This window comes from Chrysemys picta, chromosome 1, assembly GCF_011386835.1.
Source record: "Chrysemys picta bellii isolate R12L10 chromosome 1, ASM1138683v2, whole genome shotgun sequence".
In the NCBI taxonomy this organism is placed as follows: domain Eukaryota; kingdom Metazoa; phylum Chordata; order Testudines; family Emydidae; genus Chrysemys; species Chrysemys picta.
This window is the reverse complement of record NC_088791.1, coordinates 144,206,301-144,761,822: the sequence shown is the minus strand read 5'-3', so window position 1 is coordinate 144,761,822 and position 555,522 is coordinate 144,206,301. Positions and strand designations below refer to the sequence as shown.

General features: G+C 47.0%; 10 protein-coding genes, 1 long non-coding RNA gene and 1 other non-coding gene across 48 annotated transcripts; 7 read left to right on the top strand and 5 right to left on the bottom strand.

Moving 5' to 3' along the window:
- Positions 1-1,040: 1,040 nt before the first annotated feature.
- On the bottom strand, positions 1,041-48,460 carry MIX23 (mitochondrial matrix import factor 23). 4 transcript variants are annotated; one of them, XM_005291319.4, is made up of 6 exons: positions 48,327-48,460; positions 42,149-42,238; positions 22,988-23,113; positions 21,285-21,431; positions 7,925-7,984; positions 1,041-1,331 (listed from the first exon to the last, which is right to left on the bottom strand). In XM_005291319.4, exons 3-6 carry the CDS (start codon positions 23,096-23,098, stop codon positions 1,281-1,283), a joined length of 369 nt encoding a protein of 122 aa, XP_005291376.1. In that variant the 5' UTR covers positions 23,099-23,113; positions 42,149-42,238; positions 48,327-48,460; the 3' UTR covers positions 1,041-1,280. The 4 variants fall into 4 exon arrangements, with proteins under 4 accessions (XP_005291376.1, XP_005291375.1, XP_065442160.1 ...); XM_065586088.1 differs by lacking the exon at positions 1,041-1,331 and adding an exon at positions 3,196-3,326; XM_005291318.5 differs by lacking the exons at positions 42,149-42,238; positions 48,327-48,460 and adding an exon at positions 28,604-28,761.
- Positions 31,418-80,561, top strand: FAM162A (family with sequence similarity 162 member A). Of its 3 annotated transcripts, XM_065586106.1 has the most exons (6): positions 48,520-48,658; positions 49,700-49,782; positions 52,103-52,234; positions 66,930-67,038; positions 72,425-72,533; positions 80,311-80,561. In XM_065586106.1, exons 3-6 carry the CDS (start codon positions 52,117-52,119, stop codon positions 80,404-80,406), a joined length of 432 nt encoding a protein of 143 aa, XP_065442178.1. In that variant the 5' UTR covers positions 48,520-48,658; positions 49,700-49,782; positions 52,103-52,116; the 3' UTR covers positions 80,407-80,561. The 3 variants fall into 3 exon arrangements, with proteins under 3 accessions (XP_065442181.1, XP_065442172.1, XP_065442178.1); XM_065586109.1 differs by lacking the exons at positions 48,520-48,658; positions 49,700-49,782 and adding an exon at positions 31,418-31,546; XM_065586100.1 differs by lacking the exon at positions 49,700-49,782 and having other exon boundaries at positions 48,475-48,658.
- A 23,348-nt stretch (positions 80,562-103,909) lies between these two features.
- KPNA1 (karyopherin subunit alpha 1) lies at positions 103,910-364,823 on the bottom strand. 17 transcript variants are annotated; one of them, XR_010598949.1, is made up of 16 exons: positions 249,543-249,681; positions 236,872-237,013; positions 226,462-226,569; positions 223,129-223,228; positions 213,583-213,677; positions 190,004-190,135; positions 178,799-178,887; positions 166,696-166,795; positions 165,121-165,284; positions 162,086-162,164; positions 153,069-153,194; positions 120,930-121,057; positions 120,116-120,294; positions 118,234-118,367; positions 117,767-118,051; positions 115,937-116,606 (listed from the first exon to the last, which is right to left on the bottom strand). XR_010598949.1 is itself a non-coding variant. In XM_065585959.1 (14 exons), exons 1-14 carry the CDS (start codon positions 364,751-364,753, stop codon positions 107,627-107,629), a joined length of 1,740 nt encoding a protein of 579 aa, XP_065442031.1. In that variant the 5' UTR covers positions 364,754-364,802; the 3' UTR covers positions 103,910-107,626. The 17 variants fall into 17 exon arrangements, 11 of the variants coding, with proteins under 11 accessions (XP_065442031.1, XP_065442044.1, XP_005291365.4 ...); XR_010598953.1 differs by lacking the exons at positions 115,937-116,606; positions 117,767-118,051; positions 118,234-118,367; positions 249,543-249,681 and adding exons at positions 103,910-107,814; positions 120,427-120,616; positions 364,644-364,823; XR_010598943.1 differs by lacking the exon at positions 249,543-249,681 and adding an exon at positions 364,644-364,816 and having other exon boundaries at positions 117,767-118,367.
- FBXO40 (F-box protein 40) lies at positions 261,460-289,581 on the top strand. 5 transcript variants are annotated; one of them, XM_005291313.4, is made up of 4 exons: positions 261,460-261,604; positions 279,717-279,746; positions 280,836-282,731; positions 289,286-289,581. In XM_005291313.4, the coding sequence occupies exons 1-4, from the start codon at positions 261,596-261,598 to the stop codon at positions 289,481-289,483; spliced, it is 2,133 nt and encodes a 710-aa protein (XP_005291370.1). In that variant the 5' UTR covers positions 261,460-261,595; the 3' UTR covers positions 289,484-289,581. The 5 variants fall into 5 exon arrangements, with proteins under 5 accessions (XP_005291370.1, XP_005291371.1, XP_065442020.1 ...); XM_065585948.1 differs by lacking the exon at positions 289,286-289,581 and adding an exon at positions 287,835-288,002 and having other exon boundaries at positions 261,467-261,604; XM_042855091.2 differs by lacking the exon at positions 261,460-261,604 and adding an exon at positions 262,169-262,351.
- Positions 300,767-314,357, top strand: LOC135981792 (uncharacterized). Its single transcript, XM_065586036.1, has 3 exons — positions 300,767-301,644; positions 312,601-313,068; positions 313,712-314,357. Exons 1-3 carry the CDS (start codon positions 301,596-301,598, stop codon positions 314,134-314,136), a joined length of 942 nt encoding a protein of 313 aa, XP_065442108.1. The 5' UTR covers positions 300,767-301,595; the 3' UTR covers positions 314,137-314,357.
- Positions 338,911-348,029, top strand: SCNN1A (sodium channel epithelial 1 subunit alpha). Its single transcript, XM_005291315.4, has 13 exons — positions 338,911-339,592; positions 340,147-340,544; positions 340,879-341,134; positions 342,013-342,200; positions 342,850-342,950; positions 343,422-343,585; positions 344,209-344,307; positions 344,475-344,592; positions 344,875-344,953; positions 345,410-345,467; positions 345,606-345,661; positions 346,945-347,020; positions 347,225-348,029. The coding sequence occupies exons 1-13, from the start codon at positions 339,584-339,586 to the stop codon at positions 347,549-347,551; spliced, it is 1,929 nt and encodes a 642-aa protein (XP_005291372.1). The 5' UTR covers positions 338,911-339,583; the 3' UTR covers positions 347,552-348,029.
- Positions 364,824-373,363: 8,540 nt separating the features above from the next.
- VAMP1 (vesicle associated membrane protein 1) lies at positions 373,364-380,874 on the bottom strand. Of its 3 annotated transcripts, XM_065586053.1 has the most exons (5): positions 380,498-380,874; positions 377,299-377,428; positions 376,987-377,145; positions 376,079-376,130; positions 373,364-375,624 (listed from the first exon to the last, which is right to left on the bottom strand). In XM_065586053.1, coding segments are annotated over exons 1-5 (360 nt in total). In that variant the 5' UTR covers positions 380,500-380,874; the 3' UTR covers positions 373,364-375,607. The 3 variants fall into 3 exon arrangements, with proteins under 3 accessions (XP_065442125.1, XP_042711023.1, XP_042711022.1); XM_042855089.2 differs by lacking the exon at positions 380,498-380,874 and having other exon boundaries at positions 377,299-377,582; XM_042855088.2 differs by lacking the exons at positions 373,364-375,624; positions 380,498-380,874 and having other exon boundaries at positions 375,850-376,130; positions 377,299-377,582.
- A 6,502-nt stretch (positions 380,875-387,376) lies between these two features.
- On the bottom strand, positions 387,377-389,024 carry MRPL51 (mitochondrial ribosomal protein L51). 3 transcript variants are annotated; one of them, XM_005291306.5, is made up of 4 exons: positions 388,891-389,024; positions 388,437-388,530; positions 388,208-388,315; positions 387,377-387,979 (listed from the first exon to the last, which is right to left on the bottom strand). In XM_005291306.5, exons 2-4 carry the CDS (start codon positions 388,519-388,521, stop codon positions 387,783-387,785), a joined length of 390 nt encoding a protein of 129 aa, XP_005291363.1. In that variant the 5' UTR covers positions 388,522-388,530; positions 388,891-389,024; the 3' UTR covers positions 387,377-387,782. The 3 variants fall into 3 exon arrangements, with proteins under 3 accessions (XP_005291363.1, XP_023966923.1, XP_005291364.1); XM_024111155.3 differs by having other exon boundaries at positions 388,904-388,934; XM_005291307.5 differs by lacking the exon at positions 388,891-389,024 and adding an exon at positions 388,769-388,882.
- Positions 388,931-468,944, top strand: NCAPD2 (non-SMC condensin I complex subunit D2). Of its 7 annotated transcripts, none has more exons than XM_065585927.1 (32): positions 389,010-389,072; positions 394,603-394,678; positions 396,130-396,188; positions 396,643-396,824; positions 397,332-397,471; positions 398,392-398,519; positions 398,602-398,725; positions 398,797-398,944; positions 400,520-400,717; positions 400,918-401,052; positions 401,618-401,702; positions 402,055-402,232; positions 402,543-402,670; positions 402,998-403,198; positions 404,517-404,691; positions 409,602-409,686; positions 410,884-411,017; positions 412,162-412,294; positions 422,703-422,787; positions 422,873-423,034; positions 423,292-423,509; positions 425,861-425,972; positions 426,321-426,444; positions 426,652-426,807; positions 427,070-427,247; positions 429,570-429,632; positions 440,099-440,193; positions 449,480-449,560; positions 466,499-466,685; positions 466,963-467,104; positions 467,228-467,392; positions 468,803-468,944. In XM_065585927.1, the coding sequence occupies exons 3-32, from the start codon at positions 396,179-396,181 to the stop codon at positions 468,883-468,885; spliced, it is 4,035 nt and encodes a 1,344-aa protein (XP_065441999.1). In that variant the 5' UTR covers positions 389,010-389,072; positions 394,603-394,678; positions 396,130-396,178; the 3' UTR covers positions 468,886-468,944. The 7 variants fall into 7 exon arrangements, 5 of the variants coding, with proteins under 5 accessions (XP_065442002.1, XP_065441999.1, XP_065441986.1 ...); XR_010598928.1 differs by lacking the exon at positions 389,010-389,072 and adding an exon at positions 389,283-389,419 and having other exon boundaries at positions 466,504-466,685; XM_065585914.1 differs by lacking the exon at positions 389,010-389,072 and adding an exon at positions 389,283-389,419.
- LOC112060497 (small nucleolar RNA U85) lies at positions 396,252-396,563 on the top strand. Its single transcript, XR_002889789.1, has one exon. It is a non-coding gene; the product is annotated as a small nucleolar RNA U85 (small nucleolar RNA).
- Positions 435,037-506,520, bottom strand: LOC135981808 (uncharacterized). 2 transcript variants are annotated; one of them, XR_010598971.1, is made up of 5 exons: positions 506,406-506,520; positions 497,635-497,719; positions 496,734-496,800; positions 458,646-458,762; positions 435,037-435,172 (listed from the first exon to the last, which is right to left on the bottom strand). It is a non-coding gene; the product is annotated as an uncharacterized LOC135981808 (long non-coding RNA). The 2 variants fall into 2 exon arrangements; XR_010598972.1 differs by lacking the exon at positions 506,406-506,520 and adding an exon at positions 498,221-498,355.
- A 39,395-nt stretch (positions 506,521-545,915) lies between these two features.
- Positions 545,916-551,252, top strand: GAPDH (glyceraldehyde-3-phosphate dehydrogenase). Its single transcript, XM_005291303.5, has 12 exons — positions 545,916-546,282; positions 547,019-547,062; positions 547,797-547,896; positions 548,269-548,375; positions 548,467-548,557; positions 548,755-548,870; positions 549,033-549,114; positions 549,397-549,548; positions 549,706-549,784; positions 550,132-550,215; positions 550,446-550,543; positions 550,943-551,252. The coding sequence occupies exons 2-12, from the start codon at positions 547,040-547,042 to the stop codon at positions 551,010-551,012; spliced, it is 1,002 nt and encodes a 333-aa protein (XP_005291360.1). The 5' UTR covers positions 545,916-546,282; positions 547,019-547,039; the 3' UTR covers positions 551,013-551,252.
- The last annotated feature ends 4,270 nt before the right edge of the window (positions 551,253-555,522 follow it).

Sequence of the window (555,522 nt, the reverse complement as noted above, 5' to 3'; positions counted from 1 at the left end):
ACGGGCCATGTCTCTGGTAAGCTAGGCTCCACCAGCCCATGCTGCCTGCTGGTCCCAGTGAGCTACTTGGGTGGTGGTCCAGTCTGAGGACTGCCTGGGGACTAAGCTTCAAGACCCAGATTCAAATCTCCACTTCCCTGACTTGTAGCAGGGATGTGAACCAAAGTCTCCCTCAACCCAGTGAATACTATAGCCACCAGGTTACAAAGTTACTCTCACTTTCAATTAATATTTAATTTCTACAAAGTGGAACAGCTCTACTAGGAAAGACAGACACCCACCCCAGAATACCCAATAGCCTAGCTTGTGGGAGTTACATTGTGTGTGACTTAATGAAAGCCACAACGACACCCACTGTTCTGAGCTGCTTATACAGGATGCTCATCTTCCAAGCAAAGTTTAGGTACTAAACACTATGGCCAGTTTAACTGATACCACAAATAAGCACATTTAAAGTCTACAGATGCAGTTCTTCTCTCATCAACTCCTACCGCACTGGTGTGCTCATCAAACTGGTTTCAAAGATGCTTTAGAAAGGGGGTTTCGCATTAACACTTTTATCGGTGATCACTGTTAAAATGTCATAATTGAGAAAGGATTTGGGTGTCTCATTCCTGTCCCCATCACAAAGCCATCATGCAGTTTATTCTAGTTAGCAGTGTCTGCTCAAAAAGAAACCCAGAACTACATTAAAGGATATTATAGATCCAGATTGGGGGGGCAAGGAATGGTATATAGGGGGTCTGCAGGTCAGGACTGAAGTGTACTGGCAAAGCTGTGTCTGTGTATAACCTTACAGAACTATCACCTGTGGTAAATGGTTCAAGACAAAGCCTCCTACTTTCATAAGCACTAAACTCATTCCAATTTTTTTTTTTTTTTAAACCATGTCAGGTCACACACAACACAACACATGCTAAAGGTGAAAGCAGTAATACAGGAAGACCTTCCTGGTGCAACAACAGAGGGAGCAATTCTCTATTATTTCTTCCCCTTCAAGGGCTGCTGTGGGTTGGGGAACTCAAGAAAGTGGTATCTCATTCCATCTGAAATTTTTTTAATAGTTATAAAATGTATTCATTTTTCACATTTTGTACAAAATAGGAGTTGGTTTCTTTTAATTAGGAGAATCAGCTGAATGTGAGATTTTAACTAGGTGAGTCTGAAAACAAAATGAGACTGGGTTCTCCTGGTTCTGGAAGGTCCCTCACAGCTTGCCCCATGTCTCTTCAGCTTTGCTCTCATGATTGTAGAACAACTTCAGGAGAAGCATCCTTGCATCATTGGCTCTTTGGAGGCTTGTAGTGAATTCTGCAGCGCTCATTAAATACCTAGGAGACCAAAATAAAAAGGGAGTCATTCCTTGTAATAAACATCCTCCACACAACAGAAGCTGGAGCCAGAACTGGCAATTCTCCCTTTCTACAGTGCACATGTCAAAACTATGACTGACGACTGACCTTGCAGCATTAATGACCATTACCACTCTCGGAGATCCTTGGCCTATTCACCTTCCCTGCAGGTCAGTATTCTAATACTTGCAGCCTGGTGCAAAGAGACTGCATAGTACTAGAGGTGCTCACTTTTACATGAGACAAAATTAAGATCCTAACCATTTGTGGTCACTAACCTGTGGTTTCACAAAGGAAAAGCTCTGGCATACTACATTCAGTCAGTCTAAATTCACTTTGGTATTTTAACTGAATACAACTATTTACTTTCTGAGCTAATCTGTTGTGTTGTATCACTGTGCTGCTCAACAGATGCCATGTTGCACATCAGAAGGGGAGCATTACAGTGGAGGGTGAAAAGCAAACTACATTTATGGGTCACACCAGTCTGTAAAAGCTTTGTAGAGTTATTGTATACAGTTTGCAATCAATTCAATGTTTTTGGATAAAAATAATTTTTACTACTTCGTTACAGTCTGCCCTTCAGCAGCACATACTAGCACCTGCAGCACTCACCTTCAGCAACATGCTTAGGTAGAATCTGGTAAATAAAACTAGTAACCTCGATGACCTTCATTTCTCCTAATTGAAGGACTCATACAAGAAATTAACAATTGGAGCTCATTGGGATAAGCAACTACAGAAATCAATTTAAGTTGGCTTGAAATAAAACACTCAATCAGAAATAATGCTTATGCACCAAAATAACTAAAGAGACAACTTAAAACTGGTTTAGTTATTTCGTTACCAGTTTGTGTGCAGACAAGCCCTGAAAAATGGCAAGAGCACCACCTAGAATCAAGGTGGGGTGCTGGCTCAGTATTGATTCAGACTCAAATACCTCTTCCTGCAATAATATGGTTTATCATGGAGATTTCTTAAGTAATAACCAGACCTGACTCTTACCTTTTAAGATCTAAGGCTATATCTACACTGCCACTTTCAGCACTAAAACTTTAGTCATTCAGGGGTGTGAAAAAACACCCGCAAGTGACAAAAGTTTTAGCACTGAAAAGCGCCAGTCTAGAAACCATTTTATCGCCGGGAACACAAAGCTACCACCCCTCGTTCACGGTGGTTATTTTTTATCACCAGGAGAGTTGTCCCCTGGTGATAAAGCGTGTCTGTGCTGCCCACGTCACAGCACTGCCGCAGTAGTGCTGCTGCAGCTGTGCTGTAATATGGGCAGTGTAGACATACCCTAAAATAGCGTGAGCTGTAATGCAGGCATCACACATATTCTTACCACCAACTAGAAGGTTAGGGTATTTAGTGACAGGTTTCAGAGTAGCAGCCGTGTTAGTCTGTATCTGCAAAAAGAACAGGAGTACTTGTGGCACCTTAGAGACTAACAAATAAATTTGTTAGTCTCTAAGGTGCCACAAGTACTCCTGTTTTTTTGAGGATATTTAGTGTTCAGCTAATTATGGCTCATTTTACAGAGGTACTTAAAACTGTTTCAGAGTTGTCCCTTTCCACAGTCCCATGCTCTCTGGATTGAGCTCCTAGTGGGGGAAAGAATCTTTAGGACCTGCCACCAACCTCAGCAAAAAATTGTACGTTTGCAAAGTGCACAGCTTCAGATTCTACTTTCCAAGATCTCTTCAATACCTGCTCTGCCTGATAAGAGATTTGAACATGCAGCTCCCACCTCTCAGGTGAGTGCTCTCCTCCCCTCTCATTTTGTGTGCAGTTCAGTGTGCTCTGAGAACACCTACCAGATTGGGCCATGCAGGCAAGACAGGCAAGGTAATGCCTAGTTTCACCTGGTGTGAGGATCCTGCTGGGGCTTCAGCATGAGATAGGCGCCTGGGCACCAAGACTGAGGCAGCCATGTACATGCCCAGAGGAAGAAACTTCAAGTCCCTGATGCACCTAATGGCAGAAATGTAGGCTCTGAGTGATTTTTAGGTGACTCCAGGGTTAGGTGGCAGCTTAGCAGGGGTTTTCAGTGGCACCTAAATTTTGGACTTAAGCACCTAAATTTCTTTGTGAATGTAGCCCTTGATGGCTAGATGGGTGGTATAAACCAGATTCAACTCTACTAGTAAACACTCCCATAAAACAGCACTCTTTTTCTGCTAAGCCACACCAACTTTCCAAGTTCCCCAGAGACATAGTAACTTTTCTTAGTAACTGCCAATTTGAGGTGATTGAGGTCAAAATAACACCAGTCTGCAATTTTTGAGAAGACATCTGCTTCAGAGATAAAATGTGCTATTTATTATGTATTTTGATGTGCTGAATTCAAATATGACAATTAAAACAACTGATTGGCTACTGTTTAAGATATTTAAGTTTTTACATTTTATGTCTATGTATATTGTGTAGATAGTAGAGTTTTAATCATAAATTGTAAACCTAGGTCTTTTCATGTGTTTATGGTTGCTTTACATGATAATATTTCACCTGTCCTGTTTATGTAAAACTCTAAAAATCAGCAAAAGGGTTATATAAATAAAATTTATTATGAAACAAAAGGCAAAAAACTATTATGTACATAGTTTAGTCCTATTCAGTGTCTACTCGGTGCTTCTTGGCTTGTCTCTTGTATTCATTAAATGGAGCATCTCTTGTCACTGTCCAGCAATAGTCTGCAAGCATTCATGGGCTCCATTTGCCCTGATAGCGTTTCTCCATTGTTGCAATGTCCTGGTGAAATCGCTCGCCGTACTCGTCGCTCACTGCTCCGCAGTTCGGTGGAAAAAAATCTAGATGAGAGTGCAAAAAATGTATCTTTAGTGACATGTTGCAACCAAGGCTTTTGTATGCCTTGAGGAGGTTTTCCACCAATAACCTGTAGTTGTCTGCCTTGTTGTTTCTGAGAAAATTTATTGCCACTAACTGGAAGGCTTTCCATGCCGTCTTTTCCTTGCCACGCAGTGCATGGTCAAATGCATCATCTCGAAGAAGTTCATGAATCTGAGGACAAACAAAGACACCTTCCTTTATCTTAGCTTCACTTAACCTTGGAAATTTTCCACGGAGGTACTTGAAAGCTGCTTGTGTTTTGTCAATGGCCTTGACAAAGTTCTTCATCAGACCCAGCTTGATGTGTAAGGGTGGTAACAAAATCTTCCTTGATTCAACAAGTGGTGGATGCTGAACACTTTTCCTCCCAGGCTCCAATGACTGTCGGAGTGGCCAATCTTTCTTGATGTAGTGGGAATCTCTTGCACGACTATCCCATTCGCAGAGAAAACAGCGGTACTTTGCGTATCCAGTCTGCAGACCAAGCAAGAGAGCAACAACCTTCAAATCGCCACAAAGCTGCCACTGATGTTGGTCATAGTTTATGCACCTCAAAAGTTGTTTCATGTTGTCATAGGTTTCCTTCATATAGGCTGCATGACCAACTGGAATTGATGGCAAAACATTGCCATTATGCAGTAAAACAGCTTTAAGACTCGTCTTCGATGAATCAATGAACAATCTCCACTCATCTGGATCGTGAACGATGTTAAGGGCTGCCATCACACCATCGATGTTGTTGCAGGCTACAAGATCACCTTCCATGAAGAAGAATGGGACAAGATCCTTTTGACAGTCACGGAACATGGAAACCCTAACATCACCTGCCAGGAGATTCCACTGCTGTAGTCTGGAGTCCAACAGCTCTGCCTTACTCTTGGGTAGTTCCAAATCCCTGATAAGGTCATTCAGTTCACCTTGTGTTATGAGGTGTGGTTCAGAGGAGGAGGATGGGAGAAAATGTGGGTCCTGTGACATTGATGGTTCAGGACCAGAAGTTTCATCCTCTTCCTTGTCTGACTCAAGTGAGAATGATTCTGGTGCATCAGGAACCGGCAGTCCTTCTCCATGGGGTACTGGGCGTATAGCTGATGGAATGTTTGGATAATGCACAGTCCACTTTTTCTTCTTTGACACACCTTTCCCAATTGAGGCACCATGCAGAAGTAACAATTGCTGGTATGATCTGTTGGCTCTCTCCAAATCATTGGCACTGCAAAAGGCATAGATTTCCTTTTCCTGTTCAACCACTTGCAAAGATTTGTTGCACAAGTGTTGCAGCATATGTGTGGGGCCCACCTCTTGTCCTGATCTCCAATTTTGCAGCCAAAATAAAGGTGATAGGCTTTCTTAACCATAGTGGTTATAATGAGCTTTTGTGATGCAAAAGTCACTTCACCACAAACATAGCAGAAGTTATCTGCGCTGTTCACACAAGTACGAGGCTTCTCTGCTCACTTTGGCTAAACAGAAATGTGTCCCTTTGCAAAATCAAACACTGACAAATAAGAGAGCATGACACTGTATGATTTCTAGAGCTGATATAGGGCAATTTGTTCAGCAGAGTGATGTAAGCTTCGTTATGATTGCATCATCCATGACTTCTAGGAATAACATGATGCAATTCATATCATGTACGACGCAATACCAGCTTCAGATTGCATCATTCATTGTTTTGCCTAAAAAGTAAGTAGTTTCCAAACCCAGTCATAGATTTATTCATAGATCTAGTCAAAGATGTATTTTAGTCATTTCTGGTTTAAATTGAGATCCCTTCCCTTTATAACTCGCTTATCCTCCGCCATTCCCAAGTCAAGGGTCGTATATACTGACCCAATAGCATATCTTGAAAACTAGAGCCAATCAACAATTTTAAGCATCATTTTCGTTCTCAGTGACCCAGAATTAGTAAAGTTTGACTACATTTATTTCAGAAGCATTTTGGCTGTAGAGCAGTGTAATTAGTCCGAACAGCAGCTTTCACTCAATTAAAAATAATCACACTTCTGTGAAAATGCTGTGCCTACTATTGGTTTCAGAGTTCTATTTTGTTTCAGAGTTAGCTTCCCATTGATATGAATGGGAGCAATTCATACCTCCCTCAAAGATACTATTTCAGGCTGTCAGCAAACTGGGGCACAGATCAGTGTATTGGGTAAAACTGTTTGAATGAAGTTTGTCAAATGCAACTTAAAAACAAAAAATTAAAGTCAATAAAAAAAAAGTTATCAGAATGGCTTATTTACCAAGAGCCTAATTTGCAGGAAACAAAAATTCAGTGACCGTTTTGGTAATGTTTTTTGGACAAAAACCATGAAACATTTCTGAAAAATATTCTGAAGTGAAAACAATTTAACTTTTAAAGAAACAAACAAACCCTACTTTGCAACCATCTATTGTACTGGTTAGTGTTAATTTGCATTCTGAAGTTTACTTTTCTGCCATAAGGGCTACATACTTTAAAAAAAAAAAAAATGACAGTTTCTATTCTGGTACACAATTTAACAGTCACTTACAAAAATGGGCAATTAGGCAGCAAATTGTAATGCTGCACAACTGCATAATAGATGAACAGTCTCTAATTCAATCAATGGGTTCAAAGCATTTTACAAGACTACAGTACTTCGATGTTCCAGAGAGACTAAAGCAGAAGGAAATTAGATTTACTCATACAGCAAGACATTCGCAGCAGTGGGGATAAAATCCCAGAGTCCTGGTTTCTTATCACCTACTCTCATCTGCACCAAACAAGAGCAAATCTGTATCTTTTTTTATGTATCTTGTGCTGTGCATCCCTCTTTTTTACCTCTTGGGAGTTTCAGAATTTAAAAATGAGATACAACTCTTACTGGTCAGAGCTTACTTAGACAGGATGCATGGCCCTTGACTCAGAGTACCAGAGCAGATAGCATAATGCAGCCTGGCCTGATATCGGTATTAGTTGTCTCAAGAATCAATCCCCTTTGTTTAGGGAATACTGGAATGAGGCCTGAGGCTGGATTACTTGACAAAGAAAGCTTTCTACCCTATTTGAAACTAGAAGAGGATCTTAGGAGTGAGATGCCCAGAAGTTCTAGCACTTGGCTTTACAACGATCTTGTTGCTAGATTAACAACCCCAGAAACTGATGGACTATTTTTCACAAAACTGGTATTGTAAGGGCAGCAGAACTTCCCTCCTATACAGTGCCTCAATGCATCCTGACATGCAGAAGCTCCTTCCAGAGGTAGAAGGGAGTTCAATCTTCCTGGCACACTCAGTCCCAGGTATCTCCAGCGGAGATGGCTCACAAGAAGGCCAAATAATGCCAAATGTGGTGGTGTTTGTGAAACAGATACTTATCCCCACGAGCTACACTGAGGTACACCAACTCACTTCACAGAAACCACCAAGCACAGGGAAACAACTTTTAGTCACTACAAACCCAAATCAGATTAGAATAGGTAACCTGCAGGTGAAGTACTTCAAAGCCCATCTCTCTCATGCACACCTTTCAGCCTTCGCAGTTTAGTTGAAGGGTTCTTTATCTGTAAATTAATGACTGCGGGGGGGGGGGGTGGGGGGGTGAAAGTGTGGACTTGGAGCCAGTTCCCTAGAACTGCCTACCTTATTTCTCCCCTCATCCCCTATTCACGCCTCCATAACACTCCAATGCATTATGGTCACACATCGGTTTAAACAGATAACATCACATTCTTAATAAAACAATGACTGTTATGTACCTTCCAGCTTCTGTCGTTTACTACTTCTTCCACATTCAACTCAGACTGCATCAGCTTCAACTGCAAGAAGTGTGAGAGAAGACAGACACCATTCAGAATCAGATATTAAGAACAGGCCCCCACAGTCTTGGCAAGTCACACAATGTGACCCTAAAAACCCCTCAATGCCAACTAGCAAAGGGTTCACTGTTCTGTAACAGTAACTCCGGACAAAGTCAGTACACTAGCACACTGCTTTCATAGTATCTATCTATAAAAAATGTCACGTGAAGTCTTCAATAAAAGCTGGGGTCATGCTGGTCATTAGTATCAGTGTGAGATGTATGTATAAATACTGTGTGTGTACGTACACACACCCACAAACCTACCTATAAGTACACACCCACAGACATTTTCAGTATGTTCCTAAAAATGTCTGAATCAAGGTAAGGTTGACAAACAGGTTTCTGCCAGACAAAGGATGCATATTCAAGTGTCTGCCTCTCAGTACAAGTGAACAGTAAGCACTGTAAGCCAACACAACGGAAGCCCTGTTTTCATACAAAGTCCACACTAAGGAATATTCTGGGGGTCATCCCGACTCTGGGGACAAAACATGAATTTTGAGGGATACAAAGAGAAGGCAAAAAGCCAGCTCTTCATCCTGTACCTGAGGAAGTAACTGGCCAGTCTGATTACATTCATGAAAATGGGATCGCAATCTGCCCTAGTTGGAAGCACTGCAAAGGATATTTAGGCACGATAAGATGGCTTTTAGGCAGATGGTTATGCTGTTTAAGTTTAGTCGCTAGAAAGTGTGTACAGATTTTTTTTTATACATAACCTTCCTCTTTCCATTATCTCTTAACCCTTCACAATAAATTTGATTGTTTTCACAATAAATCTCTCAGTGCTGTGATGTGACTCAAACAAACTGGTATTGTGATAAATGAAGGGGGGAGAGTATCTCCCTTTTATGGACACCCAGCCAGCCCGTAGTTGTTCTCTAACTGCTCTACCGGTAAAGGGTTAAAAAGTCTCACTGCTACGCAAAGATAAAAGGAAGTGAATGGGCACCTGGCCAAAAGAGCCAATCAGAAGTCTAGAACTTTTTAAAATTGGGGGAAACAAGACTCCCCTTTTGTCTGTCTGTTGTTGTTCTCCGGAAGAGGCAGACAGGGAGCAGTTATGCTATGAGAAGCTTAGACCAGGTATGAAAAATCATCCCTATCATACCTAGAAACTACTCATCTAAAACCCCAGATATGTAAGTAGATCAGGAAATGTCTAGGAAGATGCAATTAGGTTTATCCCTTTTATTTCTTTATGGCTTGTGGACTCCTCTGTGCTAACCCCACATGCTTTTGTTTTGCTTGTAACTTTTAAGCTGGACCTCAAGGGAGCTATTCTTGATGCTTAATCCTTGTAGTTGTTAGTGTCAGGAACTGAGATGCACCTATTGTTAGTCTGCAAAGCAATGAAGGCTAGCATTGCCCTGAGGAGATTGTTTAGATGGCTAATAGGGTGGTGTTCTCAGGGAGGAGACACAGAGTTAAGCACCAGCATCTCCTCACTGGATGGAGTAATGTAACAAGGTGACTCTCAGCCCTGAGCACCCCAAGTCACACATACCATCACTGAAGAAGAGCAGCTCGGTGTAGCTCAAAAGCTTGCCTCTCTCATCAACAGAAGTTGATCCAATAAAAAGTATTAGTGCACCCACCTTGTCTCTCATAGATTCTAGTAAATTTAAATCTCAAATTCTAATTTTTTAAAATAGGTTTTCACCACCCAGGAGCAAATTAAAGTTGCACAGGCCATGTTAATTCTGGTGTTTCCTAACTTTGCAAGATCAAGCACTCCAACACTAATATTCTTTAATTCTGTGTAATTTCTAGATTGTTTAGAAGGATTTTCTTTTTTCTAGTGTGTGGCACCATACTGACTCCTCCACATAGCATCAGCAGGGTCTGAACCCAGGTCCTATAGGTTCATAAGACGACCACTCGAGCTAAAGGATTGGATTGAGTGATCACAAATTTCTTCAGTTTAAATTCAGTGGAAGGATAATCTAAACAAGATTGGTGACTAGGATTTTTGGTTTCAAAAGGGCAGACTGAGTAATAAAGGGAATTAATTCAAGAAGTCAGTGGGACCAAAGTGCTCACGGACTAGCACTCAGAACACTTGGAATTTCTTTAAGTCAAAGGTGCAAAAACTATCTGGGAATTTACAAACCCATACAAGGGAATACACTTGTAGGAAAGAGCTCCACACCTAACTTCAATTACCACCTCATAAAGAATATTAGGAATAAACACAGAACATACAGGGAAAGGAAAATGGGAGCGATCAAAGACAACTATATGCCTTGGAGGTCAGAAAAAATGTAGGAATAAATTTAGAATTGTTAAAATCAAGCTGAGCTAGACCTTGCAAAGGAAATTAATAGTAAGAGGTTTGTAGTAGGAATGTAAACAGGGTTTAAAAATATAATTTTAATAGGTTACACAGTTACTACCAGTTAAATGGTTAATCATTAAGGATTTCACATAAGCAGGGAACTACAGGTGCGGGGGGTGCTGCAGCACCCCCACATTTTACGTGGGGCTCCGCTGCCCCGTGCAGCAGTGGAGTTTAATTGTTAACCGAAACCAGTAAGACTGGTGCTTATTGGTTAACTGGTTAATCAGTTAAAAACTTTTACAACTCTAGTTTGTAGTTCTATAATAAAAAGAGAAAAGGAAGGATGAGGAAGGGCCACTATGCAGTGTGGATGGGGTAGAGATAAAAGATAATCTCAGTATGGCCCTAAAACTAAATGAATACTTTGCCTCAATATTGAATAAAGGTGAAAGTACAGAACACACAGATTAAGGCAGGATGGCTGATGAAAATGCGTAGAGAGGCAAAGATTACCACATGACAGGCGGAAGATTTAGATCTTAAGTTGCTCAAATTGGGAGGGTGGATAATTTTCATCCCTGAATACTGAAAGAACTGGCAGATGAGACTGCTTTGTTGCAATGAAGGAACATAGGCAGGCAGGCAGCTACATTTATGCCTTAGGGGACAGAGCCTGCCTCATGCCTAATTCCTCATGCCTAATGCCTTGGGCATTGGTGCACCTTGGTCCTTCATGTTCTCTGCCTGTGGCACACAATAGTTTAGTCTTCTGAGGCTTGTACTACACTTTCATCTATTCTGGTTGTTGGGCTTAATATGGAGGTTGCTGGATGATGTTTAGTGGACTGTGATATACAGGCAAACAGACTAGATGATCTGGTGGTTCCTTCTGGCCTTAAACTCTGATGATATGCTGGTGTTAAGGCTGCACGGCAGTTTATCAAGTCTTGCGTGTTAAGGTGGAAGGAGGATAATAAGTAAAAGATTGTTGTAGGTAGCAACAGCATGATTGTAGACCCTGACTGTGTATATACTAGCTTTTCAAAATTTGAGGAAATGCTACTCAAGTAAAACAGAACATTAACTTTAAATGAAGTTTTTTCTGTATGAATTACCTTAGTTTTTGAGTAACATATGTAAACTGGAGATAAATAAGAAGCAAACAGTGCCTTACATTTTTTGCAATAGTGAGCATAGCTGCTATATTAAGCATTTACCTATGGAAAAGCATCAATATTAAATACAACCATTGTAATCCGGCAAATTTGCTCTTTTGAACAAAGTGCTACCTAGCAAAGAAGGTCATTATAGTTACAGTGTTTTCAAAATTGATGACACTCAAATCCGCTATTGATTAAAATCTTTTCATAGAAATTCCAAAATGAAACATATAGGAAAGTGATATTTGTGTACCCCATAGATATACAGTAATCAACACTGGAAGTACAGTGTACAGTCTCCGTATATACTCTTTGCAAAAGTGTTTGAGAAATAGTGAAAAATCAGGGACCCAACTTCAAACCCATCTGTTTTTAAAATATTTTGGGAATAAAGTTGCTTATTTCCCTACAAATTCTAACTGCAAAGAAAATGGAAGAGACTCTCCTACACTCCTCTCCCCGGAACAAAACATTTACCGTCCTTTTTTCTGGTTAAACACAATTCTCTCCCACAACCTTAACTATGGCTTCACTACAACTCCACCATAATAATAACCAGACATTCGGTGAAACAAAGGCAACCACTATAAAAGGAAAAAAATCTTTAAATAATATATCATTAACTGTGGACCTCATTGCCATGAGATATCAAAAACTACCCAAGGATAATGTTAAACAGCAACTACTAAAACTAGACTTGTTTAAAGTCAACAAGTTTGGAGAAAATGCATCCAAGAGTCTTACAAGAGCTACCCAATGAGTTCTTTGGGCTACTAATTATTGAAAATCAACATTCTTGAAACAGTGGGGAAGTTCCATAAGACTGGAAGAAAGCTAGTGTGTTAATATTTTAAGAGTACTTGGATGACCTGGGTAATTTTAGTCCTGTCAACTTGACATCGAGCCCAGGCAAAATAATGGGATGTCTGACATGGGACTCAATTTATAATTAATGCCAATCAACATGGGTTTATGGAAAAGACACTATTAATCTAACTTGATTTTTTTTTTTATAAGATTACAAGTATGGACGATAAAGATAATGGTGTTGATGTAACAGACTAAGGCATTTGACTTGGTGCTACAAGACAGTTTGATTAAGAAACTAGAAAGATACAAAATCAACGGCGGCGAACAGCAGAGGCTAACAGCAGGAGTTTGCCTGGGAGTTCGCGTGGGGAGAGCTCACTGAGGCTTTCATCTGCAGGTTTCTCCGAGTAGTTCCTGCAACAGTTGAGGAAGCTCCTAAGAGGACGGTGATATGGAAGGTGAGCGATCAGCTGTTGTTACCTGCACAGGTTGTGCCATGTTTGTCTTTCTTCCGCAGGACAGAAGTGACTTTGTCTGTACAAAGTGCAAGCTGGTCTCCATATTGGAGGAGAAGGTTCGAGGGCTGGAGAAACAAGTATCGACTCTGCGTTGCATAAGGGAAAATGAAGATTTCCTGGACAGACGTCAGGAGATGCTTCTACGGCCACAATGTTCTGAAGATTCAGAGCAGGGGCAGCAGGGACAGAAGGATTGTGAGGAGGTTTGGCAGCATGTGACCTCCAGAAGAAGAAAGAGGAGCGTCCATGCACCAGCAATGGAGATACAGGTGAGCAATCGTTTCCATGTTCTCTCTACAGGTGCTAATGCGGAGAGTGGACTAGATGGCCCATCTGAGGGAAGGGAGCAGAAGGAGACCTCACCGATTGGAAGGCAAAAGATGCACTGTCCTAGGGATGGGGGTTCCACGACTACCACTCCCAAGAGGAGGAGGAGGGTGGTGGTGGTCGGGGACTCCCTCCTCAGGGGGACTGAGTCATCTATCTGCCGCCCTGACCGGGAAAACCGAGAGGTCTGCTGCTTGCCAGGAGCTAGGATACACGATGTGACGGAGAGACTGCCGAGACTCATCAAGCCCTCGGATCGCTACCCCTTCCTGCTTCTCCACGTGGGCACCAATGATACTGCCAAGAATGACCTTGAGCGGATCACTGCAGACTACGTGGCTCTGGGAAGAAGGATAAAGGAGTTTGAGGCGCAAGTGGTGTTCTCGTCCATCCTCCCTGTGCAAGGAAAAGGCCGGGGTAGAGACCGTCGAATCGTGGAAGTCAACGAATGGCTACGCAGGTGGTGTCGGAGAGAAGGCTTTGGATTCTTCGACCATGGGATGGTGTTCCAAGAAGAAGGAGTGCTAGGCAGAGACGGGCTCCACCTTACGAAGAGAGGGAAGAGCATCTTCGCCAGCAGGCTGGCTAACCTAGTGAGGAGGGCTTTAAACTAGGTTCACCGGGGGAAGGAGACCAAAGCCCTGAGGTAAGTGGGGAAATGGGATCCTGGGAGGAAGCACAAGCAGGAGAGCGCAAGAGGGGAGGACTCCTGTCTCATGCTGAGAAAGAGGGACGATCATTGAGTTATCTTAAGTGCCTATACACAAATGCAAGAAGCCTGGGAAACAAGCAGGGAGAACTGGAAGTCCTGGCACAGTCAGGGAACTATGATGTGATTGGAATAACAGAGACTTGGTGGGATAACTCACATGACTGGAGTACTGTCATGGATGGATATAAACTGTTCAGGAAGGACAGGCAGGGCAGAAAAGGTGGGGGAGTTGCGTTGTATGTAAGAGAGGAGTATGACTGCTCAGAGCTCCGGTATGATACTGCAGAAAAACCTGAGAGTCTCTGGATAAAGTTGAGAAGTGGGAGCAACAAGGGTGATGTCGTGGTTGGAGTCTGCTATAGACCACCAGACCAGGGGGATGAGGTGGACGAGGCTTTCTTCTGGCAACTAGCAGAAGTTGCTAGATCGCAGGCCCTGGTTCTCATGGGAGACTTTAATCACCCTGATATCTGCTGGGAGAGCAATACAGCGGTGCACAGGCAATCCAGGAAATTTTTGGAAAGCGTAGGGGACAATTTCCTGGTGCAAGTGCTGGAGGAACCAACTAGGGGCAAAGCTTTTCTTGACCTGCTGCTCACAAACAGGGAAGAACTAGTAGGGGAAGCAAAGGTGGATGGGAACCTGGGAGGCAGTGACCATGAGATGGTCGAGTTCAGGATCCTGACACAAGGAAGAAAGGAGAGCAGCAGAATATGGACCCTGGACTTCAGAAAAGCAGACTTTGACTCCCTCAGGGAACAGATGGGCAGGATCCCCTGGGAGAATAACATGAAGGGCAAAGGGGTCCAGGAGAGCTGGCTGTATTTTAAAGAATCCTTATTGAGGTTGCAGGAACAAACCATCCCGATGTGTAGAAAGAATAGTAAATATGGCAGGCGACCAGCTTGGCTAAACAGTGAAATCCTTGCTGATCTTAAACGCAAAAAAGAGGCTTATAAGAAGTGGAAGATTGGACAAATGACCAGGGAGGAGTATAAAAATATTGCTCAGGCGTGCAGGAGTGAAATCAGGAAGGCCAAATCACACTTGGAGTTGCAGTTAGCAAGAGATGTTAAGAGTAACAAGAAGGGTTTCTTCAGGTATGTTAGCAACAAGAAGAAAATCAAGGAAAGTGTGGGCCCCTTACTGAATGAGGGAGGCAACCTAGTGACCGAGGATGTGGAAAAAGCTAATGTACTCAATGATTTTTTTGCCTCTGTCTTCACGCACAAGGTCAGCTCCCAGATTGCTGCACTGGGCAGTACAGCATGGGGAGAAGGTGACCAGCCCTCTGTGGAGAAAGAAGTGGTTCGGGACTATTTAGAAAAACTGGACGTGCACAAGTCCATGGGGCCGGATGCGCTGCATCCGAGGGTGCTAAAGGAGTTGGCGGGTGAGATTGCAGAGCCATTAGCCATTATTTTTGAAAACTCATGGCGATCGGGGGAGGTCCCAGATGACTGGAAAAAGGCTAATGTAGTGCCCATCTTTAAAAAAGGGAAGAAGGAGGATCCGGGGAACTACAGGCCAGTCAGCCTCACCTCAGTCCCTGGAAAAATTATGGAGCAGGTCCTCAAGGAATCAATTATGAAACATTTAGAGGAAAGGAAAGTGATCAGGAACAGTCAGCATGGATTCACGAAGGGGAAGTCGTGCCTGACTAACCTAATTGCCTTCTATGATGAGATAACTGGCTCTGTGGATGAGGGGAAAGCAGTGGATGTGTTATTTCTTGACTTTAGCAAAGCTTTTGATACTGTCTCCCACAGTATTCTTGTCACCAAATTAAAGAAGTATGGGCTGGATGAATGGACTGTAAGGTGGATAGAAAGCTGGCTAGATCGTCGGGCTCAACGGGTAGTGATCAATGGCTCCATGTCTAGTTGGCAGCCGGTTTCAAGTGGAGTGCCCCAAGGGTCGGTCCTGGGGCCGGTTTTGTTTAATATCTTTATTAATGATCTGGAGGATGGTGTGGACTGCACTCTCAGCAAGTTTGCAGATGACACTAAACTAGGAGGCGTGGTAGATACACTAGAGGGTAGGGATCGGATACAGAGGGACCTAGACAAATTAGAGGATTGGGCAGAAAAAAACCTGATGAGGTTCAACAAGGACAAGTGCAGAGTCCTGCACTTAGGACGGAAGAATCCCATGCACTGCTACAGACTAGGGACCGAATGGCTAGGTAGCAGTTCTGCTGAAAAGGACCTAGGGGTCACAGTGGACGAGAAGCTGGATATGAGTCAACAGTGTGCTCTTGTTGCCAAGAAGGCTAACGGCATTTTGGGCTGTATAAGTAGGGGCATTGCCAGCAGATCGAGGAACGTGATCGTTCCCCTTTATTCGACATTGGTGAGGCCTCATCTGGAATACTGTGTCCAGTTTTGGGCCCCACACTACAAGAAGGATGTGGAAAAATTGGAAAGAGTCCAGCGGAGGGCAACAAAAATGATTAGGGGTCTGGAGCACATGACTTATGAGGAGAGGCTGAGAGAACTGGGATTGTTTAGTCTCCAGAAGAGAAGAATGAGGGGGGATTTGATAGCAGCCTTCAACTACCTGAAGGGGGGTTCCAAAGAGGATGGAGCTCGGCTGTTCTCAGTGGTGGCAGATGACAGAACAAGGAGCAATGGTCTCAAGTTGCGGTGGGGGAGGTCCAGGTTGGATATCAGGAAAAACTATTTCACTAGGAGGGTGGTGAAACACTGGAATGCGTTACCTAGGGAGGTGGTGGAGTCTCCTTCCTTGGAGGTTTTTAAGGCCCGGCTTGACAAAGCCCTGGCTGGGATGATTTAGCTGGGAATTGGTCCTGCTTTGAGCAGGGGGTTGGACTAGATGACCTCTTGAGGTCCCTTCCAACTCTGATATTCTATGATTCTATGATTCTATGATTCAACACAGTATACATTAAATGGATTAAAACCTGAATAATTGATAGGTCTCAAAATGTAACTGTAAACAGATTCATGCATATATATTTTGAGTGGGGTCCCGCAGGGACTGGTTATTGGTCCTAAACTTTTAACATTTTTAGCAAATGACCAGGAAGAAAACAAAATGTTTATGATAGTGTGCAGAGGACACAAAAACTGGGGCAATGGTAAATAGGACCACAGGTCACAGATACAGAGCAATCAGCACCGCTTAGTGCTGGGCACAATCAATCAAAATGTGTTTCAGTAGGTCCAAATGTGAAGTCATATCTAGGAACAATGAATGCTGGCAATACTTACAGGATGGAGAACTCTTATCATGGGAAACAGGGACTCTGAGAAGGATTTGGAGGTCATGGTGGATAGCCAGAAGAACATGAGCTCCAATTTGCCACTGTGGCTAAGAGGGCTAAAGTAATCCTTGGATGCATAAAACAGAGGAATCTTGGGAAGGAGTAGGGAGATTATTCCATTAGCAGTTGCATCAATGCAAAACAATCGAGATAATGTAGTGTGTCCACACTTCAAGAAGGATTTTGAAAACTTGGAGACGATTGAGAAAAGAGGCAAGAGAATGATCTAAGGATTGAAAAACATGTCTCAAGGAGCTCAATCTATTAAGTTTATCATAGATAAAGTTAAGGAATAACTTGATCAATCTACAAGTAGCTATATGGTGAACATAAATTTGACAAGAGGGCTCTTCAATCTAGCAGACAAAGATCCAGTGGTTTGAAATTGAAGCTAGTTAAATTCAGATTTGAAATAAGGCACACATTTTTAGGATAACTAATCATTGGAACAACTTAACAAGGGCTGTGGTGGATTCTACATTACTCGAAGTATTTTAAATCAAGATTGGATTCAAATTGACATGATCTAGTTCAACCACAGCTATTAGACTCGAAGCAGGACTTAGTTCAAGGAAGTTCTCTGAACCTGTGTTATGCAGGAAGCCAGCCTATGTGACCACAAGGGTCCCTCCTGGCCTTTAAAAAAAAAAAAAAAAAAAAAAGCTTATATATGAACTAAGGGGTAGTCCACATTTATGGTACGCCTACACAGTGGGGGGAAAAAAAAAAAATCAAACCCACATCAGCAAGTCTTGGAGACTGGATCAACTGACTCGAGCATGCAGGGCTTGCATTGCAGGGCTAAAAATAGCAGCGTATACATTTGGGCTCAGGTTGGAACCCAGGCTGTGAATCCCGCTGAGGGGGTAGCGTCTCGGAACCCAGGCTCCAGCCTGAGCCCGAACATATATGATGCTATTTTTAGCCCCGTAGTGTGAGCCCACATCAGGATCTGACACTCAGTAATGCGGGGGGGTTTCGTTTTTATGGCTTTTTTGCTGTGTTGACGTACCCTTAGTGTGCTGCGCCAAGAGCCAGCTTCAAAACCTAATAATTCAGAACGTATTCGACTTTCATTCTTTTCTAAAGAGTACGATGCACGGCAGGTCCAACCAACAAAACAGCATTCATGCGGGAGCTTCCTAAAAGGGAGGGAGAAAGGCTGCAGCAAAATTTTATGTACAAGCAGTATTTCAAAATTCAGATTGGTTCAAACTGGCCCCACTGGGTCCTAGAACAGACTTTTGTGGTGAAAATTTGGAATGATTTGGTCAAAGTATTTCTGACATATGCATACCCCTAAAAAGCTGCTTTTAACATTTATAAATTCCTATAACTTTGGTTTTTTTCCCCCCCACACAGCCAGGGAAAACGTTATGGCTGTGATCCTCATTAAGACACATCACTGGACAGTTCCTCAGATCAACTATTCAACGATAACCAGTTTTGAAAACCAGTATTTCAAAAAAAGTTATATTCTCATTCTCGTTTTCCAGGTGGGTACACCAGGTTCTGGCAAGCATCTTTTGGTAACAGAGTATCTGCCTTAGAGAGACAAAGGTTTACAGACAATTCACCCCTCTTCAAGCTATTGTTTACTAGGGAACACCTTTGTCAGTGACACACTGAGTAACATTTGGTTGCTTGGGAAACAGATGCTCATACCCTTTAACCCAAGGACCATGAATTCAAACCCTCTCCTCAGAAGATTCGTGAGCGGTGACAATTAGCACTTCCCTTCTTGCTGTCTGGGGCCACAATGGGACTTCTTTTGGAAGTGTGAGTGGTGTATGAATTTTGAGGAAGCGCAACACCACAGAAGCGTATCTCTAGCACTATCTACACATCAGCCCAAGTCCTGCCCTAGAATAGTTTGGCAGGCTGTGGCAGTACTGTGCTGGGATATGAAACCCAGTATGGCTGATACAGGAGGAACTTGCTGTCATGTTGACAAGGACACCAGAGAGGTCAATGTAAGAGTCCTGGCTAAGACCAATCAGTTATGGGCCAAACAAGGCTCAGTGAACTCCTGCCGGGCACCAATAGGAACAACAGATCCAGCCTGCATCAGGAACTAATAGGTACACTCAGTGCATGCCACAAGCACACTGTGCTGAAAAGGGAGTAGGGAATTGAGAAAGGTAGGCTCTCGTGCAGGGCACAGGTACATAACACTGAGATGGGTCAAGTTAGGAAGAGAACACCCATTGAGTTTAATAGGGCACTTCACTGCTCTGCAAGCCTCAAATGCTGTAGAGACGTATGCAAAACCTGTTCCCTCCATGCTAGTCTCTGAAATGGAGTAGGGACTCAGGAGGTCCCCTTCCCTTCCCATGCTACCTCCAAGTTGGTGTATGTGTTCCTCACAGTTGATCAGCTACAACTGTCTCTCTCTGTGGCCCCTCCAGTACTACTGGTTGTATGAGGTGCCTGAAGGAAGGCACAGCTGGTACCTGAGGGGTACCCCATGTGACCCCAAAGCCTTCCCATAATGCCCCCACCACTACCCTACCTCCTCACAAAACAAGGAACATTAATAAAAACTTGGTTAAAGGGGAGTTACAATTGCCTGGCAGTGCCCCAGACCCTTCAAACTGACACCTCCAAAATTCAGGAAGTGTTATTTTGTTTGGAGTACATTAGAAAAGAAGGAATTGTACAGTTATAGTAATACTTTCCATACCACACACAACCTTAACTCTGCCCCTTGGGTGATAGCAATAGGAACATAACATTAACTTTACCCAGCCTAATGAAAACTGCCAGTTTCTCAGCACCTCACAAAAACCCCAATATCAGCACTCCTGTTTATACACTTCCATCCTCACTGTATTTTTGCATCACCATTGACTAAGCGTAGGTTGGCAGACCTCACTAGGAACAATAGTTTGAGCTCTCATTAAACTGAGTGAGGGGTTTGTAGGGCCACCTCTCTGAAGCACCCCTTGTGGCAGAGATCAAGGGAACAGAGTTGAGGTTCTGAAATGTTAACTAAATTGTGTATTGCCATATTTGCTAGTGTTTGCATTTTGTTTATTTCCCTGATTCTCCAAGATCTGCATTTTCAGGAGGCACAAGTTTTGAAGGGTTATGAGTAGGACCCTATCAAATTCACGGCCATGAAAAATGCATCACAGACCGTGAAATCTGGTCTTCCTGCGTGAAATCTGGTCTTTTGTGTGCTTTTACCCTATTCTACACAGATTTCAGAGGGGAGACCAGATTTCACGGTCTGTGACACATTTTTCCTGACCCAAAAAGAGTTGCAGGTGGGTCACAAGGTTTGTTTGTTTGTTGTTGGGGGTTTTTTTTGTTGTTTTTTTGGGGGGGGTGGGAGGTCACAGTATTTCCACCCTTACTTCTTCACTGCCTTCAAAGTTGGGCAACCGGAGAGCGGCGGCTGTTGGCCAGGTGCCCAGCTCTGAAGGCAGCGCCCTGCCAGCAGCAGCACAGAAGTAAGGGTGGCAATACCATACCACTGTTACTTCTGTGCTGCTGCTGGCGGTGGCTCGGCCTTCAGAGCTAGGCTCCCAGCCAGCAGCCGCTGCTCTCCAGCTGCCCAGCTCTGAAGGCAGCACTATCGCCGGCAGCAGCACAGAAGTAAGGGTAGCAGTACCGCAACCCCCCCCCACAATAACCTTGTGGCACCCCCCTGCTCCCGAACTCCTTTTTGGGTCAGGATCCCTACAATTACAACACCACGACATTTCAGATTTAAATAGCCGAAATCATGAAATTTATGATTTTTAAAATCCTGTGAAATTGACCAAAATGGACCATGAATTTGGTAGGGCCCTAGTTATGAGGCCCTGTCAGGACATCTTCAACAAAGGTTTGCTTCTCTTTCCTTTTTTAAGTGAGGGACATTCACTGCCTGTTAATGGCTGTTATTTGGTTAAGATCGTAGTCTATGATTTGGTGACTGAATTGTGTTTATTTTACCTGTTGTCACAACAGATTATAGATTAAAAGTGTGGACAGTTCTGTCCTGTGGACTGAAGGGAATCCTCTCACCAACCAAACCAACAAGTAGCCAAACTTGAGTTGTAGGAGCTAGAATTCAGTACAGGACGACAGATCTTCACGATGGAAATAATCAGTTAGCTGAACCACCAACCCTCCCCTTCTCCCTGAATGAATTCCAGGAAGTGCCACCACTCACCTTTGTCTGCTCTTGCCTGAGCTGCTTTAATAATGCTACGTCATCCTGGGCCTTCTCCCTCTCTTCTCGGAGAGTTTTTACTACATTGGAAGTCTGAGCAATACAGCTTTTGATTATTTTCTCTCTGCTGGCATGAGCCTCCCTCAGCTAATTGGAGAAGAAGAAAAAAAAAAGTCAGATTAACTAGTTCAATGGCCCATGGGAAGAAAAAACCTCTAAATTACAAAAACAAGTTAAAAAACAGGTTGTGTTGAGTCTCACAGTACAGCTACAATAATAACTCTCCTTGTTGATAGAGCAGTCTTGCCACAACTGCTCTCCTATACTTCTGCCTATGGGACAGGTCCCCATTTCCATACCCTACAAGGAGAGAATAACCCTTCCTTCTCTCAGAAGTGGATCCCACTCCCCACAAACTGGCAGCTGAGCTGCATACAACATCTTATTTCCAATTCTAAGGTAGGTGGGGAAATTGAATTGCAATAGTATAACTATATTGGTCTTTCTAGGCTGGCGCCATGCTATCAGTGGTTCACACTGCAGGGTACACAGCAACCTATGGAGCAGGTGCTAGAAGAGCACAACACTAGCAGGGAAAGACAAGAAAGATACTAAAGCGATTCCAATTGCTTCCTTAAGAGAACAAAAGAAAAAATCTCATGGATATAATATTCCCATTCAGTACCAACAACTGAAATTCCTCAATGCTTACAGAAAGTGACAAACAAAGTAGATTGAGTGTGGGACAAGAGAGATAGGTGGGCTACACCATTACACAAAGTCGACAGGTCACATCTTTCAAAGGGGCTGCTTCTCATTGACACACCCTATTGCTTTGTTGTTTCCTTAGGTCAGGTCTATGCTACAAACTTACATCAGTATACATCCACACCCTTGAGTGAAGTAGTTATATTTACCTAACCCCCAGTATAGACAGCGCTATGTCAACAGTAGAATTTCTCCTGTCAACAAGGCTAATGCCTCTCATGGAGGTGGATTAACTACGCTGACAGCGGAAGCTCTCCCATCAGCATAGTAAAGTCTTCACTAAAGTGCTACAGTGGTGCTGCTTGTACATGTACACAAGCCATTACTTTGTGCTAAGCCTGATTCCCACCTGCATCCTACCACCTTATAGGCTAGGCTCAACTGCTCCAGGGAGGAGTTTCTATGATAGAAAGGTTTCAGATCTGGTGGCTGCTGTTATAATCTTTAGAATCAATTGTCTGTGATCCCATAAGAATCAGTTTTGACTCTTTAATCTATATCCTGGCAAGCAATGTTGTTCAGAATACCAAGTAACTGAATTTAACAAATAGTATCAAACAGAGAAAAAGGTGAAGACCTTAACTTTATAGAAGTAGACTGCTTTGAAAGTACTGCAGAAATGTGTTAGCCCTGCTATTTAGATAGAGTAATAGATGAGCTGTCTAACACATACTAAGGTCAGTAGTATATCCTGCAGGAATGCTACAGTGGAGCAAAAAAACCCTCTGCATATGGGTATTTGTCATAAAGCAGCCATTATGTGTGTGGGGACTGGCTATATAAAAAGTCAAGTAGGCCAGCCGTGAATGCATATTGGAGTATCTGCTGTGCCAGCAATTTGTAACAAGCTGGGGAATGGGTGATCTTGTGTTTCTGGACACTACATTTAATCAGGAATTGGTTGAAAAAGGCTATAATGAAATAGGTACACTTACAGACTGGTAGAGCTCTTTACAGGTTTGGTGGGCATCGACTTTCCCTGCAAAGGAAGCTGTTGGAAGTGTAGTATTTAATTCATGGACTATTCTGTCATCAATTGTCCGCATCACCCTGAGCAATTCCTGTATGTAAAAATAAAAATCCTTGCTTATACCTGAACAACAGGGAAATTAGAGGAACTGTACAATTAAGCAATTTTTAAATTTTAATAGCTGTGTTGCCTGGAGAACATAGCAAAAAAAAAAACAAAAAAACAAAAAGGTGTCATCCATGAAACAGTCGTTACTGAATTTTTTGAGGATGAATATTGTTTTGAGTATGGGCCACAGGCAAAGATATTCTACATCCTTTGAGTATTTTCACTTTGTTCTCTAGGCTGCCCAGCTCCACTCCCCTGCTCTGCAGGTATCTTGCATAAGACCCTCGTCCCCCGCCCCCCCGGTCCCCTCCCCAATGTGTGCGCCAGGGAGGTGCTTGTAGCTGGTTTCAGCAGCACCTCATCTTTCCGGAATCAGCTATTATGCTGTCCCTGAGGCAGCTCAGGGTGGCTGGCCAACACTTCTGGTTTTCCTACTCATTGGCTGCAAGCTGGATATCCATCTATGACTTTCAAAGCCCTGCTGCCTAGCTCCATAGGACAGTGTAGGGAGCACATGCTGTAATCCAATTAACTCCCCCTTTTGAGGAAAGCTGAAGAGCAAGAGACAGCTAAAAAAAAGTCACAGACCAGAGGCAAAGAAAGCTCTTTGGGGAAGGGGCCATCTTGTTCTGTATTTGCACTGTCCTAGCAAAATGGGGTCCTAGGACATGACTGGGGCTCCTAAACACTATGGTAATGCAAATAAGTAAACACAATTTGGGGCATCTAAGTGCAGCCGAATGTCAAATCCCACAGCAAAAAACAAAAAACCCCACTGAATTCTGTAGCATCTTAGAAAAACTGCAAATTCTATAGCCACAGAATCATGCAGAACGTAGCCCCTGGACTTTTTCTAGCATAAGTCAGTCATATTTTGTATTTTATATTAATTATTCTAAATGTAAAAAAACACATGAAATCTAACATGGAAGTACTGTGATGTGCTGCTAATATTTTTAACAGTGATTCTTTTAACTTAGGATACACCTTTACACGGTTGCACATGCAACAGATCAGGTAAGTGAGGCAGTGAAGAATCTATTCATTTGTTTTCTCTAGTTAAATAAAACAAAACACTCTCATAACTTCAACCAAAGAAGAAAGCACTGCCAATGGACAATCATATTAGATATATTTGCTGGAAACGTTTGCTGTTTGTTCTTTTTCTGGAAAATATACAGAGCATTTTAAGAATAGAGGCAGCACAATAGCATAATTTGAGAGAGAGATAAATATGTTGTAGTCTAGAGAAGAAGTTCTTCCACTACAAAATACTCTGAGAACACATGCGAGCCTACTGTTTCTTCAAGACAAATATCTATGTACTTCAGCAATATCAAACATACAGTTGCCTTAATTCTTTCCTTTTTTATTGTAATACTATTGTATTAGTGCAATTCTATCATACCTGCCTACACCTGAAATCTAAAAATTGGGTTACATTTAACGTCTCAAATATCCAATTATAACAAGTGAAAGAGACTGGGAAGGGGAATTATGAATATTTTGCTTAAAACTACAGAGAGTTTGCATACAAAAATCTAGTTCCAAGTGTGTGAATATGAATGCCAAACCAGACTTTAAGGACATATTGCCTAGCAAGCACATGGGATATAAAAATATAAAGCCGGATAAACAACTATCTGTGCACTGACAGCAAGCATCAGACGAACTAGGGAAGAAGGAACTTAAAGGAACTGGCACATGAAATTGCAAGCCCATTAGCAAGAATTTTTAATTAATCAGTAAGCTTGGGGGTTGTACCATACGACTGGAGGATTGCTAACATAGTTCCTATTTTTAAGAAAGGAAAAAAAGTGATCCAAGTAACTATAGGCCTGTTAGTTTGACATCTGTAGTATGCAAGGTCTTGGAAAAAATTTTGAAGGAGAAAGTAGTTAAGGACATTGAGGTCAATGGTAATTGGGACAAAATACAACATGGTTTTACAAAAGGTAGATCGTGCCAAACCAACCTGATCTCCTTCTTTGAGAAGATAATAGATTTTTTTAGACAAAGGAAATGCAGTGTACTTGATTTCCGTAAGTCATTTGATATGGTTCCACATGGGGAATTATTAGCTAAATTGGAAAAGATGGGGATCAATATGAAAACTGAAAGGTGAATAAGGAACTGGTTAAAGGGGAGACTACAACAGGTCATACTGAAAGGTGAACTGTCCGGCTGGAAGGAGGTTACTAGTGGAGTTCCTCAGGGATCAGTTTTGGGACCAATCTTATTTAATCTTTTTATTACTGACTTTGGCACAAAAAGTGGGAATCTGCTAATAAAGTTTGCGGATGACACAAAGCTGGGATGTATTGCTAATACAGAGAAGGACCGGGATATCATACAGAAAGATCTGGATGACCTTGTAAACTGGAGTAATAGTAATAGGATGAAATTTAATAGTGAAAAGTGCAAGGTCATGCATTTAGGGATTAGTAATAAGAATTTTGATTATAAACTGGGGACACATCAGTTGGAAGTAACAGAGGAGGAGAAGGACCTCGGAGTATTGGTTGATCACACAGTGACTATGAGCCTCCAATGTGATATGGCCATGAAAAAAGCTAATGCGGTCTTGGGATGCATCAAGCGAGGTATTTCCAGTAAAGATAAGGAGGTGTTAGTACCATTATACAAGGCACTGGTGAGACCTTATCTAGAATATTGTGTGCAGTTCTGGTCTCCCATGTTTAAGAAGGATGAATTCAAACTGGAACAGGTACTGAGAAGGGCTACTAGAATGATCCGAGGAATGGAAAACCTGTCTTATGAAAGAAGACTCAAAGAGCTTGGCTTGTTTAGCCTAAGCTAAAGAAGGCTGAGGGGAGATATGATTGCTCTTTATAAATATATCAGAGGGATAAATATCAGGGAAGGAGAGGAATTATTTAAGCTTAGTACCAACGTGGACACAAGAACAAATGGATATAAACTGGACATTAGGAAGTTTAGACTTGAAATTAGACGAAGGTTTCTAATCATTAGAGGAGTGAAGTTCTGGAACAGCCTTCCACGGGGAATAGTGGGGACAAAAGACATATCTGGTTTCAAGACTAAGCTTGATACGTTTATGGAGGGGATGGTATGATGGGATAGCCTAATTTTGGCAATTAATTGATCTTTGATTATTAGCAGGTAAATAGGCCTGATGGTCTGTGATGGGATGTTAGATTGGGTGGGATCTGAGTTACTACATAGAATTCTTTCCTGGTGCTGGCTGGTGAGTCTTGCCCACATGCTCAGGGTTTAACTGATCGCCATATTTGGGGTCAGGACGGAATGTTCCTCCAGGGCAGATTGGCAGAGGGCCTGGAGGTTTTTCGCCTTCCTCTGCAGCGTGGGGCACACGTCACTTGCTGGAGGATTCTCTGCACCTTGAGGCCTTTAAACCACAATTTGAGGATTTCAATAACTCAGACAGAGGTTAGGGGTTTGTTACAGGAGTGGGTGGGTGAGATTCTGTGGCCTGCGTTGTGTCAGACTAGATGATCATAATGGTCCCTTCTGACCTTAAAAAGTCTATGAATCTATGAAGGAGTCTTGACCTTTTGGGTCAATTGCACAGAAGTTAAATGAACCATGAGGCAGATAGGACGTGTCTACCCTTACCCCCACGCTGCTGCGATTGATGAACCAGGGGTCGATTTAGAGGGTCTAGTGAAGACCCGCTTAATCAAGCACAGATAGCTCTCTCATCAACTCCAGTACTCCACAGGAACGAGAAGTGGAAATTAAGTTAATGGGAGAGCATCTCCCATCTACCCAGCAAGCTGTAGACACAGCAGTAAGTCGACCTAAGGTACATCAACTCCAGCTACATTATTCAAATAGCGGGAGTTGCATAACTTTGGTCGACTTATCACGGTAGTGTAGACATGGCCTTAGAGAGACAAGGTGGCTGAGGTAATATCTTTTCTAATATCCAATATCTTCAGGTCTCAGAGCTCTGTGTGGCTCAAAAGTTTGTCTCTCTCACCAACAGAAGTTGGTCCAATAAAAGATATTACCTCACCCACCTTGTCACTGTAATATCCTGGGACTGACAAGGCTACAACTACCGTGGATACATCAGACAGTACACAGTTCCATATCTTCTGGGGGCTGCCCAAAACTCAGATACCATCTACCAAGTGGTCTACACTTAAGAGTTTTCCTGGGACATTAAAGTTGGTTAGATGGAGGAGAGGCAGGGTTTGTAACATTTTGTTAGGTCCAAGGAAAATGGAGTATAGAACAGGTTGTTTGGCCAGCTTAGCCAAAGTTAGGCTAACTGTAGTTGCTGGGCCATTCCTGTCTCTCTGTGAAACATGAGGACATGCTTGCTTGGGCTTCAAAGAATGAGATAAGGGGGGGGGGGGCGTATTCTTGTACCAAATGTACTAGGAACTTGCAGTCTCCGCTCCCTGTTTCTGTTCTTCATCTGTACTCAACTCCCTCCTTTCTCTTAGTTTCTGGTGCATGACAACAAAGCTCATAAGAAGTTGCTGAGGCATTATGAATTGTTTGTACTGTCAAAGAAGATAGATATGCATGAATATTAGAAGCTCTTAATTAGTAAAGGGGGGGATCGGGTTGCTTTAACTATGACGCGACGGAACTGTCTATATAATCTCACTAGTTATTGTAATCGGGGCTGGTTCTCAGTGGAGATGGGCCGCTCTCTATTGTTGTGTGCACTCTTCAATAAAGAGCTTGTGTTTGGACCTTGCTGGTGTTGCCTGTCTCTCTGCAGTCAGACAACGAACCATGCCGTCTGGGTTCGAGTCCCTGACAATTTCTAGACCAGCAAAACCCTTGAGACAGATACATTTATACTGGCAAAAAAGTGCTTTGGCCAGTATTGCTTATTTTGCACAGGAGACTGGTATAAACTGTACTAGCAAAACGACCTTTTTGCTGGTATACATTGCATCTAAACTAGAAGAGTTAGGTGAAGACAATGGCCCAAGCACCCACCTCGCGCCTCAGACTCCTTTCTTTAAAATCTTCCCCATCTCCACTCCCGACCAGTCTCTGCAATTTTCACCACCCCCAAGTCCTCCCCCACAAGCAGAAGGCCCCGAGCCCCACTGGACACTTGCCTCCCCACCTCACCCCAACTTCGGGAAATATCCCTTGCTCCTGCCTGGCTGCATGGGAGGAGGGACCTTGTCCCCCACGCTCCCCGGCTGGGGGGAGGGGGGGAAGAGGCGCCCGCCTGCCATGTTTCCCCTCCTCTGCGCGGGGCAGCAGAAGCTCGCGCCCCACTGTCAGTCAGGGTCCTGGGAGGGCTCCGCCGCTCCCTCAGCCTCGCGCGGACGGAGACTGGTGGGGGGCGGGGAAGAGGCCATTTGTCCCCCGGCTCCGCGTGAGCACAGCCAGCTGCTCCAACCCGCTCCCGTCACCTCCCGCCAGCCCCGGAGCCCGGCTGACACCAGGCGCAGCGTCCGGCCACGGAGGGGGCCCCAGCGGACCCTGCTCGTACCTGGAACTCGGCAAAGTCCTCGCAGGTGCGGACTTCGCTGGGCGCCGCCATATTGGAGAGGTCGGGGACCCCGACGCCGGCCAATCAGCGGGGGTGACGCGTGGAGCGTCTGACGGGATTGGCTGGCAGCGCTCGAGGCCGGCCTTTGCAGAGCGCGCGGGGCGGCGCGAGTAGGAACGTGACTCGGGAGGAGCAAAGGCGCGAGTTAGGCTGCGTGGAGCGTAGCCCCGGCTGCCGGCCTGGGCATTTAGCTCCGCTGCTGGTTGGCTGCGTCAGTATCAGTGACGGGGACAAGGGGGCGCTCATGGGAAGTAGGCTCCGGGGGGCTGCGGGTGTCATTCAGCCTTTTTAGGAGCGAACCCTGGTGCTTAAAAGTGCTGGTGGGCACATCACTCCCCGTTGCCTTGCCAGGGGAGCTGCAAGAGCAGTGGCACCCATGGGAAACTTAAGCAAAAAGTCCAGGGGTGGGCACAGCCGCGTGGTCCTCCAAACTGCTCTGCGCAGGGCACCCTTGTGGTGTAACCGGGGTGGGGGGGAGCGGCCGCTCCCCCATAGCACATTCCCCAAAAGTGGCGCCTTTTTAACTCACAAAAAAACACGCCACCATGGGTGCTTAAGCCCCTGAGCACCCACAGATTCAGCGCCTATGCGCACACAGCCTTTGAGTAGTACTTAGTTCCATGTGTCCATACTGATCCATACAAGAATTGAGGGTGTATTGTAACAAAAATGGGGGAGGGATTGGGGGGGAATTCAAACATCTCCCCCACAGCTCTTCACACATCTCTTAATAGTTTGTATAGACTAATATAAATAAACGTTTAGAAACCTGCCTGATGTTTTAGTGGGTCCAGTCTACAGTCCTGATCCTTCAAACACACGATGGCTACTCCTCTTGTGGCCCTGCATCTTTGCAAGGGGTATGCTGCAACACGCAGTGCAACTCAGCACAGAAACCTCACCCATTGCAAATACACAGCACGAAGGGAATTTGCGTACACTGGTGAAAGCAGCACTCTGATAGGTGGGGAAAGGGTGACAGTTTTTGAGAAAATAAAATGTAAGGGGCTGGAGGCTCAGAGGACTGACAACAGGATACAGAGGTGTCAAGCACTAGTGAATGAAAGGTTTCAGAGTAGCAGCCCTGTTAGTCTGTATCCGCAAAAAGAACAGGAGTACTTGTGGCACCTTTATAAATTTGTTAGTCTTTAAGGTGCCACAAGTACTCCTGTTCTTTTTAGTGAATGAAAGTCTCTCCCTTCTGAGCTGGGAGAACGGGGGACTAGATTCTCTGTCATTTCAGCACCAGGGGCTGGACTGCAGCAGGTTTGTTTAGTGCAGTGGTTTTCAACCTTTTTTCATTTGTGGACCCCTAAACATTTTTGAATGGAGGTGTGGACCCCTTTGGAAATCTTAGATATAGTCTGCGGATACCCAGGGGTCTTTGGACCACAGGTTGAAAACAAGTGGTTTAGGCTATGTCTACACTACAGGTTATATCAATATAACTTATGTGGCTCCGGGGTGTTAATAAACCATCCCCTTGAGTGACATAAGTTACACCAACATAAGCACCGTTGTGGACAGCGTTGTGTCAGTGGGAGAGCTTCTCCTGCCAACATAGCTACTGCTGCTCATTGGGGATGGATTAAGTAAGTTGACTGGAGAGCTCTCTCCCATTTGTGTCACTGTAAGCTCTCTCGTGTAGACATAGCCTAAATGTGGAAGAAGGGGGCTGGCCTTCTCCCTCCTCATTTCTCTCCCCTCCTGCCCAATTTGCTGCTGGTGGCAGTTATTGGCATCTAGGTATTCTCTTTTGCTGCTATGTCACAATTTGCTGTCTCTGACTTTCCTGATCGGATGGGTGGGGTAGCAAGTTGTGATGGATGTGACACGCTTGTCATAACTTGCTACCTCTATTTTTCTCCATGCTTTGGTCCACAAGATACCAAGCAGTGATGGATGGGGACACCCACATCACAATTAGCTCTTACCTTTCTCCATCCTCTGCCTTTCCTCATCTGCTAGTCTGGGTGGCAAGTTGTGACAAATGAGAGCACACCTGTCACAGTTTGCTACCTCTTACATTTCCCCATCTCCTTGGTCCAGGGGGTTGTAAATTGTGACGGATGGGAGTACTCCCAGCACAGTTTGCTATCTCTACCTTTCCCCATCCTCTGGTCAACAGGGTAGCAAGTTGTGATAGATGAGGACATCCCCATCACATCTTCTACCATTGTGAAACCTCTATTTTAAATCTGGACACAAATAATGGTAGTTTTATCATTTGAAAAAGCACTCTACAGAGTTAAACCTGAGGGTTATTGTATGTAAAACCCTGAATGAAGGAGCTGTCTCTTTTGTGACATTCTATACCTTGAGGGAGCATCCTGGAACCCCAATATTCCTCATTTTCATATAATCATGATCTTACATATAAAGCATGCCTTGTAAGGTATCAGGGGAAAGGTTATGATCTGCTGAAAGTCATTTCTCTATCCATATATGTGTATCATTAATGCATATGAAGTTATGAGAATTGTGTTGTATGGTTGTCACTAAAACATGCTGTAAGTTGAGGAACCAGCCAGATATTAGCTCCCCAGCAAGGAAAGTAACCAACACCCAGGTGGAGTATCAATCAACCCATCAACAACCATTGTTCAGCAAAGGAGCTACAATGCAATGACTCACCTGCATGAGGCCACACCAGGGGAATTGCTCAACTTTGCCTGGAGACTCAGCAATGCCCCCAGACATGCCTGAACTTGTGTTTTCCAAGTACATGGACTAAGGATATAAAACAGACACAGTGGCCACATGCTTGGCCTTCTCCTACCCCCCACCTATGCTGCAAGCAGCTAAGACACTGAGAAGAAGACACGACAACAACAGAGGAGATTGGCCCAGAGCTGTATACTAAGGACTGCAGTATCCAGTGGGGTGAGAAAAACTGCTTAATCTAGTTGTTGCCCAGTCTAATAGGGTTAAGAGCTTAGCCTGCATGGTTATATTTTATTTCTTTTGGTAATTAACTCTGACTTTTTGCCTATCACTTAATAGCACTTAAAATCTACCTTTTATAGTCAATACATTTGTTTAATTGTTTATCTTTACCAGTGAGTTTGTATGAAGTGTGGGCAAATCTGCTCAGGTTTGCAAAGGCTGGTGTATGTCCACTTTCCATTGATGAAGTGGTGAACCAATTAATAAATCTGCATTGCTCATCTTGATCAATGCAAGATGGTATATTCCTGAGGTACAGTGCTCGGAGACCTGGGGGGATTTGGCTCTGGTGCCTTTCTCTGTGTGATTCATGAGTGGCTCTGGGAGCATTCATGCCATCTAGCTGGGTGTGGGGCTCCACATGCTGTTGTGCTGAGTGATAACAGCGCCTGGAGGCATTTGATGCTGGTCACTAGTGAGGCATTGTGAGAGACAACCCAGGCTGGAGAGAATTAAGGGGGCTCAGCGGTCCCACAGTCCCAGGCTGCAACCTGGGGATCCAGTCACATCTTTATTAGTCTTTTTCCTTTGTAAATTCCAGTTTCTATAGTAAACAAACATATAATGCATACAAAACATTGAAAATAGTGTAAAGCGTTGTAAACAGTATTTGGAATACTTATGAATACCATTTACTCACAGGCAGTTAGGCAGAAAATCTACCATTGCATTGTTCTTTATACAGACTCCCCCCACCCTTTTGTTACTGCTACACATATTGAACAAGTTCCCAACACAAAATTTGCACTTTTGTACTTTGGCACACGTATATGAGTACACTGCTCTCTAATCTTATTTCAGAGACATTTTCTCAGGCCTTTTCCTCACTACATAAACAGACGTGCCTTATTTTCACTGTGTTTTTATCTCAGAATAGCTCCTGCATGTTAGTTACCCTGATGTTAAAAAAAAAAAAAAAAAAAACACCTTTTTTAGCAGTGAGGAAAAGAGCTCAGGGCTAGATTCTCAAAGGGACATAGGCATTGTGGTGCCGAGCGTCACAATGCCTAACTTTCAGGGATCTAGAAAATCAATGGAACACCACTGAAATTTACAAAGCCTAAATTAGGCACCTAGGCTTAGGCTCCCTATGCAATGAATGGGAATAGATAGGCACCTTAGAATGGGATTAACAAAGATCAGCATACTAGCCTAAACTAACCAATGGGAAATGCTGATATGAGGGGTATGTCAAACCCTTCTCCCTCACAGAATTCGGCACCTAAATCTGACCTGCCTAAAGGTGCTTGTCTCCACTAACAATTCACAACTAGGAACCCCTCTCCTGGAGTCAGGCAGCTTAGAGGCCTACATTTTCACTTGTGAGAATAAGTTAGGCCACAGGAGGAGGCGATGGTGTGGTGCCCACCTTATAATTTATAGTCCAATGGTTAGAGCCTTAACCTAGGATGTGGGAGACCCCTGTTCAAATTCTTTCTCCCCCTCTACCAGCGTGGGGGAATGAACCCTGGTCTCCCAAATCCCAAGTGAGTGCTCTAACCACTGCACTAAAAATGATAAGATAGGCAATAACACTGCCACCACTACCACCTCTTCTGGACAGATTTTGAATGGGAACTGATCTATTCAGTAGGCTGCCCCCGAGTATGCCTGTCAGATTAGGCCTTGCATGCAAGATAGGCATTTGTCCACTGCAGTGCACGTGTTCAGAGGCAGCAATTTAGGCACCTAGGGAACTTTTGCACTGAAAATGTAGGCACTGAGTGAGTTTGGGCACCTACAGGATTCATTGAGAGTTTTGTGAATTCCAGTGGAGCTTAAAACTGGGACTTAGGCACCTCAATCTATAGGTGCCTATATGTACCTGTGAATCTAATCCAAGTCTCTATAATGTGGCCATAATATGTAGTGTATGTACTGGGCTTCTTCAGATCTTCATAAGAATGTCAGTGACCTCCTTTTATTCAAAACACTTCTCAGTGTTGTCAGCAAACCCATCCCTCACAGCAGACGTGCATGCGCTTTCATTGATATCACATGACTATCTTAAGCAGATATATTGATAAAATTTCCCCCCTGAGGCCTGACTGGCTGAGCTATCAGGTCAGTAAATGGGATGTGACAGTGGAGGTGGCTTGCCTACAATGAAAGCTTCAGAAACAAATACAGAGCATGTCTAATAACTGCTATACCCTATTTCTGGATGTTTCTGGATCAGGTGATAGCCCCGCACTTTGCACATGTGATGAGACACAACATCTCAATGTTTAAAGTGAGCTGAAAATAATTTTATTACAGCCTATCAGACCTTTCTGTATATTGCAATCATGGACTCATTCTTATTTCCATCATAATGTAGAAAGGTGTAAGAGACAATGCTGTGTTTGTAAATTAAATTTTCCTGGGAGCACGTAGTTAGTAAACGATAAGGTTCACATCATGTGTGGTTAGCAAGCAAGTATAAGCTGAGATTCGAGGAATCTTTACAGTTTAAAGCACCAAAAATGTGGATCAGTTGATTCATTCTAATGGGACAAGAGTGCCACCACTCTAGATCCGTTGTTCATAGAAGTTGTTCACTGTACAAGTAGGCCAATAACCTCTGTGGGCCCAGCAGGATCTACCATGATACTATCAGGCTTTCATTCTCTTGGTCATGACAAATGCCTTGACCAGTGCAGGGCAGAGAGAAGAAGCGAGATCACCTTAAATTTGTTGACTGAAATAAACCAAGGCTCTGGTGTTTGCAGCCAGACCAAAGGCAAAAGGGAAAAACTCAGTCTGCAAAGTTCTTATAGTGCTAACTGCTGCAAGTTAGTTACCAGAGAAGAAATGGACTTTATCAGGGTTTGTAAAACTGACTAATGTAAACAAAATATATTGGGAAAACTGCTCTTAGAAACAGAATCATTAACAAGCAATATAAATTGCTTTATGCTAACTAATAGAAAATAGATGCATTCAGCTCAGAAGCAAAATGTATGAGTCAAATCATGGAATTTGGTTGTTGTAGCTATAAATGTGTTCAAAAAGGAGATGTTATCTAACCAGAATAAGAAAGTGACTAGTAATGGATAAGTATAGTACATTATATTTAGAATTCTTCACATTCATGCTGAAACTATACTAAAATTAGGTGCTGTACCTTTGCATAACTCTTGCTCTGTATACCGCAGGAAAGTACAATGCTTGAGAAATACACTCAACCCTCCAGCCTTTAGGTATTCTGCTATGCTTGGCTGCTATAGATCTTCCATCTTGCAAATATGTGTGGAGCCAGATTGTAGCGAGGCGGTGGGATACCCCACAGCCCCACTAATACCAACGTGGGCGGAGCCACCGGGTCCGGTGGCCGCCCGTCCGAGGTCACGGCCCCGACCTGGAAGCATAAAAGCCCGCCTGCAGAGCTCAGTGGAGGCCAGGCCGGCGGAGAGAGCAGACGTCCGTGGCTGAGCTCCCGCTTCGGAAACAGCCGCAGGCAGCGACCGGCCTGCTGACGCACCGGGCCGGTCGAGCCTACCTCTCGCCCGGTACCCTGAGGAGGACTGGCCAAGCCTGCCCCATACCAGGTACCCTGAGGAGGACTGGCCAAGCCTGCCCCGTGCCAGGTACCCTGAGGAGGACTGGCCAAGCCCGCCCCGTGCCAGCTACCCTGAGGAGGAGCCGAGCCTGCCCCGTGCCAACTACCCTTCGCTACCTACCCAGAGGAGCCAATGCTGGTGGAGAGCACCGACGACACTAAGACGGCCAAGGTACCATATGAGGGGGAGAGTGGAAGTAGCCTGGGGGCAGCCGACCCCAGTCTGGCTGCTGCACTGCCAGAGCCTATGTCAGTGTGTTGCAGCCAGGATCCCCACTGACAGCAGCGAGTTTCCGCCGCTGCTAGGGCCCCGGGCTGGGACGCAGTGGAGTGGGAGGGTCTGCGTTCCCCCTCCCACCCTCTACTTGGGTGGCAGACTCCCCCTGTTTCCCCTGGCCTAGAGAGGCTGGGTACCTAGGTGACTATTTGCTACTGACCCAGCCCCTGCTTAAGGGCCTGGGCCGCCGATTGACTATTTGCTTGCTGCCCCGCCCTGATCCAGGGCCTGGGCTACTACAAACGGACCCAGCCCCTGCTTAGGGACCTGGGCCTCTGATTAACTATTTGATTACTGCCCTGCCCTGACTTAAGGCCTGGGCTGCTATAGACTTTGCCTCAGCCCTTACTTAAGGGCCTGTGTTCGAACCTCTTGGCTCAGCCCCTGCTTACGGGCCTTAGCCCCTAACTGTGGGTCTGCGGTCCCCGACTGCCGTCGGACCAGAGCAAGGCGGTGGGATACCCCACAGCCCCGCTGAGGGCCGAACTTCGGCCCAAACCTACTGCACGTGGTACCAGAAGTGGGGATCTCTTGCCCAGAATGTGGCCACAAGCCCTAGACCCCTGTGAGAAGGGGTCTGGGGGGGAGCGGTCCCCCACAGGAGACATGGATTTAACCAAGCTCTTCACGCTCCTGACGGAGAGCCAGGAGCGACAGCAGGTGGCCCAGCTTCAACAGCAACAGCAGCAGCAGGCCGCCCAGCTCCAACAGCATCAGCAGCTCGTCCAGCAGCTGGGAGCCCAACAGCAGCAGGTGATACAGGACCTGACTGTGCAAAACCGGGAGTTCCAGCAACAGTGCTTACAGCAATTGGCAACAGCTCTGCCCCGGCCCGCGGGGCCCCAGCCGGGAGACCCGGATGGGGCTCCCCGATGCACCCTGCCTGTAAGACTGACAAAGATGGGACCACAGGATGACCCCAAAGCCTTCCTGGTGACCTTCGAAAGAGTCGCACACGTTGCCGGGTGGGCGCCAGACCAGTGGGCCACCCTCCTGGCGCCATACCTGACGGGGATGGCGCAAACGGTCTACCGGGGGTTATCCATGGAGGATGCAAGAGACTATCCCCGGGTAAAGGCGGCCATTTTAGACGCCCTAGACATCAGCCCCGAAACCTTCCGGCAGCGGTTCCGGGCTCTGTCCTACACCCCGGGTGCCCGACCCCAGTTGGTGGCCCAGGAGCTGATAGACCTGTGTCTGCAATGGCTACAACCCAACAGGCGAAACCCCGAGGAGCTCACTGAGCAAATACTGTTGGAACAGTTCATCCACGTCCTCCCGTCACGGGGGAGGGCCTGGGTCCTCCGCCACCGGCCTCCAACTGTAACAGCTACCGTCGCCCTCATGGAGGACTTCCTGGCAGCGGAAACCCCGGTCGGGCCAGGTATGCGGGGCCACCCTCCAGGGCTCGATCGCCCCAACCCCGAGAGATGGACGAGCACCAGAGCCAAACCACGGAATCCCCCGTGGAGTCAGGAACCCCAGTATAGACGTCCTGAGGGTCCCCCTCAGCCTACCCCCATGGGGACCGGAGACGGCCGTGGCCCGCGGAGTCCCCCTATTTACCAGGGGGGAGGCTCAGCCCAACCCGGGTGACCCGAAGTCGGGCCCTGTTTCTCCTGTGGGAAGCGTGGACATCTCCAATGCGACTGCACGGAAATGGACTGCAGCTTTGGGCACGTTTGCGCCGGAGAGAACCGTGCCCGACCATCGCAGGCTGCCAAGGTCACCATGCCCGTCGTTGTCGGAGACTGCCAGACGCGGGTCCTGGTTGACTCTGGCTGTGGACAAACCCTAATCCGCCAAAGCCTGGGCTTCCCTGAAGACCCCCAGCTGGGGAACATCCTATTGCAGTGCATCCATGGTGACGTTCGGCCTTACACCAGTGCCCGAGTCCCACTGACCGTCGACGGAGTCACGCGGACTATGGTGGTTGGCCTGGCCCCGCGACTTGCCTACCCCGTGATCTTGGGGCGGGACTGGCCAGAGTTCCCGGGCGTCCTGGGCTCCTATGCGCAGGAGAGCCCCGATATCACCCCAGCCTTGGAGGGGGACTGCCGCGAGGACCCCGTTGGGGAGGCTGAAGAAGCGGGACCTCTGAGCCAGGAAGGCGTGCCTAAAGACCTCCCACTAACATTGACAGATGACCCTCAGATCGGCACGGACTTCTGCTGAGACCAGAAGGAGGATCCCACCCTGAGTCGGGTGTATGAACAGTTGGCGGTGGTAGACGATGCTCTGATTGATCCCGCCCAGGCTAAGGTATGGCCCCGGTTCGAGCTACGACGTGACCGCCTCTATCGGGTGGATCGAGATTCCCGCACCGGGGAGGTCCAAAGACAACTGATGGTGCCGCGGTGCCATCGACGAGCGGTGATAAAGCTCGCCCACAACGTCCCCGCAGCAGGGCACCTGGGTCAAGAAAAGACCCTCGCCCGGATTCTGTCTCGGTTTTTCTGGCCTGGGGTGCACCAGGAGGTGAGAAACTATTGTAGCTCCTGTCCGGAGTGCCAGCTCGCTGCTCCCCCACGGACGGCCCCGGCCCCACTAGTCCCCATGCCCATTATGGAGACCCCGTTCGAGCGGGTGGCCATGGATTTGGTGGGACCCCTCCCGAGGAGCCAGACCGGGTTTCTATACATTCTGGTCATAGTGGACTACGCGACCCACTTCCCCGAAGCCGTCCTGCTCCGGAGCATCACTGCAAGAAGCATTGCTGACGAACTTGTCAAGGTCTTTGCCCACGTGGGTTTGCCCCGGGAGATCCTCACCGACCAGGGTACCAACTTCACCTCCCGGTTGCTGCGGCAGGTCTGCAGACTCCTTGGGATTAAGCAGCTACGCACCTCTGTGTACCACCCGCAGACCGACGGCCTAGTCGAGAGGTTCAACCGCACCCTGAAAGACATGTTGCGCAAGTTCTCCCCTGAGGACCTGTGCTGATGGGACCAGTTGATCCCACCATTGCTCCTGGCTGTCCGTGAAGTACCCCAGGCCTCCACCAAATTCTCTCCCTTCGAGCTGCTATATGGCCATCGTCCGAGGGGACTGCTAGATCTCATGAGAGAGACCTGGGAACAAGCTCCGTCACCCACTCAGGGCCTTCTACAGTATGTCCTCCAGCCGCAGGGACGCCTAGAGCAAGCCAGAACCCTAGCTCGAGAGAATCTGAAGGCCGCGCAGGAAGCTCAGGCCCAGACATATAACCGAGAGGTCTGAGTCCGTGAGTTCCAACCTGGCGACAGCGTTCTACTTCTCTTACCCTCCAGTGAATCCAAACTACTGGCTCGGTGGCAGGGGCCATATGAGGTGATCCGGAAGATTGGGCCGGTCACCTATGAGATCAACCAGCCAGACCGCCGAAAAAAAGTCCAGCGGTATCACGTCAACCTCCTGAAACCCTGGCGGGAACGGGAAGGCCTCTTAATTAATCCCTGTCCACCAGAACCCGAGTTAGGGCCCCGGGTTACACCGACAGAAGACATCACCACACCGCAGCTCGGGGAGTCTTTGACTGTGGAACAACAGAAACAGACCGGGTGCCTCCTGCAGGCGTTCCGTGGGACGTTCACCGCCCAGCCGGGCTATATGACCCTCGTGTACCATACCATTCAGACGGAGCTGGGGGTGGTGATCTGAGAGTCGACGAGGCCCCTATCCTATCGCATGCGACAGGTCGTCGAGGAGGAAGTCCGAGCGATGCTAGAGCTGGGTGTCATTGAACCATCCCAAAGCGAGTGGCGCAGCCCAGTAGTCCTGGTTCCCAAACCGGACGGCACACAGCGCTTTTGCATGGATTTCCGTCATGTTAATTCCATCTCAAACTTCGACGCCTACCCAATGCCTCGGGTAGATGAGCTGCTGGACCGTTTAGGCAAGGCCTGCTTCCTCACGACCCTTGACCTAAGCAAAGGGTACTGGCAGATTCCCCTCGACCCCACGGAGGGGAATCTGCAGGAGAAAATGGCTTTCGCCACCGCCACGGGCCTCTACCAATTCACCCGGATGCCCTTCGGTCTCCATAGTGCCCCCGCGACGTTCCAGCGGCTCATGTACCGCCTCCTTCTTCCTCACCACAAGTACGCAGCCGCGTACCTGGACGATGTCGTCATCTATAGCGACCGGTGGGAAAACCACCTGGAGCGGGTAGCGGCTGTCTTGAGGTCCTTACGAGCCGCAGGGTTAACCGCCAACCCAAAGAAATGTCGTATCGGGTGGCAGGAGACCACCTACCTGGGCTACATGATTGGAGGGGGACAAGTGAAACCCCTTGTGGGAAAGGTCCAAGCCCTAGCAGCATGCCCACCACCCACTACGAAGCGCCACGTACGCCAATTTCTGGGACTTGCGGGCTATTACCGGAGGTTCATCCCTGATTTTGCCTCCATTGCAGCCCCCTTAACAGAGCTCCTCGTCAAAACCAGTCCCAGACGAGTGGAATGGACCCCGGAGTGTGACAGCGCCTTCCGGGCTCTCAAAGACTGTCTCTGCCGTGAACCCATCCTGTACAGCCCTGACTTTGACCAAGGGTTCATCCTACAGACCGACGCCTCAGAGATAGGACTAGGGGCAGTCCTGTCTCAGGAGGTGGATGGGGAGGAGCACCCAGTTATATATCTCAGCCGGAAATTATTCCCGTGAGAGAGACACTATGCTGTAATCGAGAAGGAGGCCCTGGCAGTAAAATGGGCCTGTGACGCCCTGCGTTATTACATCCTAGGGGCCCCCTTCATACTAGTCACTGACCACGTCGCGCTTCGGTGGTTGGCCCGGATGAAGAACAATAATATGAGGTTAACGCGGTGGTATCTGGTGTTACAACCCTATGCTTATACCATCCGCCATAGGGCCGGTAAGGACCACGCGAATGCGGACTTCTTGTCGCGCCTGGGAGAGTTGGACAGGTCTGGCCCCGAGGGACGGGAGCCAGCCTTGGGGGCGGGAGGTGTAGCGAGGCGGTGGTATACCCCACAGCCCCGCTGAGGGCCGAACCTCCCCTAATACCAACGTGGGCGGAGCCACCGGGTCCGGCGGCCGCCCATCCGAGGTCACGGCCCCGACCCGGAAGTATAAAAGCCCGCCTGCAGAGCTCAGTGGAGGCCAGGCCGGCGGAGAGAGCAGACGTCCGTGGCCGAGCTCCCGCTTCGGAAACAGCCGCCGGCAGCGACCGGCCTGCTGACGCACCGGGCCGATCGAGCCTGCCCCGTGCCACGTACCCCGAGGAGGACTGGCCAAGCCTGCCCCGTGCCAGGTACCCCGAAGAGGAGCCGAGCCTGCCCCGTGCCAGCTACCCCGAAGAGGAGCCGAGCCTGCCCCGTGCCAACTACCCCGAGGAGGAGCCAAGCCTGCCCTTCGCTACCTACCCAGAGGAGCCAATACTGGTGGAGAGCACCGACAACACTAAGACGGCCCAGGTACCAAACGAGGGGGAGAGTGGAAGTAGCCCGGGGGCAGCCAACCCCAGTCTGGCTGCTGCACTGCCAGAGCCAATGTCAGTGTGTTGCGGCCAGGATCCCCACTGACAGCAGCGAGTTTCCGCCGCTGCTAGGGCCCCGGGCTGGGACGCAGTGGAGTGGGAGGGCCTGCGTCCCCCCTGCCACCCACTCCTTGAGTGGCAGACTCCCCCTGTTTCCCCTGGCCTAGAGAGGCTGGGTACCTAGGTGACTATTTGCTACTGACCCAGCCCCTGCTTAAGGGCCTGGGCCGCCGATTGACTATTTGCTTGCTGCCCTGCCCTGATGCAGGGCCTGGGCTACTACAAACGGACCCAGCCCCTGCTTAGGGACCTGGGCCTCTGATTAACTATTTGATTACTGCCCTGCCCTGACTTAAGGCCTGGGCTGCTATAGACTTTGCCTCAGCCCTTACTTAAGGGCCTGTGTTCGAACCTCTTGGCTCAGCCCCTGCTTACGGGCCTTAGCCCCTAACTGTGGGTCTGTGGTCCCCGACTGCCGTCGGACCAGAGCTAGGCAGTGGGATACCCCACAGCCCCGCTGAGGGCCGAACCTCGGCCCAAACCTACTACACAGATAAAGTCTATAAGGTTTATAGTGTAAGCCAATATGATATACAATATCACATATGTTTTTGTATACCTATTTTATTCATGTTAAGCTCTTCCAAAATGCTTTTGCTTACATTAAACTGTGTAACCAAGGGAAGATGTGAAGAATTGTCATGTCAGTGTTAGTTATAAAAACATTCCAAAGAACAAGGACAATACAAACAATGTTGCTGATGCTTAGCTAACATGCCCTCTGTACCAAGCTGTAACTGGTGAAGGATGTCTCTCAGGTTTTGCTGGCTTCTGGAATATGATCAAAAACAGGATAATAAACTAATTACAAACTTTGTCCTGTGTACTGCAGGGGCTGTGCAAGCCTAGCAAAAAGTCTTCAAAATATGTCAAAGGTAATAGATAAGAAGGATAAGAAATAATGCAAAGAAATGGTGAAACCCTCAACACTAGTATATATGGAGGCAGAGTGAAGCTCAGATTGAGTCAGCTGACCAGCCGCACAACTGTCTCCCAGATCAGTGGTAACATATTGTTCTTCCTTTCTCCTTGTTGTTTTAATCTTTGCCTAATAATCTTTGATTAATAAAGTTGATTAGGCCTATTTATTTGACAACTCTTGTTATCAAATTAAATCAAACCTGTATCAAATTTTAACCATAAAACATGTATTGAAATTTTGTCATGCCAAAATTGATACTGTACCTGTAAAATGCTGCAAAGGCTTTTCTGCTGAGGGCAACACTCAGGAGAGTTAAGATGAGTGCTCCATTGCTTTCTTCCTTCTCTTTGGATCTAAAAAAATTAAATGTGGGTTACACTTGGACTGTACAAATATGTTCAAGACCGGTCAAAAGCTTGATGATTTACAGTATTTTGGGAAAGGATTCCTGCAATCTTCTATGGTTGCCCTGACTGCCATTGTCAAAACGAAGTCACTTACTTTTGAATGAGTGCATCCACATGGGCTTTAGGAGTTGTAATTTATGTGCATTAACTTTACACCTTTCCTGTGCCTATGTAGGCAAACCCTTAGTAAGTAAAGGGGAGGGAATAAAGGACATGGGGTGGGGGAGGCGCTGCAGAGATTCAAATGCAAATAACTCTGATGGCAAAGGAACAGTATTACTGACACAATCAGTGTCACAGTGGGGTAGAGGGGTCGGGTGCTGGAGCCATGCCCACTCCAGTCCCCATGGGCAGGGGCAGGTCCTGCTGCCCAGGAGCCAGTGGGCCAGGAGTGCAGCTGATGCTGCGGGGCTGGGCCATGGAGGGGATGCTGGCGCTGCCTGAGGGGCCTGAGACACTGGACAGGAAGCAGCACAGTGAGCGGGTGCTAGATGCCCCAACCCCAGCCTCCTGCCCAGCCTCAGCCACTTGCTGCTGGCCACCGGCCCCGAGCGCGCTGTACACCCCTATCCCCCGGCTGCCTGAGCCGGATGCCGCGGGACAGCTGCCGCCAGTGAGTAGAGCCCTGCGCAGTTGTATACGCATCCAATCCACTATCCACAGCAGGGGTAGGTAACCTTTCAGAAGTGGTGTGCCGAGTCTTCATTTATTCACTTTAATTTAAGGTTTCGCGTGCCGGTCATACATTTTAACGTTTTTTTTAGAAGGGGTCTCTCTCTAAGTGTATATTATATAACTAAACTATTGTTGTATATAAAGTAAACAAGGTTTTCAAAATGTTTAAGAAGCTTCATTTAAAATTAAATTAAAATGCTGATCTTACGCCGCCAGCCTGCTCAGCCCGCTGGGGTTCAGGGCAGAGGGCTGGGTGTTTGGGGGGGGGACTCAAGGTCAGGGCAGAAGGCTGAGTGTGGGGGGGTTCAGGGCAGAGGGCTGGGTGTGGGGGAGGGGGGACTCGAGGTCAGGGCAAAGGGCTTGGGGGCGTGGAGGTGCAGGGCAGAAGGCTGGGTGGGGGGGGGGTTCAGGGCAGAGGGCTGGGGTGTGTGTGGAGATCCAAGGCAGAAGGCTGGGTGTTGGGGGGCAACTCGAGGTCAGGGCAGAGGGCTAGGGTACTCAGCTTGTGGGGGTGCTCCCAGCCCCCTGCCCTGAGTGGCTCAAGGCAGGGGGCTGGGAGGGATATGCCCTGTTCCACCCCCTTCCCTAAGGCCCCATCCCTACCTCTCTCTGCCTGCTCTACGGAGCAGCCGGCACGCTGGGCTTGGCTCTGCTCCTCTGGGAGGAGGAGGGGCCAGAATGCACCACGTTGTGGGAAGAAATGGGGGGAGCGTGGCTGCCGCAGGATCAAACTTCTGCCTCCTGCCCCCGCAGGGGACAGCGGTGGGCAGGGGGGCTGAGTGGGGCAGCGGCCAAGCTTCCCCCACCCCCTTCTTCCCACAGCGTGGTGCATTCCGGCCCCTCCGCTCCTCCTCCTCCTCCTCTCAGTGGGCAGCAGCGTGCCGTGTTTGGCACGCGTGCCGTAGGTTGCCGACCCCTGATCCACAGAAATGGTCTGCAGATGCAAAAAACACTTATGGCAATTATATAATTTTTTAGGAGGTGCATGTAAAATATCTCACCAAATTCCATCTCTATTACCAGCACAGTCCCTCATTTCAGATAGAGAAGCAAAGCAGGACATGGTGCATTTACAAATCCAGCCCTGGGAAGCAGGTGCTGAGATGCACCCTCCTGAGAGGGGGGAAATCAAAGCCCCTCTGCCACCTGACCCTGTTTCTGTAATCAGTAACCATGGCCAAAGGGCTGGAACTAGGGATGCTACCGCACCCCCTGGCTTGAAGTGGTTCCCACATGTTTTATGGAAATATGCTTATGAGTGTAAATATAATGTAACTGGAATATGCTTTATGCAAAAGGTCTCTTGTAAGGTATCATTACAAAGCTTATAATCTGTTGACTGTGTTCATCCTATGTGTATGAATGTATCATTTTTGTATCTGAAGCTAGAAATATGAAGTATTACTCTGAAGTCCTATTGTAATTATGCAAAGTGTGGGTCATTAATGGTGGCTTGGAATCTTGATGGCTCCCATTAACTAGGACAATTGGTTGTAAATGGCTCTGTTTACTTGTAAGCCTTCCTGTGTTTGTAAAGAATGGAGGCCTGGGGTCTCACAGGACATGTGATCATGTCACCTGGTACTGGAATCCATCTTAAACCTGGTGCTTTTCCATTTAGAAGGAGGGGTGGGAACCCAGAGAGACAAAAGATTCCCATCTTGTGCCAAAGCTATAAAAGCGGGTAGAACAGAACAAAGGGGGCTGCCAGTCATGAGAAATCCCCTAGTTACCACCTGAGCTGGAGCTAACAAGAACTGTACCGGGGAAAGGATTTGGCTCAGACTAGGAAGGAGTCCAGTCTGTGAAAGAGGCTTATTGGAACATCTCTGAGGATGAGATTTACCTGTATTCAGTTTTTTAAATGTATTAGGCTTAGACTTGCGTGTTTTGTTTTATTTTACTTGGTAACTTACTTTGTTCTGTCTGTTATTACTTGAAACCACTTAAATCCTACTTTTTATACTTAATAAAATCACTCTTGTTTAAGTGTAAGTGATTAATACCTTGGGGAGCAAACAGCTGTGCATATCTTTCCTGGTACAAGTGCTGGAGGAACCAACTAGGGGCAGAGCTCTTCTAGACCTGCTGCTCACAAACTGGGAAGAATTGGGGAAGCAAAAGTGGATGGGAACCTGGGAGGCAGTGACCATGAGGTGGTTGAGTTCAGGATCCTGACACAAGGAAGAAAGGAGAGCAGCAGAATATCGACCCTGGACTTCAAAAAAGCAGACTTTGACTCCCTCAGGGAACAGATGGGCAGGATCCCCTGGGAGAATAACATGAGGGGGAAAGGAGTCCAGGAGAGCTGGCTGTATAAAGAATCCTTATTGAGGTTTCAGGAACAAACCATCCCGTTGTGTAGAAAGAATAGTAAATATGGCAGGTGACCAGCTTGGCTTAATAGTGAAATCCTTGCTGATCTTAAACGTAAAAAAGAAGCTTACAAGAAGTGGAAGGTTGGACAAATGACCAGGGAGGAGTATAAAAATATTGCTCAGGCATGCAGGAGTGAAATCAGGAAGGCCAAATCACACTTGGAGTTGCAGCTAGCAAGAGATGTTAAGAGTAACAAGAAGGGTTTCTACAGGTATGTTAGCAGCAAGAAGAAAGTCAAGGAAAGTGTGGGCCCCTTACTGAATGAGGGAGGCAACCTAGTGACAGAGGATGTGGAAAAAGCTAATGTACTCAATGATTTTTTTGCCTCTGTCTTCACAAAAAAGGTCAGCTCCCAGACTGCTGCACTGGGCAGCACAGGATGGGGAGAAGGTGACCAGCCCTCTGTGGAGAAAGAAGTGGTTTGGGACTATTTAGAAAAACTGGACGAGCACAAGTCCATGAGGCCGGATGCGCTGCATCCAAGGGTGCTAAAGGAGTTGGCGGATGTGATTGCGGAGCCATTGGCCATTATCTTTGAAAACTCATGGCGATCGGGGGAGGTTCCGGATGACTGGAAAAACACTAATGTAGTGCCCATCTTTAAAAAAGGGAAGAAGGAGGATCCGGGGAACTACAGGCCAGTCAGCCTCACCTCAGTCCCTGGAAAAATCATGGAGCAGGTCCTCAAGGAATCAATTTTGCAGCACTTAGAGGAGAGGAAAGTGATCAGGAATAGTCAGCATGGATTCACCAATGGAAAGTCATGCCTGACTAACCTAATTGCCTTCTATGAGGAGATAACTGGCTCTGTGGATGAGGGGAAAGCAGTGGATGTGTTATTCCTTGTCTTTAGCAAAGCTTTTGATACGGTCTCCCACAGTATTCTTGCCAGCAAGTTAAAGAAGTATGGGCTGGATGAATGGACTATACGGTGGATAGAAAGCTGGCTAGATCGTCGGACTCAATGGGTATTGATCAACAGCTCCATGTCCAGTTGGCAGCCCGTTTCAAGCGGAGTGCCCCAAGGGTTGGTCCTGGGGCTGGTTTTGTTCAATATCTTCATTAATGATCTCGAGGATGGCGTGGACTGCATTCTCAGCAAGTTGGGAGATGACACCAAACTGGGAGGAGTGGTAGATACGCTGGAGGGTAGGGATAGGATACAAAGGGACCTAGACAAATTAGAGGATTGGGCCAAAAGAAATCTGATGAGGTTCAACAAGGACAAGTGCAGAGTCCTGCACTTAGGACGTAAGAATCCCATTCACTGTTACAGACTAGGGACCGAATGGCTAGGAAGCAGTTCTGCAGAAAAGGACCTAGGCGTTACAGTGGACGAGAAGCTGGATATGAGTCAATAGTGTGCCCTTGTTGCCAAGAAGGCTAATGGCATTTTGGGTTGTATAAGTAGGGGCATTGCCAGCAGATCAAGGGACGTGATCGTTCCCCTCTATTCGAGATTGGTGAGGCCTCACCTGGAGTACTGTGTCCAGTTTTGGGCCCCACACTACAAGAATGATGTGGAAAAATTGGGAAGAGTCCAGTGGAGGGCAACAAAAATGATTAGGGGGCTGGAGCACATGACTTATGAGGAGAGGCTGAGGGAACTGGGATTGTTTAGTCTGCAGAAGAGAAGAATGAGAGGGGATTTGATAGCTGCTTTTCAACTACCTGAAAGGGGTTCCAAAGAGGATGGATCTAGACTGTTCTCAGCGGTACCTGATGACAGAACAAGGAGTAATGGTCTCAAGTTGCAGTGGGGGAGGTTTAGGGCGGATATTAGGAAAAACTTTTTCACTAGGAGGGTGGTGAAGCACTGGAATGGGTTACCTAGGGAGGTGGTGGAATCTCCTTCCTTAGAGGTTTTTAAGGTCAAGCTTGACAAAGCCCTGGCTGGGATGATTTAGTTGGGATTTGGTCCTGCTTTGAGCAGGGGGTTGGACTAGATGACCTCCTGAGGTCCCTTCCAACCCTGATATTCTATGATATCTCTCTATCAGTTTTATAGAGGGCAGACAATTTATGAGTTTATAAGCTTTATACAGAGTAAAAAGGATTCATTTGGGGTTTGGATCCCATTGGGAACTGGGTATCTAGGTGCAGGAGACAGGAGTACTTTGTGAGCAGTTTTTGTTTAAAGTCTGCAGCTTTGGGGGTGTGGACCAAATCTGGGTCTGTGCTGCAGTAGACTAGCGTGTCTGGCTCAACAAGGCAGGGTTCTGGAGTCCCAAGCTGACAGGGAAAACGGGCTCAGAGGCAGTGTCAGCACATCAGATAACAGTCCCAAGGGGGTCTCTGTGACCGAACCTGTCACACCACCATCATGTACAGGATTTACAGTTTGGTTCAATGGCTCTCAGCTCCCATGACCATGGCTCACCCCACCTGTGGAAAGTTTTATCCCCTCTGCCACCACTGTCTCTCTCCCAGCTCCTTCCTAGGGTTGCTAACCCTCCCAGTTTCACCAAGAGTCTCACAGAATCAGGCCCTATCTCCCAGAAGCCACTGAAGCAGACTGGGAGATTTTAGGCTGCTAAAAGTCCGGGAACTGAGGCCAATGGAAGCTACAGGGGCGGCGCTTGCAGGCCCAGGCAGTGCGTGGAATCATCCCCCTACCCTGGGGCCACAGACCCGCAGGGACATGCCGGCTGCTTCTGGGAGCAGCGCGGGGCCAGGGCAGGCAGGGAGCCTGACAGCCCAGCTGCAACAGCGCCCGGGAGACAAAGGCCTCCCGGCGGCAGCCCACACCCATCACCCCCTCCTGCATCCAAACGGCCTCCCAGAGCCTGCACCCCTCACCCACTGCTCCACACCCCAGCCTGGTGAAAGTGAGTGAGGGTGGGGGAGAGCGAGTGACAGAGGGTGGGGGAGGGAGTGAGCAGGGCAGGGCCTTGGGGAACAGGTGGGAAAGGGCTGGGGCAGGGCAAGGGTATTTGGGTGTGTGATTAGACAGCTGATAACCCTACTCCTTCCCCTGTACCTGATTTGGCCCCTGGGCCCATCCTGACCCTGCCTCCAGCTGCTTGACTCCCCTGCGCTCTCACCCCGTCCCCAGCACAGACTCCACCCCGCACGGGGGCCAGCGGGCAGCGCCAGGGACGCTACTGCGCATGTTCGCTCAGTGAGGCCAAAGCCGCAAATCGTCCGGAGGGAGTCGGCGCGGAGTGACCCTTTCCCCGGCCCGTCGCTCTGAGTCGCAGCTGGTTAGTGACATTGAAGAGTCTCCGGCCCGGCCTTGCCCGAGAGACTCGGCGCCGCAGGGACGGAGGTTGGACACGCCCGGGCCCAGCACCATGTGGGCCGCCGCCGCCGGTGAGTGAGTGCGGACGGGGGCGGCGGCGGCGGCGCGGCCCCGTGCCGGGCAGTGGGCGCGGAGCGGGGCCGGGGGGGTTAAGTGTTACGGGCCGTGGAGGGTTAGAGCCTGGCCTCGGGCAGAGACACCGCGACGTGGTGGGTTTCAGGCCGGGGGAGGGGCAGCTCCAGTCGTGACCCGTGGGGCGCGGCACAGCAATAGGGACGCGGCGTGTGCGGCACAGGGGCCTAGGCGGGTGTTGGCACTTGGGCGTGAGGGGAAAGCAGGGTCAAGACAGCAGATTGCTCTTTTAGTTCCAGTTTTCATTGCCTGGCCGCACCTGTCACTCACTTTGATGCATTCAGACTTCATGGGCCCATGTTATATTCAGGACAGAGGCTCCCTTGAACTAGGGTCCGAAAAGCCAACTTTGCCACGTGTACTTCGGATCAGAGAGTGGTGGAGACAAGTAACATCCCATCCATCTTCTCTTTCTAGCTTCATTCCATGGGGTTTCACCTCTCCTCCTTCATTTGTTTCCTAGTTGCATAGTCTAGCAAATGTTGCACACACCCCCATGCTGTATTCCAGTTTCTGACTCCCTGACCCATTGTCCCTAGCTGCTTCCAAAGTGTTAGATGATGTTAGACCTGCCCTAAATCTCAGTCATGGGCAGTGGTGAAACTCAGGAATTAATAGCAATTTTTAAAATGTCCCTGCTAGTAATAAAAAAATTTGTAGTGTGTGCTTCAGTGTAACATTTAAAATCTCAGTGTGGTTAATGAAAGGGACTGGAAGTGAAAATGTGACCTGCACTCTTCAGAGGTAAAAATCTATCCCTTTTTCACCAATCCTCCTATTTTGATGACTGCAATGAAAGATCATCCTACTAACAACTTATTCTCTTGATTTGTGGCATAGATCAGGGGGTCCCTAACTTCTTGCCTGCATAAGCCCTTAGTTGCAAAATGGGGTTGCCTACAATTATAATGCTGCAGCAACACAGTTGCACCCCTGCAGGAAAGACGCTACCTTTAATAACAGGAAGGTTTCTCCTGTAGGTATTCCATCTCCCTGAGAGAGGGCAGCTGGGTCCACAGGAGAATTCTCCCGTTAACCTAGTGCTGTCTACATCGAGGGTTAGGTAGGTTTAACTGCGTCACTTAGACGTGGATTTTTCACACACATGAGTAAATTTCCTAGCATAAACCTGCCCTACTTGTTTCTTGTGACCCTAGACAGCAACAAAACAACTTAGTTACCGAAGAATTTACACATTAAGTATGTTTAGTGCGCTCTAATGTGACATGCACTTGCATGTTGCGACACAGCGTCTTGAAATCCAGCAGTGTGATAAAAATTGCACATCTAATCTCCGATGTGACACCAGTGGTAGATTGATACCAAAACTTGATGGACAGAAGTGCGCTGAATCCAGCTTCACACAAATTTGTTCTAGCAAATGGCATCCTCAGTATCAAGGTGCATGTTGAGAGTGCAGGATATTCATTCTTGGCAGTGAACCAGAACTTCAGGAGAGAAAGTTGGGCATAAGTTTGATCACAGGAAATTTCAGTGAGCTGTTCAGTTTCAGTTGCTGGCAAATCCATGGCATCAGGCTTGAACTGAAATAGGTTTTGCACCCAGTCATATTCTCACATCTAAATCCTAGTCCATAACGACAAGACTATTCTTCCTCACCAGTGTAGGAACCTTTTGCCTATAGGACCCTCGCTAAAGTGTCCTAACAGTACACAGATTTAACCCTGTGATTTAAAACTTTAAAGATCAAAAGCTAGAGAGTTAATGTTACTGCAGCTTTCGTTTCTGCTTTGTTCAAAAGCAATATTCCCAAACCAAAGCATTCAGTAATTATGAGTTAAACCTCAGAAATAATGAAATTTACTTATCATGAGATGAAAAATACATTTTGGGTTCTTATTTGCTTTCTAGTTTTTTGAACCTTCAGGGTATATTTGGGTCATAAGTTTCAAGCTCTCTGTAACCAGGAAGGCTAAAAATTTACTTTTATTAATGTGAAAGCTGAGATTCCATGTAATCACTTGACTCCATGTGTTAGGGTTTTAAGAAAAACACCAAATACTGTGAGGCTTGGCAACACTGTAGAGTACAGCACAGTGGCCTTAAAGGACTTGCAAAGAAGGGAATGGGTTTGTGTCCTTCTTTGCTGCTTCATGAAGGCTTGAAAAAGTGGTTTTGTTTTTTTTGTTTTGTTTTTAAAGTTTGGAGGTGTTTTTCTGCTTGTTTTTTACATTATATGTTCAGGTTCTGTCGTGGCTGGAAGGAGTTATGTCTAGAGGACTAGTGAAAGGTGACATCACAAAAGCCAAGAAAATGAAAGTCGTGCTGCCTTTTATTTTTTTGGCCACACTTAAAATTTTGGAGGGGGGTTGTTTTCCCCTCCCCTCGTTAACATTTGTTTAACTTTAGTGACTAACATGTTGGGTCAACAAAGCCTTTTTTAAAGATTTAGCACCCTTACCCTTTCATTTAAGGAGTCACAGTTCACAGTAAAAGTTCCCGAGTCCTCCCAGAGATCTTACAGCAAAACCAGGGAAGTTTACACTTAACATTCCAGGTAATTCTAAGGTTTAAAATAAAAAATCGGGGGGAAAAACCCTACTTGCTAATCCAGCATAAGGAGTAAAAAGGGGCACAAGCCTAACTTTTTTTTAAAGGTGCCTTGCACAGGATTTTTAGTGCCTGAATTTTCCTCATTATAACTTTTCTAACAGTTTATAGATTTTAAGGCTGGAAGGAACTGTTGTGATCATCTGCTCTGACCTCCTGTATAGCACAGGCCTTAGAACTTCCCTAAAATAATTCCTATTTTTTTTATAGATGTGAATTTTCTTCTGTTACACAATAAGGCAGCTGTCTCAATACTGTAAACTTCTGCTTTGCTATTGCTAACTCTGCCTCAAGTTTCTGACTTAGTTTTGGAGTATGACAAGCCTGGTGAAAACCTGGTGCACTTCCTTTAAGCCGCATTGCCTGGATTGAATGTGAGGCATCTGAAAGCATTAACTGCATGCAATCATGATACACAGGGTCAGTGTTTAGGAAATTGCTTCCATGCTGCAGTTTTGTGTAAGGTTATGGTCAAGTTCAGGTGAAATCAAACTTTCTTTTCTTCTGTCAGTCTCTGTTATAACTCCAGAGTTTTGTCGCACTTTAAACATTAGATTTTTATTTTTATTTTTTTCTAATTTCCTCATATAAACACATGTGCTTGCATATGTGTTCATGTATTTTTAAAAAGTCTATCTCAGTGTAATGGATAACCAGGTCTACTGTAATTAAAGTTTAGAAGAGTTTCTATTTAAAACTCAACTCTTCTAAGTACTCTAAAATCTGCATGGTTACTCCGATTGCTTTGAATTTTTTTGAGTTACTTTTGGATTGTGTTCAGCCCATTACTGCCCCTTTCTTCTGTTTTCTAGGCAGAGCTACTAAGATGTTGGAAAGGAATGTTTCTTCAATTCTGAGACCAACTAAAGGAATGGATCTGAAGATCAAGAGAGGTTTTTGCAGTAAATCACAGGAGGGGAGCAAACAAAACCCTGAAGTAGGGGGTAAGCTTTTTTCTCTGAAATTCAAATGCATCAGTGTTCCTATTAGAGTAGCTACCAGACTTAGGAACATGTATAAAGAACTGCTAAACAATCATGAAATCGAGAACATAGATCAAATGTCTTACATTTATATAGTTTATATAGCATATTCATTCTAAAGGATACTCTTCACAATGTGATTTGTGTGTCAACCAAGCATTCAAACTATACCTAGGGATCATTATCACTCTGAAATGCAGCTATCTCTGGGAAGGAACGTGGTAGTTCAAAAGCTCACAGCAATACCAGCCAACAAGTTGGTTCAGAAAGTGAAAAATTTCTTGCACAATGAAAACTTCAGCAGGTATTTAGGTAGCCAGAATGTACCGAGCAAGAATTTAGTCAAATGCAAGGCCCTGCTCTTTTGAAAAGGAGTTAAGTTTTCCCTCCCATTCAAAAGACAGGACATTAAACTTAGATGTCAAATCCAAGACTGTCTGTATTCCTAATCAAAGGAGAGATTTTTTTTTTTCTTTTTAGGGATAGCCTTCTATTCTTAGTAGATTAAGAGAAGTTCTTGTTTGATTGTTTATGCATTCAGAATCTCCCAGTTGCATTCTATAACTAACCACTTCCTTCCCACAGTCGCTCTGTTTTTATATTTGTGAGTGTTGTGATAGTGTTGGGAATTCCTTAGCAGAGCCCTTCCCACAGCAGGCAGTGATCCACTAGAAGTATGCTGCCTCTGCACTGCAGGATCATTTTGGGTTTGCCACTGACCTAGTTCATCCTTAAAGATGGGATTCCTTTTTCTTTCAAGTCAGTGGTAGGTCTGGTGTCAGATTATATTTTTAAGATTAGAATGGACAGTGATAATCTATACTGGATAATCTATACTGCAACCGACCAATTATTGACTTGACTGTCAGTGCCAATGGGTAAAAAGTAGGGCTGTCAAGTGATTAAAAAAATTAATCGTGCAATTAATTGCACTATTAAACAATAATAGAATACCATTTACTTAAATATTTTTGGGTGTTTTCTACATTTTCTAATATATTTATTTCAATTACAACACAGACTACAAATTGTACAGTGCTCATTTTATATTATTTTTATTACAAATATTTGCACAGTAAAAAACAAAAGAAATAGTATTTTTCAATTCACCTAATACAAATAATGTAGTGCAATCTCTTTATCATGAAAGTTGAACTTAAATTTACATTTACACTTACAAGTTTACATTTACAGGACATAATGCTGCCTGCTTCTTATTTACAGTGTCACCCTGAAAGTGAGAACAGACATTTGCATGGCACTTTTGTAGCTGGCATTGCAAGGTATTTACGTGCCAGATATGCTAAACATTTGTATGCCCCTTCATGCTTTGACCACCATTCCAGAGGACATGCTACCATGCTGATGAAGCTCGTTAAAAAAATAATGCATTAATTAAATTTGTGATTGAATTCATTGGTGGAGAATTGTCTGTCTCCTGCTCTGTTTTACCCGCATTCTGCCATGTATTTCATGTTCTAGCAGTCTCGGATGATGACCCAGCACATGTTGTTCATTTTAAGAACACTTTCACTGCAGATTTCACAAAACACAAAGAAGGTACCAATGTGAGATTTCTAAAGATAGCTACAGCACTCAACCCAAGGTTTAAGAATCTGAGGTACCTTCCAAAATCTGAGAGGGATGAGGTGTGGAGCATGCTTTGAGAAGTCTTAAAAGAGCAACACTCTGATGCAGAAACTACATAACTGAACCACCAAAAAAAGAAAATCAACCTTCTACTGGTGGCATCTGACTCAGATGATGAAAATGAAAATGCATTAGTCCACACTGTTTTGGATCGTTATTGAGCAGAACCCGTCATTGGCATGGACACACATCCTCTTGAAGGCTGGTTGAAGCATGAAGGGACATATGAACCTTTAGTGCATCTGGCACATAAATATCTTGCGATGCCGGCTACAGAAGTGCCATGCAACGCCTGTTCTCACTTTCAGGTGACACTGTAAACAAGAAGTCGGAAGCATTATCTCCTGCAAATGTCAACAGACTTGTTTGTCTTAGCAATTGGCTGAACAAGAAGTAGGACTGAGTGGACTTCTAGGCTCTAAAGTTTTATATGTTTTGTTCTTTTTAAGTGCGGTTATGTAACAACAACAAAATCTACATTTGTAAGTTGCACTTTCACGATAAAGAGATTTCACTACAGTATTTGTATCACGTGAATTGAAAAATACTATTTCTTTATCATTTTTACAGTGCTAACGTATGTAATAAAAATGTAGAAAACATTCAAAAATATTTAATTTCAATTGGTATTTCATTGTTTAACAGGACGATTAATCGTGATTAATTTTTTTGAGTTAATCACGTGAGTCAACTGCGATTAATTGACAGCCCTAGTAAAAAAGGGTTCTTAAATATGAGGCATTAGCCACATTTGTATTGAAATCAAAGCAGAAATTGCCCCCTTTTGCTTGTGTATGGATTGGGGGAATGAATTTGGAAGAGAGAGGCATTGAGGGTCTGATCCTGTGCCCATTGAAGTCAACAACAAAGCTCTCGTCAACTTCGCTGGATTGGCATATGGTCCTGAGACCAATAGTATTCTTAGGAAGAGCTCTTTATGTCGCCAGGTAAGATAAAGACTTATGCTCCATGGCAAACTGGACTTGTATTCTGTGATCCTCTGGTGTGGTAAACAGGAAATTCTGGAGCAGTTTCATTTTAACATTTTTAAAATGCGGGTTTTAATTAAATACAAAAATAATCAGTACAGCCGCTGATATTGATATTAAATTTCCTCCTAAGGCAAGAGAGAGTGAGTTTCAGGATGGATTGATTTAGAGCAAATCAATTTAAATCACCAATTTTAATAATGATTTAAATCACCAAGCAGAAAATTGATTGAAATAATCAATTTTAATCATGTTTTGTATTAACATTTTTTAGTTATTTCCTAATGAAATGTTGATTCTTATTGGTTGGTAACCACTACAACATGTTGATTTGCGAAAAGATCTACTCTTTCCTTTACATTTGATGCTTCTTTTTGTTAGTCAGGAGGCTACACTAGATCTATTCACATTTATTTAAGCAATTAGCTTAACTTCTGTTTAATTATTAATTTTTACTTTTTTTATATTGCATTTCTTTATTAGGTGGTGAATTTTTATTTGTGATTTTGTGACAAGATCTATTTGGATGGAAATTCAAATTCAGTTAAAATGCACAAAACAGCATTTTACCTTTTATTTAATAACTAAAAAAGACTACCTTAAACTTTTTTTTTCTTAGATATCCAGCACAAAGATTGTTTTATTTCTGTTTTTTTACTTAAATGTTCAGTAAATCTATTAAATTGTTTAGGTAGATAGTAAATTGAACTAATTTGTTTCTGGTCACCATGTCCTTTTGAGATTTTAGAACTAGTAGATTTTATCCTCACACCTAGTTTTTATTCAGAGATTAGAAGAGGAAAAACAAGCTGTCCTGCTTTTTCGTCTCTCAACTTCATTCTTACCTTTGAATGAACTAATCATTGAACTGAACTAGTTGAGTGAAATGAAAATATTCTCACTGCTCCTGCAGAAAAGACGGTTACTCACCGTTGTAACTGTTGTTCTTCGAGATGTGTTGCTCATATCCATTCCATTAGGTGTGTGCGCGCCGCGTGCACGATCGTCGGAAGATTTTTACCCTAGCAACACCGGCGGGTCGGCTGTGGAGCCCCCTAGAGTGGCGCCTTCATGGCGCTGAATATATACCCCAGCCGACCCGGCGCCCCCTCAGTTCCTTCTTGCCGGCTACTCCGACAGTGGGGACGGGGGGCGGGTTTGGAATGGATATGAGCAACACATCTCGAAGAACAACAGTTACAACGGTGAGTAACCGTCTTTTCTTCTTCGAGTGCTTGCTCATATCCATTCCATTAGGTGACTCCCAAGCCCAACTTAGGTGGTGGGGTCGGAGTGAGACATTGCTGTGTGCAAAACCGCTGATCCGAAGGCAGCATCGTCCCTGGACTGCTGCACTAGTGCATAGTGTTCTGTAAACGTGTGGACTGACGACCAAACCGCAGCTCTACAAATGTCCTGGATCGGAACTTGCGCCAGGAAAGCCGTCGAGGAAGCTTGGGCCCTCGTGGAGTGAGCGGTGAGGTGTGGTGCTGAGACACCTGCCAGGTCGTAGCAAGTCCGGATGCAAGACGTAATCCAGGAGGATAGGCGTTGTGATGAGACCGGTGAGCCTTTCATTCGGTCGGCCACTGCAACGAAGAGTTGCGTCGTCTTTCTAAAGGGCCTTGTGCGGTCAATATAGAAGGCCAGGGCCCTGCGTACGTCCAGAGAATGCAAACGTTGATCCTGGCGAGAAGCATGTGGTTTAGGGTGAAAGACCGGGAGAAATATATCCTGGTTGATATGAAATGGAGAAACCACCTTAGGGAGAAAGGCAGGATGTGGGCGGAGCTGCACTTTATCCTTATGAAAAACTGTGTAAGGGGGCTCGGATGTAAGCGCCCTGAGTTCAGAAACGCGCCTTGCTGAGGTGATGGCTACGAGGAAGGCTGTCTTCCAGGATAGGTACAGAAGTGAACAGGTGGCCAGTGGCTCGAATGGATGACCTGTGAGCTTGGAAAGAACCAGGTTGAGGTCCCACGTCGGAACGGGCTGACGTTGTTGTGGGTACATCCGGTCTAAGCCCTTGAGGAATCTAACGACCATCGGGTTAGAGAATACCGAGGACGCGAGTTCCCCTGGATGAAAGGCCGATATAGCGGCCAGGTGAACTCTAATTGAAGATATCGCCAACCCTTGCTGTTTTAGGGAGAGGAGATATTCCAAAATGAGAGGAATAGGTGCGTGCAACGGGGACGTGGCTCGTTGTTCGCACCAACAGGAGAACCGCTTCCACTTGGCCAAGTATGTGGTCCGTGTTGAGGGCTTCCTACTGCTCAGCAGAATCTGTTGGACAGAGTGTGAGCACTGCTGCTCTGCCTGGGTGAACCATGGAGCAGCCACGCCGTGAGGTGGAGTGATTGCAGGTCGGGGTGACGCAGGCGACCGTGGTCCTGAGAGATGAGATCCGGGCATAACGGAAGCGGGATCGGTGTCCGAACCGAGAGTTCCAACAGCGTGGTGTACCAATGTTGTCTCGGCCACGCTGGGGCGATCAGAATCACCTGTGCCTGGTCTCTGCGCAATTTGAGCACTACCTTGTGGACCAGAGGAAACGGAGGGAAGGCATAAAACAGGTGGTCCTTCCAGGGAAGGAGAAACGCGTCCGAGAGGGAGCCCGGAGCTCGACCTTGCAGGGAGCAGAACAGGTGGCACTTCCTGTTGTCTCGAGATGCAAACAGGTCTATCTGGGGAAACCCCCACTTCTGGAAGACGGAATGTATGATGTCCGGACGGATAGACCACTCGTGCGTTTGAAAGGACCTGCTGAGTCGGTCCGCTAAAGTGTTCTGGACTCCAGGGAGGAACGATGCCGTGAGATGGATTGAGTGGGCGATGCAGAAGTCCCACAGGCGAATGGCCTCTTGGCATAGAATTGACGAACGTGCTCCTCCTTGCTTGTTGATGTAAAACATGGCCGTGGTGTTGTCGATGAGAACTAACACACAGCGGCCACGTAGGAGATTGAGAAATGCCTGGCACGCCAGGCGCACCGCCATCAGTTCCCGAACATTGATGTGTAGGGCTAGCTGAGGTGCAGTCCACAGGCCCTGGGTATGGTGCTCGTTGAGATGGGCGCCCCAACCCAGAGATGAAGCGTCTGTGACCAGGTGCAGAGAGGGTTGTGGGGCGTGAAACGGCATCCCCTCGCAAACTACACTGTGATCTAGCCACCATGTGAGGGAGGTCAGGACCGAGTTCGGGATTGTGACCACCATATTCAGGCTGTCCCGATGTGGGCGGTATATTGATGATACCCAGGTCTGGAGTGGGCGAAGCCGAAGTCTGGCATGCCTGGTTACGTACGTGCAGGAAGCCATGTGACCCAGCAGGGTAAGGCACGACCTCACCGTGGTAGTTGGGAAGGCCTTGAGTCCTTGGATGAGGCTCGTGATGGTGCAAAAGCGATTGTCTGGCAGGATGGCTTGTGCGCGTCTGGAGTCTAGAACCGCACCGATGAATTCTATTCTCTGGGTAGGTTCTAGAGTGGATTTGTCCTTGTTGAGTAGGATACCCAACTTGTTGAATGTGCGCACTATTATGTGGACGTGATCGCGAACTTGTTCCTTGGTGCGACCGCGTACCAGCCAGTCGTCTAGGTACGGGAACACCTGTATCCCTTGCCGACGAAGGTACGCTGCCACGACAGCCATACATTTCGTGAACACCCGTGGGGCCGAGGATAGGCCGAAGGGAAGGACTGCAAATTGGCAGTGCACCCTGTTTACCACAAATCGCAGGAAGCGTCTGTGAGGCGGGTAAATAGCAATGTGAAAGTATGCGTCTTTCATGTCGAGGGCGGCGAACCAGTCTCCAGGATCGAGGGAAGGGATAATGGCCCCCAGAGAGACCATGCGGAACTTCAACTTTACTACGAATTTGTTGAGTCCGCGCAAGTCCAAGATGGGTCGCAGACCTCCTTTGGACTTGGGGATGAGGAAGTAACGGGAATAGAATCCCCTGCCCCTTAAATCCACTGGAACCTCCTCTATGGCCCCCATGGCGAGGAGCGTAGAGACTTCCTGTATAAGAAGTTGCTCGTGAGAAGGGTCCCTGAAGAGGGACGGGGAAGGGGGGGAGGAGGGGGGAAATGAAGAAAACTGGATAGCGTATCCCCTCTCCACCGTGCGGAGGACCCAACGGTCCGAAGTTATAAGGGACCAAGCACGGTGGAAGTGGGAGAGGCGATCCCGAAAGGAGGGGGCTGGATCCTGGGGGATGACTGGGGCGCCGTCCTCGACCGCACCTTCAAAAGTTCTGCCTGGGGCCTGAAGGTGGTCTAGGTGGCCCCTGGTTCTGGCCGGGTTGAGGGCCGGTCCACCTTCTTCTACCACCTCGCCCTCGCCTCCGGGCCGAGTCCTGTCTCTGACGAGGCGGGGGGGGGGTAGAAGCGCTGAGGCTGCGGCCTAAATGGCCTGCGCTGGGGGCCCACAACATGCATCCCCAGGGAGCGCATGATTGTTCTCGAGTCCTTGAGGCTCTGCAGGCGAGAGTCCGTCTTATCTGAGAACAATCCATGACCCTCAAAAGGCAGATCTTGTAGGGTTTGCTGCAGCTCCGGAGGCAAACCCGAAACCTGAAGCCAGGAGATCCTGCGCATAGCGATACCCGAAGCCAGGGTCCTCGCCGCTGAGTCTGCAATGTCCAAGGAGGCCTGCAAGGAGGTCCGAGCCACCTTCTTGCCCTCCTCTACCATGGCTCCAAACTCTTCCCTGGACTCTTGGGGAATCAACTCCTTAAACTTCCCCATAGAGTTCCAGGAGTTGAAATTGTAGCGGCTCAGTAGCGCCTGTTGGTTCGCCGCTCTAAGTTGTAGCCCTCCGGCTGAGTAAACCTTACGGCCAAACAGATCGAGCCGCTTAGCCTCTTTTGATTTAGGCGCTGCAGCCTGCTGGCCGTGGCGCTCTCGTGCATTCACTGATTCCACCACCAGTGAACACGGTTGGGGGTGGGTATACAAGTACCCATAGTCCTTAGACGGGACAAAGTATTTTCTTTCCACCCCTCTCGCTGTGGGTGGAATGGAGGCAGGAGTTTGCCATATCGTATCCGCATTCGTTTGTATCGTGCGGATCAGAGGTAACGCCACCCTCGATGGGGCATCTGCTCCAAGGATGTTCACGATCGGGTCGTGCACCTCCACTATCTCCTCCGCCTGCAGGTCCATATTACGGGCCATCCTACGCAGGAGATCCTGGTGAGCCCGAAGATCTATCGGAGGGGGACCCGTACATGAAGTGCCCGCCACTGCCTCGTCCGGAGAGGAGGAAGAGGATGCCTCCGGTGGTACCGGATCCAAGGGGGGGTCCTGATCCCCCTGCTCTTGGGCCGGGGCATCACCTGCACTTGGGTCCCTGGTGTCGGGTGGCGTGGACACCGAAGCCTCCATGCCTCCTGGCGGAGGCCGAGAGATGGTGGATTCTGGGGCCCTTCTGACCGAGTGACCCGAGCGAGAGGTCGATGGTATTGGAGCCCCTTGCTCTTGGTGGTACGCCCACGGGGTCCAAAACGACCAGTGAGATGGTCCATGAGAGTGGTCCTCTGCCATCTCTTGCCAGTGGCCGAAATTTTGTTCCTCGGCGTGCCCTTGAGGGGGGTATGCCGATCTCGACAGGTCCTCCGAGGAACGAGACGCCGATCTTGACGGCCATGGCGGCGCCGAGAGAGATGAAACCATCCCGGTGGGCTGCGGTGCCGCACGGTGCCGGTCCGGAGATGATCTATCTCTGCGCGGTGCCGGCGATCGGTGCCGGGACCGCGACCGGTGCCGATGACCTCGTCGGTGCCGGGAGTCGGATCTGGACCTCGACGAGGATCTGGAGTATGCCCGGTGCCGGGAGCGACCCCTCGACGTCGAGCGTCGACCGTAGCGGTGCCGAGAACTACGTCTCGACGTTGATCGGTGCCGACGATCATATCGGTGCCGAGACGAAGAGCGGTGCCGCGAAGAAGATCTTGGCCGCGAGTACGACCGGTGCCGAGACGATATTCGGTGCCGGGACTGCGAGCGGCGTGGGGACCTGCTTCGGGACCTGGATCGGTGCCGAGGTTCCAGCCCTTGTGATGGCGGGCGCATCAAGGCAGGTTTCCCCCTCGACTGGACCGGGCGAGTCAACGGTGCAGTCGGTGCCGGTGGTTGAGGCGGTGCCGGCTCCGTGAGAGCTATTAAGTCTCTCGCCGCCGCGAAGGTCTCTGGAGTCGACGGGAGGCACTGTATCACCGCCGGCCTGGGGGGAGACGCTATTTGCACCGGACTCAACGGCCTCGGCGCCGGAGTCGACGGTGCCGGAGGCACCTGTTTTCGTTGCTCCACCGGCGGACGCGGCTCTACCCCCGGCACTGGGGGAGCTGGCGTCTTCGGCACTGATGTCCCCGTCTTATGGGCTTTTTTATGCCCTGGGGATAAGGACCGGCGCCGAGGCACTTGCTGTGTCTGCGGTGCCGACGAGGTCCGGTGCCGGGGAGGCTTGTCTGACGCCACTCGCGTGGTCGTCGCAGCCGGTGCCGCCGGGGCACTGCGCACCGAGGTGCTAGGTGCCGGGGCCTTGCCCGTGGAAGGAGTGTCCGGGCTAAGAGCCGCCTCCATCAGAAGTTGCCTGAGCCGAAAGTCCCGCTCCTTCTTGGTCCTCGGACGGAAGGCCTTACAGATTTTACACTTATCTGTCTGGTGTGACTCTCCCAGGCACTTCAGACAGGAGTCGTGCGGGTCGCTCGTGGGCATAGGTTTAGCGCAGGAGGCGCACAGCTTGAAGCCGGGAGCGTTGGGCATGAGCCCGGCCCCGCGGCCGGGGGAGAAAGGGGGGAGACGACCCCCTTAATCCCCTGGACTACTTAGAACAACTTTAAAACTACTTAACTAATTTACAACAAACTCTAGAACTATAACTATAACTACAACTATGATACAACAAGATAAGCTAGGGAAAGTGGAGAACAGCTAAGCAGCGCTCCACAGTTCCAACGACCGTCAGGGGCGGTAAGAAGGAACTGAGGGGGCGCCGGGTCGGCTGGGGTATATATTCAGCGCCATGAAGGCGCCACTCTAGGGGGCTCCACAGCCGACCCGCCGGTGTTGCTAGGGTAAAAATCTTCCGACGATCGTGCACGCGGCGCGCACACACCTAATGGAATGGATATGAGCAAGCACTCGAAGAAGAAGAGGTTATTACTGTCCAAAGCTGGTTTTAGCACTTCAGCAAACTCTGGTTCCCGCTGCTTAGGCACTGAGTTTCACTAGTTCAGTGGGCTGACTTGAAAACTTTGGCAGCAAACATGTATTGCTTAATATTTTTGGTAGCTATTTCAAATTATTTTAATAGATTATAATAAGTTTAAACCTTAAATCTGAAATTGACAACTTATGTTAATTTTAAATAGGTTTACTTTTTTTATAAACCTTATCTAATTTAAATTTTAAAAAATCCAATTTAAATAATCGTTTAAAAAAATTGTTAATCCACCTTGGGTAGTTTGTAGCTGTGGGATGTTTCCATCCCTCTAATGTTCATGTTACAATGATTAGCAGTGACATTGTTGGTGATAAAGTTTATATATAGGTTTTATAGTTAGCAACTCATTGAGATAAATGTGGGCAGCTCACAGGTCTTGGGTAATATTTTGTGGCTGCTTGCTGACAGAGGATGACAAAACGCATTAGTTATTCCTGGTTCATGTTTCCAAGGTTGTCTTCACAGATATGAGGGCTAGAAACATAAGATGAGGGGAAAGCAGTGGATGTGTTATTCCTTGACTTTAGCAAAGCTTTTGATACGGTCTCCCACAGTATTCTTGCCGCCAAGTTAAAGAAGTATGGGCTGGATGAATGGACTGTAAGGTGGATAGAAAGCTGGCTAGATCGTCGGGCTCAACGGGTAGTGATCAATGGCTCCATGTCTAGTTGGCAGCCGGTTTCAAGCGGAGTGCCCCAAGGGTCGGTCCTGGGGCGGTTTTGTTTAATATCTTTATTAATGATCTGGAGGATGGTGTGGACTGCACTCTCAGCAAGTTTGCAGATGACACTAAACTAGGAGGCGTGGTAGATACACTAGAGGGTAGGGATCGGATACAGAGGGACCTAGACAAATTAGAAGATTGGGCCGAAAAAAACCTGATGAGGTTCAACAAGGACAAGTGCAGAGTCCTGCACTTAGGACGGAAGAATCCCATGCACTGCTACAGACTAGGGACCGAATGGCTAGGTAGCAGTTCTGCAGAAAAGGACCTAGGGTAGGGTTACCATACTTAACAAATAAAAAAAGAGGACCCTCCATGAGGTCCTGGCCCCGCCCATTTCCCACCCCAACCCCGCCCTAACACCGCCCCCCCTCCCTCCCACTCCCAGCCACACGGAAAGGGCTGCCCGAGCGCTACCGGCTTCACAGTTTGCCGGGCAGCCCCCAGACCCTGCGCCCCTGGCTGGCGCTTCCCCAGTGCAGCTGGAGCCCGGGAGGGGAAGCGCCCAGCCGGGGGCGCAGGGTCTGGAGGCTGCCCGGCAAACCGTGAAGCCGGTAGCGCTTGGGCTTCGGGCAGCCCCCTTGCCTCCGGACCCTGCGCCCCCAGCCGGGCACTTCCCCTCCCGGGCTCCGGCGGTGCAGGGTCCGGAGGCATGGGGGCTGCCCAAAGCCCGTAGCGCTCGGCTCTTAAACAGAGCTGAAGAGTCAGGGAGGAGCAGAGCCGCCGCGGCCAGAGGCTCTGCTCCTCCCCTGACTCTTCGGCTCTGTTTAAGAGCCGAGCTGCCCCAGCGCTACCGGCTTCGGGCAGCCCCCGTGCTTCCGGACCCTGCGCCGCTGGAGCCTGGGAGTGGAAGTGCCCAGCCGGCGGCTTGGGTCCGGAGGCAAGGGGGCTGCCTGAAGCCCATAGCGCTCGGGCAGCTCGGCTCTTAAACAGAGCCGAAGAGTCAGGGGAGGAGCAGAGCAGCCACAGGAGGGGAAGTGCCCGGCCGGCATTTTCCCGGACATGTTCGGCCGGGCAATTCCCCCCGGATGGGGATTTGATTGCCGAAAAGCCGGACATGTCCGGGAAAAACCGGACGTATGGTAACCCTAACCTAGGGGTCACAGTGGACGAGAAGCTGGATATGAGTCAACAGTGTGCTCTTGTTGCCAAGAAGGCTAACGGCATTTTGGGCTGTATAAGTAGGGGCATTGCCAGCAGATCAAGGGACGTGATCGTTCTCCTTTATTCGACATTGGTGAGGCCTCACCTGGAGTACTGTGTCCAGTTTTGGGCCCCACACTACAAGAAGGATGTGGAAAAATTGGAAAGAGTCCAGCGGAGGGCAACAAAAATGATTAGGGGTCTGGAGCACATGACTTATGAGGAGAGGCTGAGGGAACTGGGATTGTTTAGTCTCCAGAAGAGAAGAATGAGGGGGGATTTGATAGCAGCCTTCAACTACCTGAAGGGGGGTTCCAAAGAGGATGGACCTCGGCTGTTCTCAGTGGTGGCAGACGACAGAACAAGGAGTAATGGTCTCAAGTTGCAGTGGGGGAGGTCCAGGTTGGATATCAGGAAAAACTATTTCACTAGGAGGGTGGTGAAACACTGGAATGCGTTACCTAGGGAGGTGGTGGAGTCTCCTTCCTTGGAGGTTTTTAAGGCCCGGCTTGACAAAGCCCTGGCTGGGATGATTTAGCTGGGAATTGGTCCTGCTTTGAGCAGGGGGTTGGACTAGATGACCTCTTGAGGTCCCTTCCAACTCTGATATTCTATGATTCTATGATTCTAAGACCCTATTCTCTACTTTACAACAAAAGAATGTGAAAATTTCTAGCTGTGCAAAATAGATATAAAATGCTACCAGGTTAGAATGGTGGTGTATGACACTTAGCCAGTAGGTTATAGTAGTGCAGTATTTCTCAGATTCTTGAAAGCTGAGCTTGCCTTCAGGAAAACAAAACCAATCTCATCCTCTTCACTCCCACCATATATTGCTAAAATTGAAAACATTGGTAGGCTAGTCACAATATACTTCCTCTCCTTACATGTTTGGAAAAACAGTGAAATAGTTAACCAAACATTGGCTTCTAAATTGTTGTCATTGGCATGTGAGCACCTGTTAAAATGACTAAAGCGGTTCACGTCTGAGGCTTTCTACAAACTCAGGCAGACTTTTCTGCAGTGGTTACATTTGAATCACATTTTAAAAGGTTTCCTTCTTAACCATAGCAACTGGAGAGTTACTTTTATTTTAATGAAAGCTGAATCTCTCGAGCCCCATTGCCGCAGCTAGTCCTTCAACATGAATTCACTAAGGCAAGTCATGCCTGACCAACCTGATTGCCTTCTATGATGAGATAACTGGCTCTGTGGATATGGGAAAAGTGGTGGATGTGATGTATCTTGACTTTAGCAAAGCTTTTGATACGGTCTCCCACAGTATTCTTGCCAGCAAGTTAAAAAAGTATGGATTGGATGAATGGACTATAAGGTGGATAGAAAGCTGGCTAGATCGTCAGGCTCAACCAGTAGTGATCAATATCCAGTTGGCAGCCAGTATTAAGTGGAGTGCCCCAGGGGTCTGTCCTCGGGCTGGTTTTGTTCAACATCCTCATTAATGATCCAGATGCTGGGATGGATTGCACAGTCAGGAAGTTCACGGATGACACTAAGTTGGGGGGAGAGGTAGATCTGCTGGAGGGTAGGGATAGGGTCCAGAGTGACCTAGACAAATTGGAGTATTGGGCTAAAAGAAATCTGATGAAGTTCAACAAGGACAAGTGCAGAGTCCTGCACTTAGGACGGAAGAATCCCATGCACTGCTACAGGCTGGGGACCGACTGGCTAAGCGGCAGTTCTGCAGAAATGGACATGGGATTACAGTGGACCAGAAGCTGGACACGAGTCAACAGTGTGGCCTTGCTGCCAAAAAGACTAACGGCATATTGGGCTGCATTAGTAGGAGCATTGCCAGCAGATCGAGGGAAGTGATTATTCCCCTCTATTCGGCATTGGTGAGGCCACATCTGGAGTATTGTGTCCAGTTTTGGGCCCCCCACTACAGAAAGGATGTGAACAAATTGGAGAGAGTCCAGTGGAGGGCAACGAAAATGATCAGGGGGGTTAGGGCACGTGACTTAGGAGGAGAGGCTGAGGGAACTGGGCTTATTTAGTCTGCAGAAGGGATGAGTGAGCAGGGATTTGATAACGGCCTTCAACTACCTGAAAGGGGGTTCCAAAGAGGATGGAGCTCAGCTGTTCTCAGTGGTGGCGGATGACAGAACAAGGAGCAATGGTCTCAAGTTGCAGTGGGGGAGGTCTAGGTTGGATATTAGGAAACACTATTTCACTTGGAGGGTGGTGAAGCACTGGAATGGGTTACCTATGGAAGTGGTGGAATCTCCAACTTCAGAGGTTTTCAAGGCCCGGCTTGACAAAGCCCTGGCTGGGATGACTTAGTTGCGGTTGGTCCTGCTTTGAGCAGGGGATTGGACTAGATGACCTCCTGAGGTCTCTTCCAACCCTAATCTTCTATGATTCATGCCCAGCAGTTTAGGAAATACTATCCTATTGTAACATAGCTAATACACACTTTCTGCAGTGTAATAATAATAATAAATGGAGATATCACATCTCCTAGAACTGGAAAGGACCTTGAAAGATCGAGTCCAGCCACCTGCCTTCACTAGCAGGACCAAGTACTGATTTTGCCCCAGGTGTAACTTATGCTAAAAGATGCAAGGCAGTGGAGAACCAGCCCCACAATATTTATTTATTTATTTATTTAAATGAATACTCTGATTCTGGAGAATGATTCTGTGAAAGGTGTGGGTTCTGAGGCACATTCTGTGCCTTCAGAATGGCAGAGTACGTGGGGCCCTAGGTAAAGTTCTGTCACCTTAAGCTTGGTTCAGTTCCACATGCCCTTACAGCTTCTCCAGGAGTGCTCATGTGATATTTCTGCTCCCTCTTTAGTTACAACAGAGCTCATGCCTGCAAATTTGTTTTGCTCACCCTGACAGTTTCATTAAGCTATGATTATTCTGTATATTGTAACTTCTCTTCCATATTTGCTATAGGGCATTCTACCTTCAAAGTGCCAGGACACAAGCCTTCAGATTGGGAAAAGAAGGTTCTGCTGTGGTCAGGCCGTTTCAAAAAAGTAGATGATATACCAGAGACTATCTCGTAAGTGCCAATCCTGAAATTATAAGTACAGTAATGTATGCCTACCGAGAAACAAGTTACTGAATGAAAGTATACAGGACTGAGTATCAGTTCTGCAGAGGTGTGACGTCAGGAACATGATATCATTGAAATACAACACTGCTGTGATCTCCATATCCTGATGTAGAGGGCACGCAGTTGCTTAAATTATCCCCCTCATGATTTTCCCAAAAGGAAGATGAGTAAGTAGAAGTAATTTCAATAAAGGAGACCCTGAACCAGCTATTTTGCCCTAAATTTTTTTTAAAAGCTTTTGCAAACCCTAGTATGAATAAAAATATTTTCCTGATTATCTTTTTAAATGTCCGTGAAAAGTGTTTTATGTTTGTTTCATGAAAAGTACATAATTCAATAATTATTGAAACAAGACACTTAATATAAACCATATGATCATAAATAATATTTATTATTATCAATTATAGACCTGAGGGGCGAGAACTCAATCTCCCTTGGGATTTAAACTAAGCAAATAGTAGATTAGGCCTCTAATGACAATAAAACTTAGTTAAAATTTCTCTGCAGCAAGTCTAGCCTCAGTGCGAACACTGTGCTAGTCTTTGAGAACCAGAAAGTAAACTGACCATTTTAGACTCTGTCCATGCAGGATGAAATGTAAATCATACTTCAAAAAACTTCTTTGAATAATTACACCTGGCGTTAATGTAGATAAGGACTTTTCTTTTTTAAATGAGTTATGTTGACAATGTCTGTTTAAAATCCTTTTGTAAAAGTGAACCCCACATGAATTACTTTGCACCATTTTGGGAATGTGATGGGGCCTGTGGAACTGCTGTGCCCTCCTGAACTCTCTCCAGCCTCAGCTGTCTCTCACAATGCCTTGCTAGTGACGAGCTGCAAACCCCTCCAGGTGCTGTTATCACTCAGCACAACAGCATGTGGAGCCCCACACCCAGCTAGATGGCATGAATGCTTCCAGAGCCACTCATGAATCATATAGAGAAAGGCACCAGACCCAAATCCTCCCAGCATTGTCTCTCAGGAATATACTGTCTTGCACTGCTCAAGATGAGTAATGCAGATTTATTAATTGCTTCACCACTTCATCAACGGAAAGTGGATATACACCAGCCATTGCTGAGTCTCCAGGCAAAGTTGAACAATTCCCCTAGTGTGGCCTTATGCAGGTGAGTCATTGCATTGTAGCTCCCTTGCTGGACAATGGTGGTTGATTGGTTGGTTGATACCCCGCCGGGGTGTTGTTTACTTTCCTTGGGGTTGCGTCTGGGGAGCTAATATCTGGCTGATTCCTCAACTTACAGCATGTTTTAGTGCAGGGGTGGGCAAACTTTTTGGCCTGAGGGCCACATCTGGGTATGGAAATTGTATGGCGGGCCATGAATGCTCACAAAATTGGGGTTGGGATGCAGGAGGGGGTGAGGGGTGCGGGTTCTGGGGTGGGGCCAGAAATGAGGAGTTCAGAGTACTGGAGGGGGCTCTGGGCTGAGGCGGTGGGGTGGGGGCTCCGACTAGGGGTGCAGGCTCTGGGGTGGGGCTGGGGATGAGGGATTTGGGGTTCAGGAGGGTGCCCCAGGCTGGGATCGAGGGGTTCGGAGCGTGGAAGGGAGATTAGGGCTGGGGTTGGCAGTTGGGGGAGGGGGAGGGGAGGAGGAGGATCAAAGGTGCAAGCTCCGGGCAGTGCTTACCTCAAGCTGCTCCTGGAAACAGCGACATGTGCCCCCTCAGGCTCCTACACAGAGGCACAGCCAGGTGCTTCTGCGTGCTGCCCCATCCACAGGCTCTGCCCCTGCAGCTCCCATTGGCCGCAGTTCCCGGCCAATGGGAGCTGTGGGGGCGGCGCCTGTGGATGGGGCAGTGCACGGACCTAGACTTTGCTACATTTAAACCAATCCACCTGAAATTCCACAGGCATGAATTTATACCAAGATAGAATTTCTGTGGAAATATGGAGTCAAATTGGAGAAAATGAGGGTCAAAAAGTGTGGGGACTTCATTTTTCTAATTTTGTAGTGTTGGTTTTTTTTTCAGGGGGGCAACACTGAAATGAAATATAGGTTGGCCCAGAAGTTTCAGATTTGGACTACTGTGTCATTCTATGGCAGAAGGGAGCTGTTGACAAATTCTGGACTGTAGGATGTTGGAATTATTATTTTGAGTGATTTTTCTTTCAAATTATGAGCATTACAGTGTTCCTAACACCAGTGACTTATGAGCACTTGTCTATACCTGTGTGCCTTCTAAACAATGCACAAGTGTCATGTGCTATTTAGGGGGCATGCAGGTGGTATACTACATATACTTAAGTACACTATATCAAGTGGATCATAAATTTGTTAGTCTCTAAGGTGAAACAAGTACTCCTGTTCTTCTTGTCCACATGCTTGTTGACACCTTCAAAGAATTCTAATAGAGTTCCTTACATCTCTCAGTGCAAGGCAAATTTTCCACTCCTCAGTTCCTTCTTAACTTTTTTTTTTTCTTTTTCTTTTTAAAAAGTGTGTACACCAAAACTAGACACAGTATTCCAGTGGTGGTCTCGCACTAGTGTTCTGTGCAGAGGTAACCTCCCTATTCCACTGAGTCTTTTTCTGAGTTACTGCTTTGTATGTCTACACTGTGGAGTCCATACTGGCATAGCTGTGTCAGCATAACTATGCCAGCACAACCCCCTACTATATGTGCAGCCTACATCAACAGAGTTTTTTTTTTCTGTCCGTGTAGGAACACCACCTACTCAAACTACGTTAACTTCACTGATCGAAGTCATCTTCTGTTGAGATAGTTGCACCTACGCTTGGGGTTTTGTCGGCATAGCTGAAAAGCGAGGGTGTGGGGTTTTTGTTGTGTGCGGTGGTTTTTTTTTGTTTTTTTTTTTTCCCCACACCTTAGGTTGGTATAGCTATGTCACTCAAACTTATAAGTATAGACCCATCCAGAAAGTAAGGGGTACATTCTTTGTTCAGAAATGTATTTAGCTGTATTAAAATTCACACTCTTTGTTTTGGCCCAGTGTACTTCAGGATCCAGATTGTTCTGTCTAAGTGACCTGCTGTTGTTATTACTTACCACCCCAGAATCTGCATACTTTATCAGCACTGATTTTATATTTTCTCTAGGTCACTCCTAAAACATATTAAATAGCACTGGCTCAAGCACCCACCACAGGAGAAAAAATTACTGGGTATTAAATGACTCTTTACAGTAGTGGAGAAAAGCATAACAGGAACCACTGGCTGGAAGCTGAAGTCAGACAAATTCAAATCAGAAATAAGTCACGTACTTTTAACAGGTTGATTAACCACCTGAACAAACCGAGGGTAGCAGCAGATTCTCCATCTCTTGATGTCCCCATATCAAGACTGGCTGCATTTCTGGAAGATATGCTTTAAAAAAACACAAGTTATAGGGCTCAATACAGGAGAAACTATGTGAAATTTAATAGATTTAATGGAAATTTAATTTAAAGAAGTTCAGATTAAATGATCTGGTGGTGGACCTTAAGTTCTATGAAGCTGATCACTGTGGGACCATGCTAGAAACACTTGCAGTTGATGATTCCTCACTATCGGTTAGAAAATAAATACAGCATATTTTAATGGATTGAGAAGTGGCTTTTATGCCAAATTTTTAAAATCAGAATGTCATGCAGTCAGATGCCTTACAGAAGTCCAGATATACAACATCAGCACAGTTACCTTCATCAGCCAAATTTGTAATCTTAAAAAATTACATAAAGTTCATTGACAAGACCTATCGGCCACCATCAACCATGTTGGTTGGCATTACGTATATTACCATCCTTTAGTTCTTTGACTGTCTCAGATTAGCTGTTCCATTATTTTGGCTGGGATTGATGTCATGCTAACAGGCCTATAACTACCTGGTTGGTGCCATTTACCATTTTTTGGCATGACATTTGCTTTCTTCCACTCATCTGTAACTTCTCCAGTATGACTCTTTAAAAAAACAAACAAAAAACTCTTTTCTGGAGTATTAGAATTCTATTGGAGGGATATCGTTTTCTGAACTATAGGTTGGTTTAAAAGGTTATTGTCTCTATTAAATTCTGTAGGTCTCTGTTTATAGAAAACACACCTTCACATTTTGTCCCATGGAGGCCCATTTAGCATCTGTATCCTTAATACCAACACTGCTCACTTTTGTAGGGGTCCACTGTAACTGAAATACTAAATATCAGTTGTATGATATTTAATGTTTAGCCCAACCTGAGACCATTGACTTCTTGATAATTGAATTTGAAGTATTTACAACACAAATCCTTTAATTCTTCTACTTTGCCCTCCATAGAGGGCATTTGGAAGATCAAGATGACTGAAGCTGGCCTTGTAGGGAACTCTACCTCCCTAAGAGTTAACAGTAGGCCAGGCTGCAAATGTCTAGAAGCAATTGATATAGCTGCAGATGTTGGGCATATCTAGATAAGATCTACTGAAATTTGCAAGAAAGTCTCTACAGGGCAAAACTTGCATGGTATAAACAATCCTCCATCTTCAATTAAACCTTCTTGAGAACTGTTCCAGAAGACAGTAGGAAGTGAAATTTTAGACTTCTACCAAGAGCTGCTCAAATTTTCCTAGGGGCATAAATTGCCGGTGAACATACTGGAGACCGCTGATATGAAATCTGTATTTTAAAAATGTTTCTAATTGCAGCTAGCATTTCCAAACCCAGTGCTGGAGGAAGCCATCTTGCTGAAAAGTTTAATTTATGGTGCAGAGTGTTTAAGCCCAATGAAAAAAATATAAACCAGTTTTGATGCACCTCCACCCCCAAAAGCTCAACTCTTTCACAGTTTAATCTTGCTTTTTACCCTGCACACTTTCAGGATGTGCTCAAACTAGAAAAAAGGTGGTCTTACCATGTGGTAATGTGGTAAAATCCTAATGTGAAGGCAGTTTGTAGTTTTTACATGGATTAGCAAGTTGAGGTAAGCACTGGGAGAAGCTAGTGGTAAGAAAACACTATGGTAAGAACACACTTCTTTCCCCCCTTCTTCCCCTTACTGAGGACAAGATTTGACTGTCAGGCAGAGCAGAGGGGATATGGTATTCCAGTGATCTGAAAATGCAGCATTGTCTAGTGATTAGAGCAACAGACTGAGTGTCAGGAAACCTGGGTTCTCTTCTCAACTTTGCTAATGATTTGTTCTGTGGTCTTGGGCAAGCTACCTCCCTCTGTCTGTAAGATGGGGATAGTGCTTTGGGGGGGTGCCGGTGAAAGGCCTGATACAAATGCTAGTTTCTTGACAGTAGATAGTATGGATTCTTGTTTATCAGGATGATGAGATATCAATAGATTAGAAGCTACGGTCTCTGATAATGATTTTGGCCTCCCTTTGCTTCATGAGGTTTGAGTTGATCGATGCTGCGCGAAATAAATTGCGTGTGAAGATCAGCTACCTGATGATTGCCCTGACAGTACTGGGATGCATCGCGATGGTCATTGAAGGAAAGCGGGTGAGTACAGTATTGGATAGTTGACTGGAGCTGAACCTTATCCCACAATCCTCAGATCAGTAATGAAGTAATAACAAATACTACTTAAAGCAATAAACAAATATTAAAATGAAGACTTTACCACTCCCCCAAAACTCACCCAACACCAAGATGCGCCCTTCCAGGAGAGACAGAGAGCTACATTTCTTATAAATGCAGCAGTTGTTCCTCTGTGGGAATGTGCACACTTCTACTTTATCCCTTCGTGTGTGTGTACTTTGCTGAGGTAGCGCTCCTGGAAGTGCATACATAGGAGGTGAGATGCTGTCCAACTTCTGTTATTACACCTAGCATTCTCACTGAAGTGCACAAAACCAGAGTAGAATATTCTACTGTGCATGCTCAGGATACCATTTGCAGGTGTTGCTAAGTTTGGAGAAAACCGTAATTAAAATTACAGATATCAAGTCCCATTCTTAGTGAACACTATTGATATTGTAAAATGTCAAAGTTCAGCTGTGTCTGAGGTATCCTCCACCTCGAAATCAAAAGGTGTACAACACATTTGCATATTGGGTAAAGTGTATGTTTGTTTCAACTGAACTAAAAAATGACTGAAGGGATTTTCCTTAGACTTTCCAAAAACAAATTCACTTTCTGGCAGAGACCAATGCAGTAAGCCCCCAGAGTTATGAATTATTACTGTTTAAGAATTGCCCAGGCATCAAGGCTGCTTAGAAAAATTAAGACCGAGGACTGAGAGGAAAACAAAAAATAGACCTTAAGGTCTAACAGCAAGTATCTGAGGAAATATACAATCACTGCAGCCTCCCTGCAGCCTTTAACAAGAGCCCTGCAGCCAAAGACTTCCACTCTTTCCCAGTCTGTGAATGAATGTATTAAAACATAAAATAAGTGAATAGCAAACAGTAAGATATGTGGAAAAATTGGAAAGAGTCCAGCGGAGGGCAACAAAAATTATTAGGGGGCTGGAGCACATGACTTATGAGAGGCTGAGGGAACTGGGATTATTTAGTCTGCAGAAGAGAAGAATGAGGGGGGATTTGATAGCTGCTTTCAACTACCTAAAAGGGGGTTTCAAAGAGGATGGATCTAGACTGTTCTCTAGTACCAGATGACAGAACAAGGAGTAATGGTCTGAAGTTGCAGTGGGAGAGGTGTAGGTTGGATATTAGGAAAAACTTTTTCACTAGGAGGGTGGTGAAGCACTGGAATGGGTTACTTAAGGAGGTGGTGGAATTGCCTTACTTAGAGATTTTTAAGGTCAGGTTTGACAAAGCTCTGGCTGGGATGATTTAGTTGGGGATTAGGTCCTGCTTTGAGCAGGGGGTTGGACTAGATGACCTCCTGAGGTTCCTTCTAACCCTGATATTCTATGATTTTGTGATTATATGATGATGCCATGTGCAATAGTGGAAACATAGGGAACTTGATGGAATCTAATATTATGATTAAATGAAGTTTATGTGTATAAAAGGGACATTGACTGCAAGATACAGTTTTGGGTAAAATATTGTAAACTTTACTCCTGGGGGATTTCTGCACCAAAAAAATTAAAACGTGTGCAGAATTTTTAAAATTCTGCAAATTTTATTTGTCAAAATAATACTATATAATCACGCTAGTATCAATTATTTTGGTAATTTATTTCAAAATACCTGTTAGCAAGTACGTGTCAAACAATGCAGACACAGAAATAAATTTCTCCAGGAGAGAGAGAGAAACTCCTGTGACAACCCAGTTCCTGCTTCTCTGGCCCTTCCCCACCAGAGCCCAGCCGGGGAGGGGGGAAGAGGCCCCCCCCTACCCACACCCGTGGTCGACCTCCCCCTCCCCAGCCCAGACATTCACACATCCCACCCCCCCAGAGGGCAGTAAATAAAAGGACCTTAAACCAAATAGTATGTTTTTTTATAAGGACACTTAATCACAGAGTGGAATAATCAGAACTTTGATTAATAGTGCACAGACTCAGCTCAGCCACATATCCCAGCAATCCACTATTGTTGTAACAAAGAGAACAGAAATGGTGAACTTATACAGCTGTTCTGGCCAGCCAGAGAACAACCGTTCTTGAAGTGACTTTACTTCAGTGATTCAAGAGAATGATTAAAGGATTAAAAACCATACCATATAGGTTAGTGATAGACTCAGAGAACTCAATTTTTGTAACTTAACAGAGACAACATTAAGGGGGGGCATGACTGCAGTTTTTTAGTATTTAAATAGGGAACAAATATGTAAGAATGGGCTCTTCGGTCTATCACAGGAAGATATAACATGATCCGATGGCTGGAAGTTGAAGCTAGAGAAATTCAGACTGGAAATAAGACCTAATTTTTTTAAGAGAGAGTAATTCACGATTGAAACTATTGAATAGATTCCAAGGTTGCAAGGGGCCATTGTGATCATCTAGTCTGACCCCCTGCGTAACGCAGGCCATAGAACTTCCCCAAAATAATTCCTAAAGCATAACTTCTAGAAAACACATCCAGTCTTGATTTAAAAATTGTCAGTGATGGAGAATCCACCACAACCCTTGGTAAGTTGTTGCACTGATGCGATGACAATTTACACTAGTTGAGGATCTGCCCCCAAATATTTGCCATCAACAGTCCTGGCAAAAACCTGATTTTTCTAAGGCTGGTCTTTAAATAGAAACAAATACTTGTTGAAGGAAATGTAGATATTTCTATCTTCCCTTTAATTCAGTCATGCTTTTTTTTCTCTCACAGAGCTGAAAACTAAAGTGTATAGTAAGCTGTTTCTGTAGCTCTACTATCACTCAGATGTTTTATACATAAGGGCTTCATGATTTGCATTGCAGACAACATGCTAAATCCTATTATGGGTGTATGTAAAAAGGCTGAAGTTTTTATTTCTAAAAATAACTGATATTTTAGTTACTCATGTTTATTAAAAAAAACTTTTCATAGAATCATAGAGGATTAGGGTTGGAAGGAACATCAGAGGGTCATCTAGTCCAACCCCCTGCTCAAAGCAGGACCAACACCAACTAAATATCCCAGCCAGAGCTTTGTCAAGCCGTGCCTTAAAAACTTCTAAGGATGGAGATTCCACCACTTCTGTAGGTAACCCATTCCAGTGCTTCACCACCCTCCTAGTGAAAAAGTTTTTTCTAATATCCAACCAAGACCTCCCCCACTGCAACTTGAGACCATTGCTCCTTGTTCTGTCATCTGCTACCACTGAGAACAGCCAAGCTCCATCCTCTTTGGAACCCCCCTTCAGGTAGTTGAAGGCTGCTATGAAATCCCCCCTCACTCTTCTCTTCTGCAGACTAAACAATCCCAGTTCCCTCAGCCTCTCCTCCTAAATCATGTGCCTCAGCCCCCTAATCATTTTCGTTGCCCTCCACTGGACTCTCTCCAATTTGTCCACATCCTTTCGGTAGTGGGGGGCCCAAAACTGGACACAGTACTCCAGATGTGGCCTCATCAGTGCTGAATAGAGGAGAATAATCACTTCCCTCCTTTTGATCATTGTGTCAGAAATATTCCCATTACCCAGAATGCATTGTATGGGTCTCTAATGTCAATAACAAATGTGTATGATGTTAGTGGATCCAGTAATGTTATTCCTAAACTGTTGTTTCAGAGCAGCACCGATGAAAATAGTCTGAGAGAAAATATCATTGAGTGTATTAGCATTATTATTAATTATGGAACCTACAGGACTTAATTGATCAGATCCCCATTGAATGTGCAAAATCACACTAAAAGCCATTCCCTGCCCTGTGTAGCTTGCAGCCTACATTCCTGAGGGGAAAAGCTCCACATTCTGGGAAGTAGGACTAGTTGGGATGTTATCCAAAATTTAATTAGTTTTGGCTTCAGGAACTATTCATCAACCAGTCCCACTTACTAATCTATTGTATATATGAAAATATTCAGTGAATTTAACAGTGCTGTGGAGTACTTGTGAAGTGTCCAGTGTTGGTACTTACCAAGGATCGTGGTGGATTCTCCATCACTGCCTATTTTAAAATTAGGATTGGAAGTTTTGTAAAAGATCTGCTCAAGGAATTATTTTGGGGCAGTTCTGTGGCTTGTATTACACAGACTAGATGATCACAGTGGCCCTTTCTGGCTTTGGAATGGGTAAATACATTGTAAAATGAACTGTGAAACAAGTTTAAAGAGCATCAAAGAATATGGAGGGACTTTGTATAATTTATCCAAACACTAAACTAGACACTTCAGCAGCTAGCAGAGTGTTGATGGAGAAATTGAAACTTGAGCAAGCACAACTGCAGAGATGGACAAGGGATGCACCACAAAGGGACTCATGGGAAGCGAGTGGTGGCTGTAAGTTGATGACCAAAGCAAACCAGTCCGTGTTCAAGGTTGTATCAAAAGCTATGCCCTGACTTGTCTTATACAAGCTCGTCTGACAAGATGTGTTGAACAAAAATACTAGAAAATTCCAGCTCCAGTTGCAAGAACTCGAAAGGTGGTGTCTTGGTCCCTGACTGGATGGTGAGAGAGGAGGATTCTCATTTTGGTTGGATATTTTCAATCTTTGGAAGAAGTATTGGTCTGTCTGACTGATCCATGTCAGGACCTCCAAGATGATGAACTAAGTTGGATCACGCAGCAGAAATGGGATAAAACTGCTTGTTTCCTTCAGCACATCACTTCCCAAAACCCAAAGTCACCAGGAAAGGAGAAAACTGAGGTCCTCGACTGGCCAGCCTGGAGTCCTCCTGGTGACATTGAGTATCTATCTCAGATAAGCACTTTTAAGTGTCTCTCTTTTCCAGCAATTTGGGTTGCCCATTATGGCACCAGTAAGAACTATAGTTATGTCTGCCCTTCACTTACCTGTGATTGCTGTGAATAGTAACTGAGCTGAAACACACACACACACACACACACACACACACACACACACTTTTTATTGGATGACTGCTCAAATCAGTTAATTTACAACTTCCTGAAACTGGATACCTAATTAGTAAGAAAGTATATGTGCTGTTGTGATTTAAAGATTGTCAGAGTTAGTGTACGTCCTTGTTTTGTAACAGGTTCCAATCAAGATTGATGTAAAGTAGCTTTTAAACTGAATAAGTTCCTGTTAACTAAGATTGTAGGACACTGTACCTTTGTTTACCGTATTTAAAGGATTCATAGTGCCTTTCAACTTCTAGGTGCATACAGACATAAAACAGACCAACGTACAAGCCTCTTAAACTGCACTCAATCTATACAGTCTTCATAAATGTCGTTTGTTACGTAGTTAGGAGTGTTAGTCAGAACCTGGAACTAAAATCCTTCATTGGTAAGTAGGTTAAAAGGGTTGACTACTAATAGATCTATCGGGATGGAGACCTTGGTGAATTAGCAAGGAAGTAATTGACCAAATTATCTTTGACTTTTCTTTTGACTCCCCGCACCATGTTAGCAACACTAGAGTTGATAACCAATTGGCACAAGTTGGGCCCTATTCTGAGGGGCTCTTTTTCAAAAATCTAACCAAAGTCACCTTCCCACAATAGAAAATAACATTTATACTCACTATCGTGGTTGTGAGATTTAATTCTGAAAACCTAAATGTTTATTTTCACCAATTTTCTAGCTTGTTAGCTAAATTATATTTCAATATTCATTTTATATCCCATACCAAGGGAGGCAGTAGGCGGACCGTGGCCCAAATCTGTATCACCAGGTGCTTTTCAGTGGACCGCGGGGGCAGAGATGATGCATGGGCAGGGCATGTGGGGTTGCGACCCCTCCTCCCCCATTACTCTGGATGCCTCTGGAGGATACGCCCAGAAGGGAGGAGGCAGCATGCTCCTGGCAGCTAAACTCTCTGTGTCTGTGCAGCATGGGGAGAGAGGAAGAAGCAGAGTGGCTGGCTGAGCTCCTCGCCCCTACATGGGGATGTTTTGCCTTCCCTTCTGCTGGAGTCCTAGGGCTGCTGCTTGCTTTACAGACCATCTGCAGGTGAGAGGCAATGCATGGGACTCCAGCAGCAGGGAAGGCAAAGCAGTCCCATGTGGGGGTAGGGAGGGGTTCTCAGCCAGCCACCCTGCTGCTTCCTCCCTCCCCATACTGCACGGACATAGAGTGTGCCGCTGGCAAGGGGAGTGCTGCCTCCTCGCTTCTGGGTGTCCTGAAAAATGAGGGGGCCACATGACTCCCCAGAAACTTTAATTTGTGCCCCCCCCAGCCACAGTTACTTGTTGCCTCTGTGCGTGGGCTGAAGCTGAGCTGGGACTGGAGGAATGCAGAGACGTGTTTGTGTGTGTGTCTGGGGCTCAACTGGAGCACACACCTGGCCTCGTCTCCCCCCCCCCATCCCCAAGCAGTCCCCGGAGCCCACCCTCCCCAACCTCATGCTTCCCCACCCGTGAACAGTCCCCAGAGCCACTCTACCCCCCCCCCCCCGCCCCACTGACCTCATGTCCTCCCAACCTCTCATCCCCAGAGCCCTCTCCAGTCACCCTGCCCCCACTGGCCTCTTTCCCTCCCCCGTCCACCTCCAGTCACCTACTTGTGCCACATCCTGTCCTCCCCACATCTCCCCAGGGCTGCTATCTGGAGTCTTCTTGCTGGTTCCTGCTACCTGGAACCTCCTTCCTCCCCCTCTGCTGTCCCAGCCCCCAAAGGGGCATCACACTGCTAGCTGGATCATAGTCCAGCAGCTTCACCTCCTGGCTCTGAGCTCAAAAGTATTCACATACTGACACCCTGCTTTGCTGACCAGATCCCAGCCCATACCCATTCCTTTTCCCCCTCCCCCCCCCCCCATCTCTGCTACTTGACTCAATTGGGAGCATGGAAGAATTTGGGGGGGGCAATCAGCAATGCTAGGGAGTGCAGGTCAGCCCTGTGTGTCCCATTTTCAGTTTAGGGAAATACTTTCTGGGCAGGGAGCTGGCAAGTGATGGGGAAGCTTGGGAGGGCAATCGGGGGCTAGGGGAGGGGAGCTGGGTGTGGGAGGTCTGGATCTTGACTATACCATGACCAAGAAATCTGGACCTTGACAAAAAAAATAGACTACCGCTGTCCAATATTATTAGTTGCTTCTGTTAACAATACTCAGTAAAACGCTCCAAAAATTAAAATTCAGCTTTCATAGAATCTTAGAATATCAGGGTTGGAAGGTAGCTCAGGAGCTACTCCAGTCCCCATCTAAATCATCCCAGCCAGGGCTTTGTCAACCCTGACCTTAAAGCTTTCAGGTTAGCTTCTTTAATTAAGCAATTAAAATTAAAAGATCCCTAAGAAAGGTGGTTCTGATATGCTTACACCAGTCAAAGGCAGTTTCAACCCTAGAGGCGAAAGTTTGGGAGAGTTATGAGTGAGTGGGAAGGGGGATTAGAATGGAAGCCGTTCTTAACTATAGCAGCAGTTGCTACTGGAATACGGTCTATCTACCTTTACTTTGTTTTCCAAATTCTCCTGGCTTTCGAGGAAAAGAGAAACTTATTACCATTGAATAGAAAAAGGGAAAGCATCTGCCAGAGCCATCAGTATATTGGCTTAATTCAGCCCATAGGAAATAATGAACTTAAACCAAAAGAATTCTAGGATTTTGTGCCTTCAGAATTTATTTTAACCCCCTAGCTCTGCCTAGCATTAAAGCTGACATGTTACAAAAGAGCATCTAGGCATGAGCTGTTTCTCTGTGAGCTACATATCTGAAGAATGCTCCCTTAGTCTACCAGATGGTTTGTTCATTGCTAGTTCAAACTTCATCTCTACAGTACAGTAAGTAACATGTTCACTCTCCCTTTATCATACTATTGTAGGCTGTCGGAAGACATGAATCCCTTACAACCCAAAACATGGAAAGAAAAGCTCGCTGGAGAGAGGAGGTTGCTCAGAGTGCATCTGCCAAACCCTAGGAGAGGGAGGAGACCTGGTGAGAAGGATACAAAGATGATGCTTTCTTCATTGATGAGAGAGGGGTAGATCTTCATGTGTTTTGCTTTTACATTATGGTCCTCTGCTCTTATGCTTTAGGAAAGACAAATAAATTATTTTGTAGTAATACTAAAAATCTGTCTTGATTTTTTTTTTTATTGGGCTACGACCAAAATGCCTGTTTGAACAGCTTAGAAGAACAAGTAAAGTGCTAAAACTGAGCAGATGCTGTAGTTGCTTTTCATACAGAATGTTCAATGCTTCTGTTTCCTAATTGTAGTAATACAACCATATCCTTCTTGGATGGACTTGATTTACTCTACTCCCCTAGTGTCATAACCAAGTAAAGATATAGGTTTTCACCTCTTACAGACAGAGATTCTTTCCTACTATCTGTTCCTCTAAAACAGAGGTGGGCCACATCCGGCCTGGCCCTTGAGCTCCTGGCCGGGGAGGCTTGCCCTAGCCCCTCCCCTGCTGTCCCCCTCCTCCGCAGCCTCAGTGCGACGCAACGCCAGTGTGGGAGGGGGCTGCACTGCGGGGGCATGGGAAGAGAAGGAAGAGATGCTCACCTGCAGGTTCAGGGGAGCAGGCGGGCGGCCAACGTGGCCGGAGGACTCAGGAGGAGCACCGGGCGGCCGCACAGCTGGCCGGAGAGAAGCGGCACTTTGAAGGGGAACCTGCCACTTCTCTCTGGCTGCACGGCTACCCCTGCTCGTCCTGAGTCCTCTGCCCACGTTCGCAGGGTGGCATTCTGAAAGGGCTTTGGGGGGGGGGGGGGGGTTGGATAGGGGGTGAGGTTCCTGGGGGGCTGTCAGGGGACAGGGGTATGGATAGGGGTCGGGGCAGTCAGCACGGGGGGGGGGGGGGGGTTGGATGGGGGCGGGGGTCCCAGGAGGAGGCGGGGCGGTTAGGGTTTGGGGAGGTACAGCCTTCCCTACCTGGCCCTCCATACAGTTTTGGAACCCTGATGTGGCCCTCAGGCCAAAAGGTTTGCCCACCCCTGCTCTAAAAGTTTAAGAGGGGATTTTTCATCCCACAGTGAATGTTGGTGTTCAGAGACTTCAGCTGCTGAGTTGTCACTATGAAGCTACAACAGACTTGGGGGAGACAGAGCTTGGATTTTAGTTTTTTTTTTCTTTACTGCTTGGATACCATGCTGTGGCACCCACCCTTACCTAATGATTAGGAAGCTGCTTCCAAGCCTGACTCCCCTCTCTCAGAGCATGGGGATTAACTTCCAGAGGGGGACTTGCCTGTAAGCTGTCTCCTCTCTCATAGTAGGGCCCACACTGGCAATAGAAGGGTGCCTGCTTAGCCTTCTTATTAGGAGGGTTCATGGGGGTGGGGGGCTGGGGACAGAGGAAAGGCCAGCTGAAGAAGAAGCTGGCTAAAGCCCTGGAGTTGGCCATCTCTGCCTGTAAGAGATGAAAACCCGTATCATCTCACAAAGGAGGCGATTCAACCTATGTCTGAGTTGTCTCACAATTGTGACCCAAGGGAGTCTGGATCAACTTGGAGTGCTTCTCCAGCCTCTTCTGACTCTAAGCAGCAGTGCTGGGGGGATCTCCAGTTTGAAGGAGGGAGATACTGACTACCCTACGGTAAGCTGCAGAGAGACTGCTTGAAATACAGTCCCAGTCCAAGGGACCCCTGTGGGAAGGAGGAAAATACCAACTGCCTTAAGGTGAAGGTGAGAGAGCTGCTGTGTGAAATAAAGCCCAGCTGCTGCAAGAGGGGCTGGGAGCAGCTTTGAGAAAGTGCCTCTGTAGTTGGTTAAGACCACTTGAGAAGCTACAGATCCATGATGGGGTAGTAGTCTGCTGACTTGGTGAGGACCCAGGGCAGCTGTAACCTTCTGCATTTGTGGGTGCATACTGGGGCCAGGGAGAGGGTGGGGGGCATTTAGAGAGGGCTCAAACCTGCAGGGGGGGAGGGGGAGATAACCCCTAGTCTTGCCTTTTCTGATGCTGCTGCCACTAGGAGTGATATCCCTGACCCCTTTCCTACCTTTGGGTTCTCAGCCTGACATACTAGTCTGTCGCATCTTAGGCGCATTTAACATGTGCGATTTCAGCTTTACGTGGTCAGCAAAAACAAAAAGAGAAAAATAATTTAAATACTGTTTCTGTAGTGTGGGTGATTCCACCCGCCATTACACTCAATGTAATTTTGACTATACGTGATTTTCGCTTTAGGCGCTGACTGTGGAACGTAACTCCAGCGTAAGATGAGACAGACCTGTATCCCCTTGAGTCTGGCACAATGATGGGACTTCGGCTTGGCTGTTGCAGACAAATCACTCCCTGCACTATCAGTGGCAGGGGCAAAACCTTAGTGATGTTCCAAACCCATGTGCCAGGTCACACCACCACTCTGTCAAATTTGGCTCAGCTGCTCCTCCCCAATGATGACCAAACCTGAGTTGGGGACCTTGTGCAAGTGCACCCAGGATGCCTTGGTTAAGCCAGGCCTCATTGCTATACGTGCATGTGAATCCATGGACCTCTGCTAATGCTACCCTTGGTGAAGACACTGACAAACAGGGCTAAGGTAGGAGCTGCCCTGGAAAGTGGTGAAGGGGATTGACAGAACAGGCCTTAGCCACTTAAAATCAGCACCCAGAGGAGAGGGTGGATTGGGGTTCCCATCTCTCCCCCACATCAAGAGGAAAAGTACAGGTGTCAGGAGTGGAAGAGACCAAAAACTACATGTTCCAGATTAGGGTGACCAGATGTCATGATTTTATAGGAACAGTTCCGATATGTGGGACTTTTTCTTATATGGGCACCTATTACCTTCCCCACACACACACAATGTCCTGATTTTTCATACTTGCTGTCTGGTCACCGTATTCCAGACAGAGGCCAAGGGTTGGGCTTAGGGACCACTAGACTTTGTTTTTTCTTACGGCTGACTTTTCTGTTCATCTCAGAAGGGGAATGGACTGAGATGAGGCCTGGCTGTAGAATTAGGCCATGGAAGTGGCAGACGGTTCCATGGACGGACAAGGGAGCAATAGAGTGAAAGAACCCCTGCAACACCGTGTTGTGACATGAGGGGGCTCTCTGGGGATGAGTGTGGGCCATAACAGCAGACTTTCAGAATAGGACCAGCTTTTTACAAGTGCTGAGGCCATGATCTTTCTCCTGTTCCCACCTGTCTTGGGGTCTTCATGGGTGCTCAGCAAGAAAGTATCCTCAATAAGGCAGTCAACAATCCCAGTACCTTTTAAATACAACATCATTTATTTGCCATAGGAAATAAGACTAGGAGAAAAAGTAGCATAGAAAGATAAAACATAACTAGAGGGCGTGGGGGGGAAAGGGCATTGAAAGTATGGATTAGTGCAGTATACAGGCTTTCGTGGCAGAATCTCTCTCAAACAGCTGTGCCCTGTTTCTTTCTGTCCTGGCATAGTTCTCCAGAGTTCTCTTTCATAAGAATGGCCATAGTGGGTCAGACCAAAGGTCCATCTAGCCCAGTCTCCTGTCTTCCAACAGTGGCCAATGCCAGGTGCCCCAGAGGGAATAAACAGAACAGGTAGTCATCAGGTGATCCATCCCCTGTCACCCATTCCCAGCTTCAAGTGATTGTGCACACATACATTCCACTGAAAGTGTATGTATACCTAATGCACTTGAGTTGACAGCTTTTGCCAGCCATACCAGCAGGTGGCACATGCACACTTGCTGTCCTTGTGCTCTCAGGCGAGGGCACAAAAGGGATGTGTCTGCTGCCTCCCTCTCAGATCCTTTTCACTAGTCCATAGCCTTAGCTTCAGTCAACATACTTCAGTTGTTGCAGTTACAGTATAAGTGTAGTGTTGTATAGTATAATTATTTAGATATAATTTTATTAGTAACTAGAGTATTTACTATGAAGAAATCCCCAGGTTTTAAACAATGTGCCACATGCAGGGTTGTTATCCCTCTCACAGATGGACACAAGAATTGTCTGATTTGTGAGGGACAAATGCCCTATTTGTAAGTCCTTTTCCACCCAAAGTAAGGGCACTACTTTAGTGAACACACTACTATGCTGACAGGAAAACTTCTGCCATTGGTGTAGCTAGTTACCGCCTCTCACAGAGGTGGATTATGGCGACGGGAGAAACCCTCCCGTAGGCAGTGCTATGTCTATAGTGGGGATTAGATCAATATAACTGCGTCGCTCAGGGGTGTGGATTTTTCACACCCATGAGCAACATAGTTATACTAATGTAAGTTTGTAGTGTAGACCTGACCTAAGAAATAAAGACTGTTGCTTGAAGATTCACCTCACAAAGGAGGAGGTACGACCTATGTCTGAGTTGTCTCCCACTTGTGACCCGAGGGACTCTGGATCAACTTGGAGCATTTCTCCAGCTTCTTCTGACTCCAAAGATAAGTTTAGAAATAAACAGGCTTCCCCATCACTCTCTGAGTCAGTGTTCTAAACATTGACTCCCAACAAGACCTCCAAGGCCAGGTCTTCTCCCAAATGCTTATCTAGTAAGCCCCCTGGCGCTGGTTCGAACCTCCACAAATCAAAGTGCTCATTGGTTCCGTCAGAGGCAGCACCATTGACTATGGCTCTATTGGGGCTTCAACTAGGTCCTTCAACTACATTGGACCCTCTGGCACCATTGGTTCTGTCCGCACCAACAACTTCTTCCGAGGTGCCCTCTACTCTCTCAGGCTTTCCTGGCGGCAAGGGCCCTCCTTTGTTTTTTCCCTGCCTAACTTTCCTCTGCTGCACCCGGCCCAACGACATACCGCCATCAGCACAGTGTGCTGACATTGTCTTCAGTATTTTGGCCTCTTTCTTCTAGTGACCCTGGCTTATCTCCCATCCTTAGACCATTGAGAACACCTGTGGGAATGCCCCATCTTCCCCCCAACATGAATAGGCTTTTATGTCATCTTCTGCAGGCTCAGAAGGGGAAGGACCTGCCTCTCCTACAAGATCCTTCCGATCTCCCTATAGATCTTCCACTGCCACATCTTAAGATCAAGACAAGGTCCCAGAAAGGGAAGTTCCAGTTTGGGGTCCTGCACCCTGGATAGCTCAGTCCATGTTTTTTCCTCCATAGTCATACTGGTTTTGGGCCATCCCAAGGGACATGAGACTTCCCCTGCTATTCACTTCCTGGGAGGAAGTCATCCCTACCCCGCCCGAGACATCTTCTCAACATAATGCTGCTCTCTCTCTCAACCCAATGTCATGGAATCCATGGAAGGGGGTGACTTGCTAGAGGAACCATTAGATGCACTTCCTCACATCTCCTTTACTTCCTTGGATGAAGCTGTTAACCCAGAGTCAACATCCTTTCTCTCCCGCCCCGCATCAAAAAAATAATGAGTTTAAAGTCTCCCAGGATCTCATGAAAAGGGTTGCTACTTCTCTGGGAGTATAATCAGAGACTGTGTAGGAAAATCCACACACCCTCCTGGATATTCTACAAACTCCTGATCCAGGAAAGGTTTTCTTTCCTATTAATTAGAGCTAGAGAAGACTCCTTGGCAGACTCTGGCCTGACACCCTGTGACAAGTTCCCCTCGGGATACCACCTGGAACTGGGATACCACTAAGCCTCTGACCCACCAACCTGGGCTCCCTCTCACATTGTGCTGCTGTGACAAGCTGCAAAGCTTGCACTGTCACCAGCATTCATACAGGTAGGGACACACCCAAATGCAGTTACATGCAGGCTCTCTAACCACCAGCCTCGGATCCCAGAGCAGTACTGTCCTGCCCCAGTCAAATCTGGCCAGTATATGGGTTTAACATCCGGTCTGCCCCTCCCTCAATGTGAAGAGGACCATGCACACTTGTGGTAACCAAGCAGGGACTTTCCCCAAACACTCCAGTCAAAGCTCACTGGTTTGGATTAAAACAAAAACAAGTTTATTAACTACAAAAGATAGATTTTAAGTGATAGCAAACAGATCAAAGCAGATTACCTAGCAAACAAAAATGCAAACTAAGCTTAATATACTAAATAGATAGGGTGAGAATCTGCTATTCATTTCCAAACTGATGGTACGGGCAGGCTACAGATTCTTAAGGCACAAGCTACACTTGCTTTGCAGCTTGAAATCCCCAGGTGTTTCATACACAGGCTAGAAATCCCTTTAGCCAGGGTCCAGCACTTCCCCCAGTTCAGTCTTTGTTCCTCAGGTGTTTCCAGAAGTCTTCTTGTGTGAGGAGTGTAGAACCTCAGATGATGTCACTCCCTGCCTTATATAGCTTTAGCATATGGCAGGAACCCTTTGTTTCAAAACTTGGTTCCCAGACCAGTTTGTGGAAAAATATTGACATCCCAAGATAGAGTCCAGCGTCATGTGGTGTGATCACATGTCCCTGTACCGTCATAGTAGCCATTACTTAGAGACTCTGTGTAGCATTCTCAGGAAGGCTCACCCTGTGGGCGATAAGCTTCTCATAGGGCTCATTGCCTTGAATAGGCCCTTCCCAACTAGCTATCTAGCCTGAAAGCATCTTGTCTAGTGGACGTTACCCAGGTGTAGCTACATTTGGGGTACAGAAACAGTCAGTATTTATAACTTGATACAAAAATGATACATGTATACAAATAGGATAGTCAGATTCAGCAAATCATAACTTTTCCAATGACACCTCACATGACTTATCTGGCACAAAATGCATCATAATTATGCCATAACCATATTATAGTAATATTATTAAGATGACTATGGGGTGCAGTGTCACAACTCCCAACTGCTGAGTGAGTGAATAGGTGGTATCAGGCTCCACAGCAAGTTTTCGAGCATTTCTTTACTCATCCAGTTCCTGATTCTCTGGCAGCAGCAGCAGCTGCTAATGAGCACTCTTGCCAAACCCATCCTAAATCCACTCCAAAGAATAGAGTCTAGCTTCTTAAGCTCCTTATGGCTGTAAAACTTTACTCTACTGCCACACTCCAAATGAGAGTCGCCAACTATCGGGCTTTTAATCTAATTACAATTTTATTAATTTCTCTGCTTCGTTCAAGTTTGCTGATAAACTACCAGAGGAATTTCATGACCAGCTTTTTATTTTGGTGTCTGAGGGCCATCTTACAGCGCGAATATCCCTCCAGGCAGTAATAGATGTGGCCGATACGGTCGCTAGTTCTGCGGCCCCTGCAGTCTCCATGCTGCATTCCTCCGGATTGCAAGCTTCTGGCATCCAAAAGTTTCCACAGACCACAATAAAGAACTTAGAATAGTCTAAGTTATTTTCTGAAAAAATAACTGATGCCATGCACATGTTAAGATTTTTGTGGGACACTTCACTCTTTAGGGTTTTACACCCCAGTTATGAAAAGAAAGCAATTTAGGCCACATTATCACTGTAGCTTCTCTTTCCAATACAGACCTCAATATCCCCCTAAGAAGAGGTCAAGACATCCTGGACATCACCAGCTGTGTTTGATTCTAGGGGGAGGGATAGCTCAGTGGTTTGAGCATTGGCCTGCTAAACCCAGGGTTGTGAGTTCAATCCTTGAGGGGGCCACTTGGGGATCTGGGGCAAAAATCAGTACTTGGTCCTGTTAGTGAAGGCAGGGGGCTGGACTCGATGACCTTTCAAGGTCCCTTCCAGTTCTAGGAGATGGGATATCTCCATTAATTATTATTATTATTCTCATCAGATGTTTATAACTACAAAGCAGTCACTTTGACTTTTGATTGAGGATCATGCCTATCCCTCTTTTTTCCATGCTTGACAAAACATCATAGAAAGTGGGTACTCAGTAAAGTAAAGGAGAAATTTGTTATCCAATTCCTTTTCCTAACCCACCTTCCCCATTCCTCTTCAGGGACACCTCTTACGAGACAGTGTTATTTCAAGAGCTACGGTCTCTTCTGTAACTGGGAGCAATAGAGGAATTTCCTCACCAACACAGAGGGAAAGGCTTCTATTCCCAATACTTCCTGATTCTGAAAAAAATCTGGGTGGCCTCCATCCTATTCTAGGCTTAAGAAAGCTGAACCAAGTCATCAAAAAGATCAAGTTCAGGATGGTCTTCCTTGCTTCTGTCATTCCTTCCCTGGAGATTGGTGCGCTGCCCTCACTTTTACAAGATGCATAATTCCATGTCACAATAATTCCCTCCCACAGGAAATACCTTCTATTTGTTGTGCACCAGCCACTATCCGTACACAGTGCTCCCTTTTGGTTTGTCATCAGCCCGGAGGGTCTTCACCAAGTGTATGTCAGTGGTAGTAGCCCACCTCCCATTTGGACATTTTCCTTTACCTGGATGATTTGAAGCTGCCCACACAGCCAGAGACCAAATCCAAGACAGTGTCATAGTCATTCTCTTGTCTATGCCTGAAACGAAATTGGAGAAGTCTCAATTACAACCCACTCAACACACACCTTTTATAGAAGCAGACTTTGATTTCACAATAGCCATGGCTTTTCTCCCAATAGAAGGGCATCAAACTATAGCTGCCCTTTCCACTGGCCTCAGATCCAGCCCTATAATGACAGCGTGTACATGTCTGCAGCTCCTAGGCCATAAGGCCTTGTGGATGTCTGTAAAGCCTCATGCCAGACTTCATCTTTGCTATATGTAAGCCTGGCTTCATTTGGTGCATTGTTCTCTCAGGCATCTTCTGGACTTGCATACCTGCCTGGATGCTTCACTATCTGGGTTGGTGGTTAGACCCAAGGATTGTCCCCAGAACTGACCTGGACTTTGGTAGCAAAAACCTCTATCAGTCATCTTCAACACAAGCTCTTCGGTCACCTCAGGTGGTTTATATGGAGGGAAACATGTTGGAACTCAGCTGTTCATTGGGCCTGTGAGGTATTTATGCCCTCCATTGTAAACCAGTAGGTGCGACTTCCCATAGACAACACTACAGCCACCTTTTACTTGAACTAGCAGGGAGATGCAAGATCGACTCAGCTGTGCTGAGAAGCTGTTCTTCTTTGGAATCTGTGTATTCACCGCATTTCCCTGAAGGCTATTCACCTTCAGAAATACACTAGTGGATTTCCGCTGCAGAGTTTTCACAGACCATAACAACAGGTCAATCAGGAAGGACATCCTCCTCCAGATTTTCTGATGCTGGGGTGCCTGAAAGTTTGTTTGTTCACAGTCATCCTAAGCAACAAATACATGAGATTTTGCTCCAGGGCTGGCTGCAGTCCAGGTTCCATCACAGATACATTTCTTCTACCCTGTTCTGATCAGCTCCTGTATGTATTCCCTCTAGTTCATCTCATTCACAGAGGTCTCAGGAAGCTGAAACAGGACAAAGTATTATATCTCCTCATTGCACCAGCATGGCCAAGATAATATTGACTCACAGCTCTACATCACCGCTCCATCTGTTCACTGATAACTTTACCATTAGTGGCAGATCTGCTGTCACAGAACCAGGACAAATCTCTTCATCCAAACTTCATGTCTCCACCTTACTGCATGGCTGATTGCTGGTTGAACACTCATGAGAAACTGTGCTCCCAAGAGGTCCAAGCCATCTTGCTGAGTAGCAGAAGGAGTCCCCATGCAAATCAAAGTGGAAGAGATTTTTCTCTATGGGCATAATCCCACAAATTATCACCCTATCACACTGAAACTATGCATGTGTTGGACTACTCCTACATTTGAAATAATCAGGGCTCTCAAATAGTTCTGTGAGTTCACCTGTCTTCTATTTTAGCATTACATCTGCCAACAGATGCCATCTTCTCTCATCCTCTTGTTTCTAGATTTTTGAAATGTCTAGTTAACACTTCCTCTCCTGTATCTGCTCTGGTGCTTGTATGAGATTTAACTTTTGTTCGGTGTTGAGTCATAGGTCCCCCTTTTGAGACCATGTTGACAGCTTCACTGTCTGTGTCTATGAAGAGGGTATTTTTAGTGGCAATCTCTTCCAAGGGGGTTTCAAAACTTCAAGCTGTTCTTGCTGATCCTCTTTTTATGGCTTTCATAAGGACAAGCTGTCCCTTCGGCCATATCCTAAGGTTACGCCTAAGGTAATGTCCACTTTCCATCGAAGCTAAACCTATAACCTTCCGGTGTTTTTCCCGAAACCCCATTTGTCTAAGGATAAGGAGGCACTTGTAGAGCTCTCACATATTATTTGGACCACACTCGTTTCTTTAGATCTTCCCCAAGAGTCTTTGTAACCTTTGCTGAAAGAGCTATGAGTTAACTTGTGCCATCTCAGAGAATCTCTCACTAGATTTCTGCCCGTGTCAGATTTTGCTAAAGTCTCTCCCCCATCAAGGATAACAGCTCACTCCCCCAGAGCTCAGTCCTCCCTTTCAGCTTCCCTGAGCAATATTCTACATGCAAGGCAGCATCCTGGTTGTCTGTACATAACCTTTTCTATGCATCATCACACAAGCCTCTCTTGATCAAGTCAACTTTGGCAAGTCAGTGCCACAGTCTGTTTAGATGATCCAAAGTCTCTCCATCTGAAAGGGAACTGCTGTTGAGTCAACTACAGTGGAATTTATATGTGCACTGTCACTCAAAGGAGAAAAAACTGTTATTCTTTGAGATGTGTTGTGCACATGTACATCACATGGCCCTCCTACCTTCCTTCAGTAATAGCTTTCAGAGGTGTGAAGGAACATGGCAGACACATCCCACTCCACACTACTTTCTTAAGTTCATGGAGAATAGGTCCATCAATGGCTATTAGCCAGGATGGGCAGGGATGGTATCCCTAGTCTCTGTTTGCCAGAAGCTGGGAATGTGCGACAGGGGATGGATCACTTGATGATTACCTGTTCTGTTCATTCCCTCTAGGGCATCTGGCATTGGCCACTGTCAGAAGACAGGGTACTGGGCTAGATGGACCTTTGGTCTAACCCAATATGGCCATTCTTATGTTCACACATGCTCTCGCCTGACAGCATAAGGAGAGCAGGGGCGCTTGCCCCACCTCATGGCACTGCTGGCAAAAGTCTCTGACTCAAGTGCACTGGGTGCACATACACCTAGAGTGGAATGCATATGTGCACAACATCTCAAAGAACAAGAGTTACTGTAAGGTAAATAACTCCAGCAATAAAAATGGGAGGGGGGAGTGGCCTATTTTTTTTTAAGGTCAGGTCTGAGGGATATCTAAGAGGGACTGTAAGCGTGCGGGACTCACCCGTGCGGCATCTACTGCTGGTCGTCTTGGGAATTAGCTCTCCAGCCGTTGGAGGCCCTCTGCAGGTCGGTGTCCCACTACCGCTTGGCCCCTGTGTTCCTCCTGGACTCGGTGCCCTGTTGTCTGGGGTGCTGCCCCCTGGCAGTAACCTCTCACAGCTCTGGGACTCTCCCTCCCAGGGGAACCCCCACCCACTATCCCCACTTTGCCTCAGTCTTGGCTACTGCCAGTCCTCATCTAGCCCCCATTCACTGGGGCAGACTGCAGTGTATAAGCCACTCATCACAGGCAAAGGGGTTTGGACCTGCTGCCTCTGGCTACCTGTGGGCTGCCCCCTACAACCCAGTACCTAATAGGCCTTACCAGACCTGCAGCCTGGGGCTTTCCTAGGCCAGAGCTCCCCGGCTCCCTTATTTAACCAGATACCTGGTTAAGCTCCCTGCAGGCAGGCCCTTCTCTCTGAACGTAGAGAGAGACTATCTGGGCTCCTGGCTCACAGCCTCTTTATACAGGCCAGCTGTGGCCTGATTGGGGTGTGCCCCAGCTGCAGCCGCTTCCCCAATCAGCCCAGCTTTTAGAGCTCCCAGCCACAGCCCTCTCCCAGGGCTGTTTTTAACCCCTCTGAGCAGGAGCAGGCTGACTACCCCGCTACAGGGACCTATATCAAGTGTATTCTGGAAAGACAGATCTGGGAAAAGCAATTCAAAATACTCTGTCCAATACATTCATAAGAATTTTGTAAAAACATTGACCTGCTAAAGTAGTTTCCCCCGCCCCATTATTATTTTATCACATCACACCCTTCTCTGGCTCCTTCCACTGGCTCCCATATGTAATTTCATCAAATCATCATCATAAATATGCCCCTTCATACTTACATTCCTTCGCTGAGCTTCATATGACTCCCCGCCCTCTCTGCTCCACCGGTGTTGCCCTGTGCCCCCACCTGTTTTTCAGCCTCATGAACAATCTCCTCTATGACTCTCTATGTACTGGTCAATCTCCTTGAACTCATGCACAAACCCATGAGCAGGAAAGGGTGTGTGTGGGGGGGAAAATCTACATTTTGACAAAGAAACAGCTTTCTTTTCAAAGCTGTTTGGGGTTCCCATCCACACAGACTGTCTCCTGAACCTCAGCTGGAGGTGCCTCTTGAAGAGAAAGAAGGGAGAGCAGACACCCCAAGTTATCTCCCTCTTTCTCTCTCTACCTATGGCATCCACAACACCTGAAGAACAAAAGAAGCAGCATTGGACTGGGGGAGGGATCCTGACTGAAAGAAGTTCAGCCAGTAATACTGCTGAAATGTGGTGAGAGAGACCTTTGCTTTGAATTCACTTTAGGTTGTTAAGTTAGGCATTCGTTGCATTTTACTTCTATTTTCTTGTAACCAATTCTGACTTTTATGCCTCATTTATATTCACTTAAAATCTATCTTTTGTATTTAATACGTTTGTTTTATTGTTTTATCTAAACCAGTGTGTTATTTCAAATAGAATTTCCCAAACAGGATTTGCATATATGATTTGCTATTAATAAAATGACAGATTTTATATGAGCTTGTGTTGTCTGGGAAAGAGCAGGGCAGTACAAGACATACATTTCTGGGAAAAGTCTGAGACTGGAAGTTTGCTGGTGTCACTCTTCAGTATAATTCGAGATTGGCTGGCTGCAGCACTCATATACTATCACTGGGAGTGACTTACATGCTGGTGGCTGTGTGAGCAGGCCAGGAGTGGTTGCTGTCACAGTGAAGCAGTGTAAAAGGCACCCCAGGGTGGAGAACTGAGGTGAACCAGCTGCTCATCTGTCCAGATTGTACCCTGAGTAATGTCACAGGGAGATCAGAAGGGGGACTATGCAAGGGAGGGGAGCAGTGAGTTTATATGAAGGGGCTGGTGGGCAGGTTTGGTGCATGGCCATCTTGACCCATGCCAGGAGGCAGTTGAGGAGGAAGTCTTGCAACTTTGTGGGGCCACAAATAGAGTGTGCAAGGATAAACAGGTGATAGTGGGGGAAGTGCAGCCAGAACCTCAGTAAGAAGTTCTGGAAGAGCCAAAAGAGAGCTGCAGTCTGATGCACTCTATGCAAATGTGCACCAGGGTCTCCTTCTTGCTGTAGAAGAGTCCATGGATTTGATGAACCATGCCAAATGCACACCCATACTCATGGATCCATGAAGGAGCCACCACCTAATATCCCCAGCAGGCCATAGAACCAGAGTCGAGTACAGGCTGCCCCACCAGGACTCCCTGCCCTCCACAGGTGGCAACAAGTCCCACCACTTGATATTAGGGTGGGACAGAAGGGCAAGAAAGTGGATGGTATGGAGCATGAGTGTGTACAGATGTTCTCTGGGTGCAGTCCAAATATGGACCGGCTGAATATAGTTCTTCCAACTCAGGTGGCATGGTGGGGGGCAGCCAGGTTGGCTCACAGGATAGGGGTCCAATGACAAACTTTGGAGGGCCAGGGGTGAGGAGTAGGTGGGAAGCATCCTATGGAAGACTTTCCCCCTTGATGGCCGCTATGGAGCTGGTTGCTGAAACTAGATCCTGTAGAGGGCCTGGTAAAAGACCAGCAGCTCAGAGAGGTCTGGAGGGAGACGCCTCAGGTGGAGATTAAAAAAGTGCTACTGGTCATATTGGAACCCTCAGAGGTGGCAGAAGATGGCTTGCACTAGCATGTTCCAAGCTGGACTATAGGCACCATAAAGGAGTTTATGCAGTGCCTAAGGGTAAAATGTGTGGACCTGACTGCAGATACAGGACAGGGTCTGGTCTGTGTTCTCCCAGGGGAGGCTCAGGGCACCCACAGAGCCCCAATGCACTCCAACCAGAAAAACTTGATGATCTTCTGATAAAGACTGGCAAGAGGCCCCAGAGGCGGGCTCAGGGTATTGAACTGGTGCCCCAGCACGGACAGGACTAGCTGGTTGAATCACCAGCACCCTCCACCAAAGGGTGGAGCAACCCCATCCACCTCTGCTGCACCCCCAGACACCCTGGCCCCCAGATAAATCCAATTGTCCCACAGGGAGGATTCACTGGCAGAAAGGTACTCTCCAAGGTTGGCACGGAGCATGGATGGGAGGGAGCCCACCTCCCATCCATCCCCATCAGCCCAGAGCTCTTGACCCAGTAGACTCAAGCAGAGGAGGCTGCCAAATAGATGGCTTGGCAAGCCTCTGCCCACACTCGTGCACCTTGTGGCTCAGGACCTGGGAGTTCATCATCAGCATATGCCAACAGGACCACCTGCAAGTCCTGCTCTCAAAGCACCAACCCTCTCATCCTCTTCTGGAGGAGATGGAGGAAGGGCTTGATGGCTGTGGCATACAGTGAGCAGCCTGCATGCTCCTCTCGACTGAGGGTGACAGGTTTTGTCAAGGCTCGGTTAAGCTTGCTCAGACACTGCAGAGGCATGCAGCACTTGGAGAAACCCCATAAAGCAAACACTGAAACTGAACACCTGCAGAATGCCCAGGAGATACCAGTGATCCACCCTGTCAAACGCATCTCCTCATCTAGGGACAGGATGGTAAATGACAGACCATCTTTACATGCCATATGGAGACAATCCCGGGACTGATAGGCAGATTCTTGAATATGGCCTGCCTGGGACAGCGTAGGTCTGGTCAGGGTGGATCATATCCGTCATCACAGACCCCAGCCATAGCGAGATGGCTTTTACTATGATATTATAGTCCATCCCGAGGAGTGATACTGGGTGCCAATTCCTTAGGTTGCAGAGGTCCCCCTTTTTGAGCAGCAAAACAAATACAGCAGGGGTGGGCAAACAACAGCCCTGGGGCCACATGCGATCCTTCAGACATTTTAATCTGGCCCTCGAGCACCCGCTGGAGAGCAGGGTATGGGGCTTGCCCCACTCCTTGCGTACTGTGGCTCCACGTGGCTCCTGGAAGCAGGAGCATGTACCCCCTCCGGCTCCTACATGTAGGGGCAGCCAAGGGGCTCTGCACACTGCCTCCGCCCCAAGGGCCACCCCAACAGCTCCCATTGGCCGGGAACTGCCTGGCCATGCCTCCAGGTAGAAGCCAGAGGAAGGACATGCCAATCTTGGTCACCCATGCTGACTGTATGGAATTCATTCCACAGGACCCCACAAAGATCATTGTCAGTCAGATCCAGGGTGAAGTGGCTGGTGTAGAAAGCCCTGGCCCTTTCCCGCTTCTCGGCTGGATCTTTAAGAGGGGTGCTGTCCTTTACCAGGAGACACATGATGTGCTTTTTGGCATCCTTCTTTCTCGCCAGGGCATAGAAAGAGTGAGAAATGCACTCCATCTCCCAAAGGAACTGGATGCAGGATCAAAGAACAATGCCCCGAGCATGATAGTTGTTGAGGGCCCGAAGATCATCCCACTTCTCCTGACACTCTCTGAAGAAGGATAGGTCTCTGAAGTGAGAGGCCAAGTGCCTGTCCATCTCCCAAACCTGCTCCAACTGCTCCATAACTACACCCTTCTGTTGACTGCCCCGAGTATAGTCACAGCAGGAGAGCTGGGCACTTACTTTCCCCACATCCCAGCACCTCCTCCTCAAGGGAAAAACATGTCTCTGCCCCCACCTGGCCAGCCAGAACACATGGAAGGATGCCATGAAGCACCGGTCCAGTAGGCCAGTCCCAGCCACTCAGGTGTCAATGAGACCATAATGGCCACCAAGTGATGGTCCAAAAATGGCACAGGCCTGACACTGAAGGAGTGGGCCTGTAAGATGTTAAACCTGGAACATAAAAGCAGTCCAGCTGGGAGTGGCACAACCAAGTGTACTCTACCTGGACATAAGTAAAAGTGATAGAGTTGTCTGGATGATAGTCATGGCAGACGTCCACCAGGGAGTGATGGTCAACAATCTCCTTGAGGACATTTGTGGTAGCCTGGCACTTCTCTTTCCCAATGCAGTCCTGCATGTTCAGGACAGTGTTCAAGTCCCCACCCAGGACAAGGCACTCGTGAGGATCCAAGGCGCTGAGGAAGGTAGACATCTGCAGATAGAACCATACCCACTCTGGGCCTGGCATCATGGCATATATATGAACAAAGATGAGGATCAGCCCCCTCCACACAGACCTGGAGGTTTCTAAATAAGGGACTCTGACAGGTTGATAGTTTGTTTTGCATAATTAATTTCAACTTTAAACGGCATTATAGCTGGTTTTAACTTTTTTGTTTATGTATCTTAGTTAATAAGTTCCTAAAGTTTGCCATGAAACTAACAAACCAAGGTCTCTGGATACCAAATCCCAAACCTTGTTTAAAACCATTTTATGTTGGACAGTTTCAGAGTAGTGTTAACACCTTTAACTCTTTGGGCCCATAGCATTTCATCTAAATTAATACATTTTTTGTGTCCCTGGGAGGGCTTAAAGATTTAATATATATTCGGCCATTGGTTTACTTAGCAAACAGAACAGATGGATGATTTCAGAGTTGGCTTGAAAGCAAAGGTTGAAAATTATTAGGAATTCAAAGAGTGACACACTTTTTCCTTTCAGTGCTATAAGGATTTACTTTCATTTTGTTTGACACTTTTTAATATTTCCTTATTTAAATAGTGTTTTATTTCCTTTTCCCCTTTTTATTTATGATCTGTGGGGTTTTTTTCCTTGTGTTTTGACTTTGAATGTTGTTGCACCATTTGCTTTCTTGAAGTCCGTAATATTTGTAATCCAGTGTCTTCTCCAGAAAGACCTCTCAAAAGAGCAAAGTAAGTAATGGAACTCCTGCTGGTGCTCATGAAGTCCAGGGAGATATGATTTCTTTACCATCAGGTGTAACCCCTTTAAAAGATTATTCAAATTGTTCAAGCAGTTTTAGTTCTGAGGCTGTTCACCCCTTATAGTAGCTAATTCAGGTGGATGGGACAGATAAGGATTTGTTGGAGAAGGAGTTGGAAATTTTGTCCTGGGTGTATACGAGAGTGATCCCAGAGATGCAGATTCTGTTGAGGTATGGCTCGCACATAAACAAAAGTTAGATTTGTTTGAGAGTAATTATGCACTTTTGTAAAAGTACTGGTTATGTAAAAAGGAGAAACAGTTGATTGCTGTTTGTGCAAGGTTTGGCAGCTAATACCTCTTCATCAGCCTGATGCATAGAGGTCAGTTACACTGTCCAGTTCCTAAGAAACAGATTATATTAGAGAATTGTAGGTTGAGAGGAAGAGTAGGTATACTTCAAACAGAACCAGAAAGGATGTTGAGAGGAAAAGGTGAGGAATTGGCTTTTATGAAGGGGATTTTGAAGGTGGCACAGGAAGGACTGGCCAAAAGAAACTCTGAGTACATTAATTTGGACTCTCAAATGAATGTGTTGAAAAGGAAGGAGAGAACGTGACTCAGGGACCCTTTCATGTCAATAGGCAGAGAGCACAAGGTGCATAGGGTTTTGCAGGGATCCCCTGGGTCAGAAATATGCATAGTAGTTCATCAAAGGCTGGCATAGGAGGTCTGTACTGAGACACAGTAGCTCATCCTCATAATCACTGCAAAATGTATGGATGGCTGGATAATATTTAAGCAGTTGTGTATCTATATGGAAAATTATGTTCTTATTAGATGACATACCTCAGAAATGTTCCTTTCAGGCAGGAGGTAACAGATGCCTAATCTCTCTGGCCATTTGGGTATTGTATGCCTCACATTGTATGCTTATCTGCATACTAAGTCAGTTGCAAAATGAAAGATTGTGAAATCTTTTTAAAATAAAAGAAAAATCCATAGGATGAAACATATAGCCTGGGGCATCCTGTTTATGATTAAGACAAAGGTTAGAACTAATATCTTGCGTGAGGGTAGGGTGACCAGATGTCCCGATTTTATAGGGACTGTCCTGATATTTGGGTTTTTTTCTTATATAGGCTCCTATTACCCCCCACCCCCGTCCCGATTTTTCACACTTGCTGTCTGGTCACCCTACGTGAGGGGGTGGCAAAGAAACAACAAATTCTTCATCTGGGAATCAAGCTGACAATGTACTTGTCTCGTGAACAGAGGATCACAGCCAGCCTGGCTGTAAAGCACTGCTAGGATTTGGGGTGAGCAATATTTAACAATACATGAGAGTATCTTGTTAATGAAGTCTAGGCTCTAGAACATGTGTTAAGATTGTTTTATATGTAACCATTTGTATCCAATACTTCTACTTCCTACTGCTTGAATCTTAGTGCTTTGTCCACCCAATTTAGGCTTAATCAGTTTTTGCCTTTATTTATACAACTTCAGATATTATAAGTGACAGTAATTCTATCTGAACAGACAAGATGGAATTGGTAAGTGGCCCAAGTTACCACACTCCAGGGCATCAGCAAGTCCTCCTAGAATTCTTGATGATTGTCATCTCCTCTGATCCTTCAGTCCCATCCTTTGGTTACTGGTCTGGTGTTTCTTTAATTTGGGCTGTCTTCATTTGGGTCTTTTATATATTTTTATGTTACAGATTGGATAAAAATGACTTAATCAGCTTTTTACTGAACACCCCTTTCTTTTTAATGAAAGCTGGACATTACGTATTGTGACAAAGTTCCTCGTCTACCGCTTATTGGCAGATTTGCTCGCCTCAGAGATCTTCCCCTCTGGTGGAACCCACAGGCTGGGTCAATTCCTCCTGTGTCTGATCAGGAGTTGGGAGGTTTGGGGGGAACCCGGGCCCATCCTCTACTCCGGGTTCCAGCCCAGGGCCCTGTGGATCGCAGCTGTCTATAGTGCCTCCTGTAACAGCTGCATGACAGTTACAATTCCCTGGGCTACTTCCCCATGGCCTCCTCCAAACATCTTCTTTATCCTCACCCCAGGTCCTTCCTTCTGGTGTTTGATAATGCTTGTACTCAGTCCTCCAGCAGCACACCCTCTCACTCTCAGCTCCTTGTGCCTCTTGCTCCCAGCTCCTCACACATGCACCACAAACTGAAGTGAGATCCTTTTTAAAACCCAGGTGCCCCGATTAGCCTGCCTTAATTGATTCTAGCAGCTTCTAATCAGCCTGTCTGCCTTAATTGTTTTCAGAAAGTTCCTGATTGTTCTGGAACCTTCCCTGTTACCTTACCCAGGGAAAAGGGACCTACTTAACCTGGGGCTAATATCTGCCTTCTATCATTCTCCTGTAGGCTTCGTCCGCCCACTTCCTGGATCCCAATAGGATCACTCTCCTGTAGCCATCTGGCCTGACCCTGTTTCAGTATGCACAAGCCTCATTACCCAAATTTCTGCACTTTTGCTGCTGGTTTTGCTGTTTCTGAATCACATTGTTTTATGTCACCCTGTTCCCGCGCATTCCCAGAAAGAAGGGATTTTATATTTATCATTATATGCTTGTATACCTCTCATTCAGCTTCCAACATGACATTACTTATCGTGCCAGTAACAATATTATTTTAAAGAAATCAGCAATTTATATCAAAGAAGAACTTCCAAGTGCGCACTCAAGCCAGACAAGACCTCGGCCTAAGTGTTACCTTACTTAAACTCATTCACTATCCATAATTACAAACCATTAAAATAGAACTAATGACGCTTTCAGTCTCACCATTAGCAACCCTTCATTTTTGTTTCAGTAGATGACTGGGTAACAGGGTTCCCACTCACCACTAGCACACCTCCTTGTGTCTTGGAAGGTAGCTCTCACTGCATCAGGTACCCCCTTGGTGCTCGTTGCTTGCTCTGTTCTTCCGGTCCTCTGACTAGGTCACCATTTATCCCACCCTTTCTGGAGTTACAAAGTCAAACAGCACAACTGTCCACATGCTGTCTCCAGACAGTGTTCTGTCCCAGCTAGGTGGTCTATACCACTATACCAGTGGATGGCAGGGAAACCCAGCCCCATCCAACACACCAGGTTCCAGCACAGGGTCCCCACAATCAGCAATCCAGGTCTGCCCAGTCCCAGTCCTGTTGCTGTTTCCCTGGCCTCCTTCCTACTCAGCCTATCATCCTGCTTGTTTTGATTTACTACTACAGCTTACTCTGCTCCCTATAGCTGCTTCACCCCTCCTAGCTTCTTGCAAAACTCCTTATAAAAGAGTAGGATCCCAGGACTTACTCATCCCCTAGACTGCCTCCTTGTTCCTGATAGCCTCACTTCTCTCAGGGAGTGACTGTATCCTCCTTCCACTACAGCTCCCTGTTTCAACCTCCTGGCTTTACAGTGCTGTCCCAGCCTATTTCCAGCTGGGCTTCACTTTCAATTAATGTTGGCCCTCCCTCTTGCAGGTGATACCAGGAAATCTAATTGGCCTCTCAGGCCTTTGTTAACCCTATCGGGGCTGGTGTGGGGTATACACCCCATCACATTATGCTATTCTGTTCTACCCTTTAATCTATTAAGGAGGATTTTGGAGAGCATGCTATGATTGTTTAATGTCAACATTGCTTTTATCTTCTGCAAACATAGGTTTGTCAAAGGCCTTTTTCATTCAAAGTCCAGTTTTATTTGTGAATCATTACAAAAAAACCTGACCTGAGGAAGAGCTCCGTGTAGCTCAAAAGCTTGTCTTATTCACCAACAGAAGCTGGTCCAATAAAAGATATTACCTTACCCACCTTGTCTCTATTACAAAAAAAGTCATTATGAATTTTGCTCTGTTGCGTTTTGAAGGGTGCCTCAATTTTAGGGCTTTAATATTGAGTTGTTTTTAATGTACCCCAACAAGGTGGATTGGATTGGACCTGTGCCAACATCCAAACAGGAAAACAAATATTTATTAGTTGTTATTTGTCTTTTTACAAAATGGGTGGAGTGCTTTGCAGCCCCCAGTGAAACTTTTGTCATCACATTTCTTTTGGTGAATAATGTTTTTACCAGGTAGAGATTGCCCTTGACATAGGCACTGACTCCGTGGCTGCTAAAAAAAAATGGTGTTGCTCAACATCCACCAGCAGCCTCCCAATTAGCTCCCCCCCCCAGTGCCTCCCACCCACTGGCAGCCCTGGCGATCAGCGCCTGCCCATCCCTCGCAGCACCTCCTGTGTGCCGATGATCAATTGTTCAGTGGCATGCAGGAGGCGCTCAGGAGGAGGGGGAAAGAACGAGGGTGGGGGCGCGCTTGGGAAAGAAGCAGGGCAGGAAGAGGTGGGGTATGGGTGGGTTCTTGGGGAAGGGGTGGAGTGGCAGTGGGGCTAGGGTGAAGCACCTCCAGCACATTAGAAAGTTGGCACCTCTGGCCCTTCAGAATAGAATCTGACAGAGGTTCCATATTGCATTAAGTAACACTGCTAATAAAATGACTCAATGGTTATTTACCCAAGAGGACCCAGATGGAGAAAATCAGAAGTTTAACAGAGAATTTAATGAGGCAAACCAGCACCAGCATTGAAAATGTAAAAAGCAACTGAATACCATCATATTGGGTACTGGCTGAGATGATAAAGTAAATAGTAAGTAAAGATACTACCAAGAAAATAGGCCTTGAGCAATAGGTGTAGCCTCCAGGGTAGAAGATGTGACACCCATTTATGTTAATAAAGAAAATTAGAGATTAGATTGCATGTATCATCAGCATACCTTATGTTGAGCCTGGAAATATTTACTTGCTCCAAATAGTTCATAATGTGGGAATATGGCAAGGTCCTACATAGTAAGATGGTTACCCCTGGCATGGGTGCCCATTGTGAAGATATGAATAACACAGAGGATTATTTAGTTCCAAGCACAGAGGCAAATAAATCCAGTGGACTGGATATAGGAGGGTGATCCATGTGTGGGTAATTCAAATGATTCATTATATGGTCTTAGTTTCCAAGCAACAGTTGAAAAGAATGGAATGAGTTTGGCTAAAGCTCTTGAAGGAGAGCGAGTAGTAGGCTCTCTTCTGGTTAAACGGTGGCCAATTAGCACAACCTTTAAGTAGAGGAGTATGAAAAACAAAGTAAAGAGTGTAAGAAGTAACATTTCCTTGCCATATGAAGTGTGTCTGATTACTTCCAAGGGGATTCTTGCTTTACCTTGGGGAAAAGGATTTTGTATTCCTTGGAGCATAAACCAATGAAAGGTAAGCTGCAACTTGCAGATATTTATAAGGGGCAAAAGGTACCAATAAGCTCTGAACTACACACTTTGCTAGGTTTGAAGGATTCAAAGTACTTATGGAGTCTGAGCAGATCAAATTTGGGGCACAAGACTTACAGACCCTAAGACACGATTATTTTTATTATTGGGGTATGGCTGCTGCTATTCTACCTGTAGTTAACACTTATGATTGAGGTTGATTATTGTATTTCGGGTATATTTGGTTAAGGAGAAATTAGCGCAAAGTTCACTTTGACATAGGAGACAACAAATGCTCCAACATTCCCTTCAATCCTAGCATCTTTGGCACCTTCAACCTTGAGATGCCCAAGATTATGTGGAGCATCTCCAGGAGCTGAGATTTATCCAGCATATACACCATGAATATCCAATGTCTATGGCCTATCCTTATCTTTTACCTTCATAGGAGGTCCTGGATCCCCTTCAAGCATCTCAGATCTTTATGGATCTATATAGTCAGACGCTTCTGGTCCACCTAGGGCAAACTACGGCCCACGGGACCATCCTACCTGACCCTTGGGCTCCCAGCCAGGAAGGCTCGCCCCCGTCCCCTCCCCTGCCGTCCCCCCTCCCCCGCAGCCTCAGCACTCTGTGCTGCCAGCCCTCTGGGCAGCATGGCTGCGAGAGCCGCCGGCCTGTCCTGATGCTCTGAGCGGCATGGTAAGGGGATGGGGAGTGGGGGGGTTGGATAAGGGACAGGGGGGCCCGGGGGGCAGGGAGCAGGTGGTGGTTGGATAGGCATGGGACTCCCAGGGGGCCTGTCAGGGGGTGGGGCTGTGGAAGGGGGCAGGGCAGTCAGTGGACAAGGAGCAGGGGGTTTGGATGGGTCGGGGGTTCTGAGGGGGGCAGTCAGGGGGTGGGAAGTGGGAGGGACCGGATAGGGGGCAGGGGCCAGGCTGTTTGGGAGGGCACAGCCTTCCCTACCTGGCCCTCCATACAGTTTTGGAACTCCAATGTGGCCCTCAGGCCAAAGAGTTTGCCCACCCGACCTAGGGCCTCCCTGTTCATTGGAAACCTATAAATTCTAAAGCCAAAAAGAGCAAAATCCCACATGTGGCCTGGATCTTCAGGCCCCCAAGGTTCATAGTTTCAATCTACCCTTATGGGAACATCACCTACAGAGCAATAATTCAATGAGTTGACAAGAAATTATGGGTGTGCTGCAACCTGGGTTTTAGGGTTTTACTTCGTTTCGCTTTTACACAATGCTGCAATAAAAGTGTCTAAAATAGTTTACCCTTAAGCCATGATAAATGAATTCGATTTGATGTTCTATGCACAATCAACATTTAATTGTACCAGCTTAATATATGTAAAACCAAGGTGCTTACCTTCAGCTGAAGATATAAAGTTTATTTTATTGTTTTTCTGAAACACAAGTAGTCATACCAATGTTTTCTCGTATCTGACAAAAATAATGCAAAGCCAATTTTAGTTTACAGACAATTAATGTTAATGTAGAAGATGTTACCATTTTATATTTACATTGTTCTAGTCCTGGTGGGGTTCTAGAATTTCAAACAAAGGCTGGGCCATAGGGCTGTCCTTATGCTCCTCCTCTGAACTGTTGCTGATTTAGTGTTGTTTTTGCAGGCACCTGAGCATCAGCACAGGTAAAGTAAACTCCATGTTTCTCATGGGGGTAATGAAGGAATCCATGTTTCCAGATGTGGTCTTCAAACAAGATAGCCTCTCTCCTAGTGTCATGGCTTCCAGGGCAGTGTTACTCAACAACCAATTGTTAAGAGCTGGAAAGTGGGTTTCTGGCCTAGGTACTTGGTTTGGCTGATGGGAGGCCCCCTCAATACACCAACAAAATCCCTTATCTGAGCCTACAACTCTAAATCAAAACTGATTGAGGGGAGCACAGATCATCTGCAGAATGCTATTTCATATCCATCTGCTCTTTGGTTGGTCCATAGCGAGGCTCAGGGTCACATTTACCTGAAGAAGTGAAATATTCATCCACAACACATGCTCCATAACCCAGTCTGGCTGAAGATGGCAGGTGTCTTCCAGAGCTATGTGCTGTGGAAGAACTAAAGGCTTGAACCATGCTGCCTATATCAGGCATGAATCTAGGAGCCCTGTGCCTATGGCCACATATGCAGCCAGAGTGTACCATCCTTCCAGGACCCAGGCATTTGAGAGGGAAGAGGCTGTGGAAGGGGGCAGGGCATATTGCTAAAGTTGGCATAGGGTCCCCCCAGAAAACTCACTCCAGATGGCACTGATGGACTCTTGTGCTGATCCTGGAACAGATTAAATTGCACAGGTCTTAAAAAGTTGTAAGCTGGAGGGCCTGTGCTCCAGCAAGGAGATAGGATGCTGGCTGAAGCTTGTAGGTAGTTTTGAGTCCCCCTCACCTTCTGTCCCTGCCAACCACCCACCACAACCACTGCTGCCTTTTGCTGCTCCTTCCCTGCTTGGATCAAGCAGGGGCCTAGTTTCCTGCCAGGTTCCACAGCAGCTTTTAGTGGCTGGAGGAGGAAATGCAGCTCCCGCCTGTAGCTCAGTCAAGTGTGTGACAGGCTGAGCTGCAGGGATGAGGACAGAGTTACCAGATGTGTGACATTTGGCAGCCCTGCGTTCTCCCTTCTGTGAAGTGGGGCTAATGCCCAGCTTAAAGCACTGAGACTGTTAGAAGGTGAGCAATAGTGGCAAGGCCAAAGAGTGAGGCAGAGCTGAAATAAGACCATAGGCTGATGAGGGTACTTGGATGAGGATCTCAAACATGAATACCTCCATTTACAGATGGATAAAGAGAGGTGCAAACAGGTAAAGTAACTTCCCCAAGGCTACACATACTACATGATAGAACTGGGAACAGAACCCAAGAGTCCTGACTCTCAGTCCCCTCCTCCATGCACTAGACTATGTTCCCTCCCATTAAAAATGGATCTCTTTCTGCTCTGATTTCACATACCCACTGGCATAAGTAACAGAAACACTAGCCAGGTTCCTTACATAGAAAGGCAAGCCACTCAGTTTAAATGGACTTTGTTTTAATTCACTTATTTAGAGGCAACTGTCATTATTTCCTTAGGGTGGCGGGGGGAAGGGCAAGGATATACAACAATGCACCATATTGTTTTCACTAGCCTGGGGGAGAAAACACACACAGTATGTGTGTATGTGCGTGTGTGTATACATACAGAATAATACATCTATATATACACAATATATATATATACACACACACACACACACTTTGCCTAGATTTGTTTACAAAATATGTAGCATTTTCATACCATCCAAAAAAAGTACATGATTTTAAACAAATTCTATAGAAATGACATGTTATTGGTAATTTACATTTAAAATCTAGCACAAAAAATCCAAATGACAAAACAAGATTTTGCTACTAATCAGTGCTTCTAGAAAGAGTTCAGTTCAAGTTACCCTTCAAGAAAGAGAAACAGTTATTTATCATATGATGTAAAGGCAACACAGAGGGGTTTTGTTTTGTTTTTAAATTAATCACCTCATTTAACCTTTAAAATTACAAAGAATTTAAGTCAATTTACAGGTCAAGTGCAGTAAACAAAATGTTCCTTGAGCACAAAGCAGCACTAGAGAAAGTAACAGGGAAGGTGGAGGCTGATTGGATTAGAAAGGGAGGCAACAGGTGGCTTTCTTCAATGCCCACACATCAGTTTCCATCCTAAAGCACAGGTTCTAATGAAGACTATGTTTAAAGAAGGGGTCACACAGAGTTAATGCTTAGGCCTTTCAGCAGTTTGATAAATGCTTTTTTTAAACCTGTATCCTGTGAGTGGTTGAAGCTCTTGCAGGGGCTCGTCATTGAATGAAGCCGTAAGAAGGATCTTGTAGACAGTTCTGCCAATAGGATTTACCACAGACGCATGACACTTGCTGTAGGGGCAACTTTTGAAACATTTACTCTGGGGAAAAGGTGTATTCCAAAGGTCCCAAATGGTTTGAGAGAATGTAGCCCAATGAATCCATTACATTCAGAAATTGAACTGCCACCTTTGCATTAGATGCTTGTGATCCAAGCAGGCTGCAGAGTCAAAAACATGCTGCTAGCAGAGGGGCTGACTATAGCTGTAAATTACAGCAGTCACACACTCAGCAATGCCTTACAAGTGCAGCCTACAGGAACCATTTATTCCATGCTAATTCATCTGAGGCCATGAGAGTAGTGAGGGGAAAATGGAAAAATGGGATGTAGTATCACAGTATATTTGTTAAACAGACCTTGACCAGGAGGTTTCTATTTTATGGGGTGGGCTGGTAGGGGCATTAAACAGGAAGCTCTACTTCATGAGACTGAAAGTAGTCAGGAGAGCTATCACTACAGAGTCCTCCTTGCGCTGACAGTTTAGCACGCTAAGATTTTACATCAAAAGGTAATTTACAGAACAGAAACCAGTTCAAGTTAAGCTGCATAGAAAAATGTAAAGGGTGGATGAGTGGGTAGAGATATATCATCTGTGACTAAGCTAGTGAGGACCAGAATCAGAAGCATGAAGTTAGGAAGGGTTCAACTTTAACAAAGAGGCCACATTGTGTTAGGGATGGGGCAGTATGGTAGTTTCTCCATTTTAGAAGCCAGTTACAAAAGTTGCTTTTAGGGAGGTGATAAGACTGACCTACTCACAAGTCCTTTTTGGGTTGAAAGGAGAGAATGAGAAAAAGTCCAGATCTCCGAAGTGGCCTGTGGAGTCCAGATAGGGAGCTCAGTTTTGTAACGGGACAGGTTCAGTTGTGTTCAATGTGTCTAGTAACTAGAAAGCATGTCCACTGGAGGCAGTAGTTGCAGGGGACAGAGTTTACTCCAATATCTGTGAAGTGTTCCATATGCCAATGCCCAGGCTGGCACATAAAGCAAAATAATTAATCTGACACATTTTATGTCAGGACTGAATGCAGCTCAGAAAGGTATCCAAGGAGGCACCCAAGGAAGAATATGGGAAGGGAACTCAGGTAGATGGGGACAGTAAGGGGTTACGGAATCACTCCAAGGGTGACTCAAGGCTTTACATGAGGACTGTCTGGGTGGAGGAACAGATGGCATGGGGCACCTCAGAGCTGGAAGCCCTCCATGGGAGCCTCACACTGCTGGAAGATGTACTGCTGCTGGCTGAGATCCACTTGTGGGGCAATACTGCTGTCCTCGTCCTCTGACCCAAAGTAGTGCTCAATCAGATCAAAGGCCTTCTGATAGATATCCTGGTTCTCATGGCTCTGCAAGAATTCAATCTTATCCAGGCCTATATGGGAAAGAAGCAAACAAAAAGCACAGGTCAGTCCAGGACAGACAGACATGCTCTCCCCATCCCACCTGCTAGAGCAGGGGTGGGCAAACTTTTTGGCCTGAGGGCCGCATCGGGTTTCATAAATTGTATGGAGGGCAGGTTAGGGGAGAGGGTCGTTGCCCGGCCCCCACCTCCTATCTGCCCCCCCTCCGACCCCCGCTGCCCCATCCAGCCCCTCCTCTCATTCCTGACTGCCCCCCGAGACCCCTGCCCCCATTCACCCCCCTGTTCCCCCATGACCCCTATCTACACCCCCGCCCTCTGACCACCACCCTGGACTCCCCTGCCTTCTATCCAACGCTCCCGCTCCGTGCCCCCTTAACACGCTGCCTGGAGCACCACTGGCTGGCGGTGCTACAGCTGCATCACCGCCACCACGCAGCACAGAGCAGTGGGTCAGGCCGGGGTCTGCAGCTGCGCTGCCCCAGGAGCTCACAGCCACGCCGGCGGCGGAGCAAGCAAGCTGAGGCTGCGGGGGAGACAGTGGGGGAGGGGCCGGGGCTAGCCTCCCAGGCCAGGAGCTCAGGGGCCGGGCAGGATGGTCCTGCAGGCTGTAGTTTGCCCACCTCTGCGATAGAGAGAACAAGCTTCTGCACCTCCAGAAAGAGCTCCATTGCAGAAGCTCTTCTCTCTCCCACCACAACCAAAAAGACCAGGTTCCATTACATAAGTTCTTTGTCTCCCATTGCACAACCAGATCATGAGGTAAAGCTCTGAGGATCTGAATAGCAAAGCCTGGAAACATTTTCATGATTAGACTGTGTCGGGAGTATGCTTGCTGTAGTAGTGTTCACACAGTGCTTCTGTGTGCTGGACCCATTACTCTGCATGTTTAATGCAGCTGAACTACTGCAAACAGTGTTTAAAGTGACCTTGAAAAAAGTGTGTGTGTGGGTCTATCACCTTCTCACCTGCCTGTCCTCCAGCTCCGCAATTAATTCTGTTAACCAACACCCAAATCAATGCTGTCCCCACATCAATTCTGCTCCCTCCATTCCCCCACTCATCAGTTCTGCCCCAAACAGCCCCACCTCTGCTCCTCCTTGGTACTTCACTTCCCTCTCCCAGCCATGGGAGGACTGCAGTGGTGGACCCCTTCTCCCACTTCCCAGACCAGGAGAGGAATAGAGGAGCTGGCCCATCATTCACAGGAGAGGGGGGAAGAAGGGAGCAGAGCTGCTGGGCTCTTTCTGCTTCCTCCTCCTCTCCTGTGAGAATGGTATTAGTTCCAGAGGAAAACTCTGGCTGTTTTCTGCAGTAGGTCTAATTAGCTGCTCTTCCCCAGGAACTGGGCAAGTAGGGAAAGCAGCGAAGCAGAGGGACAGTTCCCCAGGGCAGTATTAAAAATGTGCATTGCACACAGAGTCATGACAAAATCAGGCCTGGTAGTCTGGAAGCCACTACACCATTTTCAGATGCGCTGTCTGCATCTTATCTGTAACATCAAGCGGGCAGAACAGGATACCAAGCATCAAAGTCCTGGACCAGTACTGCATAATTAGTGTTGAATCCCTAATCATACAGGCACAGCTTCGCTGGGCTGGTCACCTTGTGGATGTGATATGTGATTCCCCCCAAGCCATATTTTATGGACAGTTGAAAAAGGGAGCACGTATACTGGAAGGCCAATGTAAAAACAATATAAGGACACACTCAAAGTTCATCTAAAAGTTGCCCAAGTTAATCCAAACAGATGAGAAGCTGCTGCCAGATCAGGATGGTGGCAGAGCCATCGAGAATAGCAGAACAGAAAAAGGCAAAGAGAAGAGTGAGCAAAGAAAGCAGACTGTGGCAAACCTGTGTGGCCACATCTGTCTGATGTGTGGATATATCTGCGGAGCCCTCATTGGTTTACATTCATACAAAAGACACCCTGAAACAAACTGACTCTCATACGTTGACTAGGACAGGAAACTCCACCTGTGTCCAATTCTGGGCACCACACTTTAAGAGAAATGTGGACTAACTGGAGAGCAACAGAACGATAAAAGGTTTAGAAAACTTGGCCTATGGGGAAAGGTTAAAAAACCTGGGCATGTTTAGTTGATAAAAAGTCTGAGTGGGGACCTAATAACAGTCTTCAAATATGTTGAGGGCTGTTAAAAAGAGGATGGGAATCCGCTATTTTCTATGTCCACTGAAGGTAGGAGAAGCAGCAATGGGATTAATCTGCAGCAAGGGAGATTTAGGTTAGATATTAGGAAAAACTTTCTAACTAGAAGGGTAGTTAAGCTCTGGAACAGGCTTCCAAGGGAGGCTGTGGAATCCCCATCACTGGAGGTTTTAAAGTACAGGTTAGATAATAATCTGTCAGGGATGGCCTAGGTTTACTTGGTCCTGTCTCAGTGCAGGGGGCTGGACTTGATTTATCAAGTTCTCTTTCAGCCCTATATTTCTACAATTCTATAAGATGATACCCTCCCCATCTCTGAGTACAGCCTTTCCCTAAGTAGGCCACAATCCAGCTATTGTTTAAGAAATTATTGCTCAACATAACTGAGCTCTCCAGCTATCACTCAGTATTTAATATCCCAGTTTCATTTATCTTAGCATTTTATAGAGTCCATCACCATAGTACCTAAGCACTACTAATAAGAAAGCTGAGAAGCTCAGCAAAGATTGAACTCCAACTTCATCTACATGCTATTAATATCCTGGACCATTACCAGTTAGGCCTAGGCAGAAAAAGATACTGGTGATGGCAGACTGAAGAGGATCAAGGATAAGGGCCAGATATGCAAATTCATATGGCTGGACCTCTTCATAGCAATTAATATAGTTGGCTATGGAATCCTGCTGTTCAGTCTCAGAAATATGGCAGGGATTAGTAGAACTGCCTGTGATGGGTTCAACTGTTTCTCTTTGGCTTCATCCGGACTGTCCTGATGGGCATCAACTCCTTCAACTTCAAATCGCTCACCTGTGGGATTCAGCATTTAATGCTAAGAGGCAGGGAAACAGCATGAACTAAAATGCCAGCAATACACAGATGACACTCAGATTCTTTGAGACTTGCCAGGAACTAAAAGACAGGCACTGCACTGGAAACCAATTAGAACAGTACTAATGTGGAGACAAAACAAACCTGCAGATGCTCTTAACATTGGATTAACACAATTAATGTGGATATACTGAACCATTTGTGATCAATCTGGTTCAATTAGAATGGTCCAAATTCTCTAAACCCAATTCTGACAATCCAGAAACTCAATGGAGGCAACACCAAACTTGTCAGATGGAAGTAGTACTAAGCCCTGGCTGGTAAGGAAATGGATTGCCCAGTAGAGTAAAAGGTCAGGGAACTTTTCTCCCAACACCAAATTTGAGGCACCAAAACTGCCCATTTATGTCACCAGGAAGGCTTCCAGGAATACTAAATATTGGCTAAATACTGGAAAATATGGATCCTTTTCCCCCCACTGACAGCTATTGTGAGCGTGCCCATATTATTTTCCAAGATCCTCAGAAAAGAGAATAGGCTAAAAGAAAAATATCACATACTGGAAGTGACTGTGTTACAGACAGAAAGAGGTCCCTTTTCCAGGAAGCACAACAGTGCTTCATGATTCCTCCAAGCTATCTAGGGTGCTTTGCACCCTGTCCATCAGCGCCCTCAGATCATTAGGATCAAAGCCTACTCCTCACTAGTATCAGACTCAGAGGAGTGGGGTGAGTTCTCCATCCCCTAAGGACAACACCTTTGCCCCTTTGGAGTGTTGGCATTTCCATGTTTTTGAGGATGTTTTAGACATCCTGTTAGGGAGTACAGAGGAATCTAAAGGGGAAGGAGATTCAAGGCAGACACTGTAGAATGCACCAAGTCAGAGCAGACGGCTGGATGGAAGAGGGACCTTGACTTCATGCAATTGATCATAGATTATCAGGGTTGGAAGGGACCTCAGGAGGTCATCTAGTCCAACCCCCTGCTCAAAGCAGGACCAACCCCCAGACAGATTTTTACCCCAGTTCCCTAAATGGCCCCCTCAAGGATTGAACTCACAACCCTGGATTTAGCAGGCCAATGTTCAAACTATCAAGCTATCCCTCCCCCAAAAGGTCATCAAGTCCAGCCCCTGCCTTCACTAAAGACATGGAATGAAGGACCTCATTTAAGTACATAAAAACCTTAAATCTGATAGGGAGGTAAGCGGGCACACAGTAGTAGAATCATATCAGGGTTGGAAGGGACCTCAGGAGGTCATCTAGTCCAACCCCCTGCTCAAAGCAGGATGAATCCCAAACTAAATCATCCCAGCCAGGGCTTTGTCAAGCCTGACCTTAAAAACCTCTAAGGAAGGAGATTCCTTAGAATCTTAGACCCACCTCCCTAGGTAACCCATTCCAGTGCTTCACCACCCTCCTAGTAAAAAAGTTTTTCCTAATATCCAACCTAAACCTCCCCCACTGCAACTTGAGACCATGACTCCTTGTTCTGTCATCTGCTACCCCTGAGAACAGTCTAGATCCATCCTCTTTGGAACCTCCTTTCAGGTAGTTGAAAGCAGCTATCCAATCCCCCCTCATTCTTCTCTTCTGCAGACTAAATAATCCCAGTTCCCTCAACTTCTCCTCATAAGTCATGTGCTCCAGCCTCCTAATCATTTGTGTTGCTCTCCACTGGACTCTTTCCAATTTTTTCACATCCTTGTAGTGTGGCACCCAAAACTGGACACAGTACTCCAAATGAGGCCTCACCAATGCCGAATAGAGGGGAATGATCCCATCCCTCGATCTGCTGGCAATGCCCCAACTTATACAGCCCAAAATGCCATTAGCCTTCTTGGCAACAAGGGCACACTGTCGACTCATATCCAGCTTCTCGTCCACTGTAACCCCTAGGTCCTTTTCTGCAGAACTGTTGCCTAACCATTTGGTCCCTAGTCTGTAACAGTGAATGAGATTCTTCTGTCCTAAGTGCAGGGCTCTGCACTTGTCCTTGTTGAACCTCATCAGATTTCTTTTAGCCCCATCCTTTGTCTAGGTCCCTCTGTATCCTATCCCTACCCTCCAGGATATATACCACTCCTCCCAGTTTAGTGTCATCTGCAAACTTGCTGAGGGTGCAATCCACACCATCCTCCAGATCATTAATGAAGATATTGAATAAAACTGGCCCCAAGACTGACCCTTGTGGCACGCCACTTGATACCGGCTGCCAACTAGACATGGAACCATTGATCACTACCCATTGAACCCAATGATCTGGCCAGCTTTCTATCCACCATATGGTTCATTAAGCCAGCCTATACTACTTTAACTTGTTGGCAAGAATACTGTGGGAGACTGTATCAAAAGCTTTGCTAAAGTTGAGGAATAACACGTCCACTGCTTTCCCCTCATCCACAGAGCCAGTTATCTTAACATAGAAGGCAATTAGGTTAGTTAGGCATGACTTGCTCTTGGGGAATCCATGCTGACTGTTCCTGATCACTTTCCTCTCCTCTAAGTGCTTCAAAATTGATTCCTTGAAGACCTGCTCCATGATTTTTCCAGGGACTGGAAGTTCCTGTAGTTCCCCGGATCCTCCTCCTTCCCTTTTTTTTAACCCCCCTGTCCCTCTGAAGCTGAGGGAATAGGAAGAAAACTAGAATATCTGGCACTGCCTGAACGAAGGCACATGGAAAAGGAGGGTGTATGGAAGGACCCAGAAGCAGAGAGCTGGTATTAAAGGCCAGGTCATTTACAAGCCCTCCCCATCCCTGCCCTCCCACAACTGTAGGAGACAGTCACACTCCAGAATCTCACTCACCATTGCCCAGGGGGTGAGGAATCAGTTGCAGACAAGAGATGTCTGGACCTGAGCTAGAAGGTACCAGGATCCCCCAATAAGGAAGACAGCTGAAGGGTGGCAGAGGCAGAGACTAAGCCACACTGAATCTACGGAGCTGTTACCACTTGATCCTGGTGCTGTAGTATCAGTACCGGCCAGGAACCCCCAATAAGAGCAGCAGATCATAAGCTATGCTAGAAGCAAGGCAGGGAGTTGTTTTCTGCCTGGATTCCACAGACCAGAAGTGGGAGAAGAAGGAGGTTAGAACAAACGAAAGAGGCCCTGTAACTGTAGGATTAAATAAGTGGAGCAGAGATCCTGAACTGTGTCTGCTCTGAAGGAAAAATATTGCTGTTGAGTGCCACCAACAAAACTCATAGGGTATGTCTACACAAGACATGAAGCCCAGATCTGAGAGACCCAGGCTTGTGGGCTCGTGTTTCCAAGCCCGTGCTTGAGCGTTCGCATTCAGGCCTTATAACTGTGCTGGAGCATCCATACTGCACATGACCTGACTCAGAACTTCAGCTTCTGTAAGCATATACTATCGTATCCCCAGGTTCCTGTGCCCTCATCAGCCTAAGACGTTCTGTGGTTTTCTCTATAATGGGTTGTGGAAGAACTTGTCTGCCCATCCTGTGGGAGTTGGCTGGAAGTGTTTTGGGTGGTTTTTGCCCATGAACGCATCCAGACAAACTGTTTTGTGTCTGCACTCTTCCTGCAGCCAGGAGCCATCATGGATTCCACCCAGCTGGAAGAACTTCTCTCTCTCATGCTCTCTGTCCTATTTCGGGACACAAGCGCATCTGAAAGATGCTGTTGGACATTTCAGTGGCAGTTTTTGAACTGTGGGAGGCACCTCTCGTAGGAGGATACTAACATGCTAGCTCCAAACCAGCTGATGCTGCTCATGTCTGCTGTTGCCTTAGCTACAGACTGGCACTTCTTGAGCAGAGCCACCAGCACAGACTGGTGGGGTCACATTGTCATGCAGACCAGGGATGACCAGTAGTTGGTCCAGAACTTTTGCATGAAGAAGTGGACATTTCTGGAGGTTTGTGATCAGCTTGTCCCTGCCCTCCAGCACAAGGACACCCACATACGGACAGCCATGCTAGACCAGAAGCAGGTCACTATAGCCATCTGGAACCTGACTACTCCAGTCTGCTCCAGTTCCATGGCTAACCAGTTTGGAGTTGGGAAATCATCTGTGGGGATTGTTGAGAGTCCATCAGGAGTGTGATTTACCCAAAGGCCGTGAGCATAAGAAACATTCCTGAAATGATTGCTGTTTTCAGAGAATGGGGTTTTCAAACTAATGGGGCCACTGATGGGATTAATGTGCCTATAGTTTGCCCACTGCAAGGAGCACTATTCCACAAAGGATACTACTCTACCATTATGCAGGTTGACCACAGGGGCAGATTCATGGACACTAACATGGGATGCACTAGCAGGGTGCTTGATGCCAGTGTGTTCCAGAGATCGGGACTTTACCTTAATGGAGAAACTAGGGTATTATTCCCACCAAATAACATTGTTATAAATAAATTTACTGTCCCCATTGTTATTCTAGGGAACCTTGCTTACCCTTTGTTGCCATGGCTTATAAAACCATGCCCAAATTTCAGAGGATCTGGCCAAAAAAAAAGGTTTCATTCCACACTCAGTTGCTGTAGGATGGTGATAGAATGTGCATTTGGCAGACTGAAATCCCATTGGTGCTGCCTTCAAAATAATTTGGGCGCCAATGTCATAAATACAGTCTGCGTTATTGTGGCTTGCTGTGCCCTACACTGTTGGAAGACAGGATACTGGGCTAGACGGACCATTGGCCTGACCCAGTATTGCCATTCTTATGCTATAATATTTGTGAGGAGAAGGGGGAACCTTTTTGCCAGGAGCGGACTCAGGACATTTCAGAATATCTGAACTGGTATATACAGCCAGACAGTGCACCTGTCATGACTGGTGCTGGATCCAGATGCACAATGGAAATCAGTGAGGCTTTGTGCACTCACATAATTCATGAGGGGGAATGAAATGCTAGATGAAGTTGGGTGTGTGATATTTTTGTAATCATGTAAGTACTGTGCATTATGAATTCTGTAAGGACGTTTATGAAGTTTATGAAGGTATGTTATGCATTTTATCAAACTGGCAATGGACTGCCATGCACAGTTTATGAATTATCGTAATGACAATTTGTAAATTTTTATTATGAAACTTTGCCATTGGGTATGAGATGACATACATTAAAGTTTGTGCCCCTGGTATCATTGCATATAATAAAATTTGTTCTGGTCATTTTATGTGCAAATCCAACATTTTATTTCACACAGGTATTTAAATGTTGCAACAATCAGTAATGCAGACCAGCTGCCATTATGGTGTGCAGCACAATAGTATAACCTAACTTTGACCCCAAAAAACCCACTCAAAAGGTACATGTTGGCCTTTCTGGAACATTTTGGATGTGCAAGATGCACCTGAACAGGAGAGGATGAGTGCACAGGGTGCATCTGTCTGTTCCATGTGCCAGTGTTTGCCTGTGACATGCTCCAGTCACCTCCTGAATCATCTAACTCTAAAGGATGGGTGCTCTGCAGGGATCGATAGTGGTAAGGGGACTAGGGCTGTGGGTCTGGAGCAGAAGACACTGGTTGGTACTGGAGCCTGCAGTATGGTAGCTATCAGCTGCAGTAAGTACTTGAACAGCTACTTCTGCTGCGCTCTATCTTCTTTCCTCAACCGGCCATCATGCTCGATGAATCTGTCTGCCATTCTTTCCTTGCGCTGTGCAGCCTCTCTCTCTCTCTTTCTGTCTTTCCACCCTGAAAGCATCTTTATCTTTTTGGTAGTCGAGCTGGGTCTCCTGGACCTGGATCAGCTGATTCAGCCCGCTCATCTTAGGCTCTTTCTCTTCCCCTGCTATAGATGGTCTGCAGACCCAGGCTCCTGGTGCCATGTGTTATCCCTGTGGCATTGAAAGGAGAAAGAACATTATTTTCTGAGCATGGTAAAAAAAAATACATTTCACAGTTTATTAAAGGAACTACTACTTTCATTCATGGTCAAAAGATGCATACTTTTAAATCAATGGGCTGTATTCTACTCTATTTACATAAAACACTGTCCACTTCAGAAATCCTTTGGAACAGCAATGAAAACCAGAAGACATGTTAAGACACACATACAAAATCTAATTACTTCTATATCCCCCTTTTTGGGAGGGAGGGTGGAGTCTATGAGGGGAAGTTTGGGGTGGGGGAGGAGGAGAGACAACTTATGAGTGATCTAGTTACAAGCAATGGATTATTCAATCCTGTCAGGCAGGGCAAGCTCTGGAGGTCTCTGATAGCCATCTGTGCTAAGGAACTATTTCAGCATCTAGTGACTGAATACCACATTGCAGAATGGAGAGGGGTCCTCATCACTTATAGAGAGGGACCTAATAAGTATGCCCTGTCCTGGAACATAACAGACTGTCTGGAGTTCCTCTTCCATGAGAAGTCTACTTTGATCACCAGCCAGAAATGGTGAAAATTTGTGATAAAAATCAACAAGACACTGAATTTGCATGAAGATGCAGTACAGCCTCCTTGTTAGCACCTTGTATCCATGCAAATACCTGACATAGGATTCCTAATGAATGGCAGTAAGACTGACATGCTCTGCTGTAGTTTAGACTCACGCGTTAAAGCCCGCAATGGACCAAACACACACCACAGTTTTGTTTGGACTCATAACAGCCCAGTTTTTTGGGAATCAATTCACAGGCATTTGGGAATAGTTTGTTCACAGACGATTGATAAAATGCGCTGTATTGCATGGGAGGGGTATGTGAGGCTGTGAATTGTGGAGCACCAACCCATATACATACACCAATCAGCGAGTAACTAGTAAAAATTTCATAACTGGTTGTGTAATTTTTTCCTCCTTTTGCTGTGTCCATTTTGAATCCAATGTGGCAGTGGGGAGAAGGTGGATGGCGGGCCCTAAGGGGAATGGCATGGGTCCCATCCTGAATGAAATGCACAGAAATCCTGGGTTGTATTAATAATTTAATAGGCTCATAAGCTGGAAATCCTTCCCTATCATATACTAATAAAAACAAATATGGCAGCAGAAACTTACCAAGCTCCGGCGCTTGTTCTGATGCCAGGTCTGCAGGGTACTGCTCCACAGGGCTGTCCCCAAAAAGGTCCTGTGAGTATGGACACACAATGTGCTGTAGCTGCTCCAGCACCATGGCTTCTTCGGTTACGGGTCTCAGCTCCAGTGTGACTTCCTGCTCATTATCTGGCAGCTTGCTCTCCTCAGGTGGTGCCTGTAACATGGGGGTTATAAGGTCGCCATTGTCACTCAGCAATGTCATGCACCACTGGGGCTCAGTGCAGTTCCCGGTACATGGCCAAATTCCTTGTAAAAGAGAGAGGAAGACAGGGGAATTCCCAGAATTGTCATTAGCATTCTTGACTTTCTGGTAGTCTGTCTCAGCCTCTTGATCCACCTTCTGCATTGATCTGCCGTCCAGTCAATCTTCAATGCTGCCAGTTCCTCGTATATTGTTTTATATACGTGGTTATTTCTCATGCTCTTACCGAAGTCAAATGTCTTGCTTGCCTCACATCAGAGGTTAACTAGAATCCGTCTGCATTCCTCTGGCCAGCTAGCCTTGCACTTGATGCAGAACTTCATCTTGCTGCTGGCCACAGCAAATACACATGAGTTCTCACTGTATTTGTATTTGTTGTTTCCGGGTGAGCAGTCCACATGGAAATGAAGGGTTAAACATTGAGCAGCTGTTTTTAAACCAGGAAGTTGCTTCCGGTTCCTGGGAAACGAGTTTGGAATTGAAGGTTGGGAAGTAAAGCCCCAGGTGATTCAGGGATAGTGCTGGCGGACTCTCCAGAGACAAGTCTGGTGACTCAGACTTGAGCTGCATCCACAATGCAAAATGCTTGGGCTCTGAACCACATCACAGTGGGATTCGGGCTCTTACCCTCCCCCACCTCCCCAGCAGTGTCCACTGGACTGAGTCAAAAGGGGTTATTGGATCAAGCCAAACTAATTTCTGCATGGACGGAAGGGGTCTTGGCTTCGAATCCAAGTCTGAGACCTAACTTAGTATGCTGTATAGACGTACCCATAATTGGCACAAACAGAGTAAAAAGTAAATGTGCATATATCGCTGTGACAGAATGTATCCGTGTCCACACCCTACACTATTGTAATAATTTTTGTATAAGATGGGTCTTGTAAGGTACCATCTGAAAACTCATAATTTGCTGGCCAATATTGTCCTGATAAAATGTGTGGCAACAGTGTATATGAAGTTATAAGATTTCCCCGTACAATGTTATTAACACATATTCCAAACTAAGTTTGGCAAACAGGTCTGTCTCGAACAAGAGAATGTGTGTTCTGCTTAATTTGCATTTAACCAGTAAACAGAGTCATCAAGCAGGAAGGGAGTTCAAACAGATGGGAAAACTTGCAGGGAATATCCTTACACATAGACACACAGTCTTCTGAATCTCAGATGAAAATGTTTTCCAAGAGGGGGACTGACACTATAAGCATGAGGAATAAATGCCCCAAGGGACCCCCCCTTCTCTCTTCCTATCCATCAATTCACCACATGAGAAGGGACAAAAGGAAGCAGCCATTAAACAGAAGAAGGGGTCCTGATCTATGAAGTTTGGCCTGTAAGACTGCTGAGAGAGCATGTGGTGAGAAAAACTTTGCTTTGAATTTAACAGTTTGTTAAGTTAGGCACTAGTTTTGTTTTATCTTTATTTTTCTTGTAACCATTTCCAACTTATGCCTCATTACGTGTATTCACTTCAAATCTCTCTCTTTGTAGTTATTCTACTGTTTTATCTAATCCAATATGTTTAAATTGAAGTGTCTGATGAACTATTTGGCATAATAAACTGGCATATCATCTTAAAGAAGTAACAGATTTAACATATTTGTATTGTCTAGGAGTGGGCTGAGCAGTACAGGAAATATATTTCTGGGGGGGAAATCTAAGATTGGGAGTGAGTTGGGGTCACCCTGTACTATACCCAAGACTGGTAAGAGCCAAGGTGGGGCTGGCTGGCTGCAGCTCACACACAGACACAGCTGGGAGTGACTTACATGCTGAATGCTGTTTGTGATCAGTCCAGTCTGGAAGCTATAGCAGCAAAGCAGTGTAAAGGGTACCCAAGGTAAGAGGGCAGGAGTGAAACTACTCATTATTATAGATTGCACCATGGCAATGTCACAACTTCCTCCAAACTGTATGTGGGCAGAGCTAAACCAGGAGATGGAGCACACTGATGGATGGACACTCGTCTAGGAAAAGTTCTTTTTCAGGGGGTTATGCCGAGTGATGATGATGAAGTACTCAAAAGCACAGCTCCTGGGCTGCTGAATACCCAAAGGGCTCCTGATTACTGCCATAACACCTATCCTCTACAGAGATTATGCTCTTACCATATGCTTCTTCAATAAGAGCACAGTAGGGATTAATGCCAGTGCCACTACGCTTGGCTTCCTGCTCTCCAAGCCTCAGGATGTTCTCCAGCCCATTCAGTGCCACCTGCACAATCTTTGAGTCCATTACTGTAAGGAGGTCACAGAGCGGTTTGATACATCCCAGTTCTACTAAGTATCTGAAAAACACCATACACAAACATGGTCAATCATTTGGATTAAGGTAACCTGTGTAATTTATGAGGCCATACTGTCCAGTGTTTAGTGTAGAGGACTGAGAACCAAAATAACTAGGTAAGATACTAACTCACTTGGGTAAAGTATCATCTATGTGGGTCTCCACCAACTCAGCTTTAAAAACGTAGAAATCGAGACTGCATTTGAGCAGGCTGGCTCGGGGGTTGGAAATGGGCCTTTGAACCATTCTTCTCCAGTTATGAGTCTGGTGCAGGTTTATTGGAAGTTGTTACATTCAGATTGTGATGGCCTCTGTGAAATGAGCTGGAAGGTGAAGGTGAAAGGAGAGATATTTCTGTTACAAGCACCAGCTTCACAATTGGTTCTCTTGTGGGCACTCTCAGCCAAGGCCAAGGATTGAATGGACAATTTCATAACTGAATTCACCTCTAGAAGTGGTCTCTGACCACTCCAGAGGGGTGAGATACATTGGAAAGAGACAGCATAGGGAAATTGGGCACTTCAACTCTCCGTTCTCAAGAAAGAGGCTTTCCAGATCCAGGGTTCTTAGTATGGTACCTTTCACATAAACATTAAATCCATTTAAACATTCAGAGCAATTTTCACTGCTACTTACTTGATCTGTTCAGCAGAGCCTCCAGATGTTGCATTTGTTATTGCCCAAGCAGCTTCTTTCCTTGTCCGAAATTCAGCTGTTTGCAAAATATTTATGAGGGCTGGGAAAATGTGGGCATCTATGACGGTCTGCAAAAGGAAATGACACACAAGTTAACTGTGTCAACTACAAATAGAAATACAACAAAAATCATCCACTGGGACGGAGGAAGGATTAAATTTAACCACGTAGAAATAGAAAAAGAACTTAAGGGTTACTAGGGCACCTCATTTTTTGCATGGAATTTTCTAGGAATCCAACACAGCATGACCAATCATTGAGGCAGGAGCCCTTGCTTCATTCCATACACATATTCAGAGACTATTTCCAACTAACCCTATGAACTAAACCTGGAATTCTACTCAACCGTCTTTTATTTTTTTTTTTAAACAAGCACATCCAAATCCAGTGCTGAGGGATGGAAAAACTCAGCCTTAGCTCTGACTTTTCTGTCAGAGTCTTCCCAGTGGGGATGTTCCCAATCTCTACAACAGCTGGAGGCAGACCAGATCTTTGGCTCTGAGCATGGGCTTAGGAGTGTCCCTCAGGAAGAACTCTCTAGAATGATAGCTTTCAACGAAGGGAAATACTAACCACATACATGTTATAAAGTCCTATTCAAGTGAAACCATTTGCAGTATGGTCTTGACAACAAATTTAAATATTTTCTCTAGGAACACACACTTCCCTTTCAAAATTACTTAACACATGAGCAATAATCAGAAAAACTCTGGACATAATGCAGTCACACAAGGGAGCCTGACAAAAGTTTCTAGAAAGAAAATTCACAAAGAAAGACTGATATTTTTCATTCTCCATCCTCACCACATCAGACAGCCTTCATAGTGGATAGCAGAAAGCAGTAAAATCATCCATTGGGATGGAGGAAGGATTAAATTTAACCATGCAGAAATAGAAAAACTTAAGGATTACTAGGGCACCACATTCCATAACACCCTTCTACCAATCCCTGCATCTGTAAAGGAGAGAATGGGAATGGAAGACCATACAGTGGTCCTGCAGATCTCACTGTAAGATCTCTCTGCCCATGATACCATTGCTCTTTTCGTGAAGTGAATAGCAACATTCTTGAAAATGTTTTGCATCAATATTGATGCAAAAACAGTAACATTATAAACTTGCCTTTACTGAATTTTATGATACTTTCAATTATGTTCATTGAAATTATGCTTAAACTATGCCAGCTCATATGCCCATGTTTTTATTTGGTTGCTTCTGTGATGTAAAAGGGTATAAACTAATAAAGGATTCCTAAGAATTTCTTTCGTTTTCTGTCATTGAGGGTAGGTCTACACTTCAATCCTGTTGGAGACCACGGGATTGTACTCAGGGCATCTCCATGGCTACACTTTATTTTTAGTGCACTAGACCAATCAGAGCTAGTGCGAGTATGTCTCCTTGAGCTGAGAATTACAAGTTTGAAGTGTAGACATACCCAGACATATCTTGAGTAGCAGGCATATACCTAAGGCTTTGAAAATATCAAAGATGAAAACTCTCTAGAAAAAAAAAATCTATATTTGTGACCTCCAAATCCATTTACACGGAGAATGCAACTTTACAACCTCAGTTTTGCTTCTAACATATATATTATATTAAAAAAACATGCATATAAATAACTGTAATTTGTACCTTGCACAGAATATTTGATAGGAGTCTTTAACTGCAAACTATAAAGGTAATTACTACAAATACACCGCTACCTCGATATAACGCGACCCGATATAACACGAATTCGGATATAACGTGGTAAAGCAGTGCTCGGGGGGGAGGGCTGCACACTCCGGTGGATCAAAGCAAGTTCAATATAACGTGGTTTCATCTATAACGCGGTAAGATTTTTTGGCTCCCGAGCACAGCTTTATATCGAGGTAGAGGTGTAATAAGGTATACATTTAGGAGCAATCTACTTAAAAAAAAAAAAAAAAAAAAGGTCTTAAAAAAAACCAGGACACATTTTCCTTGTTTAAAGACTTTCAGTTTGCCAGGCACACCATCTCTATTTCAAGAAAACATCCTAAAATATTTATGTTTTAGAATGAGATCTGCATATGAAAATAAGCCAAAGATTTTTTTTTTTTTATTTAAGGTACTCCGAAAAGAAGTGGTGTGCCGAATGTATTACCAAAGCCATAAAACATAAGCTTAGGGCCTCTATTGCTTTCTAAACTCTCTATCCCCTTCCCTCCTCTCTGCAAAGAGAAAAACCTTAGTTTTGTTTAAAAACACATCTCACTAACAAATTTTCCTAGAAATTCTTATTAAAATTAACTTTTTATAAACACTTAATCATTAAAAGAATGAAGACTTTAAGGGGAAAAATTATAGTTGGGAAATGTTTAATAGAAGTTATTACTTAACTCATGATTCCATTTAAAGGTGAAAACTTCTTTATTCTCCCAAATATTTAAAATAGAACAAGCTTTTAAGTTATTTGTAAATATTCTGTATTTAAATGGAAGCATTTTATATGACAGTTCCCTGATATCATTGCTAAGTGAACAGTGTGATTCAGCAGTGCCAGGGAGCAGTGGGAGAGTGGTCCTATTGGGTTCCTTAAAGGGCCCTTCCGAAGACTTAGGGGAGGATCCACAAGTTCCAGGAACTCAAATAATTACCCCGAGGGGGGGGGCAACAAAAATGTAACAGGGGCAGGTGTGAAGGGTCAAACAAAGGGTACCTGAAGGGGACACCGAGCAGAGAACCCCAGAGAGCGCTCACTGCTCCTTGAAGGTGTCAAGGGAGCCGGCAGATGACATCCAGAGGAACTCTGCAAAAGGGGCAGGCATCAGGGATGGGGGTGAACCACGCCAAGTACACGCCCGTGCTCACGGCTCAGTGGAGGAGCCACCAACTAATATCCCCAAGGGCCTTGGGACTAGGGTAGAATATAGGCTGGCCCACCGGGGTTCCTCACCCTCAACAAGTGGCAATAGGTCCTGCCACTTCGTATCGGGACAGGACATGAAGGTGAGGAAATGAAGAATGTGAATCACAAGCATGGGCACAGATGTTTCCTCGGCATGGTACGGAAGTAAACTGGCTGCAAATCGTGCAGCTGGCTTGCAGTGAACGGGTAGGACGGTCGGGGGGGGGGGGGGGGAGTCACGGGGCAGGGGCCCGATGAAAAGATCCGGAGGGCGTGGAGTGTAGGGTGGGCAGGGAGAACCCTCCCGCAGGACACGGTCGAGGTAAACCCAAGCAGCGGGCAATAAGGCTGCTCTCACAACCCTTTGTACTCCACAGGGCATATTTCAGGAGGAGAGCCCCATGCGCTGAGTGAACATCAGGGGATCCACCCAGTCTCCCGGGTCGTAGTCCAAGAGGTCTCCAACGTTGGTGACTTCTACCAGGACCAACCTCTGGCGTACCGAGGGGGACTCTGCCACCTGCACACGAAGTTGGGGATTGTGTAGCAGGGGCTCTGCGAGGAGATCCGCCCCCTTGGTAGCTGCCACGGACCTGATCACCGAAACCAGCTTCCAGGTCTGGAGGAGGTCCTGGTAGTAGACTGGCAGCCCAGAGAGGTTTCGCGGAAGATAAAGGAGCTGCCGGTCATATCGAAGCCCTCTGAGACGGTGGAGGAAGGTGTGCACCAACATGCTCCAAGCCAGACTACCTGCACCATAAAGGAATCTCTGCAGGGCCAAGAGGCGGAAGACATGGACCTGAGTGTGCAAGCATGTCAGGCCCTGTCCTCCCCCCTCCAGGGGGAGATGGAAAACCCCCGCAGAGACCCAGTGCAGTCCTGGCCAAAAGAACTCCAGAACCAGCTTCTGAATATCAGCCAGAAACCCGGGGCTGGGACCAGGATGTTGAGCCGGTGCCAGAGCATGGACAGGACTAGCTGGTTGAGCAACAGTGCCCTCCCCCGCAGGAAGAGGCACCAGAGTTGTCCCATCCACCTCGGCAGCCACTCAGACACCCTGCCCTCCAACCCCAGCCAGTTCTCCAGAGGAGAAGGATACGCGGTAGAAAGGTAAATGCCAAGACAGAGCAGCGGACCCGCGCTCCATCGTATGGTTTGAAGTGCAGGTGGGAGGGAGCTCGCTGGCCACCCATCCCCGACCACAAGGCCAGAGGTCTTGACCCAGTTGACTCGGGCGGAGGAGACTGCCGAATAGATGGCCTGGCACGTCTCCAGCAGACCCAGGTCGCCCGGGACTTGGACCACAAGCACATTGTCGGCATATACCGACAGGACCAGCCGCAACTCTGGCTTACGGAGCACCAACCCCATCAACCTCCAATGGAGGAGACAGAGGAAAGGCTCAATCGCCAGAGCATACAGCTGGCCTGACAGCAGACACCCCTGATTCACCTTGCGCCCGAAACTGACTGGCTTGGTCAGGGTCCAGTTGAGCCTGACCAGACACTCCGCGGAGGCGTACAGCACCTGGAGAAAACCTACAAACTGGGGCCCGAAATCAAACACCCACAGCATGCCCAGGAGATACCGGTGGTTCACCCTGTCGATCGCCTTCTCCTGATCCAGAGACAGAAGGGTGAACGACAGACCACCCCCACACCCGAACTCCAAGAGATCCCAGACCAAATACAGATTGTCAAAGATGATACGGCCCGGGACGGTGTAGGTCTGGTCGGGGTGGACCACGTCTGCCAGCACGGACCCCAGCTGCAGCGAGATGGCCTTCGCTACAACCTTATAGTCCATGCTGAGGAGTGAGATGGGATGCCAGTTCCGAAGGTTCATAGAATCATAGAATATCAGGGTTGGAAGGGACCTCAAGAGGTCATCTAGTCCAACCCCCTGCTCAAAGCAGGACCAATTCCCAACTAAATCATCCCAGCCAGGGCTTTGTCAAGCTGGGCCTTAAAAACCTCCAAGGAAGGAGACTCCACCACCTCCCTAGGTAACGCATTCCAGTGCTTCACCACCCTCCTAGTGAAATAGTGTTTCCTAATATCCAACCTGGACCTCCCCCACTGCAACTTGAGACCATTGTTCCTTGTTCTGTCATCTGCCACCACTGAGAACAGCCGAGCTCCATCCTCTTTGGAACCTCCCTTCAGGTAGTTGAATGTTCTCCTCATAAGTCATGTGCTCCAGACCCCTAATGATTTTTGTTGCCCTCCGCTGGACTCTTTCCAATTTTTCCACATCCTTCTTGTAGTGTGGGCCCAAAACTGGACACAGTATTCTAGATGAGGCCTCACCAATGTTGAATAAAGGGGAACGATCACGTTCCTCGATCTGCTGGCAATGCCCCTACTTATACAGCCCAAAATGCCGTTAGCCTTCTTGGCAACAAGAGCACACTGTTGACTCATATCCAGCTTCTTGTCCACTGTGACCCCTAGGTCTTTTTCTGCAGAACTGCTACCTAGCCATTCAGTCCCTAGTCTGTAGCAGTGCATGGGATTCTTCCGTCCTAAGTGCAGGACTCTGCACTTGTTCTTGTTGAACCTCATCAGGTTTTTTTTGGCCCAATCCTCTAATTTGTCTAGGTCCCTCTGTATCCGATCCCTACCCTCTAGTGCATCTACCACGCCTCCTAGTTTAGTGTCATCTGCAAACTTGCTGAGAGTGCAGTCCACACCATCCTCCAGATCATTAATAAAGATATTAAACAAAACCGGCCCCCGGACCAACCCTTGGGGCAATCCGCTTGAAACCGGCTGCCAACTAGACATGGAGCCATTGATCACTACCTGTTGAGCCCGACGATCCAGCCAGCTTTCTATCCACCTTACAGTCCATTCATCCAGCCCATGCTTCTTTAACTTGGCGGCAAGAATACTGTGGGAGACCGTATCAAAAGCTTTGCTAAAGTCAAGGAATAACACATCCACTGCTTTCCCCTCATCCATAGAGCCAGTTATCTCATCATAGAAGGCAATTAGGTTAGTCAGGCACGACTTCCCCTTGGTGAATCCATGCTGACTGTTCCTGATCACTTTCCTCTCCTCTAAGTGTTTCATAATTGATTCCTTGAGGACCTGCTCCATGATTTTTCCAGGGACTGAGGTGAGGTTGACTGGCCTGTAGTTCCCCGGATCCTCTTCCTTCCCCTTTTTAAAGATGGGCACTACATTAGCCTTTTTCCAGTCATCTGGGACCTCCCCCGATCGCCATGAGTTTTCAAAAATAATGGCTAATGGCTCTGCAATCTCATCCGCCAACTCCTTTAGCACCCTTGGATGCAGCGCATCCGGCCCCATGGACTTGTGCACGTCCAGTTTTTCTAAATAGTCCCAAACCACTTCTTTCTCCACAGAGGGCTGGTCACCTTCTCCCCATACTGTGCTGCCCAGTGTAGCAGTCTGGGAGCTGACCTTGTTCGTGCAGACAGAGGCAAAAAAAATCATTGAGTACATTAGCTTTTTCCACATCCTCGGTCACTAGGTTGCCTCCCTCATTCAGTAAGGGGGCCACACTTTCCTTGACTTTCTTCTTGTTGCTAACATACCTGAAGAAACCCTTCTTGTTACTCTTAACATCTCTTGCTAGCTGCAACTCCAAGTGCGATTTGGCCTTCCTGATTTCACTCCTGAATGCCTGAGCAATATTTTTATACTCCTCCCTGGTCATTTGTCCAATCTTCCACTTCTTGTAAGCTTCTTTTTTGCGTTTAAGGTCAGCAAGGATTTCACTGTTAAGCCAAGCTGGTCGCCTGCCATATTTACTATTCTTTCTACACATCGGGATGGTTTGTTCCTGCAACCGCAATAAGGATTCTTTAAAATACAGCCTGCTCACCTGGACCCCTTTGCCCTTCATGTTATTCTCCCAGGGGATCCTGCCCATCTGTTCCCTGAGGGAGTCAAAGTCTGCTTTTCTGAAGTCCAGGGTCCGTATTCTGCTGCTCTCCTTTCTTCCTTGTGTCAGGATCCTGAACTCGACCATCTCATGGTCACTGCCTCCCAGGTTCCCATCCACTTTTACTTCCCCTACTAATTCTTCCCAGTTTCTGAGCAGTAGGTCTAGACGAGCTCTGCCCCTAGTTGGTTCCTCCAGCACTTGCACCAGGAAATTGTCCCCTACACTTTCCAAAAACTTCCTGGATTGTCTGTGCACCGCTGTATTGCTCTCCCAGCAGATATCAGGGTGATTAAAGTCTCCCATGAGAACCAGGGCCTGCCATCTAGTAACTTCTGCTAGTTGCTGGAAGAAAGCCTTGTCCACCTCATCCCCCTGATCTGGTCGTCTATAACAGACTCCCACCATGACATCACCCTTGTTGCTCACACTTCTCAACTTAATCCAGAGACGCTCAGATTTTTCTGCAGTTTCATACCGGAGCTCTGAGCAGTCATACTCCTCTCTTACATACAACGCAACTCCCTCACCTTTTCTGCCCTGCCTGAACTTCCTGAACAGTTTATATCCATCCATGACAGTACTCCAGTCATGTGAGTTATCCCACCAAGTCTCTGTTATTCCAATGACATCATAGTTCCTTGACTGTGCCAGGACTTCCAGTTCTCCCTGCTTGTTTCCCAGACTTCTTGCATTTGTGTATAGGCATTTAAGATAACTCGCTGATTGTCCCGCTTTCTCAGTCTGAGACAGGAGTCCTCCCTTTTTGCACTCTCCTGCTCATACTTCCTCCCGGTATCGCATTTCCCCACTTAGCTCAGGGCTTTGGTCTCCTTCCCCCGGTGAACCTAGTTTAAAGCCCTCCTCACTAGGTTAGCCAGCCTGCTTGCAAAGATGTTCTCCCCTCTCTTCATTAGGTGGAGCCAGTCTCTGCCTAGCACTCCTCCTTCTTGGAACACCATCCCATGGTCGAAGAATCCAAAGCCTTCTCTCCAACACCACCTGCGTAGCCATTCGTTGACTTCCACAATTCGATGATCTCTACCCAGGCCTTTTCCCTGCACCGGGAGGATGGACGAGAACACCACTTGCGCCTCAAACTCCTTTATCCTTCTTCCCAGAGCCACGTAGTCTGCAGTGATCTACTCAAGGTCATTCTTAGCAGTATCATTGGTGCCCACGTGGAGAAGCAGGAAGGGGTAGCGATCCGAGGGCTTGATGAGTCTTGGCAGTCTCTCCGTCACATCGTGAATCCTAGCTCCTGGCAAGCAGCAGACCTCTCGGTTTTCTCGGTCTAAGGGAGGACCCCGCTCCCCAAGGACTCAGCCTGTGGGAGAGTGGTCAAGGGGAGATATATAAGCCCTAAGCTATTTAAGACATGGTTCCCTGTAGACTAAGGAAGGTTACTACAGGTTAATTGGAGCACCTGTAGCCAATGAAGGCCCTGTCGGGAACCTAATAAAAAACCCCTGCTTCAGGCAGACAAGGTGGTGCAAGGAAGGAAAGAGGACTGGAGTTTGGAAGTGTGTTGCTAAGAATTGAAAGACCAGAGAGGAAGGGAGGGAGGACAGGGAGATTCCCTCTCCCAGCGTCAAGGACCAAGGGTAACCCTACCCAAGGGGGAAGAGGGTAAGAAACTCACAGGGATTGAGAGGGGCTGGGGCTCAGAGTGAGGAGCAAACCCAGGCCCCTTCCCCACTTCCCTCCTCTACCACCTTCCCGGGCCACTAGCTTGGCTCTCGGAACCCCAAGAGCAAGGGGTGGTGTCCTAGCCCCCTGCCAAGAAAATCACGGGACCCACCATACCAACATTGGCCATTTTGTCACAACAGTTACATGTAGAAATATAGAATCAAATTACCTTGCTGTAACTACTTCCTAATATAAAATGCCATTTTAATAGGATTTATATTTATATGAGTTAACTTCTTTTCCAAACTCAGAAACCACCACCTTTTCAAGGAACTTTTCTTCTTAAAGACCCTTCCCTGTTAACCATAAGTTTAAAGACTTAGGCTTGTCTACACTTGAAATGCTGCAGTAGTGCAGCTGCACTGCTATAGTTGATCTACGATAGTGCTTCAGTGAAGATGCTACCTGTAGCGGCAGGAAAAGCCCTCCCGTCAGCTGTGGTACTCCACCTCCTCAAGGGGTGGTAGCTAGGTTAATGGGATAATTCTCCCATCAACCTAGCACTGTCTATACAGGGGTTAAGTTGATTTTCCAAGTAGCTGATTCCCAGATTAAGGGCCTGCACTAAAGTTGACCTAAAAAGAGGTCTCGTCACAATTTTGTGAAAACCACGTATTAACAGGATGTGATTCTGTGTAATGCCTATTTAGTACTGGGGAAAAAAAATCTGTTTAATGTTGTCATAACAAAGGGAGCTTACTGCTTCTGCCATCTTGCCCAGTTGAGAGAAAGTGACGTAAAAGCTGCAATTTCTGTAACATGGAAGTTGGTAGCAGTGCTGCATGACCACCTCAATCTAGCCATCAAAAAGGAAAAGTCATTGGACAAACTTCCACCATGTGAGGACAGTTCTGAAGAGCATGTCAAAAGAGCATCTTAGTAAACAAAGATTTGGTTGTCTTTGCACATAAATTAACTAGATATTGGATCACCATTATAACATGGATGGAAAAATGTGGATGATGAACTACTTCTGGCATTCTTGAAGGGCCCGTAGGCATCTGAACTTCAACAAGACCTTATTTGTGCCTGTATCAGGAAGTGGTCACTACACAATCAACTGTGTCTGTAGTTCAAACCATCTTCCCTGCACAGAACTGTATACATGCCAAGGCAATGAAGACTCTTGACAAAGATCATATTGATGAACAAGTTGATTATAATAATGTTGACTAGCAATGTCACCAGTGCTTATTACATTATGTACATATCTGTACAAAATTATTAGATTGTGTTTTACCCTTTATATTGTTGTGATGCTTTGAGATGACAGAAATCCAATTTAGGTCTTGAAATAATACACAGACATTAAACTTACAGAAATAAATACAAATAAATTTCAAAGCAGTCATTTTAATATGTTCACGATGTCATTGTTTATTCCTCTTTGTATGGTAACGGCTCTACACCATACCTCATCTTAACATAGACATAAACAGCTTTCAAATGCTGTATGATGTGCATGTATGTTAAGTCAACCACATTGGTGGTGTTTTCCTATATGATTCAAATGCAGTATTGTAGCTGTGTCGATCCCAGGATACAAGAGACAAAAGGTGGGTGAGGGAATATAAAAGATATGATAACACTGGTCTACAATTTTTGAGAAGTCGTCTGCTTCAGAGATAAAATGTGCTATTTATTATGTATTTTGATGTGCTGAATTCAAATTTGACAATTAAAACAACTGATTGGCTACTGTTTCTAAGATATTTAAGTTTTTACATTTTATGTCTATGTATATTGTGTAGATAGAGTTTTAATCATAAATTGTAAACCTAGGTCTTTTCATTTGTTTATGGTTGCTTTACATGATAATGTTTCACCTGTCCTGTTTATGTAACACTTTAAAAATCAGCAAAAGGGTTATATAAATAAAATTTATTAGGAAACAAAAGGCAAAAACCTATTATGTACATAGTTTAGTCCTATTCAGTGTCTACTCGGCGCTTCTTGGCTTGTCTCTTGTATTCATTAAATGGAGCATCTCTTGTCACTGTCCAGCAATAGTCTGCAAGCATTGATGGGCTCCATTTGCCCTGATAGCGTTTCTCCATTGTTGCAATGTCCTGGTGAAATCACTCGCCCTGCTCGTCGCTCACTGCTCTGCAGTTCGGTGGAAAAAAAATCTAGATGAGAGTGCAAAAAATGTATCTTTCGTGACATCTTGCAGCCAAGGCTTTTGTATGCCTCGAGGAGGTTTTTTCCACCAACAACCTGTAATTGTCTGCCTTGTTGTTTCCGAGAAAATTTATTGCCACTAACTGGAAGGCGTTCCATGCCATCTTTTCCTTGCCACGCAGTGCATGGTCAAATGCATCATCTCGAAGAAGTTCACGAATCTGAGGACCAACAAAGACACCTTCCTTTATCTTAGCTTCACTTAACCTTGGAAATTTTCCACGGAGGTACTTGAAAGCTGCTTGTGTTTTGTCAATGGCCTTGACAAAGTTCTTCATCAGACCCAGCTTGATGTGTAAGGGTGGTAACAAAATCTTCCTTGATTCAACAAGTGGTGGATGCTGAACACTTTTCCTCCCAGGCTCCAATGACTGTCGGAGTGGCCAATCTGTCTTGATGTAGTGGGAATCTCTTGCACGACTATCCCATTCGCAGAGAAAACAGCAGTACTTTGTGTATCCAGTCTGCAGACCAAGCAAGAGAGCAACAACCTTCAAATGGCCACAAAGCTGCCACTGATGTTGGTCATAGTTTATGCACCTCAAAAGTTGTTTCATGTTGTCATATGTTTCCTTCACATGGACTGCATGACCAACTGGAATTGATGGCAAAACATTGCCATTATGCAGTAAAACAGCTTTAAGACTCGTCTTCGATGAATCAATGAACAGTCTCCACTCATCTGGATCGTGAACGATGTTGAGGGCTGCCATCACACTATCGATGTTGTTGCAGGCTACAAGCTCACCTTCCATGAAGAAGAATGGGACAAGATCCTTTTGACAGTCACGGAACATGGAAACCCTAACATCACCTGCCAGGAGATTCCACTGCTGTAGTCTGGAGCCCAACAGCTCTGCCTTACTCTTGGGTAGTTCCAAATCCTTGACAAGGTCATTCAGTTCACCTTGTGTTATGAGATGTGGTTCAGAGGAGAAGGATGGGAGAAAATGTGGGTCCTGTGACATTGATGGTTCAGGACCATAAGTTTCATCCTCTTCCTCGTCTGACTCAAGTGAGAATGATTCTGGTGCATCAGGAACCGGCAGTCCTTCTCCATGGGGTACTGGGCGTATAGCTGATGGAATGTTTGGATAATGCACAGTCCACTTTTTCTTCTTTGACACACCTTTCCCAACTGGAGGCACCATGCAGAAGTAACAATTGCTGGTATGATCTGTTGGCTCTCTCCAAATCATTGGCACTGCAAAAGGCATAGATTTCCTTTTCCTGTTCAACCACTGGCGAAGATTTGTTGCACAAGTGTTGCAGCATATGTGTGGGGCCCACCTCTTGTCCTGATCTCCAATTTTGCAGCCAAAATAAAGGTGATAGGCTTTCTTAACCATAGTGGTTATAATGCGCTTTTGTGATGCAAAAGTCACTTCACCACAAACAGAGCAGAAGTTATCTGCACTGTTCACACAAGTATGAGGCATCTCTGCTCACTTTGGCTGAACAGAAATGTGTCCCTTTGCAAAATCAAACACTGACAAATAAGAGAGCACGACACTGTATGATTTCTAGAGCTGATATAGGGCAATTTGTTCAGCAGAGTGATGTAAGCTTCGTTATGATTGCATCATCCATGACTTCTAGGAAGAACATGATGCAATTCATATCATGTATGACACAATACCAGCTTCAGAGTCCATCATTCATTGTTTTGCCTAAAAAGCAAGTACTGTCCAAACCTAGTCATAGATTTATTCATAGATCTAGTCAAAGATGTATTTTAGTCATTTCTGGTTTAAATGGAGATCCCTTCCCTTTATAACTCACTTATCCAAGTCAAGGGTCATATATACTGACCCAATAGCATATCTTGAAAACTAGAGCCAATCAACAATTTTAAGCATCACTTTCGTTCTCAGTGATCCAGAATTAGTAAAGTTTGACTACATTTATTTCAGAAGCATTTTGACTGTAGAGCAGTGTAATAAAAGATAGTACCTAACCCACCAAGTCTCTCTGACATGATTCAAAGTTAAAGTTGCATTACTGATTTAAGTTTAACAAGAGCTTTAAGCCTTGATTTTGTAAGAGGGTCATTGACACAGCAAAAATTAAATCAAAATGTAAATGGAGTATGATTTGAATTTTTCATGGTGATTTGAAAAAAATGGATTGGCAGAATAATAAGAGTTCAAAAATCACCCTTTCTGGCAATTTTTCAATGGATTGTCTCATTTATCTTTCTCCACATTGTTGCCACCTATATATAATTGATGTTGTTGAAACCAGCACATGAGGAACATAGAGCATTTAATAAACTTTTAGAAAAAATGGAAAATATGTGCACGAAGCCAAACCCACCATATATGACGACATATCTGCCATGGCCACTACTGAGAAACAGAGGGAGAGACTGAACAAAACAGAAGCTTAGCTTTTCTTGTGCTGGGAAAGAGGATAACAGGAGTTCATATCTCAGCTCTTCTAATTGCTATTTATCTGTACAGACACTTCATTACCCTTATGTAAGAAACTGCAGGTCTTGAACCCTGGTCAACCCTTTTTGGCAGCAAGCTCCAACCTGCTACCCAGCGACCTGCAAATTTTCATCAGAATAGGAGATAAACTCTGACAGAGGACCCCAGCCCTGGAATCCGGTTGGCAAAATGTTGGGGTCCTTATTGGTTCACAGCTTCTACATAAACCAGCACAGGAACACAAAGTTGTCCATACAACAGGGGTCTCCCTGCTTCAGACTGCTTCCTCTGTGATACTTGCTCCTACTATTTGCTGCTGATCTCCTGGTAACCTGACCCTGCTTTCTTCCTGACACCTGACTCTGGTTTGCTCTCTGGCCTGTCTCGGGCTCTGATCTCCTGGTAACCTGACTTTCCCTCACAGGACCCGGCCACTTTTCCAAGGTACTGTACACGGCCATGAGGAATGTGTGGCTCACAAAATCCTGGACTCTAAACATAAATGTGGCAGGCTCTTGTACCTTGTTGACTTGGAGGTATATGGTCCTGAGGAGCATAACCGGGAACCTGCAGAAAATGTACATGCCCCAGTGCTTGTACAAACATCCCATAGGAAGCACCCCAAGAAGCCTGGTCCCACATCGCCATGAGAGTGCCCCTTGGGGAGGGGGTGATGTCAGGGACTGCAGGTCTTGAATCCTGGTCGACAGGACTCTTTGGTGCTAATAAGTTCCAACCTGCCACCCAGTGACCTGCTAACTGTTGTCAGAATAGAAGACCCCAGTCCCAGAATCCAATTGGCAGAATACTGGGGGTCCTGATTGGTTCACAGCTTCTATATAAACTAGGGCTGTCAAGCGATTAAAAAAATTAATCACACTGTTAAACAAAAATAGAATACCATTTATTTAAATGGTTTTGGATATTTTCTACATTTTAAAATATATTGATTTCAGTTACAATACAGAATACGAAGTGTAGAGTGCTCACTTTATACTTATTTTTGATTACAAATATTTGCACTGTAAAAAACAGAAGTAATAGTATTTTTCAATTCACCTAATACAAGTAGTGTAATGCAATCTCTAATTTTGTACAAAAAAATAACTGCATTCAAAAATAAAACAATGTAAAACTTTAGAGCCTACAAGTCCACTCAGTCCTACTTCTTGTTCAGCAAATCACTCAAACAACTTTGTTTACATTTGCAGGAGATAATGCTGCCCACTTATTTACAATATCACTTGAAAGTGAGAACAGGGGTTTGCATGGCATTGTTGTAGCCAGCATTGCAAGATATTTATGTGCCAGATGCACTAAAGATTCATATGTTCCTTCATGCTTCAACCACCATTCCAGAGGACATGCTGATCACAGATTCTGCTCGATAACCATCCAAAGCAGTGTGGACTGATATCATCATCATCCGAGTCATGCCACCAGCAGAAAATTGATTTTCTTTTTTGGTGGTTCGGGTTCTGTAGTTTCCACATCGGGGTGTTGCTCTTTTAAGACTTCTAAAAGCATACTCTACACCTCATCCCTCTCAGATTTTGGAAGGCACTTCAGATTCTTAAACCTCGGATCGAGTGATATAGCTATCTTTAGACATCTCACATGGGTACCTTCTTTGCGTTTTGTCAAATCTGCAGTGAAAGTGTTCTTAAAATGAACAACATGTGCTGGGTTATCATCTAAGACTGCTAGAACATGAAGTATATGGCAGAATGCGGGTAAAACAGAATAGGAGACATAATTCTCCCCCAAGGAGTTCAGGCACAAATTTAATTAATGCATTATTTTTTTTAACGCATATCATCAGCATGGAAGCATGTCCTCTGGAACCGTGGCCAAGGCATTAAGAGGCATACGAATGTTTAGCATATCTGGCACGTAAATACCTTGCAATGCTGGCTACGAAAGTGCCATGCGAATGCCTGTTCTCACTTTCAGGTGACATTGTAAATAAGAAGTGGGCAGCATTATCTCCCGTAAACGTAAACAAACTTGTTTGTTTGAGCGACTGGCTGAACAAGAAGTAGGACTGAGTGGACTTGTAGGCTCTAAACTTTTACGTTGTTTTGTTTTTGAGTGCAGTTATGCAACAAAAAAATCACATTTGCAAGCTGCACTTTCACAATAAAGAGATTGCACTACAGTACTTGTATGAGGTGAACTGAAGAATACCATTTCTTTTGCCATTTTTACAGTGCAAATATTTGTAATAAAAAAATAAAGTGAGCACTGTCTACTCTGCATTTTGTGTTGTAACTGAAGTCAATATATATGAAAATGTAGAAAAACATCCAAAATATTTAATACATTTCAATTGGTATTCTATTTTTTATCAGTGTGATTAAAACTGTGATTAATTGCAATTAATTTTTTTTTACGTGAGTTAACTGCGATTAATCGACAGCCCTAATATAAACCTAGAAGAGAAACACAAAGTTGTCTGCACAACAAGGTTCTCCCTACTTCAGACTGCTTCCCTTGCAATACCTGCTCCTACTGACTGCTGCTGATCTCATGGTAACCTGACTTTGCCTACCTCCTGATCTTGGTTTGCCCTCTGGCCTGTCTCAGACTTTGACCTCCTGATATAGGATCCAGCCTGACTCCTGCTCCGACCACTAGGTCAGACTGCTCACATCCTGGTCTTGACACCTTATTATTCACTAAGCCTATGAACCCCAATCCATTTTAAAAAGTAAATTACTAAAAAACATATGCAAGATCACCACAGGCGGCCAGGAATAGAACCCAGGCCTGTAAACATGACAAATGTCATCACTGCACTGTACTGCCTTTCAGACTGAATGAACAAGTTTTAGTTACCACATTTCAAACCACATTAAACCACACTCCTGTCCAGGAGCCAGAAATACAATCCAGGATTTCTGATCATCAATATTCTACCACTGACTAGAAAAAGTTGTGTAACCCACTGAGGAACTATATATCAAATGCTCCATTGGCTGTTTACAAAAGAATTAGCAATACAAGCTACTCATGTAGTTCAAGTAGTAAGAGTCTATGCTAGGGAATGGAAAGTGAAGGGATTCAAACCCTGGTACTTGCCTATGTGGGGCATGTTATGGTTGCATGTGATTCACACAGTGAGAAGACCTCACACAGATTTTGTACTTAATTGTGACTAGTGATGACCCATGGCTTTGCCGCTCACATCTGTGATTTCATGGTAAATATGAGTGATGGTTGGCAAGTGTGTGTGTGTTGCGCTGGGAGATGTGTTGAGTTGTGTCTGGTGCTGGCAGCGGGGTTGTGCTGAGAAATTTATATTGAATTGCACGGGTGGTGAATAAGTGGTGTGCTGTCCTGGGAGGCTAAAGTGTGTTTGGGATTATTGTATCTGCTTGCTGTGTGGGTGGTTGTGCAGATTTGTTTCAGGGTGGGGGGGGAGGAGGGAGGTGCTGCAATGGGAGATGTGTTGATTTGTGTGGGTGGCGGTTATAGGTGTGGCAACTGGGTTAAGTAATCCATCATCTGTGCAGTCTCCCTCATACAACCAATGAAACTGCTGCATGCAAATTAGCTACAGAGTAAGAGCAGTGATTGGTTGAGTTATCTCTGATCTCAACAATCAGGCTCTTGGCATGGCACAGATATAACATGACTTACTGTAACTGTACACTGCAAAAGTATAATTCATGAAGTCTAAATGGCTAAGAACTTAAAATTGGGATGGTAATAGAGCACAAAACCCAGTGATGATTCAACCTGGTGATATTCTGAACAGAAAGAGCCCTCAAACATTCTTGTAGCTGTTTTCATCCTTCACACTGACTCTATAGACATAACAGTCGTCAGTGTGACACAGAGTGACATTCCTGGAATCTTATTATATTGATTATCTGTAAACTATGGTGCAAGAATCCCCAAAATACATGCTTTTCACATTTCAGTCATTTGTTACACATTTTACTTGTGTAACCCACAGGTCAAACTGTATGTTGTGTTGCTCCCGCTGTGGGCCCCTCCATGCCCAATTCAGAAAATGAGTCTGTTATTACTCTTGGATTGATAGCCTTGTTCTTTAGCACAACTTAAAAAATTGTGCTTTTAAATTCTGGTGGTCCTTGGTTCAATTCCCAAGGTCGAACAAGATGGCATTTGACACATTTACACGTGTCACATACTGAGGGTTGACAGGTATGCTTTCATGGTGGCAGGGATGGAGTACCTAGAGGAAGGTGGAACAGAGTACATAGATCTGCTGGTGGAATACAGGTACTCTGCTGCTGCAGCCGCACCTAGCTGTATCCAGTTTCCAGAAGTCCAATGAGAAGCTATGGTGTGTTTCAGGATGTGTGTGATGACAGATCGACAGGTTACATCATCACTGATATATATGTAGGGTTGCTCTTGGTATGCTTACTTTCCGTAATTTTTAAATGGGAATAAAAGTTTATAGAAACATTTATCGAGGCATGTTATAGCCTCTCATACCCTTCAGAAGGGTCGACAGTCAGGATTGGCTTCAGCAGCGCAGTTTCTCCTTCTGATTCCCAGCCAGGTGCAGCTCCCCTTCTCCCTGACTCTGGGGAGCTATCCATTGAGGTACACCTAAAGCTGCATAAAAATTAAGAAATTAACAAACACAAACTATGCTTAATGACAGATAAGGTTGCATCTGGACACACCCCATCCACTGAAAACTTTAAAAGCATGGAAATAAAAAGGGGGGAAATTCTTGCATTCCTTTCTATCTTCATATTGCCTACAATGTTGTTGATAACACATCAGAACACTCCAAAAGGCATTCACTTCCCATCTCCAACATAAGACTGAACTGTGACCTCATATGCTGTTATATCAATTATACATATAGGTGCATGTGACTGTCACATTTCATGCATTTTGGAAGTTATTTACCTTAACACCGATGAAGTCAATGCTAAGGTTTTTTGATAGAGTGTTAGTTTGATGAAGTTGGTATAGGTATTGATTTTTGGTATCTTTTCAAGCTGGGAAGTGAAAGCCTTTGGAGTGTGTTACTGACCGTGTAGTAGGCAACATGAAAGTGGACACGAATGCAGGAGTCTTTCCTCTCAACTTCATATTTCCATGCTTTAAAGAACTTGGATGGATGGAATGTGTTCTGATGTCATCTTAACTGTCACTAAATGTAGTTTTTGTTTGTTAATTAATATGGTTGAGGTAAAGCTGCAGGATGTTGGGTTTACTGAAACATTTAATTCTCTACTCAGTGTGCAACAGCAGAGAAGATTGCTAAAATATCCTGTTTTGCATTAAGAGAGGGATTACTTCTAGAGTGCTAGCAGAACTTTAATTAAGGGGTGCCTAAATGTTTCTAAGGCCTTGTTCATACTTAAAATATTAGCCACCTGTTAAATCACACGTAAATTTGTACCAGTGCAGTTTAACCTGGTACACTAGTAATAAAGCTCTCCAGCACAACAAAGATGCATTCAGTTACTCGACTTTGTGAAAAATTCTCTTTTTAGCGTAAAAATTTCTAGGCCTGGTTTTCGCCCAAGGATGAATTTTTTGCAAAGTTTGCCCAAGAGTCAAATCCCATTAAGAACAAAGAAAATGAATAGGAACATTTTTACAATCTTTTCTTTAAAAATCAGGTCAGCAGTGTTTGCCTGAAACCCCCATCTCTATAAGCAGGTATTCTTGCTGGGAAAGAGTTATGTGAGTTTTGTTAATGGTGCAGTTAGCTCATTATCACATCTGGATATAAAGTGAGGATGGAGTAGCTCTAGGTTGGACCCACGGTGTAGGCTGAGCAGCGCTGTGGAAGGAAGCATTTGAGCAAGTAAACTTAGGGGGTGACGAGGAGGAGGTTTGTAATGCATTTTGTGTTTCACTGAGTTCCTTTTGTGAATAAAACCAAATCCCAAGAAGGAAATAATTTTAACTCACCACAGGTTGTGAGGGCTGTTTAAATCAAGCTGGAAAAGGGACAATTCTGTTTTATCTCTGAATTTTGATTTTAGGACAGCCTTCACAATGGGGTATTTCCTGTCTCCATGACAACCACAGGCAGACCAGATCTTTGCTTGGAGTCTGGCCTATGGCTGCCCTTCAGGAAGATCTCTCCAGAACGACAGCCTCCAAAGCTAAAAAAGGTTTACTATAATAAAACTCAACTGAAACCATTTGCAGTAAAGCATTGACATGAAATTTAGGGATTTGGTAAAGAAACACACATTCTTTTCAAATATAACAAGTAAGCAATAGCCAAAACCAACAAAACAAATTAACCAAAAAACCCTTCACACTCAGGACATAATGCAATCCTCCAAGGAAGGTTCATCAATTTACACCTGTAGAATTGAAAAGGAACTTAAGGGTTATGGGGGCACCCTGTGCACCTAACACTCTTATACCAAACACAGCATCACCAAGGGTGAGGGTGCTGATGTTATAGTATCAGAAGAAGTACGGATATGGAAGACCATGAAGTAGCCTTACAGACCTCCTCATAAAATGTGTGTGATCACTCTGCAACACCCCGCCACCCACCCCAATTGCTGCTTTTTGCAGAGTGCATAGTAATGAGACGATCTGTACCTCAGACTTTTAATGCCTCTGCTATATACACCTTTATTCCTCTGCAGGCTCTGTTCACATCTAACATATGCATTTCTACTTCCTTAGGATATTTGAATTCAAGCAGAAGGGCAGCACTACCACCTCCTATTATATGAAGAAGATTGTGGTGCCTTGGAAATAGAGACGTAGCTAGTTCAAAGAACTACCATGTTTGATAAAACGTATAACTGAGAATTCACTGAGAGCATGCCAAAACAGTCTGGGACAAAGAATAATAAAGAATCCTTATTGAGGTTGCAGGAACAAACCATCCCGATGTGTAGAAAGAATAGTAAATATGGCAGGCAACCAGCTTGGCTTAACAGTGAAACCCTTGCTGATCTTAAAGACAAAAAAAAAAAAAGCTTACAAGAAGCGGACGATTAGACAAATGACCAGGGAGGAGTATAAAAATATTGCTCAGGCTTGCAGGAGTGAAATCAAGAAGGCCAAATCACACTTGGAGTTGCAGCTAGCAAGGGATGTTAAGAGTAACAAGAAGGGTTTCTACAGGTATGTTAGCAACAATATGGTCAAGGAAAGTGTGGGCCCCTTACTGAATGGGGGAGGCAACCCAGTGACAGAGGATGTGGAAAAAGCTAATGTACTCAGTGCTTTTTTTGCCTCTGTCTTCACGAACAAGGTCAGCTCCCAGACTACTGCACTGGGCAGCACAGTATGGGGAGAAGGTGACCAGCCCTCTGTGGAGAAATAAGTGGTTCGGGACCATTTAGAAAAGCTGGACGAGCACAACTCCACGGGGCCTTATGCACTGCATCCAAAGGTGCTAAAGGAGTTGGTGGATGTGATTGCAGAGCCATTGGCCATTATCTTTGAAAACTCATGGTGATCAGGGAAGGTCCTGGATGGCTGGAAAAAAAGCTAATGTTGTGCCCATCTTTTAAAAAGGGAAGGAGGAGGATCTGGGGAACTACAGGCCAGTCAGCCTCACCTCAGTCCCTGGAAAAATCATGGAGCAGGTCCTCAAGGACTCAATTTTGAAGCACTTAGAGAAGAGGAAAGTGATCAGGAATAGTCAGCATGGATTCACCAACGGCAAGTCATGCCTGACTAACCTAATTGCCTTCTATGAGTAGATAACTTGGTCTGTGGATGAGGGGAAAGCAGTGGACGTGTTATTCCTTGACTTTAGCAAAGCTTTTGATACGGTCTCTCACAGTATTCTTGCCAGCAAGTTAAAGTAGTATGGGCTGGATGAATGGACTATAAGATGGATAGAAAGCTGGCTAGATCATTGGGCTCAACGAGTAGTGATCAATGGCTCCATGTCTAGTTGACAGCCGGTATCAAGCGGAGTGCACCAAGGGTCGGTCCTGGGGCTGATTTTGTTCAATATCTTCATTAAATGATCTGGAGGATCGGATGAGGTTCAACAAGGACAAGTGCAGAGTCCTGCACTTAGGACGGAAGAATCCCACGCACTGCTACAGATTAGGGACCATGTGGCTAGGCAGCAGTTCTGTAGAAAAGGACCTAGGGGTTACAGTGGACGAGAAACTGGATATGAGTCAACAGGTGTGCCTTTGTGGCCAAGAAGGCTAACGGCATTTTGGGCTTTATAAGTAGGGGCATTGCCAGCAGATCGAGGGACGTGATCATTCCCCTCTATTCAGCATTGGTGAGGCCTAATCTGGAGTACTGTGTCCAGTTTTGGGCCCCACACTACAAGAAGGATGTGGAAAAATTGCAAAGAGTCCAGCAGAGAGCAACAAAAATGATTAGGGGGCCGGAGTACATGACTTATGAGGAGAGGCTGGGGGAACTACGATTATTTAGTCTGCAGAAGAGAAGAATGGGGGGGGGGGGGATTTGATAGCTGCTTTCAACTACCTGAAAGGGGGTTACAAAGAGGATGGATCTAGACTGTTCTCAGTGGTAGTAGATAACAGAACAAGGAGCAATGGTCTCAAGTTGCAGTGGGGGAGGTCTAGGTTGGATATTAGGAAAAACTTTTTCACTAGGAGGGTGCTGAAGCACTGGAATGGGTTACCTAGGGAGGTGGTGGAATCTCCTTCCTTAGAAGTTTTTAAGGTCAGGCTTGGCAAAGCCCTGGCTGGGATCATTTAGTTGGTGATTGGTCCTGCTTTGAGCAGGGGGATTGGACTAGATGACCTCCTGAGATCCCTACCAACTCTGATATTCTATGTCGACTGGGTATGACGCTTTCAGTGAGAAGAGGAAGAGATCTGCCAACTGTGAAGCTGAAAGGTGGATATTAAGATATGTAGATCAAGAATCTGCATATTGCCAGAGGACCAATATGTGTGACGAACCTCAGGATTCTGTTATATGACAGTTATGAGAGATTCTCACGGGTTTCTTATAATGCAGTATGACTGCAGTCACTAACTTGTCTTTCCCATGCTCAAACCATCATGTAAAAACATTAGAATGTCCTTTGTCCTGATAATGGATTCCCCGTAAAGTCATCTAAACTCAAGTGATACATAGACATTATTTGTGAATTTCTTCAGAGATGCTAGGAAGATGTTTATCATCTTCTTAAAGTGACTTTGGTTCCTTACTCTCAGCTTCCCTGATAATGGATTGAACAACACTGGATATTGGTTTAGGATATGTCCCTGTTGCACTATGTTTTTTCGTTATGTGTTGAGAGTTTGAGAGGAGGTTCCAGTTAAAGATAGGGGATCACAGCCTCTGCTTTTGCATGTCTTCCTCACATCTCTCATCCACACCTCTTCTGGTTTTCCAATTGGACCTGAATGCAAATAGGTTTCCAGCCTGGTCTGGGAGGCACCTAAAGGCTAGATGATCTAGAGTGCATTCCCTTGTGCATTCCCTGAGCCAGCTGAACCTGTCTTTTCTTCTTGATGTAGAACCCTGGGTAATCGACTGAGAGCTTTTGCCAAGGATATGAATAAGACAGTGCTGAAGATTTTTGACTTTCTTAACAACGATATACACACCGCTATTCTGAAGAATCATCTGCTGGAAATGGAGACGTGAAGTTGATGGTCCATATCGTGAGACAGATTATACTCAACCTGGGCTGTAATTGCCCCTTCCACTTATTCACTCAAAGCCATGTCTCTAAAGATTTTTTGCAATGGCTGCTGGACCCAGCATAACATGAAAAGGTTGTCTAGACAAGAGTAGATATGTATCCATTTCACTTGAAGGGAGGGACAAAATGGCAATTTGTGAATATCTATGTAGAAATCTAGTACCTCCCTTCTGGACATTTTGGAAAATGCTTCTTGTAACAGAAGCTAAGTTATCTATGGTGACTCTCCCTGATTAGATGTTCAGTAGATCGCCAGGAGGTGTATTTTCGTATTCTTATTGCTATAATAATGGATTTAAGTATTTCCACCTAGAATACTGATCTCCTTAAGGACATGTTGACACCCAAGATCTAAAGTTGGTTGCATGCCAGTTTTTCTTTGAATCACAAAAAATCTTGTGCATTGTCCAAAATATCTGTCTCTGCATGGAACTTGTTCTGTTGTTTCAATGTCTAGGAGATGGACTATTGCACTCTCCATCCTGTGATGGTATGAATGGTTTCATTGATGTGTTGGTTTACTTTAACTTACTTTGGGGAAAAGGTAAGCTTGTCCCTCGGACAATGAGCTAATTCTACTGACTTCGCTAGTCTTCGCTAGTTATCTCAAGTACCTGAAGTGGTTTACTTTCAGGTGAGGGCCCACCCTGAAGTGCCCCTCATGGGGGGAAGGGGCGAGGAAATCTGCTCAGACTTGGGAAACCCCAAACAAAAAACTTTTGGGGTTGGATGGTTTTCCAGAGAATCAGACTCTTGCTCTTCCTATTACCAGGAAAGGCAGCAATGGCATCCTCCTACCACATAATCTCTATGCTAGAACCTGGAGGAGCAGTGGCTTCAAACACCTGCCGAGATAAGACAGTCTGAAGATTCTCTCTCACTGGAAGCGTAGACAGACTTATCTCCTTGTCTACAGCCTCAGTGTCTACTTTGTCTCTATGCTCTCCTCAAAGAGCTTACCAACAAAAAAATGAGAAAGATATCAGATTTTAGCTTGCAATTCCCGTTTCTTCAGGTGGAGCCATAGGCCCCTAAGATGTGTCTTTGATAATTTTGAATGTACGATACAGCAAACTGGAGTCAGGTAAAGCACCAGTCCCGAAAATGTTGCTTGGGAAATCTAGTTTAAAACAGAGTTTATGCAGGGGTTGTTTTTTTTTGCTGATGCTCACAATGGGCTCCTTATTGACTACAGAACAGCATAATAGGAAACTGCAGGCAAAACTCTCAGGATTCAAACTACTGCATCCATGTTTAGTCTGAATGATCTTATTCTCCTCTGTAGGTTTGGTGGGAATACTCCTTCAGCTGATCTGACTACGGAAGCCATAGCAGGCTTCTGGCCTGGTCTCAGAGGAGGGAGCTTCCATGCAGCCTGCTCAACTGTCTCAGCATGGACCTCATCCACATACAGCCTACGATCTGGTTTCACCACCACCTGCTGTCTGCCATTTCTGATGGGGGAGAAGCTGAAAGTGCTGTCCTTCAAACTGTCCTCAGAAAGAAAGGTGTTTCCACCCCAACCCCTACTTTCTTTTGAGGGCAACTACACCTGTATTTCCCCTTAGTGGTTCAGCAAGGGCACCCACTCTCAGGGTCCCCCGGCTGCCACCTCTCATGGGTTGAGACCACATCTCTCTCCCTTCTGATTAGAGTATTCCCTGCCTTCTCTTTGTTATTCCCAGCAAAAGATAGTCTGCCTAAACAGGCCTGTTTATTTCTCCCCTCAGAGATGGTACACAGTGTAATTGCCAACAGTTATAAATTACCACCCAGCACTTCCTATGCAAGCCTATTTTATTCCTAAGGTAAAAACCATTACAGAGAAAACATATTAAAATAATAAAAACCTATACGCATACTAATAAACTTACCAGAGATCACCCCAATTGCCTCCAACATATGCTCTACCAGGTGAGTCTTTCAAACACAAAAGGGGGTTGCTTTTGTGGTCAACAAGTCCATAGAATCATAGAAGATTCGGGTTGGAAGAGACCTCAGGAGGTCATCTAGTCCAACCCCCTGCTCAAAGCAGGACCAACACCAACTAAATCATCCCAGCCAGGGCTTTGTCAAGCCGGGCCTTAAAAACCTCTAAGGATGGAAAGTCCAGAACAGACTCAGCTCAGAACTAGCATACCCATGAAAAGTTTAGTCCACCTTTATACAGTTCAGGGATCTCTGATCTGGAGTTTCCAGGAGCAGGTAATCAGTATATAATGGGTTCTTCTCCTCAGGGGATAGCTTCAAAAGGCCTCCTAGAAAACAGACTTCACACATATTGTCCCAACAGTCCTCTGACGTTCCTAACATTTACATTAGTCGTGTCCCTAGAAAAGTTGCATACAATCCTACAATAACACAAACAATTGTGTTTTTAATACAATGGACCCCAGAGGTATTAAACCAAATTGAATAAAGTGTAATTTAATTCAATAAAGTTTATTCAGGATACTGCAGGAAATTGCCATTTGTCACAGGCAGTTTTGAGACAAAAACCTCAAAGCCAATGAGGAAACTTGAGACGTTTAGTTTAAAATATTTTTTAAATCCTGTGAAAGCTCTGCCACAAAGTGAGACCTGCAGTCTGTTACAAGTGCAGATTGGAGGCAGACAATTCTGGAGAGTTCTTCCTGAGGGACAACCCTAACCCAGGCTCAAAGCCACCAAAATCACCAGCGTAAACACAACTATGCTGACAGAAGAGTGCATCTGTCACCATAGTGGATGTTGTTTGAGAAGGTGGTATTATTGTGCCACCAGGACTTATCCTCCTATTGGTATATGCTGTGATTACATTGGGGCGGGCGGGGGTCTATACCAGCATAGCTATGCTTTGCCAGCACAGCCTCTGTAGAGTAGACATGGCCTTTAAATGAAATTTGTTCCTACACTGAGCACTGAAGACAGCATGGTAAAAGACAGTTACCTTTTCCGTAACTGGCGTTCTTCGAGATGTGTTGCTCATGTCTATTCCACAATAGGTGTGCGTGCTCGCCACATGCACCAGTGTCGGAAGTTTTCCCCCTAGCAGTACCTGTAGGGGAGCGCCCTAACGACTCCTAGAGTGGCGGCTGCCTGGTGCGGTATAAGGGGAGCTGCGCGCTCTCCCCACCCTCAGTTCCTTCTTGCCAGACAACTACGGCAAAGGGAAGGAGGGCGGGATGTGGAATAGACATGAGCAACACATCTCGAAGAACACCAGTTACGGAAAAGGTAACTGTCTTTTCTTCTTTGAGTGATTGCTCATGTGTAATCCACAACAGGTGATTCCAAGCTGTATCTGTTGGAGGTGGGTAGGAGTTCACAAATTCTCGGGATGGAGCACAGCCCTGCCGAACCCAGCGTCTTCTCTGGTCTGGGAGACTATTGCATAATACGAGGTGAACGTGTGAACGGAAGACCATGTGGCAGCCATGGAAATGACCTGAATGGGGACATGGGCTAAAAAGGCAGCAGATGAGGCTTGCGCCCTAGTCGAGTGTGCCCTTACAATCAACGGCAGAGGGATTCCCGCCAGGTCATAACAGGTATGGATGCACGATCCAGTTGGAGAGCCGCTGAGTGGAGATCGGCTGACCTCTCATGCATTCAACCGAGGAGATGAACAGCTGTGAAGACTTCCTGAATGGTTTAGTCTGTTCCGGGTAAAAGGCCAGAGCCTGTCTCATATCCAGCGTATGGAGGCGGCACTCCTCACTGGACACATGGGGCTTGGGGCAGAGGACCGAAGGAAAACGTCCTGACCCATGTGGTGGGCGGAGACCACCTTCGGGAGGAACGAAGGATGTGGACGGAGCTGGACCTTATCCTTATGGAACACTGTGTACGGGGGCTCGGAGGTCAGGGCCCTGAGTTCCAAGACCTGTCTAGCTGATGTGATCGCCACCAGGAAGGCTACCTTCCACGACAGGTGCGACCAGGAACATGTAGCTAATGGCTCAAAGGGGGGACCCGTCAACCGGGCCAGCACCAAGTTTAGGTCCCATTGGGGGGCCTAACTTATGGGAAGAGACGATTCAATCCCTTAAGGAATCGGCCAATCATAGCGTGGGAGAATACCGTGTGCCCCTGCACCAGCGTGTGGAAGGCCGATATGGCCACCAAATGCATCTTGACGGATGAGGGTGCCAGGCCTTGGGCTCTAAGGTGAAGGAGATAGTTTAAAATGAGCTGGATTATGGCAGCCAAGGGGGAAAACGCCCTGCTCAGCTGCCCATCGGGAAAACCAAGACCACTTTGCCAAGTAGGCTCGACGCATGGAGCGTCGCCTGCTTTCCAAGAGGACACGCTGAACCCCTTCTGAGCATGTCCTTTCCTCCCAGCCTAACCATTGAGCAGCCACGCCGTGAGGTGGAGTGCCGCTAGGTTGGGGTGTAGGAGGCAGCCCTGGTCCTGGAAGACCAGATCCGGGCGGGATGGCAACAGCCCTGCCAGGGTAACCACCAGGCTCATGAGGGTCCTGTACCAATGTTGCCTGGGCCACGCCAGGGCAATCAGGAGGACCCGGGCCCTGACCGTCTTTATCTTTTCCAAGACCTTGCCGATCAGTGGGAATGGGGGGAAGGCATAGAGAAACTGGACTGACCAGGATAGGAGGAAGGCATTGGGGATAGCGCCCAGTCCCAGCCCCCCCCCACCAGAGCAGAACATTGACAGTTCTGCCAAGTCGCGAACAGGTCCACCTGGGGAGTTCCCCACTCTTGGAAAAGTCTGTGCACCACCTCTGTGTGGAGAGACCACTCGTGCTGAGAGGAGAAGTCCCGGCTCAAGCAATCCGCCCGCGAGTTCCAGGTGCCCGGTAGGTGGTAGGCCTGGAGGCAAATGTCGTGGGCTATACAGAAGTCCCACAGCCTGAGGGCTTCCAGGCAGAGGGCAGAGGATCGTCCCTGACTTACCTGTTGATGTAAAATATCAAGGCCGTGTTGTCCATGAGAACCCTGACCACCCTGCCCTCCAGGTGCGAGCGGAAGGACACACACGCCAGCCAGACCACCCTGAGTTCCTTGATGTTTATGTGGAAGGCCAGGTCCTGAGCAGACCACAGAGGTTGGGTCTGAATGTCCCCCAAATGGGCTTCCCCACCCCAGGTCCAATGCATCAGACACCAGTTCCATCGATGGGGGCTTGCATCTGAATGGGACCCCTCGGAGCATGATTCCAAGGGAGGACCACCATTGTAGGGAGATGATCACCGGCTCAGGCACAGTGAGGACCTTGTCCATTATGTCTGGGGCCTGGGAAAACACCGAGGCCAACCAGAGCTGGAGGGGCCTCATCCTGAGTCTGGTGTAGCGAACCACATATGTGCACGCCGACATGTGTCCGGTGATAGGGAGGCCCTGTCCGACGTGGTGTCCAGAACTACCCCGATAAACTCTATGCGTTGTACTGGGACTAATGTGGACTTGGTGTTGTTCACCAACAGGCCCAGAGTGGTGCACGTGGACAGGAGTGCCACGTGATCCCGCACCTGCAACCAAGAGCTGTCCTTGACCAGCCAGTCATCCAGATAGGGGAAGATCTGGACCCCATGGCATCTGAGGTAGGCTGCTACCACCAACATACACTTTGTGAATACCCTGGGGGCAGTGGACAGGCCAAACGGGAAGACCGTAAATTGGTAGTGTTCTTGCACAACCGTGAAACTGAGGAAGTGCCCGTGCCCCTCGAATATATGGATGTGGAAGTACGCGTCCTGCAGATTGAGGGCGGCGTACCAGTCCCCGGGATACAGGGAGGGGATGATGAAGGCCAAAGAGACCATGCGGAACTTGAGCTTCACCATGAACTGGTTCAGGCCTCGCAGGTCCAGGATGGGCCTGAGCCCCCCTTTGGCCTGCGGGATAAGGAAATAGCAGGAGTAGTACCCCTTGCATATGAACTCCGCTGGCACCACTTCCACCACTCCTAGGCCCAGGAGCCGCCCCACCTCCTCCTCGAGCAGAGCCTCGTGAGAGGGGTCCCCCAGGAGGGACAGGGACAGAGGGTGGTTGGGCGGGGTAGAGGTAAACTGGATGGTGTCGCCCCGGGAGATGGTGCTGAGGACCCATTGGTCTGAGGTCATCCGCAACCACTCCGGGAGAAAAGCACACAACTGATTGGAGAAGGGAAGCTTTATTGTGGGTGGATCCCTGATACGAACTGGTAGGTCACCCCCGGGCGTCCTGTCAAAACTGCTGTTTCTCCTCCTGTTTGCCCTTGGAGGACCCAGGCTAGGGGGCGGACCGGGACTGCCTCTACGGGCATTTCTTATAGTCCCGCAACTTTTTATAAGAGGGCTCGTATTTAGCGTGGGTGGCCTGCTGCGGCTTAAACTTAGGTCTAGCCGGAGCCAGAACACAGAGGTCAAGAGTCTTAAGCGTAGTGCGGGAGACTTTGAGGCCATGCGGTTTTATGTCCGTCTGTTCCACAAACGGAGCCTTGCCGTCAAACGGGAGGTCCTGCACCTCACTGAACAGCCCAGACAGCAAAAGCCACAATGCCCTTCTCATGGACACCGCGGAGGCCATGTCAGCCACATCCAATGCTGCCTGCAGGGTTGCCCTGGCAGCCGCTGTACCCTCCTCCACCAGAGCTTTGAATTCCTTCCTGTCACGCTCATGGAGGGAGTCCTTGAATTTGGGCAGAGAGCCCTACAGATTGAACTCATACCGACCCGAGAGAGCTTGACTGTTTGCCACCCGTAACTGAAAACTCGAGGACGAATAAATTTTTCTCCCAAATGAATCCAGCCTCCTTGAGTCTTTATTTTTTGGAGTAGGGGCTGATTGGCCCTGCCGCTCCCTGTGGTTGACTGACTCCACCACCAGGGAGTTAGGGGCAGGGTGGGTATATAGATATTCATGCCCCTTGGCGGGCACAAAGTACTTGCGCTCTGCTCTTGCCCCCCATCTCAAAGAGGAGGCTACCCCTTTGTGAAGTGCCAGGGCCACCCTGACAGGTACTGAGGCAGATAAGATGTTGAAGAGGGAGTCCGAGGGCTCCTCCACCTCCTCTGCCTGAAGGTTGAGGTTTGATGCCACCCTTTTCAATAGTTCCTGGTGGGATTGAGAGTCCTCCTGCAGGACAGAGGGAGGAGTGGCTGTAATCGCCACATCAGGGGAGAGTGAGGAGGCGGGCGTGGTATTTTGCATGTCCACCGGCACCGGAGGATCCACCACTTGATTGCTCTCCGGGCACGGCGCCAAAGATGCATGTCTCACTGCCTCCGTCCTTGGGAGGCTGGGAGAGGGAGGCCAACGGCCATTCCGGAGGCTGCGTCAGGGGCCATGGGGCCCACTGGTACCACTGTGCCGGCCATGGAGCCTGGTGCCACTGCACCTGCTGTGGCACCGGTGGAGCAGGCTGTTCGGCCTGGCTGGCCTGTCCCATCGATCGACGACTACGAAGGGAGGCCTGGCTGGCGTACGCCCTGCTGCTGTCCCTGGACCGGAAGGAGCGGCGGTGCCGGGAGTGGTGCCAACCAAGAGATCGTGACCCTGACGTGGAGGAATGGTACCGCTGGTAGCAGCTGCTCCGCGATCAGCCCCGGCGGGCAGATCCGCGACGGCGATCGACGCCCAGGAGTGCGGGAGCAAGACAACGAACAGGAACGGCGTCAATGTTCATGTTGTGACTGGCTCTGATAGGTCCTCATCTCCGAGGGGCTTCGGTGGCATCTGCCTCAGTCTCGTCGGTGTCCGCTCCTCGAGGCGGAGCGGTGCCTGGAGTCTTTGTCAGTCGGAACCCAACTGGACAACCTGGTGGGGGTCGACTACGCATGGGACGGTTGCTGAGTGGTGAACGGCGTCGGGAACATTCCCTCAACTGTGACCGGTACTGAGTTGGGTGGCGACTGTAGAGATCCCAGCGGTGGCTTGCCTCTGGACTGCGGAGCCAGCATTGGCAGTGCCTCTGGTACTGGCATGGACATAATGTCCTGGGCCGCTTGCAGGGCCTCCGGCACGGAGGGCATCCAGACATCCAGGGAAGCCTGTTCCAAATGGGCCGGGCTACTCCACTCAACCTGAGTCGGAGGCCTGGAGGCTGATGGGGACCAAGGACTGCCCAACATGGGTCTAGCCTCTCCCCCTGTTTTGCCCCGGTGCCGTGGCAGAGAAGGCCTCTTCTTAGCCTTCTTGGCATGCCCTGCAGACAGGGAGCAGCGCCGACTGGTAGATGGTGCCAGGGGGTCGCCGTGCCAACATCACGGTACCTGGTGCCAATTCGGAGTGACCCCGGCTCCGGCATGCCAACGCTGACCCCATCAGGATGGCCCGGAGCTGAATGTCTCTCTCTCTTTTGGTCCAAGACTTGAATGACTTGCAAATTTTGCAGCAATCGCTGAGATGGGTTTCACCTAAACAGTGTAAACAGTCCGCGTGCGGATCACTCACTGGCACGGGTCACCTACAAGTGTCGCATGACTTAAAACCCGGGGCACGGGGCATGCCTGGCTCGGGCGCATTAAACTAAACTAAACTAAACTAATCAAACTACTTTAATTACAGGTACTACTACACTGAACGAACAAGAGTTCTGGAGGAGAGCTGCAGACAAGCTGGAACAGAGCAGTTCCGAAGCTCCTTCACTGGCGGCAAGAAGGAACTGAGGGTGAGGGGAGCGCACAGCACCCCTTATACTGCACCATGGAGGCGCCACTCCAGGGGTCGCGGGGGGCGCTCCCCTACGGGTACTGCTAGGGGAAAAACTTCCGGCACCGGTGCACATGACGAGTATGCACACCTATTGTGGAATACACATGAGCAATCACTTGAAGAAGAATAAAAGTTGAGAGTCAGGGAGGAGAAGTCCTCAGCTTGAGGATCAGTGCTTTTCAATATCTTGGTAAAAACTGTTTTTGATTTTAGTTGATCTGGATAGGCTAAAACGAGGTACAATGGGAATGTAGACAAGAAGAAATTAAGCAAGTATTTGACACAGTAGATTTCCAGATTAAGTGGTGAAGTAAAGAAGTGTTTGTGTGTTTAACCAAAATTTGGCTATTGGGAGTATCTAACCACACTGGGTGTTGAGGGGATGAGCTCACAGGGGATTAGTGGTTTTTGTTTTGTTTATTTGCTGATCGGGCTTTCCTCCAGATTTTTTGTAGCAATGTTGTTTTCTTGCATTTAATAGCATTTTGCTTTCTTCTGGCATAACATTTCCTCCCATCTCAAGTGTTTGAATTTGGGGAAAAAAAAAAAAACCTTTAAAATGTTTTAAGCTAACAAATTCCATAGCAGAGATGGCAGCATTGTTAAAGCCTTCCACAAATATAGGCGGGTCATATATAAACTATAATTGCAATGCCACCTGATGGGCATTCCTCCTAGACTGAAGGACAAAGATCACTAAAGGAACATAGCTGGGTAAGTTACCTGGATCTGTGCTCTGTTTCCAGCTGTAATGTTGGATATTGTCCAACATGCCTCCTTTTTGATAGACTCCTTAGGGCTGCTCAGCAAGTGCAATAAACTTTGCAGAGCTGAGCAATTCAGAATTACCTGAAGAGAGAGACAGAGAGAGACACACACACCTTAGACTGTGTCCAGAAAAGACAGCCATTTGAACACAGGTGGGGAGGGATAGCTCAGTGGTTTGATCACTGGCCTGCTAAACCCAGGATTGTGAGTTCAGTCCTTGAGGGGGCCACTTGGGGATCTGGGGCAAAATCAGTACTTGGTCCTGCTAGTGAAGGCAGGGGGCTGGACTCGATGACCTTTCAGGGTCCCTTCCAGTTCTAGGAGATAGGTACATCTCCATATTATAAAAAAAAAAAAAAATCCCTAAAAGGAAAGACCATCACCAACATTTATCTAGCACTTTTCACCAGATGTTCGCAGAATGTTTCACAAAATAGTAATTAATCCCCTTGTTAAGTAAATAAGTGTTGTCCTCATTTTATGGACAGGGAAACTGATGCACAGAGAAATTAAGTGATTCAGTGCAGGGACCATGTGTTTAATACGTATTTATACAGCACCTAGCATAATGTGAGGTCCTGGATCCAAATGTGGCCCTAATGAACATGAAGGAGGTTTTGTTTTTTGTTTTTATTGGTTTTCTTTTTGCACTGAGACTCCTTAAATAGACAGGCTCTGCATTTCTTTGGCTCTCTAGTTCCCTGCTTCACTTTCTCAGCCTGTGAGGCCTGGTCCACACTATAACTGACTCCTGGATTCCAGTTGTGAACACCAAGATTCCCCCCAGAATGGATTTCTGTGACCGAGTTATATACGAAAGAAGCTGGTTGTTAAATACAACAATGTTAACATAACCCTCAGATATGGGCTATAAACAATGCACTGTGACAATTAGAAAGATCACACAACTGTCTCAAGCACTACTTCTGTTAAACTGAAACAGAATGTTTCTGGTTGCTATTAACTGGTCTTCCTACCTGAACTCAGTGTTATGAAACTGAAGAAGATATATCAAAATGATGTATTCTCATACACGATATGTCATCAGTGAACTAATGAACTCATTACTGGGTTAGGAAAAGACAGTGAGCTTTTCCGTAACTGGTGTTCTTCGAAATGTGTTGCTCATGTCTATTCCACAGTAGGTGTGCGTGCTCGCCACGTGCACCGGTGCCAGAAGTTTTCCCCCTATCAGTACCAGTGGGGGGGAGCGCCTCCCATGACCCCTGGAGTGGCGCCTGCCTGGTGCAGTATAAGGGGAGCTGCGCGCTCTCCCCACCCTCAGTTCCTTCTTGCCAGACAACTACGGCAGAAGGGAAGGAGGGCGGGATGTGGAATAGACATGAGCAACACATCTTGAAGAACACCAGTTACGGAAAAGGTAACTGTCTTTTCTTCGAGTGATTGCTCATGTGTATTCCATAGTAGGTGATTCCAAGCTATACCTATTGGAGGTGGGTAGGAGTTCACAAGTTCCTGGGACGGAGTACCGCCCTGCTGAACCCAGCATCATCCCTGGTTTGGGAGACTATCGCATAGTGCGAGGTGAACGTGTGAACCGAAGACCACGTGGCTGCCCTACAAATGTCTTGTATAGGGACGTGGGCCACGAAGGCAGCCGACGAGGCCTGCGCCCGCATCAAGTATGCCCTCACAATGGGCAGTGGCGGGACACCCACCAGCTCGTAACGGGAGTGGATGCACGAAATGATCGAGTTGGAAAGCCACTGCGTGGAAATCGGCTGGCCCCTCGCGCGCTCAGCCGAGGCGATGAACAGTTGCAAGGACTTTCTGAATGGCTTGGTTCGCTCAGAAAGTAGAAAGCCAGAACCCGCCGCACATCGAGCATGTGGAGACGGCGCTCCTCACTAGTTGCGTGAGGCTTGGGGCAGAGGACTGGTAGAAAAATGTCCTGACTCATGTGGTAGGCAGAGACCACCTTCGGAAGGAACGCGGGGTGTGGGCGGAGCTGGACCTTGTCCATATGAAAGACCGTATATGGCGACTCGAAGTTCAGGGCTCTGAGCTCCGAGACCCACCCGGCCAATGTGACAGCAACTAGGAAGGCCACGTTTCACGAGAGGTGAGACCAGGAACACGTGGCTAACGGTTCAAACGGGGGGGCCCCCGTAAGACAGGCCAGCACCAGATTCAGGTCCCATTGTGGGACCAGGGGCTTAGAATACAGGTAAAGCCGGTCCAAACCCTTAAGGAACCGGCTGGTCATAGCATGGGAGAACACAGTGTGTCCTTGCACTGGGGGATGGAAGGCTGATATGGCCGCCAGGTACACCGACTAATGAGGGTGCCAGGGCCTGGGCCCTCAGGCGGAGGAGGTAATCAAGGACAAGCTGGATCGGGGTGGCCAGTGGGGACACACCTTGGTCTGTCGCCCACCTCGAAAACCGAGACCACTTTGCCATGTAGGAGCGGCGAGTGGAGGGCCGTCTACTTTCGAGGATGCGCTGAACCTGTGCTGAGCATGCCCTTTCCTCGCCACATAGCAACTGAACAGCCACGCCGTGAGGTGAAGAGCTGCCAGGTTGGGGTGGAGGCAGTGGACCTGGTCCTGAAAGACCAGGTCTGGGCAGAGCGGCAACAGTCATGGTGGAGCCACCGACAGGCCCGAGAGGGTCCCGTACCATTGCTGCCTGGGCCACGCCAGGGCAATGAGGACGACTCTGGCTTTGTCCATCTTTATTTTCTCCGGGACCCTGCTGATCAGCGGGAACGGGGAAAAGGCATAGAGAAGCTGGCTTGATCAGGACAGGATAGAGGCAGCAGAGATAGCGCCCCTTCCTAGGCCCCCCCTGGAGCAGAACCGAGGGCATTGTCGGTTCTGCCGGGTCGCGAACAGGTCCACTTGGGAAGTTCCCCACCTTTGGAAGAGCTGGTGGTCCACTTCCGGGTGTAGAGACCACTCGTGCTGAGAGAAGAAGTCCTGGCTCAAGCGATCCACCCTCACGTTCCGGGCACCCAGCAGGTGAAAGGCTTTTAGGTGGATGTCGTGGGCTATACAGAAGTCCCACAGACTGAGGGCTTCGTGGCAGAGGGCAGAGGATCAGGCCCCGCCTTGCCTGTTGATATAGAACATCGAGGCTGTGTTGTCCATGAGAACCCTGACCACCTTGCCCTTCAGGTGTGAGTGGAAGGCCATACATGCCAGCCGCACAGCTCTGAGTTCCTTGACGTTTATGTGAAGGGTCAGGTCTTGCAGAGACCACAGGCCTTGGGTCTGAAAATTCCCCACATGGGCCCCCCAGCCCAGGTCCGATGCATCGGACACCAGCTCCAACAATGGGGCCCTGTCCCTGAACAAGACCCCTTGGAGCATGTTGCTTGGTGTGGACCACCACCGCAGGGAGGTGATCACCGAGTTCGGCACGGTGAGGACCTTGTCCATTCTGTCTGTGGCCTGGGAGAACTGCGAGGCCAGCCAGAGCTGGAGGGGCCTCATCCCGAGTCTGGCGTGGCGGACCATATACATGCACGCCGACATGTGACCTAGCAGCTGCAGGAAAGCCCTGGCTGTCATCACCGGGAACCTTGCGATCGAGTCGAACTTGGGTTTTGCCGGAGCAGGGACATAGAGACCCAAGGTCTGGAGGGTCGTGCGGGAGTCTTTCATGCCGTGCAGCCTTGCGTCTGTCTCCTCCACAAACAGCGCCTTCCTGTCGAAAGGGAGATCCTGCATGGACGATTGCGCATCGCTGGATAGCCCAGAGAGCAGGAGCCATGACACCCGTCTCATGGACACCACCGAGGCTATGGACCGAGCGGCCGTGTCTGTTGCATCCAAAGCGGCCTGCAGGGATACACTTGTGGTCGCTGCCCCTTCCTCCATGAGCACCTTAGACCAGGGGTCTCCAAACTACGGCCCGCGGGCTGGATACAGCCCATGGCTTCGATTTGTCCAGCCCCCCAACCAACATCGCATCGGGCGGCGGGACCCCGGCTGGCAGGAGCCTGCGGCAGGAATCCCAGAGCAGCGGCGGGCTGAGCAGCTCAGCCCACCACCGCTCTAGGGTTCCCGCCGCGCGCACGTGCCAGTCTGTCTCAGCCCGCTGCCAGCCTGGGTTCCTTCACCCAGGCCAGCAGTGGGTGCTGGGTGGGGTCAGTGGCGGGACCCCGGCTGGCAGGAGCCCGTGGCGGGAACCCCAGAGCAGCGGCGGAACTTCATGATGTCACTGCATTCCTGCCATGGTCGCAGTGCCAATGAGCTCTCAGTAGGTAGGTTAGTAGCGGCAGAAGGAACCGGATGTATGATGAGTCATTGTTGTTTCCCTCGGTTTTTGTCTTAGCGCGTATCAGACTAGTGACAAACGTATATTCGTTATGTTTAAGTCCACTGCTATTGGGGCAATTATGTTGGGAAAAGGACAGAAGAGAAAGGTTGATTCTGAATGTCGCGTGCTTAAAGAACAATGGAGTGTGGACTATTTCGGTATCAAATCAGGTAGTAAAGCATTGTGTTTAATATGTAACGAAACTATTGAAGTGCTAAAAGAATACAACATTCATAGACATTATGAAACCAAGCACTTGTTGAACTACTCTCAATTTATGGGAAAGCTACGTTCAGATAAATTAGAATCCATGAAACGTGGCTTATCATCACAACAGTTTATATTTAAGAAGAAGAAAACCGAGAACGAAGCTGCAACGACGGCCAGCTTCTGAGTGGCACACCTATTAGCAAAACGAGGAAAACCATTTACTGGTGGCGAGCTAGTTAAAATATGTATGATTCAAGCAACTGAAGAAATATGCCCAGAAAAAGTAGATTTATTTAAGGTCTTTTGGTGAACACAGTTGCTCGCAGAATCGAGGACACTGGCAGTAATATAATTTTCCAGCTGAATGAAAAGGCTAAGAAGTTTGAGTGGTTTTCCCTCGTACTTGACGAGTCAACCGATGTTTCCAATACTTTGCAGCTGCTGTTGTTTATTCGCTGTGTTGGCAGTAATTTTGACGTTTCGGAAGAACTAGCTTCTGTGCATAGTATGCATGGAACAACCACAGGTGAAGAGATTTTTCAAAGAAATTGAAAAGTCACTTTCTCAATACAACCTGCAATGGAAACAACTGAAGTGTGTTACAACCAATGGCAGTAGACACATGTGCGGTTCAAAAAAAGGTTTGGTTGGACAAATCTACAAAGCTTTGTGAAAGTGTGGGCTGTCCCAAGCCTATGATTTTTCATTGCATTCTTCATCAGCAAGCATTGTGCAGGAAATATTTGGATTTGTCATGTGTTATGGAACCCGTAGTCTCAACCGTGAATTTCACTTACTTGCATGGACTTAACCATAGTCAGTTCCAAGCATTTCTGGTGGAAATAGAATCAGAATATCATGATTTGCCCTACCACACTTCAGTTCGATGACTTAGCTGTGGAAAGTTTGTGTCGTGATTTTTCAAGCTTAAAACTGAAATTGAAATGTTCTTAAATAAAAAAAACCAACCTCTACCTTTACTCACAAACAGTGAATGGCTTTGGAAATTAGCTTTTTTCATAGACTTGACCAAGCACATGAATGACTTCAATCTTAGACTACAAGGGGAAAACGGGCTTATCTGTGACATGTACTCCCAGGTGAAAGCATTCAGGCAAAAACTAGTTCTTTTCGAGTCCCAACTGATGAGGGACTGCTTTGCTCATTTTACATGTTGTGAAAAGTTCAACCAAGAAACTGAATCACAATTCCTAACTAGGTTTGCACAAGAAATCATTTCTGATCTGAAACTACAATTCCAGGAGCGTTTCTCTGACCTTGATGTGAATGCAGGAGAAATATGGATCTTCCAAAACCCATTTGATTGCGATCTTGAAACACTGCCACCTGAACTTCAAATTGAAGTGACTGACCTGCAATCCAATGACTTGTTGAAGGACAAATATAAGAAAGGAAATCTGATAGAGTTCTATAAATGCCTGCCAAGTGATCATTATGCCCATGTAAAAAACTTTGTCTGTGGATTAATGTCAGTGTTTGGTACTACTTATGTGTGTGAAAAAACATTTTTGATGATGAAATATGTGAAATCCAACTACAGATTGACCTTGTCTGATGAACATTTACAATCAATTATGATGATAGGGAACACTAACTTTGAACCACAGCCAAATGCAATTTTGTCAGAAAAACATCAGTACCATACTTCTCACTAATCCTAAAATAATATTTCTTTTTTTAATGATTTTGCATATATTTAATTTTTTCAGTCGCTTCAGCCCACGAAGCCCCTTCAAAAATCTAATACGGCCCTCGTCTCAAAGTTTAGAGACCCCTGCCTTAGACTCTTTTCTATCGCGCTCCCGGAGGGAGTCCTCGAACTTGGGGAGGGATCCCCAGAGATTAAATTCGTAGCGACCCAGGAGAGCCTGATGGTTTGCTACTCTTAGCTGGAAGCTTGATGACGAATAAACTTTTCTCCCGAAAGCATCCAGCCTCTGAGAGTCTTTGTTCTTAGGAGTCGGGGCTGGCTGCCCCTGCCGCTTCCTGTGGTTGACCGACTCAAGGAGTTGGGTGCCGGGTGGGTATACAAATTTTCGTGCCCCTTACTGGGTACAAAGTACTTGCACTCCGCCTTCTTAGAGATGGGAGCCAATGAGGCTGGTGTTTGCCACAGGGCATTTGAAATTCTTGCCACCCCTTCATGGAGCGGCAAGGCCACCCTGCCCAGTGCCAAGGAGGACAGCACATTGAACAGAGAGTCTGAGTGCTCCTCCATCTCCTCTGCCTGGAGGTGAAGGTTTACTGCCACCCTTTTTAAGAGCTCTTGGTGGGCCCGGTAGTCCTCCTGCGGGACGGAGGGGGGCAGGGCCGCAATCAGCTCCTCCAGACAGGGCGAGGAGGCCGGTGCGGTGCTTTCGGTGTCAGCTGGCACCGGAGGATCCACCACCTGGTCGGACTCTGGGCATGGCGCTGAGGATATGGGTTCCACCAACTCCTTTCTTGGTGGTCTAGGGATGGAGGCCGATGGTACTTCCGATGCCTCGGCCACCGAGTGAGTCCCTATGAGGAGCTGCACCAGGGGCCACGGTGCCCACTGGTACCACTGGGCCGGCCATGACTCTCGGTGCCACTGCACTTGCTGAGGCACCGGTGGGGCCGGCTGATTGGGCTGCCTAGCCTGGCCTGTAGACAAGCGACTGTGAGCGGAAGCCAGGCTGGCGTACAACCCGCTGCTCTCTGGACCGGGAGTGGCGGCGGTGCCAGGATGTACGTCGACCACGGGACCGCGACCTCGAGGCGGAAGAACGGCACCGACGGTAGTAGCTGCTCCACTAACAGTCTCGCAAGGTGCCAGCGATCGACACCCGGAGCTACGGTGCCTTGGCGGAAACTTGGAGCAGGAGCCCGGGCAGGAAGGGCGTCGATGGCCATGATGCAACCGACTGCAGTACCTCCTTCGAAACAAGGACCCTGGCGACGTCCGCCACGGTCCTATCGGTATTCACTCAGCAAAGATGAGCAGTGCCAGGAGTCCCGATCGGATGGCACCCATCCAGATAGCCTGGCTGGTGTCGAGGGCGATCCACATGGACTGAGCCCTGAACGGTCACTGGGCAGTGAGTGGTGTCGGGAACATTGCCTCGACCGAGACCGGTACCGGGCCGGTGGTTACTGCGGCAATCCCAGTGGTGGCTTGCCTCTGGAGCGTGGGGCCGACATCGGCGGAGCTCCAGGAACCGGCATGGACATAACATCCATAGCCGCCTGGAGGGCTTTGAGCGTAGATGGCATCCGGAGAGGCCTGCTCCGAAGGGGCCGGGCTACTCTGCTCAACGTGAGTCAGAGGCCTAGGGCCCGGTGGGGATCGAGGCCTACCCAACATGGGCCTAAGCCTCTGTCCCAGACTTCCCTCGGTGCCGTTGCAAAGAGGAAGTCTTTCCGGTCCTCTTGGCATGCCCCGTGGAAGGGGAGCAGTGTCGACTAGTCTCCGCATACCGACGCCGCAGTGCTGGGTACCAGTTTGGAGCGGCGTGCTGGGGTCGGGGTCAGCCCCGACTCCATCAGGATGGCCCAGAGTCTAATGTCCCTAATGTCTATGTCCCTTTTGTTCTTTTAGTCCGGGGCTTGAACGACTTGCAGATCTTGCACCTTTCACTGATATGGGTTTCTGCTAAGCAGCGCAGACAGTCTGTGTGCAGGTCACTCCTTGGCATAGAACGCCTGCAAGAGCCGCACGACTTAAATCCCGGGGCACGCCCCGGCCCGGGCTCACTAACTAACTAAACTTAACTGAAAAGCTAACTGGCTACAGGTACTACTGAACTAACAACAGTTCTTCTGGGGACAAGCTGCAGCAAAGCTAGAGCTGAGTAGTTCCAACGCACCTTCACTGGTGGCAAGAAGAAACTGAGGATCGGGGGAGCGCGCAGCTCCCCTTATACTGCACCATCAGGCGCTACTCCAGGGGTCGCGGGGGGCACTCCCCCCCTACGGGTACTGCTAGGGGAAAAACTTCCGGCACCGGTGCACATGGCGAGCACACACACCTACTGTGGAATACACATGAGTAATCACTCGAAGAACCACCTGGATTTCAGCTTTGGCACAGACCACAAAGAAAAAGGAATTTAGTGCTTTCAACCTAGAACTTGGAGGACATTAGGCCACATCATAGAATAACCACAAAATTCAGCATAACAGGTAGTTTTTGCTTGGGACAGAACTAAAACAGGAATACTTAGAGGGTGCTGCAGTTCAAGACTGACCAGCATTTACATACCTATATGGGAACCCAGTCTTGGAAAAGCATGGTCAGGATTGAATGCAGTGATGGAGGTTTGCATGAAAGCTTGAAAAAAAACATGTTCTGCTGCGATCAGTTCCCTGTTTGAGCTCCAAAAATGACAGTTTTTAATAAAAGGAAAATGTCAAGGCTTGTGACTATATAAATTACCCTTGCTAACTAAGAGAAAGGAAGATGGTATTACAAGACAGTAGTAGAGGAAGCCATACCTGGGTCTGGATATCATCCCCTGTCACAATGTTCCCGACTGCTCGTAAGGCAGGAGATACCACTTTGTAGTCACTGTGCCTACAAGTCAAAGCAAAGACTTAGATTAAGCAGCCCAAAAGTATCTGCACCTCCACCCTTTAGTCAGGACCCACTGCCACCTTGTTAGCCCCAGGAGAATTCTCCTGCCAAGTTTGACTGAAATTACTGAATTTGTTTTAGAGTTAGAGGCAAGCTAAAATGCATTTTGATTTGAAACTAGTAGCTTTTAAATGTCTGACACTTAACTAGAGCACAGGCTTTAAACAAAACACAACGACCAACACATTGGCCATGATTTTAAAAAGTAAGTGCCTCAACTTAGACTCTTAATTCTAAACTCTAAAGGCACCTGAAAAAACGGCCTGGTTTTCAAAGAACACCAAGCACCCAGGCTCCTCTCATTGACTTGGGAACCTAACTAAGTTCTTGACCATTGCTGTCTAATCCATTGCAATGTAGGAATATGATGATGAAACATAGCTCTCAGAGGTTATAATCTAATACATATAAATTTGGTGAAGAATTCACTGTGGTAGGGGTACCAGTATTTTTCCCTGACAACTTTATCAAAACCAAAGGGAAATTTCCAGATAAACGGATAAAGACTATTAAGATTAAATCTAATTTGTAAATGTGTCTCAAAAACTTAGTGTGAAAATCTTAAAGGAACCCTGTTAGCTTGTGAACTGATTTTCAGAAGTGCTGAACATCCACAGTTTTAATGGATAGAAGCTGCCCAGAACCTCTGAAAATCAGTCATCTGAAATCTAGTTAATTTTAAAAGTGTAATTAAAGTACTTATATAATATGAGTCAATAGCGTAACACTGTTACAAAAAAGGTAAATATCATTCTGGGATGTATTAGCAGGAGTGTTGTAACCTGTATGAAATTTGTTTCTGTATGAAATACTCACAACATGGAAAATAACTTACTAGCTATAAAAGGGAAACAATGAAACTGACTGCACACAAACTGCTGCCAAATGCACAAAATATACTAATTACCAAAAAAAAAAAATAATCTAATCTCTAAAGGCAACTTTAGTACACATTTTTGGTCACTAGTTCCTTAGAATTTTTTTTTAATTGTTTGGAGGGTTTTATTAGTCAGAGTGTAAATTAGAATTTCTTTTTCATACGAAACTGAATTTCCCTCTTCCCCTCAACACCAGACAAAAAATAAATGACTCATGACTGTATCTTCAATTGGACCACATTCTGGCAAGCCAAATGTCTTCCTATTAACAGAATTTCTGTTGGAGTGGCAGGGACCTTAGGAAATTATCTGCATCTAAATTACCTGAAATTGTTAATTCTGATAAAGTTTGATTAATTCTCAAGTTTCTGTATCTCTTTTCTCATTCTTTAGTGATTCCATCATTAGAGGATGGTGATATGGCCCCTAATAGGATGGAGAAAATTCTAGGAAATATTTTATAATTCCTAAGAGATTAATTGTATAAGACTCTCTGATATGCAAAATCAATATCCTTTCTATGAAAGAATGAAACGACTATAATATTACACTTCCACAGGCTGAGCTGCCTGCTGTTATTCCTGGCCATTTTGTGTGTCTGCTCAATATAAAAGAGTCAGGAAAATAATTTAGAGTATTTAAATCAGGGTTTTACCAACTACCACATATATTTATTTAACATTTTTAAAGCAGTTTATAATTAATTATTCTTTACCCTAAATTTAATGCATCTATTGCTTCCATAGGAGGTGATTTTGCTTTATTTTTTTTCCTGAGCCACATGTTCCTTTTCAAAGACACGCTATTGGTTCAGTTCAATTTTGGCATGTACCGTGACTGGAAATCAGGTTACCTTATCAACTTTTAGATCCATTCTTAAGGAACAAGTTATACTTGTTTTTCCAGAAGTTTCACAAACTATTTTTTATATTTATGATTGATCAATGGTACCATTTTATTGAAGAACAAACTGAGAAAAAGTAGAAATGGTACTGTTTCCTCTAATGATAAGACAGACATTAAAAATAAAATAGCAAGTAGCATCTTTTTCAGTGATTTTCTCTCATACTGCATTTTTAGTAAGTGATTATTAGGTTCTGTTTATTACGGGGTTATCCTCGAGCCATTTTAGCAAGAGAGTTGTCTCTTTTCTTATTTTTTTACTGCTCTTTCTTTACACATTTTGTAGGGCTTTGTATTAATGCAGTCATGTCTTGAGGTTAGAGAACAGACTAAGATGTGTATGGACTGAATTTGCTTAAGTCCCATTTTTGTAACTTCGGTATAAAATAAACTGTTGTACCAAATTTCAGTTTTAACGGGATCTTAAAAAGCTATTTTTCAAAATCAAGTTCTTTCTTTTTTTAAAATATATTGTTTATACTCTAGAAACTGTTTATACTCAGTATGAAAGACTAAACGTTTTTCTGAAAATTTCTGCATAAATTTGTAAACGTGGATGCCTAATATCAGGCTCCTAAATCCATATATAGGTACCAAAATAAAATGTCAAAATGTATAGAAGTGCTGATCACTGACAATTCCCATTAAAGTCAAAAGGAGCTGCAGGGAGTCTGCATTTCAGAAAAAATCAGTCCACTTTTACTTAGGGGTCTGAACATTATTTAGAAGTCTAATTTTGGGCACCAAGGATTGAAAATGTTGATCCCAATTTTTAACCCCTTTGTTCTGAAGTTGATTTCAAATCCCAATCCCCTCAATTCTCCTGTGCCCCAATTTATTGCACAAGGAAAGTAGCAACAAAGTCTGAGAATTGCTCTTGGTCTGTAGTCCCTCAAGTTCACCCACTTGCTATTGATGGCTCTTCTGCAGCAGCCTTTGAGAAGAGCAGGGACTGTACAAGAGGTGAACAAGCTGGTTTTAAGCCAGGAAACTGACTGTTTAACCCTACTGTTGCAGAAATTCTACCTAACCTTTCTATTGTAGGAAGTTGAGCTGTGAGGAAGCTGTAAAGAGGTAACAGTGAGTAATACATTTGTTTACAGTGAAGTTCTTACATCAGCAGCTCGACAAGTCTTCTGCACACTCCTGCATCAATCACAGCTTGGATTTTATCATTAGGTCCATCAGACAAATATGACAGGGCCCAGCAGGCATCAGCTAGCACATCTGTGTCATTGACAAAGAGCAGCCAGGACAGCACACTCAGACAGGGTGCAACCTACATTAAGTAGAAAAAGCAGATGTATGAACAGTGGAATTCAAAGGGCCAAGACAGCTGGTAGGAGTATTCTAAAAGCAAGTATTGCTTTTGACTACTGAGCATTCTAGAAAACTTGGAGAACCTAAATACTTCCATGCAGTGTCCAATCTACATGGGGAAGCAGGAGTGAATTCTGCTTCAACCTCAGAAGTGTAGACATGGTCAGACATGCAGCAGCACATATCACCACAGAAGAAACTGGGAACATCAGTGTGACATTCAGAATCAGTTATATGCTTTCCAGCCCCTGCACAAGTTGCAGCTATTACCGCTAGTGCCCCATAATGCTTTGTCAGGCGCTGGACTATCCAGCAGCAAAGTCACCAGCTTAGTATAAGTGTCCCACCCACTTTCAGACCTGTGCCATAAGTAAAATGGCATGAGCTCAAAGCAGTGTGGCATTAGGGAGAGGTCTTAAATACATTCATGCAGAACCCCACAACTTCCTGTTAGACTAAGCAACTCAGCAACCATCCTGCCTGTATCACTTGTGGCAGTGCCCTATGAAGCCCTGCCAATAGTGATTGCTCCTCCTGTTCAAACTAGGTGCATGCTGTGTACATACCATTTGTTACTACGAGTGCATAGTAAATGCCAGACTTTGCTCAGTGTAAATAGGTATGGCACAGTATTGAAGACATAATGGGTAGGATTGCAGATAGTTTGTTCAATACTTCCCATTCCACCAACACCAACACCTCCCGACGAGTGTCAAACACTCATATAATTGGCGTTCTGATCTCCAGAAGATAGCAAGTCTTCATTCATATGTTAGCAGGACTAGTTTGGAAACTGATTTTTTCATAAAATATCTTTCTCTGAAAAACACTAACCATTCAAAAACCCCACCTCTATCAGTTGTCTAAGAGGTGGACCTGGAGGTACCATTTTAGTTCCTTGTAGAGAGCTGTCCACATCACAAAAAATCATCATCTCAGTTGGTGCTAATTCACACACACACACACACACACACGTTGATAGTCTCAGCGAGAGGGGGCAAAGAGTAACTGGGTCATGAAAAATGAACTCCCTCTCTTTTCTAGAGGTGGTGTCCATGTTAGAGGTGAGACATATTGGCAAGGGCAGTACACATGAGAGAAACTTGCACTGCAGCTGACAATATACTGGACCTAATTCTATGAATCAAGAACTTTACTTCCCAAGCTGTCAATCTATGCACATTTCAACAGCACTAAGCACGCTCAAAAACAAGCCTGATTTGTAAGAAGTCTGTTCAAACAGAAATTTTGGAAGTCCCAAATGTTTCTGCTGCTTTGTACTAAACATCACAATGCCTTTCTTTCTTCCTTATTTATGGACACCATCTCACTACCTCTCAAATCCTTGATTTCTTTAACACATTTCTTACCTTGGCAAACTCTGGAGGAGGATTCTTCCCTCTGCAGAGGTTCGATAGAGCCCACACAGCATTTCGGGTCATGGTGAGACGGTTCTGTTTTGAAAGTAATCTGAACATTAAAAACAAAACAGTCAAGGTCTTTACTTCTAAACTCAGTCCAAGAGCAAAGCACACTATAGTGCTGTTATTTCAGATGCATGAAGCATTTAAGGTGGCCTAAAGTCCAGCTTAGAACGTTTACATTAAACATGTGTCCACTGGTGAAATAAGAATCAGAGACATATGCTCCCCACCTGCAGAGCCACTCCCTGTGGATTTTGCTAGTCCAGTGGCACTTTTGATGCGTCAAAGTTGTTTGACAAAAAAAAACTGCTATTTTGTTAAAGATCAGGATCTCCACGAAAGTTTTCAATTGATTTAGGAGCTTTGCTCCTCAACTGACAATGTTTTTATAGAGAACAGGATCTTTGAGAAAAGCAACAGCAATTGTGTTAAAGATCTTGTTCTGCATGAAACAGTTCTGCTGGCTCAATAGCTCTACCACTCCTAAAATAATCTGAACAATTACATAGCATCCTGGTCTTCGTGAAAGTAACTACTATGCTCTTTAACTGGCTGAATAGTTTCATGAAAACAGATCTTTGACAGAACGTGGGCCAGCTAAAAAAGTTCACAAAGAACAGAAACTGCAACTAAACCACTACTTTGACAAACAGGATCTTCATGAAAGTGGAATCTGTTTTCATTAAACAAGTCATTGTTGTGTCAAAGCTTCACTTTTAATCTCTCAGCATTATTCATTGCAACTAAATCCTCATGTGTAATGGTTAGCTGGGGGAGGAGAACGACATGGTTCCTTTTCAAAGAGGAAAATATATATGGCTTGGCCTAGGCTTTCCCAAATACAAAAGAATAGTAACTGTGGTTCTTCGAGATGTGTGGTCATTCCACTCAGTGTGAATATGCCCCACACAAGGAAGATCTGATTCTTTAAAACAGCAGTGTCTATTTGGGTCATGCATGTGGCCTGAGTGCTCTCTTGTTCCCCATAGCAGAGGGCAATTTAGGGAGGGGTGGTTGGAATCTGCACTCCATTCCTTCACCTATAAGAATCCCATAGATTAGAAGCAGGACTCCTATTAGCAGGCCTGGAAGGCAGATTGTGGAATCTGTGTGGACAACATATTGATTCATAGATTCCAAGGCCAGAAGGGACCACTGTGATCATCTAGTCTGACCTCCTGTATAACACAGGCCATACAACTGCCCCAAAATAATTCCTAGAGCAGATCTTTTAGAAAAACATCCAAACTTGATTTTAAAAATTGTCAGTGATGGAGACTCCATCACAATCCTTGGTAAACTGTTCTAATGGTTAATTACTCTCACTGTTAAAAATTTACACCTTATTTCCAGTCTGAATTTGCCTAGCTTCACCTTCCAGACACTGGATCATGTTATATCTTTCTCTGCTAGATTGGAGAGATCATTATTAAATATCTGTTCCGCATGTAGATATATAGTCTGTAAGTATGTCATCCCCTTAGCCTTCTCTTTCTTAAGCAAAATAGATTGAGTTCTTTCAGTCTATCAATATAAGGAATGTTTTTTAATCCTTTAATCAGTCTCGTGGATCTTCACTACACTTTGCTACATTAAAACGTATACTACTTGTGCCCGGTTTACCAATTGATCTGTCCTCTTCATTATTTTCCATTCCCCCAGTTTTGGGTCATCTGCAAACTTTATCACTGATGATTTTATGTTTTCTTCCAGGTCATTGACAAAACATGTTAAATACCATAGGGCCAAGAACTGATTCTGGTGGGACTCCACTGGAAACATCTGCTTGATGACCTCCCATTTATAATGACATTTTGAAAGTTGGACGGTGAGATAATATCTTTTAGTGGACCAACTTCCATTGGTGAAAGAGACCAACATGGCTACAACACTGCAAACATTTTGAGATCTATCAGTTAGCCAGTTTTTAATCCATTTAATGTGTGCCATGTTAATTTTATACTGTTCAAGATTTTTAATCAAAATGTAAAATCGTTCCAAGTCAAAAGCCTTACAGAAATTTAAGTATATTACATCAACACTATTATCTTTATCAAGCAATTTTGTAATCTCATCCAAAAAAGATATCAAGTTAGTTTGAAAAGATCTATTTCCCATAAACCCATGCTGATTTGCATTACATCACCTGCCATTAATTCCTTATTAATCAAATTCCTTATCAGCCACTCCATTATCTTGCTCAGGATAGAATCATAGAAGATTAGGGTTGGAAGAGACCTCAGGAGATCATCTAGTCCAACCCCCCTACAAAAAAAGTGTCTAACCTGCATGCTTGCATCAGGGAACAATACATGTTAAAGGTGTGGATCTGTCCTACACAACCCTGATATGGGAATGTTATCTACACAGGCCATACAGGCTGCCTGAGCCTGTAGAAGGAGGTTTAACCTGTTCAGGTGGGTCTTTCTTAGACAAAACAATAACAGTCCAATACACTTGGACAGTTTAAGGGCTGGTCCACACTGGGGCGGGGGATCGATCTAGGAAACGCAACTTCAGCTACGAGAATATCGTAGCTGAAGTTGACGTTTCCTAGATCGAACTAAGTTTACTTACTGCGGGTCCACGCGTCGCAGGCAAGTTCCCCCGTCGACAACGCTTCCTCCTCTCGGCGAGCAGGAGTTCCGCAGTCGACGGGGGAGCACTTCTGGGATCCATTTATCGCGTCCAGATGAGACGCGATAAATCGATCCCAGAGATCGATCTCTACCCACCGAATCGGGCGGGTAGTGTCGACCTAGCCTAAGACAATGGAAGTTATCCCTTAACCCTTTCAACAAAAGCCACAAAGTCTAGGTGTACATCTGAATACCTTAGTCCTAGGCAAGTAAAATTCATGACATCCTATATGTGAAATTTTGCCTGGGGGGGTGGAATGCAGTTTGGAGATGAAAACCAGGAGTGAATCAACTAACTGATGTGGAAGTCGGAAACCACCGTAGGCAGAAACTTCAGGTGAGGCCTGAGACTGTGACTTTGTTTTCATGAAAGATAGTGTACAGAGGACCCGTCATGAGGCCCTGAATCTCTACCCTGCTAAAGACCATCAACAGGTGGTAAACGGAACATGTAGCCAGTGGTTCAAAGGGAGGACCTATCAGTGCAGTGAACACCAGGAGAGAGGGAGAGTGGTTCTTGGGCTAGCAGGAAAACACATGAGCCCCTGAAGGAATCTCGTCACTGCAGGCTGCAAGACAACAGTGTAGGTTTGTATAGAAGGATGATTTACAGATATCGCTGTGAAGTATCAAACTAAGGACCTGGTCCGATTGTTTTGGAGAAACTAAATAGTCTAGAATAGCGGGAATCAGGGCTGCTACAAGCAAAAGCTGGCAGTGCATTGCCTAGAGAAAATCTCTCCACTTGGCTCTAAATGTCAGTCTGGTCGAAGGCTTCTTGCTTGAACCTCAGCAGAGCAGCTTTTTTCTGTAGATGTCAGTCAGCCAGAATTCAGGCTGGCAGGTGCAAAGGACATCAGATCTGGTTGTAGAATCTGTCTGCTATTCTGCAAGACCAGATCTGGTTGGACCAGCAAGGTGATGAGTCATTGTACTGACAGGTTCACAAGGGACTAGTACCAAAATTGTCTGGCCCATACTAGGGTTATCATACCTCACTCCATATCCTGCTTCGATTTTCTTAAGACCCAGCGTACTATGGGTATCCTTGAAAAGGTGTACATCAGAGCAGGAGGCCATGGATAAGAAAGGTATCTGAGAAGGAGCCGAAGCTCATGCAACATCTGAAACACAACACTTCTTGTTGTGATTGGCCAAAAATAGGTCCTCAGGAGGGAACTGCCATTTGCTACTAACTCTTAGAGGACTGAAATCTAAAGGGACCACTCGAGGCTCTTGGATAAGTCTCTGCTGACTTGAGGCACCACCATGTGGTGGCTGGGAAGGTGTATAGCTAGCTGAGTAACATGATGATGGATGCACTAATCCCAGAGATGCACGGCTTCCTGGCTGAGGAGAGAGGGATCTGGCACCCCTTGCCTGTTGATGTAATGCACTGCTGTAGAGTTGTCCATAAACTCTCACATAATTACATCCTGGAGGAGGAGGAGGAAAGTTCTGCATGCTAGTCAGATAGCCTTGAGTTCCTGAACGTTTATGTGTAGGATAGCCTCCTGGGGAGACCACGTCTCTTGAATCTTCAGGTGGTTGAAATGCGCTCCCTACCCCTAGATGGATTCATCTATAAATAGGGTCTTTGCTGGTAGAAGCACTAAAAAAGATACTCTGCTGTGCACCTGGGTTAGATCTCTCCACCAATCTATTGAGGATAGGACTTTGAGGAATCATGACCACCCTGTTCATGCTGTTCCTGTTTAGCAGATGCATTCATCTCAATCACCCGTGCAAGGGCTGTTGAAGGTGAAGCCTGGCATGCTGGGTGGATATGTTGCATTTTGACATGTGCTCAAATGTCTGAGGCAGGACCTCACCAGTTTGCTGGGATGTGTCTGGAGTTAGTTTATGAGATAGAACATAATTTGAAATCTCTTGACGGAGGTACGCTTTTGCCAAGCTGGAATCTAATAGCCCCATGATAAACTCTATATTTTGACCCAGGGTCAGTGTGGATTTTTCCTTGTTGATACTGAGTCCCAGGATGGTGAAGAGGCTTAGTATCCTCTGAAGTGAGTCAGTCACTTGCTGGGGGGTAGAGGGAAATTTTCCCCAAGCTAGCCAGTCTTCTAAGTAGGGATTCACCTGGATTCCTGGTCTTTTTAGATGGGTGTCCGCCACAATTATGACATTGGTGAACACCTGTGGAGCCATGGAGACACCAAAGAGTAGGATTCTGTTGGTAGTCTGATGTCCCTGTGAGAAACTTCAGATACTTACTGTCCCTGGATGTGTTGAGATGTAAAAGTAGGCAGGGTCTGAAGATGAAGAGCCAGGAACCAGACAATGGAATTCAGGGAGAGGATCCTATTCAGAAGGGTATCCAAGAAATGAGGGATGCAGGTATTAAGACAACTGAGACAGAGGATGGATCTCCAACCTCTTTTCTCCTTTGAGATGAGAAGGTTACTTAACTGTAGCTGGAGGTACTTCAAGATGTGTGATCCCTATCTGTATTCCACTGAGGGTTTGTGTGTGCGCGTGCCATGTGTCCAGAGCTGGATAATTTGAAAGTAGTAGTAGTATCCATTGGTCTACGCATGCATCCTAGCTTTGTCTCATGGTTTTGTCCAAGGTCGACAAACTGCATCTCCAGTTCCTTCTCCACCACAAATTGAACAGATCCAAAGCGGAGGGGAAGGAGGATGGGAAATGGAATATAGATATAAACCACACATCTCAAAGAACCTCCAGTTACATGTAAGTAACCTCCTCTTCTTCTTCTTCTTCTTCTTCGAGTGATAGTCCCTATTGTATTCCTCTGAGGACGATTAACAAGCAGTACCTAATTTGGAGGAAGGTGTGAGGAAGAGGATGGAATGGTTGAGCGGAGGGCAGCTGCACCGAATGAGGCATGTTGCAGAGTCCTGCACCAAGGTGTAGTGAAGGTATGAATTGAACCTTGTCCTATATGCCTGGAAGCGGAACATTGTGGAAAGTGACCGCAGTCAACATCTGGGCTCTTGTGGAATGGGCTCTTACCCCAAGGGGTGGAGGCAGTCCCGACAACTGATAGCATAGTGCAATGCACCCTGAAGCCCACTTGGAGATTCTCTGTGTGGAGATGGCCTGCCCCTTAATCCTCTCAGCTATAGCGATAAACAATCTAGGGAACTTCCTGATTGGTCTCATCCTTTGCAGGTAGAAGTCCAAGGCCCTGTGGATGTCGAGGAAGTGAAGGCTCAGCTCCTCTGCTAAGGAAAAGAAAAATATGTTACTCACCTTCTTGTAACTGTTGTTCTTTGAGAAGTATTGTTCACGTCCATTCCAATTAGTTGTGCGCGTGCCACGTGCACGGTCATCGGAAACTTTTTCCCTTAGCAGCTCCCATCGGCTTGGCCAGGAAGCCCCCTGGAGTGCCGCGCTCAATATATGACCCTGCCGACTCGACTCCCCTTCAGTTCCTTCTTGCAGGCTACTCCGACAGAGGGGAAGGAGGGTGGGTATTGGAATGGATGTGAACAACACCTCTCGAAGAACAAGTTACAAGAAGGTGAGTAACAGTCTTTTCTTCTTTGAGTGATTGTTCACGTAGATTCCAATTAGGTGACTCCCAAGCTCTCCCACGGGGGTGGGGTCGGAGTTAAGGAATCACTGACTAGAGCACTGCTCTACCGAGAGCTGCATCGTCTCTAGCATGCTGCGTGACGGCATAGTGGGTGGCAAAGGTGTGCGCTGACGACCAGGTCGCCGCTCTGCAGATCTCTTGGATGGGCATCTGGGCCAGGAAAGTGGTGGAAGAGCCTGAGCCCTTGTCGAGTGGGCAGTTATAGCCGGGGCTGGAACCTTTGCAAGGTCATAGCCGGTACGGGTACAGTCCGTAATCCAGGAAGAGATGCGCTGTGAGGAGACCAGAAGTCCCTTCATCTGGCCCGGCACTGCTACAAATAGCTGGTTTAACTTCCCAATCGTCTTTGTGCGCTCAATGTAGAACGCTAACGCCCTCCGCACATCTAATGAGTGAAACTTCTGCTCCTGTGTGTTGGCGTGCAGCTTGGGGTAGAAAAATGTCCTGGCTGAGGTGGAATTGGGATACCACCTTGGGCAGGAAAGCTGGGCACGGCCTGAGTTGTATCTTGTCCTTGTGGAAGGATGTGTGGGGGGGATCGTAGGTTAATGTTTTTAGCTCTGATACCCTCCTGGCCGATGTTATTACAACCAGAAAGGCTACCTTCCATGAGAGATACAGAAGGGAACATGTAGCGAGGAGCTCAAATGGGGCTCCCATAAGTTTAGCTAGAATCAGATTGAGGTCCCAAGTCAGTACCGGTGGCCAAGACTGAGGGTATAAGCATTCCAGGCCCTTAAGGAAATGGCCCACCATAGGACTGGCGATGACTAAACGTCCCAACTTTCCGGGGTGGAACGCTGAGATGGTCGCGAGGTGCACCTTGATAGACTATCCAGCCAGGCCTTGCAGCTTCAGATATAGAAGATAGTCCAGGATGAATGGTATAGATGATTGGAGTGGAGATACTCGACTAAGATTACACCAGCACAAAAACCATTTCCATTTGGCCAGGTAAGTGGCCCTGGTGGAAGGTTTTCTGCTACCAAGGAGCACCTCCCTCATCTATTCCGTGCACTGGAGCTCCCTTGCATTTAACCATGAAGCTTCCAGGCTGTGAGGTGCAGGGACTGGAGGTCTGGGTGAAGCAGGTGGCCGTGGTCCTGCGTAATCAGATTGGGAAGGAGCAGCAGCGCAATGGGGTTGCTGACTGACAGCTCCAGAGGTGTGGTGTACCAATGTTGGCAGGGACAAGCCAGAGTGAGCAGAATTACCTCTGACTTGTCCCTGTGGATCTTGAGGAGAACCTGGTGGACGAGTGGTATCGGAGGGAAGGCATATAGTAGATGGCACCCCCAGTGCATCATGAACGCATGAGAGATTGATCCCAGGCCGTGTTTTTGGAAGGAGCAAAATGTTGGACACTTCCTGTTGCTTATTGTGGTGAATAGGTCTACCTGGGGAAACACCCACCATTGGAAGATGGAGTGGATGATGTCTGTCCGGATAAACCACTCATAACTGTGGAATGACCTGCTGAGGTGGTGTGCAAGCTTGTTGCATGCTCCTGGGATATAGGATGCCTCCTGACAGACAGGGGAGTAGCAGGCTCCGCTCTGCTTGTTTATGTAGAACATGGTGGTGGTGGTGTTGGTCATCACTGCCATGCAGTGACCTTGCAATACTGTAAGGAAGGTCTGGCAGGCTAGTCTTACCGCTCTGAGTTCCTTTATGTTGGTGTGGAGCAAGATCTCGGACTGCGACCACATGCCCTGAGTCTGTAAGCACCCTAGATGTGCTCCCCAACCGAGGTCTGACGTGTCCATTACTAAGGTCATGGACGGTTGAAGCGTGGTGAATGGGACTCCTTCACAGACCATGCAAGGGTCCAACCACCATCCTAGGGTGTCTAGGACTCGTGGTGGTACTGTTACTACTGAGTCTAGACTGTTTCAACCCGGGTTATAGACTGTAGCAAGCCAAGCCTGGCATGGTTTAAGCCTCATCCTGGCATGCCGCACCACATAGGCGCATGCCGCCATGTGTCCCAAAAGGCGGAGGCATGTCCTTGCGTTGGTGGGGTATTGTCTGAATGACGTGTGACAGTGTTTGGAATCTGGGTTGTGGCAGGATGGATCTTGCTTGAACCGAGTCCAACACTGCCCCAATGAATTCTATTCATTGGGTGGGTGACAGAGTTGTTTTATCCACATTGAGGAGGAGAGACTGCCTCTGGAAGGTCTCTCTGACTAACGGGACATAGGACTGCACCTGCTCCCTGGAGCGGCATTGCAGGAGCCAATCATCTAAGTAGAGGTACACTTGTACCTGTCTCTTTCGGAGAAAGCCTGAGACGACTGACATACACTTGGTGAACATTCAGGGGGCTGTTGATAACCTGAATAGAAGCACTGTGAACTGATAATGTACGCGGTTGACAACAAACCTCAGGAAGCGTCTGTGCAGTGGCCAGATGGCTATGTGGAAGCACACGTCTTTCATGTCAAGGGCAGCGTACCAGTCCACCGGATCCAGAGAAGGGATAATTGGGCTCAGGGAGATCATGCGGAACTTCAACTTTACCATGAACTGATTGACCTTGCAGGTCTAAGATGGGTCAGAGACCCCCCTTTGCTTTGGAGATTAGGAAATAATGGTAATAGAATCCCTTCCCCCTTAGCTCCTGAGGAACCTCCTCCACTGCTCCCATGGTGAGGAGCGTGTTCACCTCCTGGATAAGGAGTTGCTCGTGAGACGGGTCCCTGAAGAGGGACGGGGAAGGGGTGTGAGAGGGAGGGGAGGAGCAGAATTGGAGAGAATACCCCACTTCTACCGAATGAAGAACCCAGCAGTCCGATGTTATAGGGGACCATCCATAGTAGAAGTGGGATAGACAGCTCAAAAAATGGGAGGGCAGGGGGGGAAGGATCCGTAATCGTGGCTGGTACACCATCTTCTAGCGTCCTTTCAAAACCCTTGCTTGGGTCCCCGACGATGGCTTGGTTAGGCCCTGCCCTTGGCCTGAGGGAGGGTTGGAAGGTCTATGCCTGGAATTCCTGCCCCTCTGGTGGTAATTATCCTGCCTTGGGCGGGGTTGGTATTGTCTCTGCTGTTTCACCGGCTGAAGCTTGAAGGGCTTTCTCTGGGTAGCAGGTGTGTGCATCCCCAGAGACTTCATGGTTGCCCTGGAATCCTCAAAGCTGTGGAGCCTTGAATCAGTTTGGACAGAAAACAGTCCTGCACCCTCAAAGGGAAGGTCCCACAGGGTCTGCTGAACTTCCGGGGGAAGCCCGGACGCTTGGAGCCAAGCTGTTCTCCTCATGACCACCCCCAATGCGATGGTACGTGCCACGGAGTCAGCCGAGTTGAGTGAGGCTTACAGGGATGTCCTAGCAACTGCCTTCCCCCCCTCGACCAGAGCTGAGAATCATAGAAGATTAGGGTTGGAAGAGGTCATCTAGTCCAATCCCCTGCTCAAAGCAGGACGAACAGCAACTAATTCATCCCAGCCAGAGCTTTGTCAAGCCGGGCCTTAAAAACCTCTAAGGATAGAGATTTCACCACCTCCCTAGGTAACCCATTCCAGTGCTTCACCACCCTCCTAGTGAAATAGTTTTTCCTAATATCCAACCTGGACCTCCCCCACTGCAATTTGAGACTATTGCTCCTTGTTCTGTCAACTGCCACCACTGAGAACAGCCAAGCTCCATCCACTTTGGAACCCCGCTTCAGGTAGTTGAAGGCTATCAAATCCCTCCCTTGCTCTTCTCTTCTGCAGACTAAACAAGCCCAATTCCTTCAGCCTCTCCTTGTAAGTTATGTGCCCCAGCCCCCTGATCATTTTCGTTTCATTTCATTCCGTGTCGAGAACTCAGACTTTGACTCTGTGGAAAGTAACTCCTTATATTTTGACATGGAGTCCCATGAGTTAAAATTATACCTGCTGAAGTTGAAGCCACTGCCTCATCAGGCAACGACGAAGAAAAGGCCAGTGGAGGCATAGGGTCATCATGGCCCACCATGTGCTCAGGTTGGTCCTGGGCAGCATTGGTGCCAAGTGGCTCAGCGTGATCCGATGGGACCTTAGATGTGGATGGATCTGGGGTCGGTTCCGATGTGCCCTCTGTAGTATGCGGGGGCGATCTGGATAGAGCCACCTCTGTGGTACGAGGGGTGGTTCTGTCCACTGTGACCATGTCCGGTGATGCCCCGATGTAACGGACCTAGAAACCCTAGAAGGCGTACCGTGGGCCTGATAAGCCCAGGGGGTCCAGAAGGGCCACTGTGCAGCAGGCGGCCATTGAGGCTGCCAGGACGAAGAAGCATGTCTCCCGCTCTTGTCCATGAGTTGCAGGAGCCGTCCTCAGAGTCAGAGGGCGATGATCACGGCGGTGCCGAGGATCCCTGCGCCGGTGGTCGGTGCCGAGAGTAGGAAATTCGAGATTGGTGTTGTGACGACCATGTAGATGAATGGTGCCGGATTTCCCGCGACTTAGACCAGTGCCGCAAGTCCGGTGCCGGAGAGCAGCTCCTATGTTCTGGTGCCTTATCACGGTGCCTGGCGATAGAAGGCGATCGTGACCAGTGCTGATTCCCCGGTGCTGGAGTTCGCGAGCAACACACTCCCTGCATCTTGCTGTCATGTACTGGGCCCAGTGCCGGGGGTGAAGTAGACTGTGAACAGTGCCGGTCTGGAGAGGAAGGTGGCCTCATCATTCCCGGTTTGCCTCTAGATGGCACACGTGTAGGAGGCTTTTCTCTGACAGCAGGGGGCTGGGGCAGAGTACTTTCTATGAGGTCCCTTGCCACCTCACAAGTATCTGGAGTGGAGGGGGCTTCTAAGCAGTAGAGGCAGCGTTGGTGCTTGTCACTGACCGAGAACGAATACGGGCAGGAGGCGCAGACCTTGAATCCTGACGTCTTAGGCATAATCCAGTACCCATGTGTGGGTATGTACTACCCAAACCAAAGACTCCAACAGCGCTGAGAAGAAGGTTGGTGCTATGTATCTTTGTGTGAGGGCATTCAGTGCCATGACTCCTGGTGCCAAAATGCTTGGTACCAGCATGACTGGTGCAGAAGATGACATCTTCCTAGAAGTACTGGATGCAGTGCTGTTCTTGGATTGAGAAGAGACAGTCTGTACTGACTTGGATTTCAGTACCATAGCACTGGTATGGGACTCCAGTGAGAGGGGTGAGTCTAGTAGAGGCATTCTGTCCCCTCTCTGGAGAGGGAGATCGGAAAAAGCTTCAACTGGTAGAAAATACAAGGGGGAAGGATAGCTTAGTGGTTTGAGCATTGGCCTGCTAAACCCAGGGTTGTGAGTTCAATCCTTGAGGGGGCCACTTAGGGATCTGGGGCAAAATCAGTACTTGGTCCTGCAAGTGAAGGCAGAGGGCTGGACTCTATGACTTTTCGGGGTCCCTTCAAGTTCTATGCAATAGGTATAGGTATATCTCTGGTCTCTACACTGGCTGCCCATCAAATACAATTCAGTTCCAAATCTCATTCCTGCAATCCACTGTAATAAGAACTGCTGACCAACAGAGAAAACACACAAGAACATTCACAGAAGCTGGACCTACCCTCGGTATCAACATGGATAAAAATATATATATTTTTTTAAATAAAAGTCTGATTTTTTACTTAAATGAAATGGTTTTATTTAAATAATTTTTTTTTAAATAAATCTATATAGAATTAAACTTTAAATTATGTCTGCCTATATCAAGGTCTAAACTTACTGTGTCTAACTGCAAGGTTACACATACCACATATTATATATAATTGTCAGGGTTGTCCTGTCATGTCTGGCCATTATAGGTCCTTCAGTACTATTGCCAGTATCTTGAACAAGATACAAAGTAAATCAAAACAGACTTACTGCAATAGAGTGGGTAAGATTTTGCAGTCCAACACATAGTCTCTGCACATGGTACTGTCTCCAGCAATATTGCCAAGTGCCCATACTGCCTGTGAAGAAAGAACAAACAAAACACCCTGCTATTATTTTTTTTGACTCAAGCAAGGTTTTCCTTTATAGTGTATGTGTAGGAATAAGAGATATTCTGTGCTAATGCTGACAACAGAGGGAAAATATATTCCAGTTGTGAGGTATGGATATACAGCCAGGCTCACTAACTGGCTCATCTGGAAATACCAACAAAGGGATGTTCTCACTAACAAGGGGCAAAACAGTAATAGCATTTCCTGAACGTTACAAGGGGATGCATTCTCTACACAACCATATTAGGAACAGTGGGAGAAAAGAATCAAGACCCAAATGCATAGCCAAACCAATATTCAGAGACCAAGCCTCAAGAAACTTATAAGTCCCATGGCATATACTCTTAGAAAGAAAGCCAGGTAAAGCAGAACCCAAATATTGCCTACAAGCTGCACACTGGACATATATGGTAGGAAAATCAGGACAGACTGTCCAACAAGCTCTTAGAATGTACTCGGGACAACTTTTTGTTTCAGAAGGTGGAGGATGTAACTATGGGAGGTGGCTATTTTAGATTTGATTCTGACTTATAGGGAGGGAACTCTTGCCAATCTGAAAGTGGAAGGCAACTTGGGTGAAAGTGACAATGAAATTATAGAGGTCCTGATTCTAAGGAAAGGCAGGAGTGAGAGCAGCAAAATAAAGACAGACTTCAAAAAAGCAGATGTCAACACACTCAAGGAATTCCTAATTATGATTCCAAGGAAATCTTAGGGAAATGGGAGTTCAGGAGAGCTGATAATTTCTAAAAATACAATATTAAAGGCACAACAGCAAACTAACCTGATCTGGACAAAAGGTGGGAAGAGAAGTAAGAGACCAATATGGCTGCACCAGGTACTCTTTTTAAGGAACTAAAAATCAAAAATGAATCACGCAAAAAGTGGAAACAAGACCAAATTGCTAAGGATGAGTATAAAAGAATAGACAAAAACAGAAAGGCAGAAGCACAAAATGAATTATAACTAGCAAGGGATGTAAGAACAGGTTCTATAAATAAATACATTAGAAGTAAGAGAGCAATGTAGGAAAGTGTAGGTCCATTACTTAGAGTAGGAGAACAAATAATGGATGCCAGAGAAGGCTGAAGTGTTCCTTTTACACTTCAAAAGTTAATTGAGACCAGATGCTTAAAATAATATTAACAATAGGGAAAGAACAGAACAGGTTAAAGAATACTTAGATAAGTTAGATGTATTCAAGTTGGCAGGCCCCAATTAAATTCACTCTAGTACTTAAATTAGTCAAAGCAATCTCTGAACCATTAGAGATTATATTTGAAAGTCATGGAGAATGGGTGAGATCCCAGAGGAATGGAGAAAGGACAACATAATACCTATCATCAAAAAAGGCGGAAAAGGGGACCTGAGGAATTATAGACCAGTCAGCCTAACTTGATACCTGAAAAGATCTTTGAACAAATTATTAAACAAACAATTTGTTCAGTCCTGGAGTAATAGCAAATATAGATTTGTCAAGAACAAATCAGACCTAATCTTCTTCGACAGGGTAACCATCCTAGTGGATGGGGAGGGAGAGAAGGGGGGAGAGAGAAGCAGACATGATATATCTGGAATGTAGTGAGTCTTTTGAAACTCCCATGTGACATCTTCATAAGCAAACTAGGAAATTTGGCCTAGACAAAATGACTAAGATGGGTGCACAACTTGTTGAAAGGCCATGCCCAAAGAGTTCTTATCAGTGGTTCACTCTGAAGCTAGGTGGATGTATCAAGTGGGGTGCCACAGGGTCTGTTCTAGGTTCAGTACTATTCAATATTTTCATTAATGACTTGGATATTGGAGTGTAGAGTATGCTTATAAAATTTGAGGATGACACCCAAACTGGAAGGAGTTGCAACCACTCTGAAGGACTGCATTAGAATTCAAACTTATCTTGATAAATTGGAGAAATGGTCTGAAATTAAGATGTTGAAATTCAATAAAGAGAAGTGCAAAGTATTACACTTAGGAAGAAAAAAATCAAATGTACAAATACAAACTGGGAAATAACTGGCTAGGCAGTCATACTGAAGAGAAGGATCTGAGTTATAGTTTAACACAAATTGAATATATTTGAACAGTATGAGATTGAAGAGACAAAGGTGAATGTCATTCTTGGATGTGTAACAAAAATGTTGAAGGGAAGGCAGATGGGGTAATTGTTCTGCTCTACTCAGCACTGAAGAGACCTCAGCTGGAGTACTGTGCCCCAGTTCTGAGTACCGCACATTAAGAAAAATGTGAACAAATTAGAGACAGTCCAGAAGAGAACAGAAATGATAAGAGGTTTGAAAATATGGCTTCTGAGGAAAGTTTGAAAGCACAGGTCACATTTAGTTTAGAGAAGAAAAGGTGGAGGGGGGCATAGTTTTCAAATACATAAAATGCTATAAAAAGGATGGTTGGTGATCAATGTTCTCCATATCTACCAAGGATAGGATGAGAAATAATCAGCTTAGTTTGCAGCTAGGAAGATTCAGGATAAATATTAGGAATAATTTATTAATTATATGGATAGTTAAGCACTAGCACAGATTACCTAAGGAAGTTGTGGAATCCCCATCATTGGAGGTTTTTAAGTTTAGACAAACACCTTTCCAGCATGGTCTAGATATATTTAATCCTGCCTCAGCATGGGTGGGTGGATGGACTAGATGATTTCTTGAGGTCTCTTCCAGCCCTAAATTTCTGATTCTGTGTTGTCATTAGCAAATGTCAATAAAGGAGATGTGACTTCTCTGTCCTGAGATGAGACTTCTGTCTTTTTTATTTTATTTTATTTCTTTTGGAATGATGCTATCACAGTTGTGAGGACCACTTGTCTAAATTAAAAGCACAATACTGGGTTTCATCCAAGAAAGCTCCCAATTTCATAAACTCATCTGACTGGATATAGTAGCTATTGGGAGGTCTACTTTAATGGACAGGAAGTATAAGGACACCTCTTGCAAGGGTTCAATATGGGTAGGGCTGTAAGAAGCAGAATGTTCTGCATTTGTACAGTGCCTAACACAATGGTTCCAGTGTCCAATCCACGACAGGGGGTCTTAGATGCTGCTGCTATACTAATGAAGAACAAAAATGAGGTTCCAATGTTGTGTTCTATGATCTTTTGGGATTGGTGTAAGGGTTGCTTCTTCAAGAAAAAATTTAACGATGGGATTTGTACCTAACTTCCTTTTCTTGAACATACTGATAATATTACACTGCAAAGACTTGATATTTTGCTTGGAAATGCTTATACATCCAACGTTAAGGCTCTCCTCCAGGAATTTATGGCTATAATTCATTTGTTAAATATGGTAGTTTTGGTTCTCTCCATGGACTTTGCTTCATCCAACAGAATACGTTCTATTTGTTATCTTCTTTTTAGGGTCCATGAGAGTGATAATCACATCATCCAAGTATCCATTTTGAATCATTCTGGTCCTGGATGGAGGACTGGATTTTGCAATAGCAGACCTCTTCCGTGGGACACATACACTTGAAGGACAGATTCATCAGGTTAGAGACTCACAGCATCTTCATCTAGGAAAGCTGTAACAATATTCCTGCCATCTCTTGTTCCTGTCTTTTCCACTGCTCCCCACAACCATACAAAAGCTGGATGGCATATAGCAGAGAGATTGCCCAATTTTGCAAGAGGTCATTCTCCACCACACATCCTGGGTCCTGACACAAGGAAAAGCCGCAGGACACATTACTGCTGTTTCCAGATCACCAGCCCATCTCTAGAGAATCTTGCCCACATGCTCGGGGTTCAGCTGATCGCCATATTTGGGGTCGGGAAGGAATTTTCCTCCAGGGTAGATTGGCAGATGCCCTGGAGGTTTTTCGCCTTCCTCCGCAGCATGGGGCAGGGGTCGCTTGCTGGGCAGGGGTCGCTTGCTGGAGGATTCTCAGCGATTTGAAGTCTTTAAATCATGATTTGGGGACTTCAACAGCTGAGTCAAGGGAGAGAATTCTTCCAGGAGTGGGTGGGTCAGCTTTTGTGGCCCGCATCATGAGGGAGGTCAGACTAGATGATCATAATGGTCCCTTCTGACCTTAGAGTCTATGAGACAACAGTTTTTTAAGTCAAGAAGTGTTGCATCCAGCAAGGGAATTTCTATATTAGATGCCATCTTGACAGCTAAGGAGGAATTCATCGCAGTACTAAAAATTAGTGGTAGTAGTGCAAGTGCAAGTGCAAGTGACCATGACTTGATCATATTTGTTATGTACAAACAGAATGAAGTGCAAACAGAATGAAGTCCAAACCAGTACAGTAATATACAAACTTAGTGTTTTTTAAAGGGCCAATTTTACAAAGCTGAAAACAATTGAGCCAAATGAGTTGGGAGAAAGAATTGAAACAGAAAAAAGTGAATGATAATTGGGAACTGTTTAAGAACAGTTTTACTAGATGCCCCAAAAGCCAATCCCAAAATTGAAGAAGGCCAGAGTGGTTACAAAAAAGAAAACCTGACTTAGGGGAAGTAAAAGCAGCTTTTATATATAAAAGATATATAGAAAAATAAAAAATGGAATGAAGGGGAAGTTGATAGCAATGAATTTAAATCAGAGGGATCGTAGAAATCGGTAATGGAAGCAAAAGGACACAGGGAGAAATATATGACCAGCAGGGTTAAGCACAGTAAGGCATTTAAGTGTATTAGATTAATATATTCTAAGGACAGTAGGAACCACTATGATCATCTCTTCTGACGTTCTGCATAACACTGGCCATAGAACTGCCGCAAAATAGTTCCTGTTTACACTAGTGCATATCTTTTAGCAAAACATCCAATCGTCATTAAAAAATTGCCAGCAAGAATCCACCACAACCCTTAAATTTGTATATTGTTCCAATGATTAAATATCCTCACTGTGGAACAAAAGGAATCCCAACAATGGTACTGGTCTATTACTAGATGGAAACAATAGACACTTCTATTCTGTATTTAGGAAAAAAACAGATAGTCATATGAGATGATGATTAAATACTTTCCATTCCCACAGTAACTCAGAAGGAAGTGAAACAGCAGCTACTAAAGCTAGATGTTTTTAAATCAGCAAGTCTGGATAACTTATGTTGAAAAGTTGCAAGAGTTACCAAAGACCTCTCTGGACCATGGATATTGATTTTCATTAAATTTTGGAATACTGGGGAAATTCCAAAGGACTAGAAGAATGCTAATATTGTGCCAATATTTAACAATGGAAAACAGGCCTGCCTATAATTAAACAGGTTGTCCTGCCACTATAGTTAATGTTGCATCATGATCTCTGTTTAAAGGTTGCCCTTTCTAAGTTCTCGAATTGACATGCTTGATCGGTTTCCTTTGAATTTTGGTGTGCCTCAGGCAAGTGAAGGGTAGGGTTAGTGACCCAAATTTGGGGTCATTTGAGTTTGGGGTTGCGGAGATATACGGCCCCCTTGTCCCCCAGCCATTTTCCAAAAGTTTCTATGTGGGGTTTTTTGTGCAGAGGTAGAGATCCAACTATTAATGTGATGCAGGTCAAAATGGTCTCAAACCTGTTGAGGTTTACACAAGATAATACATGGCGCCTGCTAAATCTTTGGGGGACCCACACTGAGCATGGTGTTTAAGAAAATGTTCATTTTCACAGTGTACATGTGCTAATACAGAAAAACAGCTAGAGCATTTCCATTCCTGCCATTTTATATACTTTAAAGGTGATTCTTGTAAGTGCTCTAAAATCCGAACAGTTACGCAAATTGTTCTGAAATTTGGTGTTCCTCACAAGTGTGGGGTAGCATAATTGATCTAAATCTGGGGTCATTTGACCATGGGTTACAGCTCCTCCCCCCGAAAACCGGTTTCCTTCCGCTCCCTTGTACTGTTAAACTGATAGGTATTAATGATTGGATGAATTACTGATCTCATTGAGGTGGATGGCTGTGAACTCTCCTTTCAATTAACATAACTAAGAATAAGTTAATGACAAGCCCCCACCTAAAACAAAAGGAGTTTTGGACTAAGTTGCTGGAGGTTGTCACCATTTATGAGTCATGTGTGTCAATTTTATTTTGCGCAGGGGTGAAATCCAAGTATTTGGGGAAATAATTAAGACATGTGAATGCTTCCTGGGAAGGGAGAGGTACTGGAGGAAGTGGATTTGAGGCTGCAGCAAGATAAGGGACGTTTATGGAGACGGAGATAAATGGGGATGGGGTGGTAGGGAAGGGGAGAGAGGTTGGGGTCTTAGGTGAGGGAGGCTTGTCACCCGCAGCTCTGCCAGTGCACCCCAGCCCCCTGAATTCCACAGCTCTTCCAATGCACCCTAATCACCCTGCATCCCCACCTTCCTGTACCCCATATCTCTGCCAGTGCATCCGAAATCCCCAGCAGCCCCAGTGCTGCCAGTACATCCCAATTCATACACAAACCCTGCACACATGCACCAATTCACTTAGACTGTGAGCTCTTTGGGGCTGAGATGTCTCTGCTATTATTACAGTGTCACAGCTGCACCACTATAGGTAAGGTTCCATCACAACTGCTGTCTCTAGATCGACCTAAGTCCTCAGACTGACATGCTGTGTCAGATTCTTTTGAAATTTGGTGCGCCTCAGGAGGGTGTCGGTAGCGTAGGCTTTGGGCCATTTGAGCTAGGATCTGCAGAGATACAAGACATGTTATGTATATCACTATAGATGTAACTCATGTTGCTTGCTACAAGTTGTCTGTTATAAATCTCCCCCCCCCCCCCCACACACACACACACCCCTTTTCTCCTTTAATAGTGACAGACAGAACCCTGTAGGTGAAAGTAAATGGGTTGCAAAGGAAGAAAATATTCTTTCTACACTGGCAGAAGAAACTACTGCTGTTAAAAGTGAGATGATCACTTCAACAGTCTCTCTGAATCCAAGTGCTTAAGTGACTTTCACCAGTTCACTGGTGTGACTCTCTTTAAAACATCATCAGCAAACCTATATTTCTTGAATGGTTCTTATTCCCAAACTGGGTCTCTTTTATGGCCTGCTGCCATTATAAGTTTTCCCTTCTAGTGAGAGAATGGTATGGTAGATCTGAAATCAATGAAGGCTACATTCAGAAAGACCTCAAGACTTCTGGAATATGCTGCTCAAACAGTTTCACTTTTGTTTCTACTGCCTGTCCCTCCCTTCTCACATTTATCTCCAGACTTCTTCTCCTTGTCCAGATCTATTCCGCCCACAACAATCTTCTATTCGTTGTACTTTTTGAAACTTTGCACTTTTAGAGAGAGGTAAGGGATTGACTCTGTGTACACAAATTTGCAGAGGGACAATAGGGTTGAGGTCTGTTATCTCTCACCTTTATATATTATTTATTTATTTAAAAACATTTTTGCTGTTAACAAGCATGTTATCTCTGGAGACACAAATCCACAGTTTGAGAACTGCAAAATTAAGCATCTCTGATGTTCTCTTCTAAACTGAGCACTTCTACTCATTGGGTAGATAGAAAGATTAACCTAAATAATCTCTACAGAAGCCCCTGGAACCCCATAAGATTGGGTCCCTATTCCATGAACTATTGGAACTCATTTACAAAACTTTTTTTAAACATTACATGAATATATTCTCATACTATAGAATTAGAATTTATAATCCCTATTCCATAATGAGATATCTTTGAGCTATAATGTGTCTTAGTTTTTCCCTCAAAAAGCATTTATAAAAAAAATCTGATTTTTTTTTTTTTTTGGTAGTATGTCATCTCTGTTCAGAGCATTGAATCGAGCAAAACTCAAACTTCTGAAAACCAGGAAATGCACAGTTAAGATTGCCTATGCAAACTTAACACTGCCCTTTCAGCAATGCCAAAATAAGCGCTCTTAACATATATGCCTTTACTCTGCCAACCCCATAGTTGCTGAATTATTGTTTTAATTTAAAAAAACAATTTAAATGTCTGTCTGGTGATGTTCTCCTCCTAACACAGCATCCACACATCACTGAACAAAACCACTAACCCAGGAACCTATCCTTGTAACAAACCCCGATGCCAACTCTGTCCACATATCTATTCAAGTGACATCATCATAGGACCTAATCACATCAGCCATACCATCAGGGGCTCATTCACCTGCACATCTACCAATGTGATATATGCCATCATGTGCCAGCAATGCCCCTCTGCCATGTACATTGGCCAAACCGGACAGTCTCTACGCAAAAGAATTAATGGACACAAATCTGACATCAGGAATCAAAATACTCAAAAACCAGTGGGAGAACACTTTAACCTGTCTGGTCATTCAGTGACAGACCTGCGGGTGGCTATATTACAACAGAAAAACTTCAAAAACAGACTCCAAAGAGAGACTGCAGAGCTAGAATTGATATGCAAACTAGACACAATCAACTCCGGTTTGAATAAGGACTGGGAATGGCTGAGCCATTACAAACATTGACTCTATCTCCCCTTGTAAGTACTCTCACACTTCTTATCACACTGTCTGTACTCGGCTAGCTTGATTATCACTTCAAAAGTTTTTTTTTTTTCTCTTAATTAATTGGCCTCTCAGAGTTGGTAAGACAACTCCCACCTGTTTATGCTCTCTGTATGTGTGTATATATATATCTCCTCATTATATGTTCCATTCTATATGCATCCGAAGAAGTGGGCTGTAGTCCACGAAAGCTTATGCTCTAATAAATTTGTTAGTCTCTAAGGTGCCACAAGTACTCCTGTTCTTCTTTTTCCTAACACAGCATGGCAAGAAAATCCTCCAAATATTAATGATTAGCGAATTGGAGATAGTTCACCTCCCAATGACTTCATAACTATCTGCTTCAATTACCTTTTGTAAATGAAATAACCAAACAATGATTCATTTTCTAGTATAGCTGTAAAACTAATCTGAAAAGTTTCCAAAATAAATCACTTTAAAAATGTATAGTATGTACCGTCTAAAAATGAAACCTACATCTACTTCTGAGTTGTGAAGAATATGTATTAAGGTTATAACAACCAACAAGCATGCACTTCTATGTAGAAATCCATGATTAAATCAAGTCTTCCTGACTAGTGATTTAAATCATGATTTAAATCAAATACTCCCTGGTGTCCATGCAGCAGTTTTTGGTAAGGCAGCTGACTTGGTACCACACAGCATTCTGATTAAAAAACTAGAAGAATACAAAGTCAGTGTGGATGAAAACTAGCTAACTGATAGGTTTCAAAGTGTAACTGTAACTGGGAAATCATCTAGAAGCACATGTGCTTTTTAGTGGGGTCGCTCAGAGATCGGCTCTTCATTCTACACTATTTAACAGTCAATGATTTGGAAGAGTGATGCTGTAGCCAAAAAGGCAAATACAATGCTTGGATGGATAAATAGGTGAATCTTGAGTAGAAAGATTGTATTACTTCTGTATTTGGCACTAGTGCAGCTGTTACTGGAATATGGTGTCCAGTTTTTGGTTGGTAGTTTCCTTAGTGTGTGGGGGGGTTGGCTGTTTAGGGGTTGTTGTTTTTTAAGTAAACTGAACCCCACCACCACCATCACCAAAAGTTCCACTATGCTGAAACAATGATTTCTGCACAGGTCATCAGCAGGGTTAGGACCTTTAGACCCACAGCACAGATCTGTATCATTTGAGCTAACAGAATAAGTGGTAACACTAGTAGGCTGTTCTCACCAGCCACAAGAGACGGATATGAGAGGCTTTACCAAAGGGTCTCACAGATACCTGCTAATAACATAATGTAACATAAGCTCCACCCCCTGTCGTTCAGTTCCAGAATGGAAAGAGGTAAATAGTGGTGTCCCCCAGGGATCTGTACTGGGACCTGTGCTGTTCAACATACTCATAAATGATCTGGAAAAAGGGGTAAATAGTGAGGTGGCAAAGTTTGCAAATGATGTAAAATTTCTCAAGATAGTTAAATCCAAAGCAGACTGTGAAGAGTTACAAAGGGATTTCACAAAACTGGGTGACTGAACAACAAAATGGTAAATGAAATTCAATGTTGATAAATGCAAAATAATGCACATTGGAAAACAATCCCAACTGTACATACAAAGTGATGGGGCCTGAATTAGCTATTACCACTCAAAAAAAGAGATGTTGCCGTCATTGTGGATAATTCTCTGAAAACATCCATTCAATGTGCAGTAGCATTCAAAAAAAAAATGTTAGAACCATTAGGAAAGGGATATATAACTTACCCAAGAGATGGTTAAGAGGTTACTTGATCACTGTCTATAAGTTGCTACATGGGAAGATAGAAGACTTTTTAATTGAGAAGACAAAGAAATAACATCCAATGTCTGGAAGCTGAAGTTTGATCAATTTGGTCTAGAGATAAGGTGCACATTTTTAAAATAGAGTAATTAACTAATGGCACAACCTATCAAGATATGTGGTGGATTCACCATGACCTGAAGTCTTCAAATCAAGATTGGATGTCTTTCTAAAATATATGCTCTAGCTCAAACACAAGTTATGGGCTTGATGCAGAAATAACTGAGTGAAATTTTTGGCCAACGTTATGCATGAAGTCAAGCTAGATTATCATAATGGCCCTTTATAGACTTTAAATATATTAATTTAGTCTGGAGAATACTTAACTGTCATGTACAGAATAAAGATTGAATGCTGTATTATTCCATTTTAGTCTCATTCTACAAAGAGAACTACTAACTCCTTAAAGTTGTATTCTGTTTCAGAACGTTTCTCTTAAGACATGTAATAGATACACAGCAAACATTGGTTAATGTTACTCATTCCTACAGGAGAAATACAATGATCAATACTGTACATTTCTAAAGTACCGATTTAAATACAAAGCAATATAACCTCCTTGGAAGGTAGGAAAGTGTTATCCATTTTTAGAGATGACATATATTCACCCATTGACAACAGGTATATGACTGTCAAATATACCATTTTGAAAAAGTAAGAGAGGGGCAGTCACAACTGCATATGCTAGCAAGTTACCACATCTATCACAGATACAGGCAATTATACAGAACTCTCTTCCCAATTCATCCCTCCCTCCAGAAACATCTGATACTCTTGCTAGGTTAGCTCCTGCTCCCTTGTCTAGGAAGACTCAAAGATATCACTGTTTTTTACCTGCTCCTGTACATCTTCAAACTCTGAGCTGAGAAGCTCTATGAAGATAGGGACAGCTCCTGCTTGAATCACAATCCGAGTCTGATGGGAATTTCCAGAGGCAATGTTTGTCAGCACCCAAGCAGCTTCAAACTAGAACATAAAATACAGGGGCAACATTCACTAGCAGCATTCAGTAGCATACACAAGTAGCAGGAAGTGTAAACATCTTCTATAAAAAATAAACATTACAGAAAATTATCGTGTAACTAAACGAATTAACTGGGCTAAATTTGCAAACATTTTCAAGAATAGGGATGTAATTTAAAGATATTAATATGAGAGATGATTTACAGAAACAATATCAAATTTTCCATGGCATCTCAGCCACCATTTATTTTTGTTATGAAGTTCCACAGAAGCTTTTACTTTGTTCCATTCCCTTTCCTCTTTGCCAAAGAGATGTATATGCAAGAATGGAATCCTTATATATGAGTTTTCACACAGGAATAATTCTCAAGGCCTCTCAAGTCTCCCCGTCCAATGCACTGGTCAGCCATCTACCTGAACACGCACTGAGAACCAGAGATGGATAAATAGTCTGCTTGACACAAGCTTATTGATACATGGAAGAAAGGGGTGTCATTTTAGAATCTATTAGGAACGAATATTAAGATTTTCCTAACCTCTTTCCATGGTGTTTCCTTCTAATTACGACCTGATATTATTCTACAATAAGGAGTATAATATTTCTTTAGTTACCCCTGTGTTCTGTATCACTGTTAGGATTTATTAGTGCATGATGTATTTATTTAAAACACACACACACACACTTACACTTACTTTTAGTTAAATTAAGATCTTGAATTAACAAAATCCACATAATTTAAAAATTACAAATATTTTAAATAAAAACAATGTCATTATTTATTAAAATGTATGGTTTGGTAAAACATTTTATCAGAAATGTTTACTGTGTCAATGGAAACGTCCCACCCACCACAATTTGATTTGATTCCCAAAGTCATATGAAAAGCTAAATATTGCTACAATGTACTAGCGCATGAGTCAAAATAAGATTATCTAGAAACCAATTTACAGTACAACCAAAGAATTATAGTTGAAATGCAAAAAAGGAAACAGCATCAATAGCTGAAAAGTAAACTAGACATTATAAATTGTTCCAATTTTAACATTAGTAATGAATGTTTAAATATATAAATTATTCTTTATTCAACAATCTCTCTTTAAAAGGTTAATTTGCTTGCCAATACTACTATTCATGACTTCAGGACTACATATCTATCCTGCAACAGTCACTAACCTGCACATTGGAATTAATGATGAAATCAAATATAGTAAAGGCATACACAGAACCTTAAGGGGATAAAATCAGGGCTCAGCAAGTAAGAGGAAGGTCTGTTTTCAAACTGCAATTTTTAACTTTATGTTAATAATTTGCATTTGCAACTTTTTTCAAATAAATGTTCATTGTTCTGTGACGCAACAAACAGGATAGGCTGCAATGAGGCTTCTGGTATTTGTCAGACTGCAATAGATATCTTCAGTGAACTAGGAAGCAACAAGAAGAGTTCACAGAACAGAGGAGGATAATTTCTTTAAAAAGAGACAGTTAAGATTAAAATTTATTTACATTCCTGTCATTTTTCTTCTCTGAAGCAGGCACCTGGTGCTCCATGATCTATTATAATTGGGTTATTTTTCTTCATCTTCCAAGCACAGACTCTCCTCTTTTTTAAAAAACAAAAAGACACATACACACACACCCTCTAGCTTTACAATGTACAGCCATCAAGTGGAGCTGCTCAGAGCACTGATAGCCTCTCCAACTCCACCACCAAATGCATAAACTGAGAAGAAGTTATATGGCCTGACTAATAAACATTATGAATGATTAAGCAATCTCCTGGCAAAGTACTTTTACTTATTCACTTATTGTAGAACAAAATTGAAAAGACTTACAGCAAAGCCAGAACCCAGTATGAGGGAATCCCAAGATTTTCCATCTTTCTATAGAAAAGAATTTGGTAGATAGCTACATCTATTGCTAGTGTCCCAGTCTATGATTTGCCACCAGAAGAAACAGGAATGCTCTCCCTCATACCACCCCCCACTCCTCGCAAAAAAAAAAAAAAAAATCTTAAAAAATGTAGGGGATGATAGCAATGATGAAGACCAGAGTTGGGCATGAGCATTCATGCTGGAATCTCGTGAAGTAATGCTGTGTGTGCTTTAAAGCTTTGCTGAATTGGTTTTACATCTTGCAAAAAAATGGCGCACTCTCCTCCCTTGATGCTGACATTTTAGTGCAGATGCATAGTCCTCTGAAGCTGTCAGGTTGATGGCATAAGAACTAGACACTCAGCAATAGCACTTCGATGAAAGCTGCCGTCAGATTCAATAAGATGGCAGGGTAGGCTGATCTGGCATGAAGGGGAAGTGGAAGCAGATGCACTTCAACCTGAATAGTTCAACTGTTTTGGTGGTCTACTGGCACATGCAGGCGGACGGTATTGGCTAGGCTGATTGTTAAGAAAAGCAATCAGCAGGTATGGTAAGAAGGCAGTCTGGATTAGACTACACTGACCTATGAGAGGCCAAACAGAAAACAAAAGATCTATTGGTACTGACAGATTAGCAGTGTGGGCTAGGTCACTTTGCTGCATATTATGAAAAATAAAAAACAGAGAAAGCAATCGTAAAATGGAGGACTAGATTAGACCACACAGATACATCCCCCTCATCCCAGTTAGGGTGCCAGGGGAATAGAGGGTTAACTGTCACCAGCAGGCTGGCAGTATAGTCCAGACTGCTCTGCTGACTCAGTGAGTCAAAACCAATGAGAGGAGTGATTGAAATATGGAGAAATGGCAGGCTAGGCCATGCTGCATAAACCCACTTGTGAAGGAGATGTCTGGGGAACAAATATCTGTGCACATAACCCTCAGCCTTCCCTGATGTAATGGTAATTGGTACTAAATATGGGGAATGGAGTCATTCGAGTGTGGGGTTGTTTTTGTTTGTTTCTTTCTTTTAAACTGGAGGAGAGAGTTCAAGATACCAACAAGGACTAGCTAAGGCTCTTTGGCTATGTCTACACAACAAAAAAAAGACCCACGGTGGGTCTGTGCCAGCCGACTTGGGCTTGCAGGGCTTGGGCTGCGGGGCTGTTTCTTTGCTGTGTAGACTTCCGGGCTCTGGCTGGAACCTGAGCTCTGGAACCCTGCGGGATGGGAGGGTCCAAGAACTTGGGCTCCAGCCCGAGCCCAGAATTCCAAACAGCAATGAAACAGCCCCGCAGCCCAAGTCAGCTGGCATAGGCCAGCCATGGGTTTTTCTTTACTGTGTAGACATACCCTTTCTGGAACATCTGGGGCAACACACCTGGTTACTATGGCAGGCTGAAATCGATAGGGCATCCTGCACAGTGGTTTGCAACTCCTGGATACCATAATTCATCCCAGATTGTTTTTTTCAAAATACCAGCTCCTGCTACTTAATTTCCACTCCAAGCAACTAAAAGCTTGCCTGCTAAGTTGCTGCTGTTTGAGTCAGCCCTTGTTGCCAGGTTTCACCTTGGCGGAGGGCACTGAGTAACAAGGAGCTACTGGCTTGGAGATTCTGCAAAGCTGTCCCAAATTTCTATTCCAAGCAGCTGAAAGTTTGCCTACCACATTAGTGCAGAGTGGGAGAGGCAGTGCATTATTGTACAGCTGGGCTGCAAGCAGAAGCCCCTTTGATCTTAGCTGGATCTGCTACACTGTGAACGAGGACAAAACAGGTAATGTCTGGCAGACTCCTATTCTCAAAAACCCTCTGCCAACTGGGGGCATCAAGAAGACGAAAAAAATAAAAATAATGGAAAAAGCTCTTGCCTGGAGACAGAGAGGCATAGCGAAACCTCCTGTTTCTTCAAGTGAGGCAATCATTTATCTGAACAGCTTCTCTTGCTAGTAACTACATTGTGAAGCTAGAGGGAAGTCTTCCTGTATTTTTGGTTATTTTTCTGGGGAGGGGAGGAAGAAAAGAGCTCCTTGCTCAGAAGAGGAGGAGGAATAACTCAGGTCTAATAGGTTTCAGAGTGGTAGCCATGTTAGTTTGTATCAGCAAAAAGAATGAGGAGTACTTGTGGCACCTTAGAGACTAACAAATTTATTTGAGCATAAGCTTTCGTCGGCTAAAACCCACTTCATCAGATGCATGCAGTGGAAAATATAGTAGGAAGATAGATATAGATATACAGAGAACGTGAAAAAATGGGTGTTGCCATACCAACTCTAATGAGACTAATTGATTAAGGTGGGCTATTATCATCAGGAGAAAAAAAAACCTTTTGTAGTAATAATCAGGATGGCCCATTTCAAACAGTTGACAAGAAGGTGTGAGTAACAGTAGGGGGAGAATTAACGTGGGGAAATAGTTTTTAGTTTGTGTAATGACTCATCTACTCCCAGTCTTTATTCAAGCCTAATTTAATGATGTCCAATTTGCAAATTAATTCGAGTTCTGCAGTTTCTCGTTGGAGTCTGTTTTTGAAGTTTTGTTGTTGAATAATTGAGACTTTTAGGTCTGTAATTCAGTGACCAGGGAGGTTGAAGTGTTCTCCGACTGGTTTTTGAATGTTATAATTCTTGATGTCTGATTTGTGTCTATTTATTCTTTTGCATAGATACTATCCGGTTTGGCCAATGTACATGGCAGAGGGGCATTGCTGGCACATGATGGCATATATCACATTGGTAGATGTGCAGGTGAACAAGCCTCTGATAGCGTGGCTGATGTGATTAGGTCCTATAATAGTGTTCCCTGAATAGATATGTGGACAGAGTTGGCAACTGGCTTTGTTGCAAGGATAGGTTCCTGGGTTAGTGTTTTTATTGTGTGGTTGCTGGTGAGTATTTGCTTCAGGTTGGGGGGCTGTCTGTAAGCGAGGACTGGCCTGTCTCCCAAGATCTGTGAGAGTGAGGGATCGTTCTTCAGGCTAGGCTGTAGATCCTTGATGACAAACATCTATAAAATCGCTATCAAGCGTTCTTACAACCACAATACCCACCTGCTGAAGTGAAGAAACAGATTGACAGAGCCAGAAGTCACCTACTACAGGACAGGCCCAACAAAGAAAGTAACAGAACGCCACTAGCCGTCACCTTCAGCCCCCAATAAAACCTCTCCAGCACATCATCAAGGATCTACAACCTATCCTGAAGGATGATCCCTCACTCTCAGATCCTGGGAGACAGGCCAGTCCTCGCTTAGCCCATAAAAGCTTATGCTCAAATAAATTTGTTAGTTAGTCTCTAAGGTGCCACAAGTACTCCTCGTTCTTTTTCCAGGTGTAACAGAGCATGAGGCACCTGATGCCCCACAGGGAAAAGAAGTATCTCTACCCTCTACAGCCCAGTTCATGGGATGTTTGACACGTTTAGAGGCTTAATTTAGTTTGCATTTTGCCCTTCAATGCTCAGTATAGATTTAATCACAGGAGATGTAATTTGCACAGTAGGGGAGCCAAAATTTTGCCCAATTTAGGACTGCACTGACAACGTGTCAGGACGTGGAGGACTGCATCTATGCATAAATGAAGCACTATTTCACCTATTCTCATCTTACATATAGAAAAGTGGTCCATGGAGATTACAAATGCCAATCTGAAGAAGTTATTCACCTTGTGCAGTAATGATGGTTCTTCCAGATGTGTGTCCCTATGGATGCTCCACTGTAGGTGTATCTGCGTCCCTGCGCTGCTGAGCGGAGAATTTTGATAGCAGCGCCCGTTCAGCCCGTGCATGCACTGCCTCCCCCTTGTGGTCTGCCACGAGGCTAACCAGCATTGTGCAGGTGAACCCTCCTCAGTTCCATCTCTACTGCAGAGTGTATGATGAGAACTCCAAAGTAGAGGGGAGGAAGGTGAGTCATGGAGCACCCATAGGGACACACAATTCAAAGAAACATTGTTACTGCACAGGGTGAGTAACTTCTTCTCTTCTTCAAGTAGTGTCCCTATGAATGCTCCACTGTAGGTGACTCCCAAGCAGTATCCTCCACTGAAGGCTTGGGCTTTGGAGTCGAGTCTGTGATGGATGACAGTACCGTGGCACCGAATCTGGTATCTGCAGCAGAGTCCCCCAGGATGTCAGTGTTCTGCAAAATGTATGTGCAGATGCTCAGGTAGCTGCTCTGCAGATTTCTGATATAGGGATACCCTTGGAGAAGGCGACAGATCTCATAGAATGTGTGCAGATTGTAAATGGGAGTGCTAAATTGCGAATCTGATAGAGTTTGATACAGTCCAAGACCCATTTAGAGAATCTTTGAGCTGAAATCGTGGGCTTCTAGACCTGTCCACGATGGAGAGAAAGAGTCTTGGAGATTTTCTAAAAACTCTTGTCCTGTTCAAATAAAAGGCTAAAACTCTCCTTACCTTGAGCATATGGAAGATGGCTTCCCTATTATCCTGGTGAGGTTTGGGATAAAAGGTTGGAAAATGAATGAGTTGGTTCACGTGAAATATGGAAGTTACTTTGGGGGTGAACTTTGGATGTGGTCTAAATGTGACTGTCAGGAAAGAATACTGTGAAGGGGGAATGCGCCATCAGGGCCGCTCTCTCTCTATCCTTCTTGCCAAGGTAATGGCGATCTGGAATGCCATCTTCATGGAAAGGTGAAGAACAAGTGGCCATGGGTTCAAAGGGCGGTCTAGTCAGTCCTTTTAATAGTAGATTGGGATCCCATCGTCAGGTAGGAAGCCTAGATTGTGGAAAGAAGTTTGATATGGCCTTGAAAAACCTCTTTATAGTTTGTGAGAAAAAATTGAGTACTCTTCTACCTACTGGTGGAAGGTCACTATTGCTGCTAAGTGTACTTTCAGCTAGCTAAGACAATCCTGATTTCTTAAAATTCAGCAAATAGTCTAGGACTACAGGTAGAGTGACTGTATCCAGGGTGACTCTTTTGGACTGGCATCAGATCCAGAATCTAGTCCACATCTGTAGGTAAGTACGAGAAGTAGTCACTTTCCTGTTGTGTAATATCACTTCCTGTACCTCTTCAGAGCATGATGTTTCTATGCCCTGGAACCATGAAAGAGCCAGGCTTTGAGACATAATATCTGTAGGCTGGGATGGAGAATACATCTCTCATTCTGGGAGAGGGAGTAAGAAGTGGTTGGAAGAGTCATTGGTGGACACAGCACCAGTTGTGCCAGCTACGGGTACCATGACTATCTTGGCCAGGTGGAAGCAATCGGCATGATGTTTGCTTTTTCTCTTTTTATTTTCAACAAGACTTTCAGCAATGGAGGGAATGGGGGAAAGGCATAAATAAGGCCCTTCTCCTATGAGAGAAGGAGAGCATCCCCCATGGACTGCTGGCTGATGCCCGCTCTGGAGCAGTACTATGTACATTTCTTGTTCTGGTAAGTAGCAAAGAAGTCTATTATCAGTGTCCCCCGTTGTCGGAGTAAGTCATGGAGTATCACTGAGTCTATCTCCCACTCGTGGTCATGTGGGAATTTGTGGCTGAGACTGTCCACTGTTGTGTTGAGTACTCCTGGTAGGTAAGCCACTCATATTGTAACATTGTGGGAAATGCACCAGTTCCAGAGCTTTAGTGTTTCCATACAAAGAGAGGGCAACCTGGCGCCTCCTTGATGGTTTATGTAATACAGGCGAGTCTCATCTTACACGCATTTAACATGCACAAATTCAGCTTTGCACGGTCGGCAAAAGAGAAAAAAACAATTTAAATACTGCACCTTTAGTGCGGGCTATTCCGCCCGCCATTACACTCAATGTAATTCTGACTATACACGATTTTTGCTTTACACGCTGACAGCGGAATGTAACCCAAGCGTAAGATGAAACTCGCCTGTACTTGCACGCTATATTGTGCGCCATGACTACAGCTCCATGTTTGTCACAGAGGTCACAGATTCTGTGGATTTCCGTGACTTCTGCAGCGGCCCAGATGGCTTGGGAGCCGCCTGAGCAGCTCAGGCAGCCCCTGGGCCAGTCGCACTGGCTGCTGCTGGGGCAGTGTTGGGCCCCCCCGCACCTCAGCCATAGGAGTTTGGGAGGGGGGCTCAGGGCTGGGCCTAGAGCGGTGCTTACCAGGGGGGCCCTCCCTGGAAGGGCGACAGGGGCTCCACTCCCTCAGCTCCTAGCTCCACGTGCTTCCTCCGCCCGCAGACACCACCCCTGCCCGCAGGCACCACCCCGCAGCTCCCATTGGCTGCGGTTCCTAGCCAATGGGAGCTGCAAACTGGGGCTTGGGGTGGAGCCGAGACAGCACTGTGCAGGCATTTATTGGGTCTTTCCACCAATTCATGAATGGTTTGATTTTGGTGAGCATCAATAGAAGTTTGTCTATGTTGTCTTTGTTCAGTCTGCAACCCGAACTGAACTATGCTTGGAGGCATTTCATGCAAAGTCTGGCATGAGCTATCACTGATGTGCCCCAGAAGCTGAAGGCAATGTCTGGCCGATATCTGAGGGCTGGATTGCACTGTCTTTATAAGTGTGGCGAGACCGAGGAATCTGTGTTGTGGGAGGAGCGCTCTCGCTCAGAATAGAGATTGGCTCCTATGAATTCTAGTCTCTGTATCAGTATTAATATTGATTTTTGTGCATGGATTTGTAGGCCCAGATTCTTGAATAGATCCAGAGTGGTATGGATAACTCGCTGGGCTTCGACGAAGGAATGCCCCCTGAGGAGACTCATTCAGGTAAGGTAAACCATAATGTCCTGGAAGTGTAGGTAGGCTGCCATCACAGAGACGACCTTGGAGAATACTTGGGGGGGGGGGGGGGGGCAATGAGAGGCCAAAAGGGAGTATCCTGTACTGGTAGTGGTCCTGGCCTAGGGTGAATCTGAACTGAAATACCTTCTGTGACACAGTATGATCGAAATGTGGAAATAAGCATCTTGGAGGTCAAGGCCGTGAACCAGTCTCCTTTTTCTAACATTGGAATAATCATCGCCAAAGTGACCACCTTGAAAATATTTTTCTGCCAAAAAGATTAAGGTGCTTCCAGTCCCAGTCATAAAAGGTGGATTTCAGGTAATGCTGACAGCCTCTTGAATTCACCACATCCACAATGATCAAATTGGGAGGGAGGGGGGCGCGCAGCTGAGAGAAGAGAAAAGTCCATATCTTTCGCTGGCAGGTAATAATTTATATTGTCCTGCTTACATGTTGGCAGGGCCGATGCTGGGGTCTGCCATATGAGTTTTGCAGGTTCCAAGAAGGCCTCATTATTAGGAAGGGCTACTCTGAACAATGCAGAGGAATGTAGAATGTCCAATAGGCTTTTGGTGTGACCTGGTCACCTCTTGTAATGGTAGTTGTAATGCATCTGCCACCCTCTGAGCTAGCTCCTGGAAAAGCTTGAAGTCATCTGCCAATGACAGAGGAGGGGGCATCACTCTCTCATCTGGCGATGAAGATGAGAAGTTGGTCTGCTTGGTAATCTCCTCCTCGACTTCAGCCTTTTTCCTCTCCTAACTGTTCAGGGGGCTCAGACATCCTCGACACAGCAGCCGAAGGAGGGGTCTCATGGGCTCCTGATAGGCCAAGCTAGAGCCACGAGAGGCATGGTGTCTATATGCCTGCCAAGGGTCCCAGTAAGGCCACTGAGAGGGTGGGAAGGGCCTAGGGTTGCCAATTCTCTAATCACACAAACCCAAACACCCTTGCCACTCCCCGTTACCCGAGGCCCCACCCCACTCACTCCATCCCCGCCTCCCTCTGTCGCTCGCTCTCCCCCACCCTCATCTCACTTTCACCATGCTGGGGCAGAGGGGCTTGGCGTGTTGGTGGGGGCAAGGTGTGTGGGCTCTGGGAGGGAGTTTGGGTGCAGGAGGGGGCTCTGGGCTGGGGTAGGGGTGCAGAAGGGAGTGCGGGGTGCAGCCTCCGTCTGTGAGGCGCTTACCTCGGGCGGTAGCACTACAGGGCTAAGACAGGCTCCCTGCCTGCCCTGGTCCCGCACTGCTCCTGCAAGCGCCACCCCCGCAGCTCCCATTAGTCGCAGTTCCCAGCCAATGGGAGCTGTGGAGTCAGCGCTCGGGGTGAGGGCAGCGCGCAAAGCCCCCTGGCCTCTCCAGGGGCCGCAGGGACATGCTGGCCACTTCCGGGAGCAGCACAGGGCCAGAGCAGGCAGGAAGACTGCCTTAGCCCCGCTGCATTGCTGGACTTTTAGTACCGAAAATCTCCCGGTTTGGCTTCAGTAGCCTCCGGGAGATAGGGCCTGATTCCAGGAGACTCCTGGCAAAACCAGAAGGGTTGGCAACCCTAGAAGGGTCCCAGAGAGATTGGTACCACGGCAGCCCATATCAAGGAGGCTGGGGGTCAGATGGGTGGTACGGCTGAGGTCCATGCTGGAAATGGGTACTGTAGGGTACATGAGAGGAGTGGTGGGAGATTATGTCCTCTTGTTCACTGTCTGACTCAGCACTCAAAAATGGGGTGCATGGCATGATGTCACTGGCAAGTCTGGAGCTCTGGGTGGACTAGGCAGCGGGGCCCTGGTACCAACCAGAGGTGAATCCAGTTTGTCAGACAAAAGGTCTGTCGCGTGCCGGAAGTCCGACAGTGCTGCAGTCAGCGGTACCAGTAGCATTTGGCAGTACTGAGACATATGCACCGAAGGAGTTGGTGATGCGGTTGATCGCACGGTCCACTGGTGCATGGCATGCCGACAATGGTACCGACGTTGATGTCTGCACTGAAGGAGCCTTGCCTATGATGGATTCTCTAGTTTTCTTGCAGTACCAATGATTCTTTGCTAGTGCCTGTCGCATCCTTAGGTAGCCCAACATGTTCTGTCAGGGTAGTACTGTGTGAGCTCTTGGTACCAGATTTAGATGGCTTCAATTCTGTCAGTACCAACGATACCAAGGGAGCCAGAGATACTTTTCGGCTCGGTCGGGGCTTGCTGTGGGGACTCATAGGCCTTTTCATATAGGTCTTGTGACAGTGGCTCATGGTTGACTTTTTAAGCTCATCTCCCTTAGATGTAGAGGGTTGCGATGAGGATTCTCGCCATCAGGAGTCTCGGCGCAGCTTCGAGGGTGGTTGAAGGGCCACTTCCATTAGGAGAAGTTTGAGTCTCATTTCTCTATCCCTTCCGGATCTGGGTTTCAATTGTTGGCAAAACCCACACTTCTGTGGGATGTGGTTCTCTCTCAGGGAGCAGACGCACTGTGAATGTCAGTCAGTCACTGGGATAGAGTCTTTGCAAATGAGACACTTCTTGAAGCCCAGTGAACCAGACATACCCTGTCCATGAAAGGGGGGAGGGCAAAGAAAAACAAAGTTTAACATAAAGGTGGTTTTTTAGCTATATAAATAAATAAAAGTGAAAAGTGAAAAAAGAAAAGGGAGCTCTAAAAGATTAGAGAACCAACTAGTAATTCTATAGAATGCAATGATCCACTAACAGTCAGCTAAAGCTCCATCTCTAGCCACGGGCAGTTGAGATGGAACTGAGAAGAGTTCACATGCGCAATGCTGGTTAGCCTCATGACAGACCACAGGGAGGAAGGGGAGAGGGGCGAAAGACAGCACATGCACAGGTCAAATGGACACTGCTACCAAAATTCTCTGATCAGCAGCAGAGGGACGCAGATACACCTACAGTGGCACATCCATCGGGATACTACTCAAAGAAGCAGTGTTTCCCATTACAGCGGAGGCCACCTAGTGCAAGAGTATTGTGTGAAGAGATCCTAATTTATCACACCCTTCTATTACAGAGGAAAGAAACCCTGGCCTGTACTGAAGAACTCTATAAGACAGCGTTTAACCTGCACACTGCACTGAAAAAGTACCTGTTATTTTATGAATTTTGAAAGAACATTTATTCTAACCCACTTATTTTATTAAATTAAACTACCATTAATCTGTGTAGATTTGGTATGGTTAGGCCAGATTTCCTTCCTTTCCCTCTATTTTCTACTGGCCAGGAAAAAATTCCAGCTACAATGAACCAGAGTAAAAGTGAAAGGCATTCCCAAGGGATAGGCTTGTGACAAGGAGATTAACTTCTATTCTAAACCATAATCACATTTCCAAAAACAACTCAAGAAAAGTTACAGATTTCCTACCTTTGTCACCTTGGAAGTTATCTATATTCAGGTCTAAAGTTTTCATTCTGGATTGGCATAAGAACAGTTACTAACCTGCTCTGTAACTGTTGATCTTCGAGATGTGTTGCCCATGTCCATTTCATTTCAGGTGTGCACACACCCAGTACACCAGAGACAGAGATTTTTCAATCAGTGATACCTGTCGGAGTGGCGTATGCACTCTCTGCTGCCTCATACTGCTACACAATGGTATAATAGGTGGAGCCACCACAGACCCTGTCTCCCCAGTTCCTTCTTATCGGACAGACACTGATATAGAGGTGAGAGGGTAGGTCATGGAATGGACATGTGCAACATCTCGAAGAACAACAGCTACAGAACAGGTCAGTAACCGTATTGTCTTCTTCATGTGATTGCACATGCCATTCCACTTCAGGTGACTCATAAATAGTTCAATCCAGAGGTAGGTTTCAAAGTCTACCTGAACGAGGACTGAAGAACTACTCATCTGAACTTGGCAACATCTCTGGACTGCTGAGATATAGCATAATGAGTTGTAAAGGTAGGTACCGATGACCAAGTTGCAACTCTACAAATATCTGCTATAGGCACTTGAGCCAAAAAAGCTCCAGAAGCTGCCTGAGATTTTGTAGTGGGCACTACCACTCTGCTTGGAGAGAGTATATCAGCAATGTCAATGCACATACATAATGCAGGATGAAATCCTCTGCATTGAGACTGTAAAGCCTTTCATCTTGTCTGCAACGGACAAACAACTGTGATGAAGATCTGAAAGACCTCATTCTAAGTAAAAAGCCAACGCCCTTCTAGCACCCAAGGTATGCAGTCTCTCCTCATCCTTATGAAAATAGGACTTAGGAAAGAAAGCTGGTAAATATATGGCTTGATTGAGGTGGAATTACGATATTACTTCAGTCAGGAATTTCAGATGTGGCTGAAAAAGACGGTTACTCACCGTTGTAACTGTTGTTCTTCGAGATGTGTTGCTCATATCCATTCCAATTAGGTGTGCGCGCGCCGCGTGCACGATCGTCGGAGAATTTTCTACCCTAGCAACACCGGCGGGTCGGCTGTGGAGCCCCCTAGAGTGGCGCCTTCATGGCGCTGAATATATACCCCAGCCGACCCGGCGCCCCCTCAGTTCCTTCTTGCCGGCTACTCCGACAGTGGGGAAGGGGGGCGGGTTTGGAATGGATATGAGCAACACATCTCGAAGAACAACAGTTACAACGGTGAGTAACCGTCTTTTCTTCTTCGAGTGCTTGCTCATATCGATTCCAATTAGGTGACTCCCAAGCCCAACTTAGGTGGTGGGGTCGGAGTGAGACATTGCTGTGTGCAAAACCGCTGATCCGAATGCAGCATCGTCCCTGGACTGCTGCACTAGTGCATAGTGAGCTGTAAACGTGTGGACTGATGACCAAACCGCCGCTCTACAAATGTCCTGGATCGGAACTTGCGCCAGGAAAGCAGTCGAGGAAGCTTGGGCCCTCGTGGAGTGAGCGGTGAGGTGCGGTGTTGAGACACCTGCCAGGTCATAGCAAGTCCGGATGCAAGACGTAATCCAGGAGGATAGGCGTTGTGAGGAGACCGGTAAGCCTTTCATTCGGTCGGCCACTGCAACGAAGAGTTGCGTCGTTTTTCTAAAGTGCCTTGTGCGGTCAATATAGAAAGCCAGGGCCCTGCGTACGTCCAGAGAATGCAAACGTTGATCCTGGCGAGTAGCATGTGGTTTAGGATGAAAGACCGGGAGAAATATATCCTGATTGATATGAAATGGAGAAACCACCTTAGGGAGAAAGGCAGGATGTGGACGAAGCTGCACTTTATCCTTGTGGAAAACTGTGTAAGGGGGCTCGGATGTAAGCGCCCTGAGTTCAGAAACGCGTCTTGCTGAGGTGATGGCTACAAGGAAGGCTGTCTTCCAGGATAGGTACAGAAGTGAACAGGTGGCCAGTGGCTCGAATGGAGGACCTGTGAGCTTGGAGAGAACCAGGTTGAGGTCCCACGTCGGAACGGGCTGACGTTGTTGTGGGTACATCCGGTCTAAGCCCATGAGGAATCTAACGACCATCGGGTTAGAGAATACCGAGGACGCGAGTTCCCCTGGGTGAAAGGCTGATATAGCGGCCAGGTGAACTCTAATTGAAGATATCGCCAACCCCTGCTGTTTTAGGGAGAGGAGATATTCCAATATGAGAGGAATAGGTGCCTGTAACGGGGACGTGGCTCGTTGTTCGCACCAACAGGAGAACCGCTTCCACTTGGCCAAGTACGTGGCTCGTGTTGAGGGCTTCCTACTGCTCAACAGAATCTGTTGGACCGAGAGTGAGCATTGTTGCTCTGCCTGGGTGAACCATGGAGCAGCCACGCCGTGAGGTGAAGAGATTGCAGGTCGGGGTGACGCAGCCGGCCGTGGTCCTGAGAGATGAGATCTGGACATAATGGAAGCGGGATCGGTGTCTGAACCGAGAGTTCCAACAGTGTGGTGTACCAATGTTGTCTCGGCCACGCTGGAGCGACCAGAATTACCTGTGCCTGGTCTCTGCGCAATTTGAGCAGTACCTTGTGGACCAGAGGAAACGGAGGGAAGGCATAAAACAGGTGGTCTTTCCAGGGAAGGAGAAACGCATCCGAGAGGGAGCCCGGAGCTCGACCTTGCAGGGAGCAGAACACGTGGCACTTTCTGTTATCTCGAGATGCAAACAGGTCTATCTGGGGAAACCCCCACTTCTGGAAGACGGAATGTATGATGTCCGGACGGATAGACCACTCGTGCGTCTGAAAGGACCTGCTGAGTCGGTCCGCTAAAGTGTTCTGGACTCCAGGGAGGAATGATGCCGTGAGATGGATTGAGTGGGCGATGCAGAAGTCCCACAGGCGAATGGCCTCTTGGCATAGAATTGACGAACGTGCTCCTCCTTGCTTGTTGATGTAAAACATGGCCGTGGTGTTGTCGATGAGAACTAACACACAGCGGCCACGTAGGAGATTGAGAAATGCCTGGCACGCCAGGCGCACCGCCATCAGTTCCCGAACATTGATTTGCAGAGCTAGCTGGGGTGCAGTCCACAGGCCCTGGGTATGGTGTTCGTTGGGATGGGCGCCCCAACCCAGAGATGAAGCGTCTGTGACCAGGTGCAGAGAGGGTTGTGGGGCGTGAAATGGCATCCCCTCGCAAACCACATTGTGATCTAGCCACCAGGTGAGGGAGGTCAGGACCGAGTTCGGGACCGTGACCACCATGTTCAGGCTGTCCCGATGTGGGCGGTATATCGATGACACCCAGGTCTGGAGTGGGCGAAGCCGAAGTCTGGCATGCCTGGTTACGTACGTGCAGGAAGCCATGTGACCCAGTAGGGTGAGGCACGACCTCACCGTGGTAGTTGGGAAGGCCCTGAGCCCTTGAATAAGGCTCGTGATGGTACAAAAGCGGTTGTCTGGCAGGATGGCTTGTGCACGTCTGGAGTCTAGGACTGCGCCGATGAATTCTATTCTCTGGGTAGGTTCTAAAGTGGATTTGTCCTTGTTGAGTAGGATGCCCAACTCGTTGAATGTGTGCACTATTATGTGAACGTGAGCTCGAACTTGCTCTTTGGTGCGACCGCGTACCAGCCAGTCGTCTAGGTACGGGAACACCTGTATCCCTTGCCGACGAAGGTATGCTGCCACGACAGCCATACATTTCGTGAACACTCTTGGGGCCGAGGATAGGCCGAAGGGAAGGACTGCAAATTGGTAGTGCACCTTGCTTACCACGAATCGCAGGAAGCGTCTGTGAGGCGGGTAAATTGCAATATGAAAGTATGCGTCTTTCATGTCGAGGGCGGCGAACCAGTCTCCAGGATCGAGGGAAGGGATAATGGCCCCCAAAGAGACCATGCGGAACTTCAACTTTACTACGAATTTGTTGAGTCCGCGCAAGTCCAAGATGGGTCGCAGACCCCCTTTGGACTTGGGGATCAGGAAGTAGCGGGAATAAAATCCCCTGCCCCTTAACTCTAATGGAACCTCCTCTATGGCCCCCGTCAATAGGAGCGTGGAAACCTCCTGTATAAGAAGTTGCTCGTGAGAAGGGTCCCTGAAGAGGGACGGGGAGGGGGGGTGGGAGGGGGGGAATGAAGAAAACTGGATAGCGTATCCTCTCTCTACCGTGCGAAGGACCCAACGGTCCGAGGTTATAAGGGACCAAGCACGGTGGAAATGAGAAAGGCGATCCCGAAAGGAGGGGGCTGGATCCTGGGGGATGACTGGGGCGCCGTCCTCGACCGCACCTTCAAAAGTTCTGCCTGGGGCCTGAAGGTGGCCTTGGGGGCCCCTGGTTCTGACCGGGTTGAGGGCCAGTCCACCTTCTCCTACCACCTCGCCCCCGCCTTCTGGCAGAGTCCTGTCTCTGACGAGGTGGAGGGGGGTAGAAACGTTGAGGCTGGGGCCTAAATGGTCTGCGCTGGGGACCCGCAACATGCATCCCCAGGGAGCGCATGATTGTTCTCGAGTCCTTGAGGCTCTGCAGACGAGAGTCCGTCTTGTCCGAGAACAATCCGTGTCCCTCAAAGGGCAGATCCTGTAGGGTTTGCTGCAGCTCCGGAGGCAAACCCGAAACCTGAAGCCAGGAGATCCTCCGCATAGCGATACCTGAAGCCAGGGTTCTCGCAGCCGAGTCTGCTATGTCCAAGGAGGCCTGCAAGGAGGTCCGAGCCACCTTCTTACCCTCCTCTACCAAGGCCCCAAACTCCTCCCTGGAGTCTTGGGGAACCAATTCCTTGAACTTCCCCATAGAGTTCCAGGAATTAAAGTTATAGCGGCTCAGGAGCGCCTGCTGGTTAGCCGCTCTAAGTTGCAGCCCTCCGGCTGAATAAACTTTACGGCCAAACAAATCGAGGCGCTTAGCCTCCTTCGATTTGGGCGCTGTGGCCTGTTGACCGTGGCGCTCCCTTGCATTCACTGATGACACCACCAGTGAACACGGCTGGGGATGAGTATACAAGTACTCATAGTCCTTTGAGGGGACAAAGTACTTTCTTTCCACCCCTCTGGCTGTGGGTGGGATAGAGGCAGGAGTTTGCCATATCGTAGTGGCGTTAGCCTGGATCGTGCGGATCAGGGGCAACGCCACTCTGGATGGGGCATCCGCAGAGAGGATGTTCACAATGGGGTCTTGCACCTCCACTATCTCCTCTGCCTGAAGGTCCATATTACGTGCCACCCTACGTAATAGGTCCTGGTGTGCCCGGAGATCTATCGGGGGTGGACCTGTGCTCGTTGTGCCCGCCACTGCCTCAGGTGGCAAGGGATCCTAGGGCGGGACCTGGTCCAATGAGCCTTGGAGCTGAGCATCACCTGCCCCTGGGGCCAGGACGTCAGGTGGTGCGGGCACGGAAGCCTCCATGCCCCCTGGAGGAGGGCGAGAGATGGTGGACTCTGGGGCCCTTCGCTCAGAGTGCACCGAGCGAGAGGCTGATGGTGGTGGAGCCCCTTGTGCTTGGTGGTACGCCCACGGGGTCCAAAACGACCAGTGCGAAGGTCCCTGAGCGGGATCCTCCGCTACCTCCTGCCAGTGGCCCATGTCCGGATCATCGGCCTGCCCCTGAGGGGGGTATGCCGATCTCGATGCCCCATCGGAGGAGCGGGACACTGATCTAGATGGCCATGGCGGTGCCGACCGCGCCGAGACGAGCTCCGGAAGGTACGGTGCCGGTCTAGAGATGAACGGTCCCTATGCGGTGCCGGCGAACGGTGCCGAGATCGGGATCGGTGCAGGATGACCGCGTCGGTGCCGAGAGTCCGACCTGGACCTGGAATGTGATCTTGAGTAGGCCCGGTGCCGGGAGCGGCCTCTCGACGTCGAGCGTCGATTGTAGCGGTGCCGAGAACTACGTCTCGATGTCGACCGGTGCCGACGATCATAGCGGTGCCGGGACGTAGAGTGGTGCCGCGACGATGATCTTAGCCGCGAGTACGACCGGTGCCGAGGTGATATCCGGCGCCGGGACTGCGAGCGGCGTGGGGACCTGCTTCGGGACCTGGACCGGTGCCGTGGTTCCAGCCCCTGCGATGGAGGGCGCATCAAGGCAGGTTTCCCCCTGGACTGGACCGGATGAGTCAACGGTGCCGACGTTGCCGGTGGTTGGGGCGGTGCCGTCTCCGTGAGAGCGATCAAGTCTCTCGCCGTCACGAAGGTCTCTGGGGTCGACGGGAGGCACTGTATCACCGCCGGTCGCGGTGGTGACCCTGTCTGCACCGGACTCAACGGCCTCGGAGCCGGAGTCGACGGTGCTGGAGGCACCTGTTTTTGGTGCTCCACAGGCGGACGCGGCTCTACCCCCGGCACCGGGGGAGCCGGCGTCTTCAGTACGGCAGTCCCCGTCTTATGGGATTTTTTATGTCCCGGGGATGATGAACGGCGCCGAGGCACTTGCTGTGAGTGCGGTGCCGACGGGGTCCGGTGCCGTGGAGACTTGTCCGACGCCACTCGCGTGGTCGGAATGGTCGGTGCCGCCGGGGCACTGCGCACCGAGGCGCTAGGTGCCGGGGCTTGACGCGCCGATGGAGCGTCCGGGCTAAGTGCCGCCTCCATAAGGAGTTGCCGAAGCCGAAAGTCCCGCTCCTTCTTGGTCCTCGGTCTGAAGGCCTTACAGATCTTGCACTTATCTGTCTGATGGGACTCCCCCAGGCACTTCAGACACGAGTCGTGCGGGTCACTTGTTGGCATAGGCTTAGCGCAGGACGCGCACTGTTTGAAGCCGGGAGCCTTGGGCATGAGCCCGGCCACGCGCCGGGGGAAAAAGGGGGAGACAACCCCCTTAATCCCCTTTAACTATATAACAACTATTAACAAAGTGAATAAACAACTATCTAACTATATACAACTAGAACTATAACTATAACTATCAATAAACGGAATAAGCTAGGGAGAGTGGAGAACAGCTATGCCGCGCTCCACAGTTCCAACGACCGTCAGGGGCGGTAAGAAGGAACTGAGGGGGCGCCGGGTCAGCTGGGGTATATATTCAGCGCCATGAAGGCGCCACTCTAGGGGGCTCCACAGCCGACCCGCCGGTGTTGCTAGGGTAGAAAATTCTCCGACGATCGTGCATGCGGCGCGCGCACACCTAATTGGAATCGATATGAGCAAGCACTCGAAGAAGAACTAACTTTTCCTTATAAAAATCTGTGCAAAGAGTTTCAGCTATCAAAGCTCGTAACTCCACCACTCTTTCCACAGTGGTAATAGCTGCCAAAAAATGCTACTTTCATAGAGAGATGCAGCAAATAGCAAATAGCCACGGGTTCAAAGGGAGGACGCATCAACTGACTTAGCACCACATTTAAGTCCCAGGAAGAAATGGGATCTATGACTTGGGGATATAACCTAACCAGACCCTTTAAGAATCAGACTGGCAGAATCAGAAAATACTGAACAGCCTGCAATTGGAGGTGGGAAGTAAAAATAGCTGCCAGGTGAATTCTGATTAAACTAATCAATAGGCCTTGTTGTTTCAGGTGGGAAAAAAAAACAGTCCAAAACATGTTGGCTAGAGGCCAGGACTGCTGAAACACCCTTCTGTTTTGACCATAAGGAGAATCATTTCAACATATAAGTTTATTCTAGTAGAAGGTGTTTTGTACATTCCCTGAACTCTCTGCCTTATCCATGGAGCATCCAGGCCATCAGATGGAGAGCGAGTACTCCTGCAGGTATTGTCACTGCATGACAAGCTCAAACTGACTTTAACCAGCCTGGCAACTTCGAGATGAAGTCTGGCATGTTGAACCACGTACATGCAGGAGGTCATGTGTCCCAGTAGACTGAGGCAATTTTTTACTGTTGTAAACAGATGAGCTTTTAGATCTATGGAAATGTTTAACATTGTCAGGAATGCCCTGGCTACTGCAGAATCCAAGATTGCTCCTATAATTCGTTCTCTGAACTGGAAGAAGACTGACTAGTCCTAATTAATCAACAGACCCTGGATAGATCTCATAACAGCCAGTTATGTAGGTGAGGAAATATTTGCACACCTTGTTTCCTTAGGAATCCTGCAACCACTGCTGTGCATTTTGTAAATACTTGCGGGGCAGCAGACAGGTCAAAGCGTAGAACTGTAAACTCATAATAGATGTTGTTGACCAAAAGTCTTAGGAATTTCTGGAGGCTTGGATGGATTGCCACATAGAAATATGAGTCCTTCAAGTCAAGGGCAGCGTACCAGTCACCAGGATCCCAGGAGGGGATGATGGTGGCCAGGGCAACCATGCAAAACCTTATTTCCTTTATATATTTGTTCAAACTTCCCATGGAGGACGGCCTGAGACCGTTTTTTGCCTTTGGAATCAGGAAGTAATATGATTAAAAACTCTTCCCTCAGTGGGGGGAGGGTGATAACCTCTTCTAGAGCTCCCAACAGAGAAGAGACTGCATTTCTCAGAGGAGGACACCCTCATGACAATGGTCCCTAAAGAGGGACGGGTCAGGGAGGAAGAGATGGAAATATACTGCCAGGTGTATCCCCATTCCTCACTACTTAGGACCCAGCATCTGTGGTAATATGGGAGCAAGCAAATAGGAAACAGGAAACCCTGCTGGAAAAAATAAGAGAAAGGAGAAACTTGAATGATGTGATCTGGTACTCTGTGCTTGACAAGACCATTCAACAGACAGTTTGTCTGGAAGAATCTGCCGAGGAAGAAAACTGATAAGGGATTGGTCTTCTCCCGTGGTTCTTTCTTTGTTTGCTAGATTGGACAGGCGGTCTCAGTGGGAAAGGCAGGTATCTATGTAGAAACGAAGGGTGGAAATGCTTTCTTTTAAGGAATGGTATGTAAATTCTCAATAATTTCAATGCGGTCCTCAAATTTTAAGACTGTGGAGCATCTCATCTAGCTTCTACAAGAATGTAGGACCTTCAGAGGGGAAAGCCTGTATCCTCTGCTGGACCTCCTGTGGAAAACCCAAGGACTGAAGCCATAAATATCTGTGCATAGATACTGCAGATGCCATGGCTTTTAGCCACTAAATCTGCCCTGTCTAAGGATGCTTGCAGAGAGGTCCGAGCCACCAGCTTGCCCTTAGTCTAACAGAGCCTGGAATTCTTGTCTCGCATCTTTTGACAACTTATCTAAGAACTGCCGCATATTATCCTAGACAGAGAAGTCATATCTGGCCAACAGTGCTTGTTGGTTAGCAATGTGAAATTGTAGACCAGACATGGAATATATTTTCCTACCAAAAATGTCAAATTTCTTTGCATCTTTGTCCTTTGGGGTAGAAGAAGGACAACCCTGACACACTCATTTACTGCCAAGACACCAAGGAACCTGACGCGGGATGCTCATAGTCTTGAGAAAGGACATAGTACCTTCTTTTTGTTCTCTTGACTGTTGGAGGCAGCAAGGATGGCATATGCCACAAGGATCTTATAGGCTCTAGGATGGCCTCGTTGATCGGGAGAGAGACTCTAGAATGCCCTGCTAACTCCAGAATGTCCACAAGTCCATGAGGACTCTCCTGGACTACCTCAACAGGGATATCAAGAGATGTAGCTACTCTCTTTAAAAGGTCTCACTAAGCCCTGTAGTCATCTTACACTAGTGATGTATCTCCAGGAGCAACAATCAGGCAATGACAAAGAGAAATGCAAAGGAGGCTTAGATTGATCCTCCTGCATCCTAGCGAGTGGATGTTTCATAGCTCAGAGGCTTACAGTGTTTTGCTCAGTACTGAAGACATACTCCTGGACCTCATCACGTGAGTTAGCATGCCGCCTGGCAGTAGATCTAAAAAGGGAAGATCTGGAAGCAGGAGGCATGCCCCAAGGGTTCCAATAGGGCTATGGGTATGGCACAGGACCACAGCCATGAGTGCTCCAAGGTTCCCCTAATCTAGACTGTCTTGGGACATGCAATAGGCACCAGTAACGAAACTCCCTCAATGAAAAGGGGAGTGTCATCGTCTATCTCAGAAGGGAAAGGCACAAGAATTTAACTCCGACTCTGAGGACGACCCTGAGTCAGCTGACCATGGTAGTGTACTAAATCAAGCAGTGCCAAAGTCTATAGGTGCCATTCCTGATATAGCAGTAACAGGGATATCAGTACCAGGGTAGGTTCACTCCTAAACAGCACCGGTTGAGAAAACATTGGATGCTCAATGTACCAAGGACTGACCACAAGCCTGAGGTAAGTCCATCCCCAGGTCCTGAAGATAGCTCACCTGGTACCAAAGTATCTCCTGTACCACGGGGTAGTCTGGTACTGAAAGGCAGAGTAGATCTTGCGCTGCTGCGTAGGCCTCCAGTATCATCGGTACCAAGAGGTTTTCTTGCTGCTGATGTTGTTGCACAGAAGTATTCAAAGAGATTGGTACCAGAGAGCATCTCTTGCCAGAGGACATAACTCCCTGTCCTCCTGAGTACTTACCAGGGACTTCAATCATTTAGTGGAGCTAAGTCTCAGCTCCTTGGGTTATTCCAACCTCTTGTGCTTCTTCTTTGTCACCAGGGAAGGGGATTGGTGCAGGCATTCCAAGGCAATGTCCAGTGGAGCAATTCTCAACTTATGCTGAAGTACTCAGTGCAAGCCCCAAGAGGGAAGACTCAGAAGGCTGATGCAGGGAGGCCTTCATAAAGATGTGGTGTAATCTTGCCTCTGTTTTTGTTCATCCAAGGCTTAAAGTCTCTGCAAATTTGGCAGCAGTCTCTAAATGAGGGTCACTCACCAGCTTCAATTTTTTGCAGCCAGCACAAGGTTTAAACACTGGAGACCAAGCCATATCTTGGTACTGGGCTCTGGCACCCCATAACAATAGTGAACCAATACCAAAGGAAAAGAAAAATTAATACAAATTTCATTTGTTATTTTTCTAACTATCAAACAAGTACCATTAACTATTTACAGAAGGATAAGACATTCCTTGTAAGGGATGAAATCTTGCAGAGGCAAGCTGACATGCTCCAACTACTGATCACAAGTGGTAAGAAGGAAATCAGAGGGACCTAGGGTGGCTCCGCACTGTATACGATTATGGAGCAACACGAGGCAGCAGAAGATGCATGCGTCACCTTGGCAGGTCATACCAAAGAAACTCTGGTGCATTGGGCATGCACATACCTGAAGTGGAATGGACATGTGCAATCACACAAAGGAGAAACAAGACAATGTGGGATAGTTCACTGGTATTTCACCTTTCCAGGCTGGCATTCAAATCCTGCTTCTGATACAGAAGAAAGTCAATGTGGTGGTCCCATCCTAGCCACCATACTATGACCTGACATACTCAGCCTCTTCTCCGAGGCCTAAAGCTGAAATCGCAGGAGTCCTTTGAGTTAAGATTCAGTTTCATTGTCATAGCCTGGGAGGAAGGTGGTGGATTGCTTAATGTGTACCTGCTTTTAGCTACTAACATCCCAACATTAATTTTCATGATCACCAATTCCATTCATAAAATAGGGGGTGGGGGGAGAAATATTGTGCACCTGTAATGTACAATTTTCTTTTCGTTTGAGGAACTCCACAAACCTGGCCACCACTCCTGGTGTGCTGATCACTTCATCTATTGGTGGATTAGGCTCTGTTTAAAATAGAATGTGAAATTAGATACAAGAATCTCTTTGCATAGAAATTCCCAAGTGACTACACCAAAATCCCATTATGTTAATTTATCTCTTTGTCAAAGAAAATTACATTTTACACCAACATTACTTTGCCCATATCAAGGACAGGGATTTACATCTGCCATAGAAAGTGGATTCCAGCACCATGATTCTGGGGATGGGTTGGGGAGAAAACATACATACATACATACATACAGACAGACAGACAGACACACACACACACACACACAGGAAAAGAAGCCAATTCATAAAACCAACAGGCTCATTTATGAAAAAGAAAGACTACGGCCTCTGACACATGTGCATGTGGAGCAGCTGTCTTACAATTTTCCAGAAAGCAGCATGTTTGAGCCACACAAACATCGCCTAGGTCCAAAGATTTGTTGTTGTTGTGAGGATAAAACAGCCCAAACCATCTCCTCTTCATTTAATAGTCATAGATTATAGGCCACAAGGGACCATTACAATCACTGAGTCTGACTTCCTGAATAATACAGGCCATAAAACCTCCCACAGGAATTTCTGCGTCAAGACCATAACTTCTTTTTGCCCTTTAGTTTATCTTTTAGAAAATATCTGGTCTTTTCATTAAAAGACTAAGTGATGAAGCATCCACCTCACCCATAAGAAAGTTGTTCCAATGGTTGATCACCCTAATTTGAAATATTGCACCTTATTTTTAGACTAAATTTATCTAGCTTTAGTTTTCAACCATTGGATCTCATTCATTTAGCAGAAAATGCACAAAGAGCCATCTACTATCAGAAATCTCTTCTCCATGAGGCACTTTTAGCCCATAGTCAAGTCATTTAACTTTCTCTTGGATAAACTAAAACAGATTAAGTTTCTTAAGTCTCTCATGAGAAGGCAGGTATTCCAGATCTCAGATCATTCCTGTAGCACCTTCTGAATCTTTTCCAATTTTTCAACATCCATTTTGAAGTGTTGACACCAGAAGCGGACAGACTATTCTATAGCAATAGTCTAATGCCACGTACAGAGGTAATAACACTTCCCTACTCCTACTTGACATTCTACTTCTTACAAATCCAAGGATCATGTTTGCCCTCGTAGATAAAGTATCATATCCGGAGCTCATATTCAACTGGTTATCTACCATTATCCCCAAGTCCTTTTCACTGTCACTTTATTCCAGGATTCCATCTTCTAAGGGTGATCTACATTCTTTATTTCTAGATTCTCCCAGGAGGGAGCAGTCAGGGGACAAGGAGAGGGGGAGGGATGTTGGATGGGTCAGGGGTTCTGAGAGGGGCAGTCAGGGGGCAGGAAGTGGAAGGGGGCAGATAGAGGGCAGGGACCAGGCTGTTTGGGGAGGCACAGCCTTCCCTACCCTGCCCTCCAAACAGTTTTGGATCCCCGGTGTGGCCCTCAAGCCAAAAAGTTTGCCCACCCCTGCTCTATGCTGAAAACCAACAGAACTATAATCAAAACCAGAACTTCAATTCATGTGCCAAGTTCAGACTTTTACAACAGTTACAAACATCCCCAAAAAGGACAGTTACCTGTTCCGTAACTGGCGTTCTTCGAGATGTGTTGCTCAGGTGTATTCCACTATAGGTGTGCATGCTCGCCACGTGCACCGGTGCCAGTTTTTCCCTTAGCAGTATCTGTAGTGGGGGAGCACCACTGCGACCCCTGGAGTGGCGACGATATATCGCGCCATAAAGAGGACTGCGTGCTCTCCCCACCCTCAGTTCCTTCTTGCCAGACAACTCCGACAGAGGGGAAGGAGGGTGGGACGTGGAATACGCCTGAGCAACACATCTCGAAGAACGCCAGTTACGGAACAGGTAACTGTCCTTTCTTCTTCGAATGATTGCTCATGTGTATTCCACTATAGGTGACTCCAAGCTATACCTGATGGAGGCGGGTAGAAGTTTAAGTTTTAAGGGTTACCCGGGCGGAGCACCGCCCTACCAAACCCGGCATCATCCCTCGTTTGGGAGACTATTGCATAGTGCAGTGAAAAGGTGTGGACAGAGGACCACGTAGCAGCCCTACAGATGTCCTGAATAGGGACATGAGCCACATAGGCCGCTGACAAGGCCTGGGCTCTCGTCAAATGAGCCTTCACAATAGGAGGCGGGGAAATCTCTGCCAGGTCGTAACGGGTGCGAATGCATGAGGTGATCCAGCGGGAAATCCACTGAGTGGACACCGGTCGTCCCCTCGTGCGCTCGGCCGACGCACTGAACAGCTGGGAAGACTTCCTAAATGGCCTGGTTCTGTCCAGGTAGAAGGCCAGCGCTCTGCGCATGTCTAACATGTGCAGGCAGAGTTCCTCATTGGAGGAATGGGGCTTAGGGCAAAGGACCGGGAGGAAAATGTCCTGATCCATATGAAAAGCTGAGACTACCTTCGTCAAAAAGGCAGGGTGCGGGCGGAGCTGCACCTTGTCCTTATGGAAGACCATACACGGTGGCTCAGAGGTCAGGGCCCTGAGCTCCGAAACCCGACAGGCTGAGGTGATAGTCACTAAGAACGCCAACTTCCATGACAAGTGGGACCACAAACACGTGGCTAATGGCTCAAAAGGAGGCCCTGTGAGGCGGGAGAGCACTAGGTTCAGGTCCCAGAGCGGGACCGGGAGCCTGGCGTAAGGGAATGCCCGATCTAACCCTTTCAGAAACCGGGCCGTCATGTGATGTGAAAACACAGACAGGCCCTGCACCGGGGGATGGAAAGCCGAAATGGCCGCCAGTGCACCCTGATGGAGGAGGGTGCCAGCCCTTGGGTCCTAAGGGACAGGAGGTAATTGAGGACAAGCTGGATAGACGCGGAAGAGGGAGAAGAACCTCTATCCCTCGCCCACCCAGAGAATCTATACCACTTAGCCAGGTAGGTTCGACGCGTGGAGGGCTTCCTACTTTCCAGCAGGACCCTTCTCACATCCTCAGAACACCTCCCTTCCTCATTTAACCATGGAGCAGCCACGCTGTCAGGTGGAGCGCGGCTAGGTTGGGATGGAGGAGACGACCGTCCTCCTGGGAGAGGAGGTCCAGGTGGAGCAGCAGTCTGTGAGGGGGGGGCCGCTAAGAGTTGCAGTAGGGTCCCGTACCAATGTTGACGGGCCCAATCCGGGGCTATGAAGATAACCCTCGCCCCGTCTGACTTCACCTTCTGTAGGACCCTGCCAATTACGAGGAAGGGCGGGAAGGCATAAACCAGGGGCCCCGACCATGGGATCAGGAACGCGTCCGATATCACCCCATCACCCTCTCCGGCCCTGAAGCAGAATCGTAGGTACAAGCGATTCTGGGCGGTGGCGAACAGGTCTACCTGGGGAGTGCCCCATAGTAGGAAGATCCACCTGGCCATCTCCTTGTGCAGGGACCACTCATGATGTTGGGAGAACACCCTGCTCAGGTGGTCCACAAGCGTGTTGCTCTTGCTGGGCAGGTAAAAGGCCCGCAGGAGTATGTCGTGGGCTATACAGAATTCCCACAGGAGCTGGGCTTCTTGGCATCAAGCCCGGGAACGCGTGCCCCCCTACTTGTTGACATAATACATGGCGGTCGTGTTGTCTGCGAGGACTCTGACCACCTTCCCCTGTATGTGGTTGCAAAAGGCCACGCACGCCAGGCGTACGGCCCTGAGCACCCTGACATTTATGTGCAGGGTCAGTTCCTCGGATGATCGCATACCCTGGGTCCCAAAAACCCCCACGTGGGCTCCCCAACCCAGGTCCGAGGCATCGGACAATAGATCTAGTGAGGGAGGGGACTCTTGGAAGGGGATACCCCGGAGCATGTTGCTTGGGAGGGACCACCATTGGAGGTCTGTCACCACCGTTGGCGGCACCGTGACGACCTTGTCCAGGCCGTCCCTGGCCTGGGAGTACCAGGAGGCCAGACAAAGCTGAAGGGGCCTCATCTGGAGCCTAGCATGTCGCACCACATAAGTGCATGCTGCCATGTGGCCTAGGATTTGAAGGCACACCCGTGCCATGGTTACCGGAAAGGCCGTGACCGAGGCGCTGAGAGCCCTGAGCGTCTCGAATCTGTCCCGTGGGAGGGAGGCCGTGGCCACCCGGGAATCTAACAGCGCCCCTATAAACCTTATGCGCTGAGCTGGGATTAACGTGGATTTCTCCTCGTTTACCAGTAGGCCTAGAGCTGCGCAGGTGTCCAGCAGGAAATTCATCTGCTGCTGCACCAAAGACAGAGATCGACCCTTGAGCAGCCAGTCGTCGAGGTAGGGGGAAGATCTACAGCCCTTTTCTCCTGAGGTGGGCCGCCACCACCGCCATACACTTTAAATACTCTGGGGGCAGTAGAGAGGCTAAAGGGGAGGACCGTAAACTGGAAGTGGTCCTGACCCACCAGGAAATGGAGGAAATGCCGGTGACCCTCGAAAATGTGGATGTGGAAGTACGCATCCTGGAGATCCAGTGCCGCAAACCAATCCCCCTGGTCTAGGGATGGAATAATAGAGGCCAGGGACACCATGCGGAATTTGCAACGAACCAGGAACTGGTTGAGATTCCACAGGTCGAGTATGGGCCAAAGCCTGCCCTTCGCCTTCGGGATGAGGAAATACCTGGAGTAAAATCCCTTGCCCTGAAATTCCCAAGATACTCTCTCCACAGCTCCCAGGGAGAGGAGGCGGTCTACCTCCTGGCGGAGGAGGAGGGTATGCTCCTGGTCCCCGGACAGCTCCCGGGACGGGGGATGGTTGGGGGGGGGTTGAAACAAACTGCAATCTGTACCCTTGGGAGATGGTGCTGAGGACCCATTGGTCCGACATTATACGGGACCACTGCAGTCGGAAAACCGATAAACAGTTGATTAAATGCAACTTTATTAACTGGGGGGTGGGGGGTACACTGGCAAAAGGCCTGGTGACCCCCCTCAACAAGTCAAAAACGCCGTTTCCCCGGCCTCTTGGCCTTCGAGGGCCCGGGCCTTGGGGCCGAACGGGATTGGCGTTGGGCCCGACGCCTTTGGTCTCTCTGCCGCTTAGGCGGGGTTTCGTATCTGCCCCAAGCCGGAGGAGCAGAGGTTTGAGGCCTGGGCTTGTCGTTAGAAGGTGGGACATAGAGGCCCAGTGTCTGCAGGGTGGTGCAGGAGTCCTTCATCCCATGCAGATGGGTATCTGTCTGGTCCGCAAATAACGCTTTGCCATCAAACGGCAGGTCCTGCATTATCGATTGGGACTACATGGACAGCCCCGAAAGCGAGAGCCACGATGCCCTTCGCATGGAGACCACCGAAGCCATTGACCGAGCGGCTGTCCCCGCTGCGTCCGAAGCCGCCTGGAGAGCTGCTTTGGCCGCCGACGCACCCTCTTCAACCAGAGCCCAGAACTCCTTCTTGTCCTTGTCTTGAAGAAGGGGTTCGAACTTGCGGAGGGATCCCCAGAGATTAAACTCATAACAACTCAGCAGTGCCTGGTGGTTGGCCACTCTGAGCTGGAAACTGGCAGACGAATAAACCTTTTTCCCAAAGGTATCAAGTCCTTGTCCTTTGGTATCGGCGCAGGCTGGCCATTCCGCTCATGGTGATGGACCAACTACCACCAAAGAGTTCGGAGCCGGGTGGGTGTATAGGTACTAGTGACCCCTTGCGGGGACGAAATACTTCCTTTCGGCCTTCTTGGAAATGGGGCCAAGAGAGGCCGGAGACTGCCAGAGGCCAGTGGTCATGTTGACCACCCCCTGATGGAATGGGAGGGCCACCCACCCCGGTATCAAGGAGGCGAGGACATTAAACAAGGTGTCGGAGGGCTCCTCCATCTCCTCGGCCCGGAGCTCAAGATTTGCTGCCACTCACCGCAGCTCTTGGTGCGCCCTGAAGTCCTCTTGAGAAGAGGGAGGCGGTGCCGCAACTGAATCGCCCGGCGCCGAAGAGGTAGATGGTGCGGTGCCCTCAGCCACCAACAGCATCGTAAGCTCGACGTCCGGGTCATGTCCCGGGGTCGGTGCCGGTTGTTCGGCGTCCGCGGCGCCATCCCGGTCCCGGGGAGGCGACACAGGGCGGTCTTGAGAGGCTCCCGCCACGGAGCGAGGTCCCAGCTGTGAGGGTGCCTGAGGCCACGGTACCCACTGGCACCATTGTCCTTGCCAGGGCACGGCGTGGAACTGGGACGCCTGGAGCGCAGGCAGAGCTGGTTGCTCCTGCAGTGCGGTGCGGCCCAGGAAGAGACGGCTGCGTGCCAACGCCAAAGTCCTGGAGGAGTGCACAGTGCCGTAGGAACGACTGGAGCAGTCTCTGTCGTGACGGCTCCTGCCCCGAGACTTCGACCTGGATGAAGTCGAGAGGCAGATGTCTGAGGAGCTGTCTCTGGATTCCCTGCGGCGTCTGTGGCCACGGCGCCTCGGTGCCAGGGACTCTCGGGACCGACTCGGAGCACGGCCTCTGTGACGGCGGGCGCTGGAATACAAGCGCCGGTGCCGACGGCATCGGGAGCTGTTCCTCTCAGACTGACTCAAGGAAGAACGGTGTCACTTCTTGTCACCTACTCTACAGCGCTCGAGACCAGAGGAGTGGGACTCGCTCGCAGAAAAGCTGGCACACGGAGTTGACGTACGACGCGGGCCTCTGCTCGGCACCTCGACCCTGGAAGGTACCTTGACCTCCGATACCTCTGGGGAGGGCTGATGGGCACCCAAAGGTGGCTTTCCACGGGACCGGGGGCCCGACTGAAGCGGCGCTCCCGGCACTGGAAGGGCTAGGATGTCACGGCCTGAACTGTCTCTGGCGTCGAAGGCATGCACACCTTCAGGCGAGGCTCGCGTGGACAGGACCAGAATACTCCGCTCAGCACGAGTCGGAGGTCTCTGTCCCGACGGGGATTGTGGGCTGCCCAACTCGGGTCTGGCCTCACCCCTCTCCTTCTCTCAGCGCCGCTGAGTCTTCCCTTGCTTCTTACTGGGAGAGCAGTGCCAAGTCGACGACGGTGCCTCGCTGCGCACCAAAGACGTGATGCCGGGTCGACGCGCCGGTGCCAGGGCCAGTGCTGACTCCATTAGCAAAGTGCGGAGTCGGATCTCACACTCCCGCTTTGTCTGAGGCTTGAAGGAGTGGCAAATCTTACAATGCTCACTAATGTGAGCCTCGCCCAGACAGCGAAGACACTGAGTGTGTGGATCGCTTCTGGGCATAGAGTTGCGACAAGAGTCATATACGACTTGAAGCCTGGGCCACGGGGCATGCTCCGAGCCAGACACCAACGAAAGAAAAGTCCAGCAAAGAAACTAGAACTAGTGAACTAGATACCACTAAGGCTATAAACGCTGGAGCAAGTTCCAACTACCTTCACTGGCGGCAAGAAGGAACTGAGGGTGGGGGGAGCACGCAGCCCCCTTTATGGCGCGATATATCGTCGCCACTCCAGGGGTCGCAGCGGTGCTCCCCCACTATGGATACTACTAAGGGAAAAACTTCCGGCACCGGTACACGTGGCGAGCACGCACACCTATAGTGGAATACACCTGAGCAATCACTCGAAGAAGAACCTGCGTTGCCTATGGTATCTCTTAGACAGCTCCATCAGTGACCACTACCTAGTTTATTGAAGAAATGTAAGAAGTGATATCATCATGGACTATAATTGAGGAGAAAATATCTGAGAGTAGAGGGATCTTTAATCTACCTGACAAAGGCATAACAAGAGTCACTGGTTAAACGTTAAAGCTTGGCAAATTCAAATGGGAAATAAGGTGCAGATTAAGTGAAACCATTTACAATTCTCTATTTGAAATATTTAAAATCAAGAAAATATGTCTTTCTAAAAGACAGGCTCTAATTCAACTAGAGGACATTGAGTTTAATACAGAAATTACAAAGTGAAATTATATGGCCTATGTTATACAAGGAATCAGACTAGATCACAACAGTTGTTTTTCCTAAAAACCTATGATTCTAGGATATTCATATGGCCTCCAAAACCATCATAGCTGAGGTCCCCACAAACATTAGTGAATATTGTGACTAAATGTGATTGTTTCACTTTTTACCTTGCCTCCTCAACTCCATTTCTTTGTTTTATTCACTTGTTCTCTATCTTAGATTATAAACTCTTTGGGTCAGGGATTGTTCTGTCACATGTGCCTAATCTAATGGCCTAATCAGAGTTTCTAGGTGCTACCACAATAATAAATGAATGATTTACCCTCACAGGGTAGGGAAGTATTATCCCTATTTTACAGATGGGGACTCAAGACGCAGATTGAGGGATCTGACCATAAATTACACAAGAAAGCCTGTGGCACACCCACAAGTTGAACGATAAGGCTATCCATTCTTGACAATACTCCCTATTCCTCTGCTTCAGTCAGGGTACCATAAACCTCAAAGCATAAGAAACCCAAGATAATCTAAACTATTTGGATCTGAGGAATGCAAGTATACTAAGGAGTGCTTTGAAGTGAATATCTTTTGCTTCTGGCTGAAAGGATAAAGCTTGCACAGATGGAGTTCCGCCTCAAGGAGTGATCTATTCAAGTGTCAAAGGCATACCAGTTGATCAATATTTTAGCCTTATAAGAGGCACAAGATTTAAAGCCCAACTTCCTGTGGGACTCTGCAGTCCCAGAGGTGGGAAGCCACTCAAGTGGAGGTATCAGTAGCTATGAAGCTGACTGTGATCCTGAAGTGGGTTAGTGTCCAAAAAGCACACAACACTGGTTACAGTGAGGATCCATAACAGTAATGCCAGGAAACAGAGCAAGCCACACAAGGAGGAACCAGAAATAATAAAAAAAAAACCTCTCTTTTAAAGTAGTAAAAAATGAGCATAACAAATGAAATAAAAGGAGGATGGGAGAGGATTATAGAGTCCAAACCAGAGGAGACAGCAGCCAAGACAGGAACAGTCAGACCCACAGATACTTTAACCTGTCACACTGAAGGAATTACTGCCCTGATGCTAGAATATGTAGTGAGACTGGCAGGGGTTTGAAGAGTATGGTGCTAAGATATCTTTCATGTCACAAAGACAGTTCACTATCCCGTTACTAGAAGAGTGAGTGAGGGGGGAATTGATAGCAACATTCAACTACCTGAAGGGGGGGCGTTCCAAAGAGAATGGAACTAGGCTGTTCTCAGTGGTGGCAGATGACAGAAAAGGAGCAATGGTTTCAAGTTGCAGTGGGGGAGGCCTAGGTTGGATATTAGGAAAAACTATTTCACTAGGTGAAGCACTGAAATGGGTTCCCTACGGGGATGGTGGAATCTCCATCCTTAGAGGTTTTTAAGGCCGGGCTCGACAAAGCCCTGGCTGGGATCATTAGTTGGGCGTGGTCCTGCTTTGAGCAGGGGGTTGGACTAGATGAACTCGTGAGGTCTCTTCCAACCCTAATCTTCTATGATTCTATTATAATAGCTGGAATATAAAACATATCCCCCCCACCCCAACATTACAACTCTAAGTAGCTTCAGTACTCACCTTTTGAAAGTAGCTTCCGGAATTTCTGAGTGGCTGAGAGCTGCTGCTCTGGGCTATTGGAGAAAATCATCTCAATCATATCAGAGGTGATGACGGCACTCTGGGATTACATAGGGAAAGCAAACTAGTAAATTCTGGATTGAATTCAGAGGGAAAAGATTAGAACAACATTTGCCAAACTGTGCTATTGAGTTTATTACTACGTAAGAAGCTAGCCAACAAGAGTGATATTATTGACTGTTAGTGTGATCATTCAAAGGGCTTTAGATGGTAGCGTGCTAATTTGTGAACCTTTCATCTCTAGAATCCAAATTTTTTTTAAGGTATATGAGCAAAATTAGCAGACATTTTCCACATCACAAAACCACCATATAACTGGCAGTATCTTATCAGGAGAAGGAAGATGAGGATTGAAATAGTAAAGTTATTGATAGATGGGTGTTTGTGGCTAGGATAAGTTATTGTCTAGACCTGTCCATTATGTTTGCTTCAAGCCACTTTTGTAGCACCTCAATTCACACAACCTGTAATTTTAAAAAAGTATAAATGGTTTTAGTTCTGGTGAAAGACAGACAACCCTGATGACTGAATTCCTGAGCATGAACATCACAGCAGCAGTGCTAGCTTTCCTACACTACTCTGACCAGTGTCCTTCAACTTTGACCTGGAGACTTTGTCTACAGCAGGAAAAAAAGGATGCACAGTTCAGCACACATGCAGGTCCACAGGTGGAAGGAGTAGTGTAGAAAGGGCTCAGATCTTCTGACCACCAAGTCATCAAATCCTACTCTAGGAGGGTTATAGATGAAACAGATAAAAATACCTGAGCTTTCTCTGCACTTCCACTTCCATTAGTGAAGAATTACTGATCTATATTTTGCAAGATAGGTAATTTAGGAGAAGAGGGGAGTTAAATTTCAAGTGTCCCCTCTCTCTCTCTGAGATTTTCATGGATGCTAATTTGAGATATTTGCAATTGTACTTTTTAAAATTAGCACCTGTCCCATTTAGACTGAAACACTCTCCCATGCTTTTCTCCAGGTCCATTTCACATAAGCTTTAAAACAAATGGTTACAGCTTTCTATCACTACTGACCTGGGATAAATTTTAAGAGAACTAGCTATGTGAGTCTCTATATCTCATTAGGGATCCACTGAGCCATCCAGGTTACTCCGTTAATGAGTTTTTGGCAGAGCAAAGCAAATCTGCACACTCATTTCAATGGTATTTCTCTGTACGTAATGCAATAACTTTTGAAAACTACAACCACTGAATTCCAAAATGTCAGAGAACATTCTTAACATCAATGGGCAGATCCCTAGTGATTTTGGTGAAAATTAGAAAATCAAAGTGATTCTTCTCGGGGTTCCAAGACTGAGTCACCTTAATACTGCGCCCCCGCCCCCCCGTATACAGCGTGAGAAAGACTTGCTTGTGCTCAACTGTGTTTCAGCTCCCCGACACTACCAGTCTGAGAGCCACTCAAGCACCCTCCTCTGGGCTATGCCAACCCTTACGTTGCCTTTGAGGTTAACAGTAGTGTACCCCCAGTCCCTGAGCCCCTTTGAAGCATTCCCCTGTAGTGTCCAGCCCCTTATCCACTGAACATTCACAGAAAAACCAGGTCTGTCATTTCTAAGGGCCAGTGAACACACCAGCTTGTATGATTCAACTCAGGATCAGCCCCTAGTTTAATATCAGACACTTACATGTATTTATAGTGAAAACAAGTTTATTATCAAAGATTCAAGAAATAGTGAGTAAGAATAATGAAAACAAAAGGTTACATATACAACAAAATCATAACACGATTTCTAGAGACTAAGCTGAACAGGCTAACCTTCTGTCTTAAGCAGTTTATCTCACCCCAAATGTCCTCTGCATCATTTTAACCAAGGCTAGTTGTAATCCCATTTTCATGAATGTAAATCGCACTGCCCGATTACTACTTAGTGCGGGATGAGAGAGCATCTTCCTTATTCTCCATATATCCTTCAGAATTCACTGTCTGTGCCCAGAATCAGGATAACACCCCACACACACCCTGGCTTATTTTCCAGTATGCTGCCTCCCTGTTGATTTCACAACCCCCTGACGACTTCATATGCAAATGATTCTCCATTGTGTTAGCCTACAATGCTTAACTTACATGCTGACAGAGACAGGTGAATAAACATCTTTTGTCAACTCTGCCTTGATACAGACTTTAAAGCATATTTTCAGTAGACATACATAACTCCTTACATTGTATGTGTTCACACATTTCACAATGATATTAGCGACTAGTGGGTTCTGTACCAAACTAAATGAAGCATGATTTTTAATCACATATGTGGTTAGATGTTTGGCTGCATGAGTGCTGTCCCTGTGTGCCGTGCCAGCTCTGCGCAGACAGTTGGCACAGCAGACCTCAAGCGAACCACCCAATGACCACAAGATCTGTTAAGGTACGAAGGCACCCAGGCAGGTTTACTGTCGACAAAACATGGTACTGGTATCCTGAAGACTGTACTGGACCACTAATATATGTATGCCCGTAACAATGGACGAAGCTCAGTCAGTGGCAGGACTTCCCACTGCCCTCTAAACTGGCCAAAGACACTCCCTCTGAGTACAAACAAATTACATATTGTCCCTCTGACATAGTTAACATCTATTAACATAGTCAGTTACCACCCATGACCTAGTACATCTCTATCAATGACACTATCATCCTGACCTTATCTTTAGGAGGAGTCAGTGTGTTCCTATTATCTTTGGGGAAAGTGTTTGTACCATTCTTGGTATGGGGTATTCTGGTACCACCCTTCTGGAATGTGTTTGCATATGTATTCTGTGCCTAGCACTTCTTAGGAATGTGTGTTTCTGCAATATCAGTCCTATTCTTGCCAGATTTTGTGAGCAGGGCCTACTTCTTGCTCACAACTTAACTTTATAGCAGCAAAGTTTTGAACGCTACTTTAGCCCAGGCCTCTGATAGAAGGGCTTAAGTTTCAGGCCTTCTTCCTACTACTACATATTGGCAAGTTTCTCTGCATCACAGCCTCAAGAACAAAATCCATAAAGAGTTGTTTCAGACAGCACATTTTACCCAGAGTTTTCTTGGAAAACAAACCAACCAACCAATCAGTCTTTCCATCATGTTTCTCTGGCACAATCTGATCCATTACCAGATATGTTGTATCTGTCCATTTTAGAATATAAACTCTTTGGGACTAGTGCCAATCCTGCCTATGGCACTATCTACCACTATCCACCTACCTACCAACCATTTTATTTACACAGAGAGAGAATATGCATGCAGAAATTCTGAAAGCATCATGCTCACTTACAGAAGTCATCTCCATATTGTTCAGTTGAGCTTCATGAAAGCCTCCATCTGACATCACTTCCTCCTCTGCTTCTTCCTCAGCTGTAGCAACATTTCTGCGCTTAAATAACTAAAGGAAAAGACTTGAAGTTAGTATCAGCAGTACAGAAACCAAGGCTAGCTTACATTCAGAATAGCACATTAGGCTGCAATAGCACTGACATCCATGATCACCTAATCACTGTGTAGAAACAAGTTGTGACAGGTGAACATGGAATATTTCAAGACTATTATATTGAGATTTGACAGATGCTACAGAACCCTAGAATATCCAAAGACATTATGTTAAATTTATAAATGATATATGTACTTTTATGGGCTTGCCACCAGTTATATTCCTGGTTCAATGAGTGAGCTCAAGGATGCTTTCTACAGGAACTAAAAGCACTAAGGGGTAATTAATGCAAAACCTTAATGCTGAATCAATACAGGTAACAAGAATTATGAAGCTTCACCCACCCCCCAGTGGAAAGAACACACAGATTAACATGGCCTGGTCTTAACAGATAATGGACTTGAACCTTCATAAAATATCAGCCCTGACCAGAGGACTTGTTCGCTCACACTTGATCCATGAACTAACATGAGAGTGTGACCAAGAAAGGCAGGCCCTGTGGAAAAGACCTGGAGCACTTTAAATCTCCAGAATCTCCATATGGAAGATGGATTGTCATCTAGTAAACAAGGCATGCATATAATCTGTTTGTTTTTAAGATGTTTTCTCTAAAATGCTTTTGTTCTGAACAAACAGTATTTTGATATATGACAGCTGGTTGGTCAATGCCCCCTGGGAGAACATAACTGCAAATGCTGAACTGAAGTCAGATCTGCTGAGGTGATCACAGTTAATTGCAAGAGTTTGCAGCCTAAACTCCAGCCTGGAAGGAGAGGATCATGGGATTCTGGCCCAAGAAAGGTAAGAACTACAGACCCAAGACTAAGAAGGATGCCCTCATGGAGATCATAAGGGGGACAGAGGTACAATTTAATCATGAACTGAGACAAATATATTTGCTAAAAGTTGTGGTTCCAAAAGAACACTGGAATCAAGTAAGTCAATGGATTTCTGAGTCATTAGAGGAAATAGTCAAACTCAATTTAAAACCAAAGTTTAGTAGATTAAAAAGGATTTAACAAAACCTAGTAAGGAAAGTCTAAAACACACTTTCATTTAAATTATAAAAAAAAAAAAAAAAAAAAAAAACCCTTCCCCTGAAGGTGCTGGAAACACAAACCCAACAGCATGACTATAATAGAAAAGAACAAACTGTTCTCATCAGAAACTGACCAGAAACAAAGTCAAATGCAAAAGAAAATCAGCACATTATGATGAGCAGATTACATTCTAAACTTTTATTCATCTGACTAACCTAAAGCCTTGTCTATGTTACAAACTTATGTCGACTCAAGTTATGGCAGCATACAGCTGCCAGTTAGTACATCACTTGTGCACATGCATACTTGGTGCCTTGTGTCAGCAGTGCTCGTACTCACCAGGAGCACTTTTACTGATGCAATGTGGTGCACCATGGGTGGGTATCCCAGCATGCAATTTGCCAACATCCAGAGCACTGTCTTTTGGGAAGTTCCGGCAATGCATGATGGGGCCGAAACGAATTGTGCAGGGGTGACCGCGAGTATACGGTCAACTTCCCAGTTTGCAACTATCTGTATCCCATAATTTTTGCATCTTTTTTTAAAATCCCACAATCCCGCATGACTGTCCTCGCTGTCTCCAAGCTTAGCACGAAGCCTGCACAGGTCTGCACCGTTGTCATGAGTGCTGCAAGCACAGGGTGCACGATGCTGTAAGTATTTGCAGAGTCTCAAGGAGAGCCACAGGGAACATGACGATTCCTTGGAGGACAGATTGTTGTAGACCATTGTGAGAACCAACTCAAAGTTGTGGGTGGAATTCACAGAGCAGCTGCAGATGGTGGTGCACCACTTCTGGGCCCAAGAAACAGACACTAGCTGGTGGGCTTGCATCATACTGCAGATTTGGGATGACGAGCATTGGTGACAATCTACATTCCTAGTTTGGTGTGCCAAGCTTGCCCCAGCCCTCCAGAGCAGGGACACCAAAATGAGAGCGGCATTGACAATGGAGAAGTAAGTGATGATAGCACTGTGGAAACTTGCAACGCCAGATTGTTACTGGTCAGTCCAGAATAAATTTGGAGTCAGGAAATCCACTGGGGGGGGCCTTTGTCACGCAAGTGTGCAGGGCCATTAATCATCTCCTACTGTACAGGACGGTGACTCTCAGCAATGTGCAGAATATAGCAGATGGATTTGCAGCAATGGAGTTCCCAAACTGAGGTGGATCAATAGATGACATGCATATCTCTATTTTTGACATGATCAGAAAGGGCCCACTTTTCTATGGTTATGCAAGTGGATATGGTGGATCCCAAGGAATGCTTCACTGACATCAATGTGAGCTGCTCAGGGAAGATGCACAATGCTCACATCTTTAAGAACACAGGACTGTTCAAAAGCTGCAAGCAGGGACTTTTCTTCCTGACCAGCAGGTTACCATTGGCAATGCTGAAGTGATCCAGCCACCTCAACACCACCAAGGAATGCTTTACTACTGGCTCAGCAAGTGCAAAATGACCGCTGAATGTGGCTTTGGTGATTTGAAGGGACGCTGGCATTGTTTACTCACAAGATTGGACCTCAGTGAGAAAAATATCCCAATGGTTATAGCTGCCTGCTGTGTTCTGCATAATATCAGTGAAGCAAAGGGGGAAAGTGTCGACCCAGGTGGAGGTGGAGCAGCTCTCTGCTGAATTTGAACAGCCAAATACAAGGGCTACTAGAAGAGCTCAATGTGTAGCCACAGCTCAGGGAGTCTTTGAAAGACCATTTTAATAGTGAGCCAGAGTAGCGTAAGTTGTTGTTGTGTGCTCTATCTGGCCATGCTCTTTTTTGCAGCCTGATATGAATTGTGTGTTGATTGCTGTACACGTAGGCATATAACATTGTCAATGCACCTATTCATTTTGTTTGTGAATGATCTTGAGTTGCATGACACTGTGCAGAAACAGGTAATTGGTCATTTTCAGAATAGCTGAACACCAGCCACCATATGTTGTGAAGTAATAAAGACGAATTATGTTTCAAATAATTTTATTTGGTAACAAAATCATTGAAAATAAAACCAAAAACAAACCTTGGGTAATTTAAAAACACATACTGTATATAGTATCAGGGGGTAGCCGTGTTAGTCTGTATCTACAAAAACAACAAGGAGTCTGGTGGCACCTTAAAGACTAACAGATTTATTTGGGCATAAGCTTTCGTGAGTAAAAACCTCACTTCTTCGGATGCATAGAGTGAAAGTTACAGATGCAGGCATTGCTCTCCATGTGTCAGTATCTAATGCCTGCATCTGTAACTTTCACTCTATGCATCCGAAGAAGTGAGGTTTTTACTCACGAAAGCTTATGCCCAAATAAATCTGTTAGTCTTTAAGGTGCCACCAGACTCCTTGTTGTTTTTATACTGTATATACTCGTTGATCATAAGCCGGTTCGTGTATAAGCCGACCCCCCCAAGATGGGTAAGTAAAAAAGGAAATTTTTTATGTCCCGTTCATAAGCTGACCCTATAATTCAGGCGTCAGCAAACTTTGGCTCCTGGGCCATCAGGATAAGCCACTGGTGGACCAAGATGGTTTGTTTACCTTGAGCAGCTGCAAGCACGGAGGTAAACTTAAGTAAACAAAGTGTCCCAGCACGCCAGCTGCTTACCCTGACGGGCCAGGACAGCAACTGTAGGGAAATTTTGGGGAGGGGGAAGAAGTTGGGGGTCAGGGGAGTAACCCCTGTGACCACCCCCCACATGGCCCCACCCCTAGCCCGGGACCCCCACACTCTTCCCATCCAATCCCTTCCCACCTTATCTGGGGAGGATGTCTCTGGCCTGGCTAGAGCTGCTCCGACAGGCTGGGCAGCACGGCCGCAGCCTGCTCCGGCGGGCTAGGCCAGTCATGCTCAGGTGGGCCGGGCGGCGCAGCCACAACCTGCTCTGGGAGGCGTGGCTGAGCGGCACGGCTGCAGCCTGCTAGCTCCGGAGCTGCAGCTGCTTTGGAAGCTGGGGAGAGAGCAGCGTGGCCAGAAGCGGAGAGACTCTGGCCCCACCTCTTCCCTTCTGGTTCTGCTGGCTGTGCTGCCTCTCCTTGCTCCCTCTGTTGGGGGAAAGGGCTGTGTCCCACCTCTCCCTCCCTATACCCGTTCATAAGACAACCCCCTTCTCTGGTACTTCCCTTTTTTACTAAAAAAATTTGGCTTATGAATGAGTATATATGGTACATTAAAAACAATTAAAAAACCTAATAAATTAAGAGAACAGAATTAATGAGGGGGAAAGAATATTCTTGTCCATCTCAGCTACACCTACAGCAATCGTGACTTTCACAGGTCGGTGTAAGTGAAGCTGTGATTGTCTTTCACGTCCCCTGGGATGGGGGTGGGGGAGCAGTAGTGCAGCAGCCCCTAATGTTATATGGAATGTTGGGGTGAGGGGGGCATGGGAAGTTCTGATATTGAGTTCTCAATGGGCTGCAGAGGGAGGTGACCATGGGATTGTTGAACCTGCAAGTCCACAGTATCTGTGTTTTCTGCCTGAGAATCCCTATTATATCCTGATGCATCTCCCTCTCCTTTTCCTGCTCCTTTCTCCTCTCCCCCCTTTGCTTCTTCAGGTTGTCACCAGTGTTCATCCTGCAGGCCCTGTGCTCACTGTCCGTTGCAGCACTGGCTTGTAGGATCTCCTGGAACATGTCATCATGAGTCCTGTTCTTTCTGCTCCTTATCTGGCTCAGGCATTCTGTGGGTGTGCACAGAGAGACCATGAAGGCTGCAATGGCAGCACCTGCAGATAAAACACAAAGAGGTACTATTGTCAGTGTACTCACTATGGAAAGTGAAACTCAAAATGCTTAACTCAGTCCCCTTCCTCCAGTGTGCATAGTTCCAGCCCCAGCCCCAGTCGTAGTTAGTATGGCCTGCTGGGGGTTGGAGAAATGAGGAAGGAATTGCTCAGTTGCATGATTCTTAAAGTATAGGTTGGGCCCTTCATTTTCAGTTTTTATTTTATTTTATTTTCCCCAAGAATTTATCAATGTTTATTACCACAACAACATAAGGAGGTGAAAATCAGTTAAAAAAAAATTCTGGGTAAATATCGGGGTGTATTTTGGCAGACAGAAAGACGGGGGGGAAATATTCAATAGATGAATGCTTTCAATTTCATTCAGCACTGTGGTTTGGAGTTCTGTTTTGTTCTTCAGCAAACTAGGGTTGTCGATGACTCGCAGTTAACGCACACGATTAACTCAAAAAAATTAATCGTGATTAATTGCAATTTTAATCTCACTGTTAAACAATAGAATCCCAATTGAAATCTATTAAATATTTTTGGATGTTTTTCCACATTTTAATATATTGACTTCAATTACAACCCAGAATACAAAGTATATAGTGGTCACTTTATATTATATTTTATTACAAATATTTGCACTGTAAAAATGATAAACAGAAGAAATAGTATTTTTCAATTCATAGAATATCAGGGTTGGAAGGGACCTCAGGAGGTCATCTAGTCCAACCCCCTGCTCAAAGCAGGACCAATCCCCACCTAAATCATCCCAGCCAGGGCTTTGTCAAGCCTGACCTCCTCTAAGGAAGGAGATTCCACCACCTCCCTAGGTAACCCATTCCAGTGCTTCACCTCCCTCCTCGCGAAAAAGTTTTTCCCAATATCCAACCTAAATCTCCCTCACTGAAACTTGAGACCATTACTCCTTGTTCTGTCATCTACTACCACTGAGAACTGTCTAGATCCATCCTCTTTGGAACCCCCTTTCAGGTAGTTGAAAGCAGCTATCAAATCCCCCCTCATTCTTCTCTTCTGCAGAATAAATAATCCCAGTTCCCTCAGCCTCTCCTCATAAGTCATGTGCTCCAGCCCCCTAATCATTTGTGTTGCCCTCCGCTGGACTCTTCCCAGTTTTTTCACATCCTTCTTGTAGTGTGGGGCCCAAAACTGGACACAGTACTCCAGATGAGGCCTCACCAATGTCGAATAGAGGGGAATGATCACCTCCCTCGATCTGCTGGCAATGCCTTTACTTATACAGCCCAAAATGCCGTTAGCCTTCTTGGCAACAAGGGCACACTGTTGACTCATATCCAGCTTCTCATCCACTGTAACCCCTAGGCCCTTTTCTGCAGAAGTGCTGCCTAGCCACTCGGTCCCTAGTCTGCAGCAGTGCATGGGATTCTTCTGTCCTAAATGCAGGACTCTGCACTTGTCCTTGTTGAACCTCATTAGATTTCTTTTGGCTCAATCCTGTAATTTGTCCGAGTCCCTCTGTATCCTACTCCCTACCCTCCAGCGTATCTACTGGCCCCAGGACCGACCCTTGGGGCACTCCGCTTGATACCGGCTGCCAACTAGACATGGAGCCAGTGATCACTACCTAATGAGCCAGACGATCTAGCCAGCTTTCTATCCACGTCATACAAGTACAGTAGTGCAATCTCTATCATGAAAATGCAACTTACAAATATAGATTTTTCTTCTTTTACTTAACTGCACTCAAAAACAAAACTGGGTAAAACTTTAGAGCCTACAAATCCACTCGAAGTCAGCCAACCGCTAAGACAAACAAGTTTGTTTATATTTACGGGCAATCATGCTGCCCGCTTCTTATTTACAATGTCACCTGAAAGTGAGAACAGGCATTCACATGGCACTCTTGTAGCCGGCGTTGCAAGGTATTTACGTGCCAGATATGCTAAACATTTGTATGTCCCTTCATGCGTTGATAAGAGGACATGCTTCCATGCTGATGACGCTTATTAAAAAAAATAATGCGTTTAATTAAATTTGTGACTGAACTTCTTGGCGGAGAATTGTATGCCTCCGACTCTGTTTTACCTGCATTCTGCCATATATTTCATGTTATAGCAGTCTTGGGTGATGACCCAGCACATGCTGTTCATTTTAAGAACACTTTCACTGAAGATTTGACAAAACACAAAGAAGGTACCAATGTGAGATTTCTAAGGACAGATACAGCACTCGACCCAAGGTTTACGAATCTGAAGTGCCTTCCAAAAACTGAGCAAGACAAGGCATGGAGCATGCTTTCAGATGTCTTAAAAGAGCAACATTCCAATGCGGAAACTACAGAATCCAAATCACCAAAAAAGAAAATCAATCTTCTGCTGGTGGCATCTGACTCAGATGATGAAAATGAACATGCATCAGTCCGCACTGCTTTGAAACGTTATCAAGCAGAACCCGTCATCAGCATGGACGCATGTCCTCTAGAATGGTGGTTGAAGCATGAAGGGACATATGAATCTTTAGCACATCCGGCACGTAAATATCTTGCAATACTGGCTATAACAGTGGGCTTGTAGACTCTAAAGTTTTAGATCGTTTTATTTTTGAATGCAGGCTTTTTTGTACATAATTCTACATTTGTAAGTTCAACTTTCATGATAAAGAGATTGCACTACAGTACTTGTAACGGGGGAATTGAAAAATACTATTTCTTTTGTTTTTTTACAGCATTTTATAATTGTAATCAAAAATAAATATAAAGTGAGCCCTGTACATTTTTCATTCTGTGTTGTAACTGAAATAAAGATATTTGAAAATGTAGAAAACATCCAAAAATATTTAAATAAATGGTATTCTATTATTGTTTAATCGCACAATTAATCATGATTAATTTTTTTAATCACTTGGCAGCCCTACTCAAAACACAATGCCACTTCTGAGTTTAAGAAAACAATACATCTCTAATCCCCAAATAAAACTTTTCATTTGAATAAATAGTTTACTGTTGTAGACTTAGAACTATTAGTCTATAAATATTTAGATTTAATAATTGGGCCATACCATTTGCAACACATACACTCAACTTCATCCTTTTCTCCTATTTTTGTTTTTAAACTTTCGAATGCTTCCTTGTGTTGTGAAATATATTCCGCTACAGATTTTCGTTTTCTTCTCATTTTAGGGTGTCAAATCTTTAAACAGTTATGGTTTAAAGCTGCTCACAGCTTGAAATGCATACCTGGGGGTGAGATTCATCAATATGTTCAGAAGCACATGCACTTCAGAACTTGTTTGTTTCTTGTGTGTAGCTTCTAAACTAATACATAGCCTTACTTCAACAGGCAGCTTTACATACAGACTAATGTATTATCGTAATACATAGATCTCATGCAATGTATTGTATTTTCCTAATAAAAAGTTATTTTTATATATATGAATGATACAAAAGTAGGGTGAAAAATCAGAAAAAAAATGAATTATACTTTTTGTAAAACCTGGAAAATTTTCGGTAAAAATCAGTTTAAACTGAAAAGGAAGGGACTTAAGTATAGGGCAATGCCACTGAATACTGACATTGTTTTCAAAAGGCAGTGGTGATTTTAGCTGATATCTCACTCCTGAGGGTAACAAAGGCAGAAAGAGAACAGCTGCTGTGGGTGTCACAAAGCAGCCCAGGACTATATGCTGCTGGGCTGTGTATTGCAATGGTGCCTGCTGAAATTATCACTGACTAGCATGGGAAAGTGTTCTACTGCAGAGGAAGAAGTAAGGCTGCCATCCCTAGAAACCTTCAGCAGAGGATTACAGAGTACTTCCATAAAAGTTTAATCAAGATCGCTCAGGAGGATTCGAACATCCCTGTGAACATAAACAAATTGCTCTGCAGCCCTCCTCCCCCCCACCCCGCCTAACTCTAGAGGGGAATGAAAAGCAGATAGCAACTCTCTCTCTGGGCCGTAACACTACCTCTTCTACCAGGAGTAAATTAATGATAACTCAGGAGTGTCCTGCTACTTTGGGGATGCCATCCCTATAATTTAAAATTAAACGACACACTCACCTGAGGTTCCTTCACCTGCATTGGCTCACCCATGCTCATCTGGTAGGACTGGTTAGACTGCAGTGGAGTAAAAAATGTACTGGTTCGCTGCACAGCAGGATTCCCTGGTCACCTGTCCAACATACTCCTCCTCTTCCTTGTTCACCACCTCCTCACTGCTGTTCGCAGCAGAGGCTGGTGACTTGGGCTCCTTGGAACTATCCAGGGTGCTGTGGCAGGTGGCGGTGTGATTTCCACTGAGTATGGCATGTGGCTCTGCGTAAAAGCAGTAGGTCTGCAGCTTGGGGCCGGATCAATTGATGGCCTCCCTGGCCTTCTGGCACGCCTGCTGCAGCTCCTCAGCTTTCACATATGTTGCTGCTGGTCCCTGTCATATCCCTTCTCCTGCATCCCTATGAGCAGATTGCTCAGGATGTTGCTGTTTCTATGGCTGGTTTGAAGCAGTGCCTGCACAGTCTCTTCTACCCACAGGCCAATATCTCCTGTCTACTGCATAGTCAGCTGGGCAGTTGCATTCAACAATGGAGAGCTGGTAGATGTGCTCATCAAGCCGGGCAATCAGGAAACTTAGTTTAAAAAATGGCACTTATGTTGGTGGGAGCCAAATTTAAATGTAAACATATGCTCAACTAGGTCGACATAAGCTGCCCTGCATTGACCTATATTTATAGTGTAGACCAGGCTTAAGATGTTACTAACACATAGGATTTTGATTAATGTCAGAAAAACGTATCACACTGGATTTTAATAAATAGGAAAATTCTAAGAGAACAAAAATGTTTCAGAGATCAATAAAGATTTTTATTTTTGTTTACTGATATAGCCCTGGGTCAAAAAAAATGGGGAAAAATAGTATAGAAATGCATAACACCACTTTGCTCTTAAGATTTATGGGGAAGAATTCTGTGCAGGTTTCTGAGTTAGGCTTTTCTTGGGTGAAGGCTTTGAGATGAGTTTTGGCCCAGCAGAAATTTTTACATTTCAATTATGAACCCCTCAGAAATGGAATTTTCTAAAAGAACCTTAAAAACTATTAATTATAGCAAAATGTGGTAAGAAAAGGTCCTCAGCACTGTTCCTGCTCCCAGGCTGCCTTCTCCTGAGGTAACAGGAAACCACTAGTCCAGTGGTTGTTTTCAGCATCTCTCTTGATTCTCAATCAGTTGGGGACACAAAAAACTTTAAACTCCCTATTCAACATATCAGTCTAATGAGCAGGGTTAGAGTGTGAACTTACATCATCATAATCATGGCAGAACCAGGTCTCTAGCACACAGGTGTGATTTCAGTAGATCAAGGAGCAACTCTCAAAGAAGTCTGCTCTATAATCACCGGTATGCTAGCATGCATGAATTTATCAGGTCAGGGATAACCAGGGGGGCAGACATTTTCAAGAAAAGCCTTCTTTTGAGAACTGGCTATAGTTACAAGAGAAGAGTTCTGCTATACCTGTTCCTCCCTTTTCTGCTTCCGTAGCTGAAGGCCCTCTTCCTCTCGCCTACGACGCATTTCATCAGGATTCAGAGACTTGTTCTTGTAGCTCTTCAATCGGAAGTTCTCTTTTCCTGAGGTTGTCATGATTTCTAGAATACTGCAATTAAAAAGAGGTGGGTCATAGAAAGAGATTTCTTTTCAGGAACACGCTGCTTCCAGTTTTTCCTTTATTACTGCTGTAGCTAGCTATACCTCCAGGCACTGTCCCCACCCGGACTAGTGCTTCTGGGAGAAAGAGAGACTATTAAGTGAAGGCAGAAATAGTTCACAGGACTTGCATACACTTCATATGTCACTCTCAGACTCACAACAGCATGAATGTACTAGTACAGGGGATGCTTGAAATACTCCAGGCCAATACTAAAATACAGGATTGTCTTACTTTTGAGTGCAGGTTAAAGTGGATACTTAAGACTAGTTTATTTAGGTTTTTAGTAGCTGCTTACTTAAACAGTACTAATATTTTAGAACTCTGTTACACAGCAGTTAATGGATTAAAAAGATAGAGAGAATTTCAAATAAACTCAGTTAAAAAAAAAAGTTTGTCCTCCCTCCTTTTTAAAAACCATCAAAGGACTTGCTCCAGCTAACCACACAAAACTTACGTTAATTTCTTTGTCACATCTGTCTCTCTACACAATCTCCCCACTCACAGCACAAATGCCTTCTCTTCTGTAAACCTTGCTCTCTAAGGCAGCTTTCCCATTTCTCTCCATTTAATCAATTCTCCAACTTTTCAAATTTCATCTGAATTTCATCTCTTTTCCCTTCTCTCAGTCTGCAGTTACACTCTAAAGTTTTGGGGATACAGTTTGTAGGAAAGAAGCTAGGAAGGAATAAAGCTGTATTTTCACTAAAACACCAGTGAGTAGCTTTGAAGTTTATAGTTTATGATATCAAAGCACATATACATCTTCTCTTCTTGGGTAATTGAGAAGACCAATAGTAATGGTATCAGTCTGGCGGTGGTCATTGTTTATTGGAGTTTCATATATATTTGCTGAACTGTGGGGTTACTGAGCCTGACCCAAAATCCTGAAGTCAGTGGAGAGAGACTATTTAAAAAATTGTGCTGTGAATCAGATCTTATATCTGCATTGCTGTTCTCTCTTCTAACATTTCACTTAAAATCTTGAGATGGTAAACATAAAATTCTCATTTTCTGAATGTTTCTATGCCTCTCATACAGATGCAAAACTTTCAAGTATGCCACAGATTTCAACAGCAAATTCTGACACAGAGTACTTGTCTCTGTAGCAGAATGAATCGTGCACTGGAATTCTAGAGAAATCGGGGCAATTCAAAGGTTGTGGGTTTGAGCCCCACCAAAGTCAAGTTTTGGTGCAGAAAAGAGCCATAAGAATGATTAAAGGATTAGAAAGCATACCATATAGTAACAGACTCAAGGAGCTCAGTCTATTTAGCTCAGTGGCTTTCAACCTGTGGTCAGCAGACCTCTGGGGGTCTGTAGACTATGGGTATGTGTACACTACCCACCGGATCGGCGGGCAGCAATCGACCCCCGAGCGCTCTCCCATCGACTCCTGTACTTCCCCCCCGCGAGAGGCGCAGGCAGAGTCGATGGGGGAGCGGCAGCAGTCGACTCACTGCAGTGAAGACACCACAGTGAGTAGGTCTAAGTAAGTCGACTTCGGCTCCGTTATTCACGTAGCTGAAGTTGCTTAACTTAGATCAATCCGCCCCCCCAGTGTAGACCAGGCCTATGTCTAAGGGTCTGTGAAAGGTTGTCATTGCCATAGAACAGTGGTTTTCAACCTGAGGTCCGCAGACTATGTGTAAGATTTCCAAAGGGGTCTGCACCTCCAACTGAAATTTTTTAGGGGGTCCAAAAATTAAAGAAAGGAGAAAACCACTGATTTAACTTAACCAAGAGACGGATAAGGAGTGATTTGATCATAGTCTGTAAGTATCTACCTGGGGAATAAATATTTGATAATGGTCTCTTCAATGTAGCAGATAAGGTACTATGACTGGAAGTTGAAGCTAGACAAATTCAGACTGAATATAAGGTGTAAATTCTTAAAAGTGAGTGTAATTAATCATTGTGACAATTTACCCAGTGTCGTGGTGTATTTTCCATCACTGGCAATTAAAAGAAATCCAATATTAATTTAAGATATGCTCTAATTCAAAATGAATTAGTTTGGGGTTGTCTATGGCCTGTGTTATACAAGAGATTGGACAAGATGATCACAATGGTCCCTTTTGCGCTTGGAATCTCTCAAAAGAGCCACAAAAGTTATTCTAGGGTAGAGAACAAGTCTTACAGTTAAACTTTATTTAGCTTCTCAAAAAAAATCAACTGGTGATTTGATTACTGTGTATGAGCACAGGGAGAAAATACTGATAACTAAAAAGGCTCCTTAATCGAGCACAAAAAAGCATAACATAGTTAGAAGCTGAAGCCAGACAAATTCTAATTAAAAATTCATGCCTAATTTAAATAGTGAGGTTGATTAATCACTGGAACAAACTACCCAAATGGTGGATTATCTATCTCTTGATGCCTTCAAATGAAAAATATGCCTTTCTGGAATATGCTTTAACAAAACAAATGATTGGGCTCAATACAGGAGTAACAGAATAAAATTAAATGGCCTGAAATACACAGAACGTCAGACTAGAATATCTAATGATCCTTTTCAGTCTTAAAAACGCTATGAATCAATGGAGACTTGCCAGCTGACTTCAGAATCCCATCCAATCTTGCAGTTACATCTTGGCTCTTCACTGGGGGGTAGCACACCATTCTGCTGTCCTTGCATCCCTTACTGAAATCTCTGGCCACTTCATATGCTGATAAGGACTACGGGACTTGTTTAAATGGTTGTGGAAAACTCTCTCGCATATCCCTGTAGTACAAAGCAAGTAGCTACTCTCACTCGCTGTTCTGTTCCTCTGCATGAACATTCAGAGACATTCTCTATAAGTGCCTCGCTAAATGCCTGGTAGCGATTAGATACTACTAGCTGGGTTGAATGCCTCCTAGTTTTCTTTCCTCTGTAGGTCAAATGTCTGTTCTTTAGTTTCTACTCTTTCCTGTTCCTTTTCCCTTTACAACTTCGGTGGCAATGATTTCCAAACCAAATTGTCAAAGAAGTCTTCAACTGCTTGGATCAAGTTTACCCAGAGCACTGTAGTTGGCAGTGCTGACAGAAAAGAATGGATACTTACTCTACAGAAACTGAATCTTTGAAATATACTGTCCACACAGATTCCACTCTTGGTGACTAATAAGCAGTTGTCTAATTGCTCAGAGGTAAGTAAGAGATGTCCTACTTGAATAGGATCGCAGAACAGCCCTATCGAAATTAGCATCCAATCTGGAAGCCTGCAGTAGGGAATAGCGAGTGCTAATTGTGTGGATCGAGCTCCATGTAGTTGTTTTACATATTACAGGTAAGGGGATTTTATCCAAACAGGCAGCAAAAGCTGCCCAGCCATACTGAAATGCATTCTTTAATATGACCAGGGAGATCTTTCTTGGCTAGCTAATAAGAATTTATGCAACCAGAAACCCATTTGGATAACCTCTGAGAGGATATACGTTTTCCCTTAAGTCTTTTGGCAAATACTACAAATAACCTAGGTGCGTTCCTGAAAGATTTTATGCTATCTAAATAAAATGATAATGCTCTTACTACATCTGCCATGTGAAGCCTCACTTCCCCCAGATTAGAATATGGATTGGGAGAGCAAACCAGGAGGAGATTGGACTGATTTATATGGAATTCTGAAACAAACTGAAGCAGGACTTTGGATAAGATCCAAGAGTAACACTGTCCTTGTGAAACACCAGGTATGTGGAACCAACCACGTGAGCTTGCTTTTCACCTATCCTTTATGATGAACATGGTAGCTTTCTGTAATATTTTATGAGCTAGATAGATAGATATAAAATAAATAACTCAGGGTCCCTACCAATTTTGTATTGCTACTCATTGGTAGGAAAGTTATTATTCCTCCCGGAGGTAAGGGCTAAGGGTTTGAGTCACATAAGCTGTCTGGTTCCAACCCAAATGGCTTAACAAAAACTGGCTGAGTCTATACACATGTACAGAAGACCTTGTGTCAAAAATGAAAGAGCCAAGGACCAAGCCATTAACACTCAACTACAGAGAAGCCCAAACAGGCTGGACATATGAACACAGCATGGCTGAGTTTGAAGAACAAAGGCCCAAGGGTGTGAACAGACAGTGTTTCAAGTGTGCTGCCAAGAATACAAGGGGAGAGAGACTGGGACAGAAAGAGTACAGATGGACCACAAACTCAAGGCATGGCAAAACCATTACTTCTACCAATATGGACTTGATCTTAAGCACGTCTATTCCATGCTAAACTAAAGGCTCTCACATGCAGTATATTCCAGATGACTAATGAATGCTACTTGCTTTGAAAAGGCTGCCCAGTAGCACTGTAAATACTTACTGGGTGGCATTCCTCCACAGGAGACTGAAATAAGGTGGACTCGCTATAGGACCTCATGGTGGGAAAACAGGAGTACTGGAGCCCCAAGCCCCAATCTCAGAGTGGTTGAGGCCACATGCCTGCCCTTTCAGAAGAGTATGGACCACTGGGGTCCAGCACATTAAAGGCTGTATCAGGCAACCCCACAGCCAAACCAGGACTGCTCACACAGGTGCCCCTCCAAAAGAGCTGCAGTGAATCATCACTCAAACATGCAGCAACAACCCAGCTGCACTGACTTACCCTTCCAACAGAGCTTGCATGCATGTGACAGCAGCCTAACCCTAAGCCGAACCTGGGTCAGATGACCCCCAGGCTCAGGTATCTCCCTAACCCTGCCAAAGCTGCAGATCAGTCTGTGCAACAGCACTACCTGGCCGAACCCTCCTGCTGCCTTGCAACATATCAGACTCTTGAGACTCCCTGCTCTTGATTCCATCCCTGTTCCTGTCCCAGCCTTGCCTGATCCCTGTTCCAGTCCTATCCTTGCCCTACTCTGACCTCGCTCCAGTCCTGTTACTGACAAGCCCCAGCCTTGTTTCCACTTCCTGACCCTCTCCAGATCCTTGGACTACACAGTTTCGACCTTTGGACTGTATCTGGACTCCAGTTACAGTACTGATATGGCTTGTCCCTAGACTCTGACCACCAAGCTTTGACCCCGGCTTGCACCTATACTCCAGCTATGTACCGATTCTTGTTTGTCTACAGACTCTGATCAGCTCTGACACCAGATCTTGATTCAAGTGCCACCCTTGGCCCAGTTCTGACCCTACATCCAACGGCAATCTCTGCTCCAACCACTAGACCTGACTGCCAGGAGACAGTACCTTTGTAAATCCATTACACTCTCCTAGTTGATTTAATGGCCAACAAAAAAAGCTTTTTTAATTGATAAATGATAAAGGGAGCAAGAGCTCCCAGAGGTCCCATCAATCCAACTAGAATTATATTAAGATCCCAGAAACAAGGGGCTCCCTAATTGGGGGAGGGGTCCCTTGATGAATTTTGCTATTGTAAGATTAAAACACACTGTTTGGCCCTGAATAAGAGGGTGATTTGCAGATATTGCTGCCAGGTGGACTCTTACTGAACGGACGGACAATCTCCACTGCTTCAGGGCTAGAAGATATAGTCTATAACTACTGAGGCTGGTGCTGTCAGTGGAGAAAATGGGCTGAAATGTCCAGACAGTGAACTTCTTCTCCATTTAGCTCTGTAGATAAGTCTAATCAAAGGTTTCCTGTCTGGAGGAGAATGTTCTGAACCTCAGCTGGGTATTCATACAATTCAGGATGTCAGGTGCAGGGTTTCTGGGTCTGGGAGACTGTGTCAGGTAGAATGGGTAAGGTGATCAATGGTTGCACTGAGATTCACCAGATCTGAATATCAAACCACGATCATGCAACCTGCATCTTGTCTCAGTTCCCATAGTACTCTGGGTAGCAAGATATAAGTGGATAGGCATATATTAATCAGTGTCCATGGGATAAGAAATGTGCCCATCAGGGAACCTGGCACTGTGCCCCCTCTAGAGCAGAATGTCTGATAGGTGTTGTGACATGTGCAAGAAGTTCTACTTTTGGTAGTCCCTATACATAAAACAACCTCTGCAAAACTGAGTCTTTGAAAGACCCCACGTGGTTTTTGGAAAAATGCTTCCTGATAGAATCTTCTCGGGTGTTCTGGAAACTGGGCAGTTGGCAAACTACTGGTGTGATGAGATGTCAGATGCACCACTCCCACTGATATATGGCTTCTTGGCAGATGGGAAAAGATCTTACTCCCACCTGCTGATGTAGTGTATCACTGTGATGTTGTCTGTCAGTAACTTCATTGTTGAGACATGAAGAAAGGGTAGGAAAGCCCTGCACAGCAGGCATATGGCTCTGAACTCTAAAATGTTTGTGTAGGCAGGCCTCTTAGGGAGACCAGGCCTCTTGATTTTTTAGTGGAAAAAGATGCATCGCTTCATTTATGCCTGTTACCAGCGTACATGTAGGTAGAGGCATGGAGAAAGAGTTGTGAACAGAGGCAGCTAATAGGAGTTTCAGAGGGTGCAGCAGCAGACTCTGTGCTTGAAGGTAGTGGGACTTGATGAGTGGTGCTTTCCTTCCAGGTTCAGCACTAGGTGTGATATCAAAATGGCCAGCGGGGGTAACCTGCAATGGATGCGCCATGTTTTCTTTCCTGCCTGAAGACAGAAAAGATTTCATATGTATGAAGTGCAAGCTGGTGGATGTGCTGGAGGACAAGATTCTTGGATTGGAGGGGCAAATTGACATGCTACTGAGAATCAACCTGAGGAGTTCCTAGACAGCCAGGTTGGGGAAAAAACAGTACCCCAGGTTCAAGGAAGAATGGAGCTGACCACTCAGAAATCAGAGAGAGAGGAAATCAGACAGAGCCTGGTGGTTTGTAACCACAGAGGCAGGAAGTCACAGCAGCTTTCTACCCAGTTGGAGACAAAAGAGGATGGACAGGCTGTGGCTACCAAAAAGAAGAGGACTAGAAGGAATTCCACACAGCTAGAATTTTCAAATCAATACCAAGTATTCAATGTGGAAACTCTGGAAGATACCTCTCAAGATCCAGCAGGTCCAAGGGAATGTAGGGATGTACAGGACACATACTTGGATGGCAGCTCAGCCCAATTTGTAAGAAAATCAAGCTTGCCCACAAAGAATTCTCCAACTATCCAAGGAAGACAATCCTTGTTAAAGATTCAATACTCAGAAGAATTGAAAGAATATTCTGCAACAGGGAGGTGGACAACTGGATGATATGCTGCCTTCCTAGTAAAGAACAGTAGAACACAATCAAGTGGCTGGAAGTTAAAGCTAGACAAATTCAGAAATACACTGGAAATAAGAGGGCTTAAATATTTAACAGTGAGAGTAATTAACATTGGAACAATTCACAAAGCGTCGTGGTGGATTCTCCATTGCGGGCAATTTCTAAATCTGAAAGATATGCTCTAGGAATTATTTTGGAGAAGTTCCATCGCCCGTGTTATACAGGTCAGACAATATGACCACAGTGGTCCCTTCTGGCCTTGGAATTTATGAATCTGGGAAGCTCCCAATCTCTTGAATTAGAAAGGTCTTATGCATTGACAAGAAGCTGTTTCAGAAGTGATTCATTGTGTATCCATATCCAGCTAGAGCCTGCTTACTCCACCAGCTATAGCCAGTGTCTCAGCTTCATGCTGAGCTTTTCTGAATGGAAAAAAAAATTCAGGAAGTATATCCACTGATGTAGCAATAAGCCACTAAAAGGAGTAGCATTGACCTTTGACTGAAACACCTAACCAGTGTTTGGTAACAGGAACATAGGAATTCCAATACCAGGACTGACCAGGGGTCCACCTAGTCAATATCTTGTCTCTGGTACTGGTCAGTACCAGGTGTTTCAGAGGAAAGGGAAAGACAATTATAAAATAACCTGCTCATAGGAGAACTCTTAGCAGTTAGAAGTCAGCAAAATCTCCTTACATTCAGGGCATACTTAAAAACATAGATAATATAAACAATCTGTATAAACCTCTCTATAAATGTTAAGGCTAAGACTTTGTCACAGTTACTTTCGGGTAAAACTCATGGACATAAACAAAAATTCACAGAAGCCATGACCTGTCTGACTTTTACTAAAAATAATGGGGGGGAAGGGGCTGATGAGGGATGACTGAAGCCTGAGCCGGGAGAAGAAAGCTGAGGGGGGAGAGGGAGAATGGGGTCAGCACCCCCACCATGCCTCAAGCCCACCACCACCACCACACAGCTCCAGGGTCCCTGACGACTGACAGCTCCAGCCCCGTCAACCCAGGGCTGAAGCAGAAAATGTCACAGAGGTCTCTCAAAGTCACAGAAACCGTGACTTCCATGACAATCTTATTCTGAATAAACGTCTAATCCTGTTATTTGAATCTTACAAGGTGCTTGGTCTCCCTCTCTTGTGACTCCAAGTTCTATAAGTATATTATTAATTGTGTAAAGAAGTATTTCCCTCTATCTCAATTTTAAATGTGTTGCTTTTCAATTTCATTGAATTCCACCTTTTTCTTGTATTTTGACAAAAGGTAAATATGGCCACCCAATTTTAAATTCCTTTATCATATTCCTTTTAACTAGCCTTCCTTCTAAGCAGTCTCAATCTCATCAGTCACTACTCATCTGTCTCTGGACCCACTTCTATTTCTATTATATCTTTTACAGCTGGGGCAATTAGAACTACACACAATATCCTAGTTGAGGGCTTAGTATTTACATTAAATTGAAAAAGCTTCATTAATGCAGAGTTATGGTGGCCCAGTGATAGTGCATGTCCTTTCAGAACACCAAGTTCAGCATAACAGACTTCTGAAAACCAGGAAATACAGCGTTAAAGTAAACACCCACACAATCTTAACTTACCCACCCTGGAGCTGGCAATACCCACTCAGAATTATTTGCATGCATTCCAGCTACATTCATTGTGTTACGTGTAGCTGTATTGAATGATGGAGCAGCTTGGAAGAGTTGTGATTGTGTTATGAGGACATCTGGGTCCAAGGCTCTACCTCCTCATCCCTCCCCCCCCCCCGTGCGCCCCTCCCCCAGCATGTTATCAAAAGAAAGAAGTGCTTGTATACCTCGAGGTTCCAGTCTGGATCATTTCAATACAGAATTGTGAAGGGTGTGTCAGTAGCAGGGCACTGGAGTCCTCTTGAAATAGATATTGTCAGTAGAGAGGTATGATATGAGAGAAGTCTGTGGATTTAATGATGAGCAGGGGATAGCAAAGGGCTAAGTGGTAACCTGGGTGCAAATATGAAGAAGTCGTAAAAGGGTATGAAATGGTTATTAAATTTTACAAGTATGGTATTCTGTGGGGAAGTAGGCTTAGTGTTTGAGCACAGGTCTAATGCAGGTGGCACCTGTCCATTTCAGTGAAAAGGCAGAATGCTAGACTGTGTGATATGGGCACTGTGGGGCATCACTCAAAGAGGGGAGAGTTAAGACTGTATGGGTGTTTACCTTCACTCTCTATTTCCTGGTTTTCAGAAGTCTGAGTTTTGCTGAACTCGACATTCTGAAAGGGCACGAGATATCACCAGGCATCCTTATCTCTGTGTTAACTAAGCTTTTTGCCAAGGACTACATTAACGCAAACTAGGAACTTTTTTGTTCATACCCACAGCTTCCACACAGGGAAGTTAGAGTGCAGCAGTTTGGTGTGCACCGCCATTCACACACGAAATAGTCTGAACAGTGGGCTAGTGTAGACAATCCCTCAGTTATCTAAGAAAAAACAACAGAGCTCAATAGACAAGACCACCCAAACAGAGTTCATAGATTCCAAGGCCAGAAGGGACCATTGTGATTATCTAGTGTCTAGCCTTACCTCTTGTCTAGTGTCTAGCCTTACCTCTTCCTAAAAATCATTCATAGAATAGAGCTTTTAGAAAAACATCCAATCTTGATTTTAAAATTGTCACTGATGGAGAATCTACCACAACCTTTGGAAAATTGTTCAAATGGCTAATTACCTTTATTGTTAATGTATGCTTTATTCCCTGTCTGAATTGGTCCAACTTCCAGCCATTTGATCCTGTTATAGCTTTCTCTGCTAGACTGAAGAGCCCATCATTAAATATTTGTTACTCATGCAGGTACTTCTAGAAAGTAATCAAGTCACCCCTTATCTCTTTGTTAAGCTAAATAGATTGAGCTCCTTGAGACTATCACTATAATATGTATTTTTCTAATCCTTTAATCATTCTCGTGGCACTTCTCTGAACCCTCTCCAATTTATCAACATCCTTCTTGAAATGTTGACAACAGAACTGGACACAGTATTCCAGCACTGTTGCATGAGTGCCAAATACAGAAGTAAAATAACCTCTCTACTTCTACTTGAGATTTCCCTGTTTGTGCATTCCAGGATCACATTAGCTCTTTTGACCACAGTGTCTCAACAGGAGCTCATGATCAGCTGATTATCCACCAAAACCCCAAAGCCTTTTTCAGAGTCACTGATTCCCAGGATAACATTCCCCCATCTTGTAAGTACGGCCTACATTCTTTGTTCCTAGGTATATACATTTAAGCCATATTCAAACACACATTTTTGCTTGCATCCAGTATACCAAGCAACCCAGATCACTCTGAATCAGTAAACTGTCCCTTTCATTATTTACCACTTCCTCAATTTTTGTGTCATCTACAAACTTTATCAGTATGATTTTATGTTTTCTTCCAGGTCATTGATAAAAACTTCTGAACGGTTGCCGACCCCTGGTTTAGAAACTCCAAGGATATGCTAGTTCTGGCAGCATGAGACTCCACCATATGTCACTCAAATTCAAGACCCCCATAATCAGACAGTTTTTATTTCCTGCACATTATAGATAGGGAACCAGGATAACCGCCTCCTTATGCACCTATCGTGATTTGGTGGTCTGTAGCAGACACCAACTAATATACATGGTTGAGCATGAATACATCTACAAAGAGAGCAGTAACAATAAAATACAAATGGAAGACATGTAGATAGTTAGTGGAAAGAAAAGGCACTTCATATTAAACAGGATTGGTAATAGAGATAATTTGCTGGAATAAGAAAAAGATACTAGGTCTAAATAAATGGAAAACAGATGCTCCCCTTAATCCCCAGAGATGGCTATTGCTTTCCATTAGGAAATGGAGCTATTATTGAATCTTTATGAAAAGATATGGCAAGAATGAAGATATCCACCTCTGGAGAGATACTCAACTTGAGGCTTCTTCTATGGTATTATGGGTCCTACTACTGCAGCCTCCCAATGTCTAACTTCCTAAGGTGCTTCGCACGATTAACAACAATGACCAAAGCAAGAGAAGGACTGCTCATTATGAAAGTTGCCAGGAAACTGAAGTTTTAGCAAAGAAAGTAAGGGAGACTATTGACCCCAATCCTCCTGTACTAGCTGTGAAATCTGCAGAATATTGAGCCAAATATTTCCATTCTATGGCATACGCTTACCTTTCATCTTAGAGTTCCTAAATTCATTCAATGCATTATTGGCTGTGCTTAAAATTCTCCATGCAACCTTGTGTTTCTCTATGGTGAGCTCTGAAACTCACAATCAAAGTTAACTTTGAAATGTGAATTATGAATGTGGTGGGCTCTTTTGCTAGGTGTGTGATCCTTCAAACAACCCTAATGTGAGACAGTTATGGTGGCTATTTTTCCTTATCAATCTAGAAAGTAGAGTTTGAACATGTCACCAGATATATGGACCAAAACATTTTTTTTACATATTCCATTTCAAAAAAAGTTGCAAATTTTAAGCTGAAAAAACATTTAGTCAATTTCCTTCACCAAAATAATTCAGCTTTTCAAAGTTAAACTAAACAATTTTAAAGTGAAAAATTGGAGTTTTGGAATTAAATGGCAGCAAGCAATTGAAACCCATCCTTCAGTATCCAATCCTATGGTAAAAAAAATCTAATGGCCTGTAACTGAAAAGTAGTTAAAGCAACCTTCTTCAAATTTAGCAGTCTTCTCAAACTTAAATATAAATCTGGCAACGTTATATCATTAACAGTTTCCCAAGCCAAAATTATGTGGCAGCTAAACACGAAGTTTACCATAGAATATTGCTGCAACCTCAACTATGGTCTCCCCCATTTATTATGACACCACACACACATCCCACCTGACACAACCATTACTAGTGCACGCTGTACCTGAAAGGGGCGTAAGTTAAGCACTGACAGCCTACCCAGTCTTTAGCGGCTGGTTCCCACGGGGCCATCACAGCAGGTCCCCGTTACAAATGAGGTGGAGTCATTCCCCTTATCACACCCTCAGCCCATAGCGTGCTGGGGGTGAAGTGGTTCCCATCCTATGCAGGGTTTACAGTTTGGTGCAAAGGCTCTTAACTCCCCCACTACACAAATCCTTCCAGCGCCCCTGCCCCCACCTGCCCCCGGCATCCCAGCCCCGCCGCCCCGAGTACAGGCCCCGCTCCCTGGCTCTTCCCTGCCTCACCCAACGGCTGCCCCGCCCCGGGATCCCCTCACGCGCCCGTCACTCCCCGTTCCAGCCCCGCCAGTGGGTCGCAGCCACGGTGCCCGGTCCCCCCTCCGGGCCAACGCCCTCCCCCGCTCAATTACCTTCTACCCGGACCAGCCCGCGGTCTCTCCTCTCGGGCCCGAGGCGCGCGCGCGCGCGCGCGCGCGCGGGCGCCCCTCCCTCCCGCCTGCCCCGAGCTGGCCGCCGCAGCAGCGTTCACTGCGCTTGGGCGCGGCTGTCCTCTCCTTCCTACGCGTAGTTTCCGGCCCCGCCGCACGGCCCCCTGGGAGATAGAGTCCTTCCAGGTGGGGAGTCCCCAGGCCGCCCGGTGCGGAGCAGATGTACCAACCAACCCCACCCGGCGAGAGCCGCATGAGGCGGCCGCACGGAATGTCCGGGCCGAGAGGACTAGCTTCCCAGAATGCAGCGCGCCGCTTCTGTGCGGCCACGCGCCAGCTGCGGGAACTGTCGCTGGGGGTCGGAGTAGCGGCGCGTGAGCGCGGCGCGCCGGGATTCGGCCGCGTCATTGTCCTGAGGCTGATCTTCCGCTGGTGACTGGCGCCGCCGGCTGTTTCCACCCCTGCCCCACGCAGGGTGCCTCAGGCTCACAAAGCAGGTCGGCAAAGGTCGCAGAGCTACTGCCAAGCGCCCCCCCACACACACACACACCCCAAGAAGTCCCCCCAATGAAATGATTAGGGGGCTGGGGCACATGACTTATGAGGAGAGGCTGAGGGAACTGGGGTTATTTATGTAACCCTTCTGCCCATCTAAGTTGGCAGCAACAAGGGCCGGGTTCTGTATCTAGGGGTTCTGCTTCATTAACGCAATGCAAAACCGGCTCGAGCCCCCACCCAGTGACCTGGGACAATTACATACCACCCCCTGGGTGCCTCTAAGAGGCAATACTTCCCCTCTCGCAAGCATGGAGTCTGAGTGTAACAAAAAAATGTTTAATAACATGAGGTAAACGACATCAGCATTAAATTGGAAAAAACACCACAAACAGGATTCATAACACAAACCATGAGCAAAAAAAAAAACCCACCCCAGCAAGTTGGGCTGTGTCCTTTCCCTTGGGTTCTTGAAACCAGCAACCCAAGGATCACCAAAGTCCCAAAAGTCCAACAACCCCCCAAAGTCTCTGTCCCTGGTCAGTGCAGCCCCAGAGTTTGGGGGGGGCACACAGGGCGTTAAGGGGCACCTTACGTGATCCGAGGCCGATGGGGTTCCGCCACAGCCTTCACCACGAGCCGCTCCACTCCACCAGCTGTCCCGTGAGCTGCTCCCACCGTCCCAAGAACTGCTCTGGCAGCTGCTCCACTCTGCTCACCGACCTGTGAGCCGCTCAGCTCTGCTCCACTTCAGCCGTCCCTTGGGCCACTCCCACAAGGCTCCGCTCCACTCTGCTAGCTGCTCCTCCAGCCACTCCGCTCACCAACCTGTGAGTCGCTCAGCTCCACTCCAACCGTCCCGCAAGGCTCCACTTGCTAGCTGCTCCACCAGCCGCTTAGCATTATAGCTTCAGGCTCCCCCACTAGTTAACACAGCCTCAGTGATCTCAGCTCTTTTATGATTTCAGCTCTTAGCAATTTCAGCTCATAGCAGGGGAGCCCCAGTGCTAGTGCACCATTGGCCCAAAGTGAATTCAGTTCAGCAGTCTGTAACTAGACTTCTAATGGAATCAAAGTTAGCACTGATATTCAACAGTGGAGAGAGGAGGTAGTGCAATTGGTGTTTCAACCCCTCAGAGAAAGGCCCACACCATCCTGTACAAATACCTATCCCCATCCTCTCTCTATTTACTGGGTTTTGTAACCCATGCCCCTTGTCAAGCAAGTGCTACTTAGGTAATGGTGAAGGACTCACTCAGTCCTTCTGTCATACAACAGGTTCACTGCCCTTGATTCACAGAATCAGGGTAACAAAACTTTATTCTTCCTGCCCCAATAACAAAGAAACTGGGGATCCCACACCAGCCAAAGTAACCACTTTGAGTTGCTGTTGTTTCATGCCAGGCGAGTGGGTGTGCCTATGCAAACAAGATCAGCCCCTGGAGTTCTTTTCCACACTCGCCATAATTCACCACCAGATGTCAGGGTAGAGCTCATCCTGACTCTGCTTACATCTAGTCTGCAGAAGAGAAGAATGAGGGGGGATTTGATAGCAGCCTTCAACTGCCTGAAGGGGGTTCCAAAGAGGCTGGATCTAGACTGTTCTCAGTGGTAGCAGATGACAGAACAAGGCGCAATGATCTCAAGTTGCAGTGGGGGAGGTTTAGGTTGGATATTAGGAAAAAACTTTTTCATTAGGAGGGTGGTGAAGCACTGGAATGGGTTACCTAGGGAGGTGGTGGAATCGCCTTCCTGAGAGGTTTTTAAGGCCTGGATTGACAAAGCCCTGGCTGGGATGATTTAGTTGGGATTGGTCCTGCTTTGAGCTGAGAAAAATGTTTGAGATTTTGAAAAATTGTACTAGTCGGAACTGAGACTAAAGTTAAAATCTCAAAAAATTCCACAAACTAACAATCCAAAAACTTTTTTGATTCAAGTTGATTTAAATATTTTGTTTGGATTTTGACTTTATATCATTTTTAATTTTTTTACTATAATTAGCTTAAATTTCTAAACAAAAAGTTGTTTCAAACCAAAAATACGTGATCTGGAGACTAGTGGACTGCCTGGTCTGCAGGAAACACAGCGGCCTCTGGTGGTTATGAACTACAATTGCACATCATTTCCGCAGTCCTGCTGATCACCTGACGTTAAGGTCTGCAGAAATGCATGAGGGGTAGCTTGCATGCACTATAGCAAACCCCAGCATTCAAAAATCATGACTCAAGCCCTCAAAAAAAATCATGATATTGCCTTAAAATGAGATTTAAAAATGAAATGTTGGCATTTCTTTAGTTGCCTTCTAATGTTGGCATGCTTCGGATTCGCATGGTCAAACTTTTCTCTACAATCATAAGGGGCTAGAAACTTTTTTTTAAAAAATAAGTAAAGCTGAGAATCTCAGGAAATAACTCATGTCCTATGGTGTTCAGTTATTATCATACAGCACTTAAGGTGCATGCAAGAACATTTTTTTATTCTGAGTCAGATTCCAGCTGGCTGTGTATAGCAACAAGAGCTTCATAGCACCTTGCCCAGACTCCCTGTCTGGAAAGCTCAGCCCTTAAAGCCACAGTCTTCCCTTCCAACACAAAATTTAATATAAAAATTTAATATAACACACACAAATACTTATTATCAACCTAATAGCTAAGCTTATTAAAAATAATCAATTTGTTTTTGAGGTGCCTTGCACTATCATTTGGATCTGTGGGGCTCCTCAGGAGCATCAGCACTACTGCTGTCAGGAGGTGGCAAATCTACTTGTTCTGGTTATTCCATGTCCTGGGACTCAGTTATCTCAATGTGATGCAATTGTTGCTTGTCTGAGACTGTCTCCAGCAAAACAGCTGACTCGGTGCCCCACAGCTCCCTCCATTCTGGGATTTGTCACCTGTTCCTCCTTTGCATGTGTCAATCTGGGAATGGTAACCTCTAATGACCACAGGGCTATCTTTTCTAATACTACTGCTGTTTGTTTCCCATCATAGATACACACAGCATTGTTTTCATGAAGTAATGGCAGCGTGCAGGATACCAAATCATATTATTATTTTATTTTATTGCCTTGTCTGTCCCTTTATACATCTGCAAGTCCCCAGTGACTGTGACATCAGTTTCTAACAGTGCTGGTATTCTTATTTTCAGTAGTCTGTTGAAGAAAATGTCAGCAGGTGCACCGATGATGTATTGGTAACCCATTCTGTAATTCCGCTGTGCTAAATACAGATCAGAGTCTAACTCTGCAACCTATTTTAGTAGATACTTCATTATTTTCACACAGTTTTCCATCAGCTGCTTAGATTGGGGATAATGGAGACTAACAATTACATGCCTAAACCTGTACTTCATTGTAAAATGCTTTAATTCATGCCCACTAAATTGTGGCCTATTGTCACACATTGCTATGTCAGGTATGCTATGTGTAGCAAAAATAGATTAGCTGTAGTATCTTCTGATAAGGCTATTTTAGGGAAGTGAGAATAATAGTTTAGGACAAATACATAATCAGTCAATATAAACCAATCTATGCCTACTTTGCTACAGGGGCTAATTTTTTCTCTGCCACCAACATGGGCTGTTTTGCTCAATTTGGCCTGTATGTTTGGCATATGTAACAAGCCTTAATAGCTTCCTGAATGTCACTGTTCATTTGAGGCAAGTGTAATATGTCTCTGGCCCGTCTCTGAGATTTTTCAGTCTCTAAATAACCTTTGTACGTTGTTACCATACTTTTCTGTAACACCTTTGGATTTTTCTGCAACTGCATTTTTACTTTATATTTTCTATATTTTAGTTATAATGCCTAAATACCTTTGTGAATATAGCCCTCAATGCCTCTGGTCAGCTACAAAGAAGAAATAAAGCAGTAAAAATACTTTTACTTCTCGCACTATGTTCTGCAAACAAGAAATGATTTGCCATGAACAATAACAAGAAATGTTATTAGTTCTACCAAACCCAAGAACAATACTGAATCTTCATGAGTGTCAACTACTACTTACAACATTATAGTGGAGTGGTAACCAAAGCCATAGTTAAGGAATTGTGTATAACAGAGGATAAGAATGGAAATATCTGCTAAATCTTTTACTTTAGAGAAAATTTTAAAAAAAGTGTACGGGTGCTTCTGCTGTTATGCAATAGGTTTTCCCAAATGAATCTGCATCACAAAATTAATTAAATGGCAAAAACTTCATTAACACAGAGTTAAGAGTGCCTGATGATAGCTTGTACCCTTTCAGAATGTTGAGTTCAGCAAAATTCAAACTCCTGAAAACTAGGAAAGGCACAGTTAAGGTAAGGCCCATGCCTTAACTCTACCCCTCTTTGAACGATGCCCCATAACGCACATACTCATACTCTGCCTTTTCACTGTAATGGACAGGCGGTACCTGTACTTGCACTATGCTCAAACACTGAGGCTTGGTCTACACATAAAAGTTAGGTTGGCATAGCTATGTCAGTCAGGTGTCTGGTTTTTTCACAAACCATACCCCATGCAGCAATCCAAATTTCAAGGCAATTTGAACAGTATGGATTTTAAAACACTTACAGGAGTTGTCCTTTAAACAGAAAGTGCTTCTCAACCTTAATTATGTCCCCTATACAACATTTTTTTCAAAGACTGTACACTACTTGCACTTTAAGAAAAAGAACTTGTAAAACTATATAATAGTGTCATCTGGTGGCTCCTGGCATAACAGTACTGGAAACCAATTTACAATCTTAACTCTCCTAGCCACTGGTAGACTTGCCAAATGTCACTCATTTCATGTTACCTTCATGCATGCAGGCCATCCCTTATACATTCCAGCAGACCACATTGAATACATTCAACTGGACTGCAGAAACAGCTTGCAGGTGCAGTTCATGGCCACTAGCAGGGCCAACGAGAGGGGGGGAATCCGGTACAAATTACTGGGGGCCCGGCGGTCCAGAACGGGGCCCGGGGCCTGGCTTTCCCCCCCCCTCCGTCGTCGGCCCTGTTTAGCCGGTCCACCCTTGCTGGGGGGCCCGAAAAAAAAATTTCACCGGGGCCCGAACCCGCTCTCGGTGGCCCTGGCCACCAGAAGCCACTGTGGTGCCTGCTGAGTAGATGGACAAGTGGCCTCTGTTTCATTGCTTCCCCTGCTGGAAAAGCAAGCAGTGGAGACATTAGACAGAAAGGGGGAGGGGGGGGGGCTTAGTACTGGCCCAAGGCTTTCTCCTAATTCCTAATTGCTCATCACCCCACTCAACTGCCTCCATCTTTTCCAAAACACCCCCTCAATCTCCCACAAAGTCATCCCCATCTTTCTCTTGGACACTCCCACAAAATCAACTTCCATTACTTTTTGTCCAACTTCCCCCAGCCACCTCCACCCATTTAGTCCTTCCAGTAGCTCCCCAGTCACACCTATCTATCATCCAGACACTCACAGAAACAAAGCTTCCCCTCTTTGACAGCCCAGCACACACTAATTCCCCAGACACTCGTTAGCATCCACCCACCTCCCACAGCTACTAAGGTTTGTGCAGCTCCAGGTCTTACTCTTGTTGCTGCCTAGGACAAGGTGTATGGACCTTAGGCTGAAGTTTGTGGCCATATGCAAATTATTTGCAAACATATGCATTATTTCCTGCACTTATTTACATATTCACAAATAATGGCACATGGAGCTGCACAAAATTAATCAGCTGTGCAATGGTGATCTGTAACATGGTGTGTGTGCAAAAACTGTCATGTCATATATGATATATATATCCATAACATATCCATACCTGGAAGATCTAACTGTATGAATAAGTAAAGTATACTATACAGAACAGAGAACACACAAACTCAAGATAAAGAATCTGATTCTGCAGTGTTTACTCAGGCAAACTAAGACTGACTTAGTGGGAGTTTTGCCTGAGTGAAACCTACAAGGATCTGACCCATGGACAGTACAGTTAAAATGCCTTACAGTTTTGTGCAGTTTCATGTGACACTTATGAACTTTTGAGAGCAGTTGCCCGGTTCTTGTTTCTTTATTCTTTTTGCAGTCCTGGACACAACAAGAAGTTGTATTGATCATACAAAACCCAGAAATAACACTGCATCTTCATGAGCATCATGTATTGGCACCTATCTATTAACTATTTGTTTTGCTAAGCCAGTTTTAATCGTAACACTTGTTTTTTGAGAATAGGTATATAAGCCTTCTTTGTCTGGATTTTAACAGAATGTTTCTGGCTTACCACCAACCTGGCATCTCCCTTCTAGGAATGGGAAGGATCTCTTCAGTGCAGAGATAAGACTAGTCTGCAGTGGATCAGACACAAACACTCACTATTAGGCCTTGTCTACACTACTCAGTTTTGTCCACAAAAGTCAGATTTCGTCAAAAAACAGTGGAGGTGTACACACTGCAATGCTCCTTCTGCTGACAAAACTCTCCAGCTTTCCCAACAAAATAAAACCACCTTGACTAGAGGCATAAAGCTTTTTCTGGCAAAGTGGTAGTGTAGATGCTATGCTTGGTTATATTGCTGTAAATGGCCTCCAGGAGCTGTCCCACAATGCCCATCCTGACCACTCTGGTCAGCAATTAAAACTCCGCTGCCCTGCACCCAGGTACACAGGCATCTGTCCCTCCCCCTTTAAAGGCCCAGGAATTTTTGAAATTCCACTTCCTGTTTACTTGGCATGGACAACTTATCAGGAAGCAGTGCTGCTCCTGGAAGTATTGATGTTATATGCTGCTACATTATGGCTGGCTCATCATATGGCCATCTGTATTGTGCACTAGCTCCAGTTTCTGAATAGTCTCTTTGCAACCCCCTGTAGTGCTCATTATACCAGTCTTGTCTCAAGGTGGTAAAGAAGTGAGTGATTATAGCAAGGTCTGTAACAGAAACAAAATCTCACTCTAACTAGATCCAGATTCTTGGAAAAGACCTGTTTAGCTACAGCTGTTAGTTAAAATTCCAAAAGCAGCTCTGAATCATACAGTTCCAAAAGTGAATTTGGGGTACAAATGGTGGATGGTCTCATCCAGGGGTACTATACTCATCTTTCAACTGCTGTCCCCAACCCACCATCATTGCTTCAATATTCTTTTAATTAATACTCATCAAGCTTGCCTTCCTCTGTTCTGTCTTCATAAAGACACTGAGTTTATTCATTTCATTGCACCAATAAACTAGACAAATACAACTTAGATGGGGCTACTATAAGGTGGGTGCATAACTGGCTGGATAACCATACTCAGAGAGTAGTTATTAATGGTTCCCAATCCTGCTGGAAAGGTATAACAAGTGGGGTACCGCAGGGCTCTGTTCAATATCTTCATCAACGACTTAGATATTGGCATAGAAAGTATGCTTATTAAGTTTGCAGATGATATCAAACTGGGAGGGATTGCAGCTGCTTTGGAGGATAGAGTCATAATTCAAAATGATCTGGACAAATTGGAGAGGGTCCAGAGAAGAGCAACAGGAATGATTAAAGGTCTAGAGAACATGACCTATGAAGGAAGGCTGAAAGAATTGGGTTTGTTTAGTTTGGAAAAGAGAAGACTGAGAGGGGACATTATAGCAGTTTTCAGGTATCTAAAAGGGTGTCATAAGGAGGAGGGAGAAAACTTGTTCATCTTAGCCTCTAAGGATAGAACAAGAAGCAATGGGCTTAAACTGCAGCAAGGGAGGTTTAGGTTGGACATTAGGAAAAAGTTCCTAACTGTCAGGTGGTTAAACACTGGAATAAATTGCCTAGGGAGGTTGTGGAATCTCCATCTCTTGAGATATTTAAGAGTAGGTTAGATAAATGTCTATCAGGGATGGTCTAGACAATATTTTGTCCTGCCATGAGGGCAGGGGACTGGACTTGATGACCTCTCGAGGTCCCTTCCAGTCCTAGTATCTATGACAGCTCACATCACATCTTCCCAGCTGACCATGGCAGCTCCATGCACCAAATGCTCTCCCACTTGCAGCACACCTGAGTTTTTGGATCTGCTGGCACTGTGGGAGAGGGGGCTGTGCAATCCCAGCTCCACTCCAGCCATAGGAACTTCAGTACCTATGGTCAGATTTCTCATGGCATGTTGGATAAGGGCTATGAACAGGATAAAGGAGCTGAGGCAGGTACCAGAAGGCAAAGGAGGCAAACCGTTGCTTTGGTGTTGCACTGAAGACCTGCCACTTCTATAAAGAGCTGGACACCATCCTCGACAGCAATACCACCTCTACCTTTGCTCTGTATATTCTAGAAGTGGGTGAAGGGATAGAAATGTACAAGACTAACTGTGTTTGTGTGTGCTTCACATTCCCCTGTACAGCTAAACAGTGTGGCAGAACAGTGTGTTGATGCACACTGAGATTTAACAGGAATCCTCCAGAGACATCTCTAGGAAACTTTCCTGGAGGTATTCACCAATCCTCTGCTGAAGGTTCCTTGGCAGAGCTGCTTTGTTCCTTCACCCATTGTAGGAAACTTTCCTGTGCCAATTGGCAATCACTTATGCAAGGACTGAAGCGGCACACAGGTGAGCAGCATAGGGACCAGGTCAGAAGCTGCATTCATGCAGGAGATGCACCCTTGCATCCTTGCTTGCCCTCAGGAGTCAGATATCAGCTTCAATGACCCCCCACCTGTGGAAAATGGTGGCAGAATTTACATTATTGTCCTTAGTCGCCTTCACTGATCCCCTTAAAAAAACCACTAGACACTTTGTCCCATCTTGAGCACACAACCTTCCTCCCCCCATGGGCCACTCCCCACATTTAGGGTGTTCGCCAAGATGTGTGCTTGCCAAAGGACAGTGAGAAAGTGATTCATATGTCAAAAAAGGTGTATTTTACTTTAATGATTCAAGCTGTGTGTGAACTAATAATCATGCTTTTGTTTATTGTTTCCTGCACTTCTGCAGATGTGGTCTTTGGGGGAACCCCCTAAACACTGGCAGAGCACCTCAGCCAGATAAGGAAGAGACCAAGGTGGAGCAAAAAGGACATGTTTCAAGAGGTGTTCCAATCCTCAGAGGCTGAAAAAAGAGAACCCAGAGTGGAGAGAGACCTTGAAGGAAAAATTTAAAATAGACAGGCAGGACAGAAAGGAGAGCAAGGAGTGCATTGTAAAGCAGTTGTTCTCAACCAGGGGTCTGCAGCCCCCTGGGGGGGATAAGCAGGGCCGGCATTAGAGTTGCTGGGGCCCAGGACAGAAAGACAAAGCCTCACCGCAAAGGCTGAAGCCCAGGGTCCCAAGCCCCGCTACCCAGGGCTGAAGCCAAAGCCTGAGCAACTTAGCTTATCGGAGCCTCCTGGGCTGAAAGATCTGAAAGATAACCAACTTTTATTTGTCTCCTAGAAATGGTGGTTGCTGCTGGTAATAATACATGGTGGCAATTTGATCATTTGCTGACCACAAATACCAGTCAGGAATAATCACAATTTTCATGCAAGGCAGCAAGTTAACAAAGCATGGCACATTCCTGGTGCTCATTGTCAAAATGTTGCCACAAAGCTTCCCTGATTCAAATAGCCCCCCATTGTGCCCCTTTAATAGCCCTGGTATCTGGCTGCTCAAAATCTGCTGCCAGGCAATCCACCTCCATGCTCCAACCCGGGAGAAACTTTTCACCCTGAGCCTCACAAATATTATGGAGTGCAGAGCAGGCTGCTATGACCATGGGAATATTTTCCTCATTTAGGAATGCCATAAAGGCAGCGCCAGCATGTTTTTAATCTGCCAAAAGCACAATCTACAGTCATTCTGCACCTGCTCAGCCTATTGTTGAAGTGCTCCTTACTTCTGTCCAGGTTTCCCATGTAAGGCTTCATGAGCCATGAGAGTAAGGGGTACACTGGGTCTCCCAGGATCACTATGAGGATTTCAACATTCCCCACTGGAATCTTATGGTCTGGAAAGAAAGTCCCTGCTTGCAGCTTTCTGTACAGCCCAGTGTTCCTGCAAATGAGTGTCATATGCTCCTTCCTGGACCACTCTGCGTTGATGTCAGTGAAACACCCACAGTGATCCAGAAGCGCCTGCAATACCATGGAGAAGTACCCCTTTCTAATGATGTACTCTGCTGCAAGATGGTCCAGGGTCAAAACTGGAATATGCGTGTCATCTATCGCCCCTCTGCAGTTAAGGAATCCCATTGCTACAAAGTCATCCACTATTTCACGCACATTGACAAGAGTCACAGTTCTTCATAGCAGGATGCAATTAATGCCCCTGCACACTTGTGATAACGCAGCCTCAACGGTGGACTTCTGGACTCCAAACTGATTTGTGACTGACCGGTAGCAGTCTTGAGTCACCACATTCCACACAGCGATCACCATGCACTTCTCCACTGAGAGGGCAGCTCTCATTTTGGTGTCCTTGCACCATCATGCTGGGGTAAGCTCTGCACACAGTTCCAGGAAGGTGGCTTTCCCCATCTGAAAGTTCTGTAGCCACTGCTTGTCATCCCAGACCTGCACAACAATGTGATCCCACCACTCAGTGCTTGTTTCCTGAGCCCAGAACTGACACTCCACCATGTTCAGTTGCTCTGTGAATGCCAGAAGTAATCTGCTGTTGTTTCTTTCCATGACACACAGCAGAGCAGGCAACTCTGATTTTTGTTCAGATTGGGAGTTCATGATATACTGCATGACCATAATGTGTTCATAACAGTGACCACAACAATAGAGAGCCATGTGGGATCCATCCTTTCAGACAGAAATGGCTTCTGAAAAATGCCATGAAACACAGTCAGAAGCCTATGGAATGATGGGATGGAAAAAACTACATCATGGGACATTGATCCTGCACCCATGATGCACTGCCATCCACTCCGCCTTCCCACAACTCCTAGCGGCAGAAGGTGGCAAGTAGCACTCTGGGATAGCTACCCACAATGCACTGCACTCACTGTTGATGCTAGAGCCCAACTGTGGATGTGCTCTGCTGACTGAAGGAGTGTTGTGTGAATATGCACAAGGGATGTAATTATACCGGTTTTTGATTGTAGGCGTAACTTGCATCGACAAAACGTGTAGTCTAGACAAGCCCTTAGTGTCTATTACTAGAGTTCACGGTAATAGGATCGGAGGATATAGTGATAACTAGGCCAGTAAAAGGCACAGTATGATATGGGCAATAAGAAATCAAGTTCTAAAGGTGAAGGAGTAAGGATCTTCGTTGGAGAATTCCAGGAAACATGAAAAAGTTACCGTACAGTACTTTAGGAAACTCTGAGAAATGTTATTGTCCATTTCTCTAAGCACCCAGTACCGAAGAAATGAGTCAGCTCTTCTCCTGTTTTTTTTACTAAATATCACTCCAGCAATGACACTGTTAATAAATACAGTGGAAGGACAGCTCTGTAAGCTGAGCCGTGTGGTCACGTTGCTCAGTGTGCTAGTTTTATTTTTAACATCCAAAATCACTTGATATACCTTTCAACTTGGGCTTACTCTTTCGCTCCCCATTCTCGCCTTCTACTTATCCCTAATCACCTTACTTCAACCCAGCTGAGAAAAACCAAGAGAACAAGTGTCTTGGATACAATCACAGTGACTGTATGATCAAGGTAAGGCTTTACAAATAGGAAACAGTCTTGTTTTTTTTATTAATCAAAGCTTATGCTAATACTACACAGCCAAGCCTAAAACAAGGTTGAAATCTACAAAACAATCTCAGTGGCTAGAGTAAAAAAACAAAGAAAAACCTCGCAGACAAATTTTTCAAAAGTGTTCACTCATGCTAGCTGGCCCTGCTTTTGGATTCTTAATGTGAGGTACCTTGGTCTAGATCCACAAAGACTTAGGCACTGCAAAGCTCAGTGGTGCAGTGCCTAACTTTTAGGTAACTTGCTGGCCAGTGGTCTTCTCACTCTGCATGAGGGGTGCAGACTCCCTACACAGTGTATGAGGAGAGTTATGTGCTTAAGAATGGGGTTCACAGCAGCCAGCAAGGTGAGTGGATAGCTACCTCAGACAGCCAGTAGAAAATGCTGAGGAGAGGGGTTAGGCCTAACCAGTGTTAGACACAACATAGGCAGTGGTGAGCTGGAGCCGGTTCCCACTGGTTCGCAAGAACCGGTTGTTAAAATGAGACACTGGTATAGAACCGGCTGTTAAGTGGCGGGCAGGTAGGCAAACAACTCTGGTCCGCGGGCGGACCGTCCTGTCCCCCACCTGAGCTCCCAGGAGTCCCAGCTGGGGAGGCCGAGGCTCCCCTGGCCCCCCCACCCCCCGCAGAGCCGCCGCATGCAGAGCCGCCAGCAGCTGGGCAGCTCAGCTACCGAGTCCTGCCGCTTTGAGCAGCTGCTGGCAAGGTAAGGGTGGGGCTGCGAGCTCCAGGGCCGCCCGGGTGGGGGGGCAAGTGGGGCAATTTGCCCCGGGCCCTGCAGGGGCCCCTGGCCCCACAAGGATGTCTCTGGGGCTGAGCTCCTCCCGCTGAGAGCCGGCGGGCCGAGTGGCAGTTGCTCAGCAACCCTCCAACGTTTTGTCGGGTGTAAGAAAAACATCCACAGCTACCTCACAATTATTGTGGGGGATGGAGGAAGAAAGCTAGGGGGGACAGAGAGGCAGCCTAAAGAGCCAAATCTGCTTGCAAGCTTTCTAATTAAATAGTGTCACTTCCCTCCACTGGTTACTTGGGAAGTAGGCAGCCGTTGGGAGAAAGTTGTATATTTTTGCAATTTAAAAAAATATAATTTCCATTATAAGGACAATGTTTTAGAATTGTTGGTCGTGAGTATTTTAATAATTATATGTTACAAGGAAAACTGTGGTCAGTGCTTTACTAAAAAATAATAGGGCACTTGCTTTTTTCTATCCCGGTGGCTGTTACCCTGTACTACAGTCCTGTATTACTAGTGTTTCCATTTCATAAACTAACAACACTATTCAGAAGAGGGGCGGAGGGGGACTGTCCCTCCCCTATCCTGCAGCTGCAGCCCTGTTTCACCTACTTAGAAAAAGCTCTAGAAGAACTTACATCAAAACCTAAACTCAGTGTGAACGTGTAGAGTTTTGTTTTGTCCAGTGGGCCATTTTAAAACATAAATTATAAGATTATTTTTCTCCTTTGTATCAATCACTGAACTATTCTTCACCGATACCTGATAAACATGTAAAAATGGTTTTTTTTATTGTTAAGTATGGCTCCCAATAATGACTCAATGCATTGCCATTTCTTATGGAGAAAGGTACAAAAAATACACACTGTGGAACATCCCTTAAATCAGAACTTTTTAAAGGGAACTGGTTGTTAAGATTTTGGCAGCTCATCACTGAACATAGCTTTTTGGGTGCCTATCTCTGCTCAGGATTCACAGCCATGGAGATAGGCACCTAAGCCAGGTCATCTCTTTCTCAAGAATAAACAGAGAGAGACCTCTATGCTATCGTAGCCAATAGCCTGGTGGTTAGAGTACTCACCTGGGATGTAGGAAACCTGTTTTCATATACTTGCTTTACCTGATTTGGAGCAGAGACTTGAACTTGGGTCTCCTATATCCCCAGTGAGTGCCCTAGCCACCAGGTTATTCTCAGTTTCTCCTGTTCAAGCTGCTCCACTTTGTATAAATAATTAAATAATTCATTGGTGCAGGGACTTAAGTCTCCCATGGCCCAGCTGAGTGCCCTAGCCACCCGGCTATCGAGTCAGTCTCTTTCTTTTTCTCTTTGGCCCAAGTAATATTTAACTGTTTAACACAAAGTGGAACAGTTGCAACAGGGGAGAGAGACCTACCCCCAGAATACCCAGTAGCCTGGTGTCTGGGGGCACTCACCTGGTTGGTGGGAGACCCATTAAGTCCCTGCTCCAAACCAGGCAGAGTAGGGATTTGAAAACAGGTCTCCCATGTCCTGGGTGAGTGCTGTAAGCCTGAGGTTTTGGGTATTCTGGGACACACACATTTTTTGCCAATATTCCTGCTCTGGCTGCCTTAAGCCATCTTTAGTGTGGGGCCTGAACCAGTAAGCATGTTCTGAGAACCACCTGTGGAAATGTAGGCACCTAGGGGACTATACCACAGAAGTAGTGACACCTAGGGAAGTTAGGTGCCTCCAAGTTTAGGTGGCAGCTGAGCAGGGGGGTTAAGGATCTCAGTGGTGCCTAAATTTTGGGTTTAGGCATCCCTTTGTGAATCTAGCCCCTTGTGCTTGATTTCTTATCACCTCTGAAAATCAGGTATAAAGTGTCTCAAGTTGGATTCCACATTACAGAGACACCCTGCATCAGTGAACACTTCTGAAAATATTGGTCTTAAACTTTATTGATTTTTTTTTCTCATGATCTGTACAAAATTTGAATATTTTTAAAGGATCAGAACAATTGCACCATTTCTTGAACAGTGCTGGATAGGTGATGTGTGTATGGCAAAACACTTTTCCTTTCTAAAGGGTCAGATTCTGAATTCAGTTACCTTGGTGTAAATTGAGATTAGCTCAGTTAAAGTCAGTAGAGTTACAACACTAATTGACAGGTTTCAGAGTAGCAGCCGTGTTAGTCTGTATCCGCAAAAAGAAGAACAGGAGTACTTGTGGCACCTTAGAGACTAACAAATTTATTAGAGCATAAGCTTTTGTGGACTACATATATGCATATATGCATCCGAAGAAGTGGGCTGTAGTCCACGAAATCTTATGCTCTAATAAATTTGTTAGTCTCTAAGGTGCCACAAGTACTCCTGTTCTTCTTTTAACACTAATTGAGATTAAAAAAATCCTCAAACCCTCTCTAAATTGGAATTTTCATATGAGGTTGCAGAAACAGACAGGTGAAGGGCCCTTTGGAGTGTCTAGGAGGGGACCAGTACCCCATTGTGCTATGCTCTGTTCATACAGAACAAAAAGACAGACCCTGTCCCAAAGCACTTAAAGTCTAAGACAAGAGAAAACAGATGGATACTGACTGACGGTGGAGTACAAAGAAACAATGAGACAATAGTATTTAAATAGACCAGGCAGACATAGGATGGAAGAAGGGTATAACACACAAGCAGAGTGAGCAATGTGATGGCAGCAAAAATCATGTCACTTCCATGATTTTTTAGGGGGATGGGGTGATTTTACTTAGGAAGGCATCAGCTGAAAGGAAAGGGAGGGAAAGATGTGGAGTGAAGCTGAGGTGAACAGACCCCAGGGGAGGGTTGGAGCAAACAGCCAATCAGCACTGGACAGAGAAAGTCAGAACATTCTGCAGTTTTGACTGGAATGTCCAGGGGACCAAAAGTCTCTGCTTTGGTTGACTCCTCTTTGCAGCTCACATGGTGCTGGGGAAGGGAGGAACTGCTTGGGTCCTAGTGCCCCCACAGTGGAAAGGAAGGTCTACCCTGCACACTTCTGAATCCAGGAGGGTGTTTTGGGGGTGGATGGCACCGGCTGGGCCCATTTTACCCTTTCCTCACAGAGCAGCAATCCCGGCTTTGGCTGCTTCTAGTCCCATCAGGTAGAGACTATGGCTGGCTCCTTTGTAGGAGTAGCTTTGTGGTGCCCTGGAGCAAGCTGTTCATACGATTTATCCATTTTAGTTATTTTTGTTTGGGAGACATTTCTATATCCATAATGCAAAGCCTCACATTTTTAGCCCAATTTAGATTCTAAAGGTAACATAATAAATATAGGCAAAGCCAGTAGCACCACCTATAGTTAGGGTTGGTTAAGAGTGCATTTTCAATTAATAACTTTGCCGAACTTTAACTGTTTGAATCAAACTTTTCCATGCTGGTATCTGGCTTAGGCTAAGGGTTTTTTTTGTTTTGTTTTGTTTTGTTTTTTTGTTTCAGTCAAAACCAGTCAGCCCCTTCCCTAGAAAGAAGGTTAAAAAAATCTTGGTAATAAAAAAAAATTCTTATTGCTGTTTTATTGAGAAGCTCAAGCCCCTGAATGCTATAGAACAGGAATTTTAAATTTGACAGAGGGGGGTCACCCTGGTATCAGAGGTGTGCCTTCTGTCATCCCTATATAATCTGCCAAAACTTGGTCAAGTTATAAGCCTCTGGAAAAAAAAGCAGTTTGCACACACTGAGGGCATGTCCACACTAGAAACGCTACAGTGGCACAGATGCAGTGCGGCAGCTGTGTCACTGTAGTGTAGACACGTACTATAGAGACAGAAGGGTGTCTTCCATTGCTATAGCAAATCCACCTGTCCAAGAGGCAGTAGGTCAACAGAATAATTCTTCCATAAATCTAGCAGTGTCTACACTGGGGATTAAGTTGGTTTAACTACGTTGCACAGAACAAATTTTTTCACAGTCCTGAGTAATGTAGTTAAGTCAACCTAACTTTGTAATGTAGACCAGGCCTCAGGGGTTTATTAGAGTTTGGGAGCATTATTTGCCAAAGATTCTATCTACACTGAGCATGCTTTATCCCCACAAAGCTCCTAATGTGCCACACATGTGGTAGTCCCACACAGCAACTGAGCATGTTGTATCCTATGGGTTACTGGGGCTGACCAGGACTTTTTCTGCAATTGGTCCTTGCAGGCTGGGGGTGGGGGCTATTGTGGTGCCAGACAAGTAGTAAAGACCTCTATACTTTTCATCACTATATACATTTTGACAGGTTTCCATGTTCGCTTTTTGGGTTATGTCTCACCCTCTGGTCTCATTTTTGGACATGTACACATTTGATGCAGTGGCCATTTTGAAGCTTTTTTATAGAGAACATTAGAACTGCTTGAATGTGGGTTTTTTCACATTTAGAGATATTTTAAAGGTTAGAAGAAACATGGGCCAGGCAAGCTTTTTTTGACTCCTATGGATTCCTAAAACTACCATTACTTTTTTTAGAATCATAACTCTGATAATATTGTGTTTCACCAGAAACACCTACAAGACCTCCTCATGTTAACTGGTGGTTGTCATTGTGTATATATATATATATTTATTTAAAGAAATATATAAGGGGTTATCTGTTGATCAGATTTTAAAATTTTATACAGATGACTTAGCAGAAAATGACCACAGGATGGTGCAGTTTGTAAAAGGGAAAAAAAAAATCAGGCATGTCCAGAGGTGTCCCAACCACGTTTCAACATGACCAGACCTGTCTTTCATGTTGTGAGTTTGAAGATTTACAGTCTGGCTTTGATAAGCAGTTTTAAAAGCGCCAGCTTTCTCCGCACATGACTAAACATATTTGTAAGGGGTATCGCCTCTTAAAATGGTAGGGGCTTGGTAAAAAATACTACTTTTTATGTGCTGTTTTCAAAATGTTTGCATAGGACTACTCAGGAGGGGGAAGGCCTATTTTCAACCTGTAGGATTTGGAGGTTGAAGCATTTAAATCCACCAATAGGTGCCCATAGGGTTTTTTAGTAGCATCCTTAAAAGCCTTCAAAAAGAATTGTGTCTTACCCAGGGTACATTTGACATGCCAACATGGCAATTTGCTGTTTATTTAGTGGTTTTTTTAAGAGACTCATGTATTTTATATTTCAATTAATTGTATGGCTCTCTTTTCCCTGGAAAAAACACATTTTGCACAATGTACACAATATTTAGGTTCCTGAGGAGTATGTATTTTGTAAAGGCTTTCTTGATTTCATTGCTTTCAGAAGCAGATTCCAACAGGACATCTATAATCACCATATTCACTTTATTAGTAGGAAATAAACATTCATTCTTAAGTATCAGGGAGTAGTTGTGTTAGTCTGTGAGGTTTATTACCCACGAAAGCTTATGCCCAAATAAATCTGTTAGTCTTTAAGGTGCCACCGGACTCTATTGTTTTATTCATTCTTAAAAGTACCAGGTAAACCTTACAAAAATGTGATATATGGAAAGACATGTAACAACTCTTTATACAACTGTTGCCAATAACTAACACTTCCCAATATTTCAGGCATGCAAAACTGTCTATACTATTTTCTAACCATTTTTTTGTTTGTTTTAAGAATTTTCCTGAATTTGAAGGGCCACAAAGCAAATAGGAAAAAGGATGGACAAATTAGATGTGATTCTGCATAATAATCAATACCTTTATGGCAAGGCTGTAAAATCTGCCTTGAGGGTTCTTTTATTGTAAATGACTTTCTGGGTATTTTAAAGCATTCTTGTCTCTATCAACCAGGGTTTTTTCACTCGCAGAATCCCATGCTGCTGTATCACAATCTCTTTTAGGTCCTCCCCTTCAGGGTTCAAACAATAGTCCTGGATGAGAGCTTTAAATTCCCAAAATTAATTTTCTCAGTATTCCCCAAGTTCAGCATGCTCCTTTTTACTTTTGTACAGGCCTTACCTCCGGCTAGTGTATACCTGTATGTTGTAAGCCCTGCAGATACAGACTCCACAATGTTAATCTGGTGGTATCTTGCCAGTCAGATTACCTAAATAATCCCCTAGGCATGGGTTCCACTCCCCTTCTTTACTCACAAAAAAAAAAAAAATCACAGAATCAGTATCATAATACAGACAACACTCCTGTAAACGATCTAACAGCCTGTAGAGCTCTAGCCTGGCATAAGTGGAGGTAAAGCACACTATGAACACATGAGTGTTGCTGGAATGCGTGCACCGTTCTGTTGCATACTTCCAGCACACTATGGCCATATCATCATTGATAAACTTGCATGATGACTCTTCATAATAAGATGCAAAGATGTACCTGAAGAGTTTGTCGGGGTCTGTCAGTATACTAGTGTTAGTTTTGTTCGCTGGCCAAATTTTCCCTACAAGGAATTTAAAAACAGCTTTGAGATTTGTCTTTTTGCAGGGTTCTCTTTAATCTTACTTAGGGCTGGTTCACACTGGGGCAGGGGATCGATCTAGGAAACGCAACTTCAGCTACAAGAATAGCGTAGCTGAAGTTGACATTTCCTAGATCGAACTAAGTTTTTCTTACTGCGGGTTCACGCGGCGCAGGCAAGCTCCCCCATCGACAGCGCTTCCTCCTCTCGGCGAGCAGGAGTTCCGCAGTCGACAAAGGAGCACTTCTGGGATCGATTTATCGTGTCCAGATGAGACGCGATAAATCAATCCCAGAAGATCGATCTCTACCCGCCGAATCGGGCGGGTAGTGTGGACCTAGCCTTAGATGTAAATGCATACCTTCTTTTTCATAGTACTCTGTAACATACTGGGAGTTTTTCAACTCATCTGAATGCCAGTGAAGGAAACCAAAATCCTCTTGTTTCTGTTTGAGGTGCATTTTAATGTAGTTTGAAAACAATGTGTCAGAAGACCAGTTAAAGTGCCAGACTTCATACATTTCAGTGATCTTATACCCTTTGTCTAAAGCCTCCAGCAGTTCTATCGTGCACCATGTCCCTGTTACAGCCCTCTCCTCCTGACTGTGTGTGCAGGGTTCCTTTCGCCTAGTTTCTGCACAACAGGCACATGGGGGAATACTGTTTTACCATCAACCCTATATGATAGAACAAGGAATTGCAGGCTTCTTGGAAGGTACACTTTAACTTTGGTAATACCAATTGTGATGCTCTGACCTCAGGGGAACATCCAGCACCCCCATGTTCATCCTTGTAAAATGATTGTGTGGTATCCAATGCAAAGTTTGTCATGTTGGGTGTCTTTGGAAGGCTCATGATGCACTGAATATTGTTTCAGAGTAACAGCCGTGTTAGTCTGTATCCGCAAAAAGAAGAACAGGAGTACTTGTGGCACCTTAGAGACTAACAAATTTATTAGAGCATAAGCTTTCGTGGACTACAGCCCACTTCTTCGGATGCATATGCATCCGAAGAAGTGGGCTGTAGTCCACGAAAGCTTATGCTCTAATAAATTTGTTAGTCTCTAAGGTGCCACAAGTACTCCTGTTCTTCTTTTTGTGAATATTGTTGTTATAGTGATGTTATAGTAATTGTTGTTGCAGCAATGTTATAGGTTATAATATCATGTATATAGTTATGAGGCTAAAAATGTGTCTTCATGGCTTAAAATAAGCCCAGGCAAAAACTCTCCAAGAGCAGAGAGGCAGTTCACACCTTATCAGGGCATGTATGGGACAAACCCAGCCCAGCCTTACAGGAACAAAGGACACTGGCCTAGACAGCAACAAAAGGATCTACTGGACTCTCAAGTGAGTCGCCCCCCTTCCTTTTGTCAGCTTGGGATTGCGATGAGGTAATGCTCACCTGACTTTGAAGGGGAGGGGCAAAGCCAAGAGGGGAGAAAGAACATGATAAAAGGGAGAGTCGTTTGCCACGCTTTTCCTCTCTCTTCTACGTACATCTATAGACACCACACTAAGCGACTGAAGCGCTGATCAAAGGGGAGAGCCTAGCTGAAGAGCAACCAGCCAGCCTGTGGTGAGAAGCATCTAAGTTTGTAAGGGCACTGAAAGTGTTAAGATCAGCTTAGAATGCATTTTGCTTTTATTTCATTTGACCAAATCTAACTTGTTATGTTTTGACTTATAATCACTTAAAATCTATATTTATAGTTAATAAATCTGTTTATTTGTTCTACCTGAAACAGTGTGTTTGGTTTGAAGTGTGTCAGAGACTCCCCTTGGGATAACAAGCCTGGTACATATCAATTTATTTGTTAAATCGACAAACTCATATAAGCTTGCTGCATCCAGTGGGCATAACTAGACTCTGCAAGACGGAGGTTCCTAGGGTTGTGTCTGGGACCGGAGATATAGGCTAGTGTCATTCGGTTGCACAATCCAAGGAGCAGCTTACATCCCAGAGGCTGTGCGTGAACAGCCCAGGAGTGGGGGTTCTCACAGCACAGCAGGGTAAGGCTGGCTCCCAGAGTCAAGGATTGGAGTGACCTAGCAAATCACCGGTCCAGATAACACCAGAGGGGAACATCACACCAATGGACTGTCTGAGATCCCCAAAATCCTCCCACACGATGACAGGATGCCCCAGGGGGTACTTCTTAGTATTGTTAACAAAAGGGCAGAAGCTGGTAAAATCATAGTAATTAATTTGCTTCCTGGGCTGCAGTTTGTAATACAGACAGATAGCATTTGGTCTACCTCTGAGAGTAGGACAAGAAGCAATAAGCTTAAATTGCAACAAGGGCAGTTTAGGTTGGACATCAAGAAAAACTTCCTGTCAGGGTGGTTAAGCTCTTGAATAAATTGCCTAGGGAGGTTGTGGAATTGCCATCCTTGGAGATTTTTAAGAGCAGGTTAGACAAACACCTGTCAGGGATGTTCTAGATAATACTTAGTCCTGCCATGAGTGCTGGGGACTGGACTAGATGACCTCTTGAGATCTCTTCCAGTCCTACAATTAAGATGCATCACTTTAAAAATAAGCAAACACTATTTTTGAAAGGCTAGGGTAGTGTATCAAACATTTTTCCTGCTAAATCTCCACAAAACATCCCTTAGATTACAAAGGCAGATCTTTATGCTCTGTCGCAGGGTTTTTCATCTCAGTCAAAAATGACCAATGCAGTTTTTTCCCCCATGTTAAACTTTTAAAAGTTTACATGGTTTAACAGCATTTAGATTTTTAAAAATTTCAGAAAGAAAGGATGTGGGGAAGAAATAGCCTTCTTATCTCTGTTAAAAAAAGTGTTATCAACTGTTTCACATAAGCAGTTTTTTTTTTAAGTTAGCCTGGGTGTACATATTCTATAAAGTATTTAATGCTTTCTTTACAGTTTACAAGTAATAAGTTTTAGAGCAGTTTTCCTTTAGGCAAAATTTTAAAAAGCAAGTAAAAATTTTTTTTTTTTTTAAAGGCCAGTATATTTCTACAAAAAAACTTTTATGTACAGCGTCAGTCTTTTCACTCATTTGTTTAAAGAGTGTTTTTAAAAAAAAAAAAAAAAAAACAGGCCAATGGTCCATAACCACACCCCTTGGTGCATTGTAATTGGTTCAGAAAAATACAGTTTTAGAACATGTGTAAAGAATAGCTTCTGATTGACTCAAGCAAGAGGTGTGGCTTGTCCAAGGGTGACTGTCCTGAAATTACTAGCATTTGACTAGGAGCAGCTAAAGGGGTAAACTGATTTTCTTTTCTCTCTGGCGCAGGGACCGGCAGGGCGCCCCCCCACGGCTTGCCACCCCAGGCACGCGCTTGGAGCGCTGGTGCCTGGAGCCACCGCTGGCTGAGGGGAAGGGATAATAGGGGCTATGGTAACATGGACAAAAGCTGGGGATAGGAAATGGGAACCAAGGAAGAACAGGAGTCTAAGGAGAGAGACTAAAGACAACTAGAAACAGGGATGGAAGCTGGGATAAAGGGGCAAAAGGGTCTATAACATTCAGGAGAACACTCCTCTCCAGAACCTCTAACTGAACCCAGAATTTCTGAATCACCGCATTCCTTTGCTGTCTAGCAAATAGCTAGCTGTGACTCCTACTGACAAAATCTGTCTCATCCTTTTTGTGCCTGGTTCACACAGAGGTTAAATAGCCTGCTATTGTTCTCATTTACTCAGTTTGTCATGTGGTTGAGGTCTGTGCTTTGGGTCTAAGGAAAGGAATGGAATTTGTTTTTCATTTTAAAAAACAACTTACTTAGAAATTACTGTCTCAGTTCTGGAGTTAGCTGCTCCTTTGTGGTCTCCTCAAGGGTGCCCCTTTAGGTCTCACACCTACAGCCTTCACTTCTGTATGGGCAGGTATCAGAACACTCTCCCTCCAAACCAGCAGCTGAGGCTCGCAGTGCCTCTACTTCACAATGATTGTTCTAGCAGGTTTAACCTTAGTCCAGCCCTGGCTATTTGTTCTCTCTCAGGGTTACCAGTGACCAGCCAGCTTTCACAGAGCACAGTACATTCATTTTAGGAAAAAGCATTACAGACGAAACATCATAAAATGATGTCTACCCTCACTAGTTGCAGCTTCTCTTGCTCGGTCTGTAGATTCCTCCCTGCTAATATCTTCCAGATGGAGATCTTGGCAGGTTCCAGTCTCCTTTTAATCCTTCCAGCAAGGATTGCTTTTTACATATTGCCTCGTGTCAGTTTTTGGTTCAAAATGAGGGACTTCTTAGCTAGTTTAGGCTGACCCTTTATACCAGGGGAGGGCAAACTATGGCCTGGGGGTGGGGGGGAAGAAAGAGAGAGAATCCGGCAGATCAGGGATTTCAATCTGGCCCACAGGATTGGCAGCCCCATGGCACAGCAGGGCTGAGGCAGGCTCCATGCCTGCCCTGGCCCTGCGCTGCTCCCGGAAGCGGCTGGCACCATATCCCTGTGGCCCCTGGGAGAGGGTGGGGGCAGAGAGCTCCATGCCCTGCCCTCACCTGTAGGCACCACCCCCCACAGCTCCCATTAGCTGGGAACAGGGAACCACAGCCAATGGGAGCTTTGGGGGTGGTACTCACAGGCAGGGCAGCACACAGCAGAGCCATCTGCCCCCCCTGTATCCTGGAATCTCAGGAGGTCATTTAGTCTAAGACCCTGCTCAAAGCAGGACCAATCCCCAGACAGATTTTTGCCCCAGATCCCTAAATGACCCCCTCAAGGATTGAACTCACAACCCTGGGTTTAGCAGGCCAATGCTCAAATCACTGAGCTATCCCTACCCTGATCCCCTTCTCAGGGCTTTAGCCACTTTGCCAGAGGCTGGTGAGGAGACCCAGGCCCACCCACTACTCAGGGTCCCCAACCAGGGACCCTACAAATAGCCCCAAGCTGTTTCCATTTCCCATATAGCCCCTTCCTTTTCACCATTCTCTCAGGACCTCTCCCCATACCACTTTTCTTGCAGCGTTTCACTGCCTTCCAGTCCTTCTCCCCCCCCCCCCCCTTCTGATGTCAGCCAGCAACTGATCTGCATCTGCTTGGGCCCTGCAGCCCCTTTTAACTGAGCCTGCTGCACTCTGATTGGCTGCCTCCCTGCAGCCTCTCCAGGCAGGCCTGGAGGACCCATCTTCACTGCTCCTTTTCTGGGGTAAGGTGTGGTTGAACCAAGAGGCTTCCAGCAGAGGGCCTCAAAGTGCCTCGTACACCCTGTCATACAAACTTTCTTTTGACTGTTCAGAATTGATGATCATGCTATAAGTTTTTGGAAAGATCATTTTCTCTTAATTTGCCATCAGATTTCAGATGATAGTGCTACACTTTTATTCAGTAGAGAATTTGCATAAGATTTTACAGTAAGATCTTGGATTTGACATATGAGCTCAATGTTTTAAGTTATCAGTGATCCACACAGCTAACAAATGTACCACTTTTGGTCCATCAACTAAAGCTGATTTAATTTAGGATAAACACAGTAAAAATAAATTATAATTCATTTATAAACTATGTGTTATTGACACCAAATAGACCTGTCTCAGAGACAGGCAACTCTGCTGCTAAAATAGCAGCTGTATATTTTTCAACCCTTCTTGGTTTACTGTCATGACAATCTAGAAATAAACATTATTTACCAAAGTGGACAGAACATGGCCACTGACACACATCCTCTCACTCCATTTTAGTTTGAGCATGGTTCAAGTAAACTTATAATTTTTTATTCCATTCTTCTGTAATTATTTGCCAGTTGGAGGGAACCTGGGAAATAAAGCTCATTTTACATTTTAAGTATGGTTAGGTTTAGAAAACTGTGTCCTTATTTAACAAAATTGCTTTGTGTGTGCCTTAGAATTTTATCTTCGGACTTTACTGACAAAAAAAGTTTTATATCCTGTTAGCATTTCAGAGCTGATATAGCTACTGGAGAATGTGCTGAGATCTATTGTGCCGTGGGTATCAGCAACAACATCATCAGCTAACGTCTGAATATGGAGCTTCTTATTACTAATAAAATGATGTCCAAGGACAGGAAAAAAAAACACCTTGAAAGTCCCTGGTAGAGTTTGCGGCTAAATTATAAAAAAAATCCTCTTTTGTCTTGTAAATTGAAAAAAAATTGATATTCACTGAAAGATATATAAAATAATTGTTCTGATAGAAAAGCACAAAGATTAGGGGTGGGCCCAAATTAAAACACAGATCTGATTCAGTTCCATTTCTTCTAATGAAAACATCTTACATAGGGTTACCATATTTAAAAAATAAAAAAAGAGGACACTCCATGGGCCCTGGCCCCGCCCTTTCCCACACCCGGCCCCGCCCCTTCCCCAAAGTCTCCGCCCTAACTCCTCCTCCTCCCTTCCAGCCACGCGAAAAGGGCTGCCCGAGCGCTACCGGCTTCACGGTTTGCTGGGCAGCCTCCAGACCCTGCGCCCCCGGTCGTCGCTTCCCCAGCGCAGCTGGAACCCGGGAGGGGAAGCGCCCAGCTGGGGGCGCAGGGTCTGGAGGCTGCCTGGCAAACCATGAAGCCGGTAGCGCTCGGGCTTCGGGCAGCCCCCCTTGCCTCCGGACTCTGCGCCGCCGGAGCAGAGCAGCTGGAGCCCGGGAAGGGAAGTGCCTGGCCGGCGGCTGGGGTCCGGAGGCACGGGGGCTGCCCGAAGCTGGTAGCGCTGGCTCGGACAGCTTGGCTCTTAAACAGAGCCGAAGTCTGAGTCAGGGGAGGAGCAGAGCAGCCGCGGGAGAGGAAGTGCCCGGCCAGTATTTTTCCCGGACATGTTCGGCTTTTTGGCAATTCCCCCCGGACGGGGGTTTGATTGCCGAAAAGCCGGACATGCCCGGGAAAAACCGGACGTATGGTAACCCTATCTTACACCAATTTTTCACTCCAGTGTCTTTGATGGAGTTCTGATTTGCCCTAGTATAAGTGAGAGCAAGATCAGGCCCAGAAATGTTCCAAAAAGAACTTTCTGTGTTGGTGGGGGACAGGATGAGGCCTGCATAGGTTATTACTGACATAGATGCTTATGTGCTTTGGTCCCCATTCAGATATATATGTATCTATCAATAATTCCTGCCCTGGATTTAGTCTCCCAGTGGAAAGCGTTGTTCATATGTTTGTTTTTATTGGTGTATAACACCAGTCCTCCTGTGACCGTATGCAAGTCATGGCTGAGACTATTTTCAGAGATTACAGTTGCAGCAAAATATGACAAGAATTAGCATAGCAGTGCTGCTGCCAGTGAGAAATAAATGGGTTGGTGTCTCTCGCTCCTGTGAGCACTTCAAATATAGATAAAACTAAATTCCAAGAAAGAAACATCTCATCTTCTATAGTATGTGAATATAGGAACTGCCAAACTGGATCAGACCAGTGGTCCACCTGTTCCAGTACCAGACGCTTCCAAGGAAGATGGAGAAAACTCCATAATGGACAATTACAGAATAATTTGCTATAAAGTGGTCTGCGTACCACCTGTAGCACCCTCTGGTGTCAGGCTGTGATGTTGAAAGGAGCCCTTGTCTCTGGCACCTCCTGGAGGCCATCTCTCTCTCACCAGGTCTTCTGGGGCTCAGCCCTCCAGCCAAGTTCAGTCCCCTTCCAGAGTAACAAAAAGGTCCAAACAAAAAATCCTAACAATCCAAAGTAATAATTCTTTTTCAGCCCCTCTCCAGCCAAACTAATGGCTAGTTCTTTCACAGCAGGATTCCCCATACTGCCTCCCTCCTCCAGGAACTCTGGCAGTTTACCTCTGGGGGTCTCCTTGTTCCCACTTACAAGCCCTATCCCAGGACTTCTCCCCCAGGAGACTAACCTGCTCCCTGTGGGTTTCTTCTATCCATCATGGGCCTAACTCAGGGCTTCCTCCACAGGAGTCTACTCTGCTCCCATGGAGTTTCTTTACCAGAGCTCTCTCTCTCCATCTTGCTCCCTTCCCCAAAGCCAGTTTCCACCTGTAGGACTCTGGTCTGGAGACTTACCCCAGCTCTCTTCCCAGAGGCTACTGAGAAGAGCTCTGCCACTGTCTCCATTCTCCAGAGATCTTGACAATTCTCTTGGGGTTCTCACTGTCAGCTCCAAGCCCTCCTTCAGGGCTTGGCTCCACAGCGGCCTACCCTGCTTCCTATGTGTAAGGGGACTCTTGGCCCCTTACTAAAATTCAGTGGCGGTGGGGGGGCAGGTTGGTTGGCTATCTCCCAGTACCAAAAGAAAGGGGAAGGGTTGATGGGAAATCAGTACCAATGGTGGAGGCCAATGCTCCAGATCAGCCTGACTGACAGGGTGGGCAGGCTAATGAGGGAGTCAGGAGCCCAGGGGGGTCCTGTTCTCTGTGTGAGCTGGAATTGCCTGCAACAGAGTGGGCTGAGCTAAGGAGAGAGCAGGAGCCCGAGCTGAGCTGGGGAGCAGAGCCCCGCAAGCCAGAGAGAGCCAGAGAAGCAGCCCAGGGAGTAGGTCAGTGCTGGGAGGGGAGCTGTAGCAACCAGAGCCAAAGGGGCCAGAAGCAGCCCAGGGAGCTGTGCTGAAGACAGAGCAGCAGCAGGGCTGAGGCAGGCTGGGCCTGGGGCTGAGACAGGAGCTGGAGCAGTCCGGAGCCAGTGCAGTGAGCAGGTGGGAAGCACTGAGGTGGGGACCCTGGGCAGCGGGCCCAGTGCAGGGAGATGCCCCCAGCCAAGAGGCCTTGCAGGTGTCTGACCCACAGCATCCCTGCAGCACAGCCGGAGCCTGAAAAGGAGCCCTGGGACATGTGAGGAACAGACTGTGAACTTCCCTTACATTCCTGCGACGCTGTTTGTGGTTCCCCTGTGCCCACCGAGTGGGGGTGCTGAGAGCCACTGAACCAAACTGTAAACCCTGTATGTAATGGAAACCACTTCCAGCCAGGGAGTGCTGCAGCAGCCCCTCACTCCTAGTTCCAGCACCTATGGCAGGGTTACATGTTTTCCTTTAACCTTTCCCATTTTTTCCTTATTTTTTTTAACTAGTTGCTGTTTAATAAATTGTATTTGCTTTGAACTGTATGTAATGATCAGTGGGTCAGAGAAGCATCCAGTGCAGAGAGAGCACCCCAGAATGGGAACATCCTAGCCCCTGTCCTAAGTGATCACAACAAGGTTGGGGGTCAAGCCCCCCCAGGAATCCTGGGCCCAGCCTTGTTGGGGTTACAAAGACTCCGCCACACAGGAGAGTGGAAGGGCAGCCCTTGAGGTCAGGCAGACCTCTGAGTAAAGAGAGTGGGAGTGTGGACTGAGATCCTTTTGCTAGCCCATTTCACCAGGGTAGTGTATGAACCAGGAAAGTTCCCCACAATAGTGGGACCATTCCCCTGCTTACATAATGGCTCACTTCCAGCCTGCAGTAGCTGCATCACTTCTCCTAACAGAACTCCTTTCTCTCCCCCCTTCCTTCTCAGCAACCTTTCCTTTATACTGTTCTAACTGCCTCGGCATCTAGCTCAGCTGCTCCATTACTAATTAGCTAAAAGGGCACCACCTGGAGCACCTGATGGCTTCCAGTTGTAGCCCACAGGGTTGTCATGGGCCAGTTAGGCCCTAGTTCTCCTGAAGGGCCATTGGCCCCGTGACATCTGCCAATGAGGGAAATATTTCGTCTTCACTTTTGAAGGAATGAAAAGATATTAATAAACTACACCTAATTTTTTATAAATCTGCTAAAACTGGCTGTTTCCCTATGTGCCGACACAGATTGGGTAAACAAGACTAATGATTCAGAATGTAAGTTGATCACAAGGCCGAGGGTCAGGCATAAAATTTTTCTCCTAGCATGCAGTGTTAGTTTCACCTCTCTGAATCAACAGGTATTGGTCACTGCCAGAGACAACAACGGACTAGTTCAGTGCTGCAGAGCCCATGAGAGTTGAGAATCTAAGCTGAAGAGGTGTTGAGGGCCAAATTTTACTGTAGTTGTATGTACTGTAGTGACTACAGATCCCACCAAGCAGTGTCCTATCTAGATCAATTTCCTTCCCTTAGTATTATTATTGATTCCCTCTTGCTAATTGTGAAAATGCTACTTCTTTGTGGAGAAGGACACAAACCACAGGATTCAAAGAATGTGGGTGAGGCAACATTATGTATCATTTCTTCCCACAGGGCCTGAGCTTACTTTCTGTGAAGCATCTACAAGAAAGCACTACAAGAAGGATGTGGAAAAATTGGAAAGAGTCGAGTGGAGGGCAATAAAAATGATTAGGGGTCTGGAGCACATGACTTATGAGGAGAGGCTGAGGGAACTGGGATTGTTTAGTCTGCAGAAAAGAAGAATGAGGGGGGGATTTGATAGCTGCTTTCATCTACCTGAAAGAGGGTTCCAAAGAGGATGGATCTAGACTGTTCTCAGTGGTACCAGATGACAGAACAAGGAGTAATGGTCTCAAGTTGCAGGAGGGAGGTTTAGGTTGGATATTAGGAAAAACTTTTTCACTAGGAGGGTGATGAAGCACTGGAATGGGTTACCTAGGAAAGTGGTGGAATCTCCTTCCTTAGAGGTTTTTAAGGTCAGGCTTGACAAAGCCCTGGCTGGGATGATTTAGTTGGGAATTGGTCCTGCTTTGAGCAGGGGGTTGGACTAGATGACCTCCTGAGGTCCCTTCCAACCCTGATAGTCTATGATTCTATGATCTGCTGTTCTGGGGATAGGATGGTAGAACCTGAGTTTCTTGCATAGCAATGCAAAACACTAACATCTCAGCACCAGCACTGGTTGTATGCGTGATCAACCACAATGGTTGCCCTGAGCCCCAATTTCCAGGGGGCATTGGACCGCTGTGCTGCTCAGTTTTCATAATTTTTATTTATTATTATTTTTATTTATTTATTTGTTTGTTTATTATGGCTCAGTTTCTGGGGGCAGAAGGGATGCTGAAAACATTTTCCACGTTGGACAGCCAAAAGGCTAGCACTACACTTGAGAGGCACTGTCACCATTGTATTTGTTTAGTTTACTGAAACCCAGAAGTCTTCATTATTTGACTAATTATTTGCATTTTTTCCTCAGAGACAAACAAGACAGTCTGCTGGAATTATGGTAGGTGCTTTTGAGAAGGAAGTGTGATTTCCTTGTAAGACGCTACCAGTAAAATTGTCCATATCCTTTTCTTCATCCTGACAACATAAAAGGTCCCCCCACTTTGTATCTTTTTTGTTGTGTATCGAAGGAAAAGGAGAAGGGAACTGTTTATAGATTTAACTACAGTGCCTACTGATCACTGGCTTTTTCCCTCCTCAAATGAAATATGGGGCTGAACCAGATTGAAACGTAGTCTTGTGGCTAGAGCAGGGGAAGTCCTGCATTCTCTTCCTGTCTCAGCAACTTCCTTGGGACAAGTCATTGACATCAATGGGGCCTGTTTGTGCTTGGCATTAATCTTTGTGTTTCAGTTGCCCCATCGGTATAAGGGCATAATAATAGGGGACTCCCAGAATTATTTTCATGCTCCATTAATTGTTTGCAAGGCACTTTGAAAAATGTCCTGGAAAGGTCTTACACAAATACAAATAATTATTTTTATATGACTAAACTCATTTAATTTACAGCTGTGAGATTAATTGAAAGCACTATCATAAAAGAAAGGTAGATAAGCAGTTGATTTCATACAAAACTAGTAGCCTAGTAACCTGCTTGGTTTTTGTAAGTTCTAAAAAATAAAGCAAGCCTGAGCAAAAGCAGCCATGATTAGGCATATCAGAAATGTCAAATATGGCCTTCCTTGGTTTCGCTGGAAGATTTATTGTAGAGCTCAAATGTATACTGTGAACTTTCTCATACCTTACCTCCAACTGATTGGAATTTAATAAACAGCTCTGTTACTGATGCACAAGGAGGACTAGAATCCAGCTCACTCTTTCAGAACAGTGCTGCTCTGCTGGACTAACAAGAGTAAAGAGCAGTAATGGCTTATTTACAACACCATTATTAACAGATATGACTCTGATACACACAAGGACCAGATCTGATATGTAAGCAGGTGTCATTTTTCTGTAATCACTTTTCAGACTAGAACGACATTTTAGACTTGGCATGTAAGAGTCAAGCAACTTCGGTCTGTGGTCAATATGCTTCTTTAGGCAATAACTGTGTTTTCTTTTTGTCTTCTCTTATCTATGATGTTTATAGGGCAGGGCTCAGAAAACCAGTCCTGGACAGCACAAGCACTGTGAGAAATGTTTCAACCGGCAATGCCAAGTCCCAATCGAGCTCACCATCTCCTGCTTAGTGATCAACTGCCATTCACGCTGTGGGGCTGCCTTTCATATGTGTAAACAGGAAGAACACCAACTCCTATGTCCCCTAGAGCAGGTCTCATGCCTCAACGCAGTTTATGGCTGCCCTTTCTCAATGGCCCGTTTTAAGCTGGCAAAGCACCTTCAGGTCTGTCCAGCCAGTGTTGTCCACTGCTCTATGGAATGGAATCGCTGGCCAAATGTAGACTCAGAAACCATTCTACATAAGAACATTATGAAGGAACCACATAATGAACAGTGTCTGGATACAGCTCTAGCCCTCAGAGATCAGAAGATTCTTTTTAGGACTCTGAAAATGATCGAGCTGTTTCCAGAATGGAGAGAAGATGATAAAATGGAAGAACCAATAGCTGGAGCTGCAGGTTTGGAAGAAGGAGCCGTTGGAGGAATAGCATGTGATTCTAAAGAAGCTGATGGCCAAGTTGCTGAGCTTACCCAACAGGAGCGTGAGGATTTGGCAAAGGATAAGAAGGGGATGGATCTAGTAAGTTACAAAGCCTGGGAGAATATGTTTAGCAAAGAGCGTTCAGCATTGAAGGCAACAGACTTTTCAGCGAACTCGGGAAAAAAGGAAGGGGATAGCTACAAGAAAACACGACAGATTCTTTGTGATGGCAACCCCAAAGAGAAGATAAAGGAAGCAGCTATTGTGGAAGAACCAAAAGAAAACAAAAATAATCAAGTGATTACAGGTGCAGAAAAGACAGGTCTGGCTCCTTGGCAAGATGGGATCCTGGAGAGGTTGAAAAAAGAAGTTAACATAGGGGATTATAACATGTACCTGGTGCATCATGGGAGAATGCTCATCCATTTTGGTCAGCTTGCTGCTTGCACACCAAGAGAGAAAGACTTTGTGTATGGGAACTTGGAGGCTCATGAAGTGAAGACTGTGTGCACCTTCAGAGTGCCAGTTAGCTATCGTGGCAAAAGAGCACGACTTGGAGATGCCTTGGCATACAAGATAGCAACGATGGACAAGTCAGTAGATACTTCAGATTTGCAAATAAGCCTTGAGGAATTTCCTAAATCAGATACAGCCAGAAGTACACTATTGTGTGCACTGGAAAAGGAACTGAAAGGTCATGAGATCTCGGAAGCAAAGAATATTGATGGACTGTTCATGGATTTTGGGACACAGACATACAGCTTTCAGGTGGAACCCTTCTCCTCTAGAGCTGTTCTAGCAGATGTTCTGGATATAAAAAGCCCACCAGAACTCCATGTAGAGCTTCATACTGAGTGTGTTACTAGAAGACATAACAAAAGCTGCTCAGCCTTCACATTCACTTGCAATCACTTCTTCAGGAGGGATGAGTTTCCTTCACATTTCAAGAATGTTCATGCTGATATCCAGTCCTGTCTAAATGGATGGTTCCAACATCGTTGTCCACTTGCCTACTTGGGATGTACTTTTGTTCAAAACCGCTTCTACCCTGCTAGTCATAAAGCAAAGATTATCTATAGCCAGCATCTTGATACATTTGCTATTAAACCAGAAGTTGACCCTGTGCCCTCTGAAATACAGAAATGTAATTTTACAACAAGTAATCAAGGAAAAAATAAAGAATCCCTGAGCAGCCTTCCATTGGAACTTTTACAATATATTGCTGGGTTCTTGGACAGCTTCAGCTTGTCTCAGCTGTCCCAAGTGTCTGTATTGATGAGGGATATCTGTGCCACTCTACTTCAAGAGAGAGGGATGGTCCTCCTGCTGTGGGAGAAAAAAAGATATTCCCATGGAGGTACTTCATGGAGAGCTCGCAAAAAGGCAAGTGAAGGTGGTGTTTGGGAAACAAAAGATATTTGCAGGATTGTCTAATTAAAAATATAACACAAGACGTGACTCTGATGTGACACTTAAAGGTCATGCACAGAACTTTTTAGAAATTAGACTTGTATCTCTTTTGGGTTGTGTACAGTGTTTAAAGATAGGATGTGGTCATTTCAGGCTATTTCCTAAGGCAAAAGTGAAATACTTGCAAGTAACTGTGACTGTGAAGGGAGCCCAGATTTTCACATCAACGCCTAATGTTTTCACTGATTGGTAATTTACAGGGTTTTCATGAAAATTTGCTTTGTTGGGACTTGGCTGCATAAGGTATCAAGCATGGGATAGGAAGCCCTTCATGTCTAAGTTTAAAACTTTGGGCTTGTCTACATGGTAGTTAGTGTGCACCAGCTGGGATGTAAATTCTAATGGACACCAGCTTGTTGCACACTAACTGGCCAGTGTGAAACCTGCTGGTGTGCACTAACAGTTCTCTCATGTGTGTTAATGTATTACTGTTTGAAACGGGATTACATCAGAGTGCCCGAGGGAACTTTAATGTGTCCCAACATGGTCACATGAGCCAGTTAGTGTGCAAACATGCTGGTGCGCATTAGAATTTATGCCCCTCTGGTGCACATTAACACATTGTGCAGACAAGCCCTTTAATATGACTATATATACGAGGTCATACAAGAAGAGACAAAGAGTGTGGGTCACACAGGATGGAGGACTGCATGTTGAAAAGCAGTGACTCTGCAAAGGACTTAGGCGTAAAAGTAGATAACCAAATGAACATGAGTTCTCAGTTTAAAGCTGTGTCCAAAAAGCTAACGTGAACTTTGGATGTATAAAAAAGGAAATCTCAAGTAGAAATAGGGATGTTTACACTGCTCTACAGCCAAAATGCTTCTGAAATAAATGTAGTCAAACTTTACTAATTCTGGGTCACTGAGAATGAAAATGATGCTTAAAATTGTTGATTGGCTCTAGTTTTCAAGATATGTGATTGGGTCAGTATATACGACCCTTGACTTGGGAATGGTGGAGGATAAGTGAGTTATAAAGGGAAGGGATCTCAATTTAAACCAGAAATGACTAAAATACATCTTTGACTGGATCTATGAATAAATCTATGACTGGGTTTGGATAGTACTTCTTTTTAGGCAAAACAATGAATGATGCAATCTGAGGCTGGTATTGCGTCATACATAATATGAATTGCATCATGTTATTCCTAGAAGTCATGGATGATGCAATCATAACGAAGCTTACATCACTCTGCTGAACAAATTCTGCTGAACAAATTGCCTTATATCAGCTCAAGAAATCATACAGTGTCGTGCTCTCTTATTTGTCAGTGTTTGATTTTGCAAAGGGACACATATCTGTTTAGCCAAAGTGAGCAGAGATGCCTCGTACTTGTGTGAACAGTGCAGATAACTTCTGCTACGTTTGTGGTGAAGTGACTTTTGCATCACAAAAGCGCAGTATAACCACTATGGTTAAGAAAGCCTATCACCTTTATTTTGGCTGCAAAATTGGAGATCAGGACAAGAGGTGGGCCCCACATATATGCTACAACACTTGTGCAACAAATCTTCGCCAGTGATTGAACAGGAAAATGAAATCTATGCCTTTTGCAGTGCCAATGATTTGGAGAGAGCCAACAGATCTTACCAGCAATTGTTACTTCTGCATGGTGCCTCCAGTTGGGAAAGGTGTGTCAAAGAAGAAAAAGTGGACTGTGCATTATCCAAACATTCCATCAGCTATACACCCAGTACCCCACGGAGAAGGTCTGCCGGTTCCTGATGCACCAGAATCATTCTCACTTGAGTCAGACGAGGAAGAGGATGAAACTTCTGGTCCTGAACCATCAATGTCACAGGACCAACATTTTCTCCCATCCTCCTCCTCTGAACCACACCTCATAACACAAGGTGAACTGAATGACCTTGTCAGGGATTTGGAACTACCCAAGAGTAAGGCAGAGCTGTTGGGCTCCAGACTACAGCAGTGGAATCTCCTGGCAGGTGATGTTAGGGTTTCCATGTTCTGTGACCGCCAAAAGGATCTTGTCCCATTCTTCATGGAAGGTGATCTTGTAGCCTGCAACAACATCGATGGTGTGATGGCTGCCCTCAACATCGTTCACAATCCAGATGAGTGGAGACTGTTAATTGATTCATCGAAGATGAGTCTTAAAGCTGTTTTACTGCATAATGGGGATGTTTTGCCATCAATTCCAGTTGGTCATGCAGTCCATATGAAGGAAACCTATGACAACATGAAACAACTTTTGAGGTGCATAAACTATGACCAACATCAGTGGCAGCTTTGTGGCGATTTGAAGGTTATTGCTCTCTTGCTTGGTCTGCAGACTGGATACACAAAGTACTGCTGTTTTCTCTGCGAATGGGATAGTCGTGCAAGAGATTCCCACTACATCAAGAAAGATTGGCCACTCCGACAGTCATTGGAGCCTGGGAGGAAAAGTGTTCAGCATCCACCACTTGTTGAATCAAGGAAGATTTTGTTACCACCCTTACACATCAAGCTGGGTCTGTTGAAGAACTTTGTCAAGGCCATTGACAAAACACAAGCAGCTTTCAAGTACCTCCGTGGAAAATTTCCAAGGTTAAGTGAAGCTAAGATAAAGGAAGGTGTCTTTGTTGGTCCTCAGATTCGTGAACTTCTTCAAGATGATGCATTTGACCATGCACTGCGTGGCAAGGAAAAGACGGCATGGAAAGCCTTCCAGTTAGTGGCAATAAATTTTCTCGGAAACAACAAGGCAGACAATTACAGGTTGTTGGTGGAAAACCTCCTCAAGGCATACAAAAGCCTTGGTTGCAACATGTCACTAAAGATACATTTTTTTGCACTCTCATCTAGATTTTTTTCCACCGAACTGCGGAGCAGTGAGCGACGAGCACGGCGAGCGATTTCACCAGGACATTGCAACAATGGAGAAATGCTATCAGGGCAAATGGAGCCCATCAATGCTTGCAGACTATTGCTGGACAGTGACAAGAGATGCTCCATTTAATGAATACAAGAGACAAGCCAAGAAGCGCCGAGTAGACACTGAATAGGACTAAACTATGTACACAATAGTTTTTTGCCTTTTGTTTCATAATACATTTTATTTATATAACCCTTTTGCTGATTTTTAAAGTGTTACATAAACAGGACAGGTGAAATATTATCATGTAAAGCAACCATAAACACATGAAAAGACCTAGGTTTACAATTTATGATTAAAACTCTACTATATACACAATATACATAGACATAAAATGTAAAAACTTAAATATCTTAGAAACAGTAGCCAATCAGTTGTTTTAATTGTCATATTTGAATTCAGCACATCAAAATACATAATAAATAGCACATTTTATCTCTGAAGCAGACGACGTCTCAAAAATTGTAGACCAGTGTTACCTATGTATATGGTAAGCAGAGGACTACCACCACATTGTTTCCAGTAGCACTGTGTCCATGGCTGATGTCTGTGCTTCAAAAAGGACTTCAAAAATGGGTGAGGGTTTAGCGAAGAACCACAAAAAGGTTTTAAAATCTGACTTTCAGTGAGAGGCGTAGGGAGCTCAGTCTGTTAAGATTAAGAGGTGACCTGATCATTGTCTATAACAAGTATCTATATGGGGAGAAGATATGTAAGAGCTGAGGGCTTTTTAACCTAGCATAACGAAATCGAACAGCTGGAAGTTGAAGCTAGCCAAATGCAAATTGGAATTAGGTTAGGAATAAGTTACAATATTTTAATAGCTGGGAATCAACCAGTGGAAGAACTTAACGAGTGATGTGGTGGATTCTGCTTGATCATTTGAAATCTTTAAATCACAAGTCACAAGTTTATGGGCTTCATGCAGAAATTACTGTGTTAAATTTTATGGCAATGCAGGGCAGAGTAGATGATCACAGAGGGTCCTGTGGCACCTTTAAGACTAACAGAAGTATTGGGAGCATAAGCTTTCGTGGGGAAGAACCTCACTTCTTCAGATGCAAGTAATGGAAATCTCCAGAGGCAGGTATAAATCAGTATGGAGATAATGAGGTTAGTTCAATCAGGGAGGGTGAGGTGCTCTGCTAGCAGTTGAGGTGTGAACACCAAGGGAGGAGAAACAGCTTCTGTAGTTGGATAGCCATTCACAGTCTATGTTTAATCCTGATCTGATGGTGTCAAATTTGCAAATGAACTGAAGCTCAGCAGTTTCTCTTTGGAGTCTGGTCCTGAAGTTTTTTTGCTGTAAAATGGCTACCTTTACATCTGCTATTGTGTGGCCAGGGAGGTTGAAGTGTTCTCCTACAGGTTTTTGTATATTGCCATTCCTGATATCTGACTTGTGTCCATTTATCCTCTTGCGTAGTGACTGTCCAGTGTGGCCAATGTACATAGCAGAGGGGCATTGCTAGCATATGATGGCATATATAACATTGGTGGACGTGCAGGTGAATGAGCCGGTGATGTTGTAGCTGATCTGGTTAGGTCCTGTGATGGTGTTGCTGGTGTAGATATGTGGGCAGAGTTGGCATCAAGGTTTGTTGCATGGGTTGGTTCCTGAGTTAGAGTTGTTATGGTGCGGTGCGTGGTTGCTGGTGAGAATATGCTTAAGGTTGGCGGGTTGTCTGTGGGCGAGGACTGGCCTGCCTCCCAAGGTCTGTGAAAGTGAGGGATCATTGTCCAGGATGGGTTGTAGATCACTGATGATGCGTTGGAGAGGTTTAAGCTGAGGACTGTAGGTGATGGCCAGTGGAGTTCTGTTGGTTTCTTTTTTGGGCCTGTCTTGTAGCAGGAGGCTTCTGGGTACACGTCTGGCTCTGTTGATTTGTTTCTTTATTTCCTTGTGTGGGATACACAGGTATGTATTTACACAAAGAGAGATGTTATAAGACAGTGTATATAAAGACATAGGACCTGATTGTCCACTGTTACACCAATCCTATGCTATCATGACTCCACTAGTCAGTCCAATCAATTAAGAGTAATGACAGTCCATTGTAATAATATGTGTTTGTAAAACCTCTTTGCATTTTAATTAACGTTCCAGTCTTTTCTCCTTTATTCCCACATACTAGATCTGGCAGTTTAGCAGCCTGTTTTCCCCTGTTAACAACTGGCAGTTCAGTGACATTCCCTCCATGTCTGAATGGCTATCCAACTACAGAAGCAGTTTCTCTTCCCTTGGTGTTCACACCTCAACTGCTAGCAGAGCACCTCACCCTCCCTGATTGAACTAACCTCGTTATCTCCATACTGATTTATACCTGCCTCTGGAGATTTCCATTACTTGCATCTGAAGAAGTGAGGTTCTTCCCCACGAAAGCTTATGCTCCCAATACTTCTGTTAGTCTTAAAGGTGCCACAGGACCCTCTGTTGCTTTTTACAGATTCAGACTAACACGGCTACCCCTCTGATAGATGATCACAGTGGTCCCTTTTGGACTTAAAATCTGTGAATCTATTAATGGAATTCCTCTCTCACTCCTCCAGGTGAGAAGTGAGGGAGATTGGTGAAGGAGTGCAAGGTTGGGGATGGGACCTCACACTGCTGCTGTTCTGCTGCTCTTGGACTATTGACAGAGGACATAAGTTTACAGAGTTGTCAGTCTGGCACATTTCACCAGCACTTCACTAACAAATACAGGGAAAGAGGGTGAACTTTTAAACCACCTTTCCTCCCTTCCAGTTCTAAGCTGATCAGGGGCCAAAATGGCCCTACTATAATTTAGGCAGGCAGGAACCTGCTTTTAATTACAATTCATTCTCTGGTGCTTCCTATGGACGGCTAAGAATTTAGCACTGTCCCAGAATTTCCATACTGCTGTGTTGTGACTCTGCTCCGGCCGCCTCAGGACCACTGCCAGGATCCACCGAGCTGCGGCTGCTCCCTGCACCCCCAGGACTGCTGCTCAGGCGGTTTCCAGGGCCAGCTGCACTGGCCGCTCCTCAGGCAGTCCCTGGGGCCAGCTGCTTGGGTGGCTCTGGGATCAGCCACACTAGCCACTGCAGAAGTCCTGGAGGTCGCAGGAAGTCACAGAATCAGTGACTTCTGTGGCCTCTGTGACAAACATGGAGCCCTATGTATAATACCTAGTAATATGGTGTATACTACTACTACTATCATATATGTATTGGCTAATACTTCACCTATTTGGATTTCTGTTACACATAACTTTAACTCTGAAGTTCTTAGATTTATAATGCTTGGTTTTGGAATAATTATACCGTAACATTGATCTGTTGTTTTTTACCTATAAGTTATTCATGTACACTCTCAACCTTACTTTACTTTTTGTTTGGGATACACAGGTATGTATTTACACAAAGAGAGATGTTATAAGACAGTGTATATAAAGACATAAGACCTGATTGTCCACTGTTACACCAATCCTATGCTATCATGACTCCACTAGTTAGTCCAATCAATTAAGAGTAATGACAGTCTATTGTAATAATATGTGTTTGTAAAACCTCTTTGCATTTTAATTAACGTTCCAGTCTTTTCTCCTTTATTCCCACATACTAGATCTGGCAGTTTAGCAGCCTGTTCTCCCCTGTTAACAACTGGCAGTTCAGTGACATTCCCTCCATGTCTGAACACCTGAAGATTTGTCCATTCTATGATGTGGAGCACAAGAAGGATCCATTCTTGCTGGCCAGCATGTGTGGACCCCGAAAGCGGGCTCAAGATAGCTTGGTCTCAACCTTCAGGAATGGATCCTGAATACATCCTCCCAGGTCTCTCAGAGGAGTATTGGGATCTGGGTTGTAGAGATTATTATGTGGACACCCCATAAGAAAATTCCCTTTAGAAACACAAAATCAACCTTTTGCAGTTCTGTTTGGAATATGTTGCATCATTTCCCTTCAGTATTTTAGCAATACTAAAAAAAAAAAAAAAAAAAATCAGTACTTCATTCAGCTGATTGCTGATATCACAGGCTTTCTGTTTATTTTTTGTGTTTCATGCTTGCTCATAAATACAGCCACCTGGAAAAAGCAATGATAAGAGTACTGGTTTATAGTTGGCAGTCTGGAAATCAGGGAAAAGCTACTGTCACCATACTTTTTCCCTGAGAGAGGAAAGAGCAGCTAGAGTACCTAGTTTGGATGAATCTTATCCCTGTCAGTAAGCAGAATCATCCACAACTACTAGCATACAGAGAAATTCCTAGAGTGTACATTTGCTAGATTACTTAAAAACTGACAGATGTGGAGATAGCAAAGGTACTGGTGTGCATAGGCACAGGAGAACAAGCCCCAAATTGGTGGATGAGTTACAGCTGTGTAGATGTTTTATCAAGGAGACGGGAATGCATCAAACAGTAACAAACTGATATTTGAGGGGAAAGGACTTAAGGCCCTGATTCATGAAAATATCCCTATTCTGGACCGCATTTAAGTGCATGCTTAAAGTAGAGATGGTTGAAACGGTTCAAATAAAAATATTCTTTGTCAAAAATGACAGCCAAAATTAAAGACAGTTTTTTGACAAATTCGCCCTAAATGACATACTGTTTTCAATGTCATGCAGTGAGTCAGCAGCATTAGAAACAGAAATTCCTGGCTTCTGTGCTCAAACTTCTAAACAATTCTCATTTGGCCAGCTGATGCAAAGTGGAATAGCACCATGAAAGTCAGTTTATACCAGCTGAGGATCTGGCCCATTTTACAATTAGTACCTGTCCCAATGGTGTTGGTATTATTCCAGCTCTGGTCTGCTTGCGTCAAGTCCAGAGAAAATTGCTCCTCTAGCTCTCTTTATAGTGTAACCCTTCTGCCCATCTAAGTTGGCAGCAACAAGGGCCGGGTTCTGTATCTAGGGGTTCCGTTTCAATAACGCAATGCAAAACCGGCTCGAGCCCCCACCCAGTGACCTGGGACAATTACATACCACCCCCTGGGCACCTCTAAGAGGCAATACTTCCCCTCTCGCAAGCACGGAGTCTGAGTGTAACAGAAAATGTTTAATAACATGAGGTAAACAACATCAGCATTAAATGGAAAAACACCACAACTAGAGTTTTTAGACCAAACCATGAGCGAAGACCCACCCCAGCAAATTGGGCCGTGTCCTCTCCCGTTGGTTCTTGAAACCAGCGACCCAAGAATCACCAAAGTCCCAAAAGTCCACCAATCCCAAAGTCTCTTGGGTCCAGCAACCCAAGAATCACAAAAGTCCCAAAAGTCCGACAACCCCCCAAAGTCTCTGTCCATGATCAGTGCAGCCCCAGAGTTCAAGGGGGGGGGGGTGAGCGGGTGTTAAGGGCACCTTACGTGATCCGAGGCCAACCGGCTGCTTCTCCGTGGGGTTCCACTGCAGCCTTCACCACGAACTGCTCCACTCCACCCGCAGTCCCACGAACTGCTCTGGCAGCTGCTCCGCTCACCAACCTGTGAGCCGCGCTGCTCCGCTCCGCTCACCGACCTGTGAGCCGCTCCGCTCCGCTCCGCTCACCGACCTGTGAGCTGCACCGCTCCGCTCACCGACCTGTGAGCCGCTCCGCTCCGCTCCAGCCGTCCCGTGGGCCACTCCCACAAGGCTCTGCTCTGCTAGCTGCTCCTCCAGCCGCTCCGCTCCGCTCACTCCCCGCTAAGCTAGGTTAGCTTAGCTTCAGGCTCCCCCACTAGTTAACACAGCCTCAGTGATCTCAGCTCTTAAATAGCTTTAGCTCCTTTGTGATTTCAGCTCTTAGTGATTTCAGCTAGTAGTAGGGGAGCCCCAGTGCTGGTGCACCAAAGCGAACTCAGCTCAGCAGTCTGTAACTAGACTCCTAAGGGAATCAAAGTTAGCTCTGACATTCAACAGTGGAGAGAGGAGGTAGTGCAATTGGTGTTTCAACCCCCTTGGGGAGGGGGCCACACCATCAGGTACAAATACCTGTCCCCATCCTCTCTCAATTCACTGGGTTTTGTAACCCATGCCCCTTGACAAGCAAATGCTACTTAGGTGATGGTGAATGACTCACACCAGTTCCACTGGCCTTGATTCACAGAATCAGAGTAACAAAACTTTATTCTTCCTGCCCCAATAACAGAGAAACTGGGGATCCCACACCAGCCAAAGTAACCACTTTGAGTTGCTGTTGTTTCCTGCCAGGCGAGTGGGTGTGCCTATGCAAACAAGATCAGCCCCTGGAGTTCTTTTCCACACTCGCCATAATTCACCACCAGATGTCAGGGTAGAGCTCATCCTGACTCTGCTTACATCCTCCCCCCAGCCGAAAATTTGTCGTCCCGACAAATCACACTCCCTGTTATAACAACTCACTGGTTCCCTCCAAAGGGCCTCAGATAACCCACTTTAGCTTCCACAAGCCTGTGTGCTAAACATATTGGTTCCTCACTAGTTACCCCAGGTGCATCATAAGTCAACCGTTTTACTGGTCTTATTACCCTGTCTCGTCTATTGAGAATCTCTGTTGCCGTGGTGCGCGGGACAGCCTCTTGAACGATGGATGGAGAGGTTTCCTTTGAGGGTCCCTCGGCTACTGGCATAGGCCCCTGCATTTCTAGTTCTAACAGTGGAGGGTCCAAGGTGCCCAGGACATCCTCCACCTGTAAGTCTCCACTGTCCAATAACCTGGGTGTGTCATCACATGGGGGTCCCACCAGTCGCTCAGGGGTGTCAGGAATGGGCCTAAATACTTCTGCCATGGGGTTTAGGGCGGAAGAAGAAGAGCTCTCTTTTGATTCAGCCGATCGAGACTGAAATCTTGTCTCCATCCCAGGATACACCATGGTTGTGTCTTCCTCCTCAGACTCACTCTCGGATGTGCTGCATGGGGGTAGGTTAGCTGCAGGGGGCTGGCTGTCCACGTTGGAGGGCGGCTTTGGTCCAGCACCTTCGTTCTGCCCAGTTGCCCTGTTGTGGCCCCACTCATACGGGGTGCCTACCAATTCCCCCACAGGGAGCAAAAGGTTTCTATGCACTGTCTTTGTCTGCCCTGGACCCTCTTCAGGTTTGATCTTGTAGACCGGCAGTTCTTCTAGCTTTTCCATCACCAAGTAAGGTATTGCCTTCCATCTGTCGGCTATCTTGTGTTTGCCAGCAATACCCAAATTTCGCAGCAGAACTCTGTCCCCCGGCTGGAGTTCTTGCAGACGTACCCTAGCATCATATCGATGTTTGTTGCGGTCGGCGTTCTTCCGAGCCGCAGATGTAGCTAAGTGATAAGCATCCCGCAGCTTTTCTCTAAGTCGGGATACATATTGCTGATGAGTTTCATAGCTATCTCCATCCTCTGATACACCAAAGCACAGGTCTATGGGTAATCTTGGTTCTCGTCCAAACATTAAGAGATATGGGGTGACTCCTGTAGCATCATTCTTTGTGGCATTGTAGGCGTGCACCAGATATGCAACATGTTGGCTCCAGGTTGCTTTCTGCTCTGGTCGCAAAGTCCCCAACATATCTAATAGGGTTCGGTTGAACCTCTCTGGCTGAGGATCACCTTGCGGGTGATAAGGCGTTGTTCTAGACTTCTTAATTCCCGCTATCCTCAGCACCTCCTTCAGAAGATGACTCTCAAAGTCCCGCCCCTGATCCGAGTGTATCCGGGCTGGAAATCCGTAAACTGAGAAATATTTCTCCCACAGTACTCGAGCAACCGTGGTGGCCCTCTGATCACGCGTGGGATATGCCTGCGCATATCGTGTATAATGGTCAGTTACTACTAGAATGTTCCCAATATTCCTCTTGTCTACTTCTAAAGACAAGAAATCAATGCATACCAGTTCCAAAGGTTTGGTGCTGGTGATGTTCTTGAGATATGCAGCCCTCGTGGGCAGAGTTTTCCTTTGAACACATCGAGCGCAGGTCTCACATTTCCTGCGAACATCTTCAGCCATCCGAGGCCAATAGAATCTACTACGAAGAAGTTCCAGGGTCCTCTCCATCCCTAAATGTCCAAAGTCATCATGCAGGGCCCTCATGGCCAGGGCTCTGTACTCTTTTGGCAGCACTAGCTGTGCTCGTTGCTTTTGTAAAGGGTCTGTGGTCACTCGATGTAGCACTCCCTGAATCAGTTTTAGTTTGGTCCATTCTCTCAATAGTAGTTTACCCTCCGGGTTAGGTGGGACAACCACAGCTGGGCTTCGCCCCTCCCTTTTGGCAAGTAGTGTATCACGAATGCCAATATCTTGCAGCTGGGCTTCCTGCCAGTCAGCCGCATTGAGCATGGGCAAAGGAGATTGGTCCAACGCAATATAGTTCACTGAAGCAGAAGGCACGCATTCAGGGGGCAGGCCCAAAGCTTCTGCAGCACATCCATGAAGACTCTCATGGGACTCTGGCTCCCGGCGACTCACACTGCAAATAGCCCTCACTCCATCTGTGGGTATCACAGCAACTCCTGGTGCCTGTGGACGCCTGGACAATGCATCTGCATCTACATTGCTTCTCCCTGATCGGTATTGAATGCTGAAGTCATAGCTAGCCAAAGCGGCCACCCATCTTTGCCCTGTAGCATCCAGCTTAGCACTTGTTAACACATAGGTCAGTGGGTTGTTGTCTGTCCACACCTGGAACTGAGCACCATATAAGTAGTCTCGAAATTTCTCAGTGATGGCCCATTTCAAGGCCAAGAACTCCAGCTTGTGGGTGGGATAGCGAGTTTCACTATCAGACAGTCCTCGGCTGGCAAAGGCTACAGGTTTACATCTTCCTTCCACTTCCTGGTACAGTACTGCTCCCAGACCCTCCAAACTGGCATCAGTATGCAGGATAAATGGCTTGCTTGGGTCAGCAAAGACTAGGACTGGAGCATGAGTTAGGCAAGTAATGATTTCTCGAAAAGCCCTTTCACATCTCTCATCCCACCGTGGCCCAAATGGTTCGAAGGGGCCATAGTGTCTCTGCACAGGAGGCTTTGGGGACCTTCCCTTATTCTTGGTCTTAGATTTGTTCCTGCTGGACTGGTATCCCCTGGTAAGATCATTCAGAGGTTTTACAATTGTAGCATAGTTTTTCACAAATCTGCGATAGTAGCCACTAAACCCAAGAAAGGTCTTGAGTTCTCTGTAGTTACTTGGACATGGCCATGTAGTGAGGGCTTCTATTTTATCGGGATCAGTACTCACACCCTCTTGGGACACGATGTGACCCACATACTTCACTGAGGTCCTGCAGAACTGGCATTTGTCAATTGAAAGCTTCAAACCATAATCCTCTAACCTATCAAGCACTTTAAGAAGTCTTTCTTCATGCTCCTCCAAGGTTCTTCCAAACACTATCAGGTCATCCAAATAAACTAACACTTGCAGTAAATTCATGTCTCCCACAACTTTCTCCATAAGACGTTGAAATGTGGCAGGTGCTCCAGAGATCCCTTGGGGCATGCGTTCAAACTGATAAAACCCTAATGGGCAGATGAAGGCTGTCTTCTCCTTATCTGCTTCACCCAGAGGGATCTGGTAGTATCCACTCCGAAGATCCAACACAGAGAACCACTGGCTTCCCAGCAAACAGTCTAAGGCATCTTGGACTCGAGGCATTGTGTACTGGTCAACCACAGTACGGCGGTTTAGGGTGCGGTAGTCAATACACATCCGGATTTTCCCATTCTTTTTACGGACCACCACAATGGGTGAGGCATATGGGCTGCGGGACTCTGTAATGATGCCATTCGCAGCCAGCTCCTGAAGATGTTGTCGCACATCTTCCATCTCGGAGAGGGCAATCCTCCTAGATCTCTCCCTGAAAGGTCGAGAGTCATGTAGTCTGATGTTGTGCTCTACTCCTTTTGCACATCCCACATCCCACTCATGCAATGAGAACACCTTGGATCTTTCACAAAGTTTCCTCCTCAGGCGATCTTTCCACTCCTCGGACAACGGTGAATCTCCAAAGTCAAACTTTGCAGGGTCTATTGGCGGAACTTGAGTCTCACACTGGGGTTTTACAATTGATTCAGGCTCAAAGAGATCCGCTATCTTTTGTCCTTGCTTCACAACAACATCTCGACTTGTTTCATTAGCAATCAGTATAGTCACCTTTTCCTGGGCTTCAGCAGGTAGGGTTATGACTCCACTGGGGACCAGCACTCCTTCCGGGAGCTCTCCTTCAACCGGCTGCTCTACCATTGCTAATGCCCCTTTACTGCCTTTCAGCCGAGTACTCATGACAAGCACTTCTTGCTCCGTCCTTGCAGGCACTACTAACGGGGTTGTGCCCATGTACTTCAGCGCCCCAATCGGTAGCTCAGATGTCTCCTTTTTAGCACCCTCAATCTTCCTATAGGCTTCAGCACAAAGCGTATGGATCATCAGGGTATTCAGGTACTGGTCCCCAGCCCGTCGTCTGCAGTAATCTGCGAGCACCTTGAAGAGACTGGAGTTGGTCCCTATCAGCACAGACACATCAGAGGTCCCTTTAGGGTCAGGGCATATTAATGCAGCTGTGTCCACCTCTTCTCTTACCCCAGCAACCTCCTCTGGGAATTCCAGGTGCACTATGACATACCCTTGGTAGGGGTATTCATCCATGCTGAGGCCACACAGACCAACGCCAGTCAGTGGCTGTATAGGCAGGTGCCTAAGCATTTGTTGGTAGAATGACTGAAATATAATAGTCACTTGAGATCCAGTGTCAAGCACAGCTTTACACTCCACCCCTTCAATCTTCACCATGACCTCTGCTCGAGGCCCTATCAGTCCTGCGGGGATCCCAGCTGGACAGTCTTTTCTGGGGGAATCTTCAAATCCTGCAGGCCTGGGTGGTCCCCGTCCCCGGACTCTCTGGCAGCTACCGGATCTCCCCCAACTGATCCTCAGCTTTCCATACACTAAGGAGGGGTTTTCTTCATTATGGCACTTGGCAGCACTGTGTCCATCCTGACCACATCGGTAGCAGAAGAATTGTCCTTTCCCTCTTCGCCCAGATGGGATGGTGGCTCTAAATGCTGACTTCTCCATCGCCACGGTCAGAGGCTCCTTATTCCCGGAAGTCTTAGCTTGGTCAATGGTGCTTTGCAGTTCAGCTATCCGTTCTGTCAGGACCTGCACTTGTTGGGCAAGTTCCTCTGTGGTGCTCACCATCAGTACACTGGCCATTTGCAGTGGTGTTGTGCCGGCTGGCTCCAATGTTTGGGCTTCCCAAAACTCGCTGGCAGCCTGCCTTTCTTCCTCTTCTCTGACCTCCTTTATCAGCTGGGAATAACTTGGGGGATGTTCCCGTCGTTCTCTTAGCCGGAGATGGAGTAGAATCGAGTTCTGATATTGAGCTCCTCTTACAATTTGAGCCAGTCTGGTCCGATCCATCTGTTCAGCAGTCACTGCACCCCTCATGACAGCTCTCTGAAGCAGTCTTTCCAGCCTCTGTATATAGGCTGAAATCTTCTCGCCAATTTGCTGTCGGGAATTAAGGAACTTACAGTAACTGTCTTCAGGGCCCTCTACACTCCCAAAGGTATGATCAAGGGCCTCTAGGCAGTCCTTCACACTGACCCCAGGGTCAATGAGCTTCAGGGTGCGAATCACATCTAATGCTGGGCCACTAAGGCTCTCTATCAGACATCTTCGCTTTTCTGCATCAGGTACGGCCCACTCCTGCAGCATTTCAGTGGTATGCTCCAACCAGGGTTCGAACTCCTCTGCCCCAGCAAATAACCTTAACTCACGACAAGAGTTTGACCTAGCATGGGACAACACAACCTTTTCCAATATTTGCCCCAGTGCTTTTGTCCAATCATTGGCTGAGGCTGTGGCCCCTGAGCTAGAGGCTGCAGGGCCGGGGCCCAACAAACCCGACATATTAGCCATTATACAAACAGTAATTTCCTCAAAATATAACCACAATTGTTTCCCAATGCAGGGGAACACTCAACAGGTGCTTGCGAGGGGTACTGACCCAGGGGATCCCGGACGAGCCCCCAAAAATGTAACCCTTCTGCCCATCTAAGTTGGCAGCAACAAGGGCCGGGTTCTGTATCTAGGGGTTCCGTTTCAATAACGCAATGCAAAACCGGCTCGAGCCCCCACCCAGTGACCTGGGACAATTACATACCACCCCCTGGGCACCTCTAAGAGGCAATACTTCCCCTCTCGCAAGCACGGAGTCTGAGTGTAACAGAAAATGTTTAATAACATGAGGTAAACAACATCAGCATTAAATGGAAAAACACCACAACTAGAGTTTTTAGACCAAACCATGAGCGAAGACCCACCCCAGCAAATTGGGCCGTGTCCTCTCCCGTTGGTTCTTGAAACCAGCGACCCAAGAATCACCAAAGTCCCAAAAGTCCACCAATCCCAAAGTCTCTTGGGTCCAGCAACCCAAGAATCACAAAAGTCCCAAAAGTCCGACAACCCCCCAAAGTCTCTGTCCATGATCAGTGCAGCCCCAGAGTTCAAGGGGGGGGGGGGTGAGCGGGTGTTAAGGGCACCTTACGTGATCCGAGGCCAACCGGCTGCTTCTCCGTGGGGTTCCACTGCAGCCTTCACCACGAACTGCTCCACTCCACCCGCAGTCCCACGAACTGCTCTGGCAGCTGCTCCGCTCACCAACCTGTGAGCCGCGCTGCTCCGCTCCGCTCCGCTCACCGACCTGTGAGCCGCTCCGCTCCGCTCCGCTCACCGACCTGTGAGCTGCACCGCTCCGCTCACCGACCTGTGAGCCGCTCCGCTCCGCTCCAGCCGTCCCGTGGGCCACTCCCACAAGGCTCTGCTCTGCTAGCTGCTCCTCCAGCCGCTCCGCTCCGCTCACTCCCCGCTAAGCTAGGTTAGCTTAGCTTCAGGCTCCCCCACTAGTTAACACAGCCTCAGTGATCTCAGCTCTTAAATAGCTTTAGCTCCTTTGTGATTTCAGCTCTTAGTGATTTCAGCTAGTAGTAGGGGAGCCCCAGTGCTGGTGCACCAAAGCGAACTCAGCTCAGCAGTCTGTAACTAGACTCCTAAGGGAATCAAAGTTAGCTCTGACATTCAACAGTGGAGAGAGGAGGTAGTGCAATTGGTGTTTCAACCCCCTTGGGGAGGGGGCCACACCATCAGGTACAAATACCTGTCCCCATCCTCTCTCAATTCACTGGGTTTTGTAACCCATGCCCCTTGACAAGCAAATGCTACTTAGGTGATGGTGAATGACTCACACCAGTTCCACTGGCCTTGATTCACAGAATCAGAGTAACAAAACTTTATTCTTCCTGCCCCAATAACAGAGAAACTGGGGATCCCACACCAGCCAAAGTAACCACTTTGAGTTGCTGTTGTTTCCTGCCAGGCGAGTGGGTGTGCCTATGCAAACAAGATCAGCCCCTGGAGTTCTTTTCCACACTCGCCATAATTCACCACCAGATGTCAGGGTAGAGCTCATCCTGACTCTGCTTACAATAGTGAGAGAGATTATGACATCAGTTTGTTAGGCCCAAAAAAATGAAGTATAGAACAGGTTGTTTGGCCAGCTTAGCCAAAGTTAGGCTAACAGTAGTTGCTTGGCCATTCCTGTCTCTCTGTAAAACCTGAGGACATGCTTGCTTGAGCTGCAGAGAACGAGATAAGAGGGGGGGGGGAGCTGCATTCTTGTACCAAATGTGCTAGGAACAGTTTGTTTGGACATATGAAGACTTGCAGTCTCCACTCCCTGTTTCTGTTCTTCATCTGTTCTTAACTCCCTCCTTTCTCCTAGTTTCTGGTGCATGACAACAAAGCTGATAAGAAGTTGCTGAGGCATCACGAATTGTTTGTAGTGTCAAAAAAAATGCATAAATATTAGAAGCTTTCTAACTAATAAAGGGGGGTTAGGTTGTTTTAACTATGACACAATGGAACTGTCTATATAACCCTACTAGTTGTTAAAACCATGGCTGGTTCTCTCTGGAGACGGGCCGCTCTCTATTGTTGTGTGCACTCCCCAATAAAGAGCTTGTCACTGGACCTTCCTGGTGTTGCCTGTCTCTCTGCAGTCAGACAACGAACCTTGCCGTCTGGGTTCTGAGTCCCCGACAAGTTTCACCCCCCCATTCCATACCTGTCATCTTGACTCTTCCTTTATTCGGTCTGTAAAAGCTGGTCCTGGAGTCAGACTGGAGAGAAAGGGCAACATTTTTAATTTTGGCACTTCAGAGTATGAATTAGAGAAGAGAACATCTTGACAGTGGTCTTTTTCCCTTCCCTTCATTTGATGCTGCAGGATGTTGTCCTTGTTAACTGGTGGCCAAGCACCAGGGCCGGCTCCAGGCACCAGCATTCCAAGCAGGTGCTTGGGTCAGCAATCTGCAAGGGGCGGCAGTCCGTGTGTTTTTGTCCCCCCAAGCAGCGCGCCGAATTGCTGCTGCAGACAGTGGGGGCAGTCAGTGTGCCGTTAGGGCGGCACGTGCGTTTCCGCGGTGGCGGCAATTCGGAGGCAGCTTCTGTCTTCAGCTGCCCGCGGCGGCCGCCTCCGGCTGAAAACAGAAGCTGCCGCCGAATTGCCGCCGCCGCAGAAACGCACGTGCCGCCCTAACGGCACACTGACTGCCCCCACCGTCCGCAGCGGCAATTCGGTGCGCTGCTTGGGGCGGCAAAAACAGTAGAGCCGGCCCTGTCAGGCACTAGCTGGGATTTAATTAATCAGGAGAGGTATGCTGAGCTGGTCTAACCTGGAAGCCTCCTTGCTTTAGCTGATCTGATAAGAGCTTCACTGAACTCGTCTGAGCTAGAACCTGCCCTGTTCATCTTAGTGAGCACAACATGGATACATTTTAAAGACAAATATCAAGAAGGGTTGGCTAGGAGAAGCTGGGCACCTGTTGCTTTTGTAAAACAACTTGTCTGCTATAGAGGGGCTCAAATTGGAAGACTGAATCCAAACCTTCTCTAATACTGAGGACATTTGGATTCAGATCTCATACTTGAATTTCATGGCCTGGCCCCATTTTAGTTGCCTGTATTATTTTCAAAGAGTAAACATCACATTCTACTCTGGGTCTTGACTGACAGACTATGTGTCAGTCCCAGTACCCTACACTGAAGTTATGGCATAGATGAGACCTGGGAAGTATAAGGAATATATTTAAACACATGAAACAAGCATGGGCTTTTGGAACAATAAGTGTTAAGTGGGTTTCCTGAGGAATCCCTGGGGAGTGGTTAATGTAAATTCCACTACACCAGTTATGCAAAAATCTAGTCCTTTTAAACTATGCCCTGAGGAGTGGGCCATCAATTGGTGATTGCCCATTCTCAGAGACTGGAGATCAAAGGCCCAAGCTGTATAAAGAAGCAGCTGAACCTTCCAGTTGGGGTTCTAGTGCCTGATCTAAAAACTGACATGAACATGTAACCAAGGGGGCAAATCCATCTGTAAGGTTTGCGAGACTGACCCCTACCAGAACCCTAAATTGGAATTAGGGTGACCATTAATAAGTTATTTATATGCATGCAGGTACTTTTATTCTTTTGAATATGTTTTCTCTGTAATGCTTTTTACCTTAACAATAAATGTGCTTGCTTAGAAAGAGCTGTGTGGTGACTTGTAACTACTGGCAATGCAGGCTTTGTCTATGGTTCAGGCGCTACAGCGGCACAGCCACGGCGCAGCATCTGTGCCACTGTAGTGTCTAGTATAGATATTTACTACAGCAATAGAAGAGGATTTTTTCCGTTGCTGTAACAAACCCACCTCTCCGAGAGGTGTTAGCTAGAAATGGTTAATGTAAATTCAACTACCACAGTTATGCAAAAATTCTGCTTTTTCAAGCTACGCCCTGAGGAGAGGGCCATCAACTGGTGATTACCTGTTCCTGGAGACTGGTGATCAGAGGCCCAACCTGTATAACGAAACAGCTGAACTGTCCAAGTGGGGTTCTGGTGCCTGATCTAAAAATTGACATGAACTTGTAATCAAGGGGGCAAACCCAGCTATGGAGCTTGATAGACTGACCTTCGCCAGAGCCCTGAGGATGACCTCTGGTAAGCTTTTAGTATGTATGTAAGTTCTTTTATTGTTTTATGTATGTTTTCTCTATAAGTGCTGGAAACATTTTCCCTGCGTGACCCCATCTTCAGATCTTCAGATGTATTGTTTCCCATGATCCCAGATAGCATGGAGGATGCCATTTAAAAATGGTATCCTCCATTCTATGTGACCTTGCATGCACCATATGTGCAAGGTTACATCACACAGAAGATGTCAAGCAAAATGGCATCCTCTTTGCAGCATGAACTCGCACATGTATGGTGCATGCAAGGTCACACTGTATGGATGGCACCATTTTGTAGAGCAAAATAGCATCCTCTGTGTGGCTTGACCTCACACATATGGTGTGTGTGATGTCATGCTGTGTGGAGGATCTCATTTTGTAAAATGGCATCCTCTGCACACTCAGGACTGCCACAACCCCATCTGCTGATAGCACTACTCCACTGTGACCCACAGTTTGGGAACCACTGCAATGTAGACTATACCTACATTACAGATGCTACAGCAGCTACTGCTATGGTGCTGCAGCTGTGCCACAGTGACATCTAATGTAGATACTCACTGCAGCGACGGACAGGTTTTTTCCTTTGCTGTAGTATGTAGTTATGAAAAATTCACACCCCTGAGTGATGTAGCAAGGTCTACTTAAGTTTTAGGTATAGACAAAGCCACACTATTCATAGCCCTTAGAGAGAAAGCAAAGCACAAACACTGACTTTTAGGCAGACTGACTTGCTGGGGATATCACAATGTAAGGCAGGGAGCTGTGAAGCCTTAAAACCCCCTGTCAGAAGGGAGTGGGACAAAGGTCTTTACCCAGAGACACGTAATGACTGGAGACTTGAGACCTGACTGGGAACTCCTGAAGTTTTCCATGGAGGGGAGGGGAGACAGAAATAGTTACCATGAAACTTTGACAGAAGTTTCTTCTCATTGGGGAATGGGAATTGGTAGATGTGAAGTAATGGGATTTAGGAAAGGTGAAAGGACAGAAGTCAGAGAAGTCAGGGAGGAGATGGGGAGGATCAGGAAAGGTGGAGGGGACTGAAGTCAGGAAAGGTAAGTGACTGGGTACAGAAAAGCTGAATAGGTGAGGATGGACTGGAGAGAAGCAGGTGGTGACAGATTTCAGGAAAGAGGTGTGTGAGTAGGAGGGCTTGGGAGAGGTAATTTGAATGGAGATGAGGTCAGGAGTGAGTGAATAGTATAGGCTCGACACCTTCCATCACCATATAATTTTGACAGGTTTCCAAACCCCCACCATGCCCCGTAGTCAAGAGAGAACCCATGTTAGTGACTCTCCTTTAGTCCCCCCTCCTAATTTCTCCAATGAGCAGTCTGCATCCCTCAGGAAGTTCCCTCCCACCCTTTCCAGGACTCTTAGAGATCATTTTTGACCACATGCACATTTATGGTGCTGGTGTTCTTCTACTGCTTTTACTCCAATCCCTTAAACATTCTTACATACAACTTATCTGTGATTAGTCTCTGTACAACTCTACGTTTGAATCCTTCAGGGTCTCCTGGTCATGGTCTAGAGTGCCAAACAAATCTTGAATCAGCAGTCTGGTCTCATGTTTCTCCTCTGCACTGTCCTTGTGATCTCACTCATCAGCAATTATCCCCATGGCCTCACTCCCATGCATGGGCAGTGGGTGAAGCTTTCACTTGGGGAGGCTAGCTCCCCACCTTGCCTCTTCTGCCTGTGGCTCTGCCCAGGCCCTGCCCCCTCCCCAATTGGTCCACTTGCCCGCCATGCATGTCTCCCTCCTCGCTTTCCTCCCCCTCCCTGCTCACTCCCCCCACTCACCGTGTGCGCACCCCCTTCCAGCCAAATCCCTGAAATCAAGCAAATGATATTTGAAGAAAACTCCACTTTTCTGCAATTTCTTTCTAAAGAAAATGGAGCATGTTTTCCACTGTGTGCCAGATTGTGTTTGTGAAGACTGGACATGCAGAAAGTACCTAATTAAAACCACTAAATTTGGGAATAAGTTATGTCAGTCACAGATTTTTTGATACCCTGATAGCTGATATGCAGGCATCCTGCAAAATGGCCTTTTCAAGTGCCTCACCCCCATCTCATTGATCCTGGGGAACATATAATGGCAAGCAGCAGTTAAAACTAATTGAGAAATCTCTGTCCTCCTTTCTTCACACAAGAAAACAAGATGTCAGGCCTCACTCTCAGCTGGCATTTGCACCCTGACAGGAAGAAAATGGCTGGAATCAGACTGCAAAAGCTGTCATCTCATTTTCACTTCTTCACACAAACAAAGCTTGAGCTTCCTATGTTCATTGTTTCAACAGCAATACGCACCTCAGGCAATAAATAAGAACTGCCAAGAGGAGTGGCTGTTGCAACTAGACATTAATCCTGGCAGTAAAATAAAGGCTGGCTGGTACTTTAACAACAATAATACCCACTCACAGAACCAAGAAAACAAAAAGTCCCACTGAGGCAGCATGGTGGTGCCAGCTTTATGTACCAGACTCTATATCCCCAGGCATGAAGGAACCAAATACCCAGGTAGCCACATTCTTGTGAGAAATTGGTCACCAGGCAGATGCAATCCCCCATCCACTGAAAACAGTTGAGTCTCTTATTCTATAATGTCTCGTCTCCTCTCCACCACCGCGTCCCTCCTCCCCTGCCCCGGCTCTTCCTTCCACACTCCTCTCCCCTGAGGCCACCACCGCTCGCGCTCTGCCCCTCCCCGCGAGCAGCAGCTCAGCTGGGGGAACAAGCGGGGGGGGGGGGGAGGAGAGAGGTGCAAGGAGGAAACCCATGGAGCAAGCAGGGGGGAGGCTGAGCAGAGAGGGGGGACTGGGGCCGAACGCGAATGGGGAGAGGGGGGCAGAGGAGTGTAATTTTTTTGGATGGACATTTAATTATTTTAACTTGAGAGAGAGAAAAATATATATTTTTTAATATGAAGGAAAATGTTGTTCACCTTGTACATGAAGGAAAAAATATTTCTGCATGAGGGAGAAACTTTTTTTTTTTAGACTAAGAGAAAAAATATCTTTTTCCTTTACATGAGGGGAAAATATTATGTAAAAGAAAAATTATGGAGAAAAAATTGTTTAACTCTGGAAGATTTTTTTAGCATGACAGAATATTATTTTTAACATGAGCAAGAAAACATTTTTAACACGGGGGGAATTTTTTTTAATACACCAAAAAATGTGTTTTATATGATGGAATTTTTTATATGATGGAAAAAATATTTTTAACATGGTAGAAAATATTTTTTCTTTTACATGAATAAAATATAAATTAATCTTATTTTTTGCACAGTTTTTTGAAAAATAAAATTTGTTTTAATGCAGAAAGTATTGTTTCAAAAAAATTTTATTTGTTTTTCAGTTTTTATAAAGAATTTCTTTTTGTATTTTTTAACGTACTTTTGTCCTATGGCTTCTAACAGAAATCAACTTTATATCTAAATATATATGTATTTATTTTTATTCCAAAAAATATTTTTTTCAAATAGTTTTTGCAAAAAGACCCTATTTTTCTATCTTTTGCAAAAAAAAAGTATCAGTTATCTTTTTCTTTTTTAATTTTTGATTGTGTACATATTGACTTTTTTCAAAAAAATATTTGTCCTATTTTTTTTTATGCAGAAATAGATTTCCTTTAGGGCTATCTCCTAGGAACAGCTGATTTATAGGGTAAAGGGAGAACTTCGGGATCCAAGTTACTTGACAATCACCTCCAAGGAGTAAAGTGATGGTCCTTCTCTGTGTATACCATACAGTGCCATGTCTATCAGCATCTTCATCAGAGGTGGGGCTGCTCCTCCCTAAAAGTGTTTCTAAGCCTCACGGATGTTGGGGTGGATCCCAGTCACGTCCAAAAGGGGTAGGTTTTATCCCAGAGAAGAATCCCAGAGAAGAGTTTATGGTACCCAACTCTCTCATAGGGTGACCAATTACCGCATTCTACCAATTGTCCTCGTGCAGTTATCAGACCTCATTGGTAGCAGTTGAGGGAGTAGATGTTAGTGTAACAATGGCTTTCATATCTTCTAGTAGTGTCTTGCCTTCTGTTTCAACAAAGCATTCAATTTAGCTGTAAAGTCGGGGTCCCAGCTAGTGTAGTCTCCTCCTTTGGGTAACTGCCAGCCAGAAACACATGCCAGCAGCCAACTTCACCCAACTTCCTTGGGAATACATTGTGCATCAAAGTCCTTAACTGCTCTCACAAATATAGACACTCTGTTTGTTGGGGGGGTCACCTTACCGACTGTAAATTATGGTATTCCTGAAGATTTTCATGATTCCCAACTCCAGATAGATAGTAGCATCCTCAGTGTCTATGGGCACCTTAGCTGGTATAAGGGTTTGGTTGGGTTTAGATAGAACAATTAGCTCACAATGCTCCTTTAAAGTCCAGCAGGGCTCAGACAAATAATCAGAACTTCAATAACATCAAAATTAGATATGATTGCTTTCTTGCTTCAGAAGTTGGGGTAGCAGAGGGAATCCAGTGGTGCCCCCAAAATGTAATCCCCCTCCCCTTTCCTTCCTGAGCTACTCGGGAGGAGGCAACATTCACCGGGTGTCCCAGGCACCTGATGTTGTCGACAGTAAAGGAGATCCTCAGTATCCCAATGCTAATGTTGGATAGATCAGAATCCTGAAGCCACCTCGCAGCCTTATAAGGAAATTAATCTTGACGACTTTCCCTGGAGTACTGACTTTTGTACAGAATTAGTTCCAGTCCAAACAATACATCAAAAAGCAATTCATTTTACCTCAACAATTTCACAATGTTGTATTAAAATGAAACATGACGACCTCAGGCATCTTGGGTTGGATAAGACCTATGGGCATGTATGAGCCAGATTCTGCTGGCTATGGCTGAAGATTGATGGGGATCAGTATTGTAAGACCTGTGCCCAGTATACACACTGGAAGACTCTACCCACAAGAGCTGCTCCACTGTTTCATCTTCACAGTGAAGGCCCTGTGGATTTAGTTGGTATGGATTTTCTCACAATTGAATCCAATAGCAGAAATACTTGTATTAGTTAGTTGATCATTTCACAAGGTAGGCACAGGCTTTTCCCACTACAGACCAAAAAGCCTGCTACTGTTGCTAAAACTCTTCGGGAAAACTACTGTGCGCATTATGGGTAACCCAAGTGGTTGCACTCCACTGAAAGACAGGACTTCAAGAGCCAATTAATTCAGGAACTTGTAACTATGGTAGGTGTAAAAAAAAAAAAAAATCTAGGACAATACCCTATCATCCACAGGGAGATCCATGGCCTGAATATTTGAATTGGACCCTGCTTAATAATATTGGCAACCTTAAATCTCAAAAAGAACTCTAGATGGACTCAGCATGTTAGCCATCTTGTGCATGCTTACAACTGTATATGAAATGAGGCCACTGGGTATTTTCTGTATATCTTAATGTTTGGACGAGAAGACCTAACTGCAACAACCTAAACCCTAGGTCAGGGGGCGATATCTGCAACAACGCTAACATTAGCACCAGATACCTTACCTCACCTCTCCTAACCCTAAGTTAGGTGGCCCACCTGACACCACCCTAAGCCTAGCAAAAGGGGGAAATGTCTGCCCCAGTGCTAAGCCTAGTTCAGGTTGCCCTATCTCCCACAGCCTGAAGCCTAGCATGGGGCACCCTACCTCCCCTTACCCTAACCCTAAGTCAGCCAGCCTAAGTCCTAACCTAACTCTACAAAGGGGTCCCTAGCTTCCCCAACTCTAACCCTAACAAGGGGGGCCCTACCTGCCACAACCATCACCCTATGTCAGCGGACCCTATCTGGTACAACCCTAACCCTAGCACTGGTGCCCTACTTCCCTTATCCTTATCCTGAAATCAGGGAGCTGCACCTGCCACGACCCTAACACTGGCAAGGGCATCCCTACCTACTCCAGTCCTAACCCTAGCTTAGGGAGCCCTACCACCCACAACACTAAACCTAGCAAGCGGGTCCCTAGCTGTCAAAACCATAACCCTATGTCCAGGTGCCATATCTCCCACAACATTAACCCTAGTACCAGGTACCTTACCTCCCCTAACCTTAAGTCAAGGGGCCCTACCTGCCCCCAACCCTAACCCCAGAACAGCAGATCCTTCCTAAACTTAAGTATGGGGCCCTTTTTGCCACAACCCTCACGCTAGCACCAGATGCTCTACCTCTCCTAACCCCAACCTTATGTGATGGGGCCTTACCATCCCCAACTGTAACCCTAGCACAGAGGGCCCTTCGTAACCCAACCTTATCCCTAATTGAGGGCACCCTACCTGCCACAGCCCCCATCATAGTAATGGATTCACTACCTCCCCTAACCCTAAGTTAGGCAACCCTACCTGCCACAACCCTAGCCCTTGGTCAGGGGACGCTTGTCACGGGATCCACAGGTCCAGTGCTATACGACAAGTTTGGAACAGTCCCTGGGAGGACCCTTTCAGTGTGCCAGACCCCCTTAGGTCTCACTCTTTCACTAAGTAAGCCACTCAGCTTCACCACCTCCTTGGACCGGAACTCCAGCACCCCTGCTTCACATCCTAAGTTTCCTTCAGTGAGTCCACCTGAGATGGACATCTGAGGGAGACCAGTACCCCCAAAGGGAGCAATACATGCATACCCCAACCTTCTCAATCTGCAATGACTCTCAGCCAGTGTTGTAAAAGCAGTAGGGTTTATTAGATGTCTGGAACGTAGCATAGGAAGTCCTTGGTTAGCATAAATACCAGAAAGTTATAGCATGGTCCTTTCTGATTAGTCCAGAGCCCCTCTGATTAGCCCCCCTTGGCTCCCCCTCTGTCCCTCTGTGCCCCTCTATCCCAATTTCCAGGTGAGTCACACCTGGCCCCTCCTCAGTCTTTTGTGTCTAGCTGGTCAAACTCGGCTGGCTTCCTGCAGAGGGGTGGGCCATTCATGTCATCAGTTGCTAGGTACCAAATGCCCCAGTGATTTATTTGCCATTGTCTTCATGGAACCTCCATTGACCTGTGCCCCAAACCTGAGGCAACTAGGTGCCATTCACTCCTTTGTCATAGCCTGCCCAAGCATAAACAGCCTTTTCCAATCACCTAGCTAACCATGCAACACATAGGGGAAACTGAGGTACCCACAGTATTCATAAAGTACTACAGAAAATTCCCACTACATCACATCACTTCCCACATCACATCTCTTCCCCCTTGAGACTGAACTGAGAGGGGTCACTTTACCCAGTGACCTGGGGAAGTTCGAACACACCAATATTACCCATAGGTGTTACAGCATCTTTTCCCAGTTCCTTGGCGGTTGTTCTATCAGGCATGTCCATGATCCTTTAGCACCCTACTAATCCAGGGCACTTTCTGTTTCCAATCCCCAGCTCAGAGCAGAGGAGCTCTCATGTGGCCCTCAGCTCTTTTGCCACCCCAAAACCTTTGGGTTTGAAACTGGGCTGGAGTCCTGCCACTGCCTCCTCCCGCCTTGTGTGCCAAGGAGTGAGGAGCACAGTGACCCCACATTCCGCCATGTGTCAGGCATCTTGGCTGCAGCCTGGGGTGTCCTTACCCTTGGTTAGCATCCGAGGGTGCTAAAGAAGTTGGTGGATGAGATTGCAGAGCCTTTAGCCATTATTTCTGAAAACTCATGGCGACCAGGGGAGATCCCGGATGACTGGAAAAAGGCTAATGTAGTGCCCATCTTTAAAAAAGGGAAGGAGGATCTGGGGAACTACAGGCCAGTCAGCCTCACCTCAGTACCTGGAAAAATCATGGAGCAGGTCCTCAAGGAATCAATTATGAAACACTTAGAGGAGAGGAAAGTGATCAGGAACAGTCAGCATGGATTCACCAAGGGGAAGTCGTGCCTGACTAACCTAATTGCCTTCTATGATGAGATAACTGGTTCTGTGGATGAGGGGAAAGCAGTGGATGTGTTATTCCTTGACTTTAGCAAAGCTTTTGATACAGTCTCCCACAGTATTCTTGCCGGCAAGTTAAAGAAGTATGGGCTGGATGAATGGACTGTAAGGTGGATAGAAAGCTGGCTAGATCGTCGGGCTCAACGGGTAGTGATCAATGGCTCCATGTCTAGTTGGCAGCCGGTTTAGAGAGGAGTGCCCCAGGGGTCGGTCCTGGGGCCGGTTTTGTTTAATGTCTTTATTAATGATCTGGAGGATGGTGTGGACTGCACTCTCAGCAAGTTTGCAGATGACACTAAACTGGGAGGCGTGGTAGATACACTAGAGGGTAGGGATTGGATACAGAGGGACCTAGACAAATTAGAGGATTGGGCCAAAAAAAACCCTGATGAGGTTCAACAAGGACAAGTGCAGAGTCCTGCACTTAGGACGGAAGAATCCCATGCACAGCTACAGACTAGGGACCGAATGGTTAGGTAGCAGTTCTGCAGAAAAGGACCTAGGGGTCACAGTGGACGAGAAGCTGGATATGAGTCAACAGTGTGCTCTTGTTGCCAAGAAGGCTAATGGCATTTTGGGCTGTATAAGTAGGGGCATTGCCAGCAGATCGAGGGATGTGATAGTTGCCTTCTATTTGAGATTGGTGAGGCCTCAGCTGGAGTACTGTGTCCAGTTTTGGGCCCCACACTACAAGAAGGATGTGGAAAAATTGGAAAGAGTCCAGCGGAGGGCAACAAAAATGATTAGGGGTCTGGAGCACATGACTTATGAGGAGAGGCTGAGGGACCTGGGATTGTTTAGTCTCCAGAAGAGAAGAATGAGGGGGGATTTGATAGCTGCTTTCAACTACCTGAAGGGGGGTTCCAAAGAGGATGGAGCTTGGCTGTTCTCAGTGGTGGCAGATGACAGAACAAGGAGCAATGGTCTCAAGTTGCAGTGGGGGAGGTCTAGGTTGGATATTAGGAAACACTATTTCACTAGGAGGATGGTGAAGCACTGGAATGTGTTACCTAGGGAGGTGGTGGAATCTCTTTCCTTGGAGGTTTTTAAGGCCCGGCTTGACAAAGCCCTGGCTGAGATGATTTAGTTGGGAATTGGTCCTGCTTTGAGCAGGGGATTGGACTAGATGACCTCCTGAGGTCCCTTCCAACTCTGATATTCTATGATTCTATGATTGGTTGGAACAGGGAGTGGTCCTGTGAGCATTGGTTCTTAACCCAGTCACATCTCTGGTGCTCTGGTATCCCAGCACCTGGCGAGGGATGCAGGGTGCTCCTGCACATTGGCAGGTCCCCTCTGGAGTTGTGTCCCAACCCCAGTGCTGTGTACATGCAAGGAGCCCATCTCCCATCCTGGGGTCAACCTGTTGCCCTCACCCTAGGACAGAGTCATCTCCCAGACCCCCTTCCTAGAGGGTTGTGATTGGGGGTCTCGTGAAGAAAACACACCACACCACTCTGAGCAGGTGTGTCTGTTACAAGCAGCAACCTTCCAGCTGTTTCCCCCTTCCCTGGGCCTATGTCACCACTGGACAAGACAAGCATTTTTGGCAATCGTCCTGTCCTGCCAGTGTCACTGTCTCCCAGTGCTCAGCTAGGGTCAGTTACCACTGTGCTCAGTTCTGCCTTTGCTTTCCCAGTGAGGGTGTAGGCAGTGAGCGCTGGCTGCCTTGATGACAGCATCAAAGCCAGTGTGAGTCATCTCCTGTGTGGAGATGGGCGGGGACCATCCCTCTGTCCCATTCAGCTACAAGTGTCTGGTTACAGACAGATGTCCTGTGCTGTTACCAGCCTTGTTACTAGCCACAGGAAACCCCCCTCCTCCCTGCCAGACTGCCTATTTGCATGTTCACTGACACCTGCATTCTCAGCCTGCTAGTTTCCTGGATTCAAATCCTTGGCTGTTACAGGCCCAGGGACTGGATCCTGTCTTAAAGTGACACATGGAGTGCACTTGTAACCATGTCAGTCCCAAGATATTAGACAGACAAGGTGGGACCCTCACCAACAGAAATTGTTCCAATAAAAGATATCACCTCACCCACCTTGTCTCTTTAATGTGATGCAGCCATTTCCCAAAAGGACATCAAAGATAATGTCCTGGAGAACCCCAACTACCAGCCACCCTGCTCCCTCCTGTCTCTGCACAGGGATCTGAGCCATAAGCAGGGCAAATGGCTTCACATTTGGAACTTTTACCCAAACTACACAGCCCTTCAGCATTTGATGGGGTTGTACCACACAAGACCTGACAAGGATTCTCTCTCTACCAGAATCTCTCCACCCCATGAATGTCTTCCCATTAACCTTCCACTCCACTGGGGATCAGATGTATCTGAGCCCAGCAGAGTTCAACAGGACATGTATATTGATGCCTTGAGTGGGAGCCCCTCTGGGCTAGACACCCATGGCTGGCCTGGGCCAGCTTACTCATGCCCGTGAGGCTCAGGCTGTGGGGCTGTTTCATTGCTGTGTAGACTTCCGAATGTGGGGTGGAGCCCAGGCTCTAGAACCCTGTGGGGTGGGAGGGTGCCAGAGCTCAAGCTCCAGCTTGAGCCCAATATACACAGCAGTGCAATAGCCCACAGCCCAAGCCCCACAAGCAGGAGTTGGCAGGCATGGGCCAGCCATGGGTTTTTCTTTGCTGTGTAGACATACCCTTAGGGCTTGGCTACACTTACAAGTTAGAGCGCATTAAAGCAGCGCAGTGCGCTCTAACTCACGACGCATCCACATTGGCAAGGCACGTAGAGCGCTCTGACTGGGGACAGTGTTCAGTATAGGTACCCCCTGAAGCTGTTGGCTCTCCCCAAGGCACAGAAACCCAGAAGACAGTATAGCCCTGAAACAATCAGTCCCCCTTGCCCCTGTGCTTACTCACCATTTTGGGGCTCCCATAGGTTATGTGCACTTGCTTTGGGATGGGCAAATTATGCTATTGTGTAGACTGTGCTTGCCCTCCTTAAGTACGGGGGAATCATTGCTCTGTCTAATGTGAACAATGCTGCCTCTGTTAAGTGTTGCATTTTGCCTTTACAGATGCAACCTTGAGATCTGTCTTATCACCGGCCGAGAGGCTGCAAAGAATCAGGAAAAGACCGCGTAGAAGCAAAGAAGACATGCTGCATGAAGTAATGCAGCAGTCACTTAATGAGAATCTAAAAGTGCAGGAGTGGAGGGAGAGAGAAAGGAATGCTTACCGCAAAGCCCACGAGGCAAACAGCCACTCTGGTGCTGCCTCCCCGACCTGCCGTTTCTACAAAGAGCTGGACACGATACTTGGGGGCGACCCCACCTCCACTCCGAGTACCTCCATGGACACTTCAGAACCCAGTTCAACAAGGCAGGAGGAGGAGGAGGAAAGTGGGAGTGAGGGTGCTGAGGAGGAGGAAGACACCCTGGAATCCCTAGATGCAGGCAGCCAGGAGCTGTTTTCAAGCCAGGAGGAAGGTAGCCAGTCATGGCGGCCAGTGCTTGAGGAAGGACAAACACCAGAGGAGGTTCCCGGTAAGCAGCTTTTATTTTGGGAAGGAAGTTATTTGGTGTGGGCTCTTGGGGCGAGGAGGGTTAGGGCTGCATGCATGCCTAGATACGGAATAGGGCATTGATGTGCTCTCTCACATCGCAGTAATCGGCCTCAGTGATCTCTTCAAAAGTCTCATCCAGAACTTGGGCAAAGCTTGTGGTTCTTGTCCCAGTCAGGCTAACATATCCGCGCCACTGTGCTGTGAGGGGTGGGGGGACCATTGCTGCACACAGGCAAGCTGCATATGGGCCAGGGCAGAAGCCGCATTGTAGTAGAAGGCCCTCCCTTGCTTCCCAGGTCACCCTCAGCAGCGAGATATCTTCCAGGATGAACTCCTGTTGAAGATGTGGGGACAGTGTTCAGTATAGGTACCCCCTGAAGCTGTTGGCTCTCCCCAAGGCACAGAAACCCAGAGGACAGTACAGCCCTGAAACAATCAGTCCCCCTTGCCCCTGTGCTTACTCACCATTTTGGGGCTCCCATAGGTTATGTGCGCTTGCTTTGGGATGGGCAAATTATGCTATTGTGTTGACTGTGCTTGCCCTCCTTAAGAACGGGGGAATCATTGCTCTGTCTAATGTGAACAATGCTGCCTCTGTTAAGTGTTGCATTTTGCCTTTACAGATGCAACCTTGAGATCTCAGCCGTCTGTCTTATCACCCGCCGAGAGGCTGCAAAGAATCAGGAAAAGACCGCATAGAAGCAAAGAAGACATGCTGCATGAAGTAATGCTGCAGTCACTTAATGAAAATCTAAAAGTGCAGGAGTGGAGGGAGAGAGAAAGGAGAATCCGCCAGCAGAATGAGGAGCACTGGCAAAGCACGGAGCAGCTGATAAGCATCATGGAGCGCCAAGCAGACTCTATCCAGGCACTCGTAGCCATGAAGGCGGAGCATTACCATGCCCGCCCCCTCCCCCTCCCTGCAGCCCTTGTCCCAAAACTCTTTCCCTTGTGCCCCCATGTCACCTCCAACCCACTTTCCCCAACATCCAGGTTCTTACTGCCACCAGCTGCCTCCAACACCTGTAGCTTCACCACCCTGCCCTGAAAACTACGATCCTTACCCACTGCACTCAGCCGCCATCACCATGCAGTAGTCATCCTGAAGTGCAGCACTCATTGCACAGCACTCCAGACAGGAAGGCTGAGTATGATAACAGGACATATGCAAATCTGTGATTGTACCGTTCCCCACCCCACCCCCTTGCCCTTTCTGTTTCCCAAGCAGTTGTGTTTCTTTTCAATAAATGGATTTTTTGGCTTTGAAAACATTCTTTATTATTGCATAAAGTAAAAGATACCTTAGCCCAGGAAAGCAACAGGCACTGCAAGTCTGTGTAGCAAACACAAATTCCTACTAACATTGGAACCACTCCTCCTCATTCCCGTGCAGGGCACCAAACATTACTGGTAGTTTTCAGCCTCAAATTGCTCCCTCAAGGCATCCCTAATCCTTGCAGCCTTGCACTGGACCCCTCTAATAGCCTTGCTCTCTGGCTGTTCAAATTCAGCCTCCAGGTGTTGAACCTCCGAGTTCCATGCCTGAGTGAATCTTTCACCCTTCCCTTCACAAATGTTGTGGAGGGTACAGCACGTGGATATAACCGTGGGGATGCTGTCATCAGCCAAGTCCAGCTTCCCATACAGAGAGCACCAGCGACCCTTTAAACTCCCAAAAGCACACTCCACAGTCATTCGGCACTGGCTCAGCCTGTTGTTGAACCGCTCCTTGCTGCTGTCAAGGCTCCCTGTGTAGGGTTTCATGAGCCTCGGCATTAAAGGGTAAGCGGGGTCTCCAAGGATCACAATGAGCATTTCGACTTCCCCTACGGTGATCTTTTGGTCTGTGAAAAATGTCCAGGCTTGCAGCTTCCTGAACAGGCCAGTGTTTCGAAAGATGCATGCGTCATGCACCTTTCCGGGCCAGCCTGCATTAATGTCAATGAAACGCCCACAGTGATCCACAAGCACCTGAAGAACCATAGAGAAATACCCCTTCTGATTAACGTACTCAGAGGCTAGATGGGCCGGTGTCAGAATTGGAATATGCATCCCATCTATCGCCCCTCCACAGTTAGGGAAACCCATTTGTGCAAAACCAGCCACAATGTCATGCATGCTACCCAGAGTCATGGTTCTTCTGAGCAGGATGTGATTAATGGCCCTCCAAACTTGCATCAACATGATTCCAACGGTCGACTTTCCCACTCTAAACAGGTTAGCGAACAATCGGTAGCTGTCTGGAGTTGCCAGCTTCCAGATTGCAATAGCCACCCGCTTCTCTACCGTCAGGGCAGCTCTCAATCTCATGTCCTTGTGGCGCAGGGTGGGGGCGAGCTCCTCACACAGTCCCATGAAAGTGGCTTTTCTCACCCGAAAGTTCTGCAGCCACTGCTCATCATCCCAGACTTGCAGGACGATGTGATCTCACCACTCAATGCTTGTTTCCCGAGCCCAAAAGCAGCATTCCACAAGCAATCTCGTGGCATATGCATTACTCGAGTCTATATCATCGTTGGAGTCCTCACTGTCGGTTTGGATGTTAAGGAGTAACTTGACTGCCAAATGTGACGTGCTGGCAAGACTCATCAGCATATTCCTCAGCAGTTCGGGCTCCATTCCTGCAGACCGAAAACGGAAGACAGAGCGCGCAACACAAAAAACACTGAAAGATGGCGCCAAATATGGACGGAAGCAGAGGAATTGCTGGAATGCGAAGTGATGCATCACGGGGCGTTGGGACAGGACCCAGAATGCCTCACACCCTCCGGCTTCTTCCTACAAGCCACAGCGCCAGAATGGGAAAAAGTGCTCTGTGGGATAGCTGCCCATAATGCACCGCTCCCAATGCAGCGGCAAGTGCCGCAAATGTGGCCACGCCAGTGCGCTTGCAGCTGTCAGTGTGGACAGACTGCAGCGCTTTCCCTACTGCGCTTTCTGAAGGCTGGTTTAACTCAAAGCACTCTACATTTGCAAGTGTAGCCATGCCCTTAGTCACTAGCACTGGTGTCCCCGAGCAGCTGGCTGTGTGACTGCTTTCCTCTGAAAGTTCAGTCATGCAGTTCACTCTGGAGCCTGAGTTACAGGCTGCCTTCCTGATTGGACAGTGTATGACACAGCCTCTCTGTCCCGGACAAACCTTATTTCAGCAAGCCTTGGGCATTCTGCTCACTTACATTCTGTCCATCTGCAGATATTACATCTCGGGTCTCTGAGTCCCATTGAACAGCTTTAGGTTTCCCTAAGTTCCACTTCTGGGATACCACCATGAAGTGGGTCTCTTTCCCTGGCCCCATGCTTAGGCCAGTCCCCTTTGGGTCTCTTTTCATACCAGAACCTGCTGTCCACAAATTCATCTGCCAACCAGCCTGCATTATGCAAATCCACAGGCTTCCTGTCCACTAACCACATTTTAAGGTCCCGAGGACAGATTTAATAAAGTTTCTCCAACCCAACCTGGTTATACAAATCCTCCAGGGTAGTGACCCTTGCTCCCTTACACCATCTGTGGAAATATTCGTCTATCACCATGGTGAGTTCCATGTAGGTCACGACCCAAGTCTTTTGCACCCCCTGAAAACTTTTCCTATAAGCCTCAGGGGTCAGCTCCAATGTAAGCAGTAAAGCCTTTTTGAATAGCTCATAGTCTCTGCTATCAATTTCATTCATCTGGCTGTAAGCCTCTGGCTTTGAGATCACATAAGGGGGTGAGACAGAGGAGCTGGTCTACAAGGTCAACCTAGTTCAAATTGCAAGCCTTGTCAAAGGTAGTGAGGTAAGCATCTATATCCCCCCTCCATAAACTAGGGTAGCAATTTGGTATTTAGGTTCCCTGTGGAATTAGCATGCTTGGTCTTTCCCCACTTACGCCTTGGTGGGTCCTCTTGCCCCATAGCTTCTCCATCTCCAGTTCATGCTTTTTCTGCTTCTCCTGCTATTCTTCCATGTGTTTTTGCTGCTTTTCATAGTCCTCTAGCTCCTTCGCTTTCATCTCCAAGTCCCATTGCTTCAAATCTGTTGATAGGGAGCCAGGTCGTGAAGACCCCCCTGCTGGATGGGGAACAGGGTCTTGTGGACGCCCTGCTGCTGCCTCTGCTGCTCTCGAACCTTCTTGACTCCCCATTTGGGGTTAAAACCTGCTTCTTGGACTAGTCATCTCTGTCCAGCTGGGTAATGAGTTGCTCTTTGTTAAGCGTCACAATGCTTAGCCCTTCTTCTCTGCACAGGATTGCAATGTGCTTCATAGGAAATTGGTTACATGCCATGTTCTTGCTGCTTCCTTTAACTACCCTAGTTTTACCGCTGCCAGTCACTTACTGCGAAATACTCATGGTACATTCAGCAGCCAACCATCCTCTTGGTGCATTCAGGAACCATCCTCAGCTACCATGTGTCATGGATCCACTGGTCCGATGCTCTAGAACAGCTTACGAACAGTTCTTGGGAGGATTCCTTCTGTGTGCCAGAGCCGGTAAGTTCACATTCTTTCACTAGGGAAAGCCATTCAGCTTCACCACCTCCTCGCACTGAACCTCTAAACCACCAGCAACTCTGCTACACACCCTGAGCTCCCTTCAGTAAGTCCACCTGAAATGGGCACCTAAGGGAGCAATGCACCCCCGCAACCTTCACCATCTGCAGTCAGTCTCAGCCAGCGTTGTAAAAGCAGAAGGGCTTATTAAATGTCTGGAACACAGTGTAAAAAGTCCTTGGTTAGCATAGAGAAAAGGAAGTTACAACATGGTCCATTCTGGTTAGTCCAGAACTCCAGCCAAGTGGTGTCCCTCTTTGGCTCCCTCCTCTATCCCTCTGTGCCCCTTTGTTCAAATTTCCAGGTGAGTGACACTGGTCCCTCCTCAGTCCTTTGTTCCCAGCTGGTCAAACTTGGCTGGTTTCCTCTGGCAGGGTGGGCTACTCATGGTCATTAGTTGGTAGGTACCAAATGTCCCGGTGACTGGATTTGACATTGACTTCATGGACCCTCCATTGACCTGGGCCCCAAAGCCAAGGCAACTGGGTGCCATTCACACCTTTGTCATAGCCTGCCCAAGAGCAAACAACCTTTCCTCACCATCTAGTTAACAATGCAGCACATAGAGGAAACTGAGGCACACACAGTATTCATACAAAATATTACAGGCTTGCAGTTTTGGGGGGGAATGCGGTTCCCTGCCCACCAAACTATACCCATGTTAAAAAGTCGGTGAGCCACTTTTAAAAGTGGAGGGGGGCCAGAATACCCCGACCCTCCCAGTTCCAGCACCCCTGCCCAGATACCAAACCCAAAGTCAGGGGGCTCTACCTGCCATAATCCTAACCTTAGCAAGAGTGTATGATGGAATGGGAATTTTCTGTAAATATTTTGTATGAATACTGTGTGTGCCTCAGTTTCCCCATATATTGCATTGTCACCTAGGGGTGGAAAAGGGCTGTTAACTCTCTGCAAAGGCCCAGAGATACAGGAGTGAGCTGTCTTGGGTTTGGGGCCCAGGTCAATGGTGAGCCCCTGAAGACAATGGCAAATCCAATCACTGGAACATTCAGTACCTAGCAACTAACAATCATGAATGGCCCACCCCACCACAGGCAGCCAGGTGCGTTTGACCAGCTAGACAACAAAGGACTGAGGAGGGGCCAAGTGGAACTGGCCCAGGAAGTTGAACGAAGAGGACTCAGAGACCGAGTGAGAGTCAAGGGGGGACACACAGCTTGGCTGGGGCTCTGACTAACCAGAATGGACCATGCTGTCACTTTCTTTTCTCATTGCTCACCAAGGACTTTCTATGCTGTTTTCCAGACATCTGATAAACCCTCATGTTATTACAATGCTGGCTGAGAGTTGCCGCAGATGCTGAATATGGGGGTGCACTGCTTTCTTTGGGGGTATTAGTCTCCCTCAGGTGCCCATCTTAGGGGGACTTGCTGAAGGGAGCTCAGGTTGTGAAGCAGGGATGCCAAAGGCTCCAAGGTTTGATCCAAGGAGGTGGTGAAGCTGAGTGAAAGAGTAAGACCCTAACAGGGTGTGGCACGCTGAGGAGGTCCTCCCCGGGACTGTTGCAGAGCTGTTCCAGAGCACTGGACATGTGGATCCATGACAAAGAGTGGCTAACTCCCACAATCCTTACCCTAGCACCAGGTGCCCTACCTCCCCTAACTCTAATGCTAAGTCATTGGGCCCCACCTCCCAGAACCCTAACCCTAGCACAGGGTACCCTACATCCTATCATCCTAACCCAAAATCAGCAGGCCTTCCTGCAACAACCTTAACCCTAACAAGGGGGCTCTAGGTACCCCAATCCTAACCGTTAGTGGGACATATCTGCTACAAAACTAACATGAACAAGGGTGCTCCACCTCTCCTAACCTGAATCCTAAGAGGGCCCCACCTGCCCCAACCCTAAGCCTAGCACTGGTTGCTCTTTCTCCCCTAAACCTAGCCCTAAATTAGGGTACCCTACCTGCTACAACCCCAACCCTAGCAAAGGGAGCCCTACCTACCCCAGTCCTAACCCTCCTCATCTAATGTCCCATATCCAACTGTTGGGGATATGTCAGTCAGCTGAGGATAAGAGCTGTGTGACAGTAAGTGCAGAAACACCAGGTCACTAAGTACTAGAATGGGGAAAAGAGATGAAAACTAAAAAGCCCTTATGGTGCTGGGGAGAAATCCCATCACTGTTTCTTTAAAGCCTGAGGCCAGGAGCCTTGCAGAGAGGACATGGCAAGGTTCTCCTCACCCAACCAATTGGGAGGAGGTTTAAGGAAAGGGATCAGCATATATGCTGCCTCCTCCCTCATACCAGGGGCAGATGCCCACCACAGCAGGAGAAGCTGCCTGCTGAACCCTCTGAGGACTAACTGGAGAAAAGGAGCCTGTGTGATCTTTGGGAGACTAAGAGCTTCTGTCACCAACTACCCTGTAACTAGGGTTGCCAACCCTCCTGTGTTTGCTGGGAGTCTCTTGGAATCATGCTCAATCTCGCAGAGGCTACTTCAGCCAAACCAGGAGATTTTTGGCGCTAACAGTCTGATGCAGCAGCAGAGCTAAGGCAGGCTCCCTTACATGCCTTGGCTCTGTGCCGCTCCCAGAAGCAGCCAGCACTGTCCCTGGGGGCGGGGACAGAGGGTCTCTGCATGCTGCCCCCACCTGGAACACCGACTCTAAAGCTCTCATTGGCTGGGAACTGCAGCCAATGGGAGGTGTGGGGGTGGTGCCTGTGGTGAGCGGTGACCAGAGACCCCCTGGCCTCCCCACCTAGGAGCTGCTGCCAGAGGGATGTCCAAGTAGCTTTTGGGAGCTACCCAAGGTAAGTTCTGACCCCTGATCCCCTCCTGCTCCCCAACCGCCTGCCCCCTAGCCTAGAGCCTGCACCCAAACTCCCTCCCAGAGCCTGCACCCCAACCTCTGCCCCAGCCTAGAGCCCTCACCCAAACTCCCTCCCAGAGCCTGATCCCACACCCCCTCCTACACCCCAACCCCCTGCCGCAGCCTGGTGAAAGTCAGTGAAGGTGGCGAGACAGGGTTTTTTGGGTTTGCTCAATTAGACAGTTGGCAACCTGTAACTTTGGGGTGTCTTGGTGCTGGGCAGCTATAGTTCAGATCCCTCACGCCAGCAGCCAGCCCACAAGTATAAGTTCTCATCTTGGTTCTCACCAGCTGAGTCACTACTTGTGACACCAATAGCCCCTTCAGTTCCAAGTCTCCCCAATTCTGTCCTCCCTGAGTTCTTAATTATCAGATACTTGGACTGTTCCCATCAGGTCTGTCATCCCCAATGCTGTGAACCCAGGCACCCAGAATTCAGTTCACTTTGCCATTCACAGACTGTATACCGGAGACCTGCTTGGGATAAAAATTAAAAAGGTTTCTATAATAAAAAAGGTTTATTTAATAGAAAACCCACAGATTCAAAGATGACATAGGAAGGGAAAGCAAATCCCTACAAGTTACACAGAAAATAAACATAAAGACACAACCTCAGGCTTTACACTTCCATATTAGATAAAAATCCCTTGTCTAACACAAGTTACTTCCTGCCTTTGAACAGTTTCCCAGCGTACCACCTAGCCACACGGGTGGACCCAGCATTCATAGGCAGCTTCTTACCCAGAGACTGTCCCTAAGTTTCTGGGTGAAAACCCCAGTTTCAAGCCTCTTTTTAAAAAGGCTTTCCCCCCCACACCATTTCTCCGCTGCTGCATGATGACCATTCATTATTCAGAGTGGGAGAAATTCCCTTTTGACTTGATGGCTCAATGTTTTCCAATTAACTTTACTGTCTTTTCCTGGACTACACAATGGATAGTTAATTGGAGCCAGTTCTGTTTACACACTGGGCTTGGGAGATATTCCTCTCTGCTGTAAAGTGTAGTTGAAGTTGCAGTAAAGGTTATAAGCACAATTTTCTGTATGCATAAAGACAAATTCATAACCATAGTCTATATACATAGCTCATAATGACCATCAAGTTTATAACATTACAAGCTTTCATAAAAGACCTTACTCAATATACTTTATAGTGCAATAATACAGTATGCAATCAGTTGGTTCAACTGCTCATTTTGGGGGTTTAAACCTCAGGGTGCTTGAAGCCTGATTGTCACAGAGCCACCTGAAGAAGAAGCTGGCTAAGGTCCTGTGCAATTCCAAGGAGGAGAGCTGGGGACTCCTGTTTTCATAGAGTGACCATTTGAAGGTACAGCGCAAGGGAGCTGGGTATCTCTTGAACAGGGGCAAGAAAACCGACCTGGACTCTTATGTCAACCCAGAGAGGGCGAGAACTGGGGGAACAAATGAAGTGAGTTACACTTTGTAGAAAGTCTTAATAATTCAGATGCCACAAAGGGGTTGCATGTTTTGAACAAGGATAGTTGGGGTAATTGAAAGAACCCAAGAATGATGATGAGTGGTTCTTTCAATTACCCCAGTTGCAGAACCAAGAGGAGTAACAGGGTGGCATGCTGGAGGGCAGCACCCTATGACACGGGCTAGCCTGACATCAATTCTGGTCAAAACAATGGAAAAGTTGATATGGAATTCAGTTGGTAAAGAACTAAAGGATAGGACTATAATTAATGTCAGTCAAGATGGCTTTACTGGAAAAAAGATCTTGTCTGACAAACCTAATTTCATTCTTTCATCAGATTGCAAGTTTGATTGAGAAAGGAAACTATGTAGATGTAACACAGGGGTCGGCAACCTTTCAGAAGTGGTGTGCGGAGTCTTCATTTATTCACTCTAATTTAAGGTTTCACGTGCCGGTAATACATTTTAACATTTTTAGAAGGTCTCTTTCTCTAAGTCTATATTATATAACTAAACTATTGTATGTAAAGTAAACAAGGTTTTCAAAATGTTTAAGAAGCGTCATTTAAAATTAAATTAAAATGCTGATCTTACGCCACCAGCCTGCTCAGCTCACTGCCAGCCTGGGTTTCTGTTTATCTAGGCCAGCAGAGGGCTGATCAGGGCCTGTGGCCGGGACCCCAGACCTGAGGGGGGGGGGTGTTTCAGGGGTCAGGGCAGAAGGCTGGGGTGTGGGGGGGGGGGTTCAGAGATCAGGGCAGAGGGCTGGGGGCTGGGGGGTGCAGGGCAGAAGGCTGGCTGTGTGTTGGGGTGGGGGGGGTTCAGGGCAGAGGGCTGGGGGTGTGTGGGGGTGCTGGGCAGAAGGCTGGGTGTGTGTTGGGGTGTGGGGGTTCAGGGCTGAGGGGTGTGGGGGTGCAGGGAAGAAGGCTGGGAGCATGGGGGGTGCAGGGCAAAAGGCTGAGTGTGGGGGGGTTCAGGGCAGAGGGATGGGTGTGTGTTGGGGTGGGGGGTACAGGGCACAGGGCTGGGGGATGTGGGGGGTGCAGGGCAGAAGGCTGGCTGTGTGTTGGGGTGGGGGGGTTCAGGGCAGAGGGCTAGGGGTGTGTGGGGGTGCAGGGCAGAAGGCTGGGTGTGTGTTGGGGTGGGGGGGTTCAGGGCAGAGGGCTGGGAGGTGTGGGGGTGCTGGGAAGAAGGCTGTGTGTGTGTTGGGGTGTGGGGGTTCAGGGCTGAGGGGTGTGGGGGGTGCAGGGCAAAAGGCTGAGTGTGTGGGGGGTTCAGGGCAGAGGGATGGATGTGTGTTGGGGTGGGGGGGTTCAGGGCACAGGGCTGGGGGATGTGGGGGGTTCAGGGCAGAAGGCTGGGTATGTGTTGGGGTGTGGGGGGTTCAGGGCAGAAGGCTGGGGGTACGGGGGTTCAGGGCAGAGGGATGAGACTGTGGGGGCACAGGGCAGAAGGCTGGGTGTGTGTTGGGTGGGGGGGTTCAGGGCAGAGGGCTGAGGGGTGTGGGGGTGCAGGGAAGAAGGCTGGGGGCATGAGGGGTGCAGGGCAAAAGGCTGAGTGTGGGGGGGGTTCAGGGCAGAGGGATGAGACTGTGGGGGCACAGGGCAGAAGGCTGGGTGTGTGTTGGGGTGGGGGGGTTCAGGGCACAGGGCTGGAGGGTGTGGGGGGTGCAGGGAAGAAGGCTGGGTGTGTGTTGGGGTGTGGAGAGTTCAGGGCAGAAGGCTGGTGTATGGGGGGTGCAGGGCAGAAGGCTGGGTGTGTCTTGGGGTGGGGGGTTTCAGGGCAGAGGGGTGGGGGATGGGGGGTTTCAGGGCAGAAGGCTGGGGTGCTCGGCTCGTGGCGGTGCTCCCAGCCCTCTGCCCTGAGCGGCTCATGGCAGGGGGCTGGAAGGGATATGCCCTGTTCCACCCCCTTCCTCCGTCCCTACCTCTCTCTGTGTCTTCTATGGAGCTGTGTGCATGCTGACGCTCTTCCCCCTCCCCCTCGCTAGGGCCATCAGCTGATTGGCGGGGGGGCTGAGTGGGGCCGGGACCGCGGCAGGGAGCTGCGTGCCACTCAAAATCGGCTCGCGTGCTGTGTTTGGCACGCGTGCCGTAGGATGCTGACCCCTGATGTAACAGATTTAGACTTTTGTAAGGCATTTTACTTAGTACTGCATGGCATTCTGATTAAAAAATTAGTACTATACAATATCAATAGAGCACACATTTAATGGATTAAGAACTAGCTGACAGATCTCAAAAAGTAGTTTTCAATGGGAAATCGTCATTGAATTGAAATGCTTCTACTGGGGTTCCACTGGGATCAATATTAAGCTTGATGCTGTTCAATATTTTCATCAATGATCTGGAAGTAAATATAAATTCACCACTGATATAATTTGCACCTACAAATTGCCAGAGTGGTAAATTATGAGGACAGGACAGTCATGCAGAGCAACCTGGATCACTTGGTAAGATGGACCCATTCAAACAAAATGTGTTTTAATACAGCCAAATAAAAAGTTATATCTGTAGGAAGAAAAAATGCAGGCCATACTTATGGAGAGGGGGACTGTATCCTGGACAGCAGTGACTGAGAAAGTCATAGGGGACAAACAATGGAACACGATCTCCCAATGTGATGCTGTAGCAAAAAGAACTAATGACATTCTTGGATGTACAAACAGGGGAGTAGTGTATAGGAGTAGGAAGGTGATTTTACCTCTGTATATGGGATTGGAGAGTCCGATAGTGGAATGCTGCATCCAGTTCCAGTGTCTGTATTTCAAAAAGGATGTTGAAAAACTGAAGAGGGTACAGAGAAGAGCCACAAAAATGATTTGCAGGCTGTAGAAAATGCCGTACTGTGAGAGAGCATGGGTATGATTACAGTGCAGCTGGGTGAGCGTATGCTTCCAGTGTGGGTAGACAGACAGGCTAGCTCTGCTCATGCTAGTATGCTAAAAATAGCAGTACAGCTGCAGCCACTCAGGTGGTGGCTTGGGCTAGCTGCCCACATAGAATCACCCCAAGCCCCCTGGTTATGTGCTTAGGGGGCTAACCTGTGCTTCTGTGGCCACCATACTGCTATTTTCAGTGCACCAGCTTGAGCAGAGCTAACACGTGTCTGTCTACCCACAATGGGAAGCAACCTTCCAGCTGCAGTGTAGACATTCCCTTCAAGAGCTCAATTGGTTTATCAGAAAGAATATCGATGTGGCTTGGTTAAGTACTTTCACAGGGAGAAAATACTCAGTGCTAAAGGGCTATTTAATCTAGCAGAGAAAAGCAGAACAGGAACTTATGGGTGGAAACTGAAGCCAGAAAAATTCAAATTAGAAATAAGGCACAAATTGTTAACAGTGAAGGTGATTAACCATTGCAACAAAGTAACAAGAGAAGTGGTAGATTCTCCCTCTCTTGATATCTTCAAATCAGGACTGGATGCCTTTCAGGAACATGTGCTATAGTTATACAAGTTATTGGGCTCAACATAGGGAGAACTGGGTGACATTTGACGGCCTGTGATATGCAGGAGATCAGACTAGATAATCTGATGGTCCCTTCTGGTCTTAAACTCCCTGAATCAACCAGTAAAATCCAACCTGGAGCCATTGTCACTAGAAGTGAAGAGCCCATGTCCCATTTTCTAGCCCGCTAAGCCAGTCCATCCTGTTTCCTGCCCTCCAACCTGGGGCAGTATTAAAACAGTGTTGTAGAGATGAAAGGCTTCATGTGCCATTTTTAACCCTAATAGCTGAGGAAAAGCTCCATAAATTAGTCTGAAATTTTCCACAACACATTTATCATGCTGCCAAAGATGCACTTGTCTGTAAGGCACTTTTAAGAGTGTTTGAATGGATTGATCCAAAAGGCACAAGTTTAGAATATCAAAAACAATTTCTTAAAGTTATTGTTTACAATCTCTATTAGGCCAACTTGCTTGGACTGATAAGGGAGTTAAAATCTAAAATGTAGTTACTTGAGGTCTCACTAGAAAGTGTAGACTTAGCAAGACAAGGGAGGTAAGATAAGGAGGGTGTACCTATAAGGACACACTACACAAAGAAGGAGAGGTTGCCAGGTGCTGGCTTCCTCCGGGCCCCAGGGGTGCTCAAACACTCAAAAAAATGCTCAGTAAAGGTGCTGAATTCATTGTAATTCAGATAGTCATACTTTGACCTGACCGCTTGGTAGCTTGCTATTCTGAATTGCAAACATTGCAGAGAAGTAACTCTTGGGACTGAAGAGATTGAGTCGCTTCTGGTCCTTGCTGAAAGGGATATGTTTTGTACTGTGCTGTCTACCACACTCTAACTGCTTCTACAACCAGAGAATTGATTGACAGGTGTGAAAATAAAAACTTCAAATCTTTGGCCAGACCATAATATTTTTGTCAGCATGTTTTCAAGCAGGAGATGCCCTAGCTAGACTCTGCAAAACGGTCTTAGCAGGCTCTAGTAAAGCCTCATTTACAGGAACGGCCACCCACATAGAAGCTGAAGTATGTAAAATGTCAAGGAGTCCTGGGCCTTTTCTAAAAGGATTTGAAATGTACCAGCAACACGCTTCATCAGCTCCTGGAATTGTCTAAAGTCATCTGCCATGAAAGGCGGTGGAGGCATTTACAGCCTCACCCAGCGATGACAAAGAAATATTTGTGTGAAGTGTTACCTCCCGGTCAGCCCTTGCCTCATATTCCTCAAAGGTCTCCGCTACCAGCTATGGTTGGGGAGGGGGGAATGAGGGCTTGGGATAATGGATCCTCCTATACTCCCTGTGGGAATGACTCACTGCCCCCAGGAACTGTTGGCGGTGCAAGGCCCAGGGGTCCCAATAAGGCCACTCGGGGGGCAGAGGGCCCAGATGGCAAAGGAGGAGGCATCTCCTGTTGGTCACCCCAGATAGATGGGGGACAAATTTATCTGTCTTCCTTTCTCTCAGAATAGGTAAGATAATAGTGTCCTGCAGAATAGACAGGAGACCCCTGAACCAAAATACTATCAGAAGACTCATTGTCAGCATATTCTGCAGGGAAAGGTAAGTGTTCACCCTGGATGGCTGACGTCTGGGTAGAAGGAGGTCTCAATGAAAAACTCAGAGTCAGCGACCCAGAAGATTTTGGTATGGAGAGCTGTCCGGTACCAGTAAGTAATGGAAACTTTGGTTGATCGGACATAACAAGAATATCTAAACACCAATGGTACTGCCATGTAAGTGGGAGCTGGCTCCAATCCTGTGGAGAGCTGTGTCGGTACCAAGGTAGGGACCTATCCAGAATGTGCCAGTGCAGCAGACACTGAATGCTTTGAGTGCGTACATCCAGACTGACTCAGATGGTACCAATGTAGTGGTCCAGCGCACCAGTATAGGTACAGGGACTACTGATTAATCTGATGCTGCCGACCTTTTTGAGGAGGAATTTCTGCTCATATTCACATGAGTGCTTGAAGCAGAAGGGATCTTCGGTACCAAGTCTTATTTAGAAGAAACATGGCTCTTACAGGAAACCTGAGACATTTTCTCTGTACTGGACTGACTTGGAACCTCGATAGTATTCCCTTTGGGACCCGAGGTCTTCAGAACCTTCTTCACAGTCAGTGACAAAGACTTCTTGGAAGGAGATCTAACACTCCTGCTCCTTTTATTGGTACACACAGACCTAATGTGCAGGGTCTTGGTACCATGGGTATGGATATAGGTACTGCATCTCCCAAGGCCTTCAGTGACCAAGACCTGAAGGTGGACAGGGTACCAGCCATTGCATCCCTCAAGGGTTGGTGACCAGGATCCTGATGCAGACAGGGCACTAAATGTGCTCACAGCCCAATGTACAAGGGGGTTCTTGGAGCCTGGTTTGGAAGCCTGTTGTAGGGCTTGATCCATCATCAACAGTTTAAACTATATTTCCCTGTTTTTACAAGATCTGCTCTTGAATGAGGAGCAGGTCTTACACTTGGTCAGTACATGGGTGTCTCCCAAACACTGCAGATACTATAAAAAGCAACAGAGGGTCCTGTGGCACCTTTGAGACTAACAGAAGTATTGGGAGCATAAGCTTTCGTGGGTAAGAACTCACGGCATCTGAAGAAATGAGGTTCTTACCCACAAAAGCTTATGCTCCCAATACTTCTGTTAGTCTCAAAGGTGCCACAGGACCCTCTGTTGCTTTTTACAAATACAGACTAACACGGCTACCCCTCTGATACTGCAGATACTGAAAATGTCCGTTACAAATAGGCTCCTGGTAGGAAAGACAAAGCTTAAAGCCTGGGGATCCCAGCATGCCCCAGATAATAAAGTCCAGAACAATCCCTCAGAGGGGAAGGAACAAACAAACAAACCCACTAAACTAATTACAACTAACATAATCTAAACTACAGTTAGATAAAAGTGAAGCAGGCAGGTTGTGCAGGCCAAAGGTGGTTGAGAAGGAACTGAGGACAGCTTACCCATGCAGCCCTATATAGCTCAATAAGGGGTACAAGGATGTGTATGGCACATGGGTAGGTCTAATGGGCACTGCTACTGAAAATCTCCCATCAAGGGCACATGACGGCACTTGGGCACTTGAAGTGGAGTACCCAGAGGGACACTACTTAAAGAAGAACCAATAGTTATTTATATTAAAGAATAGAAGGGGAAATACAATCTTTGAAATAAGATCTTACCACTTCTTATCCTCTTAACACTGGGATGGGGGAGAGTCCTTTTCACATGGCTGGTCCAGGAGTCTGTTGCACTTAGGATGCTGCAGTTTCTTGTTGAGTTCAGTGACAGTCGGCTCTCCAGTTGTACATGGTGAACTCAGTTTTATATACAGTACCCTAATTTCAGGTCTCATTGGAAGGGGCCAACCTCTGATTTCTACTCGACACATGCCAAGTGATTGTTCAGATTTCAGCTGTTTGTCTGCTGCTTCCATTGGTATCCAGCAGGTGGTGTACAGCAAATGTCTTCAATTCTTTTTCTTATCAGAGGCTTTTCATGAGAGTCATTTCAAGGGCTGTATTTCATTATTAGCCCCTACTATCAATTGGGATCCCTGGTTTCAAGAAGTCAAGTATCAGGGGGTAGCCGTGTTAGTCTGTATGTACAAAAACAACAAGGAGTCTGGTGGCACCTTAAAGACTAACAGATTTATTTGGGCATAAGCTTTCATGGGTAAAAACCTCACTTCTTCGGATGCATAGAATGAAAGTTACAGATACAGGCATTATATACTGACACATGGAGAGCAGGGAGTTACTTCACAAGTGGAGAACCAGTGTTGACAGGGTCAATTCAATCAGGGTGGATGTAGTCCACTCCCAACAATAGATGAGGAGGTGTCAATTCCAGGAGAGGCAAAACTGCTTCTGTAATGAGCCAGCCACTCCCAGTCCCTGTTCAAGCCCAGAGTAATGGTGTTAAATTTGCAAATGAATTTTAGTTCTGCTGTTTCTCTTTGAAGTCTGTTTCTGAAGTTTTTTTGTTCAATGATAGTGACTTTTAAATCTGTAATAGAATGACCAGGGACATTGAAGTGTTCACTTACTGGCTTATGTATGTTACCATTCCTGATGTCCGATTTGTGTCCATTTATTCTTTTGCGGAGGGACTGTCCAGTTTGGCCAATGTACATGGCAGAGGGGCATTGCTGGCACATGATGGCATATATAACCTTAGTGGATATGCAGGTGAATGAGCCCTTGATGGTGTGGCTGATGTGGTTGGGTCCTCTGATGGTGTCGCCAGAGTAGATATGGGGACAGAGTAGGCAACGAGGTTTGCTACAGGGATTGGTTCCTGGGTTGGTGTTTCTGTGGTGTGGTGTGTAGTTGCTGGTGAGTATTTGCTTCAGGTTGGGGGGTTGTCTGTAAGCGAGGACTGGCCTGCCTCCCAAGGTCTGTGAGAGTGAGGGATCATTTTCCAGGATAGGATGTAGATCATGGATAATGCACTGGAGAGGTTTTAGCTGGGGGCTGTATGTGATGGCCAGTGGTGTTCTGTTATTGTCCACCTGGACTTCAACAATTTCCACCCCACCATCAACCTCAGCCTGGACCAGTCCACACAAGAGATCGACTTCCTGGACACTACAGTGCAAATAAGTGATGGTCACATAAACACCACCCTATACCGGAAACCTACTGACCACTATACGTACCTACATGCCTCCAGCTTCAATCCAAGACACATCACACAATCCATTGTCTACAGCCAAGCCCTAAGATACAACCGAATTTGCTCCAACCCCTCAGACAGAGACAAACACCTACAAGATCTTCATCAAGCATTCGTAAAACTACAATACCCACCTGGGGAAGTGAAGAAACAGATTGACAGAGCAAGACGGGTACCCATAAATCACCTATTACAGGACAGACTCCTTCTGGTTTCAAGAAATTTCTCTTCATATTCCAAAGTTACACCCTGGTTTATATCTTTCAACATTCCTTCTTCCTTGTGCCAGGCAATTCCTATTACTTCTGGAGTCCAACAATTGTTTACAATGAAACCAACAACATTTCTTATAGTCTTCTAAATTTGGAGGACATACTCCATACATTCACTGATTGTACATAAGCATTTTACATTATTTAGGATTTCCAGCAGAACAAGCGGTATTATCCACATACAGAAGGATGTAGATCTGACTCACAGGACAAACAAATATGCAGCTTCTAATTTGGGATGAAAGACAGATTATCCACGGTATATTTGATTTAGAAGGAAAACAATGTATATCTTACAATTTGGGGTGAAAACATGTGGCTTAGAATTCTTGATGTATCAGGTAGTTTTCACAGTTTGACCTTCAAACTTACAACCTGTCTTTTCTAATTTGCTTAACTTGCAGCTTCCCCACCCATCTCTTGATCCACTCACAAGGAACACTATGCAATGTTTGCATAGCAAAGCCGGATGTCACCTTTCCTTGTAACTTGTAGTTCTTTTTAGCTAGATTGGGAGGGAGAAAGAGAGTATATCTATATGCAAATTATGAGAGATTCTTGTGTACGTGATGTGATTAACAATACTCTCATTTAGCCATTTTCGTTTCTATTACTGGGGAGAGGAACTCCCACCCTTGACTGACGAAGTGGGTATTCACCCACGAAAGCTTATGTTCCAATACATCAGTTAGTCTTAAAGGTGCCACAGGAGACTCTGTTGCTTTTTACGGATCCAGACTAACACGGCTACCCCTCTGATACTAGCTACATAGTGTCTTTCTCCACTCTGTGATCTACTGAATCAGTCTTTCACCTTTATTCACAGACAGGGTGATCCTCTCACTATCATATTGTTCCTTTTCACTTCCCAATTGGTTTCAATGTTTATAGTTTGTCTTTGATGGTTTTCCATTGACTTTTCTGGGTTGGTGTAAAGGCAGATAATTGAGCATTACATTACATAAGCAGGGGGAAGGGTGACAACTCCCTTCTGCTTGATGGGCCATCACCAAGACATATTATTGCAGAGGTGCTGGAACAATTTTTATAGTGGGGGTGCTGAGAGTCATTGAACCAAACTGTAAAACCCTGTATATAATGGAAACCACTTCAATCCAGGGGGTGCTGCAGCACCCCGCATCCCCAGTTCCAGCTCCTATGTATTATTGCCTGGTGACTCACTTTCCCTCCAAGACCATAAGGGCATAATTGTCACTATAGTGGCATTACCCCTTAAATATCACCCATACACACATCTCACAATGATTATGAGTATCGATAAGTTACAAGCTTTCAGGAGAGGCCTCACATACTACCCTTCATGGTTAAATACCATGAAAGCAGTGTGTTAGGTGTCGTAGGTTTATTAGATCTGAGACAGGAGTTGCTTGTAAAGAACAGTGAACCCCAGGGAACCAGTTGGCACCAATAGGCCACTTGTGTCACAGGCTGTTTCTTCAAGCTTAGGATGGTATGCTTGGTTGCAGAATGTGTTTCAAGGAGACTGAGATCAGTGTGTGGGAAGTTTTGACTGTGGGCTTCTCTCCATTGCACAGTTCACTTGAATGGGACCTCCTGAGTGTGGACACACTGCAAAATCATTTTCAAGCTACTATGTCCATGGTGCAGTTACTCACGTGAGGGGCTAGGCCTTCTGGGGGCACATCCCATGCTTGGTCATAAGAACATAAGAACGGCCATTCTGGGTCAGAACAATGGTCTATCTAGCCCAGGATCCTGTCTTCTGACAGTGACCGGTGCCAGATGCTTCAAAGGAGTAAACAGAACAGGGAAATGTATCAAGTGCCCCACCCCGTTGTTCAGTCTCAGCTTCTAGCTAGGGTTAGGACTTCTGAGGGCACATCCCATACATGCTCCTGACATCATAGTTCTTGGCCTCACACCAGAGAACCATCAAAACCCAGGTATCAACCTCTGGCCAGCTGGCAACATGGTGGGAAAATGATCTTCTGGAGGCCTTTTCTTCTGGGCATAGTGCTGTACCAAAATAGGAGTATATCACAAGGTGGCTCCAACCTGGGGTAGTCCCCTGTGGCAAGCCACAACATGACAAGTGCACCTGCCCCAGTTTCCCTTCAATCTAGCCATAAAAGAGCACAGTATCTCTCACCATCTGATAAAAAAAGTCCCACCTCTGGGCATAATTTATTTATGTACACATACAACAGTCTGTAGAACCCTCATGGTAAAATTATCCTCCCAATTCCTACAGTTAAACATACAACAACAGCAATTCTCCAATCCCCTGTCCAGGGACATCATTCCAGGTCATCCAGCCATGAGTCCACCAGCACTCTGTTCCCAGTTCCTTTCGGCCCTTGTTCCAGGACCTCAAACTCCAGGCCATTCAACCAAGAGTGACCAGTCTTATGACTAAGGCTATGATTTAATCATGGGTATTTTTAGTAAAAGCCATGGACAGATCATGTGCAAGAAACAAAAAATCAAGGCCTGTGGCCTGTCCATGACTTATACCATAAATACCCCGATTGAATCTTAGGTGGGGGACTGTCAGGGATTGTCTAGATAATACTTAGTCCTGCCATGAGTGCAGGTGACTGCACTAGATGACCTCTTGAGGTCTTTTCCAGTCCTATGAGTGTATGACTGCGGGGGAGCCCGCAGCACCAGCGGCCGGGGAAGCGGGGGAGCCCCGGGGGACCAGCAGCTGCTCCAGCCACCGCTGTGGGGGAGCTGCTGCTCTGGCTGCCCCAGGACTGCTGCCGGGAGCCACTAAGCTGTGGTGGCTCCCGTCACCTCTGGGTCCACTGCTCAGGCGGTCCCCAGGGCCAGCTGCCCAGGGTTGCCTGAGCAGCGGCTGGGTCGGCTGGCCCCAGGGTTGGGGCCACTCCAGCAGCGGCGGTTGTGGCTGTCCCCAGGGCCACCTAAGCAGCTGGCTCCGCGGCCAGCTGCTTGGGTGGCCCTGGAGTCAGCCACACTGGCTGCTGCAGAACTCATGGCGGTCGCAGGAAGTCACGGAATTCGTGACTTCTGCAACCTCCATGACAAACACGGAGCCCTACTCATGACTCCTCTATTAAAAACACATTCCAACAAGTCAGCCCCTTTCAGCCTCCCAGCATTTGCTCTCCAGCTCAGGAAGATCGGCAAGCTAGCTCCTCTACTGATCTTTTAGTCCTGAGCCCTTTTCCACTTCACCCAGTCTCCTCCCCTCTAGGGCCTAGGTGCTCTCTTTCAACTCAAGCCCATTCTGGTGGCAGCTGATGAATCGCAGGTGCTCTGGACACCTCCCTACCTCTTAAAGGGGCCAGTCACCCTGCAACAGAGTGCTATTGCAGATTTGTAACCCATGTAGGAATGTGGAGTCAAATACTAAACTATATGAATGAATAGGTAACTTTGGCTAGTATGTAGACAGCAAGAAAATGTGGCCCAGGGGGAAATGTGGGAAGGCACTGGAAGACTAAAAGCTCTTCAGTGGTGTTAACATGACCACTCTGCAATGTGGATGTAGGCTAACTGCTTGACTTTTAGCAGTACCTGAGCTTTAGCGTATCCAGCCCTGCCATTTCAAGTGAAAAGCACCACCACCCTTAAGTGAGATGGTTGTACGTGTAGGTGAGACTCAGGTTAGGGGCAACACTGGAGTGAGAACTCAAGTTATCTTTGCAGTGAAGACAAGACCTTCATGTCCAGAGACTGGAAAATGGCTGGGTAACCTTCAATCAAGTCAGAACTTGATTTAATAAACATCTTTCCAGAAAGGAAGCTTAATTTCTGAATGCAGGGAACTGAATGCCATAGTGCATTGGTTATGAGCTACTGAAATGTTCACCAGCTGGCCACCTGTTTGAATCCACTCCAGCAAAACTGGAATTATGTGTTCCCATTACAATAGAGTGCCAACTCTACTTTGGTTCAGGTTGAGAAGCCCTTTCTGTTTAAAGAGCAACTTTTCTAAGTGCTCTACAATCTGCATGATTAGAATGTTATAAAATTTGTTGTGCTTTATGGGGGTGAGGGGTCAGGTTAGTGTTCCAAATTTGGAGTAATTGGACCACGGGGTTCCTAAAATACAGCTTCCTGAAAAAAACCTCAGCATTTTACAAAATCAACAGTGTTACTTTTTTGCACATCCCTGGGGCTCAAAACTTGACTCAAACCGCCCCCAACTGATCTCAGTCACTCAACATTTATTTCAGCTAGTGCATGGCACCCACTGCCCCTTTGAGGAAGCAATATTAAAATATTATTAAAGAAAACATGTAGCTCTCTAGAATGGAAAGTGCCTAACAGGTAGGTGACAAAACTTATAACTTCTAGCCCAGTGGTTAGCACTCTCACCTGTTATATGGGAGACCCAAACTCAATTCCCTCCTCTGCCTAAGGATGGAGCAAGATTTGAGCAAGTGTCTCCTACTTTTTAAGAGCATGTTCTAACCACTAAGCTACAGGATACTCTGAGATGGAGAGGTCTCAATCTCTCCTGTTGAAGCTGTTCTACAGTATATGAGTACTTAAAAAGTCATTGGGACAATGAGAATGACTCTATAGTCCAGTGGTTATGGCACCCACCTAGGAGGTGAAAGACCATAGTGCAGTGCTCCTGATCCCATGACTCTTTAGCTATTTATTCAATCTGCCTAATTCAAGCTTTGTGTATTGCTGTGTTGTTACTGTGATTTTTTTAGGTGCCACGATACTGAATGATGCAGTGCCTAAATCCCTTTGTGCACCTGGATCTGAGTATCAGTGTATTTATCCTCACAATGCTCCTTTGAGGTAGGGAAGTATTTATTACCCCCATTTTTTCAGATGTGGAACTGGGACATGGGGCCAGATCCACAATGGTATTTAGGCTCCTAACTTCCATTGAAATCAATAGAAATTAGGCGCCTACATACGTTTCGGGATCTAACCCTCTTGAAGAGCCTAGGGGACTTGGCCAAGGTCACACAGGAGATCAGTTATGGAGCAGGAAATTGAACCTAGATCTCCTAGGTCCTAACCACTGGATCACCCTTCCTCTCACGCCCTCCTCCACCCCATTTCTCTTTTAAAAAAGATTCTTACTGACTTTATGCTAGTCTCTACACTGTTCCTGCATCCACTCCTGAGCGCCTCAACCAACGGGGCCCAGTTGATTTCTGCCTCTCCATCCATGACTGAGGAGGGAGAACCAGGCTGTGTTGGACAGGCAGAAAGAGAGGAGACAAGGAAATGATGCAGAGGCAGTGAGGGGACCTATGTGCAGCCAGTGAATTCTGTAGCAAGTGTAATCATTGCCAATGATCCAGAGGTAGAGCTTGGCTCTGGTACACAGGGTGCTGAAAAATATATTTTTTTTAAACCAAGGAAAGTAAATTCCCCAAAACTTCATCAACACAGAGTTAAGTGGTGCCTCATGCTCTTCTAGAACATAGATAGTGGCTAAACTTAAGCCTCTGAAAACCAGGAAATAAAGAGATAAGGTTATGTAAACAAACTGGCGAAAACTAAGAAATATAGAGTTAAGGTAAATGCCAACACAACCTTAACTCTGCCCTTCTGAGCACTGCCACAAAATGCCCACAAAACACATACTAGCACTCTGACATTGCAGAAGTGCAGAACACTCAGGGTATGTGACCACTGTATGACAGAATATACGACTTTTTCTCTGCTAAAGTAAAATTTTTATTTACTGTGCAGGAGCAACCTACACCTGCTGTACTCAAACTCTGAGCCTACTCCATAGAAATAACCCCCTACTTGCTACATTTTACAACCCCTTCACCTTATGCACACAATTCCATCTAATACTCTACTTTCATTTACATCAATAAGCTCTCTGACACTCCACTCTCATATCCCACCTTACTGCTGACAATCCCCGTGGCAAGAAGAACCCCATGAATGGCTACTGAGTCAACCTACACAATACAGTGCTGAAATGAAGCAGTCTGAAGCTCTCAAGGTACACTTGCACCTTTTTCCTTTGATCACATACCCCCGGGGAGAGACTCAGAACCCCCCTCCACAGGAGCAGTAGCCCCCCTACAGATATCCTCATAACACTATCATAGCACTGCAAAGCTAATCCAATGAATCCCTCCATTATATACAGCTAGAGCTAACACAGAGAATGCAGCCGGAGTGCATGCAGAGAATTTCCATTGGCTATTGCCAGCTCCAGAAGGACGGAGTTAAGGTTACACACAGGAATACAAAACTGGAAGGGACTTCCTGGGTCATTGTGGGTCCAATATCTTGCTATCATAGAAGACCTTATCTATGTATTTCCTGGAAGTTTAAGTTTACACTGCCTTAGCTATTTCCTGGTTTTCAAAGGCATCACTGGATAACCTCAACTCTGTTAATGAAGGTTTGAAGCATTTAATCAGAGGCTAGGTCTACACTACCCGCCTGAATCGGTGGGTAGAAATCGATCCCCGAATCAACGCTCTTATTCCACCAGCGGAGGTGGGAGTAAGCGCCGTTGACGGGAAGCCGCAGAGGTCGATTTTGCCGCCGTCCCTACAGCGGGGTAAGTCGGCTGCGATACGTCAAATTCAGCTATGCTATTCGCGTAGCTGAATTTGCGTATTTTAAATCGACCCCCCCATAGTGAAGACCTGCCCTAAGAGATGTTAGGTTACCCCACATGAGATGATTTTGGCAGACTCCTCAGCAAGGCCAAGAACTGCTCGGATAATGATGGAGGCTGAACTATCCCTATTACCCCTAAAGGAAGTCGTCCCCTGCTGCTTCCCTGTATATTAACAGAGGATTTCATTCACCAGCATTGTCAAGCCACACCTTTCGGCTGCATTAAGTACACAAAGCCCCAGCCCTTACCGTCATACCTCTTAAATGCGTTTCAAGGGACGCTACTCATTATCGTTCCAGAACAACCTCCTTTCCAAACACATTTGATGTCCCTTCACTTTTGTTGTTGGAATAAAAGAGGAATACATCAGAAATGCAGAATCATTAAACTGGGATTATAGAAAGTTATTTACACTAAAGGAAGGAATTTTGTATCCCAAAACATGGTGAGCTTTGCGATGACCATCATTATTCCGAGCCCTGACAGCACTCCTAGTGAGACACAAACAGTAACTCGTTAACCCTCACAGCTTCCTGGGAAGAGAGGATTAAATAGATGGGGAAACTGAGGTACAAGAAGAGTGAGGGATTTGATCAAAGCCACAGTGAGTTAACGCTTGTCTATATGTGAAAGGTTTACTGATTATACCAATATAGTTATGCAGATGTAGTGCTCCCATTGCCTTTCCCTGGTGTGGACACACTCATTATGGTGTAAAAGCGGCATTTTCCAGTATAGCTTAAATCCTTCCCAAATAACACAAACTAAATTGAAAAACAGGCAGCAGAATAACAGGGTCAACACCAAGAGTTATATCAACATAATTACATACGTTTAAATTCACACCTTGGAATATACTGAAAAAACATTCAGAGCTACAAATACTATCTAGGGCTATGGCTACACTGCACTTTAGTCGGTAAAACTTTTTCATGTGAAAAAACACACCCCTGCCTAACAAAAGTTTTACCGATGAAAAACACTGGTATGGACAGTGCTTTGTCGGCGGGAGAGGCTATAGCCCCTCATTGGGGTGGTTTTATTTTGTAGGTGGGAGAGCTCTCTCCTGCTAACAAACAGTGGCTACACTGTGTACCTCACAGTGGCATGGTTGTAGCAGCACAGCTGTGCCACTGTAAGACGCATAGTGTACACATAGCCTGGGAGTTCCAACTCCAAATTTTCTCACCTCTAGCCCAGTAGATGCCAATCCCTTCCCACAGCTGGGACTAGAAGGCAGTGATTTTTGAGAGGAAAGATGTTTTTGTGGTTAAAACACTGCACTGGGATTTAGATTAGGTCCTAGGGCTGCTACAGACTCCCTGTGTGACCTTGGGCACAGATTTAATCTCTGCAAAATGGGAATAATAATTCTGCCTTCTCTACTTTAACTGTAATCTCTTCAAGTACTTCTTAAGTGTTTGTACAGTGCCTAGCACAATGCTCCAATCTCAGCTAGGGTGTTTATTAGAATATTACTGCCTCACAGTCCTGTGTTGAATGACAGGCAATGTTGGGTTCTTGGGGCTTAAGGGTCCCTCCTTCAATGCTGCTAGCTCCCACAGATTACGTCCTCCTGGGGTTGAAGGGCGCTGAAGATGATTGAGAGCTCTAAAGGGACAGGCTAGGAGCCCAGATCCCTGGGATGGCCTGGAAATTGGGAACTGGGGAGACCTGTACAGTACCTGTCCTGAGCTAAGGCCTTGGCCCAGCCTGGTTGGGTACAGGAGAGTGTGCCTAGCCCAGGTAGCAGCTGTTATTGTTGCATTACCTTGACTTGTCCCCATGTCCTTGAGACACTGCTGCCAACATTTTTTTCTACCTTTCTCCTCTTGCTGGGACATTGTGTTCTCAGCTCAGGAGAAGGGGCGGGGGAATGGGGAGAAACATAATGTAATGCTCTCAGAGCAGTCTGCAGCCCTACCTGGGAGCAGCCAGCGCTGCTTACCTCTTCCTCCACCCTTCTGCGGGGGGAGGGGGGGAGGTGGCCAGCTGGCTCTTGGGTGTCAGTACCGGTTTGCTCTGAGACTGCAGCCCAGGGAGTCAGAAGGATGGGTGGGGTGCGTGTGTCCTTGACTTTACGCGGCTCAGCTATTTCAAAGCCCCACCCTGTTGTTTCAGCAGAGAGCGGCCCCTGGGGCTGCACACTTGTGTACCTGGATCCTCTCTCTGCTGCTCAGAGCTGCTGCTGCCCCAAGCCCCCAGTGAAAGCCCCAGACCACAACATTATTTTCTCTACAGTGGTCCTCAGTCAACACGGGCCACTCCTGGGGCTTTAGTATCTGTTTGCCCCCCCTTCCCTCTCCCGGCCCCATCGCCCGTTCCCTCTCGGCCTGCCCTTTTCTACCCCTTGCTCTCCCCCTACCCCTGCCCATCTCCCTTTTCTCTAGGAACGGAGATATTGAGATGTTAATGAGGCTTTTCTTTTCCCCCAGAGCTGCGGGGGCGGGGAGCGGCTGGGAGGGCAGGAGCAGGACAGGTTGCTAGATTGAGCTGGAAAGAAACCAGTCTAATCCTAACCACCAAGGCAAAGCAGCTGCCAGGAGGCAGAGCCAGGAGTCTGAGACCAGGGCACAGCAGAGCACAGATCTCGCCTAGGAGAGAGAAACTCCCACAGGGGGACAACAGCAAAGGGAGACCCTCATTTCCAAGGAGAGCGGAGTCCACATAGCTCAGTGGAAACAGCATCATAGGTCAACATGCATCAAGTTAGTGTCTTTCTACTCAGTTGCTTCTAACGTTGCTTTTAAACATCACCCTCTGAAGAAGGGTGTGGTGGGGTTTCTACTGAGTGAATTCTGGGGTAAAGGAGGGAGGGGGTCTGGGTGTGTGTATGGAGAGACTGGGGCAGGGAGGATATGTGGGGAGTGTGTGGAAGGACTGAGGCGTGGGGGAGGATAGGGTGTGGGTGTGTGTGGAGACTCTGGACTTAGGGGAAGATAGAGGTGTGTGTATGTGTGTGGAAGGGCTGGGATATGGGGAGGATAGTGTGTGTGTAGAGGGGCCAGGGCATGGGGGAGGATAGGGGTGTGTGTCTGGAGGGGTCAGGGCCTGGGGGAGAATGGGTGTGTGCATGGAGGGGCCAGGGTGCGGAAGAGGATAGGGGTGTGTGTGTGGAAGGGCTGGAATGTGGAGGACGGTAAGGGGTGTGTGTGGAGGGGCTAAAGGGTCACAGCAGGCAGAGGCTTCCTGAGTTAGGTGAGTCATGGTAGACATAACTGGTATCTATATATTGCCTGATTCCAAGCTTATTCTGTCGTAGGTTGTAGCTGTGAAGGCAGAGAACGTGCCAGTGGGGGAGAGGCTGCGGAGGTGTAAACAGGAAGCAGAGAAGCAGCAGAAGGTGGAGGAAGTGGCAGAGAAGTTGGAGAAGGAGTGTCAGGGCCTCATTGAGTTCCACAAGTCATACCATGAACTCTTCCAGTTCTTCTGTAACAACACAACCATCCATGGAGCAATCCGCTTAGTCTGCTCCAAGAGGAACAAAATGAAGACAGCCTTCTGGTCTGTGCTCTTCTTCCTCACCTTTGGCCTAATGTACTGGCAATTTGGGATCCTCTACAGGCAGTACTTCAGCTTCCCTGTCAACCTGAACCTTAACCTCAACTCAGACAGGCTGACCTTCCCTGCTGTCACACTGTGCACCCTCAACCCCTACAGGTATGAGACAAACTCCCAGGAGCTACAGGTATATATATGGTGTATTGGTCTCCTACTGGATCAGGAGAAATACCTGGTGCCTCTACAGGTGATATTGAGACATGAAGGGCTTGTCTACATGGGTAAATTTCCCTACATAACTATACTGGAATAACTATTCCACTACAGTTGGGAAGCAGAGTAATTATATCTGAATAAAGTCACTTTTATTCCCACGTGGGGACTTATACCTGTCTAGCTATAGCCAAATAACTATTATAGTATAAGTATACCTATAGTGGGAAATTGCCCGAGACAAGTCCTAACTCTGGAGTCCACTCTCTCCATCTCACAGATACAGTGCTGTCCAGAAGGAGCTGGATGAACTGGATCGTATCACCCATCAGACACTAATGGACCTGTATAACTACAATATGTCTCTAGTACAAAGCAACTGGGCAGCCCAGTCCAGCCGGAAACGTAGCCCAAGGAGTCTGTCCCACCATGTCCACCGCCACCCACTGAGGAGACACAAGCGTGATGAACCAGCCAGCCTGAAGGGAAACAGTCCTCCAGTGGACAAAAGTGACTGGAAAATTGGCTTCATCCTGGTGAGAATAGATCCCTCTCTCTCCTGTACTCTATAGACTCTGCCTAGCTCCTAATCTCTCATTAGATCCTTTCGTACCAGTGTCAGCTCCACCCTCCACTGGCTGGAAATCTGATGAAGTTGTTGCTGCTACTAATGAAAGAAGTTAAGAGCTGAAAAAAGCCTTTCAAGGCCCAGTCTCTCCCTAAGGGATCTAGGGAAGGATTGTCCCCCTTCTCCATCCATTCTCTAGAGTGTATTCAACTGTCAATCAATTAACTAGAGTTCCAGTGGGAGCAAAAATTTTAGTCTAGGCTAGGGCATGTCTACACTACAGTTGCTACAGCAGCATAACTGCAGCAGTGCTGCTATAGCACTGTAGTGTAGATGCTTCCCACATTGATGGAAGGGGTTTTTCTGTCAATGAAGGTAGTTTCCCTCCTCGAGTGATAGTAGCTACATCAATGGAAGAATTCTTCCCTCAGTCAATTTAACTACAGCACTTAGCGTTTTAATTTTTTGCACCTCTGAGCAATGTAGCTAGTTTGTTCTAAATTTTACGTTTATACCAGAGCATAAATACACCCACAGAGAGGGACTCCCTGTTCCAGAATTGAAAGCTCCTGTGTATACTCCACAATCTCATTTTCTGCACAGCCAATTACAATAACTTCACTGTGATTTGCTGCTTCCTCAGCCTCTCGATCATTCCACCTGCCGAGGAGGTTCCCTCCAATTGAGGATCTGGGGTTGGGGGAGAGGGGCTCCCTTTATGTCTGTTAGCTGCACTTGTCAAGTATAATCTGAATTTATTTCCTGTCCATGTTCAGGGAAGGGGGGGGGTAGGTCAGGTATACCCCTCATCCCTCCTCCTTGAGACAGCTGATGTTTCTCTTGCAGTGCAATGAGACCAATGAGGATTGTTTCCACCAGACGTATTCCTCAGGTGTAGATGCTGTGCGTGAATGGTACAGTTTCCACTACATCAACATTTTGGCACGGATGCCTAACACAAAGGCCCTGGATGAGTCCAATTTTGAGAACTTCATCTATGCTTGCCGCTTCAATGAGGTTACATGTGACAAGGCGTGAGTGCTGAGGGGCTCCAATATCCCATCTTAACAACTTCTGCATTCCTTGCTGGGTACAAGGAGAAGCCAAGACACTACTGCTGGAGAACACTGTTACACCCACTGCCAGGGCCCAAGGCTGGGGCATTCTTCCTTGTTCAATTCCTGGGGCTCCTGGATCCCATAATCTCAAGTGATGGGCTCTGGGTCCTGCCCTTGGGGTCTTGGCTCCTCAGGTTCACTGACCCCTAAGTGCCATGGGATAGTTCCTGTGCTCTTTTCCCTTGGTTTCAGATAATTGAAATAGTGATACAGGTACATACACTAGTGTGGGTGCAGTTATACTGTATAAAGGGATCTTTATACTGGTGTAACTGGGTCCACACTGGGGGGGTTGTATCCTCCTCCAGAGTTAGCAACGTGAGGAATCTAACAGCTCTTCAGCTTCAGAAGTCATTTCCAGCAGCTTGCTAAATAATCTTGCTCTGACCTACTTCTCAGGGCTTGTTTACACTACAGACACTACTCTTCTTTATTGCTCTCAGTTCCTCTATGGGGTGGTAAAAAGAATGGTTCCTTTTAGAATACCCTGTCCCGCAGCATCTCTTGGGGATTTTGCCCCACATGCCTGGATGCCCTAATCTGAACATTTCCATTTCTCTCCCAGGAATTACACCCATTTCCATCATCCTATTTATGGAAACTGCTACACATTCAATGATGGCAATAGCAGCCTGTGGACGTCATCCCTGCCTGGGATCAATAATGGTGAGGGTCTCCGTGGCAGGTGGGGAGAACCCATTTAGGTATATATCTGGAATAGGAGAGTTTTGGGGGTGGGTGAGAACTGTGAGCATCAAGATCCTCCTCTGCTTATTCCCCTGTGTGATGGTGCATTGCATCCCCCACCATGACCCATGTGAGTTTCAATTGCCAAAAGTTCAGGCCTCCCCCAAATTCTGCTTTCTCCAGGCCTGGCTTTGCAATCCCAGTTCTCTGCCGCCTCCAGAGACTCCAGCCCTGATCCCCAAGTCTCTACCTCCCCCCCCATGCCTGACCCCCTTACTTTCTGCTCAACTCAGGCCCAGCCCTGATCCCATTTTCTTTTCTGGCTCAGCTGAGATTCCCCTTGCTCTCTGCCTCCTCCTCCTCCCCCATTAGCCCAGTTGTGATCTCTCTGCTGTTCCCCCACCCCAGTGACTGGCCCTGATCCCGCCTCACTCTCTGTAACCTCTACAGGCCTCTCTCTGCTAGTGCGCACAGAGCAGAACGACTATATCCCACTGCTGTCCACAGTGACGGGAGCCCGGGTGATGGTCCATGAGCAGAATGAACCAGCCTTCATGGACGATGGGGGCTTCAATGTGCGTCCGGGTATGGAGACCTCCATCAGCATGAGAAAGGTAGGGGGGGGAGAAAGAGGGAAGAGATGGCATGGGCTTCACTGTGCACCTGCATGAAGCCTTGTGTCAGCATGAGATTGGTCGGTAGGGAGGAGAAGGGTTGCCGTGAAACTAGGATATGGGAAGCAGAAAAGTTAACCCTAGAGGGTGGCAACACTGGGTGGGACTGAGGGGGAGGACATTACCTTGGAAGCCATTACTAATCAAGGAAGGGCTGGAAAAGGGGGATAGCAGGGAGTTGGTGGCATGAGATAGGAGTGAGGACTGGGAAGTTACCACCATCGTATTTGTTATTGATTGGGGGTCGATGACATTACAGGGCAGCAGGCAGAAAGGGAAGGCACCAGAACCATGGGTATGTATCACTTCATCAATTCCCTGCCATTGTAGGGCTTTGGGCATTGGTGCACCTCAGTCCCGGCTATCTGCCTGAGGCACATAATAGCTCATTCTCCTGAGGGCTGTAATACCTTGGTACAGTTTCAGTTGTTGGGTTTAGTGTGTGGGTGCTGGGGGGTGTTAGTGGCCTGTGATATGCAGGCAGTCAGACTGGATGATCTGGTGGTCCTGTCTGGCCTTAAATTCTCTGACTCTAAGACTGACAAGCTGCTGTTTGTTGTCAGGAGACGACAATGCGTCTTGGGGGCAGCTACAGTGACTGCACTGAAGATGGCAGTGATGTTCTAGTGCAGAACCTGTACTCGTCCCGTTACACTGAGCAGGTAATCCATCACCACTGGTCCTATCCCAGACCTGTCCCCACCTTCCTTGGGATACAATCTCAGCCATTCCCTGCCATGAGTGGATCTCATCTGTGTTTTCTGGGCCTCATTATGCTGGGATGTGAGGATTCCCTTGCTGAGCTCTCCCCTTCTCTCATGCCTTCCAGGTCTGCATTCGTTCCTGTTTCCAGAGCAGTATGGTAGAGCGCTGTGGTTGTGCATATTACTTCTACCCCTTACCTTCTGGAGCAGAGTATTGTGATTACACGAAGCATATAGCATGGGGTAAGTGTTGACGGTGCAGAAGGAATTATATAATGAACCCCCCAAGCCCTCCTGAACCTACCCATTCCAACCCCCAACACTGAGACTCTCCCATTATCCCCTGCTATCAGCTCCCCAACTCTCCTATTTAAGTCCTCCAGGGGATTCCTTCTTTGGAGCTCTCAGCCCCTCCAAGGGTGCTACCTTGTTCTGGGCCTGCATCACCCATGTACATGCCCCAGAGATTCTCTTCCCTGTACAGATAGGGTGAGCTCACTTTGGTTTTCTCTCTCCCCTGCTTAGGTCACTGTTATTACAAACTCCAGGTTGAATTCAAATCCAATGTTCTGGGCTGTTTCAGCAAATGTCGGAAACCTTGCGAGTAAGTCTCAGTAGGCTAAAAACTAGGGTTTTATGAACACCATTATATGAAAGAGTTGCCTGAGATCTCAGGGGACTGGACTTGACCCAGTAGATCACTTCCAGTCCTATGAGTGTCTCATTCCTAGAGCTGACTGAATGGCTGAGAATTTGATTTGCCAAACCAAGTATTCAATTATATGGGGCAAATAGTGTTTGAGCAATTAAACATCCAGATAGATACTTCAGTCTGGTCTCTCCCAGCAGGAAACAAAGTTAGTAGTGGGGTAAAAATGCTGGCTGGGGGGAGAGCTCCTGGATACTGCAGGCTGGCTACTTTCAGGAGGCAGCACTGTAAGGAGTAGGGCAGAAGTGCTAGATATAGAGAAAGTTCCGAGTTGTTGAGGTTGCTGTGCTAAGACTGGACCTTGTGGATCCCATGGCCCTTGCTGTTAAGAATATATCTGTCTTCCTCCAGGGTGACTGAGTATCAGCTGTCAGCTGGACACTCCCACTGGCCTTCCACTGTTTCCGAGGTAAGGATATGGTTTCCTGTGGTAATCCCACCAGACCCAGGACGCAAACCTGTCCCACCATTTATCATCCCTCAACAAGGGGAGGCTGAGATCACAGAGTGGTGTATATCTATGATGCTTTTTGTGCTTTCCTTTCAGGATTGGGTGTCTCACATGCTGTCCCGACAGAATAAGTACAATATCACATCCAAGAGGTGAGAGCTCCAGAACTGGGGCTCAGGACCAGAGATGGGACCCAGTGATGGGGGTTGGGGTCTGGGCCCAGATGAACCAATGATGGGTAGAAACAGGGGAGTAGGGGTGGTCAGGGGCCCAGGGCCAAGCACAGAGATCAAATCAGTGGCAGGGAGAGAAGCAGTGGTCCAGGAGTGCAGGGCCAGACAGGAAGAATGACCCAGTCATGGGAAGACAGGAGATCCTGACTTACCTGGTCATGGAGATAGGTGGAAGTTCAGGGGCCCAAGGCTAGACCCAGAGACAGACCTACTGAGGGGGAAGACAAAAGGCTTGAGGAGCCTGGGACCAGGCCCACAATCTTGCCTAGTAATGGGATAGGAGTGTTCTCAGGGGCCCGGTCCCAGACCAATGGACTTGATCCAGTAATAAATTGAGATTTGGGGAGCGGTTTAGGGGGCGAGGTCTAGAGATTGGCAGAATGATTGGGAGGATCACTAGGCAAGGGACTGATGTAATGTTGGAGGTGAAGTCTTGGGCAGGGATTATGAACTTGGAGAATCAAACGGAAAGTGTGGAGGTATTCTATAAGTTTAGGAGAAGGTCAGATGTGAGTTTGGTGCAGTAGTAAGTTTGGAGCTGTTGCACCGAAGTAGGGGAATGTGCAAGGAGCGGGGGCAAGCAGGGGTACAGACCCCCCCCAAATAATCAGTGAGGGATGCAGTACTCCCCCAGTCCTGGGGGCAGAGAGCTCCTCTCAGGGCCAGAGATGGGGAGGGCGGGCAGTGAGCTACTCCTGGGGCTGGGGAGAGTGAGTTTGTGCCCCCCAAAAGAGGTCAAATTTAAATTCCTGCGCACACCCCTGCACTGAAGTGTGTGGGAGTTAGGGTGACCAGATGTCCCATTTTTAAAGGGACAGTCCTGTTTTTTGGGACTTTTTCTTATATAGGTGCCTATTACCCCCCACCCCCTGTCCCATTTTTTCCACAGTTGCTATCTGGTCACCCTAGTGGGAGTGATAAAGGCTTGGGGGTTGGGTGGGAGTTTGTGGGTGTCGTAAGTTTGAGGGATCCTAAATCTGGGATATCATACAGGAATCTCAGAGGAATGCTGTAGGTATGGCCAGCTGCACTGGATTTTGGGCAGACAGCAGGTTTGAGTGTTAAGTGGGCTGCCGGATGGGGGAACTGCAAGTTTGGAAGATTAAAGATTTGGTGTGAGTGCAAATACACACATAAGGAGTGTATGCTACAATACAGGGGTTGTGAGATTAGAGTCACTCATCTCTTTTTCTTATTAACAGGAATGGAGTGGCCAAAGTGAACATATTTTTTGAGGAATGGAAGTATAAAACCAATGGGGAGTCTCCTGCCTTCACGGTATATACCTCATCCTCCAGCTGCCCCTCCCACTCATCATACCCTTCTGCCTTCCAGCAGCATCCCTGACTTCTGTATTTCTCCTCCTGTGGCAGGACTGGAGATGGGAATAAAGCCTCAGCAGTGGGTGATCCTGGCAGCAAGTGGGAATACAAGCATCCTCACGGAGACACAATTCTCACTACCCCCATCTCTCTCTTGCAGGTGGTGACGCTGCTCTCACAGCTGGGGAATCAGTGGAGTCTCTGGTTTGGTTCCTCTGTTCTTTCTGTGGTGGAGCTCGCTGAGCTGATTTTGGATTTCATTGCTATCACCTTCATCCTCTCCTTCCGGTGGCTCCGCTCCCGTCAGCTACTGGCCTCTGCTGTGCCACCCCCAGGTGCTCATGACAACACTGCCTTCCAGCCTGAACCTTCTGGCCCCAGTGCTCCACACCGCTTCACTGTCGAGGCTGTGGTAACTACGCTGCCCTCCTACAACAGCCTGGAACTATGTGGGCAGAACAGGGATGCTGAGATTGGAGTGGAGTGAGGATTATGGTGGGGCAGCACACTGCGGTTGAGGAGTTTCGTGTCCCACTCCACAGATTATATGCTTGGGTCTGAAGACATGTGGCAGGTTGGAGCAGGGACTGATCTCCTGTTTGGTGCTACAGCACTTGCAGCTCAACTGCATTTCTATGATGCTGGTGCAGAGCTTCCATCACCTCAATTATGGCACTCAGTCGGGAGGCAGGTGACTGCAGTGTTGGTTGGGGGGAGGTGTTAGTTTATATTCCCTACTGTTGGTAAACCCTGCATTCATCTCCCACAATACAGATGACAATGCCCTTGGCCACATTTGCTGTGGAGGCACCAGTGATGGGAGACAGCATATGTGGGTGATATTGACTGAGCCCCCTTCCATCTATATACACTCACTTCTCAGCACCCAGGGATGTGGCCACGGTGGTCTGTAACTGTTTGAGAATAAAAACTAATTAAAGAGGCTTGGCTGTGACCAGGAAAAATTAGGCTCTTGTGTATGCCTGACAGCAGACAAGGGTGGGGTGTATAGAACCCAAGAGGGTACTAGCATTCACAAATGCCTCATCCTCTGTAGGACAAATTTTCAGTCAGGAGGTTAGATGCTGCTTCCCAACTCTGGATTGCTGTTTCTGATGCCATGCTCAGGGTGGAAATTTCCCCCTCCACACAGGAATCTAGGGAGGAGGCTAGGAGAGCCTGTTTGGAAGGACACCTCCCTAGGCTAGAGACCAGGCAGGAGAGGTGCTGGGTTAAGGGGCTTGGGGGTGGGGTGGTGGTGGTAGGGGAAGGGTTTCTGCATGGATCCTCATCCTGGCATGAGGTCTAGAATAGTCTCAAGCTCTCCACAGGTTACCTGCAGCTCTTAGGCCAATACAAAGATTCTTCTTTGCAACATAACATACGCCTCACTCTAACTCTCCATTCAGCCTCTCATCTCTTTTCTGAACACTGGGAGCTAAATTTGTCTTGACACTGGCTTATGCCTCCCATAATCAGGAGCTGTGGGGGCCAAAGTAGCCTCAGTGATGCAGAGCCTGCAGAGCTACCTAAACTGTGACATTGCTTCAGTGGCCCCTCTGAGCTGCTGCAGTACAGAATAAGAACTGTGCAGGGCCGCCACAGCTCTGATCTACCTATCCCTAATCTGTTCAACAACAGAATACCCGCTGCATGGGTGTGGGGGTGCTGTGCTGAGCTGGCTCCGTTATCTGCTTTGTGAAAAATGTCAAGGTTTTGAAATTCATTTTCATGCCCTATCAGAACAAAAATGAGACCTCTGGAATTAAAAACCCCCCAGAACACAAGAGAAAGCAAGCTACCCCAGAATAGCCAATAGCCCAGAGGTTAGAGGACTTCCATGGGATGCGAGACCCAGGTTCAAGTCCCTACATGGCCTGATTCAGAGCACAGCCTGCTCACGATCTGCTGTTGGAGCTGTTCTACCTGATAGAAATGATTACCTATTCATGGGGTCAGAGAGAGATTGGCTCTAGCCTGGGCTATTGGCTATCTTGGGGTGGCTTGTTCTCTTCCATCCCGGCCCAGAGGAAAAACGGTTACCTACCTCTTGTAACGGTTATTCTTCGAGATGTGTTGCTCATGTCCATTCAAGTAGGAGTGCGTGCGCCGCATGTATAGTCATTGGAAGACTTTTCCCCTAGTGGTACCCATTGAGTCAGCTGTGGAGGCCCCTGGAGTTGTGTCTTCATGGCGTTGTATATAGGTCCCTGCCGAGCCGCCGCCTCTTCAATTCCTTCTTGCCCCAGTGCTCTGAGAGAGGGGTAGGAGGGTGGGTATTGGAATGGATATGAGCCACACATCTCTAAGAAGAACAGTTACAAGAGGTAGGTAACTGTTTGTTCTTTGAGTGCTTGCTCATATTGATTCCAAGTAGCTGACTCCCAAGCAGTCCCTTGGAGGAGGGGTCAGAGTTCACTGAGTCGCAGACTGCAGCACCACCCTGCCAAATGTGGCATCGTCTTTGGCCTGCTGAGTAATGGCATTGTGCGATGTAAAGGCGTGGATCGATGACCATGTCGCTGCCCTGCAACTGACTTGAAGGGGCACCTGTGCCAGGAACACCGTTGAGGAAGCCTCTGCTCTTCTGGAGTGCGCTGTTAGTGCTGAGGGAGGTATCTTTGCTAGGTCGTAGCACGTCCTGATACAGGCCGTGATCCATGAAGAGATCCTTTGGGACAACATGGGAAACCCCCTCATCCGCACAGCAATTGCAATGAAGAGCTGTGTTGATTTTCTAAACAGCTTTGTCGGCTCATTGCAAAAAGCTAACGCTCGTCTGACATCCAGGGAGTGGACCATCCGTTCCCAGTTACTAGAATGTGGCTTAGGGAAGAACATGGGAAGAAATACGTCCTGATTCACATGGAATTGCGAAACTACCTTTGGGGAGAAAGCCGGGTATGGCCGCAACTGTATCTTGTCCTTATAAAAAGGCTTGAACGTCAAGGCCTTAAGCTCAGATACCCTCCTGGCTGAAGTTATAGCCACCAGGAACATCACTTTCCAGGAAAGGCAGAGGAGAGAGTATGGTGCTAGGGGCTCAAAAGGAGGGCCCATCAGTCTCGAGAGCACTAGGTTGAGATCCCATGGGGGGATTGGCTGTCTTACTTGAGGGTACAGTCTATCTAGTCCCTCGAGGAAGCAGCCAACCATGGGGTTAGCAAATACTGACCAGCGGTCAGACCCTGGATGGAAAGCCGAGATGGCGGTCAGGTGCACCTTTATTGACGACACTGCTAGGCCTTGCTGTTTCAGGTGCAGTAAATAGTCCAGGATGAAGGGAATCGATGACTGTAATGGCGTGGAGTGGGGAAGTGGCCCAGGGAAATGTAGCAACTCTGGCAGTGAAAGGTTGGCTGCCAACAGCTGCTACCATTAGTGTCCCTGGGCTGGAAGCCGGAGTAGAGGGCGGGCCCAGGTTCCCCCCGGTGGGAGCAAGTTTCCAAACCTGAGGAAATCTCTACCTATGAACATGGGGTTTGGGAGGTTTGGGACTACCCCTGCTTTCACCCCGGTGATATTTCCGTGAATTTCAATTTTTACTGGTATGATGGGGTGGTAGCTAACAGTCCCATGGACACAGGTTACCCCCGTACACTTGGCCTGCATTAACTGGCTGCGCTTCACTAATTTACCCAAAATTAGGGTGATATAGACTCGGGGAGTGCTGAGTGCCATGGTTTCTACCTCATTCAACTTTACCTGCCTTGTATATTTATGTGGGGTGACTGCAACCCCTACAATATTGAGTAGGCTGCATGGGTCTGCCCCGTTCCCCAGGTTACACTGCATTGGCTCTATGACATTGGGGCACTGGGCAGCTATGTGCCCCAACTCCCCGCACCCATAACACCTATAATTGCTTCTAGTCACTCCCCTATCATGTGGGTTAGGGGGGTTAGTCCCAGGGTTCCCCCCACTCAGGCCTTCCCCTTCCTTCAAGGTTCCCGACTGGTTTTCGACCTCCCTCTTCCACCTAGCTCTTCCTGGGGGTTTGGCCACCCGACCCTCCATGGTCGGGGTCGAGTGTTTGATTCGTGAGGGGCCTTCCTTGGGTAGTTGGGTTAACTCCCTGGCTGTCAGCCATCTTTCCACCAATGTGATCATTTCGTCGTAGGTGGACAGATTGTTCTGGCAGACCCATTTGCAGAGATCTGGCGGCAGTCCCCGCATGTAATGGTCCATGACCAAAGTCTCTAAAATCTCCTCCGGGCTGCATGCCTCGGGCTGTAACCACTTTCGAGCGAGGGGTATGAGGTCGAATAGTTGGGACCTTGGAGGTTTGTTCTCCCTGTATTTCCACTCCTGGAACCTCTGGGCCCGTACCGCTGCCGTCACTAGGATCTCTGCCCTCAGCCAGGAATAGTCAGCAGCATCCCCAGTGGGCAGATCAAAGTAGGCCTTCTGGACCTCTCCCCACAAAGAAGGGGCGAGAATGCTGGCCCACTGCTCCAGGGGCCACACCTCACGCTGAGCAGTCCTTTCAAATGAGAGGAGATATGCCTCTATATCACTGTCTGCCGTCATCTTTGGCAGACAACCGGTGACCCTCAGGGTTCGCGTCCCATTGGACCCCTGGGCCTGGGTGGTGACGATCTTCAGCTGGTCCACAACCTCGCACAGGAGGGCTTGATCTTGGGTCGTCTGGCTCATTAATAATTGATTGGTTTCCTGCTGTAATCTCATGGACTCCTGTTGCGCCATCGCTTGAGCCTGGGTTGCCTCCTGCTGGGCCGCTGTGGCTTGCACCAGTGCTCTCACCACCTCCTCCATGGTGGTACAAACAAAAACCCACAACCAAAAACCACAGTGCATTTTTTTTTTTAGTAAAAACCTCTGTTCTGCCATGCTGTGAACAATCACAATCCCACTCCTGACACCAGTTGTGGCAGAGCTCTGACCTTGCCCCCGCGGGTCCTGCGCATCTAGGCGGTATATGCTAGCCTCAGTGGCTCACTCTGACCCTCCACGTAGCCCTTCTCTCTCTAGGGCCCTTTTCTACTGAGCCCTTTTCATCACAGGCCAGCAAGGAGGTTGGTGAGAGAACTCCCACAGTCTCTGTTGTCCCTAGGGGCTTGTTTTAGATCAGTTTAGCCTCCTGTCCTGACATGGGCCTGACTTCCCCTCCCAGGAGGTGATCCTGTAGTGGTGGGTTGGGGGGAACCCAGGCCCGCCCTCTACTCTGGGTTCCGGCCCAGGGACCCTAAAGGTAGCAGCTGTTGGCAGCCAACCTTTCACTGCCAGAGATGCTACATTTCCCTGGGCCACTTCCCCACAGCTCTCCTGCTTCTCCCTTCTTCACCCTTACCTTAGGGCTCCCTTATCAATAACTTGAGGGTGTCTTCATTAACCAGCCCTTCAGCCACACTTCCTCACCTCTGGCTCTCCTCTGCCTGACTGGAGTGAGCCCTTTTTATAGTATCAGCGGGGCCTTAATTAGAGTCAGGTGGTCACATTAGCTTAATGGCCTCACCTGACTCTTTGCAGGTTAATTGGAGTCACGTGTTCATTAGCCTGGAGCAGCCCCTGCTCTGGTCAGTCAGGGAACAGAAAACTGTTAATCCAGTGGCCAGTATATCTGCTATTCTGCTGTACCCAACTGGCCTGGGTCTATCACATATGGTATTGCCACCCTTCTGTTCTGCTGCTGGTGGTGGGGTGCTGCCTTCAGAGCTGGGTGCCTGGCCAACAGCCACCGCTCTCTGGCCACCCAGCTGTGAAGGCAGCGCAGAAGTAAGGGTGGCAATACCACAAGCCCCCCTAAAACAACACTGTGACCCCCTTCAACTCCCTTTTGGGCCAGGACTCCCAATTTGAGAAATATTGGTCTCCCCTGTGAAATCTGTATAGTATAGGGTAAAAGCACACAAAAGATCAGATTTCACAGTCTGTGACGTGTTTTTCATGGCTGTGAATTTGGTAGCTCCCTACTGATACACATCTGCCCTCCAGATGGGTTTGAAATGTCTGGTAAGCAAGGCAAACAGCACGTAGTTCCCTGACATTGATGTGCAGCGCAAGTTCTGCTTGGGACCACAGACCTTGAGTCCCGAGTCTTCCTAGGTGCACCCCCCAACCCATTGCTGATGCATCCGTTACTAGAGACAGCGACGGTTGGGGCCCAGAGAAGGGCACTCCCGCATACACCACTTGCAGGTCGAGCCACCACAGGAAGGACTTGATAACTGGAGGAGTGAGTTTGACCAACTTGTCCAGGTGGTCTCGGTTCAGCCTGTATACCGAGGCTAGCCAAGCCTGAAGGGTATGGAGCTGCAGCCAGGCATGCTGTACTACACACGTACAAGCAGCCATATGGCCAAGCAGCTTCAGGCAATTTTGCGCTGGAATAGTGGGGTATTGCCTGAGTTCCTGTATGATGGCACCCATGGCGAGAAAGCATGTTTCTGGAAGGAATGCCCTGGCTTGACCAGAGTCTAGGGGAGCGCCACTGAATTTGATCCTCTGAGTAAGGGTTAGGACTGATTTTGCCACATTCAGTATCAGGCCAAGCCTGTCGAACGTCACCCAAACCAGGCCCACATGGTCCTTCACTTGGGCCGTGGAGCGGCCCTTGATTAGCCAGTCGTCTAGGTATGGGAATACTTGCACCTGCCACTTCTGCAGGAAGGTGGCTACGACCAACATGCACTTGGTGAACTCGCGAGGGGCCGCCGAGAGGCCGAAGGGGAGAACTGTAAACTGATAGTGGGTTTTCTTGACCACAAAGCAGAGAAACCATCTGTGGGATGGGACTATAGACACATGAAAGTACGTGTCCTTCAAGTCAAGGGCAGCATACCAGTAAAACCCAGATCCAGGGAGGGGATAATGGAAGCCAGAGAAACCATGCAGAACTTCAGCTTCTTCATTAATCTGTTGAGGTTTTGCAGGTCTAAAATAGGTCTGAGCCCACCCTTGGCCTTTGGAATTAGGAAATACCGGGAGTAGAACCCCCTACCTCTGAACTCCGGAGGGATCTGCTCTACCACCCCAAGTTGTAGGAACGTTTGCACCTCCTGCATGAGAAGTTGCTCGTGAGAAGGGTCCCTGAAGAGGAATGGGAATGGTGGGATAAGGAGGGAGGGAACAGAATTGGAGAGAATATCCCAGTTCTACCATGCTCAAGACCCAGTGGTCTGAGGTGATTTGTGCCCAAGCATGGTAGAAATGGGATAGACGATTCACGAAGGGAGGGGAGTTGGTCCGGAATTGCCCTTGCATTTCCTTTTCATTGGCAGCTACTACAACCAATGTGCCCAGCTGAAGGTGTGTGAAAATGTACTCATACCCTTTTGAAGGCACAAAATACTTCCTTTCCACCCCTTTGGTCATGGGGGGGTGGGGTGGGGGGAGAAAGAGAGGCGGGTGTTTGTCACAACACTCCAGGGTGTTCTGGAGGGTCTTAATGAGGAGCAAAGCTACCCTCGAGGGACCTTCAGGCTGGCCCCAGTGCCAGTTCCTGCTGTGCCCTCTGGGCACCAAGGCCGGCACCCATCTTGTGGCCTCGAGGAGGTTCCTGTGCTACAAATCATGATGGAGGGGCCCATGCCTTGGATACATCTGACACCTATCTGGACCCCAGCCTTGGGCTTGGTGATAGGCCCACGGAGTCCAGAAGGGCCATTGAGCCAGTGCCTGCCACTCGAGTGGCCACAACATCATAGGCAATGGCCACCCCTCCTGTCTGGAGCAGTGCCGGCTCCACCTAGATGCGTATGTTTCTGAGTCCAACCTCGGCGACAAAGGCAGTACGGAGCAAGATGGTGTGGGGGGAAATGGTGCCGAGGTGAGGGCGGGCGGTTCCACATCATCGCTGGCTTTCCCTGGACTGCGCTGTCATTGCTGGCTGCCTCAAAGGGATCTGGAGTGGAGGGAAGGTTCAACTCCTCCACCTGACACTCTTGCACTGGGGATTCTGCAAGAACCGGACTCGACAGACCTCCCTGTGAGGCTGGAGTCGACTGTGCCAGCTGAGTAGGAGCTGGAGGTCTCGGTGCCTCCTTGCTCTGCTGCTCTAATGGGAGAGTGATCTTCTTGTGCGGCACCGGTGAATGGGAGTGGTGCTGGGCACTTGCACCGGAGGAGGTCTTTCATGCTGGGGAGTGGCGGTGCCAAAAGTCTCTGTAGTCTGAGTGCTTTCTTGGCGCTGCAGCCTCTCTTACAAAGGCTGGTGCGCTCCACACCGAGGTGCTGGGCTTGGGGTCGGACACCGCCTGTGCTGGTGGGGACAAAAGGCTGACTCCATGAGGAGCAATTTTAAGTTAAAGTCCCTCTCCTTCATAGTCCTTGGGCAGAAGTCTCTGCAGATTTTGCACTTCTCAGTCTGATGGGCTTCCCCCAAACACTTTAAACAGGAGTCATGTGGGTCTCCCTTTGGCATAGGCTTCAGACAGGACCCGCATGGTTTGAACCCCTGAGACCAAGGCATGCCCCGGTCCCCGGGAGGGGGAGAACGTGGTGGTGGGGGGAAACCCCCAACTAAAACTTATCTTAACTAACTATGGCCTAGTGAAAACTAAGTTTAATTATTTACAGATACAACACGGGAAAGTCCACTAGGGGATCGCTTGCCGTAGCAAGAGAAGAGAGCTGCTCCAACGACTGTCACTGGCGGTAAGAAGGAACTGAAGAGGTGGTGGGTTGGCAGGGAGCTATATACACCGCCGTGAAGGTACGACTCCAGGGGGCTGCACAGCTGAACCGACAGGTACTGCTAGGGGGAAAACCTTCTTAAAACTGTGCGAGCAGCATGCGCACGCCTACTTGGAATTGACATGAGCAAGCACTCGAAGAACCACCTTCCTTATGAAAGTTCTGTCAAAACTAATATGTTCACACAAAGTTTTGGTTTCAATGAACTGACATTTTCTGACAAAAAATCATTTCACTGAAACATTACCAACCACCTCTAGTATAAAAAATCCACTCAACCTGCTTTAGGGATAGAGAGGGTGACAGACTGAAGCAAAAGCTCAGTGGTTTGAGCATTGGCCTGCTAAACCCAGGGTTGTGAGCTCAATCCTTAAGGGGACCATTTAGGGAACTGGGGTAAAAATCTGTCTGACGATTGGTCCTGCTTTGAGCAGGAGGTTGGACTAGATGACCTCCTGAGGTCCCTTCCAACCCTAATATTCTAGGATTCTAAAAGCAAATGGACACTGAAATTTTAGACACATGGATTATGGTCCACAGCATTGCCTTAATGTGTGCTGTAGTATTACTGAAGTGGGTACCCAAAGATTAAGTAAAAGGAGCAATAGGGAGCCACTCCCAATAATAAATAGGCATGTTGGTTTGTGACTGACTGACTGTGTGACAAGTCACTTCACCTTTCTCAGCCTTAGTTTCTCCCTCTGTCAAGTAAGGATAACAATCCTCTCCTGCCAACCTCATGGTGGTAGGAGCTGTGAGGATCCGTTTGAGTGGCACTAGTAGCAGTGCACAGTATGAGGTGTCCTATCACGTTGAGTCATACCAGATGACATAATATAATATCTGAACTATTCTAATTTATTTGTATTTTATTATTTTGAAATTGTTAAGAGCAGCAACTACTTAGCACAGCCTGAAAAAAAAAAATGGAGATATACCTATCTCATAGAACTAGAAGGAACCCCAAAAGGTCATTGAGTCCAGCCCGCTGCTTTCACTAGCACTGATTTTGCCCCAGATTCCTAAGTGGCCCCTTCAAGGATTGAACTCACAACCCTGGGTTTAAGCAGGCCAATGCTCAAACCACTGAGCTATCCCTCCCTGAAGCACCTTATCTAAATTTTCTAGATCAAAATGCCTCTGTGTAGGACAAGACAATTTAACACTTTGTGACAAACAGATGAGCCAACAAGGAGTGTTGGAGAAACAGAAGGTTAGGTGAGCGTGACAAAGGGGGTCCTCTCAATAGTGACACTTTACCCTCCCCCCCATTTTGAAGAAGAGGTTGAGATACAGTGTGTAAAGGCATGGAGACACTGGTATGTATTGGGGGAGGGATAAAAACATTGTAAATAAACTACTGTAGTCGTGGCACGGTTGTCCCTCCCCCTCTGGGTCGGAGGGAGGCCACACCGCCTCACTAAGTTGTCGGGCCGCTGCCTAGTGTCAGGGGAATTAGCATTAGGCGTAGTGTCCCAACTGGGCTAACAGGCTAAGCAGCCAAGCACCTATAGCCCTCGAGCCGTGCATGCAGAGACCATGCACAGCTTAGCGTACGGTCTCTGGGTCTTTGTGGCAGGGTTCAGAGCCCATATAGGAGACTAGTAGCTCTAGGCCCTTCAGCCAAGGGCGCAGCACACACAGTGGTCAATTCGCTCTGGTCTCTGAAGGCAGAGACAGAGCAAGACCTGCAGTCAGTTAGTTCTGGGCTCTAGTTGTAGGGCCAGAGCAAGCCCAAGAGTCAATCAACCCCAGTCTCTCGGTGCAGAGACAGAACAAGCCAGCAGTCACCCTACTCCACCGCACCCCAACCTAGTGCCCTAATAGTGGCAGAGTGGTCCACCACTGGGTCAGCGGGGATCCCAACCACAACACGCTGGTTGTGCCTCACGCAAAGCTGCTGCCAGACCAAGGTCGGCTGCCCTTGGACCACTTCCTCCCCTCAGGGTGTACTAGAACAGCAGGGTGTCCTCCGCCTCCTCTAGGTAGGTGGCCTGTGGCAGTCCTGGGTTCAGCAGCAAGGTCAGCAGGGCCGGCTCTAGGCACCAGCAAAACAAGCTGGTGCTTGGGGCGGCACATTTTTAGGGGCGGCATGGCCGGCGCCAGAATGCCGCCCCTAAAAATGTGCCCCGGCCGCCCTAGCTCACCTCCGCTGCTGCTGCCACGGCGCGCGAAACAGCTGATTCGCGCGCCGCTACTCGCCCTCCCTCCCAGGCTCTCAAACCTGGGAGGGAGGGGGAGATCCCGAGCGGCCGTTTCGCGCACCGCTGCTCCCCCTCCCTCCCAGGCTTGGGAGCCTGGGAGGTGGGGGAGAAGCGGCGCCCACGCCGCGGCCACTCGGAGTCTCCCTCCCTCTCTCCCAGGCTCTCAAACCTGAGGGGGGGGGGGGATTCCGAGTGGCTGCGGCGCGGGTTCTCCCCCTCCCTCCCTCGTAGGCTTGAGAGCCTGGGGGGAGGAGGCAGGGCTGGGGATTTGGGGAAGGGGCGGAGTTGAGGCGGGGCCGGGGGTGGGGTTATTAAAAACAGGGGGGGGGGGGGGTGGCCAAAATTGTTTTTGCTTTGGGCGGCAAAAATCCTAGAGCCGGCCCTGAAGGTCAGCATCCAGGAGTGAGCAGGGTCGGTCTGCCTTCTTCAGTGTCTTGGTCCTAACTCAGCGGGAGGCCCCGCCCTTTATACTTCCTGTCCCGGTGACGTACTTCCGGCGGAGGAATGAGGCAGGCCTGGCTCTGCCCACTTAGGCACAGAGGGGGTTCCTCCCTGTCTCGGTCAGAGGGAGGCCACACTGCCTCACTACAACTACACAATGGCCTTTATTACGAGCAAGAAAGTCTTAGAGCAGGGGTAGGCAAACTTTTTGGCCTGAGGGCCATATTGAGGAATAGAAATTGTATGGCGGGCCATGAATGATCACAAAGTTGGGGTTGGTGTGTGGGAGGGGGTGAGGGCTCTGTTTGGGGGCACGGGCTCTGGGGATCATAGAATATCAGGGTTGGAAGGGACCTCAGGAGGTCATCTAGTCCAACCCCCTACTCAAAGCAGGACCAATTCCCAACTAAATCATCTCAGCCAGGGCGTTGTCAAGCCTGACCTTTTAAGGAACGAAGGAGATTCTACCACCTCCCTAGGTAACCCATTCCAGTGCTTCACCACCCTCCTAGTGAAAAAGTTTTTCAAATATCCAACCTAAACCTCCCCCACTGCAACTTGAGACCATTGCTCCTTGTTCTGTCATCTGCCACCACTGAGAACAGCCGAGCTCCATCCTCTTTGGAACCCCCTTCAGGTAGTTGAAAACAGCTATCAAATCCACCCTCATTCTTCTCTTCCGCAGACTAAATAGTCCCAGTTCCCTCAGCCTCTCCTCATAACTTATGTGCTCCAGCCCCCTAATCATTTTTGTTGCCCTCCGCTGGACTCTCTCCAATTTTTCTACATCCTTCTTGTAGAGTGGGGCCCAAAACTGGACACAGTACTCCAGGTGAGGCCTCACCAATGTCGAATAGAGGGAAATGATCATGTCCCTCGATCTGCTGGAAATGTCCCTACTTATACAGCCCAAAATACCGTTAGCCTTCTTGGCAACAAGGGCACACTGTTGACTCATATTCAGTTTCTCGTCCACTGTAACCCCTAGGTCCTTTTCTGCAGAACTGTTGCCTAACCATTTGGTCCCTAGTCTGTAACAGTGAATGAGATTCTTCTGTCCTAAGTGCAGGACTCTGCACTTGTCCTTGTTGAACCTCAGATTTCTTTTGGCCCAATCCTCTAATTTGTCTAGTTCCCTCTGTATCCTATCCCTACCCTCCAGCGTATCTATCACTCCTCCCAGTTTAGTGTCATCTGCAAACTTGCTGAGAGTGCAATCCACGCCATCCTCCAAATCATTAATGACGATATTGAACAAAACTGGCACCAGGACCGACCCCTAGGACACTCCGCTTGATACTGGCTGCCAACTAGACATGGAGCCATTGATCACTACCTGTTGAGCCCAATGATCTAGACAGCTATCTATCCACCTTATAGTCCATTCATCCAGTCCAGACTTCTTTAACTTGCTGGCAAGAATAGTGTGGGAGACTATTTCAAAAGCTTTGCTTAAGTCAAGGAATAACACGTCCTCTCATCCAGTTATCTTGTCATAGAAGGAAATTAGGTTAGTCAGGCATGAGGAGAAGTTTGGGGTGTAGGAGGGTGCTCTGGGCTGGGACCGAGGGGTTCGGAGGGCAGGAGGGGGATCAGGGCTGGGGCAGGGGTGTGGGAAGGGGTGCAGGCTCTGGCGTGGGTCTGGGGATGAGAGGTTTGGGGTACAGGAGGGTGCGCCGTGTTGGGATCAAGGGATTTGGAGAGCAGGACGGGGATCAGGGCTGGGGCAGGGGGTTGGGGCGTGGGGAGAGGCTATGGGGTTCAGGCTTCGAGCGGCGCTTACCTGAAGCGGCTCCCAGAAGCAGTGGCATGTCTCTTCTCCGACTCCTATGTGTGGAGCGGCCCCCGACTGCGCCCCAGAGCAGAGCCATTCTGAAGTTTCAGGGAACAGTGTGGCACGGCCCCCGACCCGGCGCCCAAGCTGGAGCGCCAGAGCGGGACCGAGCCACGTGGTGCGGCCCCCAACCCGGTGCCCCAGCTGGAGCGCCAGAGCACGGCAAGCCTCAGACTCTGCTCCCCATTGGGAGCTTCTGGGGTGGTTTAAAACAGCTTGCAGGCCAGATTGTAGTTTGCCCACCCCTGTCTTAGAGCAGTCTGTGTTCATGAAAGATGTGGGGGTGTGGCATCCTGCCCCATCACAATCATACAGTGCACAATTACTGGTCAGCCATGAACCCTCCAATTTCCCAATTAATGTTCTTCCAACACTTATTAATGGTTTCCATATTATTTCTGTAGCAATTATTCAGATGCTTGCCAAATCAGAGAAACCTATCACAGCTCATGGAAACAAATCTAGGACGTGGTCCAAATCATAGAAGATTAGGGTTGGAAGGGACCTCAGGAGGTCATTTAGTCCAACCCCCTGCTCAAAGCAGGACCAACCTCAACTAAATCATCCCAGCCAGGGCTTTGTCAAATCTGCTCTCATACACTGTATGTGGTGCACACCAGGAATAAAGCTCAGATCATTTCTATCCAAGTGAGTCAACACAATGCCTAGTAGATCACAATCTCTGAAGTCACTGATTAGATATTGACAAAACATGATACCAATGCAGGTCACTGCTCTCCACCCAAATCAGGCTGTAGTCCCAGTGATAGGTTGGACCCCGTAAGGTGCCACCTCATGTGCTGAGATACCACTGAGCCCACCAGTTATGCCAGCCTGGGCACCCTTCTTACCTGTCTTGCTGAGCCAGGCTATTAAGCCTCCTCCAGCAAACACACAGGCAGGGCCACACCCAACTGCAGAATGACACAGACACGGAGATCAGTTCTGGGAAGGCTCAGCTTAAGGGACTTGCCCCTGCACTCAGGTGTCCACCTCCTTTGGAATGCAGGCCCAAAGGTATATTATGAAATCTGCCTCCTCCCTTAATGTGGAGGAAGGTATGCACAGCCTCTTATTCCCTCTCCCCCACCCCCCAATTATGAATTGCAGAAACTGGGTTATGTTATAAAAAGAAAAGTTTATTAACTACAAAAGGTGGATTGTAAGTGAATATAAGAGATAACCGACAGAACAAAACAGATTACTAAGCAAATAAAAAAGAACACGCAAGCTAAGCTTGTTCACTAGATATTGTTGCAGGCAGATTACAGAAAGTCTTGAAAGGCAGCTGCACTGGTCTCCAGCTTAAGACCTCAGATATTACTACTCACAAACTAGATGCCCTTCCAGCTTGGGCTCAACGCTTCTCCCCCCAGTTCAGTTCTTGCTTCCAGGTGTTTTTCAGTGTCTCTTTGGGTGGGGAGGCAGAGGGGAACCTCGATGATGTCACTTTCCTGCCTTATATAGCTCTTATGTATGGCAGGAACCCTTTGTCTCCCAGTGGAAGAACACTGGCATTCCAAGGGGTGGGTCCAGTACCAGGTGACTCAGCCCCATGTCTCTGCAGGATTGTGGCAGCCATTACTCATAGGCTGTCTGGAGCCTCCACAGGAAGACTAAGCTCTTTTACAGTCCATTGTTTTTGCTAATGGGCCATTAGCCCTGTCTGGCTTTTCCATTGTTGTACCTGAAGGGCTAGTTAGGGGTGACACCCAAAAGTAGCATATTTGAAATACAGATACATAGTCAATATTCCTAACTTCAGATACACAAATGATACAGGCATACAAATTGGATAATCACATTCAGAATATCATAACCTTTCCAATGATCTCTCACATGAGCCATCTTGCATAAAGTACATCTCAGTTATGTCATAATAATATCATAAGCATATTTTCATAAAGAATATGGAGTGAAATGTCAGTCCCATGTCATAGTTTACTCCTTGCTCTCCTGCAAACTTTTGCCACCTCATGAGCCAAGAATCATCTAGAATCCACATTAGCAACCCTGGCAGCACACACATTTCTTTTCCCTCAGCAGTCAAGATACCTAAGCTGTCGGTTCCAAACCACCACACTGTGTCTCTTTGGACACTCCACATTAATTACCCCCAAAATAATGCCACACTCCTGGAGTGGTTCTTTTCCTCGCTGGTCCCCAATGTACACCCCGCTCTCACCCGTGGCTTCATGTAGCTGTAAGTATGCGACAGCGGCCACACCCCAGTAAGCCACCTCGGCAGGTGGGCTAAACCAGGTGAAGGTAAGTGGAAGTGTGGAAACTGACGGTGATTTAGGGATTGTCCTCCGAAGCATACGAAGACTGTTCTGGTAGCCAAGGCGGAAGAGACCGTATATTGGTCCAACAGCTTGAAAAGCAGTGCAGCAACACATTGTAGAAGGCGAAAGGCATGATGGGGCACTACAGAAGTCATGGCTATCCACTGCAGCTAAAGAAGCCTCCAGTAGTAACAGCCTTTGGCGATGGGGGAGTGGCGAAGTGACTGGTGAAGATGATTACTAGCTGTCGTAGCCACAAGCTTGCACATAGGTGGCCTGGGACATTGGTCACCCATCCCTATCCCAAGAGCAGCAGGGAAGCTCGGCAACGTGCCTGGCAACAGAGCAGCCCTTTTTAGGATTGCACTGCTCTCCCTTTGTAAGGGAAGGGGCTAGAAAAGGTGCCTCAAACATTGCCTGCCCAAATCAAATCCGGTCAGTTTACCGCAGCTGGCAGAGCATCCTCAACGCAGTCGAAAACAAAAAATAACTAAAAAGTACTTGGAACATCAGGACTATGATAGACCAAGATGATACTTCTAGATTTAAAAGAAGAACAGAACAGCTCTTCTTTCAAAAGAGCTAGCCCAGTAGGATATTGACATTGCAGTGTTCAGTGAAACCAGATTGGCAGATGAGGGCTTTATTACAGAACCGGCTGGGGGCTACACGTTGGGCTTGTCCACACTTACATTTTACAGTGCTCTAACTTGCTGGCTCAGGGGTGCAAAAAATCACCCCCCTGAGCGCAGCAGGTCTGAGCACTTTAAAGCGCTAGTGTAAACAGGCTCTGAGTGCTGGGAGCCAGGCTCAGAGTTAATCCCCTCGCGGAGGTGGTTTACTAGGTACGTGGAGAGAGCTCTCTCCCAGTGCTTGTGCGCGACCACACTTGCACTTCAAAGCGCTGCCGTGGGAGCGTTCATGTGGCAGCGCTTTGACTTTTCCAGTGTAGACATTTCCCTTCCAAAAGAACCACAATTCATGGACTGGAAATTGTCATCACAACCAAACTCTTGAAGACTTTCCAACAGGCATCAACAAAAGACTGATGAAACTCCGGCTACTGCTAAATAAGTCACGATTTGTTACCATCATCAATGCATATGCACCCATCTTAACAAGCCCTGACAATGCTAAGGAACGGTTCTACTCTGATCTCGACTCTCTCATCAAGTCAACAACTCAAAGTGACAAACTAATCATCATAGGGGATTTCAGTGCATGAATAGGTAAAGGTAACAACTGGCAAGGTGTCATTGGAAAAAAAAATGGCATTCAAAAATTGAATGAAAATGGTCTCTTACTCTTAGGCTATGATATGCACACTTGCCTAACTATTACAAATACCATCTTCAGACAGACAGACAAATATAAAACTACATGGATGCACCCCAAACAATGGCATCTAATAGATTACATCATTGTCCATTAATGTGACATAAGGGATGTCAGAATCACCAGAACCATGCGTGGATGGAGCAGAATGCTGGATGGATCCTAGAATGATTAGGTCAATACTGAATGTACACATTGTAGCCACATGCCTGAAATGCCAAAAACAATCAAGAGATCCCCTGATATTGCTGAATTAAATCATGCATACTATCGAGACAAGCTACAAGTGCACTAGAAACCAACCTTGGTGATAACCTTGTTTCACGGGAGGAATTCAGGGACACAGTACTGAGACATTTCCCTGGTGTTATCTGCTAGGTCACTTCAATCCTCGACTCTGGGAGCCAGCCTGCACTGCTGTGAGAACCCCCACTCCTGGGTTGTTCAGCCACAGCCTCTGGCATGTAAGCTGCTACCTTAGTGAGCACTTTTGGCCAGCCGCTGCTTGGCTTATGCAACCAAAATGACACTAGCCAATATCTCCGGTCTCAGAAACAACCCTAGGAACCTCAGTCTTGCAGTGTCCAGTTATGCCTGCTGGACGCTGCAAGCTTATACGAGTTCGTCAATTTAACCAAGAAATTTATATGTACCAGGCTTGTTATCCCGAAGGGAGTCTCTGACACACTTCAAACCAAATGCACTGCTTCAGGTAGAACAAACAAATTTATTAACTACAAAATAGATTTTAAGTGATTAAAGCAAAATGCATTCTAAACTGATCTTAACACTTTCAGTGCCCTTATAAACTTAGATGCTTCTCACCACAGGCTGGCTGGTTGCCCTTCAGCCAGGCTTTCCCCTTTGATCAGTGCTTCAGTCGCATGGTAGTGGTGTCTGTAGATGGAGGTGGAAGAGAGAGAGAGCGCGCGCATGGCAAATGTCTCTCCCTTTTATCATGTTCTTTCTTCTCTCTTGGCTCCCCCCCACCCTTCAGAGTCAGGTGACATTACCTCATCATAATCCCAAACCGACCAAGGGAAGGGGCGTGGGGTGACTCACTAGAGAGTCCAACAGGTCCTTTGTTGCTGCCTAGGCCAGTGTCCTTTGTTCCTGTGAGGCTGGGCTGGGTTTGTCACACCTCATCAAGGCATGTATGGGAACTGCCCCTCCGCTCCTGAAGAGTTTTGCCTGGGCTTGTTTTAAGCCACAAGGACACATTTTCAGCCTCATAAGTATATACATGAAATTACAACCTATAACATTACTATAATAAACTATGCTCAGTGTATCATGAGCTTTCCGAAGACACCCGCCATGACAAATTGCATTGGATATCACACAGTCATATTATAAGGATGGACATGGGGGTGCAGGGTGTTACCCCTAGGTACAGAGTGTCTCAAGTACAGAAACCTCCAGCTGACATCCTCAGACAGAAGAAAAGGGCTCACCACAACTCGTTTGACAAAAATGAGGAGGAAATCACAAGAGACAAAAAAAAAAAAAAAAAAAAAAAAGCTTTCCAAAACTGGCAAAATAATTATTCAGTCCATCCCAAAGAGAGACAGATTCAAACTCCTGAAAAGCAACACACGGAGACAACTACACTCAATACAAGATAAATGGTGGGAGAAGGTAGCAGAAGACATTCAAATGTATGCAGAAACAAATGAAATAAGTTATTTGATTCTTTGAAGCTAGTCTATGGACCTTCAAAGGTGGGCACAGGTTCACTCATGACGGCTGATGGCTGGACAGTCATCAAAAGACAAACATGGCATGGAACAGAGATGGGTTGAACACTTCAGCCAACTACTGAACAGACCATCCTCAACTGAAACAAGTGCTATTAACCAGATATCTCAAGAGCCTATTCAGCACCACCTTGACTCCCCACACTCACTTGAAGAAACAGAAAAGGCATGAGCAGCTCAGGAAAGTCCTCAGGCAGAGATGGAATACCAACAGAAACATATAAATCTGCTGGTCCAAAGATGTCAACAACACTCCAGAAGATCCTTACTGACATCTGGGACAACAAAGAAATGCCACAAGGCTTCAAAGATGCCACAATTATTCCTTTATTTAAAAATAAAGGCAGCAAAACGGTATGCGATAACTACCCTGGGATCTCTCCTATCCGTGTCACTGGAAAAAATCTTCGCTCATGTCCTCCTAAACTGTCTCAGAAGCCAATCTACCTGAGGCTCAGTGCGGATTCACTGACTCCTTTCCCATTTCAGATGGAGTCAAACAAGGCTGTGTCCTTGCTCCTGTACTGTTCAACCGCTTCTTCACTCAAGTTCTCAACCATGCTACAAACAGGCTCAACAGAGGCATATACATCAGGTACAGACACGACGTCTCAGTCTTCAATCGTATAAGGCTTAAAGCAAAAACAAGAGTAACAGAACTACTACTAAGAAAAGCACTTTGTGGATGATTGTGCCCTCCTAGCACACACAGAGGGAGATCTCCAGTGCATCGTAGATCGCTTTGCTGAAGCATCCAAATACAATCAGCCCGGAGAAAACTGTAGTGTTGCATCAATCATCTTCACTACTCCACGCCATATCCCGTTAGCATATCCATTAGTGGAATACAACTAAAGCAAGTTGACAATTTTACCTATCTCGGCAGCAAGATCTCCAATGATGGATTTCTTGACAAAGATCACAAACAGGATACAGAGAGCTTCACAGTCACTAGGAAAGCTATGCAACAGAGTCCTGAAATCTCACAACATAACCCTCTCAACAAAAATAAAACTTTACAATGCTTTTGGGCTCACATCTCTCTTCTATGGCTATGAGACCTGGACACCATACAAATGGCATATCAAACAGCTAGAGGTTTTCCATATGTGATGTCTGTGCGCCACTGTGGGAATCCGCTGGCAAGACAAAATTACCCACCTAGAAGTTCTCCAAAAGTCAAATGCCACAAGCATCAAGGCCATGGTGATAAAAGCCCAACTACACTGGGTTGGACACATCATTAGGATGCCTGAACATCGACTCCCCAGAAAGGACACCGGAATCAAGGCCACCCCAGAAAGCTCTACAAGGACAGCATCAAGAACAGCGTACACTTTGGTGCAATAAAACTAGTTGATCTCGAGAAGGCTTCATCAAATAGATCAGCATGGTGACATACAACACTCTGAGCTCTCCAAGCCTTTGATGAGGACAGAAATAATCAACTGTTAGCTGCAAGGGAAAAGCATCATGCTACTGCTATAGCTACCAAGACGCTCACCAATGACTTTGTCTGCCCAATCTGCTCACGAGCATGTGCGTCACGCTTTGGACTCCAGAATCCACAAAAAGATAGCATGAAAACATCATCAACCCGACAGTCTATGCGAGAATGAAGTAGCCATTTGCCCCTCTCATTCCCACAGGGGCTAGGAAAATACAGATTTTCTCAAGCAACCAATCCAATGCTTACGGGGGGAGGGATAGCTCAGTGGTTTGAGCATTGGCCTGCTAAACCCAGGGTTGTGAGTTCAATCCTTGAGGGGGCCATTTAGAGATTTGGGGCAAAAATCTGTCTGGCAAGGGTTGGACTAGATGACCTCCTGAGGTCCCTTCCAACCCTAATATTCTACCACCCGTCCTCATTTCCCAACCCCTTTGCAGCCCCAGCCTTTCTCCTTGGCCCTCTCCACTGGTACCTTCACACACACACCTCTGTAATCTGGTTCCTCCCCACCCAATAGAGCAAACATTTTCATTAGACTGGATACTGACTAGTTTGCTGTGTTCACAATAAACCTCTCCATAAAACAAATGCATGTTATATTATAAAAATAGACAACTTGTAGCAAACAACGTGAGTTATTAAATGTTTATTGGACAGGGGTACAAAGGTTCATACTAGAAACATCAGTGGCAGGATGTTCACGGGGCAATGGCATTGGCACATTCCCTCATATCATCTAGGCAAGTATAAAGTGGATGCACAGAAACTCTCACATTCTTTTTCTTTATTGGTTATAGCAGTGCAGGACTCACCCCTGTGGCGCCTCCTGCTGGTCATCTCCGGGAATTAGCTCTGCCAGCCTTGGAGCACCTTCTGCAGGCCAGTGATCCGCCTTGCTGCTGGCCCTGTGTCCCTCCCAGGATCCCGGTGCCCCGTTATCTGCCCCAGGGGAACCCCCACCCACTATCCCCACTTCGCCTCAGTCTTGGCTACTGCCCAGTATCCATCTAGCCCCCGTTCACTGGGGCAGACTGCAGTATCAGCCACTCATCACAGGCAAAGGGGTTCGGACCTGCTGCCTCTGCCTACCCATAGGCTGCCTCCTGCAACCCAAGTGCCCCTTTGGCCTTATCCTAGACCTGCAGCCTGGGGCTTTCCTAGGCCGGAGTTCCCCAGCTCCCTTGGCCTTTCCCCAGCCCTGCTCCACTCTAGGTACTTGGTTAAGCTCCCTACAGCCAGGCCCTTCTCTCTCTGAGAGACTCCTGAGCTCCTGGCTCCCAGCCTTTTTATACAGGCCAGCTGTGGCCTGATTGGGGTGTGGCCCAGCTGCAGCCATTTCCCCAATCAGCCCAGCTTTTAGAGCTACAGCCCTCTCCAGGGCTGCTTTCAAGCCCTTCCAGGCAGGACCAGGTGTCCACCCCGCTACATTGGCACATTCACACACTGTAATCTTTCCAGATTACACATCCACGCAAGCAAAAATATTAACATGTTTTTAAACACCATTCACAATTTGGATCCCTCAAAGACTCAGTGGGTGGCACTACCTTGCACAAAAATTGACCGATTGAGACCATTTTTGACCTGCATAACAGCAGTAGTTTGATCTCTAATTCTGTACGCACACAAAAGCCCCACCTAAAAACTTTCTGAAAAACTGCTATTTTTTTCCAGGGCGTCTATTTCTGGGTCCTACTCTGCATTCCTATGAAGGGTTGCAAATTTCAAGAAAATCTCTGCAAGCATAGAGATTTTAGAGCACTTAGGCCAGGACTACACTACATATCTATATCAGTATAATTATGTCACTCAAGGGTGTGAAAAATCCACCCCCCGGAGCGACATAGTTATACCGACCTAACCCTCCAGGTACGCAGTGCTATGTTGGCGGGAGGGCTTCTCCTCCGACATAGCTACCGCTTCTCAGGGAGGTGGATTAACTACGCCAACATAGTTACTCCTGGGGGAATTCTGTGCCCAAATAAAAAAAATTCTGTGCACAATATTTTAAAATCCTCCATATTTTGTCAAAATAACACAATATAATCACACCAGTTTCAATTATTTTGGTAATTTATTTCAAAATACCGGTCAGCAAGTGTCTCTGTAACAATACAGACAACAAAAAAGATTCAGGAAATGTTTTTTGTCAGATTCCTTACTAGGCATATTAATACAGAACTCTGAGTAATAATTCATTTAAACTACAATACAGAACCATATATTTCCTGCACCCCTCAGAACCAATGCAAAGGCTTGGGGGAGTGAGGGATAACAGAGGAGCTGAAAGAAAGGGAAATAATTGCAGGGAAGAAGCCTGGGTGTGAACTTGGAGGGTTGTTGGGTATGGATGGGAAAAATATGGAACAGGTTTTTTTAGGGGGCAGGGAGGGATTGTTAGAGAGATTCCCCCATGCATATCCTGGCTGACTCTTAGCCTTGCCTATTCAGTCATGCACATCTGCCCCTGTCCCCATGTGTGCCTGCACCTCATATGTCCCACTACCCCCACTCACTCACTCCCCCATCCCCATGTGTCTCTGTGCCCCTACTCAGGGATTCCCTTCCCACGTGTGGTCTTGCACCCCACCCATCCTCATGTGGCCCTGTGCCTCCACTCCCATTCAGCCCCTGCCCCAATCTGTTCTTCCCCACTAGCCCTTAGGAGCCCATCTAACCTCCCAGGCAGCTCTATGCTGTCTTTTTTCCCCCCCCACTGTCCCTGTCTCCTGACCTGGGCCGACAGGTGCTGTGAGGAAGGCACTACAGGCTCTCTCTCTCTTCCCTAGCTGGGTGGAAGCAGCTGTTGTGTTCTAGCACAACAGTGCCCTCCGGTGGGCAAAAGGCATAATTGCAGCAATTATCTTGCAGAAGCTATTTTCTGCAAAAAACATTTTAAATATGCATGGTCCATTAATTATGGACATGCACAGTGGTGTAGAATTCCCCCAGGAGTACATGGTGTAGCACTGTACATGAAGACAAGTTCTTAGAAGTGTCCTCCTTTAAACAGGAAGGATAGAGGGACAATGGAGGGAAAAAGTTCCTCTATACAGCCATCTGCAGCATAGGAGGCTCTGAAAGGTGTGAAGTGGCCCATTCTTCTCAATGTGATGATCCCAGCTGATTAAGAACACCCCAGCCTGAAACAACAGCATGTGAACTGCTCCACACATCTCAGTGCAGGTTCCCAATGCCCTCATGAGTACTTTAGATTAGAGCCTGTAATATGCATGAAGTATACTTGTTCTCAGCTTCCCATCAAAAGCAGCAAGACTTCCCCAGATCCTGGCTTACATGGGAGCCGAGAGGGGGCCTATGATCCTCCCAAAAGGGCAAGCCACCCACAACCCAGCTGACATGGGGTGGGGCATCCAAGCACTATAGATGGCCCTAGGGGCAGGAATGGGGACTCCAACTCCCCTAAAGGAGCAAGAGTCCCCCAGGTCTGGTCACACACACGGAAAGGGAGAATGTGGGGCTGCTAGGTGCCCCTACCCCTAGTTGTTCCCCAGTCCTCCTGCCACTCAGCCATTCCCCCTTCAGTGTCCCACTCCCACCTCTCTCTAATTCCCACATCTCTGACCTATAATCCATCCCCATACACCCCCTACTCACTGTAGCACCAAACCCCTCTCCCCCAATTCCTCCTTCCACCCCCTAATAACTCTTCCCTCCCAGGAACCATTCACATGTCTAATTCCCCCCCCAAAAAAATAAAATTACTACCTATAACTCACAAATTGTAGCAAGCTCCAGCCACTCAGTCCAAAACTCTTTTGTCATAAGTAGGCGCTTGTGATAAATTTATTCTTAGTTACATTAACTGAAGGGTGAGTTCACAATCCTCATTCTCAACAAGGTATGATTCATCCAGTCATTAGTACCTCTCAGTTTAATAGCACAAGGCAGCAGACGGAAACCATCTTTTGGAAGGTGGCTCTGTAACTTGGGCATCTCATGACCAAGTGACCCCAAATTTAGAGGCACACCACATTTCAAATCAATCCAAGTAACTGTTCAGATTTGAGAGCACTTACAAGACAGTCAAGCTTTAAAGCATATAAAATGGTGGGAATGGAAACACTCCTGACATTTTTCTGTAGTGGTACAGTGGCACTGTACAAAAATTGACCATTTTCTTAAATACTGTTTTCACATTTGGTCCCTCAAAAATGTACTTTGGGTAAAACTAAACAGATTGAGACCATTTTGACTGACATCACATCAACAGTTTAATCTGCAGGTCAGAGCACGTGCCCCCACACACCCCTTTTTTGAAAAAGGCTATTCAGTTTTTTTTCTCCCCAACCTATAGCTCAAGTGATCCCAAATTTGGGTCACTAACTCTACCCAGTAGCCTTCAGTGGCACACCAAATTTCAAAAGGAATCTAAAATCAACATGTTTAGTCAGAGGACTTAGAAAGGTCAACCTTGCAATGGAGGTCATGAAACATCATTAATTATAATGGCACTGCCCGGCCATTAGGATAGGAGTCTGTCTCTGACTGTGTGCAACATGGTGCCCAATGCTTGGAGACAGGAGAGCAACATGAGAGATGCCATTATGTTATAAAATCATCTGTCACTGCATCAGGACATAAATGACAAGATACATGACAAATGGACTAAGCAGAGGGAACCCCAAACAGCATGAAACCCTGTTCTGGCAACTGTATTTGCCTGACAGACATGCAAAAGATGTCTGTCTCTTTTACACTTTGGCAGCATAAGGTAGCATGCTAATAAAGCATCAGTGACATTTCTGTGAATGTATGGGACTATCATTACCACTCGGAGTCCCTCTGTCTTTGCATGTATGGCAGCATGCACAAATAGTCTTACAAAGTCTCTCATTGTTCGTCTGAAGTGAATTCACTTTCTTTTCATTATAGCATTGGTTCAAAGTATGTGTGACTGTCAGTCTGAGTATCTACCTTTTTTGTGGACAGCTGAACGTATGTTTGACTTTTAATGCCACTCTGCTACCATGCCTTCATGGGTATCTTAATGAGTAAATGCCTGTCAGTGTCACTTTGTGGGCATCTGGACATCTTGCATACATTATTGTTAAGGCTACATTTTAGTCACAGGTATTTTTAGTAAAAGTCATGGACAGGTCACAGACAGTAAACAAAAATTCACAGCCCATGACCTGTCCATGACTTGTACTAAAAATACCCCTGACTAAATCTTGGGGAAAGGGGGAGACAGGGGTGCTGGGGGTGCTCCAGACCAGTGCCACAGCTAGTCCCTGCCAACGCTTCCACAGCCCACTAAGTACCTGAGCTTGTCACCTAGCAGCCCTGCCCCAGTAACCCACCCATCTGCCCCAATCCTTCACAGGCACACCCTACCCGGAAATGACAGAAAGGCTCAGGGGCCACCAGCACGCAATGCCCCCTTAAACTCCACTCCAGCAGAACACCTGGGACTCTGTCACAGCCCACAGCTTAGGAACCACATATATAGAGCACCACCAAGACCCCTTTCCTCTGATCGGTGTTTCCTCAATAACTCCCTTCTTCAAAGGGAATTACCTCCTCCTTGTCTTAGGGGGGTGTAGCTCTCAACTCCCTCTTCTCTAGTTGTGTTTTTCCTCTGACTCCCTTCCCTACATATTGCACCCACTAACTACCCCATCTGATAAATGGGATGGTCTCCTTTAAATTCCTTTTTAAATTTAAACTCCAGGTCTTTCAGTGTCCTTCTGTTTATGGACATCTCCTTTGAGCCCCTCATTCCTACATTTCCTCTGAACTGTCTCTAATAACCTCCCAGTTGCAACACAGTTCAAACAGCACTGGACTCCACTACTTCTAGCCTTAGTAAAGTCTGTTTTCAGTGAGGCAGAGTACATATCTTCCCCCACCCTCATTATGAACAGTTGTCTGCCCTCTCATAAGTTACCACTCCTACCTAATGCTCTTCCTCTTGGACACAAGACACTGCCTGATGGTGTACAGCAGAAGAGCCAGGTAGGTCAGGCTCCATTACATTCTATGGGCCAAGCACCAATTACTAACCCAGGTTCCTGACGCTGATAGTAACAGGGTTCGGAGTTGTCACCTTTCCTCTCAAGGGCATACTTGAGATACAGTAAAATAGAATGACTCAGAACCAGCTATGCACTTAAGATCCAGAAGAGAACCACTGCCCTAGAGACAAGAGGTTCGTTTTCCCAACCCTGGAATTGCAGAAGGTGTATGACCTTCCCCCTTCTCACCCGCTGGAGCGGTTCAGGCTAGACACGAAGGAGTCAGCCCCCGCTCGCTCAGCCCCAGCAGTAGTCCAGGGCCACCCTTCCCCACCTATATGCAGACCAAGCAGACAAAAGTAAGGGAGTGGAACTGTGTTTATTAGCATAGAGAGTTCAAAGTACATGAGGTGGGTGCTATACATGCCCAACGAGAAGGTTACAGTTGTGTTTAATAGAGAAAAGACACAAATCACACATGTGTGAGACAGCCACTGAAGCCACGTAGACAGGGAAGGAAGTTCCTGGCTTTAGGCTCAGAACGACAGGGGTGGGGAAATTTTTTTTGCCCACACACCAAGAACCAGAAAGAGGGGCACAACATACAAATCCCCAACAGAAAGATAAATGGAAGAAACAGCCCAGAGGCCTCAGCCCCGGAGGAACAGGAGGGATGGGGAGGGCTTGTCCAAGAAAGTTTGAGCAATACCTGCTGGCTTGGGAGCCCTGCATCATCTTGCTTGCCCTCCCCACAAATTATGGCATCAGCACAATCAGGCCCTAGCTCCTCTTCAGCAGATGTACTTCTGTCCATCCATCTCCACAGCTCAATTCAACAGAGGATAGTGGGAAGCACTCAAAGAACAAGGGCCACTTCACTCCAGATCTTCAGTTTTGCCATCCCCAAGGTGGGGAGGGATGCGGAATTACAGGGATATGGACTCAGCGCAAATGAAATGCTGGTTCATGGAGATGAGCAAGCAAAACCCATACCCTTCCCAGAATGTCCTATTGCAAGAGAGTCTTTTTTTCCTTTACTAGCATTCCGTCTACCTTACACCCATGAAGCCCCACAGATGGCATCCCTCTTCCCAGCATCATTGGTCCCTGCACATAAGTCCCAGTGCATTCTAATTCATAGCCAGGGCTCCCTGAACTGAGGAAGCCTTCCTTCTGGTGCAGAATACAGGGAGCATTGCTCCTTCTCCCTACACTCTTCCCTCAGTGGTTCTGTTTGAGAACAAAATACTCACAAGAGGTTCTGTAGGGACTTGCACACAAACTGTGCAGCTCATTTCATCCACAGAATTCACCACAACACTTCAAGGACTCAGAGGAGCAGTGTAGCTCTTTTCACAGATGGGAAAATGGGGGCACAAGAGAAGTGACTTACCCACAGTAGGTTATACAGTTTCACCTGCTCCCAACTCCCCACCTTCCCAGAAACCTTGGAGAGCCCAGTCTGGACTCAAAAGTCTAAACTAGAGTTTGTAGCATTCACATATAGAGAAGTTTTAAGCTTGTGAACCAAGCAGATTTGCTGAGATCCAAGAGTTGCTGAATATTGAGTTCAAGACATTTTCCCAAAGCTCTTTCTCAGCGCAGAACTCTACTTTACTACCATTTTTTGTAACTCCTTGAGAATGAGGCTTTGGAGAAAGAACAGAGCAGAAGATGGGGACTTGCCCAGAAATACAGACAGGGTGCAGTTGCTCAGCTGACTATTTAAGCAACAGAGACTCCCCCCACCTGGGACTCCCCAACCCATGTCTCCCTTCACGCAACAGAAAGAGGCACACAGCTTGATGAAGCAAGAAAAATCCAGAATTCCCTCTCACTCCCTCTACTAGTCCTGTTCCCTCCACGCCCTGGACTTCCTCAGTAAAATGCATGCCAGTAGCTAACCAGGATGACATCCTGACAAGTCTGTACCAGTTACAGGAATACCAACCCCCGATAGAACAATTGCTGTTGTCCTTGTGGTGTAGGAAAAAGGATCATCAACCCTTCCTGTTGCATTCTATGAAGCTGAGAGCTGCCACAACATGAGCAAGACACAACTCATCACTATTTGTGGGAAGCTGAAGGATAAGTGACCACCATAAACTAGTTTAGACTTCAGCAGTTAAAGGGAAACTCCACAAGAGCTGAGGCCAGATGCTCTCCTCTGAGGTGAGGCACTACTCTAATCAATTTCACATTGGAGTCCCCCTCCTGCTCTCTAGGCTCACCACTGCCAGGGAACTGCTTTGAGGAAGCTCACATTGCTGAACTACACCCTTTAGGTACAGCTGTGATGAAGGGGACACCTAAGCCATGCCTCACTCAAATTCGGATTAAAAAAAAAAGTTACCCTCAAACATAAGAATGGAAGCAACATCTCCCCCCCCCCCCCCCCCCCAGTGAGCTGACCCTCCCTGAGGCTGCAGCAGATGTTGAAGGCGTTAAGCCTAGGTCCAGGAGAGTTGCTTCAGAATCTTACACAGAAGACAAACAAAACCAACAAAAGAACTGAAGATGAAGCAGCCACATGGAGGGGGGAGCGTGGGCAAGGAAGGAGACAGGAAGAGGGGAAGGTGGACTGCAGACTGAAGGGTCACATTCTCAAGTACAAAAGTAAACTGGAGACAGAATGCAACAGAAGGAAAAGAGAAAGGAGAAAACAAGAGGGCAAGTTATACCAAGGTCCCCACAGTAGGCAACTGAGGCCTACAAACCCCCAGCCAAGTTAGGGACTTCCCAACCCTTCCACTCCCATGCCTTTCACACTTGGGGGAAGAACTCCTCTGTCCCAGTAGAGGGAAGGTCCCATTTCCCCCAAAGAGAAAGAGCTCTCAGATTGGGTCCTTTATATGCTATTTCGAACATACCATTTCCCTGTAGAGTTTCCCAGATACTCCACCCTTCACCAGGCATTTGGAAGGTACCTTTTCCCTTAACCAGAAGGCAGAAGCTACCACTTGAACATGCAGGGTACTCTCAGACCTTCAGTCCCTTAACCAAAAGGGAGACGGTGGCATTTTCCAGGACTTGGGGGCTCCCTGACCCTCCATTCAGATTCTATATGGTACTTACGTACAATCGCCACCATCACAATGGCACAGATCACTCCAAGCATGATCATCATCTGGGGAGAAAGATTATGAAGGGTTAATACTCTCAGAAGGGGTTATTATGTGGTTGAGCACTCCCAAGGCATCTCATCCACACCCTAGAGACAAGAAAGCTCAGGGTTCCAGTCCTTCCATACAGCATGGCCTGGTGCAAAATAGCATTTCCTCTTTCCAACCCCCAGTGTCACGAACCTGCTTCAAACAGCCAAGAGATGAATGTCCAGGTTGGGTCAGGAGTCTCCAAAGAAGGGGGAGCAGCAAGTCCTAATTAGCAGCACAGCAAGTTTTCTTCAAATCCTAGGCCATGGATGCAGTGCTGACCCAATTGATTCCCATCTCTAATCTTCTCCCCACCCCCACAATCAGTCCCTAAGGCCTTTCATGCAGAGTAGCGAGGAAGCAGCAGGGGTTCAGCGGAAGGCTGCACTCCACAACCCCTCAGGGAGGGTATGAAGAGATCCAGGTCATTCTCCTTCCTGTGTACCTTGCCTTCCAAAGAGGGCTTGGGGCAGCTTCATGCTGAAACCACAGCCCTAACTGTACAAAATGCAACTGTCTTATAACCCCAGCTTCACTTTGATGCAGCCACAGACTACCTGTGCCTGCTGACGGGGAGTGGGGGAGAAGGGAGAAGAGAGGGAGGGGCACAACCCCAGAAAAATTCAAGTCATACACCACTCCACTCCTGCCTTTGCCTCTCCATGCCTGGCTTGCTGGCCCAGCTGCTCGGCAGGGAGGGGCCCGGCCACATCATGTGACCCTGCATGTGCCACCCCCCCACCCATGGCCTCTGGATGCAGCCAAAGGAGACACGGAACAACTTCAGATCTGGCCTCATTGGAAGGTAGATGAAAGGGTTGGGAGACTCACCTTACAGTTCTTCCACCAGTACTTCCTCTTTAGCTTTCCTGCACTAGTTTTAAACACTGAGGCACCAGCCTCAAGTGCCTCTGCCTTGCCATCCATCTCGGTAAGCCTTATGTCTCGATCCAGCACTTTCTCCACATTCACACTCATTATGCTCACCACCTGCAAAAAGAAGAAGAAAAAAAAAAAAAGCATGTTACACTGGTACAGAGGGAGGCACAAAAGCAAAAACGGGATTCTAGTCCATCTCACTAGTCCTAGGCAATATGATAATACAAAATAATAAGAGACCAAGCTCATGAGACACTGACTTACCTCCTCCATCTGGGCCTGGGACTGCTGCAGCCGAAGGTTACTACTTATGTTGGGGGGAGGCCCAGGGGGACCCCCACCAAGAGCACCCCCTTCTGGGGCCCTGGGAGCAGAGTGCTGAGCTGGATCAGACCTGATGAGACAAGGAGACATACCCAACAGAGGAAACAAAGTAATATGGGTCCATCTACGAACCTCAGATTTAAGAGAAAAGCAGAACTCAGGAGTCAAGTCCCAAACTAAAAAGCCAGGAGAAAGCTCAAGAACTGATACAGGATCTCATACTGGGAGAGGATATGTAGTGAGGTCCCATGGGGGTTGGGGAAGGGGGGGGGGGAGGAGGGGCAGGATTGTCAATCCTGGGTCCAGCACTACTGAATATTTTCATTAATGATTTGGATAATAGCATTGAAATTATGCTTATAAAATGCATGGATGACACCAAGCTGGGAGGAGTGGCAAGCACTTTGGAGGATAGGTTTAGAATTGAAAACGACCGTAAGAAATTGGGGAATTGAATTTAACAAGATGAAATTCACTAAAAACAAGTGTGATGTAGTAGACTTCAGGCTTGACTACACTTGCAAGTTAGTGCGCAATAAAGGAGCCCTGTGCGCACTAGCACACTCCCCGTCCACACTGGGAAGGCACGTAGAGCGCTCTGACTCCGCAGCTAAAGCGCTCCTGGTACTCCACCTTGGCGAGAGGAATAACATTTGCTGCACCTTGGCTACAACACACGGTGTGAACAAGGTGTTGCATTACTCTGATCAGCCTCTGGAAACGTCTCATAATCCCCTTAAATCAAGTGGCCACTCTTGTCATTGTTTTGAACTCCTGGAAGGAATGCGGAAATGCCCTTTCAAAGCTCCGTTTCTGACAGCCTGCATGCACACCGCTACTGTGGAATGCTGTGTGAGAGAGGGGCGGGAGGGAGGTCTGCTGCTGTCTGAACTTACAAGACAGCATGCCAACATGCTCTCAGCCCCACAAAAACCCACTCTCTCTCTCCCCCAACAAACACACAACACACTCCACCCCACCCCCCTCACTTGAAAAGCACGCAGCAGCCACTTGCATGCTGGGATAGCTACCACAATGCACTCCTCTCTATGGCCATTGCAAGAGCTGCTAATGTGGCCACGCCAGTGCACTGTCAGCTGTCAGCGTGGACAGACTGCAGCACTTTCCCTACTGCGCTCTACGAAGGCTGGTTTAACTCAAAGTGCTCTACGTCTGCAAGTGTAGCCATGTCCTTAGTTCACAACTACAAGATGGAGAATAACTGGCTAGGTGGTAGTACTGCTGAAAAGGATCTGGGAGTTATAGTTGATCAGAAATTGAAAATGAGTCAACAATGAGATGCAGTTGCAAAAAAGGCTAATGTCATTCTGTGATATATTAACAGGAGTGTTGTATGTAAGACACAGGAGGTAATTGTTCCGCTCTGCTCAGCACTGATGAGGCTTCAGCTGGAGTCCTGTGTCCAATTCTGGGCACAAGATGTGGACAAATTGGAGAGAGTCCAAAGGAGAGCAACAAAAAAAGGCAAGGTTTAAAAAACTTGACCTATATGGAAAGGTTAAAAAGAATGGGTATGTTTAGTCTTGAGAAGAAGAATAGTGAGGGGGAACCTGATAACAGGCTTCCAATATGTTAAGGGATATTAGAGGATTGTGATCAATTGTTCTACATGTCCACTGAAGGTAGGAAAAGTAGTAATGGGCTTCCTCTGCAGTAAGGGAGATTCAGGTTAGATATCAGGAAAACCTTTCTAACTATAAGGGTTAGAATAGGCTTTCAAGGGAGGTTGTGGAATTCCCCCATCACTGGAGGTTTTTAAAAACAGGTTGGACCTGATTTGTGTTTACTTCTCCCAGCCTCAGTGTAGGAGGCTGGACTTGACCTGGAGGTCCCTTCCAGACTTACATTTCTAGGATTCTATGGCACATAGGTGTCTAATGCCAGACAATAAATAAGGGCCAACTTTAAAGAAAAAAAACAGAAGCGAGGGAAGGGAATTGAGTCTAGCAGTAAACCTGCATATGTGCATGCAGGACTGGAATCACCAGGCAGGCTGTTGAGATCTGCCCAGCTGGACAACAAGTATCTTGCTGCCCCCAGTCATCTTTAACTGATTTCTGTCAATTAGGAATTAAGGCTGTATTTCCCAGTCTGGGGAGCTGATCACGGGAATGCAGCTACTTGAAGCATTCACAACACAGGACCACTACAAATGAGGATGCTTATAAGTTCCCCTCCTGCAGCACCCAAGAAACTAACCAGCACCACCCCACCACTTGAGCTGGGACAACTAGAGCCTGCAAATTTTTTGGGAGAGGGGAGAAGAGAAAGACACACACTTTCAGAGCAGCTCCCTGGGCCCACAGGGCAGACAAGCTGCCTCCCAAACCCAGGCAAGCCCCTACAGGGAGAGGAGAGCCTATTCCAAATGTCATTACGACATGGGTAAAGAGACTCTTACCTCCCCCTTTCCCCCCACGCACCTCTTACTTTCAGCTACTGGGAGCCAGAACCACCTGGTGCCTTGCCTGACAGGCACCACTGATGCGCAGGGGTGCACGGAGCAGGATCCCCGGGCAGTCCCCTAGAACATGGAACTCCATGGCGGAGCCTCTTCCTATAAGACCCGCACAGCAAGAGACACCCCCCAGCCTCTGAGCCCTTGGGCGTGGACTGCAGGGGCCAGAGGGAAAGCTGCTGCAAGCAAGACACGACACACGAGCGCAGATGCTGCTGCTGCTGCTGCTGGTGGCCGGGCAGAGCAGAGCAGGGCAGGCTGGCGTGATCACCGGCCGGAAAAGTGCAGACGCCGCTGTGCAGGGCAGGTCTGGCCACAGACGTTGATGGGAGCCAGGCAGAGGTGCAGGAAGGGCCATTTCGTGCCAGCCGAGACTCTCACCAATAGAGATGGGGAAGCCAATCCTGTGGCGGTGGGGAGCTGCCAGGAGCCGGGGAGAGGCGGCCGGTACTGGCACGCAGGCTGCCCCTTCTCCCAAGGAGGTGGCGGATACATCCTACGGGCCAGAGGAGCCTCCCCTCCCTGCAGACTGCTCAGCCCCAGACGAGACTGCAGCACGGCACAGCGCCCAATCCCCGCTCGGGGGCCGCAGAGCCACAGCTGCGACAATGCGCGACTCGGCGCCGGAACCCTGGGGAGCGCGGGGCCCCCAATACTTACATGGCTCCGCCGGGCTGAGAACACGCGCTCCGCGTCTACCCGGCACCTGTCCTGTGCCTGCCTCGGGTTTTAGCTGTCGCGCCACTACGGCCCCCACCCTATAGTCTGGTGCTATTTGACCACGCCCACCATCGGCAAATCAACGCGGCCACGGCCACGCCCCCTCCTGTCTGCAATGTCCCTTCGCACCGTCAGCCAAGTGCTTCCCTAAGCGCCAGCCTAGGCACCCTGTAGGTCTGGCTGCTACCTCTCTACCCGCACAACCAAACAGCTATAGCCTAGCACCAGCCAACCGTCGTGTGACGGTCCTCCAACCCGTTTTTTGTGAGCTGCAGCCTCCGTTCCAGACCCCCCCCCCCGCGCGCCCCGTGGACTTCTGCCCAATGAGAACGTTCGCTACCTGTTCCCTAAACCAATCACTGTACTTTCCTCCGGCCTCGCGCCACCGAGCTTTCAGGCCACGCCTACAATTCTTAAAGGGCGATTAACCCCGCGCCCGCGCCCCCCCCCCCCCCCCGGTGAGTATGGTCGTGGCGAGGAAGCCCCTCGGGGCCCTCTCCCTGCGGTCAGAGAAAGCTGCGCAGCGGGAGATAGATAATGGGTGTTTACACGGGAAAGAAGAGGGCCCCTTAAAGGGGAAAGAAGCCCAGAAAATCCAGCCTGGAGCAGACGCAATCATTGCAGGGCCGAGCTGCAGACTGAGATCATCAAGACGTCATTATAACAGTGGAGTGTGATCGCATCAGACTGAAAAAAATAATCACCATGGCATCACAGCCTGATGTACCAACGTCACCACAGCGCAGCTCACACGTGGTTCAGCCCTGAAAGAAGTTGGGGCTAGGGACTGCCGCCCCACCCCCAATGCGGAGAACTGACTCTATGTTGCAGCTTCCCCTTCATGACTCAGAGACTCCACAGCGGCAGGTGACACTAGCCAAACTTCTGCCACACATCATTGCCTTCCCCTGCATTAGCCAGGATTGCTGGTGCAGGGCTCCAATGTGTTGATTCATTTGCCTCTCCAGTGGAGAAAGCTATTAGGGGAGAGGCTGTTCTAGAGTTGATTTTGGCAGAAAGGGAAGAACTCGTTTTGAATTTGAAAGTGGAAAGCAGCTTGGGTGGAAGTGATCATGAAATGGTAGAGTTAATGAGTCTAAGAAATGGTAGGCATAGAATATCACGGTTGGAAGGGACCTCAGGAGGTCATCTAGTCCAACTCCCTGCTCAAAGCAGGACCAATCCCCAGATCCCTAAATGCCCCCTTCAAGGATTGAACTCACAACCCTGGGTTTAGCAGGCCAATGCTCAAACCACTGAGCTATCCCCCCCCAAACAGCAAAATAAAGACAATGGCTTTCAAGAAGGCAGACTTTAGTAAACTCAGGGAGTTTGTAGGTAAGATCCCATGGGAAGTAAGTCTAAGAGGAAAAACAATTGAAGACAGTTGGTAGTTTTTCAAAGAGACATTATTAAGGGCACAAGAGCAAACTATCCCACTGTGGAGGAAAGATTGGAAGTATGGCAAGAGACCACCCTGGCTTACCCAGAAGAACTTCAATGATCTAAAAATCAAAAGAGTCCTACAAAAAGTGGAAACTAGGTCAAATTACAAAGGATGAATATACACAACACAAGTATGTAGAGAGAAAATTAAAAAGTCACAAAATGAGATCAAACTAGCTGGAGACATAAAGGGTAACAAGAAGACATTCTACAAATACATTAGAAGCAAGAGGAAGACCAAGCACAGGGTAGGCCCATCACTCTATGGGGGCAGGGGGGGAAATAACAGAAAGTGTGGAAATGGCAGAGGTGCTTAATGACTTGTTTCGGTTTTCACCAAGAAAGTTGATGATGAATGGACGTCTAACATAGTGAATGCTAATGAAAATGAGGTAGGATCAGAGGCTAAAATAGCGAAAGAACAAGTTAAAAATTACTTAAACAAGTTAGATGTCTTCAAGTCACCAGGGCCTGAGGAAATGCATCCTAGAATACTCAAGGAGCTGACTGAAGAGATATCTGAGCCATTAGCAATTATCTTTGAAAACTCATGGAAAATGGGATTCCAGAAGACTGGAAAAGGGCATATATAGTCCCAACCTATAAAAAGCTAAATAAGGACAACCGGGGGAATTACAGACCAGTCAGTTTAACTACTGTACCTGGAAAGATAATGGAGCAAATAATTAAACAATCAATTTGCAGTAAGATAGAATAGACAATAGTAAGGTGATAAGTAACAGCATGGATTTGTCAAGAACAAATCATGTCAAACCAACCTGATAGCTTTCTTTGACAGAGTAACAAGCCTTGTGGATGGGGGGAAGCGGTAGATGTGATATATCTTGACTTTAGTAGGGCTTTTGATACTGTCTTGCATGACCATCTCAAACAAACTAGGGAAATACAACCTAGATGGAGCTACTATAAGGTTGGAAAACTGTTCCGAGTTATCAATGGTTCACAGTCAAGCTGGAAAGGCATAATGAGTGGGGTTCCACAGGGATTAGTTCTGGGTCTGGTTCTGTTCAATATATTCATCAATGATTTAGATAATGGCAGAGAGAGTACATGTATAAAGTCTGAGGACGATACCAAGCTGGGAGGGGTTGAAAGTGCTTTGGAGGATAGGATTATAATTTAAAATGATCTGGACAAACTGGAAAAATGGTCTGAAGGTCTAGAAAACATCCTATGAGGGGAGATTGAAAAAATTGGGTTTGTTTAGTCTGGAGAAGAGAAGACTGAGAGGGGACATAACAGTTTTCAAGAACATGAAAGGTTGTTACAAGGAGGAGGGAGAAAATTCTCTCTTCTTAACCTCTGATAGGACAAGCAGCAATGGGCTTCAATTGCAGCAAGGGAGGTTTAGGTTGGACATTTCCTCCAGGGCAGATTGGCAGAGGCCCTGGAGGTTTTTCGCCTTCCTCTGCAGGGTGGGGCATGGGTCACTTGCTGGAGGATTCTCTGCACCTTGAGGTCTTTAAACCACGATTTGAGGACTTCAATAACTCAGGCAATAGGTTAGTTACAGGAGTGGGTGGGTGAGATTCTACAGCCTGCGTTGTGCAGGTCAGACTAGATGCTCATAATGGTCCCTTCTGACCTTAAAGTCTATGAGTCTACATTAGGAAAAACTTCCTGTCAGGGTGGTAAAGCACTGGAATAAATTGCCTAGGGAGGTTGTGGAATCTCCATCATTGGAGATTAAGAGCAGGTTAGACAAACACCTGTCAGGTATGGTCTAGATCAGTGGTCTTCAAACTTTTTTAATCGCGCACCCCATCAGTAAAAAAATTTTGAGCACGCACCCCCTGCTGCACCGAAGCAAAAAAAAAAAAAAAAAAAAAAAAAAAAAAAAAAAAAGCTGTTCAGACTCCCACACGAACTGCCGAAGCCAAACCCCACTTTGGAGACCACTGGTCTGGATAATACTTAGTCCTGCCATGAGTGCAGGGGACTGGACTCAAGGTCCTTTCTAGTCCTACGATTCTCCTTGGCATGCCACCTTGCTGTTCCACCTACTACTCACAAATGTTATCAGTTGTGTAGAGATTGTGAAAAAAAAAATCAGAAAAGCCTGAGTTGTGTCACAGAACTGAAAGCAGTCATGCTTTGGGAGGAGATATGTCCTTTATTTTACCTATTCCCATTAAAAGATTGACTAACACTTAGTTTCACTAACATTCAATTTTGTCAAGAATTGTTTGGTGTGTTTACAGGGCTACGGTCCCACCAAAGTGGAAATCAAGATGGAACATTAACTGGGATGCCTCCAGATGATACAGATTTAAAAGACCCACATGAATAAGCCCCTGGAAGTACTTGCATTCATATTTTGTATAGCAGAATTTGGTAGCTCAAGCATATGCCTTATAGGCTGAAGCAGCAGCAATGGTCAGAAACTCTAAAGCTTTGTCTATGCTAGCACTGGTGTGGAAAAAAACACCTCCCTCACCAACATAAGTTTCACTGACAAAAGTGCTGGTATGGACAGCGCTATGTCGGCAAGAGAGCTCTCTCCTGCTGGCATAGAGCGGTTACACAGGAGACCTTGGAGTGGTACAGCTGTAGCGGTACAGGTGTGCTGCTGTAAGGTCCGTAGTGTAGACATAACCTCTGGAGCACTCTGACAGGGTTTGTAGCCTCCATAGGAGCAGTGCTTTCAAGCTCTTCCATCAAGGCATGAAGGTACACAAGGTGGAGTAAGAGCCAAAGTTGTAGCCAGGTCTAAGGAGACAGCCCTCTGTCACCTGACTAGAGATCTATTGCTGACCCTCCTAGGGGCCAGAATTCTTCCATTATGTCCCTGTAGTAGTTCCGGGGTGGGGCTCGTCCCTTTCTGGGGCGCCTGAAAGCCAGGCCGCCCCGCTACAAAGCAAATAACAGTTAGGGCCCCGACCTTTGGGTAGGGGCTAAGCGCACAATTGACAGTTCAGAGCTCAGGCCCCTATGCAGGGACTGAGCACACACTTAGCAGTTCAGAGCTCAGGCCCCTATGCAGGGACTGAGCACACACTTAGCAGTTCAGAGCTCAGGCCCTTATGCAGGGGCTGAGCACACAATTAACAGCTCCGGCCCTGGGTCAGGGCGGGGCTGCACATCAGTAGTCAGTCAGTGGCCCAGGCCTTGTAGCAGGGGCTGGGTCAGTTTGGGTTAGCCCAGGCCCTAGGTCAGGGCGGGGCAGCAAATCAATAGTCAGTCAGGGGCCCAGGCCCCTTGGACAGGGAGGAGGAGAGACTGCCACCCGGTGTGGGGTGGCAGGGGGGGAAACACAGGCCCACCCACTCCACTGTGTTCCAGCCCGGGGCCCTATCCGCAGCAGTCCGTCTGCCGCGCAGTCAGTGGGGATCCTGACCGCAACACACTGACATGGGTTCGGGGTCTGCTATCCCCGGGCCACTTCCCATCTCCTCCTCCATGGGTACCTGCTCCTCCTGAGTTCCGTCTGCCGGGTCGCAGATCATAGGCTCCTCCGGGCCCCAAGCACCAGGTAGGTCTGACGCTCCCTCTGGGCCCTCGGCAGGGGGAGCGTCAGACCGCTCCTCAGGATACCGGGCTCTCGGCAGGCTCGGCCAGTCCTCCTCAGGGTACCGGGCTCTCGGCAGGCTCGGCCAGTCCTCCTCAGGGTACCGGGCTCTCGGCAGGCTCAGGTCCGTGGGAGCTCGGGCACCAGCGTCTGTCCTCTCCCGCTGCCGGCCAGCTACTGAGCGCTGGGGCCTGGCCTTTATACTTCCTGTCCCGCCCCTTGACTTCCGGGGGGCGGGGACAGGCCGCGGTGGCTCCGCCCACTCTGGCGGCTTTTCTGGCTCATCGCTTCCTGGGGCGCCTGGAAGCCAGGCCGCCCCGCTACAGTCCCTCTGCAGACAAAGGGCTCAGCAGTGTTCCATGTTGGGGTACAACCCAAGCAGCAAACGTTTCCAACTCCTGCCTCCCACTGGATCAGAATGGAAACTACTGGGTCTCTGCCAGGACTCCAGCTAAAGCTTCCTCCAAGAGAGACTGCTACTTGTTTCAATTCCCCAGTCACAACGTCTATCCCACCACTGGAGGAAGGAGGGAAATTAACTCAGTTCTTCTGTCACAGCTCCCTTACTGAGGCTAACTCTTGATGCAATAACATCTCAACGCAACACTGCTTCTCCTGGGACACCACAGAACTCCCCATTCAGCTCTGTCTCTACACTGAGGCCTTGGTACATCAGGGGCTCCCCATAGCAGACATTTCAGCGAAGCCAACGAACTCCTGATGCTTCATTACAGGAGAACTGGTAAGACTCCATCCACAAGCAGACATGCCAAACCCACAAAAAAAACCACAGAAAATGGGCTTGTTTTTGGCTTAATTGGCTTGTGAGCTGCTTGTTGGCTAGTTTTTGGCATGTAGCTTTTTGCATTTTTTTCTGATCGGCTCCCGGCAAGCAGGGGCAAGAGGGGGAGGAAGCAAGGGCAAGGGGGTGGGAGAGAATCAGGGGTGCACAGCAGGCCCACCACAGTCCCAGACTGCACCCTGGGGGGAATCTAGTCACATAGAGTGTTGGGATTCTTAAGGATTGGCTTGTTTTGAAATAGGATTAGCTTGATTTTTGGCTTATTGTGAAAGTCAGGGTTATACTTAGTTTCAGCCCATCTCTAACTGTGAGAAATCAGAATGTGAACTAATGGGGGGCAGAGTACCATAGATCTGCCTACTGTAGATTTCTTACACCTGCCTCTGAAGGATCTGGTACTGGCCCCTGTATGAGACAGGGCACTTGACCCCAGCTCTGATCCAGTAGGGCTGTTCCTACAAAAGAGCCTGATGACAGCCTGACTTCAGGGAAAATTTCAAAAAGGGTTTATCTAAATTTCACCTGCTTAAGTTACATTAGTAATCTTTAGCTAAGAAAATTCACCTGTTCAGGGAGTATATTAAATACACCTCTACTTCGATATAACGCTGTCCTCGGGAGCCAAAAAATCTTACCGCATTATAGGTGAAACTGAGTTATATCGAATTTGCTTTGATCCATCGGAGTGCGCAGCCCAGCCCCTCCCCTCCCCCCCCGCAGCACTGCTTTACCGCGTTATAGCCGAATTCATGTTATATCAGGTCGCGTTATATCGGGGTAGAGGTGTATAGAGATTAAACACAGGAAGTAGTGTGAATTAAAAGGATTAATCATCCTTTAAGACAAATTTCAATGCAACTTCAATTCTGGGTTGTTAAGGTAACTTCAGCATTACTCAAGTCAATTTATTGGAGGGTTTTGAAGGACAGACAGATGACTAAACTGTGAGCTGTAGCAGATGGGGAATTAGTGGAGAAGGAGAATACAAAAGAGACTTGCAACTCTTTGGGAGAATTATAAAATGGAATCAAGGTTGTCCGAGTGCTGATAATTGAAAACATTTAATGTTTTGTGTCATTTCAATATTAAGATTGGTGTGACAAACTATGAAGCTGGAAACCAGATACTACAGGGAGGGGTTGCAATAGAGCAATATGGGGATCCAAACTAAAGGAAGCAGTAAGAAGAGAAATTTAAGGGTGGTGGTGGTGAAGGAATAATCAGGAAAGGTGTGCAATGGGAGCTCAGGACTGGACAAGCAGGAGGGACTGTGGGTTGGAACTGAGCTTCAAGTGGGATCAGAGGTAGAAGGTGGTTGTAGAAGAGAAACTCAGTTTATTACGATTTTACAACACCCCAATCTGTACACAGCTCCAGGTGCTAAACCTGTTACACCCAGGATGTCATTCCTTCCAGGAGGCACATGGCTGGCTCTCACAGGTCTGCTCCTAGCGGTGCTTTCCAGTGCGGTTGAAACGTCTGTACAGGAACCTGATCCTTTTGTTAAGGTTCTTGTAATCCTGATCAAACATTCGGTGACCTACAAATTGCTTCTTGCGGATGCATCTCTGTAGCTCATTTCCCCGCCAGCCTTGCAGCCACCTGGGCCCTGTGATCAAGTCCTTGGGGTGAACCTGGAAGTCTCCTGAGGAAGAAGGGGTAAGTGGGGAAACAGATGCAGTAACAGGAAAACAAACCCAGGGTAGCAGAAAGGTTAGCCCCAGGTCCCATCAACCTCAATTCATTCTGACATCATTAAATTTTCCCCAGCCCCAGAGTAGGACTAACCTCTACTCTCCTGACCCCCCAATTTGGAGTTCCAGTTACTATCCCTTTGCCCATGATATCCTCAGACCCACCGTTGGTCACTTACCTAGAATTCCTATATTGTCATAGACCCCAAATAAGGCTCGTTTCTCTGTCCAGCGATCAACCTCTTTAGGTTCAGGGGGCAACTTCACATGGATCCAGCTAGAGACCCCTTGAAACAGAGAAGACTGCTGAAGAACGAGATTATCAGTAGAAGGGCCTGACCCTGCAGGTCGCCCTTGCTTGGCCGGGAGGGCAATACAAGGTCTGGGTGCGTACCCCGCCCCGCTCACCACAGTGGAGGCTCCTCGCGGTCTGGACCAGAGAGAGGCTACGGCCCAAGAGGCCCCATCTTGCCAGCTGCAGCAGAGTCCCCATTGTCCCACCCTGCAAAGACAGAGCCCCGGTCACCGAAGCGGCCCCGACAGAGCCCGCGCAGCAAGGGCGGGACGACCGGGCATGCGCTCCCCGCTCCCTCCCCACAGGAACCACAGGGCACAAGCCAGGCAGGCCCGACTGGACCGGGGGCCTTAGTAACAGCACGAGCCCCGCCGAGACACAGCCATCTTAACTGGCTGCTGCTTCCCAGAATGCACCGCTCCCTGCGCGGCCTGTCTTGGCGCACCCCAGTGTCCCTGCTCCCAGCCACGGGTCCAGACCAAACCAACGGTAGCTGCTGTCCCCGGACGCCCCCTCCCCCACACGCTGACTATGAATCCGGGCTCGAGAGATTCACTCCCCCCTCACCGGCGCCACAGACCAGCGGTTGCGCGGCCGGGAACTGAGAGGTGGAAGGAGCCTCTGGTGTCTGATTGGTTGTTGTGTTCCAGCCGCCCTCTGATTGGCGCCGGTAACAAGGAGGCGGTTGTGATTCGAATGCGGGAGGAGTTGGCGCGAAACCGGCCGTTCCGAGACGGGTGGGCTTGCATGTGGGTAATTGGATGGAGGTGAAGAACGCGGTCTGTGCTGTGATTGGCTCCTTGGTGTTCCGAGGGCGCTGAAGCTAGTGATTGTAGCGTTTGCCTGCGCGCTTTGACTGTTTGGAGGAGGCGGACCGGCAGCGCTGGCAGGCCAGGCTCTTGGGTGGGGGGCTAGACCGGCGCCGCTCACGTCGTGGTCCTGTTCCCTGGCAGTCAGGAGATGCCGTCGTCGCCGTCGCTCCCCTGGGAATTCCACCTGCCCCTGTCCCCGGGCGATCTGCTCCGCAGCGGGGGTCCCGCGCAGTACGTGGTGCAGGAAGTGCTGTCTGTAGCCCAGGTTGCTGGGCAGCTGGCGGGTAAGAGGCGCGGCTCTGCCCCCCCCTCCCCGAGCTATGCGGGTAATAGCGGTGCCGCCTCTCACGAGGTGATTGTGACTCTGGCAATTTTAGGGGTGTTTTTCCCGGTCTCGTGAAAACGGATTCTCCCTTATTCAAAATGGCCGCCATCTCCTATTGCTGTCAATGGGGCTGAAGCCAGGGAAATGGGCGCCATCTCCCTACGGTCTGGCGGCGCCTGGGAGTGAGGCTGCCCAGTAAGCAGGTATAAATATACAGCACATGAAAAGATGGGAGTTGCCTTACCAAGTGGCGGGAGGGTCGGGGGTCAGTGATAATGACACCAATTCAATTAGGGTGGATGTGACCCATTCCCAACAGCTGACACGAAGGTGTGAATGTCAGAGGGAAAATTATTTTTTGTAGTGACCCAGCCACTCCCAGGCTTTTTTCAGGTCTAATTTAATGGTGTCCAGTTTGCAAATTAATTCCAGTTCTGCAGTTTCTCTTTGAAGTCTGTTTTTGAAAGTTTTTTGTTGAAGAGTTGCCACTTTTAAGTCTGTTATTGAGTGTCCAGGGAGATTGAAGTGTTCTCCTACTGGTTTTTGAATGTTATAATTCTTGATGTCTGGTTTGTGTCATTTATTCTTTTGTGTAGAGACTGTCCGGTTTGGCCAATGTACGTGGCAGAGGGGCATTGCTGGCACATGATGGCATATATCACATTGGTAGAGGTGCAGGTGAACTTGCCCCTGATGGTGTGGCTGATGTGATTAGGTCCTATGATAGTGTCCCTTGAATAGTTATGCAGGCAGAGTTGGCAACAGGGTTTGTTGCAGGGATTGGTTCCTGGGTTAGTGTTTTTTTTTTTTTTGTATGGTGTGTAGTTGCTGGTGAGTGTTTGCTTCAGGTTGGGGGGCTGTCTGTAAGCGAGGACTGGCCTGTCTCCCAACGTCTGTGAGAGTGAGGGATCATCCTTCAGGATAGGTTGTAGATCCTTGATGCATTGGAGAGGTTTTAGTTGGGGGCTGTAGGTGACGGCTAGTGGTGTTCTGTTACTTTCTTTGTTGGGCCTGTTCTGTAGTAGGTGACTTTTGGGTACCCTTCTGACTCTGTCAATATGTTTCTTCACTTCCCCAGGTGGGTATTGATACAGATCCTGTAGGTGTTATTTTAGGGTTAGGGCTTGGCTGTAGATGGACTAGATGACCTCCTGAGGTCCTGTCCAACCCTGATATTCTGTGATCTACCAATGTGATATATGCCATCATGTGCCAGCAAATGCCCTCTGGGTCATTACAAAAAATAATTTCCCCTCTGATATTCACACCTTCTTGTCAACTGTTGAGAATGGGCCACATCCACCCTAATTGAATTGGTGTCATTATCACTGACACCCCCCCCCCCCACACACACACACATGGTAAGGCAACTCCCATCTTTTCATGTACTGTATATTTATAGCTGCTTACTGTATTTTTCACTCCATGCATCTGATGAAGTGAGTTATAGCCCACAAATATATATGCCCAAATAAATTTGTTAGTCTCTAAGGTGCCACAAGGACTCCTCATTGTTTTCACTGTTTGAGTGAGTTGAAGCCAGCCCGCGAGCAATGTGGCTGCCACTGTGCGGTGCAGGAGTCAGAGATAGTGAGGGGCAACAGAGGCTGAATGGTTGGTGGGGAGAGTGGGGGGGAGCACTGGGGGGTGGGGAGGCACTTGATTTCATGTAGCGATGCCAGTCTTGCTCTGAGACATCTAGAAATGTTTGGGGGGGGGGGAGGGAAATAGGGAGCTTGCTTGGAGATCTCCCTCCTCTTCCCCTCCCTGTTTATGGCAAGCAGCGAGTTGGGATGTCCCACCCCTATTGTGCCCCTGACACACACCCACAAACGAAGAAAGGGAGGATCAGCCCTGGGAAAGCCACCCTCATACATCACCTAGGGTCCTTAATCAGCTTGGTCAGTCCCAGGCCTGGACCTCCTTCCAGGGATGATCCTCCTCTTCTCCCTTCTATGTCATGTTCCATTTCTCCTCCTCTGCCATCACTGCCTCCTCAAGCTTTTCCTCCCCTACAGACTGCGCAGTGAGGGTCCAAGAAGATAAGCTGCAGTGCTTGTCAATGGTGTTTGGGGTGCTGGATTCACCGCCCAAGCCATAGACTGTGTGTTGCACGTTGTCTCTCCTGTGAGCCCTGTTGGTGTCCTCTAGGTACCTAGAGTGCATTAACATAGCCCCCTAGGGTCCACATGGGGCAGATAGAGCGCAATATGCAGCCTCTGTGGTAAATCCAGCTGTGCCCCAACCCATTCAGAATTGCTGACGCTTGCCTCCTGTCAGACTCTGTCTGCTTGTGCCACAAGGGAAGTGGAGAATGCCCTCTGCAGCCACAGCACTATTTGCTGTTTTTAGTGGACCTGAGTGATAGTGAATCACACACACACACGTATTATACAAAATGTGCGTACTTACAAGATTAGTAGATTGAAGCCTGCATTAGTAATTTTGTAAATACTAGGGCTGTCAAGCGATTTAAAAAAAAATTGCGAATAATTACATGATTAAACAATAAACAGGGCTTTGGAGCTGTGCTCCGGCTCCGCTCCAGCTCCAGGCAAAAACCTGCAGCTCCACTGCTCTGGAGCTGCTCCGCGCTCCAGCTCTGGGCTCCGCTCCAAAGCCCTGGTAGAATATCATTTATTTAAATATTTTTGGATGTTTCCTACATTTTCAAATATATTGATTTCAATTACAACACAGAATACCAAGTGTACAGTGCTTTATATTTTATTTTTTATTACAAATATTTGCACTGTAAAAAAAAAAGATATAGTATTTTCCAACTCCCCCATTACAAGTACAGTAGTGCAATCTCTTATCATAAAAGCTGAACTTACATACTTCTACATTTGTGTGGTGGTTTTTTTGTTTGTTTTGTTTTGTTTTTTTAAACTGCACTCAAAAACAAAACAACGTAAAACTTTAGAGCCTACAAGTCCACTCAGTCCTACTTCTTGTTCAGCCAATCGCACAGACGAGTTTGTTTACATTTACGGGAGATAATGCTGCCTGCTTCTTATTTACAATGTCCCCTGAAAGTGAGAACAGGCGTTTGCATGGCACTGTCGTAGCCGACGTCGCAAGATAGTTATGTGCCCAATGTGCTAAAGATTCATATGTCCCTTCATGCTTCAACCACCATTCCAGGGGACATGCTGATGACAGGTTCTGCTCGACAACAATCCAAAGCAGTGCGGACCGACTCGTTCATTTTCATTATCTGACAGACGCCACCAGCAGAAGGTTGATTTTATTTTTTGGTGGTTCGGGTTCTGTAGTTTCCACATCGAAGTGTTGCTCTTTTAAGACTTCTGAAAGCATGTTCCACATGTCGTCCCTCTCAGTTTTTGGAAAGCCCTTCAGATTCTTAAACCTTGGATTGAGTGCTGTATCTAACTTTAGAAATCTCACATTGGTGCCTTCTTTGTGTTTTGTGAAATCTGCAGTGAAAGTGTTCTTAAAATGAACAACATGTGCTGGGTCATCATCCAAGACTGCTATAACATGAAATATATGGCAGAATGTGTGTAAAACACAGCAGGAGGCATACAGTTCTCCCCCAAGGAGTTCAGTCACTAATTTAATTGACACTTTTTTTTTTTTAAACAAGCGTCCTTCAGCATGCAAGCATGTCCTCTGGAATGGTGGCCGAAGCATGAAGGGCATACGAATGTTTAGCATATTTGGCATGTAAATACCTTGCAATGCCAGCAATAGAAGTGCCATGCGAACACCTGTTGTCGATTTCAGGTGACATTGTAAATAAGAAGCCAGCGACATTATCTCCCGTAAATGTAAACAACATTATTTGTCTTAGCGGTTGGCTGAACAAGAAGTAGGACTAAGGGCAGGTCTACACTAACCCCCCAATTCGAACTAAGGTACTCAATTTCAGCTATGTGAATAACGTAGATGAAGTTCGAAGTACCTTAGTTCGAACTTACCTCGGTCCAGACGCGGCAGGCAGGCTCCCCCGTCGACTTCGCGTACTCCTCTCGCCGAGCTGGAGTACCGCAGTCGACGGCGAGCACTTCCGGGTTCGACTTATCTCGTCCAGACAAGACGCGATAAGTCGAACCCAGAAGTTCGATTTGCTTGCTGCCGAACTACCAGGTAAGTGTAGACCTACCCTAAGTTGACTTGTAGGCTCTAAAGTTTTACACTGTTTCATTTTTGAGTGCAGTTATGTAACAAACAATCTACATTTGTAAGTTGCACTTTCAGGATAAAGAGATTGCATTATAGAACTTGTATGAGGTGAATTGAAAATAAAATAGATATAAGTGAGCACTGTATATTTTGTATTCTGTGTTGTAATTGAAGTCAATTTATTTGAAAATGTAGAAAAACATCCAAATATTTAATACATTTAAATTAGGATTCTATTGTTTAACTGTGCAATTAAAACTGCGATTAATTGTGATTAATTATTTTTTTTTAGTTAATCCCGTGAGTTAACTGCAATTTAATCAACAGCCCTAGTAAAGACGTAAAAAATTGAGAGGATTACTGAAAATTAGGGAGGATTGGCATGTGCTTCATGGATGGTCCTGTAGCAGTGAGATAGGGTCCTGCGGCAGCAGAAATCAGTAGTGCGGGGAGTTGGGAAAATGTTGCTATTGGATCTGGGGCCCTGAGCCCTGCAGCAACACTTACCTTCTCCCACCGCCTTGGGACTTCTCCTCTACTTGACATCCAAGCAGAAAAGAATCCCCAGGGGGGCCAGCGAGTCAGAGACGTGATGCTGTTGGATCCAGAGAAGGGATGGCAGGGGAGAACACTTCAGGCAGTGAGGCAGGTGACAGGAGGAGTCCAGACAGTAATAAAGGGAACAGTAATCCATTGTCTATCTTAGGGGTGAGGAGAGGATAAGTGGAATCTCCATCTGAGCAGCCAGAGAGGGGGTGTCCATTTTGTGTCCATTAAAGGCTCTTTGCATCCTGAAATTATCACATATAGCCAAAAGAGTGGAGGGGAGTTAAAAAGTCAAGAGGCTAAAAAAAAAAGTTTGATAGTTTTTGTTTGTTTAAATCTCATGATTTTGTGGGGCCAATCTCATGACTTTTTGGCATTTGATTCATGATTTTTGATCCCTTGCAGTTGGCAATATTGTGTTTTAATTGTGTCTCCCTCTCTCTTCAGAATTCCGGGGGGCATTCCAGGTGCAAGGGCCATTGGCCATCCTGCAGCACTTTGACACCCTCTACAGTCTACTCCAGTGAGTATACCCCGCCCTGCAGGGGTGGGGGGGAAGTGGCTTGGTCATGGGCTTCAGGGGTGATGGTGATCAGTAGTAGTGAGCACTGCTGTTCTTGCTCCTACCAAGGGTTCAGGAGAACAGAGTCCTGGGTGTATCTGCAGAGGTATCCAGATGGGGCTAGGCCCTGGCCGGGTCCATTTATAGATGCCTCCTCTTCCTGAGTGCAGTAGGGCCTGGTGCTGTGAGTGGCATGAACCCATCCCCACCCTGCGGTGATCCCACTGGGATACTAGTGACGTAATAACATAAGCATTGACTGTTTAACTGGTTACTGCAGACGCCATCTCAGGAAGGAGAGGGCGTTAAGCTGCAGTGGAGCTGGAATTTGGGAGTTCCTGGAGGGAAGGGAATGTTACAGCTGGGCAGGAAACACAGATTTCCTATCTCACAAATATTTTAGGTAGGCCATTCTTCCCACCCCCCCTCCCATTCAACATCAGGACAAAACTGACATCTTTTGGTATGGTTGTGTACGTTACAGCTGTTTGTGAGTTTTATTACAGGATAAACATTTGGTTTGTCTGGGTGGCTGGTTGTTGAATAGCATTAGGTGATGGTTTGTGTATGTGAATTCCGTGTTAAGCAATTTTCACTCCAGCCTTATGTCAGCTTATCTTGCAGTTTCCATAGTTTTGTAGTGGGAAAACATCTATTGATTTGTACTAATCTAGGTCTACAAAACTTTTGCTGGCAATAAGGGGTATATAATGGTGTCCTAGTTTTTTGCCAAGTATAGACAAGGCCTTAGTTACCATATTATAACTTCTTGCATTGCCTTTGTCTTTTGTAACTTTTTGTGTTAGTACAATATCAGACTCTCACTAATTCAAATAATTTGCATTTCCAGACCATAGCTAAGTGTTTGGTACTCAAAAGTGAAGTGGTATTTGCTAATTGATAAGCTTATTAAGCAATAAATTCTTATCGCTCACCTAGATCCACTCTGTTTATGTTTTGTTTGTAACATTTTAAAATGTTCTTCTATGAAATCTTTGTGTATGTGTAGAGGCCTGTCTTGGAGGTGCTGATATACTATAGTAAGAGTTTTGCTCTTAATGTAGGTGTTCAGTCTGTTACCTGAGGAGAAATATAGTGTATCCTCCCAAAACTCTAGCACATGCATTTTGAGTACAGAATTTTCTGAGAAATTACAGGTAAACCCATCAATGAGTTAAAAATTACTAATTACTACTTTGATCTCCAAATTCTCCAGGGAAACTCTCCGCAGAACCTATTTGAACTGTCTCATAAATTGATCCCTCTAGTCACAAATGTGGGCAGGTTGGGAGAGGACTAGGTTTAGGAGACAAGTCTAGAGTTGCTCCTGAAGACTCTTGTGTTACAGTCTTGAACTAGGCCTAGTGCCAGTGGTCATCCTGTATTTTTGTCATCTGTTGTCTGCCTCACAGCCACTTCCGATCTATAAATGCTGCCGTCAAGGAGGATGCCCTGGAGCTGATGGTGAAAGGTAGGTATGAGGATCCTTCTCCCCTTGTGGAGGGGATGGTGAGATATTTGCTTCCTCCCTGCAGCTTTATGATGATATAAAGGCAAATGTGACCCCATTGGCTGGGCTGCACCCTCACCCATCCCTGATACAGGTCTGTAATCTTGGCAGGCAGTGCAGAGTTGTGTGCGTTCGCTGTAAGGGCAGACCAACAGGAAGTCCCATTTTCCATTTCATTCCTGGAGGGAGATATGCCTGCCCCTAGCAAGTGATCCTAGGAGCTGGGCAGGGGATGGGGACAGGGTGAACTTAGCATCTCTGGGTCCTGGGTCACAGGGTGTAGCCCAAATTATGGCTGGTGAGGCATGAGCACAGTTCTTTGGTAATCTGATGGCTGCTGTGAGTTTGTCACAAAGGAAGTGGGTGCTTCGGTGTGTATGGGTAGTGATGCTTATGCCTTCTCACCTCCCTGCAGTGGTGTCCTGTCACTCCAGTGACCTCTCCTCCATCTTGGATAATCTTGACCTGAGCCCTTCAGACCGCTCCACTCATCTCAATGCTCTTAAAATGAACTGCTATGTACTGACTCATCTAGTGGAGGCCTTTGAAATAGACTCCTGCAAGAGTGGCTTGTCAGGGCTAGATCCCAGTGGGAAGGTATGTATGCGAGCATGGGGGTGGATTTTATGAAAATGGAGCTGCATAAACTTACTGGACTCTGTGCAACTTTGTTCCTACACATTGATGACCCTCAGTTCAGTGCCATAGCTGGAATTTTCCATATGGATGCTGGGCAGGGCAATATGACATTAGGAAAGCCAGGCTGTGGTACATGCACCTCTAAGGAATGCTTATGGGCAGCAGCTTCAGGAGACAGGACATATCACAGCATGTAATGCTCCACTGATCTTTAAATGTCCAGGCTGTTCTCTGTGCTGCCTCCCACTTCTGTGTCTGCCTTTGTTGCAGTTCCAGTATACTAGCATTTCCTCCCAAGCACATGCCTCTCCCCCCGCATATTAGGGAAAGCAGCTGCTTCCATTTGGTGTAGCCCTTTGGCTCCCGGCAGGTTTGGGGCAAGGGTTTCATTACTGTAAAGCTTGAGTGTCGCCTCCAGCTTTAAAAGGGGATACTGCCTGATGTGAATACCTATAATCTCCTCAGAGCAAGAAGAACTGCACCACGGGCTCAGGCTTCTGCTGGGAGGAAGAGAGGCAGCCACTCCTACAGCTGCTGACACAGCTGCTGCAACTGAACCTCCGTCGACTGTGGTGTGGTTTGGTGGTGGAGGAGGAATTCATCAGGTAAAGGTTGAAGTGAATGCTGGGGAGAGGAAGGCAGGATGGAAGGCTACAGGGGGTGAGCTATATGTGGGAGATTTTTGGAAGGGCTGACTTGTAAGACGATACGTGGATAGGTAAATCAGTTTGTCCCACCTCATTCAAAGGCAATCTATAGGATGTGAACCTTAGGGGAGTAGGGAGATAGATTGAGAAGAAATTTGGGAGAACAGGATAAGACTGAACCAAGGAAAAAGTTTGGGAACCATTCCCAGTGCTGAGGGATCTATGAGCATGGACACCTCACTGCTAAGGCCCTGAGAAAAATCTTTTGTTTCTCTTTCTTTAATTCACTGCAGCGTCACAGGTAAATGTTTGAATTTCCTGGGATAGGCACGGCTCCTGAGTCTCTATCCCCCCCTTCTCCTACCCTTTTCAAACTGCTGTGATTTCCCCTCCTCCCACCCCCAACATGAGAGAGGTGTTCTCAGTGCCACCCCCTTTCCCTGCTGGCTAGACAAGAAGCAGCAATGATGGCCTAGGGTGGAGTGAATTGGGCTGGGTAGGCTGAGCCAGACCACCTGGTGCCATGTGTTGAGATACCTCTGCCTGCCTCCACTCCCCAGAATGGAACTGTCCCACTAGTCCATGATGAACAGCTGCAGCCTCAGTGAGTAGGTAGAAGTGTCTCCCTGCTGTTGGAATAATCATGGCATTGGGCTAATTTCATGATTTTTTTTCATGCAGTCCATGAAATTATTTACACAGGGCCTTACTCATTGTTTAGGACACTGGGAAGTTGGAGCCAAGGCAACAGCTCTGCTCACCCCCTTTCCCCCCAGTGAGGAGATGGAAACTTAGAGGCTCCACCAGTTCAGATCTCTTGGGTGGGGTTGTCAGATTGTAGTGTCAGGTCTCTTTATCACTCCCTATTTTCCTCTCAGCCTAGTGACTGGCAGCTGTTACCGCATTCTGGAGAAGCCCAGCATCAGCCACCAGAAGCATCGGGCGACACGGGAGGCAGTAATGCATCTTCTTGCTGTGGCTCTGACTCATTATGACCACATGCTCAGTGAGTCTGTCACTTCCCCTTCCTGATGTGGGATCCCCTCGTGTATCCCCTGACCCTTTTTTCCCCTCCTCTGGTTTGGCAGGTGCAACTCTGAAGATCACACAGATGCTGCAGCACTTTGAACATGTAGCCCCAGTGTTTGCGGGGGCTGTGAGCCTGTGGGCCACGGAGTATGGCATGAAGAGCATGGTGGGAGAGCTGCTGAGGTGAGAAACTCTCCAAGCCCCTGCCCCCTCCATTCCCGGCAGCCTTGGGCACTGACTATTTCTTTTTGCAGGGAGATTGGCCAGAAATGTCCACAGGATCTGACTCGGGATGCTTCCGGAGTGAAGGGTTATGCTGCCTTTCTCACAGAACTGGCTGAACAAATCCCAATGATAGTGCTGTCAAACATGAGTGTCCTGCTGCATCACTTGGATGGAGAGGTACTGCTTGGGAAGGGGCAAAGCACAACATATCCAGGGGAAAGAATGTGTACCATAGTGGTGTCCAATCTTTTGGCCTGAAGACTGAGTGTATTTCACAAAGATCAAGGAGTTGCAATCAATATTTTGAGGCAGATTCTCTGCCTTGCTCCACTCCCTGCATGCTCTGGTGATGCAAACCGTGCAGGAACTACTGCAGAAAGTACCATGCTGAGAATTCCCCCAGCATAGGTAATATCCAACAGCAGAGAATTGGGGATGGGGGAGAGAACTGGCTCTTGGTTCTTGGCGCTTTGTTTGCCCTTCTGGGTGATTGTGAGGAGAGAAATCTTTTGCTAGGCTCAGGCAGAACCAGCTAATCTATGCTGTCCTCACTGGGGCTCCCACAGCCAGGCAAGAAAGCAGCCAATAGCAGGGATGACGTGGGTATTTGCCAGAGGTGGTTTGTACCAGGTAAAATCATGGTTTGTACCAATTTAAGGCATTTTCTATTTTAAAAACTGTTTCACTAATGCATATCACATTCCACTTAGCTTTAGTTACATATTCAAGTTGCGGTTACATATGGCAATAGATTTGTAGATTTAATTTAGGTTTGTACAAATAAAAAGTAAAACTTCAGTGCGCATAATACTCCTATGTAATTATAATACTGAACATCAGAATGTCTATACTTTCCGGTTCAGTATTTTCTAAAGGAAGTTATGTGTTATGATTTATTTCAGTTTTCAATATTATATGAACAAAAGTTGAAAACATTTGATTACGTGGAATTGACAGTAATACAGGGTTGAAGTATTAAGGAATCTGAAGCATGCAAAATTGCAGACTACCACCCAAGTCCATTTGGCCATACAGCATTCTGTAGCAGAAGACCAACTTTGACGTAGTGGACTGACTGAGCCTATTCCTCAGTTTTTTTGAATGGATGTATTCAAAGTTTGAAAAGATTTGTTTTGTACTTGCTGGATGGTGATGCAACTATTTTTCCTAGTTTAACCCGGGTTTAAGATGGTATTTACAGCATCCTGTCCTAAACTAGTTTTTCCTGAGAAATTGCCAACCCTGGCCAATAGAGCAGCCAGAACTTCTGTCTTTCCTCATCATGATGCAGCATTTGGCCAATAGGGGAACTGCTGAGAAAATGCATCGGGGAAAAGAACAGCAGCTATTTTGGGGCTGTGGGGGAAGTGGTGCTCCCCATAATAAGGAACTTGATTTGCTTTTATTTAAACTGCACGGTGTGGCTTACCTTCAGCTCATAACCATATACAAATTTTCTTAAGTCATTCTCAAAGGCCACAAATGATACTCATTCCACGGATTGGGTGCTGCAGACCTAGGCGCATAGGAGGGCTGGGACACAGCCTCCTGGGCTCCGCTACACTTGCTTGTTGTCACACAGGAATTCTGTGATGGAGCAGGGAATTGAATTTGGATTTCCCAAATCCCAGACTAGGTGCCATAAGCACTGGACCATCCTTGCTGTCTTAGCATGAGTCCTGGTTGGATGGGGGCTACAGGAATATGCCCTCCCTTCACTCCCAGTATAATGAAGTCATTTTCTCTCTTCAGAGCTATGTGATGAGAAATGCCATCCTGACAGCCATGGCAGAGATGTTGCTGCAGGTGCTGAGTGGAGATCAGCTAGAGGAAGCTGCAAGGGGTACTCGGGACCAGTTCCTGGATACACTGCAGGCCCATTTATGTGATGTCAATGGGTTTGTGCGCAGCCGTGTGCTGCAGCTCTTCACCCGGATTGTCCAGCGGAAGGTGAATCTCTGTGTGAAGGGACTGGGGGGTTGGCTTTGAATTGCTCTCCTGTGAAGGGAGGGGTGAGGGAGACCATCAGAGGCCCAGCAAGAGGCCTGAGGAAACTTGGCTGCAGAGCCTTCCCAGAGTGAGGAATGAAAGATTGCATCTAACTTCTCCAGGGCTTTTGGGTAACCTCTTCAATCTGCTCTTTGCTGCAGGCCCTGCCCTTGGCTCGGTTCCAGGCTGTGGTGTCTCTGGCTGTGGGCCGTCTCCAAGACAGATCAGTAACAGTGGCTAAGAATGCCATCCAGCTGCTGGCTGCATTTCTCTCAAACAACCCCTTCTCCTGCAAGGTAACCCTTTGTACTATGCTGGAATTTCTGTGCCTCCCCTGGGGCAGGAGCCCCCAGGGAGAGAGTGGTCACCAGTCTTTGGTTGTGGCTCAGGTTGGAGGCTCCCTTGTTTTTCCTCATATCCAGGTGCCCTAATATCTGGGCTTTCCATCCCCTCGTGCAGCTTGCATGTATGCCGGGGCATGGTATATGCCTCTTAACTCTGAAAACCTGCCCCAGTTTGATTTGAGTCTGCAGTGGGGACTCTTCTTTGAGATCTTGGTTCAGACTTTGGGATCTTGCTCCACTGCATCCCTAGGTCATGGAGCTCATGCTGTTGCACAATCTTCACTTAGACTTCGTCCCAAACTGCTTAGCTTCACAGACAGGCAACCTACTGCAGCCCCCGTTCTGGGAAGTGGACTAGAACCAGCTACTCAGCTTCCAAAAGCAGATGTCTTCTACGGGCCTGGGGTACTTAAAGTGGGCACTGAAAGCAGGCTGTGGGGGAGCAAGGAGGATCCTAAGAGTTAAGAAAACGGAGGATAGAGAGTGAAACATTCCCATTCTCCCCTCACATCCCCAGCTAAGCTGCACTGATTTGGCTGAGCCACTCAAGAAAGAGATGCAGAAGCTGCAAGAAATGAGGGACAAACATACAGCAAAAACTGGTAATCTCCTCTTTTCCCCTTCCTAGTGGATATACTGTGCCCTCCCAGCAGGAGTTCCTGTGCACTTCTCATTCTATCTCCTGTCTTGCTCATACTCAACCTGTGTTGGCCTTGCCCCAATCTCATATCCATTTGAGATTCTGTGGCTTAGAGCATGGCCTAAAGTATCAGAAGCTTTCCATAGGGAGAGGGAGGATTAGGAAGGGTAAGCAAAGGGAGTGGTGTCTGCCTCAGGGATCTAGAGAGGAGCATGCGGGACCCCAACCCCATCTCAGTCTAAGCTGTTTCCCTCACTTTAGAATAATGGGTCTGGATATCTGTATCATTCCCTTCCTCTGCCCTCTTTTCATAGCTGCACTAATTACCCCAGAGGAGGAGTGGGAGGCCATGCAGCCAGAGCTTAGGGCCACCATACATCAGCTCCTTCACCCATTGCAAGGAGAAGAGGAGGAAGAGACGCTAGAGGTTGAGGAGACTGCACTGAATACGGCTGAGCGCATCATACAGTTGCTGAGGAAGTTAAATTACAAGTGAGTGGGAGACCCTCCAATGGACCACAGTTGAGTGGGTGGGGCCTTCAATCTGGGGAAGAGGGTTGCCCTAGGAACTTCCATATGAAATTATATTGTTAGGTGAGGTCTGAGCCCTGGGAAAGGGGTAACACCATATGGGAGATTGAAGACTTGTGTGGAAAGAACTTTGGTGTATACAGTAGGCTGGAGGTGCTGACAGGAGTCACTGTCCCACAGGTCCAGGGACAAAGCTGAGTGATGGATTTCTTAACTGACATACTCTCCCCACCCAGTGGATGATTTCTTATTGTGCATCATCTCTGTCCAGGCATGCTATCCGTCTAACACAGATGGCTGTGTGCCACTTCCATGGGATGGAGCCTTTCACCAGCAATTCAAGGTTGGAAGGTGACAAGGAAACCATGATCTTGGGCGTTCTGAGGACACTCTACACAGGTAGCTTTTCTGAGCCCGCTAGTTTCTTGTCCTGGAACCATATTGATACCAATACTATAGAGGTGAAACACTTTATATCCCTTTTAGTCAACCCTGTCTCTGCTTGTATTGCACCATACCATAGTAGTGAGACTTCACTGACATTGTGGTGAGAATCCAGCTCTAGGTCTAAATCTCCCTTTTGACTGCCTGGCTGAGCTGCTGTTAGATTGTGTTGTTCGGAGAGGGGCTCTTGGTTTAGGTCACCAGGGGTGAAGGGAAAGAGGTCAAAGAACAGTTTTTCCTGGCCCCCAGCATTGTTTATGGATCATTATTCTTGCTGTGTAGATTCCAACCTGGAAAACAATATCCAACATCCTTTGCATAGCAGTGGGGATGAAGACCCTGTAATAGAGGAGCAGCCACCATCTGAGCTGGTTAAGCAGGAGATGCTGGTGCAGTATCTGCAAGATGCCCACAGCTTCTCTATGAAAATCACTGAAGCCTTGAGCATGGTCAGCAGGATGATGTACAAAAGCTCTGTCTCTGGTAGGTTGGGTAGACACAGATCATCCTATACATTAAGATTTCCAGGGTCCTAAGCTTGGTGTATGAGAACTCTATTTTGGATATGTGGGAGAGGCCGGGACTGGAGTAGCCTGGACAGGTGCCTTGGGGGCTTGCCTACCTTGTTTACATTGGGCTCACAGTACCAGTCAAAAGGGTTATCTTGGGGAAAGTTCAGTCTTGTGGGGAGAAGGGCTTCCTCTGGTATCTAAAAGCCTCAGCAAGCTTTTTAGGTAAATGTAGAGGATCCAGCCTCTTCAGCCTGAAGGCTGAAAATATTTCAAAATGTCAGGTGGCCACAATCAATTCTTAGGGACAGATTTTCTGCTTGGGTGGTGTTCAAGTAGTGGACACCCCCTGCAGCTCTCTTGTTGGGTGTTTCCTTCCTATAGACAAAGAGCCAGCATATCTGGCTTCTACGTTGCCACACTGCACAGTTCCCAGGTGTGCAGAGGAGCAAGGAGGAGAGTGGCTGGAGGTGCATGCTATGCTGTGGCTAATCACAGCTGGTGTATGGCCCCTTGGAGCAATAGCCACCTGGTTCAAGTTGGAACAGACCTCAGGCTGTGCTAAACCTGTGTAAGAGGTGGGGAGGAGAATCAGAAAGCTATAAATACTTGATTCTCTGCTTCTTCTCTTTTTTTTCTTAAATCATCCTCTTCTCTCCCCCCCCCCACCCTTTTCTTCTGGTTTGCTGGGCAGCAGCGGGGGGCCACAGGAAGCATCTTTGCTCCCCGATCTCTGATGGAGCCAGTCAAGCCCTTATTGTACTCTGCCTGGGGCTCCTGTAGCCTGATAGAGAAAGAGGCTATGGAGCAGTTGGATCAGTTATACCATTTTCTTGTACAACAGTGTGTGGCTGGCAGGCATGCTGCTGAGTAGCTGCAGTAGGGAAGAAATAGCAGCTGCTTTAAATCACTTGCTATGAAAAATAAATGATCTGTTTCAAAATGCTTTTGTTCAAAAATTGTAGGCCATGGCTCTGGAAATGTTCTCAATTCATAATCAAATACAGGGTGGGTTTGTTTGTTTGTTTTTTGTTCTGTTTTGTTTTTTGGGGGAGGTCATCTTTTTTGGGCCACTGTTTGGACACTGCTGAAAGTGCTGTAGCAGCCAAGTCTCTGCTCCACAGGGGAGGGGACAATAGTGTGGGGAGAGGGAGTGTCTTTTTTTGTTTGTTTGTTTTGTATGTGGGTTATGGGTTTGCTGGAAGAACAATGGGTGCATAATTTATTTCTTAATGAGGTCTCTGGCCGAGACTATGTAAAGCTGAACTGACCTCTCTCTCTACTCCCCTCAGTGGTGCAGGAGGCCATTGAGTTCTTTGTGACAGTCTCGCAGTTTGGTGTCCCCCAGGCACTGCATGGAGTCCAAAGGATGCTTCCTCTTATATGGTCTAAGGAGCCAGGTATTAGAGAAACCGTGCTAAGCGCCTACAGGAGGCTCTACCTGAGCCCCAGTGGGGACTCAGAAAGGTATGGAACCCCCAAATCAGAGTCTATATCTCCCAGGAGGTGCTGTTGGAAGTGGAGTATGGACAGTGGTCAAACTTCATACTGAGCTGAAATGCTAGTGGGTGCTGAGCTGCAGGGATGGGGGTGGGTGAGTGAAGTTCTGGGGTGCAATCCAGACCACTGAGGGGTTGTCATTGCCTGCCCTGCAACCTGGAGTGCCTTGCAATGTTTTGCTGTTGTAGCTATCCAGCTGGGCCACTCACAAACAGCTTGCCAACATGCAGGCTGTGTGTCTGTATATAGCTGCAGCCCTGGTCCAGCAGCCAGTCGGCAACACTCCAGTCACACTCTGGCTTCCACCAGCATTGGTTACTACTTGCCAGATGTCCCCAACCCACTCCCAGTCCTGAAAACGTGTGTTCTGCACTGTCCAGCCCTCCCCGGGCAGTTCAGATATTAAAGGTCTGTTGTCCCTGTAAAGGTTTGCCTCTTTAACTGGAGTTACGAAACACTGGATTGATTTAGATTGAAGAAGATAGGCTTTTAAGTAGAGTTGTCAAGCGATTAAAAAAATTAATTGCACGATTAATCGCCCTGTTAAACAATAATAGAATACCATTTATTTAAATACTTTTGGATGTTTTTTCTATATTTTCAAATGTATTGATTTCAATTACAACTAGGGCTATCAATTAATCACAGTTATATCACACAATTAACTCAAAATTATTCGTGATTAATTTTTTTAATTGCAGTTTTAATCCCAGTGTTAAACAATAGAATGCCAATTGAAATGTATTAAATATTTTGGCTGTTTTACATTTTCATTTATTGTATTGTGTGTTCTAATTTAAATCAAAATGTATATTTTTTGTTACAAATATTTGCACTGTAAAAATGATAAAAGAGATGGTATTTTTCAATTCACCTCATACAAGTACTGTAGTGCAATCTTTGTGTGAAAGTGCAACTTACAAATATAGGTGTGGGTTTTTTTGGGGTTTTTATTTATTTATTTATTTATTTATTTATTTTTACACACACAACTGCACTAAAAATAAAACAATGTAAAACTATAGAGCCTACAAGTGCACTCAGCCCTACTTCTTGTTCGGTCCATTCTGAACAAGATAATGCTGCCCGCTTCTTGTTTACAATGTCACCTGAAAGTGAGAACAGGTGTTCTCATGGTACTGTTGTAGCCGGTGTCGCAAGATATTTATATGCCAGATGCACTAAAGATTCATATGTCCCTTCATGCTTCAACCACCATACCAGGGGATATGTGTCCATGCTGAGGATCGGTTCTGCTAGATAACAATCCAAAGCAGTGCGCACGTTCATTTTCATGATCTGAGTCAGATGTCACTAGCAGAAGGTTGACTTTCTTTTTTGGTGGTTCGGGTTCTGTAGTTTCCACATCAGAGTGTTGCTCTTTTAAGACTTCTGAAAGCATGCTCCACATATAATCCCTCTCAGATTTTGGAAGGCACTTCAGATTCTTAAACCTTGGGTCAAGTGCTGTATCTATCTTTAGAAATCTCACATTGGTACCTTCTTTGCATTTTGTGAAAGTGTTCTTAAAATGAACTTGTGCTGGGCCATCATCCGAGACTACTATAACATGAAATACAGTAATTCCTCGCTTAACATTGTAGTTATGTTCATGTAGCCTCACACTCTACAAGGCAATACAGGTGGAGGGAGGAGATACAGCATGGCAGAGAGAGACAAAGACACACACCGTGTGTGTGCGTGTGAGACCGAGGGAGACACACACATACCGTGTGTGTGTGAGAGAAAGGGGCAATGCCCCTTTAAATACGCTGACCCCACTCTAAGTATACTGCCTTTTTAAGTAAATCAACAAGTTGAGACAGTAGCTGCTTCCAGCAAGCTCCCTCTGTTCCGAGCCCTGTCGTGTCCACCCTGCTCTGTGGAGATGGGGTAAAGAAGCGGGGGGGGACGCTGATATTAGCACCCCTCCTTCCCCTCTCCTCACAGCAAGCAGGAGGCTCCCGGGAGCAGCTCCAAGGTAGAGGGCAGGATCAGCACAGGGCAATGGGGGGAGGGACAGCTGAACTGCCCAGCAATTGATAGCCTGCTGGGCAGCTGCCACACAGGGAACTTAGGGGAGCTGATGGGGGAGGGGGGCTGCTGGACCATCCTGATTCCAAGCCCCCACAAGTTAGCTCCAACGGGCTGCTGTTTCTGCAAGCAGTGGACAAAGCAGGCAGCTGCCAAACAATGTTATAAGCATTGCACAACTTTAAACGAGCATGTTCTCTAATTGATCAGCAATGAAACAATGTTAACCAGGACGACATTAAGTGAGGAGTTATTGTATATGGCAGAATGCGGGTAAAACAGAGCAGGGGACATACAGTTCTCCCGCTATGAGTTCAGTCACAAATTTAATTAAGCATTATTATTATTATTATTATTTTAAACGAGCATCATCAGCATGGAAGCATATCCTCTGGAATGGTGGCCGAAGCATGAATGGGCATAGGAATGTTTAGCATATCTGGCACATAAATACCTTGCAATGCCAGCTACAACAGTACCATGCAAATGCCTGTTCTCACTTTCAAGTGACATTGTAAATAAGAAGCAGTCAGTAGTATCTTCCATAAATGTAAACAAACTTATCTGTCTTAGCGATTTGGCTGAACAAGAAGTAGGACTGAGTGGACTTGTAGGCTTTAAAGTTTAAACACTTTTTTTTTTTTAAATCTACATTTGTAAATTGCAATTTCATGACAGATTGCGGTACAGTACTTGTATGAGGAGAATTGAAAAATACTATTTTTTACAGCGCAAATATTTGTAATAAAAATAATATACACTTTGATTTCAGTTACAACACACAATATATATGAAAATGTAGAAAAACATCCAAAATACACCTCTACCCCGATATAGCGCAACCCGATATAACACTAATCCGGATATAACGTGGTAAAGCAGTGCTCCAGGGGAGCGGGGCAGGGCTGCGCACTCCGGTGGATCAAACAAAGCAAGTTCGATATAACGCGGTAAGATTTTTTTTTTTTTTTTTTTTTTTGCTTCTGAGGACAGCGTTCTATCGAGGTAGAGGTGTATTTAATAAATTTCAATTGGTATTCTATTTAACAGTGCGATTAAAACTGCGGTTAATCACGTGAGTTAACTGCGATAAAATTAGGGCTGACGATTAAAGTGAATTCATGTATGAGGTAATCAAGTCAGAAATGGTTACACGAGAAATAAAGATAAAACACTTTCTAGTAGTTTAAAACTTAACAAGCTAGACTTGGTTCAAGATAACTTCCTTACCATGTGTTCCTAGCAACATGGGTGACCAAATTCTCAGGTCAGGATTTCTCTGCTCTTCCCCTTCCTTTCCCCCTCCCACCCCCCCAAAGTCATGGGTTGCTTTCTTTTTCTTAAGTGAAAGAGAGCTTGGGGGTTTTCTGCCCCTTTCTTGTGTAGTCCAGTTAACCTTTGAAGTGGGTTCTTCTGAGGGTTACCCCATAAAACAAAGTTTATTCAAACTGTAAAGAAGGCCACATGGCGCTTCCTTCACTACCAGACTCCATGTTCTTTCTTTCTTCTCACTTATGTTCGCTGAAATGCACATTTGCTTTGTCTCTTGCCATCTCTTCTCTCTCGAGGAGCCTGTTTACGACTTATATGTAAATTCAGGTTAATGCACACTTTTTGTTCAGGATATAGCTGTGTGGTTTTGACCATCATTCATGACTTTACAAATAATATTGCTACATATATTTCACCATGTGTTATTGAACAGAGTTTTATTTTTCAAATACTTCACAAGGCATACTTTCTACAAAGATTATTACGGTATTGTGTAGGCTATGAATACAATGGTACTTTTGGTCAGTGAGTCAGTAAGTAGAGCCCTGCAAATCTGCAGATATCCGCAGACCATTTCCGCAGATAGAAGCGTGGCTGCAGATACAAATTTTGTATCCATGCAGGGCTCTGACTGTAAGAGCCGGGCAGGCAACTGTGAGGAACTGTGGCACAGACCCTCCACCTGCCCTGGTCAAGGATCTGGGGGGCAGGGACAGGAGCCCTGGGGCTGCTCAGGTCCCCCACCCAGGACAGATGGAGGGTCCACTGCAGCTCCCTGCAGCTGCCTGTCCAGCTTTTACGGTGGCTGGGCTGTGGCTCTAAGCTGCTCCCTTCCCCAGCCAGAGCTGGGTAGGGGACAGACGTGCTGCCAGCTGTGGGGAGCCTGGGTCCCTCCACCTGCCCTGGTCAGGGACCTGCGGGGCAGGGGGCTCTCCCTGACCCAGCTCCGGCTGGGGAGGAGGGTGACTCGAAGCCGCAGCCTGGCCACGGTAAGAGCCAGGCGGGCAGTTGTGGGGAGCCATGGCGGACCCCCCCTACCCTCCCCGTACAGGCCAGCGTGGAGCACAGCTGGGGAGCTGTGGCAGACCCTCCACGTGCCTGGCGGGGGTGCACTCAGAGCAGCCCGCAGCCATGTCCCCGCCTGGCCGAGGGCAGGTGGAAGGTCTGCAACTCCGGCCGGACTCCCCACAGCTGCCCGTGCGACTGTCAGTAAAGATGCTCTTCCTTTTGAATCATTACCTACCCTTGTGCAGTTCTAGGATGCACTGTGCTGCTGGATATCTTTCCATTCCCATGGGACCTAAAACAGATGTTTTGCCCCATCCTCATGAGATCACTGCATGTTCCCTAATGCTTTTTCTGAACCTTACTGTTGTGTTTATATTCTCTGTTCTGAGAATGGCTTTCATGTGAGCAGCTCTTGGTTCCCTATTCCCAGATGTTTATATATCCTGCTGGGAGACGGGGGTGCATGCACACTACATTTTAGGAACTGGATTGCTGTGTGTAGGATTTGGATCTGTGAGGTAGTTGCATGTAAATTGCCTTTTGTTTGCTTATCTCCTGTACAGGGCCAGGGCGGAGAGGCTGGTGCGGTCTCTTTCCCTCCTCATGGTAGATGCATCGCTAGGGACCATTCAGTGCTTAGGGGAAATAGTAAGTACTAGTCCCACCCTGTATCAGATTCTGTCCAAGATTTTGAGCCTTTGTCCTGCTCACTGTGAAGGGTTTGACTTGCTGCTGGTGCCTCCTTGTGGCTGGGCTTGGCATAGCAGTTTTCTCCCCACTTGGTGTATCCTGCCAAAGCTGAGGTGAGTAAACTACGGCACGGGCCACATCCGGCCCGTGGGACTCTACTTCCCGGCCCCGGGAGGCTAGCCCCCAGCCCCTCCCCTGCTGTTCCCCCTCCCCCGCAGCCTCAGCTTGCCCGCTGCTGGTGCAATGCTCTGGGCGGCGGGCTGCGAGCTCCTGGGGCAGCGCAGCTGCAGAGCCAGGGCCTGACCCGGTGCTTCGTGCTGTGCTGGCTCCAGCCGGACGGCGTGGCTGTAGCACCGCCAGCCACCAGTGCTCCAGGCAGTGCAGTCAGGGAGGCAAGGGGTGTTGGAGAGAGGGCAGGGGAGTTCGGGGTGGTGGTCAGGGGCAGAGGTGTGGATAGGACTCGGGGCAGGGAACAGGGGTTGAATGGGGGCAGGGGTCCTGTGGGGGGGGAGGGGAGGCAGTCAGGAAGGACGGGGTGGAATTGGATGGGGCAGTCGGGCAGGGGTTCCAGGGGTGGTCAGGGGACAGGGAATGGGGGGTTGGATGGGGCAGGAGTCCTGGGGGGGGGGCTGTCGGGGGCGAGAAGCAGGAGAGGTTGGATAGAGGGTGGGGCTGGGCCACGCCACGCCACGCCTGGCTGTTTGGGGAGGCACAGCCTCCCCTAACCAGCCCTCCATACAATTTTGGAAACCTGATGCAGCCCTCAGGCTAAAAAGTTTGCCCGCCCCTGTGCCAAATGCTGCTCTGCTTCTGTGTGACCTTGGCCCTCTGGCCAGGCCGCTTTAAGGTCTCTCTCCTTCCTGGGTAGTCCATGAACAAAAAGCAAGTGGAATAAACCCAAACAAACTGCATTAATAAGAAATGGACAGGAATCATTCCCTCTGTGTGCATCAGAATCTGTCCCTCCCTTCCTTCAGGGAGGGGCCTTTAGGCATTGGTCATTTGGGAAGCTCCCTTGTCCTTCAGTCTAGGGTTTGTGTACCCCGTCATATCACCGTAATCTAGCCATCCCAATAAGATCCCCTCATGAGGGTGTGAAACATGTCCCCCTTGCTGTATTCTTGCATCCCTAGTTGTTGTCCCCTTTCTCTCCAGATCTCAGAGTTTGTGCAGAAAGATGAAATAAAGCCACCTGTGGTCCACCTGCTCTGGGAGCAGTTCACTAAGAAATCACAGTGTTCATCACTGGAGCGCCGTGCTGCTGTCATGCTGCTGGGGATGATGGCACGGTGAGCCCATAGTTCAGGTCTTTCTGTATCAGTACTGATCCTGTGAAAGCAAGGAGTCTTCCCAGAGTTGATTATATACGCCTTTGTGGGGTGCAGCATCTGGCTCTAGATTCTGTGGCAAGGTCCCTGATTTCTGCACAAATGGATCATTCAGAAATAAATACTTGAATTAGACATGGAAATACTGTGTCCCACCAGCCCCAGATTCTCTAGGTTGTTAACTTGATACTGAATTCCCTGTGTTCTAAGCTAGGCTACCTTCCCTTTTTTATGGTATGTTATACTACAGTTCTGGGTACCTAGTTACAGCTGCATTGTATAGATGGGGGAAGCTACTGAATAGGGGTATTTGAAGACTTTGGCATTGCAGGTGAGATGTATCTTTCCATCCCCACTTTGGTCAGGGCAGGAGATGGTTTTACATTTTGGGACATGGGGAGTTGTTCTTTATCTCCCAACCCAGTGACCCTTGAGAGCACATACCTGCCCCCACTGGGCCTCACATCCACTACTGCATCGGCCAGTGATCCATCTGGCAGGTGTTTCCAGAATTCTTGATGTTAGAGACTGGAGAATCCCCAGTGAGGTCCATGTAGTGCACCCTTCATCCCAGGGGCTGCAGCCAGATCATGTCACAAGTGTCAAAGATATTACTTCTTCACAGCCTTAGAGTAACTTTCAGCAGCATTTGCAAAGCAGACTGACCCATTTTTTTTCACAGGAGGGGAGGAGGAAGCAGAACTACCCTGAGCTGCTGGACTCTGTTCTCCTCTTCCTCCTCTTGTAAGAATGATGTCAGCTGCTGCCTCTTCTCCCTTCATTACCCAAAAAACCTTCTCTGCTCTTGAGGGGGAGAAAAGGTTTGCAACATTGTTTCAGCTATAGTGATGTATTGTCTAGCTTACCTTGTTTCAATGCTGCTGGCCCCCCACCAGAGCATATGTAATACCCACCTCCCTGAAATTTGGTTTACTGTCTCTCAGCTGAGTCAGAGATGTCAGTTGGCAGCTGTTTCTTCAGGCTCAAGTCCCTCCTCTTCCCTGGGGCACAAAGTAAACTTTGGCTGTTTTCACATATTTGATGTAAACTTTCAAGAGCAACCCTACCTAATTGCATGTATTTCCCCCTAACCACTGCCACTCAGGGGAAAGCCAGAGATTGTGGGCAGTAACCTGGATGTTCTGGTGATGACTGGGCTAGATGAGAAGGTAATTGAAGACTATCGCCTCGCCCAAGAAGTATGCAATGCCATCTCCAAACTTGCCAGCAGCAACAAGGTAAGGCTAGTACTTTGCAAGTGAGCTCCCCAAAACCAGAAATGTTGGGCATCTTTATTTCACTAGGAGGGTGGTGAAACACTGGAATGCGTTACCTAGGGAGGTGGTCGAGTCTCCTTCCTTGGAGGTTTTTAAGGCCCGGCTTGACAAAGCCCTGGCTGGGATGATTTAGCTGGGAATTGGTCCTGCTTTGAGCAGGGGGTTGGACTAGATGACCTCTTGAGGTCCCTTCCAACTCTGATATTCTATGATTCTATGAGCTGCCATTGTTAGATCATCTATCCTTGAGCATCTAATTCATAGGAAAATAGGTATTTATCAAGTCTAGGTCCACTCATCCATATGATTCCTCCACAATGTAGACTGGAAGATATAAGTGGAACAATTTCTGTCCATCACTGGCAAGGTAAGGCTAACTTCATTTGGTGGAAACTAGGACAGTAGATTCGCTAATTGTTTTCCCATCAGTGAGCTTCCAGAGTGGTAATTGAGCTGGAGGCCAGCTTGACCAGCTGGGGAGTCTGTTCCTTCAAACCATGTGTCCTAAACTCTCATAGCATCAGGTTCAGACCTTTGTTTATATTGGTGGAAGAATCACATTTAAAGTTTTACATGTAAAGGGAAGGTCAAACAGTGCAGTGGACTGGCTCAATCCCCAGAGAATACAGCAAGTGAAGTGGTCCCTCATAGGTGGACACTCAGGTGGCTGCAGCCCTAGACTCAAGAATTGGGACACAATAGAGCTTTTTGCTCCCCAGACCAATACAAAGGCTCCCAGATTGCTATCTAGTACCCTTCCAGAAGAAGGTGATGCAATGGGAGAGCCCATCTCAGATATGGCCAACCAGATTGTTGAATGTGTTTTTGCTCTGTCCTGCCCACAGGGACATCCAAAAGGTTTAGAAAGGGCTTTAGTGATATTGAGCGCCTTTGCTGACCCAAGAGGCCTTGATATTTTTTCAGATCCAATCAGTCTAACATCCAGTCTACTGATATTCTATCCTATGGAATCTATCTTCTGACTTAAGACCTTGTTTTACATTCAGACCCAACAAGCTCAGACTGGCTGCTTGGACTTTGAAAACAAACATTTGAAAAAGAAAAATTAATCCTCTGAAATTGTGAATAGGGGCTGTATTCTACAAGGAAGTCTCATTCAGACACTGGTGTAGACAGAAAAGGGGTATAGCTAGCCTTGCCAGTGGTGGACAAAACCTATAGTATGGATCTGTGGATGTGTAGTAAGGAGATTTTCATAAACTAGCAGGATAAATCGGGATTTTTCATGTAGCTCTGTATATTCCAATTTGTGGGTAATGTGCTGACCAGTACTGCCTAAGCGTGGAACCTTCTCCAAGTAATGCCTATTGGAGCCCACATGCACTCCCTCCTGCCCATCCCCTCAGTGTCTGAATATTGAGTTCAAGGCTATATAAATGGGCACTGCGCCCTTCATCATCTCAGTTGCTTCCAACTGCAAGCACCAGATGGAAGTGAATTGCTCTGAACCTTTGGATCCAGGGTTTTCTTCTACCTTAGTGCCTTTTCAGTTGTAGTGTTAAATAGTTAGATTTTTTTTGGTTGGGTTCCGTGGAATGGCAGATCTGAAAAAAAGATCTAGGCAGGAAGCTTCAAGAGATTTTGCTTCCTGCCTAGTGGTCTTCCTGGTATCTGATGACCCTGTGAAATGTCTTTAAGTGCCTCCGAGAAGGCCACTCTTCTTGGTGTTCCATGTGTTAACATGCAGAGCACATAAGGAGAGGCAGAACTTATTGCAGGTGCACCTTATTAAGGCAGCTCTCACTGCTAGGCCTTCTGGTTTTGGCTGGGATGGCTTCAGATCCTAAGGCTAGGGGGTCTGTCTTGGCATGTACTGCATCATCAAGTAAGGCTAAGGTGCCTAAGAAGTGGTTGGGGGTCCTTGTTGTCTGATTTTGTTGAAGTTCCACATTCTGGAGTTGCTTCATAAAATTTGTGATGAGTTGTTCAAATCCACACCAGCCCTGAAAGGGAGGAAAGGGCCCATTAGTGTGAAAGGCCACAAATGAAGGGCTTAAGCTGGAGAAGCAACCCCTGATTGGAAGATGACACTCAGCTGAGCAGGTATGGGCTGGGCTAGTATAAAGCCAGGAAGCTGGCAACAGAAATGGAGGCAGTGAGGAAGTCTGCATCCCCTCTGTATTAGAGGGGGAAGAAGGGAACCCAGGGAAAGAGCAGGACCTTGGGAGCCTGGCCCAAGGGAAGGGTGTACTCAGAAAAGAGAATGGTGGAAGTGGGTAGGAAGTAGGGGAGGGAGAGAGCAGCAAGGTTGGGGACTGCACAGACCATGGCTGCATCTTGTAGGGTTCCTGGGTTGGAACCCAGAGTAGTGGGCATGCCTGGATTCCCCTACCAGCCAGTCACAGAATGGCAGTACCTGGACAGCAGGTCCAGTAAAACTAGCCCGGAAGGGGGAAAACCTCACAGTGACTTGGCCATCAGGCCAAGTTACAAAGAGGAAGCTGAAGGTCTTGGAGTAAGAGGGGGGCCACAGAGTGAGAGAGAAGATGACTGGTTGAGAGACCACAAGGGGAGTTGTTGGACCTGGGAAGAGAGCTATTCCCCAGAGCAGCCAGGAGGAGGTGCCACCTATGCTGAGTGGAGTACCCTGTGACATGGGTCCTTCTATGAAAACTGCTAAGGCATCATCTGTTCAGACTGCAGCTAAGGAACCTATATTTAAGCTGTCCTGACTAATTTCCATTCCAAAGAAGAAGACTGGGTAGAAAATGGCCAATATTAGCAGTGCCAGGTCCTGTGGATCAGTTTTGTTGTATCCTTAAGATTCAAATCTGTTTTCTACAGTTTTTATGGCTAAAAGAGCTGAGGTGGTTCCGCAATCCCCGTGCAAGTCCAGGATTACAGACAGAAAACTTTCCCCAAGTCCAGTGACGCATATGTTTTTAGTAACCCCAGCACTGATGTTGGATCCAAAGAGGACATTTCACCGTGCTGCATCTGATCATTCATCTGGTTATGAGTGAGAGATTGCTTGGGGATGGGAAGAGAAGGACCTTGATGGTTGCAAGATCTAAATCCCCTACTCTTGAGAAGTGGGTAGGAGAGAGGATATTTTGAGGTTTTCCCCAGATCAGTTTTTCCCTCTTCCTTCTCCTATGACTCCTGCTGGGTCACCAGACAGACCTTTTTTGCCTTTCATTTCTCTTCTATGCCCCTCCCTGCCCAACAGTGCTGTTATCCCTGGTAAGAGCCATTGTGGCTCTGAAATCAGACCTACAATTATAAGAGGATAAAGATGGATTTAGAAGACCTGAACAGTCTGTTTGTTCCACCTAGAACTGTTTTCCTGTAACCTTATGGACAGTTTGTATATCCTTATTTTATAGATATGTTTCCAGATTACTGGAGAGACTGACAGTCCTGGGCAACATGGCCTTACTGGACCCCACCTGAAGAGGTGTTTTGGGGTTTTTGGATCATCCACAGTATGGGTTGGGCGGTGAGGCCCTAGCTGAAAAGGATCCAGTCAAAGTGATCTTTTCAGATCCAATGTCCCCAGATCCATCTTCAGCCCAAACAATAGTACCAGACACATCCTCTGAGGAAGAAGAGGAATTGGTCCCTCTCCTGGAACATCTGGGTCCAGTTGCAAATCCACCAGAGTTGTATCCTGATAAAAATATGAGCATTGTTTCTGCTTTGTCTCCTTCAGAGGATGAATCACAATTCCATGAGTTGGTGGACTGAATGGCATCTACTTTGAACTTGCCTTCTATTATTGAAGAGATATCGTTTCCAGTATTTGATATCTGAGGAGCAGCTTTGAGAAGTATGATGTCTGCTTATTTTGGATACACTTTCAACCTGCTAAAGCAGTTTGGGCTGCTCCTGTTTCCTGCCAGTCCATCTCTAAGAAGGCAGACCAACTGTGAGCTCCCACATGGGCAGTTTCATATTTCCATATTTACCCTATGCCACATTCTTTGATAGTTTCAACAGCAAGTAACAGATTTAGGTCTGGTCAAGTCCATACTGTTGTTGATAGAGAAGGGAAGACGTTACCTTTCCAAGGAAAGTAATATTCAGTGATGAAGAAGAGAAAAGAGTAGCCAATTACCAACCGTAATGTCCCACTACCAGTTTCACCTGTGTGTGTGGGGGGAAATGACTGTGTTTGTTTTAGAATTATCAGAGGAAATTTGCTAATGCTATCCTCTTAGAAGTTCAGAATGTGGCAAAACGAGTCCTCAGGGCTGCTTTTGATACTTCTGGCTCTGTGGCTAGGGCTTTAGTATCTGCTGTCACCTGTAGACATGTATGGTTAAGATCTTCATTGGCTGTGGATGCTAGATTTTAAAGTTGAAGATCTTCCTTTTGAGGGTGAGGGTCTGTTTAGTAAGAAAAGGGGCAAACTTTTGGAGAAATTGAGAACAGATAGAGCAGTATATCACTTGGTCTCCTTTTAGTAGTAAAATATAAACCATCTACTGCTTTTCACTACAGGAGGCAATTTTATCCACAATCATCTTCATATTTCTCAACAGCAACTGCAACACCAGTAACTTACTACTTCTCAGTCTCAACAAAAGAAGTCTTTTAGGCCCGGACCTAAGTCGAAGCAATCGGCTTTCTCCTCTTCATTGAATATGGCTTGTAGATTTGATGTGAGGGTAGAGATTTGAGGACCAACTTGCAAAATTCCTTTCTACCCTTTGTTTGGAGACAGGCCAGACCATTTTGCAAGCAATTGGAGGCTTACTTCATTGGTCAATTAGAAATAATGGGAAAGGATTATGCAATACAGTTCAAAACACTATCTCCTTTCAGTTCCTCCAACCTTCCCCTTTTCAGGGAACCATCTCACGAAGTTGTTCTTCTGTCAAAAGTTCAGGGATTGCTTCTGATGGGAGCTATAAATGAAGTTCCTAAAGATCTATGGGATTCAAGTTATTTCCTGATGCAGAGAAAAGATGGGGCTTTTGCCCTATTTTAGATATAAGGAAGCTGAACGCATTCATCTGGAAGTTTCGGTCCCAAATGTTAACCCTAGCCTCGATCATTCCCTCACTCTCAAGCATGGATTGGTTCAAAGCTCTCTAGGATGCATATTTCTATTCAGCTCAGTCATCAGAAGTACTTCTGTTTTGTCGTGGGACCGACCTCTTCAGTTTGAGGTCCTAGGGTTCTTTCTCTATGGTGCTAAGGGTCCTTACAAAGTGCCTTTCAGAGGTAGTGGTATATCTTAGAAAAGAGGGTGTCTTCGCTTATCCATATATTAAAATGATTAGCTGGTAAAGTAGGCTTTGCGCACAGATCTGTTGACTCATTCAGTTTAAAACTTCTCCTTACAGATTTAGTACTGCTTACAAATGTCAAGAAGTCTATTCTCTGTTCAACTCGGACAATCATCTTTATAGGATCTGTGGTGAACTCCGTAGCAGGAAGGATTTTCCTTTCAAAGGAAAGATTTCTGAAGATTGGTAGTTCTCAAACCCAGATATTAATTTTCACTTTAGGTCTGATGGGTCATATGGCAGTGACTACTTATGTCGTTTGGTTTGAACGTCTCTGAGTCCAGTGCAAAATTGGTTGGCTCAAATTTACAAACCAAACTTGGATAAACTTCATATGCTAGTCACCATGCCACAGCACATTTTAGATTCTTTGATGTGGTGAATGAACAGAACTGATGTTTTGAAGGGAGTTCTGTTCAGTCCTCTCTCGCCATTAGTCACAATAACCTCTGATGCGTCAGACAATGAATGGAGACCTCACTGAGCCCTTGTCTCTAGACCTATTGTCTAAGCAGCATGTAGAATTCTTCATCTGGATTTCCAGACTGTTCATCGAACAGGCCTGGACTATTGGACTCTGACTAATACACTGTGAACCAACAAGGAACAGGATATCATTTTACTCTAGAAAACATTGTACAAGAAAATATTATCACTTGAAATGAGCTAGATTTTGTCTTTTGGAGATGGGGGGAAATCTTGCACTTACTGGGGGATCAACAACTGGTGATTGATGCATCAGCGGCAGATCACTCTCCCGTCGACTCCTGTACTCCACTGGATCAAAAAGAGTAAGGGGAGTCGATGGGAAAGCTATGTCAACGGGAGCCATGTAGCGTGGACCCCGCGGTAAGTAGATCTAAGCTACATCTACTTGAGTTACACTATTCATGGAACTCAAATTGCATAGCTAGATCAACTTTTCCCTGTAGTGTAGACCAGGCCTAAGTCACCAGTTACAATTTTTATTCCTTATGTTTTGGAATAGTTAATGTATCTAAAGTCTAAGCGGTTATCTAATTTATCTAAGAGTGTGCTTGGCAGCTTTGCTTGTCTTATTTTGATGGTAGATTGTTTGTGCATGATATGATTAAAAGATTTCTAAAGCAGTTATCTAGTATATATTCCCCCTTCAGGGACCTAGTTTCCACATGCAATCTTATTTTGGTCTTATCTATGCTTATGAAGACCCTTCTTGAGTACTTCGTAGTGTTATTTATTTATCTATTAAGATTGTGTTTATGATTGTTTATAACATCAGCCAGAAGGGTAAGTTAATTTCATGCATTGATGGCAGTCCCACCTTTCTTTCTTTCTTTCTTTCTTTCTTTCTTTCTTTCTTTCTTTCTTTCTTTCTTATAAAGATAAGATGGTTTTTAGACCTGATCCCAGGTTTTTATCAAAAATAGCATCTGAGTTTCACATAGGACAATAAATTTATCAGTGTTCTTTCAGAAGTCACATGCTAATACTGGGGAATCTGCTTTAGATACTTCAGATGCTAGAAGAGTTCTAATGTATTATTTAAATAGAAATAAAAATTTTAGGAAGTCTTTTGGGTTCTTTATTCCTTATGTTAAGAATCATATGGGTTATCAAGTGTCTTTTCAAACTATTTCCAGATAGTATCCTTGAATATTATAAGTTAGCAGCAGTTTCTCTGACTACTAGTGTGAGATCTCATTCTACTAGGACAGTGGCATCATATTTTGCTGGTTTTAAACATGTTTCTGTTGGGGAAATCTGTAAAGCTGCTACTTGGAAGTCAGTTCATACGTTTACTAAACATTATACTTTTAGATTTGGCTTCCAGAGCAAATGCTAGGTCTGGTAGAGCTGTTCTTCAATTGTTATTTAATTAGGACTTTGTGCCCATCTCCTAAATTCTTAGCACTGCTTTCCAAATTAAACGTAAGTGGGAATGTATCCAGAGCCCCTTGAAGAAATTAAGATTGATTACTTGTAAATGGAATTCTTTGAGATGCCTGCATACTTGCACTTTCCACTTGCCTTCCCCCCTTTCTCAGTCATACCTTAAGTCCCCTTTCCTTCCTCTCTTCCCCCCCCCCCCCAATCAGTGGTATGAGGAACTGAGGTGATAGAGGGTGGTGTGTGTGTATTCCATAATGTTCTATGGAAATGTGCTTATGTGTGTGAATATAAGGTAACTGGAATAGGCTTTATGCAAAAGGTCTCTTGTAAGATATCATTGCAAAGCTTATAATCTACTGAGTGTGTTCATTCTATTTGTATGCATGTATCATTCTTGTAACTAGAAATATGAAGTATAACTCTGAAGTCCTATTGTAATTATGCAAAGTGTGGGCCATTAATGGTGGCTTGGAATCTTGATGGCTCTTATTGACTAGGACAATTGGTTGTGAATGGCTCTGTTTACTTGCAAACCTTCCTGGGTACATACAGGCCAGCCCTGGAAGAATGAAGGCTGGGGTCTCACCGGACATGTGACCATGTCACATGATACTGGAATCCATCTTAAACCTGGTACTTTTCCATTTAGGAGGGGTGGGGACCCAGAGAGACAAAGGATTCCCACCTTTTGTCAAAGCTATAAAAGGGGGTGGAACAGAACAAAAAGGGTCCCAGTCATGAGAGAGTCCCTGCTTTTCCCTAAGATGCCTGCTGGAACTAACAAGGTCTGTACGAGGGGAAAGGATTGGGCCCAGACTAGGAAGGAGTCTAGTCAGTGAAAGAAGCTTATTGAAACATCTCTGAGGGTGAGATTTGCCAATAATCAGTTTTTTAATGTATTAGGCTTAAACTTCATGTTTTCTCTTATTTTGCTTGGTAAACTTACTTTGTTCTGTCTGTTATTACTTGAAACCACTTAAATACTACTTTTTATACTTTATAAAATCACTTTTGTTTGTTAGTAAACCCAGAGTAAGTGATTAATACCTGGGGGAGCAAACAGCTGTGCATATCTCTCTATCAGTGTTCTAGAGGGCGAACAATTTATGAGTTGACCCTGCATGAGCTTTATACAGAGAAAAATGGATTTATTTGGGGTTTGGATCCCATTGGGAGCTGGGTGACTGGGTGCTGGAGATAGGTGACCTGCTGATCAGTTTTTGGTTAAAGACTGCAGCTTTGGGAGCGTGGACCAGACCTGGGTTTTTGTTGCAGCAGGCTAGCGTGTCTGGCTGAACAAGGCAGGGTTCTGGAGTCCCAAGCTGGCAGGGAAAATGGGCTCAGAGGTAATTCCAGCATGTCAGGTGACAGTCCCAAGGGGGTCTCTGTGACCAAACCCGTCACACACACATGCATACACACAAATATAGCCTTGACCTTGGAATGTTTGTGAATGCTATGGGGAGTGGTGGTGGAAGGGTGGTGGTGCATGTGTACCCCAACAGGTACTGTGTAGAGAAGGTTCCACCAATAAGCAGGAATATGTAGTCATCTTGAATAGGGATGTAAATATTGGTTAAAAAATTTAACCAGTTAAACTATTAATTATATCGGTTAATCATTAACCGAGGTAGCTCCGGCAGGCCTGGTGGCGCCAGGGCTGCTCCAGCTTGGCCGGAGCTGAGGGGAGATGCTTCAACCCAGCCCGGGAGCTCCAGCCCATCACAGGGCTGCCAGGGTTAACGGTTACAGTTGATTAACCGGTAAGCCTAGTGCTTACCGGTTAACCTTTTACATCCCTAATCTTGAAGAACTCCAGTTATAAGTAAGTAACGTTCATTTAGAGAAGTGGCCCATCCACAGGGAAAACTGCTTCCTCCAATCTCCATTATAAGTTGGCCTATGCCCTGAAATATAAATTCCTTATCCCTACTTAAGTTCTTGGCGGAGAGAGGTTTTTCAGTCTGTTTTTAAAACTAATATTCAAAAACAGTTCAACATTTATATGTTGATAGGAATATCTGAAGCCTTGGCCCCAATATAATGGAACAATGAGCTTTTTATCTTTTAAAATGGATTGTCTTTTTAACTTAATTGTTCATACATTAAAGAGTGAATAGAAATACTTGGTCTACCTACTTCTCATGCGCAATAGAATTCTCTGCTCTGGAGACTGACTGGGTTACCTATACCATAAATGAAGCCTTGAGAAACTCAGTGTTTTAGTGCCAAACTTTCCTCCCTATATTAGCCTCACAGCCCCAGTTGGTTACTTCTGTGCCACAGCACACAGCTTCTCTCAGCAGCTCAGCTTTCTGGAAGGAACTAGGGCAACAGATGGTTGAATGCTCGTAGCAGCTCTTCCTTCCTCCATCCCTCATTGATACTCCAGACCTGGATTGTGACTGTAGGGATATAATTCTAGCAACTGAGGCTATATCTCCCACTGCTGGAAACTGATTTTCTTACTTTCCATACCCCAAACAATATGCTTATGTGAGCTGAGCATCTAGGCAGCTCCAGATATGCTCATGCTATTCTGGCCATGCTTGGCTGTTCAAGTATGTCAGACTCCCAGCCCAGGAGTAACTCCTCTCTTCCAGCTTACTCTCTCCCCAGCTCCAGGTTCCATGCATACAGAATGGGCATTTGGTTTCACTTGTCCAGCTTCTGTGCTGCTGTCTGTGGAAACTGCTTCTTTCAAGCCCCCAAAATGGCAAGGGGGAGGGTCTACTATATCCTTATAATAATATGACCTGGACTGGTGTCAGTACTCCAGGTGAAGGCATTCTATTGATTTTAATATAATAGCATTAGAATATTTTCAGCATTTACATGTCTTAGCATGTATCCTTGTTCACCTGGTTGGAAAGCAGGATCAAGTGGTACTCCAAGGGAATAACTGACAGAACAAGCTCAAAAGTAGGATTGACCATCTTGGTTTGGAAGCTTCCTTTGTTGGCCTATAGCTGCAGTCTTTCTGCATGATGCAGTGTGACCACTGTAACTTCAGAAAGGGGCAGGAACCACTTTTGTTCTGTATTGCTTGGGCTCTCAACTGACTCTAGAATTGCTCCCCCAAAACATTCTGGATGGCTCTAGCATCAGTATAACACATTTGTATCTAGAAGTATGAGTGTGAAAAGAATGAGCCCCTCAGCAACACAGAGGGAGGGAGAAGGAGGGTAGAGGAGGTTGTGAGTAAGCTAAGGTTACCCATCTTTCTGGGGTTCTTTCTACAGCCAGCTGAGGGGAAGAACCATGCTCCTTTCCGGCTGCCGCAGACACACCAGCTGTTTAGACACCTGAGTGAGGCTGTGACCACAGGTGAGGTCAAGGAAGCTTCAGGGTATGGGGTAGGTGTTGATATGTCTGTCCTGTGTAACATGTGGATCTCTTTTGTACTCACCAGGCTTTGCCCAGCCAAGCACACTCTGGATCCCCTTCATGGAGTCAGCAATGACCCTCATCTACCAGTTAGCAGAAGGGCCTGAGGAGATATGTGCCCAAATCCTGCTGTGTTGTAGCCAACAGGCTCTGGAGAGGCTTCAGGAGCCACAAGGGGTGGAAGCAGGTGAGGTGGATGGAGGAGGTCTGCTCCCATAGCCTGCAGCATTGCAACCAGCTGCCCCTGGGGTAGGTAGGTCAGGGAGGCCTGGTGAAGCGGCTCCGGAAGAAGCTGGATTGGAAGAGGATGAGGGTGCAGTGAGCTGGATATCCAAAGGTGTAGAGGTGGGGTGCAGAGTCATTGAGACTTGCTGATAATTAACGGAATGTAAGTCCAGAGAAGTTGTTCTATGAATTTTGACTCCTTCCTTTTCCACCCATTAGAACCAGGGACTTCTCCAAGCAGTGTCCTCGGCGGTGCCAACACTCTCCCTACCTTCCTGCTGACACATCTGCTGTCCCTCGTGGGAAATGTGGCCTTACAGCAGGTTGTGCATCTGGAGCGGGCAGTGAGTGCAGAGCTTCGTAGGCGCCGTGTCCTTGGGGAGGAGCAGGAGGCCAAGAAACATGTTGTCAACAGCACCAAGGAGCAAAGTGCCAAGGTGAGAATTGAGCTCCTTCATATGCATAGCCCATTCCTCCTCAGTCACTGCTCCAGCAAGTTTCTAGGGGAACTGTTCTGTAAGGAGTGGTGTGCAAGACCACTGTGGATTGATTTTAAATCACTGATTCTAATCACAGTTTAAATCAGCAAGCAGGAAACCTTGGATTAAATTATTGGTGGGTTTTGGTTTTTTGTTTTTGTTTTTTTAAATCTTGTTTTATATATGAACTTTTTTAGTTCTTTTCCTAAAAAAAGGCTGATTATCATTGGTTGGTGGTAACCATTAAAACATGTTGATATAGCCTTCACACTAAATTTAGTGCTTCTTTTTGCTCACCGAGAAGATGCATTATGTTAGAATGCGGTGATTTTATTATTTCTTATTTACTAAATTTTTTTACTTGTGATTTGTGTCAAGCTCTGTTTGGCTGGAAATTCAAATTTAATTAAATGCACAAAAATAGCATTTTTAAATGGTTATTCTATTAGTTAAATCTACTTTAAATATACTGGATACATATGAAAAACTTTGAGGGGAAAAAGGGTTATTAAAAGATGTTTTGCATTTAAAATTAGTTGATTATTAAGCAAATGAAATATCCTCTGTAGTTAGTGAATTGAAGTAATTGTTTGTTTCTGCTCACCATATTCTTCAAGATTTTAGAATTGGTAGATCTCATCCTCACCTAGTTCTTATTGATAGTCTGGAAAGGGAAAAACTAGGTTTCCTACTTTTTCAACTCCCATTGGCTTTTTAACTTTGAATGAACTAGTCATTGAACTGAACTTGTTGAATAAATTTGAAATGAAAAAATTCTCTCTGAAGAGGCTATTGCTTTCAAAATTTAGTTTAGCATTTCAACAAACTTGTTCCAGGTGCTTAGCGAATGACTTCCTCCGGTTCAGTGATTTGACTTTCTTTTAAACTTGGCAGTCAACGTGTACTGCTCAATATTATTTTTTGTATTTTTAAATTAAATGTTTTTAATGTGTTATAGTAAGAATAGGTCTTAACATAAGTTGTCATATTTAATGTAAATACAGGTTCATTTTGTATAAACTACTATTTAATTTTTAAAAGTTGAATTTTCAGTTTTTATCCACCTTGTACAACATTTAAGAAGACTCTCTCTCTCTCTCTCTCTCTCTCGAGTGTACTGATCCAGTGCTCAAGCAAAGTGCTGAGGGCACTGTTATATGTTTCAGATCAGAGACAGTTGAGGTCTTGACCTCTCATGTTCACTAAAGATCCCCTGATGCCCTTGAGTTTGGGATTGGGGGGTGAGGGAGAAGGCGAATGAACCCAGGTGTCTTGACCATGGTCCTCTCTTCTCTTCCTGTCCCATGCAATTCCTGGCACTGGCACTCCCCAGCACCTTTGGCCTTTTGGCTTCTTTTCTGTGTTCACCTGACACAACCTTTTGAAATGCACTTCAGTGGCAGAGGTCTTTTGTCTGTGCCTTGTCTGACCAAGACTAAGTGGTGGGGGAGGTGCTGAAGGTTGAAGGAGTTTCTGGAGCCTCTCTGAGGTTGAGGGATTCTTGTTCCTTTGGAACAGCCTGTGAAATTACACATACAACAGTAGTTTTCTTAAACAAGCTATATTAAAAATAGAGAAAATGGTGGTAGAACAAAAAGTTAATATATCATACCTACTCTTAATATGTTGCAAAGCCCAGTGAGGGAGACTTCCACTAGTTTAAGTTGCAAAACATATATACAGTTTTCCTCATCATCAGAAGCCTCCACTCTGCTGTGTCCAGAAAACTCTTCTCTTTATCCCTCATGCACCCTGCTTATCCAGTTCCCAAGTGTTTATAGTTTATCATCAGATCGGGTCAGGTTACATTGACGTTTCCCCATGAGTGTTTATTCCAGAGTACCATCTGGAGGAAATGGTAAACTGTGTCCTCCATATAAAGCAAGACCAGTTTGATCTTCTGTTTTTATAAGTTCCTCATCAATCAAAGTAACTGGCCTTTTGGATTTGCATATCCATTGTTGCTTATAGGTATTAGACCAGGCCCTCATGCTGGTTGTAGCCCAGTTTGTCTTGGCTGATCAGAGGTCGCATGGACTTGTTTCTTTAAATCCCTCATCAATGTTGCCATACCATGAAATACAAACTGACAGATCTCTGCCCCGCTATCATAATTCTGTTCAAACTAGAGGGGGCAAATGGTTTGAATTCTCCCTGCGTTTGATATTGTAAGCCTTTATCATGTTGCTGTTAATCAGTGCCCACATCCCACCCTGGAGGGAAGGACCTTGTGATGAAAGGTGCTAGTACGATGCAAAGTCTTTCCTGTAACTTTTTTGTTCAATAACTTCTTCCTTCCCTCTGCACAGAGCATTGAGAATGAGACCACCATGGAGGAGGATCTGGGCCTAGTAGGTGCCTCAGCTGATGACACTGAGGCAGAACTCATCCGCAACATCTGTGACACAGAGCTGCTGGATGGTGAGTGTGGCCCCGAGATGGGAGTGTTCCCCTCCAGTCTGTACCTCTTTATCTGCCATACCCTAAAGAGTGGACACAATGTGTGAGAGAACCAGCATGAGGCACACACATTATTCCTTCAGGAAACTTAAAATGCTGTGGAAATTTCCTTTTAGTGTGAATTTCTTATAACATCAGGTTCATGATTCGGAATTTTTCTGATGGCACTTGTCCCCTCACTTCTGTAGTTGGACATCAAATCTGTGTGGACTCTTAAGTAATTTGTGACTAAATATGTGATCTCCTTTGAAATGAGATACATTTTGTGGTATATTCTCTCAGATCTGACAGTGTTTCTCCCCACTGCAGGGAAGCAGCTGCTCTCTGCCTTTATTCCCCTGGTGCTCAAGATCTGCAATAACCCTGGGCTCTACAATGATCCAGCACTCTCAGCTGCTGCAGCACTGGCCCTTGGTAAACTCTGCATGGTCAGGTAATGTCCAGCCTTATGGCCATAGTCCTCTCTTCTCCCCAGCCTAACCTCTTAAAGCAACATCTGTCAGAAGTGATTTTGTCCCCAAGTCATAGCACCCTTCTCTGGAGACAGTACGATGACAGTGCCCTTGGCTCTGTTCTCATTGAAGCTCTAAAAATTGAGTCTTGATTTTGTCTTCTCTGTCCCCACCCTGTCTTCCCTCAGTGCTGAGTTCTGTGACTCTCATTTGCGCCTCCTGTTTACCATGCTGGAGAAATCCACCCTATCAGGTGTGAGATCCAATCTCATGATTGCAGCAGGAGACCTAGCTATCCGCTTCCCCAATCTGGTGGAGCCCTGGACCCCCCATCTGTATGCCAGGTAAAGCCTCCTCTCGCACCTCTGGGAGTGGAGGGTTTAGAACAGCTGATTTGGGGAAGGGTGGGGGGCAGAATGCCTCTTAGTAAGGCGAGGGAGCTACAGTAACCCAGGTTTCAGGAGATAGGATGGAGGTCTGTGCAGATGAGGGAATTTTGAGAGCTAAGGGTTGTGGCGGGGAGGCCTGAACAAATATGAGACTTGGCTCTTTGGGTGGGAGCCAGATGGCCTGTTGGCTCTCTGTGTAACTGAATCTTTCTCTTAGGCTGCGGGACCCCTGTCAAGGTGTGAGGCAGACAGCTGGGCTGGTGATGACCCACCTGATTCTCAAAGACATGGTGAAAGTAAAGGGGCAAGTGAGTGAGATGGCTGCTCTGCTCATTGACCCTGAAGAGGAAATTGTGGGTCTGGCTCGGAATTTTTTCAGCGAACTTTCCAACAAGGTGAGGGATGGCAAGGGATTCTAGGGAGGATCCCAGTGAGGAGGTGTGGAGATGGAGAGGAGGTTGTTGGGACTGGGGATCTAAGCAAAGAGTGAGGAGCTCTGGAGAAGGGTGCTAGTTTCCAAGCTGTCTTGCACGTGGCCAAGGAGACTGTGTCTGTCCTGGACCCCCTCTCATGCTGTCGGGTGACTGTATAAATCCAGAAGGACACTCTCTCAGAACCATCCTTGTGCCAATCCTCATAGACTTCAAGGTCAGAAGGGACCACCATGATCATCTGGTCTGACCCCCTGCATGCTGCAGGCCACAAAACCGTCCCTACCCCTTCCCTTGACTCTGCTGATGAAGTCCCCAAATCCTGTGTTTTAGTGACTTCAATTGGCAGAGAACCCTCCTGCTAGCGATCCCTGCCCCATGCTGCAGAGGAAGGCGAAAAACCTCCAGGGCCTCAGCCAATCTACCCTGGAGGAAAATTCCTTCCCGACCCCAAATATGGCGATCAGTAAGACCCCGAGCATGTAGGCAAGAGTCTCCAGCCTGACCCTTATACTATTTACCTGCCATTGCTCGGTATTCCTCAGCTAATATGTTTTACCATTAAACCATTCCCTCCATAAACTTATCTAACTTAATCTTAAAACCAGATAGGTCCCTTGCCCTCACCGTTTCCCTCGGAAGGCTGTTCCAATATTTCACCCCTCTGACGGTCAGAAACCTTCGTCTAATTTCAAGCCTAAACTTCCATAAACTTCCCCACGGCCAGTTTATATCCATTTGTTCTCGTGTCCACATTAGTACTAAGCTGGAATAATTCCTCTCCCTCCCTTGTATTTATCCCTCTGATATATTTAAAGAGAGCAATCATATCCCCCCTCAGCCTTCGTTTTGTCAGACTAAACAACCCGAGCTCCTCTAGTCTCCTTTCATACGACAGGTTTTCCATTCCTCTGATTATCCTAGTGGCCCTTCTCTGCACCCGTTCCAATTTGAGTTAATCTTTTTTAAACATGGGAGACCAGAACTGCACACAGTACTCCAAATGAGGTCTCACCAGCAACGGAAGCAGCACCTCCTTATCCCTACTAGATATACCTCGCCTAATGCATCCCAAGACCGCATTGGCTTTTTTCACCGCCACGTCACATTGTCGACTCATAGTCATCAACCGGTCTACAAGAACCCCTAGGTCCTTCTCCTCTTCCGTTACTTCTAACCAATGCGTCCCCAGCTTGTAACTAAAATTGTTGTTAGTCATCCCTAAATGCATCACCTTACACTTTTCACTATTAAATTTCATCCTATTTCTGATACTCCAATTCACAAGCTCATTCAAGTCTCCCTGCAGAATATCCCTATCCTCCTCCGAATTGGCAACGCCACCCACCTTCGTATCATCCGCAAACTTTATCAGTCCACTCCTGCAATCGGTTCCGAGGTCAGTTATAAATAGATTAAATAAAATGGGTCCCAAAACCGAACCCTGAGGAACTCCACTGGTAACCTCCCTCCAACCTGACAGTTCACCCTTCAATACGACCCGCTGCATTCTCCCCATTAACCAATTCCTTATCCACCTCTGGATTTTCATATCGATCCCCATCTTTTCCAGTTTAACCAATAATTCCTCATGGGGTACAGTATCAAACGCTTTACTGAAATCCAGGTATATTAGGTCCACCGCATTTCCCTTATCTAATAAGTCAGTTACTTTCTCGAAGACGGAGATCAGATTCGTTTGGCACGATCTGCCCTTCGTAAAACCATGTTGTAATTTATCGCACTTGCCATTAACCTCCAGGTCCTCAACTAGTTTCTCTTTCAGAATTTTCTCCAGCACCTTGCACACTACAGATGTTAAACTAACAGGCCTGTAGTTACCCGGATCACTTTTTTTCCCTTTCTTGAAAATAGGAACCACATTAGCTATTCTCCAGTCTAACGGAACCACCCCCGAGTTTACAGATTCATTAAATATTATCGCTAATGGGCCTGCTATTTCCCGCGCCAATTCCTTCAATATTCTCGGATGAAGATCGTCCGGTCCTCCCGACTTAGCCCCATTAAGGCGTTCGAGTTTTGTTTCTACCTCGGATATGGTAATCCCCTATTCTGTTTGCCCCTCTGCCACGGTGCTAGTATCCCTTCATTGGCCTCATTAAACACCGATGCAAAATATTCGTTGAGATATTGCGCCATGCCTAGATTATCTTTAATCTCCTCTCCGGCTGTAGTCTTCAGCGGTCCTACTTCTTCCTTCTTTGCTTTCTTCCTATTTATATGGCTGTAAAACCTCTTACTATTGCTTTTAATTCCCCTCGCTAGGTCCAACTCTACACGGCTTTTGGCCTTTCTCACTCTATCTCTACATTCTCTGACTTCACTAAGGTAAGTTTCCTTACTGATCCCTCCCCTCCTCCACTCTTTGTACGCTTTCTGTTTTTTCCTAATTGCCCCTTTGAGTCGGTCGCTCATCCAGCTCGGTCTAAATCTCTTGCTTAGTAATCTTTTTCCCTTTTTTGGGATACAGGCCTCTGACAGCTCATGCATCTTTAACTTAAAGTAATCCCAGGCTTTATCTGCCTTAAGATTCATTAATATGTTTGCCCAATCCACTTCCCTTACCAGTCCCCTTAATTTGTTAAAATTGGCCTTTTTAAAATTATAAACCCTAGTCTTTGATTTAATTCTGTTACTCCTTCCGTTTAGTTTAAACCGGATTAGCTCATGATCGCTGGAGCCCAAGTTGTCCCCTACTACCACTTCCTCAACGAGGTCCTCACTACTCACCAAAATCAAATCTAAAATGGCCTCCCCCCTCGTCGGTTCGGCTACCACTTGATGAAGGAAATGATAAGCAAGCACATCTAGGAACATTTGAGCCCTATTATTGCTACTAGCGTTTGTTCCCCAATCTATATCCGGGAAGTTAAAGTCCCCCATAATTACACAGTTCCTATTAGTATTTACTTCTCTAAACACATTAAATAGTTCTTTATCCATATCCTGGGTCGATCCCGGCGGTCTATAGCACACCCCAAGCACTATCCCTGGGGAGGCTCTAGTAGTCCTTTTACCCAGTGTGAGTATTGCCCAGACGGATTCCGTGTTGTCTATTCCATCAACTATTATTTCTTTACAGCTTCTCACTATTGACATACAATGCCACCCCGCCACCTTTACCTTTGTTCCGGTCTTTCCTAAACAGCGCATACCCCTCCATACCTGTATTCCAATCGTGACTGCCATTCCACCACGTTTCAGTTATTCCTACGATATCCGGTTGCAATTCTCGGACCAAGAGCTCCAATTCCTCCATTTTATTACCTAGGCTTCTCGCATTGGTGTATAAGTACCCTAATGTATGTTGTTTAGCCTGTCTCCCATTAGTAACACTATATGTTACAGGCCTCTTTGTGTCCTTCCCCCCTATCCTTATGATGTCCAATCTCTTCTCCCCGGCTATATCTCCTCTTATCTCACTCACCATTTCAATGTTGGAATCTGGCGTGGAGATTAACTGTACATCTCCCAACCGTCTCCCCAAATTTCCTAGTTTAAAGCTCTTTTGACAAGATGAGCCAGCCTCCCTCCCAGAAGTCTTATTTCCTTCCCTACTCAGGTGAAGTCTATCCCGCGAGAACAGCTGTCTGTCCCCGAAAGCCTCCCAGTAGCCATACATCCCAAAGCCCTCCTTATAGCACCACTCCCTTAGCCAACTATTTATTCTCACAATCCTATCAGCCCTTTGCTGCCCTTCCCTAGGAACAGGCAGAATCCCACTAAAGATAATCTGAGCCTCTATCTCCTTAAGTGTCTTCCCCAGCCTGGCATAATCTTCCTTGATTCTCTCTAACGAGAACCTAGCCGTGTCATTCGTTCCTACATGAAGGATTATCAAGGGGTTCTTACCTGCTCCTTTTAGGATCCTTTTCAACCGCAGGTCCACATCGCGTATCTTTGCTCCCAGTAGACAGCACACCCTTCTGTTCTCCGGGTCCGCCCTGGTCACAGGCCTGTCCAATCTCCTCAGTAAAGAGTCTCCAATTACATATACCTGCCGTCGCCTGGCAACAGTGCGATCTAGTAATCTAGTCTCTGATCCCTCTAGTCCTGACCTGTGTCTGTTCCTATCTTCTCTTATGCTCCCCCTTGTGCCTTCCTCTATCCTTCGGGGGCCCAGGTTTTGCGCTGTCTCCATCAACACCTCCCCTCTCTCTGATATTGTTGAAAGTGACTATCCATCGACTGCAGAGTACATTGACTCTCTATATGGCCTGTGTTCTACAGGAGATCAGACTGGATGATCACAATGGTCCATTTTGGTCTTTGAATCTTAGAGATTTTGTCACCACAGCATGTAACTGCTATCACCAGCCCTGAACCTCATCTCTGCCCTGTGTTCTCTCTTCTTCCCTCTTCAAACATACTACTGTGTGCTCCAGCATCTAGCCTTTAACACTTAAGCAACCTTGGTGGCTGTCACTTAAAGCAGACTTCTACCTGCCACACTTATAGGGCACAGCAATGCTGGAACTCCAGCAGTCTAACCAGCTTGCCTGGTAAACCTGGTAAAGCCAGATGCATTGCTGATGTGGCCTTATGCTCCACCTTGTGTGCCAGAACCAAGCCTGAAAAGAAGCAGAATTTCCAGAGATAGTAATAGCTTCTCAGCAAGTTCTACCCACTATGTGGTCAGACATATGTACACATTAACTCCTCCTCCAAAGGAGGAGTACCTCCCACTTGCATACTTCTCTTGGTGCCCACACCTACTTCTCTGTGAGTATGTGCCATTTGGTTTTCCCTGTGTCGAGTGTGCCAAGGAAATTTCAGGTCTCTTTGTTTGGGAGCTTCAGTTACTGGCTCAAGTGCTCACTACTTTGAGTCTGGATCCAGAGGACAAACTGCTTTGAACACCCATATCCAGTACTATTAAAGGATGCCAGTCTTGAGAGCCTACCTCTTCAATCTTGCTTTCAGCCCCATTAAATGTGATTCCCTAGTGGGTCAGCACTGCTCTCGGGAAGTCCTATGTTTAGTCATTAAGGGTATGTCTACACTACGAGAGTAGTTCGATTTTACTTAAATCGAATTTTTGGAATCGATATTGCAAAGTCGAACGTGTGTGTCCACACTAAGGACAGTAATTCGACTTTGTGAGTCCACACTAACGGTGAAAGCGTCGACATTCGAAGCGGTGCACTGTGGTCAGCTATCCCACAGTTCCCGCAGTCCCCGCTGCCCATTGGAATTCTGGGTGGAGCCGCCAATGCCTTCTGGGTAAAAAAAAATGTGTCGAGGGTGCTTTTGGGTAACTGTCGTCATCCGTCCATCACTCCCACCCTCCCTCCCTGAAAGCGCCGGCGGGAAATCAGTTCGCGCACTTTTCTAGTCCGTGACAGCGCGGACGCCACAGCACTGCGAGCATGGAGCCCGCTGCGACCATCGCTGCAGTTGTGGCCGTTCTCAACGCCTCGCAGTTTATCATCCACCTTTCCCTGAGGCAGATGCAGATAAGTCAGGCGAGGAGGCTACGGCACCGCGGTGAGGGCCTGAAGTCTGAGAGTAGCACAGACCTCTCAGAAAGCACAGGACCCAGCGCTGGGGACATCACGGTGGCAATGGGTCATGTTGATGCCGTGGAACGGCGATTCTGGGCCCGGGAAACAAGCACTGAGTGGTGGGACCGCATAGTGCTGCAGGTCTGGGATGAATCCCAGTGGCTGCGAAACTTTTGCATGCGGAAGGGAACTTTCCTTGAACTTTGTGAGTTGCTGTCCCCTGCCCTGAAGCGCAATGACACCCGGATGCGAGCAGCCCTGACTGTCCAGAAGCGAGTGGCCATAGCCCTCTGGAAGCTTGCAACGCCAGACAGCTACCGGTCAGTCGCGAACCACTTTGGCGTGGGCAAATCTACCGTGGGGGTTGTTGTGATGCAAGTAGCCAAGGCAATCGTTGATGTACTGCTGTCAAAGGTAGTGACCCTGGGAAACGTGGAGGCGATCATAGATGGCTTCGCAGCGATGGGATTCCCAAACTGCGGTGGGGCCATAGATGGAACTCACATCCCTATCCTGGCACCGGACCACCAGGCCAGCCAGTACATTAACAGAAAGGGCTACTTTTCCATGGTGCTGCAAGCACTGGTGGACCACAGGGGACGTTTTACGAACATCTACGTTGGATGGCCGGGCAAGGTTCATGACGCTCGTGTTTTCAGGAACTCTGGTCTGTTTAGACGGCTGCAGCAAGGTATTTACTTCCCGGACCACAAAATAACTGTTGGGGATGTGGAGATGCCTATAGTCATCCTCGGGGACCCAGCCTATCCGCTAATGCCCTGGCTCATGAAGCCCTATACTGGCGCCCTGGACAGTGAAAAAGAACTCTTCAACTACCGGCTGAGCAAGTGCAGAATGGTGGTGGAGTGTGCTTTTGGCCGTCTCAAGGGGAGATGGAGAAGCTTACTGACTCGCTGTGGTCTCAGCGAAACCAATATCCCCATTGTTATAGCAGCTTGCTGTGTGCTCCACAATCTCTGTGAGAGCAAGGGGGAGACCTTTATGGCGGGGTGGGAGGTTGAGGCAAATAGCCTGGCTTCTGATTACGCCCAGCCAGACAGCTGGGCGATTAGAAGAGACCAGCGGGACGCGCTGTGCATCCGGGAGGCTTTGAAAGCTAGGTTCCTGACTGAGCAGGGTAACCTGTGACTTTTAAGTTAGTGTACAGAGAAGCTGAACCTGCCCCCGTTTCTTTACCCAGTTAATGTTGACTATCCTCTCCAGTTACATACCCCCTTCATCCCCTTCCAACACACGTTTAGAAATAAAATCACTTCTACTTTGTTAATGAACACTGTTTTCTTTATTACTGTTTTCGCGGGAATGTTTTAAACCTGGGACGCAGACTGTGGTTGGGAGTGAGTGTAGTGTAGTGATGCAAATGACGCTTCTAAACTCCAGGATTGACAGGCTCTGCTGTGGTGGACTGGTTGTTTCAACGGAGCCTGTCACCCCTCCTGATCGGGACTGTGTGTATGGGGGGGCGATGTGACTTTGTGGCAGGGGGAGGACGGTTACAGATCCCCTGCTGCGTGGCTCTGTGATCCAGGATAAGGACCGCCACTTAAGATCTGTAACTGCCCTCCCCCGCCACAAAGTCACAGAGCAACCCACCCCCCACCACAGAACATGAAAACCACCTCCCAGACTGACCAGGGTAACTAGTCACTGCACTGTGTATGTGCCCTGCTGCTGGACCTGCTCCCGCCTATGTACCCTGCCAAAGGTGACTGTCCTGTCCAATTACCAACCCCCTTCCCCCCCTCCTCCAAAAGAACATGATGGAAACAGTAATTAACAGAAACTTATTTTTTATTATCAACTACACATGGAACTGGGAGGTGAAACTTGGACGGGGGCTTGTGTGAGGCGGGAAGGAAAGAACTTGTCAAATTTTGGGGAATGAGAGCCTTCTACTACTAGAGCTCTCTGCAGGGGTGGAGTGAGAGTTAGCACGGACTCTGCCGCCCCTCCTTCTTTGCACTTTCGGTGAGGGGGGTATGGGACTTGGTGGCGGGGGAGGGCGGTTACAGATAGACTGCAGCGGGGCTCTGTCCTCCTGCCTCCGTTCCTGCAGAACATCCATAAGGCGCCGGAGCGTGTCCGTTTGCTCCCTCAGTAGTCCAAGCAGCGTTTGAGTCGCCTGCTGGTCTTCCTGCCGCCACCTCGCCTCCCGATCCATGTTTGCTTGGTGCATTTGGGACAAGTTCTCCCGCCACTGGGTCTGCTGTGCTGCCTGGGCTTGGGAGCAGGCCATAAGCTCCGAGAACATGTCCTCCCGTGTCCTCTTCTTCCTACGCCTAATCTGCGCTAGCCTCTGGGAGTGTGATGCCAGGCTAGGTTGTGAGACAGTCGCAGATGTGGCTGTGGGAATGGGAAAAAGGGAGTTAATTCCTCAGAAAGATAAATGTAGTTGTGAACAAAGAACATAGTCTTTCTCTGTGAACAAGACCATGCGCACTCAGCACAAGGTCGAATTCTCGGCCTTCGCATTCAGTGCCTGGGGTCTTGCACAGCAGATTTGAGAAGTGGGGCAGGACACCGGAATTTCTGTAGCAGGCAGACATGGTAAGCCGTAGACTTGTGGCAGCTTAAAACTTTAATATTAGCACTGGCCTCATTTCACATTGAAAGCAATGTCAGTCCCTGCTGCCAGCAATCCGGCAAGCAGGAACTCTGCCCCTGTCCCACCCCCTCGCGGCTGTCCCCGGGAACGATCCCTGTAGGCTGCCCCTCTCCCGCCTCCACCGCGTGGCCGCAAACCAGCGGTTACAGTTCTGTAAAGGAACGGGCAAGCAGTCCCAACAGTAACATTCCCCTACCTAATTCAAAGCAGGTCACCATGAGCGACATCACCCTCATGAGGATCTCAGACAGCGAGAAAGAAAGAATGCTTCGGGAAAGCCTCCAAAAACCAGGGCCGTATGCCGCCCTGCTGTGCAGAGCAATGATCCCTGAGTACTTGATTGTCTCGTGGCGCGGCAACGTGTCATACTACGGAGGACCCAATAAGGCCGCTCTCCCCAGGAACCTGATGCAATGGCTTTCCAATTACCTCCAGGAGAGCTTCCTCGAGATGTCCCAGGAGGATTTCTGCTCTATCCCCGGACATATAGACCGCATTTTACTCTAGCTGCACTGGCAGTGACTAAACAGTAGAGTGGCTTGGGCAGAACAATCATGCTAAACCGGACATTGTTAGATTTTTTTTCAATAGTTGCACTGCCCAGGACTGAAACGTTAAGCGCCTAGGGCAAACTAATGAGAAACCCATTGTTGTTATTGTTAATATTCCTGTTCTGTTAAAAATAAATGTTTAGATGTTTAAAACACTTACTGACTGATCCTTCCCCAGATTCTGTGTCTGGGTTAACGGCTGGGGACGGTTGGTAGGGGATCTCAGTAAGGGTGATGAAGAGATCCTGGCTGTCGGGGAAATCAGCGTTGTAAGCGCTGTCGACTGCCTCGTCCTCCTCATCTCCTTCCTCATCTTCCCCGTCCGCTAACATGTCCGAGGAACCAGCCGTGGACAATATCCCATCCTCAGAGTCCACGGTCAGTGGTGGGGTAGTGGTGGCGGCCGCACCTAGGATGGAATGCAGTGCCTCGTAGAAACGGGATGTCTGGGGATGGGATCCGGAGCGTCCGTTTGCCTCTTTGGTCTTCTGGTAGCCTTGTCTCAGCTCCTTGATTTTCACGCGGCACTGCGTTGCATCCCGGCTGTATCCTTTCTCTGACATGTCTTTAGAGATCTTCTCGTAGATCTTTGCATTCCGTTTCTTGGAGCGCAGCTCGGAAAGCACGGACTCATCGCCCCACACAGCGATCAGATCCAAGACTTCCCGATCAGTCCATGCTGGGGCCCTCTTTCTATTCTGAGATTGCACGGCCATCACTGCTGGAGAGCTCTGCATCGTTGCCAGTGCTGTTGAGCTCGCCACGATGTCCAGACAGGAAATGAGATTCAAACTGCCCAGACAGGAAAAGGAATTCAAATTCAAATTTTCCCGGGGCTTTTCCTGTGTGGCTGGTTAGAGCATCCGAGCTCGGACTGCTGTCCAGAGCATCAACAGAGTGGTGCACTGTGGGATATCTCCCAGAGCTATTAGCGTCGATTTCCATCCACACCTAGCCTAATTCGACATGGCCATGTCGAATTTAGCGCTACTCCCCTCGTCGGGGAGGAGTACAGAAGTCTAATTAAAGAGACCTCTATGTCGAACTAAATAGCTTCGCGGTGTGGACGGGTGCAGGGTTAATTCGATGTAACGGCGCTAACTTCGACATAAACGCCTAGTGTAGACCAGGCCTAATTCTCCATTCAGAAGCTCACATTCTCTGAACTTGCTTGGTAGCCTCCTCCTGGCCATAACCTCTTACTCTGTAAATTAAGGTTTTTCCCCTACCTCTAAGATAGTCATGGGGTTCCTAAATGGGTCCTGGATTCCTGCTTTCTGTGTTTTCACTGATTGTTCTCCAGGCCTTAGGCTCCCTGTTCAGACCTGTCTCCATTATTTTCACATGCAGAAAGAATTAATTGGTCTGGCATCCAACTACTGGGTTACAGTACCAACATAGGCTAATGAAGCAGCTGAAACTGTTTGTTTGTTTGGTATTTTGGCACCTCCTATACTAGCTCTGGAATTGGCTCACAACCCCAATTAGCTGCTTCTGTGCCACAGCTGTTAGCAGACCTGCTTGTGCATGGAAATTGACTGTAGGTGTTTACCTCCATGCAGGCTGCAACTAGCACTCAAACTTCTCTCTCCCCCTCCACCCCCCCTCAGCTGATTTGTTTCCTCCATACAAATTGCTCCCGAACCCCTTCTCTCCCCTTGAAATCTTTTCTTGGAACTTCTGGAAACTGTTCAAATTCAAGGCTGTTTTAAATTGTCTATTGTCCACACAGTCTGTTCCCTCTATTTGGCTGTAGGCTTTTGTGCCTTTTTGTAAGAGGGTAAGAAAATGGAATTGATCCACATGGGAGAGCCTGGTTCAAATCACAACCCTTCTCAAAGGCAGTGAGAAGTGTCTATAATCCCCTGCTGCTGGGGTGGGGGGGGGGGGGGAACAACAATTGAACCTATCTGCTCTCTCCAGAGTTGGTGGTCTGTGTTCTATAACTACTTATCAGTTCACTAGATTTCTGGTCCCTTTAATCTCTCGAGTTCTAGTTCATGCAGGCACTGCTGTTTTGTGTTTCTCAAAGCAGTTTCACTGCCAGCTGGCATGTTTTTTCCTGTTAAGTTCTCTCCTCCTCACAATCAGCAAGTCTCTGATACTCCAGTTTCTCTCTCTATCTGCAGCTTTTCCCACTCCAAGGATTGATTGTTAGGAAGCCCAGTTGGGATGGGGCCCAAGCCTTCCACTGGGAACTTTCTCCTTGGACTCTCCTGTTTCGACTGGAGAACTGGGTCATTCCCAGTTTCCACACAGTTCTGGTACCCAGTTTTTCCTCCAGATACTGCAGACTGACCAGCAATGCCTTTTTCAGGTGGTGTGTTTGGGTTTTTTTTAATTGTCTAACCCCTTTCTTTGCACATGTCCACTTGCTTCTTTTTTTGTGAGCTGTTCATATTTGATTTTCCTGACCATCTTTTCTTACTCTCTTCCTGAAAAGAACATTAAGCTACTTTTTCTCTTGCCTTTTCCTTAATACTTGTTTTTACTGCTGTCACTGCAAATTACCAGTGTCACATTCATCCCACTATTTCCACTATTATCATGGGTTCAGGGCTAGCTGCACTTCTGATCCCCTTCTGTGGTATCTCTGAGTGCACACCCTCCAGATCTTAGGCCTCAAGCCTTTACTTTCCTGGAGAGGAATTATGTGATTTTCCCATTCTGACTGATCCCTGGACTATAGCCCCTTGTATACCAACCATGATTTCTCATCCAGTTTGATTGGGTTAAGCCTTGCAAGTCTTCCCTTCAGGAGCTGTGACTAGTGTTGAATACTGTGACTCAAGAAAGCCTTTTGAAATCAAAGTATTTATTTATTCTTCTTCGAGTAGTGTCCCTATGGATCCTCCACTGTAGGTGTGTTTGCGTTCTATGCTGCTGACACAGAACTTTGGTAGCAATGTCCATTTGGCCTACATGTGCTCTCTCTCCTCTTGCTGCACTATGAGGCTAGCCAGCTGATAGACTGATGCTGTCTATTGTGACCAATCAAGTCACAGGAGAGCTGAGTGACATCCAGCGTCCCCAGTCTCTGCACCAAATGGGTACAAAGGTGGGGCCTGTGGGGCATTCACGAGACTGTCCAAAGGAGATTCCACAGTGCTATTTTGAAACTGGTCAGCCAGTGTTTGGGCACATTTAACTGAGCATGGTAATTGCTGGCCCTGTCAGGTCAGGTCTGTCCCTCTGGGGTTGCTAGCCTTCCCAGAAACTCATGTTCCTGAATTAGATGCTGTTTATGCTGTTACACTAGTCACTGAATTATTCCTTTATAATTATTCTGGGAACTCTACGTGAGAGAGCCAGTTGACTGGCAAACGGTTTCCTTCACCTATCACTATGGGGACCTATGGGAATTAAGCTCCCTATTATGGACACAAATGATCCCTAGGATTCCTCAGTTCTCCTTGAGCTCTCCTGCCAGAAAAATAAAGCTTCTCATAGATTCTCCTGGGTTGAGTAATAGTGACACAGCCTCCTCAAATATTCTGAATCCAAATTGCTTGACACCAAAGACACTAATAAACTTATGCTGAAAGCGTATCAAGCTTTGCCAGGCCAGCAGGGAATAACTCATGACTCTGCTTCCCCTGCTAAGGTTTCCCCCAAAGTAAGAGGGTTATCAAGGCTCAATGTAGGGAAAAAAACCTTTTCCCATAAGATTTGTTTCCCTTAAATCTTCTACTAAAGTAAAAGTGGGAAAAGTTTGGTGCTGACTCTGAGACTGCAGTGTCAACTCCTTGAAGTCCTCCATCCCAGAAGCGGGGTGTCATTTCCTTTGCTTCCATCCTCAAAACCTCTTTTGATCCTGGCTTTAGGCCATTAGTAAATCTGTAGGGGGTATTTCTTGTGCTCGTCTTGAATGTTCCCACTAGTAGTTGTTCATCTATTTCTCTGGGTTTGGCTGTGCAGCCTCCAAGAAGTGTGTGCACGTGTAGGTGTACACAGACCCACCTCCAGAAGCTGATGAACATAGCCATGCCAAAAATCACTGGGGCTGGTGACAGGCCATTTAAATTGGAAACTCTGTTCTCTAGCTTGTCCCAAACTGTACATTCATTCCTTTGTTAGTATATGCCATGTGATCATTTTGTGTGTCCTGTGCAGGGTAATGCCATCTACAACTTGCTTCCGGATATTATCAGCCGCCTCTCAGACCCAGACTGCGGCGTGGAGGAAGAGTCCTTCCATACCATTATGAGGTATTCTGGGGAAATGGATGTTATCTTAAGACTATGTATATCTTGGTATGCAACACGTACAAAGGTCTAGAGAACAGAGACAGTGCAGTGGTATATAAAATACGTTCCAGTCACTGTCTGATCAGAACGGTTGACTTGTTTCATAATGAGAAGTTGAAATAGGAATTACAGTTTAAAAAAAAAAAAAGGCAGTAAATCTGTAGGGGTATATCTTGTGCTAGTCTTGAATGCTCCCTCTAGTAGCTGTTCATCTGTTTCTCTCTAGCTTTGGCTGTGCAGCCTCCAAGAGGTAGGTAGGCGTGTGCGTGTGCGTGTGTACACAGACCCACCTCCACCTGCTTTGTAGCTAGATATGGGTGAGGGACACTGTATAGTGAGATTTCCCCAGCTCTTCTCAGATAATGTTCTTTTCTAGGGCTATGTGGTAACATGGACAAACACCACCAGAAGCATACAGCATTTTCCAAAAGAGTTGTATTCTGGCCACGGTGCTGTTGGGATTTTGATGAAGTAACTCTGTACTTAAGGTTGCAGCTGGGATTCTTCTAGAAGCTTGTTCTTTATCATAAGATCCACACATCCATTAGAAAGATTCTTCAGTCTGGGGATATACTTGTCACTGGCTGACAGCAGGGGAATGCCCTGGCTCTTGAAGTTTCCATGAGTTCTGCCTTCATAGCTGTGGACAAGATATGTGACCTAATCTTTTATTGGACCAACGTCTACTGGTGAAAGAGACAATTCAAGCCTCACAGAAGTGGTCTTCAGGTCTGGGAAGGATACTAAAGCAATGTCTACACACTAGCACTTTTGTTGGTATAATTTGTGTCACTCAGGAGTGGGGGGTGTGGGGGGGAGAACACCTCCTGAGCAATATAAGTTACACCAACAGAAGCGCCAGTGAGGACAGCGCTATGTCGGCCTGGAGAGCGTCTCCTGCCGATGTAGCTACTGCTGCTCATTGAGGGTAGTTTAATTATGTGGACACGAGAGCTCACTTCTGTCGGCATAGAGCAACTACACGGGAGATCTTGCAGTGGTGTAGCTGCATCGGTACAGCTGTGCTGTTGTAAAGTCTCTAGTGTAGACATGTCCTTAGAGTGTCACAGCTAAATATAAGGTGGAACAGATTATTTAGCATAAGTAGTTCACCTTGAATGGTTCCATAGAATATATGTTAAGTGGCCCATTAACATCTCTGCAATCATAGGACAAAAAAGGAAGGTTAGTGGCTTTAAATTGTTGTTGTAATGAGCCATAAATCTAGTGTCTTTAAAATAAATAAATAAAAACAAACTTAATAGTGTCTAGCAAAGTTATGAATTTAAATTCCCAGACTGGTCTTTTGAAGGTGTTGTGCAGGTTTCCTTTGAGGATGAGGACTGAGACCAGATATAGAGTGATCGTTTAGTGAAAAGAGTTTGCCTCCGGGTGATTAGTCTTTTTTCTTTTTCTTTTTTTTTTTTTTATTTTATTTATTTATTTTTGTGTGTGTGTGATTTCAGTTGTGAGCATAGTGACAGTTTTTGTTTCACCCACATAGTTATTGGGGCATTTAGTGCACTGGATGAGGTACACCACATGTTGTGATAGGCATGTATAGGACCCATTGATCTTGAAAGGTGTGTTTGGGAGTGGGGGTGGTATTGATGTCTGCAGGTTTTGCATCTGTTCTGGCAGGGTCTGGTGTCACTCTGACTTGGTAGGTCCTGGTTTGTGGAGAGCTGCTGATGAGGTTGTGGGGGTTGTTTTGAAGGCCAGAAGAGGGGGTTTGGGAAAGATTTCTTTCAGGAGGTGAAAGAATAAGGGTTATTTAATGATACCCTGTATAGTTTCCAGTGTAGGGTGGTAGGTGACAACTAAGGGGGTGCAGCTGGAGGGTTGGTTTTTTTTCCTTGTATTTAAGCGGGTTCTCTCAGAATATGTGGGTTTCCCATTCTGTGATGCAGTCTACTTCTCTGGTGGCATGTCCTTGTTTGGTGAAGGTGGTTTTAATTGTGTTAAGGTGTGTATCCTGGGCTTTCTCCTCAGAGCATATTCTGTGGTCTGAGTACCTGGTTGTATATAAGAATTCTTGGAGTGGTTACTGGATCTATGAAGGTAGGTATAGGTTTCTTGTCTGTAAGGTTCCATTGTTGAAGCTAATAATGGTGTCTAGGAAGTTGATGCTAGTTCCAGAGAGTATAATGGACAGATGGTGGTGGTGGTTGAAGTTATGGTGGAAATCTGAAGGAGATTAGGGTGTTTTATCCAGAGGATGAAAATATCATTGACATATATTAAGTGCATCATTGGTTTCATGAAGCAGTTGTCCAGAAATTCTTCCTCAAGGTGGCCTGTGAAGAGGTTGGCACACTGGGGAGCAATCCTAGTACCCCTGGCTGTTCCCCTGTTTTGGACAAAATGTTTGTTGAATATAAAATTGTTATGGGTAAGGATGAAATGAATGAGTTTGATGGGTTTAGGGTGAAGATCTGAGTGTTGTCTATTGTCCTGTAGACATTTGAGGCAGGCAGCGATGCCATCATTATGAGGGATGTTGGTGTAGAACAGGGGTTCTCAAACTGGGGGTCAGGACCCCTCAGGGAATTGAGAGGTTATTATGTGGGGGGTCATGAGCTCCACCCCAAACCCCGCTTTACCTCCAACATTTATAATGTTATTAAATTCAAAACACTTTTTTATATATTTATAAGGGGGGGCGGGGTCACACTCAGAGGCTTGCTATGTGAAAGGGGTCACCAGTACAAAAGTTTGAATCACTAGTGTAGAGGGAGATGACATCCATAGTGGCAAGGATTGAGTTCTGAGGAAGGTTGTTAATGTTGCAGAGTTTCTGGAAGAAGCTGGTTTTGTCTTGCAGGAAGCTGGCCCTTTGTATGAAAGTAGTTTGAGGATGGTTTCTGAGTCCTGATATTTCTTCTGTAAGAGTGCCATGGCCAGATATGATGGGTCTTCATAGCAGCAGGCAGTCTTAAACAGATTTACCTGCTGCAGAGCATTTTTGAGGAAAATTCTAAATTTTTTCAGTTTGTATTTGATGTATATGGTTACTGAATCCCAATCATGTCCCAGAGCTGTATTTGCTTTTTGGGGAGTTCCCCCATGTTGTGGATGGAGGGCTTCACACACAGTGGACACTGAAAAGTGCAGTAAGGTATCCAAAGTAATCTATTTATAGATGAATAATATTGACCATTTGAATCCTAGAGGGGCATCATTCTAGCTCTCACTTTTGCAAGAATTATTTTTAACACAGGGAAGCCTTTATCTAAGATTATCACAAAAAATCTTCAAGTAAATTTCTCCATTCTTTGACTAATAAGGGCCACAAATATGCCCCATCCTGGAAACAAAAGGAACATCTGGGATGAAAGCAAAATTAGCGTTCAGGTTTTTTTAAAGGGGAAGTCTATCCTCATGTTCTGAATAAGAAATTAACTACATTTTGAAGATTACATACTTTCTGACATTAGGAAAGTAGAATGAAATTATTTTATCTGAAGTAGTTCTCTGCTGGTGGGTATTTTAGATGACTGGGTGCTCTCCTAATAACAGATGGGTCTAGTTCTCTTAACCCCAACCCCTGCAAAAATGCAAGCTGTTACAGCATCCTAAAAATTGATGTTTTCCACTGTTCCCAAAATCTAACTTTTTTGCCACTTTATGTGAAAAAACAAAAGACAGGAAGGAGACAAAATCTGCTTAACTGGAATGATCTAGTTGTGAAAAGTGAAATATCAGAAGCTATAAACTCTCTTAATTTGGAACTATGCTATAAATTGTCTATTTCCACTAAGCTTAAGAGAGATCATTAGGGCCTGGCAGGAGTCCTAATCTTTCTCAGCTGGTGTGGGGAGGAGGGTATACAGATGTCAAAAATACTATGTTAAAAGAACATTAAAGTTACAAAGTCAAGCCTGCAGAAGTTAAGAAGTGCTAGAATTAAGGTTCCCTGTGCAACATTAATTTGGCCCCCTTGTGCTTAAGTATTATGATAGTCTTTTTAATTACAGTCATACTATTTTTTTTTCTACAGATCCCCCTGCTTCATTCAGTATGCAGGATGGATAGTGCTCACTGAATGAGCTTCACAAAACCCCTCTGATGTGAGGTGGTATTATGACTTCTGTTTTGAAAATGAGAAACGCATGGATAGAGTAAGGTTAAATGTCCCAATTTTGTAGGCCTGCTTTTGAGGTGCTTATGACCTGATTCTTTTCAGAATACATAGCATTATACAGTAACTCCTAACTTAACATCATCCCAGTTAGCGTTGTTTCGTTGCTGATCAATTGGAGAACATGCTCATTTAAAGTTGTGCAATGCTCCCTTATAATGTTTGGCAGCCGCCTGCTTTGTCCACTGCTTGCAGAAAGAGCAGCCTGTTATAGCTAGCTGGTGGGGGCTTGGAACCAGGGAGGACTGGCTGCCCAGCAGGCTATCAATTGCTGGGCAGTTCAGCTGTCCCTCCCCCCACTGCTGTGTGCTGTTCCTGCCTTCTGCCTTGGGGCTGCTCCTGGGAGCCTCCTGCTTGCTATGCGGTGGGAGGGGGGAAAGAGGAGTGCTAATGTCAGGGTGTCCCCCTCCCCTGTTCCTGCCCCACCGCTCCTGTACCCCATCTCCACAGAGCGTGGCGGGGGGGGGGGGGGGGGGGAGAGACACGACAGGGCTCAGGACAGAGGGAGCTTGCTGGCAGCAGCTACTGTCTCAACTTGCTGATCTACTTAAAGGCAGTGTACTTAAAGGGGCAATGCATGTTTCTCTCACTCTCTCACACACATGGTGTTTGTCTCTGTCTCTCTCTGCCATGCTAACTCCCCTCCCTCCATTTGTGCTGCCTTGTAGAATGTGAGGCTACATGAACAACAATGTGTTAACACCTGAGGGCTCAGCCAGGTGCTAGTTCATCATTTAGCAGTAAGGCATTCCCTGGGAAATATCCCACCATCTGACTCCACCACCTCAACCAAGCTTCACAATCATCATTGCTGTGTACAGTATTAAATTGTTTGTTTAACATTTATACTGTGTATGTATATAATATAAGATAAAATAGTCTTTTGTCTGGTGAAAAAATTTCCCCTGGAACCTACACACACACCCCCCTCCCCATTTACATTAATTCTTATGGAGAAAATTGGATTCGCTTAACATCGTTTCACTTAAAGTAGCATTTTTCAGGAACATAACTACAACATTAAGCAAGGAGTTACTGTATAGTATTTTCTGTGTTCTCATTGACTTCATTTGCAGTTGTGAATGCTCAGCACTGCTGTAAATCAGACCCCAGGTCTCAAATTAGGCATCTGATAAAAAGGAACTGCCTGTGAAAGGAAGGAGTTCTACAGGCAAGTCTCATTCATCACCCATCCATGATTCATTGTCTGGTCACTGTCCATCCAGTGCATTGAATGAGGCGGGATCCTGTGGATAGAAGCATCTAATCATGTAATTATGGTATAGGCACATGTAATTAAAGACTGTATCATGCATATGCACAAGGGGCCCAGATTTATATTGTATAGAAAACCTTCAATGTGGCATTTCCTAACTTTTGAGTGCTTGACTTTGTAACTTTAATTTTCTTTAATGTCATTTTTTGATGTTATCTTATAGGCTTTTAAAAAAGCAAATTGAAGAAACAAATTTCATCATGTGGTATCATATTGATACCTACATGGGTCACAAACAGTGTTGGAAGCTTTTAGATCCACTGTACAGACCTCAATCACTTGAGCTAATGGAGTAACTGATAATATTAGGTTGTCACTTTTTAGATGAAGCAGCCACTAAAGGGCTTTGCTGGAGTGCGCTCATGCAGTTGTAAGTGTTTTGTTTTTTTGGGTTTTTTGTTTTGTTAAAAACATAGTGGGGAAATACATTTTGTTGGAAAATTTTCCCCCGAACTACCTGAGACAGGCAGCCATCATGGAAAACTTCAGCTTGGCAAATAAGTGACTGAAAACAAGTTCTTTTTAATTGGAAGTTTTGGGCAACCTTCACTGTAGGGTGATGCTACCATTTCTGTGTATTTAAAAAAGGTCCGGAACTTCTAATGTTAGTCCTTGCTGAGAGCTCAAAATATAAACTCATCCCAGAGAAGACAGTCACTCAGAAACAAGACACTCCCTTCCCCCCACCACCTCTAGCCAAAGGCTCGTGACAAGGTGACTGCAATTATGGAGGGAACAGGACTGGAGAGTTAGGGAGGAGGCAGCGATACAGGGGGTTGGATACAGCTAGGGTGGCTATAGCAGTAGATGGGGAAGCTAGGAACAGTATATGAGGAGTTGAGGAAACTGGAATGGGCATAGTTGAGTCCTTGGCAGCAACCAACTTTGAAGGTTCAGGGGTATATTGATTCTGAAGTTCCTCTCCCTGTGGTCTGGGCTTTCCAGAGCTGAGCTGTGGAGTGGCTGCTCCCTTCTTGCCTCCCACCTGTTTGGTGGGAAGGGAGGAGGATACAACTGTTCAAGGCTGGCAGTGGGGTAAGGAGCAGCCATTGGCATCCCGCTCCTATCTTGCTCTCCCTTCACCTATGTGTAAGGGAGTGTGTGGCATCAAAAGTAAATGTGAGATGAGTGGCACTTGGCAGGTTTAGAGCAGCTGAGGTGGACAATGGGCTGAGTGAAGCAGGCAAGACCCCAAAGAGCTTTGTTCAGTGGCTCCCAGACTGCTCTTTCTCCCCGACGCAGCCCCTCTGCTCCCTACTCCCAGCTGACCCACCACACACACTACACCTGTGCTGGGGCTGGGGAGGAGATCCTGGCTGATGTCACTTGTGCTGACGAGATCACAGACAACTGATCAATTGGTGGCACCCAAATTATTCCCTGTATGTGTGTATCAGTCCTAGTCTTGCTGCCTTTGTACCACAGTGAGAGGTTTTTTTGTTTGGTTAGGTTTTTTTTCTGTTCTGCTCTGCTCTAAGCTCTGGAGAAGGGCTGCAGACCCTGTGTAACAGTATGGCACTCACCTCTTGTGAGTGGCCCTTCTGGTCAGATGCATCTGTGGTCTTTAAACAGTCCTGGCCCTTGTATTGGGCTGTACCCCCTGGGCTTCCTTCCTGGAGACAATGGTTTTGCCCTCTTCGTCTGTTCTGGTCCCTGATCGCCAGCTAGGCCTCTTAACAGTTCATTTTCCTTTCCGGGGGTTTATTGCTATCCAATTGTTGGCCACTTCCCCTGTGGCTTATGGGTAGGGCCCTACTAAATTCATGTCCATGAAAAACATGTCACTGACCATGAAATCTGGTCTTCTGCATGCTTTTACCCTATATTATACAGATTTCACAGGGGAGACAGCATTTCTCAAATTCAGGGTCCTGACCTAAAAGCCCAGGGGGATCACAAGGTTATTTGGGGGGCGAGGGGGTCACAGTATTGCCACCCTTACTTCTGCACTGCCTTCGGAACTGGGCAGCTGGAGAGCGGCAGCTGCTGGCCGGGAACCCTGCTCTAAAGGCAGTGCCCTGCCAGCAGCAGCGCAGAAGTCAGGGTGGCAATACCATACCATGCCACCCTGACTTCTGCACTGCTGCGTTCAGCGCTGGGCAGCCGGAGAGTTGCAGCTGCTGACTGAGGGCCCAGCTCTGCAGAATAAAGGTGGCAATACCATGCCATCCTTCCTTCTGCGCTGCTGCTGATGGTGGCTCTGCCTTCAGAGCTGGGTTCCTGGCTAGCAGCTGTGCTCTTCAGCTGCCCAGTTCTGAAGGCAACCCTGCCGCCATCAGCAGCATAGAAGTAAGGGTAGCAGTACTGCAATCCCTCCTACAATGATCTTGCAACTCCTTTTTGGGTCAGGACCCCTACAATAACAACACCGTGAAATTTCAGATTTAAATAGGCTGAAATCATGAAATTTTTAAACTCCCATGACTCTGAAATTGAGCAAAATGGACCATGAATTTGGTAGGGCCCTACTTATGGGGGAGGAGGACCGATGCCTGCCCACTTCTCTAGGTCCAGGAACCCTAAGAATAGCAGCCACGCACCACTGTGTCCCTTTAAAAAACTGTTTTCAGTTCCCTGTGCCACTTCTCTGTGGCCCCGGCCTTCACCAAAGCTTCACCCTTATTTCAGGGCTCTCTTGTGTTTGGGCCCAGCAGACCGCCAGGAGCTCTTTGTCTGAGCTGTCTGCAGTGCTGCAGTTCCCTTTGGCCAGCCAGGAGCACCAACTCCACTTCTCTGGCTCCAGCAAGGAACTGAATGGCTCTGCAGCTCCTCTTTATTTGGCCCTGATTGGCTGCTTCACTTGCAGCCAGTGTAGGCTGCTTTGAGGACTCCTCTACTGCTCCTTTTCTGGGACAGGTGTGACAGTACCCTGAGGCCTCCAGCAGGGGGTCTCTAGGCCAAGTCCACCCCATCACACCCTTTTATGTAAAGACTAATTTACAGTAAGGTTAAATTGATTCCCCAGTATCACAACATTGGTTACAATAAAAAACAGTAAACTTTGGAAAACCAAGAATAGCAGAGTTGAAGGTAATACTTTCCTCAAAAGAGAAGAACAATGAAACTCTCGACACCTTGCTCCTCAACATTACCTGCCTCTTTTCATATGTCCATTACAACTCCTAATGAGGGCTCCTCTTCATGTGCTCCAGTTGGATCTCTGTATGGTCTGTGATGCAATACTGATCATGAGAGTAACTGCTGCTGGCTAACAGATTAATTTAGCCATGATGAGCTGATGCTTTGCTTCCAGCTGCCATATTCATTTGGGAATTTCTTCAAATTACCTTCCTGTCATTTACACAGATCAGAAAGCAAATATTCCCCACAACCAAAAGAACAATGAGTTGCTGGTGCCCCAATGGTATTAGAGTTAATCTTCTTGGAAAGCTTTCCCTTTAAATTTGGTGCTTTCTTTTTAACTGGTGTTTTTTAATGTTATGCTCTTGCAATATATGGGATGCAGTCCTGCAGGAATTGCCATAAAATGGGGTCTGTTTGCAGGTTTTTGGCATGTATCCTTAATGCTGCACTTCTGGTTTGAGTTCTTAAATTCACACAGGAGGGGTACAGGGAACACAGACCAGTGTAATGGGCCACAATCTTAATTATACCTTAAAGTTTTGTCTGAATTCCTATTGCAATGACAGTTACCCAAATTCACAGTACTGCTGCCTAGGAAAATATGATTAGCACTGAGCTGTGCTTGCAGCTTCTTTTCCTCTTTCACTCAGTTCTGCAATATCCCCAAAGACCCCATTTTGCGGCTCTGTGTGGAGAAGTAGAAATTCTCTTTGCACTCATCCTCCTAATCCTTTTTTTCCCTACAGACAGCTTTTCTCTTATATCACAAAGGACAAGCAGACAGAGAGCCTGGTGGAGAAGCTGTGCCAGCGATTCCGGACAGCCAGGTGGGTTGCACTCTAACTTCCAGGAGTATAGTGAGAGTTCCCTGACTACCAGAGTGTGAGCCTGCTCCCATGGGGATGGCGTCAGGCTCCCATTGTGCTGCCCATATGACATGATAGTTCTGCAGACCCTGCTCTAGGTTGGGATCTTCCTTTCCCCACCTCCTTTTAAAACAAAAAAATTAAGGACTGTTGAGATTTATAAAGCTGTTTGCTATTATCACTCTGGCATTAGTGGAGAGGGTACATGACTTCAGCAGGGCCTGACTGCAGAAGGCCATAGCAGATTCCAAACTGTCAAGATTTAAATCCTGTCCACCATGCAATGAATGGTCTTATGCCCTTGAAAAGGCATCTGCTATGCACATTATTCTGCCTTGGGAAAGGACATATCCCCAGTACATGTTTGTTTGATCTACCTCCCGGACCTAAAAATCCAGAGACTTAAGGCTCTAATTACATTTACTTGAGCAGTCTGTGAAAGTTGTGCCTAATCCTGAGGAGGCAGGAGCCAAGATAGAGTCAAGAAGGCCATCTAGCAGTACCCTAGCAAGCAGGCACCAAGGTTTGAGTGGGAAGAAGAGAACGTTTAAAAACCTCAAAATCCAGAGCCAGCACCAGGATCCTTGACACGATCTCTGCATTCAGCATGACTGTTCCAGGAGATGTCCCTATTCACCATCTCCTAGCTTCAACTCTTCTCTTACATCAAGTAGGGATCCCTCTCCTCTCAGGTCAGGAATGGAACTCTCAGAAATTCTGGAAGCGCCCTGTTCTAAGCATCTGCACAACTGGCCAACTGCAGTTAGCCATCTGCAACCTGGTCAGTAACCTTATAACTCGCTATCTTGGCCTTGCTAAGATTACTAGGGTCCACCATTCCATATGTCTAGAAGCAGATCCATATTGTAAATGTTGAGGAAAAAGTAAAGAGCAACAGAGGGTCCTGTGGCACCTTTAAGACTAACAGAAGTATTGGGAGCATAAGCTTTCGTGGGTAAGAACCTCACTTCTTCAGATGCAAGTAATGGAAATCTCCAGAGGCAGGTATAAATCAGTATGGAGATAACGAGGTTAGTTCAATCAGGGAGGGTGAGGTGCTCTGCTAGCAGTTGAGGTGTGAACACCAAGGGAGGAGAAACTGCTTCTGTAGTTGGAAAGCCATTCACAGTCTTTGTTTAATCCTGATCTGATGGTGTCAAATTTGCAAATGAACTGGAGCTCAGCAGTTTCTCTTTGAAGTCTGGTCCTGAAGTTTTTTTGCTGTAAGATGGCTACCTCTACATCTGCTATTGTGTGGCCAGGGAGGTTGAAGTGTTCTCCTACAGGTTTTTGTATATTGCTATTCCTGATATCTGACTTGTGTCCATTTATCCTCTTGCGTAGTGACTGTCCAGTTTGGCCAATGTACATAGCAGAGGGGCATTGCTGGCATATGATGGCATATATAACATTGGTGGACGTGCAGGTGAATGAGCCGGTGATGTTGTAGCTGATCTGATTAGGTCCTGTGATGGTGTTGCTGGTGTAGATATGTGGGCAGAGTTGGCATCGAGGTTTGTTGCATGGGTTGGTTCCTGAGTTAGAGTTGTTATGGTGCGGTGCGTGGTTGCTGGTGAGAATATGCTTAAGGTTGGCGGGTTGTCTGTGGGCAAGGACTGGCCTGCCTCCCAAGGTCTGTGAAAGTGAGGGAACATTGTCCAGGATGGGTTGTAGATCACTGATGATGCGTTGGAGAGGTTTAAGCTGAGGACTGTAGGTGATGGCCAGTGGAATTCTGTTGGTTTCTTTTTTGGGCCTGTCTTGTAGCAGGAGGCTTCTGGGTACACGTCTGGCTCTGTTGATTTGTTTCTTTATTTCCTTGTGTGGGTATCGTAGTTTTGAGAATGCTTGGAGGAAAAAGTAATTGGTCTCTCTTGCCAGTAGCATCAGTGGCCAGGCCTGATGCTACTGGAAGATCTTTGTGAGCGAGAAGAGAGTTCTGGAGGCACTTCACCGTCCTCCTTCATCAAAGGAGTCTTCATCTTGACCAAACAGACACATTAACCCCAACTCTGGCCACAATGGTTCTTCAAGTGATAGTCTGTAAACATATTCCACTGTTGGTGGGGGGACATCACAAAGGGCAGAGCTGCCCCAATTGCACCCCAGTTCCTTCTCACTGCCCATTGCTAAGAGTCAGCGTATTCTCACTCTTATTCATCACTGTGCATTATTTGTAAAATATTTTAAAGTGGTTAGTGATAGTTAGCAGTGCAGTTTAATGTAGTGTTAGTATTTCTGTTAATTTTCTTCCTAGTTTGGATAATTTTATTTTGTTATTCAGGTTTTGGTTTTTGCTTCTCCTGTAATAATAACAGATCACAAATCAAAACTTTTTTTTTGTTTTGTTTCCCATCATGTTAAAAGATGGGCACACCTGGTGCTTATTTTGCCTAGGGGAGGATCACATCCCTGACCATGTTGACACCTGTTGGTCATTTTCAAAAAGAATATAGTGGGCTAAGGAGTCCTGCCTCATGGCACCTCTAATTGAATGAATAGTCCATTCATACTGACTCTGATCCTGGCTTCTCACCATTGGATGCATCTAAAGATCGAGGAACCTCAAGGTCAGTCCCTGCAGCTTCATCGTCCTTATTGTCAAGCTTGCATGACAAGCCTTAGGTCAGACCTCATATGGGAGCTTAAATATCACATGGACAAGCTGCACAGATCACCATCTCCAGTCCTGCTGTTCAGGCTCGTAAAAATTCCAGGCCATCTGACATTAAGGGTGCATCAAAATTTTGCAGTAGGTCCCTGAGCATCAATATTGATTCTGGTCGTGGCCCTGTGGGAAAAGACTTACCCCAGGTCTCTGCCAGCACAATCTCAATGATATTGACTTCATTGGTGCTGATATCATCCAGACAGCCACTAGCTGTATTGACAACTTTCATAGATTTTGTGTTACTACAGCAATCTGTTTTAGTGATGTCTTCTATGGCATCAGTATCTTCTACTTGTAATATCATAGTATTCACTATCCATGCTTCAAACCCCCTGGTACCAGCTCTGCTGAGAAGAGTGCAGAGCACAATGCATGTCTTTTAAAACTATGCTGCTTCATCTTCAGATCTGTCATTCTTTCCAGTAAATATTTTAAGCTGCTCTAAAACTTATTCTAAAATCCTCGCTATCTAGTAAGTAGAAGTATTAGGACACTTTGTTCATAACTCTGGATCTCTTGGATCCATAGAGGTCCACATCCGCCTGCTGCTGTGGGAATATGCAGAGGACTCCTGAAGAAGAAATGAAGGTTACCTATATGTAACAGGAGTTCTTCGAGATGCACTCTGTGTATTCATCTCTTGGGATGTGCCTCTTGGTGCCATTTTGGATGATGGAACTTTCTGGTAGCAATGTCTATTAGAGTACTCACATGATTCTCCTACCCTTCCCCTCAACATTCGAGCAGAGTTTTAATAGTATTACAGTATAACCTCAGTTACAAACACCAGAGTTACAAACTGACCAATCAACCACACACCTGATTTGGAACTGTAAGTACACAATAAGGCGGCAGTGGGGAGGGAAACAAATACAGTCCAGTACTGTGTTAAACGTAAAGTACTAAAGAAATAAAGGAAAAGTTTTTAAAAAATGACTAAGGAAACTGTTTCTGTGCTTGTTTCATTTAAATTAAGATGGTTAAAAGCAGCATAGTAGTAAAGTTTCAAAGCTGTAATCTTTCAAAGGTTTACAACTAAACATTGACTTAACCAATGTTTTGTACAGAGTTCTGAACATTTCAGACTTATGAACAACCTCCATTCCCAAGGTGGACAAGGGAGTGTGATTAGACAGAGTCCATCTCAAAGAAATCTGGTTACATGTATGTAACCTTTGAGTGTCCTCTGCATATTCCCACTCTTGGGATAGTTTGGCATTCAAGAATGGATGGAGGGATATTGAGTCCTAATTAAACAAGGATTGAAGTACAACTCTGTCAAACTAAGCAACAGCTCTGGCTGTCATGTTTAATGAAAGTGTGAATTGAACCACAAGTAGCAGCGTTACATATTTTCAATAAGAGGAAAATGCTGAGCACATGCTGCAGCAACTGAATTTGTAGAGTGAGCCCTAAAGACCAGCAAGGGGAGAGTGGGAAGAAATCTTATAACTCTTCACTATATGCTGTCTAAATCATCTAGAAAACGACTGGGCAGAAACAGTTTGACCTTTGTGTAGTGTCCAGCATAGGAAATAAACAATTTGGGAAGTCCCTGAAGTCTTAGTCCTGTCCAGAAACTAGGATAAAACTCGCATTACATCAAAAGCATGCAATTTGGATTCACCTTTAAGTATGGGGTCTAGGAAAGAAGACTGGTAGGTTAAAATATGAACATGGAAAGTCAGAAATTAAAGAAATCTGGGGTGAGGTCTTGTCGTTAGAAGTTGGTCCAATAAAAGATAATACCTCATCCACCTTCCTAATATCCTGGGATCAACAAGGTTGCTACAAAAACTCAGTTACAAACTGACTGACTGAGCCCACACTTGAACAAAGACAAGGACATTTGGTATCTAATCTGGTGATAAAAAGACTGATATTTCAGCAGTCCAAAAGGTTGAAAATAATCTGAATCACTGAATCCTTCAGTGACCATTCATGCAGTTGCATGGAATCTCTGCTCAGCCAATCAACAATCTTGTTGTGATCTCTCACTAATAAATGCTGTGTAGAATACACCAGTCCCATAGTATTATCGCCTTCTTGCAAAGTTAAGATAAACGAGCTCCGTCACATAATACATTGCTGACATATATCCCGGGGGAGGGATAGCTCAGTGGTTTGAGCATTGGCCTGCTAAACCCAGGGTTGTGAGTTCAATCCTTCGGGCCATTTAGGGATCTGGGACAAAAATCAGTCTGGGGATCAGTCCTTCTTTGAGCAGGGGGTTAACCTCCTGAGGTCCCTTCCAACCCTGATATTCTATGATTCTATTGTCCGTGGCAACTTGAACAACTGAATTCTTTACTTGGAGGAACAACTTGAGAGCTAGACAGATGGCCCTCAGTTGTTTTAACACATTTATGTGCAAATGGGATTCTTGGTGATTCCACAGGCCTCGAATTAATAAATTGCTGCAATGTTTCCAGAGTCGGTTGGAGGTCACATCTGATATAACTATTACAGTAGGAGGATGAAACCTCCTTTGAGAACATTCTCTGATCTCAGCCACCATGTTAAAGAGAATCATCACTCCAATATTTGAATATCTTGAACACACCACCCATACTGAGTTTGCGATTCACTGATATCCAGTGTTTGAAGTGGCCTCATTCTTAGTCACATATGTTGAGACCTAGTAAAGTCACCCCATTAAAATGGGGTCATGACCCACTTTGAGAGGGTTTTGGAAGTAATCTCTGAATGCTGGAGTGCAACTTAATAATTACACCAGTGAAGGAGATTCTCTGAGATGGTGACAGTAGAGACTTCTTGTTTATTAGAAGGCTCAAATTCTTGAACAGAGAACAAGTGAACTGAATGGTGTTTCTCGTTTCCTCTTCAGAAGAAGCCTTTAGGAGCCAATCGTCTAAATATGGGAAGAAAACAAAACAAAATCTGCTCAGATATGTTGCTACCGCAGAACGGCATTTGGTAAAAATTCTGAGCACCGCGGGAAAGGCTTGTATTGAAAATAGTCCTGACCAAGGGTGAAATGAAGATATTTGCATTGAGATGGTATTGTACAAATATGGGAGTAAGCATCCTTGAGATCGAGAGCAGCAAATCCGTCCAAAGTAGAAAGGGAGGGGATAAGTGATATGAGAATTAGCATTCTGAATTAGAACTTTCAGATATCTGTTTGGATTCCTGAGATCTAAAATCAGTCTGACATCTGTCCTTTGGGATAAGAAAATGAGGAAAATCCCATGTTGAAACTTAATGGAACTTCTTATTTGAGTGATTGCTTGTGCGTATTCCACAGTAGGTGTGCTTGCTCGCCATGTGCACCGGTGCCGGAAGTTTTTCCCCAGCAGTACCCGTAGGGGAGCACCCCTAGCAACCCCTGGAGTGGCGCCTCTATGCTGCACGCTCCCCCACCCTCAGTTTCTTCTTGCCACCAGTGAAGGTGTGAAAGAACTGCTCTGCTCCAGCTTGGCTGCAGCTTCCCTCTTGGACTCTGTTAGTTCATAGTTAGTACCAATAGTTAAAGTAGTCTAGTTTAGACTTAGTTTAGTGTGCCCGGGTCGGGGTATGCCCCGGGCTTTAAGTCGTGTGACACTTGCAAGCGGCCGATGCCCGTGAGTGATCTGCACGCGGACTGTTTACGCTGTCTAGGGGAAACCCATCTCAGCAATCGCTGCAATATTTGCAGATCCTTCAAGCCTCGGACCAAGAAGGAATGGGACGTTTGGCTCTGAGCCATTTTGATGGAGTCGGCCTTGACCCTGACTGTGCTGTTCCAAGTCGACACCAAGCACCGCGGCGTCGGTGCGCGGTGACCCTTCGGTGCCTTCCACCAGCCAGCACTGCTCCCCATCCGCAGGATGCTCCAAGAAAGCTAAGAGGTCTTCTCCACCGAAACACCGGAGTAAGACCCAGGGACAGACTAGACCTACGTTGGGCAGTTCTCGGTCTCTATCAGCCTCCTGGCCTCCAACTCAGGTTGAGTGGAGTAGCCCGGCCCACTCTGCGCCAAACTCCCCGGATGTTGATGCCTGGAGGCTCTGCAAGCGGCCCAGGATGTTATGTCTCTGCCAGTACTAGGGGCACCGCCACTGTTGGCTCCCCGGTCCAGAGGCAAGCCACCGCTTGGATCCCGACAGTCGCTGCCTGGTTGGTACGGTTCACGGTCTAGAGAATGTTCCCAATGCCATTCAGCGACCGCCCTGTGCGCAGTCCGTGCCGGTCCCCGTCGACCCCCACCATGTTGTCTGGCTGGGTACTGACTGGCAGGGGTTCCAAGCACTGCTCTGCCTCAAGGGACCGTAGACCTCACGAGGAGAGCATGCCCCGTCGAGACCGGGACAGACAGCACTGGGAGTCCTTGTCTCCGAGGCTACCGTAGCCCGTCGGGGTACGGGCATTGACGCCATTCCCGTAATTCGTCTCGCTCGAGGTCCCCGCTGCGGCACCGCTCCCACAGTTCCAGGCATCGATCGCCGTCACCTTGCCGTTGCGGATCCGCCCGTCAGAGCCTATCGCAGAGCAGCTGATACCGGCAGCACTCCCGCTCCTCCACACCGGGATCATGGTCTTGTGGTTAGCACTGTTCTTGACAACACCACTCCTCCTGGTCCCAGGATAGCGGCAGGTTGTATGCCAGCCCAGCCTCCTTTCGCAGCCATTAGTCAATGGGACAGGCTAGTCAGGCTGAACAGCCTGCTCTGCCGGTGCCACAGCAGGTGCCACAGTAGGTGCAGTGGCACCTGGCTCCTTGGCTGGCACCGTGGTACCAATGGGGCTCCCGGTGGTGGCTCACTCGGTGGCCGGAGCCTCGGAGAGACCGTCGGTCTCCTTATCTCAGCCTCCCAGGAAGGAGTCGGTGGGGCTTTCATCACCAGTTCTGCGCCCAGAGGGGGATCAAGTGGTGGGTCTTGTGTCACCGGTGGTTATGCAGAGTACTGCACCCCCATCCTCCTCATTCTTAGATGTGATTAGAGCCCCTCCTCCGCCTGTCCTGCAGGACGACTCTAAAGCCCACCAGGAACTGTTGAAAAGGGTGGCATCAAGCCTTAACCTTCAAGCCGAGGAGATGGAGGAACCCGCGGACTCCCTCTTCAACGTCCTTTCGGCCTCGGCACCACGTAGGGTGGCCCTCCCACTCTATGAAGGGGTGGCAAAGATTTTGAATGCCTTGTGGCAAACCCCGGCTTTCTTGCTCCCCATCTCTAAGAGGGTGGAACAGAAGTACTTCATGCCTGCCAAGGGGCATGAATACCTGTATACCCACCCTGCCCCCAACTCCCTGGTGGTTGAGTTGGTCAACCACAGGGAGAGGCAGGGCCAACCAGCCCCTACTCTTAAGAATAAAGCCTCAAGGAGACTTGATCTATTTGGGAGAAAGGTTTATTTGTCCTAGAGTTTCCAGTTAAGGGTGGCGAACCACTAAGCCCTCCTGGGGGGATACAAGTTCAATTTGTTGGGCTTTCCGCCCAAATTTGAAGACTCCCTCCAAGAGCGTGACAAAAAGGAGTTCAAGGCTCTGGAGGAGGGTACAGCGGCTGCCAGGGCAGCCCTTCAGGCAGCGTCAGATGCCGCGGATACGGCTGCAAGGTCTATGGCCTCTGCGGTGTCCATGAGGAGGGCGTCGTGGCTCCTGCTGTCTGGGCTGTCCAGCAAGGCGCAGAACTCCTTACAGGACCTTCCATTCGATGGCAAGGCCCTGTTTGCGGAACAGACGGACGTGAAATTGCACGGCCTGAAAGATTCCTGCACAACGCTTAAGACTCTTGGCCTCTATGTCCCGGCTCTGGCCAGGACCAAGTTTTAAGCCGCAGCAGGCTCCCACCCAGGCCACCAACGCTAAATATTCTCCAACTGGTTATGTGCTTTTTTTCCTGGAGTGGTCTCGGCCGACCTCGGACCGATGGGTCCTCAACACTGTCTCCCAGGGCTACACCTTCCAGTTTACCTCTACCCCGCCCTCCCACTCCCCGTCCCTCCTGGGGGACCCCTCTCAGGAGGCCCTGCTCAAGCAGGAGGTGGAGCGGCTCCTTGGCTTAGGAGCGGTGGAAGTGGTACTAGTGAAGTTCAGACACAAGGATTTCTACTCCCGCTACTTACTTATCCTGAAGGCCAAAGGGGGGCTCAGGCCCATCCTGGACCTGCGAGGCCTGAACCAGTACATGATAAAGCTCAAGTTTCACATGGAGGCCAGACAGACTATCACCCCCCTCCCTGGAACCCGGGGATTGGTATACTGCCTTTGATCTGCAGGATGAGTAGTTCCACATTCATATTTTTGAGGGGCACAGACATTTCCCCTGTTTCACAGTTGGGCAGGAACACCACCAAATTACAGTCCTCCCGTTTGGCCTGTCCACTGTTCCCAGGATATTCACAAAGTGCATGTCTGTGGTAGTGGCCTACCTCAGACGTCACGGGGTCCAGATCTTCCTCTATCTCAATGACTGGCTGGTCAAGGGCCGCTCCAGGTCGCAGGTTCAGAATCACGTGGCACTCCTGTCCACATGCACCACTCTGGGCCTGTTGGTAAATGACACCAAGTCCACGTTAGTCCCAGTGCAGCGCATAGAGTTTATTGGGGCAGTCCTGGACGCGATATTGGCCAGGGCCTCCCTCCTACCGGACAAGTTTGAGACCCTAAGGGAGCACATTGGTACAGTCACAAGGTTCCCTGTGACCACAGCCAGAGCGTACCTCGAGCTCCTGGGTCACATGTCAGCATGCGCACATGTGGTTCGCCGCGCACATGTGGTTCACCACGCCAGACTCAGGATGAGGCCCCTCCAGCTCTGGTTGGCCTCGGTGTTCTCCCAATCCAGAGACAGGATGGACAAAGTCCTCACTGTGCCCGAACCGGTGATCACCTCCTTACAATGGTGGTCCTTCCCGGGGAACATGCTCCACAGGGTCCCGTTCAGGGGCAAGCCCCCATCAGTGGAGCTGTTGTCTGATGCGTCGGACCTGGGGTGGGGAGCCTGCGTGGGGAATGTTCAGACCCAAGGTCTGTGGTCCACTCAGGACCTTGCCCTGCATATAAACGTCAAGGAGCTCAGGGCGGTCCGTCTGGCATGAGCAGCCTTCTGCTTGTACCTGGAGGGCAGAGTGGTCAGGGTTCTCATGGACAACACTGCTTTGATGTTTTACATCAACAGGCAAGATGGGGCCCCGCTCCTCTGCCAGGAAGCCCTCAGGCTGTGGGACTTCTGTATAGCTCACGATTTTTGCCTGGAAGCTCACCATTTACCGGGCGCCCGGAACCCGCGGGCGGATCGCCTGAGCTGAGACTTCTCCTCCCAGCACGAGTGGTCACTACGCTCAGAGGTGGTGCACAGGATTTTCCAAAAGTGGAGCACTCCCCAGGTGGACCTGTTCATGACACGGCAGAACCGCCAGTGTCCCCGCTTCTGCTCCAGGAGGGACTGGGGTGCAGGCGCCATCTCCAGTGCCTTCCTCCTATTGTGGTCGGGCCAGCTTCTCTATGCCTTCCCCCAGATCCCGTTGATCGGCAAGGTTTTGGGGAAGATAAAAATGGACAGGGTCCGGGTCCTCCTGACTGTCCCAGCATGGCCCAGGCAACATTGGTACAGGACTCTCACGAGTCTGGCTGTCGCCCCACTGTGGCCGTTGCCATCCTGCCTAGACCTGCTCTCCCAGGAACAGGGCCGCTTCCTCCACCCCAACCTAGCGGCACTCCACCTCACAGCTGGCTGCTCAATGGTTAGGCCGGGAGGAGAGGACGTGCTCGGAAGAGGTTCAGCTCATCCTCCTGGAAAGCAGATGGCCCTCCACACGTCGGGCCTACCTGGCAAAGTGGTCTTGGTTTTCCTGGTGGGCAGCTGATCGGGGTGTTTTGCCCCATGGCTGCTCCGATCCAACTCATTTTAGACTACCTCCTTCACCTTAGAGCCCAAGGCCTAGCGCCCTTGTCCGCCAAGGTGCACTTGGCGGCCATATTGGCCTTCCACCTGCCGGTGCAGGGACACACAGTATTCTTCCATGCTATGACTGGCTGATTCCTTAAGGGATTGGATTGTCTCTTCCCGTACGTTAGGCCCCCAGTCCCGCAGTGGGACCTGAACTTGGTGCTGGCCCAGTTGATGGGTCACCCGGTTGCCGGGTGCCCCATTTGCGCCGTTAGCTACATGCTCCTGGTCGCACCTCTCGTGGAAGATAGCCTTCCTGGTGGCAATCACATCAGCTAGATGGGTCTGGGAGCTCAGGGTCCTGACCTCTGAACCCCCGTACATGGTGTTCCATAAGGATAAGGTCCAGCTCCAACTGCATCCTTCATTCCTCCCCAAGGTGGTCTCCACCTACAACATGGGTCAGGACATCTTCCTGCAGGTGCTCCGTCCCAAACCCCATGCATCCAGTGAGGAGCGCCGCCTCCACATGCTGGATGTGAGATGGGCTCTGGCCTTTTACCATACAAAGCCATTCAGGAAGTCCTCGCAGCTGTTCATTGCCTCGGCCAAACGCATGAGAGGTCAGCTGATCTCCACTCAGCAGCTCTCCAACTGGATTACCTCGTGTATTCGTACCTGTTACGACCTGGCGGGAGTCCCCCCGCTGCCGATTGTGAGGGCACACTTGACTAGGGTTCAAGCCTCATTGGCTGCCTTTTTAGCCTATATCCCCATTCAGAACATTTGTAGGGCTGCCACATGGTCATTGGTCCACAGGTTCACCTTGCATTATGTGATCATCACCCAGACTAGGGAGGATGCCAGGTTCAGCAGGGCTGTGCTCTGTCCCGAGAATTTGTGAACTCCTACCCACCTCCAACAGATATAGCTTGGAATCACCTATTGCGGAATGCCCATGAGCAATCACTCGAAGAAGAAAAGGCAGTTACCTTTTCCGTAACTGGTGTTCTTCAAGATGAGTTGCTCGTGTCCATTCCACATCTCACCCTCCTTCCCCTCTGTTGGAGTTGTCTGGTAAAAAGGAACTGAGGATGGGGGGGGGGGTGCGCAGAATCCCTTATACCCCGCCATAGAGGTGCCACTCCAGGAGTTGCTAGGGGCGCTCCCCTACAGGTACTGCTAGAAGAAAAACTTCCGGCGCCAGTGCACGTGGCGAGCACACACACCTATTGTGGAATGGACATGAGCAACACATCTTGAAGAACACCAGTTACGGAAAAGGTAATTGTCTTTTTCTTTTTTTAATTGTCGTTGTTGCTTGTAGTAGAGTCTGTATTTCTGTCCTTAGTACAGAAAAGGGAGTTGAATGGGGGGTTGTGTGGAGGAAGGGAAGGTTTAACTATCCAGTTCAAATCCTTTTGTGTCCAAGACCCATCTGTCCAAGGTGATAATCTTCCATACATTGTAGAAATGACAGGCAGTCTCCAAAAATATGGGTAGAACTCCGATTGTTTTGCAGCCCTCAATTTTCCTGTCAAACCTGTGGTCTGACATTAGGCAATGAAGACTTAGCTGAAGAACTCTTTTTGTTCTTATCTGAGGTTTGAAGGCTTCCTCTATTGAGATTGAGGAGAGGATTGTTGCTGCTACTGGTATTTGTCTTTTTGGGTCAGAAGAGCAACAGGGTGGACAGTACTGCCTATGGCAGTGGTTCTCAAACTGTGGGTTGGGACCCCAAAGTGGGTCACTATCCCTGTCACAGAGTCCCCGGGCGATGCTCTGGAACTGCTCCCTACAAAGCCAGTCTGGACTCTGGTGAAGTCTCCTCTCTGTGAGCAGACTGTCTTCAGGGCAAGAAGCTCACATGGCTTCAACTTCCTGGGTCTGACCTTGGAGCAGTCAGCATCCTCTGCCCCTCCGTGTGTTTCCCACAGTGAGTCTGCCCAGGCGGGGTCCTGGGGAAGCCAGAGGGTCCTGCACCCCAACTTTGCAGTCAGACGTGACTCTTAGCCAGCCAGTAAAACAGAGATTTATTAGATGACAGGAACACGGTCTAAAACAGAGCTTGTAGGTACAGAGAATAAGACCCCTCAGCCGCGTCCATTTTGGGGGGCAGTGAGCCAGACACCCTCGTCTACACTTCACTCCTCGTCCCCAGCTAGCTCCAAACTGACTCACCCTCCAGCCCCTCCTCCTCTGGGCTTTGTCCCTTTCCCGGGCCAGGAGGTCACCTGATTCCTTTGTTCTCCAACACCTTTAGCTATCTCCTTGCAGGGGGAAGGGCCCAGGCCATTAGTTGCCAGGAGACAGTGTGTCGGCCATTTATGTGCACTGGTCCTTTGCTCTGCAACAATCACACCCCCTTATCCCATCACCCAGTGACTTAAGAAATGCATAGGGGAAACTGAGGCACCCCTACAGTATTCAGAGGAAACATTAAGAACAGTCCCACTTCGTCACAACCCCATTTTAATGGGGTCGCCAGGGCTGGCTTAGAATTGCTGGGGCCGAAGCCTGAGCCCCACCACCTGGGGCTGCAGCCAAAGCCTGAGTGCTTCCACCCTGGGTTGTGGGGCTTAGGTTACAGGCCCCCTGCCTGGGGCTGAAGCCCTTGGGCTTCGACTTTGCACCCCCACCCAGGGTGGCAGAGCTTGGGTGGGCTCATGCTTCAGTCTCCCCTCCTGGGGTCGTGTAGTAATTTTTGTTGTCAGAAGAGTGTTGCGGTGCAATAAATGTGGTATCTGAACATAGGAGCAGATTTCCTGCTAAAAGATTGTAGCAGACTAAGATCTAGTAGAAGACCTTGTCTTCCATTTTTTCTAAAACTTCATCAGGTTTAGCACTGAAGAGACCATCCCCTTCAAAAGGAAGGTTTTGTATTCTAGACTGTCTCTATAGGTAACAACAAAGATCTTAACCATGCACACCTATAGAGAGGTATTGAGGAAGCAATCAATCTGGAAGCAATGTCTGAAATATCAGAAGGCACTCTAAGTGCATGTATTGCAGCATTCTGACTTTTTCTGTTGAGGACACTAATTAATTTCCATCAATTCTCTGGAAGATTTTTGATGAAAAATGAAATCTTTTCCAAAAGGTGAAATTGATATCTCAACATTGCTGCTTGATAATTGCCACTCTTATTCAGAGAAGCTGAGGGGGGGGGGCAACAATTTTCTAAGATATTCCAGAAGGGTCCACCTCAAAAAAGTAATCAGATGCTCCCACACCCTGGAAGGAAAAACAAAATCCAGAAAACCTACCTGGAGATCATCAAGAAACCCAAAAAAGAGAAGTTGGTCTGATTAAAATATTACTATGACGGGTTGAATCATAGAAACGCCCTTGGGGCTGCCAACTGATGTGCCAAGACTACTTCTGCCCCTGCTTTCCTGCCCTGGCAGCTTAGGACTTCAGTGCCCTGCCTGGTTTGAGCCAGACCCGCTAGCCTGCTGCAAACCCAGACCCAGAGTCTGAACCATGTCCCCTAACAGCTGTAGGCCTAACTGAAAACAACTTACAGAAGTGTTCCTATCTTTAACACTCAGATGTCCAACTCCCCATGGGGTCCAAACCCCAAATAAATCCGTTTTACCCTGTATAAAGCTCATACAGGGTAAACTCCATAAATTGTTCACCCTCTGTAACACTGATAGAGAGAGATGCCCAGCTGTTTGCCCCCTCCAGGTATTAATACATACTGTGGATTAATTAAGAAGTAAAAAGTTATTTTATTAAATACAGAAAGTAGGATTTAAGTGGTTCCAAGTAGTGGCAGACAGAACAAAGTGAATTACCAAGTAAAATAAAATAAAACACGCAAATCTAAGCTTAATACCGTAAGAAAACAGTACAGACAAGAACTTCACCCTTAGAGGAATTCCAGTAAGCTTCCTTTTACAGACTAGTTGCTTTCTAGTCTGGGTCCAGCAATCACTCACACGCCCAGTAGTTACTGTCCTTTGTTCCAGTTTCTTTCAGGTATCCTTGGGGGTGGAGAGGCTATCCCTTTAGCCAGCTGAAGACAAAATGGAGGGGTCTCCCACAGGCTTAAATAGACTTTCTCTTGAGGTTGGAGACCTCCTCCACTCTCCTATGCAAAGTCCAGCTTCAAGATGGAGTTTTGGAGTCACATGGGCAAGCCACATGTTCATGCATGACTCAGTTTTTACCAGCCAAGCCACACTCCTGGGAAGGCTCAGATGTGGATTGGCATCTTAAGTTCATTGTTGGCTTAAGTGGTTTTTGATTTGGCACTTAATGTGCACTTTTCTCAAGAAGCTGACCAAATGCTCTACTAGGCTAGTTAAAATCAAGCCAGTACACAGACAATATTCATAACTTTGAATACAAAAATGATACATACATACAAATAGGATGAATACATTCAGAAGATCATAACCTCTTCATAGATCTATTACATGGCATATGTAGCCTAAAACATATTCCAGTACAATCCTATACAATCATAAGCATATTCCATAAACCCTTATGGGGGCCACCGTCACTATTACCTCTCCAGTCTTGTGTCTCTAACTTTCTAAAATGTTGAAAAGCAGATGAGTGGCTTCTGCCAAAGCTACTGAAAGCAATTTCAAAGTTGTAATGGAATCGGATAGCATTATCAGAGGGGGATGAAGCTGAAATAACACGCACATTATTGTCTGGGGAAGAATCACCCACAAATTCAAACTCCTGTTGAAATTCATGAGACCTCAATATCATCCTCCTAGGGCACTATATGAAAACTTTATCTTTGAACCCCACTCAGTGCTGCATCCACCATATCACCCACACTATGGTCTTTTTGGTGGCCATCACCTTGGCCAAAAGCGAATGTGCTCTCAGGCACTCATATAAGGATGAATTCAAACTGGAACAGGTACAGAGAAGGGCTACTAGGATGATCCGAGGAATGGAAAACCTGTCTTATGAAAGGAGACTCAAAGAGCTTGGCTTGTTTAGCCTAACCAAAAGAAGGCTGAGGGGAGATATGATTGCTCTTTATAAATATATCAGAGGGATAAATATCAGGGAGGGAGAGGAATTATTTAAGCTTAGTACCAATGTGGACACAAGAACAAATGGATATAAACTGGACATTAGGAAGTTTAGACTTGAAATTACATGAAGGTTTCTAACCATTAGAGGAGTGAAGTTCTGGAACAGCCTTCCAAGGGGAGTAGTGGGGGCAGAAGACCTATCTGGCTTCAAGACTAAGCTTGATAAGTTTATGGAGGGGATGGTATGATGGGATAGCCTAATTTTGGCAATTAATTGATCTTTGATTATTAGCAGGTAAATATGCCCAATGGTCTGTGATGGGATGTTAGATGGGGTGGGATCTGAGTTACTACATAGAATTCTTTCCTGGGTGCTGGTTGGTGAGTCTTGCCCACATGCTCAGGGTTTAACTGATCGCCATATTTGGGGTTGGGAAGGAATTTTCCTCCAGGGCTGATTGGCAGAGGCCCTGGAGGTTTTTCGCCTTCCTCTGCAGCGTGGGGCACGGGTCACTTGCTGGAGGATTCTCTGCACCTTGAGGTCTTTATACCACGATTTGAGGACTTCAGTAACTCAGACATAGGTTAGGGGTTTGTTACAGGAGTGAGTGGGTGAGATTCTGTGGGCTGCGTTGTGCAGGAGGTCAGACTAGATAATCATAATGGTCCCTTCTGACCTTAAAGTCTATGTGTATATATCTAAACTCCTATATATACCTACTTTTACAAGGACAAGAAAGTACTCAGACCTCCTATGAGATTAATTCCCAAAGTAGTTTGGTTTAAGTGGAAATTAATTAGCTTATCCGCATTCTTCCCAAAATCACACTCTGCACAAGGGAAGAAGCTACCCACTTCGGATGCATCCACAGCTCTGACTGACACTGCTACTTAGAAAAGATTGTGAGCTCAGGTGCATGAGGTATCCACATTGACTACAACATCTCAAACCACAGTTATTGTAGGATAAGTAACCATTCTGTTCTCCATTTCTGATATCTTCAGATCAAGACTGGATGCCTTTAGTCAAACACATGCTATTGGGCTCAACATTAATAACTAGGTGAAACTTAATAGGCTGTGGTATACAGGTCAGACTAAATCTGTGGTTTTCAATCTTTTTTCATTTTCAGACCCTTAAAAAAATTTCAAGTGGAGGAGCACACCTCTTTGGAAATCTTAGACAAAGCCTGTGGACTCCTAGGGGTGTGCAGACCACAGGTTGAAAACCACTGGGCTAGATGATCTAATTGTTCCTTCTGCCCTTAAATTCTATGAATCCTATACATTCAGTTAAACTGATTTTATAAGATTGCACCCGTTAGAGCAACTTGCTTAGTATATGCTCCTTCACTCTGAAGCTGAACACAATCTTTGTTTTCCCCAGAACAGAGCGTCAGTATCGAGACCTTTCTCATTGTCTCACTTTGCTTCCTCTCTCTGAACGAGGCCTCCGCAAGATGCAAGATAATTTTGATTGTTTTGCTGACAAGCTCCATGACGTGGCTGTCTATAACTGTTTCCTAGCTGCACTGGGCCGACTCCGCAGGTCGGTCACCCGACCAGAGACCAAGGTGAGAATCTGATAACTAATTCCGAGATTGGAAGAGTACTTCTGCTTCCAAGCTATCCCAGACTAGTACTGGCCAAAATCAAGGTGATTGTCCATGATGAGCTGCAAGACTAGATATAGCTGCTTCTATGCCATGATGAAGGATCACAAAGCTTGAGATGTAGGGAACTCCCATGGTGGGTTTGCTGAGCTTGCTGGGAGGTGCAGGGGGAATCTGGGCTGCAGCATGGAATCCCTTCCCCTCTCCCCACTTATCAGCTTCTGTCTCACTGTATCAGGCTCTGATTGAAGAGATGGAGCAGAAACTCCATGCCTGCCACAACCATGGTATGGATTCCACAGAGGTTCCCAAGGAGCCTCTATGCCAGGAGGGAGGCAAGACTCCCCTGCTAGAACCAGGAAAGAAGAGACAAGTAGCTGGTATGTTCTTTCTAAGGCTGCACAGTCCTAGCCTCTTTGTTCCTCCTATCCTGCAATCCAGGCAGAGTAGCTGTGAGTTTCTCACCCCTTTCAGGAAGCATGGCCTCTCTGCTTCTCTTGCAGGCTCCTGCCGCCGCCCCATGAGCATAGCCAACAGAGATGCAGACCCTTCTTTCATCACACCTCAATCCCGTGTGTCCAGGTGTTGCCGGGGTGCCGCACTGCGCCATTCCTCTCAGAAACCTGCCATCACCTTCTCTAGTGATGAGGAGAACTGCCCTGAGGATGGTAAGGACTCTGCGCATGCTAGAAGGCTATGAGGTGTGGGGGAAGAAGCCTGGACTGCCCTTTAATGGGATCTTACGGGTTGTTGCTGCCGTTGCTAAGGCCCATGTTGTAATGAGAGCTGGCATTTTTTTGAACCTCTGAAACTATTTATGAATTTGGGTCAAATTTGGCAAATAGTTTCAGCTGGGAGGGAAAATCGGAAATGTCAAATATTGGCATACTTTGAATTGACACTTCCAAAATATTTCGCTTAAAAAATGTCAATACTTTCTTCATCCTGGCCACTTTTTTTTTGTTTGTTTTAGTCAAGAAAAACAGAAAAAATTCTGTTCAGTTCAAAACAAACTGAATTTTTTATGGATTTTCCATTAAGGCCACCGAACTGAAAAATCAATTATTCACTCAGCTCTAATAATAATAAAGTTCCTCTCAGGCTTTCTTTGCATGTTCCTCCTAGGTTCCCAGTCCCAAATGATCCCATTATCTCTTGGGGGTGTAAGGCATTCACAGCTGTCTGGGAGGGAGGCCATGCCCCTTTGCCACAAGGCCTCAGGGGGGAATTAGCACTGGGGTCTCTGTCACTCAGTGGGGTAGAGCAGAAATGTCTATAAGCCCCAGCCCTTAGGCAGTGTGGGGCAGAACACAGTTAGGAGGCTCTGGCCTGTAGGCAGGGCAGAGCAGTAAAGTCCAGAAGCCCAAGCCCTCGGGCAGGGCAGAAAAGTCAGGAGGCTCTGGCCTGGGGTCAGGGCAGAACAATAATGAGTCCCTATGCCCAAGCCCTCAGACTGGACGGGACAGCAAAGTCTATAGGCCCAGGCCCTTAAACAGGGTGGACCGCTGACAAACACAAGCCTCTTGGCCTATGGTGGGGAGGTTGCCACCCCAGGGATGAGGTGGCTGGGGTTGGGAGACACAGGCCCACCGACTCCACTGCATCCAAGCACAGAGCCCTAACAGTGGCAGAGTGATCCGCCATTGGGTCAGTAGGGAAATCCGGCCGCAACACGCTGGACGGCTGTCAGTCAGCAACACAGCCAAACACTGCTCTGGCATTCTCTCTAGATCTCGGGCGCTGCAGCGGTTGCTGTCGGGTCTGAGCTCTAGCAACGGATGAGAGATGTCCTTCTCCTGCAGCAGCTCCTCTCCAACTGAGCTGGAGGGGCCTGCCTTTTATACTTTAGGTTCCTGTCCCACCCCTCTGCTTCCGGTGAGGCGAGCATGTGTGTCCTGGCTCTGGCCACCAGGGGACTGTCCATCTGGGAAGAAGGCCACACCCCCTTGCTGCAGAGGGCTGTAGATTATATTCTGGGTTACTAGTAACCTTGGCCCCCTTGCTTATGTCCTCTGGTATTCTGGGTATATGGGTATGCTGTCTCCTCAGTGACTGACACTCTGCTTCCTCCCTCTTAGAACTCTGTGCCGAATTGACAGAGGATGAAACACCAAGCAAGGTGACTCCCATTTCCCGAGCTTCTGCTTGCCGTGCTCTGTGACAAAATATCTCACAGATGTGTCTCAGTTATTAATAAGAAATAAAACTGGTTTTATTTTCTCTTCTGACTTCTGTGTTAAACCAACCATGTAGCCTTTTGACCATGCAAATGAGGAAATGGCAGAGCTGAGATTTACAGGGGCTCAGTCGTTGGGGTCTTACATCACATTGCAGATGGTACACTTGTCTTAAACTTGCTGAACATACAGCTGTTCTTAGAGTGCCGTCCCTATCTGTATTCCACATGTGGGAACACGTGCACCATATGCCTGAGATCAGAGATTTCTAACAAGCTGTGTCCGTTGTTCCGTGCCTGTGCAGTTGTTCTCCTTGTGCTCCAAACCCAAGGATATAAGAGGTGATGTGGGCTGATGCCTCTCCAGTTCCTTTTTACCACTGCATGGCCTGAATCAGAACTCTGTGTCCACAGATTTCTCTGTTTTTCTTTTTGTCTTAACAAACCTGCAAACATGTTGTAAATAGCTTTTAGTATTTTAGTATAGTTAGTATAACTAAATTTCTTTTTCCCTCCCTGTGGACAAAGACTATACCCAGAGTTCCAGGGCTTAAGAACGGTCTCTCCTGTCCCTGCTGCTTCTGTGTGAGTAACGAGCACCAGTGCAGTCTCTATTGTCTGAGAGAGGCACATATCTCCATTAAGTGCAACATTTGCCACTTGTTTCCCCCATGAACCTGCAAGGCTCAAGAATTCCAGCTAAGAAAACATATGGAGGAGGCTATGAGACCTCAGTCAGAACTGGGCCAGTGAGACTCCCTCTTCCACTCTACGGTACATCAACCTCAACAGATAAGCAGTGCTCCTTCAAGCCCAAACTCAGGAATAGAAGCTAGAGCTGATAAGCCCAAGGAGTTACTCTCATCAGAAGCCCTAGATGATAAGGGGCACACAAAAGCAGGAGGATCTGCTTCCAAAGAAAAGGGATCCCTCCCCGACTCTGTCCAAGTCCGGTATGTCCTTGCACATGGGTCCTAAAGACTTAAGTTCACTTAAAGCCTCTTGTCATGAGGGCAAGGGATGAAGGGGAGAGGAGCTGCCAATATCAACATCTGCACTGATTCCTTAGCCGAAGGATCAATGACACCATCTATGAGCTCCTTAGTAGACTCTTCGATGGTACCAGCCCATCACCATAAAGATTTGCTGTCCACAATGGCCATGAATGTGCCGGATCCATTGGTCCGGACAACCGGAATGTCTCTGACTCCAGGGTGAACCAAATTTTGCACCCAACCAGAGGATATCTTCACCCTATCTTATCCTCCATCTCCTTTTCCTTCACGTCCAATCCTCCTGAGCGAGATTGAGACACCAGAGGAGGAAGCTACCTCCAGGGGACAGGAGTGTTCCCCTCCTTCAGATTTTAGGCAGGAGTCTTCACCCACAGGTACCAACAGCTCTGCCGGTCAACAGCTCAGCCTTAACAGGACTCGGAGGCTCCAAGCAATCCTTCACCTCCACAGTGAGAGGTGAATTCGATCTGGGATCTGTCCACCATCCGATGCCATGCAGTCCCCCTCAACTGGTTGACTCTTCATAGTGGCCGTATTGTGGCCCAAGGGATCTCTACAGTAGACATCCCGGAGCTGTCCACGAGTCCCACCATATCTTTCCCAGGGAATACCTACTGGCTCCATCAGAGTCTGTGGGAGAGGAGATAGAACCAGATCTACAGGTACTGATTGGTGTTTCATCTTCCTCACCAGATGAGGCTGAAAAAAATTCAATTTGTTTTGAATTGAAACAGAATTTTGTGGGTTGTTTTTGTTGTTGTTCCCCTCAATAAAACATCTTTGCCATCCACACCTGACAACCACAGGCAATATCACAAGCTTCTAAAAAGAGTGGCAAATTACCTCCAGGTTCCACCAGAGGAGGTCCAAAATACCCAGCATTAGCTCCTTGACGTTTGATAAACTTCAGGTCACAGTAGGTGGCTCTCCCAGTAAACGAGGCAATCAAGAAACCAGCTTGGGTAGTCAGTAACACTCAAGCCTCCTGCTCCCTCACCCTGAAAAAGGACTGAGAAGCACTATTTTGTACCAGACAAAGTAGCAGTTTCTCGTCATATACCCAGCACCCAACTCCCTGGTGGTGCAAGCAGCCATTAAAAGGCCTAGGATACAACACCCCAAGGCTACATAGAGATAAGGGCTCTAAATGACTTTGACCCTCTGGGGAGGAAGATGTTTTCTTCTGCAAGTCTTCAATCCCACATTAACTACTGAGCTTTGTTTGCAAAATGATTTCAACAATTACTTGAAGATTTTGGACTTCAGGGACAAACTCCCTTCAGAGGACAGGGTGTAATTCCAGACCCTCATTGAGGAAAGCAAACTGGAAGCCAAAATGTCCCTTCAAGCTGCAGTGGTTGTAGTTGACACTGCAACTAGAAGGATAGCCACAGGAATAGTTGTGAGGTGGCTGCACTCCTTGGGGTTCTCCAGGAGATTCGTGATATCATAAAGACTTGTCTGTCAGTGAGTTTAATTTATCCTTCAAAAAATGCCAGAAGGTACGGAGACCTAGATATACAATTCTCTCTACTGCAACTACTCAACATCATCCATCATCCATGGGTTATTTTTGACAGGACAATCAAGAATTGCCTGCACCTATTGATACCATCCACTACCACCTTATCCTCTTCACCCACAATTGGGGGGAATTGCATCAGACAAATGGGTACTAGAGATTATCCACTGCAGCTACTCTGTAGAGTTCTTTTCCTCCCTTGGCCTCCCCAAACCCTTGGCACCTGTGATGGGGTGTACCTGGCCCTTTGTAGCCCCCTGCTAGAGGTCTTGTGGTCCTACTACACCCTCTCCCAGGAAGGAGCATCAGAGGTGGGTCCTCCAGGCCTGCCTAGAAAGGCCTCGTGGGAGAAGCCAAAGCAGGCTCAGATAAAAGGAACTGCAGAGTCTGAGCAGGTCAGTTCTTGGCTTGGACCAGAGGGGTAAGGAAGGGAGTTCCTCTCTGGCCATAGGAGCTTGACTGGCTGCATTTACTTAAGCTGGGAGAAAGAGGACCTGTGAGCTTGAACCCTCAAGATAAGGGGTAGAGATAAAAGGGTCATGTGGGAGAGGCCTAGGGAAGTAGCAGCTATTAGTTGAAGGCAGCAGTAAATGACTGCTGTTTATAAGCTCCCTGGGTTGGAGGCTGGAGTAGTGAGTGGGTCAGGGTCTCCCCACTAGCAAAGTGGTCTAAGCCCTACAAAGGGGACAAGGCTTGAATTTAAAGGGCCCAGAGACAGGTCTCAAGACCTGTGAGGTCACATAGTTTTTTGTTGGACTTTTTCTACCTCGGAAGGGGTTTATTCTGACTGTGACTTGGCTGGAGGGCTGAGCTCCTAAAGACCTGCCAAGTGATGTTGACAGCCTACAAGGGGACACCCAGGGCAAGAAAAGGCCTGCAGTAACAGATGCAGCAGCAGGAGATGTTCAAGAGGTGAGTGCCCCCTGTCACAGCCCCTCTTCAAGGACTATTCTTATATGGAGAGTCTCTCTTTCAAGGGACCTGTTTTGGCTCACTTCTTATGCCATCTAAATTAATACAGGTGTTAATATAATCCAGTTACTGTTGACTACTAAACACTGTTAAACTAAATTCAGGATTTGATATACAGAGACCTTCATCTGCTTAGTACCATGGCGTGCACACCATTAAAAATCCTTTTAACTTTTTATTAAAAAGAAAAGGAAAAACAGTTGAAAGATTTGAAATGTAAAGTATTAAATAAGGCTTTCATTTTTACAACATCCGTTTTTCCCTTTAGCTGGAGAAAGTTTTAGAAGGAACACACCACCACCACCACCACCACCACCACACACACCCCCCTTAGATAGTAACAACTGTCCTTTTGGGGAAAAGAGTAGTTAGTTGAAATTGGCTGGAGCTGCTGTTGAAGTCCAATCCCATTTCATCCCAGGTAATGTTTAGGATTCAGCAGGAGCCAGTAGAAGTGGTGATGTCACCTGAATCCAATTCTCTGGCCCTGCCTGGTCAGAACATCCCTCAGGATTAAAATGATAAAGGCCTGTGGTCCCAGAAGACAGTGGGGGTGGCAACCATGATGGTGAAGCTTGCTTCAGTAGCCAATTCTCCCCCACCCCCATGTCTTTCTTTAAGGACATACGAAGGAAATGGTGGGTGGAATAGCCCATCCCCTCATAAGTTTGTTCACTAACTAGGCCTAATGTCCAACACCAATTTGGCTTATTAATTTTTGATCCTATATTTTTATTTAGCAAGTATGATCATAACCAGGGGTTCTATTTTCTGTGATTGGGGGGGGGAGATTCTGATTTTTTTTTTTTAAATCCATTATTTTCTGCAATTAAAATGAAATGCTGAACTTTAGTTTCCCTAGCCACACTATAGATAGGTATCAGTTGAACAGAATGTTTTATTGATACCCCTGTGACATTCTGTACCATGGGGGAACACCCATATTCTTCTTCGAGTGATTGCTCATATCAATTCCAGTTAGGTGTGTGCGCGTGCCGCGTGCACGGATGTCGGAAACTTTTACCCTAGCAGCTACCCGTCAGGCCGGCTGGGGAGCCCCCTGGAGTGGCGCCGAAATGGCCATCTATATAAGCCCCTGCCAGCCCGACCTCCCTTCAGTTCCTTCTTACCGCCTGTGACGGTTGTTGGAACAGTGGTCTCTTGTCTTGTTAAGTGTTCCACTTATACCTAGCGTTCTCTCTTATCTTCATTGTAAATAGTTAGTAAGTGGTAATCTTTCCTTTATAGTGTTAAGTGTAGTTTAGCTGTTAAGGGGCCGGTCTTGTCAAAGACTGCCCTGCGGGGCCCTGGGGCATGCCGTCTCAGGGCTTCAGGCCTTGCAAGTCTTGCAGCAGGCCCATGCCCACGGGCGACCCCCACGATTCCTGTCTCAGGAAGATAAAGCAGATAAGTGCAAGATTTGTAAAGCGTTCAAACCTCGAACGCGTAAGGAGAGGGAGTTCCGTCTTAGGCAACTCCTCATGGAGTCGGCCCTCTCAAGACACGGGCCCGAGCACCTCGGTGCGGAGCACCTCTCCGGCACCGCAGAAGATCCCGCGCTCCTCTCGGGACCAGCGTTCTCCCAGGCCGCAAAAACATCCACCTCGGCACCGCTCCCATTCCCCGGTTGCTGCCAAGAAGCAATTTCTGGGAGGACCTTCTCATAGAATCGAGATGGTTGTCACGGGCCCCGACGGTGCGGTGCAAGACCCTGGGATTTTTAAGAGCAGGTTGGACAAACACCTGTTAGGGATGGTCTAGAAATGCTTAGTCCTACCATGACTGCAGGGGACTGGATGAGATGGCCTCTTGAGGTCCCTTCCAGTCCTATGATTGTCCAGCAAGGGAGCTACAATTCATTGACTCACCTGCATAAGGCCACACCAGGGGAATTGATCAACCTTGCTTGGGAACTCAGCAATGCCCACCAGACATGCCTGGACTTGTGTTCTCCAAGCACATGGACTAAGGATATAATATAGAATACAGGCCAGGCCTGCCCCCACCCATGCTGCAAGCAACAAAGACACTCAGAAGATTCCAACAAAGGAGACTGGCCCAGGTTTAAGGAACAAGCCTGTATAGGAAGGGCTGCAGTATCTAGTGAGGTGAGAAAAACTGCTTAATCTAGATGTTGCCCAGTCTAATAGGGTTGAGAGTTTAGACTGTGTGCTTATATTATATTTTATTTTGGTAACTAACTCTGACTTTTTGCCTACCACTTATAATCACTTAATTTATCTTTTGTAGTCAATACATTTGTTTAACTGTTTATCTTTACCAGTGAGCTTGCCTGAAGTGTTGGTAAATCAGCTCAGGTTTGCAAAGGCTGGTGTATATCCACTTTCCATTGTTGAAGTGGTGAACCAATTAATAAATTTGCACTGCCCATCTTGAGCAGTGCAAGATGGTATATTCCTGAAGTTCAAGGCTGGGAGCTTGGGGGATTTGGCTGGTGCCTTTCTCTGTGTGATTCATGAGCGACTTTGGGAGTATTCATGCAATCTAGGTGTGGGGCTCTGCATGCAGTTGTGCTGAGTGATAACAGCGTGTGGAGGGATTTGCTGCTTGCCACTAGCAAAGCATTGTGAGAGACAGCCCAGCTGGAGAGTTAAGGGGGCACAGTGGTCCCATGCTGAAACCTGGGGATCCTGTCACCCCCCCCCCCCCGAGACTCCATTTTCCCGCTCTCTGTATTAACCAAACCGGCAGTCAGCCTGAGGCCCCCCCCCCTCACCCCCATCTTAAAATAAGTCATAGAGAGCTCTGCCCAATCTCCTTGTTTTTGATTATTCTATCTGGTTCTGGTTCCATTTAGATCAGCAAAAGGGGGGTTCCACTGTAAATGTTAAGCATTCAAAAATCGACCACAAGAGGGGGTGGTGTGCACATTGAATAAGTGACACTGGTACTTTCAATAAAATTTAGTTAGTTTTTTATTTTTTCACAAAATGTAAAAACTAAGGATTCTGTTTGTTTGTTTTTTTTTTTAAACAAATTCCATTTTTTCTGTGGCAAATAGATTTGTAGGATCCCTGATCATAACACAGCCCTTGAATTATATCAGTAGGCTTTAGTGTTTGGACTAATTCAGTATTTGTCTCTGTTTTATACCTTTTCCGATCAACACTTGTTATAGATTATTGTGACATCTTATGAATTTTCATGCACTTTCCACAGTTGAGCTGACAACTAGGATAAATTTGTAGGCCCAATTGTTAAAACAGGCCATAGAATGATTGCCACATAAGCACCAAGGAAAAGGGTCCTACTCCCCATATTTTAGTTCCCAAGAAAAATGGAGGATGGAGACTCTTGACCTTGAGCAATTGAACATTTTTACTCTCAAATCAAAATTCCGTATGGTTATGCTGGCATCAATAATCCCCTCCCTCCACGAGGGAATGTGGTTTGCAGCTCTTGACATAAAAGATGCTTATTCTCATGTGGATGCTCATCCATCCCACAAAAAGTTCTCATGTTTCTGGTAGGACAAGAATACTACCAGTTCAAAGTACTCCCATTTGGGCTAGCAGTGGCACCCAGGGCCGCCTTACTGGTGGCAGCCTAAATTAGGGTTACCATACTTAACAAATAAAAAAAGAGGACCCTCCATGAGGTCCTGGCCCCGCCCATTTCCCACCCCAACCCCGCCCTAACACCGCCCCCCCTCCCTCCCACTCCCAGCCACACGGAAAGGGCTGCCCGAGCGCTACCGGCTTCACAGTTTGCCGGGCAGCCCCCAGACCCTGCGCCCCTGGCTGGCGCTTCCCCAGTGCAGCTGGAGCCCGGGAGGGGAAGCACCCAGCCGGGGGCGCAGGGTCTGGAGGCTGCCCGGCAAACCGTGAAGCCGGTAGCGCTTGGGCTTCGGGCAGCCCCCTTGCCTCCGGACCCTGCGCCCCCAGCCGGGCACTTCCCCTCCCGGGCTCCGGCGGTGCAGGGTCCGGAGGCATGGGGGCTGCCCAAAGCCCGTAGCGCTCGGCTCTTAAACAGAGCTGAAGAGTCAGGGAGGAGCAGAGCCGCCGCGGCCGGAGGCTCTGCTCCTCCCCTGACTCTTCGGCTCTGTTTAAGAGCCGAGCTGCCCCAGCGCTACCGGCTTCGGGCAGCCCCCGTGCTTCCGGACCCTGCGCCGCTGGAGCCTGGGAGGGGAAGTGCCCGGCCGGCGGCTGGGGTCCGGAGGCAAGGGGGCTGCCTGAAGCCCATAGCGCTCGGGCAGCTCGGCTCTTAAACAGAGCCGAAGAGTCAGGGGAGGAGCAGAGCAGCCACAGGAGGGGAAGTGCCCGGCCGGCATTTTCCCGGACATGTTCGGCTTTTTGGCAATTCCCCCCGGATGGGGGTTTGATTGCCGAAAAGCCGGACATGTCCGGGAAAAACCGGACGTATGGTAACCCTACCTAAATGAGATGTCCAGGCTACACAGTCTTTCCATATGCGGATAACTGACTCCAGTCAGGTAGTGCAGTTGGTGATTGTTCTTGTTCCATCTTCTGACAACCTTGAGAATCTGCATCAACAATGAAAATTGCCTTTTGACTCCTGCAAGATCTAGCAATTTTTATAGACGCAATCCTAGATTTGATCTCGGCAAGGCCCTACTTCCCTATAGAAAGATTCCAGACCATGAACAATTTAATAAGACAGGTCACTTTCAGACCACAAACCACCATCAGTGTCTGCCTTTCTCTACTAGGCCACATTACATTGTGTACTTAAGAATGTAACAGCCATAATGGATCAGACCAATGGTCCACCTACCCCAGTATTCTGTCTTCCGACAGTGTCCAATGCCAGGTGTTTCAGAGGGCATGAACAGAACAGGCAAGCATAGAATGATCCATGCTGTCGTCCACTCCCAGCTTCTGACAAACAGAGGCTAGGAACACTCAGAGCATGGGGTTGTATCCCTGAGCTTGGCTAATAGCCAGATCTATTCTTCATGAATTTATCTAATTCTTTTTTTGAACCCTGTTACAGTTTTGCCTTCACAACATTCTGTGGCAATGAGTTCCACAGATTGACTCTCTTGTGTGAAGTACTTCCTTTTGTTTGTTTTAAACCTGCTGCTATTAATTTGATTGGGTGATCCCTGCAGTTGTGTTATGTGAAAGGGTAAATAATATCTCCTTATTCACTTTCTCCACACCAGTCAAGATTTTATACAGGTTTATCATGAAAAGTCCCAGTCATTTTAATCTCTCCTCATACAGAAGTTGTTCCATACCCTCATGATTTTTGTTGCTCTTTTCTGTAGTTTTTCCAATTCTAATAATCTTTTTTGAGATGGAGTGACTAAAACTGCATGTCAAGTATCAGGGGGTAGCCGTGTTAGTCTGTATCTACAAAAACAACAAGGAGTCTGGTGGCACCTTAAAGACTAACATTTATTTGGGCATAAGCTTTCGTGGGTAAAAACCTCACTTCTTCGGATGCATGCAGTATTGAAGGTGTGGGCGCGCCGTGGATTTATATAAAGGCATTATGATATTTTCTGTTTTATTATCTATCCCTTTCCTCATGATTCCCAACATTGTTAGCTTTTTTTGACTGTTGCTGCACAATGAGTGGATATTTTCAGAGAACTATCCACAATGACTCCAGGTTCATTCTTTCAGCTAATTTAGACTGTCAATTAATTGCAGTTAACACCTGCAATCAACTGAAAATAAAATTAAAACTTTTTTTAACTGTTAATTGCATACCTCTGGATGGGGAGGTAGGCATTGGCTGCAGACTGTCCACTCAGGTGCTGTTACCCAATCCGCCACCGGAGGGAGAGCAGAGAAGAGGAAGTGGCTCCTGGCTCCAGCCAAGAGGTAGGGATCCTGACCCTCCCGTGGCCTATTGCCTCTAGCCAGCCTCTCACTGCCCCATTGCATCCGGCTGGCCACTTGTTCCAGGAGGCACAGAGAACAGGAGCCTGGTGAGCTCAGCCTCCCTCCACCAGCCTTTTACAGTACTTGTATGAGATAAATTGAAATACTATTTATTTTTTATTACAGTGCAAAGATTTGTAGTGCAAAGATTTGTAATAAAAAATAATATAAAGTGAGCAGTGCATATTTTGTATTGTAATTGAAATCAATATATCTGAAAATGTAGAAAACATCCAAAATATTTAAATAAATGATATTCTGTTATTGTTTAACAGTGCGATTAAAACTGTGATTAATCACAATTTTTTTAATAGCTTGACAGCCCTATCATAACAATCTGTAACCCACTAACCCCCTTTTTGTCCTATTACTACAGGGGTGTTAAAGGGCCACTTCACATTGAATGGTCCCATTGGAATATGTGCTAACTACTTATTCTAAATTAGCTGTTAGACCAGCAGTTCTCAAACTGTGGGTTGGGACCCTGTTTTAATGGGGTGACCAGGGCTGGCAGTAGACTTGCTGGGGCACGGGGCCAAAGCCTGAGGGCTTCCACTCTGGGTGGTGGGGCTCAGGTTACAAGCCCCCGCTTGGGGTAGAAGCCCTTGGGCTTCAGTTTTGGCCCTACCCAGGGCTATGCTAAACCCAGGGTTATGAGTTCAATCCTGGATGGGGCCACTTAGGGATCTGGGGCAAAATCAGTACTTGGTCCTGCTAGTGAAGGCAGGGGGCTGGACTCAATGACCTTTCAAGGTCCCTTCCAGTTCTAAGAGATAGGATATCTCCATTAATTTATTTTATTAGGTTTAGACTTGCATATTTTATTTTACTTGGTAATTCACTTTGTTGTGTCTGTTTATTACTTGGAACCACTTGAATTCTACTTTTTGTATTTAATAAAATCACTTTTTACTTGTTAATTAACCCAGAGTATGTATTAATACCTGGGGGCAAACAGCTGTGCATCTCTCTCGATCAGTGTGATTAGAGGGTGAACAATTTATGAGTTTATCCTGTATAAGCTTTATAATGGATTTATGTGAGGTTTGGACCCCATTGGGAACTGGGCAGCTGAGGGTTGGAGACAGGAACACTTCTTAAGCTGTTTTCAGTTATGCCTGCAGCTTTTAGGGGATGTGGTTCAGACCTGGGTCTGTGTTTGTAGCAGGCTAGCGTGTCTGGCTCAAACAAGGCAAGGCAGCGAAGTCCCAAGCTGGCAGGGAAAGTAGGGGCAGAGGTAGTCTCGGCACATCAGGTAGCAGTCCCAAAGGGAGTATCTGTGATCCAACCCATCACAGTGGCGCAGTCGGCAGGATCTGTGCATAGCTGATTGCTTTGAGATACTGGTAGTGATTTTAAGTGAGTTTTGGGGGTGGTGGCTGGAGAACAGACAAAGTGGCTACTGGTTTGTTATTTTCTGTTTGCTTATTTTGGGGAAGGAAATAGAGGCAGGAAAATCAGCAACATGAGTGAGGCTCAGGAAAATGCTAGAACTGCACAGGTTGCAAATGGCTGAGAAAGAAAATGAACATAAAAGACAGATGGAATTAAAACAAATGGAAATTAATGCAGAAGCAGCCAGGGAGGAAGCTGCTCACAAGAGAGCCCTGGAGTTGACAGAGAAATACAGACCCAGATTGAGGCCCAGAAGCATAAACTGGCTGTTAGGGAGTGGAAGAGACAAAACCCTCCAGCAGCTGGCTCCACTTCCCAAAAATCCACAAATGGGAGCAACTATGTCCACAGTATGATGAATCCAGACATATTGCCAAATATTTCATCACCTTTGAGAGACACTACACCCTCCATGCTATCCCTGAAGATCAAAAGATGACCACATTGATAGCAAAATTGTCTGAAAGAGCTCTGGACATATTCAATAAGATGCCTACTGATGATGCTTCAAACTGGTAAATTTAAGGAACTGGTTTTGAAACCGTTTCAGATTACACCTGAAACCTACAGGTTAAATTCAGGAGTCTTAAGAGGGGATCTGGATTGAGTAATGTGTCTTATGTAAATGAAATGAGAGATTTGTTAGATAAGTGGATGAGGGGGAAAGGCATTACAAGCTTGGAAGAAATGTGTGATTTGGTGATGCAGGAACAATTCCTGAATGTGTGCAGTGATAATGTAAAACAGTATTTGTGGGACAAAAAGGTGAATGCAGTGGGAGAATTAGCTGTTGTTGCAGACTCTTACGAGCAGTCACAAGCTTCACTTAAACATAAACCACTGGCAGAGGGGTACAGGGTTGGTGGAAAGCAAAATCACCATTTTACCCCTGTGAAAAAGGAGGCTGGGCATTCATCTCCCCATTCCTCTGTTACTCGTCCCAAATCTCCTGTGCAAGCAGAGGAGCCCAAGGGGTGCTATAATTGTAAGTCCACTGGGCACCTGAGGAATAAATGTCCCTTGCTGAGTGGAAACAAGCAGCAGGTAACGCATGAAGCTGCTGCTTCTCAGAGCCAGGCTGCTGCTGCCTCTTTCCACACAGGATTTGTAAAGGTTGCTTCCACACAGTGAGCATATGCATGCTGTTAAACTTAATGGGAAAGTTCTCCTTGGTTTAAGGGACACGGGTGCAGAGATTTCTGTGGTCAGGAGGGACCCAATCCAGAAGAAGGATTTGTTGCCAGGGCAAATGGCATAATTAGAACTGGTGGGAGATTACAAAGTCCTTGCACCTCTAGCTAACATACACATGGAAACTGATGGTTTGCAGGCTGAGCTGACTGTTGCAACAGTAGCACACAATTTTGCACCATTTCTACTGGGGAATGATTTCTTGGATGTGGCAGAATCTGTCCCAGGGTTGGTTGGCAGCGAGAAGAAATCTTGTGGTAAAAGCCCAGGGGGGAAGGTGGGGGAAAGGGGGTGTAGTCACATAGGCTGCTGAGGAAATAGGAGAATGTCCCTTAAATTCCTCTGTAGCAGTAAAGAATGCAGCTTTGGGGGCAGGAATGGTTGTAACCAGTTCCTGTAGCTCCGGGGCTCAAGGCAAGTCCCTGCCAGTGGGGCTGGACAAAGCCAGCTTCTGTCCTGTTATCTCCCGGGGGGAGGGGAGAATTCCACCTTGTAATGGGGAGGCCTTCCCAGCTGCTGACTGCCAGGAAGTTGCAGGTCAGCAGGGAACAGGGCCTGCCCTGGGGTACACAGAGATATTTATCCCGATGGTGGAAGTTGGGGTCCTGGTAACCGCTGTGGTGGGAACAGACCCTAGGGACTCTGTAGCTGGTAGCAAGCCCAACCTGAGGGAAAGGGGGTGGGAATTTTGCTGGCCAGTGAAGGGTCTGTCATAACTGGTAGCTGTGAGCCCACAGCTGGACCAGGGTCACCTTCCCTTTTGGGGAGACGCAGGAGTGTCTGATCCAGAGGGGAGCCCAGAGAGGGAAGTCCAAATGGAAGGTGATGGGGGACCAGAGAGTCTGCCCACCTTTTGTAAGGAGGCTCTTCCTCAGGAAGTGGGTGAAAAATCTGCATTTAAAATGCCAGACCCCTCTCCTGTAAATCAGGGTTTAAGGGAAGACTGGGGGTCAGATCTCCTGGGGGGAGAAAATCTTTGCCTTTGGGAAACTTCACAGGAATTTTAGGTATACTGCCTCCGCCATGGACAGTGTCCAAGTCTCCGGCAGTAAGTTCAGGAGGAGGGTGTGACGTTGCACCCCATAATGCTTTATGGAAATATGCTTATGAATGTATATATGACATAACTGGAATATGTTTTATGCTACATATGCCATGTAACACATCTCTGTAAAGGTTATGATCTACTGAATATATTCATCCTATTTGTATTCATGTATCATTTTTGTATTCAAAGTTATGAATATTGACTGTGTACTTGTTTGATTTTAAATAGCCTTAGTAAGGCATTTGGTCAGCTTCTTAAGAAAGAAATTTGCAAATTAACAGACAGTGGAACCTTGGAAGATTCCAATCCACATAAGAAGTCTACCTGAGGTCATTCAGGGAGCATGTGAACAATGGCTGCCACCTGTAAAGTTCTGAGTCATGCATGGACATGTGACTTGCCCATGTGTCTCCAAAACTCCAGCTTGCAGCTAGATTCTGCATAGGAGAGAGGAGGGGGTCTCCCCCACACAAGAGAGAGCCTATTTAAGCCCCTGGGAAACCCCTCCATTTTGTCTTCAGCTGGCTCAAGAGAGAGCCTCTCCACCCCCAAAGGATACCTGAAAGAAACTAGAACAAAGGACAGTAACCACAGGGGTGGGAGTGATTGCTGGACCCAGACTAGAAGGAAGCTAGTCTGTAAAAGAAGCTTACTGGAACATCTCTGAGGGTGAGATTTCATCTGTAATCACTTTCTTACTGTATTAGGTTTAGACTTGCATATTTTATTTTATTTTGCTTGGTAATTCACTTTGTTGTGTCTGTTATTACTTGGAACCACTTGAATCCTACTTTTTGTATTTAATAAAATCACTTTTTACTTATTAATTAACCCAGAGTATGTATTGATATCCGGGGGGGGGGGGGGGGGGCAAACAGCTGTGCATATCTCTTGATCAGTGTTATAGAGGGCGAAGAATTTATGAGTTTATCCTGTATAAGCTTTATAATGGATTTATGTGGGGTTTGGACCCCATTGGGAACTGGGCAGCTGAGGGTTGGAGACAGGAACACTTCTTAAGCTGTTTTCAGTTAAGCTTGCAGCTTTTAGGGGAAGTGGTTCAGACCTGGGTCTGTTTTTGTAGCAGGCTAGTGTGTCTGGTTCAAACAAGGCAAGGCACTGACATCCCAAGCTGACAGGGAAAGCAGGGGCAGAGGTAGTCTCGGCACATCAGGTGGCAGTCCCAAAGTGGGTTTCTGTGATCCAACCTGTCAGACATACCTCATCTAAACATACATAAAATAAGCTTTCAAAGATATAATGTTTTGAAATGTGAAGGGTGGATATATTAAATTCCAAAAATATGGCCCTTTTTGGAGGATTGCTCCACACCTATCTATACCATCGGCATCCTCTTTTAATACTGCTCACTAATCACCCATGTGTGGTATAGCACTCAAATAAGAAATGGGGGTTATTTACTTATAACTTCTTTGAGATGTGAGGTCCTTATCTGTATTCCACTCCTCCCCCTCCTTCCTCTCTGCTTCAGATATCTGATTTGGAGTAAGAATAGGAATTGATGAGGCAACAGTCCACATTGCCTCTTTTACCCTGACTTCAGAGCACAAGGGAGCAACTGCATAGACGTGGACTCATGAACACTACTTGCTCCAAGTCTCTGATCTTAGGCACATAGAGCATATGTGTACCCAGGTATGGAATACAGATAAAGACCACACATCTCAAAGAAGCTCCAGTTACAGGTAAGTAAAGTCTATTTTATGGAATAAGCAGCTGTCAGGGTGGATAACAATATTGACTTTTTAAAATCAATGTTTTATTTAAATCAGGTTTATTATTTACATGCTGCTAGATATTTACTTTTTCTTCTTCGAGTGATTGTTCACGTCCTTCCAGTTAGGTGTATGTGTTCGTGTGCACGGACATCAGAAACTTTTTCCCTTAGCAGCTCCTGTCGGGATGGCGGGGGAGCCCCCTAGAGTGGCGCCCTTATGGTGGTGAATATAGTACCATGTTGACCTGACCCCTCTTCAATTCCTTCTTACCGTCCGTGGCAGCATTGGAACATTCTCTCACTTGCGAGTGATCCCTTAACCTTTCAGTCTTCTAGTTAGAGTTGTTCTTAGATAGTTATCAGTTAGTTAAATACCATTGTATTCAGGTGTCTGGAAGCTAGTTCCAGCACCAGCTTCTGGCTGCGGGGCATGCCGCAAGCCCAGGGTTTCAAAGCTTGTACCACATGCCACAAGTCTATGCCTAACAGCGATCCCCACGACTCCTGTCTCCGGTGTCTGAGAGGCTCATCAGGCAGAGTGTTGCAAAATCTGCAAGGCCTTCAAATCGTGCACTAAGAAAGAAAGACTTTCGCCTTAAGCAGTTGCTTATGGAGGCTGCGTTACAACCACTGGCCCCAGATCGACCAGCACCGGGCCTGGCTTCCTCAGTGCAAAGTGCCCTGGCATAAATCACCGTCACCGAGGAGGGACGACCAACCTCAGCACCGGTCGACCTCTCTGGCACAGACTAAGCATCACAAGAAAGGGGAAAGAGGGCCCTCTCCCCAAAGAACTGCCAAGATGCCTGTGTGGTGAACTGGAATGGCATTGCATGGAATGCCCAGACTTGGACACTTGGGAAATGGTGCCCGATGGCGTTGTGGAACGGCATCTGGTCGCCGCAGGTAGGTTCGCCTCCGGTGCCATAACCTCGCGCTGGTTCATGGCTGCCGGAGAGTAGCGGGACGCCAAGCTTGAACAGGAACGGTGCCGTGAGCAGTGCCGAGACTGTGACCTTGACCGGTGCACCATTGCTGATTTCCCTCTGGATGGCACCCTCTTAGGCGGTGCCAGAGTCTTCTCCCCGCACAAGAGGGGATTTGCTCAATGAGGTCTTTCACTGCCTCGAAAATGTCGGGCATGGAGGGGTGTTACAGGTCCTCCTCCAGACATTCATTGGCACTGAACTCGCTGGGTACCAGACTGAGTGGGGCCTGAGGCACCGGAGTCATAGAATCATAGAATATCAGGGTTGGAAGGGACCTCAGGAGGTCATCTAGTCCAACCCCCTACTCAAAGCAGGACCAATCCCCAGACAGATTTTTGTCCCAGTTCCCTAAATGGACCCCATGAGCCTACCATCAGCAACAGGGCACCATTTCCCGAGCATCCAAGTCTGGGCATTCCATGCAATGCCATTCCAGGTCACCACACAGGTGCACATCATGGGCAGGAGAGGCCACTCTCTCCAAGCCACCCTTGGATCCCCAAGAGCAACTGGCGATGGCAGACCCAATGCCTGCGGCGGTACCAACCACTACAACCCCTCGGGAGGTGTCAGCCCCATTGGGCCCTGAGGTGACCCAGGCCTATGGGGACCCACAGGAGGGTCTGGATGAGGGCAACCAGCAGCAACTCACTTCCTCCTCTTCCCCAGACGAGGCGGTGGCAGGTACATCAGTATCAGGACTGCCACCAATCGACCACAGGGCTCACCAAGAGCTGCTCTGCAGGATCACCCTCAATATGGGCCTCCAGGCGGAAGAAACGGTCAAGCAGGAGGATCTGATGGTGGACATCCTGGCTCCCAAGGGTCCCTCCAGAGTAGTCTCATAAAGACCATACAGACAAATTACAACACTGTATGGCAAACCCTGACCTCCATCACGCCGACGGCCAGGGGGTAGAAAGGAAATATTTTGCCCTATCCAAGGGCTACGAGTTCCTGTTCTGCCATCTGACTCCCCGCTTCCTGGTCATTTCAGCAGTCAACGAAAAGGAATGGCAGGGCCAACAAGCCTCGGCCCCAAAGGCCAAGGAGGCAAAGCATCTGGACCTCTTTGGTAGAAAGGTCTACTCATCCGGGGGCCTCCAACTACGTATAGGCAACCAGCAGGCGATCCTTAATAGACATAACTTCAACTCTTGGACGGCTGTGTCCAAGTTTAAGGATCGCCTGCCCCAGGTCTCGCAGTTGGAGTTTGCAGCGTTAATCGAGAAAGGAAAGGCGGTGGCTAAGACTTCGCTGGAAGCCTCCCTCGATTCAGCAGACTCTGCGGCCAGAACCATTGCCTCAGGGGTAGTCATGCGATGCTCAGCATGGCTTCAGGCGTCAGGCCTCCCTCCAGAGGTCTAGAACACCCTCCAAGGCCTCCCCTTCAAGAGCTCAGGCCTTTTCTTGGAGCAAACAGACTCCAGGCTGCACAGCCTTAAGGACTCTAGGGCCACCTTGAAGTCGCTAGGGATGCATACACCGGCAACCGAGAGAAAGCCCTTCAGGCCCCAGCCTCTGCAGCATTGGCAGTATCAACCCCACCCCAGACATGAGCCGTATCGCAGGCAGGGCAGAAAAACAGGCGTAGACAGAATAAACCACAGCCTGGAAACAAGCAAGGGTTTTGAAGGCGCACCCGAGGACAGTGTACCAACCCCGTACCTGGATCCATCCCCTCGGTTTTTAAACTGGCTATCCCACTTCTACCGTGCGTGGTCCCGTATAACATCGGACCGCTGGGTCCTAGGCATGGTGCAGGTGGGATACTCCCTCCAGCTCTCCTCCTTCCCTCCCTTCCACCCACCTTCCCTGTCCCTCTTCAGGGACCCCCCTCACGAGCATCTCCTTATGCAGGAGGTCTGTTCACTCCTCGAGATAGGGGCGGTGGAGGAGGTTCCACAGGAGCTAAGGGGAAAGGGGGTTTATTCCTGCTACTTCCTAATCCCCAAGGCAAAGGCGGGTCTTCGACCCATTTTAGACCTTTGCAGACTCAACAAATGTATGGTCAAACTCCCATTACGCATGGTCTCCCTAGGCACTATAATCCCATCACTGGATCTGGGAGATTGGTACGCTGCCCTCGACATGAAGGACGCCTATTTCCACACCACCATCCATCTGGCACACCTCCGGTTTGTCATAACCAACATCACTACCAGTTCACGGTTCTCCCGTTTGGCCTGTCCATAGCCCCCCGTGTGTTCACAAAGTGCATGGCAGTGGTGGCAGCCTTCCTGCGGAAAAGGCAAGTTCGAGTGCACCCATACCTCAATGATGGCTACTGACAGGTCATTCCAAGGACAAGCTCCAGTCCTATGTGACAATGGTCATGAACACCTTTCACAGACTGGGGCTAAGTCTACACTACGGGGGGGGGGGAGGTCGACCTAAGATACGCAACTTCAGCTACGTGAATAGCGTAGCTGGAGTTGCGTATTTTAGGTCGACTTACCTGGCTGTGAGGATAGCGGCAAGTTGACCGCTGCCGCGCCGCCGTCAACTCCGCTTCCGCCTCTTGCCACGGTGGATTTCCGGAGTCGACAGCAGAGCCATCGGGGATCGATATTATCGCGTCTTCACTAGATGCGATAAGTCGATCCCCAATAGATCGATTGCTACCCGCCAATCCGGCGAGTAGTGAGGACGTGCCCTGGGACTCCTCCTCAATGTATCCAAATCGTCACTCATACCTACCCAAAGGAGAGGGTTTATAGGGGTGGTCCTAGACTCAGTACAGGCAAAAGTGAGCCTTCCAGAGCCCAGGTTCCAAGCCATAGAGCAGATTGTCAAAACAATGCTTCAGTACCCCACCACGATAGTCAGGTGTTGCCTGCAGCTAATAGGACATATGGCAGCATGCACGTATGTGGTCAAGCATGCCCGACTGAGACTCGGGCCCATACGAGCATGGCTCGCACTGTCTTACCGCCCATCCCGAGACCCCCTGCACCTTGTGGCGATGATCCCAGGTCAGGTACAAGAATCCCTGCATTGGTGACCTGTGCTGGGGTCCCCTTCACCAAGCCCCAGCCTTCTCTGACGTTAGTAACAGATACGTCAGATCTGGTCTGGGATGCATATTAGGGGATCTGAGGACACAAGGCTTGTGGTCAAGGGACAAGATACCTCTCCATATCAACCTGAAGGAGTTCAGGGTGGTTTGTCTATTCTGCCAAACCTTTCACACCACTTTGCAAGGTCACAGTGTGACAGTCCTAACAGACAACACCACCGCCATGTTCTACATAAACAGGGCGGAGCCTGCTCCTCACCCCTCTGCCATGAGGCTCTTCTCCTCTGGACTCCTGTATAGCCCGATCCATTTTGCTAGAAGCATCCTACCTTCCAGGGGTATGGAACGAGATGGCGGATCGCTTCAGCAGGTCATACCATGTGCACGCGTGGTCAATCAGATCGGACATCATACAGTCAGTCTTCCATAGGTGGTGTTATCCCCAAGTAGACCTCTTCGCCACCAAGAGCAACTCACAGTGCCCTCAGTTCTGCTCATTCCAAAACCACAGTCCAGGTTCGATTGCCAATGCGTTCGTAATACCATGGGGCGTGGTGCTGAAGTATGTCTTTCCTCCTATCCCACTGGTCCACTGGGTCTTTCTCAAAATTCGCAGGGACGGGGCGATGGTAATCATGATTGCCCCATCCTGGCCACGGCAGGATTGGTACACGACCCTCCTAGAGCTGTCTGTAGATGCCCCAATAGCCCTGCCCCTCTTCCGGGATCTAATCACGTAGGACCACGGGCGCCTTCTCCACCCGAACCTGCAGTCTCTACATCTCATGTCTTGGAAACTCCGTGGCTAAATCCCATGGATAGCCAGTGCTCTCAATCAGTGAGACAGATTCTCCTTGGTAGTAGGAAACCTTCCACTAGGGCTACCTACCTGGCCAAGTGGAAAAGGTTTTCCTGCTGGTGTGAACCCAAGCATCTTCAACCGCTCCAGGTTCCTATCCCAGTTACTTTGGATTATCTCCTACACCTTAAGCAACAGGATCTGTCTCTTTCATCCATCAGGGTGCACCTGGCGGCCATTTCAGCTTTCCATCCAGGGGAGTCTGGGCACGCAGTGTTTTCAAAGCCCATGGTGGGGCGATTCCTTTAAGGGCTGGAGAGGGTGTTCCTGTATTCTCACCCACCAGTCCCAGTGTGGAACCTGAACCTGGTCCTCTCCAAACTCATGAGCCCATCGTTTGAGCCCCTGGCCACTCATTCCCTCCTCTACCTTTCTTGGAAGGTGGTGTTCCTGGTGGCCATTACATCGGCAAGGAGGGCATCTGAACTGAGAGCTCTCACCTCTGAACCCCCTTACACAGTGTTTCATAAGGACAAGGTGCAGCTTAGACCGCACCCCAAATTCCTCCCCAAGGTGGTCTCCCAATTCCACATGGGACAGGACATTTGCTTGCCAGTGTTCTTTCCAAAACCCCACACGAGCCCAAGACACCACAGCCTACACACGCTGGATGTCCGAAGAGCCTTAGTGTTCTACATAGGGCGCATGAAACCTTTCCACCAATCAACCCAATTGTTTGTTGCCATAGCCGATAGAATGAAGGGTCTTCCATTCTCTGCGCAACGCATATTGTCCTGGATCACAGACTGCATTTGCACATGCTACGAGCTGGCCAAGGTTCCAGCCCCAGCAATTACGGCCCATTCGACCAGAGCGCAAGCATCTTCAGCTGCCTTTCTGGTGCAGGTCCCCATCCAGGAAATCTGCAGGGCAGCCACCTGGTCTTCAGAGCACACGTTTACAGCTCATTATGCTGTCAACCACCAGGCCAGTGATGATGCAGCGGTCGGCAGAGCGGTTCTTCAATCAATCATTCCATGACTCCTATCCTCCTCCATTGGAATGAAATATCAGAGGGGTAGCCGTGTTAGTCTGGATCTGTAAAAAGCAACGAAGAGTCCTGTGGCACCTTATAGACTAACAAATGTATTGAAGCATAAGCTTTCGTGGGTGAATGCGTCTGACAAAGTGGGTATTCACCCACGAAAGCTTATGCTCCAATACATCTGTTAGTCTATAAGGTGCCACAGGACTCTTTGTTGCTAATTGGAATGGACGTGAACAATCACTCGAAGAAGAAAAGACGGTTACTTACCTCTCATAACTGTTCTTTGAGATATGTTGTTCATGTCCATCACGTCCACTCCCCTTCTCTGTCGGAGTCAACGGCAAGAAGGAACCGAAGGGAAGTCGGGCTAGCAGGGTACTATAAACACTGCCATAAGGGCACCACTCTAGGGGGCTCCCCTGCCGTCCTGATGGGAGCTTTTAAGGGAAAAAGTTTCCAATGTCCATGCATGCGACACACACATACCTAATTGAAATGGATGTGAACAACACATCTCAAAGAACAACAATTATGAGAGATAAGTAACTGCCTTCTTTCCATTTTGTAGTCTTTAATTGCTAAAGGAGATGCTCTTGTATTTTTCTTTAGTTCTTCTTCGAGTGCTTGCTCATATTGATTCCAATTAGGTGTGCACGCATTGCGTGCACGATCGTTGGAAGATTTTTACCCTAGCAACATCAGTGGCTCGGCTGAGGCGCCCCCTGGAGTGGTGCCATTATGGCACCGGATATATGCCCCTGCTGACCCAGCGCCCCCTCAGTTCCTTCTTACCACCCGTGACGGCCGTTGGAACTGTGGAACACGGCTTAGCTGATCTCCTCTTCCCTAGCTCTTAGCTTGTTTATACCTGTAGATAGTTGTTATAGAGTAGTTGTTAGTAGTTTCTAGTTGTAGTTGATAGTAGTTATTGTCTTTAGTGTACATAGTAATTGGAGGTAAGGGGTTTCTCCCCTTCCCTCCTTCCCGGTACCCAAGCTCATGCCTAGCTCTCCGGGTTTCAAACCGTGCTTGGCCTGCTTTAAGCTGATGCCTACGGGAGACCCCCCACAACTCCTGTTTGAAGTGCCTGGGGGAATCCCATCAATCAGATAAGTGCTGCATTTGTAAGGCATTCAAGTCTTGGACCAGAAGGGAGCGGGACTTTCGCTTGAAACAGCTCCTCATGGAAGCGGCACTTAGCTCAATGTCCTCAGCCCCGCGCCGAGACCCGGCACCGTCAGTCCGAAGCGCGCCTCCGGCACCGGAAACAACAGCTTCATGACCCGGCACTGGCAAAGACTCCCGGCACCGGACGTCTCTGGCACCGCTTGCTGTCTCCGGGACCGAAGAAGCAGCACAAGCAACCTGCTGCGCCTGTACAGTTGCCGGCACCACCTGTGCCCACCTTGGAGCAGCGTCCCGTGCCGGACGGCCCCGCAGAGACTCCAACTCTGGCACCGTCGATTCCGGCGCCACAAGCGCCGTTGAGTCCGGTGCACATAAGCTCCCCGGTGTGCACCGCAGTCGAGCTCGGCCTGTCTTCTACCCTGGAGACTTTCTTCACGGTACACAACCTGATTGTGCTCACCAAGCCGGGACCGTCACAACCTTCGGTACCGCCGGTGCGGGCTGTTCCCTCGATAGGGAAGCCCTCCACGATGCGCCCTCCATCGCAGAGCGAGATGGGTCGGCACCGATCCAGGCGCTGGTATCGTCCATGGCACTGCTTGCAGTCCTGGCACCGATCACCATCTCAGCACCAGTTGCACTTGCAGCACCGCTGTGCCTCTCGAAGATCTTCTTCCCGATATGGTTGGTACTGGTGCAACTCCCGGCACTGATCCCGCCAGTTTACTCAGAGTCATTCCCGGCACCGCTCCAGCCATAGATCTTCATCAAGGTCCATATCTGCCTCCCGGCACCGATACGACCGTTGGTCCAGGTCGCAGTACCGCTCGAGACCGCAGCTCCGGTCTCCATCTCCGCGGTGCGGGCCAACAACACAGGACAGTGCGACCCAGCATAAGCGATCGGCTCCACCTTGGCCGTCCTGCCCCAACTCGAGGTCGTCCCAAGGGGAGAGTGGCTACCACGTCCATGAACAAGACGCAGACGGTGCTAGCCAATGGCACGACAAGGGGCAGGATCCTGCTCAGGGACCCCCACAATGGTCCTTTTGGATCCCTTGGGCATACCATCAGGCCCAAGGTGTCCCATTGGGGGCTTCTCACTCTGCCCACTCCGAACCCCAGGTCCCAGAGGCCAGTCTCAGTCCGCCCCCCCCACCCCCCCGGGGCTCGGAAGCGACGGCCCTACCCTCAGCTCAGGCCCATGCCCCTAGCATGGTGAACCTAGGGCAGCCGGACCCCCCCCCCCCCCGCAAGATTGGCCCCAGGACCCATTGGTCCCGGGAGTATCCTCGTCTTCACCTGATGAGGCGGTGGTGTGCACGTCCTCCCCTAGCCCACCACCTATAGGCCTCCGTGCGCACCAAGACTTACTTCGTAGGGTGGCACAAAACATGAACCTCCAGGTGGAGGAGGTGTTGGAGGTCGAGGACCCAGTGGTGGACATTTTATCTGCCGATACTCCGACTCGTATATCCTTGCCGTTTATTTGGACCATCCAGGCTAATGCCATCACAATCTGGCAGTCTCCGGTGTCTATTCCTCCCACTGCCAAGGGGGTGAAGAGGAAGTACTTGGTCCCCTCCAAAGACTGAGTACTTGTACATTCACCCTCAACCGTGCTCCCTCGTTGTGCAGTCCGTTAATGAGAGGGAAAGACATGGCCAACAAGCTCCTGCTCCTAAATCCAAGGACGCTAGATGCCTGGATTTATTCGGCCGCAAGATCTATTCTACTGGTGGCCTACAACTCAGAGTGGCTAACCAGAAGGCCCTCTTGAGTCGTTATAATACCTGCAACTCGATGGGGAAGTTCAAAAAGCTTGTTCCTCAGGAGTCCAGGGAGGAGTTTGGGGCCTTGCTAGAGGAGGGCAAGAAAGTAGCCAGAACATCTTTGCAGGCTTCAATAGATGCGGCAGACTCGGCGGCTAGGACTCTAGCCTCGGGCATAGCTATGCGCCGCATTTCGTGGCTGCAGGTCTCCGGTCTCCCACCGGAACTGCAGCAAACAATTCAGAACCTGCCCTTTGATGGCTTGGGGCTATTTTTGGACAAAACTGACTCCAGACTCCAGAGTCTGAAGGATAACCGGGCCATCATGCATTCATTGGGCATGCATACCCTGGTGACGCAACGTAGGCCCTTTTGACCCCAACCACAGCGCACCTACTCTAACCCTCGGCTGAGACAGGACTTCTCTAGAAGAAGCGGCCAGGGTGGTAGGAGGAGGCAATCTGGTCCTCAGATGGACTTTTGAAGGTGCGCCCGAGGGCGGAGCACCAGTCTCCTTACAGGATCCTTCCCCACCTTTCACCAACTGCCTCTCCTATTTCTTCCCTGCATGGTCTCGCATAACGTCAGACCACTGGGGCCTATGCACGGTGGAAAGTGGATACTGACTTCAATTTGTTTTGTCCCCCCCTTCCCACCCTCCCTCCCCGTCCCTCTTCAGGGACCCCTCTCACGAGCAACGCCTCCTACAGGAGGTGCAAAAGCTCCTAACTATCGGCGCTATAGAGGAGGTTCCAAAGGATCTGAGGGGCAGGGGGTTTTACTCCCGCTACTTCCTAATCTCCAAGGCAAAGGGGGGGCTACAGCCCATTCTGGACCTGCGCGGACTCAACAAATTCATGGTAAAGTTTGAAGTTCTGCATGGTTTCCCTGGGGACCGTTATTCCTTCCCTGGATCCTAGAGACTGGTATGCCGCCCTCGACATGTACTTCAACAAAGCGATTTACCCGCCGCGCAGGCGCTTCCTTTGCTTTGTGGTCAACCAGCAGCACTTCCAATTTACCATCCTTCCCTTCGGCTATTCACGGCACTAAGGGTCTTTACAAAGTGTATGGCTGTCGTAGCTGCCTCACTCCATCAACATCAGATCCAAGTGTTTCCGTACCTCAACGACTGGCTCATTCGGGGTCGCTCCGAGCTTCAGGTGCAATCTCATGTTCAGTTCACCATGAACTTGTTCAGACAGCTGGGCCTGCTGCTCAATGTCGAAAAGTCCACTTTGCAGCCGACCCAAAGAATAGACTTAATTGCAGCAGTCCTGGATTCAAATCTCACCCATGCGTGTCTACCGCACTCCCGCTTCCAGTCCATGGCAAGCATTATCCACGTCCTCCAAAGCTTCCCGACCTCGACAGCACGCACATGCCTCGGTCTATTGGGACACATGGCATCTTGCACCTTCGTGACCAGACATGCCAGACTGCGCCTCTGTCCACTTCAGGCCTGGCTCTCATCAGTGTACCGCCCAGGCCGGGACAATTTCGACACAGTGCTCACAGTTCCGATGGAAGTCTTAACCTCCCTGGTTTGGTGGCTGAACCCCAACTTGGTATGTGGGGGAATGTCATTCCATGCCCCGCAGCCCTCCCTGGTCCTAACCACGGACGCATCATCTCTGGGCTGGGGCGCTCACCTTGCGGACCTTCGCGCACACGGCCTTTTGTCCACACAAGAAATAACCCTGCACATCAACGTACGGGAGCTGAGGGCAGTATGCCTGGCGTGTCAGGTGTTCCGCAAACACCTTCAGGGCCGTTGTGTCGCGGTTTTCACAGACAACACAACGGCCATGTTTTATATCAACAGACAAGGGGGAGCACGATCGTCCCCCCTCTGACAGGAAGCCATTCACCGTGGGAATTCTGCATAGCCCACTTGATCGACCTGGTGGCGTCGTTTCTCCCAGGAGTCCAGAACACCTTGGCAGATCGCCTCAGCAGATTCTTTCTGGCTCACGAGTGGTTGATTCGCCCGGACGTTATCCATTCTGTTTTCTGGAAGTGGGGGTTTCCCCACATAGACCTTTTAGTCTCTTGTGAGAATCGGAAGTGTTCTGCTCTCTCCAGGGGCGCTCCACGGGCTCCCTATCAGACGCCTTCCTGATGCCGTGGAAAGACCACCTGTTCTACGCCTTTCCTTCATTCCTGTTAGTCCACAAGGTCCTTCTCAAGATACGCAGAGACAAGGCCCGCTTAATCTTGATCACCCCGGCGTGGCCCAGGCAACATTGGTACACCATTATCCTTGATCTGTCGGTGACCACACCAATTCCACTCCCGTTATGTCCAGACCTGATCACTCAGGAGCACGGCCCACTGTGTCATCCGGACCTGCAATCCCTCCATCTCACAGCATGGATGCTGCGAGGCTAACTCAATCTGAGCTATGTTGCTCCCGCTCGGTGCAGCACGTACTCTTGGGTAGCAGAAAGCCCTCTACTAGGTCCACGTATCTGGCCAAGTGGAAGCGTTTCTCCTGCTGGTGTGCCCTGAGCAATACTGCCCCTCTGGAGGTGCCAGTACCTACCATCTTAGACTATCTCTTGTCCTTGAAACAGCAAGGCCTGGTGATTTCATCCATCAGAATACACCTAGCAGTGATTTCAGCCTTCCACCCGGGTGAAAATGGGCGCTTGGTTTTCTGGTCAGCAGGTTCCTCAAGGGATTGAAACGTCTGTACCCGCAAATTCGGCATCCGGCCCCTACGTGGGACCTCAACCTGGTCCTATCCAGACTCATAGGTGCCCTGTTGGAATGGATGGCCACTTGCTTGCTGCTGTACCGTTCCTGGAAAACAGCTTTCCTCGTCGCTATCACTTCAGCGAGACGCGTGTCGGAACTTCAAGCCCTCACGTCAGACCCACTGTATATGGTGTTTCATAAGGACAAGGTACAGCTGCGACCACACCCCGTCTTCCTTCCTAAGGTAGTATCTGCCTTCCATGTCAACCAAGACATCTTCCTTTCATTCTTCTACCCAAAGCCGCATGCTTCTCAACGAGAACAACAGCTGCATTCCCTAGATGTTCGCAGGGTCCTCGCCTTTTACATCGAACAAACGAAACCTTTTAGGAGGACGACCCAGCTGTTCGTAGCTGTGGCAGACCGGATGAAGGGCCTCCCGGTCTCCACACAGTGCATCTCATCCTGGATTACATCATGCATCTGTGCGTGCTATGACTTGGCTGGTGTCCCAACTACACACCTTACTGCCCACTCTACTCGGGCTCATGCTTCGTCCTCTGCCTTCCTGGCTCATGTGCCCATACAGGAGATCTGTAGGGCAGCAACTTGGTCATCAGTACATACCTTCACTTCCCACTATGCGATAGTGCAGCAGTCCAGGGGTGATGCTGCATTTGGTTCAGCGGTCCTTCACTCTGCGACTTCTAACTCCGACCTCACCGCCTAGGTAAGGCTTGGGAGTCACCTAATTGGAATCGATATGAGCAAGCACTCGAAGAAGAAACGACGGTTACTCACCTTTATAACTGTTGTTCTTCAAGATGTATTGCTCATATCCATTCCAAACCCGCCCTCCTTCCCCTCTGTCAGAGTAGCCGGCAAGAAGGAACTGAGGGGGCACTGGGTCGGCAGGGGCATATATCCGGCGCCATAAGGGCGCCACTCTAGGAGGGCGCCTCAGCCGACCCACTGAGTGTTGCTAGGGTAAAAATCTTCCGACGATCATTAGGGTGACCAGATCAGCAATATAAAATGTCGGGATGGGGGGGGGAAGCAAAAAAAAAGGGGGGGATGGAGAAAAAAAAAGGGGGGGAGTTTAAAAGGGGCCGCGCGCACTGCCCCCCCCCGCGGAACCTCCTGCCCCCCAGCCCGCCACTGGCATATGCGGCGCGCGGTAGGTCCAGGCGGGGGCAGCGCGGAGTGGGCAGGGGCCGAGTGGGCGGCGTGGGCGGAATCCCCGCTGCTGCCGGGGAGCCCCACACCTCTCCCTCCCACTCGTGGCTGCAGCTCCTTCCTGGCGGGATGTGCCTCCCGCCGCCCCGGCCACATGAGGCGCGCTTCCCCCACGCCTAATCTCCCTCCCGCCGGGAAGGAGCCGCTGGACGCATGCCGCATGTGCCCGGGCCGGGCCGGTGGGCGTGTCCCACCGGGAAGGAGCTGCAGCCGCAAGCGGGAGGGAGAGGCGTGGGGCTTCCCGGCAGCAGCAGGGATTCAGCCCCTGCCCCGCGCTGCCCCCGCCCGGACCCACCGCGCTGCCCCGCGCTGCTCTAATTGGAATGGATATGAGCAACACATCTCAAAGAACAACAGTTATAAAGGTGAGTAACCGTCTTTTTCCTACCTGTGAAGAGCATTTCTGATTTCACAGATTTTTCTCAAGGAATTTCACACTTAAATGCTTCTCTGTGCTGAAAAAGACAAGTCCAGGACCCCATTAATATCTTTACTGTGCAAACAATGCAAACATGAGTGGAAAGATCTCTCTAAGTAAAATCAGAAATTCTATTAACTAAAGACACAAGTACAACATATCCATTTTAGCAATGTACGTTATTCCATGTAGTAGACATTTTAAGAACTAACAGCATGTAAATAAAACAGCTGATGTAATTTTTTAAATAATGTATTTGCCTTGTCTTGGACCCGTCTAGGTTCCTCTCTAGACTGACTATCATGTAGTGTTCTCACCACAGGTGTCAGCTTCTTCCTTTTTCCCCCCGGAGTGCTCAGCCCGAGCCTCACCCCTTCTTCCTGCCCCCATTCCGCCCCACCTGTTCCCATTCACTTCCACCCCTTCTTCCTCCCAGCGCCTCCTGCATGCTGCAGAAGAGCTGATCTGCAGCAGGCCGGAGGCACTAAGGAGGAGGGGCAGCTGGGTGCTGGTGGGTGCTAAGCACCCACTAATTTTTTTTCTGTGGGTGCTCCATGACTCCACGGAGTCAGCACTGATGGTCCTCACCTAGGATCCTGGGTCATTCTCGTGGTCTGGCCTGGTGCTGACCATCTCAGTTTAGGCTTTCACAAGGTGCTTAGCTTAATACTTTCAAGCGTTCACTATCATTGGACTGCCTCAATATTTGGAGCCTATTGTGAGAGCCCTGAAAGTTCCAAGTTAAGTACCCAATAAATGGTGTCCCCTTCCGAAAATATGGCTGAATCTATTTTCAGATGCTCCACCACCGAAACATCTGGGCCCTTTCTAAAGCTTTACTATGACTCAAACATTTCCTCAGCTGTATTACCTATAGTAGTGCCCCATTTTCTGAATGTTTCCCTCTTCAGCTGGATCCCTGTAACCTGGTGCTGTGTCCTGTGCCTTCCTGTGCACTGTAGAAAAAATTAATTAAATCAGTTGTAGCTTGGCAAAGTCTCTGGTACGGAGTGACAAGGTAAGCTGCTCCCAGGACACAAATCCTACTGCACTTCACTCACTCACTCACACAACCTGCCAAAAAAAACCTCACTTCAGTGCTGCGGAAAAAAGCCCCCATGATCATTTTTCATGGAATGTGTATGGGGAAAAACGGATGCAATGAAGTAGATAGGCACTTTCTGGCTCTTTGGGCTGAGAGGAAGGAGCCCTAAAAGCTGCATCAACCATTGAGATGTAATTGTGAGAAGGGAAGAGAATCTGAGGCAATACAGGACAAATATCTGAACTAGGGGTAATAGCTGCAATACAAGTCTCCAGGTACTATTTCACTGATGTCCTCAACAAAAGAAGCAAATAGCGGATGACAGAATGGGTTGTTTCTTTCAACTTTTGTGTCAATTATTTCAGCAGTGAGCAATTAGATTAAGGCAAAATAGAGGTACTATTAACCTCACCCAGCTCTATGCTGCCCTTCAGTACTGATTCACAGTGCTGCTGCTGTTCTTGCACTGGGTCTCATTCTTCCCCACTGGCTCTGCTGATTACTTTCTGTCTTCGCACACGCACGCACACGCGTCCCCTGGCTGACTTCTGCACCCTGGTCTCCAAACAACGATCTCATTGCCACATTCAGATGGTGAGAAACTATAACAAAATGGGGGAAAATAAACAAATGAGGGGAGAGTGAGGCTGCTGATTTAGGAGGTAGGAATTTGCCTCTTGCTGTTTCCTGCATTGTGTGTCTGAGCCTGGGAAAGTCACAGCTTGACCTAGTGCTTTCCTAGTTGAGACTCTTGCTATGCTTGTTCCTCTGGAAACAGCCTGGTTCCTGCAGATGTTGCATGCTGAATACATGAATAGCTCAAAGGAACATACATTCATAGATTCCAGGGCCAGAAGGAACATTGTGATCATCTAGTCTGTCCTCCCATATAACACAGGTCATAGAATGGCCCCAAAATAATTTCTAGTGCATAGCTTTTAGAAAAACATCCAATCTGGATTTTAAAATGGCCTGTGAAGGAGAATCCACCACCACCCTTGATGTTCCAATAGTTAATTACCCTCGCTGTTATGCCTTATTTCCAGTCTGAATTTTGTCATCCTCAACTTTTTCAGGCATTGGTTCTTATTACTTTGCTGAACTGACGAGCCCATTATCAAATATTTGTTGCCCTTGTAGACTCCTATAGACTATAATCAAGTCACCCCTTAACCTCTTTATTAAGCTAAATAGGCTAAGCTCCTTGAGTCTATCGCTATATGCTATGTTTTCCAATCCTTTAATCATATTCTCGTAGCTCTTATTTAAACCCTGTCCAATTTATTAACATCCTTCAATTGTGTACACCAGAACTAGACGCAGTATTCCAGTAGCAATCACACCAGCATCAAATACAAAGGTAAAATAACCTCTCTATTCCTCAAGATTCCACTGTTTATGCATTCAAGGATTGCATTAGCCCTTTTGGCCACAGAGTCACACTGGGAGCACATGTTCAGCTGACTATCCACCGTGGCCCCCAAATCTTTTTCAGAGTCACTTCTTCCCAGCAGAGAGTCCCTCAGCATAGAAGTAGGGCCTACAATCTTTGTTCCTACATTTACATTTAGCTGTATCAAAACACATTGTTTGCTTTGCACCCAGCTTACCATGCAATCAAGCTTTCTCTATAGCATTGATCTGTCCTCTTCATTATTTACCACTCCCACAGTTTCTCTGTCACCTGCAGCCTTTATCGGTGATGATTTTATGTTTTCTTCCAGGGCATTGATAAAAATGTTAAATGTTCTTCTTTGAGTGCTTGCTCATGTCAGTTCCATTCTAGGTGTGCGCGTGCCCAGGTGCGTGGTCATTGGAGATTTTTTGCCTTAGCAGTACCCGTAGGGTTGGCTGTGGCACCCCCTTGAGTGCCATGCTCATGTTTCGGAACATGAGCGCCGCCGGCCCTACGCCTTCTCAGTTCCTTCTTACTGCCCGTGGTGGTTGGAGTGCCTTTCCTTGCATAGCAAGGGCTAGCCGTTTCATCTCTTCTGACTTTGAGCTTTAGGGCCTTGTAAATAGTTGCTTATAGTAGTTAGTGTTAAGGTAGTTGGTAAGTGTAGTTAGAGTCGCATTGGGGACTTTGCCCCAGGTGGGGCATGCCCCGTTCTCCTGGGTTTAAGCCCTGCACAGACTGTAACATGCCTATTCCTGTAAGTGACCCCCACAGCAGCTGCTCAAGTGCTTGGGGGGAATTGCATGTGAAGGACAAGTGTCGTATTTGTAAAAACTCTCAACTCAGGACTCTCAAAGAGTGTGATATTCATTTGAGGGCTCTCCTCATGTTGGCTGCCCTCCAACTGGCTTCCGAGCTGTCCCAGACGGATTCAACTCCTAGTACCTCGTTGCATAGTGCACCCCCGTCACCGGGCTTTGCCCAGCACCACTCTCCGACACCGGTGCCCAGTAAGAAAACTAAGAAGCATGGCTCCCTGGCACCAGGCAAGAAAGGCCATCTGGCAAAGGACCCAGTTCGGGCCGCCTGGCCATGCTGGAGCCACGCGGATGTGCCTCCCCAGTCAGGGCCCTTAGCTCCTTAAAGGATCCACCACTGACTCCCGGGAGTGGTAGGGGACCCAAACTTGTGGTGACACTGACGCCTTCCCAAGCTCCCCCAGCACTGAGAGAGCAAAGGCCTCCACCACCACCGACGGCATCATGTGTGCTTCAGGAAGCGGCAAAGGCTCCGTATGAGGGCAAGCCAGTTGCCAAGACCCCCCAGAGGGCAATGGAGCACCACATATCCCCTGGAGCCTAGGCAGCATTCTCCATCTCCACGTTGCAGATCTCTGGCGTCGCAGCCCAGATCCTTTGGGTCTTGCCCTTGGTCACCGGCACCACGTTCACAGTCCCTGCCATCTCGATGCGAACCATCTACGGGGAGGCACCAGTCACCATACTACCAGCACCGTTCACCCTCCCACCGGTCGTCCTCCCGACGCAGATCTTCGTCACCTGCCCCGTGGGAGCGCTCCCTGTCATGATACCAGTACCCCTGACATCAGCACTTGTCCTCCCACTCCAAGCACCTGTCTCCGACGGTGACAGTTGGCAGGCAAACACAGAAGGGCAGTTCAGCCCCTTGCTGAGACTCCACCGGTGCTATTGGGCACCAGAGGTCACATCGACGTCTACAGACTGCGTTGGCAGCACGGCCAGTGGTCAGCGCAGTGGGCCTATTGGAGTGCATGGGGTATGCCAGTGATGCCGATGCCCCCGTCACACCACTCAGCTGCTTCCACCTCAGAGCACCAGTTGATGGCACCAGCCGCACCAGGATCGGTGCATGAAATGCACTTGGAGGTCGGGATAGAGGAGACAGCTCCCACCGCAAACCTCCCTTCCCCCATGGGAGATGATGTCCCGGGGTCTGCCCGCAGCGGTACAATCATTGTCCTCATCCCCGGACAAGGCGGTAGCAGGACCCTTGAGGGCCAGCCCACCGGACAATTTTAAGGAACACCAGGCCCTGCTTCAAGGTGTGGCAGAAAACTTGGGCCTAGAGGTGGAGGAGATGGCCGAGCAGGCAGACACCTTGTTCAATGTGCTCTCGGGCTCTACTCCTGCCCGTGTTGCACTACCAGTGCATGACGGGTGTGACGTTGCACCCCATAATGCTTTATGGGAATATGCTTATAAATGTATATATGACATAACTGGAATATGTTTTATGCTACATATGCCATGTAACATATCTCTGTAAAGGTTATGATCTACTGAATATATTCATCCTATTTGTATGCATGTATCATTTTTGTATTCGAAGTTATGCATATCAGCTATGTACTCGTTTAATTTTAAGTAGCCTCAGTGAAGCAGTTGGTCAGCTTCCTGAGAAAAGACTATTCTCAGTAAGTGCCCAATCAAGAAATACTTAAGCCAACAATGAACTTGGAGATGTCAATCCACATCTGAGCTTTCCCAGGAATGTGGCCTGGCTGGTAAGGAACTCAGTCATGCATGGACATGTGACTTGCCCATGTGACTCCAAAACTCCATCTTGAAGCTGAATTTTGCCGGGGGGGGTCTCCACCCACAAGAGAAAGTCTATTTAAGCCCCTGGGAAACCCCTCCATTTTGTCTTCAGCTGGCTCAAGAGATAGCTTCTCCACCCCAAAGGTTATCTGAAGGAGATTGGAACAAAGGACAGTAACCACAGGGGTGGGAGTGATTGCTGGACCCAGACTAGGAGGAGGCTAGTTTGTAAAAGAAGCTTACTGGAACATCTCTGAGGGTGAGAGTTCATCTATAATCACTTTCTTACTGTGTTTTATTTTATTTTGTTTGGTAATTTACTTTGTTTTGTCTGTTATTACTTGGAACCACTTAAATCCTACTTTTTGTATTTAATAAAATCACTTTTTACTTGTTAATTAACCCAGAGTCTATATTAATACCTGGGGGGGGGGGGCAAACAGCTGTGCATATCTCTCTATAAGTGTTATAGAGGGCAAACAATTTATGAGTTTACCCTATATAAGCTTTATTCAGGGTAAAATGGATGTATGTGGGGTTTGGACCCCATTGGGAGTGGGAATCTGAGTGTTAGAGACAGGAACACTTCTTAAGCTGTTTTCAGTTAAGCCTGCAGCTGTTGGGGGATGTGGTTCAGACCTGGGTCTTGGTTTGTAGCAGGCAAGTGTGTCTGACTCAAACCAGACAGGGCACTGAAGTCCCCAGCTGCCAGGGGAAACAGGCTCAGGGGTAGTCTCAGCACATCTGTTGGCAATTCCCAAGGGGTTTTCTGTGATCCAACCCCTCACAACGGGGTCCTGAAAATTGCCAAGGCCCTCTGGCAAACCCTGTCATCCATCCCTCCCACGTCCAAAGGGGCCAAAAAGAAGTACTTCATCCCAGCCAAAGGATTCGAGTACCTTTATACCCACCCATCTCCAGACTCACTGGTCATCTCTGCGGCCAATGCGAAGGACAACCAGTTCAACTCCCAAAAATAAAGAGGCCAAAAGACTGGACCTTTTGGGGAGGAAAATGTATTCAACTGCCAGCCTGCAATTCTAAGTGGTGAACCACCAGGCCCTCTTGGGCAGGTATAATTTTGAATTTACGGAGGGAGTCTCATAAGTTAAGGAGCCCCTCCCTCAAGGGTTGGCCCAGGAATTCGGCACCCTGGTGGAGGAGGGTACCGTGGCAGCGAGGTGCTCTCTCCAAATGGCGGATGGGATGTGGTGGCCTCGGAGACTAGGGTGGTCACATCAGTAGTGGTAATGAGGCACAGTGCCTGGCTTCAAACCACTGGCCTGTCCCAAGAAATGCAGACCTCAATCCAGGATCTCCCATTCAATGGGCCACCCTTCGCTCGCTGAGTACGCTTACGCTGCAGTCTGCAAGGAAGCAGTTCTGGCCACCCCCGCCACCAAGGCCTTGGCAGCTTCATCAAGCCACGAGAAGGGATAGAGACACAAGCTTTAGTTGTCACCGCCCTTCCTCCTCCCAGTCACCCACGCAGCCCGGCCCGGCAAAGCAGCCTGGGGGCCACAAGCGCTCATTTTGAAGGTGCGCTTGAGAGCGACACCCCAGTCAACTCCCCGGATCCACCTGGTTCTTTTCTTGACCTTGTGCCTCCCTACTGTTCAGCCTGGTTGCAGGTCACATCGGACCGCTGGGTGCTGGATGTCAGGGCCGGCTTTAGGGCGATTCAGCTGATTCCCTGGAATCAGGCCCCACGCCACTAAGAGGGCCCTGCAACGTCCCGAAGGAGCTGCCGCCGAAGTCCCGCCACTGTCTTCGGCAGCAGCTCAATCGCTGCCGTGGAGGAAGGTCCCTCCACCAAGGTGCCGCCGAAGGCACTGGCAGCCAATTGAGCTGCTGCCGAAGTCCCGGCAATGTCGTCGTCGGCCGCTCAATCGTTGCCGCTGTCTTCAGCGGCATTTCGGTGGAGGGGCCTTCCTCCGCGGCAGCGATTGAGCTGCCACTGAAGACAGTGGTGGGATTTCAGTGGCAGCTCCTTCAAATTGGGCCCCGCAGTGCCTAAAGCCGGCCCTTCTGGACGTAGTATCTCGTAGCTATACTCTGCAATTCTTGGCCGCTCCTCCCTCCTACCTGCCCTCTTCCCCATCCCTCTTTAGGGACCCTTCTCACGAGCAACTCCTTGTTCAAGACGTTGAGAACCTCCTGCACCTGGGGGCAGTGGAGGAAGTCCCTCAGGATATGGACAATACCACTGCAATGTATTACATCAACAGGCAGGGCAGAGCCAGGTCATTGGCCCTTTGCCAAGAAGCTCTCCACCTTTGGGACTTTTGTGTGTGGCATGCCATTCATCTGGTAGCCGTGCACCTGCCAGGGACCAGGAACGAATTATCAGATCGCCTCAGCAGAACCTTCTCATCTTGCCACAAGTGGTCGCTCCACTCAGAGCCTGTCAGTGCAATCTTCCGGAAGTGGGGGACTCCCCAGGTGGACCTGTTCGTGTCCAGGCAGAACAGGAAATGCCATGTGTTCTGTTCAATCCGGGGGAGAGACAAGGGTTCCCTGTCAAATGCATTTCTCCTTCCATGGTCAGGGGCACTGATGTACGCCTTCCCGCCAGTGCCATTGATTCAGAGAGTCCTAGTGAAGATCAAACAGGACAGGGCAAAGGTTATCCTAATAGCCCCTGTGTGGCCTCGCCAGCACTGGTTTGGCACGCTGCTCAAAGAAGAAAAAACGGTTAATGTGTAACCCTTCTGCCAGGCGAAGCCAGCAGCAACTAGGGCCGGGTTCAATATTTAGGGATTCCTTTCCATTGATACAACACAGAATCAGCTTGACCCTCACCCAGTAACCTGGGAAAATTACACACCATCTCTGGGTGCCTATGAGAGACAATATTTCCCCACTTGCAAGCACAGAGTCTGTGTGTAGCAGAAAAACTTTTAACAAAAGGAGGGCAGTAACTGGGCGTTAATTTGGAAAAACACCGCAAACAGGGTTCATAAACCTAAACCGTCAGCAGAAGACCCACTGCTCACGTAAGATGGGCAAGTGAGCTTTGTGACTTTGTCCTCACCCACAACCACTTCAGATTTGGGGACAACTTATACCTTCAAGTCAGTGGCACTGCTATGGGTACCCGCATGGCCCCACAGTATGCCAACATTTTTATGGCTGACTTAGAACAACGCTTCCTCAGCTCTCGTCCCCTAGTGCCCCTCCTCTACTTGCGCTACATTGATGACATCTTCATCATATGGACCCACGGAAAGGAGGCCCTTGAAGAATTCCACCTGGACTTCAATAATTTCCACCCTACCATCAACCTCAGCCTGGACCAGTCCACACAAGAGATCCACTTCCTGGACACTACAGTACAAATAAGTGATGGTCACATAAACACCACCCTACACCGGAAACCTACTGACCGCTACACGTACCTACATGCCTCCAGCTTCCATCCAAGACACATCACACGATCCATTGTCTACAGCCAAGCCCTAAGATACAACCGAATTTGCTCCAACCCCTCAGACAGAGACAAACACCTACAAGATCTTTATCAAGCATTCGTAAAACTACAATACCCACCTGGGGAAGTGAGGAAACAGATTGACAGAGCAAGACGGGTACCCAGAAATCACCTACTACAGGACAGGCCCAACAAGGACAATAACAGAACACCACTGGCCATCACATACAGCCCCCAGCTAAAACCTCTCCAGCGCATTATCCACGATCTACAACCTATCCTGGAAAACGATCCCTCACTCTCACAGACCTTGGGAGGCAGGCCAGTCCTCGCTTACAGACAACCCCCCAACCTGAAGCAAATACTCACCAGCAACTACACACCACACCACAGAAACACCAACCCAGGAACCTATCCCTGTAGCAAACCTCGTTGCCTACTCTGTCCCCATATCTACTCTGGCAACAGCATTAGAGGACCCAACCACATCAGCCACACCATCAGGGGCTCATTCACCTGCACATCCACTAATGTCATATGTGCCATCATGTGCCAGCAATGCCCCTCTGCCATGTACATTGGCCAAACCGGACAGTCCCTCCACAAAAGAATAAATGGACACAAATCAGACATCAGGAATGGTAACATACACAAGCCAGTAAGTGAACACTTCAATCTCCCTGGTCATTCTATTACAGATTTAAAAGTCACTATCATTGAACAAAAAAACTTCAGAAACAGACTTCAAAGAGAAACAGCAGAACTAAAATTCATTTGCAAATTCAACACCATAATCTGGGCTTGAATAGGGACTGGGAGTGGCTGGCTCACTACAGAAGCAGCTTTTCCTCTCCTGGAATTGACACCTCCTCATCTATTATTGGGAGTGGACTACATCCACCCTGATTGAATTGGCCCTGTCAACACTGGTTCTCCACTTGTGAAGTAACTCCCTGCTCTCCATGTGTCAGTATATAATGCCTGCATCTGTAACTTTCACTCTATGCATCCGAAGAAGTGAGGTTTTTACTCACGAAAGCTCATGCCCAAATAAATCTGTTAGTCTTTAAGGTGCCACCAGACTCCTTGTTGTTTTTGTAAGATGGGCAGTGTCCTTTTCCCCTCAGGTTCTTAAGTCCTGCAACCCAAAATTCCCTTTAGCGTGCCCATCTCTTCTCTGCACCCCACTCACAGTTATTGTCCTTGGTCAGTGCAGACCCAGAGGTCAAAGGTGCATCTGCAGAATTCACCTCCCACGCTGGATGGAGGTAAGGAGGCACCTTACTTGCTCCACTGCTTGGGCACTTGTCCACTGTGCCTCTCCGCTAGCCACCCTGCTGGACACACCTCTCCACCTCTCGTTTGCCAGCCAACTGTCAGTCACCTTCTGTTGCCACGTGCCCCTCTGCTGTGACCTCTGCACATCAGTCTCTTAGTGATTTTTTAATCTCTTGGCAGGCAGGGCAGAAATAGTCCCACCGTAACTGATTTTTAGTTCTGATTGAGCATTTAAAATAACACAGAGGCTCCTAATGAAGTCTATTTAGCTCTTTCTTTGAACAGTGGGGAGGAACAGGTCAAAGTAGTCTGGAGACTTCTAGAGAGCATCCACACCTCCTGGCTGGGACATCTGTCCGTACACCTCTTACTTTCACGGGGCTCTGGCATTCGAGCCCCTGGCTTAATAGGGTCCTTTCAGCTGAAGGTGACCCCCCTCATTTGGGACAGGTAAGCACAGTCCTGCTTCCTGTATTCCTACAATAATTACAACATTTTGGTAACAGCATTTCACTTCCCCTGCATTCAGTACTAAAGTGATTTGTACCCAACACCAGTCAAAATTGATTACTTTGACACCACTCTATGTGCTGAATATCTAAGCAGAGCAGGAGCAAACTATATTTACATAAACAAATCCAGGGGAGCATTCATTCAGACCTGCTTACATTACCTTTTGGTAACTGTTGTTCTTCGAGATATCTTGCTCATGTCCATTCCATTACCTGCCCTCCTGCCCCTCTGTTGGAGTTGCCAGCAAGAAGGAACTGAGAGGGCATAGTGCCGGCGGCGCCTAATATACCGACGCATGAGTGTGGCACTCCAGAGGGCTCCACTGCCAACCCTATGGCTATCACTAAGGCATAAATCTCCGGCCATGCATGTGGGCGCGTGCACACCTAGAATGGAATGGACATGAGCAACGCATCTCGAAGAACAACAATTATGAAAAGGTAGGTAACCGTTTTTTGTAGGGCCATGATCTGCCCCCTGCAGGACTTCATTAGAAACACATACTCAGTGATGATTCCCCATTTACCATTAAATGTTGAGACCTATCATTTAGCCAGTTTTTAATCAATTTAATTTGTGTCCTATTAATTTTGTAGTTTAGTTTTTTAGTCAAAATATCATGCAGTACCAAGTCACATGCCTTCAGAAGTTTTAGGCCAATAGCCACAAAGGGACTTAGCCACTGCAATGCTGAGCATTGTGGTGCATAACTTTTAGAGGCCGAGAAAATCACAGGAACAACAGTGTAATCCGTAAAGCCTGAATTAGGCATCTAGACTCCTATACAGTGAATGGCAGGACAGAGGGGCCTTAGAATGTGATCCACAAAAGCTAGCATGATGAATGGGGAGCTGCCTAAGCTAGACAATGGGAGATGCAAATGACAGAGGTGTCTGCTCAGCCCTCCCCCTCTCACAGTGTTGGGCATCTCCCTGCAGCCGGGGCTTAAGTGCCATATCTTTGCATAGCAATCTATACAAGGGAACCCACTACCTGAAGTCAGACAACTGAGGAGCCTAAGCTGTTTCTTGTGAAAATGAATTAGGTGCCAGCCTTGCTCCACACAAAAGTGGGGAGAGGAGATAGTGGCCACCTTATAACTCTTAGCCCAGTGGTCAGAGCATTCACCTGGGATGGGGCAGACCTGAGTTCCGTTCCCTCCTCAGGCAAAGAACAAGGGTCTCCTACTTGTCTCAGGCATGTGCACTAATCACTGAGCTATGGGATAGCCTGATGTAGGGCTCCCTGTCAAAGCTGTGGCACTGTGGATAAATAATTGAAGAGGGACTGGATCCTGCGTTGGTGGGTGCCTAACCACTGGACTACACAGTCACATTCTCTCTTTGAACATGGGTCAGAGGCAGAGAGTGAGTCCCAGGTGAGTACTCTAACTGGGCTAAAACTTACAAGGTACCACCACCACTTCTCCTCCTGCTAGATTTTGAAAGGGACCTGAGCTGGTAGGCAGCCTCTGAGCACACTTGCTGGCTTGGATCCCACACATGAGATAGGCAGCCAAATGTTTCCCTGGTTCATGAATTGCTCTGGGCCTTACATGGGAGATAGGCTTCCGGGCACCTAATAGTGCACATGCCCAGAGGCAAAAATGTAGGCACCAGGTGAATTTAGCCACCTACAGGGTCAGCAGGAGTTTTGTGGATTGCAGTGGAGCTTAAAACTGGGACTTAGGCACCTAAGTACCTTTGTGGATCTGGGCCACGTATATTACATCAACACTATTATATTTATCAAACGTGTAATCTCCTCAAAAATATATCAAGTTGTTTGACAGGATCTATTTTCCATAAACTATGTTGATTGGCATTAGAAGAATCATAGAATATTAGGGTTGCAAGAAACCTTAGGAGGTCATCTAGTCCAACCCCCTGCTCAAAGCAGGACTACACCAACTAAATCATCCCAGCCAGGGCTTTGTCAAGCCGGGCCTTAAAAACCTCTAAGGATAGAGATTCCACCATCTCCCTAGGTAACCCATTTCAGTGCTTCACCGTCTTGGTGAAATAATTTTTCCTAATATCCAGCCTAGACCTCTCGCACTGCAACTTGAGACCATTGCTTCTTGTTTTGTCATCTGCCACCACTCAGAATAGCTGAGCTCCATCCTCTTTGGAACCCCCCTTCAGGTAGTTGAAGGCTGCCATCAAATCCCCCCTCACTCTTCTCTTCTGCAGACTAAATAAGCCCAGTTCCCTCAGCCTCTCCTCGTAAGTCATGTGCCCCAGCCCCCTAATCATTTTCATTGCCCTCCGCTGGACTCTCTCCAATTTATCCACATCCTTTTTGTAGTGGGGGGCCCAAAACTGGACGCAATACTCCAGATGTGGCCTCACCAGTCCCGAATAGAGGGGAATAATCACTTCCCTCGATCTGTTGGCAATGCTCCTACTAATGCAGCCCAATATGCCGTTAGCCTTCTTGGCAACAAGGGCACACTGTTGACTCATATCCAGCTTCTCATCCACTGTAATCCCCAGGTCCTTTTCTGCAGAACTGCCGCTTAGTCAGTCTGTCCCCAGCCTGTAGCGGTGCATGGGATTCTTTGGTCCTAAGTGTAGAACTGTGCGCTTGTCCTTGTTGAACGTCATCAGATTTCTTTTGGCCCAATCCTCCATTTTGTCTAGGTCACTCTGGACCCTATCCCTACCTCTCCAGTGTATCTACCTCTCCCCCCAGTTTAGTGTTATTCGCAAACTTGCTGAGGGTGCAATCCATCCCATCCTCCAGATCATTAATGAAGTTATTGAGCAAAACCCTGGACTGACCCTTGCGGCACTCTGCTTGATACTGGCTGCCAACTAGCCATCGAGTCATTGATCACTACCTGTTGAGCCCGATGATTTAGCCAGCTTTCTATCCACCTTATAGTCCATTCATACTACTTTAACTTGCTGGAAAGAATACTGTGGGATACCATATCAAAAGATTTGCTAAAGTCAAGATATATCACATCTACCATTTTCCCCATATCCACAGAGCCAGTTAGCCACTTTCTCTGATAGAAGACCTGTCAAGTTACCTGTTTCTCTGTGCTCTCTCTTCCCTCTGGGCCTAAGCCCCTTTCTACCCCTCTTTGGATAACGGTAGCTGTCTTCGCCAATAGCTACCATATGAGGAGATAGGTCAATGACTTGGAGATTGAGGAGGCTGCCAACTACTTTCCTCTTCCTGTGGAATCAGGAGAATCAAAGTCTTCCTGCATTGGGTAATTGGGATGTGCACAGGGATTTGCCAGCTTTGTCCAACCTCTGCTGTTCCCACTCTGTTCCCCTATGTTGCAGCCTAATCAAAGTAAAATGATGCTGGGACTGGATGACATGGGATGGATCATTTGATAATTGCCTGTTCTGTTGATTCCCTTTGAAGCACTTGCCATTGGCCACTATCGGAAGACAGGATACTGGGCTAGATGGACCATTGATCTGACCCAATGGCCATTCTTATATCAAATGGTGAGGGAAAAACCTTGCAGCCAGATCTTGGTTCTTTGCTTCAGTGGTAGCCTCCTGTTGGGCTCCTGCTACTACTGTGAGGACAGGATTTACAACTGACTGTCCTTATGTTAATGTTTTATCCTCTACCTATCTGCCATCAATCTCCCTATCCCCAACAGCTAATCACCAAATGACCATAAGTGATCTAAGCTTCCCATACAAACCCTGAACTACCATTCTGAAAATACAATGAAGATAACTAATCTCAGTGCCAGTTCTCTATCAGGATCAATACTGGAGTGACATTATTTTTGGCTCCAGTTGGTCCAACATTACCTCTTATTACAGTAGATAAAATACCTACCACCTCCCCTTCCACATATTTGTGAGCCAACTCAGACATACTTGGGTCTTCCAATCCTATTGCCCATTAACACCAGAAGCTCACCACTTCTGGATTATACTGATAAATGTACCATTTCTTAGCCTACATTCTATGATTTGATGAGGAGTCTCATTTACTCACTAAAATATGCAGTCTTAAACACCCACATATTCTGACTCAAGTACCACAGTTAGCTGAATTTGGACCTTGAATTTCCTGAATCATCTTTTTTTTTTTTTTTTTGCTTTAAAATAACTACAGTATTCTCAGTGTTATATTTCTAGATATCTTTTTATAGCCTTATCTAAATTTATCTGTGAATAAATTAAGATTGATATTTAACAAGGAAAACAAATACAAAATATTGTTCTGTGGTAAGTTAACATTGTGATTTAACAGTTAACTTTTGTGTGCTTGATTTCTCAACTCAGTGCTGCCTGTATTTTTGATTTTAACTTACCTTTTTTCCTTAAAGGGAAGAATGCTGCAAAAGGGTTAACTACCAAGCCTTAACTGAAGACAGTTGACATAATATGAAAAAACAACATGCATTTCACCTATGTCTCAATGTGCTTCACAAGTATCATCACTAGAGCTGCTCCAAACTCAGGAGTTCTGTCCCACAGGAAATGACATTTTAAAATTTCCCTTCATCCCAAATCAGAACAAAAAGTTAAATTTCCTATCAAATGAAATTTGAAAACATTTTGTTTCAACACTGTCAAAGCATTTCATTCAGATTTTTATATTATAAATTATCTCCCACAAACTAGAAATTTCAAAAAATAGTTTCAGAAATATCAAGTGACCTTATTGAAGTGCTCTGAAATGTCTTGATACTTTTTCATCAAAAATATAAACAAAATTAGTATGCTCCTGCAAAACATTTCAATGTTGTCAAATCAGCATTTTTCAATGGAAAAGTGTTTCATCTGAAAATTTTCAACAAGTTTGATCACCTTCTTACAGAATAGGAAATGGATTCAGTAGTTGCTAAAGTTCACACAGGAAGTCTTTTGACGGCTATTAGAAATAAATCCTAAATCTTCGGACTCCTGGATGTAGTCTAGACATAGCTATAGCAGTACTAAATCTATCAGTTTATAAACAGGTAATTAAAGCAGTACAACCCCCTTACATGAACACAGTAATATCAATATAATGGTGCTTATATTTACATGAATAAGGTACGGAAAGATAAGAACCTTTATACACACTAAGAGCTTTATTGATTTAACTACATACATTTCTAAACAGATTGTGTTTGTACCACTATAATGCTAAATATAGACTAGCCCTTAGTCCTGAGTCTAGACAAGGGAATCTTCCTCCACCTTAAACCTCCCTAGGTTAAAAGCAACAGGAAGAAATCAAATAGAAAATTCTAATGCACAGAAATGCTAAATCTTAAATAAATATTAAAAATATTAATAATGTGATAAAAAAAGGCATCGCCTACCCTGAAGACTTTGTAACCTTCCATTACTTTTTATTTAGACAAGTCAGATGTCTTCAAGTCTGCAGGGCCTGACAAAACACATCCTATAACACTTAAGGAACTGTCTGAGGAGATCTCTGAGCCATTAGAAATTATTTTCGAGAAACCGTGGAGAATAGGAAACATCCCAGAGGACTGGAAAAGGGCAAATATAGTAGCTATCTATAAAAAGGGGAATAAGGACAATCCAGGGAACTGTAGACCAGTAAGCTTAACTTCAGTACCTGGAAAGATACCGGAGCAAATAATCACTTTGTAAGCACCTAGAAGATAAGGTGATAAGTAACAGTCAACATGGATCACATCAAACCAACCTAATATCCTTCTTTGACAGGGTAACAAGTCTCACAGATAAGGGGGGAAGCAGTAGAAGTGATATATCTATACATTAGTAAGGCTTTTGATATTGTCTCATGACTTTCTCATAAGCAAACTAAGGAAATATAGCACAGAAAAACCTACTATAAGGGAGGGGGGTGCACAACTGGTTGGAAAACTGTACTCAGTAGTTATTAATGGTTCACAGTTGAGCTGGAAGAGCATATCCAGCAGGATTCCACAGAGATTTTTCCTGAGTCCTGTTCTATTCAATATCTTCATAAATGATTTGGATAATGGCAGAGAGGGGACATTTTTAAAGTTTGTAAATAATACTGAGCTAGGATGGTTTGCAACTTCTTTGGAGGACAGGGTCATAATTCAAAATGATCTGGCCAAACGAGAAATGGTCTGAAGTAAATAGGATGAAATTCAATAAGGACAAATGCAAAGTACTCCACTTAGGAAGGAACAATCAATTGCACATATAGAAAATGGGAAATGACTGCCTAGGAAGGAGTATTGCAGAAAAGAATCTAGCAGTTATGGTGGATCTCAAATTAAATGAGTCAACAGTGTAATTCTGTTGCAAAAAGAGGAAACATCATTCTGGGATGTGTCAGCAGGAGTGTTGTAAGCAAGACAAGAGAAGTAATTCTTCCACTCCACTCAACACTGATAAGGCTTCGACTGGAGTACTGCATCCAGTTCTGGACACCACACTTTGGGAAAGAGGTGGACAGACTAGAGAAAGTCCAGAGAAGAGCAACAAAAATAATTAAAGGTCTACATGACCTACGAGGAAAGATTGAAAAAAAAATTGGGTTTGTTTAGTCTGGAGAAGAGAAGACTAAGGGAGGACACGATAACAGTCCTGATACATAAAAGGTTGTTATAAAGAGGAGGGTGATAAATTGTTCTCCTTATCTTCAAAGGTCAGGACAAGTAGTAAATGGGCTTAAATTGCAGAAAAGGAGATTTAGGTCTGTCAGGGTTCCCTCCCCAGTCTGAACTCTGGGGTACAGATATGGGGACCCGCATGAAAGACCCCCAAAGCTTATATTCTACCAACTTAGGTTAAAAACTTCCCCAAGGCACAAATTCCTTTCCTTGTCCTTGGATGGTATTGTTTCCACCACCAAGTGATTTAAACAAACATTCAGGGAGGGGCCACTTGGAGCCCTATCCCCCAAAATATCCCCCCAAGCCCCTTCAACCCCTTTCCTGGGGTGGCTTGAGAATAATATACTAATCAATTAGTTACAATGTGAGCACAGACCAAATCCCTGGTTTTTAGGACACTGAAAATCAATCAGGTTCTTAGAAGAATAATTTTATTAAAAAAAAAGTAAAAGAATCACATCTGCAAAATCAGGATGGAAGGTAACTTTACAGGGTAGATAAAAAGATTTAAAACACAGAGGATTCCCCTCTGACTCTGCTTCCTAGTTATAAAACAGGAATGAAATTACTTTTTAGCATAGGGAAAATTCATAAGCTAAAACAAAGTCTGATCGGTATAACACAGATTACAGAACTTCTCCTAAATAATTCCTAGAGCAGATCTTGTAGAAAAGCATCCAATCTTGATTTAAAAGTTGCCAGTGATGGAGAATCCACCATGACCGTGGTAAAGTATTCTAACTTTTCAGAATGTATGCCTTATTTCCAGTTTGAATTTGTCCAGCCATTGGATCATGTTACACGTTTCTCTGCTAGACTAATGAGTACCTTCTCAAATATTGTTTCCCATATAGATAGGCTGTAATCAGATAACCCCTTAACCTTCACTTTGTTAAACTAAATAAATTGAGCTGCTTGAGACTATCACTATAAGGCATGTTCTCTAATCCTGATTGAAATACTTAAATTCCAGGTTGTAGGGGGCAAATGTGAGATCTGAGTCAAGGAAGGAGGTGAAGGTGCTAGGGTTTTGGATGAGTGGAGCTCTTAACAATTAGTAAAGTATCAAAGATATTGAGAAAGTTAGGATAATGTTAAATGCAGCCTTGATCTGAAAGAGGATGTAGGAGGCTGCATAGGTAGATAGAAGACCATGAACGACACATGCATCCACACATGCTACAACCTAACAGGGGTTCCCTCACCACCTATCGTGAGGCCGCACTCGACAAGGGCTCAGGCCTCATCGGCTGCCTTTGTGGCCCATGTCCCTATCCAAGACATCTGTAGAGCCGCTACCTGGTCCTCAGTACACAGGTTCACATCGCACTATGCAATTGTCTCCAACGCCAGGGATAACATTGGTTTTGGTAGGGCTGTGCTTCAGCAAGGGAATCTGTGAACTCCTACCCACCTCCATCATAGCTTGCAATCACCTACTGTGGAATACACATGAGCAAGCACTCGAAGAAGAAAGGACAGTTACCTGTTCCGTAACTGGCATTCTTCGAGATGTGTTGCTCATGTCTATTCCACATCCCGCCCTCCTTCCCCTCTGTCAGAGTTGGTCCGCAAAGAAGGAACTGAGGGTGGGGGGAGCACGTGGTTCCCCTTATAGCGCGCTATAGAGGCGCCATTCCAGGGGTCGCAGTAGCGCTCCCCCTACAGGTACTGCTAAGGGAAAAACTTCCAGCACTGGTGCACGTGGCGAGCACACACACCTACTGTGGAATAGACATGAGCAACACATCTCGAAGAACACCAGTTACGGAACAGGTAACTGTCCTTTCCCTGGATTCTCCTCCTTCCCTTTTTTAAAATGGGCACCATATTTGCCTTTTTCCAATTGTCTGGGACCTCCCCTGATGGCCATGAGTTTTCAAAGATAATGGCCAATGGCTCTGCAATCACATCAGCCAACTCCCACACCCTCTGATGCATTGCATCTGGCCCCATGGACTTGTGCATGTCCAGCTTTTCCAAATAGTCCTTAACCTGTTCTTTAACCACTGAGGGCTGCTCACCTACTCCCCATACTGTGCTGCCCAGTGCAGCAGTGTGGGAGCTGACCTTGTCTGTGAAGACCGAGGTGCAAAAAGCATTGAGTACTTTAGCTTTTTATTTATTTTATTTTTATTTAATTTTATTAATTTCCTTTAATTCTTTATTAATCTAGTCCCATATCAGCCACTCCATTATCTTGTCTGGGATCGATGTCAGACTGACACGCCTATAATTACCTGTGTCATCCCATTTAATCTTTTTAAATATTGATGCAACATTAGCTTTCTTCCAGTCTTCTGGAACTTTCCTAATCAACATTAATGGTCCAGTGAGCTGCTCAGGCAATTCTTTTAAAACTCTTGGATGCAAGTTATCTGGTGATTTAGAAATGTTTAATGTGTGCAGCTATATGGCCCTTGGGGCACTAACACTGGGCTTCCTGTTCCACCATGCCCCATCTAGTCCAACAGGATCTATGCCCCAGAGTAATATCACTGGGATTTATATATCCAGTGCAGTGAAATATGAGTTCTGGGACATTAACTGGTATTTATGCTCCCAGCCCCACAAGTTCAGCAAAATCTGCATCTTCAAATACTAGTACTGAAGTTCACTTTACCACCCCCTGAACTCAGTGGCAGCTACAGCCACTTGCCGTAGAAGAATTTGAGTCAGAACTCCCACCACCACCTGAGCTGACACATGGTATAACTTTAACTGCACCCTGACACCGAAAATCTTTATTATATGTTGATGCTTTTGCTACCTCCTTAGGAAGTGACTCCGGTTCTGACTCTGTGCTACACCAGCCCACCTTGCTCATGACTCTGGTCAGCATCTAAACACCACCAGCTTCTGGCCAGCTGCCGCTGTGGTCTCATTTGTCTTTCCTGACATTAAGTAAACATCTTTGTCCCTTTTCTTTGGAGGAAGGGGTTGCTGTGCTCACCCTGATATATATCCTCATGTACAAAGTGGCTGGAAGGTTAATGAGCTCCAGGAGGTAGTTGAGTGGGAAATTAGGGGCCAAGTGACAGCCAGAGCTAAAGCTATCAAGGGAATGGCCAGAGAATGAAAGAGATTGCAGCTGGTACAGGTGCTATATATCCCACCCTACTTCACCTCCCCCAAACCTTGGGAGAAGCTGAAGATGCTGAAGCTCCAGTCTTGGCCTTGCTCTCTCTTTCTCCTCTTGGTTCTTCTCTCTGCCAGTGTCCAAGCTGTATTCTTACCAGGATGGCAGCTACAGGTAGGAGCTGTCAGGGTGGAGCTGAGGGAGGCTTTGAAAGTGGCAAGAACAACTCATGGAAATCATGTCTGGGATCTAAATGGGGGTAATGGGAAAGGCACAGAATCCCAGCTGCCAGCGACTAAACCACCCTTTACTCCTGCCAGGTATGGGGGGAAGATTCTATCCCCCTCCTTCAGGCATTATCTTACCCTTCCAGCCTACCAGCTTGGAGATACTCAGATCTTCTGTCTGAGAAGAGGAGGACCAAGATCTCTGTGGAATTCAGTCAGTGGGCACTGGCTGGCTGAAGGGTGTCAGGGCATCACACCCAGAGCCTTTCACCTCTAGGACACTGGTTTCAATCCAGTCCCATGTCAGTAATAAAGAAAAGGGACAGCCATTTGGTGTCCTATGTGTGAAGCAAGCTTTTGGGGAGTGGTCTCAGTTCAGTTCACAACAGGATCCAGGAATGTAGGATCCTCCTAGCGGTATGAGCCCATTAGTTAAGGCTTTCTCAAACTATGGAGCCTGGACACTGTTTGGGTAAAACTCATATTCCTCTTACAGTTCTGAAAATTAACAAAATGCAAATGACTGTGCAAGTCATTAGAGTAGGGGGACTGGATCCTGGGTCTCCCACATAGGTGCTCTGACCATCAGGCTACAGAGTCATTCTCTTGCTCACTTTCACTCATTTTGTGGTCCAGTGACATTTATTCAGAGTGGAACAGCTTCAATGGAAGAGATTGAGAGCCCCCATATCAGACTATCCCTCACCTGAGAGTAGGGAGGGCACTTGTCCAGTTTTATACTGGATAGTCCTCTTTTTAACTGACTTTCCCCCTTCCAGGACTGGGCCAAAAGAGGACATGGCTTTGTCCACTGTTGAACAGGGAAACAACATTTTGAACTGCACACTGCTCCATCCCCACTGGCATTACCTTGTAGCCACGGTATATGTGAAGTCAGGTCAGTGAGGGTGGGATGGCATGCCCTTGAAAATGGCATCCCCCACACGGAGTGATTTGGCATGCCGTGCATCTGAGGTCACAGTGGCAGGAGTGGGGTCACAAGGTGGGAGCCCCCCCCCCCCCACATACACACCATTCCCAGAAGTGCTGGAATGCCTGGTATTCTGGGAACATGTGAGTGGCCACCCTACCTGAGAGATGGCAGATCCCTGGTTCAAAACCTTTCTCCTGCTCAGGTGGAGGGAAGGACTTGAGCCAGGGGTCTCCCACATCCCAGGTGAGTACCCTCACCACTGAGCTTAAAGTTATGAGAGAGCTTGTTCCTCACCCCCAAGCTTTTTGCAAAAATGGCATATGCTCCTAACACCAAGAGAGAGTTTGGTGCTGAGTATACCAAGGCCTGGTCTACACTATGAGTTTAATTCGAATTTAGCAGCATTAAATCGAATTAACCCTGCACCCATCCACACAACGAAGCCATTTATTTCAAAATAAAGGGCTCTTAAAATTGATTTCTGTACTCCTCCCCGACAAGCGGAGTAGCGCCGAAATCGATATTGTCATTTCGAATTAGGGTTAGTGTGGCCGCAATTCGATGGTATTGGCCTCCGGGAGCTATCCCACAGTGCACTATTGTGACCGCTCTGGACAGCAATCTGAACTCGGATGCACTGGCCAGGTAGACAGGAAAAGCCCCGCGAACATTTGAATTTCATTTCCTGTTTGCCCAGCACAGGAGAACACAGGTGGCCACAGAGAGCTCATCAGCACAGGTAACCATGCAGGCCGATAATCGAAAAAGAGCACCAGCATGGACCGTACGGGAGGTACTGGATCTGATCGCTATATGGGGAGAGGATTCAGTGCTAGCAGAACTTGGTTCGAAAAGACAAAATGCCAAAACTTTTGAAAAAATCTCCAAGGGCATGATGGAGAGAGGCAATAGGGACTCAGAGCAGTGCTGTGTGAAAGTCAAGGAGCTCAGACAAGCCTATCAGAAAACAAAGGAGGCAAACGGTCACTCTGGGTCAGAGCCGCAGGCATGCCGCTTCTACGCTGAGCTGCATGCAATTCTAGGGGGGGGTCGCCACCACTACCAGGGCCGGCTCTAGGTTTTTTGCTGCCCCAAGCAAAAAAAATTTTGGCTGCCCCCCGTCCCAGCCTTGGGCTCCTTGCCGGACCCCCCTGCTGCCCCAGCCCTGGGCTCTCTTCCCCTCCCCCCCCCAGGTGCACCCTCCTTCCGCTGCAGCCCTGGGTCACTGGTAACTCGCTCCCAGGGCCGGTCATTCAGCAGGAATTTTAGATGTGCACAGAATACAGACAGGATTGGTTCCCATATGGTTACAGAACTGCAGTAAAGTGGAACAATTTTCAGCTTGGCTGATTGGAGGATATCTGGATGCATATTATAAGACTGTCCTACATAAATGAAGAAAAGTTGAGGTGCCTTTTATTATTCTTTTGTTCCTCTCTTTCTTTCTATGGGGAAATTGCCAATGCAATATTACTGTCTTCCTTTTAAACAAACAAACAAACAAACAAACAAAAAAGGCAATGGCTGTTGAAAATACCAATTCCAGTCCTAATAACCACTGGGAAGCATTTCTTGCTCAATTTTATCCTACTTTTTCTACAGAAAGTTACAGTGGATCAGTATATTTGATTTGGGAGAAATGAAGTAACAGCCGCCCAAACTGAGCTTGAGCACTCCTGAATTTTGAGGTGTTCAAATCTGGAAGGCAGGTGCTGGGGGGTGGGGCGAGAGGGCTGTGGCTCTGCGGGGTAGCACGGCAGCATATATGCAGCAGTGGGTCTAGCGCTGCATGGAGCCAGACACGCTGGTCTGAGTGGCACGGTAAGGGGGCAGGAGGGGTGGATGGGGTGGAGATTCGGGGGGGCAGTCAGGGGCAGGGAGAAGGGGGGGTTAGATGGGTCAGGGGGTTGGGGGGGCAGTCAGGGGACAGGCAGCGGTTGGATAGGCATGGGAGTCCCGGGAGTTTGTCAGGGGACAGGTAGGGGGTGGGGGTCCTGGAGGGAAGTTGGGGGAGGGTCTCAGGAGGGGCCAGTTGGGGACAAGGAGAAGGGAGGCTTAGATAGGGGGTGGGGTTCTGGGAGGCAGTTGGGGCAGAGGTCCCGGGAGGGGGTGATCAGGGGACAGGGAGCAGGAGGGGTTGGATGGGTTGGGGTTTCTGTGGGGGGCAGTCGGAGGGAGTAGATGGGGGCAGGGTGGGGCTACCCTCCCTCCCCGGGGAGTGTCCTATTTTTTGAATGTTAAAATATGGTATCCCTACTCACAGTGCAGCTCTCCATTCACTGCAGCATGAGGTCTCAGCTACCTCACTCCCTCCCCCTCTTTCCTGTTGGTAGTGGCCAAGGGAATGCTGGGAAATGTAGTTCTTTCCCTGCTCCAGGGCTGGCTCTATAGGCAAGGAGCTAACCAAGGAACTACAGCTCCCAGGGCCCCCTGTTGGTTCTCAGCTCTCATGCTGGATCCCTGCCGCCCCTGCAAATGGGCTGCCCCAAGCACGTGCTTGCTTTGCTGGTGCCTAGAGCCGCCCCTGACCACTACCCCACCTCTGACTGTGGATTCCGAGGCGGGGGTAATCTCATCAGCCACACGTGAGGATTCTGCGGACAGGGAAGAGGAGGAGGAGGAGGAGGAGGAGGAGGAGCTTGCAGAGAGCACACAGCACTCCATTCTTCCCAACAGCCAGGATCTTTTTCTCAGCCTGACTGAAGTACCCTCCCAAGCCTCCCAAGCCAGTACCCAAGACCATGACCCCATGGAAGGGACCTCAGGTGAGTTTACCTTTTAAAATATAAAACATCATTTAAAAGCAAGCGTTTTTTAATGATTACTTTGCCCTGAGGACTTGGGATGGATTCGTGGCCAGTACAGCTACTGGAAAAGTCTGTTAAAGTGTCTGGGGATGGAGCGGAAATCCTCCAGGGACATCTCCATGAAGCTCTCCTGAAGGTACTCCAAAAGCCTTTGCAGAAGGTTTCTGGGCAGTGCAGCCTTATTCCGTCCTCCATGGTAGGACACTTGATCACGCCATGCTAGTAGCAAGTAATCTGGTATCATTGCATGACAAAGCCTGGCAGCGTATGGTCCCGGTGTTTGCTGGCATTCAAACAACATCCATTCTTTATCTCGCTGTGTTATCCTCAGGAGAGTGATATCGCTCATGGTAACCTGGTTGAAATACGGGAATTTAATTAAGGGGACAGAGGTGGCCCTTCCTACTGGGCTGTTTGCCTGTGGCTGAAAAGAAATCCTTCCCTGTAGTAAGCCAAGCACGCGGGGTGGCGGGAATTGGCACTAAGCTTTTCACGTGTGGCTAACAGGGATCTTCCCTGATACCAGCCACACGGTGGGGGGAGGGAAAAAGCAATCATCCTAGATAATTGGATGGGGGGGTAGTTTGTTTTCTGCTGCTGAAGGTTAACAGGAAAACGACAGCACTTAACGGGCTTTGCTTGGTATGTGGGAAAGGAGGGCACAGAAGCCAAAAGACAATGGCTTACCATAGCCACATGCAAGCCGAATTCTGTTGCCCGGATCTGCATCTGTGATCTCTAGCAGCAAAGCCACAGGCACTCAATATTAAGAGGCAAAATGCAACCTTGCACAGAAATCACATGTGCTATGTAATGTGAATAGTGTTGTTCTGTAAAATGTATCTTTTTAAAAAATTCTCTCCTTTTTTCCCTCCCTCCAGCAGCTGCAAATTTTTCAAGCCTCCCTCCTCCGTCCCAAAGGCTATCTCAGATAAGGCGTCGGAAAAAGAGGACCCGAGATGAGATGTTCGTGGAAATCATGGTATCCCGCAATGAAAGAGCTCATCTGAATGAGTGGAAGGACATAGTTTCAAAGTATAGGAAAGATGCCAGTGAATGTGAGGACAGGAGGGACTAATGTGAGGACAGGAGGGACCAATGTGAGGACAGAAGGGACCAACGTGAGGAGAGGAGAGACGTTCGAGATGAAAGGTGGCAGCAGGAAGATCAGAGGAGGCAGGATGCAATGCTGGGGCTGCTGCGTGAGCAAACAGACATGCTCTGACGTCTGGTGGAGCTTCAGGAATGGCAGCAGGATCACAGACTGGCGCTACAGCCCCTGTATAACCCCCCTCCCCCCTCACCATGTTCCATAGCCTCCTCACCCAGACGTGTAAGAACGCGGGAGGGGAGGCTCTGTGCACCCTCCCATTCCACCCCAGTGGACAGCCCAAGCAAAAGGCAGTCATTATTTTAACCTTTTTTTAGTGGCCTTTTCCTTCCCTCCAATCCTCCTCCCAAACCCCACCCTGGCTACCTTGTCAGTTCTCTCCCTCTTTTTATAATCAATTAATAAAGAATAAATGATTTTTAAACGATAGTGACTTTATTTCCTTTGAAAGCAAGCTGTGATCGAAGGGGGAGGGTGGGTTGCCTACAGAAATGAGTCAATAAAGGGGATGGTTTTCATCAAGGAGATACAAACAGAACTTTCACACTGTAGCCTGGCCAGTCATGAAACTGGTTTTCAAAGCTTCTCTGATGCGCCGCTCTTCCTGGTGTGCTCTTCTAATCGCCCTGGTGTCTGGCTGCACATAATAAGCAGCCAGGCGATTTGCCTCTGCCTCCCACCCCTCCATAAAGGTCTCCCCCTTACTCTCACAGAGATTGTGGAGCACACAGCAAGCAGCAATAACAATGGGGATATTGGTTTGGCTGAGGTCTGAGCGAGTCAGTAAAGTGCACCAGCGACCTTTTAAACGGCCAAATGCACATTCCACCACCATTCTGCACTTGCTCAGCCTGTAGTTGAACAGTTCCTGACTCCTGTCCAGGCTGCCTGTGTATGGCTTCATGAGCCATGGCATTAAGTAGTAGGCTGGGTCCCCAAGGATAACTATAGGCATTTCAACATCCCCAACGGTTATTTTCTGGTCCGGGAAGTAAGTCCCTTGCTGCAGCCGTTTAAACAGAGTAGTGTTCCTGAAGACGCGAGCGTCATGAACCCTTCCTGGCCAGCCTACATTGATGTTGGTGAAATGTCCCCTGTGATCCACCAGTGCTTGCAGCACCATTGAAAAGTAACCCTTGCGGTTTATGTACTGGGTACCCTGGTGCTCCGGTGCCAAGATAGGGATATGGGTTCCATCTATCACACCACCACAGTTAGGGAATCCCATTGCAGCAAAGCCATCCACTATGGCCTGCACATTTCCCAGAGTCACTACCTTTTGTAGCAGCAGCTCAATGATTGCTTTGGCTACTTGCATGACAGAAGCCCCCACAGTAGATTTGCCCACTCCAAATTGATTCCCGACTGACCGGTAGCTGTCTGGCGTTGCAAGCTTCCACAGGGCTATCGCCACTCGCTTCTCAACTGTGAGGGCTGCTCTCATCCTGGTATTCTGGCGCTTCAGGGCAGGGGAAAGCAAGTCACAAAGTTCCATGAAAGTGCCCTTACGCATGCGAAAGTTTCGCAGCCACTGGGAATCGTCCCACACTTGCAACACTGTGCGGTCCCACCTGTCTGTGCTTGTTTCCCGGGCCCAGAATTGGCATTCCACGTATAGAACCTGCCCCATCAACGACATGATCTCCAAAGCGCCGGGACCCGCGGTTTGAGAGAATTCTGTGTCCATGTCCATGTCCTCATCACTCTCGTTGCCACGCTGCCGTCGCCGCCTCCTCCTTGCCTCGTTTTTCTGGTCCTGGTTCAGCATAAACTGCACGATAATGCGTGAGGTGTTTACAATGTTCATGACTGCTGTCCTGAGCTGAGCGGGCTCCATGCTTGCCGTGGTATGGCGTCTGGTGTGTTCACCCAGGAAAAAAGGCGTGAAACGGTTGTCTGCCATTGCTTTCATGGAGGGAGGGGTGAGGCTGTACCCAGAACCACCTGCAACAATGTTTTTTGCCCCATCAGGCACTGGGATCTCAACCCAGAATTCCAGTGGGCGGGGGAGACTGCGGGAACTATGAGATAGCTATGGGATAACTACCCACAGTGCAATGCTCCAGAAATCGACGCTAGCCCCAGTACATGGACGCACACCGCTGAATTAATGTGCTTAGTGTGGCCGCCTACATTCAACTTTATACAATCTGTTTCCAAAATTCGAATTCTGTAAATTCGGATTAATCCCGTAGTGTAGACATACCCCAAGTGGCGAGAGCTTCCTCCTGGACTTAGGCACCTGAACTCCCTGAGAAGGACAGGGCTTAGGAGACACCCTTCACCTGGGCACTGACCATTGGCTGTCTTAGGTGAGGAGCTGCCTTGCATGCTGCCTTTTGTGGTTCGCATTCTTAGGAGCCTATCTTTCCCCAATAATTGTAAGGGAGCCAGGCCCCTAACTCAGGCTTTGTGGATCCCAGTGATTTTCTAGGTGCCTAAAAGCATTGAAACGCCAAGTATTCTGTGATGGAAAAAGTCAGGCCCTAGACTATTCATGCTGGGCACTCAAAATTAGTGGACACTTAGTTTGGGCCTTAATCTGTTTCCCCATGGAGCTAATAGCATTTTACTTCAGTGGCATTGGAGATATAAATTACTTAATATTTGCGAACCACTGAGATGTTAAGACTATGTCTTCACTGCAGAACTAACTTGGGTTATCTACACTCCTCTTGAGCTAGTCTGTTTTGCAGTGTGAGTGCACTGAAGTGCATAACTTGAATTAACTCTGCAATGCAGACAGTAGCTCAATTCAGCTGCTAAGACAGGTTCATGCTTATGTCCCCTAACAGCCCAACCAAAAGCACCACCTCACTTGAGTTAAGGGTTTTGGTGTGAGAACAAGACTTGACTTCCGGGCAACACCTGAGTTATAATTCTCTGCAGTGAAGACAAGCCCTGTGATGGCAGAATGAATAATTCTGTATTAATAATGTATTAATTCTGTATTCAGTAAATCTGTATGCTAGGTTTGGATGTTGTGTGGTAAATGAGGCCACACATTGAATTGTGAGTATAAAAAGATCTATAAGGTAGGATTCAAAAAGGTATGTAGGCACCTGACTTCCATTGAAATCAGTGGGACTTAGGCACCTAACTAGCTTTGTGAATCTCACACATACTGTCCATACCATGCACAGAATAAGGCAGGAATCCTGTGGGGGGGAAAGGGGGGGAGGGGGAGAAAACAGTATGCATATAAAGACTGTCATAATGTGCAGGGGCCAACATGAATTCTGACATTTCCTAACTTTCAAGTGCTTGACTTTAATAAATATTCCATTAAAAAAAATTAAGGTTGTAATATAATAATATTAGGTTCCAGTTAAGGCAGAGTTGAGTTTTGCAGCTGAAGCAGCAGTTCGGTCCCTTTAGGTATGAGATACAGCCTAACCTCACAAAAATTACAGCAGTTCAAGTACAGAATGAGTTTTCTGAGAATTTAAAAGGAAATCTGTTTTTTAGATTAGGAATTAAAAATAATGAAATGGATCATTTAACACCCAATGTCAGGCTTGGTTTGCCCCTAATGATCTCACTAGCAGGATGCCGCAGTCTTCAAAATTCCCATACAGTTAAAATTCACTGAAATCTTGTGTATAGGTTATATTTGAGTATGTTATGTTTGGATTAATAGTCACTGTGACATTGTGCAGTCTATATGGTTTTATAAAAACATAATAAGAAGTGAATATAATGTAACTGGAATACGCTTCATGCAAAAGGTCTCTTGTAAGGTATCATTACAAATCTTATAATCTACTGAGTGTGATCATTCTATTTGCATAAATGTACCACTCTTGTATCTAAACTAGAAATATGAAATATAACTCCGAGGGCCTATTGTAATTATGCAAAGAGTGGGCCATTAATGGTGGTTTGAAATCTTGATGACTCCCATTATCTGCAGATGGCTATGTTTACCTGTGAGTCTTCCTGTATATGTGTTTGCTGACAAGTGAGCAATGAAGTCTTGCGGTGACATGTGATCATGTAACCTGAACTGGAATCCATCTTTAACCTGGTGCTTTTCCAGTTGGGGGGGGGGGGGTGGAAACCCAGAGGGACAAAGGGTTCCCGCCTTCTGCAAAAGATATATAAAGGGGTGGAAGAGAACAGAGAGAGAGAGCCATCATGAAGAATCCCCTAGCTAACACCTGAGCTGGAACAAGAGCTGTACCAGGGGAAAGAATTGTGCCCAGGCCTGGAAGGTGTCCAGCCTGAGAAAAAAACTTACTGAAGCATCTCTGAGGGCAAGATTATCTGTATTCAGTTTGATTAGTCATAGATTTGCACATTTTATTTTATTTTGCTTGGTGACTTACTTTGTTCTGTCTGTTACTACTTGGAACCACTTAAATCCAATTTTCTGTATTCAATAAAATCACTTTTTATTTAGTAATTTACTCAGAGTATGTATTAATACCTGGGGGAGCAAACAACTGTGCATATCTCTCTATCAGTGTTATAGAGAGTGAACAATTTATGAGTTTACTCTGCATAAGCTTTATGCAGGGTAAAACGGATTTATCTGGGTTTAGACCCCATTGGGAGTTGGGCATCTGAGTTCTAAAGACAAGCACACTTCTGTGAGCTGTTTTCAGGTAAACTTGCAGCTCTGGGACAAGTGATTCAGACCCTGGGTCTGTGTTGGAGAAGACGGGAGTGTCTGGCTCAGCAAGACAGGGTGCTGGAGTCCTGAGCTGGCAGGGAAAACAGGAGCAGGGGTAGTCTTTGCACATTAGGTGGCAGCTCCCAAGGGGGTTTCTATGATCCAACCCGTCACAGTCACTTTCCCCATTATGCTTCATAATGGAAAGTTCCTCATTTAGCAAAGGCTGTGAAGCGGTGTCAGTCAATGGTAAAACTATAGAGCAGGGGTGGGCAAACTACGGCCCGCGGGCTCCCGCTGGGGAGCGGGTCTGGGGTTTGCCCCGCTCAAATGCTCCAGCCCAGCCATGGGCACCGGGTTGGGGGCCGCACCACGTGGCTTGGCCCTGCTCCGGCACTCCAGCCAGGGCTCCGGGGTGCAGGGTCGGGGGCTGCACCACGCAGCTCCTGGAAGCAGCTGCATGGTCCCACTCTGGCACTCTAGCAGGGTCGGGGGTTGCTCCATGCATAGGAGCCGGAGAAGGGACATGCCACTGCTTCCGGGAGCCACTTGAGGTAAGCATTGCTCGGAGCCTGCACCCCTGAGCCTCTCCCTATGCCCCAACCCCCTGCCCCAGCCCTGATCCCCCTCCCGCTCTCCAAAACCCTCAATCCCAGCCCGGAGCACCCTACTGCACCCCAAACCGCTCATCCCAAGCCCCACCCCAGAGCTCGCACCCCAGTCGGAACCTGCACCCCTTCCCGCACCCCTGCCCCAGCCCTGATCCCCCTCCCGCCCTCCGAACCCCTCGGTCCCAGCCCAGAGCACCCTCCTACACCCCAAACTCATCCCCAGCCCACCCCAGAGCCTGCACCCCCAACCCCAGTTTTGTGAGCATTCATGGCCCACCGTACAATTTCTATTGCCCGATGTGGCCCTCAGGCCAAAAAGTTTGCCCACCCCTGCTATAGAGAATTGTATGAAGAACTGCTTTCTTTCAAAATGGCTGACACTCTCCCATTCTTCTCAGTTGGTGGTCATTTTGAGAAATCTCTTTCCCCCTCTCCCTTTCTCATGTTTCCTCAATGGAACGGAGTGTTTCCATCTCTGGGGCAGGGCTTTTGCGAACAGGGGCCGCTAACAGGGAGTTTCGCAAGGGCGTTTGGGATGGGGGCGGGAAGGGGGCGAGGGTCCCTTGCGGGTTCTATCTATTTTCCCTTTATTCCCCTTAAAACCTATAAACCAACTACATTCAAAACTTTCTTGCTTAAACAACCCTTTCAGCAGACAGGGGGCTGCAGACAGGGGAGTTTGAGAGGGAGTTTGACAGAGGGAGGCTTATGATGGTTAGGAAGACCCGCAACACCTGTGCCAGCACTGCTTCTGTCTCCTCCACCTGCACCTGTAGCCAGATAGAGCGCCTGAGCATGGATACTTCTACCCAGATCCTGGTGTGGTTTTGCAGAGACTGTAACTCGCAATTTCCACTTACTGATATCCAGACTGGGGGGACCATCCAACGTGAAAGGTGCTTGCTGGTGGAATCTCTCAGGCAGCAGGTGGGAGAGCTACAGGAGGAGGTGGCTAGGTTGAGGAGCATCCGAATCCACGAGCAATTCCTGGACAGTGTCCATGTGGAGACAGCTGAGGTAGCTGTCCCAGTACACAGGACTGCTGATACACCACTGGTGGAGGAGGAGATGGCTCAGGGTGGACACTGGCAGCTGGTTTCTTCTGGCAGCAGGCAGTGCTCCACCCCTGCTCCAAACCTTCCCGCCGTGGTAATAGGTAACCGTTATGCTCTTCTTGATACAGGAGAGAAGGAATCACCCCCTGCAGTAAAGGAGGAGAAGCCTCGTACCCCTAAGGCTGGGAGGTCTGCTGCCACTACTGCGAATAGGAAACGTAGGGTAGTGGTGGTTGGAGAATCTCTGCTGAGGGGGACGGAGGCGCCCATCTGTCGCCCTGACATTTCATCTCGGGAGGTATGCTGCCTGCTGGGGGCCCGTATCCGAAATGTTACAGAGGCATTGTCGAGGATTATCCAGCCCTCTGACTATTACCCCACGCTACTCATCCATGTGGGCACAAATGATACCGCGAGGTGTGACACTGAGCAGATCAAGAGTGACTACAGGGCACTAGGAGGACGGGTGAAGGAGTTTGGAGTGCAGGTGGTATTCTCTTCGATTCTTCCTGTCAAAGGTAGGGGCCCGGGCAGAGACAGATGCATCATGGAGGCGAATGCCTGGCTGCAAAGATGGTGTCACCAGGAGGGCTTTGGCTTCCTCGACCACGGGATGGAAGTTCGAGGAAGGACTGCTCGGCAGAGATGGCGTTCACCTTTCGAGGAGGGCAAAGACCCTATTTGGACACAGACTGGCTAACCTAGTGAGGAGGGCTTTTGTCATAACTATAAAGGGAAGGGTAACAGCTCTCCTGTGTACAGTATTATAAAATCCCTCCTGGCCAGAGACTCCAAAATCCTTTTCCCTGTAAAGGGTTAAGAAGCTCAGGTAACCTGGCTGGCATCTGACCCAAAGGACCAATAAGGGGACAAGATACTTTCAAATCTTGGGGGGGGGCCGGGAGGCTTTTGTTTGTGCTCTTTGTTTGGGAAGTTGTTCGCTCTTGGGACTGAGAGGGACCAGACATCAATCCAGGTTCTCCACATCTTTCTAAACAAGTCTCTCATATTTCAAACTTGTAAGTAAACAGTCAGGCAAGGCATGTTAGTTTTACTTTGTTTTCTCAACTTGTAAATGTACCTTTTACTAGAGTGTTTATCTCTGTTTGCTGTACTTTGAACCTGAGGCTAGAGGGGGGTCCTCTGAGCTCTTTAAGTTTGATTACCCTGTAAAGTTATTTTCCATACTGATTTTACAGAGATGATTTTTACCTTTTTCTTTAATTAAAAGCCTTCTTTTTAAGAACCTGATTGATTTTTCCTTGTTTTTAGATCCAAGGGAATTGGATCTTGATCCACCAGGAGTTGGTGGGAGAAAGGAGGGGAGATGGTTAATTTCTCCTTGTTTTAAGATCCAAGGGGTTTGGATCTGTATTCACCAGGGAATTGGTGAAGAGTTTCTCAAGGCTTCCCAGGGAAGGGAATTAGCTTGGGAATGGTGGCAGCGGACCGGATCTAAGCTGGTAGTTAAGCTTAGAAGTTTTCATGCAGGCCCCCACATTTGTACCCTAAAGTTCAGAGTGGGGAAGCAGCCTTGACATGGTGGCAGAGCGGTGGGAATCATTTTAAACCCAAAAGCCAGTAAGATTTTTTTTTCCTTCTAGCTGCTTGGAAAGCAGAGCTGAAGGTAGATGCATATCTTATCTCTCCTTGCCTGAAGGCAGAGGTGTTAAGTTTTTTTTAGCAAGGGCCTTTGTTAAGAGAAGGGTTCAATCAATGAGCAAACAGCTGGTAAAAGGAATTTACAAGCTGAATTGTTTTTTTTCTTTCTACCTCCTCGGAAATAGCTAGTTAGAAAGTCTCTGTTACCTCAGCAGCAGCCTGAGCTGAGTGCATCCCAGTTTCAGTCAACTGCAGAGGGGTGTGGCCCAGCACAAGAAAACAGGAAAATGACTACCAAAGAAGTAGCTAACAAAATAGAACTGGCCAAACTAGAAGCAGAAGAAAATGAGAAAAAACATCAGAGACTGCTTCAATTAAAAAAACTCGAGCGAGAAGCTGAAGAAAAAGCCAAAGAGGAGGCCCATAAGAGAGCTATGGAGCTGAAAGAAAAAGAGATGGAGCTGAGAGAAAGAGAAGAGCAAGCCAAAGAGGAGGCCCATGAAAGAGAAGAAAAAGCCAAAGAGGAGGCCCACAAGAGAGCTATGGAGCTGAGAGAAAAAGAAATGGAGCATGAACTGGAATTAGCACGGGCTAGGCCGGGTACACCAGCCAATCCTAGCAACCCCTCTCCAGGTACCCCTTCCCATCCCAGAAAATTCCCCACCTACAAGGCAGGCGATAATACTGAGGCCTTCTTAGAAAATTTTGAAAGGGCCTGCCTTGGATACAGCATCACTACAGACCAGTAAATGGTAGCAGCTCAGTGGACCCTTAGCAGAGGTGGTGGCTGAAATGCCTAAGGAACACATGAACAGTTATGAACTTTTTAAAAACAAGGCCAGACTCAGAATGGGGCTAACACCCGAGCATGCCCGTCGGCGGTTCAGAGCCCTAAGGTGGAAACCAGACATGTCATTTACCCGGCATGCCTACCACATTGACAAAAATTGTGATGCCTGGGTATCAGGAGCAAATGTTAAATCTCTGGAAGATCTGCTTTCCCTAGTAAAAATGGAGCAGTTTTTAGAAGGTGTTCCTGAGGAAATAGAAAGGTACATCCTAGATAGGAAGCCCAAAACTGTAACCGAGGCGGGGGAGATTGGAGCCAAATGGGTGGAGGTGGCAGAAAAGAAAAAAACTAGTAGCAGTTGGAGCGAATATCAGAAGGGGCAAGCCGAAACAAAACCTTACCACCGGGGACAACCCAAGGCCCCACCCACATCCCAAGGGAAACCCCAGACGCCTTCTCACCCCATCACACCAGTCTCCACCAACCAACATTGCCCCAGTGATACCTTAGCAGGGCGATGTTTTAAATGTAATGAACTGGGACATATAAAGGCTCACTGCCCCAAGAACCCCAACTGATTACAGTTCATTACACCACAATCACAACAAAGATCCCCAGACCCAGATGCCTCTCTCATACCCTCGGAGCGAAGGGAAACCTTGAGAGTGGGCGGAAAGAAGGTTATCGCTTGGAGGGACACTGGGCACAAGTGTCAACTATCCACCAATCCCTAGTGGACCCCAAACTCATCAACGCGGAGGCTCCAGTGACAATTCAACCCTTCGTGTCACAGTCTGTAACCTTGCCTACAGCCAAGTTGCATGTCCAGTACAAGGGCTGGTCAGGAATGTGGACTTTTGACAATTATCCCATCCCCATGCTGCTGGGGGAAGACTTGGCCAACCATGTGAAGCTAGCCAAGAGGGTGGGAATAGTCACCTGCAGCCAGGCTAAGCCAGCTTTCACCCCCATCCCTGTTCCTGAGCCATCCACCAGGGCCCCGTCTGTGTTACCAGAGACCCAAACAAAGGTGGTGGAACCGGATCCCCTGCCAACGACTGCAACAGCCATAGTGGATCCAATCCCAGAGACCCAGCCAAAGCCAGTCCCAGAACTGGAACTGGCAACGCAACCAGCACCAGAACCATTGCCAGCACTGAGTCCAGCGCTTGCAAACCCGTCTACAACTCCAATGCCAGAGGGCACCAGCGAGCCTGAACTGGCGGAAGCAGCAGATAACCCTACCCAAGAGGCTCAGCCAGAGCCTGAAATACCACATAGTGCACCAGCAGACAGCGGTTCACAGTCAACGGAAACAGCCCCAGCACCTGCATCGCTTCCAGAGGGACCAAGCCCCAGTCCACAGTCCAAGGAGAAACTGATGTCTCCAGCATCAAGGGAACAGTTCCAGGCCAAGCAGGAAGCAGATGACAGCCTTCAGAAAGCTTGGGTGGCGGCACGGAGCACCCCAGCACCTCTCAGCTCTTCTAACCAATCCTGGTTAGTTGTAGAACAAGGACTTTTATACAAGGAGACTCTTTCTGGTGGGCACCAGGAAGACTGGCATCCTCAAAGACAGTTGGTAGTTCCCACTAAGTATCGGGTAAAGCTCTTGAGCTTAGCCCATGATCATCCCAGTGGCCATTCTGGGGTGAACAGAACCAAAGACCGGTTGGGGAAGTCCTTCCACTGGGAGGGAATGGGCAAGGACGTTGCTAATTATGTCCGGTCTTGTGAGGTGTGCCAACAAGTGGGAAGGCCCCAAGACCAGGTTAAAGCCCCTCTCCAGCCACTACCCATAATTGAAGTCCCATTTCAGCGAGTAGCTGTGGATATTCTGGGTCCTTTCCCAAAGAAGACACCCAGAGGAAAGCAGTACATACTGACTTTCATGGATTTTGCTACCCGATGGCCGGAAGCAGTACCCTTAAGCAACACCAGGGCTAAAAGTGTGTGCCAGGCATTAGCAGACATTTTTGCCAGGGTAGGTTGGCCCTCCGACATCCTTACAGATTTGGGAACTAATTTCCTGGCAGGGACCATGAAAAACCCGTGGGAAGCTCATGGGGTGAATCACTTGGTTGCCACTCCTTATCACCATCAAACCAATGGCCTGGTGGAGAGGTTTAATGGAACTTTGGGGGCCATGATACGTAAATTCGTAAATGAACACTCCAATGATTGGGACCTAGTGTTGCAGCAGTTGCTTTTTGCCTACAGGGCTGTACCACATCCCAGTTTAGGGTTTTCACCATTTGAACTTGTGTATGGCCACGAGGTTAAGGGGCCATTACAGTTGGTGAAGCAGCAATGGGAGGGGTTTACGCCTTCTCCAGGAACTAACATTCTAGACTTTGTAAGCAACCTACAAAGCACCCTCCGACACTCTTTAGCCCTTGCTAAAGAAAACCTAAAGGATGCTCAGGAAGAGCAAAAGGCCTGGTATGATAAACATTCCAGAGAATGGTCCTTCAAAGTAGGAGACCAAGTCATGGTCTTAAAGGCGCTCTAGGCCCATAAAATGGAAGCGTCGTGGGAAGGACCATTCACGGTCCAGGAGCGCCTAGGAGCTGTTAACTATCTCATAGCCTCCCCCACCTCCAACATAAAGCCTAAGGTATACCATGTTAATTCTCTTAAACCCTTTTATTCCAGAGAATTGAACGTTTGCCAGTTTACAGCCCAGGAAACAGATGACGCGGAGTGGCCTGAAGGTGTCTACTACGAAGGAAAAAGGGATGGTGGCTTGGAAGAGGTGAACCTCTCCGCGACCCTTGGACGTCTGCAGCGACAGCAGATCAAGGAGCTGTGCACAAGCTTTGCACCAATTTTCTCAGCCACTCCAGGATGGACCGAACGGGCATACCACTCCATTGACACAGGTAATGCTCACCCAATTAGAACCCCACCCTACCGGGAGTCACCTCATGCCCAAACTGCTATACAAAGGGAAATCCAGGACATGCTACAGATGGGTATTATCCGCCCCTCTAATAGTGCATGGGCATCTCCAGTGGTTCTAGTTCCCAAACCAGATGGGGAAATACGCTTTTGTGTGGACTACCGTAAGCTAAATGCTGTAACTCGTCCTGACAACTATCCAATGCCACGCACAGATGAGCTATTGGAGAAATTGGGACATGCCCAATTCATCTCTACTTTAGACTTAACCAAAGGGTACTGGCAAGTACCACTAGATGAACCAGCTAAGGAAAGGTCAGCCTTCGTCACCCAGGCAGGGGTGTATGAATTCAATGTACTCCCTTTCGGGTTGTGAAATGCACCCGCCACCTTCCAAAGACTTGTAAATGGTCTCCTAGCGGGATTGGGAGAATCTGCAGTTGCCTACCTCGATGATGTGGCCATTTTTTCTGATTCATGGACAGAACACCTGGAGCACCTGGAAAAAGTCTTCGAGCGCATCCGACAGGCAGGACTAACTGTTAAGGCTAAAAAGTGTCAAATAGGCCAAAACAAAGTGACTTACCTGGAGCACCAGGTGGGTCAAGGAACTATAAATCCCCTACAGGCCAAAGTGGATGCTATCCAAAAGTGACCGGTTCCAAAGTCAAAGAAACAGGTCCAATCCTTCTTAGGCTTGGCTGGATATTATAGGTGATTGGTACCACACTACAGCCAAATCGCCGCCCCACTGACAGACCTAACCAGAAAGAAACAGCCAGATGCAGTTCAGTGGACTGATGAGTGTCAAAAGGCCTTTCACCAGCTTAAGGCGACACTCATGTCTGACCCTGTGCTAAGGGCCCCAGACTTTGACAAACCGTTCCTAGTAACCACAGATGCATCCGAGCAGGGCGTAGGAGCAGTTTTAATGCAGGAGGGACCGGATCAAGAATTCCATCCTGTTGTGTTTCTCAGCAAGAAACTGTCTGAGAGGGAAAGCCACTGGTCAATCAGCGAAAAGGAATGCTACGCCATTGTGTACGCGCTGGAAAAGCTACACCCATATGTTTGGGGATGGCGTTTCCAACTACAAACAGACCATGCTGCGCTACAGTGGCTTCATACCGCCAAGGGGAATAACAAAAAACTTCTTCGGTGGAGTTTAGCTCTCCAAGATTTTGATTTTGAAATACAACACATTTCAGGGGCTTCTAACAAAGTGGCTGATGCACTCTCCTGGGAAAGTTTCCCAGAATCAACTGGTTAAAAATTGTTCTTGGAATGTGGAACATATTGTTAATTTTTATATAATCAGTAGTATGTCTAAAGGTGCATGTGTCTTATTAACTCTGTTTTCTCCTAGAGCTCCAGGAAGAAATCACAGCCAGTGTGGAACCAGCTGTCCAACACTATCTGTGATTTCGGGGGCGTGTCTATAAAGGGAAGGGTAACAGCTCTCCTGTGTACAGTATTATAAAATCCCTCCTGGCCAGAGACTCCAAAATCCTTTTCCCTGTAAAGGGTTAAGAAGCTCAGGTAACCTGGCTGGCATCTGACCCAAAGGACCAATAAGGGGACAAGATACTTTCAAATCTTGGGGGGGGGGAGGCTTTTGTTTGTGCTCTTTGTTTGGGAAGTCGTTCACTCTTGGGACTGAGAGGGACCAGACATCAATCCAGGTTCTCCACATCTTTCTAAACAAGTCTCTCATATTTCAAACTTGTAAGTAAACAGCCAGGCAAGGCATGTTAGTTTTACTTTGTTTTCTCAACTTGTAAATGTACCTTTTACTAGAGTGTTTATCTCTGTTTGTTGTACTTTGAACCTGAGGCTAGAGGGGGGTCCTCTGAGCTCTGATTTTACAGAGATGATTTTTACCTTTTTCTTTAATTAAAAGCCTTCTTTTTAAGAACCTGATTGATTTTTCCTTGTTTTTAGATCCAAGGGAATTGGATCTTGATCCACCAGGAGTTGGTGGGAGTAAGGAGGGGGATGGTTAATTTCTCCTTGTTTTAAGATCCAAGGGGTTTGGATCTGTATTCACCAGGGAATTGGTGAAGAGTTTCTCAAGGCTTCCCAGGGAAGGGAATTAGCTTGGGAATGGTGGCAGCGGACCGGATCTAAGCTGGTAGTTAAGCTTAGAAGTTTTCATGCAGGCCCCCACATTTGTACCCTAAAGTTCAGAGTGGGGAAGCAGCCTTGACAGCTTTAAACTAGGTTCAATGGAAACAATTGAGCAAAGCCCACAGGTAAGTGGGGAACATGGAGACCTGGGAGATGGGTCGGAAACAAGAGGGAGTGTGGGCTATAATGGCAGAGAGAAAGGAAGGTCAGGGAAAAACTGGGAGGCAAGATCGAACTAGTATCTTAGATGCCTATATACAAATGCGAGAAGTATGGGTAATAAGCAGGAAGAACTGGAAGTGCTAATAAATAAATACAACTATGACATTGTTGGCATCACTGAAACTTGGTGGGCTAATACACATGATTGGAATGTTGGTATGGATGGGTACAGCTTGCTCAGGAAGGATAGACAGGGGAAAAAGGGAGGAGGTGTTGCCTTATATATTAAAAATGTACACACTTGGACTGAGGTGGAGATGGACATAGGAGACGGAAGTGTTCAGAGTCTCTGGGTTAGGCTAAAAGGGGTAAAAAACAAGGGTGATGTCATGCTAGGAGTCTACTACAGGCCACCTAACCAGGTGGAAGAGGTGGGTGAGGCTTTTTTTAAACAACTAACAAAATCATCCAAAGCCCAAGATTTGGTGGTGATGGGGGACTTCAACTATCCAGATATATGTTGGGAAAATAACACAGCGGGGCACAGACTATCCAATAAGTTTTGGACTGCATTGCAGACAACTTTTTATTTCAGAAGGTTGAAAAAGCTACTGGGGGGAAGCTGTTCTAGACTTGATTTTAACAAATAGGGAGGAACTTGTTGAGAATTTGAAAGTAGAAGGCAGCTTGGGTGAAAGTGATCATGAAATCATAGAGTTTGCAATTCTAAGGAAGGGTAGAAGGGGGTACATCAAAATAGAGACAATGGATTTCAGGAAGGCAGATTTTGGTAAGCTCAGAGAGCTGATAGGTAAGGTCCCATGGGAATCAAGACTGAGGGGAAAAACAACTGAGGAGAGTTGGCAGTTTTTCAAAGGGACACTATTAAGGGCCCAAAAGCAAGCTATTCCGCTGGTTAGGAAAGATAGAAAATGTGGCAAAAGACCACCTTGGCTTAACCACGATATCTTGCATGATCTAAAAAATAAAAAGGACTCATATAAAAAATGGAAACTAGAACAGATTACAAAGGATGAATATAGACAAACAACACAGGAATACAGGGGCAAGATTAGAAAGGCAAAGGCACAAAATGAGCTCAAACTAGCTATGGGAATAAAGGGAAACAAGAAGACTTTTTATCAATACATTAGAAGCAAGAGGAAGACCAAAGACAGGGTAGGCCCACTGCTCAGAGAAGAGGAAGAAACAGTAACAGGAACTTGGAAATGGCAGAGATGCTTAATGACTACTTTGTTTCGGTCTTCACCGAGAAGTCTGAAGGAATGTCTAACATAGTGAATGCTAATGGGAAGGGGGTAGGTTTAGCAGATAAAATAAAAAAAGAACAAGTTAAAAATCACTTAGAAAAGTTAGATACCTGCAAGTCACCAGGGCCTGATGAAATGCATCCTAGAATACTCAAGGAGTTAATAGAGGACATATCTGAGCCTCTAGCTATTATCTTTGGAAAATCATGGGAGACGGGAGAGATTCCAGAACACTGGAAAAGGGTAAATATAGTGCCCATCTATAAAAAGGGAAATAAAAACAACAAACTACAGACCAGTTAGTTTAACTTCTGTGCCAGGGAAGATAATGGAGCAAGTAATTAAGGAAATCATCTGCAAACACTTGGAAGGTGGTAAGGTGATAGGGAATAGCCAGCATGGATTTGTAAAGAACAAATCGTGTCAAACCAATCTGATAGTTTTCTTTGATAGGATAACGAGTCTTGTGGATAAGGGAGAAGCTGTGGATGTGGTATACCTAGACTTTAGTAAGGCATTTGATACGGTCTCGCATGATATTCTGATCGATAAACTAGGCAAATACAATTTAGATGAAGCTACTATAAGGTGGGTGCATAACTGGCTGGATAACCGTACTCAGAGAGCTGTTATTAATGGTTCCCAATCCTCCTGGAAAGGCATAACAAGTGGGGTTCCACAGGGATCTGTTTTGGGACCAGCTCTGTTCAATATCTTCATTAACGACTTAGATATTGGCATAGAAAGTACGCTTATTAAGTTTGCAGATGATACCAAACTGGGAGGGATTGCAACTGCTTTGGAGGACAAGGGTCATAATTCAAAATGATCTGGACAAATTGGAGAAATGGTCTGAGATAAACAGGATGAAGTTTAATAAAGACAAATGCAAAGTGCTCCACTTAGGAAGGAAAAATCAGTTTCACACATACAGAATGGGAAGAGACTGTCTAGGAAGGAGTACGGCAGAAAGGGATCTAGGGGTTATAGTGGACCACAAGCTAAATATGAGTCAACAGTGTGATGCTGTTGCAAAAAAAGCAAACGTGATTCTGGGATGTATTAACAGGTGTGTTGTGAGCAAGACACAAGAAGTCATTCTTCCGCTCTACTCTGCGCTGGTTAGGCCTCAGCTGGAGTATTGTGTCCAGTTCTGGGCACCGCATTTCAAGAAAGATGTGGAGAAATTGGAGAGGGTCCAGAGAAGAGCAACAAGAATGATTAAAGGTCTTGAGAACATGACCTATGAAGGAAGGCTGAAAGACCTGGGTTTGTTTAGTTTGAAAAAGAGAAGACTGAGAGGGGACATGATAGCGGTTTTCAGGTATTTAAAAGGGTGTCATAAGGAGGAGGGAGAAAACTTGTTCACCTTAGTCTCTAAGGATAGAACAAGAAGCAATAGGCTTAAACTGCAGCCAGGGAGGTCTAGGTTGGACATTCGGAAAAAGTTCCTAACTGTCAGGGTGGTTAAACACTGGAATAAATTGCCTAGGGAGGTTGTGGAATCTCCATCTCTGGAGATATTTAAGAGTAGGTTAGATAAATGTCTATCAGGGATGGTCTAGACAGTATTTGGTTCTGCCATGAGGGCAGGGGACTGGACTCGATGACCTCTCGAGGTCCCTTCCAGTCCTAGAATCTATGAATCTCTCACAAAAGAAGGGTTGGGGTTACCCTTTTCACTCGGGGCAGCTGTAACTTCGGCCCAACTGAGAACAATGGGAGATGGTTCATGACAGATAAACTTTCAGTATGAAAAATAACAGCAAAAAATGACCATTATCTTAAATTAGAGAGACAAAGTGGGTCAGAGGTAAGATCTTTTATTGGACCAACACGCCTACAAGTACACTGCATATATTATCTTAAATATCTTTTCAAAAGCCACCCATTGCATGAGAACCACTGAACAAGTAGGCCAGGAGCAGAGGGGACACATTGGGAGGGGCATGAGTGCATACATAGTAACATAAGGAGGTGTAGGGAGGTTCAAGAAACAAGGATTTTGGAGGATGGAGAGGGGGAAATGTGCTCCAGCTGTTTTGCGCTGCTCTGGCAAAACAAAGCACCTATACACCCACTTTAGCTGGCCAGTATTTTCCAGTTGCATTGTGCTGCTCAAGAGTAAGCTAAAGCAGTTAGAAAGTACGGGAGAATCTGGCGTTAACAGTTAAAATTAAAGTCATTTCATATCTTTAGATCATTTGAAATATTGCATGCTGACATTCTTTAAGGTTTTTTACTGTTTATGAATGAAGTTTAACAACCAACAAGGGAAATCTGAGACAAAACACATTAAAATGACGTTAAAATTGAGATTATATATATGTAATTTAGGGTAGAAAGGGATGTTGCAATATTCTCAAAACTAAATGTTAAACTCAGGAAATTAAGAGTTAACAGGTTAAGGGAGCCTTAATTTCAAAGAAAGCCAAACAAGCAATTTCAGATCACATGAATAACTTTTGTCTTATAGTGCTGCCAGAAGGGGCAGGGGAAAGTGAAAAATAATCTAGTGTGTTTTAAAACTCAGTTTAATCTAATCTGGATCCACATACACTAAAATGCCTTATTTGTAATCCTATTGTTTTTGCAATGGGTCACTGCAAGGGCAGAGTTCTTGTTCCTTGAGAGATTCCATTTTACTGGATTGGAAGTACCAGTTCCTCTTCTCCCTTTCTCCAGATTCCTCTCAAGCCTGGCTCTGCTGGGTTAGTGTGGATGGGCACAGAGGGGCAGTGACACTCCAGCGGTTGATGGGAGGAAGCAGGGTAATCACCTGGATGAACTGAAGGGAGGGGGCAGGGAACACAGGGAGATGAATCAGGGTGGAATAGGACACTCTGGATCTCACCCTGTCTCCTTTCTGTGTCTGTCTCTTTCTATCTCCTTTCCTTAGAGGTTCCTTTCCCAGCTGCTGCTCTTGGATTCTGAATCCATGCTGGCTGAAGATAACATGAGGGAAGGATCCACTTTTGGACCTTAGTTGCTCCCCTTAGGCCCACCACTCCTTCCTTTCGGAGCACATGCTGTCTGGGTAGCCCTTTGGCATCGGACCTGGCCAATCACAAGTGGACAGAATCTGGAGAGTGGTCATGGAAGGCGATGCCCAGGGCTGTTTTGGGCTGAAGTTGGATCGGATTGGAATGTTCAGTGGCCTTGGATGTTAGCTCTGGAGGGGAACAAAGGAGTGAGCATTGAAATGAGGGGAACAGGTAGGTGAGGGGAGTCTTGTGGGTGGGGGTACCAGGAGAGATGGGAGCTGGGGGGCATGGAGGTGGGTGGGACCAAAGGGCAGGGGGTCATGAAGAATGTGGTGGGCGCTGGAGTTGAGGACATCTGAGTGCTGGGTTGGGGGGGGGGGAAAGCAGAGGAATAAGGGGTTGTGGAGCTAAGTTCCTCTCTTCATGAGATGTGGGGGTGAGAGATGTGGTGAGGCTGAGCCTTGTGGAGGTGGGTCATATTTTTTATTTATTATTTGTATTATCGTAGTAGGGGTGGTTGGTACACAGATGGCAGGATGGCTCCAGATTGCTGTGTGACTGATGTATATTGTTTTTTCCTAGACACAGGAGTTACATACACTCAGCCTGTCATTTGGGACAACTCAAAACAAAGTGCCCAGTATATATGCACTTGAAACCCTTCAACTCCTTTTGTCTGAGGCATTACAAACATTGAATCTATCTCCCCTTGTAAGTATGCTCACACTTCTTATCAAACTGTCTGTACTGGGCTATCTTGATTATCACTTCAAAAGTTTTTTTTCTCTTAATTAATTGGCCTCTCAGAGTTGGTAAGACAACTCCCACCTGTTTATGCTCTCTGTATGTGTGTATATATATCTCCTCAATATATGTTCCATTCTATATGCATCCGAAGAAGTGGGCTGTAGTCCACGAAAGCTTATGCTCTAATAAATTTGTTAGTCTCTAAGGTGCCACAAGTACTCCTGTTCTTCTTTTTGCGGATACAGACTAACACAGCTGCTACTCTGAAACCTGTCCTTTTGTCTTGTGCTCCAAACTGGAAACTGGGACAAGGGGGCTGTAACTTGTGAAGATGGTTGAACAAACAACCCCCCAACTGTGCCATTGCCTTTCAGTCTGGTCCGATAGTGCCCCCTTCTTATGCAGTCCTGCACCTTTGTCAATACCCCTCAATCCTCACCTGCTGCCCTACTGCTCTGCCCATGCTCCTCAAGTCTGACCTTACAGAAATGCTAATGCCCCTGTTGTTCTCTTATCTGTATAAACAATGTTTTAGTTTTTGTAGTAGTTTCTGTGTTTAAGGACACATTTGGTAATTAAAAAGATGTATAATTGATTTGTCTTGTAGAGTTAAATTAGCCCAACATCAGTAGCAGTAAAACCTTATCTGCAAAAGACCTTTTTTGACTGGTATTATTTGTGAAAAAGAGGTATGTTAAGAAGTGAGGGTGATAGGAACCATAGAGGTGAAAGACCCCTGTATTCTGCTCCTCAAGCCCCTGAGATAGCCAGTCCCCCTGCCCTGGAGTCGATTGGAACCACTAACCTAAAAGTAAAAAGCCCCTGAGCCCCTTGGAGCCTCCCACGTCCATTTTTATTCTCCTGCCCCATGAATCTTCATTTGGATTGGTTGGTGATTCTTTGCCAGCAGGTGGCAGCAGCATCCTAAGTATGGTGCAACCTTCTGGTGTCAGTTTACTGACATGTTCTTTCATGCTCCAGTTTCCCCTTTGAGATTCAGTCAAGGGGCTCCAGTGTTTCCAGTGTACTAATCATGATCATTCCACATCTCACCACCAGTTTAAGAGACTGGCTGAATCCAGACACATTATTTGCTGGTGAAAGACTCCCCAGCCCTGTATTGCCACAGAAAATCTCTCTCTCTCACTCTCTTCTGTCTCTCACTCTTAGCCTTACATAGACACTGTTCTGTTGTGTTCACTGCTGTCCCAGCCTGACCTAACACTTATGTAACAGCCATTCAAGTCTCATTCCCTTGTCCTGCATTTGCCAAACCCCACATATGAATCTGCCATCCCTCCTTCCCTTTCCCAAAAGCAGCAAAGTCACAGAAAAGCCAGAGCCTTACAGAGAGGTTGCTAATGAACCGGCTGCTGATCATGCATTCCCCTTGTTAGACTCTCATACCCAGTCCTTGGCAGCCCAATTAGGAGATGACTGGGAACAAATCCCTCCATCTCCCTGTGCCCGTCTACTAGCTTCACGTTCAACCCTTCCCTCATGGCAGACGCAGAGGAAACCGCTTTCCAGTCCCAGAGGCCTGGACAGAGACAAAGAGATGGCATATTCCAAACCATAAGTGATCTCTCTCCTGCCATCCATCACCACCCTCTGACAAACAGAGGCTAGGGACACCATTCCTTACCCATCCTGGCTAACAGCCATTAATTAATTTATCTAGTTCTCTTTTAAACCCTGTTATAGTCCTAGCCTTCACAACCTCATCAGGCAAGGAGTTCCACAGGTTGACTGTGCGCTGTGTGAAGAACTTCCTTTTATTTGTTTTAAACCTGCTGCCCATTAATTTCATTTGGTGGCCCCTAGTTCTTATATTATGGGAACAAGTAAATAACTTTTCCTTATTCACTTTCTCCATACCACTCATGATTTTATATACCTCTATCATATCCCCCCTTAGTCTCCTCTTTTCCAAGCTGAAAAGTCCTAGCTGCTTTAATCTCTCCTCATATGGGACCCATTCCAAACCCCTAATCATTTTAGTTGCCCTTCTCTGAACCTTTTCTAATGCCAGTATATCTTTTTTGAGATGAGGAGACCACATCTGTACGCAGTATTCAAGATGTGGGCGTACCATGGATTTATATAAAGGCAATAAGATATTCTCCATCTTATTCTCTATCCCTTTTTGAATGATTCCTAACATCCTGTTTGCTTTTTTGACTGTGTGGATGTCTTCAGAGAATTATGCACGATGACTCCGAGATCTCTTTCCTGATTAGTTGTAATTAAATTAGACCCCATCAGATTGTATGTATAGTTGGGGTTATTTTTTCCAATGTGCATTACTTTACATTTATCCACATTAAATTTCATTTGCCATTTTGTTGCCCAATCACTTAGTTTTGTGAGATCTTTTTGAAGTTCTTCACAGTCTGCTTTGGTCTAAACTATCTTGAGCAGTTTAGTATCGTCTGCAAACTTTGCCACCTCACTGTTTACCCCTTTCTCCAGATCATTTATGAATAAGTTGAATAGGATTGGTCCTAGGACTGATCCTGGGGGAACACCACTAGTTACCCCTCTCCATTCTGAGAATTTACCATTTATTCCTACCCTTTATTCCCTGTCTTTTAATCAGTTCTCAATCCATGAAAGGATCTTCCCTCTTATCCCATGACAACTTAATTTACATAAGAGCCTTTGGTGAGGGACCTTGTCAAAGGTTTTCTGGAAATCTAAGTACACTATGTCCACTGGATCCCTCTTGTCCACATGTTTGTTGACCCCTTCAAAGAACTCTAATAGATTAGTAAGACATGATTTCTCTTTACAGAAACCATGTTGACCTTTGCCCAACAATTTATGTTCTTCTAAGTACCTCCAGTGTATTCTCCTGTTAGGAAAGACCAGGACTAGGTGCTGTAGAGGGGAGCAGGAGTGTTGGCAGTGGGGGTTACCTCTCAGCTACTCCAGTTCTGGTTTCCCCCAACAGGAGGCACTATAAGGAGCAAGGCAGAAGTATTGGCTGTGGGGAGAGTGTTGGTTGGCGTGCAGGCTTGGGGCATAGCGGTTTGCAGCTGTTGTGGTGGTTGGTCTTACTTGCCCCCTCCCCTCTGCACAGAGTCCTCCCAACGTTTGTGTTTACTCAGTAAACACAGGGCCTTGTGTTTGTGCAAATGCTCAAGTAGTCCCAGAAAGGTCCTCTGTCCCCTCTTCTTCCTAACTCCTCTATAAAGTTTTGCCCAGGATCTAGCCCATCTCCTGGTGAGGCAGAAGTGCCAAATTGTTCCCACTTCCCTGGTTCCTCTTCACTGTTGTGGTATAAACCATCTCTGTGGCCTTTAATTAAAGGTCATAACTTCAATTGGAGCTAAACTTAGCTCCCTCCCACTTTCGTAGCACTGGGAATAGCAGCTGGATAAGAGGAGTTGGATTACTCCTCAGCCAGGTGACCTGTCTCTGGCCCCCCCTTGGTATCTGCTCTGCTACCCATTTCCATCTGTGCTTTCCCCTGCTGCCTCCTATCCCTACAGATCCTGCTCTGCTGACCCACACAGTCCTGGAAGACTGAGCTCTGATATGAGGGCTGGGGAAGATTTTACTCCTCGTTTACTACCTGTATACATCTCCATAACCCACACATTCTCATGAAAGGGACACTCCTTAGAGATATCAAAAATGTGCAGTTTCAAATACCCTCCAGCTCTCAATCCTAAAATAGGATGCCTATTCCGCAGGCATCTTGTCCCATGCTGGGCATTGCTGAGATGAAGCCTGTATAGCGGGCATCCCAACTTGGGCTGGGCGTAGCCAGGGCGCTGCTGTGAGAAAGCTCATGCTGCAAGGATCCCAATCTGGGCTAGGCAGGTGCAGTGAACTGATGTGAAGCAGGCATTGTATCCAGGCAGGGCACTGCCAAAGACAAGTTGTTCGTGCTGTGGGCGCTCCCCCTTCACACACACAATTGTTTCATTACCAGGCTCTGGCCTGTTCTCCAGCCAATGAAAATGCACTGCCACCACTGATGTGAGCAGGCTAGTCAGGTGGTAGGCAGGATGTCCGCAGTCACGTCCAGCGGGTAGGAGCCTCCCAGTGCCTTATTTAAATGTTACTCACGCTGCTGAGAGCAGCCTGGTGGGAACCTGGCCTGAGGGTGGGGAATGCCAGGCCAGCCAGCGTCTGGGAAACACAGTCCCATTCTAAGCATATCTGGCTAAAGCAATTCAGGGGGAACGCAGAGCCAATGAAAGTCCAGGGCAATTTTAGCTCAGGAGGGCTTGGGGCCAGCAGCACTGTAAGCTTCCTTGCAGCAGTGCTGAGCCGAGGGAAAGGTGCCCGCGGCGGTAGGATCCTCCCTATAGTGTCCTGGCAAGCTCCTGGGGGGGGGTGGAACTGGTTTGGTGGATTTGTTTCCTCTGATTCCAGCTGGTAGCTTGTCTGAGCCCCTTCATGGCTCAGTCCACGTGACAATTGTTCCCTATTCTTTCCAGGGGCGGGGAAGGGGCGGGGGGAAGGGGCGGTTGTGCAACTCCAACCCAGCCCCCATCTCAGATCGGAGCTGCTGGATTTGGCTTCTTGTCATATTACCATAGTGTTTATGATAGAGGTGCATGCGGTTACTTTCCTGCCAGTCTTCGGTGAGCGGGATGGAAGAAAGCACTAGTTGTAACTCAGCCTGAGAGGAGACAAACCCCTGGCTCACACAAGTGAAAGACCCATGGGTCCCATCCCCCATGCAGGGCCTTTGAGAAAGATCGGGAGGGGTTTCCAGAACCCTTGCCCTCTCCCTGCGAGAAAATGTCAGAGCTCCTGAAAACAGGTGCCCCCAATAGAGGGCTCCCCTCAGACTCCTATGTGCTTCCCCTCCCCCCCATCCTTCTCCCCACTGTGTCTAGGGCTCATGCGGGGGTGCACAGGAGCCAAACAAGAGGGTACCGAATAAACCCCATTGAGAAACCCTGCTATAGCCCTTAAATCCTGTTTTATAATCCTCTGCTATTCCATTCCTGGACTCCTCACATACAGCCCTAACTATGCCCATTAGGTGTAATCTGCAACCCTCCTGCAATTTCACTCACCAGCGTCCACCATTCCCAGACACACAGGGCACGCTACTTATTATTATTTGTATTACAGTAGCACCTAGACGTCCCAGCCAGCACCATGGGTCCTTTGTGCTGGGCACTGAACATAGTGACAATCCTCTTTCTATTCCAGTCAGCCTACCTCTATAGCTCTCCTAGTGCCCCTCAGTCTTGATGGCTAGGCCTGTGCCCTGGGTGCTGTGTTGGGCTACCTATGTTTGTGGTTACAGTGTAGCTGGTGAATCCTATTGCCTGTGTCTCCTCTCACAAACGTGCACGGGATTCATGGGTTGGAGTCTCCCTCTGCCTTCCCCTCGCACAGCAAGTGGGGACGCAGGAGAGATCTGAGAAAGATTGGCTGTGTGGGGCTTGCAAGAGACGAGAGAGGGGGAGCCCCCGCCCCGCTTCTCCTTTGTAGGATAGGGAGTGCAAGAGAACAGCCAAAAATGGGTGTGGGAGGAGGGAAACACGCAACCCAGTAGCATTAGGGCTGCACGTACACTGCTCTCTGCTGCCCTCCGCCTCTGATTTGACGCTTTCTCAAAAGGCTGGGCCCAGCAATTACCATACGGGGATCTATAAAGGCCAGGACAGCGAGCCTACCTCCCTTTACCTTCCCCTACTGCAGGCGTGCGGGTCAGAGGCAGCCCCCAGGTAAGAAAGGGCTCACCACAATGTGGAGCCGGAACACTGCAACTAGGGTGGCCTCCTGCTGCGCTCCTGGGCAGCGATGCTGGCCGCTCTGGGGTGGTAGAGGACGGAGTGTGGGTTTCGGGATGCTGGAGGAATAAAGAACGTGCTGGCCAAGAGCGGGGGCGGCTGCACCCTGGGGACAAGAGGGAGGAGGCCGGCGCTAGGGCGGGGGGCGCTGAGAAGTTGTAGGGGCAGGTGCACGTGAGGCTCTGGCTGAATTCGGATTCTCCTTTGTGCTCAGGCGGGGTAAGCAAAATGGAGGACGGGGGGCGGCGACAAAACCCGATGTGTGTGTGGGGGGGGTTAACTGCCAGACGTGCGCTGCAAGCGGAGCCGGGAGTGAAGCGTGGGGGGTGGCGCGGGAGCTGGTGATGGCCTAGGGAGGAGGAAGTCGCTCTGTGGGGGAAGTGGGTTTGGAGGCCCCGACAGGGCGCCTGTGTCCCGCCCCGCACGCACGCGTGGGGCTCCGGTGCTCTGATCCCCGCACACCCAGTCCCCCGCCTGGCGGGGCTTTCCGGCCCGGCGCCGCGGCTTATGTACTTTGGGGCCAGTTTGCTGGAGACCCGGCCCCCCGGGGCGCAGCAGCGGCAGGGTGCGTGGCTGGGGGGGTGCGGGTCCCGCTGTCCCTCGAGGGTGTCTCACCCCCCCACACACACACACACACACTTCTCTTCCTCCCCCCCCGTCTTCTCCGCAGGAGCATTTCGGCAGAGACACGATGGTGAAGGTCGGAGTTAACGGGTGAGTCTCTGCAGGGGCGGGGTGCTGGGCGCGGCGGGGCTGCCCCTAGGGCAGTGTAAGGCCTGAGTGGGGGGGGCGGTCACCAGCGCTGGAGGCTCACCACCTCCTTCCCCCCCCCGCCAAGGGCGTGGCAAGGTCACTTGGGCCGCGGCTGGCTTGCATCACACCCCCCGCTACAGAGGCTGCGGGCCCCTGGCGGGACGGTCCTAGCCCGGATGACTCACTTCTCCCCGCGGCTGCTGGGGGGAGGGGGGCTGTGAGTCACCCCGAGCGGAAAGCGCCGCTGTATGCCGGGCTCCTGCCTCCGCCCCGGGAAGGGCGCCGTGGTATCGTGTGTCCCCGCCGGGCCCGGGGAATGTGACCTTCTCCTGCGGCTTCGCGGAGTAACCGGATCCGGGGCCCGAGGTAAATTTAGCGCCCGACCTTTGGGGGCGCGGGGGGGGGGGGTGTCTCTGTTAATCTCAATCTCTGCTCGCCCCTTGCACGGCTGCGGCTCCCTGGGGCCCCTCCTACCTTATGGCCTCTGCGCCTCCGGCCTGGGAAGTAGCTCTCTTCTCTCCCTCCCCCCTCCCCCCCCACTGGCGGGGAAGGGGATAGAGTAGCGTGTGTGGGGGGGGGGGGGGTCTCCTTTGAATCCCAGGGGTCTGGATGAAGCCAAGTCCGAGCTCCCCATCAGAACAGGGGTTTCCTTCCTGAATGGGGGTGTGTACCAACCTCTTCTGTTCCTCTCCTAGATTTGGCCGCATCGGCCGCCTGGTCACCAGAGCTGCCTTCACCTCTGGCAAAGTCCAGATTGTAGCAATCAATGACCCGTTCATTGACCTCAACTACATGGTGAGTGGGACCCTGATCTCTAACTTTGAGCTTGCTGTGTGGCCGGTGCTTGTGCTGAGGTAGAGGTGGGGTGAAAAGGGGTGGGGAAGGAGTGCAAGTTGTCAGATCTATCTATATATGCTTTCCCTGTAAAAGCCAGAGAACAACCCAGGGGATGAGGGATCAGATTTAATAGGACAGGGAACTCCCATTTGAGCCAAATACAGATGAGCACGGTCACTACAGGCTGCCGCAAACTACACCCATGGGTTCCCGTGGCTATAAATCGGGATTGAGGGGCATTAACAGACCTATGAGTGGGCTTTGAGGATTGAAATAGGGAAGCTTTGAGAATGCAGCCAACACTGAACTTTTGTCTGTTTTTATCCCTAGGTTTACATGTTCAAATATGACTCCACTCACGGTCGTTTTCATGGTACTGTCAAGGCTGAAAATGGAAAACTTGTGATTAATGGAAATCAAATTACCATTTTCCAGGAGTGAGTATGACTCTTCCTTCCCTTTCCTTTGGAGCTATGGGAGAGGGCATTTGACAACTCTGCAGTTCCTAAACTGTTTGTCTCCTCTCAGACGTGATCCCGCCAACATCAAGTGGGGAGATGCTGGAGCAGAGTATGTTGTAGAGTCCACTGGAGTCTTCACCACCACAGAGAAGGCCAGCGTGAGTGATGGGTCACATCTGACTTAGGTATGGGAGGAAAAGGGTGTAGGGATGACTCCCTCCCCTGCAGGTGCAAGTGGGTGTATACAGACTTCTCTGTCTGAGGCTGTATTGCACTGGGATTTTTTTGGGGGGGGGGAGGGCAAGGTGTCCCAGAACTGTAGAGGACTCTATTAATGTTGGTCTGTCTCCCTCAGGCTCACCTGAAGGGTGGCGCTAAGCGTGTTGTCATCTCTGCTCCCTCAGCTGATGCACCTATGTTTGTGATGGGTGTCAACCATGAGAAATATGACAAGTCTCTGAAAATTGTCAGGTGAGGATGGGGGAAATCAGGGTTGAACCTGAGGTGCAGAGCTGACTATTATCCTCTCCTGTGAATGTGTGTGGGGGAGCTGAGTGATGTTTGGCCCCTCCTGCAGAGGGACTGCCTTCTGGGGGGTGAGCCCTGACTGTACCTCTTGTCTTTTTCTTCCAGCAATGCCTCTTGCACCACCAACTGCCTGGCTCCTTTGGCCAAGGTCATCAATGACAACTATGGCATAGTGGAAGGTCTCATGGTAGGTGATCTGGAGGCACAGAACCACTTATTCCTGAAAACTCCCCACACCAGCTCTGTCTGCGGGGCAAACCATAGAGCTCTGGAGGGTGTCTTTTCCCAATTCAGTTTTGGGTGGAGCGAGATGGTGGCTGTGAACCCACAGAGCAGGAGAGACCAGCTCCCAATGCTGCCTGGAATAGAGGAAAAGGGAGGGTTGGGGGAGCAATACCTTAGTTCAGTGGGGTGAGGCTCTGTGTAGATGTTGATTCTGTTCTACCCCCTCCCCCCCTTTAATTTCCAGACCACAGTCCATGCCATGACAGCTACACAGAAGACTGTGGATGGCCCCTCTGGGAAGCTGTGGCGAGATGGCAGAGGTGCTGCCCAGAACATCATCCCAGCATCCACTGGGGCTGCTAAGGCTGTGGGCAAGGTCATTCCGGAGCTGAATGGGTGAGTGTCGGTTCCGTGCATCCCTTGCTTTGGGGGTACAGGGACATCAGAAGGGGTGGGGAACCTGCAGCTGGCCCACTTTGCCCTCTCCCCAGTAGAATATGCAGAAGTCCTTGTGGGGGACAGGAGCCTGTTCTGATCCACTTGTCTCTCACAGGAAGCTCACTGGAATGGCTTTCCGTGTTCCAACTCACAATGTCTCTGTCGTGGACCTGACTTGTCGTCTGGAAAAACCAGTGAGTATTGCAGGAAGGGGACCAGGCAGGCCCTGGAGCAACTTCCCTGCACCCCCAATGCTTCTGTCACTTTCTTAACCTATGGGGCAGGGAGCAGCTGCTTTGCAGCCTCCATCATATTTGGAACTAGCCCCTTGTTGCTGCTTGTTCTAAGAGATTATGCAAGAGGCTGCCCCTGTCTGGTATAGTACCTGGCATAATGGGGTCCTAGCTATGCATCTCAGCTGTGCAGTCTCAAAACTGGAGCAATCTTCCCTGGGAAGCAGCTGCCACTCCATGGGGTCTGGGATGCTCTGATCTCTCTCTCTCTCTCTCTCTCTCTCTCTCTCTCTCTCTCTCTCTCTCAGGCCAAGTATGATGACATTAAGAAGGTGATGAAAAGTGCCTCTGAGGGGCCTATGAAGGGCATCCTGGGATACACAGAGGACCAGGTAAACTCGCCATCCTTTCAACAGATTGGGGGAGAAATGGAGTGAATACCTCCTCACATTAAGGGAAAAGGGAAGCAACCTTTTGGAACATCAAATATTCTTTAATCCTTCCTCCCCCTTCAGGAGTGTTCATGTATCAGGGTGTCAATAACATCGGGGGCGGGGAGGATGGAGCGGAGGACAAAAGGGGTGTATGTGACAGTCTTTCCCTCTTCCCTCCCCACTTGTAGGTTGTCTCCTGTGACTTCAACGGCGACAGCCACTCATCCATCTTTGATGCAGCTGCTGGCATTGCTCTCAATGATCACTTTGTCAAACTGGTCTCCTGGTATGGAGAAGAGGCTGTGGGGATGAGGGATTTGGAGGGTTGTTTCTCTGGGATAGTTTGGGAGTCCAGGGGAGACGTGGGGGTCACTTAATTGGGCTGGCAAGGATCCTATCATGGCAAGCTTTGCATTCTCTCCCTCTATTGCGTCTAGCTGGAATTTTAGTGAAAACACTTTGCAGCTAGCAGCAGCAGTTTTTGGTTGGCAAAGAGGCAGTATCTGCCCAGGAAAACCTCCATATAGAATGAGGTTGACCCTAGTATCTGAACAACTGCGGTCTCCAATCTTTCCCAGCTGGGGAAAGGGAGGTTGTTCTGGGGCTTGGTGTGGGGGGACTCCCCATGGGGACGTACAAGGGGTCTGTCCATCCCTAACTGCTGCTCCTCTACTTCTGTCTCCAGGTATGACAATGAGTTTGGATACAGCAGCCGTGTTGTGGACTTGTTAGTTCACATGGCATCTAAGGAGTAAGCCAGGTGCATGGATCAGCCTCTGCCTGGGGAATGAGGTGTAGGGGGAAAAGTCTCACTGGAGACCCTCATTCCTCCCACCACTCAGCTCTACAGCCTGCAGCGAGAAGCCAGCTCTGTTCCATCTGTCTTCCCTATTCCTCTACTGTGTATCTGAAGCTTGGGGGAGGTGGAGAGGCTAACAGAAGCTGACCTGTTTCTATACCACATTTTCTCAAATAAAGTAATAGCTAACCTACAATATTCCTGTCTCTGTCTGTCAGGAGATGCCACAAAGGGATCATAACATGTTACTGTGGCCACTGACATAGCCTGGGACTTTTCCACCACCCCGAATGGTAGTTACTGGCCTGGAAATGCAGCTGTTGTAAACTAAGAATATTTCATGCAAGACTAAAACTAAGGTTTAATTCAAGCAGTCAAAACTTAGGAAATGCCAGAAGACAGGGTGTGGTTAGACTTTTTGGGATGGGGCGGGTAGATGGGACAGTGTTCCCTCTGTGTGCTGCCCCAGCCCTGCGTGGACAGCTGGCATAGCAGCCCTCAAGCAAACTGCCCAATGACCCTAAGATCCGTTAAGGAACAAAAGCATCCAGCCAGGTTTGTCAGTGAAGCATAGTACTAGTGTCCCACAGACTCTACTGGACCACTAATGCATGTATGCCTGTAACAATGGACCAGCTCAATGAACAGCGGGACTTTCCATTCCTCCCTAGACCAGACAGATACTCCCTCTGAGATACATTTTTATACCCAGATGATGTGGTTATTTATTATCCATCACCATGTACATGTTGGTTTAATTAAAACATTTCTATTACATACTGCCTATCTTTTAGGAGGGGTCAGTGTGCTCCTGCTATTCTTGAGGAATGTTTTTGTACGATCCCTGATATCGGGATGTTTTGGTACCACTTAATATGGGGATGTGGTTGCATGAGTACTCCGTGACTAGCACTACTGAGGAATGTATTTTTTTTCCAATATAAGCCCTGTTCTTGCCAGGTTCTGTGAGCAGGCCCTGTCTCATACCAGGCCTCTGATAGAAGGGTTTGTTTCAGGCTTTCTTCCTACTGTGCAGGAAACCTTAAATCTGCCTTTTAATGATCGTCAAGCTACATGATCATATATAGTGCCTTTTTTAATCCATAGGACCTATGCTTCATTCATTCAGAGCACATGGACAACAAATGAGATGGGGGGGGGGGGTTATATGAATGAAGTTCTGCTACAGTTCTTGTGTGATGCTGGGCCTAACTTTCAGGGGCGGCCACTAACTGTTCTCAGTATCACAATTGACAACTAAAGCCTGACTTTCAGAAGTGATGATTGAACAACTGAAGTCTGAGAATGGCAGGTGCTTAGCAGCTCTGGGAAATATCAGAGCTTAGGTCTGCCAAGTTGGGCACTTCTACGGAGGTTTAGCCTTCGTCTTTTTCCTCAATTGCCTTCTAAAATACTATCCTGCTTTCTAGCAGTATTAAGGTAAGTAAATTCATTAATGGGGTGAAGTACTTGGCTCCTGTGGGTGTCATGAAATTAAAACCTGTTCAGTGCAAGATTTGGATGGTGTATGATTAAGGATGTGGCACTACCTCTGTAATGGAAACAGGCTATTAAATATTTTATGCTCAGTCCCTGATCATTGTCCATCCTGTGTAAGAAATGAGGTGGGAGGACAGTACAGTACATCATGTAACTAGATATTGTAGCTTTTTTGGATATAATGTTGCAAAGTCAATAATTCCAACTAGGAAAAAGTTGCCTTTGTAATATTTGGTTCTGTTCATATGTATTAGTGTAATCTAAAATTCTATCTACCATCCAAACCATGCCCCGAAAACAACTTATTTTCACAGCTCACGTGTGAGCTAAGAGGCATATTACTATGCTCATGTTAGAGCGAAAGGCAAGTGAGGCATAGCTTAAGGCAAAATATATCCACTAATTTTGGACGCCTAATTTAATTCACCTGAGTCTTGAAGTTTCAGAGTATTTCACATTATCTTTCACTTTCTATGTGGCTAGCAAAGTGCTTATTAGCCTCAGAAGTGCATGCTCAGCATTTCTGCAAATCGGAGCCCAAAATCTCAAATTAGGCATATGGGGGTGGGGGGAAGAAATGCCTGCCCTGTTCTACAGTCTAATCTAATTCATCACGCATCCATTATTCAGTCTGACTGAATGAGGCAGGGGTCCTGGGGGGGTGGGGCTTGTGTAACTTCCATTCTGGCATTTCCTACCATCTGAGTGCATGATTACACACACACACACACACACACACACACACAGAGCTATAATGTAAAGAGGGGTTGCAATTTTCCTAGGCTTGTGAGAAGGGAAACAAAACCACTTTCATTGTGTGATATAGTATTACTATCCATGTAGTTCATTAACAGGATTGGGGTCAGTGGGGTGATTTGAAAGATTTCACTTGAGGTAGTGAGGTAAGTGATACCAGTAACAAGCTGTTAGCTGGCAGTGGAGAGGGATAAGAGTTTGCCAGCAAGTTTCACAGCTGTTTGTGACAGTGGAGGAATAAAGACACTCTGAAATATTAGATTCCCCTCTGGATCTTTGGAAAAGAGCATGCTCTACCAGCCATTGTCCCTTCTGCCCGTTTCTTTTAGCTTGTCCTACTCCTTCCCTACAATCCCCAGCTCCTTAGCCCTGCTCCATTTTCCTTGGCTAGTTAGTCTCTGGTTCCTGCCTGAGCTTAGTCTTCCTCCCAGTCTCTATCCCCAATCCCTCTGGCTTCTTATCCCATTTTACTCTCTACCCTTGCTCTTTACCTTGCTAGTTTCCCTATTCTCTCTATCCCAATCTTCCTCATGCCTTGTCCCAGTGCTTACCTTTGTGCTACAGGATGTCTGGGTGCCAGTGTAGGGGGAGCAGTGCAGGCTCAGAAAACTGCTCTGGGGGGCTGGGTAAGCAATTGCAGGGAAAGTCCTTTTTGTCCCCTGCAGCCCTGGGATGGAGCATGCCCAAAGCAGAGAGCATCTTTGGATAAATTTAGCTGCCCCATAAGTCTCTTCTAAGCACGTGCAAAAAGATTTTTCAGCAGCTTAGAATGTGGTCAAACACAAGTGATTTTTTTTCAGAGGAATAGCAAAACCCTGCACCTTAAAGACCCTGCTGCCTCCAACTCCAGTTTCAACATCCTTACTCTAAAACACAAAGGCTTTAACGAAGAAATGATTTTAATATGAGCAAAAACGTGTTCGCTAATTTTGTTCTTGGAAATGACTGAATCATTTTTTGTTGAAACCTTCCAAAAAAATTCAGCTGGTCCCTGATTGCTGGCATAGGAAGTTTCAGTCTGAATAGTTAATGAACAACTGAAAACATATTCTTATATTAATGGGAAGTGTCAGTCAACTATAGCCAGCACAATGAGCTATACACAGCACAGACCTATCCCTTAAGCTAAAGGAACAACTGGAACATACAAAAGAGAGGACACTATCCTGGGAAGCAGTGACTCTGAAAGGATAATCAGCTGAGCATGTGGTCCCTGTACAATATTGTAGCCAAAAGGACTAATGCATGAACAAGGGAATCTCAGGTAGGAATAGAGAGGTTATTTTACCTCTACATTTGGCACTGGTGCAACTGCTGCTGGAACACTGTATCCAGTTCTGGTGCCCACAATTCAAGAAAGATGTTGATAAATTGGAGAGAATGATTAATGAGTTAGAAAACCTGCCTTATAGTGATAGACTAAAGGAGCTCAATCTATTTAGAATCATAGAATATCAGGGTTGGAAGGGACCTCAGGAGGTCATCTAGTCCAACCCCCTGCTCAAGGCAGGACCTAATCCCAACTAAATCATCCCAGCCAGAGCTTTGTCAAGCCTGACCTTAAAAACCTCTAAGGAAGGAGATTCCACCACCTCCCTAGGTAACCCATTCTAGTGCTTCACCACCCTCCTAGTGAAAAAGTTTTTCCTAATATCCAACTTAAACCTCCCCCACTACAACTTGAGACTATTACTCCTTGTTCTGTCATCTGCCACCACAGAACAGTCTAGATCCATCCTCTTTGGAACCCCCTTTCAGGGAGTTGAAAGCAGCTATCAAATCCCCCATCATTCTTCTCTTCTGCAGACTAAACAATCCCAGTTCCCTCAGCCTCTCATGTGCTCCAGCCCCCTAATCATTTTTGTTGCCTCCGCTGGACTCTTTCCAATTTTTCCACATCCTTCTTGTAATGTGGGGCTCAAAACTGGACACAGTACTCCAGGTGAGGCCTCACCAATGTCGAATAGAGGGGAATGATCACGTCCCTCAATCTGCTGGCAATGCCCCAATTTATACAGCCCAAAATGCCGTTAGCCTTCTTGGCAACAAGGGCACACTTTTGACTCATAGCCAGCTTCTCGTCCACTGTAACCCCTAGGTCCTTTTCTGCAGAACTGCTGCCTAGCCACTCGGTCCCTAGTCTGTAGCAGTGCATGGGATTCTTCCGTGCTAAGTGCAGGACTCTGCACTTGTCCTTGTTGAACGTCATC

What these genes read in the sequence shown, in the direction of transcription:
- MRPL51 (XM_005291306.5), bottom strand. Translation starts at nt 388,521, where the DNA reads ATGGGGACTCTGCTGCAGCTGGCAAGATGGGGCCTCTTGGGCCGTAGC. An exon ending in CGCGAGGAGCCTCCACTGTG is followed by an intron (nt 388,316 to 388,436) that starts GTGAGCGGGGCG and finishes CTCTGTTTCAAG; the next exon opens with GGGTCTCTAGCTGGATCCAT. An exon ending in TGACAATATAGGAATTCTAG is followed by an intron (nt 387,980 to 388,207) that starts GTAAGTGACCAA and finishes CTTCTTCCTCAG; the next exon opens with GAGACTTCCAGGTTCACCCC.
- LOC135981792 (XM_065586036.1), top strand. Translation starts at nt 301,596, where the DNA reads ATGGAGCTTGATAGACTGACCTTCGCCAGAGCCCTGAGGATGACCTCT. An exon ending in AGCCCTGAGGATGACCTCTG is followed by an intron (nt 301,645 to 312,600) that starts GTAAGCTTTTAG and finishes TTGCCTTTACAG; the next exon opens with ATGCAACCTTGAGATCTGTC. An exon ending in AACACCAGAGGAGGTTCCCG is followed by an intron (nt 313,069 to 313,711) that starts GTAAGCAGCTTT and finishes TTGCCTTTACAG; the next exon opens with ATGCAACCTTGAGATCTCAG.
- NCAPD2 (XM_065585914.1), top strand. Translation starts at nt 389,284, where the DNA reads ATGCCGTCGTCGCCGTCGCTCCCCTGGGAATTCCACCTGCCCCTGTCC. An exon ending in CCAAGGAGCAAAGTGCCAAG is followed by an intron (nt 423,510 to 425,860) that starts GTGAGAATTGAG and finishes CCCTCTGCACAG; the next exon opens with AGCATTGAGAATGAGACCAC. An exon ending in AAAGAAGAGACAAGTAGCTG is followed by an intron (nt 467,105 to 467,227) that starts GTATGTTCTTTC and finishes CTTCTCTTGCAG; the next exon opens with GCTCCTGCCGCCGCCCCATG.
- SCNN1A (XM_005291315.4), top strand. An exon ending in GAGGTTACATGTGACAAGGC is followed by an intron (nt 342,201 to 342,849) that starts GTGAGTGCTGAG and finishes TTTCTCTCCCAG; the next exon opens with GAATTACACCCATTTCCATC. An exon ending in TACAATATCACATCCAAGAG is followed by an intron (nt 345,662 to 346,944) that starts GTGAGAGCTCCA and finishes TCTTATTAACAG; the next exon opens with GAATGGAGTGGCCAAAGTGA.
- VAMP1 (XM_042855088.2), bottom strand. Translation starts at nt 377,448, where the DNA reads ATGTCTCCTTGTCTCATCAGGTCTGATCCAGCTCAGCACTCTGCTCCC. An exon ending in CCCAGGCCCAGATGGAGGAG is followed by an intron (nt 377,146 to 377,298) that starts GTAAGTCAGTGT and finishes TTCTTTTTGCAG; the next exon opens with GTGGTGAGCATAATGAGTGT. An exon ending in ACTGGTGGAAGAACTGTAAG is followed by an intron (nt 376,131 to 376,986) that starts GTGAGTCTCCCA and finishes CTTTCTCCCCAG; the next exon opens with ATGATGATCATGCTTGGAGT.
- MIX23 (XM_065586081.1), bottom strand. Translation starts at nt 28,654, where the DNA reads ATGGCGGCGCCCAGCGAAGTCCGCACCTGCGAGGACTTTGCCGAGTTC. An exon ending in GTAAAGAGCTCTACCAGTCT is followed by an intron (nt 21,432 to 22,987) that starts GTAAGTGTACCT and finishes TTCTCCAATTAG; the next exon opens with CTGAGGGAGGCTCATGCCAG. An exon ending in TAAACGACAGAAGCTGGAAG is followed by an intron (nt 3,327 to 7,924) that starts GTACATAACAGT and finishes TTCTGCCATTAG; the next exon opens with GTGCATCAGGGACTTGAAGT.
- FAM162A (XM_065586100.1), top strand. An exon ending in GATATACCAGAGACTATCTC is followed by an intron (nt 67,039 to 72,424) that starts GTAAGTGCCAAT and finishes TTGCTTCATGAG; the next exon opens with GTTTGAGTTGATCGATGCTG. An exon ending in TGGTCATTGAAGGAAAGCGG is followed by an intron (nt 72,534 to 80,310) that starts GTGAGTACAGTA and finishes ATACTATTGTAG; the next exon opens with GCTGTCGGAAGACATGAATC.
- FBXO40 (XM_005291313.4), top strand. An exon ending in GACAGTCTGCTGGAATTATG is followed by an intron (nt 279,747 to 280,835) that starts GTAGGTGCTTTT and finishes TGATGTTTATAG; the next exon opens with GGCAGGGCTCAGAAAACCAG. An exon ending in CATGGAGAGCTCGCAAAAAG is followed by an intron (nt 282,732 to 289,285) that starts GCAAGTGAAGGT and finishes CCCACATACTAG; the next exon opens with ATCTGGCAGTTTAGCAGCCT.
- GAPDH (XM_005291303.5), top strand. Translation starts at nt 547,040, where the DNA reads ATGGTGAAGGTCGGAGTTAACGG. An exon ending in CTTGTCGTCTGGAAAAACCA is followed by an intron (nt 549,785 to 550,131) that starts GTGAGTATTGCA and finishes TCTCTCTCTCAG; the next exon opens with GCCAAGTATGATGACATTAA. An exon ending in TTTGTCAAACTGGTCTCCTG is followed by an intron (nt 550,544 to 550,942) that starts GTATGGAGAAGA and finishes TTCTGTCTCCAG; the next exon opens with GTATGACAATGAGTTTGGAT.
- KPNA1 (XM_065585959.1), bottom strand. Translation starts at nt 364,753, where the DNA reads ATGCGCGCGCTCTCTCTCTCTTCCACCTCCATCTACAGACACCACTAC. An exon ending in TTGAAGATGTACAGGAGCAG is followed by an intron (nt 178,888 to 190,003) that starts GTAAAAAACAGT and finishes CTTTCTTCACAG; the next exon opens with GCAGTATGGGCACTTGGCAA. An exon ending in ATCTTACCCACTCTATTGCA is followed by an intron (nt 166,796 to 178,798) that starts GTAAGTCTGTTT and finishes TTTAATGTTCAG; the next exon opens with ATTACTTTCAAAACAGAACC.